The 465,000-nt window shown below is 42.7% G+C and overlaps 12 protein-coding genes, 1 long non-coding RNA gene and 3 other non-coding genes across 39 annotated transcripts in view; 8 read left to right on the top strand and 8 right to left on the bottom strand.

The window, feature by feature from the left end:
* Positions 1 to 14,418: 14,418 nt before the first annotated feature.
* On the top strand, positions 14,419 to 84,700 carry glra3 (glycine receptor, alpha 3). 4 transcript variants are annotated; one of them, XM_089005892.1, is made up of 10 exons: positions 14,419 to 15,894; positions 36,742 to 36,872; positions 37,880 to 37,947; positions 51,661 to 51,884; positions 55,090 to 55,172; positions 61,894 to 62,031; positions 68,389 to 68,465; positions 71,903 to 72,049; positions 77,433 to 77,561; positions 83,724 to 84,700. In XM_089005892.1, exons 1-10 carry the CDS (start codon positions 15,830 to 15,832, stop codon positions 84,042 to 84,044), a joined length of 1,383 nt encoding a protein of 460 aa, XP_088862018.1. In that variant the 5' UTR covers positions 14,419 to 15,829; the 3' UTR covers positions 84,045 to 84,700. The 4 variants fall into 4 exon arrangements, with proteins under 4 accessions (XP_088862018.1, XP_088862016.1, XP_088862015.1 ...); XM_089005890.1 differs by having other exon boundaries at positions 14,438 to 15,894; positions 36,748 to 36,872; positions 68,251 to 68,465; positions 83,724 to 84,698; XM_089005889.1 differs by having other exon boundaries at positions 15,506 to 15,894; positions 68,251 to 68,465; positions 83,724 to 84,697.
* Positions 84,701 to 89,830: 5,130 nt separating this feature from the next.
* hpgd (15-hydroxyprostaglandin dehydrogenase) lies at positions 89,831 to 107,144 on the top strand. Its single transcript, XM_089005893.1, has 7 exons — positions 89,831 to 90,187; positions 90,551 to 90,674; positions 97,290 to 97,396; positions 102,714 to 102,810; positions 104,711 to 104,787; positions 104,929 to 105,092; positions 105,715 to 107,144. The coding sequence occupies exons 1-7, from the start codon at positions 90,095 to 90,097 to the stop codon at positions 105,836 to 105,838; spliced, it is 786 nt and encodes a 261-aa protein (XP_088862019.1). The 5' UTR covers positions 89,831 to 90,094; the 3' UTR covers positions 105,839 to 107,144.
* A 5,838-nt stretch (positions 107,145 to 112,982) lies between these two features.
* wdr17 (WD repeat domain 17) lies at positions 112,983 to 157,116 on the bottom strand. 4 transcript variants are annotated; one of them, XM_089005886.1, is made up of 32 exons: positions 156,961 to 157,116; positions 152,187 to 152,315; positions 151,085 to 151,268; positions 150,780 to 151,010; positions 150,544 to 150,654; positions 149,247 to 149,387; positions 146,061 to 146,183; positions 145,013 to 145,197; positions 144,752 to 144,920; positions 144,572 to 144,663; positions 144,206 to 144,288; positions 142,104 to 142,190; positions 141,762 to 141,926; positions 141,439 to 141,554; positions 140,648 to 140,734; positions 139,883 to 140,032; positions 139,663 to 139,793; positions 138,062 to 138,187; positions 134,801 to 134,956; positions 134,502 to 134,566; positions 133,531 to 133,663; positions 127,473 to 127,561; positions 122,349 to 122,448; positions 121,739 to 121,878; positions 119,827 to 119,938; positions 119,334 to 119,475; positions 118,884 to 118,986; positions 118,703 to 118,804; positions 115,407 to 115,505; positions 113,812 to 113,879; positions 113,650 to 113,738; positions 112,983 to 113,488 (listed from the first exon to the last, which is right to left on the bottom strand). In XM_089005886.1, exons 2-32 carry the CDS (start codon positions 152,307 to 152,309, stop codon positions 113,369 to 113,371), a joined length of 3,822 nt encoding a protein of 1,273 aa, XP_088862012.1. In that variant the 5' UTR covers positions 152,310 to 152,315; positions 156,961 to 157,116; the 3' UTR covers positions 112,983 to 113,368. The 4 variants fall into 4 exon arrangements, 3 of the variants coding, with proteins under 3 accessions (XP_088862012.1, XP_088862014.1, XP_088862013.1); XM_089005888.1 differs by lacking the exons at positions 152,187 to 152,315; positions 156,961 to 157,116 and having other exon boundaries at positions 150,780 to 150,850; positions 150,921 to 151,010; positions 151,085 to 151,132; XR_016116200.1 differs by lacking the exons at positions 112,983 to 113,488; positions 113,650 to 113,738; positions 113,812 to 113,879; positions 115,407 to 115,505 and having other exon boundaries at positions 118,884 to 118,981.
* A 12,473-nt stretch (positions 157,117 to 169,589) lies between these two features.
* Positions 169,590 to 172,098, bottom strand: hmgb2a (high mobility group box 2a). The gene is made up of 5 exons (XM_089006059.1): positions 171,979 to 172,098; positions 171,072 to 171,231; positions 170,535 to 170,683; positions 170,287 to 170,461; positions 169,590 to 170,215 (listed from the first exon to the last, which is right to left on the bottom strand). The coding sequence occupies exons 2-5, from the start codon at positions 171,216 to 171,218 to the stop codon at positions 170,045 to 170,047; spliced, it is 642 nt and encodes a 213-aa protein (XP_088862185.1). The 5' UTR covers positions 171,219 to 171,231; positions 171,979 to 172,098; the 3' UTR covers positions 169,590 to 170,044.
* Positions 172,099 to 173,225: 1,127 nt separating this feature from the next.
* Positions 173,226 to 184,381, top strand: LOC148892046 (uncharacterized). Its single transcript, XM_089006412.1, has 13 exons — positions 173,226 to 173,354; positions 173,748 to 173,859; positions 174,145 to 174,221; positions 174,309 to 174,400; positions 174,535 to 174,634; positions 177,869 to 177,944; positions 178,018 to 178,374; positions 178,464 to 178,540; positions 178,628 to 178,719; positions 178,854 to 178,953; positions 182,245 to 182,320; positions 182,399 to 182,514; positions 183,645 to 184,381. The coding sequence occupies exons 1-13, from the start codon at positions 173,280 to 173,282 to the stop codon at positions 183,747 to 183,749; spliced, it is 1,455 nt and encodes a 484-aa protein (XP_088862538.1). The 5' UTR covers positions 173,226 to 173,279; the 3' UTR covers positions 183,750 to 184,381.
* A 140-nt stretch (positions 184,382 to 184,521) lies between these two features.
* On the bottom strand, positions 184,522 to 219,754 carry LOC148892045 (phosphatidylinositol-3-phosphate phosphatase MTMR7-like). 4 transcript variants are annotated; one of them, XM_089007257.1, is made up of 15 exons: positions 219,480 to 219,754; positions 218,192 to 218,317; positions 216,986 to 217,055; positions 213,964 to 214,126; positions 206,669 to 206,826; positions 204,629 to 204,757; positions 204,410 to 204,544; positions 204,018 to 204,150; positions 200,870 to 200,979; positions 198,744 to 198,869; positions 196,773 to 196,822; positions 195,673 to 195,873; positions 191,119 to 191,253; positions 188,419 to 188,545; positions 184,522 to 187,693 (listed from the first exon to the last, which is right to left on the bottom strand). In XM_089007257.1, the coding sequence occupies exons 2-15, from the start codon at positions 218,308 to 218,310 to the stop codon at positions 187,337 to 187,339; spliced, it is 2,013 nt and encodes a 670-aa protein (XP_088863383.1). In that variant the 5' UTR covers positions 218,311 to 218,317; positions 219,480 to 219,754; the 3' UTR covers positions 184,522 to 187,336. The 4 variants fall into 4 exon arrangements, with proteins under 4 accessions (XP_088863383.1, XP_088863381.1, XP_088863384.1 ...); XM_089007255.1 differs by lacking the exon at positions 216,986 to 217,055; XM_089007258.1 differs by lacking the exon at positions 216,986 to 217,055 and having other exon boundaries at positions 187,486 to 187,693; positions 188,373 to 188,545.
* LOC148892044 (uncharacterized) lies at positions 193,360 to 300,702 on the top strand. Of its 2 annotated transcripts, XM_089007254.1 has the most exons (19): positions 193,360 to 193,477; positions 194,197 to 194,368; positions 217,744 to 217,852; positions 244,570 to 245,857; positions 245,942 to 246,391; positions 250,092 to 250,305; positions 259,435 to 259,650; positions 261,888 to 262,028; positions 274,351 to 274,463; positions 274,614 to 274,931; positions 280,407 to 280,473; positions 285,663 to 285,786; positions 285,868 to 285,958; positions 288,895 to 289,000; positions 289,105 to 289,178; positions 289,396 to 289,488; positions 295,758 to 295,874; positions 296,571 to 296,668; positions 298,326 to 300,702. In XM_089007254.1, exons 4-19 carry the CDS (start codon positions 244,781 to 244,783, stop codon positions 298,537 to 298,539), a joined length of 3,513 nt encoding a protein of 1,170 aa, XP_088863380.1. In that variant the 5' UTR covers positions 193,360 to 193,477; positions 194,197 to 194,368; positions 217,744 to 217,852; positions 244,570 to 244,780; the 3' UTR covers positions 298,540 to 300,702. The 2 variants fall into 2 exon arrangements, with proteins under 2 accessions (XP_088863380.1, XP_088863379.1); XM_089007253.1 differs by lacking the exons at positions 193,360 to 193,477; positions 194,197 to 194,368; positions 217,744 to 217,852 and adding an exon at positions 229,460 to 229,672.
* Positions 300,703 to 300,741: 39 nt separating this feature from the next.
* LOC148892042 (uncharacterized) lies at positions 300,742 to 303,573 on the bottom strand. Its single transcript, XR_016116245.1, has 3 exons — positions 303,265 to 303,573; positions 303,080 to 303,159; positions 300,742 to 301,634 (listed from the first exon to the last, which is right to left on the bottom strand). It is a non-coding gene; the product is annotated as an uncharacterized LOC148892042 (long non-coding RNA).
* Positions 303,357 to 303,443, bottom strand: trnar-ucu (transfer RNA arginine (anticodon UCU)). The gene is given in 2 exon segments: positions 303,357 to 303,392; positions 303,407 to 303,443. It is a non-coding gene; the product is annotated as a tRNA-Arg (tRNA).
* Positions 303,574 to 306,339: 2,766 nt separating the features above from the next.
* On the bottom strand, positions 306,340 to 339,393 carry patl1 (PAT1 homolog 1, processing body mRNA decay factor). The gene is made up of 20 exons (XM_089007211.1): positions 339,260 to 339,393; positions 337,764 to 337,869; positions 335,571 to 335,792; positions 330,557 to 330,784; positions 330,328 to 330,404; positions 327,616 to 327,696; positions 325,366 to 325,566; positions 324,920 to 325,021; positions 321,676 to 321,762; positions 321,299 to 321,519; positions 321,065 to 321,209; positions 320,694 to 320,811; positions 319,659 to 319,756; positions 316,769 to 316,828; positions 316,547 to 316,692; positions 313,241 to 313,400; positions 310,055 to 310,180; positions 308,680 to 308,771; positions 308,381 to 308,530; positions 306,340 to 307,052 (listed from the first exon to the last, which is right to left on the bottom strand). The coding sequence occupies exons 1-20, from the start codon at positions 339,272 to 339,274 to the stop codon at positions 307,031 to 307,033; spliced, it is 2,457 nt and encodes an 818-aa protein (XP_088863337.1). The 5' UTR covers positions 339,275 to 339,393; the 3' UTR covers positions 306,340 to 307,030.
* Positions 339,394 to 341,566: 2,173 nt separating this feature from the next.
* Positions 341,567 to 367,792, bottom strand: LOC148892040 (E3 ubiquitin-protein ligase DTX4-like). Of its 3 annotated transcripts, none has more exons than XM_089006229.1 (12): positions 367,641 to 367,792; positions 366,637 to 366,863; positions 363,953 to 364,167; positions 357,204 to 358,060; positions 346,985 to 347,046; positions 346,707 to 346,868; positions 346,533 to 346,594; positions 346,278 to 346,444; positions 345,787 to 345,940; positions 345,592 to 345,681; positions 344,444 to 344,542; positions 341,567 to 344,361 (listed from the first exon to the last, which is right to left on the bottom strand). In XM_089006229.1, the coding sequence occupies exons 2-12, from the start codon at positions 366,845 to 366,847 to the stop codon at positions 344,230 to 344,232; spliced, it is 2,211 nt and encodes a 736-aa protein (XP_088862355.1). In that variant the 5' UTR covers positions 366,848 to 366,863; positions 367,641 to 367,792; the 3' UTR covers positions 341,567 to 344,229. The 3 variants fall into 3 exon arrangements, 2 of the variants coding, with proteins under 2 accessions (XP_088862355.1, XP_088862354.1); XM_089006228.1 differs by lacking the exon at positions 367,641 to 367,792 and adding an exon at positions 366,950 to 367,437; XR_016116234.1 differs by lacking the exon at positions 367,641 to 367,792 and adding an exon at positions 366,950 to 367,437 and having other exon boundaries at positions 344,345 to 344,361; positions 345,486 to 345,681.
* A 4,804-nt stretch (positions 367,793 to 372,596) lies between these two features.
* Positions 372,597 to 372,669, top strand: trnat-ugu (transfer RNA threonine (anticodon UGU)). The gene has a single exon. It is a non-coding gene; the product is annotated as a tRNA-Thr (tRNA).
* Positions 372,670 to 373,074: 405 nt separating this feature from the next.
* On the top strand, positions 373,075 to 399,181 carry LOC148892037 (ribosomal protein S6 kinase beta-2-like). Of its 3 annotated transcripts, none has more exons than XM_089007212.1 (17): positions 373,103 to 373,190; positions 374,203 to 374,252; positions 374,711 to 374,765; positions 375,361 to 375,398; positions 376,700 to 376,814; positions 377,635 to 377,703; positions 377,796 to 377,943; positions 379,472 to 379,529; positions 380,273 to 380,373; positions 380,675 to 380,765; positions 385,053 to 385,143; positions 385,768 to 385,875; positions 388,756 to 388,818; positions 392,266 to 392,343; positions 392,471 to 392,578; positions 394,307 to 394,419; positions 398,520 to 399,181. In XM_089007212.1, the coding sequence occupies exons 3-17, from the start codon at positions 374,712 to 374,714 to the stop codon at positions 398,695 to 398,697; spliced, it is 1,413 nt and encodes a 470-aa protein (XP_088863338.1). In that variant the 5' UTR covers positions 373,103 to 373,190; positions 374,203 to 374,252; position 374,711; the 3' UTR covers positions 398,698 to 399,181. The 3 variants fall into 3 exon arrangements, with proteins under 3 accessions (XP_088863339.1, XP_088863338.1, XP_088863341.1); XM_089007215.1 differs by lacking the exon at positions 373,103 to 373,190 and adding an exon at positions 374,025 to 374,121; XM_089007213.1 differs by lacking the exon at positions 374,203 to 374,252 and having other exon boundaries at positions 373,075 to 373,190.
* On the top strand, positions 373,594 to 373,666 carry trnak-uuu (transfer RNA lysine (anticodon UUU)). Its single transcript has one exon. It is a non-coding gene; the product is annotated as a tRNA-Lys (tRNA).
* A 5,970-nt stretch (positions 399,182 to 405,151) lies between the features above and the next one.
* Positions 405,152 to 406,389, bottom strand: LOC148892036 (uncharacterized). The gene is made up of 4 exons (XM_089006304.1): positions 406,231 to 406,389; positions 406,045 to 406,159; positions 405,879 to 405,971; positions 405,152 to 405,643 (listed from the first exon to the last, which is right to left on the bottom strand). Exons 1-4 carry the CDS (start codon positions 406,301 to 406,303, stop codon positions 405,583 to 405,585), a joined length of 342 nt encoding a protein of 113 aa, XP_088862430.1. The 5' UTR covers positions 406,304 to 406,389; the 3' UTR covers positions 405,152 to 405,582.
* Positions 406,390 to 447,278: 40,889 nt separating this feature from the next.
* The window catches only part of LOC148892033 (VPS10 domain-containing receptor SorCS1-like), a 147,493-nt gene continuing 129,771 nt past the window's right edge, over positions 447,279 to 465,000 (top strand). For all 10 annotated transcript variants that reach the window (XR_016116132.1, XR_016116131.1, XM_089005432.1 and 7 more), the window contains exon 1: positions 447,279 to 448,225. Coding sequence is in view for 8 of the 10 variants with exons in the window: in XM_089005432.1 (XP_088861558.1) it covers positions 447,593 to 448,225 (633 nt within the window). In the remaining 2 variants the exon portion in view is untranslated. The remainder of the gene's footprint in view (positions 448,226 to 465,000) is intronic.

Genomic DNA, 465,000 nt, shown 5'->3' with positions numbered 1-465,000 from the left:
TTGATGTGTCATGGAATCTTAATTAACAAATATTATACTATTATTTTATATTATATTATACATATATAATATGGCCCCTCTCCCACTATCATAGCCACTGTATACCGTGCACCAAAACCACATTTTGACTTTCTAAAAGAATTCTCTGATGTCCTCACACACCTCTCCACCCTGTCACCAAATGTAAATATTCTCGGGGACTTCAACATCCACATGGACAATTCCACTCTGCCCCTCACTAAAGACTTCATCTCCTCACTTGACAGCATTGGTCTGCATCAATTCTCGGACTTTCCCATCCACATAAAAGGCCACACCCTGGACCTCATTTGCATGTCTGGTCTTATCCCAAAGAATTGCACGGCTACTGAACTTCCTATAACAGACCATTTCCTGGTTTCATTCAACGTTTCCATCACCCTCTCTCTCCCCCCAAACCACCCCGTGTCATCACATATGGCAACATCAAGGACATCAACGTTGCCACCCTCGCTGAGATGATTGCCACCCTGACTCCAGACTACAACTCATCCCCTAATGAACTTGTACTGGTACAACGCGGACCTCACGAACGCCCTCAATGCCCTTGCTCCTGTAAAGTCCCGGTCTGTCCAATTTACCCGGTCCGACCCCTGGTTCACCGCCTATCTCCGCTTCATCAAGACAAAAACTCGCCAACTGGAAAGACTTTACAGGAAGACCGGGCTCACTACTCACAAGGACATGTACACAACTCACCTCACCCATTACAAGGACTCAATCTCACGTGCAAAATTGCAATATTAATCTGGACTCATTGACTCTAATCCTGGAAACTCACGGGTCCTCTTTTCCCTCTATCACAAAATCATACAACCTACTATCTCTCTCCCCTCACACTTTTTTCCTCTGATACATGCAACACACTGCTTATGTTTTTTAGTGAAAAGATCAACAAAATCCATCAGCACCTCGGGTCCTCTGTCCCCACCCCTCTCCCAGCCTTTCTACTCCTTCCCAACTACTTTCCGCTTTTGAACTCTCCCATCCCTCTATAATCTCAGACATTATCACCAAATCCAAGAACTCCTCCTGTCAACTCGACCCTCTCCCTACTATCCTTATCTAGTCCTGCCTACCCTCTCTTCTCCCATTTATTTCAACCATTATTCACTCCTCATTATCAACTGGAATTGTTCCTATCCCACTCGAAACCGCAGCTGTTACTCCAATCCTGAAAAAAACTGGCTCAGATCCAAACGATTTCAATAACTTACGTCCTATTTCCCACCTTCCATTCATCGCCAAAATCCTTGAAAAGACAGTTGTGTCCCAGCTTCACTCTCACCTCACTCACAATAACCTCTACAAACAATTCCAGTCTGGTTTCCGCCCCTGCCACAATAATGTTTACATTCAAAGCCATCCATAACCTTTCCCCTCCCTATCTTTCTGACCTGCTTCAAATCTCTGTTCCCTCTCGGTCCCTCAGATCCTCATCCTCCCTTCACCTCTATGTGCCCTCTGCCTGTCTCACCACGATGGGATGCAGAGCTTTCAGACGCTCTGCTCCCAAATTCTCGAATTCAATTCCACCCAACATCCGTAATATTGACTCCCTCCCTATTTTCAAGTCCCACCTCAAAACCCATTTGTTTAAAATTGCTTTCAATGTCTAGTTCAATCTGCTATTTTATTATGTATCATTTTATTTATGGTTTTATTGTTATGTGCTTTGTTTTATTGTTTTTATTGTAAAGTGTCCTTGGGTGTTTTGAAAGGTGCTTGAAATGAAATGTATTATTATTATAAATACATTTACTTTTCTAAGGAAGCATATTTGTGAAATACAACACAGTGGAGGAGCAGTATACTGCATGACAGTGTAAATGAATAAAACTCCTGTCCATGGATGACAAGCCCCCTATACCGAACACGAAATGAGTGGGGAATTAAAAGACAATGCGAGTCAAGATTTCTAGCCTTTGAAAATTCATCGCACAATTTTTTTAATTGACTCTGTACATGCTTTGTCAGATCTGAATGAAGGGGAATAAATATATTCTTCGTAAAACAGTCTAAGTGAAAAAGTATGTCTTTACTAAATAAATGACGCTACACGTACAACTGTTTCTGCTCTATGATTTCGAGAAAATCCACATTGAATCTTTGATGAAGATGTGAGGATTTTACCTCTACCAAAAGATTCTTGACTGTTTTTGACTCCTGATTTTGCGAGCAAAAATTAAAAACATCTCTTTATCTTTGACATTGTAGCATTTTTGGGTGAAAGTAAATCACTTTTGCTAATTGGAGTAAGCCGCAGCTGGAGGCTTCTTTGGAAAATGTATCAAAAAATCTGGTATGTTATGTGTGTTGTATAATAAGGTAATGAGCACAGAAAGGCTGTGTATGTATGTGCGTGCGTGTGTGTGTGTGTGTGTGTGTGTGTGTGTGTGTGTGTGTGTGTGTGTGTGTGTGTGTGTGTGTATGTGTATGTGTGGGTGTGTGTGTGTGTGCTCGTAGCGAGGTGATGGGGGGTGACCACGTGTGTGACTTTGCGTGAGTGTGTGTCTCTGCATGTCTGTAAGGACATGCGTGTGAGCGATGTAACATAACATGTTCTGCATTTCACTGTCAGTAGCAGAATGGATTGAATGAGGATCATCATACCCTCAGAGCAAGGTCACCTTTTGAGATCCACTTGCAGTCAACTGTGTGCATGCAGGGGTTGCTGTTTGGGGTACATGCTGCCTGACAAATCACTTGTCCTTGTTTAAATTTCTTAGTGATATACTCTGGGTATCTGGCATGTTATTATTCCATACGATTCAACAAATGTAGAAGATAGCAGAATTAAAAACTGTGAAAAAGTGTGTGTGTGATAAAGGTATTCTGATTCTGATTCTGATTCTGATTCTGATAAATAGTAACCGTATTTGTCAATTCGTACGTTGTGAATCACTGAATGAATTCTGATTGTTGTCGACATAACCTAAGGATGTACAGGTATAAGCAACGCCTCTTCTAAATTCTCAGCGGATATGTCCAGTAGTTTGTGAGGCATATTGGGGCATAGCCCCCCTACTACAGTGACCACAAGTAATCACTTCTATACTTGTACTTAAAATACTACTTGAGATAATGAATAAACAAATACATTTTGTTATTAGAGCGACACAATGTTTGACTGGTTAGCATGGCCACCTTATACTATATAGGTCATGGATGCTCCAGGGCTGTGTGGGTTTTCTCCAGGTACATTTTCAATAAAAATGCATGGATGTTAGTTTAATTATGCACTCTTAATTGCCCCTTGGTATAATAGTTACCGTGAATATTTGTTTGTCTATGTGTGGCTTGCAATTGGCTGGCAAGGTATACCCCATCTACTGCCCGAAAATAACTGACAAAAGGTCGATCTTCCCCACGAGCTTCGGGAGGATAAGCTGTTTCAGATAAGTCCAGTAAACAAGAAATGACGACGATCTATTTATGCACCCCAATCACAAAATGAAATTTTAAAAAAACTACATCACGAAAACCGCCCTTAACTTTAGAGTTGTCATTTTGACTTTTAATTCATTCTGGTGCTGAACGGTGAATTGTACCAAGGTAAGTTAATAATGTATTTTCTCTCTGTTTCTCTCTCCTTGAACTCTCATGCTATTTATGTCCACGAGTTAAGCAGGCTGTCACACAAGTAGGCATAACTGTCTTTTTTCTTTATTCATGACGCTACATTGTGTAAAACTGCAACGGGAGCAAATTAACATTCAGATACATCTGCCACAGTGATGTGACACTGTCACATCCGTATTGGCGTCAGGTGCGCGCCCCTCCCCTCCCTGCTCTCCGGACTCACTCACCTGATTCCAATCCCCTTGATTGTGCCTTCTGGCTAAAAAATGTCCTCGTCGGTGTATTCTCTATTGTTACCGTGTCACCCAGCAGTATGCAGGTTGGTCCCGGTGGTCTATTGGGTTGCTTTACCTTCTGTTTTGCCCTGCGTGTCTCAGTAAAAAGACCCTTCCTTTTTTTTCGTCGTCCATCGAGTTCTGTCGACACTCCTCGAGCCGACGTGATATAATACACTGGCCACTATGGATCTCGCCGATGGAGACAAGTTCATATCCGCCTTAGTCCATCAGGCGGAGCGTTCGAGCCAGCTGGCGCAAGCGACCGCAAAGAACCGCCAAATCACATCCTCGCTGGCTCAACACCTACAGGAGATTGAGACACGCCTCGCTACCCTGACGGCCCCTTCCCTCGCCCCTGTGAGTAGTCGCGAGTTCTCCCAACCGCACCCCTCACGCTACGCAGGCGAACACGGGCGCTGTGCTCAATTCCTGATGCAGTGCTCGCTGGTTTTTGAACGAATATCCTCCACCTTCGTTAGCGATGAGGCCAAGGTGGCTTTCATCACCAGCCTGCTGACGGGCCAGGCCGAGTCCTGGGTGTTGGCCGTCCGGAAGTCCCCGCCCGAACTATGCATTTCCTACCCGGACTTTGTAGCCGAGCTTCGCAAAGTGTTCCACCACCCGGTCACAGAGTGCGAGGCTGAGGGACTCCTCCATGACTACGTACAAGGAACGCGTTCGGCCGCTGAGTATTCCATCGCCTTCCGCATCCTGGCTGCCCGGCGTGACTGCAACGATCGGGCGCTGAGAGGAGTGTTTCGTCGCGGACTGAGCGCCGTTCTCAAAGACGAGTAGATCACCCGCGACGCTGGCACCACCCTCAGCGAGATGATCGATGTAGTCATCTGGCTGGACCATCGCCTCCAGGAGCGGCAGCGGGAGCAAGGTATCCACCTTTCCGGCAAACCCGGAAGCAAGCAGCGGACGACCACACCCGACGGCGAGGAGCAGGCGCGACACCAGGAGAAGTTCTCCGAGCCGATGCAGTTGGGGAACGGGAGTGATCGTGCGAACCCCGGGGGTCGTCACACTCAAGGGCACCCGCCTAAGACCTCCAGCACCTGTAAGTCCCCGTCTATACAGCGACCGCGCCGACCATTGGAAGCGGCGAGCACTGCGCCCGTTACGCGGTTGGAGTTGGATGGTGATTTAATTTCCCCGTCCAACTCCCAGGCTATATGGGCGCTAGTGGATTCGGGGGGCGGATGGGTGCTTTATCGACCACCAACTGGCAGTGACATTGGGTTGCGGCATCGAGGAACTTAAAATCCCCAAGGAGATTCTTGACCTTGACGGCCGACTGTTAGCCCGGGTCACGCGTATCACCGCACCACTCAAACTCCGGCTGTCGGGCAACCATGTCGAACACCGCCGGTTTTTACTCATGCCCTCCCGCAACGTGCCACTCGTGTTGGGCCTCCCCTGGCTCAGCACCCATGAACCTTCCATATCGTGGGAGGGCCCCACCATACAGGGTTGGAGTCCCTACTGCTACGCTAACTGTCTACGGTCGGCTACGGCAGGGCGAGATCCGTCCCGTGGCGGCTCGCCCAAAGAGATCTGTCTCGAGGGCGTGCCGCGTTGTTATCACGATCTGCGGGAGGCATTCAGCAAAGACAACGCTCAATCCCTGTCACCCCACCGACCGTATGACTGCACCATATAACTGCAGCCAGGGGCTCCACTACCGGACTCCCGACTCTACCACATCTCACACCCTGAACAAGAAGCCCTGCGCACATACATTGACTCTTCCCTCGCTGTGTAACTCATCCGACCTTTGCGTTCTCCGCTCAGCGCAGGGTTCTTCTTTATTGAAAAGAACGATAAGTCCCTGCGTCCGTGTGTCGATTACCGGGGTCTGAACGACATCACCATCCGCAACAAATACCCTCTCCCCCTCATGGATTCGGCCTTCGCGCCCCTCCAACCGGCCACCATATTCATCAAGCTGGATTTGCGTAGCGCATACCATCTGGTTCGCATCAGACAGGGGGATGAGTGAAAGACGGCATTCAAAACGCCCTTGGGGCATTTTGAATACCTGGTGATGCCGTTCGGAATCACAAACGCTCCCGCCGTGTTCCAAAGCCTTATCAATGATGTGTTCAGGGACTTCCTCAACGTATTTATCTTTGTGTATTTGGACGACCTTATCTTCTCTAAACCCGCAGAAGAACACCGGCAGCATGTCCGACGGGTCCTGGCGCGGCTCCTGCAAAACTGGCTCTACGTGAAGGTAGAGAAGTGTGAGTTCCACGTCCGCTCTCTGTCTTTTCTAGGGTTCGTTGTGGAGCATAGGCAACTTTGGGCCGATCCCGCCAAGACCAAAGCGGTGGTAGAATGGCCAACCCCCTTAGACGCGCAAACAACTCTACCGATTTTTGGGGTTTGCAAACTTCTACCGCTGCCTCATCTGCGGTTATAGTCAGAAGGCACTTCCCCTAACCAATCTCACTTCCACCAAGGTTCCCTTTAGGTGGACACCCGACGCGAAGGGGCCATTTAACCGCCTCCTATGCGCCTTCACCAACCATCCTATCTTACGCCACCCCTTAAAAGCCACCCGTTCCCGCTCGGTCCTCGCCGATGTATTCTCTATTGTTACCGTGTCACCCAGTAGTACGCAGGTTGGTCCCGCTCGTCTATTCGGTTGCTTCACCTTCTGTTTTGCCCTGCGTGTCTCAGTAAAAAGACCTTTGTTGAACCTATTGTCTCCATCGTGTGTTTCTGATCCAACCCCTTCCTTTTTTTTCGTCGAGTTCTGTCACTCCTCGAGCCGACGTGACAGGCACTTCTGAGTTCAGTACTCTCTGAAAATCAGGTAATGAAAACAGCCATACAAAATCACAATCTAAATCTCAGATTGGTTGCATTCATGCCATGTGAAATTGCCCATTACAAACATCAAAACATGCAGTCTCGCATTCGCAAATCTTCAATATTTTGGCACAGCTCCTTGCACAGTGAGACGAAAAAAATATAGTCTGACTGTTTGGTGCTTCAGAAGGACTTAGGAGGAGTCAACGGTCATGCTTGTCATGAGCTAGTTGACAGCTGGGCAGGGCCTCAACTCCCGCCGTCCGCCAGCTGCTGTCAATTCCCTCATCACTGACTGCTAGACAATTAAACCCGACGCTGGCAATCACCCAGCGTCGGAAGATACTTTGCCTCGCGCCTTGCCAGTACCTGGAACTTGTATTCAGTACGTTAGTTGCTTCGCCCGAGGAATTATTGTCGCCACGATCGCGTTTGTTTTACTGCACCGCGTCGTAGGCTGTTTTGCACCCTTGTGTGCCTCCTTGTTTCGTTAGTTAGTGTGGTTGGGTGGATTGCCGCCGCTCACCCACTAGCATTGTTGTTTAGTCATTCTTTTTGTTCTACAAAGTTTTTACCGGGTCCGAGTCATCTCGGACCTGCGCTTTCTGTTAATAAATCAACTGCCTTCACCAACGCTTAGCGATCCACCACCTATCCCTAACGTTCCCGCTTGTCAGCTGCCACTGTCGCCGCCGGAACGTGACCATGCTAGAGACTGTGGGAGACTGAACACAGCAGTGAATTGAGGTAAATGTTAATATCAGCATGCAAATATGCAAATATGTTTTGGACTTGCATTATCCTTCTACTTTCAGAAGCAAAAAAAAGCCATTCGGAGACTTCACCCTTTTGGAAGAGGCAGAGAAAGAGGGACAAGAGATTGGAATGAAATGGCTGAAATGGTGTGTCCTTGAAGATGCATTCTTCTTCTTTTCCTTTCGGCATACAAAAATGAAAAAAAACATGCTCGTTGGATTTCTTCTATTTGATTTTGTCACATAGATTTACAAGATGACCTCATCTGCATCCAGATACATTGTATAAATCAATGTACAATCTTTTTAATACTAGTGGGCCTCAATCGGCAGTACATATTGTAATGTCATGAGAGGCTAGCTCTCAGCGGGGCAGGACAAAGAGTGCAATGGGCCAAAGGTTTGAATGCAAACAAATATTTTAATAGGGGGTTTCAGGGGGAATTCACAGGCAAAAAAGGCAAGAATAGCATCCCTTCCAATTCTTAAATTCTAACAGTCTTTTTTAAGGAGAAACTGAAGATGGGGTTTTCCCCATGTATTTCTAGGCCTCACCCCTCTTGACATTCTTCCTAGGTAGCCTAGCCACCTTTTGCAAGGGTCCAAATCCAGTGTTCCGTCATATGGTCCCAACTGGCGACGAGTTCGATGCAGCAATCCGTTTCTCGGTGATCCTCCACAGAGGACAAAAATGAAGTTTGTCGCCCCGGCAACACACTCAGAGGCTCTCTGGCCTTAAAAGCCTAGCATGCCAATCAAGCCATGATCAGCCACAGGTGTGGGGTTTGGACTGCTGCCTTCCACCAGATGGGGCCAAAACTCTCTCTGGGTGAAGCCATCTTAGGGGAATATATTTCCGCTCCAGGACCCAGCCTCTTGTGACATCACACTATGCACCTAAAAGCTAGCAAGCCCTCATTTGACGACAATGAGGTTAAAATTTTAGCAAAAGAAAAAGGAGGGGGGGGCAAGGGGCTGGATTCCACCGGTTTAATGAGACATGGAAAAGCCGGTGGACCTTCATGGAGGCGGGTAGCCGGAGTCGGACCGCGACCGGGTTGATGATGGCCTCCACTGCGAATCGCGGCCCCAATTTGGGAGTAGTCTCGGCCAGCCGTAGGTCCATTGTGGTCAGCCAGACCTTCTAGCCCACCTGGTAAGCCGGCGCGGGACGGCGACGGCGATCCGCAACCTTCTGGTTCCGGGCCGCCGTGCGCCCTGGTCTCCCTCCATTCACGATGGGTCTGCCGAAGATGGTGTTGTATCGACGGGACCTCCACCTCCCTCTCCTGTGTGGGAAAGAGCGGCGGCTGGTAGCCATAGGCCGACATGAACGGTGACCGACCTGTGGCTGAGGAGACCAGGGTCTTGTGGGCATATTCCACCCACGGGAGATGGATGGACCAGGTCGAGGGACGATGGAAGCACACACAGTGCAGGGCCGCCTCCAGGTCCTGGTTCTTCCTCTCGGTCTGGACGTTGGACTGTGAGTGGTAATCAGAAGACAGGCTGGCCGACGCCCCATGGACCTGCAGAAACGCTTCCAGACCCGGGACATGAACTGGGGCCCTCGGTCTGACATGATATCCGTAGGGATCCCGTGGAGACGGACGACATGGTTGACCAAAAGTGTCGCCGTCTCGATGGCGGACGGCAACTTGGTCAACGACACAAAGTGGGCCGACTTAGAAAACCGGTCCACAATCGTGAGGATGACCTTCTTACCACGGGATGGGGGAAGGCCGGTGATCAAGTCCAATGATATGTTGGACCAAGGGCGTGGTGGAACCTGTAGGGGGCGGAGCAGTCCTGCCGGGTGCTGATGGGAAGCCTTGCCACAGGCGCACGACGGGCAGGCCTTAACGAAGTCCGCCAGGTTGTTGCGTAGCCGCCCGCGGCCACCAGAATCGCTGGGAGACGAGGTGCTCGGTGCGGCTCAACCCTCGTTGACACACCACCTTGGAGGCGTGCCCCCACTGCAGCACTTCTGAGCGTAGCGACTGGGGAACGAACAGTTTGCCTGTGGGGCAGTTATCGGGAGCTGGGGTACCTTTTCATGCCTCCAGGACCCTCCGTTCTACCTCCCACTGGAGCGCCCCCATGATCCGGCGGCCGGGCAGGATGGGATCCATGAGGTCTTCCTGGCCTGCTGGTTCGTGGATCCGCCACAGGGCGTCGGGCTTGGTGTTTTTGGTCCCTGGACAGTAAGTGAGGGTGAAGGAGTAGCGGGTTAAGAAGAGCGCCCACCGTGCCTGGCGTGTGTTCAGCCTCTTGGCGGCCCGGATGACAGCCTAGTTTTTGTGGTCGGTGAACACGGTGAACGGCTCCTTCACCCCTTCGAGCCAGTGCCTCCATTCCTGAAGAGCCAACACGACGGCGAGCAGCTCACCGTTGCCCACGTCGTAGTTGGCTTCTGCAGGGATGAAGGGATGGGTGAAGAAGGCGCAGGGGTGGAGCTCCTGGTCGACTGAGGAGCGCTGGGAGAGTACCGTCCCAACTCCTGAGTCCGAGGCGTCTACCTCCACAATGAATGCGGCGTTGGGATCACGCTGACGGAGAACTGGGGGGTGAGTGAACGCCCTTTTCAGCAGGCGGAATGCGGCGTTCGCTTCTTCCGTCCACCTAAACGGGGTCTTAGTGGAGGTGAGTTGGGTGAGAGGGAGGGCCTTCCGGCTGTAGTCACGGATGAAGCGGCGGTAGAAATTGGCGAAGCCCAGGAAGCGTTGTAGCTGCTTGCGAGAGGTGGGCGTGGGCCATTCTACCACCGCTTCGGTCTTGGCGGGGTCAGCCCCGATCTGCCCCCGCTCCACAATGAAGCCCAGGAAGGATAAGGAGAAGGTGTGGAATTCGCATTTCTCGGCTTTGATGTATAGTCGGTTCCAGCCGGACGTGTTGGTGATGTGCTTCGAGGGATTCTGAAAAAAATAAAATGTCATCCAGATATACAAAACAGAAAATATTCAGAAAATACCTAAAGACGTCAGTAATCAGATTCTGGAACACAGCGGGCGCATTGGTGAGGCCAAATGGCATCACCAAGTCCTCGAAGTGTCCAAGAGGCGTCTTAAATGCGGTCTTCCACTCATCCCCCTCTTTAACCCGAATAAGATGGTACGCGCTCCAGAGGTCCAGTCTCGTGAATACGGTTGCGGCCTGGAGGGACGCGAAGGCGGAATCAATCAATTGGAGCAGGTATTTGTTCTTGATAGTTATTTCGTTGAGTCCACGATAGTCCACGCACGGACGCAGCGATTTATTTTTTTTGCCGATAAAAAAGAACCCTGCTTCCAAGGGTGACCGCGATGGCCGAATGAGCCCGGCCGCGAGTGAGGAGTCAATGTAGTCCCGGAGCGCCTGTTGTTCGGGTTGGGAGACGTGGTAAAGTCGAGAACTGGGGAATGGAGCGTTGGGCTGGAGGTCAATGGCGCAATCGTCGGGACAGTGCGATGGCAGGGACAGGGCGCTGTCCTTGCTGAACGCCTGTCGTAGATGGTGGTAAGAGGGCGGGACCAACTCTAAATTAATAACCTCAGGGCGGTGGCGGCGAGATGATGACGACCCGCCCGCGGCCGACCTGAGGCAGTGTGCGTAGCAGAGGGAGCTCCACCCGTAAATGCTGAGTCCGTCCCACGATATGGCCGGATTGTGAGTCTGCAGTCAAGGTAAGCCGAGCACGATGGGGACCGAACAGGAAGGTATTACGAAAAACCGACGATATTCCACTCGAAGCGACGCGGTTTCCTGCTTAACCTTGGTTAAGCAGGAGATCGAGATGGAGCACGCTCCGACTCGACCCCAGCTCGACAACCCAAAAACCCAACGCCGAAACGACGCGAGGGTTGATAAAACAGCCCTCGGCCCCCGAATCCACCAACGCCCAAATGGGTATGGACCGGGTGGGGCCGTGGATTATGCCGTCCAGTTCGAGTCTCCGCGACACAAACCCGCCCGCGGACCTTAACGGGACCCATAGTTGGGGAGACTTGGGCGGCTTATAGTCACTGGGGGGCTTTCCCGGGCACCCCCACCTCGCAGAGTTGGCAAATCGGCTTGGTGGTGCGTGGCTCCGGCTGCCGCGGGGCGGCCCGTTCGCCCCCCATCTCCATGGGTCGCGCTGCAGCGCGCCCTCCGCGCAGAGAGGTCCAGAGACCGCCCCTTCGGATCCCCGCCGACGGCTCGGGGTTAGCCTGGGCAGCACGCTCCCGGGTCCTCTCTCGCATCCGGTTGTCCAGCTGCAGCGTGAGGGAGATCAGGTCGCGTAGGCTGGAGCACTCGTCGCGGGTGGCAAACTCGTCCTTCAGCGCCTCATTCAGCCCACGCCGGAACATTCCCCGCAGGGCGCGGTCGGCGTACCCGCTGGCGGCGGCCAGGACGCGGAAGGCGACGGAATATTCCGCTGCCGATCGGGTGCCCTAGTGGCAGACCCACAGCTGGCCCTCAGCTTCCTGCCCACTCACTGGGTGGTGGAACACCTGCCGCAGCTCAGCGATGAAGTCCGGGAAGGAGGCTCGGAGCTCTGGCCGAGACTCCCAGACGGCCAACGCCCAATTGGCTGCCGGGCCGGCGATCAGGCTGGTGACATACGACACCTTAGCCACGTCGGTGGTGTATACGGAGGGTTGTTGATCGAACACTATGGAGCACTGCAGCAGGAATTGCGCACAGCGTCCGGTCTCTCCTCCGTAACGGGCGGGGTGTGGGATGTTGGGCTCGCGGCTTGTCCCTGGAAAGCTATGGCCACCGAGGCGGAGGTGCCACCGCTCTCAAGTCTCTCCACCCGGTGGGCCAATCGGGCGATGTCGCTGCGGACCTCCGCGAGGGCCGGCACCAATTGCTCAATCTGCTCCGCCTGCTGAGCGAGGGCGGAGAGATAAGGTCTCTGTCTGCGGGATCCATGATGGTCGGAAGATTCTGTAACGTTCCGACGGCGACAGTGGCAGCTGACGAGTGGGAACGTTAGGGATGGGGGAGGATCGGTATGCAGGCGACAGAGGCGTAGGTGCTGGCAGATGATTTATTTAACAAAAAGCGCGGGTCCGGTACAAAGCGGACCCGGAAAAAAAGTTGTTGAACAAAAAGTGACAAAATGGTAAAGCTAGCGGATGAGTGGGGGTAATCCGCCCGACCTCACTAGCGAGTGGAAAAATAAAAAGGCACGCAACGGTGCAAAACAGCATACGAAGCGGGTGAACAAACCGACGGGATCGTAGCGAATAAATACCTCAGGCGCAGCAACACTCGTACCGAATATCAGTTAATGGATCGGGCGAGGCGCGAGGCGAAGAATCTTCCGACGCTTGGTAAGTGCCAGCGTCGGGTTTAATTGTCCAACAGTCAGTAATGAGTGAATTGACAGCAGCTGGCGGACGTTGGGAGCGGAGGCCCCGCCCAGCTGTCACTCGCGCATGACACATTTGAATTAAAATGATTTAATTAACTACAGTATTTTATTTCTTTGAGTACGTTTTTTTCAGCATATGACTAAAATGAGGTAGGTGAAAATGTGTGTCGAGGTCACACAACCTGTGGCCTCGACACACATTTTTTTTTAGATCCACTTCTTCTCACAAGGGTCTTGGGGTACGCTGGAGCCTAACTCAGCTGTCTCCGAGCAGTCGGCCGGGCACACCCTGAACTTGCCAGCCAATTGCAGACTGAAAAAAAGTAGAATGTCCTCAATCAAGTCCTTTGATCAAGAGGTTGTCCAAAATAAAATCCTCTCGATCCAGATCATAGATGCTACAACTAGTTAAAATTGTATCTGTATCTTGACGATTTTATTTGGTATGACTGCTTGACAAAATATAAATTCAACACCTGATTTTTTCAGTGCATTTGTGAAAAAAAATGACTTTGATCACACTTCAAGCAGCATTCAGAAAGGTCAGATTGTCGAGCAAGTTAGACAAGAGTGGGGAAGTAGGGGTGGAGGTACTGTCTGTGTATGACATTAAATTTGTTCTTCACAAACAATTGTCCCATAGATGCTTTGTATAAGCACCAGGAAATTAATATTTCAGTCACAAAGAGTAACAACCCACACTGCCCATCCATCTTTGCCTCAGTGCTGTAACATGATGCTATATGCACATGAACCCTCTCCACCCTCGCAGAAATGCAATGAAATATGTATTTCACCAGTGGTGGGCCGTCAGGGCCAGCAAGGCCTTCTCTGCTGGCCTAACATAATCAGACATCATTATCATGATTATAATAAAAGTCAATTTCATTAAAAAAGTATTTTTTCTAAATATATATATAATTATTCTAGATACTGTTTTCTTGATGTTATATTATATCCATTTGGTTATGCTCCTTTCAGTGTTGTAGTTTTTTTAGAGAATTCAGCTAGTTTGTGTCGCCAGGCTGTATGAAATCTGACCGACGCCTTCAGAATCAACAGTGAGGGCGTCTGTGCGCTGTACATGAACGGGCACATGTAGTTGATATACGGTTGCGATAGCCAATCAGATCACGAGTTGGCACAGTAAGGCCAGCTAGAGGGCCTCGCGTTGAACATGATGTACGCATCCTGTGATTGGATACTCATTTTACCTCAGCCCTCAGCGGAGGCAGCGCTATGCAAATCAACCAAGCTGACAACAATCAGACCCGGAAACTTTAGCAGAAAAACCAAGTACAGTAAAGTCTCGTTATATCGATATTCAAGGGAGTCCGAAAAAATATCGATATAACCGGGACTATCGATATATCCGATCCTGCGCCGAACTGCATTAAACAAAAGCAAAAGGGTGAGAGATGTTCCCCCAATGTTGCCTCAAAATGGCACATATAATTCTTTAATGATTGTAAACATGTATGCTTTAATCTTCAGAACGACAGTGTATTTGAAACATATTCATAACTGGATGTGTAACAAGAAAGCATATTATCCGAATCTGAAGCCATTGTTTGGATTCACAAGCAATGCAAGACGTCTTGGCGTGAAGTCATTTTTATTTGCATTTGAATAAAAAGTGACATCGGCTGTCCTTTAATACACAGTATGGAATGTTAATAATTTTCAAAATCATCGCGCTTCAGCAGACAAAACAAGAAACATTGTTGCAAAAAACGATTGCATTCATATACAGTACAGTGGGCATGTACATAACACAACAGGGAAACTGCAACGCTTACATCTTACTGTATTATGTATACAATTTAAAAAAGTCATCAATCTTCTTCTGCTTCCCATTTTTACCTTTTAACACAAACACTTCAATCTCGTCTGCTACACACGAGCTAGCGTCTGAAAATGAAAATGGCTCTGCTACACGGGTGCTGGGCACGTAACCAAGTCACCTGACCAAGTCGACCAATGGCGCGACTGATGGCGTGACACGTAACCAAGACACGTGACCAAGTTGACCAATGGCGCGACCGATGGCGTATCACGTGACAAAGTCACACGGCCAAGTCGACCAATGGCGCGACGGATATATCGATATAAACAACAAAAATGGCCGGCAGGGGATGAAAAGGAGCACCGTAATAATCGGATTATCGGAATAACCGGGTATCGTACTAAACGGTACTAATTATACATAAAAAGACTAGAAATGTGCAAGGGAAATGAAAATAGTATCGTAATAAGCGATCGATATAACGAGACTTTACTGTATATATGTTTTTTGAAAACTTGAGCTTTAATTAATTCAAGTTGTAAATTTAATTTCAGTCCCTTGTCATCTGTCCCCACGCCCACTTTGGCCACATATGGCAAACTTGCAGAAACTTCACTGACTTTACGACAGGGAATATGAGCCACATGCGTCTCAATGTAATTTTGTTCAACAGAGCAGAATAATAAAGTGTTTCTGAGACAGATGGAGGAAAGAAACAGGGGGGAAGATGTCAGGGCATTCGGATGGAGAGCAACGGGGATGTATGCAAAGGACACGATGCATCCAACGGTGTGTGTTGAATTAGCTCCACTTCGTCAGGTTTGTAGTTTAAGATGCTCTCGGTTTGGGGTGAACGAGACAAGATGATTGGTTTAGCGGACGGTCATTCATCCACGGGTAGGAGTCTATCTCCGCCTCTGTGCTTTCGCTCGAAGAAGCCAGGACAGACTACACAGCTTGAACAGCGAGGATGCGCGAATTCATCATTGTTTTCCGAGTTTAGCAGTTTTTGTAAATAATTGTAAACATAAATTTGCGTCATGCGAAGTGTATATATGTTTCCATTCCATGAAATCACAAAACCATGTAGTTTTGGCACTCTGTGGTTTGCGTAGCATGTTTTGAGCGCTGTTCACGTTACAGCAGACTCACGAGCTGCGTTTGCGGTGCTGAAAGCTCCAAAAGCAGCGAGGAGCTCGGGCGAGTCCGTCTGAACGTCGCTGGAGCGATGAAGAGCAAGAACTACTCTGCTGGAGTTTTCCTACTCGTCTGGAGACTGTTGCTGTTTCTTAGGTAAGAGGTTGCAAAGAAATGAATCAATCAATACAAGAAGCGATTTACGGAAGTTATGCTCTTTCCGGGATACAGTTCGGATCGATGAGTTCTAGTAGCTTGTCCTGGTGTGACTAGTGGATTTCAAATACGGTACATGTAGTATTGAGTTAGAATACTGTATTAGGTTATGTGAAATTGTGGTGTATTGGTTAAAAAAAAAAAAAAAAAAAAAACAATTGTTGAACCAGTGCAATTTATTTTTAATTTGTTAATCTCCACAAACAATAAATTGTAATGTTTTCCACTTCATGTTACCCCTTCAGTGAGAATAATCCAGTCTGTTCTTGGCTTGAATAAGGGCATTGAAATCTGGCGGAATGTCTGAATTGGCTCTGCGAAGGACAGCTGAGAGGTGGTCATCGGTCATAAAGGATCTGTGTTTGGATTTGTTGAACTTCATAACTGAGAATGTGTTCACAATGATAGGTAGATCTAAAGAGGACTAGAATCCTCTGAGCATGCCTCCTCATGTGTGGAAAGTTCTCCACTTTGAGGGCGGAGGAAAAGTCCAACAGTGAGACTGACTGGAAGTGATCTGCCAGAAGTGTGTCAGACTGCAGATTAATGAGTTCCATCTAAACTTCACTTGGTGCATTATCCACACTGCAATTGAAGGGAGAAGAAACCATGTGCATTTCACTCTCAAGAGTTTTGAAATCGCCTTGAAAACTCTGCGTTCAGTGCTTCTAACATGGTTGAGTACTTTTGGAGGTGATCACCTGATCTTTTGGTTTTCTTAAAGGACAACCGACGCCTCTGGACAAGTTGTGTCCATAATTTGTAAAATCACTTCAAATGACTTTTACTGAGCGTATGTTACAGAGATTCCACGGCATATAGCTATATTTTATGTTGACTCACGCTGAATATTCATGAAGTCTTGTTTTCGAGTTGATGACGATCCCCATGTGACGTCACGTTTGGACCGCCCCTGACCGAGAAAGCGACATACAATGCATTTTGGGTACTTTGCTTGGTCTGTAAACTTCGTGTTGATCCGTGTTGATGGTGAAATTAAAAGGAAAACACATACATAACGCCATGGTGAATCGTTGTGTGTTGCACCAAGACTACTATTTGATACGAGTTGACACAAATTCCCAGCAGACAAATCAGCCTATTTCCAAGGGAGCTTGGGCGCCATCTTGTGCATTTTCTGGGACGCTACATTGGAGTCCTGATGGCTCGAACATTTTGACATAGTTTTGGGACACTAATTTTTATTGGTATTTTGCATTTGACAAAAAATATCAGCCTGCGTGTTTTGGCTATTTTAGATGCTATAAAATGTATTTTTCTGATGTCAGTTAGGAAACAAAAAAAATGGTGTCGGTTGTCCTTTAAGTGTTGGCAAGTGGGTCAGAATGTTGTCCTTCACTTGGCTTGAGAGAAGCTGCAGTTATGTCATGAAAGCCTTCACTGCACTGGACATCTCATGCACAAAAAGGCCCTTGCTCTGCATTTTGACATTAGTGCAGTCACATCCACAGGGAATCCGAGGTCAACCAGTCATTATTTGAAAGTTCTGGGACATCGTGACCTTTCTGAATACAGAACTCCTGAATCTGGTCTGTCAGGTCCCAGACACTTTTCAGAACCTTGCCAAGGCTTAGCTACTAACAGTGCAGTGATAGCTTATGTCACCATGTTCAGCCTCATTTTCCTCCAACAAAGCCACAAACTGTCTGTGATGGGTCAAAAGTGATCGTCCGTTCCTGGTTCAGCGCTCTTCAGGGTGTTAGAAGTGGGATGGTAAAATCAGCAGGAAGCCAGGTGTTAAACAGAAGAAGTTATTTTAATCTTGTAGACAGCAGGGACATTGTGAGGTCGGTTGAGGAGAGACAGAGAGGAAAAGAGAGATCGACGCGCTCGGAGATCATTCATATAAGACGGACAGGATGCGACGTAATAGGACTCCTAATACGTAATATGATGTGACATCATGTAAAGGCAGGAATATAGCCACGAGGGAGCACAAGCCAGTGTCTTATTGTGCCGGTCCCAAGCCCGGATAAATACAGAGGGTTGTGTCAGGAAGGGCATCCGACGTAAAAATTTTTGCCAAAACAAATATGCGAATCAAACCTCTGAATCCAATACCGGATCGGTCGAGGCCCGGGTTAACAACGGCCGCCATTGGTACTGTTGACCTTCAGGGTGCCAGTGGAAAATTGACCACTGTTTGTCGAAGAAGGAGAGGATGGAGGTGTGCCCGGAGGAAAAGAGAGAAATGGAACGCCAAGAGTATAGAACTAAGAGTAGGAACTTTGAATGTAGGAACAATGACAGGTAAAGGTCGAGAGCTGGTTGACATGATGCAGAGAAGGAAGGTAGACATACTGTGTGTCCAGGAGACCAGGTGGAAAGGGAGCAAGGCTAGACGCTTAGGGTCAGGGTTTAAGTTGTTCTATCATGGTGAAGACAGAAAGAGAAATGGAGTTGGGGTTATCTTAAAAGAGGAGTTTGTTAGGAATGTCTTAGAAGTAAAAAGAGTATCAGATAGAATGATGAGTCTGAAGCTAGAAATTGAAGGTGTGATGTTCAATGTTGTTTGTGGGTATGCCCCACAAGTAGGATGTGAGCTGGCGGAGAAGGAGACATTTTGGTTGGACTTTGATGAAGTCATACAGAACATCCCGAGAACTGAGAGGGTTGTAATTGGTGGAGACTTCAATGGACATGTTGGCGCAGGAAACAAAGATAATGAGGAGGTAATGGGCAGGTTTGGACTCCAAATGAGGAACGCTGAAGGACAGATGGTGGTTGACTTTGCTAAGAGAATGGAAATGGCTATTGTGAATACTTTCTTTCAGAAGAGACAGGAACATAGCGTGACCTATAAGAGTGGAGCCAGAAGTACACAGGTAGACTACATTTTGTGTCAACGGTGCCATCTAAAGGAAATCAGTGACTGCAAAGTAGTGGTTGGTGAGAGTGTAGCCAGACAGCATAGGTTGGTGGTGTGTAGGATGACGCTGGCAGTGAGGAAGATGAAGAAACAAAAGGCTGAAGTGAGGACAAAATGGTGGAAGTTGAAAAAGGAAGAGTTTTGCATGACATTTAGGAAGGAGGTAAGACAAGCACTGGGTGGGCAAGAGGTCCTTCCAGATGACTGGCAAACTACAGCGAACATAATCAGAGACACAGGTCGGAAAGTACTTGGTGTATCGAGTGGAAGAAAGGTAGATAAGGAGACTTGGTGGTGGAATGGGGAGGTGCAGGAGTGTATACAGAGAAAGAGGTTAGCAAAGAAGAAGTGGGACACTGAGAGGACGGACGAGAGTAGACAGCAGTACAAGGAGATGCAGCGCACGGTTAAAGTAAAGGTGGCAAAGGCCAAACAAGAGGCCTATGATGACTTGTATGTTCAGCTAGACAGCAAGGAAGGTGAGACTGATCTTTACAGGCTGGCGAGACAGAGAGACAAAGATGGTAAGGACCTGCAGCAGGTTCGGGTGATTAAGGATAGAGATGGCAATATATTAATAGGTGCCAGTAGTGTGATGGCAAGATGGAAAGTGTACTTTGAAGAATTGATGAATGAGGAAAATGAGAAGGAACAAAGAGTAGACGACGTGACTGTTGTGGACCAAGACGTAGCAAGCATTAGCAAGGATGAAGTGAGGAGGGCACTGAAGAGGATGAAGGGGGGAAAGGCACTCGGGCCTGATGATTTACCAATCAAGGTATGGAAGTGTCTTGGAGAGGTGGCGGTGGTGTTCCTGACTGGGTTATTCAACAAGATCTTAGATGGTGAACAGATGCCTGAAGAATGGAGACGGAGTGTACTCGTGCCCATTTTTAAGAACAAAGGAGATGTGCAGAGTTGTACTAACTACAGAGGAATAAAGTTGATGAGCCATACAATGAAACTCTGGGAAAGAGTAGTTGAAGCTAGACTAAGGGCAGAAGTGAACATTTGTGAACAGCAGCATGGCTTCATGCCAAAAAAGAGTACGACAGATGCAGTGTTTGCTTTAAGAATGCTGATAGAGAAGTACAGAGAAGGTCAGAAGGAATTGCATTGTGTCTTTGTAGATCTGGAGAAAGCGTACGACAGGGTGGCCAGAGAAGAGCTGTGGCATTGCATGAGGAAGTCTGGAGTGACGGAAAAGTATGTCAGAGCGGTGCAAGACATGTATCATGACTGTAAGACAGTTGTGAGGTGCGCTGTCGGTATGACTGAGGAATTCAAGGTGGAGGTGGGACTCAGCTCTGAGCCCCTTCTTGTTTGCTATGGTGATGAACAGGCTGACAGACGATGTTAGACAAGAATCTCCTTGGACCATGATGTTTGTAGATGACATTGTGATCTGTAGCGAGAATTTCCCCATTGCTGGACGAATAAAGGTATTCTGATTCTGATTCTGATTCTGAAAATCATCTCAGGCCATAAAAGCCCAGTGACATAGAATGAAAAAGACAAGGACTGGGCTGATGAACAACCATTTTTTTCAATCGGCTTGACAAGACGATTGTCGCACCCGCCCCACTTTCACTCCACCTGTAGGTGCACCTGCACCCACTCTCACTGTGGACTTCCCCTTCCTGCCCCCTCTCGCGACCAGCTTCAAACAACAAACAACTGCCGTCTAAACTAATGCCACACCCTCAGCCGCCACTCTGCCGCCTGGTTCCTGCCCGTCTGTCACAACCGCGCAGGTGCGGAAACAAATGAGGAGGATGGAAGTGAGGAAGACAGCAGGTCCAGACAACATCAGTTCCCGACTCTTCAAGACCTGCTCCGACCAGCTTTGTGTCATTGTCCAGCACATGTTCAACCTGAGCCTGAAGTTGGTCAGAGTTTCACAACTATGGAAAACGTCATGCCTGAGCCCAGTGCTCAAGATCGCCCAACCGAAGGAGCTCCACAGCTACAGACCAGTGGCGCTGACGTCTCACCTCATGAAGACGCTGGAAAGACTTGTCCTCGCCTGGAAAGACATGTCCTTGCCCACCTGCGCGAGCTCATCATTGGACCCACTACAGTTAGCCTACGAGCCCAGCATCTGTGTGGAGGATGCCATCAACTACATCCTCCACTCGGTGCTGCTGCACATGGTGAATGCTGGGAGCACGGTGATGATCACGTTCTTCGATTTCTCCAGTGACTTCAACACCAACCAGCCCAATCCACTAGGGCACAAGCTGCGGCATGGCGAAGAGGCCACCATCTCACATTTTGTATTACAGATTACCTCACAAACCGGCCCCAGTACGTGAGTGCAAAGAACTGTGAGTCGGACAGGCTTCTTTGCAGCACCGGAGCGCCGCAGGAGCGAGTCCTGGCTCCATTCCTGTTCACCTCAGACTTCAATTACAACACTCCAACCTGCCACCTTCTGAAGTTGTCTGATGACTCAGCTATTGTCGGCCTCATTACAGAGGGAGATGATCGGGAGACCAGGGGACTGACCAAGGACTTTGTGAACTGGTGCCAGCAGAATCACCTCCAGACCAACATCGGGAAAACCAAGGCTCACCTGCACTGTTGAATCAGAATCAGAATCTGAAAACCTTTATTCGTCCCACAATGGGGAAATTTGCAGTCCTCAGGAGCAATTTGAAAGTGGATGGGGTGGAGGGGGTGAAATGATAGAAAACAAGATATTCTAAGCATAACAAAATAAAAATGTCAACTGTATACTGTGCAAATGTAAATGTGCAAAACCGTTTCATAAAAAAAAAAGTGTACATAGTGCAAGCATCAAGAAAGGCATATTGATATATTGCATCAACCCATATTTACAAGTGTCCATTTTTTTTCACGTGATCATTGTGAATTGCAAAGCCTGACAGCAGTCGGTAGGAACGAGCGGCGGTACCTCTCCTTCTTGCAGCGCGGGTGTAACAGTCTCTGGCTGAAGGAGCTACCCAGTGCTGTCAGGGTGGCCAGGAGGGGGTGGGAGGGGCTGTCCATCATAGCTTTTAGTTTAGCTAGCGTCCGTCTTTTGCCCACCTCCTCCAGAGAGTCCAGCGAGCAGCCCAGGTCAGAACTGGCCCTCTTCACAAGGCACTCCAGTCTTTTCCTGTCCCGGGTGGTGATGCTGCCTGACCAGCAGACAATTCCATAGTGGATGGCGTTCGTTGCTCCTCGGAGTGCTGGAAAACAGGCAGGACAGCGGCCCTCGAGCACCGACTTTGGAGACCTCTGATGTAGCGGAACAAGAGGAGTGGATAGAGGACACATCCCCGTGAGACTCCAGTGCTAGTGGTGCTTGTTGATGATGATATTTTTGCCAGTATCACCTGTTGTGTCTGTCCCGTCAGGAAGCTGATCCACTGGCAGATCGTAGGAGACACACCAAGCTGGAGAAGTTTGGGGGTGAGGAGTTCCGGGATAATGGTGTTGATTGCAGAGTGTACATCCACAAACGGGATCCTTGCGTAGGTCCCTGTGTTGCCCGAGGATTTGGTGCAGCCCGATATTGACTGCATCTTCCATACACCTGTTTGCCCGGTAGGCAAACTGAAGAGGGGCCAGGAGGGTTCCGGAGATGTTCTTTAGATGGATCTGCACAAAGCTTTCAAAGGACTTCATGACCATAGAGGTCAGAACGACAGGCGTGTAGTCAGTTGTTCAGTTCCAATGTCGGCGGTTTCTTGGTAACTGGTATGGGTGGACTGTTTGAAGCAGGATTAGATGTCACACTGCTCCAGGGATTTGTTGAAGAGTGATGCAAAGACCGGAGCGGGCTGGTCAGCGCAGACTTTCAGGCAGGAGGGAGACACTTTGTCGGTCCCCACAGATTTGTTGATCTTCTGATGCTTGTCACGTCCAGTTCGTCGATCTGTAGGGGAGAGGAAGGGGGCTTAGATCAGAATCAGAATCATAATCATCTTTATTGCCAAGTATGTAGAACACACAAGGAATTTGTTTCCGGTAGAACACGCTGCACTAGTATCGTCGTCAAAAAAAAACCTGCTAAGTGGCACTATACAGTTCCATTTTGGCTACTGTTGAAAGAGTTGAAAGAGTTCAAAGAGTTAATGGCTTGGGGGAAGAAGCTGTTTAAATGTCTGCTGGATTTGGTGCGCATGGATCGGTAGCGCCTGCCTGAGGGGAGTAGCTGGAAAAGGTGGTGGGCAGGGTGCGAAGGGTCCAGTAGGATTTTCTGCGCCCTAGTTTGGATTCTTGCAGTGTGCAAGTCCTCGAGAGTGGGTAGGGCGGTGCCAATGATTTTTTTCCGCCGTCCTAACTGTCCGTTGAAGTCGGATTTTGTCCATTTTTGTGGCGGCCCCGAACCAAACGCTGATGGAAGAACACAGGATGGATTCGATGACAGCCGTGTAGAAATGTTGCAGCACCTCTTGTGGCAGGCCATGCTTCTTTAGCAGCCTCAGGAAGTATATTCTCTGTTGGGCCTTTTTCAGGATAGAGTTGGTGTTGACCTCCCACTTCATGTCCTGGGAGACTGTGATTCCCAGGAACTTGAAGGTCTCAACGGTTGACACCAGGTAGTTGGATAGTGTGAGGGGTAGCAGTGGTGATGGATGTTTCCTGAAGTCCACGATCATCTTAACTGTCTTGAGCGTGTTCAGCTCAGCTGCTCCACTTGTTGTCGTTACGCAGACTTGTCGCCGTCTTTGATGAGACCGATGACCGTGGTGTCGTCTGCGAACTTTATGAATTTGACAGCTGGGTGCGTTGAGGTGCAGTCGTTCGTGTAGAGAGAGAAGAGCAATGGAGAGAGGACGCATCCCTGCGGGGCTCCAGTGCTCGTGGTTCGTGTTGAGGATGATATATTTCCCAGTCTGACCTGTTGTGTCCGTCCTGTCAGGAAGCTGAGGGTCCACTGGCAGATCGTGGGGGACACACCAAGCTGGAGAAGTTTGGGGATGAGGAGTTCTGGGATGATGGTATTGAACGCAGAGCTGTAGTCCACAAACAGGATCCTTGCGTAGGTTCCTGTGTTGTCAAGGTGGTCGAGGATGTGGTGCAGTCCGATGTTGACTGCATCCTCCACAGACCTGTTTGCCCGGTAGGCAAACTGAAGAGGATCTAGCAGAGGTCCGGTGATGTTCTTTAGGTGGTTCAGCACGAGGCGTTCAAAGGACTTCATGACCACAGACGTCAGAGCGACAGGTCTATAGTCGTTCAATCCCGAGGGTGCTGGTTTCTTTGGAACTGGGACGATAGTAGACTGTTTGAAGCAGGATGGGACACTCTGTCAGGTCCTGCAGCTTTCTTGATCTTCTGCTGCTTGAAGAGCCGTCTAACGTCCAGTTCGTGGATCTGTAGGGCAGAGGGCGGAGATACGGTAGTTTCTGGTAATGGTGGGCAGACCGGGGAAATGGTGGTGTCCTTTTCAAATCGGCAAAAGTATGTATTTAACTCATCAGCCATACCATTGTTGTACACTGCTTGGGGGGAAGGTAAACGATAATTTGTTATTGCTTTCAGGCCATTCCACACCGATGCAGAGTCGTTAGCAGAGAACTGTTTGTTAAGCCTCTCCGCATAACGTTTCTTTGCGATGTTAATTTCCTTCGTCAGTCTGTTTCGGGCGAGTTTGTAAACTGCTCGATCGCAACTTTTAAATGTGGATTCTTTCTCTTTCCTAAGCTGCCTGAGTTTGGGAGTGAACCATGGCTTGTTGTTGTTGAATGAGCGGAAGGACTTTGTTGGTACGCACATGTCCTCACAGAAACTGATGTATGATGTTACAGTGTCTGTGTATTCATCCAATGTGCCCGTTGAAGTTTCAAAGACGCTCCAATCAGTGCAGTCTAAGCATTCTTGTAGCGATAACTTTGCTTCATCTGTCCATGTTTTAACTGTCTTAACTGTAGTTTCTGCTTGTGGTGGCAGATTTGTGTAATGGGAGTGTCTTTTTCAAATCGGCAAAAAAACGGTGTCTCGCTCATCAGCCAGACCCTTATTGTTCACTGCTTGGGGGGGGGGTATCTTAACCAATTATTTGTGATTGCTTTCAGGCCATTCCACAGCGATACAGTCTTCAGCAGTGAACTGTTTTTTTAAGCCTCTCCGCATAACTTTTCTTTGCAATGTTAATTTCCTTTGTCAGTTGGTTCTTGGCATGTTTGTAAAGTGCTCGATCTCCGTTTCTATATGTGACTATCTTTCTCTTTCCTAAGCTGCCTGGGTTTTGGAGTATACCATGGCTTATTATTGTTGAAGGAACGGAAGGACTTCGTTGGTACCCATATCCTCACAGAAACTAATGTAGTATGTTACATTGTATATGTATACATCCGGTGTGGCCGTTGATGTTTCAAAACTGCCTCGATCGGTGCAGTCTAAGCATTCTTGTAGAGCTAACTTTGCTTCATCTCTACATTTCTTTACAGTCTTAACAACCGGTTTGAGTTTATGTCTGTATGTAGGAATTAAGTGTTTTAGATAGTGGACAGAAAGACCCAATGCTGCATTGGCAACCGATCGGCGTGCTCCTTTGATAGCTGTGTAGCAGTGATCTAGATTGTTGCCTACTCTGGTGAAACAGTCAATGTGCTGCAATGTGGTCGATTAAAATCGCCCAAAATGATAAAGGGGTGACTCTGGATATTTTAGTTCAAATTTGTTTACATGGCATAGCATTTGTATCGATGTGTTAGCATTAGCTTGTGGCGCAATGTAGACAGCGACTAAAATAAAGAAGGTGAACTCACCTGGCGAGTATAATGGCTTGCAGTTGAAAGACAGTGACTCCAAGTCTGGGCTGCAGTGTGCATCGAGTTGTGTGACATCAGTGCACCATTCTTTGTTGATATAGTTGCATAGTTCACGACCTTTGCTCCTTCAGCTCGGAGGAAACACAAGATGTATCGTGGAATCTGGGTGGCAGTTTCAGTGAAGGAAAGTGCAGCAGAATGTGCAAATGCTTTATTGGTCTTGTGGATTTTGTTGTGCTGGTGAAGAGTCCAAACGTGGATCCCTCAATGCTAAGCAACTCTTCCCTCCTTTAACTAAGCCGCGTAGGGTCGCAGAAAACTAATGAAAAGGAAAAAAACAGGGACAATACTAGGGAACGTGTAACCGTAACTGCCACTCACGCCGGCACAATCTTGATCGTAAGATCCAATGACCATTGTCATTCTTTTTGGTCACATTAAAAAAACAATCTTCATCAAAGTCATTGGGCTAATGATCCTGCCTTACCTCACGCAAGGAAAATATAAAGTTGAAAGATCATTTTAGTTTAAAACGTTTACAAAAGTTATCCGCGCTTCCTCTAATTCTGCCTGACCCATAGTTGTCCGAGCATGCATGGTGATATGCACCCACCTTTCAGACACAATATTTAAAGATGCAAAATTCGCTATTTCCATTTTAACCAGGTTGAAGAAATCACTCCACACTTTTGCATATTCTCGTACAAGAGGAACTATGTGGAAGTGTTGCCCATTTGGCAAGTTTACACACCTTTAGACCATTTGGTCCTAAGTTCATGTGAAGTCGAATCACTGACTGTACCTTCACATTGAACAAAATAGTGTCCTGACCAACACTCTGCCTACTTTCTTCTACTGAGTTCTTTCTAGTAAGCATGACCTGTAAAGAAATGTCTACATTTAAATAAATATGGTAATATGAAAGAGAGGTGGGTGAGAGAGATGTTTGAGATGGTGGGGTTGGGGGGTTTGGGAGCTACATAATGCATTGCATGCGTGCACACAAAGAGTCGTGCGTGTCTTTAATGTTTTAGTAATGACGTCTGCTCGACGTCTCTCCTCTTGTAAGCTGCTAACAACACTATCATGGCTTCTTTTCAGTTGACAATGGTGAATGTTTGTGTGCTATCTATCTATCTATCTATCTCTCTCTCTCTCTCTCTCTCTCTCTCTCTCTCTCTCTCTCTCTCTCTCTCTCTCTCTCTCTCTCTCTCTCTCTCTCTCTCTCTCTCTCTCTCTCTCTCTCTCTATATATATATATATATATATATATATATATACACACACAGTAAAGTCTCGTTATATCGATATCGGATATATCGATAGTCCCGGTTATATCGATACTATTTCTATGCACGCACGGAGAAAATTACATGCAAACAGGGTCGGATATATCGATAGTCCCGGTTATATCGAAATTTTTTCGGACTCCCTTGAATATCGATATAACGAGACTTTACTGTATATATATATATATATATATATATATATATATATATATATATATATATATATATATATACACACACACACTGTTTCAGCCTGATTTGGATAGTCTGCTAAAGCCATCTTCAACACCGCGACTCTGACGATTTTCCTCTTGGTCCACAGGTTTAGTAGTGTATAGAAAGGGAAACTAACATAGAAAATAAGGCAATATTGAATTCACAGAAATGAAATAAGCAAACATAACCTTAACCACTCTTGTAACAAGTCATTGTGCTAATTCAATTAACAACAGTTCTCATAACTCTTAACCATCGCCGAACAGAATCATTTTTTTTTTTACCTTAAATCTCACAGAACTGCTACTCAATGACAACTCAAACCTGTAGATATCTGCAATGCCACCAAAGGCGTAAAATGTGTGTGGATTGTGCTGAATTAAAATTTGACTTTTTCTGGCTTGTTGATAACTGATCTCTTGACTTACTGTTTCTGTGCAAGTCCTCCAGCTGACTGACATTGCTTCCGGTTACAAACTGTGCTGCTCTACAATGAAATTAAACTTAAGCTGGATCAAAAATAATAAGTAATAATAATAAGTAATAATAATAATAATAATAATAATAATAATAATAATAATAATAATAATAATAATAATAATAATAATAATAATACATTTTATTTCAACTTTATCCTCATGAGGGTCATGTGGGGGCCAATGAATCGCAGAGGACACAGAAAAAAACACCCTTCCATGCCCACCCTGACACCGAGAGATGATTTGTACTGTTCAATCACCCCGCCATGCCTGTTTTTGGAATGTGAGAGGACACCAGAGTATCCAGCGAAAACCCACGCAGGTCCGGGGAGAACATGCAAACTCCACACAGGACAGCCACAGCTGGAATTATATATTATATATCTGTGGTTCTTAACCTGGGTTCAATCAAACCCTAGGCCTAGGGCCTAGGTCGCCAACACAAAATGTATAAAGAGCCATAAAAAAAATCAGTCTGGAGCCAAAATAATCATTTAAAAGCCTTATATTGTATAAGCCTCACAATGAAGAAACCACGTGTGTTATGTATCTATATTAGCATACTATCAAAATGACTCATGATTAAAATTGGAGAATGACGCACCACGTGACTGCTCTGTTTTAGGATGCTGCCTCAAGTTTAACTTTATTAAAATATTAATGAATCTCAGTATGTTTAATTGCTTTGATGAAATTATAGAAATGCAGTAAATAAATTATTTTTTAACATGTTGGTTATATAACCAACATGAGACGAGGATTTTTTTATTTTTTTATATATATATATATATATATATATATAAATCCTCGTCTCACCCACCATGGGTGGTGTATGTCCCCCATTTCATCTTGGGTCCTCTACCAGAGGCCAGGAAGCTTGAGGGTTCTGCGCAGTATCCGTGCTGTTCCCAGCACTGCGCTTTTCTCAACCGAGATATCCGATGTTGTTCCCGGGATCTGTTGCAACCACTCGTCCAGTTTGGAGGTCACTGCCCCGAGTGCTCCGACCACCACAGGCACGACTATCACCTTTACCTTCCAGTCTCTCTCCAGCTCCTCTCTGAGCCCTTGGTATTTCTCGATTTTCCCATGTTCCTTCTTTCTGATGTTTCCATCACTCAGGACTGCTACATCCACGACAACGGCTTTCCTTTCCCCTTTATCTATGACCACGATATCTGGTTGGTTGGCCATTACCATCTTGTCAGTCTGTATCAGGAAGTCCCACAGGATCTTTGCTCGGTCATTCTCCACCATCTTGGGAGGTGTTTCCCATTTTGACCGTGGGGTTTCCAGTCCATACTCCGCACAGATGTTTCGGTAGACTATGCCAGCCACCTGGTTATGGCGCTCCCTATATATATACAGTAAAGTCTCGTTATATCGATATTCAAGGGAGTCTGAAAAAATATCGATATAACCGGGACTATCGATATATCCGACCCTGTTTGCATGTAATTTTCTCCGTGCGTGCATAGAAATAGTATCGATATAACCGGGACTATCGATATATCCGATTTCGATATAACGAGACTTTACTGTATGTATATATATATATATAGAGAGAGAGAGAGAGAGAGAGAGAGAGAGAGAGAGAGAGAGAGAGAGAGAGAGAGAGAGAGAGAGAGAGAGAGAGAGAGAGAGACCGTTGCACCTCCAAACCCAGCGCTTACAAATCAAGGGTTTGGATACCATCTGAAACCGTCCAAAATAAACACACATCCATAATGCACAGCATGACTCACACAGTCCTTGCCGACACATTGACATTCCCAAATCCACTCATACGAACAACAAATTATCCATATGTGCGTTTGCACGCATATGTGTACGGCTACATGGTATCCAGGAAGCCTCTCTGTGTCAGTGCCTTTTGGCTCGGGGCCTGGTGTTTGTCTCACTCCTCAGCTTGATAGAAATGAAGACATATATGACAGTGAGAACAGTGTTTTTTTAAATTATGCAGGTTTCTTCTGGGGTTACAAAATCAATTTTATCTGACATTTGGAGAACTTGTTTTCGCTGCTTTGTAATTATCCCCCTGCCCTCAATTTTTAGAGGTTCGTAATACTACAAAGATATTAATGTCTGACATCAATGCAATACACTCCTAGCGTCTCACTTTGAGCGGGCTCTACTCTCCACTTGGCAGCATTTATGAAATTAAAGAACAGCTGTCACCTCATAGCAAGACTTTAACAATGCTAAATGGAATCACTGTGCTGCATGCCCTTGTACTTTGTGTGATAACATTCTATGTGACACTTCCTGAACCTCAGGAACAAGAATGGTATGAGAGTTGCTATTCCTTCCTTAACGGACAACCGACGCCCCGGACAAGTTGTGTCCATAATTTGTAAAATCACTTCAAATGACTTCTACTGAAACTGGTCACTTCCGGGTTCAATTTGAAGTAGTTTTTGGACACTTTAAGTCATTTTTATGGTGTTTTGCATTTGACTAAAAATATCATCCTGCGTGTTTTGGGTATTTTTGATGCTATAAAACGTTTTTCTGATGTCATTTCTGTTGTCAGGGTATGATTTTGTTACGAAGAGGTTAAATAAACTGAGGGCAAACCAAATCATCAAGGTTACGCGCTTCATCAGAGTAAATGGCCGTACCTCCAAAATGCCAAAGTAAATGTTGATCCTGAAAAGATTTGTCATGTGTGTGTATGCGTGTGTGTATGTACGTGAGTGTGTGTGCACGTGTGTGTGCGTGTGCAAATTTGTGTGTGCATATGTGTGTGTGTGTGTGTGTGTGTGTGTGTGTGTGTGTGTGTGTGTGTGTGTGTGTGTGTGTGTGTGTGTGTGTGTGTGTGTGTGTGTGTGTGTGTGTGTGTGTGTGTGTTTACCAGGGCAGTCTTTGCTGTAAGCAAAGATATTTTTGGAAATGTTCTCTCTTGTCATATCCGACGATTACACGGAAACGAATCACATGTGGTGCTCAAGCACATGCCCTTTTGCTATTGGAAAACCAAAGCCCATTTTTTTCATTCGTAAATATAAAACATCATATTCCTTCTAAGTGTTTCAATGTCTCCTGGGTATTCATTTGAGTTCTTGTGAGAATTGTGCTCCATGCAGATTTACATCACACACTGTCCCCTCTCCTCTTCCTCTGTTTAGCTCATATGGCGCGGACGGCCAGCCAGTGGGCCATGCCACTGCAGCCTGCAGTTCTCCTCTGACCTGCAGCCTTAAGGCATTTGACTATGGGTTTGATCTGCCTACTGTTGGTGCAGAATGAACAAAAAAATTCACACACAAAAAAAAAGAATAAATAAACTAAAAGAAATTGCAGTGGGTGGGAGGCGGCTGTTGTTTTGCAACAGACCTTCTGTGCATAATTCACAGCTACATATTTTGCAGTCATGAAATCTGTTTACAAAACCCTGTCTGACTCTTTCAGGAAATGTGTCATGTTTAATGAAGAAGAATGGAGATTCAGACAGACAGATGAATAATCTAAAGCTGTCTTTTTTGTTTGTTTTTGTTTTTGCAGAGGGACTTTGGATATAAATGATAAAGGCACTTTGGCCAATTTGGTATCCTAGCAAATTAAGTAAGCCTCTCAAAATTTTGGAATCTGATTTTGCTTTCATTGGCCCATGAAGCTTACAGCAAAATATGAAAGAGGGTGTTATTTTTTTACTGTTATGACTCATGGACCCTCACCGTCCACAATAGAGGATATCCATATTTTTGTCTTGTATTGTGAGTTTACAGCTAGCTCAAGAATAGAAAGGATCACCAAGTTGAATGATGTTCTTTGTGATGAGGGTAGGCGAAGACGGTTTCTCAAGTTTAATACAATACTGTACAATACAATACATATTGATTTATATAGCGCTTTCACAACAGTTGAACTGTAACAAAGCGCTTAACACGGATAGCTATCATATATGGATAATAAAGCAGTGACAAAGATAGTAGAAAGCAACAGGGAGTAAAACGAAGATCAAGTCGGAATCATGCTGAGTCGAATGCCAAAGAGTACAAGTGAGTTTTGAGATGGGTTTTAAAGATGGACAGTGACAGTGCTTGCGGAATGTTCAGTGGCAGGTCATTCCAGAGAGTCGGACCAGCAACGGAAAAAGCTTGATCCCTTCTTAGCCTCCGCTTTCTTTTTGGCACATCTAATAATGTCTGGTCGGCAGACCTGAGGTGCCAGGAAGGTGTGTAGGGGTGGATGCGATTTGAAAACAAATCATAATAAAATTGAAAATAACTCTAACATGTACAGGGAGCCAGGGAATGGATGCCAGAGTAAGAGTTCTGTTATCCCTCTTACGAATACCAGTAAAGAGGCGAGCAGCAGCATTCTGGACCAACTGGATGCGCCTCATTAAGGATTGTCTGACTCCAAAGTAAAGAGCATTGCAGTAATTGAGCCGAGATGTTACAAAGGTGGCATTAATTACTGCTTCAAGGTGCTCATGAGAAAGGAGGGGTTTTACTTTAGCCAGCTGTCAAGAGATGAAAGAAGCTGGATTTAACAACAGCACCAATTTGTCGATCAAGTTCAAAGTCACTGTCCAGTTGATGACCCAGGTTTGAGACTGTTGACTTCAGAAAAGGAGCCAGGGAGCCCAAGTTTACAGGATGAGATGGACATGGGCCACCGGGACCAAAGTATCACTTCTGTATTCTTTTCATTGAAGTTCAACATGTTTTGCTCCAGGCCGGATAAAAGAGGCCTTAACGTGAAACGTTACGTTACGTGTGTTTTTTGCACACTGGAACATAGATCTCACAGTCATCTGCATAGCAGTGGAAGGAAATTCCATGTTTCCTTTGGATGGAACCCAACAGGAGTATTTATAGTGAGACAACATAGGTCCTAACATTTTTGCAAATTTCCCCATTGTGGGACAATAAAAGGCTTTCTGATTCTGAAAATTAAGCCCTGCAGAACACCACATGACAGAGTGGCAGTACGTCACTCAGAGCATCCAAGGCGAACACAAAAGGTTCTGTAAGAAAGGTAGGACCTAAACCAGTCAAGACAACTCCCGGTAATGCCCACCAAGTGCTGCAAATGAGACAGTAGAATACTGTGATACACTGTATCAAATGCTGCAGTTCGATCGAGAAAAAAAAAAAAAAAAAAAAAAGCAGACACACGTAATCTCCAGTGTCATTGGCCAGGAGGATGTCATTAGATACCGGTAACAGGGCAAGCTCTGTGATATGCATTGACTTGAAACCAAACTGGAAGACCTCCAAGTTGTTATGCTCATCCAAGAAAGATTTCAACTGCGTGTGCACCACTTTTTCAAGCAATTTTGAGATGAAAGGCAGTTTGAAAATGGGCCTATAATTTAAGGGTACAACTTGATCAAGACCAGGTTTCTTGATCAAGTGTTGGACAACAGCATGTTTAAATTGTTGGGGGGCAATGCCAGAAGAGAGGCTGCTGTTGATAATGGCTAAGACCGATGTGCCAATACTCGGGAGAATTTCCTTCAAGAAATGTGGAGGAAAAGAGTCACATGGGGGAGCCAGGTTAATGGGTTTATTTTGATCGTTTGTCCCTGATTCACTGCTTCTACAGGCGTTGATGGCAGAGAATGGTTAAATCATCAGGAAGCCAGGTGTTGAACAGAAAGTTGGTTTAATCTTGAAGAGAGCTGAGACATTGCGGTGTCGGCTAAGGAGGAAGCATGGGAGAGAGAGAGAGAAGAACTGGGAGAGCATTTATATATGGCACACGGTGTGACGCGATATGATGTGACGTAATGTGGATGCGACATCATGTAAGGCACAGGTGTCAAAGTCAAGGCCCGGGGGCCAAATCCGGCCCGCCACAAAAAAAATTCGGCCCGCGAAAGCAAATCAAACTTGTGAACTTGTCCATTATACTTGTTAAAATCCTAACCAAAATGTCATATTTTTGGATGTAAACCACAATAAGTCATTTTTCTTGACTTCAGATTTGAAAATTAGTTATTAATTATTTTATTTAGCGCTCTGTATGTAATATGTGGAGGGGATTAAACATTCTAATGGCTTCCACAAATTCATAACGGCCCTCGGGAGGAAACCATATCTACAATGTGGCCCGCAGCAAAAAACGACTTTGACACCCCTGATGTAAGGGAAGGCAGGATATGACGTCTCAGGAAGTCCAAAACGTAAACAAAGATTAGAAAGCGATGTTTAAAGATGTTCGTATACAGGTGGCTTAGACTAGCGAGCCACATCCTTTAACAGGGCAAGGACACAGCTTCAAAGAAATGTATATATATAAATATAATAATAATAATATAAACATTGACAGAAGGGTCGAATGTGGTTTTCGACGCAAGAGTACGGACAGTAATGCGTCTGTGTATGCTCTCAGTCTTACAGGAGTGGTCCATCGATGAAAAGGTTTCTTCAGTCGTCATTTGTACTTCTTTGAAGGTGTCGGGTGTTTCACTTCTCATTCGAGAAGCTGATGTAGTTTGCCAGTCATCTGGAAGGACCTCCTGCCCACCCAGTGCTTGTCTCAACTCCTTCCTTAAAAGTCATGCAGCACTCTTCCTTTTTGAGCCTCCACCATTTTGTCCTCAACTTTGCCTATAGTTTCTTCATCTTCCTCACCACCAGCGTCATCCTACACACGACCAACCTATGCTCTCTGGCTACACTCTCACCAACCACTATTTTGCAGTCACTGATTTCCTTCAGATGGCACCGTGTATACAAAATGTAGTCTACCAGTGTGCTCCTGCCTCCACACTTATAGGTCGCCATATGTTCCTGTCTCTTATGAAAGAAAGTATTCAACAGTCATTTCCATCCATTAGCAAAGTTAAATACCATCTTTCTTGCAAAGTTCCTCATCTGGAGTCCAAACCTGCCCATCACCTCCTCATCATCTTTATTTCCTGCACCAACATGTCCATTGAAGTCTTCATCTATTACAACTTTCTCACGAAGGATGTTCTGAATGACTTCTAACCAAAATTTCTCCTTCTCCGCCAACTCACATCCTACTTGTGAGGCATACCCACTAACATTTAACATCACAACTTCAATTTCTAGCTTAATCTCATCTTTCTATCTGATACTCTTTTTGCTTCTAAGCCATTCCTAATAAACTCCTCTTTTATGATAAGACTCCCTTTCTCGTTATGTCTCCACCATGATAGAAAAACTTGGACCCTGACCCTAAGCTTCTCGCATTGATCCCTTTCCACCTGGTATCCTGGACACACAGTATGTCTACCTTCCTCCTCTGCATCATGTCAACCAACTCTCTACATTTTCCTGTCATTTTCCCCTCCTCTCAGTCATTTACTGTTGGCGTTCCATTTATCTCTTTTCCTATGGGCACAGCTCCCTCCTCTCCTTCTTTGTGGTTCATGTGTATGGTTTTAAAATGCTTCTCCTTTCACTCCAGTTTCACATTCTTTGCCAGTGTCATTGGTAAAATGCAGATAAAACAAACTGATTAAAATTAAAATTATGTGTCAAACAGCTCTGCAATTCCATACTGGTGATTGCTAACAACTTTTGGTAATGCAAGTCACACATCACCTTAGGTTAAGGTTGACCTGATTATTTTTCCAATACTTTTTTGGTGAAAGTCAAACTTGGGACCAATCCGCGGGCTACTGGTCAATTGTGGATCAGAAAACAGATGATTGGAAATGAAAAATGTCTTGCTGTAAACATGATTTTGTTGTGGAGGAGTTTCACTTGCGCCGAACTGCATTAAAAGGGGAAGGGGGGCAACACGTAAATGGGGGATCTTTGATATGGCATGTAATTTTATCATTGGGTTCATGGATTGGGTATCTAGCATGCTTTCTGTACAGTAGTGAAAAATAAACTTGTGCATAAAATAAAAACGTATTTACACTTTTTAATGACTATTTTACAGTAATTTTCAAAATCATCACGCTTCATCAGACAAAACAATAAACATTGTTGCAAAAACCGATTGCATTCATACACAGTACAGTACAGTGTACATGTACATAACACTGCAACAGGGAAACTGCAACACTTACATCTTATTATGCAATTTAAAAAAATATTCAATCATCTTCTGCTTCCCATTTTCACCTTTTAACACAAACGATTCAATCTTGTTTAACATTTCTAAAAAACCTGATTCATTTTCTCTGGATTCTAAGTAAGATCGTTTCCATAGCACCTTGCAACGCTTGTGTCTTTGTTGCAATAGGTGTGTACTCAGTTGATTCTTCATCCTCATCATCCTCGTCATTATGGGAATTTTCTGGGGCATACGTGGCTTTGATTTCATGTTGGATTCTCCTCAACAGCCACGATTGCCTTATATTTCATTCCGAGGTCATAATTATTTCGTTTCGCTATTGTTGAAGATGGTAGAAAATGGCGTCTGCTACACTGCAAGACACGGGAGCTGGTCACGTAACCAAGTCAACCAACGGCGCGACCAATACAGATTTCGATAATGGTGGTACTGTATAGAAACGCCTAAGCAAATATCGATTCACCTTAAGTATCTTTTGTATTGATATAAACATAGCAAAATGGCCGGCGGGAGAGGAAAAAGAGCACCGTAGTAACCAGATTATCGTAATAACCATGAATCGTACTAAACTGAAGTAATTATACATAAAAAGACTAGAAATGTGCACGGGAAATGAATATAGTATCGTAATAAGCAGTATTATCAATATAAGCGATCTCAATATAACGAGACTTTACTGTATGATTCAAATAGTTCTGAAGATGAAAGCATACATGTTTGCAATTAATTAAAGAAGTCCTTCCGTGTCATTTTGAGGCGTCTGGACTGCAATGTAGCGTCCCAGAAAATGCACAAGGTGGCGCCCAAACTCCGTTGGAAATGAGCTGATTTGTCTACTGGGAATTTGTGTCAGCAGTAGTCTTGGTGCAACACACAATGATTCACTATCGCGTTATTTATGTCTTTTCCTTCTAATTTCGCCATCAACACGAAGTTTTCAGACCAAACAAAGTACCCAAAATGCATTGTTTGTTGCTTTCCCAGTCAGTGACGATACCTACCGTGACGTAACGGTAAGTATCGTCACCGACTCAAAAACAAGACTTCCTGAATATTCAGCGTGAGTCTTAAAACGTAAAATATAGCTATAAGCGGTAGAATCTTTGTAAAATAAGCTAAGCTAAAATGCTTGCGCAACTAAATGTGTACTTTTGTATGTGTTTTATCTTGAGTGTCAGCCGGTGTAAGGAGGTTGACAATGCTGCAAGAACTCGACAGGTACCAATGTCTCCCTCTGACTTTCTGGACAAACTTATGGGGAGGACATCTGGATATGATGCAAGAATAAGACCAAACTTTAAAGGTACTGTATCCTGGAACAAAGCTGATGTTTTTTTCTCCCAAAAACAAGGTTGTTGGATGATTTCTGATGTTTTTGCAATACATTTGGAGTTGGGAGGCAATGTGTTGATCAGTCAGTGTGCTTATTCATGTACAATTAGTAAATATTTTTTTCTGCTGTCTTAAACCTTTATGGTCTGTTGGTGGGGACAATTTGTCTTTTTAAGGATACTTTGTAGACTTGATTTCTCAAAATGAAAATTGGTGGAGGTGATCTTTTGAAGAATATCATTTAAAAATAACCCCAATCAGGATAAACACTGGTACATACAAAACTATTTACAAATTCATTCATTCATCTTCCATCCATCCATTCATCCATGCATCCATCCACCCATTATCCGTACCGCGTTACGAGGGTTGCGGGGGTTGCTGGAGCATATCCCAGCCGTATTTGGGCACTGATCGGGGGAATCCCTGAATTGGTTGCCAGCCAATCACAGGGCACACAGAGCCAAACAACCATTTGCACTCACTCTCACACATAGGGACAATTTAGAGTGTTCAATCAGCCTGCCATGCATGTTTTTGGAATGTGGGAGGGGACCGAAGGGCCCGGAGAAAACCCACATGGGCCCAGGCCGCCCACTATTTACAAATTGATCCTGAAAATAATAATGTCTATCTAGAGTGAAAATAAAATAATTTCTGTATTTTGAGCAATAAAAACATGACAAAAATAATGTGCTCAGCTTTCAGTGTTGTTGGAGGCACTTTATTCATTTTTATACATCCAACTGTGGGCAAGGCCTGCAACCTAATCAGCACTTACCTCTGGACTGAATCACATATATTTTGTTTTTGGATGATTTTTTTAATGATGAAATGGACGGAGTATGTGGAGCTACCATGTACCATGCAATAGAAAATGTAGTATAAGGACTGAAGAACTGAAAGCGCTCTTCAGTGCAGTAATTTGATTGCATGACATTTCTTGGCCAAGTAATATTTGTAATCCTCCCTTTCCAGGTCCACCAGTCAATGTCTCCTGTAACATTTTCATCAACAGCTTTGGTTCCATTGCTGAAACCACCATGGTATGTACACGACGATGAACATGAATACATACATGTACAGTAAGAGTATAACATTAACAAAGAGTTCATTTCATTAAATGTCGATAAGAGTTACAGGAAAATGTAAATAGTGCTTCAAATAATATTTAGGAGAATAGTGACCATTTATCCAGTTTTCAACTGTGGTTTATCAATTTGAATCTTGAGTGGCATCCACCAAGACATGCAACAAGTCATTATAGTACTGTAAATCAGTGAATAAATGAAGAATTATATGAGAATATTAACCAAACTTCAAAGACTGGTAGTAGCCCATACATCAACTCCATATATCAGTTTTGTGGCGATCCAAGGCTTCAACCTGTGCTGGGCAGAGCGGGACAAAGTCTGAGGCCAATGCGAGATCGCTGCTGGTGCAAAAGGGAATGTGAGACAATTCGCCAAGGCTCCAGGGATTGGTTAAACAAAGAGATAGTCTGATGATCTATAGCTCAGGAAACAATGCTGGCTCACAAACAAGAAGGAAGTGACAATGAAATGAAGGAAGGACACTAAGGATCAAATAGTCTGTGGATGAAATGCATAACCAAGCTGGGCATGGTAGAATTTGTAAAAAGACAATCAAAAGTTAATGCGCCAAATCTGAAAATGGCAAGCACGTGCATCAGTAACAGCCAAAGTACTACTCATAATGCATGAACCATCTGGCCATATCTTGGAGATCAGCAGAGGTGTTACAGCAGGAGGTGATTGCTGATCAACTTCAGACATGGGAGCCCCCTCTGGAAATCACCCCACCCAGCATGATAATTAAAGGCAAGCGACAAACAGGTCCTTTGAATTTAAACTAATAATAAATATGGTCTGTTACAACACCTCACCTTTTTTGTGATGGAAATCGACAGAACATGGCAATTTTTTGTTGGTTCATTGCATTAAGCACAAAGGTGACAGATCCAACCAGATCCAGAGTCCTCCGCGTGGCACTATATATTTCCTTAATTGAATAAGTATATTAATCCTTGTTTTATAAGTGTGTTTGGGTCAATTGTTGAATGTTGTAAATAACATTAACATTAATGTCACTTTTGTTTCTTGCAAATTCAAATACAGTATTGGGGTACAGACAATTCCCCATTTCAGTATACAGTGTATTGTGTGCAGTGTATTGTGTGCACTGTCTCATTTTAACCAAGTCCACAAACAAAAATATAATAACGTTAGACTCTAAATAAGCAAGTTGCTTCGTGCCTGAGGGCAAGCACTTCTGGCATTCCTTCTCTTGGACAACCCTCTTCAAATCTGGCTTCTATTCCGTTGTTGCCGCTCGAATTCGCCAATGTCTGCATGCGAGCTGCAGCAGGTACTTACTATTGAGTCACCTTCACGCATAGGACAAACTTTTTTGACCCAAGATCCACTTTTGAAGCGATCAACCTTCCATGATTGACCCACATGCACACATATGCACGCACTCCCACCACAAAGAGCAACAGCGTGAACAATCCCTCACATGAACAAAATTGAAACACCAAGACACATAAATCTTTTTTTGCTCCCATTTCCCGTGCCACCCCACACAGTTGACTTGGACCAGTGCGTTGGGTCACAGTCGATCGCAATCAAGGGATTGCAAACTCCTACCTTCATATCAGAGGCCCAAGATGGCGCACAAGCAGCGTTTTGTCCGGTATATAAAGCCGCTTATCAGAACCGTAAAGCCGCCCGTGATTGGTTAAAATCCGTGGTAGAAGACAGAGGGGTGGGTTTTACCCACACACACAAAGGAGTGTGTGTACCCCATGCTTCGGGAGCATGGGGTACAGGACCGCCTGATTAGGGGGTCGTTCGGTCCCTATACGACCGATGTCAGAGTCTGGTTCGCATTGCCGGCAATAAGTCGGAATCGTTTTCAGTGAGGGTTGGGCTCCACCAAGGCTGCCCTTTGTCACCGATTCTGTTCATAACCTTTATGGACAGAATTTCTAGGCGCAGCCGAAGCGTTGAAGGTTTCCGTTTTGGTGGCCTCAGTATAGCATCTTGCACTTGTTTTATGCAAATCAAAGGCATATAAACCCTACCAGCTGCCAGCTCTTGGAAGAAAAGACCACAATATGGTGTATTTCCAGCCTGTGTACGAACCCCTGGTGCAGAGGCAACCAGCTGTGACTCGCACGGTTAGAAGATGGGCCACAGCGGCTGAAGAGGCTCTGTAGGACCACTTTGAGTCAAGCAGGTTGGAGCTCTTCACTGAGATCCATGGGGAGGCTATTGATTCACTCACCGCCACCATCACAGATGCCTTTTTTTTGTGAAAGAAACACCATATCCAACAGGACTGCGCTGTGTTTTTCCAACAACAGTGGATTACTCCCAATATAAAGGTCTGTTTGTCACAACTGAGCAGGTGAGGAACCAACTGAAGAGGATGGAAGTGAGGAAGACAGCAGGTCCAGACGACATCAATTCCCAACTCCTCAGAACCTAGTTGTATTAAATTCATCCTGTATAATTGATATCTAACAGATAAAACAAATTAAAACAGATTATTTTCTGACAGAGAGTGTATTTTAGGTGTTCAATTACCTGACATGTTTCGGCGTATACTTCCGCCTTTGTCAGAGTGTCACGGATGTTGTTGTGACGCACTTTTTTTTCTGCTGGTGTTACTATGAGGGTGTGACTTGCCGATCAGATCTGACAGGTAGGTCACGCCCTCATAGTCAAACGTCATCGGAGACATCAAAATAAAAGTACACAGGAAACCCACACATACCGACCAATATCTCCTTCGGACATCTGAACACCCCACTATCCATAAGTTGTCAGTCGTCAGAACATTACATGAACGCACCACAATAATCACGCACCCGCAGGACAGAACACAGGAGGAAAAACACGTACAAAACGCACTACAAAAATATCAATATCCTCAGTGGGCAATCACTAAAGGTGCAGAGCAGGTCCAAAACAAAAACAACACAAGACAGGGGAGAAAGAAAAAGCAAACAAACAAACAAGAGCACAGAGGAATGATAATATTGTCATACATGAGATCACAGAATGCATACAAAGAGCAATGAGGAAATACAACATAAACACACCGGTCAAACCACACACAACTCTTCGACAGATCTTGGTACACCCAAAGGACAAAGTACACCCGGAAAATAAATGCAACTCAATATATGAAATCCCATGCAAGTCATGCAATAAATCATACATCGGGGAGACAGGAAGGAGTTTTTATACAAGAAAAAAAGAGCACAAGAAGGAGTGTAAGGAGACAGCAACAATACAAACAAGAGCAATAAAAGAACAAGCACAACAGGAACACCATAAATCAGCCATCACAGACCACTGCAAAAGAGAAAATCACATCATGGACTGGGAGAAGACCAGAGTCATCCGCACCGAAGAAAACAAACATCAGCGCTGGATCAGGGACCATCAACAGGGATGAGGGAGCTTACATGCTCTCTACCACCTGGAGCAGTATCCTGGAGGGACGAGCGGACAGCGGGGGGCGTGACTTGACGGTCAGATCTGACAGGTAGGTCACGCCCTCATAGTAACACCAGCAGAAAAAAGGCGCGTCACAACATCCGTGACACTCTGACGAAGGCAGAAGTATATGCCGAAACATGTAAGGTAATTGAACACCTAAAATATGACCTAAATGTGTCATTGTCCAGCACATGTTCAACCTGAGCAGAGTTCCACAGCTGTGGAAAATGTCATCCCTGGTCCCAGTGCCAGAGATCACCCACCGAGGAAGCTCAACAACTACAGACCGGTGGCGCTGACGTCTCACCTGATGAAGACGCTGGGGACACTAAGCCTTGCTCAACTGCGACCGCTGGCGAGCTCATTACTGGACCCACTACAGTTTGCTTTCCAGCCCAGCATCGATGTTCAGGACGCCATCATCTCCCTCCTCCACTCTGCGCGTTTGCACCTCGAGAATGCTGGGAGCACTGTGAGGATCACGTTCTTCGATTTCTCCAGTGCCTTCAACATCATCCAGCCCAATCTACTGGGGGACAAACTGGAGCATGCTGGAGTGGACCACCACTTTACATCATAAATTACAGATTACCTAACAAACCAGCTAAAGTATGTGAGGGCAAAGAACTGTGAGTCGGACAGGCTTCTCCGCAGCACCGGAGCGCCGCAGGGGACAGTCCTGGCTCCATTCCTGTTCAGCCTCTATACGTTGGACTTCAGCCACAACACTCCAACCCTACCACCTTCAGAAGTACTATGATGACCCTGTGATTCTCGGTCTCATTACAGTGGGAGACAATCGGGCGTGCAGGGACCAAGGACTTCGTGGACTGATGCCAGCAGAATCACCTCCAGATCAACCAAAGAGTTAGTTTTGGATTTCTGCAGGAAACAATCCTCACCTGCACCGTTGAACATCCACGGTATGGATATAGAGTGGGTGACCTCCGACAAATACCTGGGTGTTCTTCACAACAATAAACTGGACTGGACGACAAACAAGGATGCCCTGATCAAAAAGGGACAACATCGCCTCTTCCCACTCAGCAATCTGAGGTCTTTTGGGGTTCAGGGGCCACCCCTGAAGACATTGTATTACTCTGTGGTCACTTCAGCCATCCACTACGGAATTGGTACAGGAAAACACTGGAGCACCTGGTCAAGAGGGCCAGTTCTGTCCTGGTCTGCTCCCTGGACTTTCCGGAGGAGGTGGGCAAGAGACAGACCCAAGCTCAACAAAAAGCTCTGATGGACAGTCCCTCCCACCCCCTCCTGCCCACCCTCACAGCACTGGGTAGCACCATCAGCCAGAGACTCTTACACACACACTAAACAAAGGAAATATACTGCCGCTCGTTCCTCCCGACTGCTGTCAGACTTCTGAATAAACAGGTGAAAAAAAAAACTATTTCGACTCTTGCATTGTAAATAGCAGTCATCCTATGTCGGGCCAATCCAGATACATGTTTTTAATGTTTTTTATACTGGATTTTGATCCTTGCACTATGTACAGTTCTTTTTTACGATCCATTTTCCACAGTTATATATGTCAGTCTTCCGACTGCCTCTCTGCCTATGTCAGAAGAATTGAGAGGCAACCTATTTTGCACATTGCTCGTGTGTCTCATGTGTCGCATCGTATGTGATTGTCAACAACATATAAAGGGTTTGTCGTTGTAATGCCAAACAAGAAGCTATATTTTAGGACAGGTCTGAAAATGTGATGGATCAAGGAATTCCTTTGCATTATTGGCCATTAAACCTTCCTTGGAAGGGTGAGTGGAGGAATTGCAGATTGTTTATCACTAGTTCCACTTTTTAACAATTCGCTTGAGTTCCCTTTGACATAACACGAGATCACTACCCTGCAATCAGAGCCTGTCTGATTGTTGTCAACTGATCAAAAAAGGCTGCAGTGAATTGCCTGTCTGCCTGGGTACACATTGAGGTGGTGCCTGTTGCTGGTCCTTTTGGTCACATCAGGATGAAGCACACTCCACGAGCGCCTAGCAGCACAAATGAACAAGTTGCTGATGGATGCGACTCACCCAGGATGGCTAATTGAAGGGCGAACAATCCTGATCATGAAGGCTTCCTCAAAGGGGGCAGTTCCTTCCAACTATCGGCAAATAACCTGACTCTCCACAACATGGCAGCTCATGTCAGGCATCATTGCGGCTAAGATAAGTGGACTCATGAATCAATACATGAGCAAAGCACAGAAAGGCATTGGTAGAGATACCAGAGGTGGCAAACATCAGCTGCTGGTTGACAGAAGAGTCACACAAGACTGCAGGTCCCGACATACCAACCTGTTTACAGCCTGGATTGATTACAAGAAAGCCTATGACTCGATGCCACACACATGGATCACTGAATGCTCGGAATTGTATAAGGTCAACAGGACCCTGAGAGCCTTCGTTGCAAACTCGATGAGGATCTGGAAAACCACACCCCACACAGTTGACTTGGACCAGTGCGTTGGGTCACAGTCGATCGCAATCAAGGGATTGCAAACTCCTACCTTCATATCAGAGGCCCAAGATGGCGCACAAGCAGCGTTTCGTCCGGTATATAAAGCCGCTTATCAGAACCGTAAAGCCGCCCGTGATTGGTTAAAATCCGTGGTAGAAGACAGAGGGGTGGGTTTTACCCACACACACAAAGGAGACCGCCACACAAACATAAGATACTGAGATGAGAGCGAAAGCTTCGACAGCGCTCCAGAGTAAGAAATGACACGGTGGAAAGTGGATGTTTGTACGATTTATTTGTTCCACTAATATGGCAATGCTCGCTTTCACCAGGTGAACTCACACTTAGCACGCAGTGTGACTAAATGAGTAAACATGCATCAAACTTCCGCTGTCCAAGCGCCGAATCGCTAACTTTGGTTAGCTTCCTCGTTCGCCTCTGCTGGTGCTCGGCTGCTTTGCTCCATTGGAAATGGGCTGGTTTGTCCGCTGGGAATTTGAGTAAACTTACACCTTCTTTATGCGTGTTACGTCAATTGGCTGCGACACACTACGATTCACCATCGCAATATTTATGTAGTTTTCCTTCTAATTTCGCCATCAACACTGTGTTTTCGGATGAAAAAAAGTACCCAAAATGCATTGTGTGTCGCTTTCTCGGTCAGGGGTATTCAGAATGTGACATCACGGTGGGTATCGTTATCAACTCGAAAACAAGACTTCCTGAATATTCAGTACGAGTCTTAAAACGTAAAATATAGCTACAGTAAAGTCTCGTTATATCGATATTCAAGGGAGTCCGAAAAAATATCGATATAACCGGGACTATCGATATATCCGACCCTGTTTGCATGTAATTTTCTCCGTGCGTGCATAGAAATAGCATCGATATAACCGGGACTATCGATATATCCGATATCGATATAACGAGACTTTACTGTATATGCGGTGGAATCTTTGTAAAATGCGCTCAGTGGAAGTCATTTGAAGTGAATTTACAAATTATGGACGCAACTTGCCCGGACGTTGTCCTTTAAAGGATTCTAGCCATCAAATTTCACACAATCTGCACTTTGTTTATATTCATGATGACGATGGTGCCCCTTGGGCAGCTGCCTCGACAGCTCCTTACCCTGTTTAAGTCCCTTTTCGTCCTACTATATTGTTTATTTACATACGTCACTGCCTCACTTTCCAGACGACACTACCTCACTTTACATACAGAAATTACAAGTATTGTCTGTTGTCAATTGTATGTCTTTTAGCCACGTTATAAGTGCCTTGCATGTCTTGTACGCTGGGTCCGAGAGGACATTAATTTCATTTGTGCTGTATGTCATGCATATTAGCACGTTTGACAATAAAGCTGACTTTGACTTTGACTTTTTGACTTATGTTTTTGTCGGATTGTTCCCGAAAACTATGAAGAGTAGATGGGCAACTTCACTTGTTCATTTGTGCCTAGCAGCACAAATGAACAAGTTGCTGATGGATGCGACTCACCCAGGATGGCTAATTGAAGGGCGAACAATCCTGATCATGAAGGCTTCCTCAAAGGGGGCAGTTCCTTCCAACTATCGGCAAATAACCTGACTCTCCACAACATGGCAGCTCATGTCAGGCATCATTGCGGCTAAGATAAGTGGACTCATGAATCAATACATGAGCAAAGCACAGAAAGGCATTGGTAGAGATACCAGAGGTGGCAAACATCAGCTGCTGGTTGACAGAAGAGTCACACAAGACTGCAGGTCCCGACATACCAACCTGTTTACAGCCTTGATTGATTACAAGAAAGCCTATGACTCGATGCCACACACATGGATCACTGAATGCTCGGAATTGTATAAGGTCAACAGGACCCTGAGAGCCTTCGTTGCAAACTCGATGAGGATCTGGAAAACCACACTTGATTGAGGTGGCTGGCATAGTCTACCAAAACATCTATGCAGAGTATGGACTGGAAACCCCATGGTCAAAATGGGACCCCCCCCCCCCCCTTCATGGTGGTAGAGAATTACTGAGCAAAGAAATGGTGGGACTTCCAGATACACACTGACAAGATGTCTGTGTAAGATCTCAGTCGTACAGGAGTGGTCCATCGATGAAAAGGTTTCTTCCACCGTCATCTGTACTTCTTTGAAGGTGTCGGACATTTCGCTTCTTATCCAAGAAACTTAACTAGTTTGCTGACGAAGTTTCTTGGATAAGAAGCGAAACGTCCGACACCTTCAAAGAAGTACAGATGACGGCTGAAAAACCTTTTCATCGATACTGACAAGATGGTAATGGACAACCAACCAGATATCGTGGTCATAGATATTGGGCAGAGGAAAGCCTTTGTCATGGATGTGGCAGTCCCGAAACATCAGAAAGAAGGAACATGAGAAACTTGAGAAGTATCAAGGCCTCAGAGAGGAACTGGATAGAGCCTGTAAGGTAAAGGTGACAGTCATGCCTGTGGTGGACAGAGCACTCAGGGCAGTGACCCCCAAAGGTAGGGTTTTTTTAGGTCAGGTCCTCTACCAGACGGCAGGAAGCTTGACGGTTCTGCGCAGTATCTGTGCTGTTCTCAGCACTGCGCTTTTCTGGACCGAGATATCCGATGATGTTCCCAGGATCTGTTGCAACCACTCGTCGGGTTTGCGGGTCACTGTCCCGAGTGCTCCGACCACCACAGGCATGACTGTCACCTTTACCTTCCAGGCTCTCTCCAGCTCCTCTCTGAGCCCTTGGTATTTCTCCATTTTGACATGTTCCTTCTTTCTGATGTTTCCATCACTCGAGACGGCTACATCCACGACAACGGCTTTCCTTTGCCCTTTGTCTATGACCACGATATCTGGTTGGTTAGCCATTACCATCTTGTCAGTCTGTATCTGGAAGTCATACACACACACACATCCCAGGGGATCTCACAGTGCAGAGGTTTTGAGTTCGACCCCGGGGGACGAACAAGGGCACACTCGAAAGACACTAGGAAGACCCAGCTGTCACCCAGCTGGTCTGGGAAAGCCTCAGGACCGCCGGGAAGGACTGGAAGAAGTGCCTGGGGAGAGCGAAGCCTCGGCTTCACTACTAAAAGCTGCTGCCTCGTGACCGGATCACAATAAGGACATGGAAAATGGATGGGGATGGATAAAGAGAGAGAGAGAGAAAAAAATATCTTACTTAGACTACAGTCCTTGGGGGATACTTTAATACATGCCTTTGTGTCATCTGCATACCGATGTGTGGAAGCATTAGAATGCCATCGAAAATGATCCAAGGATTGCTTATTCACGCTCAACAAAGGGTTGTAAAACAGACCCTTGAATTCATGTCAATTGCACTAGTTTTCCAATGTTCACAAAATAGCTCATTTCCTCCAATTGGGACCTGAACTTGTTTGATGGCTGAGTTAAGAAAAGTTTAGAAAACTGACTTGACATTACTGGCTAAGAAGAAGGCAACTCGATTAGAAGGCAACTGTTTGTTAACATTGCAGCATAAAGTATTTTTTTTCTTTCCTTTATTCCATTTTTTTGCCTCTTATCATTTTTTATAAGCGGCTCGTTGACCCTGCAGAGAACCTACTGTTGTAACCCGCTCCCAGCGCTGTAATTTTATCGTTAATCAAGATTGTCAAAGATGGTGTATTTTAGTCTCGTTCTGAGCAATACATATGAGTGCAGTCTCTGTGTAATAATATAGCTCTAAGTCTAAGCTGTTGAGTGAAAACTTGTTTGCGACATATGGCTAATAAGGGGATAACCAGTTATGAGGGGGGTAAGTGTAAGGCAAAAAGTGAGGTTTTGACATAAAATTAATACATCAAAGCACTCTAGACAGATAGAAACACAGAGTTACATACGAGTCCATATGTTACTTACTCACTCTAGGATTAAGATCTTTCTCTCCTCTTCACCATCTGTCTAATGATGCACCCACTGCTTGATTTCTTTCGATTAAGTGGAGGTCCCAGTGCCACAACCTCATCACACCACAAATGTCAAATATGATTTACTGCCTTGAGAGAGCAACATTTCCAGGCATAATACATTTCAATGTTAGTTTTAGTCAAGGTTAAATAAACCCAATACACAGAGGTCAACAGATTTATGGTTTATAAATATATAATGTAAATCACACCAACACACACTCACTCACTCACTCACTCACTCACTCACTCACTCACTCACTCACTCACTCACTCACTCACTCACTCACTCACGTAACCATCCGCACACAGAAGGCTTAGAGCCAGGTTTGGCCAGTGAGGTCTACACACGCTATCGATGTTAAACAGATTTACTGCTGTCCGGCTCTCTTTTTCTCCCAATAGCTCACGCAATCCCTCCTAATCCACTCCGTTTGTGTGAGCAGAGTACAAAGGGAGAAATTACAATGCCACAGGTTTTGCTGAAGAGCAGATCAGTTCAATAAAAACAAGCATGCGTTTGTTCTGATGGAAGGTTATATAAATGTTTCTCGATGATGGGTACCACAAAAAAAGAGGTACAGTGGTACCACTACTTCCAAAATGTGTTGCGTCTGGGAAAACGTTCTCAACTACAAAATTTTGTGAGGGGAGATGTGTTTTACATTTAAATGCCCTAATCCGTTCCTACCCCTCCCAAATGTAGACATTTTTTCTACAGCATAAAAAAACATTAAATTATTCTACTAATGCATGTTACAATTTGATTATTGCACAGTAAATGAGAATGAGAAAAAAAAACTATTAATAAAAAAATAAACAAATAATAACAATTTAACTTTTGACTTGGCCCTCATCATTTTTTGCCCTCTTTCATTCATGTTGTTTCTCAATTGGGTTTTGCCTGGCGTTTTTTTAATGAACTTATCCAAGGACGTTTGCTTTTCCCTGCATTGAAAAACCCTTTGAAAATGTCACAGGCAAACAAAGTAGTGAGCGATAGCCTGACTGGTGAGTATTTTTTGGGTGATTCATATTGACGTAAAACTATTGGAATACCTCATGGTTTGAAGAGTGAATGACGAGGATGCTGCATCTCTATCTATCTATCTATCTATCTATCTATCTATCTATCTATCTATCTATCTATCTATCTATCTATCTATCTATCTATCTATCTATCTATCTATCTATCTATCCATCCACCAATCAATTATCTCCTTCTTCTCCTCGACTGTAATCTTGTTATGTGTCTTCTTCGGCTGAACACGAGCCTGTGGTGTTGCCTTTTTCGGTCCCATAACAGCAAAATTATCTGTGAAAAACTCCTTGGAGGCGATCGACGTTTGCATTCGGAGAAAGGAGAGGAAGGGGGTGTGGAAAGGTGGGCCGGCCGGCTGGGGATCTGTTCGGTCGTGTGCTTTTGTGTTCTTCCGCCAAAGATTACTCCGCCAGCCATGGTAGGGGGTGTGTATCACGAAAAGTAGTGCTTATGCCAAGGTTTAATTTTCAGAAATTTAACGTTCGTAAAACGAAACGTTCGTAAGGTAAGGTGTTCGTAAACCGAGGCCCCACTGTATATTGTATTTTGGTTGTTTGTCTTTGTGTGCCTTACGATTGGCTGGCAACCACATCACAGTAACTGTTGTGCAGGAACGACGTCGTTTCACAAAAAGTTGTTTCCTTCATTATTTTGTCAGAGATTGGTGATTTGAGTGAAACCAAGCTGATTTCAATTGGTGATTCCAAAAGACCAGAACAAAGTGGAGCAAAGTGTTTAAAGGCGGAATCCAATCTTACCAGATGTCACTATTTTACACGCAACCCTTTAAAGTTCAATTAATAAAATGAATACAATAATATCATAAAAACCTGTGATTGGCTGGCAACCAATTCTGGGTGTCCTCCGCATAGAGACTGAACACGGCTACGATAGTCTCCAGCACCCCCCATGAACCTTGTGATGATGAAGTGGTCCGGAAGACTAATGAATGTACAGTGGGGCCTCAGTTTACGTACACCTTGCCTGACGAAATGTTCGGTTTACGAACGTTAAATTTATGAAAAATAAACCTTGGCATAAGCATTACTTTTCGGGATACACATGGAGCGCCGCCCCACCACGGCTTGCGGCGTAATCTTCGGCGGAAGAACACCAAAGCACACGACCGAACAGGGTCGCAGCCCGCCTACCTTTCCACACCCCCTTTATGCACACGTCGATCGTCTTGAACGATACTTGCTGTTATGGGACCAAAAAAGACCCCACCACAGGCTCGTATTCAGCCGAAGAAGACACAAAACGAAATTACAGTCAAGGAGAAGAAGGATATCATTGAGAAACACGAACGAGGTGTGCGTTTGTCTGATCTTGCGGCCTGGTACCGATATGCTAAGTCCACCATTGCTACCATCCTTCGCAACAAAGCTTTACACAAAGGCTTTATTTACTCGATGCTTTCACGTGACTAATGACACCGAACTATCTCTTAGGGATTATTGGAAGGGCCATTTCAATGTGTATCATTGTGCTCAGCTCATATAAAAGGCTTGACATGATGTTATGTCTTTGATCCTTGAAAGCAGCATGGAATAATTCGTGGCCCGCATGCATCCTTGAGAGGGACTTTGAAGCATTTGATCCTCATGACTCTTGTTTTGGACGACATTGTTTCCATTGGACAGAACATGTGACTGGAAGTGGATGCAGATGACATCGAGGAGCTTGTTGCTGACCATAATGAGGTCCTCAACACAGAGGATTTGATTTGCCTTCAAGAGGACAAGCAGAAGCAAGCTATTCAGGAGTTGCCATCTGAGGTCGAGGAGGAGGAGATGGCTGCAGCATCAAGTGACAGTATCAAGGCAATGTTGGCTAAGTGGAATGATGGGCAGGCTTTTATTGAACAGTTCCATCCAGAAAAGACTGGCTATGAGAAACATCAACATGATGAATGATAATGTGATGCCTCTGTTTTGCAAGGCCTTACAAGTCAGAAAGCAACAGGTGTCAATTAAGAGCCATCAACGACCATCACACATGTAAATAAAGTGACAATAGCACATTTATTATACATAGAATAAGGTACATTGTGTGTAGTTTTAAGGCTTATTTGGTTGAAAAGTATATTTTATGGAGACCTGGGAACGGATTATTCTCATTTTAATGGTTTCCTATGGGACATTAATTTTTGGGATACACACTTTTCGCCTTACACACTCTGTCTGCGAACCAATTAAGTAAGCCAAGGCTCCACTATATCATGAAAAACATAATAACATAATGCAGCAAAAACATGCATGTGTTAAATATGGTAAAGATTCAACGACTGGTCCTAAAAACACACCAACAAATTAATATCCTTCACTAAATTAATAAAAGTCCTTGTAACATGCACTGCATCTTGATCCGAAATCCGTATTCTTTCCCTTTGCGAAAAATTGCCGTCCTCAATATAATCTGTAATGGCGACAGAGAGAGAGAGAGAAATAACATGGAGGTTGGTCAAGGATTCGGGTGAAGCAGCTGTCAAAGTCTGATCAGCTGAGGTAATATGCGCAAGTCTGTTCGCTCTCTGTTCAGACAAGGCAAAAAAAATGGAACAATTGATAGCAATCGTGGATAGTTGAAAGCGGGGAGTATGGACTGTTTGGACTGTTTGTTCTCCCAAAAGATCTTAACGTAACAATGTGTTTTATGACACTGTGTTTTCTGGACAGTGTAAATGATTCATATACTGTTGGGTATTTCCTGTTCGTCAAAGCCACGTTATTGCTCAAACTCCATAATGAAGCCATTTTATGTTTTTTTTTTGTTTTTTTTTTTGCATTTAGGACTATCGTGTGAACATCTTCCTTCGTCAACAGTGGAATGATCCGAGGCTCGCCTATGCAGAATATCCAGATGACTCTTTGGACTTGGACCCCTCTATGTTGGACTCCATTTGGAAGCCAGATCTGTTCTTCGCCAACGAAAAGGGTGCACACTTTCATGAAGTCACAACAGACAACAAGCTGCTGCGGATTTTCAAGAATGGAAATGTTTTATACTCGATAAGGTAGGTTCCAGAGTGACTGTGTCCATTGAGTGGAGTTGCAAGGAGTAGTCCTCTGCTCCCCCAACCTTAGAGCAGGGACCTATCATAGCAGAGTCCGGCACCGCCATGTCTGGACAGTAGGGATATATATAGGGCCCAAACTACCAGTAAGTCTTTAGTTTGCTGACGAAGTTTCTTGGATAAGAAGCGAAACATCCGACACCTTCAAAGAAGTACAGATGACGGCTGTAGAAACCTTTTCATCGATGGACCACTCCTGTACGACTGAGAGCTCACACAGACGAATTTACAGGAATATTATCTGTCTTTTTGTAGCAGCGTGGCACAGTATTTAATGGAAATTTAGGAGTCGCTGCCAATGTTACAAATGACTGAGAACAAAACGTCGCATAAAGTGGTGGTGCCAACACCTTTTTCAGAATGCAAGCTACTTATGAAATAACTAACTACAGTAAACGTACCCAAAATTAATTAATTCATTTTGTGAACCACTTCATCCTCACAAGGTTCACAGTGGCTGCTGGAGCATATCCCGGCTTTCTTCAGGCAGTGGGCGGGGAATACCCTGAACTGTTCGCTAGCCATTCTCAAGCCACACAGAGACCAACAAACATTCTCATTCACACTCACACTCAATTTAGAGCACTCAATCAGCCTGCCATGCATGTTTTTCGATTGTGGGAGGAAGTCGGAGCATTTAATAGACTTTAGGGGCAGAGCGACTGAAAGCCCTGTCACCCATCGTGCTGAGACGGGCAGGGGGCACACAGTGGTGAAGGGAGGATGAGAAGCTGAGGGAACGAGAGGAAACAGAAATTTGAAGGTTGGATAGGTATGGGGGGGAGTGCAAAATTATGTATGGCTTAAAATGTATAAACAAGTATTTTAAAGTCAATTTCTAAGTTTGACCGGGAGACAGTGGATGGGGGTGATGTGGTGATCAGCGGATCAGGTTATGTTATTTCCTGTATATGAGAGTGGAAAGATAATTAGCTATCTAGGATGACACCCAGGCTCTTCACCTGAAGGGAGTGGGACACGGTTATACTGTCAATAGGGAGGGTGAAACTTTTGGCTTTGTGCCTTGTGGATTTGGTACAGACGAGGAGAAGTTAATTGTTTTCGCTGTTGACTTTGGGGAAGTTGTGGGTAAACTATGATTTAATTTCTGAGACGCAGAGTGAAAGGGATGGAGGTGGAAGAGAGGCATCAGGTTTTCCTGGAGAGGTAGAGATGGGTGTAATCTGCAAAGCAAGGAAAATATATACCACATTTACGGAAAATATTGCCAAGGGGAAGAAAGTAGGTAATTCGACAGCAGGTGGCGGGGTTGTGCTTCCCAGTTTGTAACGCACCTGCTGCCAATTTCCTAATTATTTACCAGGGTATTTAAGGAGTGTGATTCTGCCATTTGTTTGCCGGTGAATTATTCACCTTGCCACTGCTCGTGCTCAGGTTTGGTATTTCGCGTTCTTCTTGTTGTTGTCCTACTTGTTCTTGTATGTGTTGGTCCATTGTATTCATGATTCCGATTCTTGTTATTCACCATCCTGTGCGTTTGTGAATTGGGTAAGTCACATTTCATTTTATATACACTTGATGGTTTTTTTTTCTCCTCGACTTTGCGCTAGTGCTTTTTTGTTTTTGCGTCGTTTGTATATCCTGGTCCTTATTTGACCAGCGCTTTGAGTTTATTTTTGTCTGTCCGGATTTACGTACCAAATTAAATGTTACTGTTCGGTACGCCTATCTCCATCTGCTATTTTTGGGATTCAAGTACTGATTTTGCTGCCAACGAGGGGAGACTTCTCTTTGCCTCGTTTGGATCGTGACACCTAAAAATTATTTATTTTAGCAATATCCCGAGAATTATTTATATGTATGTAGGGTCGATTAACTCCACTCGTAACTCTAAGGCAGGGGTCGGGAACCTATGGCTCGCGAGCCATATGTGGCTTTTTTGATAATTGCATATGGCTCGCCGATAAAACTAAATAAATATTCTCGCTTTTTTGCCGTTCATTTCCTGTTGGGGCTGCAGTTGGCGGAAAGCGCAATTTTGATTGGATGACACTGACCTAGGTTGGCGGAAAGCGCAGTTTTGAGTGGATGATACCGGCCGTCACATGAAACAGGTAAACGCCCCTTTAAATCAGCCCGACAGTAAAAAAAAGATGAGTACCCTCCAGTTTGAATGCATCGGAGGATTCGCGATTCTAATTTGCAATGAAACAATAACATCGATGAAACAGTGGAATGTCATTGATATTTTAACAAGCCCCATGTTAACGTTAGCATCGACATACTTCTGCGAGAAGTAGATTGCAGATAGCAAGTGTGGAAGCTTATGAGCCGTGTGCAGGCTAGCTAGCAGTAACTTCACCTCTGGACCGGCAAATTGAGTTTCATTCCGATCGTTTGCCTGGATTTTTACCAAACACGAGGAACGGAAAACCATCCATGTTAACGGCGAGTACTATCACAAAGTTATTTTAAATAATACATTCTGACATTTTGTTGAAAAGTGGGCGCGCGCGCTCGCGTGTGTGTGGCTCTCACTGAAAAACATTTCTATATACGTATTTTACTTTTATGGCTCTCTTAGTCAAAAAGGTTCCTGACCCCTGCTCTAAAGGGTCCAAAGGGGTGATTGTATGTGCCAACGGTTGTCCGTCAATGGGGAACACCCAATTCAGGGTGTGCCCCACCTACTGTGAAAGACAGTTGGGATAGGCTCCAGCACCCTTGTGAGGATAAGTGGATTAGAAAATGGATGGATGGATGGTTCCACGAGTCAGGGCACTATAGTAACGAGTATCTAGATGGGGGGGGGGGATTGAGCAATGGTGCCCTCACTGTTTCAGCAACTGAGCTGTTTATTTCAAAGGATATACATATACTGAATCGGTGTACCTTGCATAACTGCAAAACAATGTGGATATGTTTCATGTCCTTAGTTTACTCTGATGACTTGTGCTGGTCAAGGAATGTCTATACAAATACCATGTTCAGAGATGAAGGTCCGTGTAGGGGTGGTGCCGTGTTGGAATGGATGCTGCAAACAATATTTTTTTTCTGAGTGGACTGATTTGGTCGGTACCACCAAGCACGATTCTCGTAATATCAAATAGTGTCATGTTTGAATTCTAAACCCTGTGAGTGTGCTTGACTTTTTTCTCGCTCAAGCTTTTTTCTGTGCTTTCAGATTAACGTTAACGCTGTCATGCCCCATGGATCTAAAAAACTTCCCCATGGACGTTCAGACCTGCATTATGCAGTTAGAAAGCTGTAAGTACTGGACATAATTACAAATGCAGCACTTTGAAACATACTTGAGTACAAGGCTTCTTTTTGATAAGTATAAAAGGATTCCTTGTCACTGTTAAATAATTTGGGAAATTACATCAGGTCTTGTTTGTTTCTTGCTTCTGTTTGAACCCCATCATCTGACTGTATTGCCACTGGTTGGCTGTGAAGACTGTTTGAGACATGTTAATTATTGGTGTAGAATTCATTTTTAAAAGTGTAATGATTCTGGGGTCTACCTGTTGAACGTGCAGCCGAAAATGAAATAATTATTCTGAAATGTTCTGGGTAGTTCAGTTAAAAGTCTAGCATTTTCTACTGTAAGAGGATCATTTCAAAAATAAGAATCATTGTTAGTGATGCAACGGAATTTCAAAGTTATGGTTTGTCGTGGATGTTGCAGTTCTTTGTCTCAACAGTTATGTCAAGTGCATTATTCGTGACCGTGTCAGCTTCATCTTGTGTTGACCATAGATGGGCAATGTTACCCTGTTTTGCCAGACCACCCTCCATCTGCGAGCTGGGTACCCTTGCGGTTCCATCCCTTCTATTAAAATAATCATCCTCCGTCCCAGTCCATTCTCATCCTTTTTAAGGTACTGTTGTACTTACATTTCTGTCCACTTGCAGTGAGACTTCCAATTTTATTGGCTATTGGGTTCACGGTCCAAACAACCACATGTATGGCAGGTTTTTCTCGTAACAATTCAGCTGCTTGGAACAGTCAAAGATGTGGTGGCCCTGACAGGGCTCCTAAAACTACACTGGGTCTGAGCCACCAGAACCATTCTATGCTTTTATTTTTTTCCCTGTTTCCTGTCATCCTTTTTCACGCTTTTTGTTTCTGAACATTATCTGGACACAAGTCCAAGGTCTGTCAACTGCTCATCATGTGAGATTCTGTGTCTCAAGAGTTCAATCCCTGATCGGCCTCCCTGTGTGGAGTTTGCATGTTCTCCCTGGGCCTATTTGGTTTTGTTTCCAGTTTCCTCCCATATTCCAGAAACATGCTTGTAAATTTGTTTGAACACTCTAAATTGTCCCCGGGTTTGAAGGTGAGCTCGGATTATTGCATTTGCAATTGCCTGGCAACCGGTTCAGGCTGTCCCCAGCATACTGCCTAAAGTCAGCAGGGATCGTCCAGCTCCAGCAAACCCCTGAGACACAAGTGAGGATAAAGCGAATCAGAAAATGAATACAATGAGTGCTTCAAGGGCAGCAGATAATAAATGTTCATTTCCAGCACCCATTCCTCTCCCGTTGTAGTTCCTTTGAGACTTTGGAGGGCTGCCAGCTCCTCGCATATCTCAAAGTTTGTGCTAACTCCACAAATAAAAATGAGCAGTTACGCTGTGTCTTGCACGTCCGTGCTCTCATCCAGTGCTAATGAAAAAAGTCAAATTATTTCGTCTTCTGCTGCAGCTGGGCATATACATTAATCCTGATTTCTTCACCGCGTCTGGTGATTGTACTCGCCGACAGACTTACGGCATTAGATGCATCTTTCTTCTCGGGACACAACTCCTCCGCGACAGCATCCATACATTTCTGAACAAACTCTGACTCCATGAAAGGCTTACCGCTGCTTGCTATCAGCTTAGCAACCCGAAAGCTGGCCCGAACGGATGCCTTCTTCAGCTGAGCTTGGCGTACAAATGTATTCTGCTGAGATAGTAGTCCACTTTTCGCTTTGAGAGTTTGTCTGCTCGTATTTGGCTTTGCAAGCTATCGTACTTGTCTTAGTGACGGGATTCATAGTGTCGGCGAAGATTGTATTCTTTGAATACCGCCAGCGCCTTTTGACAGATGAGACAAACAACCTTTTCTTTGCATTGAACATAAAAATAATCGTTTGTCCACCTCAGGTTACCTCAGGTCAAATACCCTGCATTCTGAATCAATTTTTCTCTTACCTAAGCTTTTCGCCATTATTCCGTTCTCTCTTTGACAGGAAGGTTTACAAGAGAAAACGGGTCTGGGACCAAATAGAGCGCCAAACTGAGCGCACCTGAATGTACCACCGGACTCCCCTCCACTTCCTCATACGTCACTTTCTTGTGTCGCGACTCCTTTAGCGTTCTGTTGTGAGCAGGCGTGTTTGTATTGTTCAATCACGATTCTAAACAACATACATTGATTACATTGATTAAAATAGGAACAGATAATGATCGAAAACCGACCTTTGACTTGTAAAAGGATTTTTTATTTTTCTGGAGGCCAAATAGGAAAAAAAATCTGATAGCATCTCTGGTATTGTTCAGGGGGCCGGGCCAAATCTGCTGACGGGCCGGGTAGGTGAAGGAGGAAATCCTTCTTCCCAGGCGAATGGCGATGCAAAACTAAAAGTAATGGCACGTAATTCGGTAATTACGTGCCAGCAGCTTCAGTAATGGCTTACTGAAGACCCCAGGATATATGTCGTCGTACTACAGTCAGTGTGAATTTATTTTACGACCGTTAGAACGTATGTGTTTTATACTTCACTGAAGCAACTTATGATCAAATCCACCTTACGAACGACCGCTCGGTACATATCTTGTTGATACGATATTTGTTTTTCATTTGAGGCCTAGCACCGCAATGCAGCCCGGCAGCGCGTCCGACAATGTTGGCCAGCCAGCCAGCATCTCACTCGCGCACAGCAATCGACCGCGTGTTGGCACCAGTAAGGGGTGTGTCCACCGATGTTGGCCGCGACACGGCCATGACTAGAACCAAGGCGTGATCGCCGCGGCGAGAACGCACCGCCGCCTCTTTGAGATAGCTCGTTCTGCTTCGTGGCGGGTTGGCGCCGCAGACGACCGCGGGGTCGGGCCGCATAATGGGCCGCGCGTCAGTGCGAAGTGCGGGGAAGGCCGGGGAGAGGGCAACCGTAGCACATTGGTGACCCAGACCCATGCCCATCCGCCTCCGTGGCGTCCGAATCAGATCGTTTGCAAGTCATTTAGCACCGACTCTCTATTCAACATTTTGAATGGATTTCGACTTATGAACATTTTGACTACAACCGTTTTGCCCTCGAACTAGAGCTTTTACCATTCATAAATGAACTCATCATAAATGATGTGTCGCTGAGATTTTGTTCTGAGATGATGCAGCTCACTCTCATGGAATGATAATAATAATACATTTTATTTCAAGCGCCTTTCAAAGCTCTCAAGGACACTTTACAGTCACACACAAGCATAGACACTATATCTCTTTTGTTACGATGATTATGCTGAGCACAGGACAAACAACAACACACAGGTACAGAACATACTTATTAGTGAGAAATGTGATTTTCCCCTCTAATTAGAATATGACTTCTTGCATACAGTCTTTGAAATTGCACATAGCATTTTGGAATTAGTTTGTGTTTTTGTTGTGTTCTCTGGCCGGGTGGTGTGTTGTTTTTTTATGACTGAAATTGCTCAGGCAATTGAGCTATCTCATTGTTAATGTTATGATTTCCTTTCGCAGTGGGAGGCTTTCAGCGTACATACGCTGAACATATTTAGTTTGACAAGCGTGCGCACACACACAAACCATCGAACCTTAAAGGAAAACCGATGTCACTTTTTTGTTTTCTAACTGACATCAGAAAAACTTTTTATAGCATCTAAAATACCCAAAACACGCAGTATGATATTTTTATTCAAATGCAAAACAGCAATAAAAATGACTTAAAGTGTCCAAAATCTGCAAAAAAAATTGAGTTGCGAATTGGGCATTTTCAGAAAGTCCCGCCCCCAGTTCGTGACGTCACGCCAAGACGTCTTGCATTGCTGGAGAATCAAAACAATGGCTTCAGATTCGGAGAATATGCTCTCTTGTTACACATCCAGTTATGAATATGATTCAAATAGTTCTGAAGAAGAAAGCATACATGTTTGCAATCGATTAAAGAATTTATTCTGTGTCATTTTGAGGCGTGTGAAATGTCGCACCCAAGGGAGGCAGAAAATGGCGACAAAGCAGTTTAGGGAATTAGTCAGCCCGTTTCCAAAGGCTGATAAATTCCTTACATGGAGCTTTGTCGCCCTCTTCTGCCTCTTTTTGGTGCAATATGAGGTTTTCAGACCAAACAAGTACAGCAAAATACATTGACGTGATGGAAGGACTGCTACAATGTCTTTTTTTTTTTCAGTCAGGGGCGTTCCTTCCGTGACGTCACGTACGGACTTGTCACCAACTCAAAAACAAGACTTCCTGAATATTCAGTGCGAGTCTTGAAACGTAAAATATATCTATATGCGTTGGAATCTTTGTATAATACGCTCAGTAGAAGTCATTTGAAGCCATTTTACAAATTATGGACACAACTTGTCCGGAGACGGCGGTTGTCCTTTAAGAAACAAAGCCTACTACATCTTTTGTTGATGGCTTTAGGCGTGTATCAGCTTTCCCAGCTGTTCCGCTTTCTAAAAATTGCTCCAGATAGCACTGTCTTAATAACTTTTTTGAAAGATTTCACCTATTGCACAGCTTCAGTGGTTTCTTTGCATCCTTTTCACCATTTTTAGTCGTTTTTAAGCATAGTCATCCTGGTCAGAGTGCAGTCATTTAAATGATTATGTCAGTATAAACATAGCAGCCTCTTTAATCTGTCTCCATCGACTAAATACAGATGCAGCTTGAAAAGAATTACTTTCCTCATCACAGTAGGCACGACAGTCCCATATGGTTGCAGCATACATGTGAACATGAAGTGGATGTTTAGTTTGGCTCTATAATGAATGAATGTTTTTTTTTTCTTGTGTCATGCATAAAAAGAGCTCGCACGGGCTTCTGAGCCATCAAAGAATAATCAAACTAATCAAACTAAAACAACCATTTCATATTTCTAACCAAAAAAACAAATCAGAGTAATGTTGCATAATACTGTTACTGATCACAGAATCATCACAAATCATCACAGAGTGTGTAATATAATACAGTACAAAAGACAGATCAACTTTCCTCATCAGAATCAGAAAGCCTTTAATAGTCGCACAATGGGGAAATTTGCAATCCACAGCAGCAATTTGAAAGTGGGGAGGAAGGAAAAAAACAAAGTATTTTGAGCATAACAGAAATGTCAGAGGAGTGAAATGTATCACTGTGCAATAAAGTTTCATAAAGAACTGTACATAGTGCAAGTGTAATATATATATATATATATATATATATATATATATATATATTTATATATTTGGTGTATATATATATATATTTGGTGTATATATATATAAATATTTGGTATATGAAACTGTATTGAGTCAACATAAGGCAGTTGTGCTATTTACAATTGGTTAGGAATATTTGGCTGCCTCACCATAACAAATGACACTATGAATCCCTGTACGACGCTTAAATTTCTCAAACTATCCGTGGCTAACCTTGAAATCATCAATGGATGACAAACTTCCAGGTTGTCTCTTGACGATATCCGAGTTTAGTTGCTGTGCTTTCTCTGCGATAATTTTACCTTGTTCCTAATCAATTGTGTTCTGTTTAGATGGGTTGATAGCTTTTTGCATAAAAATCAAGGACCTCTGGGAATCAAGACCATCTTGGAAGTTGTGATATTGCAACAGCAACCGATTCAGGCAGACACACTAGAAACCTCATTAATAGCTGGTTCACTTGCTTGTCTCTTCAAATTGTACAGATGGCTTGTGCGGGTTATTTGTGGAGCCTGATTGATGGGATATTCTAACATTGTGGTCTACACTCTGCCTTTGAACGATCAATACATTTGAAACAAATCCAAATTTCACTATGTTTTCTATCCATGTTCTCACCTTTTCACTTATGTTTTTTCATTGAGTGTGATGAAGCGCTGTCGTCTGCCTTTCCTGTTTCATGTCCACATCTGTGTTTCTGAAATGACCAAGTCAAAATGTAGAAATATATTAATGATTCTTGCAACTTATGTTGATGTCTAACTGCATATGTTACACAACATAATTATGTGCATTTTTTGTCATCTGATTTCACTCTTATAACAAACACTTTGAAAATGTCATCGTGAAAAAAAAGTCCTACTCCCATTACGTGTGAAAGTGATACTTTTTTCTTTTTATTTGATCCAGCTGCCCCACAAATTTTTATACTGTATTTTGCGTTTAAGAGGGGGAAAAAAACGAGTGAAAAATTACCATGTTAATAACAACGCGCTAGTTCACTTTGCAACACTCCTGGGTGTTGTTTGAGCACACACAATGTACCTAATAATGAGATGTCACCTGATTGGTTGTATCAATCAAATGAAGGGATGGCTGATAGGCTGACGTCTAGTTTTTTTTTTTTTTTTGTTTTTTTTAAACTCAACTTTATTTGTTTCGCGTCAGTTCATTACAATGTCACATCACCTTGTCATGCGATCCAACAATAGTACTTTGCAAATCGACAATACGTGGATCGCAATCGACGTATTGAGCACCACTGGTTCAGACTATAATGTATATATTTTTTGCACACTGATTAGCAAATTACACACATGCACATATAAAATGCCAAAAGTGACAGTGTGCACAACGTGTAACTTGAATCTGACCTGAGTGTTCATTGCCTTCTCCGGAGCAATCATCAGGATGCAGATGAGCATCTGTTCAACAATTAATTATGATTTATCGAGTCTGCAACAGAACTCACACCGTGCCCTTACAGCTGAGTTCCTGGTGCCCAATATCTTGAATTAAACTAGTTTAACCTGTGTTTTTTGCAATGACTTTTACAGTTGGTTACACCATGAATGACCTGATCTTTGAGTGGCAGGAGAATGGACCGGTCCAAGTGGCCGAAGGACTGACTCTCCCACAGTTCATCCTTAAAGATGAATCCGACCTCAGATACTGCACGAAGCACTACAACACAGGTATCACACACACACTCATGCGTCAAAATACTTTACTTCTGAAATTGAGGTGGGATGCTGAAAACAAAGTAATACAAGAAACTCCTATTCATCACGGGAAAAATCGATGAAAAGGTTTCTTCAGCCGTCATCTGTACTTCTTTAAAGGTGTCGGACGTTTCGCTTCTTATCCAAGATGCTTCTTCAGCGAACTAAAGTCTTACTGGTAGTGTAGGCCCTATATATATCCCTACTGTCCAGACATGGTGGTGCCGGACTCTGCCATGATAGGTCCCTGCTCTCAGGTTGGGGGGAGCAGAGGACTACTCCCTGCGGCTCCACTGATTGCTCCTATTGTACTGACTAACAACTAGCCTGATAGTCCTATTTGATCTGGTATTACCTCATCGGCATTACTAATCCTATGTTGCCTAAGGAAGCTGTTGTACGAACGATCCAAATTGAACCTCACACCACTATATCGGTTTAGTAAAGGATTTAGCTGTTTTATGAAAATCACTTATTTTACTCCCCTTTCAAACCATCTATGTTCGTTTGCAAGATTTTAACCTTGTTGTCGTCAAATGAGTGGTTGCTCGCATTTAGGTGCATATGTACTGCCGATTGAGGCCCACTAGTATTATCCCTGCAATGTTGATAAAGTCTTTTTTTGAGAATTTGTTTACTCTCCCCAATGTATTGTTCCTTACAATTTCTACAAGTAAGACTTTAGTTCACTAAAGCATCTTGGATCAGAGCGAATCATCCGACACCTTTAAAGGACAAACGCCATCTCCGGACAAGTTGTGTCCATAATTTGTAAAATGGCTTCAAATGACTTCTACTGAGCATATTTTACAAAGATTCCATCGCATATAGCTATATTTTACGTTTTAAGACTCGCGCTGAATATTCAGGAAGTCTTGTTTTCGAGTTGATGACGATGGCTGACATGATGCCATGTCTGGAATGCCCCTGACCGAGAAAGCGACACACAATGCATGTTGAGTCCGTACGTGAGGTCACTGAAGGAACGCCCCTGACCGAAAAAAGGACACATTGTAGCAGTCCTTCCATCACGTCAATATATTTTGCTGTATTGTTTGGTCTGAAAACGTCATGTTGCACCCAAAAAGAGCCAGAAGAGGGCGACCAAGCTCCATGTAAGGAACTTATCAGCCTGTGGAAATGGGCTGATTAATTCCTCACACGGAGCTTGGTCGCCATTTTCTGCTTCTTTTTTTGGTGATACATTTCCCCCCAATGTTGCCTCAAAATGACATTCTTTCCTCGATTGCAAACATGTATGCTTTCCTCTTCGGAACTATTTGAATCATATTCATAACTGGATGTGTAACAAGAAAGCATATTCTCCGAATCTGAAGCCATTGTTTTGATTCTCCAGCAATGCAAGACGTCTTGGCGTGACGTCACGAACAGGGGGGGGGCGTTCTGAAAATGCCCAATTCGCAGCTCAATTTGTTGCAGATTTTGGACACTCTAAGACATTTTTATTGGTGTTTTGCATTTGAATAAAAATATCATACTGCATGTTTTGGGTATTTTAGATGCTATGAAACGTTTTTCTGATGTCAGTTAGGAAATAAAAAAGTTCACGTCAGTTGTCCTTTAAGGTTTATTTAGGGGCAAAAGGGAGGGAGCCACAAAGTGGTCAACAAAAGGAGCTGATGAAACAAGGAGTCAGAAAAACAAACGTAAACATAAAGCGCTTGCCAATTACAAGATAGAAAGATTTCAGAGAATAACGTAAAACAAATTGTGGTTGAATTTAAAAAAAAAACTAGGAACAAGACCAAGACGAAACAAAGTACCCACAAACCCGAATAGACAACGACGACGAGGGCGAATAGAAGCATGAACGAACGAGATTTCTGTGAACAAGGCACATGAGCAAAACCAGTGGCCAATAGAAATATGTAGAGCTGGTAGTCAGTGTCTTAAATTTGCACCATGTAATTGCCTTGATCAGGCACAGGTGCACCACTGAATGGTGACGCCCCACACTCCAGCTGGTGCTGAAAGACCAAACAAAACAAAGACACGGAACCTTACATCGTCTTATCTAAAATGTCAAGGCACATTTAAATGTTAGCGTACATCTTTAAACAAACTAACGGTTATTTTTAGGACATTGATATCATTATTAAATACAGTAAAGTCTCGTTATATCGATATCGGATATATCGATAGTCCCGGTTATATCGATACTATTTCGATGCACGCACGGAGACAATTACATGCAAACAGGGTCGGATATATCGATAGTCCCGGTTATATCAATATTTTTTCGGACTCCCAAGAATATCGATATAACGAGACTTTACTGTAACTCTTAACTCATGTGCTGCCATTCACGAATGTATTCGGGAATTGAAAATATGCCGTAGAACTCCATTTCCGAGTTATTCGGGTTTTGCATTTTTTGCAGGAAAGTGAAGATCAAATCCCAGTCTATCTTGTGTGAAAAATTCAGAACTGTAGGTAATGTATTTCCCTTCAACCAAGCGGCAACAGTTGCGCTTCACTCAAAAAAAGCAGCCTCCAATAGCCCCGTGAAGAACACGCCTTCCTTTCAGTGTTTTAATGGAGCAGAGAGCGGCGATCACGGCAAAGCATTTTAGTCACAATTACAAGCAGTCTACGCTGGCACATTATTGGAGTGGCAGCGTAGCTGCACAACTAACTGAGGGCGATGTGTCGGGTGACTTGGAGCCAGCCAGATTCCTCTGAAGAGCGGGAACCATCGGGCTCGACGATCAGCCGGGGGCTTCACCCGATCTGCAATGAACCAGCAGAAGCAGGCCAAACCACCCACTCGGAAGTTCAGGTGCGCATTCGTGTGTGTTAGTTTTCTTTTGTTTGCTAGGTTTATTCATCCTGCAATAATCTGTTAGAGTTCCGATTCATTATGTTCAAAAAGTGTGACATCACAAGCGCACCTGTGATGCTACTGTTATGTCTCAAGCGCATTGGCGATGCTTTTTTTACCTTTGATGTTGTGAGATGAAAATGGTACAGTATGATGATGTTAGTAAATTATTCTACAGAGCCTGGTCCGAGTAGAGTATCTAAAGAGTAAAGTGCTAAAAGGAAGATGGAGAAACTTCAGCTGTTGGCCATCTCTCCTACACCAAAGAAGGCATGACCAACCGGACACTGCTGGGTCTGTGCACGGCAGGAGCTCCAGGAGTGAGACAAGACTTTACTACAAGTCCTGATCAGTCCTGCTGCACCCTGAAGAGTGCTATACCACACTAAAAGAAAACTATATATGATATGTAGCTGTCCTTCATGTAAAATGATGACACTTGTCCCAAGGGAGGTGAGATTGGGGGAGAGGGCACACACACACACACACACACACACACACACACACACACACACACCTTGATATAGCTCAAGCACACACCTGTAAATAGTTCAAACCCATGCACACATGTGTAAATAGATTATTTTTGTTCTGTGTTTCTGGTTAAGAATCTGATGTTATAAATTGAAATAATAATAAATCTAGTTTTGTCATCCAAAGTATTTTTCCTTTTGTTATTTCATAGAAGTAAACAAGTGTCCAGATTTTTGCGGTGTCACTCGATGTTAAAAATATGGTCCTTAATTACCTGTCTGCTTGAATTTGCTTCTCTGCAGAAAAAAAGCTAATTTTCTCCACTTGTAGGGAAAAAAAATCGGGCATTTGGCCTGAAACCACCTGATTTTAACAGCCAATATTTTCAGAACCAAATCGGCTAGGAATGAACTTTTTTATTCTGATGAAAGAAAAGAGTCTAACGTTTCTAACGCTGTATTGAATGCTTATGTAGTCCTAAAACAAAAATATTCTGTTGGTCCTGCAATTTGGGTGAAAATGACGAAAACCCCCTGGCACTGGAGCGGACACTTTTTTGCACGTCTGGCAGTGAATGTTGCTCCAGCAACCCCGTAACCCACTACAATATAAGTGGTGTTGAAAATCGATAAAGAATCTTGATATTATAGAGTAATATTTAAATTAATATGAATAAACATGGCACGGTAGTCAATTAATTAAGATGTTCACCTTCCAGTGAAGAATTGCGGGGTTTGATTCTGACTATAGCCTCCCTGCGTGGAGTTTGCATGTTCTCCGCTCTGTCCGCTTTGTCTGAGTACTTCTGTTTCCTTCCACATCCCAGAAACATACCTGGCTGGTTAATGGAACATTTAAAAATTTCCCTAGGTGTTGTTATTGGGTATGTTTGTTCGTCTCTGTGTGTACTGCGATTGGCTGTCAACCAATGTGCGGTATTGACAGCTGGGAGAGGCTCCAGCACACATGCAATCCTGCTGAGAATAAAGCAGTTCAGATAATGGATGGAAATGCCAGGCAGTAGACTGAAAGGAAAGCCTAGGAGAAGGTGTATGGATGTTGTGGAAGAAGACATGAAGATAGCTGGCGTGAGAGAAGATGATGCACAAAACAGCACCAAGCACCAACATCCATAAACCAACAGATCGTAGACATTTTAATGGGTTGTCTTTCCATGAACTGATAGATTTGTAACCTGGCCAATGAGCTCTTCCTGTGCAGGAGTTTACCAAGTACTAAATTTCGCCCCAGGCTAGATTCCTTACCTGAGGGTGACAGTTTAACAGGCTGTGTCTGTTCACCTCAGATTGACCCCAGATTTTCTGTGCTTCCATTGTGGGCGTGGGTGTTCGACCAACTAAGGATACAACAGCATGAAACTTTTAAATATGATGGCATGCGTTTGGAAACTCCTGGGGAACGAACAGACCCAGGTTTCCATTTTAAATACGCCGCCCTTCTGCAGCCGTTGCATTCCTGTCCTGGAACCCAACCTCATATTTGGCAAATATAACCCGCCGCTGTTCCACCACGTTGTTCTTGGCACAAAGACAGCATTCATACTACTTTTTAATTAGGTGCAAACCATACTCATCAGTCAAACTGGCCCAGTTTGTACTGGAATATAATAAGAGCATTATATTTTCTGCAATACATATTTATTCCTATAGCGCTTTCACAGCAGCAACAGCAGTAACAAATCACTTGAAAGAACATTTAACATAAAATAATCGAACATAATATCAAAGAATACATCACATCAACCACGGACCATCGAACAATTGCAACAACTATTCAAGTCCATGCTGACGTTTCACGGTACGTTTGACACCGTTGTAGATGAAAGAGAAGAGAATCAAAGTCTCTTTTCACCAGTGGATCAGATATGTTATGCTCAAAGCATGCCTTACTTCCCCCACGTCTGCTTTATGCAAAATTTGAAAGTAAACAAGAAGCTGTAGCATCCAATGATGATAACAGAGATTGGATTCACTTGGCCTGTTCCATTTATCTCCGCTTCAATTGCAATTACTGACTCTCAAACACATCCTCACTCCGCGCTGACGCTCCTCTCTTCTCTTCTCTCTCACACTTGGCTCCACCAGCCATCCATCCAACCGCACCAGCGCAGACTGTCCAACAATGCGAACATTTCCGTTGAACAAAACGGGGCTGTGCACAATGCTGCCCATTACAGTCGCAAAAAACACAAGTGCCTCAGGGCTGTCAAACACAGTACCCCCCCCCCACCCCCAGTGCAGGTACAGAGAAAGCACAACAATAAACTGCATATTTCTCTTTTGCCAAATTATGCCAAAAAGCGCTGTAAAACACTCCTCAGTGGATTTTGTGAATAGATGACAAGATGGAGCAACCCATGGGTGCAAATGAACTGATGTCAAAAGTGTGATCAATGGTTCATTCTTTATGCATTCATTTTGGATTCAGACTTAACTGTAATTTAAAAAAAAATCTGTAATATCACAGCATCTTACTTCAGCTGAAGCCCAGCAGAAGAATGAGCAGCAATAAATTGCCACAATTTCCTTCTTCTGCTCGGCTGTAATTTTCTTGTGTGTCCTCTTCGGCTTAACAGTAGCCTTTGGTGGGGTCTTTTTCGTTCCATAATAACAAAAATACTCCACTCGATAACAAACCACATCTGCACTCACTTGTGGAAACCTAGTTCGACAGCCACCGTGTTCGACCGTGTGGTTTGGTTCGTTTGCCGAAAACTAGTTTGTTTAGATTATATACTCGTGAATTTAACTTGCGTAAGGCGAAAAGTTTGTAAACTAAAGCGTTCGTAAGCCGAGGTATCACTGTATTGTGTTGTACAAAGAAAAAATGTTTGGTATGTATGTCTGACGTTGCAGGTAAATTTACTTGTATTGAAGTGCGGTTCCACTTGGAGCGTCAGATGGGCTATTACCTGATCCAGATGTACATCCCATCTCTGCTGATTGTTATTCTGTCCTGGGTCTCCTTTTGGATTAACATGGATGCGGCCCCAGCCAGAGTGGCGCTTGGCATCACTACTGTCCTTACAATGACTACACAGAGCTCAGGCTCAAGGACCTCACTGCCAAAGGTCAGTTGTGGAGCTTTTTGTTGTCAAGCTTTTGTTTGGTTGGAATTCACTCTGATGCTTGCTGTGTTACTTCCGGGTAGAGTGAACGCTAGCGCCAATGGCTGCCGCTGCTCACCCGCACAAGAAAATTACATGACTGTAAAGTGTCCTCGAGAGTTTTGAAAGGTGCTTATAAATGAAATGTATTATTATTATTACTTAAGACTCTTCTTAGACATCTCGGAAGAATTTCACAGTTAGAGCATTACTCAAAGTATGATATTCATATGAGCAGTCAGCTCAGATGAATGGATATCCTGCAATCAATTATGAAATACAATCACTCTCATTATTGTGCATGAGTTGGTCAACATGACTACATGGCAGTCATGTTGACATGGTCATTTAAATTACTCACAATGTGCATCTCTTTGTGGACCAGACTGACAAAGGCACAAAAGTACAAATAAAATAACATACAGTATTCTCTAGTCAGAAATCATATTTGCAGAATTTCCTACATGTCCTGTATGAACATGCAAGTATGTTCACAAAATACATTTGTAATAAGCAATAAAATGCACAAATATAATGTCCAAAAACTGTTGAGAAACAAAGTATGCAATGCTCTGCACGGGTATATGGACTACTGTAAATACAGTATGACAAGAGTAACTGGCCCAAAATATTGTATATACAGGTGACATCCGATTTACAACTGCCGCGAGTTACGACCACCCATACTTAAGACCATGACCGCCAGACTTTTTTTTTTTTATTCTACGGCTGGCACTGCCTCGGTGGCAGCCCGGCAACACTATTGAGATCTGCAGCGTGTTTGCGATGCATTTGATATTATAAAGACTCGAGATGGTCCTTCTTGTTTCGATCGAACAAGTAGGATGTTGATTTGCCGGAGCACAGAGAGCAACCGCTTCTCTCAGCATTGTATGAGAACAATTTTGGGGGGATCGCTGTCAAAGGACCAAATCCGCTCAACATTCAGCATTATGCCTAATTTATCTGAACAGAGAATAAAAATTACAGCATTGCGCAAAATGAGGATACAAAATAACTGTGTTTTAACAAACGTGTACAACAATTTTGGACAGCCAGCGTGTGATAGCATCGGCGGGGGGCAGTGACCGCCGAGGCGGGTGGGCGTCAGCACTCGTGTCGAGGGTCCCCCGACGCCAGCCAGGACGAGAGCCGAGGCGGGTCGGCCATTGGTGCTCGGGCGCGCGGGATCTGCGCGATAAGAACGGCGCGTCTGGCCCACGGCCAGCGACACCGCCTCTTTGAGACAGTTCGTTCTGCTTCGTGGCGAGGTGGAACTTTTTTCCATCAGCGTCCGCCTGAGTCGGAGCGTGTGTGTTGGGCGACCTCTACTGGCTTCTCCGTTAACAGGGAGAGCGATTTTTCAACAGTGCGCATGTGTGGGAAGTTGTGCATATTTGGGTCAGCAGGATGACAGTAATATAAATCGATAATACGAAATATAAAATGATGAAAATGACACTAAAAGTGATACCATTAAAATTGAACTATAAACAGTATGGTATATAATAGTACTCAATCGAAAACGTTTAAAAACAACAGATTGACATTGTATACTATCCTGTCGTATAAACCTCGTGTTGGCCATTTTGAATGCATGTCGACAAATTTCTTGGAAAGGAACCCGGTCCTAAGTCGGATGTTACCTGTACAGTAAAGTATTAACACTGTACTGCACTGTACCAAGTTAATTTTTATACAGAAAATAATTACAGTATATCTGAAACAAATTATTATAACAATATATATGAGAGAAAAAGCATGTTAATTTTTCTTCATTCAAATCCTAATGTTTTGTTATTATTATTATTATTGTTAAGGAACATGCTCAATGTCAAATTCCGCAGAGCTTGTTGATGATCTGATCATTTGAATCTGGTATAATGCAACAGAGAGACTTGGAAAACATGTAGGACAGCGATCCTCAAGGACCGGAGTTTGACACCTCACTCACAATAGCAATAACATTTGCTGACTGACACAGAAACAACTACAAAAAATATTCAATATGTAACTCAAGTTTGCATCGTTCCGCTGACTCGTAAGCATGGTCAGCTGTACACTAGGGGAGAAAAATATAATAAAATCCCCAATTGCCAGCAGCTTGTCTGAAGAGGTAAAAACAACAACTCTCAGAGGTGACGAAAAATCCACAGCTGGCATTGAATTTTTTAGCAATTAATATCACATGTAAAAGATATAAAATTTGACATGCCTTTGGCCATCAGAATCAGTCATCTTTATTGCCAAGTATGTAGAACACACAAGGAATTTGTTTCCAGGAGAACACGCTGCACTAGTATTCATCAAAAATTGCAAAGAGGCACTATATAGTTCTATTTGGGTTACTGTTTAAAGAGTTAATGGCTTGGGGGAAGAAGCTGTTTAAATGTCTGCTGGATTTGGTGCGCATGGATCGGTAGCGCCTGCCTGAGGGGAGTAGCTGGAAAAGGTGGTGGGCAGGGTGCGGAGGGTCCAGTAGGATTTTCTGCGCCCTTGTTTGGATTCTTGCAGTGTGCAAGTCCTCAACAGTGGGTTTTTTCCGCCGTCCTAACTGTCTGTTGAAGTTGTGTGTGTGTGGTGTGTGTGTGTGTGTGTGTGTGTGTGTGTGTGTGTGTGTGTGTGTGTGTGTGTGTGTGTGTGTGTGTGTGTGTGTGCGTGCGTGCGTATGCGTGTCTGCGTGTGTGTGTGTGTGCATGCGTGTGCGTGTCTGCGTGTGTGTGTGTGCATGTGCATATGTGTGTGTGTGCGTGTCTGCGTGTGTGTGTGTGTCTGTGTGTGTGCGCATGTGTGTGTTTGTGTCTGTGTGTGTGAGAGAGAGAGAGAGAGAGAGAGAGAGAGAGAGAGAGAGAGAGAGAGAGAGAGAGAGAGAGAGAGAGAGAGAGACCCACAGTCGTCTTCTGGTATGTTGTATGCATGAGATAAAATCAGACATGGAGCGCTTTCTTACATAACCCTTATTAGCAAGACCATTTCCATAAAAGCATGCGGTGTAGGGGTGTGTGTTTCAGATGAAGGAAGTCTATCGTGTTGCTTCTGGCAAACAGAGCTTTGCACTCCATTGTGTTACGCATGTCTGAATACGACGGAATTTATTTATTTTTTTAAATGAGGTCACACGCTTCAACACAAGAGGTATTAATTCCACAACAAAGAGCTTGTACCTTAAAATAACGTCCAAAAGGCAATATGCTGTAAAACAAGACTATATATATATATATATATATATATATATATATATATATATATATATATATATATATATATATATATATATATATATATATTATAAAATGACTGAGAAGGCTCACATAGGGGTTATAAATGATTTTGAGTATCAACAAATTCCTGCACTGATGTCCAAATGTAGGCTTTCACGATGAGTTATGTGTATGTTGCAGGTTTCCTATGTCAAGGCCATCGACATCTGGATGGCAGTGTGTCTTCTATTTGTCTTCTCTGCGCTCTTGGAGTACGCTGCAGTCAATTTTGTTTCAAGGCAACATAAAGAGCTGCTCCGATTCCGGCGACATCCAAAGAAGAGCAAGGTACTCCAAAATACTCGTGGGGAAAATAAATGAATCAATAAATACTCCTTTACTGGTGTGTTTTTGTGTGAAGGAGCAATAAAATACTTACCGAGGTTAACTTGTAGTGTGTCAACTTTAAACTTTTGAGTCTACCCTCCAGCGGTGACATGCTCGTATGCATCATGAAATGAGGAGGGATGTTTCTCGAGTTGCAACTGAGCATGTTTAAGTTTCCCGAACACCTCATTGCTGTGTTGGTGCATGGTTATGCATGGCGACATCACAGTTGTTTTTGGTTTTTTTTTTAACAAGCCATCTAAACGAGATGAGCCCAAATGTCCTCGGTGCATGGTATCAATCTATGTGAGCATTCAGCATTCAGTCAACATATGGATAATGTGTCGCCTGTTCAATATCATGGCAAAGTGGGGGATTTTTCCATTTGAGGCAAATTAAAAAGTGAATCCATTTTAGATGCTTAACCAAACAAAGCTTAGAATGTTTAATCTATTCCTCAAGTAATGTTGTCCTTTTAGCTTTGGACTGGCATTTTTTGGGGAAAACATATTTTAAAAGTAGCCCAAGGAAACAATGTTAATGAGAAATCTTGTGTGTTACATGAAACACTCGATGCTGAGGATTCCTGGGGGAAATCACAGTACAGTATACATGCAGAGCCAGGTCAAATATTACGAGACCTCCAAGTTTGTTCTTAATTTTAATGTATTGAATTGCTAAAATATTTCTCAGCGATAAACTGATACAAAAGAGGTATTGCTAAAACGAAACTAAAAGCAACACTTTTGTTTGCACAAAGACATACAGTTACAAGCTACAAGAACCTGACTTTGGCTCTCAAGAAAAGGTGCACAGAAAAGTGAAGAAACAGGAGTTGTTTCGTGTTTTTTCTCCCCTATTGGCTGTACATCTTCAGGATCATGTTTCACCCTTATATTATGTTGAAAAAAATCACATTGATTATGTTGTGGGTTATTTTTACCCGTATGTAAAAATCCACACAAAACAGTCAAATAATAGGAGACATCAGCAACAACTGTTTCTGAGATATTATAAACATACTTGAAAAGAGAGACAACATATTTTCTATCCTGTAAGGATATTTTTGAACTGTTTTGAAGAAAGGAAAAGGAAAGGATATCCAGTGCTTTAGTCAACACAAAAATAGAAACGGGTAAAATTGACCCCTGAACATAATATGAGGGTTTAAGGAAAGAAACCTTACCATGTACACATAAATATGACAAACAATTCATCATGAGTATGGCGAGAAAATCTCAAATATGTTAAAGACTAATTTCATACATTTGTAGTTTTTTTTATGTACAGTGGTACCTCAACTTGCAAATGTCTCTTTATTTGAAATTTTCAAATTACAAAATGCTTCAACAGGAAATTATTACCCCTTGTTACGAAATAAAGATACAAAAGATAAACATTCAATATGGACTGCTGCTCCCAGTTCTGAGTTTCCTGTATGCAAGACACTTGTAGTTGCTCTACCATTGGCTGAGCATTATCCTGGCATCCTATTGGCGGAGACCTCTATCGTTTGTGATGTGTGTATGTGTAGTAGATCGATCTCTGCTTATGGAGTGTCCTGGTCATTCGCCCCTCGGGTCATGGGGTGTTCCGATAGTTTTACGTAAATGTGAATCACCCTCAGAAAAAGTTTTCACCAGTACGATCGCTCACCATGCTGATGTTTGCTTTCGACCAGGGGTCGGCAACCCAAAATGTTGAAAGAGTCCTATTGGACCAAAAAAACAAAAAAGTAGTCTCTCTGCAGCCCCAAAAAAGTAAAAGCTTTATATACTGTAAGCCTCATAATGGAGGCACCACATGTATCTATATTATAATGTAATAATGTAGCCGCAAGTGGCTTATTGTGCTGGTCCCAAGCCCGGATAAATACAGCTGGTTGTGTCAGGAAGGGCATCCTACATAAAATTTTGGCCAAAACAAACGTGTGAATCAAAGCTTTGAATCTTATACAGCAGGGGTTGGGAACATATATGGCTCTTTTGATGATTGCATATGGCTCGCCGATAAATATTACATATTATAATACAAATTGTTGTTTTTTTCGTCGTTCATTTCCCGTTGGGGCTGCAGCTGGCGGAAAGCGCAATTTTGATTGGATGACACTGACCTAGAATGGCCGAAAGCGCCATGTTGATTGGATGATAGTGGCCGTCATGTTGAAATAGGTAAACGCCCCTTTAAATGAGCCCAACTTGTGCACTTCAGCGCGAATGCACCGGAGCATTAGAGGAGAGAAAATGTTCTGATTCTAATTTGCAATGAAACAATACCATTGATGAAACAGTCGAATGTCAGTGACATTTTAACAAGCCCCATGTTAACGTTAGCATCGACATACTTCTGCGAGAAGTAGATTGCAGATAGCAAGTGTGGAAGCTTATGAGCCGTGTGCAGGCTAGCTAGCAGTAACTTCACCTCTGCACCGGCAAGTTGAATTTCATTCCGATGGTTTTCCTGGATTTTTACCAAACACGAGGAACCGCTCGCCAATAAAGAGTTTGATGGTTCTCTTTATTTGTAAGTATGTTCGTTGTCAGATCTCCCAGGCAGGTGATGCGCAGAGCTTGATTGCGGGGTGGAGTCGAGCAAGTCGTGCTGTGAGACTCCGTGCGATGCTGAGCAGGTCTCCGCGAGCTGTGTCTCTTTGAGGCTGTGAGTCTGAGATGATTCTGCCCCGTGGTTCGCCCAATCTCTCTGTCCCGCGACAGCTCCTTTTATACCATTTTCAAGCGTGTGCTATGCGTCAGTGTGAGACGCACATCAAGGAGATCAAGGAATTGAAAGACATGAAAGGGTTGAAAGGCGCACTTCAAAATCATACACACGTATGACGCCAGAGACCCACACAATTAAACTATGGGAAAGAGTAGTTGAAGCGAGACTAAGAGCAGAGGTGAACATGTGTGAGTAGCAGTATGGTTTCATGCCAAAAAAAGAGTACGACAGGTGCAATGTTTGCTTTAAGAATGCGGATCGAGAGGTACAGAGAAGGCCAAAAGGAATTGCATTGTGTCTTTGTAGATCTAGAGAAAGCGTATGACAGGGTGCCCAGACAATAACTGTGGTATTGCATGAGGAAGGACATGTACAGTTTGTTGACTACAAGACAGTTATGAGGTGTGCTGTCGGTGTGACGGAGGAGGTGGAGGTGGGACTTCATCAGGGGTCAGCTCTGAGCCCTTTTTCTTCGCGATAGTGATGGACAGACTGACAGTCGATGTTAGACAGGAATCCCTTGAAGGTCAGTGGCAGCAAGACTGAATATATGTGTGAATGAGAGGTACCCAAGTACGACAGTGAGGTTACAGGGAGAAGAGATAAAGAAGGTGGAGGATTTTAAGTACATGGGGGCTGAACTGTTCAGAGCAATGGAGAGTGTGGAAAAGAGGTGAAGAAGTATGTACGGGGAGCCTGGAATGGCTGCAGAAAAATGTCAGGTGTGATGTGTGATAGAAGAGTTTCAGCTAAGATGAAAGGAAATGTGTAAAAAACTGCGGTGAGACCAGCCATGTTTGGAATGGAGACAGTGCCATGGAAGAAAAGACAGGAAACAGAGCTGGTGGAGGCAGAGATGAAGACCTAGAGGTTTTCTTCAGGAGTGACCGGGTTGGATCAGATCAGGAATGAGTACATTAGAGGGACAACTCATATTAGAGGCCTTGCAGGGAAAGTCAGAGAGGCCAGACTGAGATGGTTTGGACATGTCCAGAGGAGCGAGAGTGACTATATCGGAAGAAGGGTGCTGAGCCTTGAACTGTCAGGCAGGAGAACGAATGGAAGGCCCAAGAGGAGGTTTGTGGATGTGTTCAAAGAGAACATGAAGATTGCTGGAGTGAGAGAAGAGGATTCACAAAACAGGGTGACCTTGAGAGATTTGAAAGGCGCTTATAAATGAAATGTATTATTATTAGATGGAAGACACTGATTAGCTGTGGCGACCCCTGAAGGGAAAAGCCGAAAGGAAAAGAAGAGCCAACTATTGAAATGACGGTGTTGTTTACAAACACGTAATGAGCCTTCCTAATTAAATTAAATGATTCGGAATGACTCACCACTTGACTACTCTGTTGTAGGATTGGATTGGATTGGATTGGATATGCCTTTATTAGTCTCACAGTGGAGAAATTTACATTTCACAGCAGCAAAGTGATGAAAGGAATTAAAGTAGAAAAACGATACCGCCTCAAGTTTAACTTCATTACATTATGAATGAAGTACAGTCTCTTTCATTGCTTATAAATACAATGAATTAAATTATATAAAACGTTTTTAATGTAATTTTTATTTTGAGGATTTAAAAAAAATGGAACGTGCATACGTGCGCGTGCTAATTGCAGGCAAAAAACACATGCTTTTGAGTCATAATAGTCACGTGCCGTGGGTTGTCCAAATCGAAAGAGCACACACAGAGATCTCGTCGTTTATAGAATTCCCACTGATAAAAACCCCTTCAGAAAAACAGGCAAAGGGTGTGGTTACAGTCGGTATAAATTGAGAATTGGACTGGTGGTTGAATGCTTGTCTTTGCAAACAACAGTAATATCATTAAGATACATGTGCCGTCTTGGAGGCAATGCTCATCCAACTCCATATTTTTATTGCATTGGAAAATTTTAAGAATGTTTGTGTTGTGTTTGTCCTCCTACAGAAACCATATTATAACAAAAATATACTCCTCATATTTTCCCAATAAATAAATCAGTCAATAAAACGGCCCCTGCCTTAGACATTTTTGAACGAAACAATGACAAAAGCAAACATCTTTGGATCATGTCTTCAAAAAACACCAGGCAAAACCCACTTCTGAGGGGGAACATGAACTAAAGAGGGCGAAAAACGATGATGACGCAATTAAAAATGAAATGCCGGTCATTTTTATTCATCCCTTCTTTTGCTTGTTGTTTCGTATTATGCACAACTCTCATTTACTGTGCATCAATCTTAGTGTAACATTGTTACACATGTTCATGCATTGTTATGCTTTAAAAAGCATGTATGTCTCAATTTGGGGGAAAAGGGGTTTGGAACGGATTAGGGCATTCACGTGGAAAACGCGTGTCTACTTACATTTTCTAGTCAAGAAAGTTCTTGACCAATTCATTTTGCATGTAGAGGTACCACTGTATTTTCAATGTTCCTTAAAATGCATCAAGTAGTTTGGTATCCAACCTGCACTGATTAAATGTAACTCTCAAACTTCACCAATGTAACCATATTGTCTTGTACATTGACTGAATGAGTGAGTAGCCCGTACTTGGTGTTTGTATTGGATGTGTTTCCTCTCCCCCTTTTTGGTTTCTCTCCATTGACAACTGATGTGCATGCTGTCAACTGGTAGAACAGTGGAGGTGCAGTTGATGCAGATGAGCTAGCTGAATCCCTCCATCGTGTTAACATTGACAACGGCGTCAAGGCATCAGACCCGCTCTATGGATCTATGACCAACATCTACAGCCGCAGCTACAGGGTATGGCACAATGAAGTGTGTTGGCATGTACCTGCATGTGCATTTAGAGTCATGCACCCGGTGTGTTGTGTGTCTTCACCAGCATTCTACCAATCAGTAAAGCTGCTTAAAAGGAGATGTGGACTGGATATAGTCCTGAGGAGGGTGTCACTAACAGAAAAGTGGAAAGACAGACAAATATTGTACAATATGGTGAAAAATAATTTAAATGCTGCAGCATTTTTTGTCATGTGGTTCCATAAATAACATATTTAATTTTGAGCAAATAACAGGCATACACCGTATTGCCCCGCAATATCTAATCTCATGTGCCTTTTACATCCATCAATGTTCTGATTTCTTGGACGTTGGATTTTAAATGCTTTGGTTTATCTGCACTAATTGCGAAAACCCAATAGAAAATAAAGCTACCCAAAGACAGCTGGGATAGGTTCCAGCACCCCTGCAACGCTTGTGAGGGTAAAACATTAGAAAATGGATGGATGGATGGATGGATGGATGGATGGATGGATGAATAGTTGTGTGCTGAATTGCACGTGCCAAATTGCATATCCACATTAACTTTGCGTGAAAAAAATGTGGCCATGTTACATGTAATCTCATAAGATTGCTATCTTTTATTTAGATCCCAAATTGCAAGCGCTAAATTACGTGCCCACTTGTTAAAAAAGATTAAGGTCAGTTGTTGGCAAGTGATGTAAAAGTTATGGAGAATTTGAAAGAGGATTTTGCACTTTAAAGAGCCCCATCAAGCGAAAAAAATGTGTTTGGTTAGCCATGTTAAAATGCTAATTCCTCACCAAAACCACCCACAAACGTGGAAATGTGCAAGAACTGTTTTTTTCACAGTGGGTAAACATCAGTCATGTTTTTCTGAGTTATTTTGTACGTCTCGTGTACCTCAACATCCGGGAAAGGGGCTAATCGGTAGAGCATTTGGGAAAAGCCGTTATGATGCTGAGAATGTGTGTAGGCTTTGCCTCGGTTTTGGCGTAGCTGTGTTTGTCCTTCCATTTTCTTTTTCACACTCACACCAGAGAAAATTGTGTGTTCAATCAGCCTATCATGCATGTTTTTGCAATGTGGGAAGAACAAGGAGAACATGCAAACTCCATACTCTCTTGGCAGTCCGTCGAAGATGACATAGCTTCTATTCTTATGTGGGGTATTGGGCAATGGTTATTGGCGCTGGCGGCGATGCCACTGTAGGTGACTATGAAGCCCGATTCTGGAGCCACAAATCCTGCCACATTCAGGACATGTGAGGCCAGGACCGGGCTGGCGGGATGGTACTGAAGCAGCACAAAGATGTCTTTGCATGTGCCGCACGATCCTCCTCTGTGTGCGTTTGTCTTCAAGTTGTGTCACCCCTTCGTGGCATAAGGAACGCCACAGTGGCATGTTAGCTGCAGCAGACTCCAGATCGCTGGGCTTAATGTTGCATTTCCTTAGAGTCTGTTTAAGATGGTCTTTGTATCGCAGCTTTGGACCACCAGGCTTCCTATTCGCTGACAAGAGTTGTCCATAAAGCACCTGTCGAGGCAAGCGGCAGCTAGCCTCGACAACCCACCGGAGTTGCCTCTTTGCCAGTAAAGCTTCGATACTGGTGGAGGCAGTGCGTTGAAGGATGTCGGTGTGTGGCACACGATCCTGCCAGGTGATGCCAAGGATTCGTTGGAGGCACCTGATGTGGAATGCATCAAGGCGTCTCACATGGCGTCGATAGATGGTCCAGGCTTCTGCGCCAAATAGCAGCGTGGACACACACACTGCTTGGTAGACTGCGACTTTTCTTGGAGTTCTTAAGTGGTTGTTTTCGAACACACGACTACGCAATCTGCCAAAAGCTTTGGAGGCTTGATTGATGCGAGCCTGGACGTCATCATCAATTAGACCGGAGGGTGTTAGAATGCTGCCGAGGTAGCTGAATTATTGGGGGGGAACACTGGGGTTGGAGAACTCTCTTTTGCCATGACCAGCGTTTTGGTTACATTGATCACAAGACCGAGTGATCGGTAGATGGAGGACATGGTATCAAGGGCATGTTGCATGGCAGCTGGGCTGTGGGCCAGCAGAGCACAATCATCTGCATATTGTAACTCGTGGATGCCGCTGATCAGGGTCTTGGTCTTGGCCTGTAACCGTCTGATGTTAAACAGGCTACCATCCAGGCAAAATTGGATTTGTACGCCGCCACCTTCCTGGATGGTCTTATGGAAGAGGAGCGTAGCTGCCATCAGGAACAGGTTGAATATAGCAGGGGCCAATACACAGCCCTGCTTCACCCCAATTTCCACAGGGAAAGGGGAAGATTGCTGGCCAACAAGTACAGTTGCTTGCTTGCCGCGGTGGAACTGTTTAAGGATGGCGAAAAATTTGGTGGGGGCGCCAAATTTCTGAAGTATGGTCCAGAGAATGTCACGGTTAACTGTGTCAAATGCCTTGGTAAGGTCGATGAAGGTGATATAGAGGTCCTTGTTTTGTTCCCTGCATTTCTCCTGAACTTGGCGTTCAGCAAAGATCATGTCTAGAGTGCTTCGATCCTTTCTGAAACCGTATTGTGTCTCTGGGAGGATGTCTTCGGTAATGTGCGATGTAAGACGGAACAGCATTACTTTTGCAAGAATCTTGCCAGCAACAGAAAGTAGGGAGATGCCACGGCTGTTGCCACAGACTGACTTGCCCCCTTCCTTTTATAAATGGTGACAATGTTGCTGTCTTTACATTCCTGAGGAAGTGTCCCGTTTTGCCAGATGTTGCAGATGAGGTGGTAAAGCTTCCGTGTCAGGAGGTAACCGCCGCTCTTGAAAACCTGCGCTGAAAGTCCATCAGGGCCATGGCTTTTGTTGTTTTTAAGGCTGCGGATTGCGGAGAGGACCTCTGTGAACTGAGGAGGTTCATCAAGGGAGAGAACTGATGGAAGGTCTGCGAGGGAGTCAAGGACAGATGGGTCTGAAGAGTTTACTTGGTTGAGCAGGGAGTCAAAGTGCTCTGCCCAGCGCTCAAGTATTAGCTGTTTGTCCTTCAGTAGTACAGAACCGTCTGCAGATCTAACTGGAACAATGTGTTGTCTTCGTGGGCTATGCAGGGATTTTACAGCATCATAGAAGGCGTGTGTGTTGTTGTCTCCATGCCTCTGGATTTCTTGGGCCTTGCTGTGTTTCACCACGGATGGCCTTGTAGTGAGAGAGGAGAAGTGGAGAATGAAGTGGTATGGGCTTTGCGCTTGGCTTCCAGGAGCTCCTGTATGGCAGCTGAGCTGTTATCGAACCAGTCTTGATGACATTTCTGAGTAAAGCCGATGGTCTCAGAGACAGCTTGATGAATTGTTGTCCTCAATTTTTTCCACCTGCTTTCAACATCAAGGTCACCATTACTGGTGTCCTTGTCCAGGCTGGCAAGTTCCTCTGCCAGCTTGTTGCGGTAGCTGGCTGCACATTCTGGGGACTCCAGGGCCCTGGAGTTAAGACGCCTTTGGGGTTGCTGTTTCTTTTGAAGAGGTCGAATTCTCAGCTTGAGCCTGGACTTGATCAGTCGATGATAAGTCCAGCATTCAGCCCCACGAATGGCCCGCGTGATGCAGACGTCATTTTGGTCTCGTTGCCTTGTGATGATGTAGTCCAGTAAGTGCCAACGTTTGGACCTAGGGTGCATCCATGATGTGATGTATTTCTTTTTCAGCTGAAAGATGGTGTTGGTTACAATCAGCTGATGCTCAGGGCACAGAGTGAGGAGTCGGAGGCCATTGCTGTTTATTTTCCCCGTCCCGTGCCTTCCGATTACTTGTTTACAAAGCCTCGCATCAGTACCTACTCGGGCATTGAAGTCACCCATCAGAACAAGTTTATCAGAGGCAGGGATTTTGGATATGGTTGCATCCAGGGACTCGTAGAAGGCATCTTTGGTGTTATCGTCAGCATCCAGGGTGGGAGCATAGGCACTGATTAAAGTTGCGAAGCGACATTTTACCAGGGGAATACACCAGGTCATAAGCCGTTCACTGATGCCTTGGGGGGACTCAAGGATGTTACTGAGTAAGCTGCTTTTAACAGCAAAGCCAACTCCATGGAGTCTTCGCTCATTCTCTGGGAGACCCTTCCAGAAGAAGGTGTAGCCCTCACCAACTTCTGTAAGTGAATCCTCGCCTGAGAACCGAGTCTCACTGAGTGCGCCAATATCGATGTTGTACCTCCTGAGCTCATGTGCGATGAGGGCAGTTCGTCTTCGAGGTCTTTCCATCCCGTCTCGAGCATCGAGGAGGGTGCGAACATTCCAGGAAGCCAGGTTCATAGTCATGGGTTTGATTATATTTTGTTTTCGACCGCAGAGGGGGGATACCTTGGTGGCTGCGGTGGGCCACCCAGGTGTGGTGGAACAAGCAATGTTTAGGTCACCTTTTCTAGACCCTTCGGCTGGAAAAATGTGTGCAATGCTAAATCGAACTTACAGCATCAATGTCCAAACATTTTTCGACATACACGCAAAATTGTTCGTATGTACCGTTGTTTGTAACTCGAATGTTCCTAAGTCGAGGAGTGTCTGTATTAACTTTTCCTGTTTCATGGGCGGTGTGCACAGCTGAATTTAGAAAAACGTCATGAACAGCGATGTGGTGTCTTGGTGAAATTGCGTCTCTATTAGAAAAGTAGCCTCAAAAATAATTTTGTACAAATTCAGATGACCATTGTGCCGGGGGTACATTTTTTGCCCGTACATTTATTTGATTATGGAAAATAGCATAATAGGTTTTAAGGGGAGTGCCACAATTCAGAATATAGATTTAAGTTTAAACTGTTCTTCCACCAACATTGGAAATGTTGGTGGAAGAAGAAAACAAACCAACTGACATGAGGGAAGCCAGCAACCGAATAGATGCTATGCTTCATTTGATTTAACTTCCCGAGTGCAACGTCCCGAGTGCAAGACAATCAGATGGGTTTGCTCAGACTGCATAACATTGCGTTTAAAGCTGGAACAGCACGCCCGAGAAATTACTCTTCAAGCAGCAATTGTCCCCATAAAATACAGAGTAGAAAGTAGGCTAGTTATTGGTTAAAATGGCATGATACCTTCTTGTGAATGGCATTAAGTCATCAATTAGATCACCGTTATACAGAAGTTCCAGAACTGCATTGTCCCAAACATGTATTATTTCAAATGTTTACATGAGCGTAAAGGTTCTTGCTGCCTCCTCTCATTTTGTCTGCACATCATAACAGTTGGCAGTACACTCCACTTAGGTATTTAAAACAAAAAGTCAGCTTTCACAATTGGTCTCATTTGCAAATAGATTTTGTAGAACTGCAAAATGAATTGTGTGGTAATTTTGCCCTTTTGGCAGAAATTATCATGTGTGTGCCTTATAAGCAGATCAGCCTCCACATCTGTTAGCGTGATCATTGAAGTTTGTGCCTCTTTTTACTCATATAAACCCGTAGTAAATCAAGCCCATAGTGAGCAATAAAATGGTGCTGCTTTATATGCACACGATAAAATGCAGGACAACAGACAGTACGATTTTTGCCATATTTAAATACATGTAAGCACCCACAATGTGAAAATAAAATGGTTATGCACATTATTTTACACACACTGCTTAAATCATCTAAAATTCGTTTTTTAAGAAATCAAAAAAAATCCAGAAAATCATCAAGAATACAAAGTGCTATTTTCTACGCAACCAGATGGGAAACAGGCAAACCGTTGATTTGTTTAGAATGAAGAAAACAAATTACCGAAAGTATTGAAAATGTCTCTTATTACTGTACATCAGGGGGCTAACCTTTGCCATATAACCTTTTTTATTTCCACAACCAATGGTCTAAGTCATATGTTATTTTTTTTACCTGTCACTCAAATGTAAATTGACGCTGCTAACACGAGTTGGAAAAATACAAAATTAATTGCCGATCTTAACTTTGATGAAATCAGTAAAACAGTTCAATTTATTTGTAATTATTTATTTCTTGGAGTTAACTGTCTTTGAAGAAAAAAATAAAATCTGAACAACAAACCAGCATTGCAGAACAGTTTGTGTTTGACGTTGGGGGTTTCGCTGCATTGACCGTTCATATAACTAAATCAATAAAAACATTGCAATTTAAACAGGCAGCCAGCAAAAGCAATCTAATGACATGTTTGCTGCTCCTTTCTGTCTATCAGGAAGGGGAAGTACATGACACCAAACTGACATCTGCAGCTGCTGTAACCTCCACTTCCAGCAACAGCAAGGATTCCAAGGCCACCACTAACAATGCCGTCACTGCACTGAACACTCAAGGAGCCCCGGCGCCCACTGCACCGAACCCATCGGGCATTGCGCCAGGAGGAGGGAAAAGCATTGAGGAGATGAGAAAGTTATTTATCGACCGAGCCAAAAAGATTGACACGGTGTCGAGGGCCGGTTTCCCTTTAGCCTTCTTGTTTTTCAATATATTCTACTGGGTTCTTTATAAAATACTACGCCATGAAGATTTCCATTAACCACAGAGAAACACAAAGACGGTGCATACGTCCCGTCGATCCGATATGCACACAAAATAAACGCAAACACACTTGTACTGTACCTCAGATGAGGACATGCTTTCTTTACCTTCTTTACCTCCTGGTCACATACTTTCTTATAACGTGCCACCTGTGACCTCACAATGCCACAAAGTTGATGTACAGGAAGAAGCAAGCATATGACACAGGTGTAAAACAATCATGACCTGTCTGTGTTCAAGGCAATTTGTCATGATTTCGTTAATTTTCTCAATTTTCACTGCCGTTTCTGATGCCCAATTCCAGTTGAGTCCTGTGTCAATATTGGAGTCTGTATCATCACATTATCAACTGTATTTTCTGGATCATAAATCACTGTTTGTTTGTTTCATAGTTTGGCCGGTGTTATCACCAACACTCTGGAGCTGTCTTATTAACATATTATAACATGTCATTTCATGTGTTATTTTCACATTAAAAACAGGAATATGATGTTGATAAGCCGACGCTGAGTCTGAACTAAGCAATGTAGAAGAGGAAGTGAACAAATGGATTGACATTGATGGCTTGGTAAACTTATTAGCATGCTCTTTATGCTTTAGTTATCTGAATGACTAAATATGTTTCATGAACATACCAGACTCCGACTCAGTTTATCTTTTTGCATCATATAACCTCATATCATATCCACTGCGAGACTAATAAAGGCAAATCCAATCCAATCCAATCCAATCCAATAACACTAATATAGTGTACTCCTATTATTTGCCTTTGAAGATTAGATGTCTATTCTTGCTGTTGGATTTCATCAAATAAATCTCCCCCCAAACTGTGATTTATATTCCGGTCCAACTTTTTTTTCTTTAGTATGAATATCATGGTTGGACTTTCTGAATCTCTCCAGTTTTGAGCTCATTAGTGGTAGTTCTGGGCTACTTTGAGTCATTTTTATTGGTGTTTTGCGTTTGACTAAAAATATCAGCTTGCGTATTTTAAATGCTATAAATCGTTTTTCTGATGTCAGTTAGGAAACAAAAAAATGTGTCTGTTGTCCTTTAAGTGAACACCAAAAACAGATGCACACGTACCAAAAAAAAACAACCAATTACCGCACGGCAGTGAAAAGGGAGAATAAACAAAGTTAGATGTTACACGTTTAGTCGTACAGAAGGAACATGTTCTAAAGGCAGCTAACTTTAGCATAATTGAAGTTTTCAATATAATGGCATATCAGTCACCTCAACTCTCAATTTTATTGTGGCTAATGTTTGGGTGGATGTGTTTGCGATGTTATCAGGCTCACAGTGGCATTGTACTATTTATGTATGACCTGTTTAGTGAAACTGCTGTTACAATGACACATTCTATTCATGATCGATATGATTTTGGTCTTATTCGCTTTGCATATGTGCTCATTTTTAATTGCCTCAACGATGTCCTTTTTTACCTGCGTATACTGGCCCGTTCACAAAATGAACTACATTAGCGGAAAAGCAATCAGAATCGGGTCACTTGAACCAATTAATGTAAATTTATCCGGAATGTCTGACTGACTGAATAATTTTAACCCTACGTGTGTTATGTATTTGTTTTACTTGTTTGTTTGTCTGTTTGTTTGGTTGGTTGGTTGTTTGTTTGGTTGGTTGGTTGTTTTGCTAATTATAACTCAAATGCACATATTTTAGAAAAATGAAAGATAAGCACTGATGTTTTCTAGCCACGTGTTGTCGGCCCCGCCTGCAGCTGCACAGGTGTTGATCGTTTTAACCAGTGGCAGTTAAAAGGACTCCCGGCACGACCCGACCCAGCGCTAAATCCCGCAGGTGCAAAGGACTGGTCTCGTTTCCATCCTGTGCCTGGCAGTACACGCCAACGTTGAGCCATGCTTCGTCGTGTGTTGGTTTGAATCAAGTCACATTCACACCCGCGATGAGCCATGCCACGTCCACGTCAAGCCGAGTCCTGTTCTCATCAGGCCGTCGACTTTCTGTTCCACGGCAAGGTGAAGGACGCAGTCGCCTTTTATTTCCTGTTCCCTGGATAGGCAAGGGTTGTCGTCTCCTTCTGGTTCCTGTTCCCTGGTGAAGCAAGGGTTTCCGTCACCTTCTGGATCATGTTCAAGGGCGAGGCGAAGGACGCCGTCAAGTTTAATTTCCTGTTCCCTGGAGAGGCAAGGGTTGCCATCTCCTTCTCGTTTCCTGGCAAGCCGGGCCTTTTGGGAGACTGTTGGGACTTCTTGAATCAGTCCCTTGAGGGCGGAGTACTGTCACCTTCTGGTTGCCGACCAACAGGTGGCGCTGTCGGCCCCGCCGGCAGCTGCACAGGCATTGGTCGTTCTAATCAGTGCCAGTTAAAAGGACTCCCGGCACGACCAGTGTCAGGTCATTGTGTTTGTTTCACCCTGTCAGGTTTGTTTCATCTTGTCATATTTTATTCATGGTTTTGGTTGCTACTTTGCTGTTTGAGATTTTGTTCCTGCTGATTTTATGTAATACAATTTGTCAAATACACCCTGCTGCGCCCTCCTGACTGCTTTTTTTGGGGATCCACCACCATCACCACCTTGCAACTCGTGAGAACATGAGTATCTCTATTAGAGTCCTCATTTTCATCAGTCCGCGGTAAGACAAAGTATCTTTCCTGCAAGATGTACAAAATCAACCCAGCAATCTGCGAAAACACAGAAGTCCAAATTTACCATATGTCAAACAAAAACGGGACAATATCAAGAAGGTCTCTGTTGTTGTCTAGAAAAAAAACATTGGTAGATGTTTGAATGTTGCTGAATTTTGGATGTTTATGGCACGAGTGGTGATCAACAGATGCAACCGAAAATATAATAGTTGGTGAGTAACACACAACACCATGTATGGATGGGAAAAAAATCACCCCACACCAGCATCAAAACCTGATTCCAACTACGAAGCATGGTGAAAGGACCAACATACGTAGTATATATAGTATAAAAACATGCTGTGCATCCGGGCCTGGACGCATTAAATTTTCATTTCAAAAACTTCACAATAGCCTGTATGAAATTCTCTTCATTTTCTAAATCAATTAATTGAATGCATTGTTAACAAAAATGTCCACAGACACAAGCCTGTTCTGAAAGGAATGGTAAAACCCACCTAGATTGTCTTGCCAGAATGAGTAAGACTGAAAATTGTCCAGTCATGCATGGTTGCCTACATCCCTTTCCGCAGAGCTGTCTCCATTCAAGATGTGAATGTGCTCCATATAAGTGGAAGATAGCTAATTTTATTTGCCGTCGGCTCATTCAAAACCATTTCCTTAATTACGATAGCTTGCATATCTTGTGAGTTGACTGACAACCGCTTGAGTGTTGGATTTGGAAGAATCATGATAACAATAACCTATGAGCAATTCAGTTGATTGCATTAATGAGTGTACACGTAAGCTTGAATAGAAGAAAACAAAAAATGTCGAACCAAAATTTAACACAAACAAATCCATAAAACGCCCCGGGAAGGTGGCTTACTAAAACAAAACTAATAAACAAACAACTTCACCCAGAATGACAGACAAACTAAACTATTCCATTCACACAGGCATAAGACCAGAAACAGACTCAAACCTATGCAAGGTTGAGAAACACAATAGAGAAACGTTATCAGTACTTACTAGGACTCAAGGACAGAAAAAAAGTAACGAGCAGGTCATAACAAAGAAGGTCAACAACAACTCTGTACCTGGTGATGGTGGAAAAAAAGCAATCTATAATTAATAATCCGGAAACTTCCTTTCTCTGTGACTGCATTCAAGTGGTTCATGATTGCGAACGTGTGTGAAGATAAATCAAAAATGAGCGGGGAGCAAGAAAACAGGAACATGAAAATAAAGTAGTACTGATGATAGATGGACAAACAACCTCACAAAATTACTTCAAATCTGTTATATTTATGCAACAGTAATTCATACCTCCATAAAAGCTTGAATTTAACAATTATTTATCTTTTTGTGAATTATTAAAAAAGATCAAAAGGATGTATTTGAAGATCAATGCAGTATAGTCATCAGAATCAAAGTCAGAAAACCTTTATTCGATAGGAACGAGCGGCGGAACCTCTCCTTCTTGCAGCGTGGGTTTAATCTAATTAATCTAATTATTTATTTTGGGTGAGGTTGATGCGGGAGGAAACCGGAAGGCTCGGAGAAATCCCGGGAGAACAAACTCCACACAGGGAAGCCAGACCAGGATTTGCACTCACAACCTCTGCACTGTGAAGTCGGCGAGCGAACCACTCTGGCCATCATGTGTGATATTCGTCCCCCCCAAAAAAAGCGACAATCAAGATGTTAATCAGGGGCTCTCCCTACAATTTTAAATGTAAATGACTTCCCTTATGTGGAGTCGTACTACAAGTGATGCAGGTCAGTGTGCGAACTGATGATTCATTCATGGATTTTCTCGATTGATTTTGGTAATTGTTCAAGACGACACGGTCATTTGGCCAAACAGGCTTACAATTCACAACAATGCATTTCATATCGTAAAAACTCATAACCCTCAAACTTTCCACATGTGCTTCAAACTATATCTCTTTCTCACATAAGGGCCACCTGAACAATTGTTTTGACTTGTTAAGGTTCACTCCGTGTTTTTGCCAAAAATTAACATAGATGGTTCAACACAACAAAACCTGATTTTTTTTGTTTTGTTTTGTTTATTTGTGCTTCACAGTAAGAGCACTGCAAAGTTTGACATCATACAGAGTATGGTCGGAAGGAAATTGCAACCATCACGAGGGAAATTATCAAACTTCATAATGTACTTTCTGTTATCCTTTACATCCATCCATCCATTTTCTGATACACTTCATCCTCACAAGGGCCTCGAGAAGTGCTGGAGCCTATCTGAGCTGTCTTGGGAGAGTAAGCATGGGCACCCTGAACCGGTTGCCAGCCAATCACAGGGCACACAGAGACAAACAACCATTCACACTCACAATCATATAATAGGACAATTTTGAGTGTTCAATAAGCCTGCCGTGCATGTTTTTGGAATGTGCGAGGAAACCCCACAAGAACATGCACGGTCCACAGAGGGAGGTTTGAGCCAGAATAGACTTTGAACTCTAAACAGTGATGTTGACTTGCTAACTACTGAACCATCCATAACAAACCTCATTAAAACTTAAAGTCCTTTGTTAAATACCAGCTGAGTTATTGTAACCGTGTAAATGGACCAACGTTCCGATTGAGGTGTCGAGACCCGAAGAGCTGGTTTCCTCCTCCTCTGAGTTGGAGATGTTTACACTACACCTGCCCAAGACATTGTAACTTGATATAGTGCAACATTTACCAAACACGACAGTGTAATCCTGTACCTGCCCCTTTGTCACTTCACCTGTATGCGTTCAACACCACCAAAGAACAATGCGCTTTCTCATCTGCCTCATGGGAAACCACACTCAAACATTGGTTGGTGCAGTCAGATCGTTTTTGTTTGGGGAGAGGTGGGAGCATTCTAACAGAAGTCATGCACATGTGAAATCCAGACACTTAACACTGAATCCAAATGGTTGAAATTGGTAATAGGATCGTCCACAAATTAGCAATTACAATGTGCTCAAGACAAATGAAGTGAGAGACGCGAAAGAGTGCTGAAATGGGGTGGGGACAAGGAAATGGGAGGAGATAGGAGGGCAGGTAGTACTGCTGGATCAATCTCTAATTATTAACCAACAGTTTACTTAAACTCTTTGCTCCATCTCTCTCTCTCTCTCTCTCTCCCCGTCTCTATCTCTCTATCTCTCTCTCACACACACACATCCACACAGCACTTATTTGGCCTGGTAAACAGAAGGGGAGAGGTGGCCAATGAAGAGGAGGGAGGGAAAAGAGGCAAAGCAAGACCCAACCAAAACAGACTGAATAGTGAGGAGCCTCTGAGAGTGTTCAAAGACAGAGGAGTCAGATGGGTGCGTGAGTCCTCAAGTAGGTGGAGAGCAAAAAGAAAAGAAAAAGAAGAAATGCTTCACAAGTGAGCGACAGGTTGCCAGAGAGAAGCCAACGTGGATAAGATCATGTCTCTAAATGGGAGGGTGGCTCTTGTGACTGGGGGAGCTCAAGGCATAGGGAGAGCCGTAGTCCAATCCCTCCTACAGAGCTCAGCTAAGGTCAGTCCGGATCTGTCTCACTGCTTCTTTTCACCACTTTGACAGTCACTCACTCCGTTGTAACATTCATCGCCATGGAGCAGATTGTGTTTTCATTCACAGAAAGGTCTTGCACAACAAACTTGACTTTTTGCCACACAAACAGTGCTCTGACTTCACCTGGCGGCACAGATTCTGAGGGCTAATATCTGCATCCCAAAGAATGAGCGTTCTGTGACAATGCTGTTTTGGTTCAACAATTTGGGAAACTATTGCATTAAACACTGTTAATATTACCCACGAATGATTCTGAGTCCTGGCAGATGAAATTTTTCGACAAACAAAACATCAGCCTAGTCTTGTTGATATTTTTGTGTCCTTTAGGTGGCCCTGGTTGACCTGAACCAGACCCGTGGGGAAGAGTGCAAGAAACAGCTGGATGCGGAATTTGGAGTTGACAGCAGCACTTTTATTCAGTGTGATGTTTCCAACGGAGACTCCCTGAGAGGTAACTGTCATTCAGCACGTGAGGAGTGAAATATATTACAGATAAAAAAGATTTCTTACAATTATCCCACGATAGGAAAGTCTTTCTTTTGCTCTTATAATTTGAACACAACACAATAGGCAATTGATAAAACATCTCTGCTGGTCAACTGGGAAATTACTTCAAAGAAGGACCTAAAACCCTCTCGTTGCTTTTTTTTTTTTCGACAAATGTTTTCCGAGAGAACGTCCTTCCTTGTGTGTCTGTGTCTGTTGACAATTATACATTGTGAGTCTGGGAACGCTTGCTGCAAACAAGCTGTGACAATCTGGTCACTTGCGGAGCTCACTCGACAAGCAGCAATCAGAGTTCGGTTCAAATGAAGCTTGTCTGGTCTTGTCGGTAGCCAGATGACTGCTTGTTTCGCTGCATTTCTGCTGTTGTTCGACAGTGCAGCGCGATCAACTTTGTGCACTCTATATGGGCAAATGTGGCTCTGAGGGAATGAAAGGACGAGCAAGGGGAAAAAAGGTTACAAGGTGTGACATTGCTTGGAAATCACGGCAGGTTAACAAGGGAGGAAGGATTCAAAATGTGTGATCGTATTACTCCTGTCAATTATTGTGCGTCGACCTTTGTTTTGAGAAGATTGCTTTTCTGAAGTCAGGTGTGTTTGTTTGTCATTGTGTTGTAGCCAAGTGTGGAATGCAGTCGCTCTCGACACATGCAGGTTTTACCACCTTGGGTTTCGTCAGTGGTTGATGAAACCTGATCGCTCTGCTCATGTATGGAGATAATTAACAAGCTGGTGGCTGCTTTTGGGAGAGATGTATGCACTCTGAAATCATTCGTTATTGTCAACCTCTGACATATTAAATCACTTTCTCAGCTGTTGTCCATAGTACAGAATTATTCTGAATGGTTGGTCGAAGTCGCAAAGTAGGTGGGTCATATGGCACTTGTTGGCAATCAATGAAAAAAAACGTTGACAGTTAGATACCCACACACACACACACATGCCCACACACACACACACACACACACACACACACACACACACACACACACACACACACATACACACACACACACACACACATACACACACACTCATACGCACACACACGGACGAACTCATCATGAATATTATTCCGCATTTATCATGGTTTCACGTTAATGTAACAGTATCATAATATACTGCAACGTTCCTTTTATAATGAGTTACAAAAAAGCAAGTTATTTATTTATTCGTTGATGTAATTGTTTCTTTGTTTATTTGCTTGTTTAATTATTTATACATGTTTGCAAGTATAAGTAAAAATAGTAAAAAGACAGCCAGTGGATGGTATTGATCGAACAAAACAATAAAATTACACCAAATCCAAGTCCTGTACAATCAAACTGATTTGGTGGAAAACCGAAACGTTTCCCATGATAATCAATGTAATCAATGTTCATTTTTTTATTGTGATTGAACAATACAAACACACCTGCTCAAAATGGAACGCTACATGAGGATAATGCGTCGGTCTCAATGAGACATGACACAAGAAAGTGACGGATAAGAAAGTGGAGGGGAGTCGAATAGTGCATTCATGTGCGCTCAGTTTGGTCGAGAACCGATTTTCGGTTGTAAACAAAAGCATAAAAAAAAAAACATTTTTTATCCATCCATCCATCTTCTGCCGCTTACCCAGCCGGGGTCGGGTCGCGGGATCAGGAAAAGAAAGTTTTTGTCGAAAATTGAATTGGTCGAGAACCAAGCCGTTCCAAAACAGAAGTTTGACTCTAAAGAGGACCTCTTGAATATTTAGGGCTATCAAAAGCCCCTCTTCCACTGCAGCAACCTTTTGTAGAACTTTTTAATTAGCATAGGTTAGAGGTCCATCCATCCATCCATTTTCCGTCGCACTTATTCCTCTATCTCAGCTGTCTTCGGGCACGAGGCGGGGGACATCCTAAATTGGTTGCCAGCCAATCGCAGAGGTCACAGGTCGGCAACACAAAATGTTGAAAATCAGAAAAACGTTTGATAGCATCTAAAATACCCAAAACACGCAGTATGATATTTTTATTCAAATGCAAAACACCAAGAAAAATGACTTAAAGTGTCCAAAATCTGTAAAAAATTGAGCTGCGAATTGGGCATTTTCAGAAAGTCCCACCCCCAGTTCGTGACTTCACGCCAAGACGTCTTGCATTGCTGGAGAATCAAAACAATGGCTTCAGATTCGGAGAATATGCTTTCTTGTTACACATCCAGTTCTGAATATGATTCAAGTAGTTCTGAAGAGGAAAGCATACATGTTTGCAATCGATTAAATAATTTATTCCATGCCATTTTGAGGCAACATTGGGGCAACAATGGATCACTAGAAAAGAGGCACAAAATGGCGACCTCCAGTGGCCACCTCCGCTTCCACAGGCTGATAAATTCCTTATATGGAGCTTGGACTCCCTCTTCTGGCGGGTTTTGGGTGCAACACGGTTCTCAGACCACACATGTACAGCAAAATACATTGACGCTACAATGCGTCTTTTTTACGGTCAGGGGGCGGTCCTTTCATGACGTCACGTACGGACTCGTCACCAACTCAAAAACAAGACTTCCTGAATATTCAGAGCGAGTCTTAAAATATAAAATACAGTAAAGTCTCGTTATATCGATATTCAAGGGAGTCCGAAAAAATATCGATATAACCAGGACTATCGATATATCCGACCCTGTTTGCATGTAATTTTCTCCGTGCGTGCATAGAAATAGTATCGATATAACCGGGACTATCGATATATCCGATATCGATATAACGAGACTTTACTGTATAGCTATATGCGGTGGAATCGTATTAAAATACGCTCAGTAGAAGTCATTTGAAGCCATTTTACAAATTATGGACACAACTTGTCCGGAGACGTCGGTTGTCCTTTAAGTCAAACTCTAAACGGGGAAGTATAAAACACAGACACGAACAGTCGTAAAAGAATTTCACACTTGCTGTCGTACGATGACATATATTTCCTTCCCGCCCACATACTCTAAGCCAGGGGTGTCAAAGTCATTTCTTGCCGCGGGACACACTATAGTTAAGGTTTCTTCTTGAGGGCCGTTATGAATTTGGGGAGGCCATTAGAATGTTTAAGCCCCTCCACATATTACATATAGAGCACACAGCAAATTAATGAATAACTCGTTTTCAAATCTGAAGTCAAGAATAATGACTGTTATTGTGGTTTACATCCAAAAATATGACATTTTGGTCAGGATCTTAGCAAGTATCATGGAATTTCACAAGTTTGATTTGCTTTCGCGGGCCGAAAAAAATGATGTGGCGGGCCGGATTTGGCCCCCGGGCCTTTACTTTGACACCGGTGCTCTAAGCAGCCATTCGTAACCGAGCTCGGCGGATCAGGCCTGAACTCGTTGGCAACACTTCAGCATTGCCGGAAGCTGATTGGTCACCCTTGGTGTCCGTCGAAAAAGCCTCCAACCCCTCCAATGTGTGCATGTGCGTGAAGCACAGTACACAGGCAATCGCAAGGGAGCTCGGCTGGAAAAAGGCGTGCAGTAAATAATCTAATTTACAGGATCTCTGTCCGAACATTTTTCAACATACCCGCAAATACGTTCGGATGTACCGTTGTTCGTAACTCGAATGATCGTAACTCAGGGAGCGTCTGTACCTCCGAGCCAGGAGAATCTTTCTGGGTCCACTTAACAATTTGGAGGGGATGGGCTGCACTGACAAACACCGAGTTGAAGAACTTGGGTGTTTGCTGTTTGTGACAACATTAGCTAACTTCTAGTGTGCAGTATTTACCAGCTGTGCGCTATTTCTTACAAATTGGAGGAAAGGAAAGGAAGAGACCAAAAGACAAAGAGGAGCAGTGTTTTGGAGTAGCGCAACTTAGCTGGCATAAAACAAGTCAATGGAAGTGAAGTAAAACAAGACTTATAGGCTGCATTCCCACTGCAGAGCATGATACCCAATTAGGATTGTGTTTTTTTTTAATCTGATATAATTATTTTTATGTGAGCTCTATGCATGCAATGTCAGAGAGTGACATACACAAAAGGGAACCTCGGGCAGCAGCGTTTACAGAAGGAAATACGGTCCCGCATGTAGAGGCTAGTCTTTTTATTATCTCATACATACTCGTTACCAGGGCTCAATCTTTATGTGGATACATGAATTCAGCAAGTGAGGGCTGGCAGAGGTGGCAAGTATTCTGACCGAATGCTACAGCGCAACTTCTACCGATTTTAGAATAAACACTATTTTACCATATTAATAATTTGTAGTTTGTAACAAGACCGCTCACAATTTACCATGTTGTCAAACACACAAAAAAATTGCTGTTTTTTCACATCGTCAACTGCAACGTTATGTTGTGCTGACTTCCTTCATTACAATAAAAGTGAGCCAGCACGACAAGCCCAACACTTTTCACTCTGCTTAATTTTTTTTGTCTGAAATATCTGCAAAATATCTATTTATCTATATAGTTTCCGATATACCCAACAAGAATTGCGGGGGATGCTAAAAGCTTTCTTAGCCGTCTTTGGGCAGCCGGCAGGGAAAACCCTGAAGTGCTGCCAGCCATTGCATGGCACACAGAAACAAACAACAGACTCACACCACTCACAACACTCACACCTTGGGGTGATTTGGTGTGTTAAATCAGCCTGTAATGCATGTCTTTGGAATGTGGGAGGAAACCAGAAACCCCAGAGAAACCCCATGCGGGCCCGCGGAGAACATGCTAACTCCACACAGGAAGGCCAAAGCCATTAACAACATGAACAAAGAAAAAATAAAAGTGAAAAGGTGAGTCATTGTATGAGGTAGGCACTAGCGTGAAGGGTCTTGCCCAATGACTGGATGGTGTTATGGGCTCATTTTTGCCCAAAACAGGATTTGAACACTCGAGCCAAACCGTTGCCTTACCAACAGAGCTGTCCAGCCACACAAATAGTCGTAAGTCGAAAATCCATTCAAAATGTTGAATAGAGATTCAGTGCTTATTTCTGATATCTTCATGATATCTTCATGAAGCGTTCGGGTCGCGGGGGTTGCTGGAGCTTAAATTAGGAATAAGCGGTACGGAAAATGAGAGAGATGAAGGGTTCGCTTAAAGGACAACTGACGTCTCCGGACAAGTTGTGTCCATAATTTGTAAAATGGCTTCAAATGACTTCTACTGAGCGTATTTTACAAAGATTCCACCGCATATAGCTATATTCTACGTTTTAAGACTCGCACTGAATATTCCGGAAGTCTTGTTTTTGAGTTGGTGACGAGTCCGTATGTGACATCACCGAAGGAACGCCCCTGACCGAAAAAAAGGACACATTGTAGCAGTCCTTCCATCATGTCAATGCATTTTGCTATGCTTGTTTGGTCTGAAAATGTCATGTTGCACCAAAAAGAGCCAGAAGAGGGCGACCAAGCTCCATATAAGGAATTTATCAGCCTGTGGAAACGGGCTGATTAATTCCACACAGGAGCTCGGTCGCCATTTTCTGCCTCTTTTTTGGTGATCCATTTCCCCCCAATGTTGACTCAAAATGGCACGGAATAAATTGTTTAATCAATTGCAAACATTTATGCTTTCCTCTTCAGAACTATTTGAATCCTATTCATAACTGGATGTGTAACAAGAAAGCATATTCTCCGAATCTGAAGCCATTGTTTTGATTCTCCAGCAATGCAAGACGTCTTGGCGTGACGTCACGATCTGGGGGCGGGACTTTCTGAAAATGCCCAATTCGCAGCTCAATTTCTTTGCAGATTTCGGACACTTTAAGTCATTTTTATTGGTGTTTTGCATTTGAATAAAAATATCATACTGCGTGTTTTGGGTATTTTAGATGCTATCAAACGTTTTTATGATGTCAGTCAGGAAACAAAAAAGTCACGTCGGTTGTCCTTAAATATGCATTTGAACTGGATTGGTTCAGTACTATAATTATTATTATTATTATTATTATTATTATTATTATTATTATTATACATTTCATTTATACGCGCCTTTCAAAACTCTCAAGGACACTTTACAGTCACAGGATATTATTTCAGCGGGTGAATGTGATCAGAACATGTTAAGAGCATGTTAACGTTGTGTTTCATGTTGGTATAAAAAGCCATTGTCAAAGTTAAGTTCACTCACTTTTTTACTTTTACTTTCTACACCTTTCACGCTTTGATGAACCTCGGTTTTTGTTCAAGAAAATAAAGCAAAAAATTTTTGGATCAACGATGACAGCCTCGTTTTTTTGTTGTCATTAATGATAACGCAAAGGAATGCGTCAGAAATCTTCATGTCTTGCTGAAGTAGCGACTAGAGAAAGGTACGTTGCGACTACCAACTGTTTTCCACTAAAACTGCACCGTGTGTGTGTAATTTCTGGTTGTTTCTCTTTTGAGGATGCAAAAATGAGACTGCGGATATTCTGATTTGTCTTTGGTTTATGTAATTATGGAAGCCCATTTATTTTATTTTTTTACTGCTCTTAGAGCGGTCATAGAAACCCCCAACAAAAGGATTGTCTTCATAAAAGTAGGTGTCAAAAAATTTCCCTTGTGTATACATTTGTCTGAAATCATTTACCAATGCCGTTTGATTTCTGTCATTCAGGCGCCTTCCAGAGTACAGTTGACCAGTTTGGTCGTCTAGACATTGTTATCAACAATGCTGGAATCAACAACGAAAAGAACTGGGAGAAGACCATACAAGTAAACCTGGTGAGGTGATAAGATCATAAGAGGTGTAGAGTTTGTTTATATTTCCTGAGGATGACCATTTTTAATGTGCTCCGTGGAATCCTCTATAAGGAGTATCTCGTGTTTTTCCAAATTGATTTGTGGTGATTCACTCCCACCTGATCACATGGCTGTATGTCTCATACACACTCGCAAACTGCGGTAGGTAGATCCTTTGAGACAGTTTGGCGGCCAACCACAGACATTAACGAACATAGTATTGGATTGAATTGGATTTACCTTTATTAGTCTCGCAGTAGAGAAATTTTCATTTCACATCAGCTAAGCTAAAAGTAAGAGATGAAAGGAAAGAATAAAGTAAATACAGGAGCTGCTGGAAAGGCAGCCACTCTCGCGGCGCCATTTTGAAGTCAAAAGAACAAAAAACAAAATCACAAACAATATCACAACACAAAGACACAGAGAATCACTCATTCTTAAGCACTTTCTGTACTCTTTGTGAAGCAATTCTAGATGAAAGAGGAGAGGATCAATGCATCCTTTTCACCAGTGGATCAGGGACATCATGGTGGAATGTGCACATCTACTACAAGCGAAATGTTGAAAGCAAACACGCAGCTGTAGCATCCATTGACGAAAAGAGATTTGTTTTAATGGCAAGTGAAATATAGTGAATTTGAACACAAACGGTCAGATTTTTTTTGTGTCACAGCCATTTTTTTTCTCCCCGTTGTTTGGATTTGGAAAAAACAAAATACAGAAGCTGTCATCTTGAAGTAAAAACAAACAAACTTAATAAACTTAATAACAAATACCATGACAACACAAAGACACAGAGAGTCATTTATTTTTAAGCATTTTATGTAACCTCTGTTAAATGAAGCAGTTTTCGATGAAAGAGGATCAAAGCGTCCTTTTCACCAGTGGATCAGGGTCTCCCGCAATATTGTTCCGCTCCATTTTCCCATCTTGAGCCTTCCAACACTGATTCACACAGACAGAGAAAGAGAGAGAGAGGGAGAGAGCGAGAGAGACAATAACACACAAACACACACTGCTTTTTTTTTTTTTACCAGCAGCCAAATGCCACGATATACCACTAACATTCTCAAAGGAGGTGAAATTAACTTTTCATTAACACGAAAAATGGCAATCAGTTTCTGATGTGCCCTGCCCAAAATCAATCAATTTTAAATCCCGTCTGCTGGGTCAAAGTAATTAGCCCACCCTTTGGGTTAAAGTGACCCTGCAAGTAAGAATGCGCTACACTGAGGTTGGGAGTTAAATCCCTCCAGCATCTTTTTTGACATTCCAAATTGTATTCATTACTTTCACAACCCCTTCTGCATAGGTCAACCCACTTCACCTAATTCCAACCCTCTTCACGACCAGAGAATATGTCCTGGAGTTTCCTTCAAGACATTGTCGAAAAGGCTTTTTAAAGGGTAGAGTACATTCATCAATATTTATCAGAGGAGTGAGGCCACTACAATACAATTTAAATGAATTTGTACACATTAAACTTGTTTCCTCTAGTACTATTTTAGGAGTCGTTTGACTGATTACCTGTTCCTGCTAATTCTTTGTCCGGAGGTGTAATACTGTCAACTCTTATTTGTCATTCAAACAGTGTTTTGGTGGTGCGGGGGGGTGGGGGTTATAGCTTTCTACAAACTCTACCTGGATATGAGAAAACCCAATCTTTAATGAACATATATCTTGAAATAGAAATGTAACCTTAAAAATGAGAGAATCCGTTTTGCGCTCATTATTTCCCTCCAAATAAGGCTTGGGACTCACCCTCAAATATGAACCACTTTTTCATTTTGCATTTTGATGATGATGTTTCAATCCAAAAGTAGGTTGATGATAGCATTGCTAATCCAGAGGTTCTATTATTATTTTGGGACATGGGGCCAAGAAATATAATTATTATTATTATTATTATTATTATTATTATTATTATTATTATACATTTCATTTATACGCGCCTTTCAAAACTCTCAAGGACACTTTACAGTCACAGGATATTATTTCAGCGGGTGAATGTGATCAGAACATGTTAAGAGCATGTTAACGTTGTGTTTCATGTTGGTATAAAAAGCCATTGTCAAAGTTAAGTTCACTCACTTTTTTACTTTTACTTTCTACACCTTTCACGCTTTGATGAACCTCGGTTTTTGTTCAAGAAAATAAAGCAAAAAATTTTTGGATCAACGATGACAGCCTCGTTTTTTTGTTGTCATTAATGATAACGCAAAGGAATGCGTCAGAAATCTTCATGTCTTGCTGAAGTAGCGACTAGAGAAAGGTACGTTGCGACTACCAACTGTTTTCCACTAAAACTGCACCGTGTGTGTGTAATTTCTGGTTGTTTCTCTTTTGAGGATGCAAAAATGAGACTGCGGATATTCTGATTTGTCTTTGGTTTATGTAATTATGGAAGCCCATTTATTTTATTTTTTTACTGCTCTTAGAGCGGTCATAGAAACCCCCAACAAAAGGATTGTCTTCATAAAAGTAGGTGTCAAAAAATTTCCCTTGTGTATACATTTGTCTGAAATCATTTACCAATGCCGTTTGATTTCTGTCATTCAGGCGCCTTCCAGAGTACAGTTGACCAGTTTGGTCGTCTAGACATTGTTATCAACAATGCTGGAATCAACAACGAAAAGAACTGGGAGAAGACCATACAAGTAAACCTGGTGAGGTGATAAGATCATAAGAGGTGTAGAGTTTGTTTATATTTCCTGAGGATGACCATTTTTAATGTGCTCCGTGGAATCCTCTATAAGGAGTATCTCGTGTTTTTCCAAATTGATTTGTGGTGATTCACTCCCACCTGATCACATGGCTGTATGTCTCATACACACTCGCAAACTGCGGTAGGTAGATCCTTTGAGACAGTTTGGCGGCCAACCACAGACATTAACGAACATAGTATTGGATTGAATTGGATTTACCTTTATTAGTCTCGCAGTAGAGAAATTTTCATTTCACATCAGCTAAGCTAAAAGTAAGAGATGAAAGGAAAGAATAAAGTAAATACAGGAGCTGCTGGAAAGGCAGCCACTCTCGCGGCGCCATTTTGAAGTCAAAAGAACAAAAAACAAAATCACAAACAATATCACAACACAAAGACACAGAGAATCACTCATTCTTAAGCACTTTCTGTACTCTTTGTGAAGCAATTCTAGATGAAAGAGGAGAGGATCAATGCATCCTTTTCACCAGTGGATCAGGGACATCATGGTGGAATGTGCACATCTACTACAAGCGAAATGTTGAAAGCAAACACGCAGCTGTAGCATCCATTGACGAAAAGAGATTTGTTTTAATGGCAAGTGAAATATAGTGAATTTGAACACAAACGGTCAGATTTTTTTTGTGTCACAGCCATTTTTTTTCTCCCCGTTGTTTGGATTTGGAAAAAACAAAATACAGAAGCTGTCATCTTGAAGTAAAAACAAACAAACTTAATAAACTTAATAACAAATACCATGACAACACAAAGACACAGAGAGTCATTTATTTTTAAGCATTTTATGTAACCTCTGTTAAATGAAGCAGTTTTCGATGAAAGAGGATCAAAGCGTCCTTTTCACCAGTGGATCAGGGTCTCCCGCAATATTGTTCCGCTCCATTTTCCCATCTTGAGCCTTCCAACACTGATTCACACAGACAGAGAAAGAGAGAGAGAGGGAGAGAGCGAGAGAGACAATAACACACAAACACACACTGCTTTTTTTTTTTTTACCAGCAGCCAAATGCCACGATATACCACTAACATTCTCAAAGGAGGTGAAATTAACTTTTCATTAACACGAAAAATGGCAATCAGTTTCTGATGTGCCCTGCCCAAAATCAATCAATTTTAAATCCCGTCTGCTGGGTCAAAGTAATTAGCCCACCCTTTGGGTTAAAGTGACCCTGCAAGTAAGAATGCGCTACACTGAGGTTGGGAGTTAAATCCCTCCAGCATCTTTTTTGACATTCCAAATTGTATTCATTACTTTCACAACCCCTTCTGCATAGGTCAACCCACTTCACCTAATTCCAACCCTCTTCACGACCAGAGAATATGTCCTGGAGTTTCCTTCAAGACATTGTCGAAAAGGCTTTTTAAAGGGTAGAGTACATTCATCAATATTTATCAGAGGAGTGAGGCCACTACAATACAATTTAAATGAATTTGTACACATTAAACTTGTTTCCTCTAGTACTATTTTAGGAGTCGTTTGACTGATTACCTGTTCCTGCTAATTCTTTGTCCGGAGGTGTAATACTGTCAACTCTTATTTGTCATTCAAACAGTGTTTTGGTGGTGCGGGGGGGTGGGGGTTATAGCTTTCTACAAACTCTACCTGGATATGAGAAAACCCAATCTTTAATGAACATATATCTTGAAATAGAAATGTAACCTTAAAAATGAGAGAATCCGTTTTGCGCTCATTATTTCCCTCCAAATAAGGCTTGGGACTCACCCTCAAATATGAACCACTTTTTCATTTTGCATTTTGATGATGATGTTTCAATCCAAAAGTAGGTTGATGATAGCATTGCTAATCCAGAGGTTCTATTATTATTTTGGGACATGGGGCCAAGAAATACTCAAGATAAGTTGTTATTGTGGTGTAGAGGCTTGGTCATGACCATTGAAGTTGGGCAAACGGCAGCTCTGACTGACACAAAGACGATAATGAGCAAGAGTCAGAAGACTTGAAGAGAAGAAGAATTTATCAGTTACAGTAAAGTCTCGTTATATCGATATCGGATATAACGATAGTCCCGGTTATATCGATACTATTTCTATGCACGCACGGAGAAAATTACATGCAAACAGGGTCGGATATATCGATAGTCCCGGTTATATCGATATTTTTTCGGACTCCCTTGAATATCGATATAACGAGACTTTACTGTATTATCATTATCATTTTACAAGCTCAAGATGATGCTCAATTGAATGTATGCATATCCACACAGAAACGTCTACACGAAAGTGAGCAAAAAGTCATTTGCTGTATGTCTACAAAAGAATTGAATTTCCTCAATTTGGGTTCAACTGAGAGCTGAGAAGTGCATTTTTTCCAGTTTTGCCCGTTGAGCTCATTAAGAGGAGGAAATTCCTCATTAACAAACAGATGTACTGTTTGTTCTCGAAAGGACTTATCTGATCTATGTTTGGGGTATGTGCTGACCAAGCCACTTCTTGGATGTTCACATGCTTCAAATAATTGTTCCCTTCACACACCCTATTCACAATTTATTCTGGTCAATATTCTAATTCACGGTTGTGAGGAATGTCACCAAGGTGAGGTTGTCCCTTTCTTTACAGACATCGGTCATAAAAGGGACCTATCTGGCTCTGGAACATATGAGTAAGGAGCATGGCAAGGAAGGAGGCACAATAATCAATGTATCTTCTATGGCAGGTAACAGTCACACACTCATGTGCAGACATACCATATGTCGTGAAATGGCATGCGCAGCCAGCATTTTGAACTTTTGAAAGGCAGATTGAATTCTTACTTCGGCATTGACAATGACATTGATTTGATGAATAGAGAGATATACATGTGATTTGAGACGTGAACAATATCTTCTATCAAAACCTCACTTCGCACAAATGACCCTTCTATGAGCCTTTTTACCAACAGAACCCACAAGTATCACATGTATGGATGTAAGATTAAACAGGAGTGTAGACGGGCTGTACTGTGTGGCTGAGTAAATCTTCTTCAGGGACAACCGACACCATTTTTTTTTTTTTGTTTCCTAACTGACACCAGAAAAAACATTTTATAGCATCTAAAATACCCAAAACACGCAGGCTGATATTTTTCGTCAAATGAAAAACACCAATAATAATGACTTAAAGTGTCCCAAAACTACTTCAAAATGACCTCGCGATGGCGAGTTTCAGAAGGTCCTGCCCCCTTGTTCCTGATGTCACGCCGAGACGTCTTGCTTTGCTCAAGAATCAAAACAATGGCTTCAGATTCGGAGAAGATGCTTTCCTGTTACTCATCCAGTTATGAATATGATTCAAATAGTTCTGAAGAGGAAAGCATAAATGTTTGCAATCTATTAAAGAAGTCCTCCCATATCAACTCGAGCCGTCAGGATGCCAACGTAGCGTCCCAGAAAATGCACAAGATGGCGCCCAAGCTCCGTTGGAAATGGGCTTACTTGTCTGCTGGGAATTTGTGTCAGCTAGTATGAAATAGTAGCCTTGGTGCAACACACAACGATTCACCATCACGTTATTTATGTGTTTTCCTTCTAATTTCGCCATCAACACGAAGCTTTCAGACCAAACAAAGTACCCAAAATGCATTGTGTGTCGCTTTCTCGGTCAGGGGCGTTCCCTCCGTGATGTCACGTAGGGGAATCGCCATCAACTCGAAAACAAGAATATTCAGCGCGAGTCTTAAAACAAAAAATATAGCTCTATGCGGTGGAATATTTGTAAAATACGCTCAGTAGAAGTCATTTGAAGTGATTTTCAAATTATTGACACAACATGTCGGGAGGCAACGGTTGTCCTTTAAGGCACTGATTTAACACTCTTTGACTGAAATGTCTTGTGTTTTCGTGCTGATCTTGCTGGTGGTACCAACAACCTTGTAAAACAGATGCCTGCGCCACATCATCTTGCTTCTCTCAGTGCAGTCAAGCAGCGGACCACTCCTGACCTCCCAATAGGACCAAATTTATCATAGCTCCTGAATATCAGACACACTAGCAAAAATATTGTGCCTGCTATTTTGTTCTATTGGTCACTGCTCAAAGCTCTTTATCATATATGAGGGTGTGAATGTAGATCGGGTGCTAAATCAACAGCTTGGGCTTTTAGATTACAGTAAAGTCTCGTTATATCGATATTCAAGGGAGTCCGAAAAAATATCGATATAACCGGGATTATCGATATATCCGACCCTCTTTGCATGTAATTTTCTCCGTGCGTGCATAGAAATAGTATCGATATAACCGGGACTATCGATATATCCGATATCGATATAACGAGACTTTACTGTACTTTCCTCTTCATCACAGCGAGACCGATACAGAGCCAATACAGAGTCCACCAATGTTTTATGACCGAGTCCAATTTCCAGGCCAAATTCCAGGGGGAGGGCATGGTTGGTGTTCAGTCGTGCTTTGTCTGAACCTGCGCTGAGGCATAAATCCCTCAAAAAGCATAAACCTCTCCGCCATAATAAGGTGACAGCTCAAGGAGGAGCTGTTGTTCTTTCTTTGGTGCTTGATGCTATATGACTAATTAACACAAATATAGCTGTAGATGTCTTTTGTGGTTTCTTTCTCTTGCAGCCTTCTTGCACTCTCCTCACCAGCCTGTCTACACGGCTACAAAACATGGAGTCATTGGTTTCACCAGAGTTATGGCCGTAAGAAGTACACGTGCAGACACAATGCACACACACATGCACACACCATTGGTCGTGAGCTATTAGTCATGTAAAACAAAAGCTACATTTTGAATATTGTCTAGTGTGGAAAGTCAATGTTTTTTGTTTGTTTTTTTACAGGATGCATCTTCTCAGAGTGACTACGGTGTCCGTATCAATGTGCTGTGTCCTGCCTTTGTTGACACCCCTCTGCTCCATTCAGTCGAACAGGAGGAAAACATGGGGAAATTTGTCAAATTCAAGGATGATTTCAAGCGCAGCATGAACAAATTTGGAGTTTTACAGTGAGTTTGCCCTCAAAGACACATGCAAACATCAAAGTAATCCATATTCTTCTGTAATCATGCAACTTTAATGAACTGGCTCGGGTTGAAAAAAAATCTTCCAAGATAGGAGTTGTCTACGGTGGTACCTCTACTTACGGAATTGTCTTAATACAGAATTTTCAATTACAAAACGTCTCCACAGGAAAATATTGCCTCTTGTTCTGAAAGAAATGTCAAGATATAAAAGGTAAAAAAATGACAGTATGAGCCACTACTTTCATTTAATTGAACGCAACATACTGGCTCTGCCATTCGATAACACAAAGCATCTTCCTGGCATCCCATTGGCTCAGAAGTATTTCATCCAAAAGTTTTCTATTTGTTTTGAGTGTGTGTGCGGGTGGATGGTGGATGGGGATGGTGTTTAGTGGTATAGTGTAAGATGCTAGTCAAACTTTTAAATAGTAAACAGTCCCCCGCACCCGAAAATTGTACCAGTGAACAAACCAGTAAATATTTGTCCAAAAAAAAAAACAAATTAAAGTACATATTTAAATGTATATATATATATATATATATACGTATGCTGTAATTTCACAGCTCATTTCCTCTCTCCTTTCTCTCGTTGACCAATCTGCAGGCCATCAATGATTGCAGAAGGCATGATGAGATTGATCACTGACACTAGTCTAAATGGGGCAGTGATGAAGATAACATGTTCCAAAGGAATCCACTTCCATACGTATGAACCCATGTCTGCTTGATCCTCGCCTAACGGACTGAAGAGAGTGGCATTAGACAGCGGTAACCTGAGAGACTGAAACGAAACAGTCTGGTGCATCAGTACAACTTGTGACGGCTGTGTGGGAAACCTACCAGAAGAGAATCCACAAATGTTTGGAATCTATTGCACAAAGTGCCCTGAACATTACTGAAGTATGTAAATACAATAAAATAATGTGATTTATGATGTGATATCAATTGCATGAATGCAACAGCAGTTTTGCTACAATACGTACTGAATTAAGCATGCGACTTCAGCAAAACAAAACTGCAACTCAATGGAACAAGGCTTTTCAAGGAGATCGGACCAGGATGTCCAGTGAAAATCTACTCCAATTGATGCCAACTATGCATTGAAAAAAGTGTGTGTCTGTGTGTGTACCGTAAATTCGGGACTATAAGCCGCTACTTTTTTTCCAAAACTTTCAACCCTGCGGCTTATTTATGTAATTTTTCTAACGGCCGCCAGCGGCACTTGAGTAGTAAAGGTAAGATTTAGACCGGTGGAATATATACGTCGAGGAAGACTGCATCTTCTTGTCTTGTGCATAAATTAAATTAGCGTGAACATACCCTCATCATGGAAAATGCAAAAAGAAAGACATATGACGCAGCTTTCAAGCTAAAAGCAATCGAGTAGTCCGATAAAGAAGGAAACAGAGCTGCTGCACGTAAACTTGTCAGGAACGAATTGATCGATGATATGTTTTGCACGGGTGAATGAAAAAGGAGGGGTGACGGGTTTAAGTGAGGACCGGTAAAGGTGAGGGACAGACAAAAAAAAAGGTGAAGATGGGGTAAAAAGTTGGTTAAAGAAAAACCAGCGGCGGGGTGTGAGAGAAAACAGAGGCTCGACCAGACCCTGTGGATTTTTTTTGCACGTTAGCACAGAGGAGTTTGACCTGAACTCTCTGAGAAAGATTAAAGTTATCGCTGACTCTGCGATAGATGAGGCGAGGCGGCGACGAGCCACCTGTTGTGGACGCGGCGGACAATAGTGGATATATATTTTTCCCTCCCATACCTTTGGAAATATACACTTTTTTTTCCTTGGATTACTTTCAACTGGACCCGGACTCTGCAAGCCTGCATCAAACCTTAAGTGTCATTTTCCCGGCTGTGATTTTTGGACTGTGGACTTTAATGAAGGACATTTAGTTTCATTCGCGGGACTTGAAGTCGGGTTTGGGTTAATTTTGTGTTTGTGTTACATGTTTTAATGTGGGCACATGTGGCTTATGTACAGGTGCAGCTTGTGTATGTACAAAATCAGTTTTTCTCCTAAAATGTCTGTCTTTTCTTCAGTGACACTGTCTCCAGTCCAAACATCATGGCTGGTCTCACCACGGTTTTATACACTTCTCCTTTCATCCTAGCGGAAACCCTCCTATCACACATCATACCTGACATTTTTCTCCAGTCGCTCCAGCCTGCCTGGACACGCTTCTTCACCTCTTTTCCACACTCTCCATTGCTCTGACAATTTGACCCCAAGTACTTAAAATCCTCTACCTTCTTTATCACTTTTCCCTGTAGCATCACTCTTGCAGTTGGATCCCTCTCATTCACACACATATATTCCGTCTTGCTGCGACTGATCTTCATTCCTCTCCTTTCCAGGGCATATCTCCACATCTCTAGTTTCTCCGCCACCTGTTCCCTGTTCTCGCTACAGATCACAATGTCATCTGCAAACATCATGGTGAAAGGAGATTCTTGTCTAACATCGTCTGTCAGCCTGTCCATCACCATAGCAAATAAGAAGGGGCTCAGAGCTGACCGCTGGTGGAGTCCCACCTCCACCTTGAATTCCTCAGTCATACCGACAGCACACCTCACAACTGTCTTACAGTCATGATACATGTCTTGCACCGCTCTGACATACTTTTCCGTCACTCCAGACTTCCTCATGCAATGCCACTGCTCTTCTCTGGGCACCACCGCCACCTCTCCAAGACACTTCCATACCTCGATTGGTAAATCATCAGGCCCGAGTGCCTTTCCCCCCTTTATCCTCTTCAGCGCCCTCCTCGCTATCCGCCATCCTTGCTAATGCTTGCTACATCTTGGTCCACAACAGTCACGTCTTCTACTCTTTGTTCCTTCTCATTTTCCTCATTCATCAATTCTTCAAATTACTCTTTCCATCTTGCCATCACACTACTGGCACCTGTTAATACATTGCCATCTCTATCCTTAATCACCCGAACCTGCTGAAGGTCCTTACCATATTTGTATTTCTGTCTCGCCAGCCTGTAAAGATCAGTCTCACCTTCCTTGCGGTCCAGCCGAGCATACAAGTCATCATAGGCCTCTTGTTTGGCCTTTGCCACCTTTACTTTAACCGTGCGCTGCATCTCCTTGTACCGCTGTCTTCTCAGTGTCCTTCCCACTTCTTCTTTGCTAACCTCTTTCTCTGTATACATTCCTGCACCTCCCCATTCCACCACCAAGTCTCCTTATCTACCTTTCTTCCACTCGATACACCAAGTACTTTTCGACCTGTGTCTCTGATTATGTTCGCTGTAGTTTGCCAGTCATCTGGAAGGACCTCTTGCCCACCCAGTGCTTGTCTTCCAAAATGTCATGCAACACTCTTCCTTTTTCAACTTCCACCATTTTGTCCTCACTTCAGCCTTTTGTTTCTTCATCTTCCTCACTGCCAGCGTCACCCTACACACCACCAACCTATGCTGTCTGGCTACACTGTCACCAACCACTACTTTGCAGTCACTGATTTCCTTTAGATGGCGCCGTTGACACAAAATGTCGTCTACCTGTGTACTTCTGCCTCCACTCTTATAGGTCACCCTATGTTCCTGTCTCTTCTGAAAGAAAGTATTCACAATAGCCATTTCCATTCTCTTAGCAAAGTCAACCACCATCTGTCCTTCAGCGTTCCTCATCTGGAGTCCAAACCAGCCCATCACCTCCTCATCATCTTTGTTTCCTGCGCCAACATGTCCATTGAAGTCTCCACCAATTACAACCCTCACACTTCTCGGGATGTTCTGTATGACTTAATCAAAGTCCAACCAAAATTTCTCCTTCTCTGCCAGCTCACATCCTACTTGTGGGACATACCCACAAACAACATTGAACATCACGCCTTCAATTTCTAGCTTCAGACTCATCATTCTATCTGATACTCTTTTTACTTCTAAGACATTCCGAACAAACTCCTCTTTTAAGATAACCCCAACTCCATTTCTCTTTCTGTTTTCACCATGATAGAACAACTTAAACCCTGACCCTAAGCTTCTAGCCTTGCTCCCTTTCCACCTGGTCTCCTGGACGCACAGTATGTCTACCTTCCTTCTCTGCATCATGTCAACCAGCTCTCGACATTTACCTGTCATTGTTCCTACATTCAAAGTTCCTACCCTTAGTTCTATACTCTTAGCGTTCAATTTCTCTCTTTTCCTCTGGGCACACTTCCCTCCTCTACTTTTTCGACCAACAGTAGTCAATTTTCCACTGACACCCTGAAGGTCAACAGTACCAATGGCGGCCGTTGTTAACCCAGGCCTCGACCGATCCGGTATGGGATTCAGAGGTTTGATTCGCATTTGTTTTGGCAATTTTATATATATATATATATATATATATATATATATATATATATATATATATATATATATATATATATATATATATATATATATATACGGATATATACGGAAACCAATCAGCTGATATACGCTTCAGCATCAGTGATCCTAGAGATGCTTGGCAACAAGAGCAACCGTGAGAGCCACGAGATTCATTACCCACCATGAAAAAGACGGTTGGAGGCTAAGATCAAGGCGGCTTGGAAAGATGTGAGTCAATTGACGGAGACCCAGAGAGGTGTTAATAAAAGGCCAAACCCAAGAGGTACACGCAGATAACCATACCTGAAGCACTCGAAACTGCCAAACAAAGGCTCCAGGCCTTGTCCAGTCGCCTAAAGAGGTACACGAAAGAGAATGAGGCCAGAAGAATAAACAGGCTGTTTGCAACACAACCTGCGAAAGTGTACGCTCAGTGGCAGGGTTCCAACAGCAGACCAGACCCTCCAAGGCTGGAAACTGAAAGATACTGTAAAGGCATATGGGAGAAGGAGGTCACACATAACAGCAGTGCACAATGGCTGGTGACTCTGAAAGAGGAGCACAGCAACCTCCCTGAACAGAACCCAGTTACCATCACAGCGGCAGATATACAAGAAAGAGTCTCAGATTTGAAAAACTGGACCGCACCAGGCCCGGATATGGTCCACACCTACTGGCTAAAGAAACTCACGGCTCTCCACAAGCGCCTAGCAGCACAAATGAACCAGTTGCTGATGGATGGGACTCACCCAGGATGGCTAACCGAAGGGCGAACAATCCTGATCATGAAGGATTCCGCAAAGGGTGCAGTTCCTTCCCACTATCGACCAATAACCTGTCTCTCCACAACATGGAAGCTCATGTCAGGCATCATTGCGGCTAAGATAAGTGGACACATGGATCAATACATGAGCAAAGCACAGAAAGGCATTGGTAGAGATACTAGAGGTGCCAAACATCAGCTGCTGGTTGACAGAACAGTCGCTCAAGACTGCAGGTCCCGACATACCAACCAGTGCACAGCCTGGATTGATTACAAGAAAGCATATGACTCGATGCCACACACATCACTGAATGCTTGGAGTTGTATAAGGTCAACAGGACCCTGAGAGCTTTGCAAACTCGATGAGGATGTGGAAAACCATACTTGAAGCCAATGGCAAGCCACTAACGCAAGTGCCCATCAAATGTGGCATATACCAATGTGATGCACTCTCCCCACTTCTGTTCTGCATAGGACTGAACCCCCTCAGCCAGAAAATCGCCAAGACAGGCTATGGATACCCCCTCAAAAATGGAGCTACGATCAGTCACCTCCTCGACATGGATGACATAAAGCTGTATGCTAAGGATCTGGGAGTCTATGCCCATTTTGCTGGGCATAGACTCCCAGATCCACACAACCAGGATCTACAGCAGTGATATCGGGATGTCATTCGGGCTGGAGAAATGTAGTCGGATTGGAGACTAAGAGGGGCAAGGTAGTCCACACTGAAGGGGTCTCACTCCCTTAAGGAACAATAGCAGACATTGAAAACAGCTACAAGTACCATGGTATACCACAGGCCAATGGCAACCTCGAACTAGCAACAAGGAAAGCGGCTATGACCAAATACCTCCAGCGGTTGAGGCACATCCTCAGAAGCCAGCTCAATGGCTAGAACAAGACCCGGGCAATTAACAGCTATGCCCTGCCAGTGATCAGATACCCTGCAGGAATAATAAGGGGGCCAAAGGAAGAGATCCATACCACGGATATTAAGACCCGAAAACTCCTCACCATGGACGGAGGGTTCCATCCCAATTCAAGCACCCTGAGATTGTACACAAGCCGTAAGGAAGGAGGCCGGGGACTAGTGAGTGTGAGAGCCACTGTCCAGGATGAAACATCCAAACTCAATGAATACATCAAAGAGAAGGCTCCAACGGATGATGTACTCAGAGAACGTCTCAGACAATGGGGAACAGAGGATGAGGTGCTGGAAGAGGGACAATCATGGGAGGAAAAGCCCCTACACTGGATGTACCACCGAACCATAACAGAAGTGGTTGATCTCAAGAAGTCCTACCAGTGGCGAGAGAGGGCTGGCCTAAAGGACAGCACAGAGGCACTCATCCTGGCTGCTCAAGAGCAGGCCCTGAACACCAGAGCCATAGAGGCACGGATATACCACGCCAGGCAAGACCCAAGGTGCAGGTTGTGCAAAGAGGCACCTGAGACAATCCAACACAGAACTGCATGGTGTAAGATGCTGGCAGGGAAAGCCTACATGGAGCACCATAACCAGGTGGGTGGCATAGTCTACTGAAACAGGGGGTGAGACGAGGATTTTTTTTCCTTATATATATGTATGTATGTGTAGTTTACCTTATAACTCAGGGGTCGGGAACCTTTTTGACTAAGAGAGCCATAAAAGTAAAATATTTAGAAATGTTTTTCAGTGAGAGCCACACGCACGCGCACACATACAAACGCTCGCGCGCGCACATACAAACGCTCGTGCACGCACATACAAACGCTCGCGTGCGCACACACACACACACACGCGCGCGGCCACTTTTCAACAAAATATCAGAATGTATTATTTAAAATAACTTTGTGATAGTACTCGCCGTTAACATGGATGGTTTTCCGTTCCTCGTGTTTGGTAAAAATCCAGGCAAACGATCGGAATGAAACTCAATTTGCCGGTCCAGAGGTGAAGTTACTGCTAGCTAGCCTGCACACGGCTCATAAGCTTCCACGCTTGCTATCTGCAATCTACTTCTCGCAGAAGTATGTCGATGCTAACGTTAATATGGGGCTTGTTAAAATGTCACTGACATTCGACTGTTTCATCGATGGTATTGTTTCATTGCAAATTAGAATCAGAACATTTTCTCTCCTGTAATGCTCCGGTGCATCCACGCTGAAGTGCACTAGTTGGGCGTGAAGTGCACTAGTTGGGCGTTTACCTGTTTCAACATGACAGCCACTATCATCCAATCAAAATGGCGCTTTCGGCCATTCTAGGTCAGTGTCATCCAATCAAAATTGCGCTTTCCGCCAACTGCAGCCCCAACGGGAAATGAACGACGAAAAAAAACCACAATTTGTATTTAGTTTTATCGGCGAGCCCTATGCAATCATCAAAAGAGCCATATATGGCTCGCGAGCCATAGGTCCCCGACCCATGTTATAACTATTTGTAGTGTACACACTCATATCATGTTTCAGTCAAATGTTCCACGCCTTAAGTCACAGCCGATTGGCTCCCTTTGAAATGAGGTCATTCTCGCTCAGGTATAAATAACATCTGTTGGGGGAACAGCCCCCCCCCCCCTTCACTGGTACCTTTTCCTCTCTCTTACTCTGCGCTCTGGCTGAATAATAAATATTCTTTTCTTTATATCACCGTACTTCCTGCTGATTGAATATTTAGATGACACATATGAAGAACTGAACCAGAAGAAGAAGATTGAATCCGACAAGATTCAAATCTAACAGACATCTTTTTTCCATAGAAGGAAATGAAGTTGAGAAAACCACAGCTGACATGCAATGCTTTCTTTATTTTGCTGTCCATCTGTTCTTTTTACGTTTTTAGTCAAACTAAGACACAGGCATACATTGTGGATGCATATATACAAACAACACACTGTGTCTTAAGCAAACAAACTTCTTTATCAAGGGAGGGTTTTTCGGCAAAGTGACAAAGAAATTTAAACAAGGACATTTCACAACAAAATCAGTTGATCCACAAATTCATATTTAAAATATTTTACTTTACCATCCACCACTTTTTTAAACTGGGTGTGTGTGCGCGTGTGCGTTTGCGAGTGTGTGTGTGTGTGTGTGTGTGTGTGTGTGTGTGTGTGTGTGTGTGTGTGTGTGTGTGTGTGTGTGTGTGTGTGTGTGTGTGTGTGTGGAGGCGGTTGCTAGAAGGGGTTCATGCGGACCCCTGTGCCCAGTGGGGAAAAGGGATTGACTTTTGACCACATCAAAGCATCATTCAAGGAAATAGCTGATTTGCCATCTTCAAGTAAAAATACTGGACCCTGAAAAAAAAGAAAGAAAGAAGTACACATCAGTGGTACACTCGTTCATCAGACAGCCATTACCCGAATGTTTTCATGCAATTGAAATGTTCATGTAGTATTTTTCAGTGGCGACAAAATGGTTCGAAATACTGTATAAAGCAATAAAGAACCACACCCACTTGTATCCTGTGACCTGTAAAACAGGAAAGCTGAACATCAGAGTGACTTGGCAGATTGGAGCCTGTCACATAATCAGCACCGCATGAGACTAATGGAATAAGGAGAGACGGTGTTTGAAATGGTTGAGAATTTTTTTTGTCAACTTAATTTACGATTCTCACCTGGGTTCATAGACAGGATTCTTTTTTCAAGTGAGTGGAAATTCTCTCGTTGACTCTCGGATGGAGGGCTATGAAAAAGGCAGAAAGACACAGTGCTTGTCATAGTTTTAAAATAAATGTGCGATTTAATGTATCCCGCCCAACAAAAAAGTTTTGGCTCAAATATAAACAGTTAAATAAGGAATTCACTTTGAGCGAAATGTTTCCATTTCACAATAACGGTGCCCTGAAAATGTTTTTGTAGTTTTTTAACCTTGTCATATTGTAATGCCTCTCAGCGTGATAAATGATGCGCACAGTCACAGGTTCAGTGGGTCAGTCTTTTGAATCCGGAGTTGCTGGTGGCCACAACTCTCGCCCATGCTCTCCTTAGGCAGACTCTAGAGGGGATTCTCTTGTCGCCGACTCCTTTCTCTATTTGAGGTCACACTCTTTTGACTAGCCCAGCCCTCAAATATGCTAAGAATAAGCAGCGGACGTTACAATATTTTGCCATCTTAAACCCACAAACGTCATTGTTTTGTATAGATAAAAGAGATTCTTTCTTAGACTTCCCCCCAAAAAAAGTTCAAACTCGGAAAGAATGAATTAAACGTGTCTGTGAGCAGCCATTTTCAAATCTTGCCAAAAATGCTCAGTAGGATTTATAATTCTATGAAAAAGTGAATAGTTTGCCCACGCTTAAAGGACAACCGACACCCCCGGTCAAGTTGCCTCCATAATTTGTCAAATCACTTCAAATAACTTCTAATGAGCGCATTTTACAATGATTCCACCGCATATAGCTATATCTTACGCTTTAAAGGACAACCGACGTCACTTTTTTGTTTCTTAACTGACATCAGAAAAACGTTTCATAGCATCTAAAATACCCAAAACAAATTGCATTTCAAATGCAAAACACCAATAAAAATGACTTAAAGTGTCCAAAATCTGCAAAAAATTAAGCTGCCAATTGGGCCCGCCCCCAGTTCGTGACGTCGCGCCAAGACGTCTTGCACTGCTGGAGAATAAAAACAATGGCTTCAGATTCAGGGAATATGCTTTCTTGTTACACATCCAGTTGTGAATATGATTCAAATAGTTCTGAAGAGGAAAGCATACATGTTTGCATACATGTTACATGCATTCGATTAAAGAATTTATTCCGTGCCATGAAGAGGCAACATTGAGGGGAGATGTCTCAACAAAAAAGAGGCACAAAATGGCGACCTCCTGTGGCCACCTCCGTTTCCACAGGCTGATGAATTCCTTATATGGAGCTTGGACGCCCTCTTCTGGCGGCTTTTGGGTGCAACACAAGGTCCCCAGACCTAACAATACAGCAAGATACATTGACGTGATGGAAGGACTGCTGCATTGTGTCTTTTTTTTCAGTGTGGGGCGTTCTTTTAGTGTTCCTCCTCTGTCCTCTTCTGTTCCTCTTCTGTCTCAAGCTTGGGCCTTTTCTCAAAAACTCTGTCTGTCGGACGAGGGATGGTGACCATTGCCTTACCTTATTGGCTACCTCCCAAAACGTCTCCCTGTCTTTGGCCAACTGCTATTGTACTTGAGTGTTTTGAATAGATAATGTGCACGTGTGTGTGTTAACCTACTTGCCACTATTCAGAGTGCATGCCCGCCAGGCATCCAGTTCCATTGACAGATGCTCAATCTTCAGAGGAACACTCACTTTTCTCCATTTCAGCAACTGACTGTGTTAAGAGAGGAAAATGTGACGGTAGCACAGTGCCCAAGTGTGTACAGTACAGTAAACATATCTCCAGCGTGCTTGGATTTGGATTTGCCTTTATTAGTCTCGCAGTGGAGAAATTTACATTTCACAGCAGCAAAGTTATGAAAGGAATGAAAGTAGAAAAACAAAATACATGAGCTGCTGGAAAGGCAGCCACTCTTGCGGCGCCGTCTTGGAGTCAAAAGAATAAAAGAAAAACACAGAGAGTCATTCATTCTGAAGCACTTTCTGTACCCTCTTTGTTTGTTGTCTTGTTTGTTCTTGACATTTCCTATTCTAAATTCTAGTGAGAGTGGAAGTGAAAAGAAGAGGAAAGCCATTTCATTGGAAATGAAAGTGGCAATAATAAAGAAGCTTGATGAGGTCGAGAACATTGTGAGTGTTGCACTCTCATACAAGATGATTCGTTCGACCATCTGTACCATTTATAAACAGAAATATCACATAATGGGCCGTATTCCTCTGAGCCTTATGCTCATTCAGGAGAAGGCAAAATCTATGTTTGAGGATGTAAGGCAAAAGCTGGGGGAAGCGCAGTCGAATGGGCTAATCTCCATCATATAGCCATGTCCGGAAAGGCAGCCTATGTGAACAAAAAGGCTGCCAAACGATTCCCCCAAGTGTTGAAGGTGATCATCAAGAAGGGTGACTATTCGGATAAGCAGGTCTTCAATATGATATGGTCCATACCTACTGCCTGAAGAAATTCACAGCGCTCCATGAGCGCCTAGCAGTACAAATGAAGCAGTTTCTGATGGTTGGGACTCACCCAGGATGGCCAACCAAAGAGTGAACACTCCGACCATGAAGGATCCTTCAAAGGGTGAATCAGAATCATCTTTATTGGCCAAGTATGTAGAACACACAAGGAATTTGTCTCTGGTAGAACACGTTGCACTCATATCATCATAAAAAAGACATTACAAATAAGTATGGAGGAGACTAAAAAAGGTTAATCGAAGGCAATCTAATCAAAGAGCGTAGATTAACGAAATTGATCGATCGGAGCGGCATTTGAAACCCATGCTGCTGTAACTTGACAAGCGCGCCAGCTCGCCTGCCCCTCCTCTGACGGCGTCTCAAAGCTCCGTAGAGAGCTGCTGCCCCACTCATGATTAGCCCCAAAAAACATTGTGGATTTTGTTGTGTCGGTGAAAAGAGTCCAAGCGTGGATCCCCCAATGAACAGTGACTCGAAGGTGTAAGTAGAGATACCAGTGGTGCCAAACATCAGCTGCTGGTTGACAGAACAGTCGCACAAGACTGCAGGTTCCAACCTGCACACAGCCTGGATTTATTATAAGAAAGCCTATGATTTGATGCCACACATAGGGATCACTGAATGATTTGTCTACGGTTGTATAAGGTCAACAGGACCTTATACGACCTGCAAATTCGATGAGGATGTGGAAAACGACACTGGAAACCAATGGCAAGTCACCTACCCAAATGTAAATCAAATGTGGCATATACCAAAGGGTTACACTCTCCCCTCGGTTATTCTGCAGAGGACTTAAACCCCTCAGCCAAGACAGGCTATGGATAACGCCACAGAAATGCAGCTATGATCAGTCACCTCCTCTGCATGGATGACATAAGGCTGCCATAAGGGATGTCATTCGGGCTGGAGAAATTTAGTCGGATGATGACTAAGAGGGGAAAGGTAGTCCACACTGAAGGGGTCTCACTCCCTGAAGGAACAATAGCAGACATTGAAAACAGCTGTAAGTACCCCGTCATACCATAAGCCAATGGCAACCTCGAACTGGCAACAAGGAAAGCAGGTGAGGCAAGTTCTAAGAAGCCAGCTCAATGCCAAGAACAGGACCGGGTCAATAAACAGCTATGCACTGCCAGTTAACACATCCCCTGCTGGAAAAATAAGGTGGCCGAAAGAAGAGATTCAGACCACCGATGTTAAGAGCTCCTAACCATCCACGGTGGGTTCCATTCCAAATCCAGCACCCTGAGACTGTACGCATGTCACGTTTTGCAAGGTGGTGATGGCGAGTGCGGATCCCAAAAAGCAGGAAGGAGGGAGCAGGAGGTCGTATTTGAGAAATTGTATTAATATAAAGTCAGCAGGAACAAAATGTAAAACATCAAAATCATCTGAATGGAAAAAATACAAAGTATCAAAAGAAAACCAAGATTAAAAGTCTGCCAAGATTAAACAAATACATGCACTGCACACAATGCATACAATTGCCTCCAACAGCATACAATGTGTTCAACAGTATTCAATGACATTTGACAATTACCCGACACCGAATGGTCGTGCCAGGTGTCCTTTTGAGTGTGACTGATTGGAAACGACCAGCACCTGTGCAGGTGCAGGCGGGGCCGACAGCGCCGCCCGTTGGTCGCCAACCAGATCATGACAACGCAAGCCGTAAAGAAGGCGGCTGTGGACTATTGAGTGTGAGAACAACTATCCAGAATGAAACATCCAAGCTCCATGAATACATCAAAGAGAAGGCTCCAAGGTGTAGGTTGTGTAAAGATGCACCTGAGACAATCCAATACATAAATATTCCATGTTGGCAGGAAAAGCCAACATGGAGTGCCATAACCACGTGGCTGGTATAGTTGACCAAAACATCTGTGCGGAGTATGGACTGGAAATCCCAAGGTCAAAATGGGAAATACCTCCAAAGGTGGGAGAGAATTACCGAGCAAAGATCCCGTGGGACTTCCAGATACAGACTGACAAGATGGTAATGGCCAACCAACCAGATATCAGGACCATAGATTAAGGGCAGAGGAAACCTGTTGTAGTGGATGTCGTGGTCCAGAGTGATGGAAACATCAGACAGAAGGAACATGAGAAACTAGAGAACTACCAAGGGCTCAGAGTGGTGCGCCATTTCCCAACTACGACTCATCCCCAAATGGGTGGGTTGCAACCCCTGATGAGACAAGCTGGAGTTGGAATAACATGCCAGTATTATCCAAGTTGATGAGGCAGCTAAAATAAAGATGAAGGCTTTAAATGGTCATTCAGACTTGGTTGCCTTTGGCTAAAAAGCTGTAAAAAGAAGTGATCTAATGCTGCAAAGAGGAATGGCCACTTACCGTGGCAAAATGACAATTCGAAAGCCAACTTTCTGCGTGTAAACCTGACACATCTGTAAGTGACAGATTAGGTTTTGTGTACCTGGTGTATTCATAGAGTGCAGGTACAATGCTGGAGTACCGTCTCCTTATGGCAAGCAGACCGCCGATGTAACCGCACAGGATCAACAGCTCACTGCGGGCTCTAAACACACATCTGGTTATCGATTCTGATGGGAAATTGTAAAGTAAGTGTTATTGAAACAATAAATTAATTGGTTTACTTAGTAAACTCAGCCATGAGGAGGCGGTCAGTTCTGATATAACTCAGCAGGTCAAGGATTGGATGAATACTCTCAACTGTCCAGTCAGATCCCGTCAGCTGTTCTGATAGAGATGGAAATTAAAGCCAGTCTGTGATCAAATATACTGCAGTTGGGTGCATACAGATACAAATTTGCCTTCCACTAAAGACTCCAAACACTGTTGGTAATGTACACTTCTTAATAGGGTACTGTATGTAGTCTGGTACTTTTGAGTCAATTGCAGAGGGAGAATTATGAAGTGTACATTGAACAGGTGAGTTAATTAAAAAAAACAAAAAATGGAAACGATTACAAATCTGAATTCTTACTTTTTCATGCTTAATTATAAATGAAAGGATTGGATTGGATTGGATTGGATATGCCTTTATTCGTCTCACAGTGGAGAAATTGATGATGAGCTGTCAATACCTTTGACGTGATCGATTGCTATCTTCAGGGCGTTCTCGGGTTCACAGGATAGAAGATGAAATTGCACAGCTGAAAAAAAATTTCCTACACCCTCTGCTTCCTTTGCTAATTCTTTACACTCCTCTAATGATGGGAGACCACACTGGAATGACAGACAACACATTGTCATAGTCAATTTCTCAGTCAGCCGCAACAAAAACCCCACATTCACGAATACATTTTGATGGGATTTGCATCGTCAAACAGCAATGGAAAAAGTATTGTTCAACTTTGTTCATCATTGTAACCTTCATTACTTATGACAGTGGAACAAGTTTGTTCTAAAAATGATGATCTAATTTTGGCTCATAAATTTGAGGCGAAAAAGAGACAATTGTTTCCATGTCGGGAATGCTTGATTTGACTTCATGCAAAATTGACTTCAAGCAAAACAGTGTTGTGTTTGTGTCTCTTTTTGATATAATTTATTGTGAATTACAGTGGGCCCACTTACCCTTTCGTGTAATTGGTTGATTTCTGCAGCACTTCCAGGGTAAAATGCACAGACCTTTACCAGTAAAATATGGTTGTCAGGAATCATTCCAAGTAGGTCAACTGAGAGATCCCTAAATGTACACGAATAAAGATCAGTGTACACATGATTGTCTTTTTTCTTAACTGCACATCACACGTAAAACTCAAGCCACATTGGCAAAATATGGGCCTCTGTGTCGTTGTCTGCGGCCTGTTAAAGCTTGACATTTTTTTCCCCTGGCTTCTGTTTAAAAGTATGATAAAAATGGTAACCAAATGCAGGTACAACTAAACATTTTAAGCTTTATGTCTTTCTGGAAGATGAATCTCCATCCGAGTGTCACTACTTGTGCCTGTAGCTTCTGAAATCAGTCCAGCTTCCCGATCATGCTGAACAAAGGCATCCTCACAGAATGATGATGTCACACCCATATTCATTCCACAGTTGGGGTTTTATGTTGGCAGTGCTGTGCAATGTTTGTTCTTGTCCATACATAGCAGCTTGTATTTAAGCCAACAAATACTGACCAGAGCACATTTTATGAAATGGCGTGTTGTCAAACTGCATTTTCAACAATGATTTCCCCCTGTCTACTTGTCCATAGAGACCTGATTTGTAAAGTCCATGACAATGCCCAACTCCAGCTCCTGTAGTTTTATGATGGGCCGATGAGATACATGACTCTGGTGGATGCATTATAGTTGCCAACAGAACAATCCAGTCGGATGCCTGTCCTTCATGTGAAACATAAATAGGCATGAATTATGGAAAATATAGTTCACGCTCAATGTTGTACTTATACAACAATTAGACCTAGGGTCGTTGTTAATGAAGCAGGAATCAAAAGTAAAAACAAAAAGATTATTTAATCTTTGGGATGGCACGAAATGTAACTGCCTGCACCCAGAGGAGCAGGCAGGGGAGAAGAGGAAGAAGAGCTGTTTGGGAGAGCTTTTGTAAAAACCGGCAGGATGTAATGTCGTGACCGGAAGTACATGTATGAAACAGAAGTAAGAAAAAAATAAAACGATGTGTAAGGAAATAAAAAGACGTTTAAAATGTGTTTGTATAGCGAATTTGCAACAGACAATGAGATTTCATGCATTGCATCAGATTATGGTGGGATTTATCTTGCATAAACGTAATATAGTCAATCCCTTTCCAAGTCTGCAACATTATAAATGATGCATGGATTAATAGTGTTTGCTGCAAGATCCCCATTAAAAGTTTAGTTGAACAAACCCGACAGACATAACACCCATCATGAAGTGAGTGGGTAATCGGGGGCAGTGCCCACCCAACAACATCGTTATGTATGCTTTCATAAATCATGAGAACTGAGTTTTCTGGAGAAAATTTCAAACAACTTCAATGTACCGTTGAAGACGAATGAAGTATACATTGTAATCCGGAATTGGTTTGATACGCATAATTTGTCTTTGGATTTTCCAGTAATTAAAATGACGTTCATAATTTTGGCACCACAAAAATTAAAAAGTCTAAATTATTGTTGACTATTGAAATAGAACGAGAAAATGAACTTAAATTCTCACAATCCACTATACTAGGCATGCAGATTATGTAGAACAATTCTATTCTAAATGAATCATTTTCAAATTCTTGAACAAATGATGTACAAAGCAACTTTGCTACAATCTTCAAAAACTTTTTGAAATTAAAGAAGGTTGCTTGACTGAAAGGGCTCAAGCGAATTCAAAACATTAAATATGCATGTCATGTTAAATGTGTTAATTTTTGGAATTCTTATGAATATTTATTGAAAAAGTGTGAATCACCTGCTGTGTTTCAAAAAAGGTTCCAAATTATATCGTGTGATAAAAAGATATAATTTAGACACACACATTATAAAATAGTGGCTGTCAGAACTCACCACGTCAGTGGGGTCATGTACTTCCTGGCAAGGAGTTCAAGACAGTAGGCTGTAATCTGAGCGGCCCTCTCTCCGAGGACTATACCCACGCACGCAGCCAACTCCAGCTCATTCCCTCTGATCAGACTTGACATGGCTAACTAAAAACACAAAGCAATACGAATCATACAACAATGTCAAAGAAATTGTTTGAAGACTTGAGGGCAGTGTTTCTTGTTCAACATCTGTATTGGATTGGATTGGATATGCCTTTATTAGTCTCACAGTGGAGAAATTTACATTTCACAGCAGCAAAGCTGTGCTATTATTTGACCGATACTGTATTTACAGATAGGATTTAATTGGACTTTCTATCAATGACAATCGATTTATTTCTGTTTTTACATTTGCAATTATTTTAGCATGTATTAACACGCTTTCTGTAATTTGTAAAAGGTAAGAATTATGCAAAAAAAAACATAAAGGCTGTACAAATTATCCAGCAAAACAATCATACTTGTTTTTACATTTTAAGTAATTATGATGCGACATAACTCTTTTCTTGAACGGCTATGCAATGAAAAAAAATCTGAAACACATCCGGTTGGTCCTACGCACACTGCGTGCGTACCTTGATGTTATCGACCGCTAGGTGACAGCAAGCAGCCAGTACAGAGCGGCCGTCCTGAAAGTACCACTCAGCCAGTTGTTCACATACTTCATGAAGGAGACTGTTTGAAAAGAAAACATACAGTAAAGTCTCGTTATATCGATATCGGATATATCGATAGTCCCGGATATACCGATACTATTTCTATGCACGCACGGAGAAAATTACATGCAAACAGGGTCGGATATATCGATAGTCCCGGTTATATCGATATTTTTTCGGACTCCCTTGAATATCGATATAACGAGACTTTACTGTATTTAGACATTCAGACCCATTATGATACTGAAGAATGTCTGTTCAATTATTTCATCGAATTTATATTTTCATAGAGGCAAACTTGACGAGGAAAAATAACAGAACATGTTCCTCTTCCAACAGATGGGGCCAGTTTTAGAATTTCAATACATTCAAATCCCAGGTCAGAGTTAAATAAATAAATTAATTCATTAAAATATCATCCTTTATCAATGACTTTCATATTTTTAATTAACAAAATTGATAAACAGTGTCCGCAAGTTGCTATGTTGTGTTTGACCAGGAACACTTTTGACGGGATTGGTTTACTTGACTGGAATTCTATAAATTTACGCTAGCCATTAGTATTGGATCCATTTAAGACTTGTATTCATACATTTAGTTTGAGCATCCATCTAAATCATTCCCCATACAGATTCTGATGCAACCAATTCTGAATCTTGAATCAAGCACTTCGTGTTATCTCTCACATCATCAGAAGAATAAAGCAACAACATGTCATGAAGTCTCCATGTAGCCCCTCTTTTTCTCGGGGAAAAAACATTGTAAAAATCAATATTCTGCTTTGCTTTCAGAAAACCTGTGTGCTGTATATATTTCAATCAAAGACATACAGTAAAGTCTCGTTATATCGATATCGGATATAGCGATAGTCCCGGTTATATCGATATTTTTTCGGACTCCCTTGAATATCGATATAACGAGACTTTACTGTATTTAATATCAAGTTAAAACTTAACTTTGAGCTGTTCAAATGACATTGTAAGGACAAACAGCCCCCCATCATTATTCCCCAACAATGCCATAATTTGAATACTGTATTTGCTCTCCCAGATAACTATCAATGATTCACGAATTCAAAATACTTTTAAAAGCTGATGTTGTTTTTTGTTGTTGTCGTGGTGTCATGTAGGAAAATAAAAGAAACAAAATCTCCATTCCAAACACTTCTGTTGGTAAAGCCTAGCCTTTAGGCCAGGGGTTTCCAAAGTCGGTCCTCAGGGGCCAACGTCCTGCCTGTTTTCCAGCTCTCCCAGGAGCAACGCACTTGATTCAAATCATCAGGACCGTTTTGATGCTGCTTCAGAGCTGGCTGATGAGCTGATCATCTGAATCAGGTGTGTTGCAGATGGAAAACACTTGAGGACAGTGGGCCTCCAGGCATGGAGCTGAACATGTCTGCTTTAGGCAGTGGCGAGCCGTGCATGTCAACCCAAGGCCTTCAGTCATGCTACGTCTGAATCAATCCACGGTTTGCGACTGGAAAGTTTGGTGTGATTTACTACACGTCCGCTAGAGACTACTTTTCGAATGTTTAAAATGAACGTGAATTTATGATCACCTCATAAAATGTCAATATTATTTGCTATTTTTGATAGCTTCAGAGCTTTCCAACCTTTCTTAATGATGTCCGTCTATTCTTGAAAGTCTGTCTTAAAAATGGACTAAACAGTACACCTGCAACCAAATCAATTTATTCTCCTCCTTCAGCCATTGTGGGTTGACAAAACTGCTATTAAATCAACCCAAAAATATATTTGATTATGTAGCTCGCGACAGATACAGTGTACTAGCCCTGGCCAGTATGCTGTTGTCACTAGCAGCTAGTGATACTATGATTGGCTAGTGACTAGCTAATCGTGTGACTAGCCAGTCATAGTGTGCGAAAACTCTGATGTTGCCAGCACCTTTGAGCAGGCCTTTGGTTGCCAACTCGAAATCTGATTGGTTAAAGCAACAGTGTCATCAACATTTATTTTTATGCTTCACGGCCCACAGAACTGATTGTGAATGTGTCCAGGAAGATTTTCTGACCCTGGTAACAAATGATGGCTGAACATTCAGAAATACAAAACACACATATCTGGAAACAGCAAGACCTGGGAAAAGCAATGAAAGGAAGCTGAAAGACAATTTGGAATGTATGTCTGTGTAGGCTCTCAACTGTACAGAAGTGGTCCATCGATGAAAAGGTTTCTTCAGCCGTCATCTAAACGTCTTTGAAGGCATCGGATGTTTTGCTCCTCATTCAAAGAGCTTTGTCAGCGAATTAAAGTTATGCTGATAACTCTAGCACTCTACAGGTACCATCCGACTTACGACCGGCTCGACTTTCGACTACTCGTACTTAGGACCAGGACCGCCAGACCCAATTTTTTTTAGTTTAACTCTGCGCCTGGCACTGCAACGCGCAAGCAGCCCGGCAACGCGTACGACAATTTTGGCCAGCCAGCGAGCATCTCACTCTCGCAAAGACGGGCGCGGAGAGCGGGGTAAGGCCAGGGAGAGGGCAACCGGTAGAATATTGGCGACCCATATCCCGCCCGCCCCCGTGACGCCCGAATCGGGTCGTTTGCAGGTCATTTAGCATCGAGTCTCTGTTCAACATTTTGAATGGATTTCGATTCACGACCATTTTGACTTACGACCGATTGGTCGGAATGGAACCTGATCGTAAGTCAGAGGCTACCTGTATATATACTGTATCCTTAATGGACAGAGGTGGCAGTGCCAGACCTCTGCTCTGAGAGGTCCATGCTCTAAGGTTGGGGGAGCAGTAGACTACTCCCTTAAAATCATATGATTATTTCTTTTGGTCTGTTCTTTTATACTAATGTGCTATGCCTGGCTCTGATTGCCCCATTAGCTCTGGTATCACCTTATTAGCATGACTAAGCCTACGTGGTAATGACCTAAGAAGTCAGTTGTAAGCACAGTCTAAATTAATTTGGAATTATTTAATAAGAATTTATGGAAAAAAATATAATTTACATTAGTGTCACGTTTTGCAAGGTGGTGATGGCGGGTGCGATACCAAAGAGCAGGCAGGAGGGAGCAGGAGGGAGCAGGAGGTTGTGTTTGACAAATTGTATTAAAATAAGGTCAGCAGGAACAAAAAAACATCAAAATCATCTGAACAGAAAAAATACAAAGTATCAAAAGAAAACCAAGATTAAAAGTCCGCCAAGATGAAACAAACACACGCACAGCATACAATGCATACAATTGCATACAAAGCATACAAGAGCATTCAACAATGACCCGACAGCGAATGGTCGTGCCGAGAGTCCTTTTGAGTGTCACTGACTGGGAACAACCAGCACCTGCGAGGCAGCAGGCAGGGCTGACAGCACTACCCGTTGGTCGCCAATCCGGACGTGGCAGTCCACCACTGATCGGGACGACCTCGTCGAGTTTGAATTGCGTCACTCGACGAGCCGTCACGTCGTGATGGATCGCACTCACGGCCACGACGATCCGTGCCGCGTCCACGTCCACTTCAGACCGATTCCCGTTCCCATCAGGCCGTCGCCCATCATATGCTGGAGAGGCAACAGTTGACTCTCCACCATTGTTCCCTGGCGAGTTGGACCTTTTGGGAGACTCTTGGGACTTCTGGAAGCAGTCCCTTGACTACTCTTGGTTTTTCTTTTGATACTTTGTATTGTTCTGTTCAAATGATTTTAACGTTTTAGATTTTGTTCCTGTTGACTTTATTTTAATACACTTTCTCAAATACAACCTGCTGCTTCCTCCTGCCTGCTTTCTGGGATCCACAACTGCCATCACCACCTTGCCAAACGTGACTGAATGACCCGACCAACCATCGGATCCCGCAGGTACAACGGACCCGTCTCATTTCCACCCTGTGCCTGGCAATGCTACGTCCACGTTAGCCCACGCCTCGTCGAGTTTGAATTGCGTCACTCGACGAGCTGTAACGTCCACGTCAACGACCTCCTTCCAGGTGGCCGTCCAGGGTGACACTGGGTGTCTGGCAGTGCAGGCCCACGTCCAGCCACGCTGTCGTCGTGCATGTTGAATTGAGTCGCATCCACGATGAGCCGTGCAACGTCCGCGTCCATGTCAGTCCGAGACCCCACTCACAGCAGGATCCCGGCGCTGCTTTGGACTGGTCTCGTATCCCCGGTGCCGGGCAGTTCGCGTCCACGTTAGCCCACGCCGCGTCAAGTTTGAATCGAGTCACTCGACGAGCCGTAACATCCACGCCAACGTCCGGTCGAGACCCGTTCCCATCCGGCCGTCCGGGGTGCCACTCTGCACCTGGTAGTGCAACGTCCACGTCGCGCCATGCGTCGTCACGTGAACGTGCGAGATAGATCGCACTCACGCCCACGACGAGCCGTGCCGCGTCCACGTCCACTTCAGGCCCGTTCCCATCAGGCCGCCACCCATCATATGCTGGAGAGGCAACAGTTGCCGTCTCCACCATTGTTCTCTGGCTGGTTGGACCTTTTGGGAGGCTGTTGAGACTTCTGGAAGCAGTCCCTTGAAGGGGGGGGGTACTGCCATGATTTGGTTGGAGACCAACGGGTGCCGCTGTCAGCCCTGCCTGCTGCCTCGCAGGTGCTGGTCGTTCCCAATCAGTGACACTCAAAAGGACTCCCGGCACGACCATTCGCTGTCGGGTCATTGTTGAATGCAATTATGTATGGATGCTTTGTATGCAATTGTCTGCTGTGCATGTTTGTTTCACCTTGGCGGACTTTTACTGTTGGTTTTCTTTTGATACTTTGTATTTTTCTGTTCAAATTACTTTAACATTTTAGGTTTTGTTCCTGTTGACTTTATTTTAATACAATTTCTCAAATACAAGCTGCTGCTCCCTCCTGCCTGCTTTTTGGGATCCACAACTGCCATCAATCACCACCTTGCAAACCCTGACAATTAGTCTGTGATTCAGGTATTTTTAGGCCAGCAGAGAAGGCCTTGGAGGCCCTGACGGTTCACCACTGCCTTTCGGTGTGTCACCCTGCACAACAACACAATGGCAATATGTGGCTGTCGCATTATTGCGTGCTTTACCTTTGGTATTGATGTCTGTTATCCACATCATTAGTCTTGTGGTTGATAGTGGAAGTTTGAGGTGCACGGATGTTCCCTTCACATGCCCCCTAAAAAGATATATTCATTCGACTTCCTTCCATGATACATTCCTTGTGTTTTTTCTTTAGTAGAAATTCTGCGACATATACAGTACATGGCATTGCTAAAGTATTAAGAGCACCAACAACCTTATACAAATCAAATTGTAATGAAGTTGGGACATAGTCATAAAAACAAGTAAACCAGAATAAAATAATTGGCAAATTGCGTTCAATATATATTTAATTGGATGCACTTGGGGACAAGATATTTAATATTCAAACTGATCACCTTTTTTGTTTTTAATCAATAATCATTAGCTTAGAATTTTATAGCTGCAACACTGTTCTTTTTCTACCATTTAATACACATTTGGGAAGTGATGACACAAACTGTTGAACCATTTTAAGTGGAATTCTTTGTCATTCTAGGTTAATTTACAACTTCAGCCGTTCAAAAGTATGAGGTCTCGTAGTCGTATTTTACACTTCATAATGCGCCACACACTTTAAATGGGACACAGGTCTGGATTGCAGGCAGGCCAGACTAATACCCACACTGAATTACTATGAAATGAAGTTATTGTAAGACATGTGACAGTTTAGCATTTTCTTGTTGAAATAAGTGGGAGTGTCCATGAAAAAGATGTTGCTTGGACAGCAGCATGCTTCTCCAAAACCTTTATGTAACTTTGAGCATTCCGGGTGGCATCACAGTATGTTCCCGATGCCATTGGCATCAATACTTTACCAAAGCATTAAAGAGGCTCCACAAGTAATGACATGAGTGGAACATGCGAGTTCTAACACAGTAGGAAGAGGGTGAGGTGGGTGCACTAATCAAGAGGCAGTGGTCTCTTGGTCACGCAATGAAGGGATTGGGGCTGACACAACACAACACAAGACAAGACTCACGACAGAGCCAACCACAGGTAATGACAACAATCAGGTTCTAAATACAAACACACAATATTCGTGATACATTGGTACATTTACTTTTGAACATCTCTTCATGCAATTTTTTTCAAGTTATGAAACACCTCAACAGGAAAATATAGTCTCTAGTTACAAAAAAACGTTCAATATACGAAAGGTGAAAATACCATATGAATTGCTTCTCGTAGCTCAGTTTCCTGAATGCATCATACTTATAGCTGCTCTGCCATTGGCTACTACTACATCCTGACATCCCATTGGCTGAGACCTCAAACCGTATGTTCCTGTATTAGTAGATAGATTGATGTGTTTTCGAATCATCAACTTGGTTTGCCTTGGAAATTTTTGAAGGATTATTAAAATCGAAGGATTGTTAAAAGCATGCAAAAGCAGAAATCCTTTGCTCAGTTATTGACAAAATGTCATGCAAAAACCAGTGAGGAGAGAAAACATGAACTCAAGTAGGCCAAAAAAATTGGAGTTTACAGTTAAATGACTGCCATTTTTATTCTTTATCTATTTTTTTTTTTTTTTTACATAATGCACAACTCTGACCTGTATGCTTGGCTGGACAGCAAGGTAGGAGAGACTGATCTTGACAGGGTGGCGAGACAGAGAGAAAAAGATGGTAAGGAGCAGGTCCTTAGATGGTAAGGAGCAGGTCCTTACCATCTTTGTCTCTGTCTCTAGGGTGATTAAGGATAGAGATGGCAATGTATGAACAGGTACTAGGAGTGTGAAGGCATGATGGTAAAAGTACTTTGAAGAACTGACAAATGATGAAAATGAGAAGGAACAAAGAGTAGAAGATGTGACTGTTGTAGACGACGGAGCAAAGATTAGTAAGGAAGAAGAGAGGATGGCGCTGAAGAAAATGAAGGGTGGAAAGGCACTCGGGTCAGATGATTTACCAATGAAGTATGGAAGTGACTACGAGAGGTGGCAGTAGTATTTCTGACTGGTTTGTTCAACAAGATCTTTGATGCTGAGAAGATGCCTGACGAATAGAGGCGATGTGTACTGGTGCCTATTTGTAAGAACAAGGGAGATGTGCAGAGTTGTACTAACTACAGAGGAATAAAATAGATGAGCCATACAATGAAACTATGGGCAAGAGTAGTTGACGGGATGCCCAGAGAAGAACTGTGGAATTGCATGAGGAAGTCTGGTGTGAAATAGAATGTCAGAGTGGTGCAGGACATGTATGATGACATGTATGATGAATGACTGGCTTCGCTGGACAGCTCGGGGCCATTGTGCTTTTTTGCGCCTGTAATGGGCAGGATCTTCACAGCCCCGCTTTGTTCAATGGAAAGGTCGGTGCTGTTGGACAGTCTGCGGCTGGATGGATGCATGGCTTGAAGAGCCCGCTATAAGAAGAAAGGAGCGTCAGCGCAGAGCGCCGATGCGGATGTGGAACTGTCGCGGCTGGGAGTTGAAGCAGATTTATGTGGGACAGGAAATGTGAGACAATCTCTTTTTGTTAATGGATGCTACAGCTGCGTGTTTGCTTTCAACATTTAGCTTGTCGACGTGCACATTCCACCATGATGTCCCTGATGCACTGGTGAAAAGATGCTTTGATCCTCTCCTCTTTCATCTAGAACTGCTTTATGTAACAAAGAGGGTACAGAAAGTGCTAAAGAATGAATACATCTCTGTGTTTTTGTGTTGTAATATTGTCTTTGTTTTGTCATATTTGTTTTTTTTGTTCTTTAGACTTCAAGACGGCGCTGCGAGAGTGGCTTCCTTTCCAGCAGCTCATGTATTATGTTTTTCTACTTTCATTCCTTTTATCGCTTTGCTGCTGTGAAATGTAAATTTCTCCACTGCGAGACTAATGAAGGCAAATCCAATCCAATGACTGTATGGCAGTTGTGAGGAGTGCTGTCGGTGTGACAGAGGAATTCAAGGTGGAGGTGGGACTTCACCAGGGGTCAGCTCTGAGCCCCTGATTTGCTATGGTGATGGACAGGCTGACAGACGATGTTAGAAAGGAATCTCCTTGGATGATGATGTTTGCAGATAAGATTGTGATCTGGATTGAGAGCAGGGAAAAGGTGGAGGAGAAATTAGAGAGGTGCAGGTTTGCCCTGGAAAGGAGAGGAATGAAGATCAGTCGCAACATATGTGTGTGAATGAGCGCCTCCTCCTGATATTACAGGGAGAAGGGATAAAAAAGGTGGAGGATTTTAAGCACTTGGGGTCAACTGTCCAGAGCAATGGCGAGTATGGAAAAGAGGTGAAGAAGCGTGTCCAGGCAGGCTGAAACGGCTGGAGAAAAATGTCAGGTGTAATGTGTGATCGAAGAGTTTCAGCTAAGATGAAAGGGTGTATAAAACAGTGGCAAGACCAGCCATGATGTTTGGACTGGAGACAGTGCCACTGAAGAAAAGACAGGAAGCAGACCTGGAGGTAGCAGAGCTGAAGATGTTGAGGTTTTCTTTGAGAGTGACCAGGTTGGATAGGATCAGGAATGAGTTTAGCAGAGGGACAACTCAGATTAGAGATTTGGGGAGAAAATGTCAGAGAGGCCAGAATGAGATGGGTTGGACATGTCCAGATGAGAGAGAGTGAATATATTGGGAGAAAGATGTTGAGCCTTGAACTGCCAAGCAGGAGACCGAGAGGTAGACCAAAGAGGAAAAACAAAACTGGACACTTGTAAATATGGGTTGATGCAATATATCAATATTCCTTTCTTGATACTTGCACTATGTATAGTTTTTTTATGAAACGGTTTTGCACATTTACATTTGCGCAGTATACAGTTGACATTTTTCTTTTGTTATGCTTAGAATATATTGTTTTCTATCCTTTCACCCCCCACCCCATCCCCTTTCAAATTGCTGCAGTGGACTGCAAATTTCCCCATTGTGGGACGAATAAAGGTTTTTCTGATTCTGAGGTTTATGGATGTTGTCAAATAGGACATGAAGGTAGCTGGTGTGAGAGAAGAGGATGCACAAAAGAGGGTTAGATGGAGGACACTGATTCGGTGTGGTGATCCCTGAAGGGAAAAGCCGAAAGGAAAAGAAGAAGGTCGAGCGTGATCGCAGACATGTTCATTAAGAGACTACGGTCAAGCCAGCCTCCACTTGCAAAATCAAAGTCAAGTGAGCCCTGAAGGGAAAGTCCGAAAAGAAAAGAAGGAGAAGAAGCACAACTCTCATTTACTGTGCAATAAATAAATATAATGTATTTGTTACATGTTTTTATGCTGTTTGATGCTTTAGAAAACATTTGAATCTGAATTTTGGAGGGCTTGGAACAGATTAGGGCATTCAATTTATAACATTTTCGAGTTAAGAAATTTCATCCAGAAACTGTCAGTAGAGGTACCAACTGTATATGATTTAAATATACAGAAAAAAAGATTGATTAGGACAGGGGGTGCAAATGAGTGCATTAAAAAAGATTTTTCACATCAGCATTGGAATCTGAAATAAATTAATTATTATGCAAAGAAAAAAAAGATGATACCAAACCTTATTCGTGACATTTCTAGCAACTCTTGACAACTGTGTACAGACACACTATCCACCTTACGAACAAGATATGTTCTGAGCGATGGTTTGTAAGGTGAATTTGATCATAAGTTGCTTCAGCACTTTATTGTATTTTGCATGGAATGTATGTTTAAGTCAAACACTGAACGGGGAAGTACTAATGAATCTTCCTCGAGCGTCAACTGGGATGATGGAGGAAATATACTCTACACAGCCAATCGTAAACGAGCTCGGCGCCTCCTCCTCACAGAATCAACTGGTAAGTGCTATATTTTGTATGGAATGTATGTTTGAGTCAAACACAGTACAAGGAAGTATAAAACATAGACGCTCTAACAGTTGAAAAATAAATTCACACCTACTGTAGTACGACAACATACAGTATATCCTTGGGTCTTCAATCAGCCATTAATGAAGCAGCCATTACTTTTTGTAATGCATCGCGCCCTCCTGGAGCGTCAACTGGGAAGAGGGATTTCCTCCCCGCCCACATACCGTATTGGATTGGATTGGATTGGATTTGCCTTTATTAGTCTCACAGTGGAGAAATTTGCATTGCATTGCATTTGCATTGTATGTAGCCAATCGTAAGCAAGCTCAGCGGATCGGGGCCTAAACTTGTTGACAACACCTCAGCATAGCCGGCCGGCAGGGGCGCTGATTGGACAGCCCAGGTGTCCGTCACATAAACATCCAGCCCTTGAAACCTCTACCGTGTCTGTGTGCATGCGTGTGTGTACTCGGCCGGAAAAAGGCGCACAATAAAAAATCTAACTTACAGCATCTCTGTCCGAATATTTTTCAACATACTGTACCCACAAAAATGTTGTATCGTTATTCGTAACTCGAATGTTCGTAAGTTGGGGAGCATCTGTAACTTTCTCTTTTGGTGTTTTGTATTTTATTTTATTTTTTACTTTTAGTCAGTTTTTTTAATTCGATTTTTAGAATTTTTCTAAATAAAAAAGGATTTTGTTGTGTCTGACACAATATACCACCTTGTGGTATTTTCATTGTTGTTGTATTATTTTGTGTTTTAAGAAAAAAAAATCGCCGGCTAACTTCATAGAAAAAGCAGACCTAAGCATTTCTTGGAAATGACTCCAAAAATGCCCTTGCAATGACAAGTAATTTTCAGCACAATTTCAACGTTCACTGATAGTTTTAAAGACTAATTTATTAATCAAATTGCTTCCAAATTTAATTTCTTAGCGACCTAATGATCTCTTTTTGACATGAAATCATTTAGGTGTTTTTGATGTCAATTTTGGATTGTTGCAAGCCTCTTTCTTTGGTCTCCCTCAAACTCTGGTCGAGTGGCTTGTCCAAATGCTTCAACAAGGCTGCTCACTAACACAAAAAAATATGACCATGTTACACCTCTCTTTGAATCTTTACATTCTCTAGTCAAGTCAACAACAATTTAAAATACGACAATAAAACAGTACTACTACTAAGTCTGTCTGGTGTCAAAAAAAATCTTCACATCCTGGCCTTATCAACCGGTCCTTGTCAAATATCATTGAGTAAATAAGTAAATGCCATTCTCTGTACCTGGGCAATTAGTAAGGCCTCAAGCAGTTGTCCTCGACCGGTAAAGAATGTTACGAGCTTCTTTATGTCTCCCGTGGCAATGCAATAGGGGATAGCATCATCATTATCCTCCGTCATCAGTTGATCAGCTCTTCTGCAAAACAAGCATAAAAAGGGGCGTGCCATTGAGTTGCTTTGTGGACATCATAAAAGAAATAAAAAGAAAATAGTACGTTCCAAAAAAGGTCCATTAAAAGTACATGAAATATACTGTATATCATATCATGTCGTATTTCTGGATAAATAACTCTAATATAAAGGCTTTACATCATGGACATTTCATCCATCCATCCATCCATCCAATAATTCATCCATTTTATGCTCCGCTAATCCTCACAAAGGTTTCAGTGTGCATGGGAGCCCATCCCAGCAGTCTTCGGGCAGTAGGTAGGGGACAACCATCCGTGCTCACACCTTGGGACATTTTAGAAGTTTGATATGGATGTTGTTTGTGTGTGCACGACATCCGTGCTAAGTAGTTGGGTCTGTCTAATTTGAAAGTTAACAGATTTGCCTATATCATCGATGTGACCATGCCCAAGGTGCCCCGCACTAGCCTGAATCAACAGGTATAGCACAGATGTTAACAACCAGCCGCTATTGCTGAATACACATTCAAACATAAACAACATGCCAGTGTGGGTATTACCAAAGCCAGGTGCTCTGAAGCAACAGACCTGACGTGCATTACTTGCCATGAATGTGGGAAATAACCAAAATATCCGGAGAAAATCAACACACACGGGGAGAACATGCAAACTCCACACACAAAGGCTGAAGGTGAAATCGAACCCTGCGTCTCTGCATTGTGAGGCCGACGCACTAAAAGACATTTTATTTATTTCAGTTCATGGAATATGAACATTTATATTCTGTGGACAGAAAAGTAATCACAACACAAGAATGACTCATAGGAAAAAATAAAAATCTACCTTTGCATCAGTTTTTTCCAGTACTTCATGGATACTCCTGGTGCTACAGCTAATGCTTTCTCCCACTGTCAGAGAGAAATACTTACACTTGATCATTCATTCATAACATTCTCCCAATGTCCATTGTCTTTGTTTTCATCGAATGGTACATAAAACATGTAACAATCTTTAACCTGTTAAAACGGATTATCTTATTTTTGTTATGAAGTTGAAACACAAGTTTGTTGAGTCAAGTTTAACTTGTCTGATGTATGAGTTGCAAAGCAAATAAGAAATATGCAGAAATGCAAATGGTGCACCTGTCCAAGCTCCACCATCAATTCACAGTATCGTTGGATCTGTCCTAGCCTCAGATGGATATCACCTGCTTCTTTAAGGCGTTCTTCTTTACTGGGCGCTCCGATACCACCTCCAAATTTACACATCTTGACAATGGTCAATTCCTGGGCTTCAGACTGGTGGAAAACACACACAAAAAGAGGACAGAAAATTTGAACATGAAAAATGTTGAATGGACAACAATAATGTTATGATTCTGGAAGTTAAACAGCATGGCGTACAACTGGTTAGCACATCCACCTCACACTGCGGAAATGCAGGGTTTGATTCATCTAGGAAGTTATTCCTGTGTGGAGTTTGTATGTTTTCCAAATGCTTGTGTGGTTTTCTCTGTGTACTCCATTCCAAAAACATGCATTTTAGGTTAATGGAACAATCTAAATTATCCATCAGTGATTGGCTGGCAACAAGTCCAGGTGTAACCCATTTCCTGCCAGGAGGCAGGATCAGCTCCTGCCTGCTTGCACACCTTGTGAGAATAAAATGATTTGAAAATGGATTGAAGGATGGAAGACAAAGGTGCCAATCAACAGTAGCGTGAAAACGTGTATCGTTTCCATACTCACTATATACTGGGCAGTTACAACATCATGATCTGTTTTTTGTTCTGTTTTTGGTTTTGGAATTTTATTCTGGAACAGGCCATTGGTAATTTGTTGCAAGTTTGTATTAATTGGATGTGCCTGGTTGTTCAATTCTTGGCATAATTAGTGGTTAACTCCCATGGTATCCTTATCCATGCAAGTATTACTGTATACGAGGGGTACCCACCCTTTGGTGGACCAAACATCTATTTTTCAAACAGCCAACTTCCCTCGATCAAATCCTGACACCCGCACACATACACACGAGCATACATACACACACACAAACACGAGTATGCCCTGAAAAGCAACAGCCATAACAGAACCTAATAGAAATGAAACAGAAAAATAAAGTAGATGCACACATTTGTGAAAAGGAAATCACTGCTTACCTTAGTGGAACGAACTATATATACTCCCGCCCGTGAGTAGTCGCGAGCTCTCCCTACCACACCCCTCACGCTACGCAGGTGAACCCAGGCGCTGTGCTCAATTCCTGATGCAGTGTTCGCTGGTTTTTGAACAACAACCCTCCGCCTTTATTAGCGATGAGGCTAAGGTGGCTTTCATCACCAGGCTGCTCACGGGCCAGGCCGAGTCCTGGGTGTTGGCCGTCCTGGAGTCCCAGTCCGAACTATGCAGTTCCTACCCAGACTTTGTGGCCGAGCTTCGCCAAGTGTTCCACCACCTGGTCACAGAGTGCGAGGCTGAGGGACTCCTCCATGACTACGTACAAGGAACGCGTTCGGCCGCTGAGTATTACATCGCCTTCCGCATCCTGGATGCCCGTAGTGGCTACAACAATCGGGCGCTGAGAGGAGTGTTTCGTCGCGGACTCAGCGCGGCTCTCAAAGACGAGTTGACCACCCGCGACGCTGGCACCACCCTCAGCGAGATGATCGATGTAGTAATCTGCCTGGACCATCGCCTCCAGGAGCGGCAGCGGGAGCAAGGTACCCAGCGGTCCGGCGAACCCGGAAGAAAGCAGCGGACGACCACACCCGACGGCGACGAGCAGGCGCGACGCCAGGAGGAGTTCCCCGAGCCGATGCAGGTGGGAGCGGGGGCGATCGTGCCAACCCCGGGGGTCGTCGCACTCAAGGGCGCCCACCTAAGACCTCCAGCACCCGGAAGTCCCCGGCCAAACGGCGACCGCGACAGCCGTTGGAGGGATTGACTCCAACCGTCATGCGGTTGGAGTTGGACGGCGAATTATTTGGCCCGTCCAACTCCCAAGCTATACGGGTGTTAGTGGATTCGGGGGCGGACGGGTGCGTCATCGACCCCCAACTGGCAGTGACATTGGGTTGCGGCATCGAGGAACTTGAGATACCCAAGGAGATCCTGGACCTTGACGGCCGACTGTTAGCCCGGGTTACGTGTATCACCGCACCACTCAAACTCTGGCTGGCGGGCAACCATGTCGAACACCGCCGATTCCTGCTCATGCCCTCCCTCAACGTGCCACTTGTGCTGGGCCTTCCTTGGCTCAGCACCCATGACCCTTCCATATCGTGGGAGGGCCCCATCATACAGGGTTGGAGCCCCTACTGCTACGCCAACTGTCTACGGTCGGCTACGGCAGGGCGAGACCCCTCCCGCGGCGGCTCGCCCAAAGAGATCTGCCTCGAGGGCATGCCGCGTTGTTATCATGACCTGCGGCAGGCCTTCAGTAAGGACAGCGCGCAATCCCTGCCACCCCACCGACCGTATGACTGCACCATCGAACTGCAGCCGGGGGCTCCACTACCGGACTCCCGACTTTACCATATTTCACACCCGGAACAAGAAGGCCTGCGCACATACATTGACTCTTCCCTTGCGGCGGGACTTATCGGACCCTTGCGTTCTCCACTCGGTGCAGGGTTCTTCTTTATAGAAAAGACAGATAGGTCCCTGCGTCCGTGTGTTGACTATTGGGGTCTGAACGACATCACCATTCGCAACAAATACCCTCTCCCCCTCATGGCTTCGGCCTTCGCGCCCCTCCAATCGGCCAACATATTCACTAAGTTGGATTTTCGTGGTTTCGCTGGTTCGCATCAGAGAGGGGGACGAGTGGAAGACTGCATTCAAAACGCCCTAGGGACATTTTGAATACCTGGTGATGCTGTTCGGACTCACCAACGCTCCCGCCGTCTTTCAAAACCTAATCAACGATGTGCTCAGGGATTTCCTCAACGTGTTTGTCTTCGTGTATTTGGACGACATCACCGGACGACCGGTGTATTCTCTGTTGTTCCGCTGTCTTCCGTCAGTACGCAGGTTAGACCCGTTTGTCCACTCGGTTGTCTTACTCCCTTGTTTTGCCCTACATGTCTCAGTAAAGACCTTTTCTTGAACTTGCCGTCTCCACCGTGTATTTTGCATCCAACTCCTTACTATTTTTCCTCATCCCTCGAGTCCTGTCACTACTCTTTGAGCAGGACGTGACACACCCTGAAGCAGTTCAGCCAATTGCAGGGCACACAGAGACGAACAACCATCCACACTCTCAATTACAACAACAGACAATTTAGAGTGATCAGTTAACTCACCATGGATGTTTTTGGAATATATGAGGAAACCAAACGATGGAAAGGATACCACTGGTGAAGCTAATGAGTTTTGATTTCAACATTTATGACAGATACTTACTGTTTTAAACTTCAGGAGGTGTTTCGTGTGCATTACACCCTTGCTGTAGCTGCCAGGTAGCAATGAATCATCCTGTCCGTTCATAACAAACACCAAGTCCCACAAGTTGCTGCTTCCGCCTGGAGGCTATCAATAAACAAACAAATAAATAAATAAATATTGATTTATTTAACAACAGCTGAAGTTGCAACAAAGCACTTACGTATGTATGCACGTACGCACACACGCACACTGTCACATCCTAATTCCCGCTTGGTCCTCGCCGGTGTATTCTTTCATTCGTTACCCTGTCACCCAGCAGTACGCAGGTTGGTCCCGCTCGTCTGTTCGGTTGCCTTACCTTCTGTTTTGCCCTGTGTGTCTCAGTTAAAACCTTTATTGAACTATACTGTCTCCATTGTGTATTTCGGATCCAAACCCTTCCTTTTTCGTCCGTCGAGTTCTGTCGCCACTCCTCAAGCGGACGTGACACACACACACGCACACACACACACACACACGCCATACATACGTACATACATACGTACATACATACATACATACATACATACATACATACATACATACATACATACATACAAATCTTTTTGTTCTTACTTTTGATTCCTGCTTCATTCATAAATTACCCTAACATAGAAAATGCTAACATTCCCGTTTTTATTTATTTGTTTTATTTAAAGTAATAAATCGTTATGGCTGACGCTAATATAAAATTAACACTTTTTATTGAGAGGTCATTTTTATTGTGTTTGTGGTTACAGCGATGACATTTGGGGATGTTAAGATATCTATTCTTCAGGAAATGTCAACGCTGAATACCGAAATTCCAAATAAAACGGGAGCTGTTGATCATGTTATCAGATTCAGTTTTGTTTTCATCTGATTGGTGATCGGGGTAAAAAGATTGATTTTCTTTATTTTTGTCTTTCACAGAATTACCAAATAATTCGAAGCCATAAACATTTTGTCAAATGGACCAGTGCCACGTTAATTTTATATTAAACCATCTTTTGTTTATTTTCAGAGGAAAGTTAAGTAAATAATACCATAAATGGCCGATGTGGATTTTGAGTCGCTGCCACGTGTCACCTCAGTTATTTGTCTGGTGGGTAATCCGAGTCAGCTCGAATAGGCTCCAGTTTACTCAGTGGTCTCGAACAACATAAACTACAATAGCTTTTTTGCCTGTATTTAAGGTTGGCTCATTACAAAATTCAAGCTTCCAAATATCCATCCATCTACCGTACCGCTTATTCCTCATTAGGGTCGCGGAACCCGGAATTGGTTGCCAGCCAATCGCAGGGCACACAAAGACGTACAACAGTCACTCTCACACTCACACCTAGGGACAATTTGGAGTGGTCAATCTGCCTGCCATGCATGTTTTTGGAGTGTGGGAGGAAACCAGAGGACCCGGAGAAAACCAACACGGGTCCGGGGAGAACATGCAAACTCCGCACAGGGAGGCCGGAACGGGACGCGAACCGGCGACCTCTGCACTGTGAAGCCGGTGTGCTAACCACCAGCTTCCGAATAGACTTGTAAATCTCAAACTATAGAAAAAAAACTAAAAATATTGAAATAATAAAAAAAATCCTTACCGAACACCATTCAGAGAACCAACGTAGCTTCTTGGCTGTAGTCTCAGAGTTTAGTTTTTCCAGCTCCAGCTTGAGGTCTCTTGACACTTTACCACAGAGCAGTGGTGGAGAATTGGGAACCATAGCTTTATCTACAAGACACATCATAAGTCTGGGTCAGTACGTTTCATGAATTTGGAGCAAAAGAGAACAGAACCGAGCCGATATGAATTAAGTATACCAGTGTTTCCAATTATCTTATCCCAGGGTTGGTTGGTGATGATGTTAAGAAGAAGAGGAGAGATTAGGGGTGTCAGAGACCACAGCCTCACCGTGCTGTCTCTGCTACAACTGGCCATGGTGAAAGGACGACTTGCATGGCATGTTAAACCTAAACACACAAACACAAAAATGCTGACGCCCAACCTAATTTCTGATTTTTGGCACGTTCTTATGCTCGGCTGACCAACATAAGCACTTTGACCAACTTCAAACAACTCTTAGAATTAAGGAATTGAATGTTAATTCCCCAATAATGTGTGGCCAGCATAAAAGTAGGAGTAACAATGTTGCTACTTCAAACGCTACTGAAACGCTTATTCAAAAAAGTTTATCTTTTTTATTAAGTTCAACTATGTGTGCCCAATGTATTTGCTAACTGGGAAGCTACTTCTTTAAGTACTCATTAATGAAAATGACTTTGAGTTACCGATGACCCAAATGAGGATAAAGCGGTCTTAAAAATGGATGAATGGATGGATGGACTTCCAGTTAAATACACACTTCCAAAATAACAAATTGTCTTCAATTGAACAACTGTTAATAATAATGGTCACCTTCACCATCCAATAGTCTCTCATGAAATGACAATGTAGAAAATAAGCAGGAAAGTCTTATAAAGTGCTTTTGTTTGTTCTCTTTTGAGAGGTGCAACAAATTCCTATTAGGAACATGTTAATGAGCCCTGGTCTACAGCCATTCATATTCCATTGATTCATCATTTTACCATAGACGTCAGCACCATGGTCATAGACTGTGTCCAGGCAGTTGCCATCTCTTGTGTCCCAAACTCTGATTGTATAATCCCAAGAGCCTAGAAAACGCAGACATTCAAATAACACCTTTTGCCATGTATTTGTAAATTAGAGTCCAATCATATGGATCAGTAGGACATCAGTAAGTAAAACGTTTTGCAAAACCACTTAGTTCAGCAACGCTAAGACAATATGATGAAAATAAAGTACTGGTATAGTGTCTGATCCAGGGGTTTTTGTTTTGTCAGAGTTCCCCTCAACATTACTCAACACATAGTATTCATAAACTGCTGACAACAAAATTGGGTACAGGCGTAAGTGATAAATTCCAATTTGTGTCCATTCAAAAGTGTTTGGCAGCCATTATTTGTTGTGTGTTACATTAGGAGTATGTTTTCAAATTTCTTGTCTAAATGATGGCGTACAACATGAATAGATTGCTCCGAATTACTGATTGGAGTCGTACCATTATAAGAAGGTGAAAGAGAAAAATAGAACAGTAATGATTTTGTGTGTGTTTTTTTTGCTTGAATTCCTGATGCAGTCATATGACTATAACAAAGTGCAAGACAGAAATAAAGCAAAAGCAAGTACATGTATTATGAAGCCAAGGGACGCTTTAAAAATGCCCAGTACGCTTGAGACCAAAACCTAGAAATCCTATTAGTGCACATACTGGCGCACTTAAAAGGCAGGCAAACATTGTGCACTTGAAAAGTATGGTTTGATTTGTCACAGCTAAAGGAGGGTACAAAAAACATACCTGAAATTAGGAGGTATGGAATCTCTGTGTTCCACATCAGGCCTCTGACTGGTGCTGCGTGACCACTCAACACATTGATACATGCATCTTGTGTGTAGTCCCATATACGAACAGTACTGTCCAAACATAATCACACAAGGTCCTTCAATTTAATGACACTTTTTTCTTTTCTTTTTTTTGCAACAGAATACAAATAAAGTCAGACATGTAAAATATTGTATAGTACATACAGAGATAGATTTATCATTTGAATTGGCGGGGCGGGGTGAGGGTGTGTCTTTTCATTTAATAATAGACTTACAACAGTTTGTGTTTATACCCACCCGTCATCTGATCCGGAACACAGTATCCCTTCTCTGAGTGGAGACCAACGGACATGAAATACTTTAGCTAGGTGACCAGTGAAGACTTTGAGTGGCTGGTCTGAGCTGGTGGCTAGGTAATACACACGAACATTCTTATCCTCGCAACCAGTAGCAATCATATCCCTGTGGGAAAAGTTCAGCCATTCTAAAACAGCAATTGCTATGATTGTGTAGAGTATCAAACCTGGTGTCTTATGTGGTACATCAGGTTTGTTAATTGTGTTTTCAATGTGGATTCAGCAATTAACTGATCTGTGGTACATGATGCATTGCTTTCTCTGTTCAAAAAGTAGAACATACTTGTTGTTTTGACTCCAGTCACAGCCAAAAACTGCAGCGGGATGTTTGTACTTGTGAAGGATTTTACCATCGATGGTCCGAATGATACTGTTAAAAAAAAGTACATATTGTCACGTGCGAGTTGACAGCTGGAGTGGGGCCGCCGCTCCCGACCTCCGCCAGCTGATGTCAATCCCCTAATCACCGACACTGCGACATTTAAACTAGTCGCTGTCACCCCACCAGTGCATGATACGACGCCTCGCGCCTCGCCCGTCCGTGTCTTGGACTTTTTGCCAGTACGAGAGTTTGCTTCGCCCGAGTTGATTGTTTGCCGCGATCGCGTAAGTTGTTGCTTTTCGGGATCGGGAGCTTTTACACCCCCGTGTGCCATTTTATTTTGCGAGCTTGTTAGGCTGGACGGATCGCCCCCGCCAGCCTTCTCGCTGTACACCTTTTGTGGTTTCTTTGGTCGCGTTATTTCCGGGTCCGTGGAATCATCGGACCCGCGCTTTTTGTTGTAATAAAATCTCTGCCAGCACCTACGTCTGTGCCGCCTGCTTAGGGATCCAACCCCTTTTATCAACGTTCCAACGAGTCAGCTATTCCTGTCACGCTCGGAATGTGACACATATAAGCTGAAGATATAGATGGAATGAATATTTTAGTGCAATAATGACATATTGTACTCTAAAGCAGTGGTCCCCAAATCTTTTTTCTGCGAAGGTACGCATAACCAGGGGTCATTTTGTAACAGAAAAAGCATGACTGTAAGAGTACCTAAATGTGAATTTTCTCAGAACCAAAGACAGGAAATACGTAATAAGACTATTAATTAAATAAATAAGAAAAGAAAATGTTTGTCCCACAATGAAGAAATTTGCATTCTACAGCAGCAGAAATGAGAGAGGGGGTGAAAGTTAAAGAAAAAAAAAGTATTCCACGCACAACATAATCCATCCATTTTCCCGACCGCTTTATCCTCATTAGGGGGTGCTGGAGCCTATCCCAGCCGTCTTCGGGCACTAGGCGGGAACACCCTGAATGGGTTGCCAGCCAATTGCAGGGCACACAGAGACAAATAACCATTCGCTCTCACACTCACACCTAGGGACAATTTGGAGTGTTCAATCAGCCTGTCATGTATGTTTTTGGACGGGAGAAAACCCATGTGCGGCACGGTGAGAACATGCAAACTCCACACAGGGAGGCTGGAGCAGGACTGTAACTCGCGACCTTTGCACTGTGAAGCCGGCATGGTAACCCACTTGACTACCAGGCCACCCATTGCACAACATAATCCATCCAACCATGTTCCATACCGCTTATTCCTCATTAGGGTCACGGGGGGTGCTGGAGCCTATCCCAGCCACACAACATAATGTTTCAGAACATTTTTTTTAATTAACTGAACAGTACAAATATCACAAATTACGAATAAGGGACCTGTGCTATTTATAGAATATATAAAATTCAAAGATAGATATAAGCATGTATGCAACTGCAATTCAAATGTAGCTATAAACATTCACACAACTGCAAATAATAACTAATTAACCCTTCTTTGTAGAATAAAAACCCACAATGCCAAAAATGCAATAGAGCATTTATAAAAAAAATAATAATCCACTTTGCTCTGATGAAGTTTATGCAAGACACCACAACCTTCATGAAAGAATCCTAAGTCAATACTGCCTAAAATACCAGCAGCACAGTGCGTGCTTGCTGGTATATTAGACAGTGAATGTGAAACCCCGTTCTTCCATCTCCCAGTTCATGCGTTTCATGCGTCCTATTAGACCCGAAACGCGCTCACCCTACTCACCTCATCACTTGTGTTGCTGGCCACCGTTGACCAGTACAGGTCCAACTCTTCCATAGTTTGCCTAAAATACTCTCCTCCATCATAGTCCCCTTGAGACTTTGGAGGGCTGACAGATCCTCGCATATCTCAAAGTTTGCGCGATTACAAATATAAATAAAAGTGAATAAAAAATCAAAGTACTCTCTGGTTTGTCAAGGGGAGAAGACCAAACGCAGAGGTGGCCCGGATCTGGCCCGCAGGCCGTAGATTGTGGACCACTGCCGTAAAGTAACGATTTGAAAATAGAATGACCACTTACCAGAATCCATCATCGCTACAGGTTGCAATTCGCTTTGAATCTTTGTGGCTCCAGGATATACAAAAGATCCGATTTTTACCATGCTGGAAGAAGATTAAGCAAACGTTAACAAAGGGTCAACGATTTTAAACTGTTCCATAGACTTCAAGTAGAAACACGATAACTGATTCATCCTGGGGAAATCCAATCCAAACTCTCCCATATGACAATATCATGCCCACACGCAGCATACAGTTTAACATAAACTATTATAGGAAAGAATGAGATCCCATTTGAAATTTCCGCATTATGCCCACACATTCAATATCTCCTCCCCTAAAATTGGACGCCGTTTCATGAAATATGAAAAATGGTGAAGCAAAAAACCTCATGAAAACGTGTGATTATTTTTCCTTTCCTGATGTCCCAAATAAAAGCTCCATTACGTGATGTTGCTCCTGCGATGCAGTTTAGGTCACCTTTAAAACACACAAGTATAATTTACATTCGGTTGTCTGAAAGAGTATGTTGCTGAATTTCTCTGGACATGTGTGCTTGGGTTTGTACCTGGAGCCCAGGACAAGGAGTAAACGACACCTTCATTGCCGGGGGAGGCATAGACAGCAGTCATTGTGTTTGTGTCCCAGATTTTTATGGTTCCATCAAAACTAGCTGTGGCCAACAAATTTGGGTCATCTGGGTTAAACTTGCAGTCGAAGATGGTCTCGACATGGCCCTGCAAATAGAAGATGGTCATGAATTCTCCTAAAACGCAAAAGATGTGTCCGGTCAAGCAAATACAAAATGGAAGGTCTTTTTTGAGAATACCAAGTCTCGTAGAAAGTCCCACTTTTTTGCACCCATGTCGTACAGTCCCACCCCTCCATCCATAAAACAGCACACTGCATGGCCAAGAGGCAAGGAGAAGGACTGGTTCTGTGACAAGGTTGGGGGAGGTATTGCCTCACTAGTTGAGCTGGTGTGCTGACTTTTGCCAGAAGAGACACCCTGACCTATAGATAGAGATGACAGAATCAAACAAGTTCTTCCATATTTATTCAAACACCGTGCAAAACTTCAACTGGGCCTTTCATTTGTTCAATTCAGAAAGTGAAAGTCATACATTATGTAGATGAAGCGCAGACTTAACATATTAAAAATAAATCCTCGTCTAACCCCTTCGTTGGGTATCCGTACCCCATTCTGATGGTTCTGCACAGTATCCGTGCTCTTCCCAGAACGAGATATGCATTTGTAATGATTTTTTTTTTTTTTTTTACACGCGATGTTGTTCCTTGGACCTGTTGCAATCACTCAAACACCCATCCATTTTCCAGACCGATTTATTGTCATTGGGGTTGGTACCTATCCCAGCCGTCTTCGGGCATAAAGCGGGGGACACTCTGAACTGGTTGAGAGCCAATCGCAGAGCATACAGAAAGATACAACTGTCCCACTCACACAGAGACAATTTGGAGTGTTCAATCTGCCTGCCAAGCATGTTTTTGGAATGTGGGAGGATACCGGACGGCCCGGAGAAAACCAACGCGGGCACAGGGAGAACATGCAAATTACCGGGCCACCCAGAATACATGTTTAGTTTAATGAAGTTTAATGCTTTCAAGACAAAAGGGTACAAAGGAATAAGTACCTTTCCACTTGAAAAAGTTATTGTCCCCTTCCAAAATTATTTTTTGCTTAGTTTCGCCATTTTAATCCTTAAGATCATCAATTACATGGAAATATCAGACATTGTAAACACAAAATGCCCATTTTAAAGTGGTGATTTTATTTATTAAGTTGGGAAAAATCATTCAGAGTGGACTGGCCTTGTCTTAATTTTATTTTCTCAAGGCCCACAATTCTCAAACTGTACCTTTCTTTGCAAGTGGAGAGTTGAGGACATGCAAAGCATGAAATCCAGTCTTCTTCAATTTAAAACTATCCAAAGGAGTAGAACGAGACACATTCCAAATCCTCAATACCCCAACCTGGGAATCTGAAAGAGACAAGGTTGTCTTAAAACTGTGTTTCTTGAAAACAACTGTGAAAAGCATCACTTTTGTTTTTCGGTGCCCATTCTCCTCTGATTTGCTTTTCAGGGTATAATCTCCCATTCACTGAGTTATTAATTATATCATATAACAGAGTTGACCACGAACGACACACCCCTGTTGTTTAGAGGAAGAAAGTATACACTTATTTGCCAATAAGGCCAATGTAAGTGCAGCTTTCAGCTCCATTTTGTAAAAGACACTTTCCATCTCTTGATGAACTAATAGAATGCAACGACCTCAGTTAGAAGCGTGTGCAATTTGAAACACATGCACCATGGCGTGGCAGAGGAAACCGATTTTGCAAGCCTACCACCAATTTCTTCAGCAGAAGTGCAAGCAGAATGTCATCACAAACAACTTCTAGGATTAAGTCAAGTGACAAAGTAAATGCATTGCATCTGTTACACATGCTAAGCCAACAAATGTCTGACCGGGTGTCTCCTTCAGGTATCCGTAACAGAAAGATGGCAGCAAAACACGTTAGCCTGATCGAGATCATAAGCCATTAGTCGACCAACAGTTAAATAAAAACGTACTTTGATATGATAGAACATATTTTTCGTGCATTTTTTAAAATGGATGAACATTTTTTATGTTACCATTTTAGCTGGCTTTAGCTTTTTACAGTACAATTACACTGTATTGCACTCCAGAAAAATATATCTCCTCTCATAGCTATTCGAAGCATCCAGGAGCCAAGACACAACGTCTCTTCCGACGCAAACTCCCTGGTGAAGGATGTTAGCTCATAGCTGTGTTGGATTCACTTTTGAAATAACATTTGTTCTCAAATATCAAGAGGGTCGTATTCATAATGAAAGGCAATCATATCCAGAGGTTGTTTGTAAAACTATGTTTTTTCTACAGTGTGACATGGTGGCAACGATCTGAAGAGGAAAAGAGGAGGTAGGATGAAAAACGCTGATAAAGTAGTGGTGAAAAGATATATTTCTTTGTATTTACATTGTATTCATAAAGAGTAGAAGACGTGACTGTTGTGGACCAAGACGTAGCAAGCATTAGCAAGGATGAAGTGAGGAGGGCGCTGAAGAGGATGAAGGGGGGAAAGGCACTCGGGCCTGATGATTTACCAATCGAGGTATGGAAGTGTCTTGGAGAGGTGGCGGTGGTGTTCCTGACTGAGTTATTCAACAAGATCTTAGATGGTGAACAGATGCCTGAAGAATGGAGACGAAGTGTACTCATGGCCATTTTTAAGAACAAAGGAGATGTGCAGAGTTGTACTAACTACAGAGGAATAAAGTTGATGAGCCATACAACGAAACTCTGGGAAAGAGTAGTTGAAGCAAGACTAAGAGCAGAAGTGAACATTTGTGAGCAGCAGTATGGCTTCATGCCAAAAAAGAGTACGACAGATGCAGTCTTTGCTTTAAGAATGCTGATAGAGAAGTACAGAGAAGGTCAGAAGGAATTGCATTGTGTCTTTGTAGATCTGGAAAGCGTATGACAGGGTGCCCACAGAAGAGCTGTGGCATTGCATGAGGAAGTCTGGAGTGACAGAAAAGTATGTCAGAGCGATGCAAGACATGTATCATGACTGTAGGACAGTTGTGAGGTGTGCTGTTGGTGTGACGGAGGAATTCAAGGTGGAGGTGGGACTCAGCTCTGAGCCCCATCTTGTTTGCTATGGTGATGGACAGGGTGACAGACGATGTTAGACAAGAATCTCCTTGGACCATGATGTTTGCAGATGACATTGTGATCTGTAGCGAGAACAGGGAACAGGTGGCGGAGAAACTAGAGATGTGGAGATATGCCCTGGAAAGGAGAGGAATGAAGATCAGTCACAGCAAGACAGAATATATGTGTGTGAATCAGAATCAGAATCAGAATCATCTTTATTGCCAAGTATGTAGAACACACAAGGAATTTGATTCCGGTAGAACACGCTGCACTAGTATCGTTATCAAAAAAACTGCTAAGTGGCACTATACAGTTCACACTATACAATGGAGAGTGTGGAAAAGAGGTGAAGAAGCGTGTCCAGGCAGGCTGTAGCGGCTGGAGAAAAATGTCAGGTGTGATGTGTGATAGAAGGGTTTCAGCTAGGATGAAAGGAAAAGTGTATAAAACAGTGGTCAGACCAGCCATGATGTTTGGACTGGAGACAGTGCCACTGAAGAAAAGACAGGAAGCAGAGCTGAAGATGTTGAGGTTTTCTTTGGGAGTGACCAGGTTGGATATTATTATTATTATTATTATTATTATTATTATTATAACAAAACGTTCCACCTATAGTAGACCAAGCAGTGCTTGCTGTTTTTCCCCAACACTGTGGGTGGTGACAGTTTACATCTGGGAGTGGTGCTGGCAAATCTGTCAGCAACTTCTCAGGTCTCGCACCTCGCAAAGGCAAAAACATCATATTGCAGGTTTTGAGGCAAGAGTGGCTGCCTTTCCAGCAGCTCCTGTATTTTGTTTTTCTACTTTCATTCCTTTCATAACTTTGCTGCTGTGAAATGTAAATTTCTCCACTGCGAGACAAATAAAGGCAACTCCAATCCAATCCAATCCAATCCAATTCCTCATAGTTATAGGCCATAACTCAAATAGTAACTTATGTTGATACCTCAGGGTCAAAGCCAACAACAGCGAAGCACAGACACAGTTGAATGAATTACATCGTGCAATGTAATCGTTCACCTTAGGAGGCGCTAGATTCTGGTAGTGCCTCCGACAAGCGGAAGAGGAAAGATTTTCTGGGAGAATCCACACAACTCCTTGATTTGACAGGGCATGTCCTCAGTCATTTAAATGTTGTAAAAAGAAAAGTGAGTTGCAACACCATTTTCTTGACTTAAGCACATGAAAAAACGGGCCCATTAATGGCAGGGTACAGTTTATCTTGCTGTCCAAAGATTGATTGAATGTCCCACTTTCAAGCTTGTTAGAATATTGAAATACAAAATGTGAGGTAGTAAACACACATCGAGGCAGAGAGAAACCCACCCGAGTTGGTTGTTTTTTGTTTTTTTTTTGGTTACCTCCAGTGATGAACATGCCTGGGGCAGAAGGCATCCACGCAAGACACTGAACTGATGCAGCAGCTGAGGGGAAGGAGAAGGACGTAATACAAGCCAAGGCCTCACTGTCCACCAGCCTGATGCCATTATTGAGGTTGGACACTGTGAAAACATATAAACTGTTACATGTTTCCAATATTAAATTCCGTGCCAAACCAACTCGGACAAGATGAAAATCGCAAGAATATGAGCAGCAAAATTGCTTGGAATAACTACAGCACCAATGACACTTCATCCTATCCCATGAAGCGGCCAAACAACTTTTGAGGGGTTAAGTGAAGAAATTGTCACGATACAGCTCAATGGACTGTTGCTGATGTTTTCGGTGAAGAAGAACCGAAAGCGGACGCAAATGATAAACATGTATACAAGAGTAGTCGCACTCCACATGGACTGGATTTTAACCCGTGGATTGAGTTAAATTAGGCCATTTTAAACTTTGAAATTAAACTTTTTGGTGCCGACTCTGGTATTTACAATAAGACTTCGTCAAATTTATGTAGCATATGAGTCTATGTACGTTTATATTTTTTGGGGCGAGAACTGATTATATGTATTCAGTGTTAGACAGTGCGTCCCATTTACCATTTTAATCTAATTTGATTTTTCATCTGGTGTATTATGACATACGTTTTGTTTGTTTGGTTTATTTTTGTGTTTGTTTTCTTGAAGAGAAAGACTATTAGGGTGAATGACAGACTGCCATCGTGGTGAAATTTACAGACAAAAACGTAATTAAATTAACATGATGGGCTGACCAATGGATGATTGCAGTTTGGTTCCGTTAGAAAAAAAAAAAAATAACGGCATGAATATTGATGGACGGGCGCCCAGGATGTTGATGAATGACAACTGATGCACGGGCAAAATTAGGTGTAAGTGCCAGACCGCTGCATATATGCATATTTGTAAACATATTTGGCATTGTGGTAATCAAATAGTAATGAATCAAGTTACATCACTTTAATTTTCTGGTACTTGTCTTACATGACTCACTATTTTTTAAACTGGTAACGAAGGACATGTTTTTAAAGTAAACATCTCAACACTGGGTTTAGGACACGCAGCATTAAAAGGTGGAAAACTGACGATCGAACAGGTGCGGCCCTGCTTTCAACAGCATCAACATTTCTTACTGAATTTCATTAAATTGTGTCAGTTTTCATGTTTACAGGAACTACACAAAAATCAACGGCCATTTTCCATTTGGTAAATTTGGACCAAAATGTGAAGAGTGGTCATTTTGAATGTTCCCAACCCAATAAGTAGTCTGTTGACAAAGGGTCCCATTCCAGGGCGCTGACTGGGTCCTCTTCATCCGTTCCCTCCAGCGATTCAGGACGCAACACATGCTTTTGACTTTTGCATCCTATGGCACACAGGAAGAAAAAGTAGTTAAGACATTGTATGTATGTTGGTTTACAGCAAAACAAAGAAATAAATACAATCAACGAAGAACTAGTTGAAAGCGCTCGACGGCGAAAACCTCTATACCTGGCTGAAAAATAGACAAACTTCCATCTGTGTGTCCAAATACCAGTTTTCCCTTTTTGGTTGGGTGCCATCTGAAGAGACATATATCAGACAGGAAGGAGTGGGCCTCTTTATGCACTGTCACTCCAGAGTCACAATTACCGTAGACCCAAATATACAGTGGGCCACGTTGCGAGACAAACGCCACACCGTCAGCTGAATTCCAGCACCAACTCACTGCGGCAGGGACACCTGGAAGAAAGGAAGTACTGTTGATGACATACAACTTTCTGACAATAAAACACAACTTTGATCAGCCGTCCCACCTTTTGTGTTGTCCAGTCGTGCTACAGGCTTTTGCTCAGCTACATTCCACACAATGAGCAGGTTGTCAGCTGAAGCTGATGCAAAGAGATCGGGGTTATCAGGACACCAGCTGATGGCCGTTATCGTCTTTTTGTGTTCTGACATGATGGATCTCAACTTGAATTCATTGTACTGCTGGTCCAACTGCAAGAGATTGATAGTAAGTCCGTGTTTAGTGGTGTCCTATTGATTCTCGATGAAGTTTGGATATCTCATTAACATATTACAATGGAATGATAGTTTTATACCTGAAACAACATTGCCTTATGTTCCATATACAGTACTTTATAGTCGAAGCTATTCCAGTATTGCGCAATGGTCTCTGGTCACCGTTCAATGTCTTGTCTAAGAATGCTACGAAATAATGACCATACCAAACTACAAACATACATCTGCCAAACCTTCAACAAAGATGAAATACAGTTAATGGAGTGCTGGAGTTATTCGTCCATGTGTCTCACATTTCGCAGGTGAATTCATGTTTCATGGGAGATGACATACATGGGTGGTAGAATTATGTTCAACCACAAAGTGACCATGAATTATTGTACGCTGACCTCTACAAAAATTGTGGCAAAATTACAGAGAATGCAAACTTTACATGAACCTACCCGAACCAAAGCATATTGTGAACAGTGAACCATCACAGTGAGACCGGTTTAAATAATAAAGATTATTCATTCAGTCATTCATCTTCCTGACCGCTTTATCCTCATGAGGGTCACCGGGGGTGCTGGAGCCTATCCCAGCTATGTTCGGGCAGGAGGCGGAGGACGCCCTTAACCGGTTGCCAGCCAATCGCAGAGCACAAAGAGACAAACAACCGTCCGCGCTCACACTCAAACCTAGGGACAATTTCAAGTGTTCAATGAGCCTGCCGTGCGTGTTTTTGGAACGTGGGAGGAAACCGGAGGACCCTGAGAAAAGTCCAAACCAAGAGGCCGCAGCAGGATTTGAACTCACGACCTCTGCAATGTGAAGTCAGTGTGCTAATCACTTCACTACTAGGCCGCCCCACTAAATATTAATCACATTAAAATAAAATATGAATGCAGCGTTCACCTGGTAGATGTATATTGCGAGAGTAGCACAGTAGGCAAAGCGGTCTCCACTTGCAGCACATACGTCATTATTCCACGGTTGACAACCTGCAGCAAGCAAACCCACCTGCTTCACCTTGGCCATCCTCCCCTGGACAAATACACATGCGTCAACAATATCAAAGACCGATTTAGCGAAATCAAATTCACTCAGATTGGCTTGTACTCTGGCATGATTCAGATTTGGTCTTAGTTTTACTCCTCGTGCTTTCTACTCTATTTGTGATTGATTTATTGCTTGTATATGATCGCTGCTCCTTGTACAACACCAAGGGTCTCAAACTCAATTTACCCGGGGGCCGCTGGAGGCAGAGTCTGGGTGAGGCTGGGTTGCATCAGGATTTCCACAAGAAAAGCACAGATAAAACTTTCCAATGTTCTCAAAATCTTTATTTTTAACACACAAAAATGAATTAAATGAATAAATGGAAAAATGAATAAAAAAATAAATTAACCAGTAATAAATAAATAAAATAATAGGCAGATACAGACGACTAAAAAAAACCCACAGGAAAAGTAATTATTTTAATAAAGTTTCAAATGCCTGTATTCACAGTTCTTTCACCTCTAACTTTCTAAACATAAATAAAACATTGAACATGAACATGGCTTCTCTTGCCTACTTCTTGCTGCTTGTCACATCCTCGTCAACGTCAGGAGCGCGCCCTTCCCTCCTGTCTCCTCCTCCGCTGCTCCTTGGAGCGGGCCCCTCCCTTCCTGGCTCTCCCGGCTCACGTACCTGTTCCCCATTTCCTTAATTGTGCCTTCTGGCTATAAAAGCCACACATACCGTACGGTCGTTGTCGGTGTATTCCAGGAAGTTCCCCGTCACCCCTCAGCACGCAGGTCTGTTCTTGTCGTTGCCCTACCTTCCTTGTTCTCGACGTCCTGTTCTGCTTGATGTTCCTCAGTAAAGACTCTTTATTTTGAATCACTGTCTCCACCGTGTATTTCGGATCCGATCCCCACTACCTTCCAACGTCCCTCGAGTTTGGTCACCACTCCTCGAGCGGACGTGATACTGCTAGAGACCTGGCAGCGCTTCTTTTCACAAAGCTGAGCCACATTTGGCTTGAGGGAGGAGGCAGTGGAGACTTTGAGTAGGGCTTGAAGATGCTCATCAGTAAGTCTGGACCTGTACTTGGACTTATTGAAGTTCAAGGTGGAGAAGAGCTTCTCACATAAGTATGTGCTCCCAAGAAGACATATGGTCCGCTTGAACATTCGGGAAAGTTCAGGGAAGCTGGGGGTTAACTCGATCGAAAATTGCCCAAGCCTGTCTGTGACGCGTTTTGCAAGGTGGTGATGGCGGGTGCGATCCCAAAAAGCAGGCAGGAGGGAGCAGGAGGTTGTGTTTGACAAATTGTATTAAAATAAAGTCAGCAGGAACAAAATCTAAAACATCAAAATCATCTGAACGGAAAAAAATACAAAGTATCAAAAGAAAACCACGATTAAAAGTCCGCCAAGATGAACCAAACACATGCACCCCACACAATGCATACAATTGCATACAACAGCATACAATGCGTTCAACAATTACCCGACACCGAATGGTCGTGCCAGGGGTCCTTTTGAGTGTCACTGATTGGAAACGACCAGCACCTGTGCAGGTGCAGGCGCAGGCGGGGCCGGCAACGCCCCCCGTTGGTCGCCAACCAGATCATGACAGTCTGCTTCTCCATTCACATCCCTGAACTTGGCTTTGAGTGCAGAGTTGCTGTAGGTCAAAGAGCTCCATTTGGAACACAGAAGGGGCATCTTGCACATCAAAAGAGAATGGGTCTGCAAAAATTTGAAATGTGGCTTTGTGCGTCTTGAAGTCTGCAAATCTGTGATCAAATTCCCTCTGTAGCACCAAAATGGCTTCAACATACTTCTCACCACTGAATGGTGTGCCTGCAGCCAGGAGTGACTTGCATGCTGGGAAATGGAAAAGGTTTGTCTGAGAGAGCTGGGCCTTCCATAACACAAGTTTGAGCAGAATGCTTTCACGTTGTCATAGGCAGCACTGACAAGTTGCCCCTGGCCTTGTAGCTTCTTGTTACGCTCATGTGTGATATCAACAAGAAAAGCTAAGTCAATGAGCCTTTTGGGATCACTTAGCACAGGAACAACCACCCCGTCTTTCTCCATGAATTATTTTATTTCTTCTCTCAACTCAAAAAAATCTCTTGGATATGTTTCCCCTGCTCAGCCAACGTTCCTCAGTGAAGTAGAGCACATCCCCATATTCTGACTCCATTTCCTCTAAAAAAAAAAAAAAAGCACGGACCCGTCTGTGCTTTAAGCCCCTGGATCTGATTTGGTTGATGCATTTCACAACGACAGACACCACAATTGTCAAACTTCATGCATCTTCTGCAAAGGGCCTGCTGATAAATAATGCAGTGCAGTGCTATGGCCTCCTCCACACCCTCCTCTCCCAGTTTTTTTTAACAAGTGCGTCCAGTCCATTCTTTCTCCCTGTCATTGATGGGGCACCATTGGTTGTTATTATCAAGAAGTCCAAGATGGCGCCCGAGTAGGCAGCCTCAGCAAGTGCTCTCATGAGCCTTGCTTTTTTTTGGTTGTTTTTGTCTGCCGAAAAGGCGCAACCGCTCAGCACAGTCTCCTCCTTGATGAATGTCGTGGTCAAAAATGCTGAAAAACAATCCGTATCCGTTCCACACGACGCACAACAACGCAAAGTGACAAAAACAACAATAACAACAACAAAGCAAGGCTCATCAGAGCACTTGCCGACAGCTGTCTTCTCAGGCGCCATCTTGGGAAAAAAACTCATGCTGCCAATCACATGTTCTATGTCACCTTGTCATTAAGTATATATAATAATTAGTTCTATCCACATACTGCATATAGTGATCTAACACGGTCCACCTTTCACAGATTTGCTGTTTCATATATTTTATTTGTTTGCGTTGTGTTCTACATCCTGATTAAAGGAACTTTAGACCCATGTCAACGGTCTCCATGAACCATTTCTAAACTCCAGGGTGCCCAATGTTTTTTGGATGAAGATGAAGAAACAGAATCATCATTATTGGACAAGTGTGTAGAACACACAAGGAATTTATCTCCGGTAGTACTCTGCTTTAAATAGGACAAGTTTACATAGACATCCAGTATGTGAAGAGATTACACTAATCTGATGTGTGATTGGCTAAGACAATTTCTTATCTCTTGACTGAAAATCATTTTAGTGGGGAGGTTTGAAAGAAAAAGAAAAATGTAGTCCAACTAGAACATTTCTGTGGCCCTATATTAAACCACTAGAAATAATTGATCGTGATGATAAGTGATTTATATCTTGTTTTTGGTAAAATGTGACTTGGAAAGCACATTCCTAGATTTGATTACAGCACAATGCAGTCAATCAATTACATTTGTGAGACAAGTGATCGAGTGAAAAAAATGCAACTCATATTTGTCAAAATGTGTACTTTGATATAATAACATTCCTATTAGCTTTATGGTTACATAACAAAGAATCTTCTAAATGGAAAAATGATTCACATTTTTTTATTACATGACATACATATTTTAACTGTAGTTTTTTTGTTTTTTTTATCCGACAGTGTTGAGGCGTTTTGTTCTTTATTTTGGTCTGTCATTGGTCTGTACTTATGGGAACATTTAAACATATTTTTTACATGGCTGAAAGCGACTTTTGCGATGTGCTTCGGTCGTCCACGTTTGTTTCATTGTCGATTTTCAGCACCCAGGACAGCAGCATTCTGTGTTTCAATGTGGTTTGCTCATCGTCAATTTCTCACCTTTTCTCCCGACCTGGAATTGTACATTACTTTAGTCTAATAATCAACGGTGGCGGCATCGCACGAGAAACTGCAACGCGTACCATCTGACAGTGTAAAGAACAGCGCCTGGGTTGATGGGTACCAGTTGTACTAACCAACATCAGTACCGTAGACGTGCGACAAGCCATTGGTGCGAAAAGCCATTGAGGTAAAACAATGACTGTAAAACCATGAAGATGTCCACATATCAAAACTCAAAAGCTCTCTGCAGCAGGCTAATACAATGCTTGTAAAGCGTCTATTTTGAGTTCCCAGTGATTCAATTGTGAACGCTGATGGAAAGACGATGGTACGGTACTTGTTAAAATACCGTATTTGCGCCGAACACGTGCAGGCCTCTTTGCCCGCTGCTGTTTTTATTCTTATTTAGCATTTGCATCGGTAAAAATGGCACGTGTCTGCGTTTTAAGCGGTTAAAAGCTGATCTGCGGCGTTTCCCTACCTTCGCGTTGTATTACTAATTAAGTGACCATTTTCAATGATGCTGAGACACGTTCGTTTTGTGCTTGCAAAGCATGATCACTTGGTGTGGATTATCTTGATTATAACGCACGAACGTTTCGGTTTGAGTATTTGATATATCAGAAACATTGAACAGAATAACCGGTCTGCATTACAAGCTAAGATGGTGTTAGCTACTTCTGGACGAAATTGTTAAATACGGTATATTTGTTGTGCTTGTCGTTCTTCAGGGGTGTCAGAGATGACATCAACAGGTTTCAGCACAGCTAACTAATACCCAAGGAAAGCGTTCACGTCGCAGATCGCCCGCTTCTACTTCACAGGCATGCCGATTCACACTCGCCCTTTGTAGTTGTAGTTTTTTCTGTCTGTGTCGCTGTGTCCGCTGTTGCTACTTGAGATTCCAGCGCGAACGGGGAGGGTGCGAAATCGTTTGTTCTGTTGTCGTCTGCTTACCGTCGGGTGTTAGCTGGTCGAGCGCAACGGACAGCTCCTCGAGACTGAGGCTGGACTCCCGGTCGGTCTGGCGTCATAGGCCTCGGTGGCGGCAGCGATTGGGCAGTTCGAGAGCTCCGATTTCATCCGCTATTGGTCATCCTTCCTGCCAGTCATGCCTGGTACATCTGTCACTACTCATGTACAGTTCTGAAACTGAATCTTAGGGGCCCATAATACAAAATTCAACTTGTACCAGAATGATGAAAAGAGAAAAGTGACAAGAAAGAAAGCAATTGCTCAAGAACCAAAGCATACCATCTCATCAGTGAAGCTTGATGGTGGAAATCTCATGAGATGGGCACGAATGGATGCCATTAGAACTTGATTTCTTATATTTGTTGATGATATGACTGCTGATGCAGCTGAATAAATTATGAAGTTTGTCGGGCAATATTATTCGCTCACATACAGCCACAAAAGTCATTCGCAATGACTAAAAGCAGACTGTCAAAACAACCAAAGTAGAATGTTTTGCTGATGGCGAAATTTCTTTCGAAATGTCTTTCATGACAAAAACAAAAGGAAGATTCCGAATCAGCCGCAGGAATTGAAGACAGCTGCAGCAGCAGCCTGACAGAGTAACACCAGGGACAAAACCCAGCGTCAGGAGATGACATTGAGTTCGAAGGCTATCCTTGATTGTCAACAAGTTGCAACCAAGTATTTAAAAGTAACACTCTGTTCTTTGATTTGAGTTTGTCCAAATATTTTGGTCCATCGTCACACTCGCTACTGAAAATCTTGTAGGGACACAGAGATCAGTGTGATGCAACAGTTAAATGAAAAGGTAAGAATCAGTTCAAAAAGAAAAAAAAGTTATGGCGTGCCATCTTATATTTTGGTACTGCCCTTTTGGGAACTGAAAATACTATTTATTGTACCTGCCGAGCACCTTTTCCAGCGACTCCCCTCAGGCCAATGCTACCGTAACAAGTGCACAAAATCCACCAGCCACTGAAACAGCTTCTTCCCTCTACCCACAAATACAATACAATACATCTTGGTTTTTATAGCACTTCAAAAACAGATGAAGCTGTATCAAAGCGCTTAACATGGATAACTCAAAGTCAAAAGTCAAAGTCATCTGTATTGTCAAATATGCTAATATGCATGACATTCAGCACAGATGAAATACATGTCCTCTCGGACCCAGTGTGCGAGGCACTTATCACGTGGTTAAAAAAGACATACAATTGACAAGAGACAATACATGTAATTTCTGTATGTAAAGTGAGGTAGTGACGTATGGAAAGTGAGGTAGTGACGTATGTAAAGTGACGTAATGTAGTAGTGCAAAAACAAACAACAAAAAAGGGTTGAAGTGAGGTCTTGGAGAAAAAAAGAGAAAGAACAAAAAATTGAGTTCAGATTGAAAGTACAGCGTGTAGCGTGCACTTTCGGTGAGCGTGGCAGTGGGAAGGGGCAGGGGGGTCAGGGCTGGGAGGGAGTTGAGTCTCCGGACTGCCTGGTGGCAGAAACTGTCCTTGAGCCTGCTGGTCTTGGCTCGGAGACTCCGCAGTCTCCGACCCGATGGCAGTAGGCTGAAGAGGCTGTGGGAGGGGTGGGTGGGTGGGATCGCCAGCGATCTGGATGGCTCTGCGGGTGAGGCGGGTGTTGTAGATGTCCTGAAGGGGGGGGGGGGGGGAGACACCGATGATCTTCTCAGCTGTCCTCACAATGCGCTGCAGAGTCTTACGGCAGGACACGGTGCAGGCACCGTACCACGCGGTGATACAGCTGGTCAGGATGCTCTCTATGGTACCGCGGTAGAAAGAGGTCGTGATGGGGGTCGGGGCTCCAACTCTTTTGAGCTTGCGGAGGAAGTACAGGCGCTGGTGGGATCTCTTGGCCAGTGATGCCGTGTTGTGGCTCGAGGACAGGTCTTCGGATATGTGCCTTCCCAGGAACTTGGTGCTGCTCACTCTCTCCACTGCAGCACCGTCGATGGTTAGTGGAGCATGCTGGGATGCACTCTCCAGAAGTCCACAACCTTCGTCTTCTCCACATGAAGACGGAGATTGTTGTCCTTGCACCACGTGGCCAGGCGGCTGACCTCGTCCCTGTAGGCTGTCTCCTCATCATTGTTGATGAGGCCCACCACAGTGGTGTCATCCGCAAACTTTATGAAGAGGGTGGATTTGGGAGATGATGGTGAGCAGTCATGTGTGAGCACAGTGAAGAGGAGGGGGCTCAGCACACACCCCTGGGGGGCCCTTGTGTTCAGCGTGATGGTGCTGGAGGTGTTGTTTCCAACTCTGACTGCCTCTGATCTCCTCGTCAGGAAGTCCAGCACCCAGTTGCACAGGGAGGTGCTGATCCCCAGTTTGCTCAATTTGTCAGTGAGCTGTTGGGGGATGATGGTGTTGAATGCTGAGCTGAAGTCGATGAACAGCATTCTGACGTAAGAGTCTCTGGTCTCCAGGTGGGTGAGCGCTGTGTGGAGAGCAGTGGAGATGGCATCATCTCTTCCACTTCCGGGTCGAGTGTACGCTGGCGCGCTCTTGGCTGCCGCTATTCGCCCGCAAACATTTTGGCTTCTTTTTAGTTTTTACGATTCCTGTAACCACTGAAAATACTCGACAACCACCAGAGGAACTTATGGTCGAATTCCAATCCGTTTCGGCTGTCGGATCGTCTTGTGATTCCGGTCGTTTATCCGGATCACAGACAAGAACACGTACCATCTCCACCCACCTGTACCGCTGTTGAAGGCTAACCTGGACGCTGCCTGTCTCTGGACATTGCTGGTCGATATAATGTCGCTCCTCCATCGACCCGTTGGACGGCTGCAGTATTCCGCGGCAGAGCTGCTCAAGATCCGCTCCCAATGGACGAGCGTGCCGCCGGCGATTTTCCAATTCCCGGAAATCGCTCGTCGCCCTTCCCGGAGGTATATCCACCGCGGACTTTTACCTTGACGACTCCAAGGATATCACCTCCCTGTTGTCATCTTTCCGCCGGCCACGCAGAGGGTACAGCCGCTCTGTGGAACACCGTGCCCGGCCTGGCAAGGTCGGCTATTGCCCCTCAAAATGACGACACCACCAGCGTCAACTTCGGCCTCCTGAACATCTGCTCGCTTACAGGAAAGGGTTGTCTTATCCAGGACATCCTTAGTGATCGTAAGTGGACATCCTTAGTGACCGTAAGTTGGATTTCTTGTGCTTGAATGAGACCTGGCAAACGGCGGAGGACTTTTCTGAGTTGAACGACACGACGCCACCAGGGTTTGTTTACCTTTCAAAACCCCGCCTCTCGGGCCGCGCAGGCGATCTCGCGATATTCTACCACGAGAACTGGAAAGTCATTCAACTGCCAGTCCCGGAAACTCTCTCATTTGAATGCCTTGCGTGTCAAATTTCCGTTACAGTCATAGACCCTGTATATCATCCCCCGAAACCACATCGTGACTTTTTAAAAGACTTCTCCGCTGTCCTCACACACCTCTCCACTCTGTTGTAATGATATGAGCAAATCGTATTTGCATGTTCTACTAGTGATGCCTGGCTATAGATCAAAGGTGCATGCGCGCTGCTGCAAGTCAGTCTGATGAGAGCCTACGAGAGCCACACATGTGAATTGCCTTCTCCCTCCAACCAACACAGCCGTCCTAATAAAGAACCTCAACTCTATCCAGAAGTTGTATCATTTACCGAACCCGCTTACACAAAGCAACACATGGTGTCAGAATTGGTCTGGAAGACAAGAGGACGATAAAAGGACTTGGAACGAAAGATTCCACGGAGGAAAGACATTGAGCACAACCCACGGCAGAAAACGGCAGAAATGGAAGCTTTACGTCCACCCACAGCTCTGCAGCTAACAGGTAACGTGGCTGAAAATTGGAAGAGATTTAAGCAACGTTTTGAACTGTATTTGTCTGCAATTGGAGCTGATGAAAGCCATTCAAAGATGAAAGCATCCATGTTTTTGCACGTTGTGGGAGAGGAAGCTCTAGAGGTCTACAATAACTTCACATTTGATGCTGAGGATGACAAGATGAAGCTGTCAAAAATAATGGAAAAGTTTGAAGCTTACTGCATTCCGAAACGCAATGTGACGTTTGAAAGGCACAGATTCTTCACATGTGTACAGACAGTTGGAGAAACTATTGACCAATATGCAAATGAGCTGAGAAACAGATCAAAGACATGTGAGTTCGGTGGATTAACAGAATCACTGATCAAAGACAGAATAGTGTGTGGCATTACAGATAATAAACTGAGAGAAAGGCTACTCAGAGAATCAGATCTGGACCTGGAAAAAGCCTTAGCACTGTGTAGAGCCGCTGAGACTGTTAAATCACAGGCTAAAGAGTTGCTAAATGATTCTAGCTGCAACGTGGATGCAGTGGAAAGAAATGCACACAGATTCAACAAAAACAAGACTGCTGAGATCAAAGCAAGAGTGAGAAAACCCAACAAAAATAGGATACTCAAACAAAAATCTTGTACTCGTTGTGGTACGCAACATCCCCCAAAGCAATGTCCAGCATATGGGAAAATATGTAAAAACTGCGACAAAGCAAATCACTATGCTCGTTGCTGCAGGAACCAAGACATGAAAGGCAAGGTAGATGCAGTAGATGATCATTATGAAGTGGAGGAACTTTATGTGAATGCTGTAAAAGATGAAAGAGAAGAAAGAGATTGGATCACTACACTGAAAGTGAACAACATTCATCTAAAATTCAAATTGGATACTGGAGCCAATGTGAATGTCATTTCAGAGACTGATTTCATGAAGATCAGGCCGAGACCAAAAATACATAAAGCAAATATGAAAGTAACAGCTTATGCGGGTTCAGTCATACCAATGAAAGGAAAATGCATTGTGAATGTGACACATAAAGGCCAATTACATAAGCTATCTTTCATCATAGTTCCAAGGGATGTGCAAGGACTACTAGGATTGTCGGCATGTGAGAGACTACATCTAGTGAAGAGAGTTTTTGTTGTGGATAGACAAAAAGAGACAGCATATGATCAACTGATGGAGCAGTACAAAGACTTGTTTCAAGGGTTAGGCTGCCTACCAGGAGAACACACAATCAGAGTGGACAAAAGTGTGCCACCAGTCATACATCCATGCAGGAAAGTCCCGTTTGCTCTTCAAAAGCAGCTAAAATCAGAATTGGACAACATGGAGAACAAACATGTAATAAAGAAAATTGATGAGCCGACTGACTGGGTCAGTTCCCTTGTTGTCGTGGACAAAAAGAATGGAAAACTCAGAATATGCCTGGATCCCAGAGATCTAAACAGAGCCATCAAGAGAGAACACTTCAAGCTACCTACTCGTGAAGAGATTATGGCACAATTTTCAAAGGCAAAGTATTTCAGCAAGCTAGATGCTTCTTCAGGATTTTGGCAAATGAAGCTGGATGAGCCAAGTTCCAAACTATGTACTTTCAACACTCCGTTTGGAAGATACAGATTCCTAAGACTACCTTTTGGAATTGCTTCAGCTCCTGAAGTTTATCACAAAACAATCAACATGATATATGAGCACTTGGAAGGAGTTGATACCTCGATGGATGACATCATCATTTGGGGTGCCACCAGAGTTCAACATGACGAGAGACTGAAAGCTGTGCTAGAAGCAACAAGAAAAGCAAACCTGAAGCTGAATAAAGAGAAATGTCAGCTAGGTACAACAGAATTGACATTTCTGGGAGATATCCTAAGCAGTGAAGGTATCAGACCAGACGCACGAAAAGTGTCTGCTATAGAAAACATGCCAAGGCCACAATGCAAAAAAGATGTGCAACGGTTTAATGGGATGATCACTTTCATGGGAAAATTTATACCCAACCTGTCAGAAAAGATGGCCCCACTGAGACAACTAACTGAGAAGAAGATAGAATGGCAATGGAATCATGAGCATGAAAGGGCATGGAATGAACTGAGGAAGCTGCTCACAGAGGAACCAGTACTGAAATTCTATGATCCAGAAAAACCAATCAAAATATCATCGGATGCATCACAGAGTGGGCTTGGTGCAGTACTTCTACAAAAACATGAAGGCTGGCAACCCGTAGCATATGCATCGCGTTCGATGACGGATCCGGAAACACGTTATGCACAAATTGAAAAAGAACTGCTCAGCATTACGTATGCCTGTGAGAGATTTCATCAATTTGTGTCAGGACAACAAATCAGCGTGGAGACTGATCACAAGCCCTTAATAGCATTGTTTCAAAAGCCACTAAATGACTGTCCACTCCGTATACAGCGAATGATGATCAGGCTACAACGTTACTCACTGAAGGTCGCATACACCCCTGGAAAACTGATGTATACAGCTGACACTCTATCCAGAGCTGTTGACCCGAAGGAGCACTCGAAGGCTAAACTGGATGAAGAAGTCGAGGCTTACGTACACATGATCACCAGTGCATTGCCAGTTGCAGATGCAAAGATGGAGATTATACGGATGGAAACAAACAAGGATGAGACACTGAAACAATTGAAACAAATCATCAAAAATGGATGGCCCGAAGTGAAACAAAATTGTTCACCAGACGCAGCAGAATATTGGAACTACAGGATGGAGTTATCTGTAGTGGATGACATCATATACAAAGGCAGTAAGATTGTCATTCCAAAGACTTTGAGAAGTGAAATGCTCAAAAAGATCCATGAAGGACATCTTGGAATTGAAAAGTGCAAGAAAAGAGCACGACAACTGATGTTCTGGCCTAGAATGAATCAAGACATCACAGATCAAGTGTCGAGATGTACAATTTGCCTCAAATATCAAGCAAATCAACCGGCAGAGCCACTACACCCACACCAAGCACCAGAAAGACCATACCAGAAGGTGGGTGCTGACCTGTTTTCGTGTCAAGGTAAAGATTATCTTTTGGTCACAGACTACTACTCCCTGTATCCAGAAGTTTGCAGACTGCAAGCTACAACAGCAGAAGCAGTGATAACATGCATGAAGGCCATATTTGCTAGAAACGGGATTGCAAACCAAGTGTTTTCTGATAACGGTCCACAATTCGCCAATGAGAAGTTCAGAAAATTTGCAAAGCAGTGGGACTTTAAACACATAACCTCAAGTCCACATTTTCCACAATCCAATGGCTTGGTGGAAAGTTCTGTCAAGACTGTGAAAAGACTGATGTACAAGGCAACAGACAGTGGAACGGATTTCTACCAGAGCTTGCTGGTGTATCGCACAACGCCGCTCGAGTGTGGTATGTCCCCGGCCCAGCTACTTATGGGACGCGTGCTGAGGTCCAACTTACCCATCCCAGAAAACCTGCTGAAGACAAAGGAAGGGGAGAAAGTGAGGAAGATCAAAGAACAACATCTGTCACCAAATATTATTATTATGGGGGATTTCAACAACACCAAAGACTTCATTTCCTCACTCGAGAGTTTTGGCCTGCATCAATTCTCTGATTTTCCCACGCATATAAAAGGGCATACTCTGGATCTGATATGCTGCTCTGGTTTTACACCCGCCAACTGCACAGCAAATGAATGACCTGTAACGGACCATTTCCTTGTCTCATTTAACATTCCCATCACACTCTCTCTCTCCAAGCCACCCCGCATCATCACTTATTGGAACACATCGAGACTGTCACCCTCACTGCAAAGCCTGCCACCCTGAATCCGGACTACAACTCCCCCCCTGGTGAACTTGTTTCCCGGTACAACACTGACCTTGCAAACATGCTCAACGCCCTTGCTCCGGTGAAGTCCCGGTAAGTCCAATTCACCCGGTCCGCCCCATGGTTCACCACCCATCTCCGCTCCACTAAGGCGAAAACTCGGCAACTGGAAAACCGGCCTCACTACTCACAAGGACATGTACACAGCTCACCTCGCCCATTACAAAGACTCTATCACACGAACAAAATCACAATACTATTCTGGACTGATTGACTCAAACACTGGAAATGAACAAACTCTCTTTTCCCTGTACAACAAAATCATTCAACCCCTATCTCTCTCCCTCCACACTTTCACTCCTCAGACACCTGCAACTCTCTGCTTTTGTTTTTCAATGAAAAGATCAACAAGATCAACCGGCACCTCTGTATCCGCCCCCTCACCCAACCTTCCTACTCCCTATCAACTGCTGTCGTCTTGTGAACTCCCTCATCCCTCCTTACTTTCTGACCTCATCACCAAGTCCAAGAATTCCACCTGTCAACTTGATCCCCTCCCTACTGTCCTCATCAAATCTTGTCTACCCTCTCTCCTTCCTTTTATTTCAGCTATTATTCACTCCTCATTATCCACTGGAATTGTTCCTGTCCCTCTCAAAACCGCATCTGTAACGCCAATCCTGAAAAAACTTGGTTCAGATCCCAATGATTTCAATAACCTACGTCCAATTTCTCATCTTCCATTCATCGCTAAAATTCTCGAAAAAACCGTTGCCTCTCAGCTCCACTCTCATCTCACTCACAATAACCTCTATGAACAATTCCAGTCTAGTTTCCGTCTCCGCTACAGCACTGAATCAGCCCTCATAAAAATCACTAATGACCACCTCGTAGCAGCAGATACCGGCTCCCTCTCTATTCTCATCCTTCTTGATCTATCTGCAGCCTTTGACACCATTTCTCACCCCATCCTGCTCAACCGACTTTCCACTCTCGGCATGACACACACCCCACTAGGTTGGTTTCACTCCTATCTCACTGGCCGCTCACAGTTTATCCAAATTAACTCATTCACTTCACGGTCCTCCCCTGTGTCTTCTGGTGTGCCCCAAGAGTCTGTTCTGGGGCCACTTCTCTTTATTACATACCTCCTTCCCCCCCTTGGTGATATCTTCCGCAATTTTGGCATTCATTTTCACTGCTTCGCGGATGACACCCAACTCTACCTCTCCAGTAAACCCGACGCCTCTCTTCCACCTGCATCCCTTACACTTTGCCTCTCAGAAATTAAATCCTGGTTTTCTCATAACTTTCTCAAACTAAACAGCGAAAAAACTGAACTTCTCCTTGCCGGTACTAAATCCCCCCTTCACAAAGCAAACAGTTTCTCTCTCACAATTGACAGTTCTACCGTGTCCCCCTTCCTTCAGGTCAAGAGCCTGGGTGTCATCCTCGATAGCACAACATCTTTTCACTCCCATATAAATAACATAACTCGGTCTGCATATTTCCACATCTGTAATATCAATCGTCTCCGTCCCTCTCTCACCGCTCACACCACTGCTATCATTATCCACAGTTTCGTCACCTCCCGTATCAATTATTGTAACTCACTTCTTTTCGGGGTCAATCAAAAATTTCCCCATAAGCTCCAACTGGTCCAAAATTCCTCAGCCCTGATCATCACTAAAACCCCCTCCTTTCACCACATCACTCCTGTCCTCCAGCAGCTCCACTGGCTCCCTGTTAAACTTCATATTGATTTCAAGATAGTTTTGTTTACATTTAAAGCCATCTATAACCCTGCCCCCCCTATCTGTCTGACCTACTTCAAATCTCTGTTCCCTCTCGGATCCTCTTCCTCCCTCCACCTCTGTATGCCCTCTGCCCGTCTCACAACGATGGGGTGCAGAGCTTTCAGCCACTCCGCTCCTAAACTCTGGAACTTACTTCCACCCAACATCCGTAACATTGACTCCCTTCCTACTTTCAAATCTCCCCTGAAAACCCACCTGTTTAAACTTGCTTTCATGGTCTAGTTTAATCTTCTGTTTTATTATTTATTGTTTTATTCATGATTTTACTGTTTTGTGTATTGTTTTTGTTGTAAAAAACCCTGGGTGTTCAGAAAGGCGCTTGTAAATTAAATGTATTATTATTATTATCATCATCGGTCGAGCCGTTGGGCCAATATGCAAACTGGAAAGGTTCATGGTTGCGGGGGAGGACAGCCTTGATGTGGTTCATAACTAGCCGCTCGAAGCACTTCATGAGGATCATATACATGAAATAAAGCAGTCACAAAGATAGTAGAAAGCACCTGGGAGTACAACTGAGATCACGTCGGAATCATGCTGAGTCAAATGCCAAAGAGTACAAGTGAGTTTTGAGGCGGGTTTTAAAGATGGGCAGCAAGGGGGCTTGCCGAATGACCAGTGGCAGGTCATTCCAGAGAGTGGGACTGTCACGTTTTGCGAGGTGGTGATGGCGGGTGCGGATCCCAAAAAGCAGGCAGGAGGGAGCAGGAGGTTGTTTGACAAATTGTATTAAAATAAAGGTAAGCAGGAACAAAATGTAAAACATCAAAATGATCTGAACAGAAAAAAGTATCAAAAGAAAACCAAGTGTAAAAGTCCGCCAAGGTTAAACAAACACATGCACAGCATGCAATGCATGCAATTGCAGACAAAGCATGCAAAAAACAATGAACCGACACCGGATGGTCGTGCCGTGAGTCCTTTTAAGTGTCACTGATCAAAACGACCAGCACCTGCGAGGCTGCAGGCAGGGCTGACGTCTCTACCCGTTGGTCGCCAATCCGCCAAGCCAGCACCTGTGCATGTGCAGGCGGGGCCGACAGCGCCACCCGTTGGTCGCCAACCAGATCATGACAGGGACCAGCAACAGAAAAGGCTCAATTTCCTCTAAGCCTCTGTTTAGTTTTTGGCACATCTAATAATGTCTGATCAGCAGACCTGAAGCGGTGGGAAAGGTGTTTAGGGGTGGATGAGCTCGGAGAGTTAAGGAGGAGCGAGGCCATTTAAAGATTTGAAAACAAATAATAAGATCTTGCAAATAACTTTAAAATGTATAGGGAGCCAGTGAATTGATGGCAGAGTAGGAGTTATGTGCTCCCACTCAGGAGTACCGGTCAAGAGGCGAGTAGCAGCATTCTGGACCAGCTGGAGACGCTTTGTGGAGCATTGGGTGACTCCAAAGTAAAGCGCATTACAGTAATCGAGCGGAGATGTGGAAAAAGCATGAACCTTAAGGTGATCATGGGTAAGGAGAGGTTTTATTTTAGCCAGCTGCCTGAGATGAAAGAAGCTGGATTTAACAATAGCACCAATCGGTCGGTTAAGTTTAAAGTCACTGTACAGTTTAAGATTTCAGATAAGGAGCCAGGGTGCCCAAGTCTACAGGATGAGATGTCCATCGGCCACTGGGACCAAATAGTATCACTTCTGTCTTCTTGTTATTGAAGTTCAAGGAGTTTTGTGCCATCTAGGTTTTGATTTCCTCCAGGCAGGATAAAAGTGGCCTTAACAAAAAAAGTGTCTTTTTTTTGCTCAGTGGGACGTAGATCTGACAGTCATCTGCATAGCAGCGGAAAGAAATACGTATGTTTCTTTGGGGCGGAACCCAATGGGAGCAGGTACTGTATGGTCAGAACAGCATCGGCCCCAAAATTGAGCCCTGCGGAACACCACATGACAGAAGGGCAGTACGAGACTCAGAGCAGCCAAGGTGAACACAAAAGGTTCTGTCAGAAACCAGTCAAGAGTTCTACCGGTAATGCCCACCGTGTGGGCATTAACTCCCAAAACAGTAACCCAAATCTACCTGTCCAGGGGCTCCTTGCAATTTTGCATAACCCTGTGGAATGGTATTACCACTACAATCAATGTAGCTCCATCCCGGTACTCACTTCGACCACTATAAATTATCTACATTCGACAGATCCAGACACGTTCAAGTACTGAAGGATATTTGCATAATTCCACACTTTTTGTACTACCAACACTGCTACAGGTCAATTTAAAATAGTGCAATGATTTTCTGCACCGACTCTTCAACTGTTATCGTATTGTAATGGCCCTCAAATACACAAATAAGATATTTCAGTATTTTATTCTACCATTGATCACTTTAGCTCTGCTTGCACTTTGTCTCAAGTGTCAATGTATTTTATTTATTGTATTCTATTTGTAATTGTATTGTATTTATTATAGTAACTCTGCTTGTCTGTGACTGTAAAGTGTCCTTGAAAGCTTTGCAAGGCGCTTAAAATAAAATGACACATATATACATACGTATATACACAGAAACATATATATTTATATATATATATATATCTACATAAATGCATTATCAAGTTTGTGATGACATTGATGCCTCAAGATTTTTGGAGTGTTCGTGCTTTGGTAATGTTAAGAATTGCAATTGTAATCAAATGTAACAGTGGGCCATCCGACATACACAATCAGTATGTGAGCTCACCACTTGTTAAAGAAAAGCTGCTCTGTTGAATGTCAAGTGGATCCAGTTTAGGCACACCTGCTTGACTCCAGCGACTTCAACTCATTTGAAGGGAAAAAAAAGACACCTTTGTAACAGAAAACGTCCATGGGATTGAACCACTAGATTCAGCTCCAAAGGCTCAAGGGAAGGGGATTTAAAAATAAAATCACAGTAGTATAGACACATTAGCAATCATTGATGACACAATTGAGTGAGATTATGCAATTTCCCCTTGACACACCATCTCTCAATCATTATCATCGAAATAATGGACAGAAGTCCAAAACACTTAAACAGTTTATGTACAACTCGGCCAGGTCATTTATCTTCATTTGCAAAGGTAAACCAAAAGCAATTTAAACATGCCTCAGGAGTGATTGTTCACACCCAAAAAATTACATCACCCAAAGCATTGGAGAAATAAATCACATAACTATAATCAATATACAAATTTTTATTACAAAAAAAAAAAATCAGTTCTACATGAATGTTTTAACATTAAATCGGCTGCATTTTTTTTAAGTCAAACTAAAAGTCTGAGTAAAATGACAGTGAATGAACAGCACCACTAAACACAAACCTAAGCAGTGCTTTGAGAAGCAAAACATTTCTTTAAAACCTTGCTGAAACATTGCTGTCCAGTGACCGCAGTCTGTCAAGGTGGTACAACGAACCTAGAGCTGACCCTTTGAATATAGCAACAAGGATATAAAGAAGGAGACTAATTGAGTAGGGAAAAAAACAACCTAAATCCCTGAATTTGACAAGGAATAAACAGGTCTGATCACCCGAAGAAGTCGATCAACAGGGACAGCAGGCTATACGGTTTGAACACCCAAACGACAAAAGAATTTAGCTTCATGCGTTGCAAACGTCACATTTCTAATCGCTTGCTTAATCCTCTTCGTCGTCATCATCATCGTCATCGTCCTCCTCGTCTTCATCCTCTTCGTCATCATCGTCGTCGTCATCCACCGGCTGAGCTTTCTTGGGCCTCCCCGGTCCACTTTTCTTACCAGCATCAGTTTTCCCTGAGCCGCCTGTCGCCCTGTAAGCAGCGACATCCTGCAAACGATAAGTGTAGGTGAGGCATTGTTCAAATGTGCTGAAACACAAAGCTATTCAAGTGTCACTACCTTCTCATATTTCTCCTTCAATTTGGCAGCTTTGGCCTCATAAGGAGCCTTGTCTTTAGCAGTCTGCGTGGACCACAACTCTCCAAGCTTCTTGGCAATGTCACCAATTGAGATACCAGGGTTCTCTTCCTTGATCCTGGGTCGGTGATCCGAACAGAATACAAAGAAGGCAGAGCTAGATAGAAGAAAATCATAGTAATTAACATACACATAATGTTTTTCTTTTTGATTTTAAATTTGTCACTCACGGAGGCCTTTTGGGGGCATTAGGGTCCTTCTTCTTCTTGCCCTTTTTAGCACCTTTTGGAGGAACATAACTCTTCATCTCTCTGTCATACCGGACCTTGTCATTTTTGGCCAGCTCCTCAAACTTCTGCTTTTCCTTTCCAGACATGGTCTACACAACAGACACAGATTGTTGCATGGTCACCATTAATACGCATGGCATCATGAGAACTCAGCGCGGCGGTATAGGACTAATGTTAAGATGGCAATTGCACGAGACATGTATGTAGCATTACAATAATCCAATATATTACGTATTGATTTAGATATATTTTGACTTCAAGATGGCGCTGCGACAGCGGCTGCCTTTCCATCAGCTCTTTTTCTACTTTCTTTCCTCTTCCTTTCACAACTTTGCCGCTGTGAAATGTAAATTTCTCCACCGCGAGACGAATAAAGGTACATCCAATCCAATATTGCGCTTTAACAACAGCTGAAGCTGGTATAACCAAAATAGACAACCAACTAGTTTTAGTTACTATAAGGGTGGTATAAATTACCTTCCATCTTTCAGAGCACTTCTTGGAAAACTCTGCAAATCCCACACTGGTTCCTGGGTGCTTCTTTTTGTGCTCCTCGCGGCAGGTTGCCACGAAGAAAGCATAAGATGAGGTTTTGCCCCGAGGCTTGTTTGGATCCTTAGTCATGGTTGCTTTTTATCTGTTGTGGGTGGATAAAAGTCCAACTGTGAGCAAAACGTTTAAAATTCTAAGGTAATGTGATGTTAAAATACAATTTTCTAAGTATGAATACATTTAACATTAATCGGGGACGAGCTTTAGGTTTGTAATAAATGAGCTTACGAGTATAACATGTCCATACTGAACAGTCTCGCCAAACAATAAACAAGACAGAGCCTGAAAGATGCTGCGTGGCCTTAATCGGCTTTCTGCCTCGAAGAGACAAAAAGACGCGACTCCATTTTGTATCTTCCCGCCTAAAGTAAACTTGGCTAAAACTTAATAAAACGATTGAGGAAGTCTTTATACTCGGCCACAAGGCGTGTTGCAGTCTATTAAACGTTACACGGGACAGACGTTAAGAGCTCGAATGAAGCGAGGTCTTTCGAGCTAGTTACTTTCGAAAGTTGGACGCGCGGCCATCGACAAAGCTAAAGCTGTTAACCAAATGGCGTTTGAGCGATAGTTGTTTGCGAAGGAAAAGGCCTGCGCAGTTTGCTCCTCGCGAACAAACGTGGCGATGGAAACCAAAGCCTATATCAGCATTAACCTTGAACACTTACTTTGAATTTATGACGGGAAATTTAACGTATTTAATCCTGCTGAGTCCACTGTTGTCATCGACGCAAAAAAATGGATATCGTGTCCGTAATAATCGTAAGCAAAGATCTTTCGTAATTCAACACAAAACTATCAAAATATAATGTTAAAATCCGCCACGGCTTACCTGTTAGCTGTTTAGACAATCCGCGTTTGACTGACGAGGTTATAAACCGTAGCGGTTTTGTCACAGTCTGCTACGCCACACTAACTTGCCTAGAAGTACGCGAAGAACTCCTCCCATCAGTTACCGATTGGTCAAATCCAATCGTTTCAATTTGAACCCAGCCGACGAGAGATAAAGGCAATTTGTGATTGGCCATTATACTAACACCAGAGTATTATGTCTTGACTGAATACCGATTGGTCAGTCCTGGGTTTTAAACACATGGCGCGAATGGTCCTTTGTTCTATGTTGAAAACATACGTTTCCTCCTCGGTGGTTAAGCTTTTCGTATCCAGAGTTTGTTTTGTTGGTTTGACAATGTAATTGTTGTGCAACATTCAGACAACATTGTTCAGTGTAATACAATACAGAATACAGGACACGAACTGTGGGCATAAACCTTGTGCCAACCGACAGTACCGGAGTAATCTGCATTTAAAATACGTACAAATTATTTGCATTTCGAATGGGATTCAGACCATTAGTGTTGATGTACGTGTATTTTATTTTTGTTTCCGGACCACGAATACTGTCACAGATACATTAAATGGTAAGAAATAAGTGCGTGGAGGCTTAGTTAATAATGATTAAGATACTATGTCTACTGTTTTCTTACATTGACTCCCAGCCTCGTTTTGAGATGTTCATGTTTCCACGTCTGACAAAACTGAACATGACAAAACAAATTATATGAACCAGCTGAACATCTGTTTTCTGGTCTGAAATTAATTATCTCCATATCTGCCATTTCTTTCTGTCTGTCCGCTTACAATCAACACTTCACGCGTATATCTCTGTACATCTATCTCGATCTGCATTTTAGTCATTCCAGAACGCGGAGGATCCTGATGGAAATCTGTGAGACCAATATGAAAAACAGAACAAATCAATCCTATAGAAAGTTATATCAAAGAAACTGGACAAAGAACGATTAAAAGCGTTCAATTCAACTCTATTTACAGAGCACCCTAAACCGACCACTGTTGTATACAACGTGCTTTATATGGATCAAAAATGTATGCAAAAAAACACAAAACACAACACCCAAAAAAGCCAAATGATAAACGCGAGTTTAGATAATGTCAACTGCATGAAACTGATCGACAAATCACACTACTCCCAATGGAAAGTAATGAGAAAAATCACGTTTTTAATCTGGAAAATGCAAGTATGAAGTGGTTCAACTCTGCACACTCCAGTCTAGTAGGTGGCACTAACGCACTCACACGTGGGAAAGAGTGCCGAAGAAGCCGTGAGACACGATGGGTAAAATGTCTGTGTACTCCAACACCCTCTGCTTATTTGATGTTGATGGCACATTGACAGCCGCTCGACAGGTAAAAACAATTACACGAATGAGTAAGTGCACGTCTTCACTTTGATGGGCACCCGGGGGAACCCACAACATGGGTCGTATAATCATACTGGCACGCTTAGTCCAGTCATCACTGGGTTGCCATTATGGAACTGCGATATTGCAGCCTCTACTTCGAATATTCAGGTCAAACTATCCTTGCTTTCATTTTCATTGCTCAATCTTGCGGGTCTTTGATGTAAACTTTATTAAGCCAAGGCGCACTCCATTTCAACAAATGCCACGACACACCACCAATCCAACATGTCTGACTCGTTCTCAATTTACTTTATCATTGATTTAGTCACATACATAGCTTTGGTATTGCGGTCCTGCTGTTTATATTTCTGTTGTTGTATAACGTGTGTGATTTCAGCCCGTGACTGCGGAAATGGCCACGTTTATTGAAAAGTTGAAGACGAAGGTCCGTGTCGGCGTCGTCGGGGGGTCGGACCTCAGCAAAATTAAAGAGCAACTGGGAAATAATGGTGAGGCGCTCCAACCTGACTTTTGAACAGATATTTTTCTCACCCGTGCCTTTCAAACACGCACCACACTTCTCACAACACACGATTTTTTTTCTCCCTAACGCAGTCCATCGAAATTCTATATATGGCCACGAGAGAGCTAAAATGTCCAGGGTCCAGTTTATTATTGTGAGCGTACTGTATTTGCAGGAATGTGGTTTGAGTCGCACGCATCATAGCTCACTGAGATGTACACTTTGCTAACTTTGGCTATGCATGCCTGTCCCTACTGTGTGATGTCTGCAGTGATCCAGAAAGTGGACTATGTATTTGCAGAGAATGGCCTCGTTGCCTACAAAGAGGGACATCTTTTATCTATTCAGGTAAAGCAATTGTCCTCACCAAGCTCAAAACCTACTGAGGTGTTTTCATGCTCAAGATGGAGGTACTTATCTGCTGTTTCTCATCAGTCCATCCAAGCCCACATGGGAGAAGAGCTGCTTCAAGAGTTTATCAATTTCTGTCTCGGCTACTTGTCCACGATCAAACTTCCCAGGAAGAGGTATTCTCTTTTTATTGTTATTGTCAGTACCACCATCTTGTTTGTGATGTGGCCACTATTCAGTGGATTCAGTTTGCTCAAAAAGTAGTGGAAATCTGTGTGTATATTTTATTCATCCTTTTTCCCCCCGATAGGGGTACATTCATTGAATTTCGTAACGGCATGTTGAATGTCTCCCCAATTGGACGTAATTGTACTGTGGAGGAACGCAAGGAGTTCTTTGAGCTGGATCAGGTAGCATCCACACACACTCACCCTGAGAATAATTCAAGTTTGTTAACATATTCGTTGCCGCGCGCAGCTCGAAAAAAAACTCTGATTGATTGATTGATTGATTTCAATGGCACAAAATATTGTAACCCTGCCCCTAATGTTCAAAGCAACATTCTGTTTCAGCTGGGGATGCTTTAAAATACATGTTGCCCCGTCACTTGATGTCGGGGAGTTGCGGTTATCCAACAAGGGATGGGAAGTTGAAAGTCAAACACAAGAATGGAATTGTCAAGTTAATCAGGCCCCTGAAGACAATACTTAAAAAACACAAAAGAGACGAGAGTTGAGCAGAGTTTACTTTTACTTGTGCACAATGAGAATGACCGAGTGTAATCTCTGTACAGCTCTGGAAACACTTTGCTTGTCTCTTCCCTAATATTGACTTGCGCAGAGTTTATTATACAAACTTGTGAAGGAGTGGGGAACCACACAATGTAGGATTGGGGTCAAAAGTTTACATACACTTGTGAAGAACATCATGTCATTGCTCTCTTGGGTTTCCAGTTATTTCTCTGATAAATATAACTCTGATTTTGCTCCGATCTAGTCATTGGAACAGATGCTTCTTTGTCACACAAAACATTCATGAAATGTGTTTCTTTTATGACTTTACTATGGGTGAAGAGAAAAAAAGTGATCAAATCTGCTGGGTCAAAAACATACACACAGCAGCGCTAATTCTTGATAACATTTCGCTTCTGGTTGAATCTTTGACCACTCCTCTTGAGAGAATTGGTGCAGTTCAGTTAAATTTGATGGCTTTCTCACATGGACTTGTTTCTTCAACATTGAAGTCAGGACTTTGGGAAGGCCATTCGAAAACCTTCCAGACATTCCATTCCCACTTTTGATTTGCGCTTAGGGTCGTTGTCCTGTTGGAACACCCAACTGTTCCCAAGACCCAATCTTCGGGCTGGTGACTTTAGGTCATCGTGAAGAATTTGAAGGTAATGCGCCTTCTTCATGATCCCATTTACTCTCTTTAAAGCACCAGTTCAGTTCCATTGGCAGCAAAAGAGCCCCGCAGCATAATACGACCGCCACCGTGCTTGATGCTAGGCATGTGGTACTCGGGGTTCAAGGCCTCACCTTTTCTTCTCTAAACATATTCCTGGGCATTGTGTTTCGTCTGACCACAGAACCTTCCTCTAGAACAGGGGTCGGGAACCTTTTTGACGAAGAGAGCCATAAAAATAAAAGATTTAGAAATGTTTTTGAGTGAGAGCTACACACACACACACGCACGAGATTTCAACAAAATGTCAGACTATATTATTTAAAATGACTTTGTGAAAATAATCACCATTATTATGAATAGTTTTCTGTTCCTCATGATTGATGAAAAACCCAGCCAAACGATCGGAATGAAAGTCAAGTGGCCGGGTGTTACTGCTAGTTAGCCTGCTAGTTAGCCGGCTCATTCGTTTCTACACTTGCCTTCTGCTGTCTATCAGAGAAGTCGATTGATGCTAACGTTAGCATGGGGCTTGTCGAAGTCCCACTGACATTCGACTGTTTCATCGAGAGTATTGTTTCATTGTAAATTAGAATCAGAACCTTTTTCTCTCCACAAAAGCGAATCCTTCGGTCAATTCAGCCTGAAGTGTACGATACTCATCTTTTTCTTTCTTTTTTTTTTACTCATCAGTCTTATTTAAAAGGGGCCGTTTATCTGTTTAAACATGAACGGCCAGTATCGCCCAATCAAAATGGCACTTTCCCAAATGCAGCCCAAACAGGAAATGAACGGCGAAAAAAGCCAGAATATGTATTTATCGGCGAGCCAGATGTGATGATCAAAAGAGCCATATATGGCTCGCGAGCCATAGGTTGCCCACCCCTGCTCTAGAAGGTCTCGTCTTTGTCCACGTGATCAGCAGCAAACTTCAGTCGAGCCTTAAGGTGCCACTTTTGGAGCAAGGGCTTCCTTCTGGCCTCTCAACTCTTGGAGATGCAAAACACGCTTGACTGTGGACACTGACACTTGTGCTTGTAATGCGCTTGTAAGTCTAGACAGATGTGCTTTTTGGTGATTCTCGGTTGACCAATTTTGTCTCAGCGGCAGGAGATAGCTTGCGTTTTCTTCCCGATCGTGGTAGTGACATAACAGTGCCATGCACTTTATACCGTACTTACAATTGTTCGCACTGTTGCTCTTGGGACCTGCAGCTGCTTTGAAATGGCTCCAAGCGACTTTCCTGACTTGTTGAAGTCAATGATTCGCTCAATTTTTCAGATCCATGCTGACTTTGCCATTGTAGCGTTTGTGGGCGTTTGCATCCAATGAGCCCTATTTAAACGTCCTCAGAGAAGTCACCAACTGTCACTCATAATCACTCACAAGACGTTAAGAGGCTGTGCTATGAATCTCATTTCGCTGACATAACTTTTTAAGTCAGCAACATTGCTAATTTGTCTTGCCGTATGTACAGTAAAGTCTCGTTATATCGATATCGGATATATCGATAGTCCCGGTTATATCGATATTTTTTCGGACTCCCTTGAATATCGATATAACGAGACTTTACTGTATATTTTTGACCCAGCAGATGTAATCGATTTTTGTGTTAACCCATAATAAAGTCATAAAAGAACCAAACTTCATGAATGTTTTTTTGTGACAAAGAAGTATCTGTTTCAATCACTGGAAACTCACGAGAGCCATGACATTATGGTCTTCACAAGTGTATGAAAACTTTTGACCACAACTGTATGTCTCAGTGATTGCGTCAAGGGCACGCTATCCCGATGCTAGTATCTTAACGTCACGGCTCCGAATAGCAGTGATCACAATTAGAAAGCCACAATGGAGACGTTTGATGAGCCTTCCCGATTTTCCAGAAATTCCGCATTGTCCAATTCTCTTTCACTCACTCACTCACTCACTCACTCACTCACTCACTCACTCACTCACTCACTCACTCACTCACTCACTCACTCACTCACTCACTCACTCACTCACTCACTCACTCACTCACTCACTCACTCACTCACTCACTCCCTTAATCAATCAATCGGACATTGATCCGTCCCTCTCTCTATTCAGATTGATATATCTCTCAATTGTGGTTTTGTGCGAGTGCAGTATCGACAATGGTGCATTCCCTTACTAACTGGCCACCTATTTCCATCTTGGTTTGAGGCCAGTGATGAATGGGATTTCACTTCTTTTCACGTGTTTCTTGACTCCAACAGAAAGAAAAAATCCGTGAGAAGTTTGTGTCTGTTTTGAGAGAGCAGTTCAAAGGAAAAGGCTTGTCCTTTTCCATCGGTAAGTCATCTCTCTTCGGAATGTGACGTGTTCCATTCGTGTTTTGCCACTGTTTTTTTTTTTTTCTCTGCAGGTGGGCAGATCAGCTTTGATGTGTTTCCTGACGGTTGGGATAAAAGATACTGCCTGGGGATCATTGAGAAGGACAACTACTCCACCATTCACTTCTTTGGTGACAAAACGAAACCTGTGAGTATGCGTCTCACAGCCACATCGCGCAGGCCTCACCGGAAAAGTCATTATTTTGGAGCTTTTGGCTCCACATTACATTTACCCAAAATGGCATTTCACTATTTCATTACTGGCCTAAATTGTTCAAAAATGCATTCTTCTAATCTTCTTGTTGATGGTATTATGTCTACATGGAATTTAGCAGCACAGTGTTGCCTCTTTGAAAAGGTTGTGAGCGTACTGTATTTGCAGGAATGTGGTTTGAGTCGCACGCATCATAGCTCACTGAGATGTACACTTTGCTAACTTTGGCTATGCATGCCTGTCCCTACTGTGTGATGTCTGCAGTGATCCAGAAAGTGGACTATGTATTTGCAGAGAATGGCCTCGTTGCCTACAAAGAGGGACATCTTTTATCTATTCAGGTAAAGCAATTGTCCTCACCAAGCTCAAAACCTACTGAGGTGTTTTCATGCTCAAGATGGAGGTACTTATCTGCTGTTTCTCATCAGTCCATCCAAGCCCACATGGGAGAAGAGCTGCTTCAAGAGTTTATCAATTTCTGTCTCGGCTACTTGTCCACGATCAAACTTCCCAGGAAGAGGTATTCTCTTTTTATTGTTATTGTCAGTACCACCATCTTGTTTGTGATGTGGCCACTATTCAGTGGATTCAGTTTGCTCAAAAAGTAGTGGAAATCTGTGTGTATATTTTATTCATCCTTTTTCCCCCCGATAGGGGTACATTCATTGAATTTCGTAACGGCATGTTGAATGTCTCCCCAATTGGACGTAATTGTACTGTGGAGGAACGCAAGGAGTTCTTTGAGCTGGATCAGGTAGCATCCACACACACTCACCCTGAGAATAATTCAAGTTTGTTAACATATTCGTTGCCGCGCGCAGCTCGAAAAAAAACTCTGATTGATTGATTGATTGATTTCAATGGCACAAAATATTGTAACCCTGCCCCTAATGTTCAAAGCAACATTCTGTTTCAGCTGGGGATGCTTTAAAATACATGTTGCCCCGTCACTTGATGTCGGGGAGTTGCGGTTATCCAACAAGGGATGGGAAGTTGAAAGTCAAACACAAGAATGGAATTGTCAAGTTAATCAGGCCCCTGAAGACAATACTTAAAAAACACAAAAGAGACGAGAGTTGAGCAGAGTTTACTTTTACTTGTGCACAATGAGAATGACCGAGTGTAATCTCTGTACAGCTCTGGAAACACTTTGCTTGTCTCTTCCCTAATATTGACTTGCGCAGAGTTTATTATACAAACTTGTGAAGGAGTGGGGAACCACACAATGTAGGATTGGGGTCAAAAGTTTACATACACTTGTGAAGAACATCATGTCATTGCTCTCTTGGGTTTCCAGTTATTTCTCTGATAAATATAACTCTGATTTTGCTCCGATCTAGTCATTGGAACAGATGCTTCTTTGTCACACAAAACATTCATGAAATGTGTTTCTTTTATGACTTTACTATGGGTGAACAGAAAAAAAAGGGATCAAATCTGCTGGGTCAAAAACATACACACAGCAGCGCTAATTCTTGATAACATTTCGCTTCTGGTTGAATCTTTGACCACTCCTCTTGAGAGAATTGGTGCAGTTCAGTTAAATTTGATGGCTTTCTGACATGGACTTGTTTCTTCAACATTGAAGTCAGGACTTTGGGAAGGCCATTCGAAAACCTTCCAGACATTCCATTCCCACTTTTGATTTGCGCTTAGGGTCGTTGTCCTGTTGGAACACCCAACTGTTCCCAAGACCCAATCTTCGGGCTGGTGACTTTAGGTCATCGTGAAGAATTTGAAGGTAATGCACCTTCTTCATGATCCCATTTACTCTCTTTAAAGCACCAGTTCAGTTCCATTGGCAGCAAAAGAGCCCCGCAGCATAATACGACCGCCACCGTGCTTGACGCTAGGCATGTGGTACTCGGGGTTCAAGGCCTCACCTTTTCTTCTCTAAACATATTCCTGGGCATTGTGTTTCGTCTGACCACAGAACCTTCCTCTAGAACAGGGGTCGGGAACCTTTTTGACGAAGAGAGCCATAAAAATAAAAGATTTAGAAATGTTTTTGAGTGAGAGCTACACACACACACACGCACGAGATTTCAACAAAATGTCAGACTATATTATTTAAAATGACTTTGTGCAAATAATCACCATTATTATGAATAGTTTTCTGTTCCTCATGATTGATGAAAAACCCAGCCAAACGATCGGAATAAAAGTCAAGTGGCCGGGTGCATAGGCGGGCAAAGTTACTGCTAGTTAGCCGGCTCATTCGTTTCTACACTTGCCTTCTGCTGTCTATCAGAGAAGTATATTGATGCTAACGTTAGCATGGGGCTTGTCAAAGTCCCACTGACATTCGACTGTTTCATCGAGAGTATTGTTTCATTGCAAATTAGAATCAGAACCTTTTTCTCTCCACAAAAGCGAATCCTTCGGTCAATTCAGCCTGAAGTGTACGATACTCATCTTTTTCTTTCTTTTTTTTTTTTACTCATCGGTCTTATTTAAAAGGGGCCGTTTACCTGTTTAAACATGAACGGCCAGTATCGCCCAATCAAAATGGCACTTTCCGCCAAATGCAGCCCAAACAGGAAATGAACGGCGAAAAAAGCCAGAATATGTATTTAGTTTTATCGGCGAGCCAGATGTTATGATCAAAAGAGCCATATATGGCTCGCGAGCCATAGGTTGCCCACCCCTGCTCTAGAAGGTCTCGTCTTTGTCCACGTGATCAGCAGCAAACTTCAGTCGAGCCTTAAGGTGCCACTTTTGGAGCAAGGGCTTCCTTCTGGCCTCTCAACTCTTGGAGATGCAAAACACGCTTGACTGTGGACACTGACACTTGTGCTTGTAATGCGCTTGTAAGTCTAGACAGATGTGATTCTCGGTTGAATCTTCACCCTCCTGACCAATTTTGTCTCAGCGGCAGGAGATAGCTTGCGTTTTCTTCCCGATCGTGGTAGTGACATAACAGTGCCATGCACTTTATACCGTACTTACAATTGTTTGCACTGTTGCTCTTGGGACCTGCAGCTGCTTTGAAATGGCTCCAAGCGACTTTCCTGACTTGTTCAAGTCAATGATTCGCTCAATTTTTCAGATCCATGCTGACTTTGCCATTGTAGCGTTTGCATCCAATGAGCCCTATTTAAACGTCCTCAGAGAAGTCACCAACTGTCACTCATAATCACTCACAAGACGTTAAGAGGCTATGCTATGAATCTCATTTCGCTGACATAACTTTTTAAGTCAGCAACATTGCTAATTTGTCTTGCCGTATGTACAGTAAAGTCTCGTTATATCGATATCGGATATATCGATAGTCCCGGTTATATCGATATTTTTTCGGACTCCCTTGAATATCGATATAACGAGACTTTACTGTATATTTTTGACCCAGCAGATGTAATCGATTTTTGTGTTAACCCATAATAAAGTCATAAAAGAACCAAACTTCATGAATGTTTTTTTGTGACAAAGAAGTATCTGTTTCAATCACTGGAAACTCACGAGAGCCATGACATTATGGTCTTCACAAGTGTCTGTAAACTTTTGACCACAACTGTATGTCTCAGTGATTGGAGGAGTCATGCTGAGACTTAGTTTGTAATTGCAGCTGCGGGTGCGTCAAGGGCACGCTATCCCGATGCTAGTATCTTAACGTCACGGCTCCGAATAGCAGTGATCACAATTAGAAAGCCACAATGGAGACGTTTGATGAGCCTTCACGATGTTCCAGAAATTCCGCATTGTCCAATTTTCTTTCACTCACTCACTCACTCACTCACTCACTCACTCACTCACTCACTCACTCACTCACTCACTCACTCACTCACTCACTCACTCACTCACTCACTCACTCACTCACTCACTCACTCACTCACTCACTCACTCACTCCCTTAATCGATCAATCGGACATTGATCCGTCCCTCTCTCTATTCAGATTGATATATCTCTCAATTGTTGTTTTGTGCGAGCGCAGTATTGACGACACTGGTGCATTCCCTTACTAACTGGCCACCTATTTCCATCTTGGTTTGAGGCCAGTGATGAATGGGATTTCACTTCTTTTCACGTGTTTCTTGACTCCAACAGAAAGAAAAAATCCGTGAGAAGTTTGTGTCTGTTTTGAGAGAGCAGTTCAAAGGAAAAGGCTTGTCCTTTTCCATCGGTAAGTCATCTCTCTTCGGAATGTGACGTGTTCCATTCGTGTTTTGCCACTGTTTTTTTTTTTTTTTTTTCTCTGCAGGGGGGCAGATCAGCTTTGATGTGTTTCCTGACGGTTGGGATAAAAGATACTGCCTGGGGATCATTGAGAAGGACAACTACTCCACCATTCACTTCTTTGGTGACAAAACGAAACCTGTGAGTATGCGTCTCACAGCCACATCGCGCAGGCCTCACCGGAAAAGTCATTATTTTGGAGCTTTTGGCTCAACATTACATTTACCCAAAATGGCATTTCACTATTTCATTACTGGCCTAAATTGTTCAAAAATGCATTCTTCTAATCTTCTTGTTGATGGTATTATGTCTACATGGAATTTAGCAGCACAGTGTTGCCTCTTTGAAAAGGTCAGGCGCAAGCAGAAAATGAAGGGGCATTTCCGCATCGTTCCTTGGCACCAAAATTCCTTGGTCCTTGGGTGTTTTGAAAGGCTCTTGAAATTAAATGTATTCTTATTATTCTTATTATTATTAAAATGCCACCAAGTTAGTGATGGGAATTCCGGTTCTTTTGGATCGGCTCACTAAAAAGATCCGGCTCTTTTGGCTCCTCAGTTTTTTTGTTGTTGCTTAAATTAACTACCGAAAATCATGTAAAATTATATCAAAAACAAATTACAGTACTCATGTAAAAAAATACATAATGTCACATATTTTGTTTGTATGGCTTGATTTATATGTGCACAAAGAGCATCCACTAACTTTCACGGTCCCTGTGGTTACTCTGGTCTGATGATCAGCTGTCACTAATTTGACCTGCTCAAATGGCTCCAAAACAGCGCATGCGTCCTGCAGTACGTCCCCAGCTCCTCTGCTAAATTCTCCGAAATGCGTCTTTCCTTGAACTCAAAACAATCCGACAAACAGGTCCCCACTTTGCAATTTTCAATAAAGTGGCACGTAACTGACATGCAGGAGGTTGTGGTTCAGGATTCCAGCAGTCAGTTGTTGGACAAACAACCGGGGCTTTTTTTACCCTTTCTTTGTCATATATGATTAAAGCCTGAAGGCGGGGAATAGACGGGGCGGGGGAGTCGGCTCCTTATTATAAGATAAAAATCAATTAATTGATTTGCGTAGGTTGTCCTTGGACCTTATGGTGGCGTCTCATTCCTGTGACACACGGGAACATGTCACAAGGTGGAACGAACCTCAACAAACACGAATAACCTGCGCTTACACTGTTTGAAGTCTTTTATGTAGGCTTGAAAAGGAAATAACGTGAACGATGCATTGTAAATGTGTGCGTTTGTCTCATTTTACTTGAGGGAGGAAATGACTATGAGATCTACTGCGACCCTCGCACCATTGGTCATGAGGTCACCTGTCCGGAAGAAACACAAAAGTTGTGCCAGCAGCTTTTCTTCTCATGAGCAAAGTACATCGACTGAATGTCAAGCAAGGATGGAAGAGACGTCATTGAAAAGTTGATCACTTTTAAGTTACTTGTTTTCGTTAAGGGATAATTTGCCTGATGATGATGATGACTTAGCAATGCATTTTTAAATGATGGGTGTAATCGCCAATATTTGGTGATAAATTGTGACTTTGTAGCTACCCTTTTAGAATGAATGATGAATAACCGGATGAGTGTGCAACCTAATCACCATTATTGCTCAGGAAATGTATTACAATCTGACTTTTGTTGAAGAATTTAATGACCCTCCAATCTCCTCGGTCACTTGGTTAATAACTCGACCATTTGTGAGTACACAGAGTGAGCTAATTGATTTTTTTTCTGTTGGAAGTTACTGAAGAAAAAGGTACAAGTAACCTGCAGTATTTTGCTTGATATGGTGGCGGGACCAACTACTGCCGCAACTACTACTGCACAGCATGCAGAAAACTTGCTGTTGATTTTTTATCATTAGGTCAAAGCAAGAGAGAAAAACCTACAACTGCTTGTGTAATGCCACAAGTGTTTCATAATTAGGATGGCGTCACCGTATCTTATGTGATCTGAGGATAACGAGTTCTCCCAAAAATAAATCCTGTTACATGATGATCTTTCACATTTGTCTTTTGAGATGTCATATCGAGAGCGTTTATTGACACGCAACACAAGCACTCCAAGCAGCAGAAGAAAATGTCAGATGTTGCTCTCTTGACAATTTATTTAGCTAAACGTACGATGTCAAGCTTTTTCACAACCTTTTTTTCAGCATATGTTGACTTTCCATGAAAAGGTTTCTTCAGCCGTCACCTGTACAAATTTGAAGGTGTCGGACGTTTCGCTTCTCATCCAAGAGGCTTTGTCAGCAAACTAAAATTTGCTGGTAGTTTTGGCCCTATATATACACTGTATGTATATATATCCCTCCAGTCCAGAGGTGCTACGATAGGTCCCTGCTCTAAGGTTGCGGGGGGAGCAGAGGAAGATACCCTGAGGCTACACTGATTACTTCGATTGTCCTGACTGATTATGGGGTCTACGACTGGCCTGATTGCCCCATTCGCTCTGGTATCACCTCATCAGCATAACTAAGCCTATGTTGCCTAAGAAGTCTGTTTTAAGGACAATCCAAATTAAACCTCACCCCACCATGGCGATTTATTGAAGGGGTTTGCTGTTTCATGAAAATAGCTTCTTTTACTCCCCTTTCAAACCCTCTATTTTCTTTTGCTCAGACTTTAACCTCATTGTGGTCAAATGAGTGGTTGCTAGCTTTTAGGTGCATATGTACAGCGGATTGAGGCCCGCTAGTATTATCCCTGCGATGTTGATAGTCTTTTTTTGAGAATTTGTTTGGTCTCCCCAATGTATTGCTCTTCACAACTTTCATTTTTACGATATGGTATCCTACCAGCAACGTTTAGTTAGCTGAAGAAGCCTCTTGGATGAGAAGGGAAACGTCCGAGACCTTCAAATTTGTACAGTTGACTGCTGAAGAAACCTTTTCATCGATGGACCACTCCTGTACGACTGAGAGCTTACACAAACATATGTTGACAATGTTTTGAAATGTTCCGCAGCTGTAAAGTAGAGCACAGTTCTACCAATTTCGTGCTGCTACTTGGCATTCCTTCCGGGAAGTTAACAATGCTCTTCAAACAACATTTCCCCCTCCAACCAATTTGGAGGTGTCCCTCATTAGTCAAAAACAAACAAGATCAGGTCTTATAATGCTTGCCACTGCATAGCGCCCGTCTGTTTTAAGCAGAGCAGAGAGCATGTTGACAACAACGCTTCCTGATTCAAGAATCGGGTCTGAGTGTGTGTGTGTGTGTACTAAACATAGACAGGCTAAAGTTGAAACAATTACTCAATGGCAACACCTTAATGCACTCAACTGGCAAATCACAGTACAATCTGAGAATGCAATTCAGGATACAAACAAAGAATAAATTACATTGCACATTGTGAAATGGGGGAGGGGCATGAGCAGCTGTTGATGTATGCAATGTTCGCATTTTGTTTTGTTGAATATTACTGTATCTAACTGTTTGTCTGCATTCAGACTTAACACTTCCCTATGAGGCTTATCCATCCATCCATCCATCCCTTCCATTTCATTCACAAAGTGATTCTGAAAGGTTGTAATATCGTTGAAGAACAGCCACGGTTTGTTTTCTTCATCCTTCCATTTTGCGACCACTTCAACTGCACAATGGTGACCGACCGGGCAGGACGCGCAAGACACCCTAAAGCAGTTGCCAGCACACAAAAACGAACAGCCATTCACGCTCACACTTGACACTTTGGGACAATTTGATGTGGAGAAAAGGCAAACTCCACAGAGGAAGGCAGGAGCCAGGATCGAATCCATGACCTCTGCACTCTGAGGTTGACATAACAACTGGACCACCAGGCTGGCAGTTTGTTTTCTACACACGCGACTTCTCGAGGAAAAAAAACCAACCGGCCTGCGTGTGGCTTTTCGAAGTTACGACAATTTTGCCTCTTGCTGCATTCCTTAGATGAAGACCAACAGGAAATGTCTTTGTCTCTGAGTCTTTTGCCCAAGACAAGGCAAAAAAAAAAGGCAGCCATTTTGTAATCCTACCTTCCCGCATGAAATGTACAATGGCTACAATCACAAAAGCACCATTTTAAAAATATAAATGAGTCCCTTAAAGGACAACCGACAAACAGGACAAGTTGTGTCCATCATTTGTAAAGTCACTTCAAATGACTTCTAATGAGCGTATTCTACAAAGATTTCACGGCATAGAGCTATATTTTACGTTTTAAGACTCGCGCTGAATATTCAGGAAGTCTTGTTTTGGAGTTGGTGACGATTCCTGACGTCACGTCACGGAGGGAACGCCCCTGACCGAGAAAGCGACACACAATGCATTTTGGGTACTTTGTTTGGTCTGAAAACTTCATGTTGATGGCGAAATTAGAAGGAAAACATAAATAACGTGATGGTGAATCGTGTGTTGCATGTTGCAGATTACTATTTGATACGAGCTGACACAAATTCCCAGCAGACAAGTCAGCCCATTTCCAACTTGGGCGCCATCTTGTGCATTTTCTGGGACACTACATTGCAGTCCAGACGTCTCAAAATGAGACGGAAGGACTTCTTTAATCCATGTCAAACATGTATGCTTTCCTCTTCAGAACTGTTTGAATCATATTCATAACTGGATGAGGAACAAGAAAGCCGAATCTGAAGCCATTGTCAAAGACGTCCTGGCGTGACGTCATGAACAAGGGGGCTCGAAGTTTCCGGGGTCATTTTGAAGTAGTTTTGGGACACTTTAACTCATTTTTATTGTTGTTTTGGATTTGACTAAAAATATCAGCCTGCGCGTTTTGGGTATTTTAGATGCTATAAAACGTTTTTCTGATATCAGTTAGGAATCAAAAAATGGTGTCGGTTGTCTTTTAAGTTTTCGTTGATTTCAAATCGGGGCTTTCACATCTTAAATTTTGCAAACATAAAGCCAAACAAAAAATCACTAGACATAAAATAACACTAACATTGCAATTCCACTCCAATTAAGTTTTGAGTCAGGCAGTCGGGAAGGCAATCTCGTCTGGCTCCGGGTCCTTGGCTTCGTCCCCAGCGCTGGATGACTGACGACTCGGGTCAGCCGTGCCTGAGTCCAGGTCGCTGGAGACGTCATCTGTCTTGAAGGGCTTGACCCGGATCGGTTGGCCGATAGACGCGGTAAGACGGCGGTCCTTCACGTTAGCGTTTCGGTTGGCTGGTCCTGTGGTCCTGTGGTCCTGCGCGGGGCTGTAGACTGGAATTTCGTATGCGCTGGGTGGGTCCGGCCCACGGTGTTTCTGATTAAAGTGCAGAGTCCTCCTTTTCACTGCTACTTTCTCCCACATTATTGCTTTCCCTGTGAGTGCAGATATTCTCTGCATGAGAAAGAGAAATGAGAAAATTCTCTTGATTTACTCATCACTGATTCACCAAGGAACTCACGGAGACGCTATTCTTTAGTTTTGTGGAGCAAAGTTGGATAACGTGTGAAACTCTGGAAGACCATTGACTTGTTCGTCTGTCATGTACAACAATTCCAATGAAGTCGAGACCTTGTTTTAAACCTCAATAACATTAGAATACAATGATTTGCAAATCATGTTCAAGCAATATTTCATTGAATACACCCGGAAGACAAGATATTTAATATTCAAATTGATTCACTTGGTTGTTTTAGCAAATCATGAACTTAGATTTTATGGCTGGGTTCACCAACGTACTCAAGTGGTCTGCGTGGACTCTATTGCCCACACCCTTTTACTACGAATTAGAGGTAAGATATTTTTAGCCCGAGCCCGACCCGAAAGCTCAAAATGTCAATCATTGCGTTCGGTCGGGTTGGGCTGGGATTCTCTCGAGCTGACTTTTTTTTACGTTTATAAAAATGTATACTAAAACCATGTGTGTGCGTGTGTGTGTGCTGAAGAAACCTTTTCATCGATGAAATGCTCAACAGTACAAATGGATGTTCTGACAAACTTCCATAGATGGAACATGCAGAAAAGTAGAGGGAAAATGTGTAAGAATGGCACGAGTGTTTTGTGTGTCGTATGCCTTGTCTGGAGCCTGGGTGGTGGTGAGCGCTTCCTCCTGGTGGTACCTCCTGGTGATTCGTCAGCTCCTCCTCCAACTGCTGGGATTCCTCCCTCATAGTCGACAGAATGTCGGCTGGTGACTGGAAAGGAGGCGTTGACCGCTCCACACGCTTGTAGAGTCCTTTCCACATTCTAAAACAATGACAAGTAGACAATAATTCGGGCAACCATTTTTTAGGCTGTCAATACAAAAATGACATTTGTTTCCACAGTCGAAGGACATTCCTGTCTATGAGTGATGAGTATGCAAATTACCAAACGAACGTTTGTTTGGCAATTTGGATACTCGGCACGGCAGCCAATTAGAAACCTATTTCGTGCTTTGGACTATACCGTGACTGGAAAGTGTACTTGAGAGTTTTGAAACGCGCTGAGAAAGATGAGTCCACGTGGCTTTGAGCAGACAGCGTAACGCAAACTTTGCATTGTGCACCATGACGACAACTGGAGCAAAATCTTCATATTTATCACAAATTAAGTGAGGGAGCATTTGTGGTAGGTACTTCCTTAATTAAAAAAAATTCTTTATACTTCGCAACAATGTTTTTTTTTTTTTTTTGCGATTAGCCGTCATATTGTGTTTCAAGTTGTGAAAAATCGGGCAGGCAACTTTTCAGAGTTGTCTGCCCTGGTGTCCGCTAACTTTTTGTCATGAGTTTCAGACACTGGTTTTACGTTCACAAATGTACTGGTTGAGGCTCATAACCAGGTGCGTTCTATAGTCCGGAAATTACGGTAAAACTTTTTTCAAGCATTTAAAAAAACCTGTATTGTATACTGATGTAAAAGATATATTTTTTTGACAAAAAACGGACAGTTTTTTTTTTTACAAATACTGTCAAGAACCTTTCATCAACTTTGTGGGGTTTGTCATGATGGGGATTCACATGGCACACATTTGCAACGGTGCTGCACCAATGTATTTGGTTGCAGTATATCTTTTTCCGGTTGAAATTTTGTCGAGTGTTCACACATCGAAAGCTGTTTGTTAAAGAGAAGCGCGTTAACCCAGGTGCAGCCTCATTTGCATTCACACGGCCGTTTTTGCGGCCGTGCAATACGATAATAATAATACAGAAATAACATTTTGCAGTAATCTGTCATTTCCAGGAAAAACAAGACACCAAGTACTGTATTTTCCGAACTATAAGGCGCACCGGATTACAGGGCGACTTTCAATGAATGGTGTATTTTAAAACATATTCGCAATGGTGATGGATAACCTGACAAACTATGTTAGACAAGAATCCCCTTTGACCATGATGTTTGCAGATGACATCGTGATTGGTAGCGAGAGCAGGTAGGGGAGAAACTAAAGAGGTGAAGGTATGCCTTGCAAAGGAGAGGAATGAAGATCAGTCGCAACAAGACAGAATATATGTGTGTGAATGAGAGGGTTCCAAGTACAAGAGTGATGCTACAGGTAGAAGAGATAAAGAAGGTGGAGGATTTTAAGTACTTGGGGTCAACTGTCCAGAGTGGAAAGTGTGGAAAAGAGGTGAAGAAGCGTGTCCAGGGTTTCGGGGTTTTGGCTAGGATGAAAGGAAATGTGCAGAAAACGGTGGTGAGACCAGCCATGATGTTTGGAATGGAGACGGTGCCACTGAAGAAAAGACAGGAAGCAGACCTGGAGGTAGCAGAGCTGAAGATGTTGAGGTTTTCTTTGGGAGTGACCAGGTTGGATAGGATCAAGAATGAGTACATTACAGGGACAACTCATTTAAGAGGCTTTGGAGAGAAAGTCAGACTGAGATGGTTTGGACATGTCCTGAGGAGAGAGAGTGACTATATCGGGAGAAGGATGCTGACTCTTGAACTGCCAGGCAGAAGACAGAGAGGAAGACCGAAGAGGAGGTTTATGGATGTGGTCAAAGAGGACATGAACGTAGCTGGTGTGAGAGAAGAGGATGCACAAAACCGGGATAGATGGAGGACACTGATTCGCTGTGGCGACCCCTGAAGGGAAAAGCCAAAAGGAAAAGAAGAGGAGGTGTATTTCAAACCGCTTTCCATATATAAAGTGCACCGGATCATAAAGTGCAACTTCAATCAATGACATGCAATATTTTAAACCGAATATTTCAACCTTTTAAATTCATTTATTTTCAGAAATAAATGAATTTAGTTTTTTATACACAAAATACAAAAACGAGAAACAAAAGGCAACATTTTCAATTTTTAATCATTTTGCCAAAATGGAAAATTATTGCAAAATGGAGAAAAAAATTCCACCTGGCAAAGTAATTTGAAGAGATTACCTCCATGAAACAGTGTTTTATATATCCTAGCATGCACCGTGCACGACACCTTCTATGGGAGCGAAATGCTGACAGTATTTGCGAGACCTGCTGCGGCTCAATATTACTTCTCATATAAAACACACTGGATTATAAAACGCATTGTCATATTTTGAAGAAATTTAAGGCTTTTGGGTGGGCCAGAAATTCTAAAAAATATAACATAATTATATTATATATTATATAATTATAAAAAAATGATCATATATATTCCTTTTTCCCTCCTTGTTTGTGACATATCGAAAAACCAAGGTTTATACTTCTCCAGACAAACCAATGCTGTGGTACTTTATCTCTCTAAGTAAAAGCATGACAGAGAGAGAGAGAGAGAGAGAGAGACATAGAGAGAGAGATTGTATTGTATTGTATTGTATTGTATTGTATTGTATGCATACAGTAGTGACTTACTTAAAACAGTAGGGGGTGCTGTTAGGTCTCAGGACACCCTTACACTGACTCAGTTCGGCCTTGTACAGTGGATTGGTAAAGTCCGCTCTGTCCTTCCACAGCTTAGGCCACACGGAATGACTGCACTCCTGAAGCCTGCGGGACGCACATATGCACATGATCATCTGTTACACACACACACACACACACACATTGAAATCAATCGCTTGAGATCTAACTTAAGCGTGCAGTCAATGACATTACTATACGAGTACAGAAAAAAAAAGTCTGAACTCAAATACTAATCTTTCAATCGAATGAACATTGACTGGACCACTGACTGACCACTAATTCTAGATTTTTTTGAAGACCAGTTGCAAACTGTGGTTAGTAGAAGACAGGGCTACACAGGCACATTTAAAGGACAACAGACACCTCCCGACATAGTTGCGTCCATAATTTGTAAAATCACTTCAAATGACTTCTACTGACCACATTTGAAAGGACAACCGACGTCTCCGGACAAGTTGTGTCCATCATTTGCTTCAAATGACTTCCACTAAGCGTATTTTACAAAGATTCCACCAAATATAGCTATATTTTACGTTTTAAGACTCGCGCTGAATATTCCGGAAGTCTTGTTTTTGAGTTGGTGACGAGTCCTATCCGTGACGTCACTAAAGGACCGCCCTTGACCGTAAAAAAGACGCATTATAGCGGTCCTTCCATCACGTCAATGTATTTTGCTGGACTTGTTTGGTCTTGTTTGTACCTCGTGTTGCACCTAAAAGTCCTCACACTACGTCAGTGAAGGAACGCCCATAACCGAGAAAAGCCAAAGCTTGCATCACCTCAATGCATTTTGCGGGACTTCGTTTGGTCTGAAAACTTCGTGTTGATGGCGAAATTAGAAGGAAAACACATAAATAATGCGATGGTGAATCATTGTGTGTTGCGCTAAGACTTCTACAGTGTATTTGATGTTCGCTTACAAAACGTCCCAGGAGACAATTTCTACGGAGCTTTGTCGCCCTCTTCTGCCTTTTTTTGGGTACTGTGAGTACTAAAGAGTTTATCACTACATTTCTCTCCAGATGCATCTAAATGACCGGAATAAATTATTTTATCGATTGCAAACATGTATGCTTTCCTCTTCAGAACTATTTGAATCATATTCATAACTGGATGAGTAACAAGAAAGCATCTTTTCTGAATCTGAAGCCATTGTTTTGATTCTCGAGCAAGGCGAGATGTCTTGGCGTTAGACCACGAACAAGGGGGCGGGACCTTCTGAAACTGGTCACCTCCGGTTTCAATTTGAAGTAGTTTTTGGACACTTTAAGTCATTTTATTGGTGTCTTTCATTTGACTAAAAATACCATACTGCGTGTTTTGGGTATTTTAGATGCTAAAAAACGTTTTTCTGATGTCAGTTAAGAAACAAAGAAGTGATGTCGGTTGTCCTTTAAAGATTCCACCGCATATAGCTAGATTTGTATTTTTTCAAATTCATGCTAAATATTCAAGGGGTCTTGTTTTTGAGTAGATGAAGATGCCGAAAGTGACGTATCTTTCGGAACACCCTGAGGCAGGCCTGTTTGTTGCCATTGTGGATTGAGCAAGAAAGCGATACACATAGAGGTACTTTGTTTAGTCTGAAAACACCGTGTTGAGCGTGAAATTAGAAGGAAAACTACATAAATAACGTGATGGTGAATCGTTGTGAGGCAGCCAATTGCGGTAACACGCATAAAGAAGGCGTAAATTTACACAAATTCCCAGCGGACAAACCAACCATTTGGGCAGAATGGGAAAGACCAGTCCAACGCACCAGAGCATGGTGGAAGGTCAAGAAGCATTCATTTGTTTGTTGTGCTCATTTTGAAGAAGATTGTTTCGAAATATAGGAATCTAAAATGAGGAATCCATGCTTACGTTAGAATCAATCTTTCATTCCTTTCATAACTTTGCTGCTGTGAAATGTAAATTTCTCCACTACGAGACTAATAAAGGCAAATCCAATCCAATCCCACCAATATACTTCTGCGAGAGACAGCAGAAAGCAAGTGTGGAAGCTAATGAGCCGTGCGCAGGCTAGCTAGCAGTAACTTTGCTTTTTGCTTTTTTGAATGTTGCTGTGCCAATGACCTTTTTGTGTTTGGGAGCCTTTTACTGAGCGAGTTTCTTGTTCTGTAGCCACAAAGGGAAATAAGTCTTCTTGTGCCGGTCCCAAACCCGGATGTGTCAGGAAGGGCATCCGACGTAAAAGCTTGGCCAAAACAAACATGCGGATCAAACCTCTGATTTGCTGTGGCCACCCCTTGAAGGGAAAAGCCCAAAGGAAAAGTAGAAGAGGAACGGAAAACCAGTCATGTTAATGGTGAGTACTATCACAAATGAAGTTATACATACGTAGTAATACATGCTGACATTTTGTTGAAAAGTGGACGCGTGTGCGTGCGTGTGTGGCTCTCACTTAAAAACATTTCTAAATACAGTAAAGTCTCGTTATATCGATATCGGTTATATCGACAGTACCGCTTATTACGATACTATTTCTATGACTGCAAGGAGAAAATTACATGCACGCAGGGTCGGATATATCGATAGTCCCGGTTATATCGATATAACGAGACTTTACTGTATTTCACTTTTATGGCTCTTAGTCAAAAAGGTTCCCGACCCCTGATCGAGACAGTGCTAGATGCATGTCATATTCAATAAAATCGCGATTTGAGGCCCATTAAATACTCGATTTTATGTGAATTGGGATTCACTACAATTGTCTTATTATGAACTCCATTGCATAGACGGACGGCCATTATCACGTAAGCTCGTAACTTTTCATCTTCAAACTTCAAACAACTTTGTACATGCACAACCATTAAAGAATCTACATTGATGTTGACATCTTGTAGCTTATTATTTGTTACTCATGTCCTTTAATGACACAAATCACCAAAGTTGATGCAATATTGCTAATTCACAGAGCTTCATATATGCTTCAAATGTTGCTTCATTTCGTCGCTTGCATACGGCTCGAAGATATGGAAGGACTTCTTTAAATCGATAGAAAACCACATATGCTTTCCTCTTCAGAACTATTTGAATCATATTCATAACTGGATGAGTAACAAGAAAGGATGTTCTCCGAATCTGAACTCTCTGAAGCCGGATTTGCCCAGGTTTTCCAATGTGATGTCATAAACATGGCGGCAGGACTCCTGCATCTCTCCAGGTTGGAGATCGTCTGTGACAGTTTTGGGCAACTGTAAGTAATTTTTTTTTTTTTTTTTTTTTTTTTGTATTTTAGATGCTGTAAAACGTTTTCTGATGTCAGTTAGGCACCAAAAAATTGTGTCTGTTGTCCTTTAAAAGTAAAGAAAATAATCTATCCATTTTCCAATCCATTTATTGTCACAAGGGTCATGGTCATAGACCAACAACCATTTGTGGTTGGACTTGCACCAAAGGACAATTTAGAGTGTCCAACCAGCCTGCCATGTGTGTTTTTGGAACGTGGGAGGAAACCAGAGTACCCGAAGAAAACCACGGGGAGAACATATAAACTCCACACAGGAAAGCCAAGATCGAACACACGACTTCTGCATGAGATTTCTTTTCAACAGTGTAGATGTATGGATTTAAAAATTTAGAAAACAAGTTTCACTGTTTTTACTGCACTTCTAATTCTGTATTTAAATAATTTAAGTGTCCTCATCTCTCCTTGTGCTTGTACAAGCACAATGGATACTTTCTATTTGAATCCTAATCAAATGAAATAGTTGAATGGTTGTAGTATGCCATCTCAAGTTTAAAGTACGTACTCGAAACAACATTCTAGTACGGGGCTGGGAAACTCTGGTCCTCGAACGCCGCTTTCAGAATCAGAAAACCTTTATTCGTCCCACAATGGGGACATTTGCAGTCCACAGCAGCAATTTGAAAGGGGATGGGGTGGTTCTTGCATGTTTTGGATCTCCCTCCTCCAACACACATAATTCAAATGATCAGATCATGAACAAGGGCTTCAGAAGGCTGTTAACAAACCTGATCATTTGAGGGACACATCTAAACCATGTCGGAAAGTGCCCCGAGAGCCGGGGTGTAAAATTAATTTCACATTGTGGGCCACGCACGGACAGCTTTTGCAGATCAAGTGGGTTGAACTATTAAAATTACTCCATACTCTGCTATAAATAACTAAAATGTCTTTTATTGTTTTTTTCAGTCTAAAGAAGCACAATAATGTGAGGAAAATGATTAAATGTAATATTTTACAAAATATTTAATGAAGGACCTTTGATTCCTTTAACAAATGCACCATTTACTTTTAGCATTCGCATACTGTATACATTGCAACTGATTGTACATTGGGACAAATCAAGTATTCGGTATTGAAAAATTGTCATGCACTTTAAGATTAAATGAGATTCATAAAGAAAGACACATGTGCATATGAAACCGAAAAGTAATCCCTGCCTCCACCTCACAAACTAAGGAGAGTGTCCAATCGCCGTTCTTGTACCTGAAAAGGTTATTGACCATGTTGAATTGTGCCTTTTGTATTGTTACCTCATGTCCTTGCGTTCCTTCTGACAGTTGCCCAGGAAGGTCCCATACTGGCAGGAGTAGACATGTGTGTGTATAGCAATGAGGAAGCACTCGTTAAACTCAAAGGCACACGGAAACTGTTGAGACAGCTGCCACACACATTCCAAGAACTGATCAATAACTGGGGACACCTCTTTGGGATCGCCATCCAAATGGGCATACCTGAAGAAATAAAGGCAAAGGTTCTCTTCATCATTGGAACTAATATCACTTTCTTTGCTGAGTCATCCGTCCATTAATTTCTTCTTCCGTTCAATGTTACTTTTAGAGAAGCTCGTGAGAATAAAATACAAGAACCACAACTAGAGCACAGAAAGCAAAATCATTTGAGTTAGAACATTAATATTAAGCAGATTCTTTACTTACAGACAGTGTAGGTGTTCAAATAGCTGACATGTTTCGGCGACTACTTCGTCATTAGAACATTGCTTTGCTATTTTGATGTTGGTGTGATGAGAACAGCAGTGAGTGAGTAAATCCGCCTCACATTTATCAGACCAGGGTTTCAGATCTTAGCTTTGGCTTTCCTGCGTGCAATTGAAATGCTTGTTTGTTTGTGCGGTGCGATTGGCTGACGACCAGTCCAAGGATGCCTCTCGCCCAATCGACTAAAATAGACTCCAAAACAAATACATGACATCCTAATATGCGGGAGAAATTTTCAGTATACTGGTTTGTAGGAAATATCTTTTTATATTTGTCACAGTGACCTGTAAAGTTACTGTTCTGAGCAAAGTTTTGGCGAGTTTCTTTCTGTTGAAATTATTGGGTGTTGAATTACATTTTACATTTTATAATTACAGTAAAGTCTGGTTATATCGATATTCAAGGGAGTCCGAAAAAATATCGATATAACCGGGACTATCGATATATCCGACCCTGTTTGCATGTAATTTTCTCCGTGCGTGCATAGAAATAATATCGATATAACCGGGACTATCGATATATCCGATAACGATATAACGAGACTTTACTGTATAATTAATTAGAATTCTAAAAGAAATATAATTATAACGTGACCGCTTGTGTTCATGTGCTGTCAAGTGTTATCAGTTACAGACCTGTGGGAGAACTTGTGACCAAATGAAAGCCAGTCTCTTTCGATCAGCAACTACGTAAGAGAAGATGAACACATGTCAATGACAAACAATCAAAATAGATCTGCCATATTAGCGTATATGACCTACCAGAAGAAGAAAGATTCGTTTTATGACAAACACTGATTTTAGAATATCAAATCAGCCAGCCGATTAAATTGGACGATTATGGCCCTTCAAACATCAGGGAAATTAATTGGCTAAACAGACGACATGTGTTTTTATTTTAACTCATTCACTGCCAGACAATATGCAACATGTGTCCACTTCAGTGCCATGGTTTTTGGCATTTTCACTCAAATTGCAGGACCCACAGAATATTGAAAATTCAATTCAGCATAAGAAACCTTAGACTCTCTTCTTTCATCAGAAAAAGTTATATGGAGTCTGGAGTTATCTGAGCTTGAAATGGGGGCTGTACAAAATACAATACATACATATGGAGCTATATATATATATAGCACTTTAACAACAGCTGAAGCTGTAACAAATCGCTAAGGCAAACAAAGGCCTAACACAGGCAAATGCTGCATCCTCGTGGCTGGGAAAAACATTGCCATAGGTCTGACCAGAGCTTTATCGGCACCTCCGCAAGAAAAACTAAAACCCAATCAAATTCGGGAATGGCGCTCCACGTCATGCTTTTCAATTCCTGAATACATTCGGAAATGGCAGTGAATGAGTTAATGCACTCAAGCCAACTACAACAGTTGTACGCAAATCGTCCTGGTCTCGTTATTCATTTCAGGTAAATCTAGAGCAGGCATATCAAACTCACTTTTTTGCTGTGAGCCACATTGCAGTTTCGCTTTCTTCTCGAAGGCCATTATGAATTTGGGGAAACCACATATTACAAATAGAACGCACAAGTTAATGAATAACTAGTTTTCAAATCTGAAGTCAAGAATAATGAACATTTTTGTGGATTACTGACTTGAGCAAGCATCGTGGCGCTTGACATGCTTGATATGTTTTCACGGGCCGAAGAGAAGGATGTGACGGGCCACATTTGGCCTTGCCTTTGACACCTGTGATCTCGACCATTAATAATAATAATAATAATACATTTAGTTTATAAGCGCCTTTCAAAACGCTTTACAGTCAGAAGAGATTTTTTTTTTTTTCTGTGGGTGAGCAGCGGCAGCCACACGCTAACTCGTATCCTTAAAGCAGTCTAATGGAATTGTTGATGAGGCCATTATTTGGATCTATCATTCAAAACAATTCTTATTTTTTATATACAGTCCTTGGGTGTGCAATACAAAGGAGTTGTAGAAAATAATGTATCTGGATTTTACAACCTAAAATAAAAAGCAATGAAATAAAAACATAGTACAGCATCAAGCTCCCTTTCCTAACCTTACACCAATGGTTGATACTGTTATGTTTCTCTTTAGGTCATGTTTGGATTTGTTTCCTCATGTGCCCTTTTTGTTCCCACCTGCCATCGTTATCAGTGTCGCTTGTGTTTAACCAATCAGATCGCTCAACCCGTTGTGTCTTTTCCAGGTGTTTCTCATTGCTCATCACATTGCTTGTACGTATCTAGTTCCCGGAGGTATGTCTTTCTTGGTTGGGTCATTGCGAGATATCGGATATCGTGTGCTGTCACAGGTTTCTTTTGTTACTTTGGCTTTCTTGTGATTATCAATTACTTATTTCAGGGCAGGCCGGTCGTTGAACGGTTAACACACGTCCGCCTCACACTTTCAATTTAAGCTTTGGTCTTACTGTCTGGAGTTTGACAGCTCGAATAGCTCTGGCACCCCCTGCGACCCATGTGAGGATAAAGCGGATCAGCAAATGCATGGAAGGATGACATTATTTCAGCTGCTTGGTAATCTATTTCTTTTTCTGCCAAAACATCAGCATTGGACTCGGCTGGGGGGGAAAGAAACGTTTCGGTCAGGTCCGACAGTGTGGCTGTGTGTTTACCATCATTCCTTTGATTGTTCGATAAAATGGGTCCAACAATACGCTGGCTACAGAACAGGCCTGAGCTGTCCTATCCCAGCCATCGGAACAGTGAACCAACACACTGACTCCTTCATCAGCAACTGCCTGAAAATACATCATTATATACATTTGTGTGAAAAACTAGCAACGCGCTGCTACTTTCATGATGATGTTAAACAAGATTTCACTTTGTAATGATAACTTATGCCACTATTCCATTGACCCAAGCAGCCCCACACCATATACAGTAAAGTCTCGTTATATCGATATTCAAGGGAGTCCGAAAAAATATCGATATAACCGGGATTATCGATATATCCGATCCTGTCTGCATGTAATTTTCTCAGTGCGTGCATAGAAATAGTATCGATATAACCGGGACTATCGATATATCCCATATCGATATAACGAGACTTTACTGTACGTACCTTTGTTGCTTTTCCATTATAACAAGGGATGGGGCTGGGATAGATAAACTGCACTGTGAAACCATGGAGGATATAATAGCAAGAAGCTCCCACATATAGACAAAAAACTGGTTTTTGACAGCCATCAGCCAAGACAAATATGCAATGTATAACGCATACCTAATTTGTGTCTGTTAACAACATTGAACCAGATTTACAATTTCATAGGTGCCATGGAAAAACAGTGCGACAGTGATTTCATGAGCAGCACGCATCAATTGCCACCAATGCTCATGCATTCTGAACGAGTACTCAACTCTCAATGATTTGCCTGCCTCGCAGAGTCATGAGCTGGTTGTGCTCACTTTGCGGCATCTGAAGCTTTCCAGTGGCCACCGAAAGCCACCATTCTGAGGTGGGGGCCAGAATTGCCCCCAACCTCTCATTCAAGTTAACAAGTTTTCATGGCGAGCAAGTGTTGCCTGCCTATTTTACCAAAATGCATCCATTAGTACAGATGAAATGGTGCCATTGCTGTGAAACACCATTGTCCTTTGTATATACTGTATTTTTATAACACTCGCAAGGACCAGCGGGCAGCTTGTCCAAAACCAGTAAGTGGGCATGTGAGACAGAGGGACAACGGCCTTGTTTGGCCTCAGATGGCTGACACTTCTGAACCAACTTTTGAGATAGTTTGGGAAAAATGGTCCATCAGAATTACTCGGCCCCAAAAAAGTCTGATGGAAAAGAAAACATCTGGGATCAAGGGAATCCATCACGGTGCTAACGGGGAAATTCAAACCACAGGTTACATAATGGCTTGGGTTAGGTGTGTTTGTGCATATATATATATATATATATACAGTAAAGTCTCGTTATATCGATATTGGATATATCGATAGTCCCGGTTATATCGATACTATTTCTATGCACGCACGGAGAAAATTACATGCAAACAGGGTCGGATATATCGATAGTCCCGGTTATATCGATATTTTTTCGGACTCCCTTGAATATCGATATAACGAGACTTTACTGTATATATATATATATATATATATATATATATATATATCGATATTCAAGGGAGTCCGAAAAAATATCGATATAACCGGGACTATCGATATATCCGACCCTGTTTGCATGTAATTTTCTCCGTGCGTGCATAGAAATAGTATCGATATAACCGGGACTATCAATATATCCGATATCGATATAACGAGACTTTACTGTATATACAGTAAAGTCTTTATTATTGATTGGCCTATTTTTATATTGTATATTTATATATATACAGTAAAGTCTCGTTATATCGATATCGGATATTATATTTTATTATTATATTGTATTATATTGATTATTCTCCTTTGAATGGTTTCCTACGGCAAATTAATTTTGGGGAGACACACTTATACACATATTGTCTGACATTAAAACGGTCCATGGGGAAAAAAGTTTAGAGGACACTGCAGTATCATTTTGCGTGATGTTATGTTCATATTTTTGCTCCAAGCAGGATTTGAATCCTCATCTCACATATGCCAAATCGTTGCCTCACCATCTGAGCTACCCAACAACTCCATACTATACATGTGTGTGTGTGTGTGTGTGTGTATAGACAGAGACAGATCAACAGGAACAGTTTGAAGTACAAAGTAAACAAGTGTGATTTTACAGTGATTAAGAAGTATATACCCTGGCAATGAAGATTCCAGCATCGAGAATAGCTTTAATGTGTTTCAGCCAACCAGAGTTTTCCAGACCACAAAGGAAGTCAGTCATTGAAGGAGATCGCATTTCACCCACTGCATAGATGACAAAGATATTCACGCACAGCTGAAACAGTTGTTCCACTTCAAATTGTTGTTATTGGTATTAAAGATTTACACAAGCCTCAAGTTCTATTGTCATCTGCAAAGGGGATATTGGTTTGTTTCTAAAGTGGGTGATGGATGACTCAGGTTAAAACGGGTCCACGAGTAATTCCGGTACATTGGTTCAGAAAAATGCTTTGGGATTTTGTTTCTGCCTCTGTGATTAATGAGTGCACTGTTAACCATGTTCAACCGCTTATTAAGTCAGGGTGCTATAAAAAAAATAAAGGACATCATTATTTGATAAATTTTACAGTGCCTGCAATTAGTCAAAATTCTATTGTTACAGTGAAACTCTTCCACGATGAAATCTAAATGTGCGAAAATACCCTCGACTGTGAAACAATCTTTATGCTTTAAAGCCAGTATCTCTTTTCTGCTTCCCCTACAATGAAAAGTTCCACTGATGCATAATACAAAATCCTTTTCTCCACCCTTGCCTCGTAACGCAAAAATCTAATCCAGGAATGTCCAACTCTGTGCCTGCAAGGCTACTGTCCTGCTTGTTTTGCAACACACCTGATTCAGGTGATTTGCTCATTAGCAACTCTGAAGCAGCGTGAGAACGAACCTGATTCTTTGAATCAGGTGAGATGCTGGAAAATTAGCAGGAAAGGGCCCTTGACCACCGAGGTTGGATTCACCTGGTCTAATCCCCTTTTTTGGTCTACGCTTGCTATAAGAAGTGTCAAATAAGTGTATGCTCATAGTTATGCACTATTGGAATAAAAATGAAGACTACACTGATATGTTTTTTGGCGTGTCTTTGTGTTTACTTCTAAGATAAAATTTGCTATAGTGAAAAGTCCCTCGTGTGAAACATTTCTGGGTGCAAACATTTCATTTTAGAGGAGTTCCACTGTTGCAGCTTGCAATTAAAGAGTGAGAGTTGTTGGATAAATGCCAGTTTAATAGACAGACATTTTAAAGGACAACCGACGTCTCCGGATAAGTTGTGTCCATAATTTGTAAAATGGCTTCAAATGGCTTCTACTGAGCGTATTTTAATAAGATTCCACCGCATATAGTTATATTTTACGTTTTAAGACTCGCGCTGAATATTCAGGAAGTCTTGTTTTTGAGTTGGTGACGAGTCCGTACGTGACGTCACTAAAGGACCGCCCTTGACCATAAAAAAGACGCATTGTAGCGGTCCTTCCATCACGTCAATGTATTTTGCTGGACTTGTTTGGTCTGGGGACTTCGTGTTGCAGCCAAAACCCAAAAGAGGGCGTCCAAGCGCCATATAAGGAATTTATCAGCCTGTGGAAACGGAGGTGGCCACTGGAGGTCGCCATTTTGTGCCTCTTTTTTTGGGTGAGAGATTTTCCCCCAATGTTCTTTAATCGATTGCAAACATGTATGCTTTCCTCTTCAGAACTATTTGAATCAGATTCATAACTGAATGTGTAACAAGAAAGCATATTGGATTTGCCTTTATTATTCTCCGTTTGTGTTGATTCTCCAGCAATGCAAGACGTCTTGGCGTGATGTCACGAACTGGGGGCGGGACTTTCTGAAAATGACCAATTCGCAGCTCAATTTTTTGCAGATTTTGGACACTCAGTCATTTTTCTTGGTGTTTTGCATTTGACTAAAAATATCATACTGCGTGTTTTGGGTATTTTAGATGCTATAAAACGTTTTTCTGGTGTCAGTTAAAAAACAAAAAAGTGACGTCGGTCGTCCTTTAAAAGACTGCACACTTTTATGATGATACCCTGACATAGTTGGGGTTTGTGCCGATATCTTTTGAACAAACAAGAATAACTCAAGTTTGTTGTTTTTGGCGGCAAAATCACAACTGGATTTGTGTTTTGTTGACCAAAATATGGGGAGAGAGAGTTGTGTAAATCATAGAAACGTTTAATCACCTCCACAAATTACATACATGATGCACAACAAATTAATGGTTAACAAGTTTTCAAATCAGAAATCAAGAGTAATGACTGCTATTGTGGATTAAAATGACAATTTGAAATGTTGGTTCAGACTTTAATATGAATCATGGAACTTTACATGCCTGATTAGCTTTCACAGGCCACATAAAATGATGTGGCGGGCCAGATCTGGCCCCTGGGCCTTTGGATTGGATTGGATTGGATATGCCTTTATTAGTCTCACAGTGGAGAAATTTACATTTCACAGCAGCAAAGTGATGAAAGCTTTGCTTTGACAATGTAATCTAGTGGATCCATAATGCATATACAGCCCCTACCGTAGGTTCTAGTGTATCAGCCTTATAATGCGGTGTGCCCTCCATCTGAAAACTATTTTAAAATAGGCCAATCATTGAAGGTGTGCCTGATAACGCAAAGCGCCTTATAGTGCGAAGAATACCGTATGTTTGTCTTTGTATGTATAAGTATAAGTGTATAAGGTGCAATGGAGTATAAGGCGCACCCCCAACGAATGGTGTGTTTTCAAACTTTTTCCATATACAAGGCGGATCGGATTATAAGGCGCACCTTCAATGAATGAAAAAAGTTTTCCAAATATAATACCGTATATAAATACATAAAAGTTGTCCAAATATAAGGCACACCACATTATAAGGAGCTACAGTAAAGGCTGGAGTTACGGTTTATAAATCCCAGCATGGACAGCACACTACTTCTGCAGGGGGAAATGGAGTCAGTGGTTGCTGACAGCACACCTGCGTATAAGGTGTCAGCTTTTGAAGAAAATCAAGGCTTTTGGGTGCGCCTTGTACACCAGAAAATACGGTAATCACAAAAATAGTGGTGCGCACCATATCTATTAGGGGCGCCCCTAATGGTGGTCAAGCCCATTGTTAATTAAACATTCTCTGTTATCGTTAATTATGCAAACATTGGTTTCCTGGAAAATTACTCGGCCGTCCTTACTCATTATTACCGCATGAATCATTTGCACAGAGGACAGTGATCGAGGGAGAAGAAAAAAAGACACCTTACACGGTCAGTCAAAGGGTCTGCAATCCTACTTACTGTCAATAATTTTTTGTTGGCTGCTCCTCATCACATGAATGTTTTCGATTCCAATGAAGTGTAGCTTGATGTTAGTGTAGTGGTCCTCATTCTCATAGCCTTTACCAGCGGCTCTGTTTGCCATGGCATTCAGCTAGACACATTCAAAGAGAGCAGTGAACAGGGATATTATTGTAACTCAAAGTACATACAGTAAAGTCTCGTTATATCGATAGTACTGCTTATTACGATACTATTTCTATGAACGCAAGGAGAAAATTTACATGCCGCAGGATCGGATATATTGATATTTTTTCCTACTCCCGAGGATATATCAATATAACGAGACTTTACTGTAGTTGTTTTGTTGTTTCCTTGAGTATATGCTGAGAGGTGAATCTTCAGTATGTTACCTTGGGCCTTGTATCGACCACATAAATATACGAACTGCCAGGGTTGGACTTCATCACAGCATGCAGCATGACCTCGTCCTCCTGACAACGTCCACTGAAACCTGACAGTGGCTGACTACACCTGCACACTGCAGCCTAAAAGGCAATAAAACATCATCAGATTGCTGTAAACATTATACTCATTTATGGTAGTTCAGTAAGATCGTTTGAAACGCTGACCAGTGTGTCCTGGTGAAAGTATGAGAGAACAGGAAATCGTCCTCGGCTTCTGAACCTTGAGCTCCCCAAAATGATGGTAGGTGAAGCGGACTTTGGAATAAATAGCTCTGAAGGATACGTTTCACATATCTGGGAAAAGATGATGCATAATATTTTATTAGTTGATGAGCCATACTATGAAACTATGGGAAAGAGTCGTTGAAGCGAGACGAAGAGCAGAAGTGAGCATTAGTGAACAGTTTGGTTTCATGCCAAAAAAGAGAACGACAGATGAAGTGTCTGGTTTAAGGATGCTGATAGAGAAGTACAGAGAAGGTCAGAGGGAATTGTATTGTGTCTTTATCAATTTGGAGAAAGCCTATGACAGGGTGCCCAGAGAAGAACTGTAGCATTGCATGAGGAAATCTGGAGTGACAGAGAAGTATGTCAGAACGGTGCAGGACATGTACAATGACTATAAAACAGTTGTGAGATATGCTGTCGGTGTGACGGAGGAATTCAGGGGTCAGCTCTGAGCCCTTTCTTATTTGCTATGGTGATGGACAGGCTGACAGACAATGTTAGACAGGAATTTCCTTGGATGATGATGTTTGCAGATGACATTGTGATCTGTAGCGAGAGCAGGGAGCAGGTGGAGGAGAAACTAGAGAAGTGGAGGTTTGCCCTGGAAAAGAGAGGAATGAAGGTCAGTCGCAGCAAGACGGAATATATGTGTGGGAATGAGATGGACCCAATTACAAGAGTGAGGTTACAGGGAGTGAGGTTACAGGGAGAAGAGATAAACAAGGATAAATTTTGGATCAATTGTACAAAGCAATAGAGACTGTGGAAAAGAGGTGAAGAAGCGTGTCCCAGCAGGCTGGAACGGCTGGAGAAAATGTCAGGTGTGATGTATGACAGCTAGGATGAAAGGAAACAGCTAGGATGAAAGGAAAAGTGTATAAAACTGTGATGAGACCAGCCATGATGTTTGGACTGGAGACAGTGCCACTGAAGAAAAGACAGGAAGCAGAGATGAAGATGTTGATGTTTCCTTTGGGAGTGACCAGGTTGGATAGGATCAGGAATGAGTATATTAGAGCAAACCTAGGCAAACTATGGCCTGCGGGCCACATTCGGCCCGTTAGGCTTTTTAATCCGGCCCGCTGAATTTAGCCAAATTATAGCAAAACAGTGCCTGAAATTCATGACAAAAAATTAGCGGACACCAGGGCCGACAACTCTGAAAATTGCCTACCAGGCCATAAAGTAGCCTGCCCATTTTTCACAACTTGAAACACAATGACTAATCGCAAAAATAAATGTAAAGGATCTTTTTAATTAAGGATGTACCTACCACAAATGTTCCCTTCTTCAATTTTTCAATATTCCTTTCTGGAGATTTCTCTCCAGTTGTCGTTTGTCCACAATGCAATGCTCGCGTTGCGTCGTCTGCTACAAGCGACTGAGCGCCTTTCAAAACTCTCAAGTACACTTTACAGTCACGGTATAATGCACGTTTACATTTTGTAGCGTCATAAATGTTGTTAGCTTCTTCTGAATCTTTCTTCTGGGGCTGAGGTTCTGTGCACCTACTTTGGAAAATGAGATGCGAATGCACGACCTTATCGCGCTCGGGAAAGTCCGAAGCACAAAGCAGGCTTCTGATTGGCTGCCGTGCAGAGTATGCAAATTTCAGCAGCAGGTAGGATATTTAATACAGCCAGCCTATATCCGTGTGAGAGTGACTGTTTGTACGTCTTTGTGTGCCCTGCGATTGGCTGGCAACCAATTCAGGGTGTCCCCCGCCTCGTGCCCGAAGACAGCTGAGATAGGCTACAGCACCCACCCGCAAGTGTCCTTGAGAGTTTTGAAAGGCGCTTATAAATGAAATGTATTATTCTAACATACAGCATCACTATTCGCTGGCCGGCCCATCCCCTATCCCACTATGTGTGCAAATTAAATCAATATAATGCCAAATCTTGATGGATGAATGTATGGATGGATCACACCAAAATAAAAATGTTGGACATAAGGATTACAAGTATACCAACTAACCCTGTATTCGCTGTTTGCTGCTGAAACAACCCATAGGTTATTTGGAACTCCCATTCTTTTGTAGTCGGCCATAAGGTCTATGAAGCTCCATGAGTCTTGCCTCTCCTCCTTGTTAATGTTGGGATTGAAGGACAGACAGTACAACTCGCTGTATTTCTCTAAAAATAGATAGAACAGTCAGTAAAAGAAATGGTATGAAATGCTGCATTTTGTAGTATTCAACATGCTATAAAATAATTTACTGAATGTGGTAGAGCACATAACCAAACATGAAAAACAGGTTAGCAGGTTTCCTTTGTACGCTGCAATAATGAGCAACACAACTGGTTGATGGTGTGGTTGTTGAAGCCTAACGACATATACCCCCCCCCCCCCCCCCCCCAGCCACAAAGAATCTTTATGGCTGGTCTCAGTGGGCAAAAGTTAAATGCATCTATGTACTTTATTTATGCAAATACATAATACGTGCAAACACAAAGATAGGCTAAACAGCGATTGTCATCTTCAGGGATGCATCCCAGAAATTAAAAGGGGGGCCAGTTGACACCCTGATGTCTGAAAAGGGGGCCAAATTCTAAAATCTATGGGACCCGATTTAATAATAATGATAATAATACATTTCATTTATAAGCGCCTTTACTAGTACCGAAGTATACAAAACTGTTTGAAGTAAACTAAAATAATTGGAGCATATTTGCAAATTGCAAATGAAAAACCATTATTTGAGTAAAAATCTATTTTTCTAATATATCAACAAAAAAATCAATTCAAGTCAAAGAATTTATTCATACATAAAATTCATATATAAAATAAACATTTTAAATTTTATTTAGTTACTAGACAATCAATCCTGTGCTATTTTGATTTGCTACGGTACAGAGAAGATAAAGACAACAGACTTAGCACAATATTTCTTACTAGTGTCTACTTTCTTCTTTTCCCTTCGACTTTTCCCTTCAGGGGTCGCCACAGCGAATCAATCAGAATCAGAATCAGAAAACCTTTATTCGTCCCACAATGGGGAAATTTGCAGTCCACAGCAGCAATTGAAAGGGCATGGGGTGGGGGGTGAAAGGATAGAAAACAAGATATTCTGAGCATAACAAAATAAAATTGTCAATTGTATACTGTGCAAATGTAAATGTGCAAAGCCGTTTCATAAAAAACTGTACATAGTGCAAGTATGAAGAAAGGCGCATTGAAATATTGCATCAACCCATATGTAAGAGTGTGCAGTTTTTTTTCTTTTCTCACATGTGATCATTGAGAATTGCAAAGGCTGACAGCAGTCGGTAGGAACGAGCGGCGGTACCTCTCCTTCTTGCAGCGCTGGTGTAATAATCTCTGGCTAAAGGAGCTACCCAGTGCTGTCAGGGTGGGCAGGAGGGCGTGGGAGGGGCTGTCCATCATAGCTTTTAGTTTAGCTAGCGTCCGTCTGTTGCCCACCTCCTCCAGAGAGTCCAGCAAGCAGCCCAGGACAGAACTGGCCCTCTTGACAAGGTGTTGCAGTCTTTTTCTGTCCCGGGTGGTGATGCTGCCTGACCAGCAGACGGTTCCATAGTGGATGGCTGAGGCCACCACAGAGTCCTAGAAAGTCTTTAGGAGTGACCCCTGAACTCCAAAAAACCTCAGTTTCCTAAGTAGGAAGAGGCGACTCTGTCCCTTTTTGATTAAGGCACCCGTGTTTGTAGTCTAGTCCAGTTTATTGTTGAGAGTAACACCGAGGTACTTGTAGGAGGTCACCCTCTCAATGTCCGAACCTTGGATGTTCAACGGTGGAGGTGAGGATTGTTTCCTGGAGAAGTCCACCACCAGCTCCTTGGTTTTCCCGGTGTTGATCTGGAGGTGATTCGGCTGGCACCAGTCCACAAAGTCCTTTTTCAGTCCCCTGTACTCCCTATCGTCTCCCTCTGTAATGAGGCCGACAATAGCTGGGTCGTCAGAGAACGTCAGAAGGTGGCGGGTTGGGGTGTTGTAGTTGAAGTCCGAGGTGTAGAGGGTGAACAGGAATGGAGCCAGGACTGTCCCTGCGGCGCTCCGGTGCTGCAGAGAAGCCTGTCCGACTCACAGTTCTTTACCCTCACATACTGTGGCCTGTTTGTGAGGTAATCTGTAATCCAGGATGTAAGGTGATGATCGACTCCGGCATGCCGCAGCTTGTCCCCCAGTAGATTTGGCTGGATGGTGTTGAAGGCACTGGAGAAATCAAAGAACGTGATCCTCACCGTGCTCCCAGCATTCTCTAGGTGCAGCAACGCCGAGTGGAGGAGGTAGATGATGGCATCCTCTACGCCGATGCTGGGCTGGTAGGCAAACTGTAGCGGGTCCAGCGATGAGCTTGCCAGCGGTCGCAGGTGGGCGAGGATGAGTCTCTCCAGCGTCTTCATCAGGTGAGACGTCAGTGCCACCGGTCTGTAGCTGTTGAGCTCCTTTGGGTTGGCAATCTTGGGCACTGGGACCAGGCATGACGTTTTCCACAGCTGTGGAACTCTGCCCAGCTTCAGGCTCAGGTTGAACAAGTGCTGGACAATGACACACAGCTGGTCGGAGCAGGACTTGAGGAGTCGGGAACTGATGTCATCCGGACCTGCTGCCTTCCTCACTTCCATCCTCCTCAGTTGGTTCCTCACCTGCGCAGTTGTGACAGACAGGCAGGAACGTGGAGGCAGAGTGGCGGCTGAGGGTGTGGCAACAGTTGGGAGGGCAGTTGTTGGTTGCGGGAAGATGGTCGTGAGAGGGGACAGGGAGGGTAAGGCCCCAGTGAGACTTGGCGCAGGTGCAGCTACAGGTGAAGTTGACGGTGGGTCGGGGGCGACAGGCGACTTGTCAAACCGATTGAAAAAGCGGTTGAGTTCATCTGCCCAGTCCTTGCCTTTTTCGTTCAATGTCACTGGGCTTTTGTGGCCTGACATGGTTTTCAGGACCTTCCAGACACCAGCGACATTGCTGGCTTGCAGCTGCTCCTCCATTTTCATCCTGTACGCCTTCTTCCCCTCTCTGATCTTCCTCCTCAGTTGGATCTGCACGGCCTTCAGTTCCTCTCTGTTGCCCGACACAAAAGCCCTTTTCTTTTCTTCTGGAGGACTTTTATGTCGGGATTAATCCATGGTTTGTTGTTGGAAAAACACAGCACAGTCCTGGTGGGTACGGTGTTTTGTTCACAAAAGTTTATGTAGTCCGTGATGATATCGGTGAGTGAATCAATGTCCTCCCCGTGAATCTCAGTGAAGAGCTCCCACCTGGTTGAGTCAAAACAGTCCCGCAGAGCTTCTTCAACTTCTGTGGACCATCTTCTGACCGTGCGGGTCACAGCTGGTTGCCTCTGGACAAGGGTTTTGTACACTGGCTGGAGATAAACCATATTGTGGTCTGCTCTTCCGAGAGGGGGGAGGGTGTGTACGCATCTTTGGCATTAGAATAGAAGTCCAATATGTTATTGTCTCTGGTGGCACAAGTTACATATTGTGTGAAAGTTGGGAGGGAGGATTTCATGGAAACGTGATTGAAGTCCCCTGAGATGATGAACAAGGCGTTGGAGGACTGGGTTTGTCCTCCATCTAACCCGGTTTTGTGCATCCTCTTCTCTCACACCAGCTACCTTCATGTCCTCTTTGACCACATCCATAAACCTCCTCTTCGGTCTTCCTCTCGGATCTCCTGCCTTGCAGTTCAAGGCTCAGCATCTTTCTCCCGATATAGTCACTCTCTCTCCTCTGGACATGTCCAAACTATCTCAGTCTGGCCTCTCTGACTTTCTCTCCAAAGCCTCTGATATGAGTTGTCCCTCTTATACGTCTGTGTAAGCTCTCAGTCGTACAGGAGTGGTCCATCGATGAAAAGGTTTCTTCAGCCGTCATCTGTACTTTTTTGAAGGTGTCGGACGTTTCGCTTCTTATCCAAGATGCTGCTTCAGTGAACCCAATATATTGGGCCGATACTACCAGTAAGACCAGCTAGTAGTACTACCAGTAAGACTTTAGTTCGCTGAAAAAGCATCTTGGATAAGAAGCGAAACGTCCGACACCTTCAAAAAAGTACAGATTACGGCTAAAGAATCCTTTTCATCGGTTGTCCCTCTAATGTACTCATTCATGATCCTATCCAATCTGGTCACTCCCAAAGAAACCTCAACATCTTCATCTGTGCTACCTCCAGCTCTGCTTCCTGTCTTTTCTTCAGTGGCACTGTCTCCAGTCCAAACATCATGGCTGGTCTCACCAACGTTTTATACACTTTTCCTTTCATCCTAGCTGAAACTTCTCTATCACACATCACATCTGACATTTTTCTCCAGCCGCTCCACCCTGCCTGGACACGCTTCTTCACCTCTTTTCCACATTCTCCAATGCTCTGGACAGTTGACCCCAAGTACTTAAAATCCTCCACCTTCTTTATCTCTTCTCCCTGTAGCATCACTCTTGCACTTGGATCCCTCTCATTCACACACATATATTCCGTCTTGCTGCGACTGATCTTCATTCCTCTCCTTTCGAGGGCATATCTCCACCTCTAGAGTTTCTCCGCCACCTGTTCCCCGTTCTCGCTACAGATCACAATGTCATCTGCAAACATCATGGTCCAAGGAGATTCTTGTCTAACATCGTCTGCCAGCCTGTCCATCACTATAGCAAATAAGAAGGGGCTCAGGCTTGAATTCCTCCGTCACACCGACAGCACACCTCACAACTGTCTTAAAGTCATGATACATGTCTTGCACCGCTCTGACATACTTTTCGGTCACTCCAGACTTCCTCATGCAATACCACAGCTCTTCTCTGGGCACTCTGTCATACGCTTTCTCCAGATCTACAAAGATACAATACAATTCCTTCTGACCTTCTCTGTACTTCTCTATCAGCATTCTTAAAGCAAACGCTGCATCTGCCGTACTCTTTTTTGGCATGAAGCCATACTGCTGCTCACAAATGTTCACTTCTGCTCTTAGTCTAGCTTCAACTACTCTTTCCCAGAGTTTCATTGGATGGCTCATCAACTTTATTCCTCTGTAGTTAGTATAACTCTGCACATCTCCTTTGTTCTTAAAAATGGGCAAGAGGACACTTCGTCTCCATTCTTCAGGCATCTGTTCACCATCTAAGATCTTGTTGAATAACCCAGTCAGGAACAGCACCGCCACCTCTCCAAGACACTTCCATACCTCGATTGTTAAATCATCAGGCCCGAGTGCCTTTCCCCCCTTCATCCTCTTCAGCGCCCTCCTCACTTCCTCCTCGCTAATATTTGCTACGTCTGGGTCCACAACAGTCACGTCTTCTACTCTTTGTTCCTTCTCATTTTCCTCATTCATCAATTCTTCAAAGTACTCTTTCCATCTTGCCATCACACTACTGGCACCTGTTAATACATTGCCATCTCAATCCTTAATCACCCAAACCTGCTGCAAGTCCTTACCATCTTTGTCTCTCTGTCTCGCCAGCCTGTAAAGATCAGTCTCGCCTTCCTTGCTGTCCAGCCTAGCATACAAGTCATCGAAAGACTCTTGTTTGGCTTTTGCCACCTTTACTTTAACCGTGCAATGCATCTCCTTGTACTGCTGTCGACTCTCGTCCGTCCTCTCAGTGTCCCACTTCTTCTTTGCTAACCTCTTTCTCTGTATACACTCCTGCACCTCCCCATTCCACCACCAAGTCTCCTTATCTACTTTTCTTCCACTCGATACACCAACTACTTTCCGACCTGTGTCTCTGATTATGTTCGCTGTAGTTTGCCAGTCATCTGGAAGGACATCTTGCCCACCCAGTGCTTGTCTTACCTCCTTTCTAAATGTCATGCAACACTCTTCCTTTTTCAACTTCCACCGTTTCATCCTCACTTTAGCCTTTGGTTTCTTCATCTTCCTCACTGCCAGCGTCATCCTACACACGACCAACCTATGCTGTCTGTCTACACTCTCACCAACCACTACGTTGCAGTCACTGATTTCCTTTAGATGGCGGCGTTGACCCAAAATGTAGTCTACCTGTGTACTTCTTCCTCCACTCTTATAGGTCACCCTATGTTCCTGTCTCTTCTGAAAGAAAGTATTCACAATAGCCATTTCCATTCTCTTAGAAAAGTCAACCACCATCTGTCCTTCAGCGTTCTTCATCTGGAGTCCAAGCCTGCCCATCACCTCCTCATCATCTTTGTTTCTGCGCCAACATGTCCATTGAAGTCTCCACCAATTACAACCCTCTCACTTCTCGGGATGTTCTGTATGACTTCATCAAAGTCCGACCAATTTTTTTCCTTCTCCGCCAGCTCATATCCGACTTGTGTGGCATACCCACAAACACTACTACTTTGCTGTCTACTTTAACAAATGTCATAGCTTTGAAGATTTCCAGTGTGCTGCAATACCTCTGAAATCATTATCCACTAAATTGAATAATTAACAGCAGTTTGCTGCAACGAATTGTCACCACACTCCGTAGACTTATTCTATTGTTTCTTAAAAAACAGGAATGTTTGTTTGCTGCCTGTTCGTCTGTATAAACTCTCAGTCGTACAGGAGTGGTCCATCGAGGAAAAGGTTTCTTTGAAGGTGTCGGACGTTTCGCTTCTTATTTGTATATATTCTTTGCTGCCTGTTTTTAATATCTTTCATAGTTTTGCTCATGGTCTAACACTCCATATTGCAACCATTCGCCATGTTTGATATAAATAATGCGATGTACCATTGGTAAATGAGACACATATTTGATTAGTACTTACAGCAGTTTCCGGAGGATCAAGGAAAAGCCCAAAATATCCTCTACCTGTCTACCACGACTTTGAAATGCACCGAAACAAAAGCTAGGTGATTATGCCTAGATATCATTAAGGCAAGATGGCAGACGACGAAAGTTAAAACCTCTGAAGGAACAAGAACAGTTTTCAATTGATAATTGATGATTAACTACATTTGTTTCTTCGCTATTTTCACAATATATGTGGTGCAGATCGTGTAGCAGTATGCGGTAATTGTAATAGACTTGCACCGGTGCTGGCGCACTGGAGTTACAAAGTTGGCTGTCAAAAAAGCGTAAGTGCCGCAAGGGTGCAGCCCAGATGCATACCTGCATCTTGTGATTCAAAGATAAAAACATTGTACACTGAGATGCACGCAAACTAATGTTGAAAAAAAAAACATCCTGCATCCCCAATCGTGGACATTTAAGGTGACCATGGTTGGGTTTATCATGGTCCACTTGGTCATTCACTTGGATGAGGAGGAAGTGCTTTTTCCCGCCTTACAGAATACGGAAGTTGTTTGTGCATAAAAGACACACACTAAGCCCTTTAAACAAACAAACCTGGTCGTGACAACCTCAATAATGAGGCATGGAGATCAAGGCAATCTTTCTCCTGTTGCATGACAAGCTGGATGACCCTGAAATCTTTGCAGCGCAAGATCAGCTGACTCCTAGTGGGTGTGGTGGGCAACCTCTCCACACTGGTTATCATGCTGTGTAAGAGCTGAAAACACAAGACACATTTCGTCTGTGTAAGCTCCCAGTCATACAGGAGTGGTCCATCGATGAAAAGGTTTCTTCAGCCATCATCTGTACTTCTTTAAAGGTGTCGGACGTTTCTCTTCTTATCCAAGATGCTTCTTCAGTGAACTAAAGTCTTAATGGTAGTTTCGGCCCTATATATATATATATATATATATATATATATATATATCCCTACTGTCCAGACATGGCGGTGCCGGACTCTGCCATGATAGGTCCCTGCTCTCAGGTTGGGGGGAGCAGATGACTACTCCCTGCGGCTCCACTGATTGCTCCTATTGTCCTGACTAACGACTGGCCTGATTGCCCTATTTGATCTGGTATCACTTCATCAGCATTACTAATCCTAGGTTGCCTAAGCAGGCTGTTGTACGAACGATCCAAATTGAACCTCACACCACCATATCGGTTTAGTGAAAGATTTCGCTGTTTTATGAAATTACCTTCTTTTACTTCCCTTTCAAACTATCTATGTTCTTTCGCTAAGATTTTAACCTCATTGTTGTCAAATGAGTGGTTGCTGGCTTTTAGGTGCATATGTAGTGTCGATTGAGGCCCACTAGTATTATCCCTGCGATGTAGATAGTCTTTTTTTGAGAATTTGTTTAGTCTCCCCAATGTATTGTTCTTTACAATTTTCATTTTTACAATGTATTGAATAAACTACATTACTTTTGTTTTTCATTTGGAAGCCTATCTTTTGGATGCACTAATTTATGCCTTAAGGTGTTTATCGGTTTGAAATAAGTAGGAATTTTGTGTTGCCAAAGAACTGTAGTTTTTCAGAAACTCCTGCAATGTAAGGTACTGCTACTCCTCTCCTTTTGGTATCTTCAGAATTTTTTGTTTCATTCCCTATTCTTTCTTTCTGACATTTGTTGAATGACCACCGAGGGTACCCATAGTTTGTGAGTGCTCTCCTGATATGTTTTCACTCCTTTTCTCTACCATCGACGCTTGTTGGTATTAGTTTAGCCCAATGCTGGAGGGCTCTGATAACTCCTAGTTTGTGTTGTCGAGGGTCATCGATGGACCAATCCTGTACGACTGTGTAAGCTACACAGACGTTGTAGAGGGTGGTTAGAATCGAAAAGTAAGTATTGGTCAGCGTGCGTCGCCTTCCTAAAGACTTCTGTTTTTAGAGCTCTGTCCTCTTTTATAATTACTTTACAATCCAAAAAGGCTAGTTGGTTCTCTTTAATGTCCTCGCGAGTAAATTTAATGTTGATGTCTACCAAGTTGAGGTGATCTGTGAAGGATTGAATTTCTTGTTTTTTAATAATGACGAAAGTATCGTCCACATATCTAAACCAGTGTCTAGGTTTTGTCCCCGGGAAGGATGTGAGGGCCTGTATCTCCATCTCTTCCATGTACAGATTAGCCACTATGGGTGAAACTGGTGAGCCCATAGCACAACCATGAATTTGTTTGTAAATTGTCTCCCTAAATTGAAAATACGTAGTATTAAGGCAGATTTCCGATAATTGGCAGATGTGGTCCGCCAACAGTCTCGTCCTCACTACTGAGACTGCTGCAGATGTAAAGAGAGAAGTCACATCGTAAGATGCCAATGTTTCCTCAGGTTCCAATATGAGGTCTTTGATCCTCTCGACAAACCCTGTGGTGTTCTCTACGTGATATTCTGTGTTACCAACCAACGGAGCTAAGATAGTTTTTAAATATTTGGCTACATTGTATGTAGAGGAGTCAATGCTACAAACAATGAGTCTGAGGGGGAACCCTTCTTTATGTATTTTTGGCAGGCCATAGATACATGGCGTGGCCTCTCCCGGGTATAATCTAAAATACATCTGTTTGTCTATATGTTTTCCTTTCTCTAACTTTTGGAGACAGTCAATCATTTCTTTCTTGTATCTATTGGAAGGGTCACTTTTTAGTTGCTCATAAGTGTTAGAATCACTGATTAACCTATTTATTTTGTCTTCATAATCCAATGTGTGGGTCAGTCATTAGTCAAGACAAGAGGAGCAATCAGTGGAGCCGCAGGGAGTAGTCCTCAGCTCCCCTCAACCTGAGAGGGGAGGGACCTATCATGGCAGAGTCCGGCACCACCATGTCTGGACAGTAGGGATATATATATATATATATATATATATATATAACTACCAGTAAGACTTTTGTTGGATAAGAAGCGAAATGTCCGACACCTTTAAAGAAGTACAGATGACGGCTGAAGAAACCTTTTCATCGACAAGACACATTTAAAATCGACAATCCGTACAATGAAAAGATGGCATCTACATTTTGCAAATTTCAAATGTTTCCACTAAAAATATCTTTCTTCTATACATTAGGTCTTGATGGTGATCATTATGGGATGGAGGAGTAGTATATTTTGTTTGGAGTAAACACAAAGAGATTTTTGGGGGCAGAGAGCAATTCTGGGGGATAAAAAATAAAAATAAACCTTTACATCAACAAAAAACAGAAGTATTCACCAATATATCAGCTTTATTGTGTATCAGACAATGCGAAGCAAATGTGCAATCTGTATAGCAGCCATTTATGAACGTTCGACAAGGGACTTTATATGTGAGAGACATGAATTTTTGTGGTCATACACCCACATTCATTATTTTTTACAGTTCGATTGTCAAAGGATGATCTTTCTGAATATTAACTCAATTTTTGTTGGGACATACAATTAAACTAAAAAAAAACACACAAAAAAACAGGATATGATTTACAAATCCTGTTCATACTGTATTTAATTGAAAACACTACAAAGAGAAGATTTTAAATGTTTAAACTGATAAACAAATATTCGTAAATAATCGGGGTCTCCTTTGTTGTATTTTACCTCACATATTGAAAGGGAGACAATTCTGGACTGCAGACAAGCTCCTCTGCCATTGAAACTGTGGTGCATTCTGAAGCACAGGGACGAATGACAAATGAGAAAAAAAAGTCTGAAAAAAAAGGCAGGGGCCCGGGGGTCGCAGGTGCGGCACAGGAGGCGAAGCCCCCGGAAGCTCAGTGATTTTAGCAATTTAATAACCACAAAACCATTATTTTACTCACTGAAATGTAACTGTATTTGTGTAAATAAAGTCCCTTGTTTGGTGGGTTACAAGTATGGCAAAATTGTTTCTGGGAGTGGCAGCTTGGAATTGAAGCGGATTACGTGGGACAGTATATGAGACAATTTCTTTCGTCAATGGATCCTACACTTCGTATTTGCTTTCAAAATATAGCTTGTAGCAGATGTGTGCACATTTGCAGCATGATGTCCTGATCCAAGAATGAAAAAAACACTTTGATCCTCTCCTCTTACATCAAGAACTGCTTCATACAACAAAGACGTTGGAGAAAAGTGGTTAAGATTGAATCACTGTCTCTGTCTTTTGTGTTGTGTCATATCATTTATTTTGACTTTCAGGTGGTGCTGCGAGAGTGGCTGCCTTTACAGCAGCTCCCCTAAATTTTGTTAGTCGACTTATTTTTCCTTTATTCTTCCTTTCATAACTTTGCTGCTATTGATGGGGAATTTGTCCATTGTGAGAAAAATAAAGGTTATCTTATGTGATGTTATCTTGTCTCGTCTGATCTTTTCTTCAGAGCTGGTTGATGATCTGATCACCCGAATCAGGTGTGTTGCAACAGGGAGACTTCTAAAATCTGCAGGAAAACGGCCCTCCAGGAGAAGATTGTGACAACCCTGGTCTAGGTAAAAATCATTTGGTAGTCATTGTATTCTGTTTTTATTTATGCTTAACACAGGTCCGACCTGAATTGGAATTGGGTTTGTATTTGTTGTTTATTTAAATCCAAACCAGTTGTCTTGTGTCTTATCATCATTCTCAAAACAGAAAGATGACACAAACATAGAAGGGTAATCTCATCCTTTTTTGTTTCATGCACTGAAAGGCCCACCAACGCTCCATGTCAGAATTAAACTATGAGTGAAAGAACTTGGAATATTTTGCGTCTACCGCACGGTGAATTTGTCAGGGATTAGATCATATTATTGCAATTAAAGGGAACAAGCATACGGCTTCTTGCTTACCCATGTCTCCTTGCGTGTCTCTGTGTTGTTCTCAATAAACATTGAATGTGAAGCTGAAAGGTAGAAGGTCCCAACACTGGCCTTTCTCTGGCCCTTCGACCGGTCCAAGAGGTGGACATTTTCCACCTTACACACACACACACACACACACACACACACACACACACACACACACACACACACACACACACAGAATACAAAATGTCAAGGATAAAGCATTTGGATGGTGGATGACCTTGCAACCGCCATTATCTTCCTGTATTGCTTAAACCTATTACATTGATTTATACATAATTTATTAACACTGCACAGTAACATTTTGACTTAAATGTTGCCCACTTGGCATCCATCGCACAGCCTAGTCTTCTTATGAAAGGAATTCCATCTACAGCCCATTCTAAAAGTTATTTTTTTCCCCAGATGTGTTTGTTTTTTCCCATTTGGGCACCAGTGGGGTTAAGATCAGGGGATGTCATTAAAAACAGTGATCAGATCAAGCACTTTGAGACTATTTTGTGATTAACGGCTGCATACTTCTGGCTTGACTCGGCAATTGAGAGTTTTTGTTTCTGTGCCCTGAGATTGACTGGCAACCAGTTCATGGTGTCCCCCGCCTCATGCCTGAAGACGGCTGGGATAGGCTCCAGGCAGCAACCCTTGAGAGGATAAAGCAGTCAGGGAATGAATGAATGAATGATACTTGTCTTTTCAACTAACAAAATGTAACGTTCATGAATCTTGAGGTAGAAAAATGTTATGTAAATGTCTAGGTATTCTTGAGTTTTATTCCCATGAAGTGCTGATAATGGTAATGTCTTAGTCATTTATAAATATGGGTACATACCCTTTGATAATGTGGTGCGAGGAAAGACAAGATGAAAATGGTTTGGAGTAAAATGCAGTGTCACGGATGGATTGCAGGGACGTAGCCAAAATGGGTATTTTAAAGAATAAAAATACGTTGACATTATTAATGCTTGCAAGAAAAATCGATCATTGTACAATGTCTTTTGAAATTAATATGACGTACATCCTATAATTGGTACGAAATTATTTAGTCAATTCATTATCAGACACGGGTGTACGCAGAGTGGCCAACACACAGAAGGTAAATGCCATCCCTAAGAAGGCCGTTTGCAGATTAAGTACGTTTATACAGTGACACAATTGAGCCTGATGCTGCTCGGGTACCCACAGATGGTCATAAACACAAAGTAAAAAAAAAAGAAACCGAAAATCCCGCACTTCATCACCATGTAATGATGATGCCGTAGCATTTCAAAGATACCTTGGGCGTACGGATGTGCTCCATCACTGACAAGCAAAATGGTGAAGTAGAGAAGTCGGAGAAAACCGCGTCCTCTTTTTGTCGTTTGTGATGTTGGAATCTGCGTTTCCCATCAAGTGCGTTGCATTTCATTAGGCTGTTTTTCGGACAATATCCTTATATAGGTCATATTTTTTTTAATTTTCTATAGCATGTTCGTCACGACAAAAGAGTGCAGACCTGCCACAAAACTCGATTTGCGTTCTTGATGCTAACCTGTTCAGCGTGATCCCATTGTGCCCGTTCGGCTACATCTGCCACAGACAGGTCGAGAAACCTGGGAGTGTTGACTCGTTGTTGCGAGACGTGAAAATGTCCGCCATATTCAATGTGGCAGAACTCCCTATTTTCTACGTGGCAGAACTTTCCTTCAACTTAATAGTAATGCAGGTAAATAGATTGATCTTAGGAAAGTGAGACCATAATGTGATGGAGTGGTTTATATGTCCTAATAATACAAGAATTGAAGTCAGGGGATTTATCCCCCCTGGTAGGTTCACCCATGGCTAACAGGTCCTCTGTGAGGGACCAGAGAAAACACAACTCTAGAACTCCTTACAATGAATCAAACAAAAGGACCAGAGTTTCACTTGCACAGTTTTACTTTCCCGGAGCAGGTCACTGGGCCCTCCGCTGGTGCAAGGCCTGGAGTGGGGCTCGTTGGCAAGCGCCAACATCCATGGGGACCGGACGGGCTCAGCCCAAAGTGACAATGTGAGTCTCCCAAAAGGGTTTGCGTGCTACGTGAGCTGGGCGGCAGCCAAAGGCGTCCAATACTCTAGGGACGTGGAATGTCACCTCTCTTGCTGGGAAGGAGCAAGGGTGCATACATGTTAAGTTTCAGAAATCATAAATCAGGAGATTTTCATACTTGCGACTGTGGTGCGTGTGAAAATAATGTAAGCGTTACAAAAACAGGCCCCTATCTTTTTTTGGCAAATACAGTGAGTCATTATGCAATGGAGAGCAAGTAATACAGGAAGATATTTAAGTTGTCAATGACCTAGCCTCGTTAAGCAGACCACTCATCCATCCATCCATCTTCCCCGCTACCCGGCGTCGGGTCGCGGGGGCAGCAGGTTCAGTAGGGAAGCCCAGACTTCCCTCTCCCTAGCCACTGCTTTTAGCTCATCCTGGCGGATCCCGAGGCGTTCCCAGGCCAGCTGGGAGACATAGTCTCTCCAGCGTGTCCTGGGTCGTCCCCGGGGTCTCCTGCCAGTGGGGCACGCTCAGAACACCTCACCAGGGAGGCGTCCAGGGGGCATCCTAATCAGATGCCCGAGAAGCGGCTTGACTCTGAGCCCCTCCCGGATGACCGAGCTTCTCACCTTATCTCTAAGGGAGAGCCCGGACACCTTACGGAGAAAGCTCATTTCGGCCGCTTGTACCCGGGATCTCGTTCTTTCGGTCACAACCCATATCTCGTGACCATAGATGAGGGTTGGGGTGTAGATCGACAAATTGAGAGCTTTGCTTTTTGGCTCAGCTCCTTCTTCACCACGACAGATCGGTACAAATTCCGCATCACAGCAGACGCCGCACCGATCCGCCTGTCGACCTCTCGCTCCCTCACACCCTCATTCATGAACAAGACTCCCAGATACTTAAACTCCTCCACTTAAGGCAAAATCTCCCCGCCCCGGAGAGGGCATTCCACCCTTTTCCGACTGAGAACCATTGTCTCAGATTTGAAGGTTGCTGATTCTCATCCCAACCGCTTCACATTCGGCTGCGAAACGCTCGAGAGAGAGTTGGAGAGCTCCGGTTGAAGGCCCCAACCGTACCACATCATCTGCAAAAAGCAGAGATGCCATACTGAGGCCACCAAAACGGAAACCTTCAACGCTTCGGCTGCGCCTAGAAATTCTGTCCATAAAGGTAAACCCTCACTGGAAACGATTCCGACTTACAGCTGGCAATGCGAACCAGACTCTGACATCGGTCGTATAGGGACCGAACGGCCAATATCAGGCGCTCCTGTACCCCATACTCCCGAAGCACCCTCCACAGAACTCCACGAGGGACACGGTCAGACGCTTTCTCCAAGTCCACAAAGCACATGTAGACTGGTTGGGCGAATTCCCATGCACCCTCGAGGACCCTGCTAAGGGTCTAGAGCTGGTCCACTGCTCCGCGGCCGGGACAAAAACGACACTGCTCCTCCTCAATCTGAGGCTCGAGTTCTCAACGGACCCGCCCCTCTAGAACCCCTGAATAGACCTTTCCAGGTAGGCTGAGGAGTGTGATCCCTCTGTAGTTTGAACACACCCTCCGGTCTCCCTTTTTAAAAAGGAGGACGACCACCCCGGTCTGCCAATCCAGAGGCACCCCGATGACCACGCAATATTGCAGAGGTGTGTCAGCCAAAAGAGCCCACAACATCCAGAGCCTTTAGGAACTCCGGGCGGATCTCATCCACCCCCGGGGCCTTGCCACCGAGGAGCTTTTTAACTACCTCGGTGACTTCAACCACAGAGATCGGAGATCCCACCTCAGAGTCCCCAGACACTGCTTCCTCCAAGGAAGGCGTGTTGGTGGAGTTGAGGAGGTCTTTGAAGTACTCTGCCCACCGGTTCACGACGTCTCGAGTCGAGGTCAGCAGCGCCTCATTCTCACTGTACACAGTGTTTGTGGTGCACTGATTTCCCCTCCTGAGAAGCCGGATGGTGGACCAGAATTTCCTCGAAGCGGTCTGGAAGTCGGCTTCTGTGGCCTTACCGAACTCTTCACGTTTTTGCCTCGGCGACCACTGAGGCTGCATTCCGCTTGGCTAATCGATGCCTGTTAGCTGTCTCAGGGGCCACATAGGCCAGATAGGACTCCTTCTTCAGCTTTACGGCATCCCTTACTACTGGTATCCACCAGCGAGTACGGGGGTTGCCGCCACAACAGGCACCAACCACCTTACGGCCACAACTCTGATTTGCCGCCTCACCAAGGGAGGTACGGAACATGGTCCATTCGGAATCAATGTCCCCACCTTCCCCGGTACATATGTAAAGTTCTGCCAGAGATGGGAGTTGAAACTCCTTCTGACAGGGGATTCCGCCAGACGTTCCCAACAAACCCTCACAACACGTTTGGGTCTACCAGGTCGGACTGGCGTCTTCCCCCACCAACAGAGCCTATTCACCACCAAGGGTGTCCTGGTGACACGTGTACATATGAACACCGTTATGTTTGAATAAAGTGTTTGCTATAGATAATCCGTGTCGAGCACAGAAGTCCAATAACAAAACACCACTCGGGTTCTGATCGGGGGGGGGGGGGGGGGGGGGCGTTTCTCCTAATCACGCCCCTCCAGGTCTCACTATCATTGCCCACATGAGCATTGAAATCACCCAGCAGAACAAGGGAGTCCCCAGGGGGAGTGCTCTATAGCACGCCCTCTAAGGTCTCCAAGAAGGATGGGTACACTGAACTGCTGTTTGGTGCATATGCACAAACAACAGTCAGAACCCGTCCCCCCACCCGAAGGCAAGCAACCCTTTGAACTACCGGGGTGAATCCCAACAATAAGTATGCCGAGACCTGCTCTACACCTCTCGCCGTGGGCAACTCCAGAGTGGAAGAGAGTCCAACCCCTCTCGAGAGGGCTGGTACCATAACCCAGGCTGTATGTGGAGGCAAGCCCAAATATGTCTAGTCGGAATTTTTTGACCTCGTGCAGCAGCTTGGGCTCCTTCCCTGTAAGAGAGGTGACGTTCCACGTCCCAAGAGCTAGCTTCTGCAGTCGAGGATTGGACCGCCAGGGTCCCCGCATTTGGCTGCCACCCAGCTCACAATGCACCCGACCCCTCTGGCCCCTCCCATGGGTGGTGAGCCCTTGAGAAGGGGGACCCACATTTCCTCTTCAAGCTGAGCATGACCGAGCCCCATAGGTGTAGGCCCGGCCACCAGGCGCTCGCCAACGAGCCCCATCTCCAGGCCTGGCTCCAGAGAGGGCCCCCGGTGACCCAAGGGAAAACCAAGTCCATTTATGTTTCTCTTCATATGGGGTGTTTTGAGTCGTACTTTGGTCCCTCACCAAGGACCTGTTTGCCATGGGTGACACTGCCAGGGGCATTAAGCCCCAGACAACCTAGCTCCAAGGATCATTGGGACACACAAACCCCTCCATCACGGTAAGCTGACGACTCATGGACAGGCAGACCACTCAGCGTTAAGCTTAAACTAGTCTACAGAGCAGACACCATAGACAAATCCAAAATGAAACAACCCTACCCAAAAGTGTGTCAAGGTTTAGGAATGATGCAGCAGCCTGACACTATCAAGCTGAGGACAGATGCAATACCCTGCTCCCTGGCCACACCTAGACGAGTCCCTATCCCTTTACGAGGCAAAGTGAAAGAGGAGGTCAAGCGAATGGAAGATATTGGTGTCATATCCAGAGTGGAAGAGCCAACGAACTGGTGTTCGGGCATGGTTCCAGTGCCCACAAAGAATGGCTCAGTGTATATCTGTGGTGACCTCACTCGCCTCAACAGAGCGGTCTGCAGAGAAAGATACATACTGCTGTCAGTGCAACAGACAATTGGCTGTCTGGCTGGAGCAAAGGTCTTCAGCAAGTTGGATGCCAATAGAGGATTTTGACAAATCCCATTATCCCTTGAATCATCATTATAAACCACGTTCATCACTCCATTTGGCCGCTTCCGCTTTAATACATTGCCGTTTGGCATTGCGTCATCCCCAGAACATTAGGCGGCGCATGTCAATGATCATCGACGGGCCACATGGAGTCTTATGCCACATGGATGATATTCTTACATGGGGAAGAAATCAACAATACCATGACATCAGACTACACACATTTCTCAACAAGTTTCAGGAAGCCAGTGTCACGCTTAACATGGAGAAATGTGAGTTGAGCAAAAGTGAAGTCAAGTTTCTTGGTCATATTTTGTCCGCAGATGCAGTGCAGCCAGACCCAGACAAGGTAAAGGGTGTCATGTCCATGAGAGAGCTGTCCAACACAGGAGAGGTTCGTAGCTTCCTGGGAATGCTAATTCGGCTAGGAAAGTACATTCCAGGCCTGGCGGAAAAAGACTAGCCATTGAGAAGCCTTCACTCAAAGAAGAATCAGTGGGTCTGGGGTTGTGCACAACAGAGAGCACATTTGATCAGTTAAAAGATGATCTCACATCACCTCCCGTACTAACACTTTCCAACCCCGACAAAGAACTGAAGCTGTCGGCGGATGCCTCGTCAAGCGGACTGGAAGCAGTTCTCCTCCAGGAGGAAGAAGGGCAGTGGTAACCAGTCGCGTACACATCACGTGCAATGACGGAAACAGAACAGAGGTAAGCCCAGGTAGAGAAGAAGGCATGTGTGTGAGTGACTTGGGGAAGCGAACTTTTCTGGGACTTCCTTATTGGGAGACATTTTGCCATTGAGACCGACCACAAGCTACTGCTCAGAGGCTCCAGACTAGTTATTCCCAAAGCAATGCGCAGTTCTGTCCTTGACACAATACACGAGGGACATCAGGTGTTGACCAAATGCCGAGAGCAGGTCAGATAGGCTGTATAGTGGCGAGTATTGAGCAGCCAACTCAACGAACTGGTGAGAAATTACAAAAGATGGATCAAAGAGTGTGCCAACCCTGTGGAGCCATTGATGGCCAGTGAGGTGCCAAAGAGACCCTGGCAAAAAGTAGGTTCTGATCTTTTCTCACATCAACCACGGCAACTACCTACGAGTAGTGGACTATTATTCTAGTTTTGTCGAGATTGCCAAACTAATCCCTGCTCGATCTCAGGATATACAGTAATTGTGCATTTCAAACCTCCCCACCAGTACTCGCCCATTTTGACCTAGACAGCCCAACATTCGTGACTTGTGACGCATCCAACACTTCGGTCGGGGCTGTGCTGTCTCAGCTCCATCATGGGACGGAGCGCCCGATAGCCTTCGTGTCGAGGTTGCTCACTTCAACTGAGCAAAAGTACTCGGTCGGGGAGAGGGAGGCCCTAGCCTGTGTGTGGGCATGTGAGAGGTGGCAAATGTACCTGTATGGCCGTTACTTTACACTCCGCACTGACCACAAGGCTCTCTTGTTGGCAACAACCGGGCCAGGGCATAAGCCGCTGCGGTTGTATAGGTGGACTGAGAGATTGCAGGCTTACAATTTCTCCACCCAGTTCACACCAGGAAGAGACAATGTGGTGGCGGATTTACTTTCCCGTGCCACCCCCAGCCCTACACCGGACACTCAACAGGATTCCTTTGAACGCGGTTTGATCCTAATGCTCCACACGCCCCTCCAATCTACTGTGTCACTGCAAGAACTGCAGGCAGCATCCACGGAAGACCCAACACTGACCAAGCTCCGGACTTTCATTCGAGAGGGCTGGCCCACGAAGGTCCCTGAGGAACTTGCACCCTTCCACCGGGTCAAAGGTCAGCTTTCATGTTGGAGCGACGTCTGCGTGGCTCGCGGCCTTTGTACTGTGGTTCCACTCACCTTGAGGCCCCGCATCCTGACCATGGTTCACGAGGGACATCTGGGTATTGTGAGGGTCAAGCAACGCTGTAGGGGCCTAGTCTGGTGGCCAGGTATAGACAGAGATGTAGAAACTATGGTCAAGGACTGGTCAGCATGCCTCGTAAGTGGCAAAACTGGCCAACCCCCCGCTTGCCCATTGCAGCCTGTTGCATGGCCGACCCGCCCATGGAATCAAATCCAGGTCGACATTTGCGGTGAGCTCCATGCCATGCCTCAACACCAGCGATTCCTCCTGGTGGCATACGACCACTCGAAGTAGCCTGAAGTCTTGCCGACCGGGTCAGTCACAACCAAAGTCGTCACGGACTTCCTATCTTCTCTTTTCGCACGATGGGATGTGCCTGACACTATCACAACAGATAATGGACCTCAGTTCATCTCAGCAGACTTCACAGCCTTCACCGAGGCGAGGGGAATAAAGCATGTCAGGACAGCCTTTTATCACCCCCAGGCCAACGGGGGGGTAGAAAAGTTCAACCAAACTCTGAAAAATGGAGTCAGAGCACACCTGGCAGACGGCCTTCCATTATCTTCCGCACTACGGAACACTCTGTTGCACTACAGAGCAACACCTCACGCCACAACGGGTGCCTGCCCAGCTTTCCTAATGCTGGGACGTGAACTGCAGCTTCCCCTCGACCGCCTCCGTCCTCCTGCTAGAGCCACACCAATCTCGGAGTCTTCTTCAGCCAGCAGAGTGGCCAACGAGCAGCAGGGCATGAAGCGACAATTTGACGAGAAGCACCGGGCGAAGCAACCCACACTTACTGTGTCGGACTGGGTCCGCATTCGCCACTCCCACCGTTCCCACAAATTGGACTCATTCTGGACAGCACCACTCCAGATTACTGGACAGCACCACTCCAGATGACTTTCCTGTCACATGGCTGACACCAGTGCAACGCCTTGACGAGCGTGCTGAACCAGCCCTGCCTGTGGGACCAGAGCCTCGGCCAGCTCGCGTCCGCCTTCGCCTGCAGTATTTAGATGACTACATCACAGACTTCTAATGTTCTGACCCCAGCCGGTGCATAGCCTATTGCGTGGCAGAATAACCCACAAGGCTAAGCGGGGAATCCGGCAGTCTACCCGGTTTTCCTAGTTAGAAGAGTTTTTCTGGTTCCTTCAGGGAGGGGGTAAATGTAGTATATGCCACACTGCCACATGACGTCGCGGCAGTGTCATAAAACAGGGTTGTTAAGATGATGTTAGTTGAAATAAATACATTGCACAGACAAGTCCTCTCCTCTCGTTCCTCCGACATAACATTATCGTAAAAACCACGAATCCTACTAAACGGAACTAATTATACATAAAAAGACTAGAAATGTGCATGGGAAATGAAAATAGTGTCGTAATAAGCAGTATTATCAATATAAACGATATCGATATAACGAGACTTTACTGTAATTGCTTTACTCGCGCTGTCGCCGGATAGCTGCTTTTCGTTAATCCAAATTAACAGAAGTTTTTCAACTTCTTCGATTGCCCAAGACTTGCTTTGACAGCACGGAAACACCTTTTGCAACAGACGCGCCTTTGATGGCTTCTCTGTTGCTGAGGATGGTAGCAATGGTTGACTTAGCATATCCGTACTGGGCCGCTAAATCACACAAACGCACACCTCGTTCATGTTTTTCAATTATCTCCTTCTCCTCGACTGTAATCTTGTTTTGTGTCTTCTTCGGCTGAACACTAGCCTGTGGTTGTCTTTTTCGGTCCCATAACAGCAAAATTATCTGTAAAAATTTCCTTGGAGGCATCGACGTTTGCATTCAGAGAAAGGAAAGAAAGGGGGTGTGGAAAGGTGGGCCGGCCGGTGGGGTGCTGTTCGGTCGTATGCTCTTGTGTTCTTCCGCTGAAGATTACTCCGCTAGCCGTGGTGGGGGGTGTGTATCGCGAAAAGTAGTGCGTATTCCAAGGTTTAATTCTCATAAATTTAACGTTCGTAAACCGAAAAGTTCGTAAGGTAAGGTGTTCGTAAACTGAGGCCCCACTGTACTCGAAATGTCCCAAAGGTGTCCTAAATGCGGTCTTCCATTCGTCCCCCTCCTTGATGCGGACCAGGTGATATGCGCCCCGGAGGTCCAGTTTAGTGAAGAAGTTGGCGGACTGCAGTGGTGCAAAGGCCGAGTCGATCAGAGGGAGCGGGTATTTATTCTTTATCGTGATGTCGTTGAGCCCGCGATAGTCTACGCACGGGCGCAGGGACTTGTCCTTCTTTTTGATAAAGAAAAATCCCGCGGGGGGGACCGAGACGAACGGATGAGTCCGGCCGCGAGGGAGGTGTTAATGTAGTCCCTCAGGGCCTTCTGTTCTGGCTCAGAGACCTGGTACAGCCGGGAGTTGGTTAGCAGAGCACCAGCCTGGAGCTCAATGGCACAGTCATAGGGCCGATGTGGCGGGAGGGATTGAGCGCGGTCCTTGCTAAAGGCCTTCCGCAAGTCATGGTAGCAGGAAGGAACCCCCTCAAGGCAAATAGCCTCAGTAGGCTCGCATCGGGAGAGGTTGCTTCCGCCAGCGGCAGATCTGAGGCAGTGCACATAGCAGAGGGGGCTCCAGCCTTGTATCGACGGTCCCTCCCACGAGATGCCCGGATTGTGCGTTAGCCATGGTAGGCCGAGGACGATCGGTGCATTTTGGTTTGGCATGAGATAAAAACGGCGATGCTCAACGTGATTGCCCGATAATTTTAGCTGAAGCGGGGTGGTTATCTGCATAAGCTCGGCGAGAAGCCGACCGTCGAGGTCCTGCAGCGGTATGCTAGCATCCAGCTCCTCTATAGGACACTCCAGCTCAGAGGCGAGGCGGGCATCAATAAAATATCCGTCAGCCCCTGAGTCCACCAAGGCCTTGATGGGGATAACCTTGGTGGGTCCGTAGACCTCGCCGCTCAGCATCAACCTCTGCGTAGTAAGTCCACGCAGATGCTATTGCAGCTCTGCTACACAGTGCAAGACATGAAAGAAAGCTGGTCACGTGACCAACTGTGTTACCGATACAATCGCTAATGGTGGTACTGTATAGAAATCCGTACGCAAATATCGATTCAGCTTAAGCTGCTTTTGTATCGATATAAGCAGAGTAAAATGGCTGACGGGAGATGAAAAGGGCACCGTAGTAACCGGATTATAACAAGGTATCGTTCTAACCGGAACTAATTATACATAAAAGACTAGAAATTTGCCGGGAAATGAAAATAGTATCGTAATGTACATTCATTCTTTTAATATGCAGTTAATATGTATATGATACAACATGTGTCAAGGGGTCTCAGAATATTGCAGCCACGTGAAAATGGCAAAATAGTGCCAAGTACAGGGAAAAAAATGCCCAAGTATGGCGCTTGCTCGGCTGGAATTGACTCCTTGTCATCCTGTAGCTCCGCCTCTGCTGGTGGAGCTCTGCCGCAACCCCACCACCTCTTGAGCACCACCACCACACGAGCAAAAAGTTGCCGATTTCGAGTCTTGACCGAGGTCTTCTGTGTGCAGTCTGACTTGTTTCCTTGTGCGTCTGGTGGGTGTGAGAAGTAGTGAAGCGTAAGCGTGTTTCCATGTGTGCGTGTTGCATTAATTCAGGTGGCGCAGGTAAAAGGCGCGTACAGCTGCTTGCTCAGAACAAATCCTTCTTAGGTCGGCCGAGGGTAAGTTCAACCTCACGTGTTTCTTCCTGCTTGAGCTTATGTTGTGTTTTTGAACAAGAGATAACTTCAACAGCGATTCATACTTTGTACGAGCCGCGTTGTTATTGAAAATGACGGTACGTCAATCAAAATTATCACAATGCCCTCTTTTAAAATAGAAATACACGTTTTACGTAACCTTTGATGCAAAGTGGTACCCCTCTTTAAGATGATGTGAAATCAAAGAAACAAAAATGTTTCCAAACTTCAAATTCTCGACTGGAAAATGTGACGATGATAATGCGCGTTTTGCTGATTGTCGGTAAGTAGTGGTGTGTGAACAACAATATACAGTACATGTTTAGAAATTAAGTAAATTAACGTGTAAAATACATGGAATGCATTGAAACCACGTCATTTGTCTAAGGGCATGACGTTATACTGTACTTTTGATTGGCGACATTATGAAGATTTGTTTTGGGGTCGCCATGGTGCTCGATGCTCTCATGCAAAAGAAGACATACTGTAGGAAGGTGACGGTCTTGTCACTGTTGTGAGATATTTGAATTCCTTGAGCTCCCCAATTTGTCTGCAAATGTCAACGAATGTTATGTCAATCGGAAATTCAACAAATAATTTCTGACATTATTACATTAATGAAACAGGTTTCACTCAATGCAATTCTATATTGCTGTCATGGCCATCTGATACATTCTTTCAAATCAATATCTGAAAATGAAAATGGCGCAGGCCACTGGGGTTGTGTTTTTAAGCCACTGATTTCAAACGAGGCTGGCATGAACTTGTGTGCCGTGAGATCATCTGGGATCAATTGGGAATCGGGATGTTATGCAATGTCACTTAATTGTACAGATAATTATTAATCAATGACATATCTATGTATCTTAATTGTCTGAAATAAATCTTAATCAATGAGCTCTCTCTCTCTCTCTCTCTCTCTCTCTCTCTCTCTCTCTCTCTCTCTCTCTCTCTCTCTCTCTCTCTCTCTCTCTCTCTCTCTCTCTCTCTCTCTCTCTCTCTCTCTCTGTTAAATATTGTTTAGCAATACAAACAACAATTCAGTAAAATGCCTCGCTACTACCAGTGCCCAGGTCAGACTCGTTTCGACTGCGCTCCTGTAGCTACAAATGCTTTTTCACGTCCAATCGAGTCATTACTTGTTGTAGTTCAAGTGTGCAATTCAGTCTGTGTGTGTGTGTGTGTGTGCGCGCGCGTGCGTGAATATGTGTGTGTGTGTGTGTGTGCGTGCGTGTATGAATGTGTGTGGGTGTGTGTGTGTGTATGTGTATGTGTATGTGTGTGTGTGTGTAGAGTTGGTACGGTGAAAGGGATTGAGATTTTTGCAGTCCAATGTGGATGAAGTTATCTTGCACTCTGCTCAGACTTGCTAGTTAAAGCTGCTGTGATGATTGATGGAGCTTGAGTATGGAGGAAAACCGTGGCTAGAGAAAAAAAAACTGTCATGTTCGAAAGTCCTGCATTGCTTCTCAATTGCCTTGGCAAGTAAATCAACCAATATTTGCCCTGTTAACATTGACATGCATGGCGCGACAATGGTACTCAGGAGTGCAAGTGCCCCATCAGAAACCTGTCCAGCTTCACAATCAATTATTTCTTTCAGTTGAGAAACATTAAATCATTACATTAAATACAGTGGGGCCTCGGTTTACGAACACCTTCCCTTATGACAGAGAGAGAGGGGGGGAGGGAGAGGGAGAGGGAGGGGGAGAGCGGGAGAGAGGGAGAGATCACCTCCAAGGAGTTTTTTTACAGATACTTTTGCTGTTATGGGACCGAAAAAGACCCCACTACAGGCTCGTGTTCAGCCGAAGAAGACACAAAACAAAATTGCAGTCGATGGGAAGAAGGAGATCATTGAGAAACGCGAATGAGGTGTGCGTTTGTCTGATTTAGCGGCTTAGCAGATATGCTAAATCCACCATTGCTACCATCCTTCGCCTAAAAGCTTTACACAAAGGCTTTATTTATGCGATGCTTTCACGTGACTCAAGGCTTGGCGTGATGTTACCCTTCGATCCTTGAAAGCAGCATGGAAGAATTTGTGGCCCGCATGGAATTTGAAGGATTTGATCCTCATGACTGTTGTTTTGGATGACATTGTTTCCATTGGACAGAACATGGGACTCAAAGTGAATGCAGATGACATCGAGGAGCTTGTTGCTGACCATAATGAGGTCCTCAACACAGAGGATTTGATTTGCCTTCAAGAGGACAAGCAGAAGCAAGCCATTCAGGAATTGTCATCTGAGGCCAAGGAGGAGGAGATGGCTGCAGCATCAAGTGCAGGCTTTTATTGAACAGTTCCATCCAGAAAATACTGTGGCTATGAGAATCATCAACGTGATGAATGATAATGTGGTGCCTCAGTTTCGTAAGACCTTACAAGTCAGAAAGCAACAGGTGTCAGTTAAGAGCCATCAACGACCATCACACATGTAAATAAAGTGACTTTATTATATAGTGCAGTGTATTTCTTTCATTACAATACAATATCACATTTATTAAATGGAACTGTATAGTGCCACTTAGCAGTTTTTTTGACAACGATACTAGTGCAGCGTGTTCTACCGGAAACAAATTCCTTGTGTGTTCTACATACTTGGCAATAAAGATGATTCTGATTCTGATTCTGATTCTGATTCTGATTATACATAGAATACGGTATGTTGTGTGTAGTTTTAAGGCTTATTTCGTTGAAAATTATATTTTATGGAGACCTGGGAACGGATTATTCTCATTTTAATGGTTTCCTATGGTAAATTATTTTTTGAGATACACACTTTTCGCCTTACACACTATGTCTGGGAACCAATTAAGTTTGTAAGCCAAGGACCCACTGTATGTTATTACGGCCCCAGCAGCAACCGCTGCGGTAGGTAGATCCAGTTGACTTCGGGAAGTTGACGGGGTAAACCCCAAATACACATAAGGGGTGTTCACACGGCACACATTTGCATCCAAGCTGCAACCATGTATTTTGTCGCCATATATTTTATAGCGGTGTAAATTTTGTGCAGTGTTCACACATATAAAGCTGTTTACTAAAGAAAAGTGTGTTAACCCTGGTGCAGCTCCGCTTGTGTTCTCACGGCAGTTTATTTTGCCGTGCAATGCGATAGTCTTCTTTTCGATAGTCTTCGCCACAGCAAATCAGTGTCCTACATTTTCAGAGGTTTGATTCTCATGTTTGTTTTTGCCAAACTTGTACGTTGAATGCCCTTCCTGACACAACAACCCTCTGTATTTATCTGGGCTTGGGACCGGCACAATAAGACAATGGGCTGTGTTCCCTCGTGGCTACAGAACAAGCAACTCCATGAAATTAATAAAGATGAAGATGCTCAGTAAAAGGGTCAAACACAAAATTGTCATCGGCACAGCAGCATTCAAATAAAGTAAAATTATACTCACCATTTAATAACAACGCTCTGATCTTACTGTGAAATGGGCATCTCTTTCCATGCCACCCGCCACACAATACATCCTTATTTATATAGCGCTTTCACAGCAGCTGCAGCTGTAACAATGCAATAGTAATAATAGGGAAATAAAACACACACTTGCATAGTGTACTTCTTTTTCCTCGCTTTGTTTTTGACATACAGTGGAACCTCGGTTTTCGAACGTCTCACAGTTCGAACAAATCGGAGTCCGAACAAAATATTCGAGATATTCTTGTTTCGTAGTTCAAACACCAATCGGTGTTCGAACGCCAATACGACGCGTGAGTGCGTACGCGAGGGTGGGGTGCTGAGCGGCGTACGGGTGTATCGCTCTCTCCGTGACCAACTGTTGTCGCTTGCGGACATGCTGCGTTTTGCTCTAGCGTTTAATATAGGTGTACGAAGAGTTTTAGCCCCTAATCATGCCTCCAAAGAAAGTAAGTGCTGCTAAAAGTGAAAAAAGAAAAGTAGTGTGTACAACTATTGCATTTAAGAAAGAAATAATCGCAAAATATGAAGGAGGTGTGCGAGTGTCTGATCTGGCTAGGGAATACAGCATGGCGAAATCGACGATCAGTACGATATTAAAGAATAAGGAGGCTATGAAATCTAGTGATGTGGCTGTAGGAATGAGAGCAAGTGTCATTGGATAGATATTTGAAGAGAAAAGAACATCCTGTAGCCGAGTCATCTGTAGCTGTCACGTTCCGAGCGAGAGTGACGGCAGCAGACTCGTCGGAACGTGGTGGAATGTTTGGCATCCCAAAGCAGGCGGCAGAGACGTACTAACCAAGCAGGATGTTTATTCACAAATAAAAGAAAACACAGCGAGTAAGAAGGCAGGGGGTGATCCGACCCGCTTACTACGCTAAAAAGCAATTGGCACACGAGGGTGCAAATCCCGGAAGATGACATAAATTTACGGGACACAGGGAAAATACCTCGGACCGGATACACTCGGGCATTGAAGGAAGAGTCCAGGGACGGTGGCGAGGTGAGTCAATCATCCGGCATTGGCGAGGTGATCGCGAACCGTATAAATGCCCCGTGTCCGTGATTTGAGAATTGACAGCAGGTGGAGGGCGGCCGGGAGAACCAGCCCCGCCCCCCGCTGTCAACTCGCACGTGAGAGGAGCAAAGAGATGGTTTCGGTGTTTGAACAAATCGCTTTTCGAACAGGGTTCTTGAACGGATTATGGTCGAGAACTGAGGTATCACTGTATTAAAAAACCATGGTTTATACTTCTCCAGACAAATCAATGCAGTGGTCTATTAGGCACCATAAAAGGTTGAGAGAAAGATAGAAAAGTATAGACAGCGGAGCGAGCAATTTGTTGTGTTCCCTGTTATGTTATAACCATCCCATTTTATATTTCTGCCACAAACTCGCATTTATTCTGGAGTAATTCTTTAAAACACCTCCTGAAATGGATCCATTTCCTCCGATTTGAGTTGATGTCAGGGGCTACACTGGTGTAACTTTGTACGTGTGAACGCTCTATGCAAGCAGCCCCAATTTTACACCCGAGTACAAGTTGCTATGTGAGCACACCTATTGACAAACAACAATTCATACTCGCAATTAACACCTCAAGGCCATTCAAAGGACAACTGACACCACTTTTTTGTTTCCTAACTGACATCAGAAAAACGTTTTATAGCATCTAAAATACCCAAAACACGCAGGCTGATATTTTGTTTGCTCTGGTGATGGACAGGCTGACAGACGATGATGTTTCCAGATGACATTTTGATCTGTAGCGAGAGCAGAGAACGGGGAAGAGGTAGGTGAGAAACTCTGGAGTTGGAGGTTTGCTCTGGAAATGAAGGTCATTCGCAGCAAGACGGAATCTATGTGTGTGAATGAGAGTGTCCCAAGTATAAGAGGGATGCTACAGGGAGGAGCTATAAAGAAGGTGAAGGAGAAGTACTTGAGGTCAATTGTCCAGAGCAACGGAGAGTGTGGAAAAGATGTAATGAAGCGTGTCCAGGTAGGCTGGAACGGCTGGAGAAAAATGTCAGGTGTGATGTATGATAGAAGGGTTTCAGCTAGGATGAAAGGAAAAGTGTATAAAAAGGTGGTGAGACCAGCTATGATGTTTAGACTGGAGACAGTGCCACTGAAGAAATGACAGGAAGCAGAGCTGGAGGGAGCAGAGCTGAAGATGTTGAGGTTTTCTTTGGGGGTGAGCAGGTTGGATAGGATCAGAAATGAGTATGTCAGAGTGACAACTCATATTAGAGGCTTTGGAGCGAAAGTCAGATAAATTAATACAAGGATGTGTAAGGTGATAAAAATATGTTTAAAATTGCAGTTGGACATGTCCAGAGTAGATATAGTGACTATATCAGAAGAAGCATGCTGAGCTTAGAACTGCCAGCCAGGAGACCAACAGTAATGGGTTTATCTTGATCGTGCAGGATGACGTATCAGGAAGTTCAAACAAAAACGAAATGATGCAAAAATATCTTTTAAGATGTTCGTATAACGAACATCTTGTGGCGTCATGCATCTGCACCGCAGCACTGACGTGTGTGCGCCTTTCAGGTGCGCCTTTCAAGTCTGCACTTTGATGTCTTTCGAGTGAGTCTAGGCCTGATGTGTTTCCCACGCGTGCAGATACGTGTATGGGTGGCCTTCACGAGACGGGGAGATCGGGGTCGCGCGGACTCCCGGGGACACACAAAATCGGGTTAGAAGCTGAAAGCCGGGTTAGAAGCCGAAAGGAAAAGAAGACTATGTCCAGTTCTTTTTATGATACTTGTTTCTGTAAAGTTGTACATTTCAGTCTCTTGACATTTTCTTTTGTGCATAGAATCTTCATCTTTTCCTTTCGGCTTTTCCCTTGAGGGGTCGCCACAGCAAATCAGTGTCCTCCATCTAACCCGGTTTTGTGCATCCTCATCTCTCACACCAGCTCACTTCATGTCCTCTTTGATAACATCCATAAACCTCCTCTTTGGTCTTCCTCTTTGTATTATCTTTGACCACACGTCTCAGTTTTGCTGCTGTAGATTGCAAATTTCTCCATTGTGGGACTATTAAAGGCGTTCTGATATGTATTTTGAATACATGTCCAAAAACAAAGTCAAGGCAAAATATGGGATAGCAGCATGCCAGAGCTTTGACTGGAGGAGCTTTCTCCTAGTCTTAAATAAAAACATTGATGCAATTTTGACCTTAAAAAACAGCACTAGACTAGACACAGCACTATGTTGTATACCTATTACACAACCCCAGGTTATCACACATTTAATGACAGGGCCTATTTCGTGGTCAGATGGCCTCCAACTAGCTGGTAAAATATTTACAGCAGAAACTCTAATCTGACCTTTTGGACGTCCCCGTGGTAAATGTTTGTTTTGCCATGCATAAGGTCCATTAGTTATTCAGCCAAAAGGGGACATAAGCCAGTGTCTTTTTGTGCCAGTCCCAAGCCTGGATAAATACAGAGGGTTGTGTCAGGAATGGCATCCAACGTAAACGCTTGGCCAAAACAAACATGCGAATCAAACCTCTGAAGATGGAGACACTGATTCGCTGTGGCGACCCTTGAAGGGAAAAGCCAAAAGGAAAAGAAATTATTCAGTTATCAAACATTCCTCTACAATATTTTGTCATTTCATTTATGTCCTGTACATTCGTGTTTCAAAACTAATATTGACAACTTCTGACAAAGTCTCATCAAATACATACAGCGTGCACATTAGTTGCAGACTGTACATGATTCCTCATTGGTCAAGAGGGTAAACAAATCGAGCGCACCTTCACACGCTTGCTTCTCATTGACATTATCAGTGCTTTCAAAAACAGATACATTATTTCATTAGTTGTTTTTATTTAGTACCAAGATTAAGTCGTGCTATTGTGATTTTTAAAAAAGGTGGCATTTCGTATACAGCCACCCATAACCATGATCTTTCCCATAATGCATTGCAGTTGCTGAATCATAAAATAAATCCCTGCATCAAAACCTCTTCCCATTAAAGCAACCTGGCTCTCAACAGTCTGATCAAATGTCTCTTGGTAATAATGATTCCTTGCAATGCCAGTCTTTTCACGTTGCTTTCGTAACTCATCCCAAGCCTAAAATCTAATCATGCTGTTCTTGTCCATTGCATTTCTTTCCTTAGTGCTTCCAAATTTGAGAGAAAAATGTGTTTGATTTCCTCTAAAAAGCCACGGCTGCTTCGTGCGCACGAACAACTATTTTGTGTGCACTTTCTATTTTGTGCACACAATGCAGTAATGCATGTATACAAAGAAGTAAATTTTACGTTTTTGCAATGTCTTGTCTGGGTCTCCGTAGAAAACAACTGGAGTTACCATGTAGCTTGAGCAAAACCACCAATATTGTTTCTTAAATACAGATTGTTGTATTCTTTGGATGTTGTATGTTCTATTTTTCTATTTTAAAGAAGTAATGCAAAGGTGCTTTTTTCACACACATTTTGAATTTTTGGGGTGTCACTGATTTCCCATACCACAGGGGAAATTGATGACCTAAATTTTCAGAATGAAGCTTCTTATTCTTTAGATCCTGGTGATTTAATGAAACATTTTCAATTGGTCACTTTGCTGATTGTTACCAAATTTGGGGACCCCTTTCTGTACACCTCGGTCCTTGTTTCCCAGGGATGGATGGCTTGGTGAGTTCCAATTTGGTCATACAGATATTGCTTGAGAAATCTCCTCAATTGCATACAAGTTGTAATGAATTACATTCTCAAGAATGCTCAAAGAATCTTGCTTCACTGCTGCAACAGTCCAGATGAAACACTGCAGGGCTGAGTCGAAGGTCTTGTATTTTTGGTCATTTTTGCTCGATTACAGCAGTCATGCCCCGACTGCTGCTCAGCCTGTGTGCTGAGTTCTGACCATGTATGGCCACTCGATGTGCTTGGATCATTTGTTCACAGGGGGCAACTATTCCTTTAGAGAGCAACACACTGTCATTGAGTTCTTTCTAATAGTTGAAAGACATACCAATTTGTTTCTGTGCATCCAGTTATTATTGTTGTTTCATTTATTTTTTGTCAAGAATGATGGTGCAAAAGTTAAAGAACATATGTGAGGGTTATGTAATACCAAGATCCGCACTATTGTTATCACAAGACAGCTTTGTGATTGGAGAGCAAACAGCCAGTCCAATCTTTCCCTGACCTTTCCCCGATTTATTTATCATTGATCTCAATATTCCTTATGTTCTTTGTCACTGAAGATATTTGTAATACTTTCATATACATCACCAAATACCAGATTTGAATGGAATGACACTGTCAATCATTTCCCTGTATTTCTGTAGCCACAATTGTTTCTCTGGAGTTCTTCACTTCATTTAAGCGCACCCTGTTACAAAGCTGTCATTGATCATTTCTAAGTACCATACCTGTCAACTGGCCGTATTTTGCCGTATTCTGTACGATTTTTGCACATTTTTAGATGTGTACGGCAGACAAGGGAGTTTGCATGGGAAACGCAAAATTTGTTAAATATAATTTTGAGATATTTAGATTCCGTTTTCGTCATTAAATATTAGCAGTTATGTTAATTATAAAAAATATCGCTAATCATAAAAAGTGAAGTCGACCACCGAGAAAACAAGTCCATACGACCAAAGTCTCGAGAAGAAACAAAAGTTGTGAGAAGACAAGTTCCGGTCAAATGGAATCTTATTTTGAAATCAGTTACATTAAACATTTTACAGTGTTTTTTTTTTTCTCGCCGTAATATCATTGATATTTTTTTATACACATAAACCGTAAAACACAATTTCAAATATTTTTTTTTGCTGTGGACAAATTCAAATTGTCTACAGCAAAAAAAGCTACAGTGCTGTACAACAAAGAACATATTTGATTATTGCTAGAAATATGTTGTAACTTGTTAAAAGTATGACTGTTTAAATGGGAAATTTTGTTCATAAAATTGCACAATGAAATATTACACACGCATATATATTTTTTTCTCAGTAAGGAAGGAAACATTGAGCCGCTAGTAAGGTTATAGTGTCTCGCAGGGTGACAGGTATGCAGTACACTAACCACTAAGTGTTTTTTGTCATGTGAGAAGCCAAAATAGACATGCTTTCAGCTGTGGGTAGAATGTTCTTCACGCTCACATGCAGTCACACGTTTTTGCGAGTGACTGGGAATGCTGTTATTTCTATGGCAACCAGTTTTGCTGTGGATGTGATTCCACAAAAGTCGTTCCTTGGTCACCACCTCTGCTGTAATGTGTGACGCAGTGATGTGATTGCCAAAACCTTTCAGGAATTGGTCCTTCTTATTTCTTAACAAACGCATATGACGATTTTGGCCAGCCAGCCAGCATCTCACTCTCCCACAGCAATCGACTGTGTGATGGCACCGGAAGGGGGAGTGTCCACTGTCTAGGACTGGAGCCGAGACGGGTGGGCGTCGGGCACGTGGGACCGCCACGACGAGATCGGTGGGAAGCATCACGTCGGTGGCATCGCAATCATCTCCCTCTGTAATGAGTTCGACAATAGCTTAGTCATCAGAGAACTTCTGTAGGTGGCAGGTTGGAGTGTTGTAAATGAAGTCCGATATGTAGAGGGTCAACAGGAATGGAGCCAGGAGTGCAATCCAAAATGTAAGGTGGTTGTCCACTCCGGCATGCCGCAGCTTGTTCCCCAGTAGATTGGGCTTGATGGTGTTGAAGGCACTGGAGAAATCGAAGAAAATGATCCTCACCGTGCTCCCAGCATTCTCCACCAGCGACATTGCTGGCTTGCAGCTGCTCCTCCATTTTCATCCTGTAGGCCTTTGAACTTTTTGGCCACAATGCAAAACGATATGTTTGTTGTAAAAGCAACACAGATAATCACCCTGAACACACCATCCCCACTGTCAAACATGGTTTTCTTCAGCAGGGACAGGGAAGATGGTTAAAATTGACGGAAAAATGGATGTAGCCAAATACAGGAACATTCCTGCACAAGACCTGAGATTGGAACAGAGATTTATCTGCCAACAAGACAATGATCCAAAACATTAAGTCAAATCTACAATGCAATGGTTCAAAAATAAACGTATCCAGGCGTTAGAATGGCCAAGTCAAAGTCCAAACCTGAATCCAATTGAAAATCTGTGGAAAGAGCTGAAGACTGCTGTTCACAAACACTCTCCATCCAACCTCACTGAGCTCGAGCTGTTTTGCAAGGAAGAATGGGCAAGAATGTCAGTCTCGATGTGCAAAACTGATAGAAACATACCCCAAGCGACTTGCAGCTGTAATTGGAGCAATGTATTTACGCAAGGGGGCCGAATAATATTGCATGCCCCACTTTTCAGTTTTTTATTTGTTAATAACATTTAAATTATCCAATAAATGTTGTTCCGCTTTACGATTGTGTCCCACTTGTTCATTCTTGACAAAAAACTACATTTCATATCTTTGTTTGAAGCATGAAATCTGGCGAAAGGTTACAAGATTCAAGGGGGCCGAAGACTTGTTCAAGGCACTGTATGTGTGTATATATGTATGTATGCATGTATATAATGCAGACATTTTTTTAAATGTGCTTTGTGTTTCAAAAAAAGACATTCAGGTGCGCTTCGAACACCACACCACTCCCTCTGAATTAAATAAAGAAGGGAAAACTTAGACCCTCATAAACAGGTTCACTTTTGGTGGAACAAAAATATTTTGTGAATTAGATGTTTATCATCATGTATAAACACACCCGCAATCTTTGTCCCACATATTGGATACCGACACTTGTGCAGTGCTACTTTTTGTGAATACAATACAGTTTACATAATTAACATCATTTATGATTCTCAACTACAAGTGTGAGAAATAGATAGTTGCAGGACTGCCGCAAGGTCTGCTCTTGGAATGCATTTACGAATGGATAGACGGGCTCTGGCGTCTCGGCCTGAGGCACATTTTTACATAGTTGAATGAGAACCTCTGAGTCAATGCCTAAAGGGAGCTGCAGTCCTGTTTTCATGACCCGAATGTGCTGGTGATTGGTTGCTCCTTGCTCTTTGGGTTGGTTCATTTCTGTGCACAGAAGATAATCGAGCTGTCAAGTGAGTTGACTAATTGGCTTAAGTGTCCTCTGCAAGTGAAAACACTTTTCAAAGCAAATCTTTATCATGAGAATTGGGCAGTATTCAGCGTTTTTAGGAAACATTGTTGAGACTGCTCCGATGAGTGAACATCTATCTATCTATCTATCTATCTATCTATCTATCTATCTATCTATCTATCTATCTATCTATCTATCTATCTATCTATCTATCTATCTATCTATCTATCTATCTATCTATCTATCTATCTATCTATCTATCTATCTATCTATCTATCTATCTATCTATCTATCGATCCATCTATCTATCTATCTATCTATCTATCTAAAAAATAATATATATATATATATATATATATTAAAACATATTATTATATTATTATTATATTAAAAAATCCTCGTCTCACCCCTCATGGGTGGTGTCTGTCCCCCATTTTAGCTCGGGTCCTCTACCAGAGGCCAGGAAGCTTGAGGGGTCTGCGCAGTATCCGTGCTGTTCCCAGCACTGCGCTTTTCTGGACCGGGATATCCGATGTTGTTCCCGGGATCTGTTGCAACCACTCGTCGAGTTTGGAGGTCACTGCCCCGAGCGCTCCGACCACCACAGGCACGACTGTCACCTTTAACTTCCAAGCTCTCTCCAGCTCCTCTCTGAGCCCTTGGTATTTCTCGATTTTCTCATGTTCCTTCTTTCTGATGTTCCCATCACTCGGGACCGCTACATCCATGACAACGGCTTTCCTTTCCCCTTTATCTATGACCACGATATCTGGTTGGTTGGCCATTACCATCTTGTCAGTCTGTATCTGGAAGTCCCACAGGATCTTTGCTCGGTCATTCTCTACTACCTTGGGATGTGTTTCCCATTTTGACCTTGGGGTTTCCAGTCCATACTGCGCACAGATGTTTCGGTAGACTATGCCAGCCACCTGGTTATGGCGCTCCATGTAGGCTTTCCCTGCCAGCATCTTACACCATGCAGTTCTGTGTTGGATTGTCTCAGGTGCCTCTTTGCACAACCTACACCTTGGGTCTTGTCTGGTGTTGTATATCTCTGCCTCTATGGCTCTGGTGTTCAGGGCCTGCTCTTGGGCAGCCAGGATGCGTGCCTCTGTGCTGTCCTTTAGGCCAGCCCTCTCTAGCCACTGATAGGACTTATTGAGATCAGCCACTTCTGCTATGGTTCGGTGGTACATCCCGTGTAGGGGCTTTTCCTCCCACGATTGTCCCTCTTTCAGCATCTCTTCCTCTGTTCCCCATTGTCTGAGACATTCTCTGAGTACATCATCCGTTGGAGCCTTCTCTTTGATGTATTCATTGAGCTTGAATGTTTCTTCCTGGACAGTGGCTCTCACACTCACTAGTCCCCGGCCTCCTTCCTTACGGCTTGTGTACAGTCTCAGGGTGCTGAACTTGGGATGGAACCCAATATATTCGGGAATTGAAAATATGATATAGAGCGCCATTCCCGAATTTGTTCAGGTTTAATTTTTTTCATGCTTGGATGCCTATAAAGTGCTGGCCATGGCCTCTTGCAATGTTTTTTTTTTCTTTTCCACCATGTTGGTGCTTTGTTCTAGCTTCAGCTGTTGTTAAAGCACCATATAAAGCAATATGTATGTACTGCATTGTATTTTGGACGGCCACCCTCATTTCAAGCTCATAACATGCAAACTGCATGCAGACACAGGGAGGCCGGACCGGGACGCGAACCGGCGACCTCTGAACCGGTGTGCTAACCACTCGGCTACCGGGCCGCCCTATATATATATATATGCCCGAAGACAGCTGAGATAGGCTCCAGCAACCCGCGACCCTAATGAGGAATAAGCGGTACGGAAAATGAGATGAGATGATATGCGAGAGTGATATATATATATATATATATATATATATATATATATATATATATATATATATATATATATATATATATATATATATATATATATATATATATATATATATATATATTCCTCCCACTTTCCAAATAACTTGGATTCGCATATTTGTTTTGGCAAAATTTTTTACATCGGATGCCCTTTTCGGATGTCGGTTTGGACATGTCCAGAGGAGAGAGAGTGACTATATCGGGAGAAGGATGCTGAGCCTTGAACTGCCAGGCAGGAGACAAAGAGGAAGACCGAAGAGGAGGTTTATGGATGTTGTCAAAGAGGACATGGAGGTAGCTGGTGTGAGAGAAGAGGATGCACAACACCGGGATAGATGGAGGACACTGATTCGCTGTGGTGACCCCTGAGGGGAAAAGTCGTAAGGAAAAGAAGAAGATTCCAAATAACTTGGATAATTGTACACTCCAAATTGTCCCTCGGTGTGAGTGGCTGGTTGTTCCTTTGTGTGCCCTGCGATTGGCTGCGCGAAGACAGCTGGGCTCCAGTACCAGCTGTAGCCCAGGTAAGGATATAGCGGTTTGGAAAATGAAAAAATGAATGAATATTTCCATCAATCCATTTGTGGATCAATGTTGCATTGAACCATGCATTCGTTCATTCAACTTTAACCTGGAGGGGGCAGCACAGGTCTAGTGATTCATCACACTCTTGTCAGGATGCAGGCTGATTCGGTCGGCTCTGTATGTACTGTATTGCATTTTTGGTAATTTTTCAGCATCCAGCTTTTGGCTTGAGGAATCACCTCGACAAATTCTGAAAGTAAATTTTTTTGGAAGGCCTTTATTTTATTTATCTATCCATTCCAACTGTTCTCACAACTGTGATAAATGAACTGGAAATGGTCCGAGCTGGGATCAATGCGGCAGCACGAGACCACGACGATTCAAACCCAGAACCTTTTAACTCATTCACTGCCATTCACAAATATATTCGGGAATTGAAAATATGATATAGAGCGCCATTCCCGAATTTGTTCGGGTTTAATTTTTTCATGCTTGGATGCCTATAAAGCGCTGGCCATGGCCTCTTGGCCTCTTTTTTTTTTTTTTCCACCATGTTGGTGCTTTGTTCTAGCTTCAGCTGTTGTTAAAGCACCATATAAAGCAATATGTATGTACTGCATTGTATTTTGGACGGCCACCCTCATTTCAAGCTCATATAACTCCAGACCCATATAATTTAGGAATTATCTCCTTTTTTCTGATGAAAGAAGAGAGTAAGGGTTTTAAAGCTATATTGAATGTGTATGTAGTCTAAACTCAATATTCTGTGGATCGTGAAATTCAATGACCCTGGCACTGGGGTGGACACATTTTTGCACATCTGGCGGTGAATAAGTTCACTGCGCTCACACCTGTTTCGTTGTGCTTCCCAAAAGTCATCAGTTTGACAGCTTTATTTTGTTGAAGTATGCTTTACACAGATGCACATCGTAATTTTTTCTTTCTGCTCCTTTTCAGATAATTTGGTCTGACAACGAAACAATAACATGCATCCCTTTTCAATACTGAAGTGACACTCCAGAACTTCTGAATCCAGACAATGGATTGGACTTTTGATCAAACATCAACCTAGAGTCTCAATATGTTCAGGCTCTGTTTGTTTGTTCAGCTCAAGGTGTTTGAATGGCGTTGCAGTATTGTAGCGTGACTTAATGGTCCTTACAAAAAGATGAGTGTTTGTAAGCCCAGCGACATTGTCGCCAACGAGGGGAAGATTGACACAATCATGACACTCCCATTTCAAAGTGTAGGAGACCACAATGGAAACGCATTTCCAATTTCCTCTTCTTCCTCGCCCTCCTGTTTCGGGGAACCCTCTCCACAGTCATTGTGCAGTCAGAGCAGTGTCAACAGTAGATATGCTGACAGCCCACAAGACTATAACATGCTCGAAGTCACCCTGACAACAACTTTTTTGACGGAAACAGAAGAACTTGTAGAAGATGCCACTTCCAACTGGGAGAAAGAAGAAAAACACATTATTGATAGAAATAAAACGGCAAATAAGATGTCAGATTCAATCGACAACTCCATATCAGTTTACCTAGATGCGAGCGCTGGTGATCCCCAAGAAATCAGAAAAGACAACATTGCACTGTCCCTATCTCAGGCATCCGATACTGTTGACTACGGCAATAATTGTGATGGCGTAAATGGAGAGAGACATGGCTCACCAACTCCAGACTCTGAAGCAACAGAAATTCAAGATGATGATGTTGATGATGCTGGTGCTGAAGATGAAGCTTTGTATTTTTCAATTGGGTCAGACATTGGTTTTTGGAGAACCAGCTCAGCCTACAGAAGCTCACCTCATCCAAGCCTTGATAGCTGTATTTACTCCGGACCAGTGTCTCAACAACAGTTAAACGGGAATGAAACTGTGAGGCCTCATCAATCAGAAGTAGCGTTAGAAGAACAGATTCTGCGTCCGGCGGCTTCACTTGGCGAAACATCGGAGGACTTCAGTGCCACCACCAGCCCATTAGCTTTTACTCCCTCTGCAGTCCAAGAGTCAGCGGACATTGCACTTGTACTATCTTGCACAGAGCAGTGTGTTATGGTCCCCAAACTTACCAAGTTTTCAAGCAGACTTAAACTCAAAACAGACATTGCAGTTGTCCCGAGGGCTGGAGCTTCCAAAATGTCACGTTGTGGCGAAAATGGGCCATCCAAAGTGGATTTGAAAAATATCAAGGCTAAAATTGGATCACGACCCACCCCGTCGCCACCTAAAATTACTGGCCAAGTACTGTGTGTTTTTTTTTATCCATCTACTGTCTAATTAAACATTTGTTGTTCTAAAGTCGCCCTCTTCTTTCTATTGTTATAGATTAAATCTGCAACAGAAATTGAAAGGAAGGCTCCTCCGACGAAGGAGGAAGTGATGCCTTTTTATGGAGGTAAAAGGCAAACACCACCTGCTGGTAGTGCCAAAGTGGCTTTAGTTCTGAAACCCATTCGAGGAGGACAGAGCACAAACATCAAAACCAGCCATAATGCAGCAACCGGTGATTTAAAAACATCAAAAAGGCCACATGTGGGCTGCAGTGTAGCACCATCACATTGCACCAGTGTCATGCACACAGAGATGACTGAGGCGAAACACCAGGTTACACCCAGAAAGGTAGTCGAGGAGGCCTCAGATAAAGAAGTCTTAAACGTAGAGACTCAGCATCAGAGTGCAAAACCCTGTGAAGCATGTGTGGATGACCATAGTGAAGGTGCTGGTGAGTCACTCCTGACTGTGGCCAATTTGGACAAACCAAGGAATCACATCTCGGTAAGCCCCTTTTTTTAAAGTGCTTTCAAATTAAGTCATCCACTTCATACTTGTGCTAAACTTGATGTGTTTTTTTTCTTCATAAAATGAGGTCCAGGAAAAAAGATCTTTGCAAATGTTATGGACTATGTATAGTCACTGTTAATTAAATTTGTGTTGCCATTAGCTGGAACCTATTATTAGTGATGTTAACATGCAGAAATTGCATGTTGGGTGGGGTGATATTTATTGTGCTTTTTATTGTGACATTCCCACAATACTACTTTCCGTCAGTCACTGTTCTGAAATTATTCTCGTATTGTTAACTCTGCTCTATGAAGTAGAGTTGTAGGTTCGAAAAAAAAGTAGATGCATTCATTCATCTACCGAGTCACTTATTTCTCACTCGGGTCGCAAGGACTGCTGGAGCCAACAGTAGGCGGGGGACACCCCCAGAATTTGTTGCCAGCCGATTGATGGATGGTAATCCTTCTTCGGGGCTTTAAAGGGGTCTTGTAGGAGAATGGATGTTTAAGACGCTTGAATTTAACATACAGCTATTTACCAAGTCATTTTGTTCTTGACAAAAAGCATAGTGTTCAAGAAAGTGTTCAACAGGCAGGGATGAAAGGGGACACGAGGTTACAGTATGAGAACAGTTTTGAGTAGTTGAATAAATACTGCATTTTGAAATAAAGAGCTGTTTTAAAAATTATTGTTTCAAACTCAATCAAAATTCCTGTGAGGTTGATTTTTTTTCCATTCCGATGGACCCTTAAAGGACAACTGACGTCTCTGGAGAACTTGTGTCCATAATTTGTAAAATGGCTTCAAATGACTTCTACTGAGCGTATTTTAAAAAGATTCCAGCGCATGTAGCTATATTTTACGTTTTAAGACTCACACTGAATATTCAGGAAGTCTTGTTTTTGATTTGGTGACGAGTCCGTACGTGACGTCACTAAAGGAACGCCCCCTGACCGAAAAAAAGACACATTGTAGCAGTCCTTCCATCATGTTAATGTATTTTGCTTTATTGTTTGGTCTGAAAACCTTGTGTTGCACCCAAAAGCCGAAGGAAGAGGGTGTCCAAACTCAATATAAGGAATTTATCAGCCTGTTCGAAATGGAGGTGGCCGTAGGAGGTCGCCATTTTGTGCCTCTTTTCTGGTGATCGTTTCTCCCCAATGTTGCCTCAAAATGGCATGGAATAAATTCTTTAATCGATTGCAAACATGTATGCTTTCGACATCAGAACCCGTATAGTTCATTCAATCAAATATTATAAGCACAAAGTACTATCATATGCACAAAGTACTATCATATGGAACAACTTGACATAGTTAAGTCAAGAGCACTTTTTGTAAAATATTGTTGACTTTTTTTTGATTAATTTGAACATGATGGTTTATCATGTGCTCTGTCAAACTACTCCATGCAACATCTGTTTTACTACTGACTTTCATGATCATGAGAATTTAGTAAATCACCATTTACTTTTACTCTCACTATGCCTGCTCCCATTGGTTTCCATCATAAGGAACCATGGTGTTGCGTTAATTGTAAAATAGTCCTATCACATGGTATTTCCTTTCACTGCCATGAAGATGACTGTCAGATCCATGTCCCACTGAGCAAAAAAGACACATTCTCGCTCAAGCCACTTTTATCCTGATCTGGAGGAAACCAAAACCTGGGTGGCACAAAACGTCTTGAACTTCAATGAAAAGAAGACAGAAGTGAGACTATTTGGTCCCAGTGGCCTATGTCCATCTCATTCTGTAGACTTGGGCCCCCTGGCTTCTTATCTGAAGTCAACAGCATGAAACTTGGGTCTTAAACTGGACCGTGACTTTAAACTCGACCGACAAACTGGTCCTATTGTTAAATCCAGCTTCTTTCATCTCAGGCAGCTGGCTAAAATAAAACCTCTCCTTACCCATGATCACCTTAAGGCAGTAATTCATGCTTTTTCCACATCTCCGCTCGATTACTGTAATGCACTTTACTTTGGAGTCAGCCAATCCTCCTTGAAGTGTCTCCCGCTGGTCCAGAATGCTGCTGCTCCCATCTTGACCGGTACTCTCCTAAGAGGGAGCACATAACTCCTCCTCTGGCATCCTTTCACTGGCTCCCTACACATTTTAGAGTTCTTTTCAAGATCTTATTATTTGTATTCAAATCTTTAAATGGCCTCACTCCTCTATACCTCTCCAAGCTCATCCACCCGTACACACCTTCCTGGTGCCTCAGATCTGTTGACCGGACATTATTAGATGTGCCAAAAACTATCAGACCTTTTCCGTTGGTGGTCCCACTCTCTGGAATGACCTGCCACTGAACATTTAGCAAGCCCCCTCGCTGCCCATCTTTAAAACCTCACTTGTACTCTTTGGCATTCGGCTCAGCATGATTCCGACTTGATGTTGGTTTCACTCCTTGGTGCTTTCTACTATCTTTGTGACTGCTTTATTTTCTGTATATGATAGCTGTCCATGTTAAGTGCTTTGTTACAGGTTTAGCTGTGTTAAAGCTGTCATGATCTGGTTGGCGACCAACGGGTGGCGCTGTCAACCCTGCCTGTACCTGCAGAGGTGCTGGTCGTCCCGATCAGTGGCAGACTGCCACGTTCTGATTGGCAACCAACGGGTAGCGCTGTCGGCCCTGCCTGCAGCCGCGCAGGTGTTGGTCGTTCCAGTCAGTGGCAGTCAAAAGGACTCCCGGCACGACCATTCGGTGTTGCGTCATTGCATTCTGCAGTGCATTCATTGCACTGTATACTGTGCATGTGTTTTCTGCACCCTGTTCAAGTTTGTTTCATCTTGGCAGACTTGTACTCTTGGTTTTCTTTGATACTTTGTATTTTTCTGTTCTGATAATTTTTTGATGTTTTAGATTTTGTTCCTTTTGACTTTAATACAATTTCTCAAATACAACCTGCTGCTCCCTCCTGCCTGCTTATTTTGGATCCTCAACCGCCATCACCACCTTGCAAACCGTGACAAAAGCGCTATGTGAAAAAAAAAGTTTCAATTTGCACGACGCTGAGCCATCGACAGGTTAAAACAATACTATTTAGCTGTCAAGCAACCCCAGAAAGGAAATTTATTTTTGTGTATATATATGTTGTTGTTCTTCTTCTTTTTCATTTCCTCTTCCTTTCATAACTTTTCTGCTGTGAATTGGGAATTTCTTCATTGTGAGACTAATAAAGGTTATCTTATGATTAGTGTGAACAATTTTAGTGTCTCTGACATGCTTATACGCATGCGCGCACACACAATACACACACACACACACACACACACACACACACACACACACACACACACACACACAGGCCTTTCATCCACAAATTTACTCCATGTGTGGTTGGTGTTGGTAGTTAAGGGTGGGGGGTGCATGTGTTGCTTCAGTTATGATTAAAAGAAAAATAGTGAGGTAAGCGCCAGAATGTTTAATTTGTTTATATTTATTTTATTTCCTTATTGCGTTTGTTTCCCGCTTCCATTTTTCTCCTTTTACTCACTTTCCTCACTTTGCTTACTTTACACACTTCGCCTACTCCTCCCCTCTGCTCCTTGACTGCCTCCCTTCTCTCTTTTCCCATTCCTCATTTCAGACTGGGCAGGGAATGGCGAACACTATGGTCTCATTGCACAGCTCCGAGCTCAGGCCCCTTGGCTGGAACTCTGTCACTAAGCATAAACTCTTCTTGCAGAAAGTCTCCAAATTGGGACCCACTGTAAGGCAACGGGCGAAAAGTATTAAAGTGGATAAGGTACTAGTTCCACCAACAGGGACTGGACCTCCAGGACCAGAGGGCCCCAGGCACCGGAAAAACCACACTCATGGACCTTTGTTCAAAGAAGCCGGTCCGAGTGCCTGCGATGGATCTCCAGTGAAAGTGAGACACATTCCAAGTCAGAGCCAAGGTGAGTCATCATTCAGCTATTTCTGCACACATCCCTTTCTGTGTGAGACCTGAAATCACAATCACAACAGTATGCTAGTTGTAAAATTCTTGCATGCACATTTGCTTGGATGTGTGTTGGTTTGTTTGTGTGTGTGTGTGTAAGTGTGTGTGTGTGTGTAATGAAATACAAATGCATTAATTTTTATGTGTTTGGGAAAGAGTGGTTTGAAACAATGGAGCTGACAGTTAAAATACCTTCCACATAGCAATCAACCACAGAGCCGTACACATTGTTTTCCTGCCTGCAGCTTGCAGCATGTGTGATGGCTACACTTTTAAGACACGTGACACACACTGCGGACTGATGCTGACAGACATCCCTGACAATATAGAAAGAAACCCCCGATGAGTTTGTTTAGATATGTGGCCGGTCATTTAATCTCCACTTGCTTTATTATTTGTGTTTCAGTGTTACATAAATGTCAAACAACATTTACACTAGATTACAAACCCAATACCAATGCCATTGGGACCCTGTGCTAAACAGAAATAAAATCATGTTGAGTTTGTTGTTGATGATATTCCTAATTCACAACAGCAACGCCATGAAAGGACATATTGGAGCTGCTGTAAATGTAGCCACTCTCGCGTTGCCATCTTGAAGTCAAAACAACAACAAAACTAAATAAATAATATGACACAACACAAATGACCAAGACAGTCATTCAATCTTAAGCAAGCGTGTCCTTTTCACCGGTGGATCAGGGACATCATGCTGAAAATGTGCACACACCTGTTAGAAATTAATTGTTGAAAGCAAAGTTGTAGCGTTCATAGACAAAAAGAGATTGTCTCATCTCCTGTCCTGGCGTTCAAAATGTCCCAGCTTTTTTACGTGTTGCCACCATAAAGTTCAAAGTGAATGTTTATGTGCTAAAACACATTTAAGTCACTTTTAACATTATACACGTACCTAGCCTGATTAGTCTACTCAATTAAATATCGGTTGAACATGATTTGCAAATCATTAAATCGTTGAATTCTGCTTGTATTGGTGTTTTACACAATGTCTTCATTGAAAATGTGTTGTCCTGTCTGCAGTGTGTCATCATTGAACAGCAAGGAAAAACTAATTAGTTTCTCCATGACTTTTTTTGCCCCACTAACTCATCTTTGTTGTCTTTCTCTCCTGAGTAAATGTTTAACTCTGTCTTGGCAAACATCGTGGAAGTGATATGATCTGATGAGATACTGCAACTTGAACACAGTGTCCCCTGCTTGGTGTCCTGTAGCCTATAATTCCACCCATGTGTGTCACTTGGCCCTTGTTTACTTTAGCATTTTACTGTAGGCTGTTATTGACATTGAGAAAAATGCTCTTGTGGTATATTGGTATGATGAAATTTTTGTCATAAAGCTCACATTCTTGGGGACAATGGCTTGTTTGTCCTGGCCTGTCTGAACCACAGGAAGAAGCCATTGCCTCTTGACCACAGACTAAGAGGTCCATCAATAGATTCTTTTGTGTGTGTGCAAACACTTCTGTGTGCCAGTGTGGAGTTTGCATGTTCTCCCCGGGCCCGCGTGGGTTTTCTCCGGGTCCTCCGGTTTCCTCCCACACTCCAAAAACATGCATGGCAGGCAGATTGACCACTCCAAATTGTCCCTAGGTGTGAGTGTGGGAGTGACTGTTGTATGTCTTTATGTGCCCTGTGATTGGCTGGCAACCAATTCAGGGTGTCCCCCGCCTCGTGCCCGAAGACAGCTGAGGTAGGCTCCAGCAACCCTCGCGACCCTAATGAGGAATAAGGATGAGATGAGACAATAAATGATAAAAATAATAGACCAGGGGTGTCAACGTTACTTTTTCGGCGGGCCACATTATAGTAATGGTTTCTTCTCGAGGGCTGTTATGAATTTGGGGAAGCCATTAGAATGTTTAATCCCCTCCACATATCACATATAGAGCGCAAAACAAATTAATGAATAACTAGTTTTCAAATCTGAAGTCAATAATAATGACTGCTATTGTGGTTTACATGCAAAAATATGAAATTTTGATTAGGATTTTAGCAAACATCATGGAATTTCACAAGTTTCATTTGCTTTTGCGGGCCGAAAAAATGATGTGGCGGGCCGGATTTGGCCCCCGGTCCTTGACTTTGACACCTGTGTAATAGAGCAACAAACAACGGTGAGCGAGTGATGCAGGTCACCACTTTCATGCAGTTGGCTCTATGTGAGTGTGTATGTGTGTCTGTGTCATTGCACATATGTTTTTGTGCGACTGCGTACACATTGACATCGCCACCCTGTCTTCCTCTGAGGTCAAGGGGCACATCTGGTCAGGATATGGAGAACATTGACACACGTGAACCACTCTTCACCATTTACAGGACAATCAGTCCCCATTATTTGGCAACATGAAGGGCTATACGGTTTTTCACAAGGGAATGTTTCAATCACGTTTTGAACTTCCCACTAAGTAATACGTCTGTGTAAGCTCTCAGTCGTACAGGAGTGGTCCATCGATGAGAAGGTTTCTTCAGCCGTCATCTGTACAAAAGTGAAGGTTTCGGACGTTTCGCCTCCTATCCAAGAGGCTTCGTCAGCGAACTAAAGTCTGACTGGTCGTATCGGCCCCATTTATATATCCCTAATGTCCAGACCTGGTGGCGCCGGACACAGCTATGATAGGTCCCTACTCTCAGGTTGGGGGAGGCGCGGGACCCCCCCCTTGTGGCCCCACTGATTGTTCCTACATTCCTGACTAACGATTGGCCTATTACACCCACTCCCCCCGGTATCACCTCATCAGCATAACGACCCTCATCAGCATTGCGAAAGTTGCCTAACCTGTTTTGCCTGAGCAGGCTATTGTATGAACGATCCAAATTGAACCTCACACCACCAGACCGGTTTAATGAAGGATTTTGTTGTTTTATAAGAATCGCCTCTTTTACCCCCCTTTCAAACCATCTATGTTCTTTCGCTAAGATTTTAACCTCATTGTCGTCAAATGAGTGGTTAGTAGCTTTTAGGTGCAAATGTACTGCCGATTGAGGCCCACTAGTATTATCCCTGCGATGTTGATAAAGTCTTTTTTTGAGAATTTGTTGAGTCTCCCCAATGTACTGCTCTTTACAATTTTCATTCTTACAATGTATGGAATAAACTACATTACTTTGTTTTTCATTTGGTAGCCTATCTTTTGGATGCACTAATTTTTGCCTTAACGTGTTTATCGGTTTGAAATAGGTAGGAATTTTATGTTGCCAAAGGACTCTTTGTAATTTTTCAGAAACTCCTGCAATGTACGGTACTGCTACTCCTCTCCTTTTAGAATCTTGAGAATTATTGGTTTCGTTCGCTATTCTTTCTTTCTGACATTTGTTGAATGACCACTGAGGGTACCCACAGTTAGTGAGTGCTCTCCTGATATGTTTTGACTCCTTTTCTCTACCTTCAGTGCTAGTTGGTATTAGTTTAGCCCTATGCTGGAGGGTTCTGATAACTCCTAGTTTATGTTGTAAAGGGTGGTTAGAGTCAAAAAGTAAGTATTGGTCAGTGTGCGTAGCCTTCCTAAAGACTTCTGTTTTTAGCGCTCTGTCCTCTTTTATAATTACTTTACAATCCAAGAAGGCCAGTTGGTTCTCTTGAATGTCCTCACGAGTAAATTTAATGTTGAAGTCTACAGAGTTGAGATGATCTGTGAAGGATTGAATTTCTTGTTTCTTAATTATGACAAAAGTATCGTCCACATATCTAAACCAGTGTCTAGGTTTTGTCCCTGGGAAGGATGTGAGGGCCTGTTTCTCCATCTCTTCCATGTAAAGATTAGCCACTATGGGTGAAACTGGTGAGCCCATAGCACAACCATGGATTTGTTTATAAAATTTTTCCCGAAATTGAAAATACGTAGTATTAAGGCAGATTTCTAATAATTGGCAGATGTGATCCGGTTTCAGTTTGGTTCTTTCATGCAGAGAAACATCCGCCAGCAGCCTCGTCCTCACCACTGAGACTGCTGCTGGGGTTGGGACAGATTGGGACAAAACCTAGACACTGGTTTAGATATGTGGACGATACTTTTGTCATCATTAAGAAACAAGAAATTCAATCCTTCACAGATCATCTCAACTCTGTAGACTTCAACATTAAATTTACTCGTGAGGACATTCAAGAGAACCAACTGGCCTTCTTGGATTGTAAAGTAATTATAAAAGAGGACAGAGCGCTAAAAACAGAAGTCTTTAGGAAGGCTACGCACACTGACCAATACTTACTTTTTGACTCTAACCACCCTTTACAACATAAACTAGGAGTTATCAGAACCCTCCAGCATAGGGCTAAACTAATACCAACTAGCACTGAAGGTAGAGAAAAGGAGTCAAAACATATCAGGAGAGCACTCACTAACTGTGGGTACCCTCAGTGGTCATTCAACAAATGTCAGAAAGAAAGAATAGCGAACGAAACCAATAATTCTCAAGATTCTAAAAGGAGAGGAGTAGCAGTACCGTACATTGCAGGAGTTTCTGAAAAATTACAAAGAGTCCTTTGGCAACATAAAATTCCTACCTATTTCAAACCGATAAACACGTTAAGGCAAAAATTAGTGCATCCAAAAGATAGGCTACCAAATGAAAAACAAAGTAATGTAGTTTATTCCATACATTGTAAGAATGAAAATTGTAAAGAGCAGTACATTGGGGAGACTCAACAAATTCTCAAAAAAAGACTTTATCAACATCGCAGGGATAATACTAGTGGGCCTCAATCGGCAGTACATTTGCACCTAAAAGCTACTAACCACTCATTTGACGACAATGAGGTTAAAATCTTAGCGAAAGTACATAGATGGTTTGAAAGGGGGGTAAAAGAGGCGATTCTTATAAAACAACAAAATCCTTCATTAAACCGGTCTGGTGGTGTGAGGTTCAATTTGGATCGTTCATACAATAGCCTGCTCAGGCAAAACAGGTTAGGCAACTTTCGCAATGCTGATGAGGGTCGTTATGCTGATGAGGTGATACCGGGGGGAGTGGGTGTAATAGGCCAATCGTTAGTCAGGAATGTAGGAACAATCAGTGGGGCCACAGGGGGGGGTCCCGCGCCTCCCCCAACCTGAGAGTAGGGACCTATCATAGCTGTGTCCGGCGCCACCAGGTCTGGACATTAGGGATATATAAATGGGGCCGATACGACCAGTCAGACTTTAGTTCGCTGACGAAGCCTCTTGGATAGGAGGCGAAACGTCCGAAACCTTCACTTTTGTACAGATGACGGCTGAAGAAACCTTCTCATCGATTCCCACTAAGTAGTGAAGAACTAAGTAAAGTAAATGAAATGCACTACTTCACCACATGAACACCAGGGATTAATATTTTGGATGTATTCAAATCAGGCAATTCTGGGATTCATGCTTTCATCCGGTGTAATATATCGGCGTCATCTTTTATATGTGCCAAAGAAACAAATGGAACCTGAAAAGACTATTATAATGCTACAGCACAAATGTGGCATAAGCCCATACCTTTTGTAATTCATAGGACAAATTGTATCAATCTTCGGAGCATTTCCTTCATTTATTTTGTCCTTTGAGAGATACTGGTATTTGATTGTAGAGGAATGTCAGCCACGAGGGCTGGAATGTCAAAATTGTCATGCAGAGGATGGAGGGAACTTGATCATGAATTGAGGCTTTTGGACATTCATATTTGTGGGATAGTTTGATCTGGGAATCTAACAGTCTCTTCATTCACAACTTGTGAAATGAAAGCACATTCCTTGTCTAAATTCACTCCAAAAAACAGATCTTAAAATACTGCCTTTAATTGTTTTACATTTTCCAACATACCTAACTAGTGAATTGAAGCCACCAAGACATATTCCTTCCACCACAAGTGATGCATTTGTTAAGAAAGAAAAATGTTCAACATCTGTGTTAGAGACTGATCACAATCAAGACAATGTTGTGGCAATATCGGACGTTGATGGAATGTTGTAATTTGGAGGAGAGCATGTTCGCAAAGGCAGGAGATTTATACTTATGGCACCGCACTTAAAACTGGATTTTGAGCTTTAGAAGTGCGGTGAGGCTTTTGACTGGTGTGGCACCACTCTTCTGGATATAAATACCTAATATTTTCAAAACATATAATTATTTTTCAAATAATTCCACGTGGTTCAACAAAGTGATACAGTAAAGTCTCGTTATATCGATATTCAAGGGAGTCCGCAAAAATATCGATATAACCGGGACTATCGATATATCCGATATCGATATAACGAGACTTTACTGTACTAAGCCAACCAAAAGAGTTCATTCATTTATTTTATTTTTGCCTTATCATATTTTTTTTAATTTGAAATTTGGTCTTGCCTATATATTGTCTACGCAATAAACATAGTTGGTAACATAAATACATGTTTGATGTTTCGAACCAATCAAGTTGTGTCAAAATTGTAAAATCATTCAAAGAGTTATCCTTTTTTTCAAACTAAACACATTTGCCTCAGTACGAGTTAATGGAAGCTGTCGCTGGAGAATCCCCATACAAGATGGCGGCTAAGTTTACACGTCCGCATCCAGCCAAGGTTGCTCTAAAGTTGTACAGTAAAACTTCTCTAAAACGCAACCTACATTGGCAAAAATACGCCCTTGTGTGAAAAAAATCATACATTAATGCCATTCCCACTCTTCTCCCCCAACAATGAAAATTCCCCCTGTTGCGTTATATAAAATCTTTTTGGTCTACTGCTTCGCTCCGAAATGGCGACATCAACAGTTTTCACATGTGCAATAGTAGAGGAAGTATTTGTTGTTGTTAGTTTGAAACGCAGCACGGGTGTTTCATTGCTAAAATAGAGAGAAGAAAAGAAGAACTTCAAAGCTTGAGGACAGGATAAAAGTAATAAAACATGAAAATGGAAGAAGCAAATACATTATGCAAGAAATTGATGTCAGGGAAAGTGAATGCTGATCATACATTTCCCAATTTCTTTCCCTTTATTACTTTCCACACTGGCTATATGGAGTATAAAATAAGTGTAGACGGAATGTTAGACAGCATTCTCTATCACCTTGCTGTCCAGCCGAGCATACAAGTCATCGTAGGCCTCTTGTTTGGCCTTTGCCACCTTTACTTTAACCGTGCGCTGCATCTCCTTGTACTGCTGTCTACTCTCGTCCGTCCTCTCAGTGTCCCACTTCTTCTTTGCTAACCACTTTCTCTGTATACACTCCTGCACCTTCCCATTCCAACTCCAAGTCTCCTTATCTACCTTTCTTCCACTCGATACACCAAGTACTTTCCGACCTGTCTCTCTGATTATGTTCGCTGTAGTTTGCCAGTCATTTGGAAGGACATCTTGCCCACCCAGTGCTTGTCTTGCCTCCTTCCTAAATGTCATGCAACACTCTTCCTTTTTCAACTTCCACCATTTTGTCCTCACTTTAGCCTTTGGGTTCTTCATCTTCCTCACTGCCAGTGTCATCCTACACACCATCAACCTCTGCTGTCTGGCTACACTCTCACCAACCACTACTTTGCAGTCACTGATTTCCTTTAGATGGCGCCGTTGATACAAAATGTAGTCTACCTGTGTACATCTGCCTCCACTCTTATAGGTCACCCTATGTTCCTGTCTCTTCTGAAAGAAAGTATTCATAATAGCCATTTGCATTCTCTTAGCAAAGTCAACCACCATCTGTCCTTCAGCGTTCCTCATCTGGAGTCCAAACCTGCCCATCACCTCCTCATCATCTTTGTTTCCTACGCCAACATGTCCAGTGAAGTCTCCACCAATTACAACCCTCTCAGTTCTCGGGATTTTCTGTATGACTTCATCAAAGTCCAACCAAAATTTCTCCTTCTCCACCAGCTTACATCCTACTTGTGGGGCATACCCACAAACAACATTGAACATCACGCCTTCAATTTCTAGCTTCAGACTCATCATTCTATCTGATACTCTTTTTACTTTCCTAACAAACTCTTCTTTTAAGATAACCCCAACTCCATTTCTCTTTCTGTCTTCACCATGATCGAACAACTTAAACCCTGACCCTAAGCTTCGAGGCTTTCTCCCTTTCCACCAGGTCTCCTGGACACACAGTATGTCTACCTTCCTTCTCTGCATCATGTCAACCAGCTCTCGACCTTTACCTGTCATTGTTCCTACATTCAAAGTTCCTACTCTTAATTCTATACTTGTGGCATTCCATTTCTCTCTTTTCCTCCGGGCACACCTCCCTCCTCTCCTTCTTCGACCAACATTAGTCCATTTTCCACTGGCACCCTGAAGGTCAACAGTACCAATGGCGGCCGTTGTTAACCCGGGCCTCGACCGATCCGTTATGAGATTCAGAGGTTTGATTCGCATATTTGTTTTGGCATTTTTTTTTTTACATCGGATGCCCTTCCTGACACAACCCTCTGTATTTATCCGGGCTTGGGACAGGCACAATAATACACTGGCTTGTGCCCCCTTGTGGCTACATTATATATCTATAATATATATATATATATTAGATGTTGAGTACATGTGTAATACAACACATTTATTTATTATCAGAAAAAGACAGCAAAAACATGCCTTGGAGTCAGCATTGAATGTGTGTGTGGTCACTGGAGGCACACATGTATTATTTTATTGATCATTCATCTGTTTTAATTCTTAAATCATTTATAATTTGTGGAAAGCCCTGACCATAAGACTAAAATTGAATAACATTTTTAGTATGTGTATATTTTTTAAAATTCACATGAAGATAACGGCTAGCCTAACTATTGTACAAACAATTTGTTCAAATAACTCGTGCCAAACAGTTGATGCTGAAAAGCCATGCATTTTGGAAGTTGCTGTTGTGTGATGGTTCATTTTAAAATGTGCTTTCTTTCTAATCATCTGAATCAGAAATCCTTTAATTGTCCCACAATGGGGAAATTTGCCAAAAAATGGGGACATTTGTGTGTCTCTTTGGCATCTTCGCACGGCGCCACAATAAACAGTTTTTGCTGTGTAAAATATTTGTTGTAACTATTAGAGTACAGTATCTGTGTCCTTCATGAGAGTGCTCCTTCAGTTAAGAAGTTGCTTTGCAACATTAACAAGCATGTCCAACTTTCTGCGTCTTTTTCAGCTTCTTCAAAATCGTCAATTGCTGGTCCGAAGTCTGATGAGAAAGCCAGCAGAAGCAATCCTCCCATAAGCAGTCAGAGGGGCGAAAAAACATTGGATTCCAGTACTTCCTGTGACACTGTTACCTGTTTGAACAGCACTTGTGTTACTTCTGTTCCAAAGTCTCCTGCAATCAGAAGCAAAGCTCTGACCCAGCAATCTCGAACAACAGCTACAGGTAGGCTCACTTGTATTGTTTGTCTGGATTCTGAATAGGCTGGGCTTATTGCCCTTCATTTTCCATGAAAGGTTTTAAAATCGATAACAATCCGAAACTGTTAACCGATGATGTTCATTTCATTCGTATGTCATTTTCTCCATCCTTTCAATTAATTGTTTTGACGGAAAATGCGCCTCGCGCCTTTCACTTCCTGCCACACTGCCAGCCGACATGCCTTCCTGGTTCCCGTTTAGATTTTCCCGCCGTCTCCGATGGCTTCCGATCAATGTTCCCTCTAAGCTGCGCGCGTGCGCAATCGTGCACTGCTTGCACATACTCAGCGCACAAGAACATCACAAAATAAAATAAAACAGAAACGCATTACTTAATATCTATCGATGAAAAGGTTTCTTCAGCCGTCATCTGTGCTTCTTCTACAGATGACCATTCCTATACGACTGAGAGCTTACACAGACGTACTTAATATCTAACTGATACAATCTAGTTAATTAGACCAATTATATATATATATTTGCACCATTTTGGAATGTAACTAAATGAGTGACGGGTGTCCAGCCAAATAATGCCGTACAGATCACGTACGCGACGCCGGCAATCAGAGCAGAATGGCGCGGTGCGAATGTGCCTTGCCCATACATACACATCTGATGTTGCTCACGGTGGTCCTCAGTGTGCTCAGCGAGCTTGTGTGTCTGCTCAGACGCATGAAAAATTAGAGGGAACATTAGTTCCGATGATGATCACGTGATCACTTCGGTTCACAACAATAGGTCGACGCCATGCTGCGGCAGTGAATGGATGATTTGGTTTCCGGTTCTACCAACGGTTACAATATTTTCGAGAAAAATCTATTCATCAAAGTTATCAACATTAATAAATGACAGACAAATGTGTCCCAAAATTAGTTGAACCATTTTGTAATTTATACTTCTGCCATGCAATTCAGTTGTTCAGGTGTACTGGATATTGCAAATCTGGGCAAGCAGTACTAGTGTTAGTGAAACCAGATTCTGGGTAAGCAGTACTTGTGTGAGTGAAAACACATTTTATAAACCCTGTGCAAATGACCCAGAAGAACTTTAGCTCTGTTTTTAGTGTTCTATTCATTTGAAAATGAATTGAAGGTTTATATTTTCTCAATTAAAGTTTTTCTTATCATACGTAATTTGATAATGAATTACTGTTTTTCCCTTACCCGTAATACGGGTAGAAAAGTGCTATTTTGACAGTACAGTATATGACATAAAAGATTAGCTAATTGCCCCTAAAAATCAAGATGTACCCGTCCGTCCCTTGACAGCAATGATTTGAACACCAGGCATTAAATCCGCCATGAATCCCCAGCTAAATTGAGAAAAAGTCTTTAAAAATGTCTAAAGTACCCCTCAAAAGTCCTTAAAAGGTCCTTAAGTCACTTATTCTGTGAATTTAAAGTGACCTTGAGAGTTTTGAAAGGCACTTATAAATGAAATGTATTATTATTATTATTATTATTATTAAATAAAAAGCAAGTGGAAGAGGTGTAAACTGTCCACTGTCGTAACTGGTGTCCCTCAAGGGGTTAAATACAATATCCAGAATTGTTATTCAATATTTTAGTTTATGGCATATTATTATATTTTTATATCACAGGATTTATTATATTATATTATATTAAATTATATTATATTATATTATATTATATTATATTATATTATATTATATTATATTATGATTTTTTTGTTTCTCCAGATTGCCACAATTTTATAATAATTATCTTATCTTTAGGTTTATATTGTGATAATATGATTTGTGAGATTTGGATGTTGGTATGTGCCTAGTGTAGGGGTCAGAATACATTTGTTCAAACACATGCTGTACTTAATAATTGTTTGGTCGGATTAAAGTTATGCCCACAAGTAATCCACAATTCCTTTGTTGAACCAACACATGCACTTATACTTCTCTCAAATAGGTAAGCGTACTATGTCACTTTGTCTTTCATGAAGGCAAAGTCCAAAATATGTATTCCTCTCTTAATTTGTAGTAAAGTTGAATACTGGAAGAGGTCAGGAAGCTAGAAAGATTGTTTTCATTCTCTGAGATTCAGTCAGATCTATGCAATACAATACATCCTGATTCATATAGATCTCCTATCTCAGTGGGAATTTCTTTTCCAATCAATCTTCCCTCCAGCCCCAGCATTTGGACAAAACCTCTGATGGGATTTCATGTCTACTGTGTCCTCACCTTAGGTCTGAAGTTCCCGACAGTTACCACCTACAACGCCATCAAGACTGCAACAGGAAATCAAAGAACCAAGATATCTTCTACTGTCGGTCATTATCCATCGCAAAGAACTGGCTCGGCAAGGCTCAGTGGACAGAACGGAACAGGTAAGAACAACATATTCTGCAATTGTTGAAAGGCAAATCATTGTGTGTATGCTTTATATAACTAGCTGTACAATTATGTGTTGATGTGTCTTTGAGCCATAGGCTGAACGACGTGTGCCAATGTGTTCAATTAATGGTGAGCTTTCCCAGGCCTCAGCAGTGTCCAACGCAAATACCATGGTACCTTGGTTTTACAGAAATGACACTATGGTACTGATTTGGTGTGTTGTTTAAAATAAACATTTGACACATTTGCCTCTCTGAAATTAGGCTGTTTTGAGGGGGCGGTCACACTGCTCATTTAGCGCAGAAGCCCGTGCCAAGTAAGGCAAGGAGGGAAGACATATCTTTGGTGATTTTTTTACTTGGAAGGAGAATAGACAAGACAGAGTACAGGGTACAGCGTTCTCACCTAGTCTAAACAATCCTTCGACCCCCTTCCCTTTTATTACAGTGAGTGGGCTTGATAGATAGTTTCTCGTAGGAAGGAAATTATTTTACTCTAATCAAAGTTATCGTGGCACTTGGATCATCCCCACAGACCGTTGGCCAACAGTTGGGTCACTCTGCCATCCAGTCGGTTAGCTGAGGGAAAAACACAAGTGGGAACGTGAAAGACGAAGAAGAAAGGTGAATGTGTGATTACATGTATGATTACATTCATCATTGCAAGTATAATCAATGTATCATAAGCAAATGTATGAAAACTAAAACAACAACCCGAACATTAGGCTTTTGTTGCCATGCGGACATGGGGTTGCCCTCTTATTGAGCCTAGATGCTTATTACCAGTTCCGGCTGTCCCCCGCCAACTGCCCCAAGACATCTGGATAGGCTCCGGCATGTCCCACGACCATTGTTCGAATAAAGCGGATCAGAAAATGGATGTTTGGATAATTGTCTTACTTGTTATTATCAACCAAATAGGTGATGTACAGTAGACGAAACATGGCATAACAGGCGAGGTTAAATTTAACCAGCCAGCTCATCACGGATGACACCCAGCTACGTTTCTCCAGCAAACCTGACGCCTCTCTTCCACCTACCTTCTTCCCTTTCACTCTGCCTCTCTTAAACGACAACCGACGCCACTTTTTTGTTTCCGAACTGACATCAGAAAAACGTTTTATAGCATCTAAAATACCCAAAACACGCAGTATGAGATTTTTAGTCAAATGCAAAGCACCAATAAAAATGACTTAAAGTGTCTAAAAAGTACTTCAATTTGAACCGGAAGTGACCAGTTTCCATGTTCGTGGTGTCACAGCAAGATGTCTTGCCTTGCTCGAGAATCAAAACAATGGCTTCAGATTCGGAGCGGATGCTTTCTTGTTACTCATCCAGTTATGAATATGATTCAAATAGTTCTGAAGAAGAAAGCATGCATGTTTGCAATCGATTAAATAATTTATTCCATGTCATTTTTAGGCATCAGGGGTGGGAAATGTCGCACCCAAAAAAGGCAGAACATGGCGACAAAGCCGTGTAAGGAATTAATCAGCCCGTTTCCACAGGCTGATTAATTCCTTACATGGAGCTTTGTCGCCCTCTTCTGCCTCTTTTTGGTCCTACACGACGTTTTCAGACCAAATTACAGCAAAATGCATTGACGTGATGGAAGGACTGCTACAATGTGTCCTTTTTTTGGTCAGGGCGTTCCTTCAGTGACGTAGGGAGAGGACTCGTCACCAACTCAAAAACAAGACTTCTGGAATATTCAGTGTGAGTCTTAAAACGTAAAATATAGCTATATGGGGTGGAATCTTTGTACAATACACTCATTAGAAGTCATTTGAAGACATTTTACAAATTATGGACACAACTTGTCCGGAGACGTCGGTTGTCCTTTAAATTAAATCCTGGTTTAGCCATAACTTCCTCAAACTTAACTGCAGAAAAACTCAAATTCTCCTCGTTGGTACCAAATCCACCTTGAGCAAAGCTAACAGTTTCTCTCTCACTATTGACAATTCGACCATTTCTCCCTCCCATCAGGTCAAGAGCCTGAGTGTCATCATTGACAGCACACGATCTTTCCACTCCCATATAAACAACTTAACCCGATCTACGTACTTCCACTTGGGCAATATTAATTGTCTTCGCCCGTCTCTCACCCCTCACACCACTGCTATCCTTGTTCATAGTCTTGTCACCTGCCGGATTGACTGTTGCAATTCACTTCTCCTTGGTGTCCCTCAGAAACCTCTCCACAAACTTCAACTAGTCCACAATTCTTCATCACCAGAAATTCATCCTTTCACCACATCACCCTCCACCTGCCTCCAAGAGCTCCACTGGCTCCTGGTCAAATATAAAATCACCTTTAAAATGTTTCTTTATACATTTAAAGCTATCCATCACCTTGCCTCCCCATACCTACCTGACCTTCAAATTTCTATTTCCTCTCGTTCCCTTATATCCTCTTCCTTCTCCACCTCTGCCCCCCCCCTGCCCGTCTCAGCGCGATTGGGGGACAGAGCTTTCAGCTGCTCTTCCCCCAAACTCTGGAACTCACTTCCTCCCAACATCGATTGTCTTCGCACCTTCAAATCCCACCTATTTAAAATTGCCTTTTCTGTGTAGCTCTATCTCTTGTTTCTATTCATAATTGTATTTTATTTATTATTGTATTGATGCTTGTCTGTGGCTGTAAAGTGTCCTTGAGAGCTTTGAAAGGCTCTTGAAATAAAATGTGTTATTATCACTTGTAGTTGACTTAGTACTGTTTGAACTCTATCTGATTGATCCATATTGGCTAATGTTGTTCTTTAAATGTGTTTTCTCTATTTAGTAAAACCATCTCCATGGGTGTAATTCAATTATAGCGATATTTACTCCCTCTGTGTATTTGTATATGTATTTACACGCATATGATTGTAGAAATAGAAAGGTAAGTGAAAAGCAAGCAAAAATCTCAGAGGATGAATGCAAGGGAGAGGGGAGGCGAGTGGAAACGAGCGGGGAATATAATTCACATTCCAGCCACTCCCCTCCCCCTCCTTCCGAAGCAGCAACCCCACTCTGTATGTTTCCACGTCTTTCCATACAGCTGCAAAATCGCTTTTATGGCCTGTATGGCATTTGCTTGCATTATTTTTTTTTACGTTAAGTGTACGTTGAGTTTATGCATGTTTGTGTTCAGTGTGTAGAAGCGACCAATGACGAATCAGCTCCAACATTGGAGATGTTTGCTCCTCCTCTTTCTTCTCTCTCTCTCTCTCTCTCTCTGTGTCGCTCTCGCTCTCTCTTTCGTGCATGCGCAGTCCATCTTTTGTCGCCGGGTGGTTGGCGACCACCTTCACAGCTGTGAAATAAATATATCTCGTTTGGAACCATTTCCTCTTTCAATCAGCGCCGCTACTATCTTTTCGACTGTTGGGTTTTTTATTCTCTCTTTTTTTATCTTGCTTTTTTTAAATGTGTTTTATTTACGTGGCAATGGTGCCTCCTACAAGGAAGCAGTGAAGGACAGATGAATGGATTGTCGCTTTTTATTTATACACTATTTTTTGTGCAGAAACTTTTTCTTTAAAAATCTGAGCCCCTGTGTTGTTTTGCAACAATTTAATTGAGTTACTTAATTCAGAAATGAGACATCTCATCTGGGAAACAGGAAGGCAATAAGGACTACCGCTAAAGAAATCAAGCGGGTTGGGATTGCCTTTAGCCATGACCTTTGAATAGAAGCAGAACATTTGCTTCATCTTTCAGCACCTTACACTTCACTGAAGAGGACTTTCGCTCCAAGAGGAGAAGCACAGAAGATGTTATGGTCTCCAAGACTATCGCTGTCTGACTTCCATGTGAAGCTGACAGCTAAAGGGCTTTTCCAAAATCTTCAGCTGCTGTCAGGATACAGGAAGAATACAGTGGTCTTCCATGCAGGTCTGGAGATGACGCTGTCCTCTCTGTCCCCTTAATCATTACCGTGAGCCACCATGTTGTTGATGTGACCAAAGTCTAAAGCATTTGAGAAAGTTTTGATCCATCTACCTCCACCCTAATGTCCACCGCTAGTTTGTGTCCTATGATGTCTCTTTGCCATTTGTTTTGAACAATTGCAAAGCATTTCTTCAGTTCGGCCTCATCCACCATACATAAACGTGATCAAATATTTTGATGCTGAGGGAGATATTAGGTATCCATGAAATTCATTGTTTTCCTAATCAAATCAATGTAGTACAAGCCAGTCAGCCGTGCGTGCCAATAACAACCTACCTTGTAGCTCAGGCCACATCTGCTTGTCTTCGCTGCTATTTTTCCAACTCTTTATTTGGCACGTTTGTCATACTGTGTGGTTTGTTGTCTTCAGTTCAAATCTGCCTTCAAAACAGCCACATGCCTCCCCTCTCTTGTTGTGCAGCTTTCAAATCGGCAGCCATTTTTGCTCCAATCCGAGCTGTGGGGCATTTTGTTATTTTATGTACCAGCATTTGTGGCCGATGTGGCTTTGTGGATATAATAGCGCCATGTGTTGTGTGCATCAGCCTGCATACATTTTTTTCCTGCAAGTTTTCTACACGAGTGCTTTGGTAGTGACAGGGTGAATAGCTATGATGCCGCTATCCTTTCAGCTGCGCTACCCTCGCCTAGAGGGACAGCAGCCACATGACACGCACACATGCACTACTAACTCGCCAGGGTTTTGCATGTGGCTTTTATGAACTGGTCTATTAAAATAGGTTTGTCATTGTGCAAGATTGGTGTCAAACTTTGCTTTTCTCGCGTGGCTATTTTGTAGGCCACATACACGATTACCTTCTTCAAAGGTAAAATTACAGAGGTTCAAGATTTTAGATATATGTTCCACATTCTTGCCAATATCTTGATAGTAATGTAAGGTATTGTTTTGTAGCTTCAGACAAATGTATCACATCTTGGGCAGTATCTCCAGATGCGTATCTTGTCAGCCTCAATCATAGAGCTTTACATCCCGATGTTTTGTTTTTATTCCGTTTGCTTAGAAATTAAAAGAAGGGCTAGTGCATCATCTTACTTGATAATTGCTTTCTTAGTCTTTGACAGAGCGACATCATCATGTTGCTGTTGTTATCCTTTCCTCTTGAGCCATCTGATCCCAGCGGCACGTGTTTGGCTGCTATGTTGTTCTCTGTCTGAGCTCCACAGACCCACTTCCCCACTGCTGCTTGCCATCCCTCTAAAATGTAGGTTACAGGCTTGAGTCAGTACATGTGCATACACGCGCACCCGATTGGTGCACTGTGCTTCGGTGCAAGCTATAATCTGACATCTAGTTATCTTTAATACCGTTGCAAATGGGGACATGAGAGGATGTATGTTGGAAACCAACTAGAATATTTTTCAATGTCACCAGAGAGGCGTTAATATTTTGGTCACTTGTCAGAAATGTTCCAGGTGAAAGAAAGCCATCAAGGTTTATCGCTTCTCATCTAAAACACCACATGCAGTCTGTGTCTATACTACTACATGCCCACTATCAAAATGACTAAGTTGCTTACAAATACATAATTAACCTTCATGATTAACAGTAAATTAAATGTGGAGAATGATGGAACACATCATTATTCTGATGTGGGATATGCATTATGGTTAAAGGACAACCGATGTCACTTTTTTGTTTTTTAACTGACATCAGAAAAACGTTTTATAGCATCTAAAATACACAAAACACGCAGTATGATATTTTTATTCAAATGCAAAACACCAATAAAAATGACTTAAAGTGTCCGAAATCTGCAAAAAATTGAGCTGCGCATTTGGCAGTTTTAGAAAGTCCCGCCACCAGTTCGTGACGTCACGCCAAGACGTCTTGCATTGCTAGTGAATCAAAACAATGGCTTCAGATTCGGAGAATATGCTTTCTTGTTCAACATCCAGTGATGAATATGATTCAAATAGTTCTGAAGAGGAAAGCATACATGTTTGCAATCGATTAAAGAATTGATTTGTGCCATTTTGAGGCAACATTGGGGGAAAATCTCTCACCCAGAAAAAGAGGCACAAAATGGCGACCTCCTGTGGCCTCCGTTTCCACAGGCTGATAAATTCCTTATATGGCGCTTGGACGCCCTCTTCTGGCCTTCTGGCGGCTTTTGGGTGCAACACGAGGTCCCCAGACCAAACAAGTACAGCAAAATACATTGACGTGATGGAAGGACCGCTACAATGCGCCTTTTTTACGGTCAAGGGCGGTCCTTTAGTGACGTCACGTATGGACTCGCCACCAACTCAAAAACAAAACTTCCTGAATATTCAGTGCGAGTCTTAAAACAAAAAATATAGCTATATGCGGTGGAATCTTTGTAAAATACGCTCAGTAGAAGTCTGTGCACTTGATGCGGGGGGCTGTCGGGCCAGCTAAGCAGAACACAATTGACGAGCATGTTGCTGTGCCAATGACCATTTTGTGTTTGGGAGCATTTTACTGAGCGAGTTGCTTGTTCTGTAGGGGACATAAGTCTTCTTGTGCCGGTCCCAAGCCCGGATAAATACAGAGGGTTGTGTCAGGAAGGGCATCCGACGTAAAAGCTTGGCCAAAACAAACATGCGGATCAAACCTCTAAAGATGGAGGGCGCTGATTTACTGTGGCGACCCCTTGTAGGGAAAAGCCGAAAGGAAAAGAAGAATTTGGAATTTTCGAATAAATATTGCATGTGTATTTTGATTCCCATTTAGAATGTTCACCATTTGGTGATACAGTAAAGTCTCGTTATATCGATATCGGTTATATCGATAGTACTGCCTATTACGATACTATTTCTCCACATCCCTCTATATATCTCTCTATACCCTCTATACATCATTTCTCTATATATCTCCACATCCCTAGTTTCTCCGTTACCTGTTTCCCGTTCTCGCTACAGATCACAATGTCATCTGCAAACATCATGGTCCAAGGAGATTCTTGTCTAACATCATCTGTCAGCCTGTTCATCACCATAGCAAACAAGAAGGGGCTCAGAGCTGACCCCTGGAGGTGTCCCACCTCCACCTTGAATTCCTCCGTCACACCGACAGCACACCTCACAACTGTCTTACAGTCATGATACATGTCTTGCTCTGACATACTTTTCTGTCACTCCAGACTTCCTCATGCAATACCACAGCTCTTCTCTGGGCACCATGTCATACGCTTTCTCCAGATCTACAAAGACGCAATGCAATTCCTTCTGACCTTCTCTGTACTTCTCTATCAGCATTCTTAAAGCAAACACTGCATCTGTCGTACTCTTTTATGGCATGAAGCCATACTGCTGCTCACGAATGTTCACTTCTGCTCTTAGTCTAGCTTCAAATACTCTTTCCCAGAGTTTCATTGTATCAACTTTATTCCTCTGTAATTAGTACAACTCTGCACTTCTCCTTTGTTCTTAAAAATGGGCACAAGTACACTTCGTCTCCATTCTTCAGGCATCTGTTCACCATCTGAGATCTTGTTGAATAACCCAGTCAGGAACACCACCGCCACCTCTCCAAGACACTTCCATACCTCGATTTGTAAATCATCAGGCCCGAGTGCCTTTCCCCCCTTCATCCTCTTCAGTGCCCTCCTCACTTCAACCTTGCTAATGTTTGCTACATCTTGGTCCACAACAGTCACGTCTTCTACTCTTTGTTCCTTCCCATTTTCCTCATTCATCAATTCTTCAAAGTACTCTTTCCATCTTGCCATCACACTACTGGCACCTGTTAATACATTGCCATCTCTATCCTTAATCACCCGAACCTGCTGCAGGTCCTTACCATCTTTGTCTCTCTGTCTCGCCAGCCTGTAAAGATCAGTCTCACCTTCCTTGCTTTCCAGCCGAGCATACAAGTCATCATAGGCCTCTTGTTTGGCCTTTGCCACCTTTACTTTAACCGTGCGCTGCATCTCCTTGTATTGCTGTCTACTCTCGTCACATCTCACAGTGTCTCACTTCTTCTTTGCTAACCTCTTTTCTCTGTATACACTCCTGCACCTCCCCATTCCACCACCAAGTCTCCTTATCTACCTTTCTTCCACTCACACCAAGTACTTTCCAACCTGTGTCTCTGATTATGTTCGCTGTAGTTTGCCAGTCATCTGGAAGGTCCTCTTGCCCACCCAGTGCTTGTCTTACCGCCTTCCTAAATGTCATGCAACACTCTTCCTTTTTCAACTTTCACCATTTTGTCCTCACTTCAGCCTTTGGTTTCTTCATCTTCCTCACTGCCAGCGTCATCCTACACACCACCAACCTATGCTGTCTGGCTACACTCTCACCAACCACTACTTTGCAGTCACTGATTTCCTTTAGATGGCGCCATTGACACAAAATATAGTATACCTGTGTACTTCTGCTTCCACTCTTATAGGTCACCCTATGTTCCTGTCTCTTCTGAAAGAAAGTATTCACAATAGACATTTCCATTCTCTTAGCAAAGTCAACCACCATCTGTCCTTCAGCGTTCCTCATCTGGAGTCCAAACCTGCCCATCAACTCCTCATCATCTTTGTTTCCTGCGCCAACATTGAAGTCTCCACCAATTACGACCCTCTCACTTCTCGGGATGTTCTGTATGACTTCATCAAAGTCCAACCAAAATTTCTCCTTCTCTGCCAGCTCACATCCTACTTGTGGGGCATACCCACAAACAACATTGAACATCACACCTTCAATTTCTAGCTTCAGACTCATCATTCTATCTGATACTCTTTTTACTTTCTAAGACATTCCTAACAAACTCCTCTTTTAAGATAACTCCAACTCAATTTCTCTTGCTGTCTTCACCATGATAGAACAACTTAAACCCTGACCCTAAGCTTCGAGGCTTGCTCCCTTTCCACCTGGTCTCCTGGACACACAGTATGTCTACCTTCCTTCTCTGCATCATGTCAACCAGCTCTCGACCTTTACCTGTCATTGTTCCTACATTCAAAGTTCCTACTCTTAGTTCTATACTCTTGGCGTTCCATTTCTGTCTTTTCCTCCGAGCACACCTCCCTCCTCTCCTTCTTAGACCAACAGTAGTCAATTTTCCACTGGCACCCTGAAGGTCAACAGTACCAATGGCGGCCGTTGTTAACCCGGGCTTCGACCGATCCGGTATGGGATTCAGAGGTTTGATTCGCATATTTGTTTTGGCAAAATTTTTTACATCGGATGCCCTTCCTGACACAACCCTCTGTATTTATCCGTGCTTGGGACCGGCACAATAATACACTGGCTTGTGCCCCCTTGTGGCTATATATATATATATATATATATATATATATATATATATATATATATATATATATATATATATATATATATATATATATATATATATATATTTATAGATAGATAGATACAGTAAGGTCTCGTTATATCGATATCGGTTATATCGATAGTACTGCTTATTACGATACTATTTCTATGAACGCAAGGAGAAAATTTACATGCCGCAGGATCGGATATATCGATAGTCCGCTTGTATCGATATTTTTTCCGACTCCCGAGAATATCGATATAACGAGACTTTACTGTATATATATATATATATATATATATATATATATATATATATATATATATATATATATATATATATATATATATATATATATACACACACCGCTACATCCACGACAACGGCTTTCCTTTCCTTTGCCCTTTATCTATGACCACGATATCTGGTTGGTTGGCCATTACCATATTGTCAGTCTGTATCTGGAAGTCTCACAGGATCTTTGCTTGGTCATTCTCTACTACCTTGGGAGGTGTTTCCCATTTTGACCTTGGGGTTTCCAGTCCATACTCCGCACAGATGTTTCGGTAGACTGTGCCAGCCACCTGGATATGGCGCTCCATGTAGGCTTTCCCTGCCAGCATCTTACACCCTGCAGTTATGTATTGGATTGTCTCAGGTGCCTCTTTGCACAACCTACACCTTGGGTCTTGCCTGGTGTTGTATATCCCTGCCTCTATGGCTCTGGTGTTCAGCGCCTTCTCTTTGATATATTCATGGAGCTTGGATGTTTCATCCTGGACACTGGCTCTCACACTCACTAGTCCCCGGCTTCCTTCCTTACGGCTTGTGTACAGTCTTAAGGTGCTTGACTTGGGATGGAACCCTCCATGCATGGGTGAGGAGTTTTCGGGTGGCTTAACATCCGTGGTCTGAATCTCTTCCTTTGGCCGCCCTATTATTCCTGCAGGGTATCTATCTATCTATCTATCTATCTATCTATCTATCTATCTATCTATCTATCTATCTATCTATCTATCTATCTATCTATCTATCTATCTATCTATCTATCTATCTATAATAAATGTGTGTATATATATTATAAATGTGTGTGTGTGTATACATATATTATAAATGTATGTATATATACAGTGATACCTCGGTTCTCGACCATAATTTGTTCCAGGACCCTGTTCGAAAAGCGATTTTTTTCCGAACACCGAAACCATGTCTTTGCTCCTGCCACTTGCGAGTTGACAGCGGAGGGGGGGTGGGGGGGGGCTGCCTCTCCCGGCCATTCTCCACCTGCTGTCAATTCTCTAATCACGGACACGGGGCATTTATACGGTTCGTGATCACCTCGCCAATGCCGGATGATTGACTCACCTCGCCACCGTACCTGGACTCTTCCTTCGATGCGCGACTGTATCTGGTCCGAGGTATTTTCCCTGCGTCCCGTAAATTTATGTCATCTTCCGGGATTGCGTAATTTTGCACCCTCGTGTGCCATTTGCTTTTTGGCGTAGTAAGCGGGTCGGATCACCCCTGCCTTCTTATTCGCTGTGTTTTCTTTGATTTGTGAATAAACATCCTGCATGGTTAGTCCATGTCTGTTTTGGGATCCCAAACATTCCACTACGTTCCGACGAGTCAGCTGCCGTCACTCTCGCTCGGAACGTGACAGCTACGGATGACTCGGCTACAGGATGTTCTTTTCTCTTCAAATATCTATCCAATGACACTTGCTCTCACATGCAATAGTTGTACGCACTACTTTTCTTTTGTCACTTTAAGCAGCACTTACTTTCTTTGGAGCCATGATTAGGGGCTAAAACTCTTCGTACACGAATATTAAACGCAAGAGCAAAACGCCGCACGTCCCCAAGCGACAACAGTTGGTCACGGAGAGAGCGATACACCTGTACGCCGCTCAGCACCCCACCATCGCATACGCACTCACGCGTCGTATTGGCGTGACGAAGCAAGAATATCTCAAATATTTTGTTCGAACTCCTATTTGTTCGAACTGTGAGGCGTTCGAGAACCGAGGTACCACTGTATATACATTATAAATGTATATACAGTAAAGTCTCGTTATATTGATATTCTCGGGAGTCGGAAAAAATATCGATTTAACCGGACTATCGATCTATCCGATCCTGCGGCATGTAAATTTTCATAGAAACAGTATCGTAATAAGCAGTACTATCGATGTAACCGATATCGATATAACGAGACTTTACTATATATATATATATATATATATATATATATATATATATATATATATATATATATATATATATATATATATATATATATATACAGTAAAGTCTCGTTATATCGATATTGGATATATCGATAGTCCCGGTTATATCGATACTATTTCTATGCACGCACGGAGAAAATTACATGCAAACAGGGTCGGATATATCGATAGTCCCGGTTATATCGATATTTTTTCGGACTCCCTTGAATATCGATATAACGACACTTTACTGTATATATATATATATATATATATATATATATATACATTTATATATATTTACATATACATTTATATATATTATAAATGTGTATCTATATTTTTATTTATTTATTATTGTATCTTTTTTTTCTATGCTTGTCTGTGACTGTAAAGTGTCCTTGATAGCTTTGAAAGGCGCTTGAAAATGAAATGTATAATAATAATAATAATAATAATAATAATAATAATAATAATAATAATAATAATACCCTGTCTTCTTCACTTGTCTCCACACACACAGAAGCGCTCACGAAGACACACACAGACTCACTCTTGCCATCAATACCGTACAATCCCATGATGCATCACTCAAAGATGAGACAGTCAGAAGGGCGTATTCTCTAATGCCACTCGATGAATGTGTCTGTTTTGTGGATGTGTGTGTTGCTTGTTTGGATGTAGTTTCCTTCTTTGTCTGGACAAATGTGTGTCTTTGTTGAGGGATTCCTTTTTCTTCGTTCCTTGGAGTCAATTTAATTTGACAGCAATGTTCTTTTAATTGTCTTGACTGAGTGTCAAGTGTGCGTATGTGTGTGTCAGTGTGTGGAAGAGGGTTCACGCCATGTTGAATGTTGTGCCTGTCAACCACAAAATAAGAGGATGTGGTCTTTTTGCAGTTGACAAAAACAAACCGAGGGATGTCCATGCAAGAGTCACAAACAATAGCAGCAGTTCGCCAGTTCCAGTACATGCAGCAGGAAACAAGCCTCATCATCCATCACGAGCATTGGTAAGCGGTCCCCTGATTGTTATCTAATCATGTGATGTGAATGGTGTGTGTGAATTTGATTGTGTTTGCCTCTTGAATGTTTTGAATTTGAAAATGAGCCATCTCCTTTTTTTGGTTTGTTTATTGTTTCTGTTTTCTATTTGTTGCAAGGTACCCGGTGTTGCGAACGCCAATGCGCCCGTAGCGCCAATTTCCCCAGCACCTGTCACTGTTTCCACCAACACCGGGTTAGGAAGCACAGGACCACCTGCACTCGCATTCAAAGCAAGAGCAAGTTCTCGGTCAAGCCCCAAATATGGAACGCGTCTGCAAAGTGGACCCAAACCCAGTGCAGTTGGAGCTAAACAAGACCAGACTAAAGAACGGATTGAGAAGAAAAAACAGGCCAGCCAGCTTTGGAAATTGCTCATCCAAGCAAACAAAAAAGTGGAGGCTCTTGCTACGGTTATTCAACATCTCTTCAATGAGGTACATTTCATTTATCATGTTTCATTTTTATTTCTGAGGTCAACAAAGAGAAGGGACCATCTTGTATACCAGGATTGGGAATTCTCTTGTTCTCACCGGTCAATTTTTTTGTTTTAATGGGCCATGTCATTCAGAGATCAGGTAAAAAGATCATATATAAATATTGAAAATGTCCAAGTACAATTTAAAGGTATCATTTATTTTAAGATGAATGGTGTATTTTCAAACTTGTACAGATTCACACAGAGCACGTAAGCAGCATAGCACAACTATATGTACCTTGTCTGTGTAAGCTCTCAGTCGTACAGGAGTGGTCCATCGATGAAAAGGTTTCTTCAGCCGTCATCTGTACTTTTTTGAAGGTGTCGGACGTTTCGCTTCTTATCCAAGATGCTTCTTCAGCGAACTAAAGTCTTACTGCTAGTATCGGCCCTATATATATATATATATATATACTGCCGATTGAGGCCCACTAGTATTATCCCTGCGATGTTGATAAAGTCTTTTTTTGAGAATTTGTTGAGTCTCCCCAATGTAATGCTCTTTACAATTTTCATTCTTACAATGTATTGAATAAACTACATTACTTTGTTTTTCATTTGGCAGCCTATCTTTTGGATGCACTAATTTTTGCCTTAGTGTTAATCGGTTTGAAATAAGTAGGAATTTTGTGTTACCAAAGTACTCTTTGTAGTTTTTCAGAAACTCCTGCAATGTAAGGTACTGCGACTCCTCTCCTGTTTGTATCTTCAGAATTTTTGGTTTCATTCCCTATTCTTTCTTTCTGACATTTGTTAAATGAACACTGAGGGTACCCACAGTTCGTGAGTGCTCTCCTGATATCTTTTGACTCCTTTTCTCTACCTTCAGTGCTAGTTGGTATTAGTTTAGCCCTATGCTGGAGGGTTCTGATAACTCCTAGTTTATGTTGTAAAGGGTGGTTAGAGTCAAAAAGTAAGTATTGGTCAGTGTGCGTAGCCTTCCTAAAGACTCTGTTTTTAGCGCTCTGTCCTCTTTTATAATGACTTTACAATCCAAGAAGGCTAGTTGGTTCTCTTGAATGTCCTCGCGAGTAAATTTAATGTTGATGTCTACCAAGTTGAGGTGATCTGTGAAGGATTGAATTTCTTGTTTTTTAATAATGACGAAAGTATCGTCCACATATCTAAACCAGTGTCTAGGTTTTGTCCCCGTGAAGGATATGAGGGCCTGTTTCTCCATCTCTTCCATGTACAGATTAGCCACTATGGGTGAAACTGGTGAGCCCATAGCACAACCATGAATTTGTTTGTAAAATGTTTCCCTAAATTGAAAATACATAGTATTAATTCCCCCATTGCGGGACGAATAAAGGTATTCTGATTCTGATTCTGATTCTGATTAAGAGTAGGGACCTATCATAGCAATGTCCGGCGCCGCCATGTCTGGACATTAGGGATATATATATATAGGTTCGATACTACCAGTAAGACTAGTTCGCTGAAGAAGCATCTTGGATAAGATGCGAAATGTCCGACACCTTCAAAAAAGTACAGATGACGGCTGAAGAAACCTTTTCATCTATATGTACCTTGGCTTTTCTGATGAAAACTCTCTCTTTATCTGTCAGGAAAAAAAACCCCACACCGGCACTAAAATGTCTACGAAAGTGTTTTGCATGTTTGCCGGTTTCATGATGGTGGAAAGTAGATGAAAGTGTTGAGGGTGTTGCTGTTACTGTAGTAGAGGAATGCAGTTCCTGCCATGCCAATCCCTCTTTGATTTGTTAGTGTAAGATAAATTGTCCATGAATTCCATGATTATCTAATCTGGCTCCTGCACTTGGAAGGTGACTGGTGAATATCGACCGAAGCCCCCCAGCACACGCACACACATGCACGCGCGTGCACACACACACACACACACACACACACACACACACACACACACACACACACACAGTTTGTTCTTTTTTTCCCCGGGTTGGGGCGATGCACAATGCCTGTGATGGCAAAGCTTGTAGCTTTTTTTAGGGTGGTTAATGTTGTCCAGTTACTCTTCTCAGTTCCACATTGTTCTTTCAAAGGTTATTTATATTGGTTGCCTTGTTTGTATTCTTTTCCAAATATTCACGACCATAAAAGGGCTGTAAATGGTTCAGACTTTGAATGAAACAAAATATGTTAACTCCAAATTACGTCTGTGTAAGCTCTCAGTCGTACAGGAGTGGTCCATCGATGAGAAGGTTTCTTCAGCCGGACACTGCTATGATAGCTCCCTACTTTCAGGTTGGGGGGAGCAGGGGACCACTCCCTGTGGCCCCACTGATTGTTCCTACATTCCTGACTAACGACTGGCCTGTTTGCCCCACTCCCTCCGGTATCACCTCATCAGCATTATGAATGTTGCCTAAGCTATGTTGTCTAAGCAGGCTATTGTATGAACGATCCAAATTGAACCTCACCCCACCAGACCGGTTTAATGAAGGATTTTGTTGTTTTATGAGAATTGCTTCTTTTACTCCCCTTTCAAACCATCTATGTTCTTTCGCTAAGATTTTAACCTCATTGTCGTCAAATGAGTGGTTGCTAGCTTTTAGGTGCAAATGTACTGCCGATTGAGGCCCACTAGTATTATCCCTGCGATGTTGATAAAGTCTTTTTTTGAGAATTTGTTGAGTCTCCCCAATGTACTGCTCTTTACAATTTTCATTCTTACAATGTATGGAATAAACTACATGACTTTGTTTTTCATTTGGTAGCCTATCTTTTGGATGCACTAATTTTTGCCTTAACGTGTTTATCGGTTTGAAATAAGTCGGAATTTTTTGTTGCCAAAGTACTCTTTGTAGTTTTTCAGAAACTCCTGCAATGTAAGGTACTGCTACTCCTCTCCTTTTTGTATCTTGAGAATTTTTGGTTTCATTCCCTCCAAATTACAGTACTATTGCACCATTAAGATCTTTTAGTTATTGTTAGGCCCTAACACTTATCATTCCTAATGGTGTACTATTCAACGTTCCTGCTGCACTTCACGTAATAACATTGTCAGAATGACACCTTAATTATTAAAGAATACGCTGGATTCTTTTTTTGAATCGACCGTGTTCAAGATATCTATTTACGCTGAATCTGAAGGTTAAAAAAAAGTCATTTTTCCCCCCCATGGATGAACTTTATATTTTAGGATGGATTATATTACTCAAATATAAATGAATATTTGTACGTTTGAGGTACATGTATGTAAATAAATTCAGATTTGAAAGTGAATTATTACACTGAATACAAATTGCAACAACATTTCTCTGGCCCTATTCACCTGAGCATTGCCTCAGAGCTGCGGGCCAAACATTATTAGAGGAACTGAACAGAGGCTCAGGTGCAGTTGAACCTTTTCGTTCGCTCCCTTTGGAAAGATCCCTCACTGAACGTCCTAAAACAAATGTGTATGTATTCTTCGGTTTTTGATTCTGCATGAAAGTCAATTTTTAGTTGTGCTGTTTTTGTGCTTTTTGTGCTCTTTGTTAATCATGTATTGTTTTATTGTTTGTTCTTGTATGAATTCATTTTGCTCCATGTGCAGAAATTAGTGTACAGCTGTGGTTGGTTTAAAGTGCTGTATAAATCCAGTTGACTTGAAACAAATCGAGCTGTTTTAAGCATGATGACTTAACCCTTTCAGTCATCAATAATAATAATAATAATAATAATAATAATCATCATCATAATACATTTTATTTGAAGCGCCTTTCAAAGCTTTTAAGGACACAGACAAGCATAGATACAATAATAAATAAAATACAATTATAAATAGAAACAAGAGATAAAGCTACACAGAAAATGCAGATTTTTACAGTATGCAAATGACCAATTCACGGCATAGAAGACCGATTTACAAACACTTGAGTACTCAATGAGGGTGAGAGAGAAGTGGGTGTAAAAATAACTTGAATTCCTACATGCTACTATAGTATTCCAGACTCTAGGGGGTGGGATCAAGAGGAGGAGGGAGAGCAAATAGCACTCTGGGGAACAGGTAATGTGTGGGTGGTGTTCAAATGACTGAGTGAGCCATCCACAAGACGGAGGGAGGACAGTGAGAGACACAATGTCTTTTGTCATATGCTGCTGAGAGGATGAGGGAAGAAGAAATGAATGGAGATGACAGGCGTGCATGAGTGTGTGTGTCCGTGCTTGTGCATGTGTATGTGTGTGTCGGAGTGGTTGTGCGCATGACTGCGTCTTGAGTTCAATCCCATCATGGGCTCCATGGTCAGCAAGGCTCCTTGTGTTCGCAAGAAGAAACGTAAGGTGTGTGTCTTTTTAATTGTCTTCACTGCAGTTTTTGTGTTCTTTGTGATGCCCCGTCCAAAGTCTCAAAACAAAATCAGAGTTTAAGAAGGACTGCGAGAACTGTAGTGGAATGTTTCTGCTGCTTTTAATCATGAATGCGTTGAACTAATGTGCAGCATGAACTACGCTTATCATTTTCTGACATTATTTTACGATCACTTCGCTTGAGTGCGGGTGGGGAAGTGCAGCAGTTGAACTTTTTCGGTTGTTTTTTTTACTTTGTTTACTTCGTCATTCTTATCAGTGTGATATTTCACCTCTGCTCTTCCAGAGCAACAAATGGATTTTATGGCCATGCGTGCCTTTCCCTCCATACGTGTGTGTGTGTCTCGGCGGGCGCAAAGATCCACTTTTTCCATTCTAAATTCGCACTTGCAGCTTTGCTGTTATTTTGTGCTCGTGTGTCAGTGACAGATGTGAGTCCGTAGAAAAATACACAAAATGAGCTCATCGGGTGTGTGCACTGCGTTTATATCCGAGAGTGACTGACTTGGTGCAGGCAGTCACATGTGCGAGGAAATGTGTCGGTGAATTTCAAAGTCAAAGTCAGCTTTATTGTCAAATATGCTACTATGCATGACATACAGCACGGATGAAATTACAGTCCTCTTGGAACCAGCGTGCAAGGCACTTAAATTGACTTTAACAAACGTAATAAATACAAAAACGCCAATTTGCCAAAGGAGAGAAAATTTGTGTTAACCAAAAGGAAAAAATATAGACTTTTGTTCACTCAGAAATTATCAACTCTTAATTCAATATGCTTATAGATGAAATTTATTATTATTATTATACATTGCAAGTAAACTACTCAAAAACCTTCTGTAATATTTTCTTTTAATTTATGAGTATTGGTAAATGTTACGAGAAGTGAATAGCACTGCAAATTTTGTGCAGTTCACTTACTTTATTGGTGCATTTAAACAATAAAATGAGATCCATAACAATTGTGAGTGAATAAATGCAATCCACCGCCACGATAGTGCGTATAACTGAAAATGTCTTTCGCAGCCTCTACTACATTTTTATCTGTCCAATAGAATAATATAACATTGCACAGTTCTTGTGTAGCAAGCAAGTCTAGTTTGGAATTGTTGTTATTTTGAAGACACTTTTTCATGTTGGATTGTTTTATTCTCTGCAGTGTGAAGAGGCTTCCAGTCGGAAGGCAGAGTTGTCGCTAGAATTGGCAAATCTCAAAGACGAGCTGGGTAAGCATTCACAAAATCAACAGATGCATAATGTGTACCCTTTGTTTCTGTTTTTATAATCATAATACATGTCATTTGTAAGCGCCTTTCAAAACTCTCAAGGACACTTTACAGTCACAGGATATTTTTAGTGGTGAGGTGCAATTCCACATATCTCTGTGTGGGATACCTGCACAGACTCTGAAACCGTCTATCATATCTATACATAATGCACACTGTCTTTTCTGTTTTTTTTTATTTAGATTGATAGGCTAGGCCACATGAAACTAAACGTGTGTGCCAGGGTTGCACTACATCAATAGATACCACTCACCATACAGCGGCACCCATTCTTCGGGCTAATCTGAGCACTAGCTTGTACAGCACTCAAGCAGGGTGCACTTGCCAGTTGGAAGAGATGAGCGTGGGGACGGACACAAGTGTGTGCATACTCGCCAAATTCAATAGGCTTTGCGACTTTGCCGAAGAGACATGGAGAGAATACAGTCCACAGTCAAAAGGCCATGGGGCAATTTGGAAGGAGGATGTTGTGAACAGAGACATGTTTTACTATCCATTTATTCGTCCATTTAGTCATTTTCTGAACAGCTTCATCCTCACTAGGGTCACACGGCTGTTGGAGCCTATCTCGGCCATCTTCAGGCAGTAGGTGGAGAACACCCTGAACTGGTTGCCAGCTCATTGTGGGCCACATAGAGACAAACAACCACCCGAGCTCACACTCACACCTAGGGACAATTTAGAGTGTTCAATCAGCTTGTCATGCGCGTTTTTGTAATGTGGGATAAAATCTGTTGGGTCAAATATGGATGTTGTTCTCCTGGTTCTGTTCTTCGCTGGTGTTGCGATGATATTTAATCAGCAGGAAGCAAGGTGATGTACAAAAAGAGTCTTTATTTCTTGTGCAGCAGAGACAGAAACAATGCTCTTCACAACAGGAGAGACAGACCCAAAAAGGGGCAGGCGGGAAGTTGAGATAGAGACAGAGAAACAACTTATACTAAACTAGACAAATAAAAACGCGTAGAAAATAAGTAACATTGGATGTTTAAGGATGTGCATCTAAAATTGTTCTATCAAGCCCAGGGTGAACATGCAAACTCCACACAGGGAGGCCAAAGCTGGAATTGAACCTGGTCCTCTGCGCTGTGAAGTTGATGTGCTAACCACTTGACTACTGGGCCAGCTGTCCTGTTATTGAATGCAATTTAGTCTTTCATGTGAAAAAGAATCTAAAAATGATCTAAAATCAGGAACGTGACAGCGATGCAGCTGTGTATTTTGAAAAGACGAGCATCAACGACCAGTATAAGGTGAGATGGAGGAAGGGTCGCTTTGAATTTGGGGATTCATACACACACACCCAATTGTACTGGTTGGAATCTATAGTACAGCACCATTTAATGTTTGTTTGTATCTTTTTTTAATGTATAGATTGAAAATATATATTTCATTGGCACATTCCACATTACTATCAACACAAGAATGAACAGTGTAAATGCACCGGACGGATCATAAATACTGTTTGTCAGCCGTAGTCCCAAGGCAGGTTTCTTAATGATAGAGTGTTTTATGCACATTAGTAAACATATTAGGTTATTTCATGTTTAGTTTAGTACACATTATGATTATTGCACGTTTAATTTCAGTCTAATAGCATTATCAAGTTTATTAGTTCAATAGTCGTTGCAAAGAAGCAACGGCTCCAACTTCAAACTAAGACCCTCCCAACACTGAGTTGTCCGTAGCTGATTGGACAACAGATCGCTGCTGTGGACATTCAAAAACTTGTCAGAGCGGGAGCTCGTTCTCTTTGTTCCTATCTTTGTCCGTGTGCTCATGTCTTCGCTCCTACCAAGACGAGAAGTGCTTTTTCTGTCTCATTAGAATAAAGTAGATTTTTGTTCACCATCTATCGTCGTTACTGATATTTCTATCACTGAACTTCTTTGAACACCGAACCAGGAAAGAAACAAGAATTTAAACCGAACACTTAACATAAACATAACATCAACCGTTAACATGAAATAACAAAATAAAACACAACATGACATGAAAAACGGGCAATCATGCATTCTGACCCATTCATCCGGCATACGCTTTTATGTATGATGCTGTTCTAGATGAAAGAGGAAATTATACTTTCACTAGTGGATCAGAGATGAAAGTAAAGATTAAGTTGTCGCATGCGTTGATGAAAAAAAGGGATTCAGTTCTCTTGTTGGTTTGAAAGGGGAGTAAAAGAAGCTATTTTCCTAAAACAGCAAAACCCTTCACTAAATCGCCATGGTGGGCTGAGGTTCAATTTTGGATCGTTCGTATAACAGACTTCTTAGGCAACATAGGCTTAGTTATGAGGTGATAGCAGAGCAAATGGGGCAATCAGGCCAGTCATAGACCCCATACTCAGGCAGGACAGTAGAAGTAATCAGTCAGGACAATGGAAGTAATCAGTGTAGCCGCAGGGAGTAGTACTCTGCTCCCCCCAACCTGAGGGCAGGGACCAATCATAGCAGAGTCTGGCACCGCCACGTCTGGACAGTAGGGATATATATAGGGCCAAAACTACCAGCAAAAATGTGTTTAGTTCGCTGACGAAGCCTCTTGGATAAGAAGCGAAACGTTTGACACCTTCAAATTTGACGGCTGAAGAAACGATAAACATAACATGGCTATGAACAATGCTGCCCAGAGGTGCAAAAAACAAGCAACCCGGCCGGGGCTGTCCAGTGGCAGCGGTCAAATAGCACCGACATTCCTCCCAATCAAAGTGACGGTGACATCCGTGACGGTATACATATGCTGCTCAAAAGGTACAACCAAGGAGCACCCGTTCTTCTATTTTGAGTTATGTCGTGGCCAAAAACGCTCAAAAGAGTTTTCAACTGAGTAACAACAAACATCATGTGACAAAACCAAAAAGGAATTAACAACAAAGCAAATAGAGCAAAGCTGTTTAAAAGCACTTTCCCACTACTGCCAACCCGGGCGCCATCTTGAATCATGGATGGTTTATGATATGTTTTGTACAACATTCACAAATGTAACGAATGTTTCCCAAAAAGTGTATCAAGGCTTTACGAGTAATAAGCATTCACTCAAAACCGAGAAAAGTAAACGTTGATTCTCAGGCATTTTTCTTGCAAAAACATTTTGCACTCCTCCCACTTTCATTCCATTATTTCTCACAGCACTGGCTGTAATCTTGTACGGCGCGTCTGAACTTTGTCTTATGTCTTTGCACACTGGGCTGAAGAATGTTTGCAGTGTATAGAGTGCTGCTGTTGCGCGCACACGCACACACACACACTGGAACACAGACCATTAAACAGGTTGTGACCGTTAATACTGCATTATAATCCTGCAGTTTTAACAGGAACAACCTGTCATATCCCATTCGGCACTTTAAAAGTATTCCTGTGATGCGATACCGCCTAAAGTCACCTGTATGATCTGTCGCCACAGTCTCTCAAAAAAAAACAATTGGCTCTATCTCCTTTGTTTTGCATGGCTTATTCTGGGTTGAATAATTCAGAACACCAGATGTGTTTCTATTTGTGAGATGATACACGCGTTCATACACAGAGTGCCACCCGTCGTGTGCGGTGAAGCACGAGTTGGTTGCCTCAGCTGTTATTGACTTTTTGTTTCTATCACCAATGCACCAGCTGCACATGCACAAAGTACACACATTGCGAGTTCCGTTCGAAGACTTGCATCAGCTGTACCAGCCACAGCGGCTATTTACTATATCGAGGCGTAGCCAAAGGTTTAATCGCAGCTACTGAACTAGGTTGATTTCAAGCTGTCTTTACAAACTGCCTTACAAACAGCTGTTGTGTACGGGCTGACCCATTGAAGTGAAATCTGCAGTGCAGTGTGCAAGGCAGTGTCATTCAGTGAAACTACTTAACATTTTTTTTGTATTGGAGAGGGAAGTAGACTTTTCCAAACACACACAAAAAAAATCTGCTTTTCATACTACCCCTACCACTACTACTACTAATAATATAATATAATATAATATAATATAATATAATATAATATAATATAATATAATATAATATAATATAGGTAACATCCGATTTATGACCGGCGCGATTTACGACCACCCGTACTTACGACTGCGACCGCCATACCCTATTTTTTTAATTTTAATTATACGCCTGGCACCTTGTGGTGTATGAACCAAGTTAATTGTGGGTTGTTTGGATACTTGGAGTTGCCGTACCTTGCATTTTCTATCGACTGCACATGTGTGAAAATGTTCCATTCTTCCCATGTTTGCAAGAAAGTCACTGTCGATATCAATATAACAAGCAAAACGCGTGTGTCTACTTGGTCACACAAGACACCACAATTTTGGCCTGCCAGCCAGCATCTCACCCTCGTACAGCAGTGTGATGGCACCGGAGGGGGGGTGTCCACGGGCCAAGGCGAGAGTGCATCGCGTCGGCGAGAACGCTGCGAAACACAATGACAGTTCGCCGCCTCCTTGAGACTGTTCGTTCTGCTTTCGGGCGAGATGGCGGGTCGAGCGTGTCAGCACCGCAGACAACCGCGGGGTCGGGCTGCGCATCATGTGAAATAATAACCGGAATTAATTTGTCTGTACAAATGTCAAAAAGGTTTTTTTTTTTTTCAAAGATTCTGTGATAATCTGTGTGCAGCTTTTTGCACCAACAATTTTGTACCAATAATAAAAGTGCAGTACTCCCAATGAAATGCTTTCATTTGTCTTATAAAAACACAATGTCAAAACGCTTCTTCAAATTGTCCTGTTGAGATGAGCCATAGACACCCGCCATGGGCGACAATTAGTCAAGACTTCTCAATCCACAATACAAATGAATTTGTGTTGTCCAAGTATACCCCCTGAACGTCTAACGTAAGGGCCACATTCCTCTTGAGGGCCATTGTGAATTTGAGGAAACCATTACAATGTTTAATCCCCTCCATATATGACAACAAATTGATGATTTCAATCCTGAAGTCAAGAATAATGACTTGTTATTGTGGTTTTCAGTCAACAATTTGACATTTTGGTTCCGACTTTGTGCATGATGGAATTTCACAAGTTTGATTTGCTTTTGCGGGCCCAATAAAATGATGTGGCGACCCAGATCTAGCCCCTGGGCCTTGACTTTGACACGTGTGGTCTAACGCCACTCATTCTCGTATCTGCGCAGGGGCTTCGTCTCAGTGCTGTGACCGTTTGAACAAGGAGAAGGAGGAGGCACGCATCAATGTGAAGGAGGTCTTAAAAAAGCTTGATGAGCACCACAAGGAGGAGCTGGTGCAACTGGAGGACAGGTACCGCTCCTTAACGCCGAAAATTGCAGATTGCTTCACCCAAATTGATTCTTATTCTGTCTTCTTTTTTGTGTGTGACAGATTGAGGAGTTTTTACCAAACGGAGTGGGACAAAGTCCATCAAACGTATCAGGAAGAGGCTGACAAATATCACATGTTAATGGAACAACAGGTCAGAGAATCTAACACCGATCGGCTGTTGGTAACATTGCAGCCAAATCTCAAAGCTCAGTCTTTTGACTGGGGTATTTTAAGGTCAGGTGTCAAGTAAACCTGGACCTGGAACAGTAATACTTGGCTCTTAAAGAATTTCAAGCGTACAGTGGGACGTCGGTTTACGAAACCCTTGGTTTATGAACTTTTCGGTTTACGAACGTTACATTGATGAACATTTTACCTTGGCATACAAACTATTTTTCGGGATACACACGGAGCTACCACAACGAGTGATGTGTAGTTCGTGAATGAGCCCGTTCTCCAAACAAGGAAATGGCAGCGCACTTTTTTTTGTCCTCTATTCCCCGCCCCCAGTCGTCTGTTAAAGCCACGTGATTGGTCAAGAACGCAGCGGTGGGGGATGGAGTTATAGACAGAGAGAGAGTGAGGCCGTTCTCCAATAAACAAAATGGCGTCTTCGGTTAAAGCCACATGATCGGTTAAGAGCCCAGCAGTGTGGGGGGAGGGGTTAAACATTAAAGGGACAGGCAGAGAGAGAGAGAAAACACACACACACGAGAGGGAGAGGACAGAGCTTGAAACAAAAAAAGTGGGAAAAACAAGTAAAATGGTGAGAAAATGGATGGAAAACAGTGAAATTTCAACTTTGATAGTTCAAAAGCAGAGTGTAGACTGCAAGGTTAAAATATCCCATCAATCAGGCTCCACAAATAACCCGCACAAGTCATCTGTACACTTGATGCAAAAAGCAGTCATGCTGTTTGCGTCCAACATTTGTAATAATAATACAGTGATACCTCGGTTTACGATCCCCTTGGTTTACAAACTTTTTTGGTTTACGAATGTTACATTTATGAAATTTTTACCTTGGCATACGAACTTTTTCAGGATACACACGGAGCTACCACAACGAGTGATGTGTAGTTCGTGAATGAGCCCGTTCTTTGAACAACAAAATGGCAGCCGACTGATTTTGTGCTCTAGTCCCCGCCAGTCTTCGAATAATGCAACGTGATTGGTCAAGAACCCAGCAGTGAGGGGGGTGGTTTAACATTAAAGAGATAGGCAGACGACAGTGAGAGTTTCAACTTTGATAGTTCAAAGGCAGAGTGTAGACTGCAAGGTTAAAATATCCCATCAATCAGGGTCCACAAAGAACCCGCACAAGCCATCTGTACACTTGATGCAAAAAGCTATCAACCCAGCTAAACAGAACACAATTGATGGGGAACTAGATGCAATGATAACAGAGAAAGCACCTACAAGGGATCGTTCCTCAAGATGGTGCAAGAAGAAGGTTATGTTCATCATCAAGTGTTTAATGCTGGTGAAATCGGCCACTCCATTCCATCAAGCCATCAACGACCATCACAAAGGTAAATGAAACAACTTTATTATACAGTACAGTTTATTTCTTTAATTATAATACCATAGCACATTTATTATACATAAAATAAGGTACATTTTGTGTAGTTTTAAGGCTTAGAAAATTAGAAAGTAGAAAATTATGTTTTATGGAGACCTGGGAACGGATTATTCTCATTTTAATGGTTTCCTATGGGAAATTAATTTTTGGGATACACACTTTTCACCTTACACACTCTGTCTGGGAACCAATTAAGTTCGTAAGCCAAGGTATCAGTGTAATACATTTCATTTTTAAGCGCCTTTCAAAACTCTCAAGGTCACTTTACAGGATTTTTATTTGTGGGTGAGCAGCGGCAGCCACACGCGCCAGCGTTCACTCAACCCGGAAGTAACTCAAATAGAATAGTAAGACAAATAGATAGAAAGCTAGCTAGCAAGCCTATAGATAGCTAATAGCTAGCCAGCTAGATAGCTATTGTACGGTATTACAGAAAAGACAAAGAGAATTGACTTAGCAGGATATTTCTTTTCATGTCATAAGCATTTGATTCCTACATGTATGGTCCAACATATATTTTGGCAACAACCTCCTCTTCCTCCAACTCTTCAAACATCCCTTGGGATACATTTCAAACATAATTTTCCAAATCAATTCCTGACTTTCTCGCTTTGTACACTTTCCGTCGTATTGTTCCGAGTCCAAATGTCACTGTTTTCTATCTATTTTCTCGCGCTCTCTGTTATCTGGCTGTGTATTTAATGTTTGCAGCTCTGTGTTTGTGTAACACAACACCCTCCCTCACTGCTGCGTTCTTGACCAATCACGTGTGCCTTTAACCAAGACTAGGGGCGGGGCATAGAGGACAAAAAAAGGCCGCTCCCATTTCCTTGTTTGGAGAACACCCAGCCCCCGCGCCCTTCACTGCTGCGTTCTTGACCAATCACGTGGCTTTAACTGAAGACCGGGGGCAGGGAATAGAGGACAAAAACAAGTCGGCTGCCATTTTCTTGTTAGGAGAACGGACTCGTTCGCGAACGACAGACACGTCACTCATTGTGGTGCTCCGAAAAATGTCATTCGTATTCGAATTTGTATGCCAAAATTACATTCTCGTGAATTTAACGTTCGTCAGCCACGGCGTTCGTAAGCCGAGGTATCACTGTACTCTCTCTTCTGGACACGTCCAAACCATCTCAGGCTGGCCTCTCTGACTTTCTCTCCAAAACCTCGAATGAATTGTCCCTCTGATGTACTCATTCCTGATCCTATCCAACCTGGTCACTCCCAAAGAAAACCTCAACATCTTCATCTCCGCTACCTCCAGCTCACCAACCTCACTTGTGTTGTAGCTAAACAAGGGAACCGAACAATGACACAGCAGATCAACAATGTTACACTCGCGTTGGATCGATCCTAGGCAGGTTATGCTCAATCAGATGATCTGATCTTAAATTCATATGCAAAAAAACAAAACAAAATCAAAAACGTGCCTCCAGTGAAGGACATATTTTAACAGGAGCTCATTGATCATCAACTAATTGATTTGTGCCTCTGCTTTTTAGGTGGAGGAGATAAGGACCAGGCAGGAAGCTGAGAGGAAGAACCAGGAAGTAAGTCACAAGCAAATTATCGAGTCTCTCAAAGAGCAGCATGAGAGCTCGCTACAAGGTGTGTCCATCCATCTGCAACACCAAACAGACAACAAGCGCTTCATATTTATACTCCCGTTTACATCTCGTGTCAATGTCTGTTCCTCTCAATGTTCATTTCAGAACTGAAGAGAACCCAGGAAATGGATCTCGAGAACCTTGACAAAACACGAAAAGAAACAGAAACGACTCTTTCTGTAAGACAAACTTCACTTGGATTGCCCCCCCCCCCTCTACAAATGTTGTGTTTTTCAAAGCAAATTCTGCCACCGAAATGTCTGCGTTTCAAAGCAATTATGCTGCGTAACAACTTGACTAAACTTGTTCACTGTCATTATTGCAGCGGTCAGGAACAGTTCACTGAGACTTACTTCTTTCCGTGTGCCTTCTGTCCACGTTTCTTCCTCCTCACAGGACAAACTATGTGAGCTGTCAGCAGAAAACTCTGCCCTGAATGAAAAGCTTAAAGTAGACGAAGAGAGACGGCTACTGGCAGAAAAGAATCTGGTAATGATTTTCCCAAGTGCTTTAGTAATAATAATAATAATACATTACATTTTAAGCACCTTTCAAAGCTCTCAAGAACACTTTCCAGTCACATACAAGCATATGTACTATAATAAATCAAAAACAATCACAAATACGATGCAATAAATAAAATACAATTATAAAACAAGAGAAACAAGAGAGAGAGCGACACATAAAATGCCATTTTAAATAGAGTCAGAAGAGCCGTCATGCTATGTGCACTTTTGAGCTTTTTAAACGACGTTGTTGCTTATGCAAGATACTCTAAAAAGAATATTGCATGTTTTTATTCAATGAATAGTTTCAATGTTCCGCTGACAACAACTGAGTGACTTGCGCGGCTACTGACTCATGCAGGTTGCAAGTGCAGAGTTTGTGTAGCTCATAATGAAGTTTTGATGGTGGCAATGGTGAGTTAGATTTTGAATTAAGAATTGTATTGAGACATTTCACGGTTAGAGCAAAGCATTGTCAACAAACGGTGAGGAGTTTTGCTTGATGTTGCCGATGACTATTATCCTTGCTGCCATTGTATTTTTATCATTATCCTTGCTGCCATTGTATTTTTATCATCGTTTGTGTTGGATTGTCTCAGGTGCCTCTTTGCACAACCTACACCTTGGGTCTTGTCTGGTGTGGTATATCCCTGCCTCTATGGCTCTGGTGTTCAGGGCCTGCTCTTGGGCAGCCATGATGAGTGCCTCTGTGCTGTCCTTTAGGCCAGCCCTCTCTAGCCACTGATAGGACTTCTTGAGATCAGCCACTTCTGCTATGGTTCGGTGGTACATCCCGTGTAGGGGCTTTTCCTCCCATGATTGTCCCTCTTCCAGCACCTCATCCTCTGTTCCCCATTGACTGAGACATTCTCTGAGTACATCATCCGTTGGAGCCTTCTCTTTGATGTATTCATGGAGCTTGGATGTTTCATCCTGGACAGTGGCTCTCACACTCACTAGTCCCCGGCCTCCTTCCTTACGGCTTGTGTACAGTCTCAGGGTGCTGGACTTGGGATGGAACCCTCCGTGCATGGTGAGGAGTTTTCGGGTCTTAACATCCGTGGTCTGAATCTCTTCCTTTGGCCACCTTATTATTCCTGCAGGGTATCTGATCACTGGCAGGGCATAGCTGTTTATTGCCCGGGTCTTGTTCTTGCCATTGAGCTGGCTTCTGAGGACTTGCCTCACCCGCTGGAGGTATTTGGTCGTAGCCGCTTTCCTTGTTGCTAATTCGAGGTTGCCATTGGCCTGTGGTATACCGAGGTACTTGTAGCTGTTTTCAATGTCTGCTATTGTTCCTTCAGGGAGTGAGACCCCTTCAGTGTGAACTACCTTGCCTCTCTTAGTCACCATCCGACTACATTTCTCCAGCCCGAATGACATTCCGATATCACTGCTGTAGATCCTGGTTGTGTGGATCAGGGAGTCTATGTCCCTTTCGCTCTTAGCATACAGCTTGATGTCATCCATGTAGAGGAGGTGACTGATCGTAGCTCCATTTCTGAGGCGGTATCCATAGCCTGTCTTGGCGATTATCTGGCTGAGGGGGTTCAGTCCTATGCAGAACAGCAGTGGGGAGAGTGCATCACCTTGGTATATGCCACATTTGATGGACACTTGCGTTAGTGGCTTGCCATTGGCTTCAAGTGTGGTTTTCCACATCCTCATCGAGTTTGCAACGAAGGCTCTCAGGGTCCTGTTGACCTTATACAACTCCAAGCATTCATTGATCCATGTGTGTGGCATCGAGTCATATGCTTTCTTGTAATCAATCCAGGCTGTGCACAGGTTGGTATGTCGGGACCTGCAGTCTTGAGAGACTGTTCTGTCAACCAGCAGCTGATGTTTGGCACCTCTAGTATCTCTACTAATGCCTTTCTGTGCTTTGCTCATGTATTGATCCATGTGTCCACTTATCTTAGCCGCAATGATGCCTGACATGAGCTTCCATGTTGTGGAGAGACAGGTTATTGGCCGATAGTTGGAAGGAACTGCACCCTTTGAGGAATCCTTCATGATCAGGATTGTTCGCCCTTCGGTTAGCCATCCTGGGTGAGTCCCATCCATCAGCAGCTGGTTCATTTGTGCTGCTAGGCGCTCGTGGAGAGCTGTGAGTTGCTTTAGCCAGTAGGTGTGGACCATATCCGGGCCTGGTGCCGTCCAGTTTTTCATACCTGAGACTCTTCCTTGTATATCTGCCGCTGTGATGGTAACTGGGTTCTGTTCAGGGATGTTGCTGTGCTCCTCTTTCAGAGTCACCAGCCATTGTGCACTGCTGTTATGTGCGACCTCCTTCTCCCATATGCCTTTCCAGTATCTTTCAGTTTCCAGCCTTGGAGGGTCTGCTCTGCTGTTAGAACCCTGCCACTGAGCGTACACTTTCGCAGGTTGTGTTGCGAACAGCCTGTTTATTCTTCTGGCCTCATTCTCTTTCGTGTACCTCTTTAGGCGACTGGCCAAGGCCTGGAGCCTTTGTTTGGCAGTTTCGAGTGCTTCAGGTATGGTTATCTGCATGTACCTCTTGGGTATTGGCCTTTTATTCACACCTCTCTGGGTCTCCGTCAATTGACTCACATCTTTCCGAGCCGCCTTGATCTTGGCCTCCAACCGTCTTTTCCATGGTGGGTAATGAATCTCGTGGCTCTCATGGTTGCTCTTGTAGCCAAGCATGTCTAGGATCACTGATGCTGAGGTGTATATCAGCTCATTGGTTTCCGTGATCGTTCCGGTCGGGATCGTTCTCAGTGCTGCATTCACAGTTTCCATGAGACTTTCAGGTGGTACTTCACATAGCCGTTGTAATCTGTGCCTTCGTTGCCCAGTTTTCATTCTTGCCATGATCTTGTCTCTCAGGTCATTTGCTGCCTCGCTCAGCATTTCATTTATTGGGGCTGGCTTCCCAATCTCATTATTCATTGGGGCTTGCCTCCCAATCTCTGGTTGAACCTCTTCCTGTGATGTGGCAGCCTGGGGCCCTTCACCTCGGAATTTGTGTTGTACCTCATCAATCTCAAGTTGTGATAGCAATTGCCGTTTGTGGATATTGGAACACTGAGCTACTAGTTGTTTCGTGGTCAACCGTGTATATATATATATATATATATATATATATATATATATATATATATATATATATATATATATATATATAATACTTCTGTGTAAAGAGCAGTACATTGGGGAGACTCAACAAATTCTCAAAAAAAGACTTTATCAACATCGCAGGGATAATACTAGTGGGCCTCAATCGGCAGTACATTTGCACCTAAAAGCTAGCAACCACTCATTTGACGACAATGAGGTTAAAATCTTAGCGAAAGAACATAGATGGTTTGAAAGGGGGGTAAAAGAGGCGATTCTTATAAAACAACAAAATCCTTCATTAAATCGGTCTGGTGGGGTGAGGTTCAATTTGGATCGTTCATACAATAGCCTGCTTAGGCAAAACAGGTTAGGCAACTTTCGTAATGCTGATGAGGTGATACCGGGGGGAGTGGGGGTAATAGGCCAGTCGTTAGTCAGGAATGTAGGAACAATCAGTGGGGCCACAGGGAGGGGTCCCTTGCCCCCCCCAACCTGAGAGTAGGGACCTATCATAGCTGTGTCCGGCGCCACCATGTCTGGACATTAGGGATATATAAATGGGGCCGACACGACCAGTCAGACTTTAGTTCGCTGACGAAGTCTCTTGGATAGGAGGCGAAACTTCCGAAACCTTCACTTTTGTACAGATGACGGCTGAAGAAATCTTCTCATCGATATATAATATTTATATATATATATATATATATATATATATATATATATATATATATATATATATATATATATATATATATACACACACACACACACACACACACACACACACAGTGAAACCTCAACTTACGAACTTAATTGGATCCCAGACAGAGTGTGTAAGGCGAAAAGTGTGTATTTAAAAAAAAAATCCCATAGGAAACCATTAAAATGACAATAATCCGTTCCCGGGTTTCCATAAAATATACTTTTCAACTAAATAAGCCTTAAAACTACACACAACATACCTTATTATATGTATAATAAATGTGCTATTGTATTGTATCCGTCACTCTCGCTCAGAACGTGACAGCTACGGATGACTCGGATGTTCTTTTCTCTTAAAATATCTATTCAATGACACTTGCTCTCACTCCTACAGCCACATCACTAGATTTCACAGCCTCCTTATTCTTTAATATCGTACTGATCGTAGATTTCGCCATGCTGTATTCCCTCGCCAGATCAGACACTCGCACACCTCCTTCATATTTTGCGATTATTTCTTTCTTAAATGCAATAGTTGTATGCACTACTTTTCTTTTTTCACTTTTAGCAGCACTTACTTTCTTTGGAGGCATGATTAGGGGCTAAAACTCTTCGTACACCTATATTAAATGCTAGAGCAAAACGCAGCACGTCCGCTAGCGACAACAGTTGGTCACGGAGAGAGCGATACACCCGTGCGCCGCTCAGCTCCCCACCCTCGCGTACGCACTCACACGTCGTATTGGCGTTCGATTGATGTTCGAACGCCGAAGCAAGAATATCTCAAATATTTTGTTCGAACACCGATTTCTTCGACCTGTGAGGCGTTCGAGAACCGAGGTACCACTGTATATGAAACTCGGCTATGATGTTGTATTTGGTAAAATAGTTACACAAGTGGATTATTATGTAGTTGTCTGATGTTGAAATGTTTAAAAAAATCAGGGATTAGAATGACAAATGAGAAAAAAGTCGGAAAAAAACGGCAGGGGGCAGGGGGTGCACACGCACATATACCGTTTTATATATATATATATATATATACAGTAAAGTCTCGTTATATCGATATTCAAGGGAGTCCGAAAAAATATCGATATAACCGGGACTATCGATATATCCGACCCTGTTTGCATGTAATTTTCTCCGTGCGTGCATAGAAATAGTATCGATATAACCGGGACTATCGATATATCCGATATCGATATAACGAGACTTTACTATATATATATATAACCGGGACTATCGATATATCCGATATCGATATAACGAGACTTTACTATATATATATATATATATATATATATATATATATATATATGGCTCTGTTGGAATGCTACTACTCAAGCAACCCTAGTCAGAGGGGTTACATGCGGAGAATGGGGGCTGAATGGTTACTTCGAAACCCACAGTCACGGTTGACCACGAAACAACTAGTAGCTCAGCAACACACTTACACAATCACAGCTAACAATCACCTCGGGCGAAGCAAACTCTTGTGCTGGCAAGTCCAAGACACTGGGAAGACACGAGGCGTCGTAATCATGTCACTGGTGAGGTGACAGCGACTCGTTGAAATGTCCTAGTATTGGTGATTAAGGGATTGACATCAGCTGGCGGAGGTCGGGAGCGGTGGCCCCGCCCCAGCTATCAACTCACACGTGACAAGTTCGGTGTCATTAGTCACGTGGAAGCATCGAGGAAATAACGCCGTTGTGTAAAGCTTTGTTGCGAAGGATGGTAGCAATGGTGGACTTAGCATATCGACAACGGGCTCTTTATTTGTAGAATGGTAGTAGCAAGTTACTCTCAGGGAAGTGACACACAGTGTGGGAAATGTGTCAGGCTGAGATTCACATGAAAGCCGCGGTGCACACCTGTCACGCCACAAACGCACACCTCGTTCGTGTTTCTCAATGATCTCCTTCGTCCCGACTGTAGTTTTCTTTTGTGTCTTCTTGGGCTGAACACGAGCCTGCGGTGGGGTCTTTTTCGGTCCCATAACAGCAAAAGTATTGTTGAAGACGATCGACGTGTGGACTGATAGAAAGGGGGTGTGGAAAGGTAGGCCGGCTGGGGCGCTGTTCGGTCGTGTGCTTTGGTGTTCTTCCGCCGAAGATTACTCTGCCAGCCGCGGTGGGGGGTGTGTATTGCGAAAAGTAGTACTTAATCCAAGGTTTAGTTTTCATCAATTTAACGTTTGTGAACCGAAGAGTTCGTAAGGCAAGGTGTTCGTAAACAGTGGGTATTCTAAAGGGGCAAAAAATCAAAGCATTAATAATAAGCATACATTTTATTTCTAACCCCCTTTCACAACTCTCAAGGACGCTTTACAGTTAAAAGGTCATAAACAAACCAATGAAATCCAATATGTGAAAGGGAAGTTTTCCATCCATCCCTGTGCCTCCTTTAGTTTGACACTCTGTTCTGTGTTTGACGAAATGTTGCCGTGTGCATGTGTGCTTGCAGAAGGACTCCCACACTCTTTATCTGGAGCAAGAGCTAGAAAGTTTGAAGGTTGTGCTGGAAATCAAGACTAACCAGCTGCACCAAAAGGAAAAGAAGCTCATGGAAATGGACAAACTGGTTAGTGGCATTCACGCTTGGGCTGATCATGATTCCAAAAGAGAAAAAATGGTGAAGGTTGAATCTGTGTGTGTGTTTGTATGACTAGTCTTGTGAGGACCACTAACATTTTATACCATACAAAGTGAGGACATTTTTGACCTATGAGGACCTTTTGGCCGGTCCTCACAAGCATTTCATTCTAAAGTTTCAGAAAGGTCCTCACAAATTCACCCAAAATGATTTTTTGGTGTGTATTTTCATTTCACTTGGATACACACACTTTTTACTCACTGTGTGTGTTTGTGCGTGGTTAATGAGGAAAAAGTGCATACCACAAAAAGGATATTTTAACCAAATTCACTACAGGGGTGAGGACTTCGAATGTACCCATTCAGAGAACTCACTCCTGCTGTTATTTCAGTTTCAAGTCCACTTTTTATATTTTTTTTAAAGTTGTTTTTAAAAAAGTTACTTGTTTTTTTTTTTTTTTTAAGAAAGTTACTTGTTTTTAAAAAAGTTGAAGTGGGAAATGGGGTGAGATTTGGTGTTCAAATATAACACTAGTTCTTCTCTAAACTTATCAGCAACGGCGGTCCTCACTCCTTATCTGGAGTTATCCGGACCTCACAAAACCATTGAAACAGGAATATATGCGTGACGCGTGCGTGTGTGTGCATGTGTGTGTGTCTGCGCACGCCTGTGTGTCTGTCCCAGGTCGAGACAAATGTGAAACTGGAGGAATGTCTGACCAGAATTCAACAAGAGAATGAGGACTACAAAGCCAGGATGGACAAACATGCTGCTCTTTCAAAGTGGGTTCCCGACTCGTGTTTGTGTCACTATTTTGTGTGTCTGATATTCATCGTCACTTAGTGACTGTCTTGATAAACCAGTGTGTCATATGTTGGTATCGCTACTCACATGCACATTAATATCTCATCTCATCTCATTTTCCGTACCGCTTATTCCTCATTAGGGTCGCGGGGGTTGCTGGAGCCTATCTCAGCTGTCTTCGGGCACGAGGCGGGGGACACCCTGAATTGGTTGCCAGCCAATCGCAGGGCACACACAAAGACATACAACAGTCACTCTCACACTCACACCTATGGACAATTTGGAGTGGTCAATCTGCCTGCCATGCATGTTTTTGGAGTGTGGGAGGAAACCGGAGGACCCGGAGAAAACCCACGCGGGTCCGGGGAGAACATGCAAACTCCACACAGGGAGGCCGGACCGGGACGCGAACCGGCGACCTCTGCACTGTGAAGCCGGTGTGCTAACCACTCGACTACCGGGCCGCCCACATTAATATGGATGACATAAAAAAAAAAACATGAATAAACTTTTGTCCCCATTTTTCCTCACTCGAAAATATTTCCTCAACTAATTCAACAGGTGACACTGTAAGCCATGACAGTAAATTCCTGAAGAAAGTTAGGTTTGGAAAAGGCAACGTTAACAGTCAATCGGGAAAATCTACAAGACCGGTTTCTTTTTGAATGTAATTATCCCCAGATGTCAGAATAAGGTAGCAAAGGACTACTTTTGGAGCCCATCAATGCAATTTTACAGTTGCTTGACAAGACAATGGTGGGCCTCAACTGTCAATATGTGGGTGATGAGTGTCATTAAAAAAAGAGAGATACACTATAAGCAAGACGTCTGTGTAAGCTCTCAGTCGTACAGTAGTGGTCCATCGATGAAAAAGTTTCTTCAGTTAAAAATGAAGATTGTAAAGAGCAATACATTGGGGAGACTAAACAAATTCTCAAAGAAGACTATCAACATCACAGGGATAATACTAGTGGGCCTCAATCTGCAGTACATTTGCACCTAAAAGCTAGCAACCACTCATTGAAGTTAAAATCTTAGCGAAAGAACACAGCTGGTTTGAAAGGGGAGTAAAAGAAGCGATTCTCATAAAACAGCAAAACCCTTCACTAAATCGCGTGTGAGGTTTAATTTGGATTGCGCTTACAACAGACTTCTTAGAACGTCACCACATAGGCTTAGTCATGCTGATGAAGTGATCCCAGTACGAATGGGGCAATCAGGCCAGTCATCGACCATAATCAGTCAGGACAATAGAAGCAATCAGAGTAGCCTCAGGAAATGGTCCTCTGCTCCCCCCAACCCGAGAGCAGAGACCTGTAATAGCAGAGGTCTGGCACCGCCATCTCTGGACAGGAGGGATATATATATATATATATATATATATAGGGTCAGAGCTACCAGCAAATTTTAGTTTGCTGACGAAGCCTCTTGGATAAGAAGCGAAATATTTGACACCTTCAAAAAATGTGTCATTCAGATGACGGCTGAAGAAACCTTTTCATCGACTATAAGCAATGCTGATCATTTTGTCTGCGACATAGTTCAAAACCGTTGGACATTTCACCATGTCTCCAATATGTTCAACGAAATGCAGATGAACATTTCAAAACTGGTGTTGCACCGCTGTGACTGCAGGCAACTGTCCAGCGAGCAGGCCAAACTTCAACAGACGCTGCAGAAAGAGTCCAAAGTCAACAAGCGTCTGTCGATGGAGAACGAGGAGCTGCTGTGGAAGCTGCATAACGGCGACCTGCTGGGGAGCCCGCGCCGCGTCTCCCCCACGTCGCCCTCCGGCTCACCGCTGACCTCCGCCTCCTTCCCTTCAGCTGCACCCTCTTCGCCGAGATAACGCCATCCTCCTCTCCTCGAAATGGCTCGTTCCAAGCCCCGCGAGGAAAGATGGAAGATCCCAAAATTGTCCGTATGTGCAAGAACTTGGACATTTTGAACTGTTGGCAGCCAAAGACTCTTGCTTTGAAAGCAGAGACATCTTCAACGTGAGCATGGGGCTTGTTTAGCTCTTGTTTAGACTACTAAATGCCACCTAATGCCCCCCCCCCCATGACAATTATGGGAATGTCTCAGGCTCTATATTTACTGCAAGAAAGCGATATTCGCATTTTAGCTAGCTACCGTTCTTCTGATATATACCTGATGAGGAGGAAGCAGGGGACGTTTCTTGGGTTTTGTTTGGTCAGCAAAGCATAGATGGGGTCATTGCCACATTTGTGCTTGGACAAGGATCATTATCCTTGATTCTTCTTTTCAACGGTGGACAGTTTTGTCTTCAAAGAGCCAAGCTCAATCACTGGTCTGCTTCAGACCTCTGGGAGAAGGAACTTTTCCACGCTAACGTGAGTGGATGAGAATTTTATTTCAACAGACCCAAAGACTTGAACTTGCTGGAAATGTAATCTTCCACACTTAATTTACTATGAGTGGAATTGAATTCTCCTCAGATGTTACATGATGTCTTTGCAGGTCAGATTAGACCACATCAACAAAATACTGAAAATGATATTCCGGACGTTCCCTAAAATCCCCAGAGAAGAGCACAGATTGACCGCTGGTAGAAATACATCAAGCCCTTAATTGATGTCGTAGGTGATCACCTATAAGTGTCACACTTGAACAACCTTAGCTACGGTGTGAAAACATTTGTTTTGTGTCTGGCCTTTTAAATATGACGTTTTCCCTTCAAACCTCAAATGTCAACAGCCACAATGCTTCTGTACCGTATGTTCTCTTTGATTTTCAAAACAGGATAAATACAGTTTCGCATCCAATTGGCGTCATGATTTAATTGTTGCACACCAACTGCAACGATGCAATGACACAAGTGCCGTCTGCATAATAGTGACGGCAATTCCGTCTCCTTTCAGAGAGCTGGTTCTTTTGGATCGGCTGTGGTTACTCTGGTCTGATGATCAGCTGTCACTAATTTGCTTTTCATATTAATAATGCTGTCGCACCAACTAGTAAAATTGATAATAATTGAATAATGATAACAGCATAATGTGAGGACATTTGTCCACTTTAAGTGTCTCCACTGATCTCCAGTGACCTGCTCAAATGGCTCCAAAACTGCGCATGCGTCCTGCAGTACGTCCTCAGCTCCTCTGCTAAGTTCTCCGAAATGCGTCTTTCATTGAACTCAAAACAATCCGACAAACAGGTCCCCACTTTGCAATTTTCAATAAAGTGGCACGTAACTGACATGGAGGAGGTTGTGGTTCAGGATTCCAGCAGTCAGTTGTTGGACAAACAACCGGGGCTTTTTTTACCCTTTCTTGTATGATATATGATTCTTATATGATTCTTCAAATTGGGAGCATAGCTTTGCTTTTTTGAATGTTGCTGTGCCGATAACCATTTTGTGTTTGGGAGCCTTTTACTGAGAGTCTTCACCTTTATTAAGTTCATCGAGTTGCTTGTTCTGTAGCCACAAGGGGACATAAGCCAGTGTCTTCTTGTGCCGGTCCCAAGCCCCGTTAAATACAGAGGGTTTTGTCAGGAAGGGCATCCGACGTAAAAGCTTGGCCAAAACAAACATGCGAATCAAACTTCTGAAGATGGAGGACACTGATTTGCTGTGGCGACCCCTTGAAGGGAAAAGAAGAAGATATGATTCTTAGATGATATATGATTCTGGGATGAGTCTTTGAGAAAGTGTTCTCAGAATCAGAAAGTGTTTCATAGCGCAACAATGGGGAAATTTAGTAAATCTCCCCTCCCACAGATCTTGACCAATCACGTGCAATTTTAACCAAAGACTGTGGGCGGGCAATAGAGGGAAAAAAGTCAGCTCCCATTTCCGCCTCCTTGTTAGTTCACTTCAGAGATCCGACTCTAAGAAAAAAAAGTGCATTTGAAATTTGTCTGTGTAAGCTCTCGGTCGTACAGGAGTGGTCCATCGATGAAAAGGTTTCTTCAGCCGTCATCCGTACCCTTTGAAGGTGTCGGACGTTTCGCCTCCTATCCAAGAGGCTTCGTCAGCGAACTAAAGTCTTACTGGTAGTTTTGGCCCTATATATATCCCTACTGTCCAGACTCAGCTATGATAGGTCCCTGCCCTCAGGTTGGGGGGAGCAGAGGACTACTCCCTGCAGCTCCACTGATTGTTCCCATTGTCTGACTAACGACTGGCCGATTGCCCCACTTCGACCGGTATCACCTCATCAGTATTACGAAAGTTGCCTAACCTGTTTTGCCTAAGCAGGCTATTGTATGAACGATCCAAATTGAACCTCACCCCACCAGACCGGTTTAATGAAGGATTTAGTTGTTTCATGAAAATCGCTTCTTTTACTCCCCTTTCAAACCAGCTGTGTTCTTTCGCTAAGATTTTAACCTCATTGTCGTCAAATGAGTGGTTGCTGGCTTTTAGGTGCAAATGTACTGCCGATTGAGGCCCACTAGTATTATCTCTGCGATGTTGATAAAGTCTTTTTTTGAGAATTTGTTTAGTCTCTCCAATGTACTGCTATTTACAATTATCATTCTTACAATGTATGGAATCAACTACATTACTCTGTTTTTCATTTGGAAGACTATCTTTTGGATGCACTAATTTTTGCCTTAAAGTGTTTCTTCTTCTTCGTCTTCTTCTTTTCCTTTCGGCTTTTCCCCTCAGGGGTTGCCACAGCGAATCAATGTCCTCCATCTATCCCGGTTTTGTGCATCCTCTTCTCTCACACCAGCTACCTTCATGTCCTCTTTGACCACATCCATAAACCTCCTCTTGGGTCTTCCTCTCGGTCTCCTGCCTGGCAGTTCAAGGCTCAGCATCCTTCTCCCGATATAGTCACTCTCTCTCCTCTGGACATGTCCAAACCATCTCAGTCTAAGACAGATTTCCAATAATTGGCAGATGTGGTCCGGTTTAAGTTTGGTTCTTTCATGCGGAGAAACGTCCGCCAATATGAGGTATTTGATCCTCTGCATCTGAAATTAAAAAAAAACAAAAACAAAACATAAAATTAAATCTTTAAAGGACAACTGACACCTTCAGACAAGTTGTGTCCATAATTTGTAAAATGGCTTCAAATGACTTCTACTGAGCGTATTTTACAAAGATTCCGCCTCATATACCTGTATTTTACGTTTTAAGCACTGAATATTCAGGAAGTCTTGTTTTTGAGTTGGTGACGAGTCCGTATGTGACGTCACTAAAGGACCGCCCCCTGACCGTAAAAAAAGACGCATTGTAGCGGTCCTTCCATCACGTCAATGTATTTTGCTGTACTGTTTGGTTTGAAAACCTTGTGTTGCACCCAAAAGCCGCCAGAAGAGGGTGTCCAAGCGCCATGGAAGGAATTTATCAGCCTGTGGAAACGGGCTGATTCATTCCTCACAACAGCGTTGGCCATTTTTGGGTGGGACACCCCCCCCCCCCCCCCCCCCCCCCCCCGCCCGTTTGCCTCAAAATGACACAGAATACATTCTCTAATCGATTGCAAACATGTATGCTTTCATCTTCAGAACTATTTGAATCAGATATTAACTGGATGTGTAACAAAAAAGGGCGGGACTTTCTGAAAATGCCCAATTCGCGGCTCATTTTTTTTGCGGATTTTTGGACACTTTAAGTCATTTTTATTGGTATTTTGCATTTGAATAAAAATATCATACTGTGTGTTTTGGGTATTTTAGATGCTATAAAACGTTTTTCTGATGTCAGTTAAGAAACAAAAAAGTGACGTCGGTTGTCCTTTAAGGGGCCGCCACATCGAATCATTCGGATGCCCTTCCTGACACAACCCTCTGTATTTATCCGGGCTTGTGATCGGCACAAGAAGACACTAGCTTGTGTCCCTTTGTGGCTACAGAACAAGCAACTCTATGAGCTTAATAAAGATGAAGATGCTCAGGAAAAGGCTCCCAAACGCAAAATGGTCATTGGCACAGCAGCATTAAAACAAAGCAAAACTTTACTGACCATTTGATGACAATACTATGATCGTACCATGCAATGGGCATCTCTTTCCCTACATTTCATTACAAACAGAACCTCAAAGTTTCTTATGATGCATTGAATGTTCATGTAGTCCTAAAACTCAAGATTCTGTGAGTCCTTTCAGATCTCATTGCATTGTGTTAAAGAAGCGTTAAAGCAAACAACTCTAGGAACTGGCTGACGACAATGAAGTGCAGCCGTGCAACAGCATTGATGTATGAGATGAGATTACTGACCCCCACCGAACAGCCATGTGAAAATTTAAAAAAAATTAAAGGAAATAATTTTGTCAGCATTCTCATCACTTCAGTCTTCTCCTGGCCAGCTTCTAACTGAGCCCCTATCTTTCGTGTTCAGTGGAATAAATCGTTAAAGCTCCGTCACTCTTTGTATGCACCCCATCTTCTGGTGAGAATAAATAACGCAAACCAACCTTTTGAGTCTTGGTAGGGTCTGCTGCCCCTTCACGTTCACCAACTTTACAATATTGCTGGTATCTCCGTGCCACGTCCCCTAATTTGCGCAAACAATTATATTCTTCGGTTTGCATTTCATGGAATGTAAATGTAAACAAAATGCAAAATTCGACGAAGGTAATATTCGTGAGGAAGACGTTACCTCTTTCAAAAAAGGGTTTACCACGACGTTCTATGTGAGCGAGAAAAGTGTAGAAAAGCAGAGATATGAAAAAGCAACATAAAATAAAACAACGACTCCGGTGGGACTCGAACCCACAACCTTTGAATCACTTCGTAACGTCTAGAAGTCCAATGCGCTATCCATTGCGCCACGGAGCCACCTGTTGCGTTATGGTCAAAAGTGTTTTACATCAGCGATAAAGACTAAACTGCCAAAATTACGTTTGCTATGTTCCGATTTGCCAAATGATGGTAAAAGCTAATTTCAAGATTAGAGTACATGTGTCCTTTTCACACCCCAATTCCTCTTGTTTGCAATAAAACTCCTCCCACACAAAATTTAAACGAGTGAAAGAGATTAGGAAGGCGTCCCCGCCCCGGTCTGAGCGAGCATGCGCAGAAGTCCAATTATTTTTGTTAACTATCCCAACGAACTCAGCTTTCCAAAGTGAGGGCCCGTGTTTGTGGAATGGCTTGTCAGAGAATATTAGCAGCCGTCTGTCTGTACACAATTTGGGGTATTTTTTCATGTTTTACATTGAAATTATATTAGCCGTCGCCCCCCGCAGAACAGTTAAACATATGACGGTACATCTGCAAGGAGATGCCAGTGTTAGATTCAATTGTCCACTACTACCACCCCCCCCCATTTTTAGAACGCACGTTGTAGGATTAAAATGCATCCATTCAAGATTATGTCAATGCCAAATAAGATTTTTTTTTTCATCGACCTTCACTTTTTGATTGAACAAGGCTTTGCTATATAAATACCATTTTGATCAAACAATTAGAAGGATAATGATATGAATAAATCGTATTTGCTTGTTCGACCAACGATGCCTGGCTATAGAAAACAGAGCAGGTGCTGCAGCGAGTCAGTCGTACGAAAGTCTACAAGAGGGACACACACGCGTGTCCATTGCTTTATCCCAGCGGACCCGCTTACGTAAAGCTGCACTGACCCAGTGGTTGAATCGTTCGGGGAGTGGTGTCAAGCTCATTTTCACTTGGTGGCCCTTTATGACTGTGAATTTAGTGAAACCACATACATGTTTTATCACTTCCACATTCAACAAATACGTAGATGGGTATGTAGTTTTGAAATCAGAAGAATAATGACTCGCCTTAACATTGTTTGCGTTAAGGGATTTGGAACAAAAAAATGATTGTCATATGTAATCCACAATAACATGGAGATCTTGGAATTTGAAATTTTAATTCAGACCTTAGCAAGCACATTGGTAGTTGACATGCTTGATTTCATTTTGCAGGCAACATAAAACGTGGCGGGCCACATTTAGCCCCCAGGCCTTGACTTTGACACATGTGGGTGAATGCATCAACCCAAGTGCTGAAATCGTTGGTTCAATTCCTGCTGCGGCCTTCTTGTGTGGACTTGGCATGTTCTCTCCGGGCCTGGATGGGTTTTCTTTGGTCCCTCTGATTGCATCCCACGTTCCAAAAACATGCATTGCAGGCTGATTGAACACTCTATATTCATTGTCCCAAGGTCTGAGAGTGAGCGCTTTAGGTTTTTAATATCTTTGTGCCTCGTGCTTGCCTAACAAAGAGTTCAGGGTTCCCCGCCTACTGCCTGAAGACGGTGAGATAAGGCCACACAGCTCGCTTGTTGAGAAGACATGCAGCACTGGACGAGACTGCAAGTGGCACATTCCAGCTGTCAATACACTTACAGAAGTATGCGACGCATTCCAAATGTTTGCGCTTCGCTTTCTCTGCTCATTTTCATGGCGTACAAACAACTTTTCAGAACATGAACATTGTCTCGAGACACACCAACATCCATAATCACATGAAAGATACACGCAAAAATAAAACAAAGAAAGGGAAGGAAGTTTATGTCTGTTCCAAAGTACGTTTTCTTAAATGGTTAGATTTTCTTCACCATTGCACAGCACAATTCTAGTATTGTGCACCAGGGAAAGTCCGCCAGTACTGTACAGCTATCTGGAAGTGGTTGCTTCACTCTCCACCAGGAAGTACACTGGATGCTTTTCCCAGTGGTTGGGTGACATTCTATGTTATGGCAAATTTAATTCATAATGCTATTCAAAAGGATTACATGTTTCCAGGTGACCCATACTTTGAATTGTGTAGTGAAGGCTGCCTTTGTTAAATACAATAGATGTAGAACTGCCACTTGAGGAGTAGCGCTGGATGAACTCCCACAGGAAGGAACACCGAGCGGGAATGAGACTCAGACCAGGATGTGAAAGGTGGACGAAATGCCCGCAAAGGGAGACGAACGAACTCTGACTTTGGCATGCTGTTTTCTCCAACCTGCTATACCTCTACCCGTAATTGTAATCCGGCCAATGTTCAATATATTATTGGTTGGGAATTTGACCTCTGCCGCGTGGTGACTCATATGAACAGCCGTGCAGTAGGGGAGATTTGTTGTTTTTCTGCCCGTCTCAGGTGCAGCCAAAAGGCAAGCTCCAACGGTGGTTTATTATGTATACTTTTCATCCAATTGACATATCTCAATCTTTCATTTTACTAACGCTGTGCATTTTCCCCATTCAATTATTTTGTGTTCAATCAAGTCTTTCCACAGACTAGCCTACACATAATTAATAATGTAGCATATGGCCATATGTCAGAGTGCTACAGGACATTACGGCGTTGTCGGAAAGTAGGAAGAAGCAGTCGATATGAACATGGTACCTTCATTCAACTACCTGTACTATCTATCATTGGTGTCACTGGGTTAAAAACTGCTTATGTCGTTTGTAAACTCCCCTTTTGCAGAAACAACATGTTTTGGTCAAAACCTCATGGTTAGATCAGAGTGAAATGACCTATTTAGCTGGTCTGTGACTGGTCCTTTCAGGGGAAAAAAGGTTACAAATAAGGAGTGACGACTCAAAGGGGCCTTACTTTGCTACATTTTGCATTTTTAAGCAGTCCACCACTACAAGTGTTTATTACCCCCAGAAATACTTGAGAAATAAAACGCTGTGGTAACATAATTATTTTTGGTCGAATGGATCTGCCTGTATTCAACAGCAAACACATGACATTACTATGTGTTGGATTTGCCTAGAAACAAGTGGCGGATTTGTAGAAGGCTGATCACTTTTTAGGATTAATCAGCACCAATCATGCACCTTCGTGGACCTTCTCCAGATAGCATTCCTACCAAGAGTACACAGCCCTTTTCACCGTGCCTCTCCGTTAAATAGAAATAGTGTGCAATTTTTTTTGATTGATGAAGTGGGTACTCAAGCAATCAAAAATGGTGTCTTAAGAACAATATCTGCTTAAAAAGAATTTATGATTTCAAAATGTGATTATTGTTGCATCAAAACAAGATATGAGGGCACATTTTATATCATAGAAATACTTTTTAATTTGACAGTTCATCATAGTATAATTGTAAACAATATTGTACATTTTAAAAATGCATATTTCCTTATTCATAAAACCACTTTACGTTCATTCGAATGCACCCCTTGTTCCCCATCCCATAAACATAAGCACACACACACAGGATTAAAATGACTCAATGATACCTTGCACCTACACACGTAGACGCACGCACATGCACACACGGGCACGCACACCACACACCACACTCACACACACGCGCGCACACACACACACACACACACACACACACACACACACACACACACACACACACACACACACACACACACACACACACACACACACAGAGATCTTCAAGTGGGGAGTTGACTGGATTGACGATGTAGAAACCACTACCTGGACAAGTTAGAGATCCTGAGAAAAACAGAAAATATTTTTTTAGAAAAAAAAAAAAAAAAACTAAAAACAAGACAATATATCATGTCCACAAAATTCAAACTCATGAAAAATTGAGTTATGATCTATCTCATTCGATGGCATAGATCATAACCTAATTTTCCAATGTCTGAAATTGTTAGTGAGATGTGGAATGTCGGGCAGATTGTTGTTTGCTGCTGAAATTGAGCAAAACTGTTCACAGTCAAACCAGTTTTCAACGATACTCCGTTCCAAACCGATTTGGTCGCAAACCGAAACATTCCCCGTTATAATCAATGTCTTTTTTTTTTTTTTTTTGTAAATCATGATTGACGAACACAAACACGCCTGCCCACAATGGAACGCTAAATGAGGATAATGCATCGGTCACAATGAGCTCTTCAGCTCTTTCCACAGATTTTCAATTGGATTCAGGTTTGGACTTCAGGTTTTGGATACGTTTATTTTGGAACCATTCCATTGTAGATTTGACTTTATGCTTTGGATCATTGTCCTGTTGCCAGATCAATATCCGTCCGTCCCAGTCTCAGGTCTTGTGCAGATACCAACAGGTTTTCTTCCAGAATGTTCCTGTATTTGGCTCCATCCACCTTCCCGTCAATTTTAACCATCTTCCTTGTCCCAGCTGAAGAAAAACAGGCCCAAACCACCACGTTTGACAGTGGGGATGGTGTATCCTGGGTGAAAACCTCTGGGACGACCCAGAACACGCTGGAGAGACGATATCTCCCGGCTGGCCTGGGAGCTGAGGAGAGGGAAGTCCAGGCTTCCCTGCTCGGCCTGTCCCCCCGCAACCAGACCCCGGATAAATGGTGGAGAATGAATAGATAAGTGGATGATTATAAAATCACATTTTAATGTGAAGTGGGAAATCTTATTTTGATGTGATTGTGTCCCCCCCCCCCCCCCCCCCCCCCCCCCCCCCCCCACCTCCACCATGGTGCTCCGGAATGTAACTTCTTTCTAATTCTAACACGCTACATCAGGGCTACATAGGTGATGATAAAATGTACTGCTTACAAACAAACACATAGAAAGCTAGAATGTTGGTGTGGCCCAAAGCCACCGTTTCAGTTTTTCCACACGGTAGCTTTGATAAATTCATTGCCCACCACTAACTTGCAATATGAGACCATGCGCTGGTGCGAGCTGATTGAGCACAGTTTGGGTTTGTTTTGCTTTCACATATTTTAACGTCTGTCGAAGATGCGGCGTAATGACACTGACATGACCGTTGTTGATTGGCGAACTAAAACGGTGACTAAACACCTTGAAGCTCTCCATACACGTGGTTACTGACTTACTGCAGCTTTTCCTGAATTAAGTCCAAGCGCTGTCGGTCAATGAAGCGTGAAAAGAGGGTCATCAGGTTGGTAGGTGTGAAGAGAGGAGATGAAAGTGATGACGCGGGGATGCTGAGCAATTCCCTGGTGACAGAAAACACCAGCTCTGTCCTGGAGAAGGAGAAAGGTTTTGAAACAGGTGGTCAGGAATATGGAACACAATGGAATATATATACACACACATTTAAATGGCATGGCCAAACATTTAATGCACAACGCAAGATTACAAGTAAGAGTAATTTAAATGTCAGCCATCTCACCATCGATTGTCATCCATGAGCTGACAGTTGGGGTCAGAGCTTTGCATCCGTTCTCCTTCACTCAAAATCAGATAAAGCAGCGTCACACCAAACTGAAAAAAAGGACACATTTTGTCTTTGTGGCTTGTTACAAGTTTGGTAGTGCCAGTCTGCCCACCCGGAACCATTTTGGGGTACGGAGGACGAGAGGGATTTCATTAGTGGCTTGAATGCAAAAAGGAACCAGCTGAAAAAGGCTGAAGACTTCTCCATGGAGAAGTTATACAGAGCATACAATTTAAGACAGTATAAAGTTATTATTTCTAAATTCAGAAATTAAGTGGCTTTAACACTTTTTAAGACCCTGTGGGATCCAGGTTTTCACCTGGATCCCTAAAGCAAAGATTGGAGAAACAAGAAAAGAGAAGCTCTCCGGCTCAAGTGGATGTCTGTATAGTGGACAAAGAGGTACTTATGGACAGCATTGGCGTAAAACTTTTCAAACGTATAATTCCATTTATGAATGAATGTATGAAATTTAAAACATTCCATGCAATGAGAAGAACACGGGCTCACCGCATTTTCCCAATACAAACCTAATTTAGGATTTACTACTCTGCAGCACGGATCATCACCAGAAACCTCTCCTTTTATCACATCACCCCCGTCCTCCAGCAGCTCCACTGGCTCCCGGTCAAACTTAGAATTGACTTCAAAATACAACAGTCAAGTCTCGTTATATCGATATTCAAGGGAGTCCGAAAAAATATCGATATAACCGGGACTATCGATATATCCGACCCTGTTTGCATGTAATTTTCTCCGTGCGTGCATAGAAATAGTATCGATATAACCGGGACTATCGATATATCCGAAATCGATATAACGAGACTTTACTGTACTTCTTTATACATTTAAAGCCATCCATAACCTTGCCCCCCATACCTTCTTCAAATTTCTGTTCCCTCTCACTCCCCCAGAACCTCATCCGCCCTCCACCTCTGTGTCCCCTGCCCGTCTCAGCACGATGGGGGAGAGGGCTTTCAGCTGCTCAGCCCGCAAACTCTGGAACTCACTTCCTCCCAACATCCGTAATATTGATTGTCTTCCAACCTTCAAATCCCATCTCAAAACGCACCTATTTAAAATTGCATTCTCTGTATAGTTTTAACTCTTGTTCTTATTTATAATTTTATCTGTGGTGTTATTTATGTCCCTGTTTTGTGATTGTAAAGTGTCCTTGAGAGCTTTGAAAGGCGCTTATGAATGAAATGGATTATTATTATTATTTCAACAATAATACAAAAGTTATTGCTCTGCTGAATCTAGTTTGACATTGTGCGACTTTAATGCATGGTCACTTGTGTCTTGGCATTTTACATACAAGTGTGCGTACCTTGTTGTGCAATACTGTGGCAAGTTGACCCTCACTGCCCTGAAGCTCCTGGAGCAAGTCGGTGAGGGTGGCGCTCGACATGGACATTATCACTGCTGAGATTGGCTCCACTAACCAGCACAGCACCTAATAAAAGCACAGATACATGAGTCCTGAGGTGCATCTACACACTACCTGTAAAAAAAACAAAGACGAGTGATATTTTGGTCGGAATGCTACCTACTTGGTACGACGCATGTAAAAGCATCTAGCGAGCAACAGCTTCGGTTGACTACTATTGCGCCTGAACAGGTTTTGGCGATTAAACTATACAGTATGTCTGCGAATGTCATTCTCACGAAAGGATGACAAGAAAAGGTGGGGAAACTTATGCTAAATGATCATCTAAAGTAAGAATTGACGGAGACAGTCAGAAAGTGCTTGGGTGGCAGACGTCTGGCTGGCATCCCATTGAAGATTGAAACATTTGAAATACAAAATAGCAGACTAATTATAAAGTCAAAGATTCAGTGGAGAAAATCATACTTTCTTAACTGAACAAGAAACAAACTTCTGTTCCTGTGTACCTCAGCCAGGTGGATTGGCCAATCAGCTTAAAAGTATAAGATAAGATGAAACAGGGATCTCATCCAAGGGAAATTAAAAAAGAGGAAAATGAAACAGATCAGCCGGGTGTAAATATATGAATGCAAGATTGCATATTAAATGTCTGCTACACACAGTGCCTTGCAAAAGTATTCGGCCCCTTGAATCAACCTTTCAGCACATTTCAGGCTTCAAACACAAGGATATGAAATGTAATTTTTTTGTCAAGAATCAACAAGTGGGACACAATCGTGAAGTGGAACAACATTTATTGAATAATTTAAACTTGTTTAACCAATAAAAAAACGAAAAGTGGGGCGTGCAAAATTATTTGGCCCCTTTACTTTCAGTGCAGCAAACTCACTCCAGAAGTTCAGTGAGCATCTCTGAATGATCCAATGTTGTCCGAACTGACTGGTGATGACTGTTGTCTTCTACAAGACACTAAGCGCCTTTCATCACACTCAAGTACCCGTTACAGTCACGGTATAATGTACGTTTACGTTTTGTAGCGTCATAAATGTTGTTAGTTGCTTTTGAATCTTTCTTCTGGGGCTGAGGTTCTGTGCACCTACTTTGGAAAATGATATGCAAACGCATGACCTCATAACGCTCAGGAAAGTCCGAAGCACGAAGCAGGCTTCTGATTGGCTGCCGTGCCGAGTATGCAAATTTCAGCTGCAGGTAGGATATTTACAGCCTATATCTGTGTGATTGGAAACAATACACGTGTACTGTTTGCGCGTGACGGCAATGGCATCCGTGGCGAGTTTGTAGAGCGTGCGGTCAGCACAATTTGCGGAGTTTAACACAAGTAGATATTATTGAGCTAGAGTATTTCGTTGTGTAACAGACGCAATCTTGATAAATCGCAGTGCATATGTTACTTTAATCTATTTACATGTCCTACTCCCAGTATCTGCAAAATAGTATGTAAATGCCATATGCCAAAATAGTATGTAAATACCATATCATATATTACAATACAATAGCACATTTATTATACATAGAATAAGGTAAGTTGTGTGTAGTTTTAAGGCTTATTTAGTTGAAAAGTATATTTTATGGAATTGGGATTATTCCCATTTTAATGGTTTCCTATGGGATTTTTTTTTTTCGAGATACACACTTTTCGCCTTACACACTCTGTCTGGGAACCAATTAAGTTCGTAAGTTGAGGTCTCACTGTATACATAAAAAGACTAGAAATGTGCAAGGGAAATGAAAATAGTATCGTAATAAGCGGTACTATCGATATAACCGATATCGATATAACGAGACTTTACTGTATTGGTAATTGTTCACTTTATTGTGAGATATTGATTATACCTACGGTGATCTTAAAGGAAAACCGACACCACTTTTTTGTTTCCTAACTGACATCAGAAAAACGTTTTATAACATCTAAAATACCCAAAACACGCAGGATGATATTTTTAGTCCAATGCAAAACACCAATAAGTAACACTTAAAGTGTCTAAAAACTACTTCAAATTGAACCCACAAGTGGCCAGTTTCAGAAGGTCCCGCCCCCTTGTTTGTGGTGTCGCGCCAAGACGTCTTGCCTTGCTCGAGAATCAAATCAATGGCTTCAGATTCGGAGGAGATGCTTTCTTGTTACTCATCCAGTTATGAATATGATTCAAATAGTTCTGAAGAGGAAAGCATACATGTTTGCAATCGATTAAAGGAGTCCACCCATATCAATTTGAGCTGTCAATGTCAGCATATAGTGTCCCAAAAAAATGCAGAAAATGGCGACAAAGCTCCGTGGAAATGGGCTGATTTGTCTCCTGGGAGTTTTTGTCAGCGAATATCAAATAGTTGTCTCGGTGCAACACACGATTCACCATTGCTTTATTTATGTGTTTTCCCTCTAATTTCGCCATCAACACGGATCAACACGAAGCTTTCAGACCAAACAAAGTACCACAACATGCATTGTGTGTCCTTTCTCGGTCAGGGACGTTCCCTCCGTGACGTGTAGTCAGGAATCGTCACCAACCTAAAAACAAGACCGGAATATTCAGCGCGAGTCTTAAAACATAAACTATAGCTATATGCGGTGGAATCTTTGTAAAATACGCTCAGTAGAAGTCATTTGAAGCCATTTTACAAATTATGGAGATAACTTGTCCGGAGACGTCGGTTGTCCTTTAAATTGTCATATGCTGGCTACAGTTTTCCTCATTTTATGTTGCGTTGCTTTTCTCAAAATTTGGGGGTAAACCTGCGGTGACCTTTTGTCTGTGTGATCATCTGCTGTGTGTGTGATGTGTGTTTTTGGTCTGCAGGGAGACATGTCGTGATGCTTTCAGAAGAAGTTTAGGAAAATATTCTATGACTTCTTTTAAAGGAATTGGGTTGGCGATTCAGGGAAATGCTTCCCACCCTCAACTATGCCCCGACAATGGATCAGCCAGATCCATACCAAAATAATAACGATATTAGCTATCAGCAACGACATAAATTGATAGGGACAGAGTCCCTCTTATTTACCATGGGCACACATGCTTCAATATTTTTGCAAAATTGGTTGGTTTTGGACTTTTACCGACACCCTTACTCGATTGTTATCTGCCAATTAAATGTTTTGATTACCTGGTCCTGCTTGTCCTTCTTGGCCAGGGTCGGAAGGTTGCGGGCAATCACCATGACAACAGCGGAAGCATGAGAGGCAGGTAGGTAGGGGATGAGCCTGGAGATGAGCCGTTTGCCTTTCCTCACCGACATGATCATGATACACCGCTCATCGCTCACCCTTTCCAGAGAGCAAGAGAATCAGTGTGTTACCTATTATGTCGGTAAGATTATATTTTTCAATGATTCAAGTTCAGTCAACCCTTAATGATTCGCAAGTCAAACACAAAACAATTTGCTGAAACATGCATCCATCTGAGGGTCACAAAAAATATTCCACATTTATATTTGTGTAGGCATTAATACCAGGGAGCTATCATGTTGTGTTGCTGCTTCAAAATACATAATAATATCAATTATTATCTTCCCAGTAGGCTTATTTAACCTTTTTTTTTTGCCTTAGGTGGCGAAGTGTTGGTGAAAGAAAACTAACAGTTCCAGAAAAGAAATATTTACGTTAATAATCTTGGAATGAGTTTAATGAAATGTAGCATTGCTTTCCAAATTGTGTGTCAATTAGAAAAAAAAGCTAAAAAAATGGCATTTTTTTTCTCCCACATCAACATTTCCAGGCCACTCAGTCCAGTCCTTTGGACTCCATTGAAACCATCTTTTCAGTTCACCAACATGCTGGAAAACTGAAACTAAAGCCAGTATGAGCGATTGCAGTTAGGGGCATATCTCAACGGGTGTCGCGACTGAAATGCTTGGCAGAAGTTTTACACCGAATGCCCTTCCAGATGCGACCCACTCATTCTCACACAGGCAGTGGCTCCAGTATACCCATTAGGATGATTCTGATTCTGATTCTTATGACCAGGTTCCGTTCCGACTAACCCTTGGTCAGTCAAAATGGTATTAAGTCGAAATCTATTCAAAATGTAGAATAGAGACTCGGTGCTAATTGACTTGCAAACAACATGATTCGGACGGCACGGGAGCGGGCGAGCGTAGGTCGCCGGTGTTCTACTTGCCCTCTCCCGGCCGTAGCCTGCTCTCCGCGCGGCCCGACCCCGAGGTCGTCTGGGGCGCCGACGTGACCGATCCGCCACCTCGCGCCGAAGCAGAACTAACTCTCTCAAAGAGGTGGCCGAGATCTGGGTACCCTCCAACGCCCTCACGCAGTCAATTGCTGTGCGAGAGTGAGATGCTGGCTGGCCAAAATTGACCTACGCAGCTAGCGCGTTGCGGTGCCAGGGGTAGAATTAAAAAAAAAAAATTACGGTCGTGGCCGTAATTCGAGCCGGACGCAAGTCAGATGGTACCTGTACTGTGTTATTCGCTGGAAGAGTTATGAAGAGAATCTATTCTAAAATGATTTGATGAAATCAGCCACCAGATAATTCAGGAGCTCCAGATTACAATTGTTGCGTAAACAATATCTGTGCTACGTATGCACTATTTTGCGTGCTGGTTATAAATGGAGAGCATATTTACATGCCTTGCTTGTTATCTAAAGAAGTTATCTTCACAAGTTATTTGGCTAACTGCCTGCTATTACATCAAAATATTTCACCGCCAAGTACTTCTCGACACAATTAACAGAATTAATACATAAATAAATAAATATGTACAATAATCACAATTTCTTTCTCAAAGTCAACCAGCATTTTCTCAAAACGTGATAAATGAAAATCAACTCAAGATTGGGCTCCCTTTGTCTATCTTCACTACTGTGCATTTCACGTTTCAAAGCTCCAGTCAGTCACAGTGCCTTATTGAATGGAATTGGAGATCTAAGGGAAGTCAGTGAGTGGCATTAACATTTCTTCACGGCTTTTGGTCAAGCTATGCGGTTCTTAACCTGGGTTCGATCGAACCCGAAGTGTTTGGTGAGTCAGTCTTAGGGGTTTGATGGAGCCTCTGCTGTGGAGGCTAAAACATGACATGCCTTCTTGGCCATCACTAGCTACAGACGATCACATGACATTGCTTGTCCAATATGTGAGAAATGTAGCTGGCTTCGTAGTCAAAGTGTGATTGTCCTGATCGTATGGCGTACAAAAAAAGTACACATATCTATTAGGCAACATAGGATTAGTAATACTGATGAGGTGATACCAGTCGAAGTGGGGCAATCAGGCCAGTCGTTAGTCAGAACAATAGGAACTATCAGTGCAGTTGCAGGGAGAAATCCTCTGCTCCCCCCAACCTGAGAGGAGGGACCTATCATAGCAGAGTCCGGCACCGCCATGTCTGGACAGTAGGGAGATATATATATATATATATATATATATATATATATATATATATATATATATATATATATATATATATATAGGGCCTAAACTACCAGTAATACTTTAGTTTGCTGACAAAGTTTCTTGGATAAGAAGCGAAACGTCCGACACCTTCAAAGAAGTACAGATGACGGCTGAAGACACCTTTTCATCGAAGGGTTAGCTATTTTTAATCACCAGCCTTTAAATGCTTTTAATAACAGCCAATGAGGCAAACAATGGGCAAATTGCTCAGATAAATCAAGATTTTTTTAAACGTTTTTTTAACTACCCCAAGTTTAACTGGTCACATAAATTGGACCAACCACATTTGGATTGTCAGCTTGTAACATACACTGAGCACATTTAATTATAAGCCTTGGTTTAATAAAAATCAATCTAAGTACCATATTTTCTGTTGTATAAAGGGCACAGAAAAGGCTTAATTTTCTTCAAAAGATGACTGTGCGCCTTATACGCTGGTGCACCTTATATGTAAAGTAATATTGAGCGACAACAGGTCTCGCAACTACTGTAATCACCCACCGATTTCATTTCCACTGTAGAAGTAGTGCACGGTCCATACTAGGATATATAAAACGTAACCCAAGACTTTACAGTAGCGCCATTTAATGTGGTGTGCCTTATATATGGAAAACCCTTTTAAACATGTCATTCATTGAAAGTGCGCCTTATACAGGTAACATCCGACTTACGACCGGGTTCCGTTCCAACCAAACGGTCGTAAGTCAAAATATGTCGAAATCCATTCAAAATGTTGAATAGAGACTCGGCGGTAAATGACGGCCTCGGGCGTGTGTCTGGGTCACCGGTGTTATACCAGTTGCCCTCTCCCCGGCCATACCCCACTCTCTCGACCCGCCTCAGCTCTTGGCCTGGCTGCAGCCTGCGTTGGAGTTCAAATGAACGATATAAGGAAGTATAAAAATGTCATGGGTGTTCACGAATCAAAATTGTTTTCTATTCATGGTCAGTGGTACTTCCAAACCCCTGCCAATAGCCAAAGTTGAGCTGAACTTGTCCCTACCTCTCGTCCCACTCCTTCTCCTGTAAAGAGTTACAAAGCTCCATGGTATTGGTTTTGTGCTGTTCCAGTAAAGCTTCCCTGTCCTCCTCTGGTGCATGTACAAACCGTTTCTCAAAGTCTTGAACCTCCAGGAGTAAACTGTAGATCTGGAGATAGTGAGCAAAAATATACTTTTAGCACTCAGGGTGAATTTTGTAAAATGTGAACTGATAGTCATCTTACCTTTTCCACAGTGTAGAGAATCTGTCGTCTTTTATTCCAAACCTGCTTTTCCCTCTTTTCCTGTCATAAGAACACACATACGATCAGAAAAAATATTCAACAAGATATGAAAGATGGTGTTCATGAAGGGAACTAAAAATGTGTGATTTAATCAACACTAAATCGTAATTGACGATATACAATGTGCCATCAATTTGCGTGCAAAAATATCTTCATATTTCAATTGGTGTGCAGGGCAGACGTCTCATTGTGGTTCACAATGGTAAAAAAGAGGGTTAACTCCCTCTGCCTCCGTGTTGGGGGATGGGTTCTTACTGTTGTTTGTGCCAATTCACCAAACAGCAGCTCAGCGTACCCACCCTTTTAGAAGTCCTTGGAGGGTGTGCTGAAGAGTATTCCTGCTGGGGAATTCTGCTGTGGGAGGTCAATTCTCACGTGGGCAATGACAGTGATACATGGAAGGGCGAGATTAAGAGGAACGGCCCCTCCACGATCAGAATTCAACTTGTGTTTTGTTATTGGACTTCTGTGCTCGTCACGGATTGTCCATCACAAACAACTCGTTAAAACATACTGTATGTCCACTTGACACAAGGACAACCTTGGCCACAGTTCGACTATTGCCTTTTTGTTATATCATCAGATTTGTAGCCGGATGTTTTAGACACTGCGGTGATGAGATGGGCGGGGCTGTTAAGTGATTACCACATGATGGTGAGGAGGCTCAGATGGTGGGGGAAAATGTCAGTACTCCCTGGGAGACCCAAATGTTAGGGTTTGTTGGGATTGTCTGGCGGAATCCCCTTTCAGAAGGAGTTTCAACTCCCATTTCGTGAGGCTGGGGACATTGAGTCCGAATGGACCGTGTACCATGCCTCTATTGTTGAGGAGGCCAATGTGAGTTTTGGACATAAGGGTGTTGGTGCCTGGCGTTTGGGCAACCCGTACTTGCTGGTGGAAACCAGCAGTCAGGGATGCCGTCAAGCTGAAGAAGGAGTCCTATCAGGCCTTTATGGCCTGTTGTATCCCAGGAGTAGCTGACCGCTATCGCACGAAGCAAAGAAGTGTGGCGAGGCCATGGAAGACAGCTTCTAGGAAATTCTGGTCCATCATCCGACACCTCAGGAGGGGGAAGCAGTGCAGTGCTTTTTTTGTTTGTTTGTTCCTTTGACTTCAAGACAGCGCCGCGAGAGTGGCTGCCTTTCCAGCAGCTCCTGTATTTTGTTTTTCTACTTTGATTCATTTCACAACTTTGCTGCTGTGAAATGTAAATTTCTCCACTGTGAGACTAACAAAGGCAAATCCAATCCATTCCAATCGCTAACACTGTATACAGTGGGAATGTGGTGCTTCTGACCTCAACAAAGCGTGTTGTAAGCCAGTGGTCAGAGGGCTTCAAAGACCACCAACATGCCTTAATTGGAGCAGCACAGTCAAGGGACTCTGAGGTGAGGTCTCCTATCTCTATGGTTGAAGTCACCAATGTGGTTAAAAGGTTCCTCAAGGGTCTGAATGTTGTGGGGCAGTCCTGGTTGACATGCCTCTGTATTGGCTGACCTGGGTGCGGGTTCCTGTTTTTAAAAAAAGGTAACAAGCGGGCGATTACAGAGGGATCACGCTCCTCAACCAAGAAATCGAGCGTCAGATTGATGGGCCGCAGTGTGGTTTTCATCATAGCCATAGAACAGTGTACCAGCTCTACACCCTGAGCGGCATTCTCGGGGGTGTGTGGGAACTCGCCCAACCAGTCCAGATGTGCTTTGTGGACAAAGAGGAGTTTGACCGTGTACTTCTGGAAATTCCATGGGTGGGTGCTTCTGGGGCATGGGGTACCAAACCCCCTGATACGGGCTGTGCGATTCCTATATTGCGGATGTCAGAGTTTGTTTCGCATTGCGGGCAGTAAGTCAGAATCGTTTCCAGTGGCCAAGGATGCCCACTGCCACCGATTCTGTTAATAACCTTTATGGACAGAGTTTCTAGACACGGGCGAATAAGTATTGAGGTGGAACCGTTTTGGTTGCCTCAGTATAGATGCAGATGATGTGGTACTGTTGGCTTCTTCAAGCTGGGCTCTCTAACTCTCACTTGAGTGTTTCAAAGCTGAGTGTGAAGCTGTTGGGACGAAAATCAGCACCTCCAAATCTGAAACTGTTGTCAGTCGAAAAAGGGTGGAGTTCACTCTCTGGGCTGAGGAGATCTTGCCCCAAGTGGAAGAGTTTAAGTATCTTGGAGTCTTGTTTCACGAATGAAAGCAGAAGGGAGATCGATAGGCAGATCAGTGCAACGGCTGCAGTGATCCGGACTTGAGAGTATATTGGTCCATCGTTGTAAAGAAGGAGCTGACCCAAATTTACTAGTCAATCTATGTCCCAACTCTAATCTATGGTCACGAGCTACGGGTCGTGACCGAAAGAACATGATCCTGGGTACAAGGGAATGAAATGAGTTTTCTCCACAGGCATAAGAAGCTCGGTCATCCGGGAGGGGATCAGATTCAAGCCGCTTCTCCATATTAAGAGGAGCGAGATGAGGTAGCTTGGGCCTTTGATTAGAATGCCCCCTGGACGCCTCCCGAGTCAGGTGTTCCGGTCATGTCCCACTGGCAGGAAACTCCGGGGACGACCAGGCCATGCTGGAGAATGTCACCCAGCTTACCCGGGATCGCCTCGGGATCCTCCAGGAAGATCTGGAAGAAGTGGCTGGGGAGAGGGAAGTCTGGGCTTTCCTACTAAAGCTGCTGCCCCTGCTACCTGACGATGGATGGAGGGATGGGCTTTTATCTAAGGTAGATGGAGGACAAGCAGGGCTCTACATCTAGCTGTCCCAATTAAGAAGGATGGAGTGACTGATCAAAGAGACGCGCATGCAGACACAATACGAAACGTACTTCATCATCCGAGCGTGTGGTCACCACTGCGTCAATCATTTTACGTGGATTGTTGACACTTGACACTGTCAATTTACCCAGAGACCCTGCAAATTGAACTGTGAGGGGGGGGGGGGAAACATTAAATACATCTCATAATAATTATATACATTTCACAATAATTATTTATCGATAAAGAAATGCAATCTGGAGAGTGTGCATAACAGATCTGTTTTAGGACTAAATGACTCCCGTATTTTCATGACCAGTGGACCCACAATAAAGTCTTACATTTTTCAAAATGTATAGGGCACATAATAATGCAAAGGAAATCAACCATACAGGCCTATCGCCCATTGTGGGAAACAATTCCACCAATAAAGGTTCAATAATTTGTTTGTTCGTTCGTTCATTCATTCATTTTCCGAACTGCTTTATCCTCACTCGGGTCGTGGGGGTGCCGGAGCCTTTCCCAGTAGTCTTTGGGGAGTAGGCAAGGGACACGTGAACTGGCCAATGGGGGGGGCACCGAAACAAACACCAATCACACGGAAACTTCCACCTCGGGAGGGTGATACAACACAGTCTTAAACAAGCTCTTTTTGGAATGTGTTACAGAGCCACCAAAAAAAAGTTCAGTATTATTTGTTTATTTGTTATTTGTATTATTATTTGCCTTTATTTTAATCAGTCATTTGGAATTTCTTGAAACACGTGTTGATAAAGACGGATTTGATTTTGTAGTGGCACAGATTAATGATTTAGGAAATGTTCAATCTCTTCATGTACCCCTGCAATGTTCTCGGACAGCTCAAGTTGGGCAACACTGAACTGCAGTATGAGCATCCAGTAAATCTTTCAAAAGCAATAATTTTCAGGGATCATTAAAGGTCATTGCACATCTTATATGAACAAACTACATTGGCAAGAGAAATTAAGTGCATTTGGATGGTATAACTGCATTGGTTGTTTTATGGAGGGGATATAAGTGTGGGAGAGTGTGAGTGTACCAGCAGGGCAGGCCCATGTTTCTGTTCTGCTTGTGTTTACTTTTACCTGGTCTGTAGGTGTGCTCAATCTTGGCAACTTGTGGAGTAATGAGCTTGGTAGTGTGCTCTTTTTTACTGCTGTCTCTTTCTTTTTCCTGACGTTTCTCCATCTTTTCATAGTAGTGCTACGTACAAATATAAGAATGGACTATGATCAGAGACGTATTACAGTAAATTAAAGTGCAGTTTTATTGGCCTGGAATCGTATTCCACTGCAAATGTCTGCACTATTTGTTTACAGTGGAAACCTTGAGTATGTATCCCAGAATATGGAATCAAATTATACTGCTAAACTAGAAAACGGCAGAGGCTTTAGTATGTTAAAAAACATTCAAAGTTTCAACACAGAATAAACAACACTTTTACATCCCAACAAACCTGATAGTAGTAGTCATCCAGGAAAGGGTCAGTGCTTTGAAGCTGCATCATTTGGATTTTGGTTACCCATTCCTTCTCTTTCTGAGTCATCAGATTACTGTATGGGTCCCTGCTGCGCCAGTCCCCTCCAGTTCTGTTTCGTTCTCTTCATGGATTTCAAATGGTTCAAAACGGATTGATTTTATGTGACCTGGTATTGTTTAAAGTACAAACACATTTCACACAATAACATACCCGCCCCTGTTTTGCATGCGTTGGGTAAGTATACGTCGGTGCTGAGGATGGAGATGAGTGGCATTATGCCCGATTGGTGGCATGTGGCCGAGATGACCATGAGGATGCGGTGGCCCCATTCGATGACCGTGTGTTGGGTGTGGGCCACAGAAAAATGGTCTAAAACCACCACCAGCTGGTAACAAACTAGGCACCGGACCACCACGGGGAACTCCGGCCACCTACAAACAGGAAAGTCTGTGATACAGCGCAGGATTGAAATGCACGCAATTGCAAGAAAAATATAAGCAAACATTATTTTGAAAAAAAAAAAAAAAAAAAGAAATAAAAAAAAAAGAAAACATACATACCAAAAATGGCATAACTGTATTACTGACCTGAGAGTTGAGAAGGTGGGCCCGTTGAATCTGTGACAGCACAGGACCGACTCTTGGAGAAAATGGCCCACGACACAGTGGCGAGTTCTTGCGGGGGAGGGTCGTGAAGAGAAGGCAAAAAAATAAATACATATTTGGACATTTATGATAGAAAGTGACAAAATTAAACAATTGTGATGAGATTAGATTTAGATAATCTTTTAGTCTCACAATGGAACCAATTCCAATTCACAGCAGGAAAGTTATGAAAGGAAGAGGAAGTAAAAAGAATTAGTAGACAAACAAAATATAGGAGCTGTTGTAAAGGCAGCCACTCTCGCGGGGCTAAAAGTTGATCAAGTCATTTGTCTGTATGAATCTTGGGCACAATTCGTCTGTGTAAGCACTCAGTCGTACAGGAGTGGTCCATCGATGAGAAGGTTTCTTCAGCCGTCATCTGTACAAATTTGAAGGTTTCGGACGTTTCGCCTCCTATCCAAGAGGAGGAACTAAAGTCTGACTGGTCGTGTCGGCCCTATTTATATATCCCTAATGTCCAGAAACCTTCACATTTGTACAGATGACGGCTGAAGAAACTTTCTCATCCTTGGGCACAATTGAAATCAACCAATGGATATTCTAAGAAAGAAAAGAGCTGGGGAGGAGGGGATACGTTGATATCAATATAGCATCTGTGCACCGTGTCCCCAGAGAGGGTATACACAGCACACACAGACACTTCTGTTTTTCGTCAATTCTGATAAAATGAATCGTACTTTTGAACAATATTCTGTCCGGAAACTCAGAACATTCATTTTACTGTTCTGTTATACAGGGTGCCCCACAAGAAAACAGAGCCCAATGCAAGTATCAGCCAGATACTAAAAAGCTATGTTCAGAATTTGTGAATGGATTGTACTCAGCCTGCAACAGCAGATGAGCGTTGGGGATTATCAAATGTGAGCAAATAACTGTTTTGTAATAAATTGCTCGTGGCTTTACTCCCGAGTGCTTTCTACTATCTTTGTGACTGCTTTACTATCATCCTGTATATGATAGTTGTCCATGTTAAGCGCTTTGTTACATCTTCAGCTGTTGTTAAATCACTATAAAAATCACTATTTATTGTATTATATTTTAGTGCAATTACAGTATGTTAAAGTTAGTTTAAAATAGTTCACCTTAACTAAAATCCAATGTCACAATGTGACCAAAGGTGTGTTCATGAATCTTTGAAATTCTCATAGTGTGATTGTGCACTCTGCACTGTGAAGTCGGCGTGCTAACCACTCGACTACCGGACCGCCCAGTTCTATTATGTTGTCGCAATGATTTTTAATAATGTGGTAGAGTGACCTTCAGTGCCCTGAGAAACACTGCAAAATAACATTGTATATAATTATTACCCTTGTGACCATAAAAGAGATCAGAAAATGGATGGATGGGAAATATTATTATTATTAATCAGAATCAGAATCATCTTTATTGCCCAGTATGTAGAACACACAAGGAATTTGTTTCCGGTCGAACATGCTGCACTCGTATCATCAGCAAAAAAATTGCAAAGAGGCACTATACAATTCCATTTGGGCTACTGTTCAAAGAGTTAATGGCTTGGGGGAAGAAGCTGTTTAAATGTCTGCTGGATTTGGTGCGCATAATATTATTATTAGTAATAAGAATAAGAATAAGATTACATTATATTTTAAGCGCCTTTCAAAGCTCTCAGGGACACTTTAGAGTCACAGACAAGCATAGGTACTATAATAAATAAAATACAATTATAAATAGTAGTAGCAAAAATCAAGTGACTCAAAACAATTTGAGTGGAATGTCTAAATCAGGGGTGTCAAAGTCATTTTTTTGCCACGGGCTGCATTGTTTCCTCTCGAGGGCCGTTATGAATTTGGGGAAGCAATTAGAATGTTTAATCCCCTCCACATATTGCATATAGAGCGCTCAACAAATTAATGAACAACTAGTTTTCAAATCTGAAGTCAAGAATAATGACTGTTATTGTGGTTTACATCCAAAAATATGAAATTTTGGTGAGGATTGAATTGGATTTACCTTTATTAGTCTGGCAGGGGAGAAATTTACATTTCACAGCAGCAAAGTGATGAAAAGAATGTAAGTAGAAAAACAAAATACATGAGCTGCTGGAAAGGCAGCCACTCTGGTGGCACCGTCTTGAAGTCAAAAGAACAACAACAAAAAATTATAGCAAGCATCATGGAATTTCACAGGTTTGATTTGTTTTCGTGGGCTGAAAAAAAACCATGCGGCGGGCCGGATTTGGCCCCCGGGCCTTGACTTCGACACCTGTGGCCTACATTATGAATAATGAATAATGGAACTGTATAGTGCCACTTAGCAGTTTTTTTGACGACGATACTAGTGCAGCGTGTTCTACCGGAAACAAATTCCTTGTGTGTTCTACATACTTGGCAATAAAGATGATTCTGATACAGTAAAGTCTCGTTATATCGATATTCTCGGGAGTCGGAAAAAATATCGATATATCCGATACTGCAGGCATGTAATTTTTCTCCTTGCGTTCATAGAAATAGTATCGTAATAAGCAGTACTATCGATATAACCGATATCGATATAACGAGACTTTACTGTATATATATATATATATATATATATATACAGTAAAGTCTCGTTATATCGATATTCAAGGGATTCCGAAAAAATATCGATATAACCGGGACTATCGATATATCCGACCCTGTTTGCATGTAATTTTCTCCGTGCGTGCATAGAAATAGTATCGATATAACCGGGACTATCGATATATCCGATATCGATATAAAGAGACTTTACTGTGTGTGTGTGTGTATATATATATATATATATATATATATATATATATATATATATATATATATATATATATATATATATATATATATATATATATATATATATATATAAATATATATATATATATATATTACAGTAAAGTCTCGTTATATCGATATCGGATATATCGATAGTCCCGGTTATATCGATACTATTTCTATGCACGCAAGGAGAAAATTACATGCGCGCAGGGTCGGATATATCGATAGTCCCGGTTATAATCGATATTTTTCGGACTCCCGAGAATATCGATATAACGAGACTTTATATATATATATATATATATATATATATAATATATATATATATATATATATATATATAAATTGAATAAGGGCAGTGAAAAGTATTGGGACATTGAAAACCATTAAAAGAAGCAGGGTTAAAAAAAACTCACAGCGAAATTGAGAAGAGTGTTTGGTGACAAACGTTCAGGAAAAGGAGGAGGGTATCTGTGTTGGATTGGGGCTCTCACGTGAACTGCTGTAGGATGATGAATCTTCAAAACACAGAAAACGAGTTATAGTGCAACCAGAACATGCAGTCGTCAACTCATACCAAAGGATTGCAAAAAGCTGCTTTGAACCTTAATAAATTAAGAGTCTGTCAAGAAAAAGAAATGTAATGCATGGGTTGGTTTGTCGATTTGAAAACAGTCACATCCTAATTAGCACATGACTTAAAACAATTTCTGTCACCGAACCTTTCATTTAGCTTATACAGTAGGTGTATGTAGACATGTGCGTGTTCGTCAGACATTGTCTTGTTCAAATACAAAGTCAGACATAGGAATAAGAATCCATCTATAATAATATATCACCGGTAGCTGTGATCTGTTTGTACCTGATGATTTAAGGAGTGACCTAATGGCTGTTTCGGTGGAGTTCCAATCGGCACTGCCCTGACTGGAGGGGAGCCAATCACAGGAGAAGATGAGCGTGGGGGTGGAACCCTTTCTGACAGATCCCGTCCTTCATCATTCCTCCCCTGAGACGGATGTTTTGGAAGTCCAACCTCTTTTATTACTGACGTTAATGGACTATCCTGAAGAGTCAGCGAAAAACAGGCACACGGTATTAAAACAAAAATAAACCATCAGGCAATACCACAAAGAAGCCGTGATTGCTATTGAGGAGGGTGTCAAATATTTTATTTCAAGGGCCTCCCTCAATCAACAAAGCGACTTCACTGAGGCTTTTCTTTGTGGTTGAATAAGTCATAAATCAAAAACAAATCAGTTTAAAATGTTCTCAATGTTTGAGTATAAATAACAGTATGTCCTGAAATTGTTGCAAATCGGTACATTTGGATTGTATTGTATTGGATTTGCCTTTCTTAGTCTCATTTCAGGTAATGTTTTCCATTTAGATTAGAATTTCAGGCCATATATTTGACACCCATGCCTTTCGAGTACTACAATATTCAAGCGAGTGAGCTGACTGTAAAGAACTGTTTCCAAGAATTGCAGACATAGAAAAAAAAAGTATAATTTATAATTAAAACCTTTTTTCTCCACAAATGTTGTCCCACATGAAATGAAATATGCACTCTACCTGATAAGTGTTTCTTGACCATTCACAAAAAACAAGCCACTACTCTTTGCTGATGCCAAATAAATTAAATGTAATAGTGACAAAATTTACCAGTATAACATGACTATTGGTTCGAACTCCTGATCAGTGCTTGCTAACATGTTTTAGTTTGTGCACCACTGAAGCAGAGCACAACTGATTATGAAATGAAAATAATTTCACATTTATTATTTTATATTTACGTATTTGCTTTCAACATTTAGCGTGTAGCAGACGTGCACATTTCACCATGACGTCCCTGATCCACTGCTGAAAAGGATGCTTTGATCCTCTCCTCTTTCATCGAGAACTGCTTCATGTCACAAAGAGCATACAGCAAGTGCTGAAGAATGAATAATAATAAAATAAAATAATAAAAAAAATAATAATCATATATTTTTTTAAGCACCTTTCAAAGCTCTCAAGGATACTTTACAGTCACAGACAAGCATAGATACTACAATAAATAAAATACAATTACAAATAGAATACAATAAATAAAATACAAATACATACATACATACATATAAATAGAAACAAGAGATAGAGCTACATAGAAAATAAAATTTTAAATAGGTGGGTTTTGAGATGGGATTTGAAGGTGGGAAGAGAATCGATGTTACAAATGTTGGCTCGCATGGTGGCGGAAGATGTCGGTCCGACCTGGCATGCTCAGATGTATTGAGGGTTAGTTGGGAGCGTCTGACAGAATCTCATGTAGGCGGGGGAAATACAGTCCGAGTTGACCATGGTCAACTACTCTACGGTTGAGGTAGCTAATCAGAGCTGCAGACATAAGGTGGTCAGTACCTGTCAAAACACCCCAAACCGCTGTTGGACATCAGGAGTAAGAATACAGTGATCCCTTGCTCTATTGCGCTTTGATTATGGTGTCGTCGGTGCATCGCCGTGTTTTTCCCAGGAAAAAAAAAAATCAGAAAAAGAATGCAGAAGGACTTAGAGGTTTTGTACATGGCTGTAGCTTGACTGGTTCCCAGTGCTGATGTCACCCAACGACAGCACGATATCGCATGATTTACATCCAAGTGGATTGGCTGTGCATCTTCTCAGCCCCGCTCAGAACCCCTTCTGTGTTATAATGTGGGTTACTATTTGATCAGTCTAATAAAGTGCTTGCCAATATCAGTGTCATGTTTACTCCGCCATTTAGTGTGTGTGTGTGTGTGTGTGTGTGTGTGTGTGTGTGTGCGCGTGTGTGTGGGAGGGGGGAGAGTCTGCGTGGGGGGTAGGGGACCCTAGTTCGCGGACTTTTGTCTATCGCGGGTGGTCCTGGTCCACATTAACTTCCTGACAGGTTCAAATTCAGGTGCACCATCCAACGCGTCTCAGTGCATCATTAACACTGTTTTATAGTGAAGATAGTAATGCAATTGGATTCAACACCATCTGACGCATAAATGTCTTAGTCATCGAAAATATGAACTTGAAACTGAAGAATAAAAAATACTTTTGTTGGAAAAAAGAAAATGTAAATCAATAAAAATAAAATTAAACAACTCACCTCCATGTGTGTAGCTAATCCGGGGCAACCACTGACTGGTCCAAAACCCATACTGTTCTCCCAGATATTGCGAGAGTTCATCTAAGTGCGATGGGAGAGATGCGGGGGATAGGATGACGACTGTATATAGTTTTATCAAATCAACGAGCTGCTGCAAAGACATGAGTAAATATAATAAAGATCCATAATGTTGATCTCCTCAAAAAAATGAAGGGAATACTTACAGTCAGTCTGGAAAGTATTCAGAACGCTTCACTTTTCCCTTCATTTTTCTTATGTCATTTTCTTAGCCCTATTGAAAAAAGAATACATTCTTTTTTTCCTCAGAATTTTACACAAAATACATCATGATGACAACATGAAAGATGTTTTGGTAAGATTTTTGTAAATTTATTACAAATAAAATAAACAAGCCATTATATGTGCACAAGTATTCGGAACGTTTTCGTAATACTTTGTTGCACCTTTAGTAATTCAGTAATTGCAGCCCTATGAATTTTTGAATAGGTCCATAGTGTGGCACACCTATTTTTGGGCAATTTTTCCCTTTCCTCTTTACAGCATCTCTTACGATCCGCAAGGATGGATGGGAGTGTTGGTGCACAGCCATTTTAAATCAGATCACTCCAGCTATGTTCAATGGGATTCAAATCTGGGCTCTGGCTGGGTCACTTAAGGACATTGACATGGTTGTTCTGAAGCCACTCCTTTGATATTTTGGCGGTGTGCTTTAGATCATTGTCCTGATGAAAGATGAAATGTCTCTGTACATTGCTGCATTCATCTTTCCCTCAATTCCTGCTGCTGAAAAACAAACCCACAGCATGATGCTGCCACCACCATGCTTCAGTGTAGGGATGGTGTTCTCCAGGTGATGAGCGGTGCCTCGTCTCCTCCAAACACAACGCCTGGCCAAAAAGTTCAACCTTTGTTTCATCAAAAAATATATTTTTGTTTATCATGGTCTGAGTCCTTCAGATGCCTTTTGGCAAACTCCAGTCGGGCTGCCATGTGCCTTTTACTAAGAAGTGGCTTCTGCCTGGCCACTCTTCCATGTAGAAGATATATTGCCTACTTGGGTGATTTCTGCACAGGTGGTTGTCCTTCTGGAAGTTTATCCTCTCTCCATCGAGGAATGCTGGGGCTATTGTGCAGCATCTTCACAGCCCCGCTTTGTTCAGCGGAAAGGTCAGTGCTGTTGGACAGTCTGCGGCTGGATGGATGCATGCATGGCTTGAAGAGGCCGCGTTAAGAAGAAACGAGCGTCAGCGCAGAGCACCGATGCGTATGTGAAGCTGTCGCGGCTTGGAATTGAAGCGGATTTATGTGGGACAGGAGATGTGAGACAATCACTTTTCGTCAATAGATGCTACAGCTTCGCATTTGCTTTCAACATTTAGCTTGTGGTAGATGTGCACATTCCATCATGACGTCTCTGATCCACTGCTGAAAAGGATGCTTTGATCCTCTCTTTCATCTAGAACTGCTTTATGTCATAAGAAAGAGGGTACAGCAAGTCCTGAAGAATCTGTGTCTTTGTGTTGGCATATTATTTGTTATTTTTCTTTTGTTTTTCCCAAGATGGCGGTGCGTGAACACGCAGCGGCTCCCCTCTCTCTCCTGGCAAATTGCTGTTTTCATGTTTATTAGGTTTGTTAAGTCATCATTAAGTGCCTTGCACGCTGGGTCCGAGAGGACATTAATTTCATCTGTGCTGTATGTCATGCATATTAGCATATTTGACAATAAAGTTGACTTTGATTTTGTGACTTTTGAACTGTGGGAGCTTATATAGGCAGGTGTGTATCTTTCTGCAGGATGAAACAGGATGAACCAGAGCTCATTTTTGAGCTTCATGGCAAGGGTTGTGAATACTGATGCACAGGTGATTTTTTTATTTGTTTATTTTCAATAAGTTTACAAAAATATTTCCAAAACGTCCTTCATACCGTCATCATGGGGCACCTTGTGTAGAATTCTGAGGAAAACATGTATGCCGTTTTTCAATAGGGTTGTAAAATAAGAAAATGTGGGAAAAGTGAAGCGTTCCGAACACCTTTTGGGCTGACGACAGGTAACATCCGACTTATGACCGGGTTCCGTTCCAACCAAATGGTCCGAAGTTGAAATCCATTCAAAATGTGGAATAGAGACTTGGTGCTAAATGACTTGCAAATGATCTGATTCGGAGCCTGCTTACGACCGGGTTCCGTTCCAACCAAATGGTCGTCCAAAATACAATTAAAGACATTGGATTATAGAGCGCTTTAACAACAGCTGAAGCTGGAACGAAGCGCAAACATGGAAAAATGGGAAATGTTGCCCCTTTTGGTGCAATTATTTTTGATGCATGACTCGGGGTGGTAAGGTGAGAGTTCTGCCGCAAAAGTCAATGTGATTATGAAAGGGCAATTTGTCGTTCCAGTCTGAGCTCTATTTTTACAATAAATACAAGTTGCAACTTAGTATAAGTCGACTCTACGACTTATTAAGTCGTAGAGTAGTCAAATTATGAAAATAAGTGCAGCTTGTAGACCGAAAAAGTAATCATGCAATCAATGTTCTGGCAGTAAATGAGTGACCCAAATAAAACATGTTCTCCTTGTTAAGTCAGAAACGTTTACATGCATGACAATCAATGTTTCATATACTGCAAAAATAAGTGACAATTGTCATAATAATTTGCACAATTTGAAAAAAATAAAAACAAACCTGGCCAATGGTACCAGGTAATGAACGAAGTAAATGTTGTTGCTGTTGGTAGGTGAGCATTGATGAGGGAGGCTGGCCTGGAGTACAGAAAATCTTTCAGTCAAGCAGGTTATAGAATGAAACTGCCAGTACAGTTTATGAGTGTTACATCATATTCTCAAAAAATGAAATGTTTCATAGGTGACACTGGAACTGAGAACACACAGTGTATGTTTGTTTTTCAACTCACCTGAGGTGGAGGACCCAGGAAACCGTTGGTGCCGATGCGTTTGAGGTGAATGTGAAACAGGGGAACCTTGGTGCAGGAGTCTGAGCCTTGAATCATGCCCGAACCTTTGATTTGGGGAAAAGGGGGGCCTTTCTGCTGCCCCGACTCCAGCAATAGCTGGGTCAGCTTCCAGGACAAGTCTTGCCAACGACTCGGCCAAGTCACCTTCCCTTCTTCCATCTTCCACATCTGACAGATGGAAAACAGGGTTAGGGTCGATTATTTTACTTATATACAGCGCTTGCAAAAAAAAATTATACCTCTTGTAGCTGGTCATATTGTCTAAACTGACAATCACAGACCTGAATGCATTTTGTTGAGACTTCAAGTGACGGGCCAACACAAAACAGCTCATAATTGTGAAAGGAAAAACATGATTGGTAGTGTGCATTTGTATTCAGACACCAGTACAGATAACATCCGAATTACGACCGGGTTCCGTTCTGAACAAACGGTCGCAAGTCAAAATGTTCGTAAGTCGAAATCCTTTCAAAAGGTTAAATAGAGACTGTGCTAAATGACTTGCAAATGATCTGATTCATACGCCACGGGGGCAGGCGGGCGTGGTCCTGGGTCACCGGTTCTACCGGTTACCATCTCCTCAGCCTTACCCCACTCTCCACGCCGGCACGCAGCAGTGTGCGGCGCCAACGTGCCACCTCGCCCCGAAGCAGAACGAACTGTCTCAAAGAGGCGCCGGTGGTGCCGGCCGTGGGCCCGACGCGGCGTTGTCGTCGGAGCGATACCGCGCGCCGATGCCCAACCCACCTCGGCTCTAGTCCTGGCCAGGCGTGGCGGGCTTTGGGGGACCTTCCCCCCGTTCTCGTCGCAGCAGTCGCGCACGCCCGAGCGTCAATGCCCACCCGCCTCGGCTCTAGTCCTGGCCGCGCCACGGCCGGCGTCGGTGAACACTCCACCCTCCGGTGCCACCACACAGTCAATTGCTGTGCGAGAGCGAGTTGCTGCCCAGCCAAAATTGTCGTATGCTTTGCCAGGCTGCTGGCGCGTTGCGGTGCCAGGCATAGAATTAAAATTACAAAAATAGGTTCTGGCTGTTCAGGTGGTCGCAAATCGGATGTTACCTGTACTTGATACCCCCTGGTAAACTACAGTGCAACCAAATGCCTTTGCAAATCACTTAATGGTAAATTCAGCCCTACTCTTTGTGATTTCTTTTCAGTAAAAATACAAGTGCTCTGCGCAGGGCTCAGTGGTATGTTTAGAGAACAGCAGCATCATGCAAACAGAGGGAATCAAAAAATAAGTCAAAGTGAAAAATGTGTAGAAGCTGGTTTAGGTTAACAAAAATACTCCAAGCTACGCATATTTTTCTTTTTACATTGAACAGCCCTCCCCAAATGTGAAACCTGGTGACCTGTGTTCCCTATACAAGGCAAAGCCAATGCATGAACATTAAAAATAATCCATTTGTAAGTAGAAACTTAATTTTCAAATGTTTTTCATGAGAGTGACTTTTTTTGTGAAGCAACTTAAGATCATCTTTCTTTGTTGCAACTTTGGATGAGTGTCAAAATCATTGACTTTGCCAATTCGTAGTCTAGGCTAAGCTTCCTTTGGAGATTTCTTTTCATACAGCGAGATTTGCTTCCTTTCACCAGACGGGTTTGTTTTCAGAGCATGTGCTCAGACCCATGTCAAGTCTCTCGATAGTACTGAACACTAATGAACGAGTCAATGAGTAGCATTCATTGCCTATGCAACTCTGTATATTTTGTTCGAAAGCAAGGTCGTTGGTTCCCTACGGTTGTCACGAAGGTCTTGTCACTATTTTGTGGATAAAATATGATCATTGAAATGACATTTACCTTGTAAAGGTGAAATCTGGATCTGTACGCTTTACACGGCTGAAATTGTTGTAAAGAGGGTACACCGAAAAGAGGTTTATTTGTTACCCTGGAGTCAAGAGCTGGGCGGTGCAGAGCAATCTCATTTAGCGTCCAGCGTTCTCATGCAGCCATGAGAAAAAGAGCATACGTGAGTATGGGTAAGAGCATGACAGACGCATGCTATATTTATTTATTTATTTATTTTTGAGATCATCGCTGGCTTGTGTTGCCTGTCCACAGAAGCATTCTAATAGCATTTGTGAGAATGCGGCATATGAGCTGCTTCAATAGCTTTGTCTGAGATTGCAATTTAGATTGATTTGTTCTGTACAGGTATATACATTCCTCTGCAGTTAACACACACATGCACACGGATAGATGCATGGAAATAAACAAAACATTATTTCAGGAGAGTGTTGTATTGTTGTCCGTCAGAAGCAGCAGTTTGTATCGGCAAAAAATAAAATGGAAAATGAGTCTTGTCAGCTGTCAATGCCTTGGCATTATTTGTTAGGGTCATTTATTAATGAAGCAGGAATCAAAAGTAAGAACAAAAACATTCCTCAATATTTGGGACGGCACAAAATGTAACTGCAAGCACCCGATGGTGCAGGCAGCTCGCGCAGAAGATAGTGGCACGAGGAGAGAAGAGGAGGGCCTAACTGTTTGGGAGAGCTTTTGTTTGGGAGGTCAGAGAAAATAAAATGATGTGTAAGAAGATAAAAAAAATAGTGAATTGCCTAAACATTAATGCCTTTTTGTGTGTGTGTGTGTGTGTGTGGGGGGGGGGGGGGGGGGTAACTATTTGGAAGTTGAGCGGCCCGGTAGTTGAGTGGTTAGCACGCCGGCTTCACAGTGAAGTGGTTGTGAGTTCAAAACCTGTTCCGGCCTCCTCTGTGTGGGATTTGCATGTTCTCTTGTCCTTCGGTTTCCTTCCACATTCTAAAAACATGCATGAACACTCAAAATTGTCCTCAGATGTGGGTGTGAGAGTGATTGTTTTTTTTTTTTTTTGCCCTGCGATTGGCTGGCAACCAATTCAGGGTGTGTCCCCCAAAGATGGCTGGGATAGGTTCCAGCACCTCCACTGCCCTAATGAGGAATAAGCCGTACGGACAATGGATGGATGGATATTTGGAAGTTGGCAGTCTTACCATGTTTGAGGCACGCTACTGTCACGTATAGCATGAACCCTTGTTGCTGTGGTTTTATGTTGCGACCACATTGGCAAACAAGTACAGTGGGGCCTTGGCTTACGAACTTAATTGGTTCCCAGACAGAGTGTGTAAGGCGAAAAGTGTGTATCCCAAAAATTAATTTCCCATAAGAAACCATTAAAATGAGAATAATCCGTTCCCAGGTCTCCATAAAATATAATTTTCAACTAAATAAGCCTTAAAACTACATGTAATATACCTTATTCTATGTATAATAAATGTGATATTCTATTGTAATGAAAGAAATAAACTGCTCCGTATAATAGTCACTTTAGTTACATTTGTGATGGTCCTTGATGGCTCTTAAGTGACACCTGTTGCTTTCTGACTTGTAAGGTCTTACAAAACTGAGGCATCACATTATCATTCATCATGTTGATGATTCTCATAGCCACAGTCTTTTCTGGATGGAACTGTTCAATAAAAGCCTGCACATCACAAATTCGTCCATGCGCTTTCAAGGATCAAAGGGTAACATCATGCCAAGCCTTTTCTATCAGCTGGACACAATGATACTGTGACGTTCCGAGCGTGACAGGGATAGCTGACTCTTCGGAACGTTAATAAAAGGGGTTGGATCCCTTAGCAGGCGGTGCTTGCAGAGATTTTATTACAACAAAAGGCGCGAGTCCGATGATTCCACGGACCCGGAATGACGCGACAAAAGAAGGCGGGCGGGGGCAATCCATCCAGCCTATCAAGCTAGGCAAAATAAAATGGCACACGGGGGTTCAAAGACTCGCGATCCCGGAAAGCAACAAACTTACGCGATCACGGCTAACAATCACCTCGGGCGAAGCAAACTCTTGTGCTGACAAGTCCAAGACACTGGCGAGGCACGAGGCGTCGCAATAATGTCACTGGTGAGGTGACAGCGACTCGTTGAAATGTTCCTGTATCGGTGATTAGGGGATTGACAGCAGCTGGCGGAGGTCGGGAGCGGCGGCACCGCCCCAGCTGTCAACTCGCACGTGACAAGTTCGGTGTCATTAGTCACGTGAAAGCATCGAGGAAATAACGGCGTTGTGTAAAGCTTTGTTGCGAAGGATGGTAGCAATGGTGGACTTAGCATATTGGTACCGGGCTCTTTATTTGTAGAATGGTAGTAGCAAGTTACTCTCAGGGAAGTGACACACAGCGTGGGAAATGTGTAGGGCTGAGATTCACATGAAAGCCGCGATGGGCACCTGTGACGCCACAAACGCACACCTCGGTCGTGTTTCTCAATGATCTCCTTCTTCTCCTCGACTGCAATTTTCTTTTGTGTCTTCTTCGGCTGAACACGAGCCTGTGGTGGGGTCTTTTCGGTCCCATAACAGCAAAAGTATTGTTGAAGACGATCGACGTGTGGACTGATAGAAAGGGGGTGTGGAAAGGTAGGCCGGCTGGGGCGCTGTTTGGTCGTGTGCTTTGGTGTTCTTCCGCCAAAGATTACTCTGCCAGCCGTGATGGGGGGTGTGTATTGCGAAAAGTAGTGCTTAATCCAAGGTTTAATTTTCATCAGTGTCACATTTGTCAACCGAAAAGTTCGTAAGGCAAGGTGTTCATAAACCGAGGCTCCACTGTACATGATGTCTCAAGGCCAAATTAACAATGACTTGTTGGAAGCCATTGTCATATTTGCAGAAAAAAAGCATCTCACAAAAGATAAATTTGCAAGTGTAATTTCACACTTGATGGGTGGGCAAGTGCACCAGAGTTTTAAAAGCAATTAAAAAGTGAAGTTCCCATAATTTGTTCCATCTCGCTAAATTACAAGATTGATTTCAAAGTTCAAACAGTTATTTTTAACTCAACTTCTTCAAACTTTAAATTTAAAAACAAGATTTGCACATCTAGCACAATAGGATAAAGATTTCCAGATAACGTATTAAATTAAGTAAATTAATCATCTGTTTTGATGTCACAAACCTGATTGATGTGTACCAGAGGAAGCGGAGTTGTGGGGTGAAGAATACGTTGAGTGAAAAGGAAGCTGGCTGACTGTAGACGTGACACGGGTGGACGATGAATGCTCAGATGCTCTGAAATTTGATTCATCTTTCTCCCCAACTTCGACCCCAATTCCCTCTCCAAGTACATCTTGTTCATCAAGCTCAGCGAGGCGCTTATGTTCTTCTTGCCAGTCATCATCTGGAAAAAGAGATAAGCCAAACTGGTGGTTTGTTATACAATACATCTTTATTTGCAGAGTGCTTTGTTACAGCTGCAGCACGAAACAGTTGTGTTTTGCATCTGTTTACGAGTTGCAAGTCTCCACGTTACACGGTAAAATGCAATATTGCAAAGAAATAGGTCACACAGATGGATTTGTACCTGTTTGACAAGAATAATCATCATTTATAATTTCCTCAGTACGTTCGATAAAATAGCAAAGCCTGTGGTAAAAATCTACATGAGTAGTATACAGTATGCCGCACACTAGCAAATGGAATTAACCCATGCCTTTCAATATGTTTTCACGTTTTGGGATACATTTTTCATCTGTATTTTGGCACACTTCCTTTCTCTGTGGCATACTTGACTTCCAGCACCTCCTGTATTTTGTTTTTCTATTTCTTTCTTTCCTTTCCTCTTCCTTTCATAACTTTGCTGTTGTGTTACTTCCGGGTAGAGTGAGCGCTGGCGTAAATGGCTGCCGCTGCGCACCCGCACAAAACAAGTTCTAATCACGTGACTGAAAAATGTCCTTGAGAGTTTTGAAAGGCGCTTAGAAATTAAATTATTATTATTATTACAGTAAAGTCTCGTTATATCGATATTCAAGGGAGTCCGAAAAAAATATCGATATAACCGGGACTATCGATATATCCGATATCGATATAACGAGACTTTACTGTATTATTATATGGATTCAAAAAGTGATACAGTTCAATAAATTGTATGGGGTGATGTTGGATTGGATTGGCTGTACCTTTATTCGTCTCGCAGTGGAGAAATTTACATTTCACAGCAGTAAAGTTATGAAAGGAAGAGGAAAAGAAAGAATAAGTAGAACAATAAAATACAGGTGCTGCTGGAAGGGCAGCCACTCTCGCAGCGCCATCTCTAAGTATTAAAAAAAAAACATTGGTACACTGAGTACCGGTTCTCTCCTCTGGACATGTCTAGACTGAGATGGTTTGGACATGTCCACAGGAGAGACAGTGACTATATCGGGAGATGAATGCTGAGCCTTGAACTGCCAGGCAGGAGACCGAGAGGAAAACCGAAGAGGAGGTTTATGGATGTGGTCAGAGGATATGAAGGTAACTGGTGTGAGAGAAGAGGATGCACAAAACCGGGATAGATGGAGGACATTGATTCGCTGTGGCGACCCCTGAGGGGAAAAGCCGAAAGGAAAAGAAGAAGAAGAAGACACTGAGTACCGGTTTAGTAGCCGTCAAAAGTGAAAATACAATAATTTCCAAATAGTAGGACCTGGGGGTAGTGCCCCGGTAGTCGAGTGAGGTTTAATTACCGCTCCACCTCCGAGTATGGAGTTTGCATGTTCTCCCCGGGCCTGCGTGGGTTTTTGCTGCGTCCTCTGGTTTCTTTCCACATTCCAAAAACATGCATGGCAGACTGATTGAACACTCCAAATTGACCCTAGCTGTGAGTGTGAGTGGATGTTCGTTTCTGCGTGCCCTCCGATTGGGTGGCAACCGTCCTCCAAATACCACCTGAAGACAACTTCCCCGACCCTTGTGAGGATAAAGCGGTTTGGATAATAAAACAATATAACAAAAAAAGCAACTCTAAATCAGATGGAACTGGTGCGTACAGCAGCACACCCCGGTTACACAAAGTGTAAAAGTGTCTGGACTAGAATCTGTCATCGAAAAACCAAATATTGTTGCTGTCTGGAGAAAGATATTTCACTGTCCTCGACTCCCACTAAACTACACTGTTATGAATATTTTGTATGAGGGAGGACATGGATTGTCAAACTGTGACGTGCTGGGTAATTTCATTGGTCGGATGTGACAAGACTACCTGGAAATATATATTGCCGGCATGGCTTGTAGCATGTGGGAGTGGGAGGAGGTGGGGGGTAATTGTCCAGAAAGGACAGTACATATTCAACAGGTGTAATGGACTGATGTACTCAACAGCAGAACTAACCTATAGCCCCAGCCCCAAAGGTGTCATCGTTAAACTGGTCAATTTCATCTTCCTCTTCGACTAATCCGTCATCTTCCCCCTCTAACGTACAGTCTTCGTCCAGGGACTGTAAAATAAGAGAGAAGGTAATGGAAATTAATGCAGATGTTGAAATCAAAACAGGGTATATGATGTAAAATGGTTGGTTGGTTAATGAATACAGAATCAGAATGCCTTTAAAAGTTCCACAATTGGGAATTTTGCAATCCACTTAGCTATTTGGAAAATACCTGTGAAATCTTCTCTAAAATTTAATTTAATGACACAGACACTAACACACATAATGAATAGCTAAAGTAGACATCACAACTTTGTAAACACCAACAGCTGATATAGCACAACAGCAAAGATATGGGCAACAATCGAATTCACACACATTTTGTGTGTGCGTGTGTGTGTGTGTGTGTCACTTCAAATTATTTGTTCCAGCAATGTGCATTTTCATTTCTATTTGAAGTAAACTTGTTGTGTACTTAAATATTTAATTTGATATTAAATATTAAAAAAAGAAGAGAACAATGACCAACTATGTAATTACGTACCTGTATTGTTTTAGGAAATAATGTGAGATTAATAACAATGCCGTCACTGCATTAATCACCCGCAATATAATGACTGCGAGTATCGTGATTATACAAAATTGTGGGATTCAATGTATTTGTCGGGCATAGCACATAAAAATAGTCGTGTTTTTATTTTCAGGGCTCGACCCAACTGCAGGAGCTTTAGGGAAGGCTATCTCCTTCTATTAATTTATTGTAGTTTAGCTAACTACGTTTCACTTGTGGATAGCATCGGGATAACAATTTAGGGTTGACACGAGATATATAATTTGTTGAAACGATTAAAAGCATCAGCACGTGATTAATGGCAACACAAACATTGCCAATAAGATTGAAAATATTGCGATCGCTATGGGTTAGATAACGGAGTCTGCGATGACTGCGCACGGCTGAGTCCGTAAATGTATCTGATGCAGACTTATAATGCATCTTAACCGACAAGTTAGCGGCTTCATAACTATCTGAGCACTCGGCTACAAAGCAAAGATGGCAAGAATCTGTGGATTCGCGTGGGGTGTTTTGTCGGTCACCACACGGGACAACCCACTAGCATCGATGCTAATCCTGGCGTTATCTTGCATCACCCACGACCTCCGATATCAAACCTAAAACTCACCTACCGAGTGCACTTTAGGCATTCTTTTTCCGACAACGACATACAGATGTTGGGTGATCATTTGATTTATGCGTCAAAGCAGAGCGGACGACAACCCCCGCGGCGCGCCGAAAGACTGTTCCGCGATGTTCTTCCTCCTGCGGCTCAGTCCAGCAGGCAAGCGGGCCGCTTCACAGGCCACCAATGGCTCAGTCGCGAGATTCCTCATATAACTGCCACTGGTGTAGCTTTTAAAATTTGAACCACTCCCCGAAACATTTAATATTCGGCTTACTCACCTGAAATCGAAACATGTTTCGGGATAGGTAGGAGTATAAACAGTGAAACAGCGCGCGAGTGACGCACTCCACACGTTCACGTGAACGTGCGTTTGCACATGACGTGAACGAGCACGCATTCGGACGCTGATGAGGACGCTCCTCTTGATTGGACCAACAGTTAATGTATGAAGCGTTTGTCGCGTCCAAAAAAGTTAACTGAGTAAATGAAAGAAACACTGGTGTAGTGTGACTGAAGGGGGGATATATGTTCTCAACACATTTGAGTACCTTCATGAAATGTATCTCGGAAAGTCTTCATATTGCACTACACCATAGTGTTTTCGCTTTTAATTGGATTTATTAATCTTTCCATTACACTAAATTCCGTGATTAAAAAAAAAACATTTTTGCGGTTTGCTAATCACGTGACTTTCCGACTTTGTCCACACACGCATGCCTCCTGGATGACATGTATTTAATGTAGCAATGGTACAGATCGAGGGTCTTGGTCGATACAAGATGTACTGAATGTGAACGAAATTACCACGCAGGCACAGTAAAAATCATCTGACAAAGACTGTAGAAGTTTTACTTCAAGATATTAGATTTTTTTGGTGCTATTTCGCAGCATTTTGAACAAAATAGAAAGAACATATACATACATCTATTTAGTTGATGCAAAACGGAGGATAAAAACGTTGCCACAAAGGTAAACCAATGCGTTTCAATGGAGAAAAAAAGAAACGTAAAATATTGGAGTGAATAATCTCACTAGATTCAAATGAACAGTTCCAAGTGCCCGCGTGTTGGTGGATACTGTTCATAACTCATGCATCCCCAGCCAACATGTTCAGTTTGGCCCCGACCGACCATCGTCTAAACCACTTAATCCTCACAAGGGTCGGGTGGGATGCTGGAGCCTATCCCAGCTGTCTTTGGGCTTTAGGTGGGGAACATATTGAAATGGTTGCCAGCCAATCACAGGGCGCACACAAACGAACAACCATTTGCGCTCATGCTCGCACCTAGGGACAATTTTGAGTGTTCAATCATTCTGCCACACGTTTTTGGAATGTGGGAGGAAACCGGAGAAACCCCACACAGAACATGCAAACTCCATACTGGTACCCCGAGGGGGAATTGAACACGGTATCTCTGTGCAACGGAGTTGTGCACTAAGATTATTAAATTACGATGGAAGTGACGCAACGGCGCACAGTGTGGCACTAAGTCCCGCCCATAATTTTCAGAACTACTTGGACGAGATTTATGGTGAGTCGCATTTCTCTGATGGTCTGGATTAATTCGCATTTTCATGACAATATCTTATTTTGTTTCCCCCTTTTGTACTGTCTAGTGTTATCTAATTAGTTCACTGATTCCTTTTGAGTCCAGATTACTTTTTGTGTCATTATTTAATTTTAAATAAAGTTTTGTCCATTGGAACTTTGAAGCACATGTGCTTCATAGTGCTTTTCTGTTGCGCAGTTAATCACAAGACGAAACCCATGCGACTTCACCCATCCCTTCTGCCACACTGTGTTGCAGGTAATGATTGTTTCATTGTACAATATTTTGTTTATGTCATGTTTCATTTGGCCGTGAGTGTTCGTGGCATGTTGAACTGTGCCGCCATTAAAACATAACACACGTAAATGAAATGAAAGGCCTTTTGGCAAAAAAAAAAACTGCTGGGACAGAACTGCTAACAAGTAACATATTTTTTATTATTATTAAAACTTAAAAACTCACAATAGTTAGCGATGCTAATTTAGTCAGCAGCAAATGACACCTGTCATGTAGCATTGAAATTAAAGTCATTTGGTCACAGGTTTACTCAGTATTGACTGAGTGAGTGGACACATACCAAAATAAAAGCTGCAACAATTTCCTAGCTATTTGCTATCTATTAGCTATCTATTAACTATCTGGCTGGCTATCTAGCTAGGTATCTGCTCGCTATCGATTGACGAGCTAGCTAGCTTTCTATCTATTTGAGTTACTTCCGGGTTGAGTGAACCAAGAGTCTCACAGTGGAGAATATATACTAGTTATCTACCAAGCTAGCTATTAGCTATATAGCTATCTAGCTCTCTATCTGTTGGCTATCTATTAGCTATCTACTAGTTGACGAGCTAGCTTTCTATCTACTTACTTCCGGGTTGAGTGAACGCTGGCGGGTGTGGCTGCCGCTGCTCACCCACAGAAAAACTTTTTCAGCCGTCTTTGGGGGACACACCCTGAATTGGTTGCCAGCCAATCGCAGGGCACACAAAGACAAAAAAAAAAAAACAATCTCTTACAGGAAGAATTTTAAATGTAATTCTGGTAGCAACCAGGGAAGTGGAATTTTGGCGATGCCAACAGGCAAGGTAATATTCTGGTGCCATCCTCTTTCTGAAGCTGCACTTCAATACTACCAAGGACCTCTCCCAAAGGAATCTGTAGAGACAATGGGAAATTACGCCCTCAGAAGAACAATCTGAGACATGACAGGAATGCCTAAAATTAAATTATCATGTGACCACTCCAAAATCCATTAACAGAATTGGCAAACGTTTCTAACAGGCCTGGCTCAGTATCCACTTTTGGTGTATGCTGTGTGAATGGCTGAATCAGAGAAATACAGGACGTAACAGACATTTTGTATGGTTAAACCGAAACCGCTTCTTCCAACCCAGGTCTAGTTATGTGCGTGGTATACCATACAGCACAATGTAAATCCAGTTTCCCATTGAGGCATTGCAAACAAAATCAATAAAATTACAAAATAATATTAATTTAAATTAGAAAAAAATGCTGGGGTTTCATACATTGTTTATTATATGTCATATTCTAGTATTTTTGTAATTACACATTGTATTTTATGTGGGGGGACACATTTTTAAAAATCCCATTAGACCGACACAATCCCAAAAATTGTCATCAGGAGGATGAACTCTGATTAAACTACTAATAGCAAATAAATTTGCTAAGTGAAGAACAAAAATTGAATGAGGTACTTGCCCCTTTCCACTTTGCTCAAATACCTCAAACACTGCACATAATGCAACAGAATATCACTCTTTATCAAGACACTAGATCCGGACAACATAATGAACATGTGTTTAGGTCATCAGAGCAAGACATTGGACACAATGCAAGGATACTCAAAATCAAAAAATAAACATCTAAATCCAAAGTAATTACCTTTGAACATTCTGAAACCATCCAAAAAATGAACGTCTAAAAAGTATTTTAAGTGCATTATAAATTCATTTGACACGCAAATAAAAGTACATGATCACATTCCTTTTCCAAAGAAAAGATGTTTCAAACCAGGCTTACTTAAAAGTATGCAATGAAAAAAAAAACATTGTATTAAAATTGTAAACCAAAGTAACATCAATGAAAAACACAAGGACTACATATGTCAAACAGAACCTATTATCTCTATGGTCATGTAAGGAATATACTATTGTACATAAAAGTTTCCGCTACACTTCACATTAAGACACAATAACAGGAGTAAAACATAGTAACCGAGTAATCATACAATAAGTTATCACTTGTCATTCTGTGAATTTCCAAACGATATCATCACTACAGGAAATAGAAAAGAGGTAAAAATATCTAATACTCTTGATTTAAGAGCATGTTGGTGGTATAAACAATAAACAGCACACAGCTTTTCTCTCGTAACACACATAGGGTCACTTGAACGGTGAAGATAGCATGATATCGGCGCATCCAAAACAGGAAGTGGGCAGGCAGTGCATGATCACTTGCTGCTGAAAGAGCAAAAGTGATGAGAAATGTGCAGAATGAAAATCTCACAGTATCAAATATGCTAATTTGCTGTCAGCAAAGGGAAAAAAAAACACAGGGTGCTCCAAAGATACCTCATTGGATGAGTTCAAGCGGTCGCACAGGAGAAAAATAACTACAGTCCAGTCCTTTCATTTCAACAAATATTCAAGGATTATGCATCAATTCTGGTATCATCGAGCAATCAAAGTTTGCAAGTACCTCGGCTTGTCTTGTGCAGGACACAAAAGACGGTCAGGGAAAGGTTCTTGGTTGTTTGCCATTTAGTACACAGTGATAACTGTGCTCGGCTTGGCCCCCAAAAGTGAAGCAATACTGTGATCATGATGAGAACCACCGCTAGATGGCAACATGAATGTGCCTTTGGGACTTGCAGGCTATGTGTCGTCCGGCATAAAAAAAAAAAAAAAACGAGGGGAACAAAGCAAAGCTTCATTGACAATACGTACACAAATAAGGTGGTGGGGTGGGTTCACTTCCACCCACAATTGGCCATTATTGTTGATTGCTTTTGTCGTGTTTGTGGTCAGCAGACTGGCAACTGTGAAGTAGCATACAAGTTAGCTTTACTCTTAATCTACACTGCATTCAGAAACCTTGGTTCTCTCTTGCGGCCACCATTTTCCTGCACTCCCTTCCACCGTATCAGACATCTTTCCTTTTTTTCCAATGCTTAAACATACTGTCTTTTGTTACTGCGCTCAGTAAGGCAAACAAGTCTTTGTTCTTTGTTCTTAGGACCACCTCACTCCACGTGTTGACTGCTCGTACCAGTTGCAGATCTTCTTTTCATTTTGGCTTTTTCCTTCAGGGGTCACCACAGCGAATTAGTGTCCTCTATCTTCAGAGGTTCGATTCACATGTTTGTTATGGCCAAGCTAGTACCAGTTGTAGATCCTGAGTATCGAATAACACCTACCATCTACTCATTCGTCGAATGAGTATTTACCATACCGTATTGGAATGATGATGAAATTAAACGTACCAGAAATATTTTTTTCACTCTTTTTTAACAAAACCAAAAAAAAAAGATCAAAATGTTTCCTACACCCCCTTCAAATATTGCCAGACTGACTGCGTATTGTACTTCTCTTCTTGCCTCTGTCATCTGGTCATCGTCTCCTCTATTTCATTTCCCTTAAAAAAGTGTCTCGGAAATGTCATCCCAGTTGCACATTTGATCACTTTTCTGTCAAGCCGTCATCTTCTGTTATGCCCTGAGCGCGAAGCTCGTCCAGAACATTGTCCAGGTGTCCAGGGTCAGGAAAACCATGACCTGTCAGGTTGGAGCCAAACTCTGTTTTGTGGTGGACCTAAAGAAGAACGTATTGGCTGGAATCAGATATGACTGCTCTAGTATATGTCAGCAATGAATCGATGACCTCAAGCATGTACCTCATTCCATATAACCGTGTCAGATTCTCCTGTGGTGCTTGAAGTCCCAACTGAAAAGATCAACCTGCGGTCCCATGCTACCAAGAGCAGTCTCAAAACCTGGTAAAAAAATGTATTATAAATGAAGGATAGTATGATAGGAAAAGCACCAAACTCTGGAGAGTAGATGGATGCCTGGCCATTACTATGACAGGAATACAGACGCTCCCCACCTTACGAACGAGATACATTCTGGGCGGTCGTTTGTAAGGTAAATTTGGTCGTAAATTGCTTGGATTTGGATTTGCCTTTCTTAGTCTCGCAGTGGATGACTTTACATTTCACAGCAACAAAGTGCTGAAAGGAATCAAAGTAGAAAAACAAGATACACGAGTGCTATATTTTGCATGGAATGTATTTTTAAGTCAAACACTGAACTTCTTCTTCTATTCCTTTTGGCTTTTCCCTTCAAGGGGTCGCCACAGCAAATCAGTGTCCTCCATCTTTAGAGGTTTGATCCGCAGGTTTGAACGGGGAAGTATAAAATACAAACGCTCTAACAGTCGTAAAATCAATTCACACCTACGGCTGTACGACGACATATATTCTTGGGTCTTCAGTAATCGATTACTTTTTGTTCTGCATCAACTGGGAAGAGGGATTTCCTCCCCGCCCACATACTCTATGCAGCCAATCAAAAGCGAGCTCGGCGGATCGGGGCGTGAACTCATTGGCAACACTTTAGCATAACCGGGCGCTGATTGGTCAGCCTTGGTGTCCGTCACGTAAACATCCAGCCCTTGAAAACTCCAATGTGTCTGTGTGCGTGCGTGAAGCCAATCACAAGTGAGCTCGGTCGGAAAAAGGCGCGCAATACAAAATCTAACTTGCAGCATCTATGTCCAAACATTTTTCGACCTACAGTACCCGCAAAAATGTTTGGATGTACCGTTTTTCGTAACTCGAATGTTCGTAAGTTGGGGAGCGTCTGTATTAGTAAAGGACCAGACAAGCCACCCCGCATTAGGTCATATACACCAAATATTTTAGGGTACACCTTTACCCTCCTTGATTTATGCTGTGAGGCACAATCATGATGGAACAGCCAAAGGTGTTCCGACAAAGTCGTGCGTCTAAAGAGCAGTTCCAGTGGGGTGAAGGACGTTCACCTTGCGTCCCTTGTCACTGTCTGGGAGATAGCAGTGTCTTGGGAAACCTCTGGCTGTGAAGGGCTTCCCTGGATTCGGATGCTCTGGTCCCTGAAGAGATGATATCCCGCAATGATCAACATTATTGCTCCGAGAATATCAATGTAATTCAAACTAACACATGGGGTATGTGGGTGCTGACTTCTTTTAAAATACCTGCATGCCTGGTGGGATGTTATAGATTATGCGGATACTTTTGCATTCGGGATGTCCCGGTAGTGAGTGAGGGATGATGTGGTACTCCATCTTCCCTGCTGGTTGGTTTCCAGTCTTTACACCATAGATATTTTTACAGGTGGGGCACTGGAGACTGGTACAAAAGGAAGACATTTGGTAAATTGGTGGACTTTGATAGAATTGGTTTCAGTGGAGGGGCAGGAACGCATCTATCAGGCCAGGGCAAAAAAACGTTAAATAAATGAGTATTCATTTGTTTGGGATTTGTTTCTGCTAAATGTTGTCACTTGTGGAACTGGTATGTCCCTTTTGGGCATCAGTGCATATGTGTACTGCTTTATTTGCTCCCTAAATGTAAAAAGAGCCAATACACTACGTGTCTCGTGTATGGGCATAAAATTCTAAGTGTGCAATTGGACCTGCAGTGAATATTCAGCTTTGGAGTCTGTTTTCACTATTGACTGACTCACCTGCCATCCTTGTTGCCATTATTATACATAGCCACCAGACACTGGAAATGATACAGGTGTCCACATTGCGCTAGTCGTCCAACAGATTCCGCTCTGGAGACAGGTCCCACCCCTGGACCTTTGTATCCTGAAGGACCCCCTAAAGGCTCCATACATATGGTACAATCCTGCAGTCGTGAAGAGAGACTAAATTAAAATCTCACCATTCCTCGACCTTTCATCAATGTGGTCTGAAAGCATAGCTACTGGTCTAACCTCCTCTGGTGGGCTCTTGACTTTTTGCAGGTACTTCTTAACCACATCTTCTGGAGTTTTACCTGCCAATAAATTGAAAGCACATTTGGTCAGATAGATGTTGAAGCACAGGGACTGGATGAATTCACATGTGTTTATTGTGAGCACATCCCTGCTATACTTGGAACACAGTACCCTTACGAGCCTGCTTCTTGGTTGTCTTTCTGCAGCAGTGGCCAAAGCCTGTCACTGGTTTGATGTCACTCTTGCTGACAGGCGGCGGGTGTAGTACAAGTTTCGGAGGTCTTGTAAGACACACGGGCAGAGCTGCAGCACTCATCAGAATGCCAGTGATCCCTGAAAAACAAGGCAATTGAATAGAGTTGGAAAAGGTGATGGATTTATTGTCATATCCAATTATTTTTTATGAGAATGGCCCAATGCTGCAGCATGCGTATGTGGCGAAAGCTCACCTGCCAGAGCAGGGTGAACAGGGCTTGATCCATTGAGATTCTTCACTGGCACAGTCGGCACCCTGGGGAAAAAAACACATACAGTGTTGTTTTCGAGGGCTTACCATGTATTTTATTGGCTACCCTTTCAATAATATTTTCAAAAAATTAAAATTCGCACTTAGAAAAAAAGATGATCGTCTTTTTGTCACTACAACCTCAGAAGAACAATGTTCGTCCCGCAAGTATGGAACACTAATGATAGTATCTGGTATTTGGTAGCATCCAAAATGAAACCTGGGCAAAAGAAGAAGAAAAAGAAAAAAAAATACATATAGCACAATGCTGTCTTCCGTCTTTGTCTTCCCCTAATGTTCTATTTGTATCACTGTGTCTGTCAACACATTTGACACGGTGTGGTTGGTGAGCCCATGAATAATCAAGGAGGGCTCTGTGAGCATGTGTTTTTTAAAGCTCATCCACAGATTTCTCTTCTGCTCAGAGATGGACATCATCAAACCTTTCTTTGGGAGATTAACTGCATCGTCACAAAGCCAATCATCTCACCTCTCAGTTACAAATCACATTTGCAGACAGTTGTATGAAGATTATCCTGTCTACTTGATATATAATTTAAAACAGATTCTTTTCTTACAGACAGTGTTTTTTAGGTGTCACTCTGACGAAGGCGGAAGTATACGTCAGATACCTAAGTATACATGTCAACACCTAAAAAGCACTGTAAGAAACTAATTTGTTTTAAATTAAATTTACAGACGTTGATCAGAGGATTTGTTCAACGTAATTGAAAAACTATATTTATCATCTAAAATTATTATCAAAATGCTTCAACTATCGAAAATTACACGGTGCAGTGCGTCAAGCATTGCAAACATAGCATGAATTGACTAATTCACTGCCAGGCATGCATAAATGTGTCCACTAGAGTGCCAGTGTTTTTGTCATTGTTACTACAATTACAGGACCCACAGAAGATTGAGTTTTAGGACTACATAAACATTCAATGCAGAGTAAGAAACCTTAGACTCTCTTATTTCATCAGAAAAAAAAAGTTACTTTCTAAATCATATGGGTCTGAAATGAGGGGGTCTGCAATACATGCATATTGGTTTATACAGTAAAGTCTCGTTATATCGATATCGTTTATATTGATAATACTGCTTATTATGTTACTATTTTCATTTCCCGTGCACATTTCTAGTATTAGTTCCGTTTAGTACGATTCATGGTTATTACGCTAATCCGGTTACTACGGTGCTCTTTTTCATCTCCTGCCGGCCATTTTGCTATGTTTATATCGATACAAAAGATACTTAAGGTGAATCGATATTTGCTAAGGGGTTTCTATACAGTACCACCATTATCGAAAATCTGTATCGGTCGTGCCGTTGGTCACGTGGCTTGGTCATGTGACTGGTCACATGGTAGAAAATGGCGTGTGCTACACTGGGCAAGGCACGGGAGCTGGTCACGTGACCAAGTCATGTGACCAGCTCAGTGTAGCACACACAATTTTCTACCAGCTTCCGTGTTTTGATCTGTCATACGCGAGCACAATAAAAAAGGCGTAGCAGAGCTTATATACAGTACTGTTATTCAACACCAATTTAAACCAAGGGGAAACGTAAGAATTGTGATCTCTGAACGAAGTACAAGGCAATAGTGGCTGTCGAGGAGAATCCAACAAGGAGCAAATCCTCCATCGCGAAAAAGTTCGACGTGCCGCAGAATACGTCATGAACGTAAGTAATGTAAACGTTGTAGTTTTCCATACATGTATTTAATTGTGTTGTATTCAGATATCTTTATCGCTGGCAACAATCACTGTTTTTCATGTTTGTACATGCTGGCGTTTGTGGTTTCGTGTGTATAAAGGAAATAGTCATTAAAAAAGTGTAAAGACGTTTTTATTTTATGCATACGTTTATTTTTCACTTCACTACTGTACAAAAAGCATGCTAGATACGCAATCCATGAACCCAATGACAAAATTACATGCCATATCAAAGATCCCCCATTTACGTATTGCCTGCCCTCCCCTTTTAATGCAGTTCGGCGCATATATCGATAGTACGGTTATATCGACATTTTTCTGACTCCCGAGAATATCGATATAACGAGACTTTACTGTATAACGATTTAACAACAGCTGAAGCTGGAACAAACCAGTAACATGGAAAAAAAGGGAAATGCTGCCCTCCTGTGTCACTTTGTCATTTTTATTGGTGTCTTGCATTTGACTAAAAATATTGGATATTTTAGATGCTATAAAACATTTTTCTGATGTCAGTTAAGAAAGAAAAAAATGGTGTCGGTTGTCCTTTAACTCTAATTGTGCTCCTCTGATTTCGGATCCAAATGCATATCAGTTAAAATACATGTCAGTAATTTGATTTTTCATTTGAAAACTTACTTTTTCACCACATGTTACTGACCTTGTATAATATTTGTTTGTGGATCTTGCTGTGACGAGACAAATTCTATTCAATTTAGAGCAGGAATCCCCAACTCCGGGCCTGGAGGGCTACTGTCCTGCTTGTTTTCCATCACTCATGGCTGCAATCCATCTGATTCAGGTGATCGGCTCATCAACTAGCTTTGAAGCACCATTAGAATGATGCTGATTACTTGAATTAGGTGTGTTGCTTATGGGAGAGCAGGAAAACAGGCGGGAGAGGGGTATGTGAGGACTGAGGTTGGAGACCCCAGATTTAGAGGATAACTTGCAAGAAAAACAAAATGCCATCCATCCATTTTGTATTGTACATATCTTGTTTTGCGTCACAGAAAACGGGAGTTTACAACCTTGACTGGTCGGGTCGCCAGTCAATCAGAATGACAAACAATTCACACCTTCATTAAGTGGGAACTAAACACATGATTGCGAACAGCCCACGACACTGAAATGAAATAGAAAATGGTAAGGTCGACCAACAGTCAACTAGTTACCTACGGTTCAATGCTGAATTCTGAGCAAATGTGGTTGGAATTTAAAATTAAGACACTTTTCTGAGGTATGTTTTCAGCAAGTCTACATGAATCAGTGTCTAAACCAAATAGTTCTTTCTCACACACATCCATTGCTCTTGTTTGCTTCCCAGAACGTGTAATTGCAGGGAAAGCACACATTCCTCACTTCATCTCCTGTGAGGACTGTCAATATTTAAGCTTAGTGCAAAGGAGAAAAGGCTATGAGTGCAAGACATGGTGTCATGGTGTTTTAACGTTTCACTCGTTTCTTTGTTTTAAACCTCACCCATCCATACATCCAGCCATCCATCTTCTGCTGTATATCCGAGGTCGGGTCGCGGGGAAAGCAGCTTTAGTAGGGAAGCCCAGACTTCCCTCTCCGCAGGCATTTCTTCCAGCTCTTCCTTCTTCCTGGTGGATTCCGAGGCGTTCCCAGGCAAGCTGGGTGACATAGTCTCACCAGCGTGTCCTGGATCGTCTACGAGGTCTTCTGGTAGTAGGGCATGCCCGGAACACCTCACCAGGGAGGCGTCCAGGAGGTATCCTGATAAGTTGGCCAAGCCACCTCATCTGGCTACTCTTTACGTGGAGGAGAAGCGGCTCGAGTCTGAGCCCTTCCCGGATGACCGAGCTTCTCACCTTATCTCTAAGGGAAAGCACGGACACCCGACAGAGAAAGCTCATTTCGGCCGTTTGTATCCGAGATCTTGTTCTTTTGGTCATGACCCATAGCTCGTGACCATTAGGATTGGGACGTAGATCGACCGGTAAATTGAGAGCTTTGTCTTTTGGCTCAGCTCCTTCACCACGACAGATCTAAAAAGTCTGCATCACAGCAGACGGCGCACCGATCCGCCTGTTGATCTCTCGCTCCCTTCAACCCTTATTCGTGAACAAGACTCCTAGATACTTAAACTCCACTTGGGGCAAGATCTGCTCCATGACCCAGAGAGGGCACTCCACCCTTTTCCGACTGAGAACCATTGACTCAGATTTAGAGGTGCTGATTCTTATCCCAACTGCTTCACATACGGCTGCGAAATGCTCCAGTGAGAGTTGGAGCCCTGCTTGAAGGCCCCAACAGTACCGTATCATCTGCAAAAAGCAGACATGCTATACTCAGGGCGCCCAGCCAAGGGAAATTACAATAGAGGAAAATGAAACAGATCAGCCGGGGGTTAAGGGGCCCGTAAATGTATAAATGCAAGATTGCATATTAAATATCTGCTACATAATTATACATTTATTAGGTTTCTAGAGGTTTTTCACCAACTTTGGTCATCCCTCATCAGGTCTTATTCAAGTTGGTTAGTTTAGTATTATAAATCATACTTAAAATAGCATGCCCTATCATAATTTCCTTAATTAGAATAATAACTTATGAATTTGAATGACTCAGCAGGTAGTTTGTAATTCTGGTTTCTCAATAATTTTTTTCTCTGCATGTTTCCTTCTCTCACAATGCTGTTTGAGTGACAGCCAACCTTTGCCAGCATAGTTGATCGCTTTTCCATCGCAAAGACTGCAGAGGGCTTTCCCCAGATTTTTATGTTTGAATATGAAATCTGAAAGCGGGCATCCGTTGACTTGTTTTTCTAAACCATGCCCAATTCCACGAATTCTTGATCCCTCCATCCAGGGACGTCACCATTCCACTATCACTCTTGTGTAAGAGAGATCTCTCTTCCACGACATCTTTACAATGTGAAAAGTCGTGTGTTTCCCGAGCGAGCAATCACGTTGCTTGTAAGCTTTACAAATAAAGAAAATCAGTAGTAAAGTCTCGTTATATCGATATTCTTGGGAGTTTGAAAAAATGTCGGGATAACCATACTATCGATATATACGATCCTGCGCCGTACTGCGTTTACTGGCGAAAAACGCGGCAAGGGAGCTGCCATATTTGTTTTCTTGTTTCATCACGCACAGTCTTGTGGTATTTTACTCCAAAGCGATCCCGATTGTCAATGGAAGCAACAGACATCGACCAAACACACGAAAGCATGCCAACTCAAGCACTACACAATCTGATCATCCTATCACCCTTCGAAACAAATGTTTTAGCGGTTGTATACGGAAATAAAAGGACTTTTGTATGAAAATGGAAAATATCACTTTGGCAGGGAAAAAAAGGGGAATTCCGCGAAATAGCGGACATCTGGGATCCCTGTATACTGAGGCCATCACAACGGAACCCTTCAACACTTTGGCTCTGTTAAACCTCTCACACCAACCCATGAGTTTTGGGTTCTGTCTGGGATTAGTTCTACAATGCACACGCACAAGCACACATGCCTTCATATGTATATTAATCAACCTTTTCACAATTGGGGGGGGGGGTGTAGACAATGGTGTCTACCCAATATCCACACAAAAGGCATCCACATTATGATAATTCACTGAGCACAGCACTGCCATTCCACCACATCACAACCCCCACTCCAAACCTTACTGCGTCCATTTGTCATCAAGGCTGAAAAGCCTGGTGTGAAAGTAACAAATGCAACAGCTCGAGTATTGAAAACAACATTTATAGGATACAAGAAAAAAAAGCACAGATGAGTGCAAATTATAGCAATGGTTGGCAGTAGATTAGATAGTCACACAAACTCATTATAAAAATTAGTGGGACAAAACGTATAGTGGGTAGTGGAAGGGGGAAAATAGCAGAGACTCAGCATGTGCTGCTAATGTAGAATGAGCTTGTATACTCCAACAAAGGTTACTGTGGTGACCAACAATGGGGCTTTGAGGGGCCCAGACTGCTAGGAAGTGAATGGAGAGGGAGGTGGAGGAAGCACAGGGTAAAGAAAGTAAAAGTCTCAAGAGCAGGAGGACAGGACTACACGCACACTCACGCGCACACTCACACACACACACACACACACACACACACACGCGCGCACACACACACACGCACACACACACACACACACACACACACACACACACACACACACACACACACACACACACACACACACACACACACACACACACTCTCAAATGTATGTACGCACTGCATTTTAAAACCATGTTTCAACGTTAAAAAAATACCCCTTGCTCTAAAAAAACATTCTTTCTTTTGGAGTTTCTTTTTACCATGCAGGAGAGTTTAAGATCAGGGGATGTCGTTAATACACCGTGTGCAGAATTATTCGTCAATTAAGTATTTTGAGCACATAATGTAGCCACAACGGGGTACAACCCAGCGTATTATTGTGCCGGTCCCAAGCCCGGATAAATACAGAGGGTTGTGTCAGGAAGGGAATCCGACGGAAAAAAAATTTGCCAAAACAAATATGCGAATCAAACCTCTGAATCCCATACCGGATCGGTCAAGGCCCGGGTTAACAACGGCCGCCATTGGTACTGTTGACCTTCAGGGTGCCAGTGGAAAATGGACTAATGTTGGTCAAAGAAGGAGAAGAGGGAGGTGTGCCCGCAGGAAAAGAGAGAAATGGAACACCAAGAGTATAGAACTAAGAGTAGGAACTTTGAATGTAGGAACAATGACAGGTAAAGGTCGAGAGCTGGTTGACATGATGCAGAGAAGGTAGGTAGACATACTGTGTGTGCAAGAGACCAGGTGGAAAGGGAGCAAGGCTAGGAGCTTAGGGTCAGGGTTTAAGTTGTTCTATCATGGTGAAGACAGAAAGAGAAATGGAGTTGGGGTTATCTTAAAAGAGGAGTTTGTTAGAAATAAAAAGAGTATCAGATAGAATGATGAGTCTGAAGCTAGAAATTGAAGGTGTGATGTTCATTCTTGTTTGTGGGTATGCCCCACAAGTAGGATGTGAGCTGGCGGAGTAGGAGAAATTTTGGTTGGACTTTGATGAAGTCATACAGAACATCCCGAGAAGTGAGAGGGTTGTAATTGGTGGAGACTTCACTGGACATGTTGGCGCAGGAAACAAAGATGATGAGGAGGTGATGGGCAGGTTTGGACTCCAGATGAGGAACGCTGAAGGACAGATGGTGGTTGACTTTGCGAAGAGAATGGAAATGGCTATTGTGAATACTTTCTTTCAGAAGAGACAGGGACATAGGGTGACCTATAAGAGTGGAGGCAGAAGTACACAGGTAGACTACATTTTGTGTCAGCGGCGCCATCTAAAGGAAAGCAGTGACTGCAAAGTAGTGGTTGGTGAAAGTATAGCCAGACAGCATGGGTTGGTGGTGTGTAGAATGACGCTGGCAGTGAGGAAGATGAGGACAAAATGGTGGAAGTTGAAAAAGGAAGAGTGTTGCATGACATTTAGGAAGGAGATAAGACAAGCACTGCGTGGGCAAGAGGTCTTTCCAGATGACTGGCAAACTACAGCGAACATATTCAGAGACACAGTTTGGAAAGTACTTGGTGTATCGAGTGGAAGAAAGGTAGATAAGGAGACTTGGTGGTGCAATGGGGAGGTGCAGGAGTGTATACAGAGAAAGAGGTTAGCAAAGAAGAAGTGGGACACTGAGAGGACGGACGAGAGTAGACAGCAGTACAAGGAGATGCAGCGCACGGTTAAAGTAAAGGTGGCAAAGGCCAAAAAAGAGGCCTGTGATGACTTGTATGCTCGGCTGGACAGCAAGGAAGATGAGACTGATCTTTACAGGCTGGCGAGACAGAGAGACAAAGATGGTAAGGACTTGCAGCAGGTTCGGGTGATTAAGGATAGAGATGGCAATGTATTAACAGGTGCCAGTAGTGTGATGGCAAGATGGAAAGAGTACTTTGAAGAATTGATGAATGAGGAAAATGAGAAGGAACAAAGAGTAGAAGACGTGACTGTTGTGGACCAGGACGTAGCAAGCATTAGCAAGGATGAAGTGAGGAGGGTGCTGAAGAGGATGAAGAGGGGAAAGGCACTTGGGTCTGATGATTTACCAATCGAGGTATGGAAGTGTCTTGGAGAGGTGGCAGTGGTGTTCCTGACTGGGTTATTCAACAAGATCTTAGATGGTGAACAGATGCCTGAAGAATGGAGACGAAGTGTAGTCATGGCCATTTTTAAGAACAAAGGAGATGTGCAGAGTTGTACTAATTACAGAGGAATAAGGTTGATGAGCCATACAATGAAACTCTGGGAAAGAGTAGTTGAAGCTAGACTAAGAGCAGAAGTGAACATTTGTGAGCAGCAGTATGGCTTCATGCCAAAAAAAGAGTATGACAGATGCAGCGTTTGCTTAAAGAATGCTGATAGAGAAGTACAGAGAAGGTCAGAAGGAATTGCATTGTGTCTTTGTAGATCTGGAGAAAGCGTACGACAGGGTTGCTATGGTGATGGACAGGCAGACAGAAGATGTTAGACAAGAGTCTCCTTGGACCATGATGTTTGCAGATGACATTGTGATCTGTAGCGAGAACAGGGAACAGGTGGCGGAGAAACTAGAGATGTGGAGATATGCCCTGGAAAGAAGAGGAATGAAGATCAGTCACAGCAAGACGGAATATATGTGTGTGAATGAGAGGGATCCAAGTGCAAGAGTGATGCTACAGGGAGAAGAGATAAAGAAGGTGGAGGATTTTAAGTACAGTGGTACCTCGGTTCTCGAACGCCTCACAGTTCGAACTAAATATTCGAGATATTCTTGCTTCGGCGTTCGAACATCAATCGGTGTTCGAACGCCAATACGACGCCGTGAGTGCGTACGCGAGGGTGGGGAGCCGAGCGGCGCACGGGTGTATCGCTCTCTCCGTGACCAACTGTTGTCGCTAGCGGACGTGCTGCGTTTTGCTCTAGCGTTTAATATAGGTGTACGAAGAGTTTTAGCCCCTAATCATGCCTCCAAAGAAAGTAAGTGCTGCTGAAAGTGACAAAAGAAAAGTAGTGCGTACAACTATTGCATTTAAGAAAGAAATAATCGCAAAATATGAAGGAGGTGTGCGAGTGTCTGATCTGGCGAAGGAATACAGCATGGCGAAATATACGATCAGTACGATATTAAAGAATAAGGAGGCTGTGAAATCTAGTGATGTGGCTGTGGGAGTGAGAGCAAGTGTCATTGGATAGATATTTTAAGAGAAAAGAACATCCTGTAGCCTAGCCATCCGTAGCTGTCACGTTCCGAGCGAGAGTGACGGCAGCTGACTCGTCGGAACGTCGTGGAATGTTTGCGATCCCAAAACAGACATGGACTAACCATGCAGGATGTTTATTCACAAATCAAAGAAAACACAGCGAATAAGAAGGCAGGGGTGATCCGACCCGATTACTACGCCAAAAAGCAAATGGCACACGAGGGTGCAAAATTACGCAATCCCGGAAGATGACATAAATTTACGGGACGCAGGGAAAATACCTCGGACCGGATAGTCGCGCATCGAAGGAAGAGTCCAGGTACGGTGGCGAGGTGAGTCAATCATCCGGCATTGGCGAGGTGATCACGAACCGTATAAATGCCCCGTGTCCGTGATTAGAGAATTGACAGCAGGTGGAGAACGGCCGGGAGACACAATGATTCACCATCGCGTTATGTTTTTAACTTCTAAATTCGGCATCAACACGGATCAACACGAAGTGTTCAGACCAAACAAAGTACCCAAAATGCATTGCGTGTCGCTTTCTCGGTCAGGGGCGTTCCAGACGTGGCAGGCATCGTCATCAACTCGAAAACAAGATTTCCTGAATATTTAGTCTTAAAACGTAAAATATCGCTATATGCGGTGGAATCTTTGTAAAATACGCTCAGTAGAAGTCATTTCAAGTGATTTTACAAATTATGGACACAACTTGTCCGGAGGTGTCGATTGTCCTTTAATTTAAAAACAATCCTTTATACTTTGCAACAATGTTCGTTTTTTTATTGCGATTAGTCATCTTATTGTGTTTCAAGTTGTGAAAAATGGGGCAGGCCACTTGTCAGTTGTTTTCCCTGGTGTCCGCTAACTTTTTGTCATGAGTTCCAGACACTGTTTTTTTACTATAATTTGGACAAATTCAGCGGGCCGGATTAAAAAGTCTAACGGGCCGTATGTGTCCATTTCTGAGCTAACCTGTACAGTTGTATCTCATTGTCTTGATTTCCCCCCTCTTTATTGTGTTTTTTCATGAAGTAATCTTTAATGTGTGCAGCACTTTGAGTTGTGTTTACTGCATTTACAATGTGCTGTTCAAACAAACATTGACCAAGACCTCTGAAAGCACGTTTTTAAGAAGACATTGCAAGTGCAAAGATGATGATTCTTGTCATTCAGATGCGACAAACTTTGTAGTTAAACACGAGTTAAAGCTTCCCGAGAATATAAATCTTCACTTACCCTGACGCTATGAGTGCTCTCGACTGGGCCATGGCAATCCTTTGCAATGCTGGTCTACTCAGTCCAGCTAAGCTTGATCTCTGTGGTAACGGGGCATGGCAAACTTTGGATGCAGACGATGGCACACGTTGTGGCTTCATTACTGCTGGCGAAGGAGATGGCACAGGGGGTGGTGGTGTGGTCACCATGTTAGCTGGCATAATTAATGTGGCAGTTGGCACTGATTGGTTAGCTGAAGATGAAGACTGTTTGGCTGGAACAGGCGGAGGATTCACAGTCATATTGGTTGATGGTGGCTGAAGAGGCGGCAGTGATGGAGGAAGAGGCCTGGAAGATGAGGAAATACCGAGCATGGAAGTCCCTGTGGTGAGCACAGCTAGAGACTGAGCAAAGAGCTGGGCATTCCTACTTGGAGATGATGTGTTTTTAGAGATTGCAAGGCCATGTGGTAGAGTTTGATAGTTGTTGCCATTGGACTTGAAGTGCTGTCCACGCCCCAGTGTGGCTGATTTGAGTGGATTCAATTTTGAGGCTGTGAGTGCTGAAGCCTTGGGCCGCTGTATGGTTAGTGAGCATCCTGCTCCTCCAGTGTTGGTTTTGACACTAAAGACAAGCATGCACTGCTGGCATGAGCAAGGTTGGCCCAGTCCAGTCGTCATTATGTCCCCGTTCGGGTAGACAGGGCTTCCAGTTCCCATGCTGGCTCCTGATACCCCAACACCAAGTAGGGCACCTGTCAATCCCCCTCCTACAACTCCACTTCGCCCTTTTGGCAATGGAAGAGGCCCAGACACCAGTGGATAGGGTGTGTCCGCACGTCGCCGAATCCTTCGACACCTTTGGCTCTGTCTGTTTACCTATGGAACACGGGAAAAAAACATTTGTCAATTTGTGTTTTTTAAAATGATCTGGACGAACTCCTCCGATTCACATTGCCACATTTCGGGCTTGTTCAATATTACTACCCTTCAGTGCCCCCACCCCCACTCCATATTTAACTAACATACACAGTATGGTGCCATGAGTACAACAATTGAACTCCTTTTTCATTTTCGCCATTCCAATTTCATAGGGCAGAGATGTTAAGACAAGCTCAAATTTTTAATACATCTATTTTCAGTACAGCGGTACAGTACTTACAAACAAAGTGCCTCAACAGGAAAACGTTTCCCCTTGTTACGAAAGAAATATTGAAGATATAGTGTGGGCTCCGATTTTCATGAACGCAACATACTCAGAGCTGCTCTGGCATTGCCTATTACCAACATTCTTCCTGGCTAAGAGGGACCTTTACGTGTGTGTCGAGGTTTGTAGATAAAATGTGTCTATGCAGCATTCTCCTCATTTGTAATGTGTGCACCCAAAAGATAGGCTGCCAAATGAAAAACAAAGTAATGTAGTTCATTCAATACATTGTAAAAATGAAGATTGTAAAGATACAGTAAAGTCTCGTTATATCGATATCGGATATATCGATAGTCCCGGTTATATCGATACTGTTTCTATGCACGCACGGAGAAAATTACATGCAAACAGGGTCGGATATATCGATAGTCCCGGTTATATATTGGGGAAACTAAACAAATGCTCAAAGAAAGACTTTATCAACATCGCAGGGATAATGTTAGTGGGCCTCAATCTGCAGTATATATGCACCTAAATGCTAGCAACCACTCATTTGACGACAGTGAGATTAAAATATTAGTTAAAGAAAATAGATGGTTTGAAAGGGGAGAAAAAGAAACACTTTTTGTAAAACGGCAAAACACTTCATGAAATTGCCATGGTGGTCTGAGGTTTAATTTGGATCGTGCTTACAACAGACTTCTTAGATCGTCACCATGTAGGCTGTCATGCTGATGAGGTGATACCAGAGCAAATGGGGGAATCAGAGCCAGCCATAGAGCATAATCAGAAGGAACAAAAGAAGTACAGTGGTACCTCGGTTCTCGAACGCCTCACAGTTTGAACAAATCGGAGTTCGAACAAAATATTTGAGATATTCTTGCTTCGTAGTTCGAACACCAATCGGTGTTCGAACGCCAATACGACGCCGTGAGTGCGTACGCGAGGGTGGGGAGCTGAGCGGCGCACGGGTGTATCGCTCTCTCCGTGACCAACTGTTGTCGCTAGCGGACGTGCTGCGTTTTGCTCTAGCGTTTAATATAGGTGTATGAAGAGTTTTAGCCCCTAATCATGCCTCCAAAGAAAGTAAGTGCTGCTGAAAGTGACAAAAGAAAAGTAGTGCGTACAACTATTGCATTTAAGAAAGAAATAATCGCAAAATATGAAGGAGGTGTGCGAGTGTCTGATCTGGCGAAGGAATACAGCATGGCGAAATATACGATCAGTACGATATTAAAGAATAAGGAGGCTGTGAAATCTAGTGATGTGGCTGTGGGAGTGAGAGCAAGTGTCATTGGATAGATATTTTAAGAGAAAAGAACATCCTGTAGCCGAGTCATCCGAAGCTGTCACGTTCCGAGCGAGAGTGACGGCAGCTGACTCGTCGGAACGTCGTGGAATGTTTGCGATCCCAAAACAGACATGGACTAACCATGCAGGATGTTTATTCACAAATCAAAGAAAACACAGCGAATAAGAAGGCAGGGGTGATCCGACCCGATTACTACGCCAAAAAGCAAATGGCACACGAGGGTGCAAAATGACGCAATCCCGGAAGATGACATAAATTTACGGGACGCAGGGAAAATACCTCGGACCGGATACACTCGCGCATCGAAGGAAGAGTCCAGGTACGGTGGCGAGGTGAGTCAATCATGCGGCATTGGCGAGGTGATCGCAAACCGTATAAATGCCCCGTGTCCGTGATTAGAGAATTGACAGCAGGTGGAGAACGGCCGGGAGAGGCAGCCCCGCCCCCCCGCTGTCAACTCGCAAGTGACAGGAGCAAAGCGATGGTTTCGGTGTTCGAAAAAAAATCGCTTTTCGAACAGGGTCCTGGAACGAATTATGGTCGAGAACCGAGGTATCACTGTAATCAGTTTAGTTTCAGGGAGTAGTCCACTGCTCCCCCAACCTTAGTGCAAGGACCTATCAAAGCAGAGGTCTGGCACTGCCACCTCTGTCCCTTAGATATACAGGTAACATCTGATTTACGACCAGTGCGCGTTACGACCACCCATACTTACGACCACGACCGCCAGACCCTTTTATTTTTTTTTAATTGTATGGCTGGGACCGCTACGGTTGCAGCCCAGCAACGCTGTTGAGATCTGCAGCGTGTTTGCAATGCATTTGGTAGACTAAAGACTCAAGATGGCCCTTCTTGTTTAGATTGAACAAGTAGGATGTTTATTTGCCGGAGCACAGAGAGCAACCGCTTCTCTCAGCATTGTATAAGAACTATTTTTTTTAGCGCTGTAAAAGGACCATATGTACCGTTGTGGCTGCGTTGCCAGATCCACTCAACATTCATCATGCCTCACTTATCTTAACAGAGAATATTACAGCATTTCACAAAATGAGGATACAAAATAACTGTTTCTTCACAAACGCGTACGACAATTTTGGCCAGCCAGGGCATGTTGGCATGGCATCGGCGGGGGGGGGGGGGGGGTGTCCGTCCACCGAAGCCGATGCGGGTCGGCCGTAGGCGCTCGGGGTCGGCTCAAGGAGAACACCGCGTCGGCCCACGCCGCCACCGCCTCTTTGAGACTTTTTTCCGTCCGCCGAAGTCCGAGCATGTGTGTTGGCCGACCTCTTCTGGCTTCTTCGTTAGCAGGGAGAGCGATTTTTCAAAAGCGCGCATGTGTGGGAAGCCATACGTATTTGGGTCAGCAGAACGACACAGTAATAAAAATTGATAATGCGAAATATAAAATGATAAAAATGACACTAAAAGTTATAAGATTTATAATTGAACTGTAAGCAGTTTGGTATATAATGGTATCCAATAGAAAACGTTCTTTAAAAACAACAGATTGACATTGTATACTATTCTGTCGTATAAACATCACGGCGGCCATTTTGAACGTTTTTCGATTCACGATCGTTTGACTTACAATCGTTTTGTCGGAACGGAACCCGGTCGTAACTCGCATGTTACCTGTATATATAGGGCCAGAGCTACCAGCACAACTTTAGTTCGCTGACAAAGCTTTTCGGATGAGGAGCGAAACGTCCGACACCATCAAAGAAGTACAGATGATGACTGAAGAAACCTTTTCATCGAAAGTAATCTGTGGTCCACGGTCAGAAGAAGGCATCTCCACTTTTTAAAATCAAAAGGGCTTATTTTTTTTGCTGGGTTGAAGTGCAATAGGTAAACTGTTCAACACATATTTAGAAAATAGGAACATTACAGTCCATGAAATTGCTGCTTAGCCAACTTTTAGGGATGATGTAATTTGGTAGAACACAAAGTCAAAATTAAAATTGCAAGTATTTAGTTGAGATGAATGACGCTATACCCAAATCGGATGTTTCAAACCATTAAACAACAGGGAAAAATATCCATTTGTCAATGTTGTTTTTTTTTGTTTAGGTACCCAACAGTGGAAACCCTAAAGGTAAAATTTCATGTCCTGGCAACCAGGGTGCTGGACTACCACATTCTTGTGAATCAGCATCCACAGACTTAACTGTTTTTGCAAAATATATCTATTTTTTTGTTACCTGAAGTCAACCCTTATTTCAAATGGAAAATGCATATTGCAGGTTATTATTATTAAGAGTAGTACAAGGGAAGTAAAAAAAGATCCCAATTGATTTCAGTAGCTGGGTGCGCACTGCTTGTATATTTTTACAAACTCCCTGATTTTTTCCAATGTTATGCTGAAATTATAAATATGGTCATGTAATGTTCTAAAAGACAAAATTGCTGCTATCCATATAATTTATAGCGAACACGTGATTTACTTGTGTGTGTGCTGTCTTGGCAGTACAGGCTAGGTGTGTTCCTCCTCTCTCTAAACCTCTGCACGATGATTACCGTCTACTGTTTTTAACTGTGATCAATGCCAAACATGAAAGGAGGAGTGTTATTGGTTGTACAGCACTGAGATCTACATGCAACACAAGAGTGGCAAGGTCATGTGTCTAGACGGTTGACACGGGGAAATTGGGTAATGTGAAGGGCAGCTGCGAGGAAGGTTGTTTACTTAAGTCCACAATGATTTCTACAGACTTCAGCTACAGGTGGTGTTGGCTGCACCAAAACGGCAATTGCTCCAGTTCTTGTCGGTACACAAGCTCTTTGTCATCTTTGATGAGGTCAACGCTGAGGCAAATTGCCTTTAAAAAGAATGTATATACATTTTTTTGTTTATCATACAAAAATGAGAATACAGTAGTTGTTTAGAGTATGCCATGACAGATGGCCCTTTTTGTGTTATGGCTGTTGTTGTTGAATGCGTTTTTTTTTAACCGAGCCCATGTTTTTATTTACTTAACAGTATTTTCAGCACTATAAGGTACACCTAAAAGCCTTCAATTTTTTCAAAGTGCGCCCATGCGCGTTGTAATCCAGTGCGCCTTATATATTAAATGAAAATTAATTGGTTGAAGAACGTCTTCTAATGCGGTGCATCTTATACAGTAAAGTCTCGTTATATCGACATTCTCAGGAGTCCGAAAAATATCGATATAACCGGGACTATCGATATATCCGACCCTGCGCGCATGTAATTTTCTCCGTGCGTGCATAGAAATAGTATCGATATAACCGGGACTATCGATATATCCGATATCGATATAACGGGACTTTACTGTATATTGAAAAGTTTAAAAATATGTCCTTCATTAAAGGCGCAAATTATAATCCGGTGCGCTTGATAGTCCAGAACATACTGTAATATTTATTCATCCAAAATAGTTTATTCTTCTTCATTTCAATATGCATGTTCAATGTAATTGAGAATTGAAAGAAAATAGCCATTAAAGACTGTACGTTTTTTCTATCGGCAAACAATACCATTGTTTATCGTGATAGTGCCTGGGAAATTTAATGTCTGTAAGAATGACTTATAATAATATAAGGCCAGGACACTGAATATGATGAAATATACATAATGACAATAATCGGCTTCTTTGCTTAGCATTTATCAGAGGGAAACCTTGTACCGTTTATTTGAGAAATTTAGTGCAATTTTGTTCATTTCAGTCAGACCAGCCAAAAAAAATCGCGTTGAGCTGACGTTTACCTCTATGTACAACAGACTACAATGATAATGTCCCACATTGTCACATTGGAAATGCACCACCAGAAACCCTAAGGTAACGTTTAGTTCGACCACAGCTTTTAGCTAGTAAGTAGGACACGGAAGCAGGAACTATTTCTAATTCCGATATGATGAAGACATGAATGCCTGGTTGCAATTAGATGTGTGAAAGTAAAGACCAATTAATTTCAATTAAAAAAGCCAACATCCATGAAGGATGTGTGCCAGGTTTGATTTTTTAAAGAAAATTAAAGGGGTTATTTATGTACACCTTATATTCATAAAAATGTGAATGTTCATAGTTTGTGGGGTTTCCTTGTCCCTGCGAGTAACAAGGGTCCACTATGTTGTTGACATACTGTAATAAAAGGCTGGAGTTGAATAGCACAAATTCAGATGAAAATCCAGACATTTGGGAGCTAGGTTTCATATTTTCATTATATTTCCACTACCACTGCCCAAATGGTTCAGCAAAAGTGAGATGGACATAACTGGCCCAGGTTTCAAGTAACTAATGTGTTTACAACTTAGGTATGGATGGAAACACATACACACACACACACACACCTGTGTCATGTTCTGAAAATCAACGAGGTAGCAGAAGCCGAGGGTTGTCAGGTCAAGGCAGGGCTGCTGGCGGCTATGAGCATTGTCGATGGCTATCGCCACCTCAATGTCATACGGTGTCCAAGAACCTGCATCATTTTCCCACTCCCACTGCCAACCTTGTCCTGGGGCTGAGGCTGGGTCATAAAAACTCCTCCTCACTGGGCGGATAGTTCCTAAGATCAAAAGAGAAGGAAGAGTAAATGTCATTGCAGTATATGTGCCAGTTTCAAAATGTTGTGTTGAGTACAAGTCAATATTTTTGTATACATTTGTGAATGTTATGCAGCCCATATTTTTGTTGCACACCACAAAAACAGATACTGTAACACACGAGTGTTTATTGCCTTATTTCAGAACTCCTCATTCCCCACTGTTTGCTCCGTAAAGTGGAACAGTATCTCAGATCTCCACATTATTGACAATCTCAGATTCACAGCGTGGTACCTGTACATGGAAGGAGCTTCAAGGTGTCTTGGGTAGATATAACAAATATAATAGAGGTTTCGTTGTAGACATTGACATATACAAATGGCCATGTGCCAACTGGACTGGAAGCCAAGTAGGAAATTCCCAACTTCATTTAAACAATTTACTCTGGATTTTTTTTTAAATAGCACAGAATGTGTTTTTGTTTGAATATCCCAATTTTACAGAATATTAATTTTATCTAGTGCAGTATTCCATTCTGAAAAATAAGAAAAGTATTACACTGGTTACAGTTGACAAACGGAAAAGGTTTGAGAGTGAAAGTGCATACTGCACTTTTTATCTTTCAGCATAATTGGACATTACAAAATACGTAGTTGTTTGTCTGTGTTATTTATGCTGCCACAAATTATAGCGTGTCTTTTCCTTTGTTCATGGAATGCCGGTCATCAAGATAAAGGGATTGGTGAATTGATACATTGATGCTCTATGATGCAAAGGTAAACGATTCAGAATCTATGAATGTAACCATTTTTTCTAACAATAGACTGCATTTTTTGAAAATCTCTCACCAAGCAATTTGGAAAATGGATAATTTGGTTGGAATGCTTCAACTGGCGCTCAAAGCTGTTGTTGTGAGGGGGCGAAATTAAGAACATGTTGTGTCATGTCACATACAACCATAAATGTTATTTGTTCGTGCTACCTCTCTTGACCACCACCGTAATTGGAAATTTCGACTCAAAAACTGTTAAGAAATCACCTCAATGGCATCTCAAATGAGAAAAGGGTACACTGTGTATTTTTTGACAAATTTATGCCAGATAGAAGATACAGACCAGTTTAATGGCAGACAATATTTTCAGGGTCCCATCCTTTACTATATGACGGATAAATACAACGAAATAATATGATATGACCTGAATGAAAACTCTGATATTTTCGAAGGCTATTTTTTTGCGCCTATCTTCACAGCGGAAAGGTCGGTGCTGTTGGACAGTCTGCGGCTGGATGGATGCATAGCTTGAGGAGCCCGCGATAAAAAGAAAGGAGCGTCAGCGCAGAGCGCCGATATGGATGTGGAACTGTCACGGCTTGGAATTGAAGTACATTTCCAGCGGCGTGTTTGCTTTCAACATTTAGCTTGTAGTAGACGTGCACGCTTTGATACTCTCCTCTTTCATCTAGAACTGCTTCATGTCACAAAGAGGGAACAGAAAGCGCTGAAGAACGAATGACTTTCTGTGTCTTTGTGTTGTCATATTATTTGTTATTTTGTTGTTTTTTTTTTGCAAGATGGCGGCGCATGAACACGCAGCGGCTCCTCTCTCTTTCCTGGCAAATTGCCGTTATTATGTCTGTCAAAGTCATTATTAAGTGCCTTGCATGCTGGGTCACAGAGGAAGTAATTTCATCTGTAATGTAACTTCTTTTCCTTTCGACTTTTCCCTTCAAGGGGAGCAAATCAGTGTCCTCCATCTTTAGAGATTTGATCGCATGTTTGTTTTGGACTATGTTTCATGCATATTAGCATATTTGACAATAAAGCTGACTTTGACTTTGAAGCATAATAACAAACAGCAATAATGACTCGAGGAGCATCCAATCTAGTCGTAACGTTCGCTACGGTAATGGTTAGACATGCCTTCAAATGCCACTGGTGTGAGGACATACCTGTAACTTTAACATGGTCAATCGTGTGTCGCACTCATCCAGTTCTGAATATGATTCAAATAGTTCTGAAGAGGAACGCATAAATGTTTGCAATCGATTAAAGAAGTCCTTCCGTATCAATTTGAGCCGCCTGGACTCCAATGTAGCGCCCAGAAAATGCTCCGTTGGAAATGGGCTGAAGACAGTGGATCATTTATGAATATCTTGAAGAGCTTTCACTGTAAGGTATTTTTCCCCGTGATGTTCAGATGGAGTCGTTTGTATTCACACCTGAAGCAAACCTCCAACAAAGCAGTTTGAAAGCGGACCATGCAATCTAAGAAAACTGGTCCTGGTCCGGTTGTATAATCGGCACCAGGATACTGTTGTGTGTACATACCTGCATAAAAGTTTCAAACCAGTAGACCAAAAACGGTGCTGGTGCGAACACACCCAGAGTAAAAGTGTCCAGTGGCAAATAAATAAATAAATAAATAAATAAATAAATAAATAAATAAATAAGTGCTCTCAGCACATAGAACACATTACATGCTTTGTCTCACCTGTATCTTGTCTGAACTGGTGCATGGATTGGAGATCAATGACGTATGGAGAGAGGAAACTCTCCACCTGCCCGAGGACTACGCTCCCCCCACGGATATCTCCACTCCGAATCGACGCCTCTATTTGATGGGAGACGGCCGGACTGTATGGCCGCCATCGACCGTGTTCGTTCAGCCATTCCCAAACCACTACAGCAGAGGCCACGAGCATGTTGTTACTGTTAGCCCTGCGAAGGAATTCAAATTTCAATCAACTGACTGACATTAGTCTATATAATCACAATATCAACGGGGTGAGGCGATGTAAGCTTACATGAATCCACTGTAGAGCTAATGCCAAGAAAAAGCGGATAATTACTTTACAAATAGCCACATTTTTCACATGGCCACACAGCGAAGACAACCACAGTAGCCTACTGCAGCGAGATGAAGCTACCCCGCCGTAATAATATAGGTGAACCGAGAACAAAGAAAACACGAACAAAGAACCGCGTACATTAAGGCTTCTTTTGCTACCAACCCCGACATGCATGCCGTATGATCTCTAAGGAGTCGTTGACTCAAAGCAAAGGCATTTAAATATATTGTGGTAATCAGTCCTGTACATAGGAGTGTGTTGATGCTGGCTAGGGCATGAAACGGGGCGGCGTTTTGCGTGTTTTTCGCCGTAGAAGAAGACACGTACTACATTGTCCTTATTCAAATCCAGTAGGATGTATGTGGTGGCTGCTAAAATGTGTTTTCCTCCTGTTTGGGTGTAGCTGTAGAAAAAAAAGTACGAGCTTCTGGCCAAAACGGAGACTCGGATGCACCGTCTCTCCCTCTCGGGTGCAACTTGGATCTAATAACAGGTTCCAGGGATCTCCCCAAGTACTTTCGAAATCGGACATGTTGCATTTCCTCCAAATGTTTGTTTACTTTAACTCGTAGTAACTCTCGACGGCACACTCCAGTTGTATGCATTTTCTGCCTTTTAATGATTTAATGCACTTGGTCTGACTCACCTACTGATGGGATCTCATGTGTCCATCATCCAAACAAAATTCGGATGCAATCCTGGATCGACGCACAGCTTTTCACAGGGCAACTTCGCTCGTGTGTCCCCCTGCCTCCACCATTGCTCCCTCCGTTTCCACAAGGGCTCGAACAGAAGCCACAATGTACGGAGCCCCTAAGGGGACATCGAAGAAAAAAAAAAAAAACTTTGCGAGATCTCGCAAAACTTTGCGTTCCCTCGCAAAACTTTGCGTTCCCTCGCAATACTTTGCGTTCCCTCGCAATACTTTTGCGAGATCTCGCATTCTTTGCGAGATCTCGCATTCTTTGCGAGATCTTGCAAAGAATGCGAGATCTCGCAATCTTTTTTTAAAAAATACGCGTACATGTACTTCCGGTTCATCGTCAGTGTAACCGAAAACAACAAACATGGAGCCTTTTCACCCTTTCGTTCCTTTAATCCAGTTTTACTTTAAAATTGGCTTGAAATACAAAGATATAAAATCCGTTCTTGAGATTAAACACGGCTTACTAATAAGTGAAAGACATTTGAAGCGAGTGGTGAACAAAAGTGGACTATTTCGCCGAAAAACGTTCGATGACTTGGGCGTCTTGGTTGACTTTATTCACAACCAGTTGCAGAATTCCGGACAACTACACGGTTACAGGTGGATGTACAGTAAGTGCAGAGAACATGGGCTTCTTGTCAGGGAAGAGGATGTTCGTCTGGTCCTGAAAGAGTTGGATCCGAGAGGAGTGTCTTTAATGCAAGCAAGACGTCTGAGACGACGAAACTACTTCTCGAAAGGGCCGAATTTTATTTGGCATATGGATTCATGACAAACTGAAACCGTTTGGAATTTGCATCAATGGGGCTATTGATGGCTTTTCAAGGAAAATAATGTGGCTCAATGCCTACACAACAAGTAGTGACCCGAAGTTAATTGGAGGTTACTACATTGAAGTTGTGCACCGTTTGGGAGGTTGTCCTCGAATCGTTCGAGCTGATTTGGGGACTGAAAATGGTCATGTTAAAGGCTTCCAGCGTTTCCTGGTGCCCATACCGCCAGGCAGCACCCTTGACAGTTACTTGGATGGAGCCAGCACCGCCAATCAAAGAATTGAATATTGGTGGGGGTTTCTTCGCAGCCAATGCATGGAATTCTGGTTATCACTCTTCAAAGACCTCAGAGACAATGGCTTCTTTGATGGTGGATTTCTGGACAAAAGCATCCTGCAATTTTGTTGCATGGGACTTATTCAGGTGAGTTCATATATTCTGTAGCTCCATTTATGAAATATGTATTTTTGTATTTGAGAGGGTGTTGATGGGACACAAAAGAAGGTAAATAATCGGATAGTGGAAAGAAGATAGTGGTCTGTGTGTGTGGGGACATAGGGTGAAGGTGAAATGATCAAGGAAAAGATGAAGGAAAAGTGGGGATGGGCAGAGTAGTAAACATGAGTGACGAGTTGAAGGTAGAAAGGAGGGAGCAGGGAGAGAAAAGCAGTCTAATTCTATAATTTCTTGCTCATAAGAGCTGCTATGACTGTGCAACTCTTCCTAAATCTGTCTGTATATCACACCAAATCCAGCAGGCATTTAAACAACTTCTTCCCTCAAGCAATTAACTCTCTAAAAAGTAACCCCAATAGAACTGTATAGTGCCTCCATTTTTTGATGAGACTAGTGCAGCTACAGGAGACAATTTCCTTGTGTGTACTACATACTTGGCAAAAAAAGATGATTCTGATTCTGATATTATTCTCAACAGGATGAGTTGGATGATACTGCCCGTGTTTGGAACAGCCATCTCATCAGGCCCTCAAAGAACATAAATGTCCCCAGTGGTCGGCCCAACGTGATGTATTCTTTACCTGAACTTTATGGCACAAGGGACTTCCTCTCCACAGTTGACAATGAACAAGTTCAACTATGCAAAAGCCAGTGTGTCTTCCGTTTAACTATGCCTTGTGATCCGGATGTATTTGTATTGTGTGCTTCCTTAATGGCCCAGTCTGGTCTGATGCCACCAAAAGAGCCGTATCAGGCTGTGAACTTGTACTTGCACCTCAGAGAGGCCCTTACTGCAATTCTAAATTAGAAGCATGATGTTTTCAGGGGTCAGAGACATTAACCTTTGGTGAAAGCATTTTTGTTTCCGTATACCAGTCATACTGGAATTATATTACATTAAAATTTAAACATGAATTACTCAAAGCAATAACCATATATTTTTTGGTGTGTGTTTGGGTGAAACCATTTTATGGCTCCTCAACTGGTTCGAAGTAACATTTAATGAAGGCTGAATCCGACGACCATTGCCATTTCTTCAACCCTTTGTTCATCATTTCTTTTATCACTTCACTTTAAATGGATTATTGGGATACATTTGAGGACGAATAATATATAGCAATCACAATTTAAATAATTTTTTGTCTGCTGTTTTTGTTACTGTATAAGGAAAGCATATTTGATCAATATGAAATGTTCATTTGTCAAATCATTCTGGGTGTCAATAAATATACTGTCTTGGTTGCTGATTTTAACCACAAATACTTAACCAATGTGGATCTGAATAGTATTCCTGCACCCCAGTACACAATCACTTGCCTGTAAATGATAACATAATTGTCACTCTTCAATTTCGTCAGCAGGTGGTGTCTTGTGTTTAAAAAAAAAACATGAATTATTTGGAACAAATTTTATTAACATTGACAAATTGGTATGAACAGCAATCACAAACATATAAATGGAATACAATATCAAGTACAAAAATAATTGCTTTTGTTTGAACAGTGCAAATATTTGCAACATTACATGACATATCAACTTCAAACCTTTAGGTCAAACTGAAAGTGGCACCATATCCGAAACCATTAGGAGAATAAGTGATATGGAAAATTGAATGAATGAATAATAACCATGAAATCAATTGTAGACACAAAAGGAAAATACAACTGTAGACTGCCCTACGCAAGGTTGACCATGACATATGTTTTACATCTCAAAGTACAAATAATGAAATGCTCCTAAACTGATGTGTGTGCATGTGTGTGTAGACATAAGAGAGTCAATCAATCAATTGCGCACTTTCTCCCACCATGTTGGTGACAGATGAATGAGCTTCACTGCATTCATCCAAATGAGATGTTGGAGTATTTTCTTTTGTGCCAATGTAAAATCTTAACAGTTTCAATTTGTTTTTTTTCATAGAGTCTGCCAATTGTTTCATCTAAAGCAATGTGGTTTCTTTTGAAATCACAGACCTCAAAAGTAAAGTCTTCAACAGGTCCTTTGGTTGAGCTTCCACCTGGGAAAAATAGCCCTTTTCCCAGCTCCAAAATTTGAGCGACAGTTGCTGTTTTTTTCCAGGATGGCATACCTTGTTCCTCCACCTTTGCTTGTCCTCACTTGATGGTAATCGTTGCCATAAATCTTCCTTTGAGTCTTTTCTGCAGAAACATTGTTATGTCTTGCCATCCCATCAACATGGTTTTGGAGTACTCCCGAAGTCTCAGCCATTACACCTTTTTTCCTTGATCTTATTTTGCCTCTTAATTTTTGGAGGAGCAGTTCATTATCACCACTGGACATTTTCTGATGACAAAAGCAAAGGACAGCTATTCGATCACCATAAGAAGTGATATATTTGCCCATTTGCTCTTCGGTCATCATAGCAATTACTGCCATGTCAACCTGCAAAGATAAATTGTGAGAATAAATACTTGACATGTTTATTTAATTATCAATAACTTTTAATACATTTAACATATTCACATGAGTGATGGGACACTACAGTCATCATTATTTGTATTCAGTATTACACGAGAATAGTATATTAGGTAGCGGCAGCCCAATTACTAACTGTAATATCGATTTTAAATTGTGTTAATAACCTCATTATTAAAATAGAATTAACAGTACAGGTAGAGTAGATAGAAATGTTAGCTTCACTTTCACTTTATTGACCTACTACCAATACTACTTCGAAAAAAAATGTCCATGTTTCTCTTGTTTTGCTTATTACATCAGACTTTGTAGCTGTATGCCCACCTTGTCGCTTTTCATACGTGCAATGTCCACGTGAGGGACGTTTCTTGACTGCAAGAAGTGTTCCAAGTCTTCCTCCATGATGCGCCGAGTTGTTGCCTTCTCTCAATAAGCAGCGCGCGCGACCGTCTACCTGAGCCAAGCTGACCCGGAAGTACAGGAACGCACATTTTTTTAAAAAAGATTGCGAGATCTCGCAATCTTTGCGAGAGAATGCAAAGTATTGCGAGGGAACGCAAAGTATTGCGAGGGAACGCAAAGTTTTGCGAGGGAACGCAAACTTTTGCGAGGGAACGCAAACTTTTGCGAGGGAACGCAAAGTTTTGCGAGGGAACGCAAAGTTTTGCGAGATCTCGCAAAGTTTTTTTTTTTTTTCTTCGATGTCCCCTTAGGGGCTCCGTAACAATGTCCTTTTTGGTGTAAAAACAACTGGTGTCCATGTAGGAAACCCATCCAATTGTCTCCCAGAAGAAAATGCGAAAAATAATAATCGTCGTTAAATGGAATCACCCCTCCTGCATGTTTCCTCTCGCGCACAGCTTTTCACTGCAGTGTGGCAATTGGCATATCCAAATGTGAGTTTGGTGTAAACTGGCCCGCACTGCACGCTGAATCACTCCACCCCCGACCCCTGCTGCCAATCGCCATCTCACACACAACTCGACGAAAAAACGACAATGAAACGAGGAGGTTGTCTGAGCAGATTTCATGTTGGCTGCATACTTTTTATGTTCACTTTAGGTTTGCATTTTACCAACTGGATATTGGTTCCAGAACACAATCAGGGATGTGAGAAGTCAACGTCTTGTGAATCGTACCCTCTTGTGGAAGCCACACTTTACTCCCGTCTGGACTGGTGTCCGGAGACACACGTATTAATATGTAGTTCTATGTCCAACGAAGCACCGAAGGCTCCATAGCTCAGGGGTTAGAGCACTGGTCTTGTAAACCAGGGGTCGCGAGTTCAAATCTCGCTGGGGCCTGAACATTTTATTTTCGGTGCTTCTTTACTGAATAAATCAAATTAAAAGGCGAGACGTCAGATAGTTCGATTTCATGAATAATTCTCCTCACGTTGGCCTCCATCTTTCAAATGACTACCAGTCCTGCAAAAGCCTTCGCTGCCAATCTGTAAAACTTCTCTTGAAAGTAGTATTTTCATCGTTTGGCTTTTGTATTTTTTCATTGAATTATTTTTGCTTTAGGTACAGCACCGTTTATAAATGAGTGGTTTATTGTTTTCACAATCTCGACACATACTGGTTTGGTCCAGCATCGTTTCTTCCTTTCTTTTCGGCTTTTACCCTTCAGGGGTCACCACAGCTAAATTGTGTGTGTTGTTTTTCGTCGTAGAAGAAGACACGTACTACACTGTCTTCATTCAAATCAAGTAGGATATATGTGGTGGCTGCTAAAATGTATTTGCCTCCTGTTTGGGTGTAGCTGTAGAAAAAAAGTACGAGCTTCTGACCAAAACGGAGACTCGGATGCACCATCTTCAGAGGTTTGATTCGCATGTTGTTTTTGCCAAGCTTTTCATTAATTAGTTGCAGCTCTTCGGATCAAAGCGTCTATTTCTTAAATACGAAGGAAATACTTTATCCAATTGGCAAATCAAACACTCCTTCACGAATAAGGCATTTTGTAATCCTCGAGCAATCCTCATCTTCTTCCCCCAAGACATTAACTCTGAACAGTAGCCCAAATGGAATTGTATAGTGCCTCTTTGCATTTTTTTTGCTGATGATACTAGTGCAGCGTGTTCGACCGGAAACAAATTCCTTGTGTGTTCTACATACTTGGCAATAAAGATGATTCTGATTCAAGCCATTGACTGTCTTTAACAAAACAGCTGGTACGTGACTACTTTGTACCATTTTAAATTTGTATCTGACTGTTGCATCTGAGCCCGGATAGCTCAGTCGGTAGAGCATCAGACTTTTAATCTGAGGGTCCAGGGTTCAAGTCCCTGTTCGGGCGTGACTTTTTTCTTCATTATTTTTGGTTAAATCTAAACCTCAAGCTTACATTTTTTATTTTTGTTTTATAGGTGTTCACGAATAGTCTGTCAGATTTCAAAAGCCACAACAACACACTACGTTTAGGTTATCAAAATACAATCTTTTATGCTTACTTGGGAAACAGATGAAAACGGAATGTAAAACAATCATTTTCTTCATTTTAGAATACTGTATTCCGGTATGAACATACTTTCAACACTGAACAAAAGAAACTTGTGTTGAGGCATATAAGGAATAGAAGGTATTCGGCTGCACGTAATTCTCCTGACGTTGACGTAATGGGTTGCTCTCCGCCAATAAACAAAAAGGAAAAAAGTAGCCCGATGACGTCTACAATGACGCCGGAATAACAACATCAGCAAGCCTGCACGAGTGTAGCGTTAGTTCCGAATGGAATGAAACACAACTGAAGAGGTGCTGTTTACATTAAAGACGGACTAAATAATCAGAAACACGTTGGTTTACGACAAAAACAATCTCATTTATACATTGCAGTTGTGTAGAGTGAGCTGCGAAAAATCCCCGGATGAAAGAGTGCTTATCAGGTGAGCTACTTAACTAAACATTTTCATACAGTGGCCTAAGCGATTTGCCAATATAACTGTCATCCTCAGTGACGATCGCTCAATCAGACGTTCGTCGGGGAAGAAAATGTAACCCGACAAGCTTTTAGATCACTGGAGTATGGAGTAACGTACTTATTTAAGGACTGTGTTTGCCTCACGTGTTTTGGTTGCCACAATGCTCGTGACCTTCTTACTTCAACCATATTATCTTTACTGGGCGTTTAAGCACACCACAGAGATGCGTTTTATTGTGGACAGTATTTGTTTTCGAAACGAACATTCGAACTAAACTATTTAATTGACTCACAATATTTTCATTACTTTAAATGGTTTAACAAAATGCCAATGCACGTTTTACTTACACACTTGATATGATATTTAGTATGATGTGCATTCATTTAATAAAGTACATTACCTGACACTCGTATTGGTTTCAGGATGGCCGGAGTGTTCGATATTGACTTGGAGACTGAGGATGTCAGTGATACAGAGGTCAGGACTTGTCTCTCGAAGACAGCTTTTCTGTCAATGCTCCAATATTATAATTTTTAAATACATACAGTTCTGGGCAAAAGTATGAAGGCATCATCTGCTTTGTTCTGATAATGACCTTTTTTTTTACAGCAGTCAAAAGACTTTAAAAAAATAACTAAAAGCACACACAGAAATTGTTTCCACAAATGAATTACTAAAACATCGACAAGCATTTGGAGATGAATAGTGAACAAACCCATGACCACAGGACTTAAATGTCACAATTCCAAAAACATGCATGGCCAGCTGATTGAACACTAAATTGTCTCGAGTTGTGTGCCCTGCGATTGGCTGGCAACCAATTCAGGGTGTGCCCCGAATAGTGCCAGATAATGGTAACGGATAATGGATGGATGGATGGATGGATGGATAAGCCTTGGTAGAGGTTGGGTCTTATGTGGCCTCATTGTAATTTGGTTATTGGTCATTTGGTCATTATGACATGGCTAACACAACAAACACAATGGTGGTCAAAAGCCATTACCACATGAATAAACGTAAGATTGTATTGGCGTAACTTTAACAACTCGGGTTTGTTGTTTCCCTTCCTTAGGATGATGTTTGTGATGGCACCATAACAGAACCGGACAAGTGAGTTCAATTCATTATGATACTTAATCATATTTCCAAAATAAACATCTACCCCTTTGAAGTCATGGTGCAATTCAAGTACCATAACAATGAGATGCAAATTTCCAGATGTATAGAGTGAATATAATAAGTGTCACACACTTTTAATTATGCCAAGTTCCTCATTTCTCAGAGTGGAGAGAGCAAATTCGTTCATACGACTGAAATTTAGTACGTATCCTACACCTACAAAACCAATTCCGATGAAGTTGAGATGTTGTGTAAAATAAATAAATAAATAAATACATACTTTTCAAGTCATCAACCTGCATATAATTGAATACACTGTGGCTTCCATATCTGTGGTGGCACCATTTCGAGGTATATTTTGCCATTCAAACATTTTTTTCCTGGACACCCCTGCTTATTTCAGCAAGACAAGGCCAAACCACATTCTGCACGTGTTACACAGCGTGGCTTTGTAGGAAAAGACCTGACCTGAAAACTTGTGGCACATTATTAAACTTAAAATATGACAATAGAGAACCCGGACTGTTAAAACTGCTGAAGTTGTACATCAAGCAAAGAATGAGACGGACCCATAAATCTTGATCAATTAGTGTCTTCAATTTCCAAATTTAATTGAATGCTAAAAGAAAAGCTGATGCAACACAGTGGTAAAGATGAAACGTGTTGCAGCGAGCAAATTCTAAGTTAGAGACGACCGATATTTGCTGAAAGCAATACCACTTTGAACATTAAATATCTTGTTTTTATATATTATCCAATCCTATTTCGGGTGAATGTGATTTGCAAATCATTGTGTTGTCTTTTGAATTCATTTTAAGCATAACATCCCAACTTTATTGGAATTGGGTTGGTATGTTTTTGAACCCATTGTTTAATTTCAGCTTATTGGTTATTTTATTTTTGTGCGTGGATATTTTATAATAATAATCATACATTTAATTTCTAAGTGCCTTTCAAAACTCTCAAAGACGCTTTACAGTCACGGGATAAAACCTTTTTTTTTGTGCGGGTGAGAAGCGGCGGCCATTCGTGCCAGCGTTCACTCTACCCGGAAGTAACACAGGAGCAAAGTTATGAAAGGAAAAGGAAAGGAAAAAAAGAAGTAGAAGAACAAAATACAGGAGCTGCTGGAAAGGTTTTGCCGATTTTTTTCATAATTTAATGCCACGGTTGGAGCTGTGCGTAAATTATCATCTAATAAATGCAATAGAATGAAAGGTTGGCCATATTTTACACTCCATTTTTATTACATCCCAAAGATCTGTATGTCATTTCTACTTTGCTTCTTCCAGTGTGCAGAAAGAAGAGGTGGAGCTGACTAGTGAATGCGTCAATCGAGACAGCGAGAGAGTTGGACCTGATTTCTTTGAGCTTCTCACGGTGCTTGGCAAAGGAGCCTATGGCAAAGTGTGTTTGTGTGTATGTGTGTGTGCGTGTGCATTAGAGTCGGCGCATGAGATGAAAATTTTAATGAGCAATCAAATTGATATTGGCCCGTTTTTAATGTGGTACAAATTTGCTGATGCTTTGGTTCTTCTTTTAAACCCTTTGAAAACCTACCACCCTGAAAGTATGCTCAAAAGTCATTGTCTGTGGATTGTTATGTGCTGAAAACAATTTCCTATGAACACAACTACGTAGCTCATTTTGAACCCTTAAGAAAAGGTTATGCGTCCAATACCATATTTTCCGCACTATAAGTCACACCTACAATTCGTCATTTTTTTTTATTTCAGACTGCCTTTGTTTCTATGTTACACATTGTTTATAATTTTGCTTGATGTTAGCTGTTTTGTGAAGTGCTTTTCTCCCGCTGCAGCTGTTGTGAAAGCTCGACATAAATCAAGATGTATCGTATTGTATGAATTTTACAGATACAATAATATCAAATTGAACTGGAACAAGAAGTAAATTCATTTCCATGATGGTTTACATCCACAATAACGACCGGCCCAATTGTATATTAATATAGAATTAAATACAAAAAAATATCAGTAATATTTCTTCTTATAATATAGCTGGGGATCAGCAATCGGAGGTTTAAATCAAAAATGTTTTGTGTCGTTCGTGTGTCTTGCTTCCATTTACAACTGCATCTCAAAACTGCACAAATTACATATCTTAAAAATCACTCATGAAAATAACTGTTTTGGGGAGACCGATTAAGATACACTACAAACACAATTTCTATCTTAGTGAACTCAAGGCGCATCCAATGTCTTTACAGGTTTTTCAGGTGAGGAAGGTTCAAGGTGCCATGTCGGGAAAAATATTCGCCATGAAGGTTCTCAGAAAGGTACTTCTAAATGCATTCTTGAAGCTCCTGGAAAACAGAAGCATTCCAAATTTGTCGCTCATCGTTTGACTTTGATCTTTGTTCGTCTTGAGGCCAAAATTGTCTGCAATGCTAAAGATGCTGCCCATACGCGAGCAGAGAGGGAGATCCTCGAGACAGTGAGGCATCCTTTCATAGTCGATCTTCTCTACGCCTTTCAGACTGGTGGTAAACTCTACCTCATCCTGGAGTACTTAAGTGGTAAGATACCGAAGACGCCATATAAGCAATGTACTTAGCATCATGTTCTTGAAATCCTGTAGGAATTTAACTACAGCCAGGGGTGGGTAAAGATGGCAATACTTTTTTCAAGTTGGGTTGGTACCACCAAAAGCACTGATTCACATGAAATCAAACGGTACCGTTTTTCCGTGCCCAACATGATTATTTTATGTCGTGATTATGTGGGTCGCCATTTGGTCAAAGCAAATAATGCTTGGATCCCCAAATAGCAGACTACAACAAGAGCACCGTAAGAAAAACGCTTATTAAAAAATAAATGCTCCAACAATGTAGAAACAAAAGTCACTGGTCAAAAGAAGGACCAATAAAACACAAAATAACACAATTACCAAAAACGCTTGCACGAAAGGCAAGGAGCAATATAAACCCGATACTACAAAAACAAATGTGAATAATTCAATTCATGGAAAAAGGAACAATAATGAAACCCACGCTGATACAAAAAGATGACAGACAGAGGAAGATCGACTGTGATGACGAGAGGCTGAGAGAAATTTGACACACAGGCAAGTTGCCAAATGCCACTTAGTCAGTCCTCCTACAGCTTGCAAAAATGAACAAATTGGCAGCAGGTGTACAACTAGCAAGAGTCCTCAACCTGCTGCCGACACCAGAACATGACATTAATATTAAGGATGAAAAAAAATATATAATGTACGGTTGTCTTTCGGTGTACCTCTCAACCACAAGCAATAATCTACAATTTTCTCACTTGTTTAGATTATATTTGATGAGATTAGTTGATACTTTATAAATCTCATCCTGGAGAAATGTACATTTTGCAGGAATAAAATGTGATGAAAGGTAGAGGGAAGCAAAATAATTTGAAAAAGGACACTGTCACTCATGATGTGCATGAAAGTTAAGAGTTAGGACCCAATTATTTTTAAAAATATGTTTTTGTATTTATGTGGCGGCCCGGTATCGAGTGGTTAGCACTCCAACTTCACAGTGCAGACGTCGTGAGTTCAAATCCCGTTCCGGCCTAGCTGTGTGGAGTTTGCATGTTCTCCCCGGCCTGGGTGGGTTTTCTCCGGATTCTCCGGTTTCCTCCCACATTCCAAAAACATGCATTGCAGGCTGATTAAAGACTCAAAAGTGTCCCTAGGTGTGAGGGTGAGAGCGAATGGCTGTTTGCGTCTGTGTGCCCTGCGATTGGCTGGCAACCAATTCAAGGTGTCCCCCGAAGTGCCCGAAGACAGCTGGTATAGGCTGCAGCACCCTCCACGACCCTCATGAGGATAATGCAGTCCGTAAAATGAATGAACTCACGAATGAATTCAACTGTATTTCTGCATTTATTATTTGTTTCACCATGTGACACTATTATATTCTGAGTGATACATTTTCTGTTATTTCTTTGTGGGGAAACTGTATTTCAAATTTTGAACAAATGGGCCGTTGTTGTGATCAACCTTAGAGGTTCCACCATAATTGTACACATGAGTGTTGGACTGTTATACGATGTGTAGTTGTATGTCACTAGGAGGAGAGCTGTTCATGCAGTTGGAAAAGGAAGGCATATTCATGGAGGACACTGCTTGGTAAGTACTCTATTGTGTTGCAGAAAATGTGTACTTACAGTTTTATACAGCTATACTTTGCTACTAAAACATGGCATATTCTGTCCGGAAAAAAACAAAGCTGATTGAAAATCACAGCCATTTTCACTTGGTATGTACAATATTTTTTTAAATGAACCTCGTAGTCGAATGGTTAGCGCACCGATCTCACAGTTCAGAGGCCATGAATTGAAATCCCGCTCCGGCCTCCCTGTGTGGAGTTTGCATGTTCTCCCCGGGTCAGCATGGGTTTTTCGACGGGTCCTCCGGTTTCCCCCAACATGCCAAAAACACGCATGGCAGGCTGATTGAACACACTAAATTGTCCATAGGTCGGGTTTGAGAGTAGAGTGGATAGTTGTTTGTCTCTGTGTGCACTGCGATTGTCTGGCAACCAATTCCGGGTGTCCCCCGGAGACAGCTGGGATAGGCTCCAGCACCCGCCGTGACCCTTGTGAGGATCAACCAGTCTGGAAAATGAATGAATGAATGAATGAATGAACAGTACAACAGCATCAGAAAAGACAAGAAAAAGACAAAACATACAACTGATGAACAGCCCAAGCCCGTTTTTGTTTTTACATCCTTTCCGTCACTTGATATGAATTTCAGGTTACAAGCTACAGTATAGATCCATTTGTACATTAAGGAAATAGTTTTTTTTTTAGCATTTATGTCAATATCATAATTCTGGTCTTTGATTCAAACCATTTGTGCATGGTCAGTTTCTATCTCGGAGAGATCATTCTGGCTCTTGGTCACCTTCACTCCAATGGAATTATTTACAGAGACCTGAAACCTGAGAATGTCATGCTCAATCACCAAGGTAAAATGTGTTCCACTCTCAAGTGCGCAAATGCATTCAATTAAAATTTTGGAGGTTATTTGTATGAACCTTAGCATCGTTCAAATCTTCTCAAAGATGGGTTGCTTGCCAATGTCCCTTTTAAAATATTTTGCTTTATTTGGTTTAGATTTTGAAAATATTTGCCATGCACAGCTGTACCTTTATTGACGTAACATGGGCTTTTATTCATCACAATGTCAATTTCCACAATTGAGTAGTCGTAATTGTAAAGGAATAAGTGCAATTGTGATGTATTTAAAAATGAATATTGTATTTAAAGGACACATCAAGCTCACTGACTTTGGCCTCTGCAAAGAATCAATTCATGATGGAAGCGTCACACACACATTCTGCGGCACCATTGAATACATGTGAGTATCGCTCACTCACTCACTCACTCACTCACTCACTCACTCACTCACTCACTCACTCACTCACTCACTCACTCACTCACTCACTCACTCACTCGCTCGCTCGTACCAGAAGATTCATTTTCATATTACATTTGTTATCATTAATCACAACACAGGTAAAATAATTCATGACAGTATGACCTGTGTGTGTGTGTGTGTGTGTGTGTGTGTGTGTGTGTGTGTGTGTGTGTGTGTGTGTGTGTGTGTGTGTGTGTGTGTGTGTGTGTCGATATGTCTGCTAGAGCAAGGGTCGGGAACCTTTCTGACTTAGAGAGCCGTAAAAGTAAAATATTTCGAAATGTTTTTCAGTGAGAGCCACACACACACACACGCACACACACACACACACACACACCTACACACACACACGTACACACACCTACACACACACACGTACGCAAACACGCACGCACATGATTTCAACAAAATGTCAGAATGTATTTAAAATACATTTGTGATAATACTCACCATTAACATGAATAGTTTTCCGTTCCTCATTATTGGTAAAAAATCCAGCCAAACGATCGGAATGAAAGTCACCTTGCCGGGTCCATACACGAAGTTAATGCTAGCTAGCCTGCATACTGCTCATGAGCTTTCACGCTTGCCTTCTGCTGTCTATCAGAGAAGTATATTGATGCTAACGTTAGCATGGGGCTAGTCAAAGCGCCACTGATAACTGTTTCATTCATGCTATTGTTTCATTGCAAATTAGAATCACGGCAGAATCTTTTCTCCCCACAAAGGTGAATCCTTCCGTCCATTCAACCTGAAGTGTACGATAGTCGTCTTTTTTTTTTACTCGTCAGGCTTATTTAAAAGGGGGTGTTTAGCTGTTTCGACATCTACGGCCACCTAGGTCAATATCCTCCAATCAAAATTGCGCTTTCCGCCAACTGCCGCCCAAACAGGAAATGAACAGCAAAAAATCGAGAATATGTACAATGATACCCCGGCTTACGAACGCTTTAGCTAATGAACTTTTCGCCTTCCGAACGTTAAATTTGCAAGAATATCATCTTGGCATACAAACTATTTTTCGGGAAACACACGGAGCGCCACAATGAGTGATGTGTCGTTCGCGAACGAGCCAGTTCTTGGAGCTGGATCTCTGAAGTGAACGAAGCTGGAAATCGCAGCCAACTTTTTTTTCCTCTATTCCCCGCCTCCAGTATTCGGTTAAAGCCGCACGTGATTGGTCAAGATCCGTGGTAGAGGAGGGAGGGGACACACAGCAGGACACATGCATCAGTGAGGAGGAAGGCAGTGAGCACATTAACAAAGAAAAAACAAAAAAATGTGAAATGGATATAAAACACAGTGAAATTTTGACTCGTTTCAACTTTATTGATAGTTCAAAGGCAGAATGAAGGCTGCAAGGTTAAAATATCCCATCAATCAGGCTCCACAAATAACACGCACAAGCCATCAGTTCAATTTGAAATGAAAAGACAAGCAAGGGAACCAACTATTAATGAAGTTTCTAGTGTGTCTGCTTGCATCATTTGCAGTTGCAATATCACAACTTCCAAGATGTCCAACCCAGAGCTCCTTGAGACACGTTATGCAAAAAGTTATCAACCCAGCTAAACAGAACACAATTGATGAGGAACTGGGTAAAATTATCGCCGAGAAAGCACGGCAACTTCACTCAGATATTGTCAAGGGGCAACCTGGAAGGCGAGCCACGGATGGTTCGAGAACTTTAAGCGTCGTACAGGGATTCATAGTGTCATTCGTCATGGTGAGGCAGCCAGTTTCTAATGATAAATTGCCAAAGCTTACAAGGAATAGTTCCTCAAGATGGTGGAAGAAGAAGGCTACGTTCCTCATCAAGTGTTTAATGCTGATGCAACCGGCCTTTTTTGGGAAAAAGATGCCGAACCGGACTTTCATTACACAGGAATAGAAGTCTGTCCCTGGGCATAAGCCTATGAAAGATAGGCTAACCCTCCCATCTACAGTCCTTATGGAATGTGACTTTCCCTCCCACCTCCTCCCACTCCATTCCATCAAGCCATCAACGACCATCACAAAGGTAAATAAAATGACTTTATTTTACAGTACAGTTTATTTCTTTAATTAGAATACCATAGCATTTATTATACATAACATACGGTGTATTTTGTGTAGTTTTAGCTTATTTTGTAGAAATTCATGTTTTGTGGGGACCTAGGAACGGATTATTCTCATTTTAATGCATTCCTAAGGTAAATTAATGATTGGAATACACACTTTTTGCCTTACACACACTTTCTGGGAACCAATTAAGTTCGTAAGCCAAGGTACCACTATTCAGTTTTATTGGCGAGCCGGATGCAATCATCAAAAGGTTCGCAAGCCATCGGTTCCCGACCCCTGTGCTAGAGGAACGTGGTAGTTTTCACTTTGCTTAAAAAAACGTGAAAATCAATGCTGACATATATTTATTGGTTCTTTGTATCTAAAATCCCAATAGTTGAGTGAAGGGATTTCTTTTCACACCCCTAACAATGCAAGGGTGTCAAGCCACAGTCTGTGCAGGAAGGATTGGGAAAGTCAGTATTTGTGGCTAGCATGGGAAAGTCATGCTGACAGGGCATGTTGTTTTCCAAAACTTCACCTTTCCAAAACATAATTTTCAGTCAGACATGAATGAGAATGCAATGTCACTGACACAGTAGCACAGCTCTGTTGAGTAGCACAGTTATTCTCAGCCGGTGTGCCGTGGCACGATTATTTGATTGTTATTTTAGTTACTATTTGGATGAATTATTTTGATTTTATCCATCTTTGTTAATTTAACTTTGTAAACCACTTTGAGCAAAACGAATAACGAATTCAAATGCTCTTCCACTTCATGGCAGAGGGTACACACTTAACCCGTGAAGACTTTTTTTGTGAATTGGTGTGCTCAGTGGTGTGAAATACGTGCCAGAAATAACCTATTTCCTCAAATCACTTTGTGTGCTATTAAAATCATAATGTTAATTTCCGTCAGGACAAAGATGTTGTTAATGATTTCACACACAAATTAAGAAGCACATAAATATCAATATGCAGACTTTTTTTTTTACTCTGCCGGTACTTATATTTTCAAATGATCGCTCTGTAATTTTCCGAGGAACTCACAATGTCCCATCACTGGTCAGTCGTTTTTAGATTAGGACAGTGGGCGATTGATGCAGCCCTCAGTAACCACGTTGTCGACTCCTGGGTTTAGAATTTTTATATACTGACCTCTAGTGGGCAAATGCAGTACTTGCACATAAAAAGCATATTCTTCTTTCCTTTGGGCTTTTCCCTTCAAGGGGTCGCCACAGCAAATCAGTGTCCTCCATCTTTAGAGGTTTGATCCGCATGTTTGTTTTGGCCAAGCTTTTACGTCGGATGCCCTTCTTGACAAAACTCTCTGTATTTATCCGGGCTTGGAACCGACACAAGGAGACATATGTCCCTTTGTGGCTCCAGAACAAGCAACATTACGCACATGTGTGTGTGCCAATTACAAAATCGTAATCCGCACAGCAACTTTCAAAAAAAGCAAAAACTATACTTACCATTTGATGACAATGCTCTGATTTTACTGTGAAATGGGCATCTGATTTTCCATCATATAAAGTACGTACGTGAAAGCATTTGAAACGAATATAAAACCGTAATTGTCACTCTGAGTAAGGGAATAACAGATCTTGTTTTCCTTTCGGCTTTTCCCTTCAGGGGTCGCCACAGCAAATCAGTGTCCTCCATCTTCAGGGGTTTATTTGCGTGTTTGTTTTGACCCAGCTTTTACGTCTGATGCCCTTCCTGACACAACCCTCTGTATTTATCTGGGTTTGGGACCGGTACAATAAGACACTGGCTTGTGTCCTCTTGTGGCAACTCTATGAACTTAATGAAGATGCTCGATGAAAGGCAATGACAGCCAGGATAATAAATATATGTCGATAGCACTGGAAGGGATTACTAGATGGCAGTACATGTTTTTTTTTTTTACTTTGCATGACAGATGCGTTGATATGAATTGAAACGTGAGTGTGAGGCTGTGTACAGTACACCATTAGTTCCATTTCAATTGTTTTCAATTGTTCAAATGTTAAATAGTAGTCAAAACACACATGCCAAGATTTCCACTCTACTTATACTAACATCTGTCTATAGTGTGCCATCACCTTTTTGGTTTATGGCTTTTTTATGAGAGGATCTGTTGTTGGGAGGAACCATTTGTATGCTCTTTCATTTTCTTTGTATCTGACTCTGTTGCAGGGCACCTGAAATCCTTACAAGGTCAGGCCATAACAGAGCCGTAGACTGGTGGAGCCTTGGGGCCCTGATGTATGACATGATGACTGGATCGGTAAGATAAAACAATTTCCATCGGAATTGAAAAGATAAGATAGGAAAACCTTTATTTGTCTAACAATGGAGATATTTGTAATTTACAGCAGCAACATTTGGGGGTAAGAAAGTACGAAAACATTTACACAGAAATTGCATGCACAAAATGTTTTTTAAAAAAATGAACTGCATGAAGTACATAATGCAATATGAAATATAAGACACCGTAATAGCATATATGCAGCCGCATATATGCTGCATAAGGCGGCTGGCTATTGAGAAGAACATGCTAACATGCAGGTTGTGTGTGTTGTTCCTACCATGCAATCACTGCTAGCAATGTTGTTGGTTTACCTTTTTTGAGCTGTTGCCACAGACATTTTCATGCAACATCCCATACACAATCACTCTTTGATTGCCAAAAGAACAATCCAAGTTGAACAGTTGACTCTGAACAGAATAAGCAGGAAATGCTTTGAATGTAAAATCGGAAAGAAACAAAAACTCTGCACCTAGTCTATTATTGACTGGATAACAGCTTGGGCTATATCTTATCTCTCCCAGAGTGACATGTGATAGCCATGTTTTACTTAACTGCGATGTTGATCGTCATTATTAATATGCTTCTTGTGTTTCTCCTTAGCCACCATTCACAGCGGAAAACAGAAAAAAAACTATTGATAAGATTTTGAAATGTAAACTTAATCTGCCTCCATATCTGACCATCGACGCCAAGGACCTCATCAAGAAGGTCTGTAACACATACATATTCCGTGCTGGTTATCATACATATTGTAGAAGCAATAATGCACATACAGTGCTGTGAAAAAGCTCTTCCCGATTTCTATGTTCTTTGAATAATTACCACAGAGATTAAAGTCCATCAGATTTATTTTATATCACACAGAGAGCCCAAGAAAATACAAAATGCAGTTTCAAATGGTAACCCTTGGTCCCTTTGTGAAAAGGTTGCCGCACCCTAAACCTATGAATGGCTCGTGGATTGGCTGCGAGAACTGAAATCAAGCATTTGTGATAATTGGTGATGAGTCGTTCGCATTGGTGTGGAGGAATTTGGGCCTATTCGTGTTTGCAGAATGGCTTCAACTTCACAATCTTGAAGGGTTTCCTAGCATGCATGACCTGTATGTTGAAAGCTACTCCACAGCACCTCAAATGGATTTAAATCCAGACTTTTTTTTGTCTGCACTAGATCTAGGTCCTTTGGCAACCTCCTTGATCAATCGTCATCACAGCAATTATAGCTGGTCGATCAGAATAACGGCCCCTGCTCCCAGTTTTGTCTTTCTTCTTTTTCTTTTGGCTTTTCCTTTCAGCGGTCGCCACAGCGAATCAGTTACCTTTATTTAACGCTGTTTTGCGCATTCTCTTCTATACACCGGCAATCTTAATGTCCTTTTTCACAACATCCGTTAACCTCCTCTTTGGACTTCTTTTCAGTCTCCTGCCTGGCAGTTCAAGAGTCAGCATCCTTCTCCCGATATAGTCACTCTTTCTCCTTTGGACATGTCCACACCATCTCAGTCTAACCTCTCTGACTTTCTCTCAAAAACCGCTAATATGAGTTGTTCCTCTGATATATTTATTCCTGATCCGATCCAACCTGGTCACTCCTGTTCCTAGTTTTATCCAATAGTGGATGATGATTCTGAAAGAGGTTTGCTGAAGCCCCGCAGTCTAGTAAATGGCTTTGTAACCTTTTCCAGACTTATAGAGTGCAGTGACTTTTTTCAAATATATTCTTGAATTTCTTTTGCTCGTGGCGTGATAATATACAGTACAATTTGAATAGTCATCTGTTATGCGGCGAGACAACAAGCAGGTGGAAAGATGATAAAAGTTCACTCAGCCAGATGCAGGAAGGGCAGTGTGAGTTTTTTTTATTTGAAGTCGCAACAGATGTCGGGTTTTGGCAGACCACAGGTAACACTGCTCTCCAGGCTGTCCTTTCTCCCTCCTCAAACACACCTAACTTTGCCTTCACTACTTTGTCAAACTTGCGTAACTTTGCTTTCATTACTTCTTCCTCATAAACACGTAAGTTTGCCTTCATCACTTTGATGTCTCTTAGATTTTCAAGTTTTTTCAACTGCTGACGTTGAGCTTCAACGGCCTCTTCCATATCAATCTCAGCTTTCTATGCAGCCAGTAGAGCCGCCATTTCTGCCCTCTTCACTGAAATGCGACGATGTTCCATCCGAGTTTTCTTTATTTGAAGTCGCGGTGGATATCAGTTTTCGGCTGACCTCAGGTAACACAACTCTCCAGTCTCTCAGGAGGCGTGGGTTCAAATCCCACCACTGCCACCAATGGTTGTGCGGCGAGACAACAAGCAGGTGGAGAAGGACAAGAGGAAGCCGCACGTGCTAGTTGAAGCAGGGGAACCTTTTTTGCCATGCATGATTTCAAAGCATGACGTCTGAGTGTATTACCTACAGTAACCTTGGAAACAATGGTCCCAGCTCTTTTCAGGTTATTGACCAAATCCTGTCTTGTAGTTCCAGGCTGATTCCTCACCTTTCTTAGAATAATTGAGACCCCACAAGGTAATATCTTGCACGGGGCTCCACTCCGATTGAGATTGACCGTCATGTTTAGCTTCTTCCATTTTCTAATGATTGCTCCAACAGTGGACCTTTTTTCACCAAGTTCTTTCCAGCCTTGTGGAGGTGTACAATTTTGTCTCTGGTGTCTTTGGACAGCTCTTTGGTCTTCTTCAATCATGTTACAAGTTAGTCTTACTGATTGTATGGGGTGGACAGGTGTCTTTGTACAGTTGTCGACCTCAAACCGGTCCATCTGATTCAGGATGATACATGGAGTGCAGGTGGACTTCTAATTATCGGACTAATAGGTCTTTCAGGGTCAGAATTCTAGATGATACAAATGTGTTCAAATACTTATTTGCAGCTGTATCACACAAATAAATTGTTAAAAAATCATTGTGATTTCTGGATTTATCTTTTTCGTTCATCTCTCACAGTGGACATGCACCTACGATGAAAATTTTAGACCCCTCAATGATTTTTTAAGTGTGAGAAATAGCAAAATAGCAGGCAGGGTGTTCAAACACGTTTTTTCTTCGCTGTATATTAGAAAAATATTTTTTGCTCAAATAATGGTTTTTCATTTGCAATTTACATATGTCATGCTCCATCCATCCATCCATCCATCCATCTATCCATCCATCCATCCAACATGCACACTCCACACCGGGAGACCGGACCGGGACTTGAACTCACAATCTCTGTACTGTGAAGCCGGTGTGCTCGAGTACCGGGTCGCCTTATCATGCTCTAATGAATGCATTTTGGTTTATTTCAGGCAGTTTTGTATACTTTGGCAATCTAGTTAAACCCGGCCCCAACAATTTTACAAGTCGGCCCCCTTTTCAGGCAAAAGGGGGCCAACTTCATCCCAAATGCATTCCTGCATTCACAGAAGCTGTTAAAAAATGTGAAACACAGTAAGATAAAACACGGAATCAGTTTTTTGTATTTAGCAAAATAGAATTTAAATAACAGCCATCCTGGATTGATTTTAGTTGACCAAATATATTGTGTCTTTGAGTATTCCATATTTAATCTGGTTTCGCTTTTTCATTTTCCAGCTGTTGAAGAAAAATCCTGCTCAAAGACTCGGGTCCAGCAAAGCAGACTGTGCTGATATCAAAGTAAGTAACAGGTTCAACCCTTTGAAGCGGAGGGGTATCTCATATTTTAATTTAACGGGACATATATAACCTATTGTAGGAGGGATCTGTAAAATATTAGCATCATTTGGTGTTTTTTCTGTATTTGTATGCAACTGGACATTAGGATCATTCTAATATTCAATCAAAAGTGCTAAAACTTGAAAAAGCTATTAATATTTCTGAATACAAATGTGTAAATTGCATCACTTTTGTCCTCTACTCAAGTATGTACATCATATAACTGAGCACGCTGATTTTATTTAAGGGTGCAAAACTTTGAGCAACGTGTTTGGAATTAAAAATATAGTTTTCCAGTTTAAAAACAAACCAACTTCAGTAAATATACAAGAAGTATTTTCACTTCATTTACCACACGTGCAAAATAATCCATCCATTCATTCATTCATTCATTCATTGATTATATTAGCCGGTTATCCTCACGAGGGTCGCTGGTGTGCTGCGTCCATTCCAGCTGTCTTTGGGCAGTAGGTGTGGTATACCCTGAACTGGTTGCCAGCTAATCACATGGCACATATAGACAAACAACCATTTGCACTCACAATGACACTGAGGGACAATTTATTCCATTCAATCAATCTACCACGCAGGTTTTTGAAATGTGGGAAGAAACGTAAATATCTAGAGAAAACGCAGGTCCATACATGGAGAACATGCAAATTCCACACAGGAAGGCCGAAGCCCAGGAATGAGCCATAGATCTTTGGACTTTGTGGCAGAGGTGCTGATAATCAGCAGATTTGCTAACCCATCAGCCACCGTGCTGCGTGAAAGATGAGTCTATAAACCAAAATTGCATTCCCTAACCATATTAACAAGTGAGAATTATTTGAAATGTGTCCTCCGATTTCCTCCCGCATTCCAAACACATGCATGGCAGGCTGATTGAACACTCCAAATGGTCCCTGGGTGTGAGTGTGAGAGTGACTGGTTGTTTGTCTCTGTGTGCCCTGCGATTGGCTGGGAAGCAATTCATTTCCCCACCAAGTGCCTGAAGACTGTTGGGATTGGCTCCAGCACCCCGGCGACCCCAATGAGGAGAAAGCAGTTTGGAAAATGGATGGCTGGAAGAAAGGTGATTCCCTACCCTGTAAGTATACCATATGAGCTAATTAGACCAAACAAAAAAATACATGCTTATATCAGTGTTTGAAATAGCGTCTGCCCGGTGGCCCGGGGCTTACAACTTTTACGTCGGGCGTACAACTTTCAAAACGTCTCGGCCCGGATGGCTGACAAACTTCCTCAAGAAAAAAGAAGTGATTTTTTTTTAAATCAAATGTTTGTTTTTTCCAATAAAGCAAAAGCCCCAAACAAAAAGCTACAAACCACGGAGACTCCTCTTTCTCAGCAGCTTTCAAAACGCTCAAGTACACTTTTCAGTCAAGGTGTAGTCCGAAGCACGAAACCGGCTTCTGATTGGCTGCCGGTTCCGCGTATGCAGATTGCCAAACAAACATTCGTTTGGCAATTTGCATACGCGGCACCGGCAGCCAATCAGAAGCCTGCTTCGAACTACACCCTGACTGAAAAGTGTACTTGACAGTTTTGAAAGCCGCTGAGAAAGAGGAGTCCACGTCGCATTGAGCAGATAACACAATGCGCACATTGCATTGTGCACCATGACGGCAAACGACAGCTGGAGTGAAATCTTCAGCAAGGGTTATTTAGCATAAATTGGGCAAGGGAGCATTTGTTGTAGGTAGTTCCTTAATTTTAAAAACCCTTTATACTTCGCAACAATGTTTTTTTTTTTGCGATTAGACGTCTTTTTGTGTTTTAAGTTGTGAAAAATGGGGCAGGCATCTTTATGTCCGGGCCGGCAACTTTTCAGAGTTGTTTGCCCGAGTGTCGACTAACTTTTTGTCATGAGTTTCAGACACTGCTTATATTGTGTTTTATTGCAATTGAATAAACAATCAGATTCTATCAAACCAACCAATTTTCTAGTGAAGTTATGGATTCACATCTCATTGCACATTTTGTCAAACATGACCACAAAAAGGATTAATTTCCACAGAAGTGAAAGCACTGCGGAAGTAACCTTTCAGTCACAAGTTTACAAAGAGCATTCCATACGAGCACAGCCTTTTATGTATTGTAATGTTTGACCAGACATGGAGGAAATGACCGAGGATTGATCAGTTTCTAATCCTCGCAAGTTGGTTATAACCAGCCAAACCTTTTAGGACAATGTTCCTCAATGTACATTTGCAAGAAATTCAGGGATTTCATCATCGACATTGTCTTAATATCATCAAAAGTTTCAGATATTCCAGAGAAATCACTTTATCTATGTGACAAATCCAAAAACCGCCACTGAATGCCCACAACATTCGATCCCTCACGTGGCACTGCATCAAAAACCATCATCGAAGTGTAAAAGGTGTCAGTCACCACAATGGCTCAGGAGCACTTCAGAAAACCAATGCCAGAAAATCCAATACGACACCCACATCTCCAAGTGCAACTTGAAACTACGATGCAAAGCGAAAGCCATTGAGTGATAACAGCCAAAAACGCAGCCGGTCGCTGCTCATCTAAGGCGGAATCTTTTTCAAAGTGGTCTGACGAGTCCCAATTTCAGATTGATTTGGTATATTTTGGACATCTTGTCTTCCAGGCCAAAGATGAAAAGAACCACTGCCACTCTTCAAAAGTTTAGTATTTGTGGAACTCCTAACACAGAATTGCAAAACGGCTATTGTAATTTAGAAATTAACCCTCTAGCACAAAATGATTCCTCCAAGGAAGCAATTTCTATATACATTACTTTTTATTCCAGAGTAAATTGTGTTTTTGCTTCAGTATTGTAGTTCTATTCACATACTGCTGGCTCAACCTGTGTCACATTGAGTGGATTTCGTTAATCTATCATACAAAATGACACATTACAATTTCATGGTGACCAAAATACTGGTGATCCGAACATTCATCCATTAGCATTGGTTCATGTTTGAGCGTAGTCACCGACATTAATAAAAAGTGTTTTATTTGAAAGGAACATTAACGGTTCATCACCGGCCAGATGAATATAGCAATCAGAAAAGGTGGCAATGAGACAAATGCAATACATCCTGATTCATGCAGTACTTTGTTTGACAAAACAGTTCACATCAAGTAAAATACTTGACAAAATACTAAAGATAACATAAAACACGGACAGTCATGCGATCCAAACCCCCCCCCCCCCCCCCATACGCTGTGTTGTTTAAAGCAGTTTGAGATGAAAGAGTAATGAATCCAAATGTCCTTTCAACAGTAGATCAGAGATGTCCTGCTCAAAAGCGACGTTTCAAAGTCATCAAGAAGCTAAAGTATCCGTTGATGAAAAAAGGGATTGGTACACTTCTCCTGTCCCACGTAAATCCATTTCAACTGTGTTCTTGTCTCCCTCCCCCCTTTCAGAAACATTCATTCTTCAAGCAAATCAAGTGGGAGGAGCTACTAAATAAGAGAGTTGACCCACCATACAAGCCGCAGTTGGTAAAACATGATATTTGGCTGTTGTCACATCTCATTGACTTCAAATCCTTCATCTCTTAATTCCCTTTCTTCATCCTTAATTGTTTTGTTGTGTTCGTATTAACTTTTTTTTCTTTTGTTCACATAGCAATCCGATGAAGATGTTAGCCAATTTGATACAAGGTTTACCAGACAGACACCAGTGGACAGTCCAGACGATGCGTCACTTGGCCACAGCGGAGAGCTTACCTTTGCTGTGAGTGGGACTCGTGAAAAAAGAAAAAGCTATCTTTAACCATGTACGGCCACTCCGCATGTTTACCACAAGGACATTTATTGCAGATTATGCAATCAATTGGATCTGGTTGCCATGAAGGAATACACATGAAGAAAAAAAGGTTTAGGGTCACTTTAAACAGAAGTGGAATGGAATGACTGCAACGTGGTTGTGGACAAAATGACCACATGGACATTTGATCAATATGCTATGCTAGGTTTTCTCTCTTGGATATCTTCTTTGTTGTCTTTCTTTTTCCGCAATTCTAATTTCTGAGACCGTTAAACGTGAACCACCACCACCAATGGTTCACCTTCTTCGAGAAGTGTGATCTTCCTCTCTTTTGTTTCAAATGACTCTTCTGTTGAAGACATCATTTTTGTTGCTCCATTGATGAGCAGATCTAAACTGATGCACGTGTTATTTTTGGAAATATGCATGGTGAGAATGGAATGGTTATTCCGTAATTTTCTTCCTTGTAATTGAATAATTCTATTATTTTATTATTATTTTTTCTCCGTTTGGTTTAAACCAGGGGTGTCAAACTCATTTTTTTGCTGTGGGCCACATTGCAGTTACTGTTTCCTCTCCAGGGCCATTATGAATTTGGGAAAACCATGATCATGTTTCATTTCCTCCACATTTAAGTGGATTTGGATTTTTTCCAAAGACCACACTAATCCTGTGATATTTTCTTTTGTAATGCTCTTTTATTTAATATAGAGGTTTTCAATCTCCTTTACCGGATAAAATCGTGGCTCTGACAAAATCTTTTGGGAATGGGTTTGGAGTCATTATTTTGCTGCATGTTGGATCTCCCAGCCAGTCTGTTTTACCTTTAAACCGAAATATAGCCAGTTTTTGTCAACATCTTGAGTTAATTTTGCTGCCACCATCCTGTGTTATATTGATGAAGATGAATGAGCCCATCCAAGAAGCTGCCATGGAGGAACGCTAAGCCCTGACATTACCTCCACAGAATGTGTCAGATATTTGCAGTGTTTGGAATTGTGAGCAAATATTTTCTTCTCATTTTGGCCTATTTATCACTGTGCAAAAATATGATGTCTCACAGTCCATAATACTTCCTCTCAAGACTCTTATAATAATAAAATAATAATAATAATAATAATAATACAGTTCATTTATAAGCGATTTTCAAAACTCAAGGACGCTTTACAGTCACATGATATTTTTTTCTCCGGGTGAGCAGCGGCAGCCACACGTGCCAGCGTTCACTGAACCCGGAAGTAACAAAGTAAAAAAAAAATAAATAAATAACAAATAATATTACAACTCTCCTGTATAACTGGGAGCTTACACGAACTCTGTTCTTTTGGGCAAACTCTCTTTGCTTATTGGCAACAAAGTATGTGAAACGTCTGATGTAGCCTCTGAAAACAGTAGGTAAAACAAGTTCGTCACACACAAAAAAAGTGCTTCAAATAAAAATTACAATAAGCGACTTGTAAATAATTCCTGACATGGGAAGCTTTTGTAGCCTTCTTGTGATTTATTTATTTATTTTTTCCCATTATATTGCTTTTTACACAGTCACTCTTATAGCACAGTCATTGTTATCCTGTATTGTGCAAAATATTGTGATATACTCTAACCAAGACTTGTCGTATTATTCACAGCTTTCAACATACTAAGTAACATGATAATATTTGTGTTTGAAGTGAACTTTGATTTCATTTCCAACAGGGTTTCACATATGTGGCTCCTTCAGTCCTGGACAGCTTAAAAGAGGGTTTCTCCTTTGAACCCCGAATGCGGCCTGTTCGCCGACACAACAGTAGCCCTCATGGGCCCAACAGGTAAGACACAAATGCAATTTTCATAGCAAGGCCTTCAGTTGTGATACGTCTTAATAAATTCACAGCTGCGACTGTAAAAAGTTGTGTGATTTACGACAAGTCCACTAGAGGGTGCCATTCTGTCCGACCTTCCTTAATAATGTCCATTTTTTTCTTGAAAAGTTTGTCTTGAAAATGGATTTTTAACAGTAAATTGAAAATGGATTTTTAACAGTAAATCTGCACCCAAATCCATTTCTTCTTCTTCAGCCATTGTGGGCTGACAAAATTGCTATTAAATCAACACAACAATATATTTGCTAATGCAGCTCTCTACCAATACAGTGTGCTAGCTCTGGCCAGAATGCTCTTGTCACTAGCGGCTACTGATAAGAGCAGTTTTCGCAAACTATAATTGGCTCGTCACAAGCCTGCAAGCAGGTGCTGGGAAGCATTTTGAATTACCAATGTGCAATCTGGCTCTTTAAAGTAACAGTTTGATCGACACATTTGATACGTCAGGGCCCGCAGAACTGATGGTGAAGGCGTCCACTTCTGATCCTGGTAACAAATGATAGCTGAAATGTGTTTGGTTAAATGCTGAAATACGAAAATACACAACACCAATGAAAGGAAGCTGAAAGACAATTTGGAATTACAGTAAAGTCTCGTTATATCGATATCGGATATATCGATAGTCCCGGTTATATCGATACTATTTCTATGCACGCACGGAGAAAATTACATGCAAACAGGGTCGGATATATCGATAGTCCCGGTTATATCGATATTTTTCGGACTCCCTTGAATATCGATATAACGAGACTTTACTGTATTTAATAAGAATTCGTATAGAAAATATAATTAACATCAGTCTGTGATTCAGACATTTTTAGGCCAGCAGAAAAGGCCTTGCATGCTCCGACGGTCTACCTCTGATTAGCTTGGATTTCACTGTTCATTAATTTTTACATGAGTTCAAATGGTTAACTGTTAAAATTAAAAGCAGTTCGGATTACAGATCAGTTTAGGTCAGTCTAATATGAGTTGTTCGTCGGAGATACTCATTTCCGATCCTGTCCAACCTAGTCACTCTCAAAGAAAACCTTAACATCTTCAGCTCTGCTACCTCCACCTCTGCATCCTGTCGTTTCTTCAGTGGCACTGTCTCCAGTCCAAACATCATGGCTGGTCTCACCACTGTTTTATACACCTTTCCTTTCATCCTAGCGGAAACCCTCCTAACACACATCACACCTGACTTTTTTCTCCAGCCGATCCAGCCTGCCTGGACACGCTTCTTCACCTCTTTTCCACATTCTCCATTGCTCTGGACAGTTGACCCCAAGTACTTTAAATCCTCCAACTTCTTTATCTCTTCTCCCTGTAGCATCACTCTTGCACTTGGATCCCTCTCATTCACTCCACATATATTCCGTCTTGCTGCGACTCAGCATGTCGAAAATATAAGGTATTACAGTATTTTTGTTACGAATGTTTTGTATGACGATATTGTGCTAAGAGCGGCCTGGTAGTCGAGTGGTTAGCACCTTGACTTCACAGTGCGGAAGTGCCAGGTTCAATTCCACCTCCTGCCTACATGTGTAGAGATTATATGTTCTCCCAGGCCTGCGTGGGGTTTCTTGGGGTTCTCCGATTTCCTCCCACATTCCAAAAACATGTATGGCAAGCTGATTTAGCACCCCAAATTGTCTCTAGGTGTGATTGTGAGCGCAAATGGTTGTTTGTTTTTGTGTTCACTGTGATTGGCTGGCAACCAGTTCAGGGTCTCCTTATGTACCGGTCAAGCCTCGTTTTTCCCCTGGAAGACAAAAACATCCTGTTTGATTACATTCTGCCCTTTCTAACTATGAAGTGTTTCGTACTGAAAATACCCGTTGGTTGTCCAAAGGAGATGTGTTCTTGCTGTTTTATTCACGTTTTTTTTCAAGTACTTTTACCAAAGTGTCTCTATGCTAACATGCAGGAGCAACAATATACAATTTAGTGGGTGCAGCTTGTAAACAAATCCCAATCCGTCATCACACAGAGGAGTTTAGAGTAATCTTCCTTCCCTTTCGACACTTGCTCACTTCTTCTTTTCTTTCGGCTTTTTCCTTCAGGGTCACCACAGCGAATCAGTGTCCTCCATCTAACCCGGTTTTGTGCATCCTCTTCTCTCACCAGCTACCTTCATGTCCTCTTTGACAACATCCATAAACCTCCTCTTAGGTCTTCCTTTTGGTCTTCTGCCTGGAAGTTCAAGGCTCATTATCCTTCTTCCAATATAATCTTTCTCTCTCTCTCTCTCTCTCTCTCTCTCTCTCTCTCTCTCTCTCTCTCTCTCTCTCTCTCTCTCTCTCTCTCTCTCTCTCTCTCTCTCTCTCCTCTGGACATGTCCAAACCATCTCACTCTGGCCTCTCTGACTTTCTCTGCAAAGCCTCTAATATGTGTTGTCCCTGTAATATATTCATTCCTGATCCTGTCCAACCTGGTCACTCCCAAAGAAAACCTCAACATAATCTCTGCTCTCTCCAGCTCTGCTTCCTGTCTTTTCTTCAGTGGCACTGTCTCCTGTCCAAACATCATGGCTGGTCTCACCACCGTTTTATACACCTTTCCTTTCATCCTAGCTGAAACCGTTCTATCACACGTCACACCTTACATTTTTCTCCAGCCGTTCCAGCCTGCCTCGACACACTTCTTCATCTCTTTTCCACACTCTCCATTGCTCTGGACAGTTGACCGCAAGTACTTAAAATCCACCACCTTCTTTATCTCTTCTCCCTGTAGCAGCACTCTTGTACTTGGATACAGGGCAAACCTCCACCTCTCTAATTTCTCCCAAACCTGTTCCCTGCTCTCGCTACAGCTCACAATGTCACCTGCAAACATTATCGTCCAAGGAGATTCTTGGCTAACATCGTCTGTTATCTTGGCTAACATCGTCAGCTCAGAGCTGTTCCGTGGTGGAGTCCCACCTCTACCTTGAATTGCTCACATTTCGACACGGGAGGAACGGTCGAATTGTCAATAGTGAAACGGTTAGCTTTGCGTTAGGTGGATTTGGTACCCACGAGGAGAAGTTCAGTTTTTTTGCTGTGTAGTGAAAAAACTCAAATTGTCCTCGTTCCTAGTTTCCAACTCCCCTTTCTCTTTCGTTTTCCTCATTCATCAACTCCTCATAGTACTTAGTGTCCTTCGTGTCATTTGCATCTTTTACTTTAGTCACCCTTACCAGCTGCAAATCCTTTCCAGCACGAACGTAATCTAACTGTCCAGCACGAACTGAACCGTGAACGGCCTTACAACTTTTTTCCCTTTCATCTTTGTGTTCAACCTCTTGTGTAATTCATTCTCCGTTTTTTTGGTGCCTTTTTTTCCACTTCACCTCTTCCACCTCTTCACCTTCATCTGCTTCTAATTCTGCCTGGTCATTTTCATTTTTCATCGTGCCAGCCTATTTTCTGGACACTTTCCTGAAACGTCATCTTCCACTACAGAGTCACTTTTTTCCTTCAAACTCTATAGTCTATAAGTAGTATATCCATCCATCCATTTTCCGTACCGCTTATTCCTCATTAGGGTCGCGGGGGGTGCTGGAGCCCATCTCAGCTGTCTTCGGGCACGAGGCGGGGGACACCCTGAATTGGTTGCCAGCCAATCGCAGGGCACACAAAGACATACAACAGTCACTCTCACACCTAGGGACAATTTGGAGTCTTCAATCTGCCTGCCATGCATGTTTTTGGAGTGTGGGAGGAAACCGGAGGACCCGGAGAAAACCCACGCGGGTCCGGGGAGAACATGCAAACTCCACACAGGGAGGCCGGACCGGTACGCGAACCGGCGACCTCTGCACTGTGAAGCCGATGTGCTAAACACTGGACTATCGGGCCGCCCTAAATAGTATATAAAACAGTAAAATCTCTTTTTTTAATGTCAGGGTTGTTGACAAGAGCAACAGTATGTTGTGACTCATACTCATGAACAGCTTAGACATTAATCCAAATGTTCTTTGCGATAGAAGTATGTGTTGTATGTATTCATGACATTGTACTTCAACTTTTTTGTGGGTGCACGGGGTCATGTTCCTCCTCTTTTTTTTCTCTCTTTTCAGTCCACTAACATTTTCCCCAGCTGGGCCCTTCAAGTCAAATATTGATGGAGAGCCAGGACTATTTTCTCCCACATCTCCCCCAATAGCTTCAACCCCGGAGTCACTGGAGAACGGATCTGCCAGTCTTCCAATCAAGACACCTGCCAGGAACAATAAGATGAAGGGACAGCGCAGATGAAAAGGGGCTGAAATGTCGATGCACTGCCAGCCAAGTGAGCCTTTTGGGAATAGAGTGATGTTTTTTTTTTTTTTTTGAAAAAGTTTGCTTTTTGCTTTACACATGCCAATGTGAATGTACTTGAATTGCATTTTATTGAGTGCATTCTAAAAATTGAAACAATCACATTTATGGTTGCAGAGGAATGACGACCAGTAAACAGCCCGCGCTAGAGCATGGGCTGAAGAGGTTGATTATTATTTTATTTTTTTATGTGACAGTATTTAGCAAACTCAAGTGTTGTGTGAAGTTGTTTCTGGTGCATACATGCAAAATGAGACAATCACGTGTTATATCAAGTCAGTTTTTATGGCAAAACCTGATTACTGGTAAATAACCCAGAAAATGTCAAAATTGCATTGTTGGCTTGATGAAGAGATTTTGTTTCATGCAAAAGCAATGTAAAAATCAAAATACAAGAAAAGAATACATCATTCAACCTTAACTGAGTCCCATTACCTGTTTTGACGCACCCTCAACATGAATGTAACAATTTAATTAGAGAAAATAAAGAGATGTACTCAAGAGGCACAGTAACTAGTTGTGCAAGCAGCAATTACTGTTGTGTAGTGCTCTTCATGCATCACCGGGGCCCCTCACTGGAGCCAGGCCTGGAGATGGGGCTCGTTGCCGAGCGCCTGGTGGCCGGGCCTACACCCATGGGGCCCGGTCGGGCTCAGCCCGAAGAGGAAACGTGGGTCCCCCTTCTCAAGGTCTCACCACCCATGGGAGGGGCCAGAGGGGTCGGGTGCATTGTGAGCTGGGCAGCAGCCAAAGGCGGGGACCCTGGCGGTCCGACCCTCGACTGCAGAAGCTAGCTCTTGGGACGTGGAATGTCACCCCTTACAGGGAAGGAGCCCGAGCTGCTGCACGAGGTCAAAAAATTCCGACGAGACATATTTGGGCTTGCCTCCACACACAGCCTGGGTTCTGGTACCAGCCCTCTCGAAAGGGGTTGGACTCTCTTCCACTCTGGAGTTGCCCACGGTGAGAGGCGTAGAGCAGCTGTCGGCATACTTATTGCCCCCGACTCGCCGCCTGTACGTTGGGATTCACCCCGGTAGACGAAAGAGTTGCTTCCGTCCGCCTTCGGGTGGAGGGGACGGGTTCTGTTCAGTGTACCCATCCTTTTTGGAGACCTTAGGGTGTGTGCTGGAGAGCGCTCACCCTGGGGACTCCCTTGTTCTGCTGGGCGATTTCAATGCTCATGTGGGTAATGACGGTGAGAACTGGAGGGGCGTGATTGGGAGGAATGCCCCCCCCGATCAGAACAGGAGTGGTGTTTTGTTATTGGACTTCTGTGCTCGACACGGATTGTCTATGACAAACACTTTAAACATAAGGGTATCCACATGTGCAGTTCGCTGATTGACTTTATAGTTGTATCATCGGATTTGCGGCCTCATGTTTTGGACACTCGAGTGAAGAGACGGGCGGAGCTGTCAACTGATCACCACCTGGTGGTGAGTAGGCTCCGTTGGTGGGGGAAGATGCCAGTCCGACCTATAAGACCCAAACGTGTTGTGAGGGTTTGTTGGGAACGTCTGGCTGAATCCCCTGTCAGAAGGAGTTTCAACTCCCACCTCCGGCAGAACTATACACATGTCCCGGGGGAGGTGGGGGACATTGAGTCAGAATGGACCATGTTCCCTACCTCCCTTGCTGAGGCGGCAAATCAGAGTTGTGGCCGTAAGGTGGTTGGTGCCTGTCGTGGCGGCAACCTCCGTACTTGCTGGTGGACACCAGTAGTAAGGGATGCCGTAAAGCTGAAGAAGGAGTCCTACCGGGCCTATATAGCCTGTGGGACTCCTGAGACAGCTGACAGGTATCGATTAGCCAAGCGGACTGCAGCCTCGGTAGTCGCCGAGGCAAAACCACGGGCATGGGAAGAGTTCGGTGAGACCACGGAAGCCGACTTCCGGACCGCTTCGAGGAAATTCTGGTCCACCATCCGGCGTCTCAGGAGGGGAAAGCAGTGCACCACTAACACTGTGTACAGCGAGAGTGGGGCGCTGCTCACCTCGACTCGAGCCGTCGTTCACGACGTCGAAGACCTCCTCAACTCCACCAACACGCCTTCCTTGGAGGAAGCAGTGTCTGGGGACTCCGAGGTGGGCCCTCCGATCCTTGTGACTGAAGTCACCGAGTTGGTTAAAAAGCTCCTCCGTGGCAAGGCCCCGGGGGTGGATGAGATCCGACCGGAGTTCCTAAAGGCTCTGGATGTTGTCGGGCTGTCCTGGCTGACACGCCTCTGCAACATTGCGTGGTCATCGGGGAGAGTGCCTCTGGATTGGCAGACCGGGGTGGTGCTCCCCCTTTTTAAAAAGGGGGACCGGAGGGTGTGTTCCAACTACAGAGGGATCACACTCCTCAGCCTCCCTGGAAAGGTCTATTCTGGGGTCCTAGAGGGGCGGGTCCGTCAGAAAGTGGAGCCTCAGATTGAGGAGGAACAGTGTGGTTTTCGTCCCGGCCGCGGAACAGTGGACCAGCTCTACACGCTTAGCAGGGTCCTCGAGGGTGCATGGGAATTCGCCCAACCAGTCTACATGTGCTTTGTGGATTTGGAGAAAGCGTTTGACCGTGTGCCTCGTGGAGTTCTGTGGAGGGTACTTCGGGAGTATGGAGTACAGGAGCGCCTGATACAGACCGTTCGGTCCCTATACGACCGATGTCAGAGTCTGGTTCGCATTGCCGGCAATAAGTCAGAATCGTTTCCAGTGAGGGTTGGGCTCCGCCAAGGCTGCCCTTTGTCACCGATTCTGTTCATAACCTTTATGGACAGGATTTCTAGGCCCAGCCGAAGCGTTGAAGGTTTCCGTTTTGGTGGCCTCAGTATAGCATCTCTGCTGTTTGCAGATGATGTGGTACTGTTGGGGCCTTCAAGTGGAGCTCTCCAACTCTCGCTTGAGCATTTCAGAACCGAATGCGAAGTGGTTGGGATGAGAATCAGCACCTCCAAATCTGAGACAATGGATCTCAGTCGGAAAAGGGTGGAGTGCCCTCTCCGGGTCGGGGAGAAGATTTTGCCTCAAGTGGAGGAGTTTAAGTATCTGGGTGTCTTGTTCACGAATGAGCGAGAAAGGGAGCGAGAGGTCGACAGGCGGATCGGTGCGGCGTCTGCTGTGATGCGGACTTTGTACAGATCTGTCGTGGTGAAGAAGGAGCTATATATATATATATATATATATATATATATATATATATATATATATATATATATATATATATAGGGCGGCCCAGTAGTCGAGTGGTTAGCACCAGCTTCACAGTGCAGAGGTCGCCGGTTCGCGTCCCGGTCCGGCCTCCCTGTGTGGAGTTTGCATGTTCTCCCCGGACCCGCGTGGGTTTTCTCCGGGTCCTCCGGTTTCCTCCCACACTCCAAAAACATGCATGGCAGGCAGATTGACCACTCCAAATTGTCCCTAGGTGTGAGTGTGACTGTTGTCCGTCTTTGTGTGCCCTGCCAAACAAAGGCTCCAGGCCTTGTCCAGTCGCCTAAAGAGGTACACGAAAAAGAATGAGGCCAGAAGAATAAACAGGCTGTTCGCAACACAACCTGCGAAAGTGTACGCTCAGTGGCAGGGTTCTAACAGCAGAGCAGACCCTCCAAGGCTGGAAACTGAAAGATACTGGAAAGGCATATGGGAGAAGGAGGTTGCACATAACAGCAGTGCACAATGGCTGGTGACTCTGAAAGAAGAGCACAGCAACCTCCTTGAACAGAGGTCCATCACAGCTCAAAAAAAGACTATCAACATCGCAGGGATAATACTAGTGGACCTCAATCGGCCGTAGATATGCACTTAAAAGCTAGCATCCACTCATTTGACGACAATGAGGTTAAAATCTTAGCGAAAGAACATAGGTGGTTTGAAATCACGAGTTTTAATTGAAGCCCTTATTTGAAATCATCCATTGTCATCATCCATTGCCGGCTTCACAGTGCAGAGGTCGCCGGTTCGCGTCCCGCTTCGGCCTCCCTGGGTGGTGTTTGCATGTTCTCCCCGGGCCAGTGTGGGTTTTCTCCGGGTCCTCCAGTGTCCTCCCACATTCCAAAAACATCATAGCAGGCATATTGAACACTCTAAATCGTCCTCGCCCACCTTTGACCGCTGGCAAGCTCATCACTGGACCCGCTACAGTTTGCCTACCAGCCCAGCATGGATGTGACCTGCTCCACTCGAAGCTGCTGCACCTGGAGAATGCTGGTTGCACGGTAAGGATCACATTCTTCGATTTCTCCAGTGCCTTCAACACCATCCAGCCAAATCTGCTGGGGGACAAGCTGCGGCATGCCGGAGTTGACCACCACCTCACATTTTGGATGACTGATTACCTCACAAACAGGCCACAGTACGTGAGGGTAAAGAACTGTGAGTCGGACAAGCTTCTCTGCAGCACCGGAGCGCCGCAGGGGACAGTCCTGGCTCCATTACTGTTCACCCTCTACACCTCGAACTTCAACTACAACAGTCCAACCTGCCACCTTCAGAAGTTCTCTGACGACTCAGCTATTGTCGGCCTCATTACAGAGGGAGACGATCGGGAGTACTGGGGAGTGACAAAGGACTTCATGGACGGGTCCCAGCAGAATCAACTCCAGATCAACACTGGGAAAACCAAGGAGCTGGATTTCTGCAGGAAAAAATCTAGGCACCGTTGAGCATCCACTGTTCGGACATTGAGAGGGTGACCTCCTACAAGTACCTAGGTTTTAGTCTCAACAATAAACTGGACTGGACTGCAAACACGGATGCCCTTATTAAAAAGGGACAGAGTCGCCTCTTCCTACTCAGGAAACTGACGTCTTTTGGGGTTCAGGGGTCACTCCTAAAGACTTTCTATGACTCTGTGGTGGCTTCAGCCATCCACTATGTAATTGTCTGCTGGTCAGGCAGCACCACCACCCGGGACAGGAAAAGACGAGAGGGCCAGGGCTAGGCTGATCGCTGGACTCTCTGGAGGAGCTGGTCAAGAGACGGATGCTAGCTAAACTAAAAGTTATGATGGACAGGCCCTCCAGCCCACCCTGATAGCACTGGGTAGCTCCTTCAGCCAGAGACTGTTACACACGCGCTGCAAGAAGGAGAGATACCGCCACTCGTTCCTATCGACTGCTGTAAGGCTTCTTAATAACCACATGTGAATGAAATGAAAAAAAAAAAAAAAAACTACTTTATTCATGTGGGTATGATAGTTGCTCCATGTACAGCACTTTGTATGCAGCGTTGGTTGTGTGAAGAATGACTTAAAGTGTCCCAAAACTGCCACGAAATGAGGTCCTGCCTCCTTGTTCATGACGTCACACACTGCCTTGCTCCAGAATCAAAATAATGGCTTCAGAGAGTTCAGATTCGAAGAAGATGCTTTCTTGTGACTCATCCAGTTATGAATATGATTCAAATAGTTCTGAAGTGGAAAGCATAAATGTTTGCAATCGATTAAAGAAGTCTTTCCATATCAATTCGGGCCGTCTGGACTCTGATGTAGCGCCCAGAAAATGCACAACGTGGCGCACAAACTCCATTTGAAATTGGCTGATTTGTCTACTGGAAATCTGTGTACACGTTCTTTATGCGTGGTACCGCAATTGGCTGTGACACACAACAATTCACCATCGAGTTATTTCTGTAATTTTCCTTCTCATTTCACCATCAACATGGTGTTTTCAGATGAAAAAAAAAATACCCAAAATGCATTCTGTGTCGCTTTCTCGGTCAGGGGCGTTCCAAATGTAACGTCACTTCAGGCATCGCCATCAACTCGAAAACAAGACTTCCTGAATATTCAGCGCGAGTCTTAAAATGTAAAATGTAGTATATGCGGTGGAATCTTTGTAAAATGCGCTCAGTAGAAGTCACGAAGTGATTTTACAAATTATGGACACAAATTGTCCCAAGGTGTCGGTTGACTTTAAGGATAATTCATAGTGCTCGGATTATTATAGTTTTGGAATTTTAATGATTGTTGTTTTATTTTTATTTTTTTTATTTTTTTCTGGGCGGCTTTACACAAAGGTAGCGAGAAAAGTTGTTCCAAATCTGATTTTCAATTCTTGATTGTGTCAACAGTCTGATGAGATGCTTCAGAAATACGTCTCATCCAGCAAGCAGTTGCAAACCGACTTTCTCTGGGGCAACTTGAAACTGCCATTATGCAAGATGTCCTCACACTGTAGAGAAAGTGTTCTTTTGTTTGAACAATCACACAAAGTCATTGCAACATTCTCAAGTGCCAGATGTCCCTGCACGACAGGATAATGACTATTTATATGATTTAGCGAGGCCGCTGTTGAGCCGTGGGTTTCATTGGGGTAGTTAAATTATGCCAGATGAAAACAGATGTTTCATAGTCATTCATTTACACCCTCACCAACGATTTGTTTCATATTGGAAGACACACACGCTTATCAAAATCAAATGTATTCATTTACTTTCCAACATTAAAGAAATAACATTTGTACACAAATAAATTGAGCTCCAGAAATATAATTCTTTTCAAGGTGATTTGACTTTATATAAACTTAATGTAAAAAAATAATAATAATAAAAAAAAAAATCTATCTATCTATCTATCTATCTATCTATCTATCTATCTATCTATCTATCTATCTATCTATCTATCTATCTATCTATCTATCTATCTATCTATCTATCTATCTATCTATCATCCATCCATCCATCCATCCATCCATCCATCCACTATTGCATTACATCCCTTTTGTGGCTTATCCTTTCCATCTTTTTCAAAATACAATTCTCAGCATTCTTGGGGTTGCGTGCCTTGGATTTCATGTGAGGAACATGAAATGTTGCAGTTGCTTCCTTCTTTGGCTGCACGTCGCACTTACTCTGCCTTTCTTTTTCTTTCGATGCACTCTATCTTCCGGTTCTCATCTTTGTTTATCCTTGAAAAAGTGAGGAGGGAAAGACTGTGTTTAGGCCAACGGATTAATACAAACCATCTGGAGGAGTTGGTGGGAGTTTGTGAAATTTGTGTCACAGCATACTGGTTATGGGACTTCCTTTGGGAGCTCAGATGCATTTTTTTTATTTTTGAAGAGACTCAGATGATGTGATGTATGGAATTTGCACCATTAAAAGTTCACTCTTGAGTTTGAGTTGCCATGTGCCTGTCATTACCTCTCCCAGCACCTTAAAAAAGCTCTGGCCATCCTTCCCTCTGTGTTCATGCATATCTTTTCAGTGGTATTGTCTGGCTTATTCATAGTTATACTGAAAAAAACAGAGTGAAACCGAAATCAAAGTCAGCACAGCACAAGAAACAAGGCTTCAAATATTCACTTACATCAATTCGATTTGATCACATCCAGGTCTCTTTTCAAGCACGTGGAAATCTGACATATTGCCTTTGATGAATTTGATTGTATCGTGACAGGAGCAACGACCAAGGAAGTCATGGCCTGAAATCAAGATTACTTGGATATTAGGGGGAAAAAAACTAAAAACAAAACACGATTGCGCCTTAACTCACCTCGATAGAGCTGTGTACAAAATCCAGCCAAAACAAACAACAAGAGAGGAAAACTATTGACAGCCAAAGCCATGTTTCTGTCCCGATATCCTCAGAAGACCTGACTTGGAAGTGTGGTAAAAAGGAGTGGGAGGCTCCTGTTTTATACTGAGCGGTGAGTGGGTTTTTCCCCAAGTCCATGCTTTTTTCCATCAAGATGATCCTAAAGCTTGCAGGAATTTCCACATTCCCCATAGACGCATACACTTGAACATGGTAAGCAAAAAGCAAAAGCGATCAGTTGGATGATAAAATTGAATCCTGAAGGAATTGTGTCAAGAGAAAGGAAGCGGCTTTATTAAACACTTTTGGGGGGAATTTCTTGGAAACCCAATATTCATTTAAGAAAAGGGGGGGGGGTGCTCCTTTTTAACAATGTGCCTCTGTGTAAGAACTTTAATAGATGCCTTAATACTACATATTTTCAATTGTGGGAGACATTTTACAAACAAATTCATGGTTGCGGTATGGGCTCACCAGTTTTACCCATCGTGGCTAATCTTTACATGGAAGAGATGGAGATACAGGCCCTCACATCCTTCCCGGGGACAAAACCTAGACACTGGTTTAGATATGTGGACGATACTTTCGTCATAATTAAAAAACAAGAAATTCAATCCTTCACAGATCCTTCACCTCAACTCGGTAGACATCAACATTAAATTTACTCGCACGGACATTAAAGAGAACCAACTAGCCTTTTTGGATTGTAAAGTAATTGTAAAAGAGGACAGAGCGCTAAAAAACAGGTCTTTAGGAAGGCTACGCACACTGACCTATACTTACTTTTCGATTCTAACCACCCTCTACAACACAAATTAGGAGTTATCAGAGCCCTCCAGCATAGGGCTAAACTAATACCAACAAGCGTCAAAGGTAGAGAAAAGGAGTCAAAACATGTCAGGAGAGCACTCACAAACTGTAGTTACCTTCAGTGGTCATTCAACAAATGTCAGAAACAAAGAATAGGGAATGAAAAAAAAATTCTCAAGATACAAAAAGGACTCCTCGAGGAGTAGCAGTACCTTACATTTCAGGTGTTTCTGAAAAACTACAAAGAGTCCTTTGGCAACACACAATTTCTACTTATTTCAAACCGATAAACACTTTCAGGCAAAAATTAGTGCATCCAAAAGATAGGCTGCCAAACAAAGTAATGTAGTTTATTCAATACATTGTCTTCTTCCTTTCGGCTTTTCCCCTCAGGGGTCGCCACAGCGAATCAATGTCCTCCATCCATCCCGGTTTTGTGCATCCTCTTCTCTCACACCAGCTACCTTCATGTCCTCTTTGACCACATCCATAAACCTCCTCTTCGGTCTTCCTCTCGGTCGCCTGCCTGGCAGTTCAAGGCTCAGCATTCTTCTGCCGATATAGTCATTCTTTCTCCTCTGGACATGTCCAAACCATCTCAGTCTGGCCACTCCGACTTTCTCGCCAAAGCCTTTAATATGAGTTGTCCCTCTAATGTACTCATTCCTGATCCTATCCAACCTGGTCACTCCCAAAGAAAACCTCAACATCTTCAGCTCTGCTACCTCCAGCACTGCTTCCTGTCTTTTCTTCAGTGGCACTGTCTCCAGTCCAAACATTATGGCTGGTCTCACCACTGTTTTATACACTTTTGTTTTCATGCTAGCGGAAACCCTCCTAACACACATCACACCTGACTTTTTTCTCCAGCCGATCCAGCCTGCCTGGACACGCTTCTTCACCTCTTTTCCACATTCTCCATTGCTCTGGACAGTTGACCCCAAGTACTTTAAATCCTCCACCTTCTTTACCTCTTCTCCCTGTAGCATCACTCTTGCACTTGGATCCCTCTCATTCACACACATATATTCCGTCTTGCTGTGACTGATCTTCATTCTTCTCCTTTCCAGGGCTTATCTCCACATCTCTAGTTTCTCCGCCACCTGGTCCCCGTTTTCGCTACACATCACAATGTCATTTGCAAACATCATGGTGAAAGGAGATTCTTGTCTAACATCGTCTGTCAGCCTGTCCATCACCATAGCAAATAAGAAGGGGCTCAGAGCTGACCGTTGGTGGAGTCCCACCTCCACCTTGAATTCCTCAGTCACACCGACAGCACACCTCACAACTGTCTTACAGTCATGATACATGTCTTGTACCGCTCTGACATACTTTTCCGTCACTCCAGACTTCCTCATGCAATGCCACAGCTCTTCTGTGGGCACCCTGTCATACGCTTTCCAGATCTACAAAGACACAATGCAATTCCTTCTGACCTTCTCTGTACTTCTCTTTCAGCATTCTTAAAGCAAAGACTGCATCTGTCGTACTCTTTTTTGGCATGAAGCCATACTGCTGCTCACAAATGTTCACTTCTGCTCTTAGTCTAGCTTCGACTACTCTTTCCCAGAGTTTCATTGTATGGCTCATCAACTTTATTCCTCTGTAGTTAGTACAACTCTGCACATCTCCTTTGTTCTTAAAAATGGGCATGAGTACACTTCGTCTCCATTCTTCAGGCATCTGTTCACCATCTAAGATCTTGTTGAATAACCCAGTCAGGAACACCACCGCCACCTCTCCAAGACACTTCCATACCTCGATTGGTAAATCATCAGTCCCGAGTGCCTTTTCCCCCCTTCATCCTCTTCAGCGCCCTTCTCACTTCATCCTTGCTAATTTTTGCTACATCTTGGTCCACAACAGTCACGTCTTCTACTCTTTGCTCCTTCTCATTTTCCTCATTCATCAATTCTGCAAAGTACTCTTTCCTCTTGCCATCACACTACTGGCACCTGTTAATACATTGCCATCTCTATCCTTAATCACCCAAACCTGCTGCAGGTCCGTACCATCTTTGTCTCTCTGTCTCGCCAGCCTGTAAATATCAGTCTCGCCTTCCTTGGTGTCCAGCCGAGCATACAAGTCATCATAGGCCTTTTGTTTGGCCTTTGCCACCTTTACTTTAACCGTGCGCTGCATCTCCTTGTACTGCTGTCTACTCTCGTCCGTCCTCTCAGTGTCCCACTTCTTCTTTGCTAACCACTTTCTCTGTATACACTGCTGCACCTCCCCATTGCACCACCAAGTCTCCTTATCTACCTTTCTTCCACCCGATACACCAAGCACTTTCCGACCTGTGTCTCTGATTATGTTCGCTGTAGTTTGCCAGTCATCTGGAAGGACCGCTTGCCCACCCAGTGCTTGTCTTACCTCCTTCCTAAATGTTATGCAACACTCTTCCTTTTTCAACTTCCACCATTTTGTCCTCACTTCAGCCTTTCGTTTTTTTCATCTTCCTCACTGCCAGCGTCATCCTACACACCACCAACCTATGCTGTCTGGCTACACTCTCATCAACCACTACTTTGCAGTCACTGATTTCCTTTAGATGGCGCCGTTGACACAAAGTGTAGTCTACCTGTGTACTTCTGCCTCCACTCTTATAGGTCACCCGATGTTCCTGTCTCTTCTGAAAGAAAGTATTCACAATAGCCATTTCCATTCTCTTAGCAAAGTCAACCACGATCTGTCCTTCAGCGTTCCTCATCTGGAGTCCAAACCTGCCCATCACCTCCTCATCATCGTTGTTTCCTGCACCAACATGTCCATTGAAGTCTCCACCAATTACAACCCTCTCACTTCTCGGGATGTTCTGTATGACTTCATCAAATTCCAAACAAAATGTCTCCTTCTCCGCCAGCTCACATCCTATTTGTGGGGCGTACCCACAAACAACATTGAACATCACACCTTCAATTTCTAGCTTCAGACTCATCATTCTATCTGATACTCTTTTTATTTCTAACAAACTCCTCTTTTAAGATAACCCCAACTCCATTTCTCTTTCTGTCTTCACCATGATAGAACAACTTAAACCCTGACCCTAAGCTTCTAGCCATGCTCCCTTTCCACCTGGTCTCCTGGACACACAGTATGTCTACCTTCCTTCTATGCATCATGTCCACCTGCTCTCGACCTTTACCTGTCATTGTTCCTACATTCAAAGTTCCTACTCTTAGTTCCATACTCTTAACATTCCATTTCTCTCTTTTCCTCCGGGTACACCTCCCTCCTCTCCTTCTTCGACCAACAGTAGTTTTCCACTTTTTTTTTCCAATTTTCCACAGGCACCCTGAAGGTCAACAGTACCAATGTTGTTAAAGTTTATTCAATACATTGTAAAAAAAAATTGCAAAGAGCAATACATCGAGGAGACTAAACAAATTCTCAAAAAAAGACTTCATCGCAGGGATAATACTAGTGGGCCTCAATCGGCAGTACATATGCACCTAAAAGGTAGCAAACACTCATTTGGCGACAATGAGGTTAAAATCTTAGCGAAAAAAAAACAGATGGTTTGAAAGGGTAGTAAAAGAAGCTATTTTCATCAAACACGAAAACCCTTCCCTTAACCGTAATGGTGGGGTGAGGTTCAATTTGGATCGTTTGTACAATAGATTGCTTAGGCAACATAGGATTAGTCATGCAGGTGATACCAGGGCCAATTGGGCAATCAAGCCAGTCGTCAGCCAGGACAATATAAACCATCAGTGGAGCCGCAGGAATTAGTCCTCTGCTCCCCCCAATCTGAGAGCAGGGACCTATCATAGCAGAGTCCGGCATCGCCATGTCGGGACAGTAGGGAGATATATATATATATATATATATATGGCCGAAACTACCAGTAAGACTTTCGTTTGCTGACTAAGCTTCTTGGATGGGAATCGAAACGTCCGACACCTTCGAAGAAGTACAGATGACAGCTGAAGAAACCTTTTCATCGATGGACCACTCCATGTACGACTGAGTCTTACACCAAGATAATGACATAGTTGTGAAACTAACCAGATGGTATGCGGATCCCACAAACAGACTGACAAATTCCAAAACAAAACTATTTTTAGAAAAATGAAGAACGGACACAGACATCACTGATGAACAAGGAACCAGGAAAACAAAATGTGAATCCATGATGAGGCACTTGCGAATGGGAGGAACATTTACCTAGTGATGTGCCCGACTGTGCCGAGTAATCCAGTGAAACCATATACTCCCACAGAAGCCCCGTAGCAACGGCTGGCAATGCTGATAATGCGCTAGTGTTGATGAATTCATTAATGTTACAGAAAATCCACGATCTATCGCAGCTGCATTTAAACAGAAAAATAACACATAATCGTCCGGTTCAAAATTAATGAATCCGTTTTTCACCAGCCCTCACACGCAAAAATCCAGGAGTTCATCCCTTCTGAAGACCTCCTCCTGGACCATCCCCGGTCTTACAGTTCGGCAGCTGGGCGTACGGCAGCAGACTTTTGTCACTCACCCGTTAAGCCATCCTGAGCGACGGACACCAAGAAGGGAGGGGTGGTCCATTCGAACACTCTCGAAGGAAAAAGAGAAACACTGGGCCCCTGGGCCCACTCTTTCCCCCGCTCTCGATGCCATCAGGTAGGACCGAAGTCCTTCGGCACCAATAATAATGGAGAGAGAGAGAGAGAGAGAGAGAGAGAGAGAGAGAGAGAGAGAGAGAGAGAGAGAGAGAGAGAGAGAGAGAGAGAGAGAAAGGATGAAGGAATGAGAGAGAGCGAGAGCGCAAGAGAGATTTTACATTTTGGGGGGAATGTGACATTCTCATTGTTTATCAAATTCATGAAAAAAAAAAAAAAGTAGAGAAAATCTATGAGTCTAGAAAAGTGTACAAAGCCATTTCCAAGACTCTGGGGCTTCAGCAGATCTCTTACCCACTATTACCTAGTATTACCTACACATGCACAGGTGTCAGTGTCACAGTTTGCGAGGTGGTGATGGTTGTGGATCCCCAATAAAGCAGGCAGAAGGGAGCAGCAGGATGTATTTGAAAAATTGTATTAAAATAATAAAGTCAGCGGGAACAAAATCTAAAACATCAAAGTCATCCGAACAGAAAAGTACAAAGTATCAAAGAAAACCATGAGTAAAAATCTGCCAAGATGAAACAAACCTGACTGGGTGCAGCAAACACATTCAATGGCCCGGCACGGAATGGTCGTGCCGGGAGTCCTGCCACTGATGAGGCTGACCAACACCTGTGGTCGCCAACCAGAACGTGACAGTCTGCCATGGATTGGAACGACCAACACCTGTGCAGGTGCTGGCGGGGCCGACAGCGCCACCCGTTGGTTGCTAACCAAATCGTGACAGTCAAAGTCTGGCCCCCGGGCCAGATTTGGCCCACCTCCCGGCAGTGAAAATTTGTTTTCACTGCGATTGTTGAACAGTTGTGCAGTGTGAATGACTGCTCCAAGTGAAAAATGTTTAGATTTTGCACAATGAAAACTGTTCCATGATTCCTTGTTGATGAGAGCATCCAAAGGGAACAACAAGACAAAAAGAAATCAAAGGAAATGTTGAAGAGGTAAACATTGGTGATTAATTGTGAATTACAGATGAAAATGTATTCATTTGATTGTGATTAAATAATTTAATCGTTTGACAGCACTAGTTGCAAGAAAAGTTAGTTTTGTTTGTGGACAAAGCTGCACGTTCTTCGACCTTTCAGCGAAACATACACCACGCCAGGGGGTCTGCTTCCTTTCTCTCCCACCACATTGTTGGACATGTGCTGTACAATTCCTGCCAACAAACCCCCCCCCTCACACACACACACGCACACACACACACATGATTGCATCACAGTACTTCTGCAAAATCATAATCGAAAATGGACAAGAATTCATGGTCACAGGATATGGATTTTTTAAATGTATGATTTTTGTCTTACTATCTTTAATTATGGCCAAACAATTGGGAAGTCATGTCTCTCTCTCTTTTATAAATACTCTCTCTCTCTCTCTCTCTCTCTCTCTCTCTCTCTCTCTCTCTCTCTCTCTCTCTCTCTCTCTCTCTCTCTCTCTCTCTCTCTCTCTCTCTCTCTCTCTCTCTCTGTCTCGCTCACTCACTCACTCTCTCTCTCTCTCTCTCTCTCTCTCTCTCTCTCTCTCTCTCTCTCTCTCTCTCTCTCTCTCTCTCTCTCTCTCTGTCTCGCTCACTCACTCACTCTCTCTCTTTCTCTCTCTCACTCTCTTTCTGTTTCTCTCGCTTTCTGTTTCTCTTTCTCTCTGTCTCTCTCTTTCTGTTTCTGTTTCTCTTTCTATTTCTCTCTCACTCTCTCATACACACAAACGCACGCACGCGCACACACACGCACACACACACACACACACACACACACACGCACATGCACATACACACACACACACACACACACACACACACACACACACACACACACGCCTCCCCGGGTATTCCAACACGCGGAGTTGACTTGCCCCAGAATCATCCACAATTTGGTCACAGAAAATTGTCTGTTCTCGACATGAAATCAGGTTTGTTGTCATTTTCAAGGCAACATTTGATTTCTGAATGTTTGTGATTTTGATAGAGACACTATAGCTCACTGGCTGTTCGTCCAGAGCCTCCGTCAGTGCATTTCAGAATTTGGTGACAAAAACTGGAATACATTTTAGACTTGGTCAAAGAAAGATATGCAAACAAGCATTTTGGTAATACAAAGTACATTTAAACAAACCACAGTGCATAACTTCTAAAGTTAGACATGAATGCATGCAATTAAGTGAAGCTCGGATGCCTTGTTTGCCAAGTTGTAAAACTTCAAAAGTAGATTTTTAGCTTGAATTCATCATGAGAAGTATGAAGCCTGGGTGGACAGTACACTATTTCCTTATATAGAGAGAGTACCTTTCCCCATCTATGACCCTGCAACGTAAAGCACTTTGTAAAAAGCATTGTATTTTAGGTTTAGTTAAATTTCAAAAGATGGGCGGCTATTCGAGGCAAAACTATGCTCATCATCTTGTTTTTAACTGTTGCTTGAGAAAGTTGCTTCTGTGCGTCTCACATCGAGGGGATTAAAACTCAGTTCATGGCCGTACAATAAGAGTGAAATACAGTAAAGTCTCGTTATATCGATATTCAAGGGAGCCCGAAAAAATATCGATATAACCGGGACTATCGATATATCCGACCCTGTTTGCATGTAATTTTCTCTGTGCGTGCATAGAAATAGTATCGATATAACCGGGACTATCGATATATCCGATATCGATATAACGAGACTTTACTGTAAATACATTTAAAATCAACCACAAAGGCTTATGTATTAAAATAATTGCCAAGATAAGTGTGTGTGAGTGCGTGTTTGTGTGTGTGTGTGTGTGTGTGTGTATTCATGTGTGTGTGAGTGCGTGTTTGTGTGTGTGTGTGTGTGTATTCATGTGTGTGTGAGTGCGTGCGTGTGTGTGCGTGTGTGTGTGTGTGTGTGTGTGTGTGTGTGTGTGTGTGTGTGTGTGTGTGTGTGTGTGTGTGTGTGTGTGTGTGTGTGTGTGTGCGTGCGTGCGCGCGCGTGTGTCAGGTTCCAAGTTCGGCAGCAGATGGCGGGCCAGGGCTCCTGCTGTTGTCGCACACCAGCTGTCAAATGTGTTCATTACATCACGGGGCATTTAAGAACCGATTTACGGGCATTTCCTCGGTGAATTTCGTGCCTAGCCAGTGCTCTTATAGTAATCCCTCATTTTTCGTGGTTGATAGGGGACCATGACCCTCTATGAATTTGTGTGTATACACACATGTGCACGCACACACACACACGCAGGCACACACACACACACACCACTAGAGTTTAATGAAAAAAACAATGCGCAGAGGGCGTAATAATCAAAGCACGAAAGAGTGAGGGATCACTGCAAGAGTGTCGTGGATCTTGTTCCTCTCGGTCTGATATTTTTGAGAATATGGTTTTGGCTTTGTTCCTTTTTCTGCGCATTCATGAATTGAATACTAAATTAATGAATACTAAATTAATTCTGTAGTCCCGTGTGTTGGGGTAATTCGCTATACAAACATCTCTAAACATCTCCTTCCTCCTTCGCTGACCTCCCACAATGTCTCCACTGTCTTCAAGATTAAACCAACTTTCTGTTCAACACCTGGCTTCCTGATGATTTAACCATCCTCTGCCATCAACGCCCGTAGAAGCAATGAACCAGGGACAAACGATCGAAATAAACCCATCACCGTGTTTGTTTTTCTCCTTGCCTCTTGTGCAAGTGCTTTTGTTTAACATGGTGTTTGTATTCCCTAGTCCTTATTTGACCAGCGCTTTTATTTCTATTTTTAATGGTGCATGTTTTTGTTTTCAATAAACATTTTTGTACGATGTGCTTGTTTTGTCAGCTTATTGTGGGCTCCAGCTAACCGTATTCGCCCCGAACAAAGCAAGACATTTTTTTTCATTTGGACATGACAGAATTCACCGGCCCCCATGGATCCGACAGACATGGACAAGATTCTGTCTGCCCTGGCCAACCAAGAACAATGGGTGAGTCAGCAGGGCCAAACAATCTTGGAGATCTTTGACAACGGTAACCTGTTCGCGATGGGGTTACCAGTTACTCTTCTGCCACTGACAGTTCGTCGGGAACCAAATCTACCACACCCCCGCCTTTCAGGGGTCAACAGAGTCTGTGTGGGCAATTTCTCCATTAATGCTCACAAGTTTTTGACCAACAACCTTTCACATTTTTCAGTGACTAATCTAAAGTGGTGTGTATCACAAGTCTGTTGTCTGGTCAGGTGGACACTGGCAGTTAGAAAACCTGGACTTTGGTCTTCCTTCCCTAACTTTGTCACTGAATTGTGTCGGGTGGTTCACCACCCGGTGATGGGAAGAAACGCTGAAGGACATTTATTACATTGCTGACATTGTATGCAGTCTGTTGAAGAATATTGGAACACATTCCGTATTGTAGTCACCCTGATTGCTTACTGGTGACAGTGTACTATGTGGTCCGTTTGAACTCATCACGAACGAACTGGCTGTCAGCGATGACAGTTCTAACTTGGAGGGGCTCATAGACCTCGCCCTTAGGCTGGACAAACACATGCAGGAAAGGAATCAGGAATCCGGAAGAATATGGATTCATGGCCAGCATTCTGAATCCTGATGGGCTAGCCACAACACAACCCAGCAAGCTCTCTCTGAGGACCACCCCAGTAGATGGAAAACCGCCGTGGAAAACGAGCCTGCACTCGGAGCTTAAGGAGAGACGATGCTGGTGCCACGACTAGGCCTGTTTCTACTGAAGTCAACGGGAACATTGTGTCGCAGACAGATGAGATTGCAACCACCAACTTCCCTTGGCAACTGTGAGTCGAAGACTTGCATCGAACATTGGGCACCAGGGAGAGTTGAGGCAAGTTCAAGACTCCAGAGGAACTAGCGAGAGTGATTTATAGGATAGCCTTGCCTTGACTTGCAGATTAATGCGCAAATGGCTCGTCTGCATCAAGTTTCCCATCCTGAACAAAAGGGGCTGAGGGAGTACATTAAGTTCGTTCGCTGCAAGTCTAATCAGACCATCCCAATCCACATTTTTTTCTTGATAGAAAAGAAAGACAAGTCATTGCGATCGTGTGTGGACTATACAAGACTAAAAAAAGAAAAAAATAGGACTCTTGTACTGTACTGTACATATGTAATAAATATGTAAATATGCAATACAGCTACATATACCATTCTTGATACTTGCACTATGTACAGTTTTTTTATGAAACTGTTTTGCACATTTACAGTATACATCTCAGTCTGCTGACATTTTCACGATGGTTAGAGTATCTTGTTTTTCTATCCTTTCACCATCCCCCCCGACCCCTTTCAAATTGCTGCTGTGGACTGCAAATTTCCCAATTGTAGGACGATTAAAGGTTTTCTGATTGTGATTCTGATGAAATAAAAATAACAAAACATGTCTCCCATTCCATTGTTCGACTTGGCTTTTGCCCGAGTTCATATTTTTAATTCATATTTTCAAAATTAAATCGATGGAGTGCTTATTATTTGGTCTGCATTAGGGAGGGGGACGAATGGAAAGCAGCTTTTAAAACTCCCTGAAGAGATTTCAAATGTTTGGTCATGCAGAAGGGACTGACTGTAGTCCCCGTGGTGTTTCAATTCAATGTCTAATGATGAGACATTGAATTTAACTTTTTCGCACATAGTTCACACATTCCACCACAGCTTTTGATAATTCTGCCATTTTTGGAGGCACGGTTTTTGTCGGCAATGCATGCCTGAGCAGAATACAATGCATGACAATGATGTGTGGTGCATGAGCCTTTACTAGCGCACCAAAACCAGACATTCTTCCGAGCATGACTGGAGCTCCGTCCCTACAAACTGCAGAAACCATATCCCATGAAAGATTGTTGTCTCTCAGGAAGTCATCCACAAGCTTCTTCACATCTGCTGCCTTCGTAGCTGTTGTAAGAGGCTTATAAAATAAAAACTCTTCAGTCTCCAGGTTGTATCCAGGGTCTGGAAGCAGTCCTGTTGGGCCATGGGGGCCACTGAAAGCCTGTCATATGGCTACCACTCGCATTCCAATGGACAGAGAGAGCACATGAACCAGGACTCTTTCTTTTGTGTCTTCACCATCCCAGGTTTTGGGCCGTGCACTTCTCGTGGGTATCGGACATGCACAAACCCCCCGTCTAATCAGCTTTGTGTATGTTTGTGCAGACGTATTATCAAGGGGAATGTTTTATTCTAAAGATGTGTACATTTTATTTGTTATTGCAGCAACTTTATGCAACAAGTAAATTTATTTTTCCTCATGGTTTGAATCAAGAAACTGTGTGTGCGTGTGTGTGTGGGCGTGTGTGTGTGTGCGTGTGTGTGTGTGTGTGTGTGTGTGTGTGTGTGTGTGTGTGTGTGTGTGTGTGTGTGTGCGTGTGTGTGTGTGTGTGCGCGTGTGTGTCTGTGTTTTGTTACAACCAGAGACAGTTTGTAAGCCGCCTACCCCGTGCAACAAAACAATTGTTTCACGAGGCTTTCTGTCTGCCTGTCTACCTGTCTGACAATTTGCTCTCCCTCTCTCTTGCTCTCTCTGACTTTATTTACAACCGGTACCCATGCAAGCTCAACTTTTCCTTCTTCTGGTATGGGTCTTGGGTAAATCCTGTTCTGTATAAGCATATCACTTGCACCCTCTATTGATACTTGGCTGTAAGTCACTTACACTTACATCGCTCCTATCTTAAATTTGAACTCTCATATTGTGTAGTTTCCATTTACATCATCAACAATGCAACAACCGCACACCATTATCAGTGAACCTAAATATGTATGCAAATTTAAATTCTTGATCAGTGTTGTCAGCTGCATAAAAATATTCAACATCATTGGTGAGTCAAGTCAAACACTCACTTGACTAAACTACAAAACTGTTTCTTTGTGAATTGAACAAGTATTTTCCTTAATGAAGGCAGGTGATATCTTGTTTCTTTGAAATTGATTTCAATCATTGAGTTGGTAAAATGCAAGTTGCTCCGCTCTCTTTATCTTGCTGCTCTATGGATTGGGCACAACCTTGTCCTCCAGTATTGAGGTTGCCACACACATTGCCACATCCTTTTGCCAGTCCATTGATGTGGTTCATCCTGGGATGTCACAGATGTAACCGTTTCATCATGTAAGGTCTTCCGTTCTCTTGGTAACACAATGTAAGGTGCTCACTTCACAGAACCGTTTTGGACAGTCAGCCCATGTTGGTCCTGTTTAAGGGGCATAAAGTCTTTGTCCAAACTGGTCAACCTCTCAAAGATGTACATTATCTTTCGTTGTCTCAATTTCTGCAGTTAGTGAGGTATTTAGATTTAGGTATTTAGACATCACCCCCATCATCCAAGAGCTCCACTGGCTCCCGGTCAAATATAGAATCAACTTTAAAATTCTTCTTTATACATTTAAAGCTATCCAAACCTTGCCCCCCAATACCTATCTGACCTTCAAATTTCTATTCCCTCTCATTCCCTCAGATCCTCTTCCTCCCTCCACCTCTGTGTGCCCCTCCCTGCTCGTCTCAGCACGATGGGGGACAGGGCTTTCAGCTGCTCTGCCCCCAAACTCTGGAAATCACTTCCTCCCAACATTCGTATCATCAATTCTCTTCCCACCTTCAAATCCCATCTCAAAACTCACCTATTTAAAATCCTGTGTTTCTCTCTCTCTTGTTTCTATTTATAAATGTATTTTATTTATTGCATTCTATTTGTGATTGTATTTTATTTATTATAGTACATCTGCTTGCCTGTGACTGTAAAGTGTCCTTGAGAGCTTTGAAAGGTGTGACAATTGACATGTGTGGCTCAGGTAGGCTTTCATCAGACTGACTTGCAGCAGTGCGCATGCTCCTTTGGTTTATAGCCAGGCATCATTAGTAGAACATGCAAATACGATTTGCTCATATCATTACATCTCCCTTTCTTCATTGAATTCTTTACTTTTAAAAAATGTAGTGAATTTTATTATGTCAGTAATTAGCAAATTTAAACTTGAATAAAGACTTTCCAAATTTTACAACAACAAATGAAACATTCACATCATTTTTTCACCACATGATCACTTAGAAAAACATGTTAAATGGTTTCAATCAGTCTCTCAGGTGGTTTCACTTTCCTTGAGGATTTTCGGATATCATGTCCTGGATTTAGAGGTGTTACAACAGTCTCTGTTACAGTCTCTGTTCGTTGACTTGCTATGGTTGGTTCTTTGAGAAGATCTCGGCGGTTTCTTCTTAAAACAGCACCTTCCTCTGTCTGAATGTTGTATGACCTTGGTTGGACCTGACGCAGAACAGTTCCTTTCTGTGACCATGTGTCTGTTTTGTCTTTGTACCGTACTTGGTCACCGGTGTGTAGTTCAATTAGGTTCCGTGTTCCTCTGTCATGGTAGAACTTCTGTTTTTGTTTCTGTTGTTCTTTGATCTTCCTCACTTTCTCCCCTTCCTTTGTCTTCGCAGGTTTTCCGGGATGGGTAAGTTGGATCTCAGCACACGTCCCATGAGTAGCTGGGCCGGGGACATACCACACTCGAGCGGCGTTGTGCGATACACCAGCAAGCTCTGGTAGAAACCTGTTCCACTGTCTGCTGCCTTGTACATCAGCCGTTTCACAGTCTTGACAGAACTTTCCACCAAACCATTGGATTGTGGAAAATGTGGACTTGTGGTTATGTGTTTAAAGTCCCACTCCGTTGCAAAGTGTCTGAACTTCTCATTGGTGAATTGTGGACCGTTATCAGAAAACACTTGGTTTGCAATCCCGTTTCGAGCAAGTATGGCCTTCATGCATGCTATCACATCTCGACACTTGATCTGTGATGTCTTGATTCATCTTAGGCCAGAACATCAGTTGTCGTGCTCTTTTCTTGCACTTTTCAATTCCAAGATGTCCTTCATGGATCTTTTTGAGCATTTCACTTCACACAAAATAGCTTATTTTTCTCCCCTTTCCAACCATATATTTTCTTTTGCTAACATTTTAACCTCACTGTCGTCAAATGTGTGGTTGCTAGATTTTAGGTGCATATGTACCGCAGATTGAGGCCCACTAGTATTATCCCTGCGATGTTGATAAAGTTTTTTTTTGAGAATTTGCTTAGTCTCTCCAATGTATTGAAAGCAGGGACCTATCAGAGCAGAGTCTGGCACCGCCATGTCTGGACAGTAGGTATATATATATAGGGTCAAAACTATCAGCAAATTTTAGTTCGCTGGCAAAGCGAATAATAAGAAGCGAAACGTCCGACACCTTTAAAAAAGTACAGATGACAGCTGAAGACACCTTCTCATCGATGGACCACTCCTGTACGTCTCAGAGCTTACACAGACAAAAGTACTGTCGGTTATTAACTTATGCAAATAAGACAAAGGATGCAAAGATTTTTGCTTTTGGGAAAATGTGGGCGACTGAATGGGAGATAAGCTGGCAGCTGAGGCAAGATGGAAGATTCCATTGATAGAAGCAGAGGAATCACAATGAAACAACAATGGTGCAGCGCAATAATTGCCTCAGATGCTTGTTTGAGAGACCTCATTTTGCAATGGGCTGACACTCACATTTAGGAGACAATGATGACCATACAAAACCCCCCCCCACACACACGCACACACACGCACACGCACACGCACACACACCACACACACACACACACACACACACACACACACACACACACACACACACACACACACACAGACGAACAGACACCACCCCCATATACAGGGGGTAGATTTTTTTCAATTTCAATTCAATATGAACACTGTGTAGTTCTTGTATTGCAAAGAAAGTCAAATCATCAGAGATAAAAATATCAACATGACATGTTTCATAGTGAATAATTGTACAGCTTTCCCGGGTAATGATTTCTGTGCTTGTCAAGGGATTTCATTACGAATCCATTTTACTCCTGTGAAAAGATTTTGTTTCCAGCACAATTCGTGTCGCAATATCAGCCTTTTTTGCTCACTTAAAACAAAACAAAAGAAACCCTCGTTTTACATACTCACAATAGTGATGCCCTGTTCCAAGTGAAAAATACTAATTTTACTTGTATATTATGTAGGCTCCATATAGTCCTGCAGTAGCATAGAATGTGATGATCATTTGTGAGTTTCAATCACTCTGCCATATGACAGAAATAAATCCAATATACTAATCTCATGAAATCAGATTCAAAAAATGTCCATTATAGAGCAAACTTTGACATAACAAAACATTGGAAAACAATACGAACCCAAATTTTGTAAACAAACCCTAACTATCCCTTTCCTGAGGCGGCTGGCATGCCAAGGTGACCCTTCAGCCAGACGGAAGGTGGTTGGGTGGTAATCTGGACTGGTGCTGTCAAATGTATCCAATTTGTGTGAGCAGCTCGGCCGGCAAATCCGGACCAAGTCCAACACATAAGTGTGGGTTGCTACGCCCAACTCTTCTCATTGGCCCCTCTGCTGGCTGAGGAAGAATAGGGAAGGCTGTCTGCCAGGTGTACTCTACCTTTCAACAACCCCGTTGGCCTGGGGGTGAATTGCGGCACCCACATTGTCGGAGATGGAAAACCAGAGTGCACAAAACAAGCACAAGAGGTTGGCGCCATGACGGGATACTTGGAACGTGAAGGAAGGGAAAGTCCTCAAGCCATAGCGCACTGTGAAGATGGCAGTCCCCACCATGCCATTCCTAGTGTGGCCATAGCCAAACAAGTCTTCAGCGTTGGCCTTGATCGGGAGATGAGGGAATGGACATCAGACTGTGGACACATTCAGTAGTGACCTGGAGGCTGCAGTGTCGAGCAGGAGTGGTAAGCTCACTCCTCACTCCATCCAGTTACACTGTGCACCACTTGAATGGCTTGACGCAGGAGCCCACAGAATGAATGGTGGTCCGCCTCGGACGGCCAGGTTAGCGGCGTGACATGTATGTTGACGTGGGAGCATAGCGGCACAGGCAGACCCGCAGTTGGCACAAAGCCTGCGTGTGTCGGCCCCTTGATGTCCGACCACATTTACCTCGGCACCGTCGTAGGTGGAGGTTGGAGCAGAGCGGCACATCCTGGTGAAGTGGTTCATCTTCCTGCAGCGTTGGAATCGTTGTCCGGTGGCTTTGCAAGTGGGCAACAAGTTTGGGGTGAGAGGCAGACCCGCAATTAGCACAAGGCCTGTATGTGTCGGCCCTTTGATGTCTGGCCATATTTATCTTGGCACCGTTGCAGGTGGAGGTGGTGGCTGGGGGTTGATGGGTTGGAGCAACGATCTGTGCCTACGCTGCAGAGCGTGAAGTGGTGGGTGGGTTCGCGAGCCGAGCCGCTAATTTTGCTGCATTCTCCAGTTGGAATGCCATTTCCGCAGTCTTTGAGAGTGGGAGGTCGTCAGGCGAAAGTAACAGTTTCTCTCTTAGTTTGGGATAAATCGTGTGCTCCGCTAATTGATCCCGAATCATCTGCTCTTCTAAGCGGCCGAATTTACAGAGGCATTAAGCATCGCAAGTCGGCAACGTAGTGATGTATCGACTTGCCTGTGCATTGCCGTCGTTGACGGAAGGCAATCCACCAGACGATCACGCTTAGCCGGGGAGAAAAATGTTTGTCCAATAAAGCGACGCAATCTTCATGCCTGCGGGGGTCCGAGGGTACGAAAAATGTGTGGCTCGACACTACCCAAGCTGTGCACTAGCATAGCTTGCCTCGTTTAGTCCGATCTCCGTCAGATATGTCGTGAAAGAGTCATACCAGCGGGATCACGGGACTGGTGGCTCTTTGAGGAGTGCGAGGAATGAGGGTAGGGGAGCTGCGTGGAAGTCCATATTTGTCAGCAATGTTGTGTCCGGAGGAATGAAAGGAGACGACTTGCTTTGTCAACGTCTTTATTGTGCCGCCATGTTCATCTACCTGCCGGCGTGTCATCACGGCTGCTTTTCAATACTTTCGCAACGTTATATGGCAGTGTGACATATGGCTTTTCGGATGACTGATTACCGGTAAGTGTGATTTTCTAGACTTCACAAAAACATTTATATTTGCTCCCATTTTATTTATAGATCCTTGTTGAAAAGTTTTTGTTCAGAAGTTTTTGTTGTTCAGTCTTGCTCTAAATGAAAATCCATGTTATGGGATTAGAGGATATTTCATTTGTATTTTTGACGTTCTTACGTCGTTCTTACAGTTTCTACTTTTTCGATATTCTTCAATAAATAATTTTGTAACTGCACTTTGTCTGAGTGCATTTTCTTTTGATCTCAACACAATCAGAACCTAATAGGAACAAGTGGCATACTATTCTAGCTTTCTTTGCCATCTGCAAATTATACTATTTCATCATTATTATTCGAACTTCTAAAGCAGGGGTCGGGAACCTATGGCTCGCGAGCCATATTTGGCTCTTTTGATGATTGCATATGGCTCGCCGATAAATATTACATATTATAATACATATTGTCGTTTTTTTCGTCGTTCATTTCCCGTTGGGGCTGCAGTTGGCGGAAAGCGCAATTTTGATTGGATGACACTGACCTAGAATGGCCGAAAGCGCCATGTTGATTGGATGATAGTGGCCGTCATGTTGAAATAGGTAAACGCCCCTTTAAATGAGCCCAACTTGTGCACTTCAGCGTGAATGCACCGGAGCATTAGAGGAGAGAAAGGTGTGTGGTGTTCTGATTCTAATTTGCAATGAAACAATACCATTGATGAAACAGTCGAATGTCAGTGACATTTTAACAAGCCCCATATTAACGTTAGCATCGACATACTTCTGCGAGAAGTAGATTGCAGATAGCAAGTGTGGAAGCTTATGAGCCGTGTGCAGGCTAGCTAGCAGTAACTTCGCCTCTGGACCGGCAAATTGAATTTCATTGTGATCGTTTTCCTGGATTTTTACCAAATACGAGGAACGGAAAACCATCCATGTTAACGGTGAGTACTATCACAAAGTTATTTTAAATAATACATTCTGATATTTTGTTGAAAAGTGGCCGCGCGTGTGTGTTCGTGTGTGTGTGTGCGCACGCACGAGCGTTTGTATGTGCACGCGCGTGCGTGTGGCTCTCGCTGAAAAACATTTCTAAATATTTTACTTTTATGGCTCTCTTAGTCAAAAAGGTTCCTGATCCCTGTTTTACATCAATGGTTCTTAACCTGGGTTCGATCGAACCCTTGGGGTTTGGTGAGTTGATCTCAGGGGTTCGGCAGACCCTCCGCCGACACACTTCTGTTAATTATGGAAACAGAACAGAGGTCGTTTCGTCCCTTGTAATATCCGTTTAGCAATCGGTAGAGATCCCGACGAAACGGAGAAATACCACAGGAAATCGTGGGGGCAGTACAGAGTCAGAGGCATATCAAATTGGAAAAATGAATAGAGACAGAGAAGAAGAGAGGCCAGCGAGACTGCCGCTTCCCCCATTCACAACGAATGAACAGGCTAGCCAGTAGCTAGCAGTAATCAACGTGTGACTGTCGTCATAGTTTAAAAATTTTATCTGTTATCTTTTATCTGTTATATTTTAACTTCTTCTTTTCCTTTCGGCTTTTCCCCTCAGGGGTCGCCACAGCGAATCAATGTCCTTCATCTATTCCGGTTTTGTGCATCTTCTTCTCTCACACCAGCTACGTTCATGTCCTCTTTGACCAGATCCATAAACCTCCTCTTCGGTCTTCCTCTCGGTCTCCTGCCTGGCAGTTCAAGGCTCAGCATCCTTCTCCCAATATAGTCACTCTCCCTCCTCTGGACATGTCCAAACCATCTCAGTCTGGCCTCTCTGACTTTCTCTGCAAAGCCTCTCATATGACTTATCCCTCTAATGTACTCATTTCTGATCCTATCCAACCTGGTCACTCCCAAAGAAAACCTCAACATCTTCAGCTCTGCTACCTCCAGCTCTGCTTCCTGTCTTTTCTTCAGTGGCACTGTCTCCAGTCCAAACATCATGGCTGGTTTCACCACTGTTTTATATATTTTTCCTTTCATCCTAGCTGAAACCCTCCTATCACACATCACACCTGACATTTTTCTCCAGCCGCTCCAGCCTTCCTGGACACGCTTCTTCACCTCTTTTCCACACTCTCCATTGTTCTGGACAGTTGACCCCAAGTACTTAAAATACTCCACCTTCTTTATCTCTTCCCCCTGTAGCATCACTCTTGCACTTGGATCCCTTTCATTCACACACATATATTCCGCCTTGCTGCGACTGATCTTCATTCCTCTCCTTTCCAGGGCATATCTCCACAGCTCTAGTTTCTCCGCCACCTGGTCCCCGTTTTCGCTACACATCACAATGTCATTTGCAAACATCATGGTCCAAGGGGATTTTTGTCTAACATCGTCTGTCAGCCTGTCCATCACCATAGCAAATAAGAAGGGGCCTCAAAACTGTCTTACTGTCATGATACATGTCTTGCACCGCTCTGACATACATTTCTGTCACTCCGGACTTCCTCATGCAATACCACAGCTCTTCTCTGGCCACCCTGTCGTACGCTTTCTCCAGATCTCCAAAGACACAATGCAATTCCTTCTGGCCTTCTCTGTAATAATAATAATAATACATTTTATTTCAAGCGCCTTTCAAAACACCCAAGGACACTTTACAATAAAAACAACAAAACAAAGGACATAACAATAAAACCATAAGTAAAATTATACATAACAAAATAGCAGATAGAACTATACATTGAAAGCAATTTTAAACAAGTGGGTTTTGAGGTGAGCCTTGAATTTTCACTTCCCTTGTCCCACTGCGGGTCCGAAGCTGTTGTCGGTGCCTTCCTCCAACATTGGGTCGCCCGCTTTGGGTCACCGAAGACCATCACCACCGATCGGGGAGCCCAGTTCGAGTCTGCACAATTTGGCAAGCTGTGCAATTTTCTGGGATGTGAACATTCACTTCTGCTCTTATCTTCAACTACTGTTTCCCAAAGTTTCATTGTATGTCTCATCAACTTTATTCCTCTGTAGTTAGTACAACTCTGCACATCTCCTTTGTTCTTAAAAATGGGCATGAGTACACTTCGTCTCCATTCTTCAGGCATCTGTTCACCATCTTAAGATCTTGTTGAATAACCCAGTCAGGAACAGCACCGCCACCTCTCCAAGACACTTCCATACCTCGATTGGTAAATCATCAGGCCCGAGTGCCTTTCCCCCCTTCATCCTCTTCAGCGCCCTCCTCACTTCATCCTTGCTAATGTTTGCTATGTCTTGGTCCATCACAGTCACGTCTTCTACTCTTTGTTCCTTCTCATTTTCCTCATTCATCAATTCTTCAAAGTACTCTTTCCATCTTGCCATCACACAATTGGCACCTGTTAATACATTGCCATCTCTATCCTTAATCACCCCAACCTGCTGCAGGTCCTTACCATCTTTGTCTCTCTGTCTCGCCAGCCTGTAAAGATCAGTCTCACCTTCCTTGCTGTCCAGCCGAGCATACAAGTCATCATAGGCCTCTTGTTTGGCCTTTGCCACCTTTACTTTAACCGTGCGCTGTTTCTCCTTGTACTGCTGTCTACTCTCGTCCGTCCTCTCAGTGTCCCACTTCTTCTTTGCTAACCTCTTTCTCTGTATACACTCCTGCACCTCCCCATTCCACCACCAAGTCTCCTTATCTACCTTTCTTCCACTTGATACACCAAGTAATTTCCGACCTGTGTCTCTGATTACGTTCGCTGTAGTTTGCCAGTCATCTGGAATGACCTCTTGCCCATCCAGTGCTTGTCTTATCTCCTTCCTAAATGTCATGCAACACTCTTCCTTTTTCAACTTCCACCATTTTGTCCTCACTTCAGCCTTTGGTTTTTTCATCTTCCTCACTGCCAGCATCATCCTACACACCACCAACCTATGCTGTCTGGCTACACTCTCACCAACCACTACTTTGCAGTCACTGATTTTCTTTAGATGGCGCCGTTGACGCAAAATGTAGTCTACCTGTTTACTTCTGCCTCCACTCTTGTAGGTCACCCTATGTTCCTGTCTCTTCTGAAAGAAAATATTCACAATAGCCATTTCCATTCTCTTATCAAAGTCAACTACCATCTGTCCTTCAGCGTTCCTCGTCTGGAGTCCAAGCCTGCCCATCACCTCATCATCTTTGTTTCCTGCGCCAACATGTCGCCACTTCTCTGGTCTGTATGACAACCAAAATGTCTACTTCTCCGCCAGCTCACATCCTACTTGTGGGGCATACCCACAAACAACATTGAACATCACACCTTCAATTTCTAGCTTCAGACACATCATTCTATCTGATACTCTGTTTACTTCTAAGACATTCCTAACAAACTCCTATTTTAATAATAATACATTTTATTTCAAGCGCCTTTCAAAACACCCAAGGACACTTTACAATAAAAACAATAGAACAAAGCACATAACAATAAAACCATAAGTAAAATGAAATATAATAAAATAGCAGAGAGAACTAGACATTAAGATAACCCCAACTCCATTTCTCTTTCTGTCTTCACCATGATCGAACAACTTAAACCCTGACCCTAAGCTTCTAGCCTTGCTCCCTTTCCACCTGGTCTCCTGGACACACAGTATGTCAACCTTCCTTCTCTGCATCATGTCAACCAGCTCTCTACCTTTACCTGTCATTGTTCCTACATTCAAAGGTCCTACTCTTAGTTCTATAGATGAGAAGTTTTCTTCAGCCGTCATCTGTACAAATTTGAAGGTTTCGGACTGTACAAAATTGTACAGATGACGGCTGAAGAAACCTTCTCATCGATGGACCACTCCTGTATGACTGAGAGCTTACACAGACGTCTTAGTTCTATACTTTTCATTCCATTTTGTTCCATTTCTCTCGTTTCCTCTGGGCACACATCCCTCCTCTCCTTCTTCGACCAACAGTAGTCAATTTTCCACTGACACCCTGAAGGTCAACAGTACCAATGGCGGCTGTTGTTAACCCGGGCCTCGACCGATCTGGTATGGGATTCAGAGGTTTGATTCGCATATTTGTTTTGGCAAAAATGTTTACGTCGGATGCCCTTCCTGACACAACCCTCTGTATTTATCTGGGCTTGTGACCAGCACAATAAGACACTGGCTTGTGCCCCCTTGTAACTACATTATCTGTTATATTTTAACTGAGATACACAAGTCACTTGCATCAACCCATCCTGTGATTTTCTCGGCACAGATGCTGCTGAATCACAATTGTAGCATCCAAACTGAATTTTGCTTCTTGGTGTCTTTGGAAACAAAATATAATCTCTGTTTCAATTTTCATAGGAGATCCGACAACAGGAGAAGCAGCAACAGCTGGTGAAATACAGCTGCACATCTAGAGTTTGGCACACCCAACTCATGATTTGGGATTAATGACAAAGCCCCTATTGATAATAGTTTAGATTTCCAAAAGTATAGTTTTTGCCGTTTTCTCAAATACGTCTGTGTAAGCTCTCAGTCGTACAGGAGTGGTCCATCGATGAGAAGGTTTCTTCAGCCGTCATCTGTACAAAAGTGAAGGTTTCGGACGTTTCGCCTCCCATCCAAGAGGCCTCGTCAGCGAACCAAAGTCTGACTGGTCGCATCGGCCCCATCTATATATCCCCAATGTCCAGACATGGTGGTGCCGGACACAGCTACGATAGGTCCCCACTCCCAGGTTGGGGGGGGGGGGGACCCCTCCCTGTGGCCCCACCGATTGCTCCTACACTCCTGACCAACGACTGGCCCACTACCCCCACTCCCCCCGGTATCACCTCATCAGCACAACGACCCTCATCAGCACCGCGAAAGTTGCCCAACCTGTCCTGCACTTCAATTTGGGTTCAATTTGGATCGTTCATACGCTAGCCTGCTTGGGCAGGACAGGGGGCACAAGCCAGTGTCTTATTGTGCTGGTCCCAAGCCCAGATAAATACAGAGGGTTGTGTCAGGAAGGGCATCCGACTTAGAATCCCATCGGATCGGTCGGGTTAACAACGGCCGCCATTGGTACTGTTGACCTTCAGGGTGCCAGTGGAAAATTGACTACTGTTGGTCGAAGAAGGAGAGGAGGGATGTGTGCCCAGAGGAAAAGAGAGAAATGGAACAAAATGGAATGAAAAGTATAGAACTAAGACGTCTGTGTAAGCTCTCAGTCATACAGGAGTGGTCTATCGATGAGAAGGTTTCTTCAGCCGTCATCTGTACTTTTTCAAAAAGTACAGATGACGGCTGAAGAAACCTTCTCATCCATTGTGATTGTTCTATTTTGTGATTTTCTTTTCTTTTTTCTTTCTTCTTTCTATTCACCTCCACCGATGTTAGATATGTTCGTTAGGGGGGATATGTTGGGGTAATTCACGATACGAACATCTTTAAACATCTTTTTGAATAATTGCTTTTGTTTTGGACTTCCTGATACGTCATCCTGCCTGCCTTTAAATGATGTCACATCCCATTGCGTCGCACCCTGTCCGTCTTATAAATGCTCTCCCAGTTTCGTCTCTCTTGCTCTTTCCTTTCTGCCCCTCCTCGGCCGATCTCCCATGATGTCTCTGCTGTCTACAAGATTAAACTAACTTATTCTGTTCAACACCTGGCTTCCTGCTGATTTAACCATCCTCTGCTATCAACACCCTGAGAAGCCATGAACCAGGAACGAACGATCACTTTTAACCCATTATTATCCATGAAAGATTGCTTCAAAAATCCTGAGTTCATTCTCATTTTTAGAATACATGGCTGATATATTTGCAGTTGTCAATCATCTCAATCAGTAGGTTTACATGTATGGGAATGGGAGAAGAGAAGTTGTTGTTCTCTAATTGCAGACCAGTTTCCGGCCAACATGACTAGATTGTCGGACCATTTCACAAGACCAAGCAATATCATAGATCCACTTATTTGCCGTGTGCATATGTTTACATCACATGAGTGGTCGTTGGTAAGTAAATATGGTCTTGTCAGTCAAAAGGAACTTACTTCCATGCATTTTTAACGTATTAATAAACCGAACAACTCATTGACAAAAATCAGATAAGGATTGTACGATCCTTAGGATCACAGTCTACTGTACTGTAGGTATCATATGAAAAAAAGTTGTATCGAGCTATCCCTACTGGGTACATTTGTATGGCTTGTCAGAATATCAAAATGGTGTTTGGAGAGTGGTGGGTGGTGCATTGCTTGTACACTTAACTTTTTAGAATGGCACGACTTTGACCGTGACACAAATTATTCCTACGAGCATCGCCAGAATGCTGGGTGGCAAGCTGACCGAATGGGTGGCTTGGTAGATGCATGGAAACCTTATTGAATAGATTTTCACTCAATAATGTTGTCAAAATTGTCATAATATTTAGGGGGGGGGGTCAATTTTCATGAGATCTTTTTCAAATTGAGCTTGTCTATATCAAAATCTTGGCTCTGATGATATAATCTTTCAAAAAGACTATTTAGGGTGTTTTAGGAAAGAGGTCTTAAACTGTCAATGTGTCCTTGTCCGCACCAATGGGGGGGATTAGCCATGGGGATCAGGAAGTGTGACTATGCATGAATCAAAGCCTTGTTCAAACACAGATGATCTGCTTTGGTTTTAAATGAGACAAAAGAGCACCAGTTTTTTTGGACAGATACATGTGTTATACACTGCCTCATTTTGCAGATTTTACAGAATGCCACCTATCACCAGGCAACAGATGGACTTTTTTCAAGTTAATTCTGCAGATGATAACAAAGACACTTAAGGTGCAAATGGACATATTACTTAGCTTGAGATGATCAATGAAAAGGGCACAGGTGTGCACACAGGCATACATAATTTTCAAGTAATGCAGGTCATTATTATTTGGATCTTCTCTGGCATACTTTTGTGATACTACACTCTTTCTTCCATAAAAATACTATCTCCCATAGCAGTATAAAATAAATACATAAATGTATTTATATCATACATTTATACAGTAAATATAAATATATGATTCAATCAGTCAAGTATGCAGAGTATAGTTTGAAATACTGTTCATTACCCCCCCCCCCTCCGTGTACAGTATCAAAATGTAGATCTGTTCCTCTACTCATTTTCTTTTAAAGATTAGGGAAACTCAAATGTGAATGTTTAACTGAATAATGAATGAGCAGCTGTGAGCGGCCAACTGGCACTGCCATCATAAAACAACAATGTCAGTCTAGAATCGTATAGTCCAACACAATCAAATATCCACTCACTTGAGTGCTCTACCAAACTGTTCAGTGTCTTCTTTTTGGCAATCTTCTAATCTGTTATCGCTGGACAATTCTGAGGCAATTGTGCTTTTTTTGCGCCTGTAATGGGCAGCATTTTCACACACCCCTTTGTTCACCACAAAGGTTGGTAATATTTGAGAGTTTGCGGCTGGATAGATGCATGGCATAAGAAGCTCGCAATGAGAAGAAAGGACCGTCAGCTCAGAGTGCCAATGCGTATGTGGAACTATCGCGGCTTGGATTTGAAACGGATTTATGTGGGACATGAGATGTGAAACAATCTGTTTTTATCAACGGATGCTACAGCTTTCTGTTTGCTTTCAAAACTTAACTTGTAACAGACATGCACATTCCACCATGAAGTCTCTGATCCACTGGTGAAAAGGAGCCTTTCTGATTATTCTCTTTGATCTAGAACTGCTTCATGTAATAACGTGTTTGTCTTGTACTCAAACATCATAGAATAGATGGGGATTGTCTATTATGTGAAGTGCTTTGTTACAGCTGCAGTGTAAGCGGTATATAAATTAGGATGTATTGTATTGTGTTGTATTGATTTTCTATATGCAGTATATACACTCGCATGTGGTCGCGTGAGTTTGTGTTACTTCTGGGTTGAGTGAATGCTCATGCAAATGGCTGCTTACACAGAGAGAAAAAAATATCCTGTGTGTCATGTCACTTGAGGCTCGAGGGCAGGGCTCGAGTGACGAAGGAAAGCGGGGAGGTAAGATCCAAAATACACGGCGAGACAGATACGCAGGAACAAAAGTCTTTACTGAGACACGCATGCAAAGATAACAGCAGGATGAGGTAAGTGACAGTGATCGATAAAGGAAGACCTGACGGCAAGGTAGTAGCAAGGGTGGCTTTCAGAATACTCCGAGGGAGACGGTAGTGTGCGATCGGCAGATATAGTCAGAAGGCACAATCAGTAAATGACAAACAGCTCTGGAGACCCAGGTGAGTGATGATGGGAGGGGCCGTCTCCAGGGAGCAGCGGAGGAGGTGACAGGAGGGGCGGGGCTTGATCAATTAAATGTGCTTGTGCATTTGATTCAGTTTAATGGTTACCATACTCACCCGCACAGCAATATAATGGAATTGCAATATTTCAGTTTTCATTGACATTGTTAATTTATGTTGTCTAGTACAATGACCTTTTATGTATGCTATTCAGTTGCACTTTTTATCCTTTTTTGATTTATTTTAATCCACAGTGATTTTATTGATATACTGTAACACAAAAAGCAGAACTGACATTCAACCTCAAACAATAGTGCTCCAGCTTTATTGATTTCCGATGGAACGCCATTGAATTGGCCTTTAGGCATTTTGGAAAGCGTGAATCAGCAAAATATTCACAGCCGTTGATACAGAAAACAACTGTAGAGAGCCTGCAGACGCGCTGCATCTTGTTTATGAATCTTCCGGGGTGGCAAGGTTAAGTGCCATCAGATAAGCCATTGATTTCAATGAGTGCGGCCCGCAATTAAACAACCTTTGCCTCTCTGCCATCACTGACTTGTATCGATCCTAAAGCTTGTTCGCTTATGTTTGATTATCAATGGGACAATGTCAATTCCACAACCTGATTATTTGTCCTCTCTACCTCTTCTCTGTAGCATTTGCACCACCACATTTGTTGGGGTAAGTCGCCATACAAACATCTCTGAACATCGCTCTGTAATCTTTGTTTACATTTTGGACTTTCTGATGCGTCATATCCTGCCTTCCTTTACATGATGTCGCATTTACATTACGTCACATCCTATCGCGTCACACACTGTGCGCCGCAAAAATACTCCTGCAGTCTCGCTCTCTCACGCTCTCTTTTCTCTGCCTTCCTCCTTCGCTGACCTCCCACAATGTCTCCGCTGTCTTCAAGATTTGTCATGATCTGGTTGGCGACCAACGGGGGGCGCTGTCGGCCCTGCCTGCACCTGCACAGGTGCTGGTTGTCCCGATCAGATTGGCGACCAATGGGTAGCGACGTCAGCCCTGCCGGCAGCCTCGCAGGTGCTGGTCGTTTTAATCACTGACACTTAAAAGGACACATGGCACGACCATCCGGTGTCGGTTCATTGTTTGCTGCATGTTTGTTGCATGCATTGTGTATGCTGTGCATGTGTTTGTTTAACCTTGGCGGACTTTTACTTTTGGTCTTCTTTTGATACTTTGTATTTTTTCTGTTCAGATGATTTTGATGTTTTACATTTTGTTCCTGCTGACCTTTATTTTAACAACCTCCTGCTCCCTCCTGCCTGCTTCTTGGGATCCGCACCCGCCATCACCACCTCGCAAACCGTGACAAGATTAAACCAACTTTCTGTTCTACACCTGGCTTCCTGATGATTTAACCATCATCTGCCGTCAACGCCCGTAGAAGCAATGAACCAAGGACGAACGATCAAAATAATCCAACAACATTCAGCTTTTCCAAAGCCAGTTAAAACAAGAAAACATTTGTGTTGCATATAGTTAAAGTATTTGTCAGTTTGATTCTTTTATTCATTTGTTATGACAAAATGCGCTTGATTGCATACTCCTCTAGGGAGTTGCGCGTGTGCAGTTGTTCGAATATCTGCCTCATAAACTAAATGGTGTGTGTGTGTGTGTGTGTGTGTGTGTGTGTGTGTGTGTGTGTGTGTGTGTGTGTGCGTGCGTGTGTGTGGGTCTGTGTGTGTGTGTGTGTGTGTGTGTGTGTGTGCGTGTGTGTGTGTGTGTGTGTGTGTGTTTGTGTGTGTGTGTGTGTGTGTGTGTGTGTGTGTGTGTGTGTGTGTGTGTGTGTGTGTGTGTGTTTGTGTGTGTGTACCCTACACACATCCTCCCAGATACACAATGCGGTTTCAGAAAGGACCGAACCACTCTGGACATGATCTTCGCTGCGCAACAATTTCAGGAGAAATGCACGGAACAAAGGAAATACCTCTACATCACCTTCATCAACCTTAACAAGGCTTTTGATACAGTTAAGTGTGAAATTCTTTAGACCATACTGCAGAAAGTTGGAGTCCCCTCCAAATTTCTTGGCATTTTAAACAGTGTTCACCCTCAGAGGCACACTCCCCAAGGTTGTTCATCAATTCAGCCACCACGGCAGCATTCTAAAACCCTCCCGTCAAATTGATGATGACGTCCAGGTCCGCATCAATCAAGCCTCCAATGATTTTGGCAGATTGCATACCATTGTGTTCGAAAACAATCATTTAAGAATACCAACAAAAGTTGCAGTCTATCTGGCAGTGTGTGTGTCCATGCTGCAGTATGGCTCAGGAGCCCGCCCCTAGTAGCTCTATGTCAGACCCCTTGATGCATTCCACATCAGGTGCCTCCAACGCATCCTTGGCATCACTTGACAGGATTGTGTCGCACACACTGACATCCTTCAACGCACTGACTCCATCAGTGTCGAGGCCACACTAGCAAAGAGGCAACTCTGGTGGCTTGGACATGTCATCCGGATGCCTGGCTGCCGTTTGCCTCAACAGGTGCTTAATGGTCAACTCTTGTCAGTGTATAGGAAGCGATACACTGACCAGCTGAAACACACTCTCAAGAGGTGCAACATCAAGCACAGCAATCTGGAGTCTGCTGCAGCTAACAGGCCACTCTGGCATTCCTTAAGCCACGAAGGGGTGGCACACCTGGAAGATAAACACACCCAGTGGAGGATGGTGCGGCGCCAGCAAAGACACCTTTGTGCTGTTCCAGTGCCTCCTCGGCAACCTGATCCGGGCTTCATATGTCCTGAATGTGGCAGGATTTGTGGCTCCTGAATCGAGCTTCATAGTCACCTACAGTGGGCATTGTCGCCAGCAATGATAACTACTGTCAATGCACCACAGGAGAAGGAAGCGACGTCATCTTTGACTCTGATGGACTGCCAAGGAGGGGAAGTGTACACAACAGTTTGTCGTTGTCTAACAAATTTTGTCGATGGGTGATCTCGGTTTTGCAGAAAATGGAATGGAAAAAACAGCTGACATGATGAGATTATTGTCATTAAACCATAACACATTGTTGCAAAACTTTTGTGGCTCCCGTCCGTACTTCTTTACTAAATCTAATAGCGGTGACTCTGGGTTCTTCCGTTAAATGGCTTATTTCTATCATTGAGTTTCAAGTTGCACTTATGCATGTGATGTAAAAGGGTGTGTGGCGCTTTTCGGTGTTCTTCCGCTGAAAACTAGTCCATCAGCCATTGTAGCGCTCTGTGTGTTTACCGAAAACTAGTTCCTATGCCAAGATTTTATTCTCATGTATTTAATGTTTGTAAAGCGAAAAGTTCGTTAGCTGAAGCGTTCGAAGCCGTGGTATCACTGTAATTGTCGAGTGTAGGCGGTGGGTGTCGGCGCTCGAGCGGATGCGATCGCCGCGACAGAAACGCCGCGTCGGGCGCACGGACTTTGCCACGGACTTTGAGACAGATCGTCCTGCTGCGCGGCGAGATGGCGGGTTGGGCGAGTCGGCGTTGCAGACGGCCCCTGGGTCGGGCCGCACGTCGGCGCGGGGTATGGCCGGGGTGAGGGCCACCGGTTGCTTCGGCCTTCCTCCTGAGTCCGAGCGTGTGTGTCGGGTGACCTCTCTGTTAGCAGGGAGAGTGATTTTTGGACAGCTCACATGCGTGGGAAGCTGTGCGTATTTGGGTCAGCAGAAAGTGTGTGTGCCGTAATAAAGATCGATAATACAAAATATAAAATGATTACAATTACACTAAAAGTTCTAAGAGTTAAAAATTAATTGTCAACATTTTGGTTTATAATAGTATTCAATAGAAAACGTTGCTTAATAACAACAGATTGACATTGTATCCTGTCGTATAAACCTTTGAATGCATTTCGATGTCCGCCGTTTGACTTACGACCGTTTTGTCGGACACCCGCGCATTTGTGAAGAAACAGTTATTTTCGTTTCTTCAGCCGTCATCTGTACTTCTTTGAAGGTGTCGGACGTTTCACTTCTTATCCAAGATGCATCTTCAGCGAGCTAAAGTCTTACTGGTAGTATCGGCCCAATATATATATCCCTAATATCCAGACATGGCGGCGCAGAGGACCACTCCCTGCGGCCCCACCGATTGTTCCTACATTCCTGACTAACGACTGGCCTGTTTGCCCCACTCCCTCTGGTATCCCCTCCCAGCATTACGAATGTTGCCTAACCTATGTAGCCTAAGCAGGCTATTGTATGAACGATCCAAATTGAACCTCACCCCACCAAACCGGTTTAATGAAGAATTTAGTTGTTTTATGAAAATCGCTTCTTTACTCCCCTTTCAAACCATCTATGTTCTTTCGCGAAGATTTTAACCTCATTGTCGTCAAATGAGTGGTTGCTAGCTTTTAGGTGCAAATGTACTGCCGATTGAGGCCCACTAGTATTATCCCTGCGATGTTGATAGTCTTTTTTTGAGAATTTGTTTAGTCTCTCCAATGTACTGCTATTTACAATTATCATTCTTACAATGTATTGAATCAACTACATTACTTTGTTTTTCATTTGGCAGCCTATATTTTGGATGTACTAATTTTTGCCTTAAAGTGTTTATCGGTTTGAAATAAGTAGGAATTTTGTGTTGCCAAAGGACTCTGTAGTTTTTCAGAAAGTCCTGCTATGTAAGGTACTGCTACTCCTCTCCTTTTTGTATCTTCAGAATTTTTGGTTTCATTCCCTATTCTTTCTTTCTGACATTTGTTAAATGAACACTGAGGGTACCCACAGTTCGTGAGTGCTCTCCTGATATGTTTTCTCTGCCTTCGACGCATGTTAGTATTAGTTTAGCCCTACGCTGGAGGGTTCTGATAACTCCTAGTTTGTGTTGTAAAGGGTGGTTAGACTCGAAAAGTAAGTATTGGTCAGTGTGCGTAGCCTTCCTAAAGACTTCTGTTTTTAGCGCTCTGTCCTCTTTTATAATTACTTTACAATCCAAGAAGGCTAGTTGGTTCTCTTTAATGTCCTCACGAGTACATTTAATGTTGATGTCTACTGTCACGGTTTGCGAGGTGGTGATGGCGGGTGCGGATCCCAAAAAGCAGGCAGGAGGGAGCAGGAGGTTGTTTGACAAATTGTACTAAATTAAAGGTCAGCGGGAACAAAATGTAAAACATCAAAATCATCTGAATGAAAAAAATCAGTAAGTATCAAAAGAAGACTAAAAGTAAAAGTCCGCCAAGGTTAAACAAACACATACACAATGCATGCAGCAAACAAGCAGCAAACAATGAACCGACACCGGATGGTCGTGCCGGGTATCCTTTTAAGTGTCAGTGATTAAAACGACTAGCACCTGTGCAGGTGCAGGCGGGGCCGACAGCGCCCCCCGTTGGTCACCAACCAGATCATGACAGTACCCCCCCTTCAAGGGGCTGCTTCCAGAAGTCCCAACAGTCTCCCAAAAGGTCCACTCACCAGGGAACGATCGGTGGAGAGGGCAACCACTGCCTCTCCAGCATACGACGGGTGGCGGCCTGATGGGAACGGGACTCGGCCTGGGGTGGCACGGACCGTCGCGTGAACGTGCAAGAGGGATCGCACTCACGCCCATGACGATCAACAACAAATACTTGTTGCACCAAACTGGTGCAACAAGTTACTTAATAAGCTACATACATCCATGTAGACTAAACTAAACATGAAATAACATAGGATGTTTACAGATGTGTATAAAAACACTATCATTAACTAAAGCAGAAGAGTGTTTGTCTGAATGGTGTGGGATCACAACCTCCCAGCAGCTCTTTTGAACCAAACTTGATTACCCAGTATTGTGAAAATGTGAATAAGATGTGAACTTGCCTTTAGAAAGACTCGCAGATAGGAGAGTGAATACTTACTTGTTTGCCGACAAAAACGGCAAACATAACATCTTGGAAAATGGCCCTTGCTGAAGAGAATTGAAGACTCCTGACCTAGAGGATGACCGAAAAGCAAAGAGAAGACAGTTGGTAAAGAATAACAGGAATTATATATGAACAGAGAGAGGCTTGTGACCAAGGTCACAAGGTGCATACGGCAACAAGGAAAACAGGGATTCGAGAACATCCATCCACCCATCTATTTTGTAATCCACTTGTCCTCACAAGGGTTGCGGGCGTGCTGGAGCCTTTCCGAGGGGAATATGCAAACTCCACTCAATCAGACCGCAGCTGAAAGTGAACCATGCATCCCAGCACTGTAATGCTGCTTCGATGCTACACTCTGTTCTTGCTTTTTTTTAGTGCATTATTTTGTGATGCGTTACGATTATGCCGATTAGATCCAACTAGGCATGTCTTTTAAACAAACTCTTCTTTTCCTTTCGGCTTTTCCCTTCAAGAGGTCGCCACAGCGAATCAGTGTCCTCCATCTTCAGTGGTTTGATTAGCATGTTTGTTTTGGCCAAATATAAAAATACTGTATTTTCCGCACTACAAGATGCACAAAAAAAGCCTTCCTTTTCATCAAAAGATGTCCCTGCGCATTACAAGTCGGTGCGCCTTATATGTGAAGTAATATTGAGCTGCAACAGGTCTCGCAACTACTGTCAGCAGCCACGACTCCATTTTCCCCCCTTAGAAGTAGTGCGTGGAGCACGCTGGTATATGTAAAACAGTGTTTCATTTCGGTAATATCTTAAAATTACTTCACCAGGTGGAATTTTTGGGCGATTTCCCCATCATTTTCCGGTTTTGGCACAATGATTAGAAATTGAAAAATTTGCGTTTTTTTTTTGCATGTTTTTTGTCTTTACTGACTCAAAAAAAGTTTATTCCAGAAAATTTTAAGGCCAAAATATTCCATGAAAACCCTTGAGGAACATAGAGGTTTAAAAGAAGGATAATTGGTAATCTCTGAAAATTAGATTCATTATTGTATTGTAATCTTCTTCGTTTTCTTTCGGTTTTTCCCTTCAGGGGTCGCCACAGCGTATCAGTGTCCCATCTAACCCTAGCCTCTAATATGAGTTGTCCCTCTGATATATTCATCTTTATCTTTATTATTGTATTGTGATAAACTCAGATAAAACACTATAATAATTTTGAGCTCATAGAAATGCTGAAAATACCACACATTATACTATTCTGCAATTTCTACTTTTGTGTTTCACAACAAAAAAGGAACATAGCAAACTCCAAGTGTCGATTTCGCCTGACGTTTTCAAATATGCCATTCATTGAAGGTGCACCTTATAATCAGATGCGCCTTATAGTGCGGAAAAAAACAGTACTCAAAGTGACTCCGCTAAAAATCTCAATGTTATGTTTGATTTAACTCTCTCCTTTCAAATGTGCGTTACAGGAACAGCATTTTACCCCCATCTCCCGGAGATGATTAAAATACCCCATTGTATCTGCTTGTGAATCTGATCATAGTTAATGTACTTGTTTCATCTTGCCTCGGCAATTATAACGTGTACCTTTCTGGTTTTCCCATTCTGAGTATTAATAGCCTGCAGTCAGGAGGCAACAAAATGCTGCATTAAGTACATTTTGACCATTTGACCATGACACTGGCTAACAAATTCTTACGGTTTTGTTACTTGCACAGTACATGATTAGCACATTATTTTACAAAATTAGTGGCACCGTATGTTGTATCTCAAAATGTTCTTCTCAATTACACCAGTCTTTTCCTGATTCCTGGAGCCAAAATGTAATCTGCAGCCTTGGTGGTGATGTTTTGGACATTGTCGCTAAAAAAAACAACATTAATCTAACATTTTAAATTCCTCTTTGCTGTCTTTGACCCTTTTATTCACCCTATAACCTGATAACATGATAGACTGAACACATGTACTATAGTAACCGCTATCCCAGAAAGGATTAATACTAAACAGAGCTATACAGTTTATTTACGTATTTGACATTATTTTGTGACGTGATGGTGTTACATGATTGAAATACTCACTGTAGGGAAGTCCATGACACACCACCCACGACTAAAGCAGAATCAGAATCAAAAAATCTTTATTCATCCCACAATGGGGAGATTTGCAGTCCACAGCAGCAATTTGAAAGAGGATAGGGTGGGGGTGAAAGTATAGAAAAACAAGATCTAAGCATTCTAAGATTCTAAGCATAGTAAAATAAAAATGTCAACTGTATACTGTAAATGTGCAAAACCAACCGTTTCATTAAAAAAAAAGGGGATTCCTAAATCTGCTGTAAATTATCAAAAGAAAAAATCCTAAAAATCATCGCTTAGTCTTACAAGTAATTTCAAAGTCCAGGCCATACGCTTACAACATCATCCAAATGTGAAATTTTGCTGATAATCAGAAGTATTCCAAGAATGGCTGCAAAGGGTGAAAAAAGAAAGATGCAAAAAAAAAAAAAAAGCAGATGGAAATGCACTGCCCCCAACGCCACATTTTTTTTCTTTAAGTTCACCTTCAAGCTCAAATGAAGTGACCAATTTTGCTTTAGATGATAGGATTTGTCTGAAATGACTTAGCGAGTGTGCGGTATTGGCTGCATACTAAAATGTGTACTTTTTCAAACACACTACGACATTTAAGATCAGGAAGAAAACCTCATCCTTTTTCCCTAAAATCTTGTCTTAACAAATTGATTTCTCCATTGGTTGTGATTTACATTTAGCTCTGTGTTGCATATACGTATTATCAATATAGTTCCCATATTAGACAGTGACCTTTTTACACTTTGTGACTTTTTGGTGTCATAGTGTGGTCATGAGGAACAAAACAGCAAACACTGAGATCTTGTCTCCGAGCCAGGTTTTGTAAATGCCATCCCATTAACAATGTCTCCAGGGTTGCGATGCCCTGCATCATGATATAGCAGTGTTGAATCGTGGTCAAATCACTCATGTCATGTGACTGGCTGCCAAGAAGAAAAATTCATTGTGGTAATTGTGGAAGAGCCTCTGGATCTTTCTAACTACTTCACTGAAATGAACTCAAAGAATATTTCTTACTCCTCCAACCACAACAGAAGCAAGTTTAGATTTACTCTACATTTGTTTGAAGAAAAAAAACACGCGTATATGCAACTCAATTTTCAATCCTGATCAGGGTGAAAGGGTGTGGTGGGTTATGTTTTGAAGCCTAACTTAAATGTATACTGGCTGCCTGCCTGCCGGCCGTCCATTGCATTTACTGTAACCTTGCCCCCCATACCTTCTTCAAATTTCTGTTCCCTATCATTCCCCCAGATCCTCATACGCCCTCCACCTCTGTGTCCCCTGCCCGTCTCAGCACGATGGGTGACAGAGCCTTCAGCTGCTCTGCCTCCAAACTTGTGAACTCGCTTCCACCCAACATCCGTAACATCGATTCTGTTCCCACCTTCAAGTCCCATCTTAAAACCCACCTATTTAAAATTGCATTTTCTGTGTAGCTCTCTCTCTTGTTTCTATTTATAACTGTATTTTATTTATTGCATTCTATTTTTATATATATATATATATATATATATATATATATATATATATATATATATATATATATATAATATATATATATATATATATATATATATATATGTGATATGTGTTTGTGTGTGTGTGTATTTTATTGTATTGTATTGTATTGTATTGTATTGTATTGTATTGTATTGTATTGTATTTTAAAAATATCATGTTGCATCTGCAATTTAACTTTGGAGGTTCAAAGTAAAGTAATAGCGTAGGCACTCCCCCATCTTTCCTGTATCCATCACCTCCACCTTGTCTCACATGTTCATGCATGGAAAATATGTTAATATGAAACCATGGTGACAACCATTAAACATCACTTTCTTTTAATTACAACCGCAGAATTGCATGTCTGCGACTGAATACAATTCTCATGAATAATTAGTTCATGATTTCATTTCTGCACAACATATCAGAAGGACAACTGATCTTAATTTGTAATGCAATTGGAAGATGATGGAAATTCAAGAGTGGGCCCGTTCTTACCGAATAGAATGAAGGCTGTTGTGCGTGAAGCATATATTTCCAAAACCTCATGAATGAGATCCCTTTGTGTAAAAGGGCTTCAGTAATTGCCAATGGAATCCCTCACCCACATTTTTTCCCTGTATTTTGAGTCACAATGGTCTATTCATTGATATTTTTTCAACCCAAAAAAACAATAACATTTTATCAATATATCATACGTACATTGCTTGTCCCTTTTGCGACACGTTTGCGACACCTTTTGTTAACGTACAAGTGCCTAGGTACAGTCCTCAAAAGCCATCAAGCCTCTTTTAGATGTCTTCCTCCTCCACACCAGATTCAAATGATCAGCTCATCAGCAAGCTCTGTCAAAGCCTGAAAATAATCCTCCATCCATCCATTTTCTGTACCACTTATTCCTCATTAGGGTGGCGGGGGTGTTCTTCTTATCCTTTCGGCTTTTCCCTTCAGGGGTCGCCACAGCGAATCAATGTCCTCCATCTATCCCGGTTTTGTGCATCCTCTTCTCTTCGTCTGCGTAAGCTCTCAGTCATACAGGAGTGGTCAATCGATGAGAAGGTTTCTTCAGCCGTCATCTGTACTTTTTTGAAGGTGTCAACAATGTCAACACCTACAAAAAAGTACAGATGACGGCTGAAGAAACCTTCTCATCGATCTTCTTCTCTCACACCAGCTACCATCATGTCCTCTTTGACCACATCCATAAACCTCCTCTTCTGTCTTCTTCTCGGTCTCCTGCCTGGCAGTTCAAGGCTCAGCATCCTTCTGCCGATATAGTCATTATTTCTCCTCTGGACATGTCCAAACTATCTCAGTCTGGCCTCTCTGACTTTCTCTCCAAAGCCTCTAATATGAGTTGTCCCTCTAATGTACTCATTCCTGATCCTACCAAACCTGGTCACTTCCAAAGAAAACCTCAACATCTTCAGCTCTGCTACCTCCATCTCTGCTTCCTGTCTTTTCTTCAGTGGCACTGTCTCCAGTCCAAATATCATGGCTGGTCTGACCATGGTTTTATAAACTTTTCCTTTCATCCTAGCTGAAACCCTTCTATCACATATCACACCTGACATTTTTCTCCAGCCGCTCCAGCCTGCCTGGACACGCTTCTTCACCTCTTTTCCACACTCTCAATTGCTCTGGACAGTTGACCCCAAGTACTTAAAATCTTCCACCTTCATTATTTATTCTCCCTTTAGCATCACTCTTGCACTTGGATCCCTCTCATTCACAGACATATATTGCGTCTTGCTGCGACTGATCTTCATTCCTCTCCTTTCCAGGGCATATCTCCACAGCTCTAGTTTCTCTGCCACCTGTTCCCTGTTTTCGCTACAGATCACAATGTCATCTGCAGACATCATGGTCGAAGGAGATTCTTGTCGAACATCGTCTGTCAGCCTGTCCATCACCATAGCAAACAAGAACGGGCTCAGAGCTGACCCCTGGTGGAGTCCCACCGCCTCCTTGAATTCCTCAGTCATACCGACAGCACACCTCACAACTGTCTTACAGTCATGATACATGTCTTGCACCGCTCTGACATACTTTTCCGTCACTCCAGACTTCCTCATGCAATACCACAGCTCTTCTCTGGGCACCCTGTCATACGCTTTCTCCAGATCTGCAAAGACACAATGCAATTCCTTCTGACCTTCTCTGTACTTCTCCATCAGCATTCTTAAAGCAAACACTGCATCTGTCGTACTCTTTTTTGGCATGAAGCCATACTGCTGCTCACAAATGTTAACTTCTGCTCTTAGTCTTGCTTCAACTACTCTTTCCCTGAGTTTCATTGAATGGCTCATCAACTTTATTCCTCTGTAGTTAGTACAACTCTGCACATCTCCTTTGTTCTTAAAAATGGGCACGAGTACACTTTGTCTCCATTCTTCAGGCATCTGTTCACCATCTAAGATCTTGTCGAATAACCGAGTCAGGAACACCACCGCCACCTCTACAAGACACTTCCATACCTCGATTGGTAAATCATCAGGCCCAAGTGCCTTTCCCCCCTTCATCCTCTTCAGCGCCCTCCTCACTTCATCCTTGCTAATGCTTGCTACGTCTTGGTCATGTCTTCTACTCTTTGTTCCTTCTCATTTTCCTCATTCATCAATTCTTCAAAGTACTCTTTCCATCTTGCCATCACACTACTGGCACCTGTTAATACACTGCCATCTCTATCCTTAATCACCCAAACCTGCTGCAGGTCCTTACCGTCTTTGTCTCTCTGTCTCGCCAGCCTGTAAAGATCAGTCTCACCTTCCTTGCTGTCTAGCTGAGCATACAAGTCATCATAGGCTTTACTTTAATCACTTTGCTGCTGTGAAATGTAAATTTCTCCACTTCGAGACTAATAAAGGCTAATCCAATCCAATTTAAGCGCCAGTACACACAAGAGCATTTCAAGTTTTCAATCTGCTCTGAGTAAGCTTTTTGAAAGTTTATTAGAATCAGAATCAGAATCAGAATCAAAATCAAAATCAAAATCAGAATCAGAATCAGAATCAGAATCATCTTTATTGCCAAGTATGTAGAACACACAAGGATTTTTTTTTCCGGTAGAACACGCTGCACGAGTATCATCATCAAAAAATTGCTAAGTGGCACTATACAGTTCCATTTGGGCTACTGTTGAAAGAGTTCAAAGAGTTCAAAGAGTTAATGGCTTGGGGAAAGAAGCTGTTTAAATGTCTGCTGGATTTGGTGCGCATGGATCGGTAGCGCCTGCCTAAGGGGAGTAGCTGGAAAAGGTGGTGGGCAGGGTGCGGAAGGTCCAGTAGGATTTTCCGAGCCCTAGTTTGGATTCTTGTTGTGTGCAAGTCCTCGAGAGTGGGTAGGGCGGTGCCAATGATTTTTTTCCGCCGTCCTAACTGTCCGTTGAAGTTGGATTTTGCCCATTTTTGTGGCGGCCCCGAACCAAACGGTGATGGAAGAACACAGGATGGATTCGATGACAGCCGTGTAGAAAAGTTGCAGCACCTCCTGTGGCAGGCCATGCTTCTTTAGCAGCCTCAGGAAGTACATTCTCTGTTGGGCCTTTCTCAAGACAGAGTTGGTGTTAACCTCCCACTTCATGTCCTGGGAGACTGTGATTCCCAGGAACTTGAAGGTCTCAACGGTTGACACGAGGCAGCTGGATAGTGTGAGGGGTAGCTGTGGTGATGGATGTTTCATGAAGTTCACGATCATCTCTACTGTCTTGAACGTGTTCAGCTCCAGGTTGTAACGGCTGCACCAGAGCTCCAGGTGCTCCACTTGTTGTCGGTACGCAGACTCGCCGCCGTCTTTAATGAGACCGATGACCGTGGTGTTGTCTGCGAACTTTATGAATTTGACAGCTGGGTGCATGAGGTGCAGTCGTTTGTGTAGAGAGAGAAGAGCAATGGAGAGAGGACGCAACCTTGCGGGGCTCCAGTGCTCTTGGTCGGTGTAGAGGATGATATATTTGCCAGTCTGACCTGTTGTGTCTGTCCTGTCAGGAAGCTGACGGTGCACTGGCAGATCGTAGGGGACACACCAAGCTGGAGAAGTTTGGGGATGAGGAGTCCTGGGATGATGGTATTGAATGCAGAGCTGTAATCCACAAACAGGATCCTTGCGTAGGTTCCTGTGTTGTCATGGTGGTCGAGGATGTGGTGCAATCCGATGTTGACTGCATCCTCCACAGACCTGTTTGCCCGGTAGGCAAACTGAAGAGGATCTAGCAGAGGTCCGGTGATGTTCTTTAGGGGGTTCAGCACGAGGCGTTCAAAGGACTTCATGACCACAGACGTCAGAGCAACAGGTCTATAGTCGTTCAATCCCAAGGGTGCTGGTTTCTTTGGAACTGGGACAATAGTAGACTGTTTGAAGCAGGATGGGACTTCACACTGCTCCAGGGATCTGTTGAAGATTTGTGTGAAGACCGGAGCCAGCTGGTCAGCGCAGACTTTCAGGCAGGAGGGGGACACTGTCAGGTCCCGCAGCTTTCTTCATCTTCTGCTGCTTGAAGAGCTGTCTAACGTCTAGTTCGTGGATCTGTAGGGCAGAAGGCGGAGATACGGTAGTTTCTGGTAATGGTGGGCAGACTAGGGAAATGGGGATGTCCTTTTTATCCCCACTTTTGCACTTATAGTAAAAATGTACTACTAAATACGACTGTAAATGACAGTCGGTTGACATAATGCAAAGGAGGAAGGTAGACATCAGTGAGGTGCAGTCAGGGGAGGCAGGTAAGGGCCTGCCTCACCTGTCATCACCGAAATATCAAATGAAAAAATACATTAAACACTTATATTTATTTAGTGATTTGTACTTCAAAGTTCATTTCCATTTAACTTCACCATTTTTGGATTTTTTTTCAAAAAAGTATTACTGGTAGTTTCGGCCCTAAATACATAGGGCCGAAACTACCAGTAAGACTTTAGTTCGCTGAAAAAGCATCTTGGATAAGAAGCGAAACGTCTGACACCTTCAAAGAAGTACAGATGACGGCTGAAGAAAACTTTTCATCGATGGATTATTATTATTATTATTATTATTATTATTATTATTATTATTATTATTATTATTATTATTATTATTATTATTACCCTTTGAGTTGAGGATACAGAGTGGACACACGGAGCGAGAGTGTGTATGTGTAGGGGGAGGGGGGTGCGGGGGGGCATGGTCCTGCCTCGGTGGATCTGCATCTCCTCCCCCTGCGTCTGTGGCTTCAAATTCAACTAGTATCAGTTTGACTGCGTAGCACTTTTTGGAACGCTGCACTCTGACAACTTGGTCAGCGCTTTGCATATTCAACTCCAGAAAGGAGAGAGAAAAGAGAGTGCGGGTGCGATTCATAGCAGCAGCTTTTTTTTCTGCCGTCAACAATGGAAAACAAGATGCTTCTTTGTTCAAAGTGGCACGGTGCGCTTTGGTTTGAAATGTTGATGATTATCTCGCTATTGCAAGGCGCCAACCCCGAGATAACGAGCAGGTCATGTCAGGTTGGAAATGTGGTTTTTGCCCGGGAGGTATTGGTAAAATTTGTGACAAGTGACATTGTGGCACCATTTCAAGAAGTTGACGGAGACAGCGATGAAATGGAGAGATCCCGGGCTGCAAGTGTCGGAACTACGAATCTCCGGCGCACGTCTTTCACCCGTAAACGCGCTCCACACCGAGCAGACGCATCAAATCTGACACGGAATACAACAACGCGACGCTCAAACGATGAAGTCGGCGAGAACCTCTTTTCCATGGGCAACATTTCACAGTACCGCGGACGTGGCGGTGCGCGCGGAACGCGCGGCAAAAGGAGCAGCGTTGACCGCAGTGTTGGTGGCCCGAGTCCGCCTTCGGGAACCAGAGTGACGCGCTCTGACCTTTCCTGGAGCGGCGAGCAGAGGAGAGCGGGCGGCTCCAGGCAGGACGAGCTCAAACTTAACAGTTCCACCTTCACTTTGACTGGGGATTCATCTCACAATCAAGCTATGGTACACTGGTCTGGCCAGAACAGCAGCGTAAGTGATTTATTTTGTGCCCGAAAAGCACTTGTCGTCGTCCTCAGGTGGGACACACACACACACACACACACACACACACACACACACACACACACACACACACACACACACACACACACACACACACACACACACACACACATATATATATATATATATATATATATATATATATATATATATATATATATATATATATATATATATATATATATATATATATATATATATATATATATATATCATAATAAAATAAAAATAACAAAACACCAGAGTCCATGATTTACAGCTGTTAAAGACGGGAGTCATAAGGCAATCGGTTGTGTACCTTTGATTAATTTGGGGAATGGTATGCCCTGTGACTTGAGTTTGATTCACAACACTGAGCAGAACTACTGCTTATGCCTAATTGACCAAACGTCTATACATTATTACAAATGAGTTTTAAAGGGTTATACTGCAGTTCCTCTGAGTGGATGTGTGTCAATTACAAACACACAATGAGCATATTTAAAATAAATGATAAGTGGATTTTTCTAAATATTGTCAGCCAAACGCCCCCCTCACCGCACTATACTACAAATATCTGTTGACATTTTTAAATAACATGAACACTTCTGTCAGGACATTAACACAATACTGTATATATATAATGCATAGTCGTAATGCTTTTTAAATTGGAGGTTATTCAGTGACTCACTTGTTCACATCACGTTCAAAAGAGGAGTGGTGCCATCAGAGCTAAACACTGGTTGACACACTTTTAAATCAGAAATATGATTTACCAATGTGTAGTAAGCCTAATCGGTTAGCAAACATCATGAGTGTTGAACTCTTCTGACGATTGTGATGAATGTTGGATTCATTGGATTGGATTGGATTGGATATGCCTTTATTAGTCTCACAGTGGAGAAATTCATGAATGTGAGTGTAAGGTAACCAAGAAATAGACACATTGGTAGGATGCCTACCAATGATAGATAGACAGATATACAGTAAAGTCTCGTTATATCGATATCAGATATATCGATAGTCCCGGTTATATCGATACTATTTCTATGCACGCACGGAGAAAATTACATGCAAACAGGGTCGGATATATCGATAGTCCCGGTTATATCGATATTTTTCGGACTCCCTTGAATATCGATATAACGAGACTTTACTGTAATAAAGATAGACAGATATAATTTACCAAAAAACACCACATGACAAAATAGTTTGAAAACAGCTGGGAGACTTTAACATGGCACAGTATTTGTCTGTATGGACATTAAATTAATTACAAAATGAATACAAGAAAAAAGAAAGGTTCAGCAAAGCCGAATAGGAACACCAGTATTTCTAAGATACTTTTTTTTTTGTTGCTATAGTTACACAGCTCACTGCAATGTATTATTGCTTTAAACTTTTATTAACTGGGGAAAAATGTCTTTGGGGTTGTTAAGCAAAGAACATGACAGATCATGGTGAAAATATACGTATTCCTTTGCTGCAGGGCCAATGGCTGTTTTTTCACAATCAAAACACAATTAGAAACAGCTCAGTGTTGAAGGTAACAAGAAATATAAAATGAATCACTTTGTTATTTGCTTTCCCGTAAATGTTTGCATGTCTGTCCTGTAACTTGGCTTCCACAATAGAATAATTTTATTTTTTGTGTGTTCCACCAAAAATCACTAATAGGGACAGAATTTACATCATGCACCAATTTTCCCTGGACTCAAAATCCATCGTTGCACCATTGGTTTTTCCTTGGATTTAACAACTCATTTCCACTTTGAATAAAGCAGACCCTCCAATGTGGTAAAAAATATCGTATTTTGCAATGTCAAAAGTCAAAGTCAGCTTTTTTGTCATATATGCGAATATGCATGACATACAGCACAGATGAAATTACTGTCCTCTTGGACCCAGCGTGCGAGGCACTTACAATGACTTTAACAAACATAATAAACACGAAGATAACAAATTTCCGGGAGAGAGAAGAGCTGCTGCGTGTTCACATGCCGCTATCCTGGGAAAAAAAAAACAAAAATAACAAATAATATGACAACACAAAGACACAGACACAGTCATTCATTTCTTCCGGACTTGCTGTACCCTCTTTGTGATTACATGAAGCAGTTCCAGATGAAAGAGGAGAGGATCAAAGCATCCTTTTCAGCAGTGGATCAGGGATGTCATGGTGGAGTGCGCACGTCTACTACAAGCTAAATATTGAAAGCAAACACATGTTTGCTTTCACGAAGCTGTAGCATCCATTGACAAAAAAGATTGTCTCACATCTCCTGTCCCACATAAATCTGCTTCAATTCCAAGCCGCGGCACTTTCACATACGCATCGGCGCTCTGCGCTGACGCTCCTTTGTTCTTATCGTGGGCTCCTCAAGCCATGCATCCATCCAAAAGATAATGCTACTCATGAAAAGATCCTTCCTGTTTCTTTTGGTGGATGAAAACAATTTAATAGAGTAATGCAAAGCTGACATGGCACTAAATTTGGAAAGTTTATTTATTTATTTATTTATTTATTTATTTATTTTGCAAGCTAAATTGTCCCCGATCCTCACAAATATATATGTATGAATAAAAGATGAGTCAACATATTGCCAAGGACTGTGTGAAGAATAAAGTTTTTTTGCAGTTAAAATGAACCTTACAGGCATTTCGGTTGTCTCGTGATATTTGATGATGTATATATTCCAGATGAAAGTGAGACATTAATGAGAGTGATTCAAGTCGACCAGCCGCTTTCACATGAGTCAAATGGAATACAGAAGCACACCTATTGATCTGGTCACGACCTCATTCATACTTTCGTGCTACTTCGACTTACCTTCAAGCAAATGCCTAAGCAGACAGGTGTCTGGTGTATCAACACAAATAGTACAGTCGGGCTAAAATTACCGTGGATTCTAATCAGAAGGCAATGTGAAAACAGGATACTGTCTTTGGGGGTTGTAGCATGTTTTTCTGGTCGGGTTTAACACTTTACTGGGACTATATTAGTTTCCATTCCGAATGTCAGTCATTTGGGCCATCTCTCAAATGGATTTATACTGAGACAGTCTGAACAATGTTCACGCCACAGCTTTTGAGACAACGACTATTTGAGTTTTTCTTTCATCAGAATATATTCTGGCCAAAATTAATTGGACACGAGTCATGAGCCTGTGCTGTGTGCAGAGTGAAATTCACCCATGTAGATCAAATAAGGTGACATCAAGGTTGCACTGAATGTCAATGTCTTATTTATAACTTGGGACACATACTCATAACCATGCTGGTGACACCTAGTTTATTGCTAACTACTGAATATTGTTCCCTTAAGTTAGTAAACGCCCTGTATTGTTTCTTTTTTTTTAACCAACATTTGACATTTGAGCTGTCATGGCCATGACATAAAACGAAATACGTAGTTGCTACTTGTCACGGTTTGCAAGGTGGCGATGGCAGTTGTGGATCCCAATAAGCAGGCAGGAGGGAGCTGCAGGTTGTATTTGAGAAATTGTATTAAAATAAAGTCAACAGGAACAAAATCTAAGACATTAAAATCATTTGAACAGAAAAATACAAAGTATCAAAGGATAAACCAAGAGTAAAAGTCTGCCAAGATTAAACAAACATGCACAGCAGACAATGCATACACAATGCATACAATTGCATACAATGCATACAATACATACAATGACCCGCCGCCGAATGGTCGTGCCGGGAGTCCTTTTGACTGCCACTGATTAGAACGACCAGCACTTGCGAGGCTGCAGGCAGGGCTTACAGCCGTTGGTCGCCAATCCGAACGTGGCAGTCCGCCACTGATCGGGACGACCAGCACCTGTGCAGATGCAGGCGGGGCCGACAGCGCCACCCGTTGGTCGCCAACCAGATCATAACACTACTAGTGAATCTGAGCAGTTATTCTTGATTGTCTTGAAAAATAAAGATCCTTTCCCAACTTTGAGATGCTGTAAATATTTCTGTTGAATGCAGAACGTGACAGAATCAGCCGGCCAAACATGAATCCCGCCGACAGAGACTGGATCCTGTCTGCCCTCGCAGATCAAGCAAAGTGGCTGAGCCAACTGGGTCAGGCCGTCGCGGAGGTCCGTGGCGACGTCTCCAGGTTGGCTCACCGGGTGGAGAGGATAGATGTTGGGCAAAATTCATTTATCTTCGTCTGGTTCGGACTTCGTCGAGTTTCTTGATGAAATGCCAGTTGAGTCGATAGTTGGTACACAGCAAAAACTACTTTATTCAGTAACAATCGAGAGAAACATCTCTAGTTGGAGCTCGACAAAAGAAGAACCACCGCCTGCCTCTTCAGGCTTAGTTTAAAGAATACCGCGACAGTCTGTTGACCAATCAGTTGCGGACAAGTCCATCTTCCATCCAATCAGCTACAAACAACTCAGTGTTGGGAGGGCCTTAGACTGTTTGTGGAGTTGTTGCCTCTTTGCAACGACTATTGAACTAATAAGCTTGATAATGCTATGTAAGTAAATTAAACGTGCAATAATCATAATATGTACTAAGCTAAACATGAAATAACATAATATGTTTACTAATCTAAGCATGAAATAACGTAATATGTTTACTAATGTGCATAAGCACTCTATCAATAGAAATCAGCAGCGCTTCCGCCCCGGCGGTTCCGCCTTCTTTGGCTCCGTGCCGGGAGCCCAATCTCCCGCACCCGTCGCGTTACGGAGGGGAGCCTGGACGCTGCGCACAGTCTTTAATGCAGTGCTCCATTGTTTTTGACCAGCAACCATCCGTTTACAACACTGATGCGGCTTAAGTGGCATACATCACTAGCTTGCTCTCCGGCCAGGCGGCGTCTTGGGCGTTGGCCATCTGAGAGTCCAATCCCGAACTGCGATTTGTTTTGCTTTGTGTAAGCGGGTTCGGTAAATGATACAACTTCTGGATAGAGTTGAGGTTCTTTATTAGGATGGCTGTGTTGGTTGGAGGGAGAAGGCAATTGACATGTGTGGCTCTCATAGGCTCTCATCAGACTGACTTGCAGCAGCGCGCATGCTCCTTTGGTCTATAGCCAGGCATCACTAGTAGAACATGCAAATACAATTTGCTCATATCATTACATCTCCCTTTCTTAATTGAATTATTTAATTTTAACAAATGTAGTGAATTTAATTGTCAGTAATTAGCAAATTTAAACTTGAATAAAGTCTTTCCAAAATTTGCAATAATAAATGAAACATTCAATCATTTTTTTTCACCACATGATCACTTAGAAAAACATGTATAATGGTTTCAGTTTCACTTTCCTTGAGGATTTGCGGATAGCATGTCCTGGAATTAGAGGGGTTATAACAGTCTCTTTTCATGTTGCTTCGAGCACAGCTTTCAGTCGTTCGTCATGTTTAGCTCTGGTGGCACCCCAAATGATGATGTCATCCATCGAGGTATCAACTCCTACCAAGTGCTCATATATCATGTTGAATGTTTTGTGATAAACTCAGGAGCTGAAGCAATGTCAAAAGTAGTGGTGGGCCGTCAGGGCCAGCAAGGCCTTCTCTGCTGGCCAACATAATCAGACATCATTATCATAATTATAATAAAAGTCAATTTCATTAAAAAAGTATTTTTTTCTAAATATGTGTATAATTATTCTACATACTGTTTTCTTGATGTTATATTATATCCATTTGGTTATGCTCCTTTCAGTGTTGTAGTTTTAGGTCAGGGTTTTTAATCCAATCAGAATTCAGCTAGTTTGTGTCGCTAGGCTGTATGAAATCTGACCGACGCCTTCAGAATCAACAGTGAGAGCGTCTGTGCGCTGTACATGAACGGGCACATGTAGTTGATACACAGTTGCGATAGCCAATCAGATCACGAGTTGGCACAGTAAGGCCAGCTAGAGGGCCTCGCGTTGAACATGACGTACGCGTCCTGTGATTGGATACTCACTTTACCTCAGCCCTCAGCGGAGGCAGTGCTATGCAAATCAACCAAGCTGACAACAGATCAGACCCGGAAACTTTAGCAGAAAAAACAAGTATATCTACTCGCTTTTTTAACCCGCAATGGCTGAAGGAGAGGACAACTCAGATTTGGTAGCAGATATACTCGCAAGGCCATTCTCAAGACCGACCTTTCAGGAGAAGCTAGACCTTGTGAGAGGAGGCCGGCCGACCCCCGAGCTAGCTAACCTGTCGCAGGCGGGGAAAGGGTTTGTCCGCCATTTCCATTCGAGCAACTATGAGCGGTATCCCTGGCTTACGGCTTCCGATGAGCCCCGACTAAAAACAGAATTGACTGTAATGTATGCCATGACTGATTTTGAAGGGAAAATTCCAGCTGATCTCCTTGATTTTCTTCGGAATAAAAAACTGAGTGAGAGTATGGCACAACTTTACGCACTGGCTTGTTTGGCTGTGACAATCCCTGTGTCCACTGCTTCTGTTGAGCGGTCATTCTCGGCCTTAAAGCGAATTAAAACATACGCCAGAAACACGGCTGGACAGACACGGCTTTCAGCACTGGCCTCCATGTCGATAGAAAAGGATTTATTGTTGGAACTGAAACGCACAGACAAACTGCACAACGAAGTCATTGAAGTCTTCTTGAGGAAAGAAAGGAGAATGGATTTTGTATTTAAAAAGTGTTTTGGAGGACAACCGTTTTGGTGAGTGCAAACATTTTTATTTACTTATTTTTTCACTTGTTTTTGAAATGTTATTTCATTCATATTAAATCAATGGTAAATAAATGAAACGACAAATCTACAAAAAAAAAAAAAAAAAAAAATCTTGCTCTTTGCAGTGTGTAAATAATGTGCATTGGCGCAGCTGTGTGCTTGTAGTGGAAGCACTCAGAGACTTGTGTGATTGTGTCGCTGTCGCATGTAGGCCTATTCTCAAGAACAAATGAAAAAGATTTGTTTACTTTTATTTTCAACAAATAGTTCGTTTTGTGAACGTCTTGTTGTTTTTCTTATATTAAACTGACATTTTGTAATTTAGCGTAAAATCTTGTTAAAGATTGCATATTCTTGGTGGACTTCATAAAACTTTGTGGACAAATGATTTTAAATTTCCTTTTATTTTTAAGTGTTTGCAGTATCACGTATAGTATAGTGACAAGTTCTAATTGCTGATGCAGATTTATTGATGTGTAATTGCTCCAGAAAATAGCCTGTGTTGTAGACGATTAAGATGATGCCGCGTCCAGTACTGCGTGCGTGTGCTTTTGTAAATGATATCTCCAGCCGTTGTGTATTACGAGGGATATTTGTTCAAGTCGGACTAAGCAGGACTTCACTGAAGGCCTAGGTGTGAAATGCACGGACTGCCACTGGTCAAAAGGTAGTCTTAGGAATCTGTATCTTCAAAACGGAGTGTTTAAAGTACATAGTTTGGAATTTGGCTCATCCAGCTTCATCTGCCAAAATCCTGAAGAAGCATCTTGCTTGCTGAAATACTTTGTCTTTGAAAACTGTGCCATAATCTCTTCACGAGTAGGTATCTTGAAGTGTTCTCTCTTGATGGCTCTGTTTAGATCTCTTGGATCCAGGCATATTCTGAGTTTTCCATTCTTTTTCTCTACGACAACAAGGGAACTCACCCAGTCAGTCGGCTCATCAATTTTCCTTATCACATGCCTGTTTTCCATGTTGTCCAATTCTGATTGTAGCTGTTTTTGTAGAGCAAATGAGACTTTCCTGCATGGATGTATGAGTGGTGGCACACTTTTGTCCACTCTGATTGTGTGTTCTCCTGGTAGGCAGCCTAACCCTTGAAACAAGTCTTTGTACTTCTCCATCATTTGATCATATACTGTCTCTTTTTGTCTGTCCACGACAAAAACTCTCTTCACTCGGTGTAGTCTCTCACATGCCGACAATCCTAGTAGACCCTGCACATATCCCTTGGAACTATGATGAAAGATAGCTTATGTAATTGGCCTTTATGTGTCACATTCACAATGCATTTTGCTTTCATTGGTATGACTGCACCCGCATAAGCTGTTACTTTCATGTTTGCTCTATGTATTTTTGGTCTCGGCCTGATCTTCATGAAATCAGTCTCTGAAATGACATTCACATTGGCTCCAGTATCCAATTTGAATTTTAGATTAATGTTGTTCACTTTCAGTGTAGTGATCCAATCTTTTTCTTCTCTTTCATCTTTAACAGCATTCACATAAAGTTCCTCCACTTCATAATGATCATTTACTGCATCTACATTGCCTTTCATTTCTTGGTTCCTGCAGCAACGAGCATGGTGATTTGCTTTGTCGCAGTTTTTACATATTTTCCCATATGCTGGACATTGCTTTGGGGGATGTTGCGTACCATAAGGAGTACAACATTTTTGTTAGAATATCTGATTGTTGGTGGGTTGTCTCACTTTTGCTTTCATATCAGCAGTCTTGTTTTTGTTGACTCTGTGTGCATTTCTTTCTACTGCATCCACATTGCAGCTAGAATCATGTAGCAGCTCTTTAGCCTGTGATTTAACAGCCTCAGCGGCTCTACACAGTGCTAAGGCTTTTTCCAGGTCCAGATCTGATTCTCTGAGTAGCCTTTCTCTCAGTTTATTGTCTGTAATGCCACACACCATTCTGTCTTTGATGAGTGATTCTGTTAATCCACCAAAGTCACATTCGGAATGCAGTAAGCTTCAAACATTTCCATTATTTTTGAAAGCTTCATCTTGTCATCCTCAACTAAAATGTGAAGTTCATGCTACCTGGTTGTGTGTGTGTGTGTGTGTGTGTGTGTGTGTGTGTGTGTGTGTGTGTGTGTGTGTGTGTGTGTTTGTGTGTGCGTGTGTGTTTGTGTGTGTGTGTGTGTGGGGGTGTGTGTGTCATGTTTGTGGGCGTCCTATCTCCCATAGTAACAGCAAGCTGACTGACAGGAGAGTGAGAAAAGCATGCAAAAGTATAAACGAACATATATGTACATGAAATTCATCGAGTCCGAAAACACTTTTGTGTTCAGCGAATGATTAGTTAATAATCGTGAATGACCTAATTACAGTAGATATTCCGTCACCCTGTGAAGTGGTTGAGACTTCAATGACGACATCAGATGTGAGAGCTCTTTGACAAATTATATTGCTGAACTGACTCCATTAATAGGACGAAGTCAAACACCTAAGGTACGGGTTGTTATTTGTACAGACTTTTACACCAAGCCCAAGGGGCTCAGAATAAAAATCATACTAACTAGATGAATACGTAAAAAAATTGGGACAGTTGGTTGAAGACACTGTAGTGCAGGTGTGACCAACTTGGTACCCACGGGCACAAATTAGGCCCCAATACCACATGAATTGTCTGTGGGCCTTTCCTAAAAATAGCTAGCCAGTGATGTGGTATTGTGATTTCTTTGGAATGTCCTAAGATTTGATCAGGAACATCGGCAGTGATTTATAGAAATAGTCTTTCTCATTGATATTCATCTGTTTACAAATTACTTTGAGAAATCATGTACATGATCAGTGTTTTTACAAAGAAGAATTCATCCATCTCTCCCATCGCTCCCTCCCTTCTTCCCTCCCTCCCTCCCTTTGTCCATCCATCCATCCATCCATCCATCTATCCATCCATCCATCCATCCATCCATCCATCCATCCATCCATCCATCCATCCATCCATCCATCCATCCATTTAACCGTTACAAGCGCCGCGGGCGGTGCCAGAGCCTGTCCCATCTGTCATGAGGCTGTAGTATTTTGCTTGTGTATTTTTGATGTTCTATTGAAGTTGTATTTTGGTGGGCTTTTGGTTTCAAGCATTGTTTTTCCTGGCACCTTGTCACCAGTGATTTCGGTTTTTACTTTGCCGGTGCAATTTTCTTTACTGAATATTTTTTTTGGAATTGCACTTTGTTTGAGCTTACATTTTTTGAATCCATCCTGAAACATAACAAGATTCGATCAGAATCTAAAAATATCTGAGGATAATTGCTGTTAGAAGTCTGACATGAGAGGATATAGATTATGTAGTTAAATAGTGGCTCAAAATACCAGAATCATTTGATTAAAAATATTTGTTGATGGATTTGATATTTGATGATGGGTTAGCTGTTGGTTAATTTTATACCTTGATATTGAACGCAATATTCTGTGGGTCTTGGAAAATCTGTCAAAATATCCGAAAATTGCAGGAATTCCAGTGTAGTGATCAATACAAACGGCTGACATGGAATGACTCAAATGGTGACAACATCCATTTCATGCCACTGTCATTCTTTCTCTACAAGCTTCTTCATCCGCTGCGTCTATAGATTGTATGTTGGAAGAAGAGAGCACCTGGATCAGGCTGAGGTCTGAGGTCCAAACAAAAAACAGAGGGTAATTTACAATATTTTAATGTTTAAGGAAAAGAAGAAGAAAAGATGACATGGGAAACAATATAACACTGGGCAACTGATGATCATGTAAACAGATATTTTTCCTGCGCCAAGTTTAAACAGATACACATCTGTGCAGATGTTGTCCTCATGAATGTGTCTTTGTTTTTGAGCACATTTCCCCCAATCAGACTGTTAAAAAAGCAGCGCAATCACAAATCACTTAATTTTATGCCTCCATTTTGACATGCTTCATACTGACCCTGGGAGGTAACTGAATCGATATACTGGACTGTGCAGTGCCTGTGGCGACACTAAAATTCACTGACCCACAGGCTATTTGTGGAACTTTTCCTCAGTTCGTGATTTGCTGAAAAACGTGCCCATTCACTGTTTTTTTGTTTTTTTTTGTTTTGCTCTCTTAAATGCCCTGAGGCGGCCTGTGGTTGACTGGTTGGCGCATCGGCCTCACAGCCCAGAGATGCAGGTTTGATTAAAGCCTTGGGCATCCTATTGGGAGTTTGCATGTTCTTCCTGTACCTGCATGAGTTTCCTACATGTACTCTGGCTTCTTCACACATTCCAAAAACACACATAGTTGAGGATAAAGTGTTTCAGAAAATGGATGAATGGATAGATAAATGCCCTAATATGCTATGAAATAGTGCTTGAAACAACTATCTTGTTGCCAAAAAAACTCTGGTGAAGTCAAAAATACCTCAAGAAACAATTCCCAACATTTCAGGAGGAGTTCATTCCTTGTAGGAGGGCTTTGTGTTCTATAGTGGTGGTTGTTGGGGATTATTGTAAACAGAAAAACAAAACAAGGCGTTTTGAAAATATCTGTGTATGTGTCGTGATTTGTCCATATACTGAAAATACTTTCTGCTTTTTGAGTAGGCCCCATCTGTTATTTCAGTGCTTCTTGAAATCGGTCAGGTGAAGGCATCTGGGGAGTCAGAATTTGCCACGTGTGCTAATATCACAACACATTTACTTCAACTTTGTCATTACCGAGTGAAAATTACCATATATCCCTCGGGTGAAGCTTTGATCGTCTGATCCCCACATCTCACAGCCTGGAAGTTATCCGAGTCTATCAGGAAGTAAAACTGAGCTGTTGACACATTGCCACTTTGGATCATATTAAGGTCTTCTTCATTTGCAACTACTGCTCAGAAAAAACAATTCAGTCACATAGAATTCATCTTTAGTTTAGAATAACATTTGTCTTTTAGGAGTTGACAAAATCTACAGAAAACTCTTTGAAGATTACATTTTTCCTTATTCCATATTTGGAGAGAGATGAATGAACAATAATCCAGATCAACATTTAAAGTCCAATTATGTTTTGTCAATGTATCACTCACCAATCTTAAATTCGGGACAAATTGTTTTACCGACCTCTGAGTAAATGTGGTCTCGATTCTTTCTTCTTTCTAAAATGTGGGTTTTAATGAGGTAACGCAGGGTCGGCAACCCAAACTATTGAACCAGCCTTATTGGAATGAAAAAAAAAGCAAACTTGTCTGGAGCCGCAAAAAAATTAAAAGCTTTATATAAGACTCATAATAAAGGCAACACATGCAGGATATAGCTTACTATCAAAATAACTAAGTAAAAGTCAGTAAAATGACAAATACAAAATGAACTTTCGTGATTAAATAATAATTAAAAGTGGAGGATGACACACCACGTGACTCTGTTGTAGGATTATGCCTCAAGTTTAACTTCAGTACAATATAAATTAATTACAGTATGTTTCACTGCTTTGATTGAATTAAAGACATGCAATGAAGACATTTTCATGTATTTTTTATTTTGAGAATTGGAAAAAACAACATTGAAGGTGCAATTGGTGCGCGCGCATCTTGCAGTCAGAAAACATGCTTTTGAGTCATAATAGTGTTGTGCCCTTGGTTGTCAGAATTGGAAGAGCACACACAGAGATCTCGTCTTTTATAGAATTCCTGCTCATCGACATACCTTCAAAAGAAAAAAACCAGTTAAAGTTATTGTTACAAGCATTTGAAGTGAGAGTTGGATTTAGGAATAAATGCTCGGCAAAAAGCAGAGACATCATTAGAATGCGCGCGCCATCTTGGAGGCAACGCTTGCAAACATTGAAACTCATAAAACTCCACAGTTTAACTGCATTAGAAAACGTTAATAATGTTTGTGTCATGTTTGTTCACCTACAGAAACCATATTAAAATAAAAAATAAAAAACAAGAAATTCCTTTCCGGGTGGCCCTGTAGTTGAGTGGTTAGCACGCCGGCTTTACAGTGCAGAGGTTGGAGTTCAAGAGCCGGTCCGGCCTCCCTGTGTGGAGTTTGCATGGTCTCCCTGGGTCCATGTAGGTTTTCTCCGGGTCCTCCGGTTTCCTCCCCCATTCCAAAAAAAACATGCATGGCAGGCTGATTGAACACTCCGATTTGTCCCTTGGTGTGAGTGTGTGAGTGAATGGTTGTTTGTCTCTGTGTGCCCTGCGATTGGCTGGCAACCAATTCGGGGTGATCACTTTCTCAGTCAGGGGAGTTCACAATATGACGTCACTCCGGCATCGTCATCAAATGTAACTGGCAGGTATCTTGTCATTGGTTGCCATGACAACAAAAATATAATTTATTTGGACTTGTTCTGTAAAAGTGTTTAATGTTTCTATGTGAACATTTATATGTGTTTTTCGTAAAATCGTCTTCCATACTTTGAATGTTTTGTCATTATCACTTCCACTTCCGTGTCATGTGTTTCGATAAACGAGAGTAAGGCGAGACAGACAGAACAAGACTAATGCTTAGAGAGAGACAGAAACAGAGTAACTGCTCGACAGAGAACGACAGTCTAAAGTCTACATCAGCGTTTATCTACTTTCGGTTAATAAGGTGCGCACAGTACGTCATTAATTTGCTTATTTACTGAATGTTTTGTCAAACTTATTGTAATGTTGTCGTTTCAATGTCCTTTATAGTTTTCACGGTGTTCCAAGTGTTTTACAATAAACGCTGTGACATCAGTCCAAAGCATCATCCTTGACTGGGGTAAATACAGTGGAAACGTGCTCACATCAGTGAAAACGTGCTCACATCAGTGAAAACATGCTCACACAAGTGAAGACGTCCTCATGCATCTTGGAGCCGCCGGCGCGCAGGTGCTTCCCACCCCAACAGCAAGGTATCGGCTTCGGCGCACGCGCATAGCAAGGTACAAGCTACATCGCGTGACATTGCACTCAACCACGTGTCACGGAGCTAGCCACAAGCTACTTAGAACATCGTCACACTCAACCTCAAGACCCAGTCCAGCCTCCATGTGTGGAGTTTGCATGTTATCCCGCATGGGTTTTCTCTGGGTCCTCCGGTTTCGTCCCACATTACAAAAACATGCGTGGCAGGCTGATTGAACACTAACTTGTCCCTCGGTGTGAGTGATAGACCAGATGGTTGTTTGTCCCTGTATGCTCTGCGATAGACAGACAACCAATTCAGGGTGTCCCCCGCCTAGTGCCCGAAGACAGCTAGTTAAGGCTCCAGCACCCCCCGTAACCCTAATGAGGATAAAGGGGTCTGAAATGGATGGATGGATAAATACCATTGCTAAAGCATTTATCGAAATAGCATTACAGTACAGCAAAACTCTCCAAATCTGCCGCACTGCCAGCACATTATTTGCCAAGTGCCAGGGGCCCGAAGGGTTTAATGGCCAATCAAATATTATAATCAATTGTCAGGGGGCTACATGACTGTCTTTTTCTGCAAACACCATTTGATGATGACTAATAAAAATAGATAAATATAATATTCCCGATAAATCGATGTATAGATATACAGCAACAAACAATTTAATGTTCGAATAACCTACCATGCATGCTTTTAGAATGGAGAGGTAAATCTGAAGACTTAGAAAAACAATCCACACAGGCACAAGGAGAACATGCAAACTCCAAACAGAAAAGCCAGTACGGTAACGTGACTATGAAGCCAATGTGCTAACATGTCGGACAGCATGCCGCCTCGTGTATAGCATTTTAAAATGTAATTTAATAATTTAAAAAAAGATATACCGTAAACCATATTTATGCATGAGGATGTTGCAGTCACAGAAAATTCAACGGGCGCCTCATTTCCTTCTTGTGTCTGGCATATGCTCAGCGTTAACCTGATATTATCAGGGAAAAGAACAAGGTTACAACGGAGAATATAATTTCTAGTGTTTTCTGGCAAATGCTAATTAGGCTCCATACTCCACAGGCTTTGAGAACAGGATCCATTTGAAGACATCAGGGCAGGAACATAATGTACATTGTTTGTGGTCAGCGCAGTTGTAGTTTGTCCGTCTCTGGTGGTGATCATTGTGTCATTTCATACTGACAATTTACATGTTACATTTACCTGGACTGTCCTTTTCTTGTATGAAATACTTTTGTCACATCCCAAACGAAGCAAAGATGGTTCTCGCTTTGATTAGAGGGTAGTAAGAGACAAGATACATTACAAAAAGGGGTTTGTTTGACTACGTAACAACGCACCGACAAAAAAAAACTTTGAGAGCACTGGTCAAGAAAAACCATGAAAGAGGAATGCTAGTGATGTGGCCGACTGTGCTGAAGCATCAAGGCGTGTGTCGAGTAAACAAGTGAAACAATTTGTGTTGTGCGATTCGAGGCGTGGGTCGCGTTCGCTTGTGGCCACGCTCAAAGCTTCACTGGTCATTTGAAATGAGATGGTTCACAAAGCGACAATAAGCTGACGGCTGACACTGACACACCAAACTCGCATCTTAAATCGGCATACCTGTCAAACCTGGTGAATAGTTGCTCTTATAAATGATTACAATTCCCATATAAAAGTTGCAGTACGGCTACATGCATGCGCACATTATGCTTTTATCAATCTGACCGTACACAGGGAAAAAAAAATATACAATTGAGGATTACTTTTGATGGTTGGGCGTGTCAATAGTTACGATAGGAGGCAGCATTGTCGTTGGCTACCAGCAGTTGAGACGAGCTGGATTTATAGCAAAATGGTCTTTGTAAGATCCATCCATCCATCTATCCATCCATCCATTTTCCGTACCGCTTATACCACATTAGGGTCGCGGGGGGTGCTGGAACCTATCTCTGCTGTCTTCCGGCACGAGGCGGGGGACACTCTGAATTGGTTGCCAGCCAATCACAGTGCACACAAAGACGCACAACAGTCACTCTCACACTCACACCTAGGGACAAGTTGGAGTGGTCAATCTGCCTGCCATGCATGTTTTTGGAGTGTGGGAGGAAACCGGAGGACCCGGAGATAACCCACGCAGGCCGGGGAGAACATGCAAACTCCACACAGGGAGGCCGGACCGGGACACGAACCGGCGACGTCTGCACTATGAAGCCGGTGTGCTAACCGCTTGACTACCGGGCCGCCGTCTTTGTAAGATCGGTTCACATTTTTTTTTTGACATTTTTTTTGGATTTTTTTTCCTCTGGACATACATTATGTAGCACTCGTCATCCATCCATCCATCCATCCATCCATCCATCCATCCATCCATCCATCCATCCATCCATCCATCCATCCATCCATCCATATTCAATATTGCTTATCCTGAACTGGGGGATGATAGCCTATCACAGATGGCCTTTGTCAGAAGGCGAACTACATCTTGACCTCGTCGCTAGTCAATTACAGGGCACATGTTGAGACAAACAAGCATTCATACCTACATCCACACCCTCACTATGTGAGAAGCAATTCTACCGTGCCTACACAGTCACGAAACTGTACCACCACACCATCAGTGACTCACACCGGTCATTATAAGGACAGATAATTAAGTCTCAATTTAATCACCAGAGTCCCTCGTTGTCCACTCATGAATAATGAAAAATGTATTTTAATGAAACACCAGCATTTCTAGCAACCTGACCTGTAAAACGGTCAAACGAGCCCCCTTGAAGGGACTTGTAAACTACGCCCATAGTTGGAATTCCTGAATTGAGCAGTCGGCATGACACCTGCAGTGTCACGTCACTGGTGACCGTGAGTGTATGGTTGAACAACTGAGCATCCAGCCTCGGTCGTGATACTATAACTGTCAGGCAAGTGGAAATGGTGTGTAGTCCTGTTTGTTAAATGAATAGAGAAGACAATGAAGCAATGAGTGCAGAATTGTAGGATTGTGTGAGGTGCGCATGCCACCGTCACCATGTGCACCTATAAGGTGACACAAGTGCACTCAGCAAATTGGGAAGCTTTTGTTTGTTTATAAGCCAATCAATTATAATTGGTGTTTATGCCTGGAGATTCATTTGGAGAATAGCATATACTGCATTAATATCCAAATATATTAAATTAATATTACATTTGTGTGAATACATGGTTGTGTGTGGCCATGGTTTGCGAATGAGGCCCGTTATGTGTAAGTGTAGTCAAATCACATTTGATGCAAGTA

Source organism: Hippocampus bargibanti, linkage group LG10 (genome assembly GCF_051943395.1).
Source record: "Hippocampus bargibanti isolate YZ-2025 linkage group LG10, ASM5194339v1, whole genome shotgun sequence".
NCBI classification, from domain to species: Eukaryota; Metazoa; Chordata; class Actinopteri; order Syngnathiformes; family Syngnathidae; genus Hippocampus; species Hippocampus bargibanti.
The sequence above is the reverse complement of the archived record's forward strand: the minus strand, read 5'-3'. Positions and strand labels throughout refer to the sequence as shown.

Coding starts and splice junctions, on each gene's coding strand:
- LOC148892037 (XM_089007213.1), top strand. Junction 376,815..377,634: donor GCAAAGGAGCCTATGGCAAA/GTGTGTTTGTGT, acceptor ATGTCTTTACAG/GTTTTTCAGGTGAGGAAGGT. Junction 392,579..394,306: donor GCGGAGAGCTTACCTTTGCT/GTGAGTGGGACT, acceptor CATTTCCAACAG/GGTTTCACATATGTGGCTCC.
- glra3 (XM_089005889.1), top strand. CDS start 15,830: ATGAAGAGCAAGAACTACTCTGCTGGAGTTTTCCTACTCGTCTGGAGA. Junction 36,873..37,879: donor AATAAGACCAAACTTTAAAG/GTACTGTATCCT, acceptor CTCCCTTTCCAG/GTCCACCAGTCAATGTCTCC. Junction 37,948..51,660: donor CCATTGCTGAAACCACCATG/GTATGTACACGA, acceptor TTTTGCATTTAG/GACTATCGTGTGAACATCTT.
- hmgb2a (XM_089006059.1), bottom strand. CDS start 171,218: ATGACTAAGGATCCAAACAAGCCTCGGGGCAAAACCTCATCTTATGCT. Junction 170,684..171,071: donor AGTGCTCTGAAAGATGGAAG/GTAATTTATACC, acceptor TCTGTTGTGTAG/ACCATGTCTGGAAAGGAAAA. Junction 170,462..170,534: donor AATGCCCCCAAAAGGCCTCC/GTGAGTGACAAA, acceptor TCTTCTATCTAG/CTCTGCCTTCTTTGTATTCT.
- LOC148892045 (XM_089007255.1), bottom strand. CDS start 219,611: ATGAAATGCAACGCACTTGATGGGAAACGCAGATTCCAACATCACAAA. Junction 206,827..213,963: donor ATTGAGGTTGTCACGACCAG/GTTTGTTTGTTT, acceptor ATCTATTTTTAG/AGAAATACAGCGAGTTGTAC. Junction 191,254..195,672: donor AAGGAACGCAAGGACATGAG/GTAACAATACAA, acceptor TGCGTCCCGCAG/GCTTCAGGAGTGCAGTCATT.
- LOC148892040 (XM_089006228.1), bottom strand. Junction 364,168..366,636: donor CCAGTTCAGACAAGATACAG/GTGAGACAAAGC, acceptor TTTTGATCTTAG/GAACTATCCGCCCAGTGAGG. Junction 345,682..345,786: donor ACATCCCACCAGGCATGCAG/GTATTTTAAAAG, acceptor TCATCTCTTCAG/GGACCAGAGCATCCGAATCC.
- hpgd (XM_089005893.1), top strand. CDS start 90,095: ATGTCTCTAAATGGGAGGGTGGCTCTTGTGACTGGGGGAGCTCAAGGC. Junction 97,397..102,713: donor AGACCATACAAGTAAACCTG/GTGAGGTGATAA, acceptor CTTTCTTTACAG/ACATCGGTCATAAAAGGGAC. Junction 105,093..105,714: donor AACAAATTTGGAGTTTTACA/GTGAGTTTGCCC, acceptor ACCAATCTGCAG/GCCATCAATGATTGCAGAAG.
- patl1 (XM_089007211.1), bottom strand. Junction 316,829..319,658: donor CCACACGCTCGGATGATGAA/GTACGTTTCGTA, acceptor TTCTTATGACAG/GAAAAGAGGGAAAAGCAGGT. Junction 308,772..310,054: donor CCACAGTATTGCACAACAAG/GTACGCACACTT, acceptor CCTTTTTTTCAG/TTTGGTGTGACGCTGCTTTA.
- LOC148892036 (XM_089006304.1), bottom strand. CDS start 406,303: ATGGCTTTGGCTGTCAATAGTTTTCCTCTCTTGTTGTTTGTTTTGGCT. Junction 406,160..406,230: donor TTGTACACAGCTCTATCGAG/GTGAGTTAAGGC, acceptor TCTTGATTTCAG/GCCATGACTTCCTTGGTCGT. Junction 405,972..406,044: donor TGTGATCAAATCGAATTGAT/GTAAGTGAATAT, acceptor TGTTTTTTTCAG/TATAACTATGAATAAGCCAG.
- LOC148892046 (XM_089006412.1), top strand. CDS start 173,280: ATGGGTAAAATGTCTGTGTACTCCAACACCCTCTGCTTATTTGATGTT. Junction 177,945..178,017: donor AGGCTTGTCCTTTTCCATCG/GTAAGTCATCTC, acceptor TTTTCTCTGCAG/GTGGGCAGATCAGCTTTGAT. Junction 182,321..182,398: donor AGGCTTGTCCTTTTCCATCG/GTAAGTCATCTC, acceptor TTTTCTCTGCAG/GGGGGCAGATCAGCTTTGAT.
- wdr17 (XM_089005886.1), bottom strand. CDS start 152,309: ATGGCCAAGGTGAAGCAGGTGGGTTTGCTTGCTGCAGGTTGTCAACCG. Junction 151,011..151,084: donor ACGACTGGACAACACAAAAG/GTGGGACGGCTG, acceptor CCTTTCTTCCAG/GTGTCCCTGCCGCAGTGAGT. Junction 146,184..149,246: donor AGGCATGTTCATCACTGGAG/GTAACCAAAAAA, acceptor TGTCTCTTTCAG/ATTCCCAGGTTGGGGTATTG.
- LOC148892044 (XM_089007254.1), top strand. CDS start 244,781: ATGAGTGTTTGTAAGCCCAGCGACATTGTCGCCAACGAGGGGAAGATT. Junction 262,029..274,350: donor CAGTGGACAGAACGGAACAG/GTAAGAACAACA, acceptor GTCTTTTTGCAG/TTGACAAAAACAAACCGAGG. Junction 289,179..289,395: donor AAACAGAAACGACTCTTTCT/GTAAGACAAACT, acceptor TCCTCCTCACAG/GACAAACTATGTGAGCTGTC.